The 544,266-nt window shown below is 40.3% G+C and overlaps 3 protein-coding genes, 1 long non-coding RNA gene, 3 other non-coding genes and 2 pseudogenes across 18 annotated transcripts; 5 read left to right on the forward strand and 4 right to left on the reverse strand.

Moving 5' to 3' along the window:
* The first annotated feature begins 2,931 nt into the window (after positions 1–2,931).
* C14H15orf61 (chromosome 14 C15orf61 homolog) lies at positions 2,932–7,882 on the forward strand. Its single transcript, XM_077128312.1, has 2 exons — positions 2,932–3,301; positions 7,656–7,882. The coding sequence occupies exons 1-2, from the start codon at positions 2,956–2,958 to the stop codon at positions 7,781–7,783; spliced, it is 474 nt and encodes a 157-aa protein (XP_076984427.1). The 5' UTR covers positions 2,932–2,955; the 3' UTR covers positions 7,784–7,882.
* A 7,222-nt stretch (positions 7,883–15,104) lies between these two features.
* LOC143655211 (uncharacterized) lies at positions 15,105–19,089 on the reverse strand. 2 transcript variants are annotated; one of them, XR_013162110.1, is made up of 3 exons: positions 18,878–19,050; positions 15,543–15,730; positions 15,105–15,350 (listed from the first exon to the last, which is right to left on the reverse strand). It is a non-coding gene; the product is annotated as an uncharacterized LOC143655211 (long non-coding RNA). The 2 variants fall into 2 exon arrangements; XR_013162111.1 differs by lacking the exon at positions 15,105–15,350 and having other exon boundaries at positions 15,514–15,730; positions 18,878–19,089.
* A 680-nt stretch (positions 19,090–19,769) lies between these two features.
* MAP2K5 (mitogen-activated protein kinase kinase 5) lies at positions 19,770–337,913 on the forward strand. Of its 11 annotated transcripts, none has more exons than XM_077128315.1 (23): positions 19,771–20,628; positions 25,034–25,082; positions 40,249–40,316; positions 54,906–54,975; positions 59,047–59,087; positions 60,094–60,161; positions 67,041–67,089; positions 74,091–74,155; positions 106,943–106,982; positions 128,365–128,433; positions 129,223–129,304; positions 140,064–140,125; positions 145,193–145,241; positions 214,260–214,333; positions 215,295–215,345; positions 225,746–225,817; positions 247,990–248,019; positions 270,671–270,697; positions 271,010–271,042; positions 294,179–294,240; positions 297,845–297,890; positions 313,829–313,937; positions 335,557–335,650. In XM_077128315.1, the coding sequence occupies exons 1-22, from the start codon at positions 20,494–20,496 to the stop codon at positions 313,931–313,933; spliced, it is 1,347 nt and encodes a 448-aa protein (XP_076984430.1). In that variant the 5' UTR covers positions 19,771–20,493; the 3' UTR covers positions 313,934–313,937; positions 335,557–335,650. The 11 variants fall into 11 exon arrangements, with proteins under 11 accessions (XP_076984434.1, XP_076984430.1, XP_076984429.1 ...); XM_077128314.1 differs by lacking the exon at positions 313,829–313,937 and having other exon boundaries at positions 19,772–20,296; positions 20,471–20,628; positions 335,557–337,913; XM_077128318.1 differs by lacking the exons at positions 313,829–313,937; positions 335,557–335,650 and adding an exon at positions 298,158–313,820 and having other exon boundaries at positions 19,772–20,628.
* On the reverse strand, positions 68,733–68,835 carry LOC143656601 (U6 spliceosomal RNA). Its single transcript, XR_013162518.1, has one exon. It is a non-coding gene; the product is annotated as a U6 spliceosomal RNA (small nuclear RNA).
* On the forward strand, positions 185,787–185,893 carry LOC143656711 (U6 spliceosomal RNA). Its single transcript, XR_013162613.1, has one exon. It is a non-coding gene; the product is annotated as a U6 spliceosomal RNA (small nuclear RNA).
* LOC143656304 (protein LYRIC pseudogene) lies at positions 220,136–224,446 on the forward strand (annotated as a pseudogene).
* Positions 337,914–354,088: 16,175 nt separating the features above from the next.
* On the forward strand, positions 354,089–362,766 carry SKOR1 (SKI family transcriptional corepressor 1). Its single transcript, XM_077128325.1, is given in 9 exon segments — positions 354,089–354,195; positions 354,420–356,628; positions 357,804–357,894; positions 358,912–359,019; positions 359,551–359,622; positions 361,059–361,133; positions 361,385–361,459; positions 361,991–362,056; positions 362,557–362,766. Coding segments are annotated over 9 exon segments (2,898 nt in total). The 3' UTR covers positions 362,652–362,766.
* A 6,575-nt stretch (positions 362,767–369,341) lies between these two features.
* LOC143656691 (U6 spliceosomal RNA) lies at positions 369,342–369,448 on the reverse strand. Its single transcript, XR_013162594.1, has one exon. It is a non-coding gene; the product is annotated as a U6 spliceosomal RNA (small nuclear RNA).
* Positions 369,449–409,277: 39,829 nt separating this feature from the next.
* On the reverse strand, positions 409,278–409,780 carry LOC143655492 (protein SPO16 homolog pseudogene; annotated as a pseudogene).
* Between the last annotated feature and the right edge of the window lie 134,486 nt (positions 409,781–544,266).

The raw sequence follows: 544,266 nt of genomic DNA on the forward strand, positions 1-544,266 counted from the left end.
AAACCCTATAGCTCAGATGCAGCTTCATTCAGTGTTTTAACCTGATTACTTTACAATTAGGTATTATTGTGCTGTCCATTTTTGAGTTTTTGTATCTAGTCCTGTTACACCGTCTGTATCCCTTCAACTCCAATTGCCACCTTTTCACTCTTTTAATAGTGTCCTCTAATGACCAAAAGTTCTTAATTTTAATATAGCTCAATTTATCAATTTCATAGAACTCATATTTAACACATTCTGAAGATGACAATGTCCTAGGTGCCTCTGAAACAAAAACAAGAAGGCTAAGTCCCTTCCTCCTAGGAACACCATGAAATAGTCACACTAAATGCTGCACACAGTGTCATTCTATAGCTTTTCTAAGGTGTTCTTCCTAAAGGATATGCCATTTCTCTATGCTTCATGGAGAACTGAGTATTCATATATTTAATGCATTTAATTCTTAATTACTAGACAAGGGTTTTGGATTTCTTTTAATGTTGACAAAGTTTTTGAATGCCTACTTTAAAAACATCACTAAGCCCTTTGTTTTATGGTCATCAAATACTGGAACTGAAAAGAAAATCAAGCATCCGATCTAAAGTGGGGTTTTATGAGAAACTGTATAATTTCGAGTATGAAAGTGGTACAAAATAACCTCAAAGTCAGAAGGTATACCCAACTGTCATGTTCTCCATCTCTGTATCTTTAGGAGGGATAATATTTCACTCAAACACTTTTGAATATCTGAGAGTTATTCACCATTTTACAGCTTTCCTTAGAGGAGCTTCCTACTTTGGTATGAAAAAGAGAGGGAGGAAAGCTGGAGAGATTTGGGTTTGGGGAAATCCTTGGCACCAATAAAGTTTTAGCCTGCTTGACTTCCAAGAGAGCAGCTTCCAAAAGAAGTCCTTCAGTTCAGTAGAACTTTTCCTGAGCCTTCATGATGGAGTGAATGCAATGAACCCAATCTAAATATGTGCTTCTCTACATCACCGGTTTTAAAAATCCTATATGCCACAGAACCTAGGGTTCCTCAGGCATTCTTCAGGGGTTCAACAGATATTTGACTCAAAGTCACTAAAAATATATACTTTTAATAATACCATCTCCATGTGATAGATTCCATAATTTAACCTTTTTTAAACTGGTCGCACATTAACTTGAGGTTAAGTCATTTTAATGTAGGTTTCAGAGGGAACCACCTGTGACCATCTTTTGAATTGAAGTGTTTGCCCAGATTTCAAGATGAGTCATTCAAAAACCATCCCTCTTGGTATCTCTTTCTCTGGAGGGGTCGGGATTTCCTTGGCAGTGTTCAACCAAAACAAAAAGTACAGAAAAAAACTGGATGCTGAGGCCGCTATAACTGCCACTGTTCTCCATAACCCCCACTTAAAGATTTTGCAAGCATAAAACCACAGGTTCAGGAGGGCAGTAGCTGGCTGTGGCATCCTAAGTAAATAGCCCCCGCTGGTCTTGTCTGCGCCTTTGATGTCTGGTTCCCTCAGTTCCTGTCCATTTTCTGAGCCTGGTTCTCCAGACTTCCTCTTCATTATTTTAGCTACCCAGTTTCCTTCCAGTAAATTCCTTGTCTGCCAAAAACAAAACAAAACAGAAAACAGTAAACTGATCTCATAGTTTTGTTTTTATTATCTATAATGTTAATGCTAAAAATGTGAACTTGTAATAAACTTTAGTGATGAAACACGAGTTTTCATTTATTTTATTTGTTGGGGTCTGCGACAGATTTTGTTTCAAAAACGGCTCATGCTTTTTTTTTTTTTTAATTTTGAAAAGTGCAGTACTAAATCACTTCTGTGCCTCCTGTCTTGGTCTTGGCCTCCGTGTAGCTTCCCTTTTGCAAATTACATCACCTCTCCTCCTAAAATCTTTCTAAAATGTCTATCTAATACAGAATCCTCTAAAGTAAGGTTCAAATTCTTTGCATGGCTACAGGTCCCCCACGATTTGGCACATGACAGTGGGTGCTCAATAGATGTCTGTTAAATGAATCCATATAAATCAGGGAATATAACACACCATCCTACATCCCATTGGGGTTTCAACCACAATAACAGTAATTTTAGAAGGTGCTTACACATAATTATCTCATTTACATAAAGTGCTTTACACATACATCATTTCAGTTATGTATGGTTCCCCAACAAAAGATGAGCTGAGGACAAATAAAAGGAAATGCTTTCTTAGAAAGCAGGTGTGTATAAGCTATCTCAAAAGGTTGCCAAGTTTGGGAAAACATTTTCCTCAAAGTAATAGATTGATAATGGATCTTCTGATCTGGTATTTACCAGGCTCTTAGGAGGGAGATGGTGGTGTGGTGGTGCCTCTGGACGTCTGAGCACTGCACGGTATATATAGATATAATTTTTAATTTTTCAATATCTGGGACATATTTTAAACAGCCGACATAACGAGAATCTAAACACAAAAGTGCTCCGCGACTTCACGAGTCATCGCAGACCTTGGCTTTTAACTCGCTCTGACCCGCGCACTTTTCTGAGGACACCCGGAACTAGGCTTCACCTGAGTCCGGGGCTTGAAGAGACTTGAGTTAGGGGTCTGCCACTCACTAGGGTTAAGTTATGTAATTGCTTTAAACCTTTTCCTCAGACCCAAACTGATACGACCTCCCCCCGAATCCCTCCCCAGCCCCAGGGTTATTAATGAGCGCAGGAGATCATACGTGACAATTTAACTATCTGGTGTCCCTCAACCCGCGCGGGTCACTCTGCCCCCGCCCCGCGGGGCCTGTGTGCGCACGCGCCGCCGCGCCCCGGGGGGCTCTCGCGCACCCGCGCGGGGCCGGCTGGGTGTTCCCGGGGCTCGCTCCGGGGGCCGGGCATGCGCGCGCCCGCAGCCCCGCCCCCAGCGGCGCGCGCCCCTACGCCGGCCGCGGGCACGGGCCTGACTGCCTGGCGCCGCCGAGGGGCTGGGAACGCGGGCGAGGCGGAAATGGAGGCCTGGCGGAGGGCCCACGAGGCCGCGCTGCGGCTGCTGCTGGGCGGCCCCTGGGCCTCGGGCTCCGCCGCGGGCCCGAAGCCCCTCGCCTCGGAGGTGCTGACGCGGCATCTGCAGCAGCGGCGCCTGCCTCACTGGACCTCCTTCTGCGTGCCCTACAGCGCCGTCCGCAACGACCAGTTCGGCCTTTCGCATTTCAACTGGCCGGTGCAGGGCGCCAACTACCACGTCCTGCGAACCGGCTGCTTCCCCTTCATCAAGTACCACTGCTCCAAGGCGCCGTGGCAGGACCTGGCCCGGCAGAACCGCTTCTTCACGGCGCTCAAGGTCGTCAACCTCGGTGAGTGGCCAGGGCCGCGCCGACCCACCGACGCACGGCCCGCCGCGGGGCCCACGACGCGTGGAGAAACGCCCCACGGTCTGCCGCGTTCGCCGACAAACGGTATCTCCCAGGGCCCGAAACCCCGGCTCGGTCAGGCCGCGTCCCGGCCCCCCGCGCGCTGCCGCCCGCCGCACTTGGCGCCGGGCTGTTGGGTTTCCCAGACGCTGCCGGCCCGGGCCCCAGCCGCCCTGCAGGCTTCTCGGGCCCGGGCTGTGGCTTTGGCCCTTTGTATTCTCCACCCACGAGACGCTTGCCAGGATCGGAGTGTTGGCTACTCAGCTGGTTTCCCCCCCAAACCGGCCTGCGCCCACCTTGCATCACCTCTGGGGAAGGGGCGTTGCAGTCTCGCTGCCTGCCGCTGATGCTGGGGAGAGGCCGGTAGCGAGGAGGAGGTTGTACGGAAATGTCCCCACCGAAAAGTGGCTCTGAAGTTAAGAAATGGCTTGTAGCCTGGCAGAATTCGTCCCCATGGGCATCACTTTGTGGGTGGGCTTATAGTTACAAAATGGAAACTACTTTTGAGATGTCTTTGTTTTCTTTCTATGAAATCCCAGCAAGTTCACTCTTATTAAAAGCACTAAAGCTTTTCACCAGACATCCTAGGTTCTTCAGATGCTAGGCCCAGAAGATTCTGGCTCTGCCTCTTTAATATTCGTGTGGTTTCTGACGACATTGGTATCTATTTTGATAATGAGAATATTTACTCCTGGTGGATGTTTTACTTTGGCTTAGTGACGCAAGAGGCGTGAGCATTGGCATGGGTGTATCTTTTATAGGTTAGTGAAAAACAGAATCCTCAAGATGCTTTGAGCCTTTTAATCTAGAGTTCAGTAATCTCAAGTCTAAACATGGGAGCTGGAGGGTGTCACCCAACCCGTTTTTTAAGGCCGGAATTAAAGCAGCTAGGAGTAGTATTGCTATGTAATCTGATAGCTCATTAAATTTAAATATGGCATGTGAGTTTTTGTTTATAGCAGCACATATGTCAGTCATAAGATGTTTGAGTCATTGCTCCTTTAGGACTGTCCTGGAATCAACCAGTCCCATCTGGAGAAGATTATTTAGCAATGTGTAATCCTTAAAAATATATCTGTTAGTATTTGGCTGATGAGCATGCCTACTAATTTTGAGGTTGATAAGAAATTGAAGGGTATGGTGACTAAGAAAATACAATTGATAAGTATTTGACCAGGCTGGAGTGACTAGATTCAGGAACAAGTTTATTTTAGCGTTTTCAGAAGCAGAAGAAATCATTCTTCCCAAATGTAAGAATAGTTAAGGAGAAGTATAACAGATTTTTAGGTAAACCCTGAGCTGAACATGTTTTTTTTAAAAAGTTGTCATCATTTAAAACCTAACACTTTGTTTAAGAATGAAAATGATTGGGGAGTTATTTCTCTTTCAAATACAGATATTAAGAAATCTTAAAAAAAAAAAAGGGGGGCTACTCTGAACTAGCAGTTATATATATATATATATATATATATATATATATATATATATATATATATATATATATATATATATATAAAGAGTAGAAGAAAAGGTTGAAAAGTGATGTAATAGCCTTTATGGTAACTAACCCTATGTCTTCAGAAATTCTAAAAATCCTACTTAAATGGGAATAAGAGTTTTAAGTTAAAAAGGAGAACTATAATTCAAATTGGCTTATATTGATAAAGGGAGATTATTTTTTTCTGGACTTTTAAAAGAATGGTGTATTCACCAATTTGGTACTGTTTATTTTTGTTTGAAGGTAGGGAATGTAAATGAGATGATAGATTCATTTCCTTTTCTGTGGTACACATTTGCTGCTCTGGATCAAGTACATATTCTATTAATAAGAATACTTAAGATTTTATTCTCTTCTTCCCTTCCAAATTAGTAATTATCAGAGTAATTCATTTTTCCATTTTGTAAATAATAAAGATTCCTGTTTTGCCCATTTGTTCCCTTTTCTCCCACCCTCCTTTCAATAGAAGCTGACATTTTACTGATGGTTTATCAGACTGGGTATCCTGCTGGGAAGTAGATTGAGATTTAAGAAAAACAACTTACCATTGGAATGAATGGGTAATCGGAGACTTGCTAAGAAGTTCTAATTTTTTTTAAGTGCTTAATTTGACAGTGGTTTACCTACTGTTCAGCTGACTCAAAATGAATAATTATGCAGAGAACTGACTTTCAAATTCATTTTGATATTATAATATGTTTCATTTAGTTTGGGAAAAAATTAATTTTTCATGGGATTTTATAGACTTTAATGCATATGAACTACAGATAAAGATCTTTTTTTAAATGTATAAATGATACAGGTGGCAAGTCTTCCCATTTAGTATATTAGCCTGACTGCATTAATTAAATAGTTGGCAGTGGGGAAAAAGGAATAAAGAATTTCTGACTCCTATATCAAACTCCATCCCGTCTCTAACAGAATTTCTCATAATGATTCCTAATAAGAGACATAATGTTTCTTAATAAGAGACAATGTAGTTATTAAGCTAGTGGTCTTTGGTTAGTCTTCTATTTTAGCTGAAAAAGTATTATTTGTGTGATTTTTCAAAAGTATGACACTTTAAAGTATCAGTATTTTAACTGAATAATGGGATAAATACTGCAAAACAAGCAAAATTCTCAGTGTCACTGGCCATTCCTTTAATTTTTGTGCTTAGATTGGTTTTAAAAGGTTTATTTTAATATTTTATTCTCAGTATGTTTAGAAAATGTAATAATTGTTTTTCCTTACTCCATTGATTTTCAATTTTTGGTGTTGTGATACTGTGTTTTAAATATGTATTTTTATTACAACTAACTGTTCCCTCTATTCCTCCCTCATCTCTTCTGCCTGTCTTGTTCTTCTTTTGACTGATTCCCTCCAACCTCCCCCACTTACCTTTCTTCCTTTCCTTTAAATTATTCATAAATAGCTTGACGATGCTAGTTTTTGTTGGGGGTTTGTGACATTCCATTGAGGCATTTAGAGATTCTTTTGGGTATTACCAGGCCAAAGAAGGCTATATACTGTAAATGGTTTCCTAGGTAGTTCAGATTCCAGGGAATCTGTGATAGTGACAAACTGTGACCCAGTATATTCCTAAAAATAGAGAGGTGGGAGCCTGGATGAGCACCTTTCCCTCTTCTTGTTGCCAGCTAGTGATGCTTCTCCTGATGAATCTCTAGCATCACAGTGACTGAAATGGAGCTTTAGGGGAAAAGTACAAAGTAGACCAATACCCTCAAAAGGAGCATTAACACAGCAAATATACTCTTACAGAAAAATTAGAAAAAAATTAACAATATGATTAGTCCTGAACGTGTATTGGTTTCCCTATTATTAGAAAGAAATTTTCCAAATAGCCTGCTATCCTTTTAAATGATCAGTTTCTCCTTAGCACTCACGTGGAGACAGTACAATTAATCTTGTGCAGAGCATACAGTATTTGTTATGGATTCGTGTGCTGTGCATATGTTTTTTAATATATTAATAGTCAATGACTTTGAATAAGTGTATTAGGAATGAGAAGAATTGTGTCAATTTGTTTTGAGGCCAGTGTAGTATCAATGCATATGAATGTGTTTAATCCCTCTCTCTGGGTAGTATGTGTTTAGTTTCAGGTATCACAATTGGCAACTAATTCCAAGTATAACAGCAGAATCTTATGAAATGGAAATATTCCAAGGAGGAAAAATATGTTGGAGTCTATATACCTACTCCAAAAAGTTTGAAACTAGATTGTTGTTGAATCAGTTATAATAATACTGAGTATTTCTATCTCATGGCTATTATTACATTAAAATCTTCCTTTGAGTTAAATTTTACCTTAGGTTTTAAAAGGCAGCTATTTGACCCAGTTTAAGTTATATAAAAATTACTTTAGATATCAGTATTACTGTCTAACTTAAAGATAACATTGACCAAGTATTTAAGCTTAAGGCTATTAATCAGAAGCATGTACAACTAAATTAATAAATATTCTTTTGTTTGCATATTTGTACAAAGAATATAAAATTACTTTATGGTGATTTGAAGGTAATAAATTAATGATTGTAAAGTACTTTGAATTAAAATATATACCAGCCTCATCTGTAGTTTTGAAAGTCCGTGCCAGCAGTCACCATGTTCCACAAACATAGACGAAATTGAGCTCTCTTAAATAATCATAGAATAACTGTTGAGTAGTATTTTATAATTTTTATAACTTTATAATTTGTTGATATTGCAGAAATGAATTGTATGATTTGTACCATGACAAATATATGGATACAGATTTTTAAGTATTGATGTTTATAAATAAATTCATTTGCTTTCTAGGTATTCCAACATTATTATATGGACTTGGCTCCTGGTTATTTGCCAGAGTCACAGAGACTGTGCATACCAGTTATGGACCAATAACAGTTTATTTTCTAAATAAAGAAGATGAAGGTGCCATGTATTGAAATTGTGCATCGGAGAACATAAATACCAGTGGATTTTCTCTTGTGTATATGTACAATATTTATTTTTGATCCTTTAAAATAAAACTTTTGTAAACACTTTTTTCTTTCTACAGTGTCTGGTTCTTTAAGATGAAATCATTGCCCTCCACAGGTAAAGCTTTTCATACATTGTTATATATTGCATACTCTGTTCAGCCAATGGGAACTACAAGCACGTGACGCCAAATACAGTTTTTTCCTAGAGGTTAAATTACAGATAAAAAATAATTATAATATAAATTTCATAGTTAGGTATTAATAGTTTAAATCAGTTATTTAAAGAGAAAATACAGAGGCCCAAACAAAGGAGTAAAGAGAAAAGTCTTCCACATAACATTGGTAAAAGAAGTAGCAGCTACTGGGGATTATGGTAGAGATAATATTACATCATTGGGGAATTCAAAACTGATAAAAATTCAGATTGCAGTCTGAAACATAGACTGTGTAGCTGCTAAGATTTTAAATGAAAATGTTTTAAAGCCCTTTACCTGGATGATGGGTCAGGATGTAATGTTGAAACCTTGCTGCTTAAAGACTATAAAATCATATTACTTAAAAAAAATGCAATAATATCTCAGTGGTTAATGTAAATGCAGCACAGTGAATGGAATTAAGATTTACTGAGTTAAAATAGAATGCTGATAAAGCTGTAAGAACAATTAAGATCTTCTAGAAAGACTCAAAAAGATAAATTTGGTAACCATTTGTATGAGCATTTAGCTGAAATGGTACATATCATAGATTTAGAAAGTATGGGGAGTGGGCTGAAATTTTAAAGACCTTATGGCAATTTTGTATTAGGATTTTATTAAGTTAATTGCATTTTTGAAAGCAAAGTCATTAAAAAAAAATTTATCCTTGGGGGTAGTTACAAAATACCCAGACGAATGGTAAATCTCAGAAATTTGAAGTAATTTAGGGAGAATTAAGTAGAACTATTCAATTTCTAAACCAATGGGTGTTTAAGATTTATGATCTCTCCCATAAATACAAACATACATTATATATCAGTTTAATGTGTTGCTAGTATTCCACAACAGTTACACATTTATGCTGCAAAATTTCTTATAAAATTCAATCTAAACAACACTTGGGTGCTTACTTCTGGCAAGTCAGCAGAGAAAGTGAGTGGGAGTGATTGAGGTGAAAGCACCAGAACAATGAAGTAATACAAACTGGCTTCCTTGAAGGTAGTCATTTTAAATGAGCTACATAGAGTGAACTGTTCTTCAAATATATGTAGTGTTCACTTGTCTAAAAGCAATTCTAAATAACACTTTAATCAAAGAAGTACTTATGCCAATATATTTAGTCCAGAAGAATATACGTGACACTAGTTAAGTGAATCAGTTACACAAAGGAGATAGTGTTACATTAAGCTTCATTAATAATACAACTGACTATTAGCATTTTGCAAGGAAGGCTAGAACTGATTTCCTCCGTAATGGGCAAAGTTAAATAACTATAGCTCATAAGTTTTAAGTCAAATACTGCTCAGTCATTGCTATTGGTCTTGTCAATACTTGCTATAAAGGTTTGGTCCCAGCACAAGGCTGATAAAATAGTTTTTAATTACTAGACTATAAATAATAGCTTTTCAGTAGAATTGCACCTCTTTTCACACTGGCCTGTTTGATTTCTGATAATTTGTCCTGCCTGCTGACTCTGCTTACCTGTTTTTCAATAGCTACCAGTTAGTGTGACTTCTTGTCCATACGGTGATAGGTAAGTCTCCTTAGAGAACATCTTTGACAAACTACTCTATTGATCTCTGTAATTCTCTGCTGCTTGCAGCATTAAATAGAGCCTTGATTTCTTGTGATGTGCTCACTGTGTAACAATTAAGCAAATGTAATATTTTCTTGTATTACATGGAAATCAATAGACCTCTTGCTCTATGGAGTTGATCATGGTGAAGGATGAACTTAACGATGGCTAAGGGCATGGTTCAAATATTAAAATATCACTCATTGCACTTATTAAGTCATGCAGTGAAACTTTAGTCTGAAAAATAATCCCCACTGAACAGTAATGGTTTAAGATTTTTCTTTAAAGTAGGATATTACATTAAAGCATTGTGACCTAAAAGGGATAATGTATAAATGTTGGAAATTAGGAGCTTGATTTTATTTTTAGCATCAGTGCTATCTTACTTTTTGACCTCAGGCTAATAACTTTACTTCTTTGTGTCTTAGTTTTTTCTACTTCTAAGAAAAACAAAACAAGAATGTAACATGAATATGCCTGGGAGTAAACATTAGTTTTATATCAACGCAAAAGCTCTTTATGTATTTTTCAGTCTTCTCTATTCCATATATATAAAGGACTTCATTAATGTTTTCGAAAATAAGGTGAGGGAGGTCACATTGAAGACATTTTGTATGTGTCTGTGCATATGCCTGTTATTCCTAAATTGGCAAGGAGGTTTCCAAACAGATCCTGCCTTCTGGTTATCAGCTTTCTTGGTTGTGAAACAACCAAAGACATCTTTAATACCTACACTTATTTGATGGGATTTTGTCTTTAAAATAATCAAGGCAAAACTATTTTTAATGAAGATTTGTTTTTAATATAAAACCTTGCATCTCTTTCATAGTTCTTCTGTACAAATCAATTGTCAAGTACTAGAAGAAGTTTCTAGTCAAAACTCTTGGTTCCTTGTGTAAGTTGTGAACCATCATAAAAATGCAGTGACAGATTTGGGGACATGAAAGAGGTTGCTAATATAAAAATCCCTTGTTTCTCACTGCTGCTGTCTTAATGTACCAAATTGTGCCAATAGTTATTATATCTTTCATCACACATATTTGGTCACTAATTTGATATTTAGCTAGTAGTTGCCCTCAGTAAAAACTGAAACATTTTTAATTATTAAAAGCCATATGCATTTCTTCAAAAAATGTACATTTTACTTCATGACTTTTAAATTGACTGTCACTTGACAATATAAGCACAGAATATCTATAATTCTTTGTGAAATATCTCTTAATTCTATTAAAGAATGAATGATGTTTAAATACATGTGATGACATAAAAGCCAAGAATCTTGGTTTCACTTCACTTAAAAGCTAATGCAGATAACAGAAACCTTATCCTGAAGCTAGTGGATCAGATATCTACTTTTTTTCAACACTTGCCATTCAGTCAGCAGTGACATTTAGGGGCATCTTAACCTAAACAAGTACTTAGCATTACAACTCACCTGGGTCAACAGTCTAGGGTATCTGAGTTAAAATGTGTTACTGTAAATTAATGGAAAATGTAACTGCACTTTGCTGAAAGATCAATGTCCAATAAAGGCTGCATAATCAAATCTTGTTGCAATGATTGAGGTCTTTAATTGCCTTTTCAAAGATAAGGTGGTAATCAACATAGTTTTAACTGATCTTTTTTACTAGTTCAATTACATGCTAATGACTAGTGCCAAGTCAGAATCTTTAACTACTTATACTTATTAAATCTTATGTTAGTAATGAAAAATTACTTAAACTACATAATCAATAGAACACAAATAATTACTATATTTCACTTTTATACCATTTTATGTGCTCAACAAAAATTTCACAAGAGCTTTCCTAACAATAAGGTGTTATTAGCAGTGACCACATACCACAGAGCATTTTGTAATATAAATTGGAGATCAGATATTGAAAGCATTTTTTTCTTTTAATGAAAATGTGGCTTAAAATAGTTCATACTAACACAGGTTTGGCAGCAATCTACTTCTCAGAAATCTGTTCTGCTAATTGAGTGTACTAAAACAACTTGCATGAAATAAGTATAAATTGTTTTTACTAAGTATATTTCTAAAACTTCAGTTAGCGTTCTAGTAAAGAAACTTTGATTTCACATACAGTTTATAAAATTCTGCATTTTGGGAAAAGATAAAAGTAAAAGCAAGCAACAGCAAAAAAATGCAGATAAACTGGACTTCATTAAAATTGGACTTCAACACACCTTGTGTGTCAAAGGACACTATCAAGAAAGTAAAAAGAAAACCCACAGAATGGGAGAAAATATTTGTAAATATATTTGTTAAGGGTTAGTATCCAGAACATATAAGGACATTATTAAAACTCATGATAAGACTAACCCAATTGAAAAATGGATTTGAACAGACATTTCTCTAAAGAAGATATACAAATGACTATTAAGCACATGAAAAGATGTTCACATCATCAATAATTAGGGAGATGGAAACCACAATGAGATACCACTTCACATCCACTAGGATGGCTATAATAAAAAAGATAATAGCAAGTGTTGGAGGGGATGTGGAGAAAGTGGAGCTCTCATACACTGCTATGGGGAATGTAAAATGGTACACTGCACCATATAACCGTAATTCTATAAGACCTAGCAATTCTGCTTCTAGGTGTAGACCCAAGAGAATTCAAGACATCTCCGCACAAGCACTTATACATGAATATGCATACCAGCATTATTCAGACTTAACAAAAGTGGAAACAACTCAATGCCATTAATTGATGAATGAATAAATGTGACACAGTAACACAATGGAATATTATTTAGAAAAAAAAAAGAAATGACGTACTGATATGTGCTACAGCATGGATGAAACATGAAAACATGCTAAATCAAAGAAGACAGTCACAAAAGACCACATATTATATGATTCGATTAATATGAAATGTCCTGAATAGGTAAATCCATAGAGACAGAAAGTAGATTAGTGATTGTCTAGTGCTCAGGAGGTTAGGGGGAAATGGGGAGTAGCCCTTAATAGTTTCAGTCTATAGTAGGTAGGGGGTTTATTTTTAGGATTATGAAATTGGTCTGAAATTGATAGTGGTGGTGCTTGCACTACTCTGAATATATTTTAAAAAAAACATTGAATTGTACACTTCAATGGGCGAATTGTATGGTAAGTGAATTTCATCTCAATAAGCTTGTTAAAAATTAATAAAGGAGTCAATATTACTGTGATAAAATACAATTGCATGATGACTATAGAAAATAACTGAGTTTAGAAAAATGTTAGCAATTAAACAAACGTCAATTTAATACCATTTTACATATTGTAGTGTTGGAATTTTTAAAATTTTAGTTAAGAAACCTAGTTATAATTAAGCAGATGAAATCTCATTTGGGATCATTTTTAATAGCATTAAGAAAAGGATATACTTAGTGTGAGATAATTTAAGATAAGACCAAAGTTAAAGCATGTAAAAGGTTAGCAAATGAAAACACCCTCTTTTAGATCCTAGTTACTGGATAAATAATATAAGCTACTACTCGTATGAGGTTTTATATAGTATTGCTTATAGCTATTTTAGTTGCATTTATATCATTTTAAATACAGTTTATGAACATTGTACTACTCCATTATATTATTATTTATTTTCAGTGATATTTATAGTATCAATTTAAAAGCTGTAAAACTTCATGAAAAGTAGTTTAAACACAAGGATTTTGATAAACAAAAGCATTCAGTCTTGAAAATCAAATCTTGGAAGCTGTACTTCTTAAAGAAGATTTGAAGTTTTTTGTTGTTAGTATTTTTAGTTAACCTAAATACATAAATCTATTTGAATTCATCTTATGAAAAGAGATATGCCATTAGATATATGATCATTATATGCTTTAGTGATTCATGGACCTTGTTAACATACATGCTTTGTAATGTATGAATTATTTAGTAAGAAAAATCACAATAATTTTGTTGTTACTCAAAAATTTATGGGTTAGCAGAAACAATTATGCAGCCCCTGAAGCTGGTATGTTAAGGTAGCATCATTAACACTACGAGTATGATTTTTTTAGTAGTTACTTGACATAACCTTTACTGCTTCTGCTAGAATTTATCAATAATTTTATAATAATCTGTCTGTAAACAGAATACTGAATTTATTATCCACAAAGTGATTCATTTGTCTCTATTTTCATATAAGTGCATAATTTAAAGTCAGACCTGAAAAGTTGTCTTACCCTAAAGGAAGAAAATAAAAATATATAAAATCACAATTAATATTCTAATAAATATATATAAATTTAAAACTCTAATGGAGGCAGATTTTTTTAGTTCAAGAAATATAAATGTTTAAATATTGGATGAAAACAATTCATGGGGGTAGGAGATTATCTAACAGCCTTTCTTTATACATGATATGAAGGACCTTAGTGTGAGATTTGTCAAAATTTTAGTTTCTTATGCTTTCAAAGATCCAAATTTATAAAATGAAGGAACCAAGAATTTGAAAGTTTGAATAAAAATTTAAATAGTGTCACTTTATTTTAGATCACATTTAAAAATCAATTTAATTCAAGAAACACGTTTTGCATAGATCATGTTGAAGGCATTTAGTAATTTTACTTTCCAACAAAACCTGGAAATTCTGAATCTACATAAAGGGTCCATTTAAGCCATACTGAAAAAGACTGCTACTGTACACAACTGGATAAGAAGCATGTATTACTAATCTTTGTATTTCCAGCACTTACCATCTATTGAAGGCTTTATGTCGAATGAATATGTGGGGCTTCCAAATTAAAAAGAAAACTTGCCTTTTTAAACATAAAATGAAAGGTTACTTGCATTGTAGAGCATATGGATTCTTTACAAGAACAGCAACAAGTTTTGACATGTTGTCTCATGTAATGAATTAACTTATTGAGTGAGTACACTGTTTAATGTATTCTGAAAAATAAGAGATTGGAATCTTTGGAATTATGCTTTTGAGGCATTTCAAAGGGTAACATGTAATATTACCACACAGGAATATTGCTCTTTTAAAGTAAACCTTAGACATATAGAAGTAAATGAAATGAAACATTAAACAAAAAGTACTGGGATTAAACAAAGTGCTGGGATCAGTTAGACTTATTATTTTTAAATAGAACTAGAAACAATGTCTAAGTATCTAGGAGGAAGAAAGAAGAACATTTAATTGAGTTGTCAAAAAGTGAAATGTGTAAGTTACCACATGAAACAGCAAGTTCTCTGTTATTGGAGAGGCTGAGAGTTTTACATGACAATCTTTAGATATATGTGGATAGAATTCTTGAGTTGGGCAGGGAATTATTTGGTGATTTAGTTAAATTCCCTTTAATTCTGAAATTTTATTATCATTCTTTCATGCCTATGTTTGATTCCTAATTATGCTATTTAGTTTATTTACTGCTTTTTTACCATGTGTGGAATACAAAGGACCCTGTTTTGAAGACAAAAGATGTGGTTTAAATTCTTGCTCGTCCATTACTGGTTGAATAACTTCGAGAAAAATTAGAGCTTTTTAAGTCTTAGTGTCTTCATCTATACAGTAAGGAGATTGTCTAACACATACAAAGATGGCTTTTACTTGTGCCAGGTTCTAGTCTGAGCACATTACATATATTAACTCACTTAATCCTCTTATAACCACCCTATGAGGTCAGCAGTGTTCATATGCCCATTTTTCTTAGCTGTGGGATCCAAGAGTTCTCGTGCAAAGTCACACACGGCGAGTGCTACTCTAATCCTGCAGGCTGACCACAGAGCCCATGCTTTCGCCACCATTGTACACGTGTCCTGCAGAAGCACAGCATAATGATGTCAGATAAAGGAAGGAGAAAAATTTTGCAAGCTGTATAGTGCCAAGAAAATGTGTTACATTTTATTACTGTTACTACTACTACATATAGAGAATTTAATGCAGATATATTTAAACAATAAGACAGAAAAACAGTTTAGATGATTTGTAGGAACACAGGTCTATTTTACCTAATGGAAACTGTGTTTTGTAGAATTGTCTAATGGCACTTAGTGAATCACTTAGTGAATTAGTTCATTTTACTGCACTTGAAATCCACACTAACTGGCACATAGTAGGTCCTCCATGAATAGCTGTTGACCTGCTATTTCTGCTTCTGTATGAGTGCTGGGATTGTTCTCAGTGTTCCTTTCCATTCCTGTCAAAACAGAAGAGAGAAAATATTCCTGTAATACTTACAGGAGTCTATGTTCATTTTTATTCATGTTTCTTCATATTTATTAAACTAATGGATATTTAGCAACATGAGAAAATATTTATGTTCATTGTTCTGCTATTATTGTTATTATAAATATCTTTTTTAGACATTACTGCTGGTGTGTAAAAATGCAATTTACTTTTTAAAACAGCTTTTAATTTTGGAATAATTTTATATTTGCAGAAAACTTGCAAAGACATTACAGGGAGGGCCCATAAACCCTTCACCCAGATTCCCCTAATATTAATGCCTTGCCTAACCACTGCACATTTGTCAAAAATAAGAGGTTAACATTGATATAATACTACTAACTAAACTGTAGACTTTATTTGGATTACACCTGTTATTCCACTAATATCCTTTTCCATCCCAGGATCCAAACCAGGCTACCATACTGTATTTAGTCGTCATATTTCCTTAGTTTCCTCAAATCTGTGATTGTTTCCCAGACTTTCCTTGTTATTGTTGTTTTTGTTTTTTTCCATGGCCTTGTTAGTTTTGAGGAGGGCTGATCAGGTATTTTATAAAATATTTCTCAATTTGTGTTTGTCTAATGGCATCTCATGATGAGATTGGGGTTAAGGGTTTTGGGGAGGAATACAAGAGGTTGTCATGCAGGTCAGCCACCCTACTCATTGCATCAGATCAGAGAGTTCATGATATCAGCATTCTGGTGATGCTAAACTTGATGATTTGGTTAAGATGATGTCTGCCAGGTTTCTCTGTTGTAAAGTTACCATTTTTCCCTTTCCATATTCTATTCTCTTTTATGCTTTTTTTTCTTTTTTCTTTTTTTGCACGGGCAGGCACCGGGAATCAAATCTGGGTCTCTGGCATGACAGGCAAGAATTCTGCCACTACTACCGTCACACTTCCCTCTCTTCCTATCCTTTTAAATTAAAAATTAGTCAACAAGCATTTGTTATATGCAAAGGCCCACACTAAAGGTGACAGGTGGAATTCTCAAACAGAAGTTGATCAATATTTGTTATAAAATTTGCTCAAGGAAAGGCAAATGAACAAGTGAGGCTCGGGGCAGGCACTAGATACACACAGAAGTTACATTCCTATCACTAGATCCACTTTGCCTTCAAAATGTATTCGTTCATTCAACAATTATTTATTCATTCGTTCAACAGTAGTACCAATGTGCCATGTGAATGCTTAGGTATCAGGGATATAGCAGTGAATTAAACATATATAATGCCTTTCCATCAACAGCTTATAGTCTGCTAAGTGAGGAGACAAAATAGTGAGTAAAACATGTGGTATGTTAGATAGTGGTAAATGCTAAGAGAAAAAATAAATTAGGAAAGGGGATTAGAAATTGCACACACGTGTATGCTTGTATCAAGGGGTGAAGCTGGTTTGCAACTTTAGATAGTATACTAAGGGAAGGCCTCAGCAAGGAGGTGACATTTGAGTCAAGACCTGCAGAAAGTGAGAGAAAACCATGTGGATATCTAAAGTAAGAGCAGTCTAGATAGAGGAATTGATAAATGCAAAAACCCTGAGGTGGGATGGCTGACATGTTCAAGAACAGGGAGACGGAGACTGGTGGCCATGACGGAGAGTAATAGAAGTTGGAGAGTTCTGTGGAAGTAGGGGGCATAAGAAGTAGAATTTTGTAGTCCAAGAAAAGGAAGTTGGCTTTTCCCTTGCACAAGATAGAAAATCATATTGAGCCAAAGGAGTGATTTGAGCTGATTCTGGTAATTAGGTTGAGAACAGACTGTTGGTAGCATGGGTAAGGGATTTGTAGGGGAAGATTAGAAGAAAAATATGATAGTTTGGATTGGGGTAGTACTAAAGGTAGTGAGAATGGGTCAGACTCTGGTTAAGGATTTTAGATTGAGAGCAAAGTATTGAGGAGATGAAAAAATTCTCTGAATTTAAATAGTAAAATGTAATTTTCCTTTTTTAAAAATACACTTTACACTTAACTTTTCAGAAACGTGTCCCTCTTCAGGTAAGTTTAGCAGTTAATAGAGTCAATATCAGTCAGTTTTCATATTCCTTAGTGTTATTACACTGCTGATTGGCATTATTTTCATCTCCCTTCTGATTCACTTTGCTTAGCATTCACCACTATCTAACATAAGTTTTACTCATTTGTTTTTCTGTCTCCACCAGCAGGATATAACTCCATGAAGGGAGAGACTTTTATTGAGACATTTCTCAGGTAGGAAAAGTATAAGAAAGCACAGGTCTTTTACTACAGTAAATCTGCTTTATGGTTACCATAGTAAATTTGCTTTATGGTTCCTGTACTACCTCAGCCAGTCCCTGAGTAACTTTTCTGACTTATACCTATTATTCCATATCTATATATATCTATATAGATATATATACACACTTAAATGCATTATATGTTAGTATTTATGAACTAGATCAAAAGTCTTAAGATTACACATAACTTTAATATTGAAAATTAAATATAGATTAAAATAAAGATATCAGAAAGTGATATTTTATCATTTATGATCCCGAATGGAATCTTATCTGTGTCCATAATGTTTCTGGCAATGAGAGCTCTAGTTTTCTGAAATATCCTTCCAAAACCATCAAGGTTAAGATTTCTCACTATATAAAAGCCACGAAGAACTGAAGTGTGATTACATAGGGCTCTGTAAATATTAGGAAAGAGCTGAGTTTGCCATTAGTGTAAGAAAAACTTCAGACTACGTATGCAAATTTGGCAAATCAAGTTAGTTTTCTCCATGGTACTATCAATAAAAAAGACATTTTAATAAATCATAGTTTCATGAGAAATTTCCATTTTGTGGTCTATTTTCTCAAATAATAGAAAATGAATCTTCAATAAAACATACCTGGGGACACTGGACAAAGGTTTATTTTTCACAGGACTGAAACGTGGTTGGAAAGGGGCAATTCCTAAGAATATCTGGAGGATCTGACTAAATGAATATTGTAAAAATCTATTAATTTACAATAACTGAAAGATCATTTATCTCCTACACTGGCCTTTCAAATTAAATATAAAAGAAGCTCAGGCAGAAAAAATATGCAGAATTTTTTTTGGAACTACACTGAAACTGACCAACATTTTAATTAGTTTTCTCTCACCTTAATCAGCTGATTGTTAGAGTGGAATTCGGCACTCCTCCCCCCCCCCCACGAGTTTATTCAAAATTCATCCCCCAAAAGTAAAGCGAAAGAGGACGAATCTACGCGTTGCAGTTTGCAAGCAAACTTCTGTGCAGGCACCTTAGATCATCAAGACTATGCACTTAAAATTATTAGGTAACAAAGTATTTAACCAAGGGCTATTGCCACTGCCGTGATATCACCGATTGCGTAAGCATTGCAGTCTAGTAGAAAATTTATGGACTAGACAGGGTATTTTTGCAACGGTTTAATAACAGAGGATGATCCCACTACTGCAGCTGACCCCAGGCAGTTAAACTCTTCACTGAATTTCTTTATGGCTGCTTCTAAATAAGGGGCTAGTTGTTATTTCAGGGCAATCGTGGGGGAAAGAACCTCCCTGAAAAAAATCCACATAGGCTCTGCTGATGTGGGAAAATGATCATTTTCCTCTGGACCTGTGACTTGGAGAAGAAAAAGAAAAGACAATTATTTATTGAGTGCTTGCTTTGCTCTTGCTGATCTGATGCAGACCCCACTACGAATATTTAGGTGCAACAGGGACCAACGGGAGCTGCAGCCCTGTCTTTCGGTGGCTTCTGCAAAAGCACACAGGACACAACTTTAAGCCATAAATTTTGGTTGACTCCAGCCCTGGTTCCGTTTCCTCCTTCGTTTGTTAGATTTTTCACCTCGCAGACTTCAACAAGGGTCGGGAAAGGAAACGGCCGTCACCGGCTCCCGCCTGGGCGCTCCTTGGCGACCAAGGTCCAGCCTGCGCGTAGGAGCCGACCCCTCCCCAAGCCCCGCGCCGCGCGCCCGCCCCTCGAGTCCCGCCCGCCGAGGGTGCTGAGGCGGGACCGGCCGGGAGCTGCCCTCTTCCAACATGGCGCCGCAGGAGGCGGGCCCCGCTCGTGGGTTCCCGGGGTTCCGGCGCCGTGAGTTTTGGTTCCGGAGTAACAGTGCCCTCGCCGCCGCCTTCCTCCTGCTCCCGCCGCCGCCGCCCCTGTGACGCGCGGCTTCGGGCGGCCGGGGCTGAAGCCCCTCGGGTCGGCCCTTCCGGCTCGCGGGGAGGCGGAGGACTTGCTGCCTGAGCGCCCCGCCGAGGCCCTCTCGGCCTTTTCGCGGTCCGAGGCTCCGGGGCTCCTTCCGGGCAGCCTCGTCCTCGGTTTTCCCCAGTCCGGGACCGTCCCCTCGTCTACTGAGGAGGACTGGACACCTGATGCTGTCTCTTCCCCTGCCGGGGTCCTCGCTCTGCTGTCTCCTCACCCCCACACTGCAGAGGGCTTCTCGATCCCGTTTTGCTCCCTTCTCCAACTCCAGAACCTTCTGAACTCCTAGTTCCTTCTGTTCCCTGCCTCCTTCAGTGCCCAGCCTCTCGGGGAGGGGAGATCCCAGGTAGCCAGTTCCTGCCTCGGTCTGCAGGTCCCTCCCTGACTGTCCTCCTCGCTTCACTCCCCTCCCCCCTCCAGACCCCCCTTCGCATTCTCTGTCCTCTTCCCCTCACTCCCCTCATCCCTTTTCTTGGAGCTTCTGCCCAAACCGCGGGTCAGTGCGCACCCCCTCCTCCAGGATGTGAACCCCTTTCATCTGTAATGCTGTGGCTGGCCCTTGGCCCCTTCCCTGCCATGGAGAACCAGGTGCTTGTGATTCGCATCAAGATTCCAAATAGTGGCGCGGTGGACTGGACAGTGCACTCTGGGCCGCAGTTACTCTTCAGGGATGTGCTGGTGAGTGGTCATCCCATGTCCAAATCCCAGCGAGGGCACTCAGGGACGTGGGGGGGTAGTCAGCACCTCGATTGCTGAATCTTTCCCTGGTGGCCTAAACTAATGGCCAGGGTTGCTGCTGGCCTCCTTTGGGGGCAGCTTTATTGCTTCAAGCACAAGCCAAAGACAGTGTCAAAGAGTGAAACCTGCAAGGCCCTGGGGAAATAGAGATGAGACAGGCAGAACCCCGGCCCCCAAGGTGTTCACAGCCTAATCTGGGGCATACACATAGAAGCAACCAACTGAGATACAAAAAGCTGAGTCTACAAGAGAGGGTTTCCCAGGCGTGCCTCTGGCCAGATTCTAGGCATGTCTTTCTGCTGAGTTCAGTGAACGTGATGACCCATGGAAAAGGAAAACAAGGGTAACTTGACCATGTTTCAGCAAATCGAAGACATCATTCATTGTAAGACATACCTTTATCTTATGTACCATTAGAAAAGAGAAAATACTGCCCATTAAACTAGTTCACACCATTCATTGTTAAAAAAAGGTCCAATTTCAGAGATGTTGAATTAGGAGGGAAACGTGCATCTTAGAATCGATGATACCTTTCAGGATACTCAGAATGTATTTCAAATTAATTCCTGGAATGTTAGAGCAAAGTGTAACCTTGGAGGTAACCTGTTCAGCTCACTTAACTTTTGGCAGATGATTACTATGGATATGTGAGGTGAAATGGCTCTTCCGAAGCTGGGGAGTGGGAGTCAGTACCAGAACTCAGATTTCTTTACTTTTGCTTTGTATTTTCTTCCATTTGCTATAGTGCCACTTCTCATCTTTCTGGCATTCACTTGAAATAGGGTGCATTTTGCCCATCTTATATATTGAATAACTGAGGCACAGAAGGCAGAACTGACTTACCAGGAAGCACATTGTGAGTAGCAGATCTATAGTGGAATTTTACTGTTAGATAAAATGGGGCTGGATTACGGGTTCTTGGAAGAAGGAAGATTTGTGATGTGATTTTTTTTCTTTATCAGAAGAGTTGTGAATTTACAGTACAATCATGCATGAACTACAGGATTCCTGAACATCACCCTACCAACTACAGTTTGCATTGGCAAGGAACATTTGTTACAATTCGTAGCACATTTTTTTTCTTTTTTTACATATAGCGGTTACAAATGACTCAGTTAACACAAGATAACTACAGTAACAATAAACCTGCTGTAGTCAGGTGTTACCATCCCCGCTTGTTTTTGTTCACTCATCAGTCTTGATTGGGACAATGACCACTCTGGCTGCTTTAAGCTACAGAGGTACTTATGTATTACGGGCAGAGGAATGGAATTATTTTGCCTGCCAATACAGTTATGACCCCATTTTACACAAGAGTAAACTAAAGACAATTACTCAACTAGTGAGTGGTATAGCCAGGACGCAACCTTAGCAGTTTGGCTCCAGAGTCCTGCTCTCTCATCCTTTATACTGTACTACATACTGCCGGTGTGTAGATTTTAGTCCAGACTCACACTACAATTCCCATTTACCTGTCAATAAAAACTTTTTACCTGGAATGTATAGGAAGGATTTTTTAAAAAATTTATTTATTAATTAAAAAAATTTAACAAACGAGCCAAAACATTGACATATATAATCAGTAATTCACAATATCATCACTTAGTTGCATATTCATCATTTCCTAGAACATTTGCATCAATTCAGAAAAAGAAATAAAAAGACAACAGAAAAAGAAAGAAAACGAAAACAGAAAAAAAAAAGATTATACATACCGTACCCCTTGCTCCTCGCTTTCATTAGCATTTCAAACTAAATTTATTTTAACATTTGTTCCCCCTATTATTTATTTTTATTCCATATGTTCTACTCATCTGTTGACAAGGTAGATAAAAGGAGCATCAGACACAAGGTTTTCACAATCACACAGTCACACTGTGACAGCTGTATCATTATTCAATCATCCTCAGAAACATGGCTACTGGAACACAGCTCTACATTTTCAGGCAGTTCCCTCCAGCCTCTCCGTTACATCTTGAATAACAAGGTGATATCTACTTAATGTGTAAGAATAACCTCTGGAATAACCTCTTGACTCTGTTTGGAATCTCTCAGCCATTGACACTTTGTCTCATTTCACTTTTCCCCCTTTTCCTCGAGAAGGTTTTCTCAATCCCTTGATGCTGAGTCTCAGCTCATTCTAGGATTACTGTCCCACGTTGCCAGGGAGGTCCACACCCCTGGGGGTCATGTCCCACGTAGCCAGGGGGAGGGTGGTGAGATTGCTTATTGTGTTGGCTGGAGAGAGAGGCCACATCTGAGCGAAAAAAAGAGGCTCTCTTGGGGATGACTCTTAGGCCTAAATATTAAGTAGACTTGACCTAACCTTTCTGGGGTTAAGTTTCATATGAACAAACCCCAAGACTGGGGGCTCAGCCTCTCGCTTTGATTGTCCACACTGCTTGTGAGAATATCAAGAATTCAACTTGGGGAAGTTGAATTTCTTCCTGTTCTCACCATTCCCCGAAGGGGGCTTTGCAAATACTTTTCCACTCACTGATCGAATCACTCTGAGAGTCACCAGGGCATCACTCTGGACAAACCAACAAAATCTGATGTCCTACCTGAGATTCCAAGTACTTACGGTGTTCAACCAAGCTATCTACATAAGTTATATTAGGAAATGCACTAGTCAAAATAGGAATTTTGTACCAAATAAACATTTTTTTTTTAGTCTCACACATAAGGTGAGATTTTAAAATATTAATTGCCATCTATTTTCAGCACCCTGCAATAATGACATTCTTTTGTTCTTCCTCATGCGAAAACATTTTTAAAATTTGTACATTTAGTCACTATTATTATACACTCTAGGCATTCCTAATTATACCAGCTCAATCTTTAACATCTATCTTTCTTTCTGATTTCATTTATGCTCCCAGCCCTCCTCCCTCTATCCTTCTCACGTGCAGCTTCATTCAGTGTTTTAACATAATTGTATTACAGTTAGGTAGTATTGTGCTGTCCATTTCTGAGTTTTTATATTCAGTCCTGTTGTACAATCTGTATCCCTTCAACTCCAATTACCCAATATAGGAAGGATTTTTTAATGATAAAATATTTTATAAATACTCCCTCAAAAAGTTGATGTTTTATTTGCTCAGACTAAAGTCAGAAGAAAAAAAATAATCTCTTTGGCTCTAATAGGCGAGGCTGCCTAAAATAGTTCTCTTTGATCAATTTTATATGCACAGATTTTTGAGAAAAAAAAATACTGTAGAGGCAAGGCTATTATGCAAATTGCCACTGCAGCAAAAGCTTCTAAAGAATAGTCTTTAGAAGGAAGTTGCAGCCCAGCCGCCACTCTACTAAGTGCCCTGCTTGGAAGGGCTGTGGGCTCCCTGCTGAGAAATGCTGCAAGACGCTTTGTCAGCCAACTGACTGGTGCCAGTTCTGGCTCAGCCAAGGAGGGACATTGTGGCAGAGCTCCCCAAGAGAAAAGAGGTTTGCAGGCCATTTGGGTTGGGCTGTATGTACATAATACGGAGATTGGGATTGTCACTCTTCCCAGAACTAACCATTTCTCTTAGATGTTCTGTGCCTCTTTAACTAAGTTGTCTCTGTAGACTAATTTTGAAGTGTTTTCAACTTTTTAGTACAGTTAAACATTGATATCAGATTATATACTTTTTTTTAGACTTGTAAGCTCAATTTTAATTTGGTCTCATTAAGTATGTTTTTCAGTTGCTTAGAGAGTAAAGATTAATATGAATTGTTTACATTAAGTATAGCATTACAGATTTATATCATCAAGGAAACTTGTGTTTTGAACATTCTGTGAGCACAAGGCAAGGACTTGCTAATTATATATTGGGAACTACATTTGTTGAATGCCTGTAATGTGCTAGGCTCCAATTTTATGTTTATTACATTATTTAATCTTTATGTTACCGCTGTAATATTACTCAACCCATTTTGGAGGATGATTAAATTGAGGCTCAGAGAAGTTAAGTAATTTATTCCAACTCACATGCTAGTGCAGACCTGGGATTCAAACTCAGGTCTGTCTCCTCCCGAACGCCTTATAGCTTACAGCCTCCCACAGAAGAAACCAATTTTTTGCAACTACCTAACAATGTATTTATATACGCAGTTGAATTGAGAGTGAAAGATTATGGTATTAATACAGAGTAGAAAAGGTTTAGTAAAGATTTTTCCCCCTGGAGTAGAGATTTAAACACTGGCTTACATTGCTGGGCTAAGTGTGATTATGAGCTAATGTTTTTATAGTTTATGCCAACATTTCAAAAATCTTTTCCAGGTTCTCATATTTCCTCTAGGATTTGCCACATGTTAGCAATAAAGAAGATGGCTAATTGTGTTTCTTTATTCTTTCTTTGTTTAGGATGTGATAGGCCAGGTTCTGCCTGAAGCAACAACTACTGCATTTGAATGTAAGTCTGGCTTGTATACTTTCTTTCTTGATTATATCATTCTGCAGTAATTTTTCAAAGGGCTTATGGGTTGCATTACTTTAGAAACTGACAAAAATATTATTTATAATCATCATATGGTACATTTAAATATTTATAAATTAATGCAAGTTTAATGATGATACTGAACCGAGTAATATTTTCTTATTTAATCATATCTTGGGTGGGCATATTTCTACAATATGGCTTTAATTACCAACATGACCTTTATCTGCTCTTGCTCCTCACTGTAATAATATTGCTGGGACAAAATGAAACATGTAAACTACCTGTAGGCCAATGATTATTAAGAGATTTTAATTCATTCCTGCTTTAAACATTGCAACAAAGTAGAGCTTTTAAGCAAAGATTGCATGGAATAATTCTGCTTTAGTGGGGCTCAGCAGGACTGCTGGATGATAACAGCAACACTTTGGGTCTTGAGTCCCATCCCCTTTGGCTTGGGGGCAGGGGCAGGTTGTACTAGTAAACTGGTTTTGACATGACCCAAGTCATTGCAGGGGAGGTCCATGTCTGGGTAATGTTAAAATGAGAGTTTAGTCGGTAGCACAAGGTCTTAGTTACTTAGAAGGATAATATAAGGGTTTCCATCTTTTTTTGAAAATAAGGACCTTGTGCAGAAAGATTTCTCCACAATTGCATATTTTTGTTCCTGTTTATTAAAAAAATTCATAATGACATAAGAATACAGTGGGTAGGTACATCCTTTCCAGAGGACAATTTGGCAATACTCATCAAAATGTAAAATGTGCAAAATCTTTAACTCAGCAGATTCACTTTTAGGAAGCTATTCAACAGAAATACCCTTACGTGTTCGATGCCATTCAAACAAGGCATTCATTGCAGAATTTTTTTTCCATAGTGCTAACATGTATATAACATAATATTTGCTATTTTAACCCTGTTTAAGTGTATGATTCAGTAGCATTAATTGCTTTTACAACGTTGTGCTACCATTTCCACCTTCTATTACTAAATTTTTTCATTACCACGAACAGCAACTGTACCCATTAAGCAATATCTCCCTATTCCCCATCCCCCAGGCCTGTCTAATCTACTTTCTGTTTGTGAATTTACTTATTCTAGATAATTTTTTTGTGTGTGGAATCCTATAATACATGTGCTTTGGTGTCTGTCTTATTTCACTTAGCACAGTGTTCTCAGGGTTCATCCATGTTGAAGCATGTATTAGCATTTCATTTCTTTTTATGGCTCAATAATATTCCATTGTATGGAGGGGTGGTTTGAAACTGTACGTACATCAGAAAAACATGCTCTTAAATCTGTTCCATTCCTGTGGGTGTGAACCCATTGTAAGTGGGACCTTTTGATGGAGTTGCTTCAGTTCAGGTGTGACCCAGTTCAATCAGGACGGGTCTTAATCCTGTTACTGGAATCCTTTATGAGCAGAGTGAAATTCAGACAGACAGAGAGAGCCACAGAGGGCATGGTCAGAAGCTGAAATCAGTGGAACCTGGAAGAGGAGGGAGCGACCAGGAGATGCGGCCATGTGCCTTCCCAAGTGACAAGCCAGGGACTGGGGATTGCTGGTCCAGAACACCAGGCTTTGGAAAGAAAGCATCGCCTTTATGACACCTTGATTTGAATTTTTTTCCCAGCCTCAAACTGTGAGCAAATAAATTCCTATTGTTTAACCTGGCCCATATCATGAGGAAACAAAAACGTATGGATATATCACATTTTGTTTAACCTTTCATCTGTCAATGGACAGTGTGTTTCCACCTTTTGCCTATTGTGAGTAATGCTGCTATGACATTAATGTACAAGTATCTGAGTCCCTGCTTTCAATTCTTTTGAGTACATACATAGCAATGGAATTGTTGGGTGTTCATGGTAATTCTAGGTTTAACTTTTTGAGAAACCAGTGAACAGTTTTCCAAAGTGGCTGCACCATTTTACATTCCCACCAGCAGTATACGAGAGTTTCGGTTTTTCCACATCCTTGCCAAAACTTGCTATTTTCTGTTTTGTTTTTTATTTTAACAATAGAAATTCTGACCGATGTGAAGTGGTATCTCATTGTGATTTTGATTTGAATTTCCCTAATGGCTTAGGATGTTGCACATCTTTTCATGTGCTTATTGGCCATTTGTGTATTTTCTTTGGAGAAATGTATATTCAAGCCCTTTGTGCATTTTTAAGTTGGGTTGTCTTTATTTTTTTGAGTTGTAATAGTCCTTTATATATTTTGGATACTAGACCTTTATCAGATATTTGATCTGCAACTATTTTCTCTGATTCTATAGGTTGTTCCTTCCTTTATTGTCAATATCTTGTGCTGCACAAAAGTTTTTAATTTTGATGAAGTCTAATTTACCTGTTTTTTTCTTTTATTTCTCATGCTTTTGATGTCATATCTAAGAATCCATTGCTAAATTCAAGGTTCTGAATTTTCCCCTATGGTTTCTTCTGAGAGTTTTAGGTTTTAACTCTTATATTTAGATTATTGATCCATTTTAAGTTAATTTTTGTATATTGCATGAGGTATGGTCCAGTTTCCTTCTTTTGCATGTGAATATCCGGTTTTCCCGGCACCATCTGTTGAAGAGATTGTTCTCTCTCCACTGAGTATACTTGGCACATTTGTTAAAAATTATTTGGTTGTAGATGAGAAGGTTACCTTCTCATATCTTATTTGAGTACACTTCACTTTATTGCGCTTTGCAGTACTGCATTTCTTTACAAATTAAAGATTTGTAGCAGCCTGTGTCATGCAAATTTGTTTGTGCAAGTTTTCCAACGGTGTGCCCTCATTTCATGTCATATTTTGGTATTCTCACAGTACTTCAAATTTTGCATCTTTGTTATGTCTGTTATTAATGATCTGGAATCAGTGATTTTAAAAAAATTAATTTTTTATTGATATATATTATCTATCCACAGGCCGTGTATTCTACTTTGTTAGCTGCCGGAATGCGATATACCAGAAACAGAAAAACTTTTAAAAAGGGGAATTTATTAAATTGCAGGTTTACAGTTCTAAACCTGTGAAAATGTCTAACGGCTACAGAAATGTCCAAATTGAGGCACCAACAAGAGGTTATCGTCACTCAAGAAAGGCTGATGAAGTTCAGGGTTTCTCTCTCAACTGGAAAGGCACATGGCAAACATGGTGACATCTGCTAGCTTTCTCTCCAGGCTTCTAGTTTCATGAAGTTCCCCCAGAGGCATTTTCCTTCTTCATCTCCAGAGGTCTCTGGCTGCGTGGACTTTTGTGGTTCTCGTGGCTCTGAAGCTTTTTCAAAGTGTTTCCTCTTTTAAAGGGTTCCAGTAAACTAACCAAGACCCATCTGGAATGGGTAGAGTCACATCTCCCTCTAATCAAAGGTTAATACCCACAATTGGGTGATCACATCTCTGTGGAGATAATCTAATCAAGTTTCCAATCTACAGTACTGAATAGGGATTAAAAGAAACAGCTACCTCCACAAGATGGATCAGGATTAAAACATGACTTTTCTAGGGTACATAATCCTTTCAAACCGGCACACCATGTAATCATCCAAAGTGTATGTTCAGTGGCTCACAGTATCATCATATAGCTGTTCATTTATCATCGCAATCAACTTTTTGTTTTCTTTTTCTATGAAAAATAACATATATACTGAAAAGCAATGAATTTCAAAGCACATTGCAATAATTAGTGATAGAACAGATTTCAGAGTTTGGTATGGGTTACAAATTCCACAATTTTAGGACTTTGCTTCTAGCTGCTCTAAGATACTGGAGACTAAAAGAAATATCAGTATAATGATTCAGCAGTCATAATCATTTGTTAGATCCAATCTTCTCTGTATAAGTCTGCCAATAACACTTTGGTGTTACTGTTGTAGTTGTTTTGGGGTGCCACACCCATATAAGATGGCAGACTTAGTCAATAAATGTTATGTGTGTTCTGACTGCTTTACTGGCTGGCCATTTATCTATCTCTTGCTCTCCTTGGGTCTCCCTATTCCCTGAGATACAATGATACTGAAATTTGGCCTATTAATAACCTTCGAGTGGCCTCTAAGTATTCATATGAAAGAAAGAGTTACATACCTCCTACTTTAAATCAAAAGCTAGAAATGATTGAGCTTAGTGTGGAAGGCAGGTTGAATGTCAAGACAGGCCAAAAGCTAGGCCTCTTGCACCAAACAGTTAGCCAAGTTGTGATTGCAAGGGAAGATTCTTGAAGGAAATTAAAAATGCTACTCCAGAGAGCACACAAATGATAAGAAACTGAAGCAGCCTCATTGCCGATATGGAGAAAGTTTTAGTTGTCTGGGTAGAAGATCAAACCAGCCACAACATTCCCTTAAGCAAAAGCCCAATCTACAGTAAGACACCCTGTGTGCCAATTTGAAAGGATTTATTATATGCCCTAGAAAAATAATGTTTTAATCCCAATCCAATCTTGTGGAGGCAGCCATTTCTTTTAAACTCTGTCAGTACTGTATATCAGAAACTTGATTAGATTATCTCCATGGAGATGTGGCTTGCCCAATTGTTGGTATTAATTTTTTTTTTTTAAACATAACATACAAAAATGAACATTCTTACCGTATGATCATTCCATTCTTGGTATATAATCAATAACTCATAATATCATCACATAGTTGTATATTCATCATCATAATAATTTCTTAGAACATTTGCATCAATTCAGAAAAAGAAAAAGAAAAAAGAAAAAAACTCATACGTACCATACCCCTTACTCCTCCCTCTCATTAATTGCTAGTATTTCCATCTACCCAGTATATTTTAGCCTTTGTTTCCCCTAATTTTTTTCTATACTCCTTATCACTCCCTTCCATTGATCGCTAACATTTCAGGATATTAACTTTTGAATAGAGGTGGATGTGACTCCACCCATTCCAGGTGGGTCTTGATTAATTTACTGGAACCCTTTAAAAGAGGAAACATTTTGGAGAAAGCTTCAGGATGATGGAAGAGCAACAAGTAGAGTCATGAGAACCATGAGGGCCCACACAGCCAGAGACCTCTGGAGATGAAGAAGGAAAATGTCCCTAGGGGAGTTTCATGAAAGAAGATTCCTGGAGAGAAAGCTGGCAGAGGCTGCCATGCTCGCCACGTTCCTTTCCAGTTGAGAGAGAAACCCTGAACTTCATCGGCCTTTCTTGAGTGATGATAACCTCCTGATGGTGCCTTAATTTGGACATTTCTATAGTCTTCTACAAAAAGAGATGGTGTTTTATGTACTGAATGAATTAAGCTACAAGAGAAAGGGCAGCCATTAAATTTACCTGTTTTATATAAATGTAGAGAAAAAGAGATCGAGTGTTTTAGTTTCTGTTCTGGTTTGAAACTATTATGTACCCCAGAAAAGCTGTACTCTTTTAAACCAGTCTTGTGGGTGCAGACATATTGTGGGTGGGAACTTTTGATTAGATTATTTCCATGGAGGTGCGACCTGCCCATTCAAGGTGGGTGTTAATTAGTTTTGAAGTCCTTAAAAGAACTCCCAGAGAGAGAGTTTAGAGCTGACACAGAGAGCAGGGAGATGAAACAAGTGACAGACATTTAGAGATGCTTGGAGACAGACAGACGCTCAGAGAGGAGGCCACTGGAACCAGGAGCTGAAAGCAGCAAAACCCAGGAGTGAAGATCTAGCAGATGTCACCACGTGCCCTCCCATGTGACAGAGAAACCCTGGATATGATTGGCATTTCATGAGTGAAGGTATTCTGTTGTTGATGCCTTAAATTAGACATGTTCATTGCCTTAGAACTGTAAATTTGTAACCTAATAAATCTCCTTTGTAAAAGCTGGTACTTTTCTGGTATATTGCATTCTGGCAGCATTAGCAAACCGAAACAGTTTCCTCATTGGTAAAGCAAATACCATGCAGTGGGTTAGCTTAAACAATGGGAATTTGTTGGCCCATTGTTTGGGCATTAGATGTTTATATCAAGGTGACATCAAGATGATGCTTTCTTCCTGAAGATTGGCTTTCTGGGGCTCGCTACCTGCCAATCTTGTTCCTGGCTTCCTTGGAACGTGGCAATGCATATGACAGCCTCTCCTGGCCTCTTCCTTTTCTTGTGGGGTTCTGTTGACTTTCAGCTTCTGACTGCCCCCTCTGTGGCTCCTTCTTTATCCATCTGAATTTCATTCTGCTTACTTCAGTTATAGGATTAAGACCCATCCTGACTGTGCTTAGGTCATACTTAAACTGGAATAACCTTATCAATAGGTCTTACTTACAATGTGTCCATACCCACAGAAAAGGATTAGATTTAACAGCATGTTCTTCTGGGGTACATAGTTCCAAATCACCACAGGTGGGTAAGTGGAAAAGACAGGAAAGGTCAAGTAATCTTACAGATTCTCTTGTTCTGAGAAATGCCTTCTCTTCTTTGAAACCTCCGTGGGTGTGGTAGTTAGGTTCAGATGTCAACTTGGCCAGGTGAACATGCCTAGTACTGTTGCTGTGGCCATAAGCCAGTGGTACATGAACCTTATCTGTTGCTCTTTACATCTGCAGTTGGCTAAGAGGCATGCCTGCCATAATGAATGATGTTTGATTTAATTGGCTGGTGCTTAAATGAGAGAGCTCAACGTAGCACAGCCAGAGCAGCCCAGCATACCTCATCTCAGCACTCGCAGCTCAGCCCAGGTCTTTGGAGGTGCAGAAAGAAATCACCTGGGGAAAGTTGTTGGAACCCAGAGACCTGGAGAGAAGGCCAGCAAAGATCACCCTGTGCCTTCCACGTAAGAAAGAACCTCAGTTGAAAATTAGCTGCCTTTCCTCTGAAGAACTAACGAAATAAATGCCCTTTTGTTAACAGCCAACCTGTCTCTGGTATATTGTGTTCCAGTAGCTAGCAAACTAAAATGATGGGGTTAATCTTTCTGTGTGCCTTGGTTAGGCCTTTACTAGAGCAGAGAACCCATTTGATCTTTCTTTCTGGTTGATTATGAGTGTGTTTTCTCCTCTCACTAGATTTTTCTCACTTGGTGACACGGACATATTCTATTTCACCCTTATTCTCTTTTTAGCACCTAGCTTAGTGCCTTGTGGAAACATGTTTGTTGAATAAAATAAAAGTGTTGGATAGGTCCATATTCAAATGAGAACTATAAAATATATATAATCTAAAGCCAAGTGGGTGATTTTTTTTTTTTTTATTATTTATATTTTTCCCAGGCACTGGATATAATTGATTTGGGTTGACAACCAAAGTACCAAATTCCCGCAGTTGACTGGGCCCCATGTCCAGAGTGGTCAGAGGGTCTGCAGTGGTTACATTCTTTCTCACTTCTTTCCCTGGGGATGGTGTTTGAGGCACCATTTGTGCTGAAGTTGCCTCTTGGATGGATGTCCCTAAACCTCTTGTTTTCCTTACCCTTTTTAGTTCCTTTCTCCCCTATATCTAGAGCACAAATGAAAGTACAGTGTTGCTTTTTGTTTGTTTGATTTTTTTATTATAAAAATACACTTGGATTTTTTTAAAAAGTCAAGCAACTAAGAAATAAAGCAAGAAATAAATCTCCCATTTCCCTAATTCCTCCTGTCTCACCATTAACAATTCTTCTTTGTCCTTCCAGAAATTTTCTCTATGCATACGGTATACTGTACTGCAACAGATTTCACCATCCTTGATTTAATAGTACATGCTAGACCTCTTTCCATCATCAGTGCGCGTAATCAACTTCATTCCTTTGGATGACTGTATGGTACTTGATTTTTTGGCTTGATATAATTTATTTAACCTATTGCTGTACATTTGAGTTGTTACCAGCTTTTTTCAAGCAGATAGTTGGCTCCATACCAGTTACTGATGACTTTCTCTTTTTCCACATGTGAGAACACTTCTTAGATGAAGCTAAATCCCATAACCACAAAAATCCTATATGTTTACATGTGTTGGCTCAGAGACATTCATGTAGGCCCAGAGACCCCTGCTGATTTTCAGTTTCTTTGGTAGATTAATGTGTACACCAACAGATGAGGTGATAAAAATTAGCTATGCCCACTAATGAGTTTGTTGTGTATATCTATTGTGTGTATCCCTTTACCTAGATTTTCCCTAGATAAATAATTGCTATAGAATGAATTTTGGGTTGGTATTGCTGGACAGTAAAATCTTACTGGTGACTTAAAAAATGCATTTTAAGTTTCTTTAGAAAAATGCTGACTTATACAAATACAACATGGCTTAACTTTTCCATGATACTCTGACATCATATATTTTGGTTTATAACCCTCATAAGTATTTTTACATTTGTCACACCATGTGTTTTGGTTTGCTAAAGCTTCCAGAATGCAATATACCAGAAATGGGTTGGCTTTTACAAAGAGGACTTATTAGGTTACAAATGTACAGTTCTAAGGCCATAAAAATGTCCAAATTAAGGCATCATGAGGAAAGTACCTTCTCTAGGAAAGCCTGCTGGCGTCAAAGTTCCTCTGTCACATGTGAAGGCATGTGGTGACCTCTGCTGTACTCCAAAATGTCTCTGGGCATTTCTCGCTTAGCTTCTCTGAGTGCTCTCCAAGATGTCTCTGCCTGTTATCCACTCATAAAGCTCTGCAAGGAGACTCAGGCCTGTCGTCAGTGGGCTGGGTCATATCTCTATGGAAACAACTAAGCAAAAGGCCCACCCACAGTAGGTCTGCACCCACAGGGATGGATTGCAAGAATAGGCTTTTCTGAAGCACAAAACATATTCAAACCAGCACACCATGTGTCTGACTTTTGGTTAAGAAAATACAGTTATAAGATAAGAATTTGTCTCTAAGTTTTTCTTCAGCTATGGCCTTTTTTTTATGATCTCCAAAATTATTTTGTATTTTGTGTGGAAGGCCTTAAACTAGCATATCTCATTTTAAATTTGGCATATGTGGTTTGAGGCTATTATGTAACCCCATAAAGCCATGTTCTTGTAATACTTTCCTGTGGATGCAGACCTGTTATAGGTGGGATCTTTTGGTTAGGTTATTTCAGTTGGAAGGTGGCCCACCCTGTTCATGTTGGGTCTTAATCCCTTTCCGTAGTCCTTTATAAGAAGATAAAGCACACAGAAAAAGCCCATGAGCTCAGATATGAAATTAAGAGAAGCTCATAGAGAAAATCCCCTGAGAAGACTCACAGATGCTCAGAGAGGAAGCCACTGATACCTGAAGATGAAAGCAGTGAAATCTGGGAGTAAAGGACCGGCAGACACCAACCATGTGCCTTCCTATGTGACAGAGATATCCCAGATGCCAGTGGCCTTTCTTCAGAGAAAGTATTAATCCTGTTGATGCCTTAATTTAGACATTTTCATGATTTTAGAACTGTAAATTCATAAGCTAATAAATCTCCATTGTAAAAGTCAACCCATTTCTGGTATATTGCATTCTGATAGCTTTAGCAAACCAGAGCATCACAGTATGATCATTTAAAGCAAAAGTGCAATTACAGAAGTTAGAAGTTCTTAAAGTATAGAATATAGTTGTAGCTGATCATTGACAGGACACCTGTAGGAGGTAGCCCTTATGCCCAAATAACAGAGACAGTCTCATCAAGAATAATTGGATGGGAACCCCTTTTGCCTTTGGAGAAATGTCTAAATTATAAGATGGTTGGGGAAAATGAAGTTTCATTTTCTTAAACTGCAGTAGATATAAATGTAAGCAGTTAATTATTAGAAAAGCTAGGTAAGTTAATGAAAAATTATAATTCACAATAGACCTATATTGAGTCTAAAAATTATTTACTGTGTAAGAATTAATTATTCATCCTAGAATTTGAGACACTTTGAGGAGACCTTTTATTTGTTGAAGTTCAGTTCAAAATACCATTGATGCAAAAAGCCCAAATCTTTTATTATTATGAGAGTAGTTGTTTTTTCTTAGTAGTGTTGTTAATTTGTATGGGAATTAAGAAGCCTAAGTCCTCGACTAAATACTAGACTATTATCTCCTCATCAAACTAGTAGCTCCTTGAGGGCAGTGGACAGTTCTCATTTTCTCCTCATTTTCCCTAGAAAGCCTAGCATAGTGCCTGGTCCCAAGTGGACACTTAATGTCTGTTTCTGCAATGCATGGATGGTTGAAGAAATGAAAAATTTCCACATCCCACCCATCAGCAAATCCTATTTGCTTTGTTTGCAAAAATATATCCAGTGTATGATAACTTCTCAAAACCACAGCTTGGTTCATGTCACTGTCATTTCTCAGCTGGTATAGGATGGTGGCCTTCTAACTGGCATCCCTATTTCTACAAATGCCTCCACACAGCCTTTTCTCTACACTGTGGCCAGTTAGGGCACATCATGACACTCAAAATTCCCCAGTGGTTTCCATCTTGCTCAGGTGTAAAAGCCAAGTCCTTAAAATGCCCTACAAGACCCTATGTTTTTCATTTGTTCCCCACCCTGCCCTCTGCCCTACCATTACTTCTCTGAGCTCCACCCCACCCCCACCCCCCAATTCTCTTCCAGCCACTCTGGCTTCTTTTCTGTCTCTCTGACATACCAGGTATTCTTCTGACACAGGGCCTATGCATTTGTTGTTCTTTGTGTTGCCAACACTTTCCTTGCATATCTGCCTGGTCCAGTCCCTTACCTCCTTTAGTCTTTAGTCTCTCTCCACAAGAACATAAGCTTCATGGAGGCAGAGACTTTTTATTTTTTAACAATTGTTGTCCCCAGTCCCAAAATAGTGTGTGGCACATGGTGGTGGGAGGGAGGAAGAAAACAAAGTCAAGAAAGAATCAGAAAGTAGGAGGTGAAAATTAAATTAAAATTCATGAGTATAAAGATTTGACCATAGGAGTTGTGGCCTTTAGTCCTGTGCACATTGCCAGACTCCACACCTAGAAGGGTTCTAAACTTGACAACTTTTCTGGTAATTTCCTGTTGATGTCTTTCTAACACCTACAATTAATTATGTTTTCATTTCTTTCCTGTTGCCTTCGAAAAATGCCTTTGCTGTAGTTCTAATTGACTCCCACCCGGCACTGAAGGAGTGTGGCAAATGACATATAATAGATTGCCTTAACTTTTTGTTGTTCTTTGTAGAAGGTAAATTGTTGCTCTCAAAAGCCCATTTGATCCCCTGTCACTGTGGTGAGCACTGTTTGTCTGACAGCTTCCAGCGTCGGCCTTTTGTCTGTTTACTCCATAGGCTTTAGTCCACTCTGCTTGCCATTCTGACTGCCCCTTACCTGGGGCTGCCTCTTCTCCTCTCTTGAGCCTTTATATTCGTCCTCTTGGTTTCTGTTTTGGATTGCCTGTGTCTTCACATAAAATCACTAACAACATATGGCCTGTTACGATTCTCTTTTTCTAAACTTGCCATTTTGTGTACTTGTGACACACTGCAGATTTTGTGAAGATTGCTTCATAATATTTGTTTACCATCTGCTGCAGTCTAGTTGGTATCTTGCTAGGAATTTTCCCTCCATTTTAAGTGACATTAACAAAATCCAGCCAGTACATAGACTTTCTGGTTCTACTTCTGCTTCCCTAATGTGCTGGAAAATCATATTACTATGCTTCAGGCAACTAGAGAAGCCTGGAATTCTCATTCTGAATCAGTGTATCAGATCTATTCTCTCCCTTCTTCTTGGTTATATCCAGTAACGCTTTTTTGATCAGATGGCAAAGAACATCCCTGTATAAGACAAAAAGAGATCAAAGTATTTTTTTTCCTACGTCTTTCGGTTTAGTACCACTACTTTCTGTTCTTCACCAATGTATGTATACCTTTGGAACTCTTTGTGCCATTTTAGTAAATTTTTATGTTTTTAGTTCCAGGGAGTGTAATTTTTATAGCTAATCCAGTTTGATAGGCACCTCGCCAGATTCCTTGCTACATGTTCTTTGCCCAACTTTTTATTCAGAAAAGTGTGTTACATTTTTATCATACTAAATTGCTTTCTACTTTCTTATCCTCCACTAAATTCTCATACCGGCCATTCATTGTCTTTAGAGAAAACTATATTTGAATGTTAAGACTAATTGTTCACTGTTGGGTTGCCATCAGGGGGTCAGAGAGAGCTTGCTTTTTGGCCAGTACCCTCAATTTTGTACTCATAAGTGTACTTCTCCAACTCAGTCTTCTCTTTGACAAGAGTAAAAAGTCTTCAGTAAGATGGCTAAGTACAAATATTAAAGAGTGAACCAGATAGTCCCTCAAAGAGCGATTTGTAAAGAAAGCATGGACCTACATAAAATTAGATATATTAATCCATAAGCTCTGTTAATGACTGTGTCTTGCAAAACTGATTTTATCCCCTGACTTTATTATAATTCCTCTTTCAGCTTATCTAGAATCTTTCTCCTGGAGTCAGCTCTTACAGGACGTCTCCAACACTTTACCACTTTGTTGACATCAAAAAGCCTCAATTTTCTGTCCGTTTAAAACACATGGCTTGTAGTATTTCATAGCTGCTTTTTATGGAACTGCTATATAAGAAATTTTCTGTTAACTTGGGTCCCTCACAGTTTTTTCCTAAAATAATCCTTTAGAGATTTCATAAAATTCTAAACTTCCAGAATCTTTGGTTTCAATTAGACTACAATTCTGGCTTTGAGAACTTTTTTTTTTTGGTTTCTGATTTAGAGAGACTATGATTTAAATGATCTTTCTGAAATCTATCCTATATGAATAATACCTTATTGAAGTTTTATGTGTATTGAAATTTGACTATAAGCAGTTCCTAGCTCTGGTGCAGAAATGAGATTTACAAAAAACTTGCATTTTGCTGAAAGTTGCTTTTTATAGAGTTCAGAACTTCATCAACAAATTATTTTTGCCCAAATACAGAGAATTTGACTTGTTTTTAAAACAGAAATATAAATGCTTTCATGTGTGGTATTATGTAGCAATATATCTCCTTAAAGTTTATGTTTTTTCCCTTCTGTCTCCTGCATGTTTTTTTTGGGGGGGGGGTGGGGCGTGGTCCAGGAATCAAACCCTGGTCTCCCACATGTAAGGTGAGCATTCTACCACTGAACCACCCATGCACCCTGTCTCCTGCATTTTGATTTAGACTTGAAAACATAAGTTTCTAGAACCTATGAAAAATGCCTTTCTTCTGATTCTAAAACTAGAATGACTTTGCCTTCTCCCCCTATGTGGCCCTAGAGAGTCTATATCTAAAAAGAAAAGAAAAAAGAAAGCTCGCTAGACACATATAGTCCTTTAAGTAGATAATATTCTTCAGGAAATTGCCTTCTTTATTTCTGAAAGTGACCAATGTGTGCCTTTTGTACTGAAAATCGGTAACTCTTGGTAGTTTAGTTCCAGTAGTGACTTGATTGCCCTAGCTATTTTTTTTTTCACAATCACACAGTCACATTGTGAAAGCTTTATCATTATACAGTCATCTTCAAGAAACAAGGCTACTGGAACAATACCTAGCTGTTTTTGCAGTGTGACTTGATACGGAGTTGGGGAGCTTTGCTGGAGTAAACAAGGATCCAGGAGCAAATTTTTTGGAAACAGAACCTTGGTGAGAGCAGCTGGATTGGCCACTGAGCGAGTCTAGCCTGAGTGCATATTTCCATTTTGCTGTCAGATCCCTTTGGCTGTTGAGGAGAAAAAGGAAGTAGCGTTTTACTCTGAAATAGAGTGCCCCAACCCTCTCTTAGAGTTCTCCGGGCGTGGTCACAGAGCAGGACGATCCCTTCAGAGCTATGGCTGGGAGGGAGGGTGGCCCTGCCGAGTGTGGTGGGGAAGATCCGTGTGCTGAGCAGGACTCCGCCTGTGTTCTCAGTAAGAGGGCCCGGAGTGTGTCATGCAGGCTTATTTTCTTCATGAGAATTTTGTCTGGTTATCCAGGCCTGGGATCAGTGGGATCCTGTCTCAACAAGTCAGTAATCCCATGCTCAAGAGTGACCCCCAAAAAGATTGTTTAATAAATGCACTAGAGCCAAGGCAGCCAAATGAGAGCATACCCCTTTCAGGTTGTCACTTTGGGAGGCTGTGTACTTCTTTCACTTATGCTGCCATCACTCAAAGGTTTTGATATTTTTCTTTCACCTGTGCGTTTAGAGTCTACCACATGAACTGTTTGCACTATTGACAAATCTTTATCTTTAAAAGGGTGAAAGTAGCTAACTAAATATTTAAAAATAGCCAAAAGTGATTTTGAGTCCTGCTTGGCAAATGGTGTGGGCATGTGATCAGTCTGCCAATTCCATTTTGGGTTAAAAATGAGATCTGATTGTCTCATGTGGTCTGTCCTCAGGTTCTGAACACAGTTTTTGAAGAAATATTAAAAAAAATACTTTAAGAGAAGCATCATTGAAATAAGTACTTATTTCTTGAGGTGACTACTTTGGTAATAAAGTTATTCAATACATACATGTTCTGGATGTGTGTTTTATCGAGTCTTGTTATCTTCTAGGTTTAAGACTATTAATTATTTTAAATAGCAAAAATTGCCATTTAACGCTTACTGTAGTACCCCATACGAATGAAACTTTTCAGAAAGAGAAAGATAGAGCTACTTGATAGAATGGGATATGGGGAGATCTGTGTTGGAATTACTTTGCAAGTTAACCTTAACCTAGGCCCCAAGTTCTTCATCTGTAAAAAAATAATAATAATGTCTACATTATAGAATTATTGTGAAGTTTCAAATGAGGTACTGCATATGAAACACAAATCATGGTGCCTTGTGAAAAGTAGAGTTAAAAAAATTAAGTCATTTTAATCATGCTGTCTTGACATTTGGGATTGCCTGGGAGAGAGAAAGAATGGAGAAATGGAAGGATAGGCGCTGTTTGGGAGATGAAAAGTGCCGATAGTAGAACAAAACTGGTCTCTCTTCACTTTTTAAAATTCTCCAAACCAAACTTGTTTAGTCATGCTCCAGTTATATGTATGCTACCTAGGTACATTTCATGAATGATACGAGCAATATTTTAATTTTCAGCTGTCCGTAACATAAAGTTTTAGTTCTTTATTGAGATTCTGATCATATTCAGAACGAAAACAAAATGAGACAGACAAACCAATAACCTCAACATCCCCCAAAAATATGGTGTTGAAGGCTTGGGTACAAAGTTATAAAAAACCAATTATATTATGCTCCCACCTGGTATAGTTTTTTTATATTAAAAAAATGCAAATCATACCAGTTGTGTTATGTTGCTTTTTAAACAGATGAAGACGAAGATGGTGATAGAATTACAGTGAGAAGTGACGAAGAAATGAAGGCAATGCTGTCATATGTAAGTATATTACAAATGAGGACTATTTTTTTAAATGTTATTGTCATTGAGGATTTTGTCCCATGGGGATATGAATGCTAAATCACAGTTACCACAATGTTTTTCTATAAAATATAAAGAATTTTCAAAGATTTCCTTACGTAAAAATTGAGGGCATTTTTTTTTCAAAGGACTTGTATGCTTACTGATCATATCATGCACATTAAGAATAATGTATCTTAATGACTTGTATTAGGTCCAGACTAAATGGACTATCAATTTCCTGTATTTTTTATGCAGTACTTAAAGTAACGGCTCATTAAAAATGAACCCCTGGGCTCTAAAAATTTTTCAAAATCTGCTTTCAACCAGAGATCTCTTTCACCTTTCCAAACATGCTATAGTTATAATGTAGCTGCAGGCTTAATATGGATACACGATTTAAAGATGTACTCTGGGTTATTTTATTTCCCCTGCACAATCCCCCACCCCCCACTCATGAACTAAAGGTTAACTCACTGAATCAAAGTGATCTGAATATATCCTGAAATTACTTTTCTTTTGTGTTTCAAATTTCACTGAAATTTTTCATTAACTGGCTAGAAATAATATACAAGAGCTTTTCTAAATTTAAGCTTGTTTTCTAAATTTAAAGCTTTTCTAAAACTTTAATAATAAGCTTGAAAAATTCAACTATGTAGAGACATAACTCCTTGAGCTCTGATTTGAGCTTTCCTCTCTTTTTGTTTTATTTTTTATATTTATTTTTTTATTTTTTCCTTTGCTTTATTATATCTGAGTTTGTAATCTGCTTGTAATCTGCTTGCAAAACCCTCTCTAGTGGACTGATGGAAAGATCACTGGACTGGAAGTCAGGAGACCATGGCTCTTCTCTGGCTTCTTGGCCTTAGGCAAATCACTTAACCTTTCTGTGTGGCAGTTGCCTCATCTGTCAGTTGTGGGTAATAATACTTGTCCTTTCTACTGCACAGGGTCATTGAAATGATCAAATGGGATAATAGATGTGAAAGCCCTTTGAAAAGTTAGAAGTTCTATACAAATGCAAAGTGGTATTAGCATGGAAATGATGGAATCAGGACCGGTGCTTTTCATTGAGGCTCTAATCTTAGCCAACAGTTAAATTGTAGGTCTTTGATTGACTTCAGCTTAAGCCAGGATATTGTTTCATTGTAATGAAAACTGTAAAATATCTGTATGGGTTTCTACCAATAGTTTTAATTTAGGGTAGGAGGAAAAGAGAACAAGAAGGATGGCATGATTAACAGAGCGCTGCATTCCCAACTAGCACAGAGTAAGAAAAGTCAATTTCCCATTGACTTCCCATTAACTTATGTGGGAGTCTTTGTGTACTGAGAATTTAAAGCTGGGCTTATCAGTGCCTTGAAAGGCAGAGTAGGAATGTCTGCCTAAAACTCCAGTATTAATTAGTATTGATAGATTGGCTAACTCTCCTGAGAATATGATGTGCTTATTTTGACAAACACATACACAAATTTGTTTTTTTAGAGTGTCCATTTCAGCGAAGTGATGTCAGTGTCTTTTCATTATGTATCTGACATGACCGCACACAAAGGTGTGCCTTTGATAATATGCTTTTGGAGAAATCTGACAAATTGTGCTTTATGAGAAACATTGCTATGTATGATCATTGTGATTATAATCATTTCCATTTTTAAGCACCTACTATGTACTAGATGCTTGACATTTCATTTTGTTTACTTTTAGTAACCAATCTGTGAGGTAGATATTATCATCTCCAATTTTTAGGTGAGGGAGCTATGGTTAAGAGACTTGCCCACAGTTTTAGAGTTAATACGAATGTAAATATGGAATTTAAGTTCAGCTCCTCCTTATGCCAAAGCTTGTGCTTACTTACTGTTTTACACTGTTTCCCCTGTCCCTCCTTGCAGATTATTATCAGGGTCTTCTCTATTACCAATATTATTATATTCTGAATGGTTTGTGTTTATTTAATACCTTAGTTTAGATATCTGTAGTGTATATTCCTTTTGATTTATTTTCTCAAATTCAGTTCTTAATTATTTTTTGTTATAGGAAAATATTAGAGTCATATAATTGTCCTTACACTTAAGTTTACAAGGTGTCTTAGTTTGAAGAGAGATCATTTAGCTCATTGATCCTAGATATTTGGATTTCCTGTACCAATCGGTTTTTCATTTTTAAGATTGAGGGACAGACATAGGTATGGCAACTTTTCATTTTGCCAAATTAAAAACATTATTAAAGGTATTAAGCTAATAAACATGACTTACTGTCACTAGCATTTCATTTAAAAAATAGTGGGACTCATTTAAAAATTAAAACAGTGGGCAGGGTATAATCTCAAAAGAGAAAAGGCTATTTCTTTAAGGTGAGTATAAATTTAGTTTTGTGTAAAACTTACTACATTATTTTTTCCCTTAATTTTCTGTGGATGGTAAAAACTTTTTAATATTGGCACCAGTGCATGGATTGTGGTTTGGCTACTACTGATTAATCAGATCCAGGCCTTTTCATTTAATTCATTCATCATATATAGATGAAAATCTGAGACCCTAAAGGATTTTAACCTCCTTAAGGCAGATCTTCACTCTTCTGATTCTGAATGTTTGGGTAAATTATTTTAGAATGAGAATACCCCTGAGGGAAGTGACAAGTAAAGTCATTTAAAACTTTGATGTGATTTGTTTTTCCTCCTGTCTCTTGCAGTAGCCCTTACCATCACATACCTTATGTTTATATAGAGTCAGGCTCTGAATAAACATTTGAAAAATAAAGGATAGAGGAGTCTTTCCTCGGAAGCACAACCAGTTGATCGTTATTTTGATCTTTCTGTTTCTTCTTGTTGGAATTTGATTGGGTTACAGTTTTGCAAAATGAGCACCGTTTGGACTAATCTCACAATAGATTTTGATTGATAGTCCTGATGGTTACCAGCCTGTTATTAAAAACTTACACTGGTCTTTGTTTTTTCAGTTCATTTTGGCTCTGGAAAACTTTGGTCATAGAATATTGTGTGGTGGCCTAGGGAATATACTGAGAGATGACCAAATATTTACTGTTTTTAAAAAGCAGCTGAGTTTTTCATGTGGAATGCAGTAATAATTTTGTGGTCACCTTTGTATTTCTTTAAAAGCAATATGAGGGAATTTACAACTAGAGGCAATCTTACTGTAAATCTTTTGATCATTGTTTTGCATTGATTACAAAGGTAAAGTGAATAAACAGCCCAGATCTCTGCATAAGAATAACATTTTTGTTGCAGAATTACCTTTTTTTCCTCCTGAATGCTAGCATTTTCTGGCTTTGGGCCAACACAAGTCTAAGTTTTTATCAGTAATTTAAATAGATTTTTGTATTTGACCTGTATTTGTGTTGCCTTTTTAATTGAAAACTTATCAATTATTTAAATAGCTACCAGCCTTAGGCTATTAATTTTGTGTGTGCCATAATAATAGCATATAGTGGTTTTAGATACATGCGACACATGGAATATTGTATTACGGTAAGGATTTGTCTTGACAATAGGTTGTTATATGCTGTTAAATAATAACCAACATATTAAACTAAAGTCTGTTGACACACATTAGTACCACTTTATTTAAGTTATTTAGAAGTTGTATTCTTTTCTTCATTAGATATATTTTTAAGAGATAATGAGAAGAAAACAAAGCTATAATAAATTGTCTTTTAAGAAAATGTAAAGTAATTTGGTCTCCAAGGAGATATTTAATGTATTGAAAGAATTCCGCAGCTAAGTGTTATTACAGCACCAATGTGATGGCTTTCTGCGTTTTGTTATGAGTTTGTGTTAATCAACAATCTGTTTTTATAGCATAGTTTCTTGTAAGTTATGTTAGAATATTTCACTTCTGGGATCATGGCTTTTCCTCTGACACTATTGTATCTTTTTAATTCCTCCATAAAGTATTTTTTAATTAGAATTTGAAATGTTTTATTGGAAAAAATATATATACACGATCTACATATTCTGAAAGCTAAATACCTGATCACTGCTAATTATTTAAAGGATCCTGCTAAATATTCCTTTAATGTAGTTTAAAAAAATTGTTTCATTTTCTAGAAAGTTTAAAAATAGTGTGCTGCTTTTCTTCTCCCATCTTTTTGCATTTATTGTCTAGTAGTGCTGCTTCATTTCTTTCCAGCATTAACCAACAAAACTGGCCCTTGTTTATTAGTTCATCATAAACCTCATCTATCATTGAAGTTTAATTCTAGGAAGTGACTATTTTAATGTTAATCTCTGTTTTCTAATGACCTTTCTTTAAGAAACTTAGCAGTACATCTTGCTTTTGTTAATGGATTCATGTTTGTTTCTGCGAAATCCTTGTATCTTGTAAAGGATTTATTACACCTGGTTCTCTCAGTACTGAAGGGCTTGTATGAGTGAAGCACAGCATTACCAAGAATAATTTTTTTCATCTTGCCCATTTTCCCTTTATACCATTATTCTCCATTGCCAGAAGAGTATGGGGTGAGTTTTACTGGAATGCCTTCCATTATGGCAGAGACTTTGTGTTTTAGAGGAGTGTAAGTATTCCCTTTGGTATATTTGACATAGTCTATGTATTTTGTTAAATGTAGAAAATGTGGGAAAATAGTTTTTAACTTCTGGAGCACCTTGTATATTGGGTTATGATTAACTTTATCCCAGTATTTATTACTTGAAGATTGCCTTTGAAATCATAATTACTCAAGTAGAGTTGGAGGTAACTCTTCGAGTTCATCTGGTCTAACTCTTTTGTTTTAAAGATAAGGAAATTGACACCCAATGAGACCAGATTCAGTAAGAGGTCACATGAGACAGACTTAGATCTCTTGATTCCCGGTGGCTTCATTCCTGGTAGGTTTTTGTTTTGTTTTTTGTTTTTGGCATCTACTGAAGTTCTGTTGAGGAAGCTTTGCAAATACAATTTTTTTCCTGATAATAAAAATTGATGCTGTTTACTAAGTGTCAGTGTATCTGAGTTTGAACAGGAGTATAAAATATACTCGGGACTTTTGAAGTTTTGAAATTTGTGTCTTTACCTACAGGGCTGAGTTTAACCACTAAATTTGTTGCCCATTTAGGAGCTGAACATTCAACTGCCCCAGGGCCTTTGCTATTAGGAAGTTTTCTTTAAAGCACAAAGAGTTTGGAAGCTCATTTTTCACTTGGTGCTTTAAAATATGTTCCAAATTAAGTACATCCTACTTTGCTTACTTTGCAAGTGGCAAAATCAGCTCAGCCCTCAATGTTTGGTCAGTTCCCTAGATTAATGGAATTCATCTAGGTAACTTATAATACAGTGTATTCTTCTGAGAGGGGAAATGGCAAAAAGAGTGGGAAAGGGAAACTGAAAGAAATGAATGAATTGTGTAAGAAATTAATTATTTGATCTATTTACTCAAATAATGATGTGTTCCATGCTGGAAAGGTTTTGTTTTGTTTTGTTTTCTCACCTTAGTCAGAGAATAAAACCTTTCCAGAGGCAGATTATTTCAATCCCTTCTCTGGAATATTTGGATGCCCCTTATTTAGCCCCTGTTGTGAAATATCTTGGAGCATGTTTGATAGGAGCAGAAGCATGTTCATATTAGCTTTGGAACAAGGGGTTCATTGTGTGGCTCATGGAAGCAAACACAAAGAGGAATACAAGCAGGCTGTGGCCAGGGAGCAACAGGCACACTGGGGACCTCCAAACCAGGGGCTTCGAACCATGACTATTTTGTCATTAATGTGGCTCTGCTCCCAGTTCAGCTTCCATCTCAGTGGAAGGCTCAGCACAACCTATGGGGACAGACCCATGTGGTACATTGGTCAGCCCATTTGGGTCTGTGGCTAGGAATTTCTTTTCAAATTGTCATGGACTGGGAAGAAACCATGGACATCTAGCACTGGGATTGTTCTGGGGCCCGACAGAGGTGTTAGGCCCTTGTTGTCAGCCCCTGATGAACATCTCTGCTTTCAGGGCCGCGTTTACTGGAAACAAGAGGGGTATTTTCTAAGTCTGATATAAATTTGTTGTAATGTATTAAAATGAGAGGAATTCAGTAAGTTATCAATATAAGAAATACAATGTGTTAAAAAAGGTATAAACTGAGGTAGTTGAAAACAAGTAATTTCTCTCTATGTTATGTTCTTTATTTTTCACAGTGTATTTATTTATTTTTAAATAGCATTTGAACAGAAGGCCAAATCTTTATCAAAGTACTATCAGAAATAGCTAAATAAAATGGTCTATTTATAATGGAATAATGCCCCATTTGGCCTGCTGTTTGCATGGCCTTATGGTTCTGTTTTGTTTAAGTGACAGAGTCCTGAAGCCACTATTTAAATTTCTCCTGCTTTAGAAGTAGAGCAGAATTGCTGCAGCCTGGGTGAAAGGTCTGGGTAAGCACTACCCCAAGCTACCCATGGTGATGACTCTGAAGGCTTTACCTGAGAGGATCCTATAAGTTTTGACCCATCACTGAATACAAGTTTAAACTCCCTCTGCAAGGCACATTACTGTAAACTTAACAAGTTGAATTTCTTCTGCTGTTGACTGCCCAAACCTCTGTTAAGACCATCTGGTGCTTCCTTAAGACCCTTATGGCTTTACTAACCAAAACAAAGTGTTATCATTAAACCTAGCCAACTTGCTGTCTTATACATCTATCCAATATCCTTAGCTTGTAAACAGGCTCCAGAATTGTTTCCTATTGGCCTTTTCACTGGAAGACTTCATTCTGATTTTCTTTTCTCTTCATCTGTTCAATCCATGGCTGTTTGTAGACATTTGGTCTACAATAATTGAAGGAAGAGCGTGTGCTTGTTGTAGACACCTCATAGCTTGGACAGTGAGTTATCAGGGATGGGGAGACCTGAAGCCAGGTAAGTAAATGTAACTATTAATTTGGCATTCAAAATAGATTGGCTTCATCTGTTGGTTTTGATACTAAGACAGTTCTGTGCATCATGAAAGGTCAGCATCCCAGAGGAAAAGCCTATAATGCAAAGTATAAGAAATTGTTGAAAGAAGGTATAACTGATGACATATCCATGTAGTATTGTAATTGAAGTTGTAGTCATCCAACAGAGTTAAGGTGGCTGGATTCTTCACTGAGAAAACTAATAAATTCACTGTGGACTGCAAACAGTTGTTAGTTTATTGATTATTGCTGTAGTTATTGACTCAGCCACATATAACGGGGTATGCTTACAGTATTGACAAAAGAAGAATTTGAAAATTTTATCATTAGTAGGAAAAAAACAGCATGCATGTTTCTTATACATTGAAATATTGCCCCAATTATGTTGTCTGTTAGAAGAATTGCTGAGGAAGAGATTTAGGAAACCATCCTCTTATAAATGTAAGGAAGAATAATGAATAAACTAGGCTTGTCCTTTATATAAGACTTGCCACTCAGCAAGTTAGAATGAGAGTCGTTACCGTCTCTGATTTAGTCCCTCCTTGGCTCCTTCTTTTAAACATTTTTGGAGCACCTATTATGTGTAAGGCACAGCACTAGACATAAGACGGGTTTCTTATGTTTTGGGGGATACAAGCCTTTTGAAAATCAGGGAAAAGCTGTGTATCTTTTTTTTCCCAGAAAGTTCACATGCGAATAGCATTTCACATTAACATTTCAAAGGCTTCGAGGATCTCCTAAGGCCCATATAGCCCCTAGGTTAATGCGTCCATCATAGATGATAATAAGATGTACAGGATGTGTCGTCTTTGCCTTTGAAGAGCCTTTGAAGAGCCTCGAGAATGGGAACAATGTTCCTCACAATCTCCTTTTACTATTTTGTTTGCAGTGATTGAAGGAAGGGGAGGGGATGCTGGGTCAGCCTCAGTAAATCAGTTAGTTGAACTCTCCCTCTGTCTTGGTCCAAAATTTTTAGGGATCTTATTTAGTGATTTCATATCATCCCATTTTTATTTGATTTTTTTGTTTGTGTTTCTCTTTTTTTCTTTTCATATCCCATTTTTGTGAACATTTTTCTTCTCTTTACTGTTGTCTGGATGGGAGACTCATAGCATTGTGTTATATTTCAAGATTTTTTCAAGTATTTTACAAGAAGCTTTCCATATACCATCTCCTTGATTTTGGTCATCCTAACACCTTTATAAGGTGTGCAAGGCATGTATTTTTCCTGTTTTTGTAGCTGAGGATACAATTGCATGATTTAGCTAGTAAACGCAGAGCTGGGACCTGAGCTTTACTCATTGATTTGCTCAGTATACTTACAGCCAGTCTTTCGTACAGCAAATATGTATTGAATAGCAACTATCTGGCCATGCACTATGCTAGGTGGTGAGGGTGCAGTGAAGATACGGTTCATGACCTCAAGGAGCTTATGGTCCAGTCAGGAAAAAACAGAGTTCAGTGTGAGAGGACAAGAAAACTCTTAATGACTAGGCAGTGTGATAAGTGTTGTAACATACTTAGACACCAGATGCTCTGTGAGCACAAAGAAGGAGCACCTAATTTAGCCTATTGGCAACTGGGAAGTCTTCCTGAAGGAGTGGTATCTAGGTGGATTAACTAGGATAAGAAAATGGGAAGGGGTTATTGGGCAGAGAGGACAGTGGGCTTAAAGGCTCAGAGGTGGCGAATGCCTGGTGCTGCCAGGAGGAGCTGCAGGTGATTCAGTCTGGGAGGAATATAGACACAAGGAGTATGGGATGAGGTTGGGAAGGAGGTGAGTTAGATATTGGAAGTCCTTTTCTTGAGGGAGCAGGGGAGTGACATGGTCAGATTTCATCTTTGGCTATAATCTAGAGAGTGGCTTTGGGGAAAAAAAGGCTTGAAGTGGGGAAACTACAGCTATTCCTGTTGAAAATGATGATGATCCGAACCATGGTGGGGCATATGGAGTTGGTGAGAAGTAGAGATTTGAGAAGTGTAGAGAATGCAGAATTAATAAGACCTGATGATTGGTTGAATGTGGGGAAAGAAAGAGAGGTCATCTGGGTTACTTTCATACTTCTGGTTTGAGAACCTGGTTCATGGTGATGCCACTCTCTGAGATAGTGAACCCTGGTGTTGGGAAATAGGTATGAGAGAGGGATGAGAGAGGCAGGGAATTCAATTATGGACCTGCTGAATGTCAGGGGCCCCTAGATAGCCAAATGAATATGTTCTGATTCTTAGGAGAGAAATCTGGGCTGGAAATAAAGATTTCTGATTCATCAGCTCCTAATTAGTCTCTATGACTCCTCTGGTAATTGAAACCTTTGAAGTGACTGAAGTAACTTAAGGAAAGCATAAAATGAGAAGAGAAGGTTGATGAAAAACCATGCGGAACACCAGTATTTAAAGGAGGGATGGGGAAAGAGCCATGTACAGGAAACTTGAGTGCAGTGGGTAGAGAGGTAGGACAGTAACCAGGGGCGTCGCTGAAGAATGTGAAAAGGGGTCCAGATCAGGTGTTTTTGTACTTCCCATGTATCCCCAAGGACTGAAATATCTGAAGGCCTAAACCTCACTGGGTGTGAGTTGAAACATTCATCCAATGGCCTGGTTTATTCAGGTTGAGTGTTTTGAGGTATGCGAAATGTGAGACCACCTTCCTTTTGACTCTTAAATACTTAACATTCATTGTATGCTCTGAGTGCATGGACTACAATGAAAGGAATATTTTTCTTTGTTCACTGATAAACCATTTGCTTTGTCTGTGAAATAGGGGTGATGATGCTCCTAGAGTAAGGTTGTGAGAAACTAAATGAATAAATGTAAAAACATGCTACTGAGCCTGACATACAGTAGGTATTCAGTAAATGATGGTTGTTTCTCTGCCTCTGCCTCTCTCTCCTCTCTCTCTTTTAATAGAGAACTGTTGCCTTTTAAAATTAAACTATGTTCGTTGAAACTCAAATTTTTATATGGCAGATTTCCATGAAGAAAAACAGGTTGTAATTATTGATTGAATTGTGCTGTTAGAATTAGAATTAGGTTCATAACAAATAGGAAGACTGATAAACTTGCAAACAAAACAGAGCCAAAAATTGTACTTGCTATCCCCTTGTTGAATCTGACCCTCTGTTTCAAATTAATTAGATTTTTGGAAAACCATGCTAAACTTTGTCAGATCAGTATGAAAATTGTTTAAGGATTTTTAAGAGCATCTCAGAGGGACTTTGAAACTAATCTCAGACTGATACAGGAGATTCTATTAGCATTCATAAAACTGATTAATCTTTTACTCAGTTAGCTTATTGATTATTGCTGCAATTACTACATGTAACAGATTATGCAAGGAATGCCAGCATAAAACACGTTTTATAACTGTTGCTGATGCATTCAGTTTGAGTGCAACACTTTGTCCTTTTTATACATATTCTAGTTTGCTAGCTGCCGGAAGGCAATATACCAGGAACAGAATGGCTTTTAAAAAGGAGAATTTAAAAAGTTGCTAGTTTACAGTTCTAAGGCCGAGAAAATGTCCCAATTAAAACAAGTCTATAGAAATGTCCAATCTAAGGCATCCGGGAAAAGATACCTTGGTTCAAGAAGGCTGATGAAATTCACAGTTTCTTTCTCAGGTGGAAGGGCATCATCTGCTAGCTTTCTGTCCTGGCGTCCAGTATACATAATTAATTTTGTATTTTTACACACTGAAACATTTCTTCTTAGAAGATAGAAAGTGCTGTGCTGAATACTGTGTCAATATTAGCAAGTTCACTTTTTTATTTCTCAATTACTAATAATAAGTTATAGTTTATAAAGTGCCTTCACTCATTCTATTACTGCAGTTTGATTTTGAACTCACAATAACCCTATGAAATAGGATAGGTGTCTTTAATCTCATTGGAAGAAACTGAAGTTCCTAACATTCAGTGACTTCTTGAAGGCTGTACTGGTTTGAAAGGATGTATATCCCCTAGAAAAGCCATGTTTTAATCTAAATGCCATTTTGTAAAGGCAGAATAATCCCTATTCAATACTGTATGTTTGAAACTGTAATTAGATAATTTCCCTGGAGATGTGGTTTAACCAAGAATGGTTGTTAAACTGGATTAGGTGATGGCATGTCTCCACCCATGTGGGTGGGTCTTGATAATTTTCTGGAGTCCTATAAAAGAGGAAACATTTAGGAGAATGAAGGAGATTCAGAGAGAGCAGAGAATGCTGCAGCACCATGAAGCAAAGAGTCCATGAGCCAGCAACCTTTGGAGATGAAGAAGGAAAACGCCTCTCCGGAAGCTTCATGAAACAGGAAGCCAGGAGAAGAAGCTAGCAGATGATGCTGTGTTCACCATGTGCCCTTCCAGATGAGAGAGGAACCCTGACTGTGTTCACCATGTGTCTTCTCACTTGAGAGAGAAACCCTGAACTTCATAAGCCTTCTTGAACCAAGTTATCTTTCTCTGGATGACTTAGATTGGACATTTCTATAGACTTATTTTAATTGGGACATTTTCTCTGCCTTAGAACTGTAAACTAGCATCTGATTAAATTCCCCTTTTTAAAAGCTAAAGGCTAACAAGTTAATGAATGGCAGAATCAAGATTTAACCTTATTTTAATCAATTAATATTTATCGAACACCTGCTATGTGCAGGGCTTTGTATTAGGGGTAATAGAAACCAGGAGAGGATTATAGAGCGTAAGATAAGAAAATTATTAAAATTACTTGAATCTCTGGATCCATTAATATTATAAAAGTTACTTTGTTACTTTCCCATACAAGCAATGTTATGTAATCCGGCATACAGAGTTTAGGTTTTTTTGTTTGTTGTTTCTTTTTTTTTTTTCTTTTTGATTATCTAGTAGAAGTAGCGTCTTTTGTCTTCTCTGTTTATTTTATCACTGTTCACAGCAAAATTGGTGAGAATCCCTTTAATGGGAAAATATATACATAATACACTAAGAAAAAGAATCAAGATCTGAAAATAACTTGTTTTGCAGTTTAAGCGCTGTCTTATCAATTTTCTCATGTGAGTCTCGTAGTAATTTTGTGAGTAGATACCATCTTCACTTTACAACTGAGTAAACTGAGACTCCGTGAACATTGCCTCACTGAGATTATGTGCTCATAGACGGACCTCCTGTGCGTGAGACCTCACACTCCTCCAGGAACCTTACTCATCTCATCAGATGGCACAGGCCTTGTGGTCCATCAGGACTGCAGTGTTCCAGGGGCTACCATATATGGCCCTGCATTTTATCCTTCTCCTTTGAGAAGATACTACATCATCAGTGGCCTGAACTTCTAGGCCTGGTGCTGTGTTGGGAACCACTCAGCCCTTGCCAGGCTAGTTCCTCAGAGGTTAGTTAGACAGAGTGGACCCAGATCGAGGATTTAATCACTACCCTCTGTAGCATGCCCTTGATAGTGAATTACTTTGCTGTGTATAACCCCAGATTCTCAAAGTTAGTACAATGACAGATCAAACCCAGTATTTCAGAAGAGAAAATATACCTTGGATTTGGAAGAATCATAGGAAACAAAACACAAAACATCACTACTTGCTTTGGAGAAACTGGTCAGGAGCGTACTTAACATCATTGCTGTGATTGGGTACATCATAGTATAAAGAGATATTTTCTAGATTTCTAAAAAATTACTGCAATGATTATACAGCTGTACTTTGTCAGTTGATTTGGCACAGACCTGAAATGAGAGAGAAGCCATTTTTGTTTATTTGTGAGGTAAATAAATAAAGTTGGAAAACAGGTCAATTTCATGCATGCAAGGTTTTATAGTAGGAAAAAAAAAAAGGCATTGCGCCTGTTCTGACCCTTTACATTTGAGGTTATTTGTTTTCAAACTTGACCCCAAGCACCACTTTCTGACAATTCTATAATTAATTTTTTAGATAAAGCATAAGAATGTTTTATTTGCTTTGCTTTCCAAGATCATGGTGAAGTAGTAACTGAAATTACTAACCTATTGTACGTAGCAGTTAATTAAAGAAAAGCATTAGCTGTAGGAGAGCACCACCACTGCTGTTGTCTTGTATCAGTATAAAGAGGCAGTAATTTTTTTGACAGCCACTGATTGGAAAGTTGCTTGCAGCCTTCTAGAAGCAAGGGGGTACATGCTGTGGATCAATAACCAGCAAATTTTCCATTAAAAAGAATACCTGAGCAATGTTCCAAATAGCTACTGGCATCCTAATTTTCCATGGAAACCTCAGATAGTTATGTGCTGAGGACAAGTCATTTTCGGACAATTTTTCCAGACTACTTGTTAACAGTCATTGCTGTCCCAAAAGGTTGACAGCCTACATGATTGATATTTCATTTACTTGTCATCACTGTTTGAATAATGACAAGTACTGTATTTCTGTGGTATTAAGGAACAGTCTCTTGAATGACATTTGCCTTGGTATGTTTTCCAGAGAATATGTTGTACATATTTATGCTGTATGTATATGAGTTTTTAGGTCCAGAGAAAGAGAGGACTGGTTTTCTTTACAACTTGAAAGCCCTTGGTGTGCTTATTTCATAGCTATAAAAAATCCGCCTTTACTTTATTGGAGTTGGTGAGAAGTAGAGAGTTGAAAAGTGTAGAGAATGTAGAATAAGACCTGATGATTGGTTGAATATGGGGAAAGAAAGGGAGATGGTTTGGATTACTTTCAATGGAAAAAAAATTTGATCATTTAGTAATTTTAATAAACTTTCTTGAGCAAATAATGCTAATCAAGGAGGTACTTCCTGAAATATGGTGCTTAAATAATTCACATGTTTATAATGTGGAAACAGCAAGGATTAAAGGGGCATTCTGCTCTGTGACATCTCCTCAAAACATAAAATTAGTGGTTCTCATTGTTGATTTTTTTCTGCAAAGAACACTTTGTCAAGTATGAAAAGAAGTGAAGGCACAGATACCATCTCCAGGTTAGGTGGACAGATGCTCACCAGTTAGCTAATATATTAAGAAAGATGAGATTCAGACAGTCCTACAACCTACTGAATAATTTGTGTTTACGAAGGTATATGAAAGTTTTTTCACTTAGAAATTTATTCTTTGTGCTCACAGTTTTACATTGAAATATGGTCTGTACTCAAGTGCTTATAAGGCTAAAACATAAGTATATTTTGTTTAATATCACTTGAAACAAGGTTACCTTTTTATAGCAATCCTATACTCTGGATGGGTCATATCTTGTTTGCTAGTTCTTTAGTTTCTGTCATTTAGATTTCCATTATCTTATTTATATACAAATGTTAATAATGTTTAATAGCTGGCATTTCGGTCCAAGTCAAGGGTGAAGTTTCTTCACTTTGCTTTGCAAAAATCCAGGAAAAAGAACAAGATAATTTGAGAAATTTCCACCAAAATGCATTTTGTCATTTTTAATACATATCATTTTCAAAATACTTCTAGAGATCAAATACTAATCTAAAGCTTTAATCAACATTTTTACTGTTAAAGATAAATAGCAGTCTAGAGGATAACTTTATATTGGATTTTTAATCGTGGAGTTTTCAGTAGAGGCATTTTGATATGCAAATAGGGAAAAATTATTTTCAAGGCTGATATGTGTATACCAGCAATTTTAAAAAGTACTATGAATTAAAAACCCGTAAGTGTCTGTTCCAGTATTCATACATTACTGAGTAATCTCTTTCTATAATCTCTTTGCAGTATTACTCCACAGTAATGGAACAGCAAGTAAATGGACAGTTAATAGAGCCTCTGCAGATATTTCCAAGAGGTAATGTTGAACAAATTCTAATCAACAATGATTATTTTAGCAAACTGTTTCATCAACAGTTATGTTTTCCAAAGGTTTAAATGCACATAACATGATGTTTAGCTCTTAATTTGAAAAAACGAAAGAAGTATTCATTATTGTGAGAATTGCAGGCTGTATTATAGTTATAACAGATAAAATATCTAATTTACTGGAGTAAATTAAACTAACTAGATTGTTTTTTGTTTTTGAAGTACATAACTTTGCTTAAAGAACTCTTTGGGGGTCCACATGGTTTCTAAACCAAGGCAAATGAATGACTTTAATTCTGGATATTTAAAAATTGTGCCTCATGATGGTCATTCATGATGGTGTTCAAAGCTGCTACTGAAGAGAAAGCTTTCAACTAGTGCAGAAGCTATGATTTACTGAGGGGTTTTAGGAGACAAATTTTGGTGGAATGTTTGGCACTTGTTTTTTTTCTGGAGGCATTTGTAAATAATGAGAAATCTTTGTAAGTGGAAAATTGATTAGAGTCTCAAAAAATGTGAGATGAGGGTAAGTCTTGGTGAGTTGCATGGTTGAATAATTATCTATTTCCCTTTTAGATTTGACAGTTTTATCCTTTTATCAGATATGATTAACTATATGTAGATGTAATTGAAATAATTAAAAGTCATGCTTATGTTTGCTAACTGATATTGTACAATAATCATAGTGTGAGTCTTCCAATTAAACATCCTAGACTTTCGTTACCTGTAACTCTCTGAAGTCCGAATGGCTCACTTATCCAATAGTTTTTGATAGAGTCTCCAAAGGCACCTCGCTTGGCCAGTCCATAGCAAGCTCTAGTTCAAGAAAAATGTTCTACTTCTAGCTTTTGCTGAGGCAACAGGATTGTGAATGCTTATTACATTATTAATAATAACTAATTAAAGAGCTAAGTAAATAATGTTTTAAAAAGGACGATTCGGGGCCCATGATCAGAGTATGTCTGAAACCAGGTTTATAATTAATCCAGTTCTGAAGCACCTGAAGACTAAAGACCAAGAAAGAAAAAAAATGAGAAGAAAAAAATATTGCCATTCCTATATATTAGACCAAGTTCTGTGTCAGTTGGAGAATTTGGGCAGGTTTCAAAATTGTTTCCCCATTAGGGATATTTTGTGGATATTTTGCAACCAGCTGGAAATTTCCATTAATTGCTTCCTTACTTGCTGAAATACTCTATTATAGCAAATCCTAGCACAGTGTCTTGTAGAATTATAGTCCCCACTGTAGCTCTTTGTTTTCGTTTTCAATAAAGTATTTATTCTCTTCATCCAATATCTTTTCAAGTTTTCTACTTTCATTTTGTGAATAGTACCTTTTAGTTTCCCTGTTCATACCATTGGACCCCTTCCTATGATAAAACAACTATTTTTAAACAACTGCCCTGTTCAGGCATTGATACTGCCTTATGTATCATCATTTCTAATTCTCCCAACAATTCTGCTTACTAAGTATTATTACTTCCATTTTATAGATGAGACTATCAAGCTTCAGAGAGGTTAAGTAACTTCAGAGTCACACAGCTTATAAGTGGTGGCTATGACCTTTGAGTAAGAATTTTGTTTAAATTATTATTGCTTAAAGTAGAAGGGCATATGTGTTAAAATATTAGTGGAGTATGCATGGGACTTTGTAGGATTGGGGAGAAGATACTTAAAAGAAGAAAATATATGGGATATGAGTGTCACATGTAGTCCCAACACAGAACCTTCTAGGCCCTGTTAAATACTTGTCATTTACAAATTTTCATTTTATCTTCAAAATCCAACTTCTGGAAGGTAAATCAAATCACCGCATAACTTAAGAACAAAGTAGAGACATCTGTAGTTATCAGTAAATCGCCACCTTTAACCCATCCTGAAGTGCCGTGTGAAAGGGCCACATAAAGATGGTTATGACCATATGAAAATATGATTCTTGATACAGAATCAAAGGTTATTTTCAATGGGTATTGCCCAGGGATCCCTGTAGATTGGGAGAGAGATCAGGATAGAAAGAGGAGATACAACAAAGAGAATAGGATTTAACAAACAAGTATGATTGCTAAATCACTATATTAATATTCCATCTAGCCTCCAGTGTTTAGAAACAGCTAGAAGGAAAAATCTGAGTTGGTGGAATAGTAGCCCATGAAAAGTTCTGGGATCTGTTCTGTAATTACTTATTGAAGTGTGCTTTGAAAATTACTGCTCTTCTCTTACTTTGCTTGGTATATATATTTTAAAATAAAAAATGTAAAAAAAAAAAAAAAAATACTTGTCATTTAAATATAGTTCTTCCCAGCCAATGAGCATTCTTGCAAAATATGGAAGACTCAGTCTGTGGGTTTTTTTTGCATCTTATAACTGTAGTTCTTTGTAGTCTTTTATTTGCTGTTACTTGTATAAAGCTTATATAGATAAGTGGAATTAGGGAAATTTATACAATTAAATTATAAACAGACTTGGTATATTACCTGGGGTCTGCCTGTTTGGTTAGAGGATCTTAGACCTTGGATTCCATGGTCAAGCCCCAGGTTAAATTGAATCTTTAGACTGAATAAATAGGAAGGATTGGAGAAAACAATTCTGTTCCAACATGAGATGTTTTTATTCCAAGTGGCACATTTCCTTATAGTAAGTCACCTCTGCAGTTAAAAAGATAAATATTAGTAAGAATGAACAATCATTAGCTTTATAAGTAACTTCTGGCTTTGACTTAGGAAAATATGAGGTTGTTGGGTGTTTTTTAACACTGTTTAGATTTCTAATATTGAAGGTCTGAGAAGTCATTGAGGAGTGAGGCAGATGTTAAGGTTAGAGGTAAGAGTTGATGCCTATCTCTAATTTCTTGGTTAGTCACTTGCTTATTAAATGAAGTTTATGAGTGCATTGGTTGCTTCAGTGGAAATACAGTTAAGTATTGCATTTGCAAGTATTGATGGGTCCTCAAGGACTAGTCATCATCAAGTGTATGTGACTATTTTGTTCAAAAAGTTGATTTCCATTTTAAGGAATGAAGATTTGGCATCTTGGCTCTACTGTATTTAAGAGAGATAAATAAAAACCCTTTATTAAGATTTAGGTATATTTTCTTGGAAATAAAAACATAATAAATTTGAATATACTTGAAATATATAAAATTGCAGCAACTGATATCCTTTGTAATTATTATTCATGTCTTCTTATTACTAAATAGCTGTTTTTTCTCAGAAACAGAGGAAAAAATACATGAACATGTGATAAAGAAGCCAAAAAAATTTTTCAAATTCATCTTTCCCAAAACAATCAATCAAAATTGACAGCCCCTTAACATACAGTTTGTAGGGCACTGTAGTTTTCAAATAGCGGCATCTCTTGTACTTTGGGGCAGGAAGCTTTTACATTTTTAACATTTGTTGAAGAATCATTTGCTAATTGAAAAAGTCTTAACCTGTAATTCAACCTGGTGTTAGGAAATTAGTAGTATTCCAACCCCCACCTCGCCCCGCGTGGCTTTATCTTTAGACCTATAATATTAGCAGATGTCAAGATTTATAAGAAATGTAGTGAAATTAATAATATCTCTGTATTTAAATATAATTTGACTGCTTATGGCTGTGTAAACTTGTCTTTCCATTTGAATATTCCAGTCTAGAATCTCTACTAATCTTTTTGGCATTTAAAGAACCTTCTTCTATCCCCCCCAAAACACTAGCTATTTTCAAAGTAGTTTAAGTGATAGCAAATACACAATGTAATAGAATGAGGAAAGATTGCAGAAATTTGAATTATGAAAGGAATCTAATCATTTTAGCTCGGTTAACTTGATTTTTATATATTTTAAACAGAAATTGGAATTTATATGAGGTAGTGTCAGAAAGCTTTTTGCATTTATAAATGCTCACTCCTCCAAGTTAAAAACCCTGGTTCATAATTCCCACTTTGGGTCTTGAGAGCCACTTTTCAATCATTTCTCTCTGCTAATTTTGGTGTCACCCTCATTTCTTTTTAAACGATTCATTTTGAGCAAATTTGTAAATGGCCCTGATGTGTTCTACAATTTAGTCAATTACTGTTTCAGCTTGCAAGCCTCCTGGGGAACGGAACATACATGGCCTGAAGGTATGAATTTCAATAATTGTTTCAGTAAAGTTAGATGGATTTGTAATGCTGTGTTCCACTTATTGAAATGTCAAATAAAACTGCACTTTCTCAAGCTCTGACAAGCGATCCTTTTTTTTTTTTTAAATGGAAAGTGGAGGGGGATTCATCTGTAGTATTTGCTCAGTATGTGTATTTGTTTGGATCCAGGAGTTTTGGTGCTGTGTTTTTATTATTTAGGATTGTTTTGTTTGTCAGTTACTTCAGAATGATCCTGGGTACTGGTCTCCACAAAGATTTATTTGAGTGAAAATATAGACTTCATTTCACTGATCAGTTAAACATATAAGTATATGGTACACAGATTATCCCACTCTTCTTTGGACATATTTATGCTAGAAACATGTATCTATTTAATGTCTTTTCATTGTTACTGTATTTTTTGAGTTGTAGATTTCTGCTAATGCTTCACATTTGAAAGAAAAGCTGGCTATTGTATTAGGCTCAACCATTTTATATTTAATTACTTGGACCTCATTTTTTAGAGAATGCGAAACATTCTACAATGCTTTTCTTGGTTTTAGAGCTAGAAAGATATGATATGTATGATATGATACTAACCTCTGGATATATTGTCTTTTTAAAAAATTTTATTGTAAAACATAAAACTTTCTGTTTTAGCTATTTTTAAGTGTATAAATCAGTGGCATTACTAAATATATTCTTAATTTACTTTTTCGAACATAGTGTTTTTATATGAGTTCTAGAACAGTTCATTTTTTTCCTATTTATCGCTCTTTTTAAGCACTGTTTAAGTATTTAAATAGTGATAGAAATAGAAAATTATGCAATTTACAGGTTGTACAGTTCTTTAACCTATATTCTGAATATTCTCCAACCATGGTCCTATCTAGCAACAAACTAATTAACCTTGATAGTAAAATGAGAAATACGTGGTAAGTTATAGGTTAATGAGAACTGTGTCCTTAGAACCCAAGATTGATCAAGATTCTTTCTTTACTTGTAGGTGAATACCCGGGCTGGACCCTCTCAACACAGCAGCCAAGCAGTCTCAGATTCACTTCCAAGCAATAGGTGAGAGCAAGCAAGTGCAGTGTGCCCATGAGCATGATTATGTACAAAAGTAGGAGTGGGGTGGGAAAGAGGCTTGTGGGGTGACACCTCCTTTTTATAAGACCAAAAAAAAAAGCGTTTGTGGTTAAGAGGAAATTTGGCCAGTTGTATAACCCCAGCTACTTAGTGCCTGAAGGGAAAGGACCTCACATAGAAAATGAAGTTAGACACGTTAAATTATTAATTTTGGTCCATGGAGTGGTTTTCTTTCACAGTCCCTAAATTATACAGAAAATCCAATGTCTATGATGATTTCATGCCTTGATGATCTGGTTTATAAATTGTGTAATGTTTATTATTTCTTTCCTACTTGTCCATCTTTAGTGATGTCATTATTCATAGATAACTTTACGAGAAAGAGGTGAGACAGAGTAAAGTTGTGAAATTTAAATTGATCAACCATGTTGCTCATTAGTATCTTGGAGATAAAAGATACTATAAAAGGAAAATAATTTTCATTAATTCATGTTAACATTGTCCCACCCTGGGACTTGTTACTAAAGATTTGGGTCTTTTTAAAAATGTTGTTCTTACAAGGCTGGAGAAACCAAGTCATGAGGCTGTGTAATTTACTTCAAGGCTATCACAGTCCTAAAGTAGCATCAGTGACTTAAACTGTTAGAATTCCAAATCATTTTGGTTATATGTTCATTTATTCAGTCCGTAAACATCATATATTGTACTTGAAAACGATACTTTGAAGGTGATTGTTCCATGTATGCTATATGTTTTTGTATTGGTGACTGAAAACCTAATGTTGAGCTGGAAAACCCTCCCATTCTCCAGTGCATTTTTTTTCTGGGTTTAGGGCATGGCCAGTGTTTGCAAGGCACTTTGTTGGCTGAGATGTGACTTAGGCTTCTATTTTCTCTTCAGTACTTCCCCCTACTTCTACCCTTCTTTCACCGTCTTGATACTTTTGCCACCAGGCTCTCCTGTCCTCTGCCCAAAAGTCACTTTCTTGATTGCTTCATTATTCCAGCAGGTATTTGTCCATCTGCTTTCCCACTATAAACATACAGCTCTTAAGGTATGTTTCCTCTGTATACAATTTATTCTGTCTTTAAGTACAGTCAGCTTAGTAAATGGAGTAACTGCCGTGCAGTCATGAGGGGTAGGCCTTTTAGTTCTCATTAAAGGGCTTGGCCGTACCAGAGCATGCTTGCTAGCTTCTCTCTTCATTCTTGTTGGGCATCTGAGCCATGGCCCAGCAGAGTGGAGGCGTGGGCTGCAGGTCACTTGTTACACTCAGCTCAAAGAAGGCAGGACATTTAATTATTACTACTACTTCCAGAAAAGATGTTATCCAGACATACTGGCCATGAGCCTTGAGAAAAAAACAAGGACTTTACCTGGAGTTTTAGGTCAAATTTCAACATGATATAAAAAGCAGCATGGAGTTGAAAAAAATGGCACAAAGGAGAAGCAGGGTCATCTTTCAGTTCTCCCAGATTTGGTTTTAACAACATGAATGAATTAATGTGGTTTTTAAAAAATTATGTACATTCACAAAATGTTATGAAATCTTTGGGTTGGACAGAAATTGAGAGATCAGCAGAACAATGAGTCTCACCCTTTTGTCTGTCAGGGATATGGCAGCCTTCCAAATAGAAGTGGTAGTTTGCTCTAGTAGTGATTCCTGTTATGGGAGGAAAGCAATTTGAAGAAAAGTCCTGCAAGTGATTTTAATATGCCAGCCTAGGGTGGTCATGTATAACTGTGCCCCCTGTTGATAATTAATCAACAAATATTTATCAAGTGCCTCCTATTCATTAGGTGCTATCTTATGCACTAGGAACACAGTGGTAAATAAGGCAGATGTGGGCCTTATTCTCTGGAGTTCACTTTCTAGTGGGTGTTCAGACATAAAAATGAGTATACAAATAATTACACATTATAATTAGTGTTATGAAGGAAACAAGCAGGATGCAGAGAGAGAGAACCCTAGGCAGGGATGTGTTTTGACTGGGCACTTTAGGGACATTTTTCTGGGAAGTGTAGGACGTAGTCATGTTATGAGCTAGAGAAGGGCACTTCAGACCCTAGAGAGAAGAATATAAGTGAAGGGCCCGAAGTGGAAAAAGAGTTCAGCGTGTTTGTAAAGAGGCTGATTTGGCTAGAGTGCAGGGGTGTGTGTGGTTCGGGGAGAGTGTAGGGAATGAGGGGGAGAGTATTAGGAGTGATAAGAAATGAGAAGATACATAGGGGCCAGGTCATGTGGGGCCTTGTAGGCCCAGCAGTGTTTGAATATTCCTCTCAGTGTACTGGTGAGCCATTAGGGGACTTTCAGCAGGAGAGTGATGTGGCCAGGTGTCTGAGTTTTCAAAGATCTTTTGTCTGTGGTGTGGAGAGTAGAAGCACTTGTCCTCAATTGATGCTTCACTCCCCACTCCTCGCCAAATTATCTAAGTCTCTTTGTGAGCATCCCTGTGGCAAGAACGCACTGCTTCCCACAGCTGCCCCTTCTCTTTTCACAAAACTACATCTTAGAAGGTTTTTCTTTATGTGCTGGGATTTGTCTCCCATTCATAAAGATGTAGTTTGGCCCTCCAAACAGGTATATTCCCTTTTCCAGATGATAGCTCTGCCAATCGTCTTCCCTCCAAACATGCTGTCCTCGAACGTCCTGTCTCAGTAGATTCTCACAGCATCCACCCAGTTGCTAACGCTAAATAAATCTGCCAGTCATCCTTAACTGCTTCTTAGTTCTTCCCCAGTTTCCATATCCAGTCCATCTCTACTTTTGTAGATTTTACCATTTGACAACATCCCTATTGCTTTAAAATTGTCTGGCTCTGTAGGTCCCTGCTACAGTCTCCAGTAGTCTCCTCCCTCCAGCCTTGCCCTATTTCAATCTTTCCTCCCCACTGCAGCTGCAGTGATCTTGCTAATGCACAGCTCTGAGCCCGTTGTTCCCCCTTAAAACCCTTCACTGTTCCTTATAGCCTGTAGGATGAAGTGTAATCTAAACAGCCGGTAAACAGTGGCCTTTTACGTGCCGCGCCTCTGTCCGCTCCAGCCTCCAGCCCTACCATTCTGCCCCTTCCCACCTGACACACAGCTTTGCTAAGGACACCTGGTGCCCTTCATGGATCGCTTTTTCTCTCACTGCTGGGCCTTCAGTTCTGCTGCTGCCTTCCCTGTTTTCTTCCTTCTCTTTTAACAACTTCGTTCAGTCTAGCTAAGGATCATTTTTGAGGACTCAGCTCAGGTGTTACTGCTTCTGTAAGCCATCCCTGATTATCACCCACCCCCCAGTTTATACCCTTTCTGTGAATTCTCATAACTCCCTGTGTTTGCTTTTATCACAGTACATTGTATAATCACCTCTCTCCCCCAGTAGATTAACTTTGAGGGCAGTGACTAGCATGTTCATTGTTGAAATCCCATTTCCCAGCATGATGCTTGGCACATAGGAGATAGTCGATAAATGTTTGAATGAATGAATGAGTGAATGAATATACTCATATTCCCCTTAAGTATGTCTTTGGATTAAATTCTCCCAACTCATTCAGCTTTTTTGATACAACTTGATTTCTAGTCCCCTCACCCATTTACTCTTCTTTGGATGTGTTTCACATTCTCAGTGATCTTAAATACCCGGGTTACAATTGTAGCACGTTTAAATTTTTTTTTTATTTATTTAAGAGAACAAACAATACACTTAGAACCATCAAAAATGGAAATCTTAGCTTAACTATAGGCATATTTAAATAACGTATCCATATATTCATTGTAAAACCTGTGTTTGCTCAGTAAATTTTATAAACCAATTTAAAATTAAGACAACAAGGAAAATATCTACAAATTTAGATAGCAGAGTTCTTAAATTCTAAGTATTAAACACTAACTTAGATACCAACTGATCAGTTGTCATATCACACTTAAATTTAAAAATGTTTTGAAATTGATTTTTGGAGAGCTCAAGTCGCTGTGATCATATAGATAAATGAAATATTGAGTGAACTGAGGAACAAAGAAATTTCCAGAATACAAAGTATTTTGTCAGATACTCACATAATGAATTAATTTTTCTCTGTTACTTTCAAAGCATGAGCTGTGTGTTAGTTAGATTCAGTTGTCAACTTGGCCAGGTGAGCATACCTACTCTTGCGGTATGAGCATACCAAGTGAGCATGCCATTGCTGCAGACATAAGCCAACGGTTCTTCCCACCACAGGCTACCCCAAGAGTAGGAGCTCCCTGAGAACACAGACCACATCTCGTTCACTTCTATACACTCGAGAACCTCATCTGTTGCTGATTTACATCTGCAGTCGGCTAGGAGGCATGTCTGCTGCAATGAGTGACATTTGACTTAATTGGCTGGTGCTTAAATGAGAGAGTGCAATGTAGCACAGCCTAAGCAGCTCGGCATTCCTCATCTCAGCACTAGCAGCTCAGCCCAGGCCTTTGGAGATGCAGAAAGAAGCCACCCCGGGGAAAGTTGTTGGAACCCAGGGGCCTGGAGAGAAGACCATCAGAGACCATCATGTGCCTTCCACGTAAGAAAGAACCTCAGTGGAAAGTTAGCTGCCTTTCCTCTGAAGGACTAACAAAATAAATCCCCTTTTATTAAAAGCCAATCCGTCTCTGGTGTGCTGCATTCTGGCAGCTAGCAAACTAGAACAAGCTGTTCTTTGCCATGGGTGAATGTCTGTTTATTAACCTGAATTTACCAATCCACATGTTGATACTAGACCATAATTACTGAATTCAAGTCCCATTGCCAAGGCAAGGCCTTTCTTAAACCTCCTGAGTTTCTCCTTCTGCAAAATTGGAATGATTAAACTTTCTATCAGTCTACCTTTGATGTTAGGAAGATTGATGAAACTGTATTAAGGAATCATGTTTTGTTTCTTGAATGAAAGGTGTTCTGTAAATGCAATGAGTCAAAATGTTAATATTTCATATTATAGGACATAGTGGAGTATATGTGGAGAATCATTATCTGGGTTAAAATAATTACAAGCACCACATTAGAAGTCATCTGTAGAAATACTAAGATCTTAATTTTTCCAGAAAAAAATAAAGTGTATGTATGGGAGAGGCTTGAGCAAGGTCTGAACCTTAATTTCCTCCATAAGTTGGGAATAGTAACTATACCCACAAGATGACTGTGAGGATCAAATTAGAATAATAAACCAGGCAATTAGCATGGTACCTGGCATACAGTCTTCACTCAACAAATGTAGCTGCTGCTTTTTTTGTTACCTGGACTAATTGCAGGCAATTGTTTATTTTTTTATATGTTTCACTTTGGTCCCATTCTTTAAAACTTTTAAGTGTGACTTCAGTGCATGAATTTTTAGACTTGGAAGGATATTATTAAAATCTGAAACCCTTGGTTGAGGGCACATTTTATAAAATCTAGGGAAGTAGAAACTGAGGCTCCATAGTCTGCATTTGACCAGAGAAGTTTAAGAAATATTAAGAAAAAATAATTTTATCTTGAAAGAGTGATGTGGTCAGACTTGAAGTTTGGAATTTTTCTCAGGTACTTTTTAAAGGTACCAAATGGAATGTGTGTGTGGTTCCTATTACATCCTGAGTTCTTTTGCTTTCTCATGTTTTTACTGGCTAACTGGGTTGCTCCTACTGCTACCACTGTGTACCAGAACAACCAGAACAACCACTGCCATTTATTGAACACTTCCCACATGGCACGTTACTGGGCTAGATGCAGAGATGGACGAGGCTCGAGTGTATAGAAGTGAACGAGATGTGGTCTGTGTTCTCAGGGAGCTCCTACTCTTGGGGTAGCCTGTGGCGGGAAGAAAGGTGTCTACTTAATAACCCTCTTAAAACATAAGAGAGGAGAGTTGATTTGGTAGATTGGGGAAGGGGTTAGAGTGGGTAGAGTAAGTTATGGAATTAACAAGCTTTAAACTTCAAATTAAAGTATTGCTGGGTGGGGGTGCTGTTTATACACTACTCCACTAGGCTGGTGGGCGTGGACAGGTGTAACTCATTAGGAAACTAGAAGGGCTTCAGAGCTTCCCTTGGTTGTCTCCTCTTCTTCAGGAAGGACGTCCCCTAAACTCTTGCACATAAATGTTTGCATAGCTATGTATGTCCAGAGAAGAACATTTTAATATTTCATGGATAACCCTGAAAGCTGGGTCTCATTTCTGCAGTGTGGAACCAAAAGAGAAGGTAGTTAAAATTTATTTAGCTCCTGCTTTGTGCAAGATACAGTGCTAGGCTTTTGTAAGTATTTAATTTTTCTGGTTACCAAAAAAAAAATTGCTATTTCCTCCATTTTATAGAAAATGGGGAAAATGAGATGCAAGGAGGTAATTTACCCCAGATCACATAGCTAGTGGTACCGGAATTTATTTCTATTACACATTTGCTTCCCAGGAAGCTGAACTTGTAACTCTTTACTGTGATAAAAGACCACGACTCAGACCATCTATTTGATCTTCTGAAGTTCTATAATCTTTGTTTGCTGTGAACATCTAAGAATGCATTAAGTATTTTGTGTTTAGAAGATGACAGAGTCTATATAAAATAGCCACCAAAAGGCAACAGAACCAGAGGTCTTAAGCTAAAAGATAATCAGATGGAAAAAAAAAATTACTAAAACTTCTCCTAAAATAATGTAGCTACATTTTGACCATAGGATTCTTTATTGCTTTGGATCACTCATGGGGTAACAGTCTCTTTATTGTCTTTGACATTTGGCAAAAGTAACTTTTGAAAACAATTTTTTCAGGTAGAAGGATTTAAAGCCATGCCTACACCTTAATGCAAAGATGTGTTATAGCCTGAAACTTTCAGTGGTGTTCAGAGGTGTCGGATGATCTTGCCACTAAAAAGTATGTCTTCCATTTTCAGCTTAAAGAAGTCTTCCGCTGAACTGAAAAAAATATTAGCCAGTGGCCAGGTAGGTATCATTATATATTAAGATTTTCACATAGCAGTAACTCATTACTGTCCAGTTTTTTATTCATAAACTTATTAAACACATAAAGAGCCTGTGAATGTCTTCTTGTCATAAATGAATTACATGGCTTAATTTGATTGGCAGAACAATTTGCAGCACATTTTTCAAACCATGCTAATGGCTTTTACTCCCAGCAGATTGAAATACCATGCACACACCCTGCTGCTATCTCAGTTTTAAAAAAATTAATCAGTTCTGAACAAATGTGACAAGTCATGGGTTGTTGAAAAGGCTCTTCATTCTGAAGTGACTGTTTCTTTTGTTATTTTTGGGAAGAAAAGGAAAAACTATTCCTTTCTTACCCTTGCTCCTTCTTTTATCCTGAAACTAGCATTGGTTTTTTAGAGGAACAGAGTAACAGCTGAATAACCTAATCCAGCCAGTGGGGGACAAACTAACCTGCAGGCCAGTTATTTCTTACTAATTTTGAGTCAAGTAAATGGACACATCTGAAATAGTATAGTGATTTTAAAACACACTGGTAAATTAAGCTACCTACAGGACCCTCAATTCCTCAATAGCTACATAAATGCATTTTAATGTTTGTTATGGTGGAAGCCCTTTGATAGCCTTGGAGGCAGGCACCTGTCCATTGCGATCAAGCCTGCCTATTAGGCTGTATTGACTGAGACATCTGTGTCACTGCAAATAAAAGACTCTTATTGATTTTCTTAACTGCTGTTCACTTCCCGTCCATGTTTCTAAGGCTAAAATCTTAATTATCTCAGATGCTTATTCAGTGCCTTCACACACTGACCTCTCCAAGCCTCATTGGCATTTCATGAATCAAGTGCTTGTAGTGGAGCATGTCAAGAAGACAAAGCTGGGTCCTCATGCTTGTCCTTTAATATCACCTGTAACATTGTGGTCTAGTAGAAGTGCGTGCCTGAAAATGGCAACTGTACGGTAGTGCTTCTAGAAGCCTTGCTTATTTATTACATAGTCTTTTGAATACAGTTAGGAAAAAATTGAGTTGATCTGGCCTTGGTGTCTGATAGTTATCCAGAGTGTGTGAATTCTAGTCCTTAAATATTCTGTATGCAGCTGAGGAGAATCTGGTGTTGTATACATAATCTTGATGGTCTCCAAATTTTAGGTAGTACTTACCTAATACTTTTAACTTTAATCAGCCAAAGGTTTGTTTAGATTGAAGTGTCCCCCAGTGCCCTGATGTGTTCAGAACCAGTATGAAGCAAGACCCACCTGAAAACAGAAATATTGAGACTGGGATATGTATGAATCTTCAACATACTTGCATTCTAGTTACGTATTGTAATTTATATTTATATAAGAGTCACCTATGTTCTTTTTGCTAGGAAATATATTTCCAAATTGACATAAATTAAGAAGCCTTAACTACATTTGTTCAATGGAGGCAATGGGAAATAACTTGTCATAGATAGCTCTTTCAAAAATGTAAAATGTTGTTTTGTTACCACTGCAAAAAATAAGCATTCTAAGCTGTTTTTTTTTTTTTTAAAGCATTCTGAAATGTTTCTACCATTTGACAACAAACCTAGTATTGTAAATATCTTAGCAGTCCCAGTTACGGTAGGAGATTGTCATGGTAATGATTTTTTTTTTTTTATATGGAATGCTTCACAAATTTTCGTGTCATCCTTGTGCAGGGGCCATGCTAGTCTTCTCTGTATCATTCTAATTTTAGTATGTGCCACCGAAGCAAGCACATGGCAGTGATTTTTTAACACTTAAAATTGTTTATTTAAAAAAAATTTGTTTATTGCTTTCCCTTGGGAATATAACTCTCCGTTAAATGGTATGACATTTTCTTTCTTTTAAGGATTTAGCCTTTATTTCTTTTCACTGCCCTCCCCCCCAAAGGATAAAGAAAACCCACCTTTGGAAACTCAAAATACCTCCTTACTTTACTTATTCCTCATTTCCTCAGTGCTAAAGGGTAGCTGTACAGTGAGTGAGGTTACGTCACAGTGAGGTAATGTGCACAGCTGTGGGTATCACTAAGTTTCTGGGCTGAACACTGACACCACTTGATATGGAAGATGTAAGTCACATTTAATGATACTTTAACACTTGAGCATAGTTTTTTATTTTAGTGGTTTATGCTCTCAAGCATTAATAATGATTTGCCTTTCCAGTAGCCTCCACTTAGATTTAATAAGAAATTCATATTAATCATTAAAAGAAAGAGACATGATTCTTCAAGATAATCAAATATTGACAGGTTAGAAATAGCTTTCTGCCTGGGTTCATTGATATAGGTTATGTGATATAAATATTTATTTCTTTTCTGTCACTCAGAGTAAATGCCACCAATTGATTCAGCATTGATATAGTGTCAACAGTTCATAAGGAACATTTGACTGGCTTGTGTTTTCCGATTAGTCTCTGCTCTATAAAGTGGGATTTACTAAATCTCTCCAATTGTCTGCTCATGGAGTGTGACTGCTTTCTGAAACCATTATTGCTTCGATTTGTGAAGCAAAGGTCTAGTGATAGGACTAGTTTCTGTCAGACCTTTACATATAAAATAAGGATTAATTGAGCATTTTTATTTTAATGATTTACAAGCAATAGGCACTGATTCTTCCTAAGACAGGCAGACAATAAACAGAGAATGTTTTCTTTGCTGATCCATAATTGAATTCCATGTCATTTCCCCATTAATTCTGTTAATATTATGCTAAATCAAACACTTTTTGGAAAGTTTAACATTTAGTTTTTGGAATGGAGACATTGTTTTCCTGTTATCTCTTTGTGATGGAAGATTCCATTTTTCTAGTAAAAAAAATCAATCATAAGGTGTTTTTGGCATGTTTTATTGAGAGCTATAAATCTGTATCACTGATGTGTTTTCTGGATGTTTTTCCCGCTTCATTTCTGGTGCAGTATCATCTGTTTAACACTGGCCCTTTTTATGAAACTGATTAGAAGTAATCCAATGGGTCAATTTAAAGAAAAAAAAAAAAGGGCACACAGTTATTTCAAGGATGTATGACTTTGACCTTTTTTTTTTCTGAAGTTATTTTTCCTTTTATTTGTGTTTGTAGATTAGGTAGGATAGGGTAATAATATTTCCCCCCTCCTGATAAGTCAAATATAAATGTTCTGAAAAGTCAAAGATGCAGAATTAATTCTGATTCTGCTACAGCTTTCTTTGGCTGTTATTTTGAGTACTTCAGTACCTTTAGAAAAAGTTTTTGTGTTTAGGAAAAACAATAGCTATTTTACACTAGAACTAGCTGTAAAAACGGTGCCATCCCCAGTATGTGTAACTCTTTAGTCGTCTTGGATCCCATGGGAAGATTGAAACATAAATGAGACTATGTAGATAAGTCCAAACCATGTGACCCTCCCCTCTACACAAAAACAATCTTTCTGTCCCTGTGTCTTTGCATCTTTCCATGGCTTCTGCTTCTCTTTCAGCAGGTGCAGAACCCAATGCAGACGTTCCTCCAAGGCCATTTGTTGTCTTGGCAAGTTGACACATAATTGTGACTCTCATGACTTTCTTTTATCCTCCCCCACATCTATTATTCTGCCTCCCCCTTTTTTTGTCAAAACAAGGAAATGGCTTCAAGGGTAGTTTAGCGGTAGAATTATTGCCTGCCATGCTGGAGACCCAGGTTCGATTCCTCCCCCCCAAAAAAAAAAAATTCAACAAATGGTGCTGCAATAACTGGATGGTCACATGGAGAAAGAATGAAATATTACCCCTACAATACAGCATGTAACAAAACAAACAAGGAAACAACTATATTTAAAAATTATTTGGTATCTTTATGGAGTAAAATTTTATTTCACCTCCTTTCAATCTTAAGAGCTATATGGTTTTTTTAAAAAAAACATTTTTTTTAAAAACAAATAATGAAATTGCTTTTAACTTGCAAGTTGCCTTCAGTTGGTTCTTTCTCTTCCTGTGGTCGTTGGTAAATAGTATGTGTTTGATTTTTTTTCACTTAAGATAAACTACTACTATGGTGCATTGAATTGGAGTACCAAAATCTGGATTCTAGCCTCGACTAGTTATATAACCTAAGCAAGTTGAGCTAAATGGTCTTAAAATGCTATAAAATTCTGTGATTTTTATGATTTTGTACTCAGTAGACTATAAATTCATCATTTTTATCATGAGTTTTGTTTCAGTTTGAAAAGTTGAATAAACATGTTCATCTAAACTGCAAAGGCAAAAATATTATTAGCTGTTTGTTGACCCCTTTAATTTTTTTTATAGTTAAAATCATTTAAAATGACACATTTTGATCAGAGATAGGAGATTCTCAAAACGTTTTTTGAAATCAGTTCTTGAGCTTGGTGCTAACAGGTCCCCTTTTTGTAACTTTTTTTTACATAATATTTGTATGCTATATAAAAATTTTAAAATTCAGATAGCAAAAAGAGGAATAATCTGATTTTGTTTGATATAAAAAAACTATCATTTGGTTAATAGACCTGGCAAAGGTTGATCAAACTTGAAAACATTGTTGAAACTCATTTTTAAAATGGATGCTTTCTTTTTAAATGACAGAACCATTTTTATCTTGTGAGACTCTTACAATCTTATTCATTATCTGAGAGATTTCAAAGTTATGTCTTGATTTTTCTATCCTTGAATTTACATACGCTTCCCCCTGTACACTCCTGCCTCTCCTGAGGCTATGTTGGATGTCTACCACTCTGGAGTGCTAAGATTGCTGGGTGGGTAGCTGCGCCACTTCCTTTTCAGCTGGGAGGGTAATAGGGTGAAAAAACTAGATGTCAGAATTACAGTGGTCGAAGTTGCTCAGAGATGTGCCATATCTACTCCTTTGTCTTCTCTTCCTCCAATAGAATACCACAAAGTTAAGCACCTTCCAAACTCCTAAGTCTATGCTGTGTATTAATTAATATGTATATATCTCTGTCCCTTGATGTGGAGATATCCTGGGAAAGAAACTACTGGTCCTTTTACCTAGGGCCTTACCTCGTCTTATCTGAATGGGAATCAGGTAGGGGGTGAAGGCCTGATGAAGTGAATGGTGGAGGGAATATGACCACAGACAGCAGCTCCTTTGGAGTCTAGATTCTGGAGTGTGGAACGTAGTTACATCCTGCTTACCTTTAAACCTCCGTGGCACAAATTCAGAAATTGTGAACTTGAATGAGATTTTTGGTCCAAGAAATTAACTTGAGCCCTGATGGGGGTACAGATTGTTAGGCAAATCAGTGGTACAAATTAGGTTGTAGAAGACATGTTTAGACTAACTAAAGACGTGTTTTAAAGGAATTGGCCTATTTATACTTGCCAGCAGATACTGCTATTTATGTATCCTTAATACCCATTGATCAAAGTAAACCAAATAACTCTGTTAGTTTGTGCCATTTAAAAATTCACACTTGCTTTTACCTTCATTTGGTCCATATTAATGAGGTTTTCTTTTCTTCATTCCATATCTTTTATACAGGTTAAAATATGTTTTTCCCTGTGTATTAATAATATAAATGTAGTGAAGTATAGAATTTCCCTCAAATAGAAATATAGTTGTCAGTTCCTCTGACTTTTTGTCATTTCTCCGCTGATACTAAATATAATGATTAGCTGATTGTAAATTGCATCAGTCAGATTGTACTACAGTTAAACTGGGTGCTGAATTGGCCTTTATATGTTAATTTGTCAATAACCTTTTCAGGGATTGGTGCAGTGGCTTGGAAGGGAAGCTTTTTCTGTTGCCTGCACTGTATTCCTAATTCAGCTCTCTGAAGCCTCACCCTCAGGAATGTATAGAAGAAAAATAATTTCCTTGATAAATGAAGCCTTGCTTTAGTCAATTGGTGAAACTTTAGAGTAGAGCAAAAATATTTAAAGCTTTACTATAATGGTCTGGAAGCAAACTGTTTTTTTTCCAGATGATATTAAATTAAAAACTCCATCCATTTTCTACCCATACAAGGTGGTGTAATTCCCTGGAAATTGATTTTTTTCAGGTCTTACTATGGTTTTTCCCAAGCTTTAGCTATATGGAAAATAGCACCTTTATTGAATTCTCTTAGTGAATAAAATTGGCAGTTAATTTTTAAGCGACTGAACCAGTTTGTAGAATATTACTGGATGCATCAAATAAAATCTGACTAGTCTTAAAGTCATTTGATAAATAATTTTTTAGAGAATTTTAGAACAGTTTGTGTGTGCTAAAGTAATGTTTTATTTGTGCTACTATTCATGATATAAAGAAAGTAGTACTGTGTTATAATAGGTTTTATAAAATCAGAAAAATATGAATACTTTTTCTATGTTAAATTATAAAATGACTTTATAAAAATTATATGTCTGTATGTTTTCCATTTATGCTTTATAATGTTTGACTATATGTGCATTTTAAAATGCATAGATTTGGCATTCTTCTGTCAGTGTAACGTGATTTCTATCCAGTTATTACTGTGTAACAGTTTATCATTTGCAAAGAAAAGCTGTATCTGTACTTGGAAAATCATAAACATTATTCAGTTGTTTGTTAAATGTTAATTATAGATCATGTGAGGAGTTTTCAAGGGCCAATTTATTTACAGGCCGTGCATTAGATTACTGGGGGGAGGGGGGCGCGCATGTGTTGTCTTTCCAGTTTTGACTTTGGTTACGTTTGGTGCTATTTGACATTGTTATATGCTATAGTGGAGACTGTTTTCTTATCAGTATCTCTGACCTGACCCTTTTGAGCTATGTTATATCACTCCATTTTGACACCTTTTATCAAACTTTAATGAAATGGCCCAAGCAAACAAATTGTCATTAAACTTTCCATCACTTTGTCCCTTGGTATCGTCTTTTATAAATTGGACAGCAAATGTTGTATTGATCTTCTCGTTCTTGCAGCTGAACTTGAAATGACCCAGACTGCATGTTGTTTATGGCCCAGAGTTGCTTTTCCTTGACATTTCCATCCACAGCATGACACCCTTTTTGTTTTTCTTTCTTTCTTGTGGAGATGAATGAACAAGACATACGATACCGAGACACCCTTGGTCATGGCAATGGAGGTACAGTCTACAAGTAAGTGGTCACTTTTGTTTAAACTTCCTGTGTGCTTTGCCAAATGCTGGGTTTTAAGTTTAAAAAGTATCCAGGTTTTCTGTGGCAAAGAATTTTAAATGACCACTAGTGCTTAGATTTTATTTTGACTCCAGATTTCTCAGGAACTGCTTGGAAAAGTGCATTTGTATTGCTTTTTTAATATTTCTGAGTCTGTATCTTTCCTGGGTGAGCAGTTAACAGTCCACCATTAGCAAGTGTACTTTTAACTGGCCTGAAGTTTAATGCATTTTTTTCGCTTGCTCTTTAACACCATTATTTTTTTTAATTTGGCACCCTGTGCTAGTCCCCTGCCTATTTACAGCTATGCCCAGTGGAAGCCAAACCTTATAAACACCATTGCTTTGCCCTGTGTCGACACTATAAGTTATTAAAAAACCTTCTTCTTGTTGTATTTTCTTCTCTCCTCACCCTGCTCCCCTGAGAGAGTATCTACACATTGATGAATATGTTAAGTTATAAAGTTCTCCCAAATTCCGGTTGTAGTGATCTTACCCTAAAGGAGAGTTCATTTTTATATTAAAAAATGCTGAGAGCAAATTACAGTTTTCTCGACAGGGAAGTCTTTCTCATGCAGTAGTGCAAAGTTTAAACTACATAATGTAATATCTGGTACTTAATAGTCTGCAATGATGTATGAAAAATATTCCATTAGGAATTAAAAAATCCATATGTAAGAAAGCCCTGAGGGAGTAATAAAGCTTTCCTCCAGAGAGCTGTTTTCCATATATGTACTAATCTTGCATCATTATGATTGTTTTACCTTAGATATTTTAGCATTGATATTAATATATATATATATTTTTAATTTTTTTTATTAATCAAAAAAAGAAAAGAAATTAACACAACATTTAGAAATCATTCCATTCTACACATGCACTCAGTAATTCTTAGTATCATCACATAGATGTATGATCATCATTTCTTAGTACATTTGCATCGATTTAGGAAAAGAACTAGCAGAACATCAGAAAAAGATATAGAATGTTAATATAGAGAAGAGAATTAAAATAATAATACTAATAAAAATATATATATATAAAAAAGGAAAAAGAAAAAAACAAAAACAAAAGATACAAACAAACAAACAAACAAAAAACTATATTTCAGGTGCAGCTTCATTCAGTGTTCCAACATAGTTACATTACACTTAGGTATTATTGTGCTGTCCATTTTTGAGTTTTTGTATCTAGTCCTGTTGCACAGTCTGTATCCCTTCAGCTCCAATTACCCATTATTTTACCCTGTTTCTAACTCCTGCTGGTCTCTGTTACCAATGATATATTCCAAGCTGATTCTCGAATGTCGGTTCACATCAGTGGGACCATACAGTATTTGTCCTTTAGTTTTTGGCTAGACTCACTCAGCATAATGTTCTCTAGGTTCATCCATGTTATTACATGCTTCATAAGTTTATTCTGTCTTAAAGCTGCATAATATTCCATCGTAGTTATACGCCACAGTTTGTTTAGCCACTCGTCTATTGATGGACATTTTGGCTGTTTCCATCTCTTTGCAATTGTAGATAATGCTGCTATAAACACTGGTGTGCAAATGTCCGTCTGTGTCTTTGCCCTTAAGTCCTTTGAGTAGACACCTAGCAGTGGTATTGCTGGGTCGTAATCCATTCTGCCAGTCTATGTCTTTTGATTGGGAAATTCAGTCCATTAACTTTTAGTGTTATTACTGTTTGGATAATATTTTCCTCTACCCTTTTGGCTTTTGTATTATATATATCATATCTGATTTTCCTTCTTTCTACATTTTACTCCATACCTCTCTCTTCTGTCTTTTCATATCTGACTCTAGTGCTCCCTTTAGTATTTCTTGCAGAGCTGGTCTCTTGGTCACAAATTCTCTCAGTGACTTTTTGTCTGAGAATGTTTTAATTTCTCCTTCATTTTTGAAGGACAATTTTGCTGGATATAGAAGTCTTGGTTGGCAGTTTTTCTCTTTTAGTAATTTAAATATATCATCCCACTGTCTTCTAGCTTCCATCGTTTCTGCTGAGAAATCTACACATAGTCTTATTGGGTTTCCCTTGTATGTGACAGATTGTTTTTCTCTTGCTGCTTTCAAGATCCTCTCTTTCTCTTTGACCTCTGACATTCTAACTAGTAAGTGTCTTGGAGAATGCCTATTTGGGTCTATTCTCTTTGGGGTGTGCTGCACTTCTTGGATCTTTAAATTTAGGTCTTTCATAAGAGTTGGGAAATTTTCAGTGATAATTTCTTCCATTAGTTTTTCTCCTCCTTTTCCCTTCTCTTCTCCTTCTGGGACACCCACAGCACGTATATTTGTGCGGTTCATATTGTCATTCAGTTCCCTGATCCCCTGCTCAAGTTTTTCCATTCTTTTCCCTATAGTTTCTGTTTCTTTTTGGAATTCAGATGTTCCATCCTCCAGTTCACTAATTGTAGCTTCTGTCTCTTTAGATCTACCATTGTAGGTATCCATTGTTTTTTCCATTTTTTCTTCTTTGTCCTTCACTCCCATAAGTTCTGTGATTTGTTTTTTCAGATTTTCTATTTCTTCTTTTTGTTCAGCCCATGTCTTCTTCATGTCCTCCCTCAATTTATCGATTTCATTTTTGAAGAGTTTTTCCATTTCTGTTCGTATATTCAGCATTAGTTGTCTCAGCTCCTGTATCTCATTTGAACTATTGGTTTGTTCCTTTGACTGGGCCATATCTTCAATTTTCCGAGCGTCATCCATTATTTTCTGCTGGTGTCTGGGCATTTGATCAGATTTCCCTGGGTGTGGGACCCGGCTGGTTGAAAGGTTTTTCTGTGAAATCTCTGGGCTCTGTTTTTCTTTTCCTGCCCAGTAGGTGGCGCTCGTCTGTCTGCGGGTCCCACCAGTAAAAGATGCTGTGGCTCCTTTAACTTGCCAATCCCAATCTCGCAGTCGGCCCGGGAAACCACGCGTGGAGGGGTATTGCCCAGCTGGCCCGAGGCGCCAAGCGTGGCGGGAGGGCCCCGCTATCCAACGTTCCCAGTCAGACCGGGGAGCCACGTGCGTGGAGGGGACCCCAGTCGCCAGCTGCCCCGGCCGGGAAAATGCGCGCCCCTCGGGTATCTCACCGCAGCGGATTCTCCCTGCCCGTTCAGCCGTTCCAGAATGGGGTATGCTGTCTTTTTGGTCTCTGCCATGGCTCCGGGAGCTGTTTCATATTGTTTCTGTTTCTTTAGTTGCTGTTCTGGAGGAGGAACTAAGACCCGCGCGTCTTACTAAGCCGCCATCTTCTCCGGAAGTCTGATATTAATATATATTTTCAAAGTTATAAAATAATTCATTTGTTTTCTAATTGATTATTCCTGTTCTTAGATCCTTAAACTCTGACTTGATCATGTGAATCCTGAGAAAAATTGCCCTGTGGCCATGAAGGAAGGGTCATCACATCCTAAAACTTGAGCATATCCCTAACACGCAGTTGGAGTTTTGGCGTAGAATTAGGTTTCCCAGAATTAAAAGCTCTTCTGAAGTCATCTGGTCCAGTCACCCATTCAGGGTTTCAAGTCTCTGTGTAGATAAGACCAGGATGCAAGTCCTTTTTTCCCAATTCTAGTCCTGTAAGAACTTATGTTCACATATTTGGATTATTTCTTCTCACAGATGACTGAGTATTGTTGTCAGAAAATTAGTTGCTTTCATTCTGATAATTCAGACAGTTAGGTAATCACATATTCCAATATGTCCTTTAAGCCTTGTCCTTAACATGTTTGATGCCTAATTTGTCTAATGTGCTTTCAGGCTATCATTCTCCTTCCCTTGATCACACTAGCGTTCTTTCCCATGCAGCCCCCAGTATTTAATAAGTAACCATTCTTCATCTTAGTCTTCTCCTTCTTACCTTTATCTGACTTGAAGTTTTATATTGTTCTGCAGGCTCTTAGGTTCAGATATCTTTAGAAGAAAAAGGAACATATACACCCTGATTTGCTTTTCTTAAATTCTCTGGAGGGGACAGTTTTCAAAGCCTTAACCTCTCTACTTCTTAATGCTCTCATGTGGATAGCCAGATAAAATAACAGGAAATTTTCTAGCAACTCTTTGGATTCCTTCTAATGCCTTCAATTAGAATCCAAAAATATTTCTTTAAACTCCTAACCTACCTTCTTATCTGTTATTTCATTCAATGTTTAACTCTCAAATATGTTTCTGTCTTTTAATTGAAGGCCTTATTGTAGATTTACTATCCTAGTTTATTCTAGAATGGAGAAGACATAAGACCACCAAACCCCAGAAAATCATTTTTATTAGAGATAATATCTTAGATGTTAATATTTTTAAAAAAAATTTTATTGACAAATCTTCACACACATACAATACAGTCCATATATGGTATACAATCAGTGGCTAACGGTATCATCACATAGTTTTGTATTCATCACCATGGTTATTTTTAGATCATTTGCATCACTCCAGAAAAAGAAATGAAAAGAAAAAACTCACCTATCCCTATACCCCTTAGAACTCCCTCTCATTGACCACTTGTATTTCAATCTACCCAATTTATTTTTCTCCTTATTCCCCTATAATTTATTTATTTATTATCCATATTTTTTTATTCATCTGTCCATACCCTACATAAAAGGAGCATCAGACACAAGGTTTTCACAATCATACAGTCACATTGTAAAAGTTATATTGTTATACAGTCATCTTTAAGAATCAAGACTACTGGAACACAGGTCTACAGTTTCAGGTACTTCCCTCTAGCCACTCCATACCATATACTAAAAAGAGACATCTATATAATACATAAGAATAACCTCCAGGATAACCTCTCAACTCTGTTTGAAATCTCTCGGACAAAACTTCATTTTGTCTCATTTCTCTCCTCACCTTTATGGTCAAGAATGTTTTCTCCGTTACATGATGCCGTGTCTTGGCTCATCCTGGGAGTTCTGTCCCATGTTGCCAAGGAGATTTACACCCCCGGGAGTCACATCCTATGTAGGAGGGAGGGCAGTGAGTTCACTTGCTCAGCTGGCTTAAGAGAGAGAGAGACCTTTAGATGTTAAAATTTTTATCTTTTGTCTGAGAACGTAGGTTTACAAAAAAAAAGGTCTGTACAGGAAAGTAGAAATAACATGCCCGTCTTCCAAGGAAAAATTACCACAAAAAATTATGTTAATATTGTTTTTAGCTAGGAAGTATGGCTGGAATTTCTCCTTTCCTTAGGGTCACAGTGTCCAAGGGTACATTCTTCCACATTTCCTTAGCAGAAGTTCTTTACTTTGCTAGAGCACTAGAGTGACTTATCTTGAGTTCATTTCTCTGCCATTTCTAATGCTTGTTAGTAATGTGTAAGGTTTATTATGTTCTTGACAGCACTTGCTTATGAAGAATGAACGGCAGTATCATGGTCATTTTAGTACTTTATTTATATAATAGATTTCTTATGAAAATGAGAGATCTCATTTATTATATTACCTATATGAATTTTTAGGGGAAAAGAAACATGAAGACACCAAATTGTATAACCACGTCTCACTGATTACTGACCTTCATCTGTGCCTGGGCTTCAGCTTGCTTTGTGGTGGTTCTTCTATCCCTGCTTTTAGTTTAGCAAAGAAATGCAGAATCATCAAGAAAGGAGAACCTACTAAAGGTTCTATAAAACATTGTTTAATGTGTTATGATTGAGTTTCTCCTACACTAAGTTTGCCTTAATGGTATAGACTATAAAATTTGTGACTTTTCAAAACAAAATTATCACAGTACAGGCTATGCTATATAAACTAGATAAAGAAAATATTTGGAAATCCATTTACTGGTAACAAAACTGCCTAATGGGCCTATTTAACTTCTTTCTTATAAAGTGTAATAAAGCTAATAAATGCAAAGTAGAAGTTTAATATTTCAGTGTTATTTGCTCCATTTAATGGAGTGCTATAAATTTCAAGGGCCATGATATTGTGAGTAACTGCAATATGTATTACTTAATAGTTGATCACATTTGTATCCGTTAAGTCTAGATATTCTCCCCAGTTATACAACATAAGATTCTGGCCCCAGACATTTAAATCAAATGAAAATGTGAAATCTTCTTGTCCACTACTGAGCTGTTGTTCTGTACAGGAAAGTGGGATTGACCTAGGAAGGTAATTTTAAGTTACTATTTCCGGGATTACTAGTTTGGGTTAAATGGATCTTAAAGGAAATAGTTTATACTAAATATACCCCAAGCCTAGGAAAAAGACAACTTTAGGAAAAAGGAATGGAATGGATGAACTTTCATTAATGCTCCATTTTCCAAGGCGTCCTCTATAAATTGCTCCAAAAAAGTTAATCTGTGTTTTTTTTCCTTTCTGAGATATTCACAATGAATTTCAAAAACTTTTAGAAAGTAGAAGATAGCATGTGTTGTGGTTAAGTTTGGGGCTCTGAGTTTGAATCCTTCATCTCCCACCAACTAGCTATGTGACCTTGGGCAAGTTATGTAATGTCTCCTGCCTCAATTTCAAATGGTGAAGACAATAATACTGTCTACTTTATAAGATTTCTGTGAAGTTAAATGAGATAATCCATATAAAAAGTCCAGTACTATACCTGACAGTTATTAAATGTTTGTGACTGGTAATAATAGAAAAATCTGTTTAGTTTTATGATTTAGCTAACATTTAACTGTTTTGTAAACCCTTATTTGATCACAGAAACATGTATAAATATCTTACAGAACTAGAGTTGTGGAGAATTTACTTTGATAATTCTGCATTTATATTATGACACATTTTATTTCTTTTTTCTTTTTTTTGCATGGGCAGACACCGGGAAATGAACCCGGGTCTCTGGCATGGCAGGCGAGAACTCTACCTGCTGAGCCTTCGTGGTCCACTCAACACGTTTCTGCGTTTCATGTTTAATAAGGCGTATCTTATTATATATTATATACAGAGTGACTAAAGGTTTCAAAATATTTTCATTTTATCACATTTTATTTTAAAATTGCTTTTGGACAGTTGGTATTCATGGTAAACCCATTTTACCATGGTAAAATGAACCCATCCATGGTAAACTGAAACCCATCCATGGTAAACTGAAAAACCAAGGGCTCACATTTGTGCTGCCATAAAATGACAAAGCCAGAACTCTCTGCACAGCATCTCTTTTCTCTTCACTCTAGTGTTTCCAGTGTACCCATAGTCCTAGGGATAGAATAGACATTTAGTACATGTGGGTTGAAATGAAAATTAGTTGAGTGGAGGTTTTTTTCAGTCAGGTTTTAGTAGGGCTTTTTAATTGGATCCTCCCCATCTCTAGGTAGTTTTAGATGATTACAGCAGGCTGCATAATTCTGTAGGCTAGTTAGTCCTGTAAGAATAGGAATTTTCAAACTATAGGCATACATTTGAATGATTTCCATTAACATGTTCAAACTTGAAGTACTTAGCATCCATTGACTCAACTTACTATCCTCTTCTTATGAATGGTTGTCACTTTGAAATGAAAGTGATTTACAGGTTCAGTTACTTTGGAATTATTATATGATTCTGAAGTTTACTTATTCAGGCTTTTTGTTTCCTTGGCACATTGCTTGATAGAGGCACTCAAACATAGGGACCATAAGTGAAATAATAATTAACTCATGCTAAGTAAGTCAACCAACAAGCACTTAAGGGCCATCTTTTATATATTTTTTCCCCTTAATGTAAGTTATTCAAGCTAAGACTCAAATCATTAGCTTCTTGCCCTTGTGTTTTTATTTTTGTCTCCAAGTATTTAAAACAGTAGTGAATTTTCAATCTTTAGCTACTTCCTACATTCCAGTTGAGAGGACTGGATTTAGGGCAGAATTTTCTCAGTGATGTAACGGTTATGGTATGTTCTGGTTATCTGATGTTTTGAGGATTGGATGTATACCATTATATAAGAATTTGTTTGACCATATTTAGAGACAGCAAGAAGATGGAAGGAATAGTAATTCTCAAAGGTGTGGGTCTCATCTATTTTAAGAGCTATTTTTGGGTATTGAGGTGGAGACAGTCTTTGGAGGTGGTAATTAAAGTCACATGAGCTGTTAATACAAATCTGCCCTTGTGACATGGCTGTACAGGCCGACTCAAGCATTACGTTTGTTTATCTGGGACCAGACTTGCATTTCCTCATCAGAGTAATGTGATTTATTGCATGAGAATTAGAAATTCTGAGGGCCAGTATATAAAATCAGAAAATGCATGCATTGTCTCCAAATTAAATGCAGTTTGGTAGAGAAAATATTTAAAAACTTGAGATTTTTGAGTGGAATACATAATAAAAAGGGTCCTTGATGGTGAAAATATTGAGAACCACCTAGTACCAAGAAACTTCAACTTCCCCTTTCTCCAGCCCACCTGAAGATATCAAACCAGAACCGGAAGTAGCAGGTATAACCCCACCCCTTTAACTTTCCCTGAAGTATATCTTCTTTCTAAATTAAGATTAGGTTTTAAGTGGTTTTATTATTGACCCAAAAGCTAGGGTGATTGCTGGATTTAGTTTAACTTTAAATTTCCAATCAAATGAAGAACATTTTCCTTGTACCCAGAATCATATTTTAAACAACAAATAAGACGTCATCTTAATGCAAAATTAAATACTCATGTATGGCTAGGTTGCATTACAGTATCATGTGACAAGCAAGGATATTTATATTTTCAGAAAATCAATGTTTATCAAATAAAATTAATTATGTATGTTTCCTTCTCTCCCTCTCTCAGCATCTCAAACCATTATAGGTTTGTTTCATCCAGTAATGTGTATAGTATTGATTAGAATTGAAAGAATGGACCTGAGCTTGTTATTTTCTACACACCTTTCCCACCTTTGCTTTCCTCTCTACCTCCCACCGCTAACCGTGTTCCTATAACTTCACATATGTTCATATCCATTATGGCAGTGATGGATTATTGGCATCCAGCTAACATGACAGGGTGTCACAGGTCGCTGAGCAGAGATTTTCAGACTCTGTTTCCACCTGCATTAACTATTATTGAAATAGTTTATTGAGATTGAAATATTGATCATTTACTGCTAACCTTGGCTTAAGGGAAGGAAGAGAAAGCTCAGTGGTATTTTTGAAAGACACTAAATTTCATTTAAAAAAATCTCATTTATTTAGCCTTTTCTACTTCCTAGTTTATAGCCCCTATTATTTTATTGCTTAGAAAAGGGAATCTTGGCTCTTCTTTTATGACAATATAATTATACTTCAGAAATGCACTTGATTACTATGGGTTACAAAATTGTTCTAGTATATTGGTTTGACCAATATTGCTATACAAACAACTTTTCAGTCAATTGAGTCTGGTAAAAATCAATACATTATGGTAATATTTCAAGTAAGAATTTGCTGAATCTAAGTATTTTAACACGCTCTCCTTTCAGCGAAAAAATAATTTTGAAGTGCCAAGACATCTTTCTAATATTTTATTTTAATAAAAATTCTTTCTGTATAAACCACGTTTAAAATCCTCAGCAGAATTGGTTATGAACAGGTAAACATTAGCACGCTTCTTTTTTTATGGGGTGTAGGAGATCTAGTTTCCACATGAAGTCTATTTCTCTGGCTGTATTAGGAGGGTATAGCATCAGGATTTGATTTCATTCAGTGTGCTATATTTGGATTTTTGTGTCTAGTTCTGGGTACTGAGTTTACTGAGAGACAGGGACAGTATAGAGAGCAGCCAGAGGAGCATGGAGAGAGTAATAGGGGCCTGGGAATTGTGCCTGGCCTGTATCCCTCCATTCATTTGTTGAGCGTCCATGTCCTGAGCGCGTGCTGTGTGGAGGGCACTATGCCCAGTTTTGTGGACAGTTCAGCCCTCATCAGACCTGTGTTCAGATGGATGAGAACTCTGTTTACAGTAAAAATTAAGTATGGGAGCTACAGTCTGGGCTATGTGTTTGTGTAAAACTTTTTCCCAAATCTAAAATTCCAGAACTAAATTCAGCATTTAGCTACCATAAAAAATCTCGTATCAAGTATTGCTTGGTTTTTTTTTTTTTTATTTGTCTTGTTGTATATTCATTTATTCACTGACCAAATACTCATTAACTGTTACTATGTGCCAAGGACTGTTCTAAGCACATGTGGTCCTGTAGTGAACAAGACAGATGAAGTCCCTGCAGTCCTGGAGCTTACACTGGTGGAACAAACAGCTCATAGTTAAGGAAATAAATACTGAAGTAAAGATATGTGCTGTAAAGAATGCAAACTAGGTGCTGTAGGAAGACTTATCTGGATGGGTGATATTTAAGCCAAGAGCTAATATCAGAAAGGACCCAGTCATGGGAAAATTTTGGAGAACAACCTTCTAGACAGCAGAAACTGCTGAAGTAAAAGCCCTGAAATGGGAGTGAACATGTGTCTAGGCCAATGTGGTTGGAGTATCGAGCTCAGGGGAGAGGGGAGAGATGAGCATGGGCTGGATCATCTGATTCTTTTAAGACCTTCTACCAGTCGAAGGTAAAATAAAATTGTGGCCTGCTTTAGTTTGAAGCAGGCCTGGAGCTCAAGGCTTCTGACACCGAATCTGTAGAATTCTGAGAGTTAGTATTAGAGCCATTTCTAGTTAGTCAACCATTTCTAGTTAGTATTAGAGCCTTTTTAAGAGATGTTAAAACAAAACAACCTTTTCTTGGTTGACAGAATAATTGCAGCATAATTTGTTATTTGATCTCTCCTTTGAGTCTATTAATCAAAAACTTAGAATTTAATAATCGAATCTCTAGATTAATTGTATAGTTGTGTGGGTGGATTTCCTGATTTATAAGGCAGGCTTTTTTTTTTTCAGCTTTTTTATGGTATTTGATATGTTAGGAAATTGTAGTTTCTTGGTTGGCATATAACAAGCAAATATTTGTATACCATAGCATCTAGGGTATTTACTTAAATTGCTTTTTTGGGAAATAATTCACTGGAAAGTCCAAAAGGCATTTACTTTATATCACTTTCTGCTATAGTTTTTTTTTTTCTTCGCTCTATTGTTGGTTACTTTGATGTAAGAGACCATGTTTCTGTTAAATTGCTGCCTTACTGGAGTGAAATATGTTTAGGTTCTGATTTATATACTACCATTAAATCTGAGGAGCAGGTTACTAGAGGGAGAAATTGAAATATAGGTATAAACTTTAAAGTATTTTTAAACATTAATTTGCTTTTTAAGTGTGATTTTATATTATGTTGTCCTCTTGACATACTTTTCATTAACAGTAAAATTTCCATACTTTTCCTTAACAGTATTACAAAAATAAAGATAGATAAAGAATGTACAATTTTATTGCTAAAAGCATAGTTTGTGGCTTTTGTTTTCTGAATTCAAATAATGAAATGAAAAATGTTCAGGCAAAATTAGAACTTGCTTTAGGGTACAATCAATATAGCCTTTTAACAAGTTTAGGGTATTTGGAAAATATGTATTGTTTAAAATTCTCAAACATACTGATTCAATTATGACTAGCTGTAGCAAAATAATGTAACTATATACTTAGTCAATGAACATAAAGCTCTGATTAAACCATAATTAAAATTTCAGAAAAGTTATCTAAAAACTGTGAATAAAATATATTTTTACCTTGTCTCAGCAACAAAATGTATAACCAATCTTTATATTGGTAGCGAAAACTATACATGGGATAAAATTAGAGGATGAATTTTTACTACAAGCACACGTACTGAGTGAAGCTTCTGCACACCCTTTGTTTCTTCTCCCTTTTAACTTTTGTTTTTGAAGGTAATTCAGAATGTTGCAGAGCACAATAGCTGGGACAAATTGACTGAAAAAGGCAAATGGGAAGTTTCCCTGCTCCTCTGGAAGCCCAAGTAAAATGTTTCAATGCTTTGTCTGCCTGATGCACCAAGATGCAAGACGGGCTCAGAGTCAAAGCACTTGCATTTACATTTCCCAAGAGAGCCATCCCCATTTTCCCCCATGTTATCCCTCGGCTATGTTTGGACTGTAACTGAGTAAAGTAGCTACACTATCCTTATTTGGCTTATGAAGAAACTGAAACAGAGAAATTAATGGATTAGTGAGGATTCAGAGCAAGTTAGGAAGAGGACCGCCACTTAAACCCAGGCTTTTCTAGACCCTTCCCAGTATCTTTCCAGGTAAATTATTAAATTTTGGTTCTGTGACAGGCTAGAGTAAGCAGACTGTGTGCAAACATAAGAATCTATGCTGGCTTTTTCTAGCGTATGTACTAGAGTTTACGTTTTTAACGTTTTTTATTGTATAGTTTAACATATATACAAAGTAAAGAAATAAAAAAGCAGTCGTTTTCAAAGCACTCTTCAAAAAGTGGTTACAGGATAGATCCCAGAGTTTGTCATGGGCTACCATATCGATCCACTCATATTTTTCCTTCTAGCTGCTCCAGAATATAGGAGGCTGGAGGGCTTAAATACTTTTTTATTGTCACAATCGACTTTTTTTCCCTTCTTTTTTTTGTGAACAACAACATATATACAAAAAAGCTATAAATTTCCAAGCACAGCACCACAATTAATTGTAGAACATATTTCAGACTTTGACACGGGTTACAGTTTCACAATTTTAGGTTTTTACTTCTAGCTGCTCTAAAATACTGAAGACTAAAAGAGATATCAATTTAATGATTCATAATTCATATTCGTTTGTTAAGTCCTATCTTCTATGTATAATTCCACCACCAACTTTGATGTTTCCATACTTCTCAGTGGGGTCCTTTGGGCTATGGCAGTCTAAATTTTTGATATTGGAAGGGTCTGTCACTAATGTGGGGTCGGGAGATGGAACTATCTGATGTTCTGGAGAGGCTGGGCTAGGTTTCAGGACTTATCTGGACAGGGATCCATCTGGAGGTTGTAGGTTTCTGGCAAGTTGCTCTAGTGCCTGGAACCCTTGTGGAATCTTATAAATTGCCCTAGGTATTCTTTGGGATTGGCAGGTTATGATAGGTAGCAAGGTCTACCTGAAGCCTGTGTAAGAGCAACTCCAGAGTAGTCTCTCGACCATATTTGAACTCTCCCTTCCACTGGTACTTTATTAATTACACTTCTTTCCTCCCATTTGGTCAGGATGTAATTGTTGATCCCCCACAGTGCCGGGTCTGGATTCATCCCTGGGAGTCCTCTCCCACATCGCCAGAGAGTAGAGTTTACTTTTTTTAAAATCTTTTTATTTTTTGTGTCAGGTACACTCACTTTTTAGATGACCCTTGTGACTAAACAAATGCCTCATTTCTTCCCTTCTTCCCTGAAACTTGTACTCTTTGAAGTTATTTATGAATACATTGTCAGAATATTAATGCTGATTTCCAAACTTCAGTCACTTCATCATATGATCCCCTGGAAACTATATCTTTGGTTTTTTTCTTTGCCGTGATTTCATGGGTGTATTTGTGTGTGTATTTTAATCATCTTTGGAATATTGTTAGTATTTCTTGGCTTGCTGGTCTTTATAAGAATGTTAATTTTCCTTCTCCCACGTGGAATCCCTCTTACTGCCTTTTCCTCCCATTTATCTTTCTTTAAAAAAGATGTATGATATATTTAAGCCTTATCCTCCAAAATAGATTGGAAAGTAGCACCTTCTCTTGACAAATCTCAAAGGACTCTATAAAACAAAATGTTGCTTAAGTTTTGAAGGAGAATTTCCTAATACAGTTTGGTGATTTTTGGAAGTCACCAGAGACATCTTAAAAGAACATAGTAAAATTGGTTTTAAAATCCAAAGGTTTTCCTTCTGTTGTCCAAAACATAAACTCCTTAGTATAGAGGAACAGTACCATGTGTAGGGAAGTTACTCAGATTCTTTCATGTTAGTAGGTTTAAAGATGTCTGTGCAGATGGTATAAGGTATGATGGTAGTTTGAGTGTATTCAGTTTTTATGTTAAAGGAAAAGATCTTTCCTGCTTTATTTTGATCCTAGTTATGATGTGCCTGTTTGGTGACGTCTGTTGTACACAAAAGTGCACAAAATGAAGATAAAGTGCCTCTCTCTGGCCTGACAAAAGCCATTCCTTTGCAGCATGGTAACTGCAATGAAAGTAAATAAATGAATGGACAGCAATCACAGCCTAGTTGATGAAACTGTTCAATTAAAGCACAGGCATTTACATGGTGTAATTTCCCTAAATTGCCAATGAGCCCCTTTAGACACAACCAGTGTTCAAATTGATTTCAGCATTGATTTTGGCTGAAGCTGATAAATTTCTGCTTGTTAGTTAAAGTAATTTTGCAGAAGACTTTGTACTGCAGTATTGAAGTGTTCATTTAGCTGATGGTTAAAAGAGGAGTTATTTACAGAGGCCTCTACTGTTGTTCTGAGATGGGACAATTCCCCAATCATCTTTTACTTTTAATTTTTTAGGCTTCAGTATACCAATCAATAGGTGATTGAAACTGATTAAAACTTATCCAACCAGCTGCCTATGGCAGTTTAATTAGAAGCTGGATGATTCTTAAATTAAAGTTGTCTTATTTTCATTGTATAGCTATCTTCCAGAAGAGTAAGGGACTAACAGTGCTGAAAACTTAGTTTGGCTTTGCTAAGATATCTCACAAATGCTAAATCACTCAGTAGCTATTCCTAAGGCAACTCAAAATGTATTCAGAGGCTTTTGCCTTTATAGAGATTATAAGTAATAATATGCTTACTTGCCAGCCAAGGGATTTTTTTTTCAGACAAGGGGATACCTTTAGTATAAGATACATATGAGAGAATGGCTGTTTCTGATGTATATCTAATTTCACAAACAAGATAAATGCTTAAAGTTGTTTTTTAAACATTTCAGTGTGGGATGAAACTAGCCTTCATGGTATCTTGTGCATTTCCCATCTAAAATCATAAGCTTTGAATTTGTATCTTCTGTTCTGTTTTGAAGTCTTGATTAAAGTAAGTCTCCACTGAATGAAAACCAAATGTTCTCATAAATGCATGTTGACTTTTCAACAGTATTTTTTGCAGGATTATAGGAGAGAGATTTTCGCTTTCTTTTTTTTTTTCCAGGGAAGCTTCCCCATTCTCATTTTATCTAGTGTAGGACAATTTGTTGGGTTTTTAATGGAAATGGGTTAATATTTCCGTCATAGGGGACATATTACATTTGGTACTTCAGGGAGGAAGGGCATAAATGGCTCACTTTTCAGAGGTGCATTTACTCTTTTAATCCACTAGGGTACTATTTAGTGTGCTAGAAGAGGTAATTTAGTAAATCGTACCCTAGTGGCCTGAAAAAGTTAATGCAGCTCTGAAAAGTGAGTCATTCAATCGATTTTCCCTATTGCTTTTAAAAACTCAACACTGACCATATCCAGAGAACCTTGAAGACAACTGGAATTAGACAATCTGGAAGCAACTATTTTATGTTCAAACAAGTCTTATTGGGAAGTTCAGATTGCCTTCAAAGGACCTGAATTCAGTTTCTACTCCAAGCACTTACCAATTAAGAATCTTTAAGCAGCCATTAATCTTACTGAGCCTTGGTTTCCTGATCTATAAAGTGGGTATAACAATATCTATCTCCTTTTCTTGTTTTGGGCCAAGTATCTTCTATTTATTAATAAACAACTATAAACTAAAGACACAATAAAATAGTAGTTATTAGTAGAAGGAAGTAATTTTTTTTTTGTATTCTATATGGTGTGTGTGTGGGGGGTCACATTTCATTCTTTTTCCATTTGAGTATCTCGTTATTGCAGCAGCATTTGTTGAACTTTTTTTTTGTTTGTGCGTTTGCTTGTTTGTTTTTTGGGGAAGTGCATAGGCTGGGAGTTGAACCTAGGTCTCCTGAATGGCAGGCAGGAATTCTACCACTGAACTTCCCTTGTACCCTGAAGGAGGTCTTTTGAAATAGCCATTGTTGTATCTGATTTTGGAGTGTGATTTATTATTAGTTTTCCACCGAGGAACTCTGGACAGGGATTACCTTGTAATCAAGCTATTTCAAGAGGAAAGTTGTCTAGCTAATTAATCCTCAAGATATTATTTTTCCCTACATGTGTTACCTAACTACTCCATTTCTTTCTTCATTCTTGTCATTAGGCTTTATATCTCTTGCTTTTCTGTTTTGTCTGTTATGTTCGTTCAAAACCTTTGATTAAGTGATGACTGCGACTATAGCTTTTTTGATCTCAAAGGTATTTAGACCATATATTAAAAGACATTACTCTAGTTGATGTGGGAAATGTTAAAGGCTTGAACGATGCCACATCAACTTATGGAAGAAATACGGAGGTGGTGATGACCACATTAACTTTGAGACAGGTGTGGGAGTGAAAAAGGGGAATATAAGCAGAGTAAATAGAAAGAAGAAATGATAAAATATAGGGTTACAGGAGCTTTTCTCTGATTGGAAGTCCTCCTATTCCAGCCAACTTCCTAATATCATATGTTACACTAATTTTTGAGCTGGGTGTATGATCAGTATCTTAGAAAGAGTTATTGATATCTGTAATCTAATAAAATGTTTGATTTGATGTTTAAATAGTTTTGGGGGCCTGTTGTTTTACATAGAGTATTTTGCAATCAGTAGTCTAACATTTGTAATAGATTTTTAGGCAGAAAAAAGGTTGGCACACACTGCTGTTCGAGCAAGTACAGTTTACATAAAAGCTTATTTTTACAACTGCTGTTTACTTTGGATTTTAACAGCTAGAGCCTGGCTAATGTGTTTGTCTATTATGGAAAGCAACAGCTGTCAGTGTTGAGTTCCATGAAACAATTTGAATTTTTTTCTGTAGGTAGTTATTTTAGTTTGTGACAGCACTCCTTAAAATTCCAACCGTTAGTCCTAAATATTGGTCAAATCTGTCCCCAGAGAAACATGCCAAGCAAACAAATCTCTGAAAAGACCAAGCAGTAAAACTTATTGCATAAACTGAACCACAGTTGGTTTAGATTTGGTTACTGAAAACATATCATTGAATTAATTTCACAAGGTAACTAAAGGTTTTCGTTTTGTCCTGTTTGTGTATGTGTGTGCATATACTCACGTGCATTTATGCACTTGACTTTTATGAAGCAAAAAAATGTTTTACTTCAGAATTGTTTAGCTTTAGAATCTTTTGGTATAATGTAATATAACCAACTGTCAGTTTCCTCATTTTTAAGTAGTAGCCTTAAAGTGCATGATCTCATGTGGGTATCTCTTTCTAGTGATATAACTTCTTAATTTCCACCATCTCCTTTCTTTTTTTGCTTTAATAGTTTTCTTTTGAGTCAAGACTATAAAGTCTGAAATGAAAAACTTCTAAGTAGAGAAAGATGTCCTTGTTATTCTAAATTTACATAAAATCAACGTTAGTTCTGTTTTGTTTTGATTTTGGTCAATAAATAAAATAAATAAATAAAGCATCATATAAAGAATAGGGAAACAGCATTTGTAAGTATAGGAATCGATGATCTAAATCATCAGATTGGCTTTAACGGATGCCCATGTATGTAATTTTGATAAAGAAGTAGCTTTAATAATTGAATATGACTATCATCAACTCAACTTTCCATGTTAATGAGAATTAGATAATTATAATGAATAGCTAATCAAAACTCATTTTAGACAGTAGTTTGTCTTCTCCTAGTCAAACTTTTTGACATAATGAATCACATCTCAGAGAGGTTTCTCTTTCACTTTGACTCCTTTCTTTTGCCCTGCCTCCTGGAAGTACATCCTAGAAATCTCTGTGGAAGTTCAAAATATCCACAAGCTGTGAAGTTTTGTCTGAAGAATAGAACCAGGTTTATCATTTAGGAGAGGCGCTAATTTCTCTGCAGCGAGCTAATTGGGACAAATGCCTTTGTCTATAACTTTATTTTTAAATAGCCTTTGCTCACATTCTTTCTTTCCTCCTGCCTGTCTTTTAAGAGACCCAGTGAGCAAAATAAATAAACATCCATTCATTGCTGTTTACCTAGAATAAGACTATCCCTTTCTAATTATTGGTTATTTCTTAAGCCAAATCTAACTGTTGCTTTTACTGTTTAATGACTGGATTATTTTCTTAGGTTTCCTGTCTGTATGGAGAACTTTCCAACAATTGATAGCACTCTATAAATAATTCAAGAGTAGTTGTGTCCCTCTTTTCACTAACCTTTTCTGAAGTTTGCTATGCGAGAAGTAGAATTTATGTCAGTGGCATTTATTTTACATAGTTTTTAAAAGAAATTGCCCTGCCCCCTTCACAGGACAGTGACAACACTGTTATTTCAATGTTCCTGTTTTGCTGCTGTGATTAAAAGTCATTATATATATGATTACTTTGGAGAGTCTTGCTCTAATAGATGAAAAATGATAATGGGATTTCCCTACTCATTTTGATGACCATTTTGCTAATAAATTGATATTCATAACATTATATCCTATTGTCAGACTTGCTGAAATCTGAAGTATTTATAATCAGGTCAGTGTTCAGCGCCCCCTCCCCCATTTTTTTTTGTACATTGTATGGCAGGGTAGCATTTCATTCTTTTTTCCACGTGAGTATCCCATTATTGCAGTACCATTTTGTTGAAGTTTTGCTTGCTTGTTTGTTTTTTTTTATTTGCTTGTTTATTCATTTTTTGGGGAAGTACATGGGCCTGAAATCGAACCCAGATCTCCCACATGGCAGGCAAGAACTCTACCACTGAACTACCCTCGTACCCCCTCCCCCATTCTTAAATTGCATTCTATCTCACAATCACTAGAGAAGAACAGATGATCCTTATTATAAATTCTTTCTGCTCATAATGCAAAATAACTTGATTGGAATATGTTTAGGCACTATGTAGGCTAGTGCCATAGAAATTAAATGCTTACTTTAATTGTATGAGAGTTGTGCAAGCTTTATGAGAAAATATATGATCAGCTTTAGGTTATTTGTTTTGTGAACAGGAGTCAGCTGGGACGATTCATATTTTTTTGGTTCTCCTAGAATTTGAAATGCTAAGCATAAATAGTTTCAGTAAACATGGTAAAATACAGATGCAGTTGATCTAATGCGTGACATAAATTTGTGTGAGTATCCAGATGTTAGAATGTGAGCATGGATAGTTTCTCCCTTATGTCCTATTGGATGTACAACTTTCTAACATTTTGTTTTCAGATTTGTCTTTTTCTTACTTGCCTTTGAAGATTCTTACAGAAATTTGATTTATTCTTTGAATTGTTGTATCTTTATAAATTCTCATTTGGATTTAGATGAATATGAACATATCTCACCTTTATGTAATGTATTGGCCTATCTTTAAAATTTTTAAGAACAGAAAATAGAATCAGTTGCGTTCATCTCCAAGTATTGTTTTTGAAATCACTCGCATGTTTTTATGAACACCTACTGTGTATAAGGTACTATGCTTGATAGTGTGGGAGATATAAAACCCACACTATATACATGGCCTCAAGGATATCATTCTCGCGGTTCTATTGCTAGCTTACTGTCTGTACCTTCTCATCTCCTTTGGTTTCTTCTCAGTCTGTCTTCTGAATTTGGAGTGCCTTAGGTTCAGTCCTCAGATCTCTTCTGTTCTCTATTTAATTCACTTTCTAAGTAAACTTGTATATTTCCATGGTTTTGTATATCATCCATACACTGGTAAAGCTGAAAGGTATGTCTCCAGCCTTGCCTCTGTTCAGAATTCCAGACTCATATCTCATTAGGATATCTTTTAGGCATCTCACTATATCCAAAACGAAACTCTCCTTCTGTCGTATTTCTCATCTCAATAAATGGGAGCTCTGTTCTGGAAATTGCTTGTGACAGAAGCTTTGCAGTCCTTCTTGATTCCCCTTTTTCTCTCAGACCATACATTAAATTTACCCACAGGTTTTGTTGGCCCCACTAACTCTCACCACCTCTATTCCTGACATTCTGTTCCAAGCCATTATTACCTTTTGCCAAGATTATTGCAGTAGCCTCCCAACTAGTCTCCTAGTTTCTACCCTTGCTTTCCTACAATGTGTTCTTTTTACCCAGAAGCCAAAGTTATCTTTTTAAAACATAAGACCTCTCCTCCTCCCCCAGTGACTTTTCACATTACTCAGAATAAAAGCCAAGTCCTGACCTAAATGGTACATTACGCCTCTGAAATAGTTGCCCACTTTCTTTTGCTTATGCCACTCCTGCACACATGTCAGGCACATACTTCTACCTTGGGGCCTTTGAATTTACCATTTGCTCTGCCTGGAAATCTTTTCCCCCAGATATCTATCTGGTGTGTTCCTTCACCACTCAAATGTAACCTAATGAGAATGGTATTCCCTGATCACCTACCCCCTCCCCAATATAAAATTACATGCCTCTAGAACCCTACTTTACACCCTATACAAAAATTAATTCAAAATGGATTAAAGACCTAAATGTAAGAGCCAGTACCGTAAAACTTGTAGAAGAAAATGCAGGGAAACATCTTTAGGATCTCGTAATAGGAGGTAGCTTCTTAAACTTTGCAGCTAAAGCACAAGCAGCAAAAGAAAAAAATAGACGAATGGGAACTTCTTAAAATTAAAAGCATCTGTTCCTTAAAGAACTTTGTTAAAAAGGTGAAGAAGCAGCCAACTCAATGGGAGAAAATATTTGGAAACCATTTATTGGATAAAGGCTTGATACCCTGTGTATATAAAGAAACTATACAGCTCAACAACAAAAGAGCCAACAACCAAATTATAAAATGGGCAGAGGATATAAATAGGTACTTTTGTGGAAAGCAAATACAGATGGCTAAAAAAGCACATGAAAAGATGCTCATTTTCATTAGCAATAAGGGAAATGCAAATTAAGATGACAATGAGATATTACCTCATACCTATAAGAATGGCTGCTATTAAACAAACAGAAAACTGCAGATGTTGGAGAAGATGTAGAGAAATAGAAACACTTGTTCACTGTTGGTGGGAATGTATAATTGTGTAACTTCTGTGGAAGACAGTTTGGCAATTCCTCAGCAAAATAAATACTGAGATACCCTGTGACCTGGCGATACCAATACTCAGTATATATCCAGAAGAGTTGATGGCAGGGATACGAACAGACGTTTGCACACCAATGTTCATAGCGGCACTATTCACAATTGCCAAAAGATGGGAACAACCCAAGTGCCCATCAACAGACAAATGGATAAACAAAATGCAGTATATACATATGAAGGAATATTATGCAGCAATAAGACAAAAATGTCCCGAAGCAGATGACAATGTGGATGAACCTTGAGGATATAATGCTGGGTGAAATAAGTCGGACACAAAAGGACAGATATTGTATGATTTAGCTATTATGACTCTGATAAAGGTATTCTTAGAAGTTATGCTGTAGAGTATAGTAGACCTAGAGTTACACAGAAGCTAGAGATTGAGGAAAGGCTACCCAAACAGGATGAATTAAATGCAAGGGGACGGATAGAAGTGATGGTAGCTGATTAGCGGATTTACAAGTAACAGTGTGATATTGAAGGTGAATATGATTGAAAGGTGATGTATATTGCTATGTATCCCTCTGTTTAAATTTATAATTGTGAGTTCTCATATGAACAGTGTCAGTGGTTCAACAGTAGAGAAAGAGTCAATAGTAGAGGTATATAGAGAGGAAATTTAAAATACTTGTTATGGCCAGTAGTTAACAGGAAGTCATCAACAGTTCCATAGCACTACCAGGGGCAACTAACTGGGGGGTGGGGGAGAGGACAAGTGATAAGAGATAGTTTTGATTTGATAGTTGGTGGTGTTGTATTTGCCAGTTCTTTGTCATTATGGACCAAAGAAAATTGTTTTGTTTTTTTTTTTAATTATATTTATTTATGAAGCATAACCACATACAAACACATTTTTACCATATGGTCATTCTGTTCTTGTTATATAATCAATAACTTGCAATATTGTCACATAGTTATATATTCATCATCATGATCATTTCTTAGAACATTTGCATCAATTCAAAAAAGAAAAAGAAAACAGAAAAAAATTCATACATACCATACCCCTTACCCCTCCCTTTCATTGATCACTAGCATTTCAGTCTACTAAATTTATTTTAACATTTAAAATTGTCTTTAAAAAATTGCATGCCTCTAATCCCAGTCACTGTCTGTATCCTCACCTTTATTCTTTTTCATTGCACTAACCATCACTTGACATTTAGTTGATTATCGTCAGTTTTCCTGTCTTACAAAGTATGCTCCATGAGAGCAGGGACGTTGTCTGGTTTGTTCTCTGCTGTATCTACAGTGTCCAGAATAGTGCATGGATCAGAGGCATGCGTTAATGGCTTATGAAGTAAGTATCTAATTTAAGGGGAGAACATATCATACACTGTGATAGAAGTTGGAGATACAGCAATGAGAAAAAGTGGTCCTTGACCCTATCCTTTAAACTTCCTGTAAGATAAAACATAAACCCTCTATTAAGAATTTAAGTGTACAGTATAAAGTATGTACAAGTGAATTAAAATGACAATATTAAAGAGAAATGATAATTTATAACATATGAAGTATCATAAGGCAATAGAATAGTCGATGCCAAATGGATAAATTAAACCACAGGATAAGATATCTCGTAAATGAGATTTGAATATGTTTTTTCCTGATTCCCACCTTCTCCATTCATGATGTCCTGAAGTTAAATTCATCTCACACCAGTTTTTTTCATGGTAGTGGAAAGAGTACAGGGGTTGAATTGAGATAGACCCAGATTTAATTCTTGTATCTGCCATTCACAAACTCTGTTGCTTGAGTGAGTTACCTTACACCTCTGAGTCTATTTCCTCATCTGTAAAATGTGGCTGAGACATAGAACATAGGGAAGTTAGAATCTTTTTATTAATTTAAAAATTTTTTTTAAAATATGACAAAGAAACACAAACATTCTTAACATATGATCATTCCGTTCTACATATATAATTGGTAATTCACAATATCATCACATAGTTGCATATTCATCATCATGATCATTTCTTAGAACATTTGCATCAATTCAGAAAAGTAAAAAGACAACAGAAAAAAATCATACATACCATACCCCTTACCCCTCCCTTTTCTTTTTTTTAATTAAGTTATTTTTTATTTATGATATATAACCACATACAAACACATTCTTATCATATTGTCATTCTGTTCTTGCTATGTAATCAATAACTCACACTATCATCACATAGTTGTATATTCATCATCATGATCATTTCTTAGAACATCTACATCAATTCAGAAAAAACAATAAAAAGAAGACAGAAAAAAATTCATACATACCATACCCCTTACCCCTCCCCTTCACCGATCACCAGCATTTCAATCTACTAAATTTATTTTGACATTTGTCCCCCCTATTATTTATTTATTTTTAATCCATGTGTTTTATTTGTCCATCGATAAGGTAGACAAAAGGAGCATCAGACATAAGGCTCTCACAACCACACAGTCACACTGCGACAGCCATATCATCATAGTTACCTTCAAGAAACATGGCCTCCAGAGCACAGCTACACATTTTCAGGCAGTTCCCTCAAGCCTCTCCATTACATCTTGACTAACAAGGTGATATCTACTTAATGCGTAAGAATAACCTCCAGGATAACCTCTCGAGTGTTTGGAAGATCCCTTACTCCTCCCTTTCATTGATCACTAGCATTTCAATCTACTACATTTATTTTAACATTTAAAATTGTCTTTAAAAAAATTACATGCCTCTAATCCTCATCACTGTCTGTATCCTCACATTTATTCTTTTTCATTGCATTAACCATCACTTGACATTTAGTTGATTGTCAGTCTTCCCCTCTTACAAAGTATGCTCCATTTTGCTCTTCCCTCTTTTGGTCGAGAAGATTTTCTTAATCCCTTGATGCTGAATTCCAGCTCATTCTGGGATTTCTGTCCCACGTTGCCAGGAAGGTCCACACCCTAGGGAATCAGGTCCCACGTAGAGAGGGGAAGGGCAGTGAGTTTGCATGCTGTGTTGGCCGAGAGAGAGAGGCCACATCTGAGCAACTGACGAGGTTCTCTTGGAGGTGACTCTTAGGCCTAATTTTAAGTAGGCTTGGCCTATCCTTTGTGAGATTAAGTTTCATATGAACAAACCCCAAGATTGGAGGCTTGGCCTATTGCTTTGGCTGTCCCAACTGCCTGTGAGAATATCAAGAATTCTCCACTTGGGAAAGTTGAATTTTCCCCCTTTCCCTTTCTCACCATTTTCCCTAGGGGCCTCTGCAAGTACTTCCTTATTCAGTATTCAAATCGCTCTGGGATTTATCTGGGCATCACTCTGGACAAACGTACAAAATCTCGTGCCCTACACAAGGTTCCGTGTACTTTGGTGTTCGATTAAGCTGTCTGCATAAGTTATATTAGGAAATACACTAGTCAAAATATAAATTTTGTACCAAATAAACATTTTTTGCTTGTCTCACACATAGGTTAAAGTTTTAAAATATTAATTACCATCTATTTTCAACACCCTGCATTATTGACATTCCTTTGTTCTTGCTCATGCAGAAATATTTTTAAATTTGCGTGTTTAATCACTATCATTATACACTCAAGGCATTTCTAGATTTTATACCATCGTGGTCTTTATTGTCTATCTTTCCTTCTGATTTCATTTGTGCCCCCAGGCCTCCTCCCTCTATCATTCTCACATTCAGCTTCATTCAATGTTCTAACATTATTGTATTACAGATAGGTAGTATTGTGCTGCCCATCTGAATTTTTACAATCAGTCCTGTTGCACAGACTGTATCCCTTCAGCTCCCATTACCCAATATCTACCATATCTGTAAAATGTGGCTGAGATATAGAACATAGGGAAGTTAGAATTTTGTTTTAAAATTTATTAATTTTTAAAATTAAAAAAATATATGACAACAGAGAAACACATTCTTAACATATCATTCCATTCTACATATATAATCAGTAATTCACAATATCATCACATAGTTGCATATTCATCATCATGATAATTTCTTAGAACATTTGCATCAATTCAGAAAAAGAAATAAAAAGACAGCAGAAAAAAATTCATACATACCATACCCCTTATGCCTCCCTTTCTTTTTTTTTTAATTAATTTATTTTTTATTTATGATAAGCCTTCTCCATTCCACCTCCGTTCATGATGTTAAATTCATCTCACACCAGTTTTCTTCATGGTAGTGGAAAGATTACAGCGGTTGAATTGAGAAAGACCCAGATTTAAATCCTGTGTCTGATATTCATAGACTGTTGTCGTGAGTGAGTTACCTTACACCTCTGAGTCTCTTTCCTCTGTAAAATGTGGCTGAGACATAGAACATAGGAAAGTCAGAATTAAAAAAAAAAGTTTAAATAATTTTGTAGGCCCTTAGGGATTGTTAGTTTTTACCTTTTCTCTTTTCCTTTCTCCCATCTTCTATCAATTTTATTAATTAACTCATAAATATTTGAGTTTCTACTATGTGCAGAGTGTTGTGCTAGGTACTGTGTATACATTGCTGAATGAGGTAGATGTGGGCCCTGTCCTCAGAGAGGATAAGTCTGAAAGGTTGACTGGGTAAGGTTCCCTGTTTCTTTTAATCACCATTACCTCAATTCTCCCATTATCTTAGTTTAAAATTTTAGGCTTATCTTTTCCATCCCCATGTTTCATAAATTCTCTCTGGTCAAAATCCCTTGTATCTGATATCCCTTTTTCCACACCCAGTGTACTACTTAGATTCATATCATCACCATCTCTTTCCTAAAATGTTTTAACAGCCTTGTAAATGTTCTTTGTTCTGTTTTCTCTTCCTTTCCAATAGCATTGTGGCATTTGCTGCCAGGGTAATAATTTTAAAGAGCATTATTACTACCCTGTCCAAAAATCTTCACTGGTTTTGTATTGGCCCTCAAATTGGGTGCAGCAGTCTTTGAACAACAATAATAAAAGCTGAAAAACCACAAAATAGTATGCTCAAAAGGCTGAGAGAAAGTAACTGTCTCAGTCAAATTAGTATTCAAGAGTAAGGGAAAAATAAATGACTATAAAAGAATGTGTATATATGTGTGCATATATTTTTACATATACATGTATGTGTTTGTATGTATATAGAGAGATGGAGAAAAAGATGAAGATAATAAACAAAATATGTTTATTACCGAGGAATGTATGTTAGGAAGAAAGACATTGAACCCAGAAAGGAATAAAAGAAGGAATGGTGACAATTTAGATCGTCTGAGTATATAAAACAACAGAAATAGTGATTACTTTAGGGGCATCAAAATGAAGTGAAACAAAAAGACAGAAAAATATGTTAAGACAAGTAGGATTGGTTAGAAGAAATTAAAGCATTCTAAAATTGGAAGAAGGATAGAAATAGCGATTAACTTATTTTTTTGTATGCTGTATGACAGGGGTCACATTTCATTCTTTTTCCATGTGAGTATCCCCTTATTGTAGCATCATTTGCTGAATTTTTGTTTATTTGGTTTTTCATTTGTTTGTTTGCTTGTTTGTTTGAGAAGTGCTTGGGCCGGGAATCAGTCAAACCCAGGTCTCCCACGTGCAGGTGAGAATTCTACCACTGAACTATCTTGCAACCCCCAATAAGAAGTAGCAATTAACTTTTTATTTTGTTGAGATAGGTGTGGTTGTTAAAATTATATAGGTAACAACTAAATGACAACGAATAGAATATATAACTTAAAAACAAATAGAAGAAATAAAGGGGGGAATAATCCAATATAACAGAAAGGAAAAGCAAATAAATAAGATGGTAGAAATAAATGCAAATATATTGGCAATTGCAATAAATGTAAGTGAACTACTATTGCCATTAATAGATTGATTAGGTTGAGTTTTAAAAAATATATACAGCTGTGTGCTATTTTAGACTATTTTAGGAGATATTTGTAAAACAGACACAGCAAAGTTGAAAGCAAAAAGATGGGGAAAAGATACTAGGCAAAATTAATCAAAAGAAAGCTGTTGTCTTTTATTATCAGACAGCATGGACTTTAAGGCAAAAATGTATTATTAAGGATAAAAAGTATTACTGCATGATGATAGAAGAAAAAGAGACTTTGAATACATAGCACTTCTAAATTTGTATGTAATTAATAACATAACCATAAAATACATGAAGTAAAAATTGATAAAATTACAAGGAAAATTTGATAAATCCACGGAGTATGAGAATGTCTCTCAATAATCAATAGATCTAGCAGACCAAAAATAGTAAGAATATAAAAAATTTTAACATCATAATTAACAGACTGGTCACATAATTATCTGTAGAATTAAACACTAATCAGATTGAGAATATACTTTTTTCAGATACTCACAAAATTTATTTTTTAAAAGTTGACTAAGTACTAGGCACAAAGCATGGCTTAATTAATATCTAAAACTCTGTAGCACAGAAATTACTTTTTCTTACTATAATGCTATTACTTTAGAAATCAGTAACAGTAAGTCAACCCATTTGATTGGGAAATCAAAATACACACATCTGAATAACTTATGAGTTATATAATACATCATAATTGAAAGAATATTTGCAACTGAACAATAAAGAAATATGTTATGCTAAAACGTGTGAGATACTGCCTAAGTCACCCTTAAAGGATGGTTTTACATACATTGGGAAAAAACTTGAAATGCTTGTGCTTAGCATCTAACTCAAGAGGTTAAATAAAAAGGAGGTAAACTTAAAGAAAGTGAAAGGAAGGAAATACTAAAGAGCAAATATTAATGACATAGAAATTCAAGAAACAGTTCAACAAAACTGAAAGCTGGTAACTTGGAAAAATGATCAATATAAAAGAGAGAAAGCGCAAAAAATGAAATTAGGAATAAAAAGGAAACATAATCCTAAATAGAGAGATATCAAAAATAATAGAATACAATGTGTAATTTTATGACAATGAATTTGAAAACAGACAAAATGAGTAAATAGAAATCCTTTTGTTCTTTCAGTCTGTCTTAGTGGGTTTTACCCTTAAACTACTTTCAAATCCTGAAAACTTCCTAGCTTCTTAACATTTAATGCATGCTTACTATTCTCAGTGCTTTAACTGCATTGTAATTTTAGCTGTATTATGTTTACCTCATTGTATTAGCTATATTGTATTTAGTCTTTTGAGTCCTCACGACTCTCAGAGGTAGGGACTGCTTTTTCCATTCTAGCGTTGAGGCAGCTGAGACTTCAAGAGGTTTGCTAACAGACCAGGTTCTTCCAGATTAAGAAGTAGCAGAGCGAAGGTCAGAACCCAGGCAGTCAATTCAGAGGCCCCACTCTTTTCTCTTTTGCCTCCCATAATAAATTGAAAGTGATTGCAGATACTTCCTTGCTGGAGAGATTTGGAAGTGATGATCATTAGCCTGATAGAAATAGGTCAGTAGCACCTTTGTAAATTCTGAATTACGGTTTCACTGCCCTAGAAGCAGTTAAGGAGATACAACATCACCACTTATTTCCTTTAGGTCCTAAAATAATGTACATTCTGTGAGAGTTCTAGTCTTGGCTTTGCCACTAACTAATTGTATGAATTAAAACAAGTTTTTTGACCAGGTTTGGGCATTTCAACTGTCAAAGAAATTAGATTAGACATTGTTCTGTATTCCTACTAGCTCAGTAAATTCTCTTATTCTGTATTCTACCAAGATTGGAAGTAATATCAACTTTGCTGTCTAGTCATCTAGAACTTACTATTCCAAATGGAAATAAAAAGAGTAATAAAGTATGTATATTGTGTCCTGTTTTGCTGGATTCTTTAATTGTTCAAAAAATTTATACCAGACTACTAGCTTTTGCCACCCTCAAGTGTATATGTTGTATGCTTAATTTTAAGGGCTGGGGTTTTTCCCGTAGGACATGTGCTGGTCACAAACAAAATGGACCACTCAAGGACTAAGCAGTTCTCTCACAAAAATGCTTTCTCCATTGACTCATTAGAGTGGGTAATTACTGTGATGACAACAAACTAATTTGAAGTGTTAGCTGTTAATTAAAACACTGCAGAAGTTTTATAAGTTATCTTTTGGTATAACCAGAGCCTCCATTCAAACGTCGTTAATCACTTTATAGTTAATGCATTGAGGAAGTTCAAGACAGTTGAGAGTCAGTAGTCTTTCAAAGGAACAAATTCCTTTTCTCCAGGTAGAATGTCATTTGCAAAGTTAAGGGACATACTAGACTCATATGGCTGGCATTGCCTTTGTCTTCTTCTCCTTGTTGATTAAATGTTAAATTGGTACCGTCATTGCACTGTAAACCAAACCACTTTATTGCTTGAAATTGAACCCAAACTTCAACGGGTGAATTGGTGTGTGTCATAATTAAATCATCAAGCCTCTCCTTTTAATTCACTTGGAAATAGGAGACCTTTCTTTTGGAAAAGCGATTGGCTTTCTTGACAAGCTTATTAAGTTGCCAAACTGTCCCATGTGGTATGTATATTAGACTTTCTGCTGATCATTCGTTTATTGCTGCTGCTGGTCTTAGAAGTCCAAGTGTTGCTTGTGGTCCAAAGTAACAACCCAGTTTTTGAATCCTATTCTGGATTTCAACTACTTAACTTCATATTAAGTCCTTGGTTAATGATTTTAATATACAGTATTTAAAAAATCTAAAATTGGAAGAATCTATGGTATGCAAGGGGAAAATAAAGTATCATTCTTAAATCTTACATAGTATATTACCTGCATTTATATGGAATGAAGTAACTAAATTCCTTCAAATTAGCTTAATTCAACAACTTCTCTCTTGGGTATTGAGAAAAAATACAGTGTAACTTTTAATATATCAGTTTATTACATGAATTTGTATATATCTTAAATCAAGTCGTGACCTAAAATGTAGCTTCACATTGTAAAAGTCTGATATTAAAACAAAAAGTGTTAATTTGTTCTAAAGCAAGTATCATATAGAGATTCCATTTATAAAATGTTAAAAAATAATTCAATTGGTTTTTTATGAAGTGTTTATAACTTGGAAGGTTGATATTTAGAAGAAGTATTTAGATACTTTTACACATTAAAGGATCCATCGATAAAGTGAACAGTTGCCACCTAATTTTTATAATCTTACCTTTAAATGAGATATATCTGAATTTCTCTATAATTAATTGATATAATAAAGACTAAGATTTCCTTCCACAATTGGCTCTATCATTGTACACTCAAGTAGGAAAAGCAGAATGTATAAGTTCTTGTAATAGTCATATTTATACATATAAATGCATAGATATGTGCATATATGTATATATTTTTTCCTGGTCTTATCTCAATCTGTAGCGTTTTATATATGAAAAATATATTACAAATACCTGTAGGTTTTCAATAACTAAAGTGTTTCTATAAACCAGTCAAAGGTCCCCAGCCATAAAATGCCTTTAAAAACATTTTTCATTGATTGCACAACTCTGTAAATTTACTAAAAATCTGACATACTTTTTTTTTGAAGATGGCAGTATGAGGTAGTTTTTACTTTTAATTTAAATGAAGAGAGCCAGCTGCTACCTTAACATTCTTTTTTTTTAATTATTCACTTTTTATTGATATACGTTATATATTCATATACCATTTAATCATCCAAAGTGTACAATCAGTGGTTCACAATATCTTGTATAGCTGTGCATTTATCACAATTGACTTTTTTTTTCTTTTTTTCTGAAAAATAACATATATACAAAAAAGCAATAAATTTCAAAGCACAGAACAACAGATAGTTGTAGAACAGATTTCAGAGTTTGGTATGGGTTACAATTCCACAATTTTAGGATTTTACTTCTAGTTGCTCCAAGATACTGAAGACTAAAAGAAATATCAATTTAACGATTCAGCAATCATATTCATTTGTTAAACCCTACCTTCTTTGTATGACTCCACCATCAACTTTGTTCTTTCTCCCACTCTTTAGGAATACTTGGGCTATGCCCATTCTAACTTTTTCATATTGGAAGGGGCTATCGATAATATGGGATGGGGGATGAAACTAGTTGATATTCTGGAGAGGCTCGTCCCTCTGCCTTTCAGGACTTATCTGGTGCAGGGACCCATGAGGAGATTGCAGGTTTCTGGAAAGTTACCCTAGTGCATGGAACCTTTGCAGAATCTTATATATATTGCCCCAGGTGTTTTTTAAGATTGCTAGAAATGATTCTAGTTGGGATTTGGCAAGTTATGATAGGTAACAATGTCTAATTAAACCTTGCAAAAGAGTGACCTCCAGGGTAGCCTCTCAACCCTGTTTGAACTCTCTCAGTGGCTGTTTGAATTCTCTCAGCCACTGATATCTTATTTGTTACACTTCTTTTCCTGTTTTGGTCAGGATGGCATTGTTGATGCCAAGGCTAGACTTATCCCTGGGGTGCATCTCCCACGCTGCCAGGGAGACTTTCAACCCTGGATGTCATGTTGCACATTGGGGGAGAGCAATGGTTTCACTTGCAGAGTTGGGCTTAGAGAGAGAGGTGGAGGACACATCTGAGCAATGAAAAAGGCCCTCCAGAAGTAACTCTTAGGCATACCTATAGGTAGGCTAAACTTCTCCTCTATACACATAAGCTTGACAAGAGCCAGCCTCAAGATCAAGGGCTTGGCCAACTGTTGTTTTGGGTGTCCCTAATGTTTGACACAGAATCAGGAGTTTACCTGGTGGTGAATTTAATAGTTGCATATTTTTTCTACTGTCCCTTAAGGGACTTTTGCCTTGCAATCTTAAGAAAATTTTATCATACGTAAATTATACGTCAGTAAAAGGTGTTAAAAAAAAAGTGTCAGAGCAACTGAACATATATTCTGCTAGAATAGCAGAAAATGATGTTTCCATTCTGGTGACAGTAGAAAATGTAAGTTTTTATTTTTATGTTAAGAAATAAGCAATTTAAATAAATCGATACCAAGAAAAAATTTTGACTGCTTGCTGGGCAGTCCATAACTGTCCATAACAGGGGAATTCCTGAGGAGCTTACTTCCATTCCCCACGTCTTCCCCTCCTATCTTAACACTATCCAGGTGAGAGGCAGAACAATGTGATTCTGGTTCGGGTGTAAAATCCTCTGTGGATTTTTGTTCTTCCAAATTTATTTGCTTCTTTATAATTTTATGGACTTATATCCTAATAGTGCTTGTTTTATGTTGTGTAGTTTGTTTTGAAATTTTTATCTATGCCAAATTATTTCTGGACAGTGATCAGAATATGCAGTCATTGCAGTATGTGTGTAAAAGGCCACATTTCTTTTAAACATAAAAGATTTTGATAAGAAGTAATGGTATTTTATTTCTGCATAACTAGTCTCTTAACTCTTTTTCATAAATAAATCTTTATATTCCTTGATTAAATTTCTAATTATTTCACTGTATCTGATCATTTGACCTTGTCTCTCTTCTGCAGCTTTTTTGATACTGAGTGGTACAAGCTTTAAGAAAAGATAAACTACATGCTTGAGCTTTATTACTGTGTAGTTTCTTATATTAAATTATATTTTAAGCCATAGCTAATTATGTGTATGTTGAGATTATTTTGGTAAAATGTAGGGACATAGTTTATCTGCATATGCAACTGAAAGAAACAAAAACAAAATACATATTTTTATGGCTCCGTGCAGTGCTTAGTATAGGTCTATGGAGGACCCTCACACAAACACAAAAAGGCTGCATTACCTCAGAGGGCTGTTGTAAAGTAATGTATAATGAAGCATTTGTAAACCATTAAGCACAATAGAATGTTATTTGTGTTCTTTGAATGTACCATGTATTCCATCACTGTGGATGCTTGTATTTGCATATATGGCATTAATAATTTTGTAAGTTGTTTAGCAGTTTTGTGATTTTGATATATATATATTTTTTGCTTCTCCCAGAGCCTATCATGTTCCTAGTGGGAAAATACTAGCTGTAAAGGTAAGTTTTGGTTATATTTTATGAAATTCTTGAATCTACCTGCTTTTCTTTCTCCTGTTAGCTTGAGCAACAGATATATCAGAAAGGAGGTGGAATAGTTTAAGGCTTGGTGGTAGGTGGTAGAAGCTATACCCCCTGTTGTGACATTCAGGCACCTGAAGGTGTTTTACGTATGCCTAAAAGTAGTCAGTTATATGCTCCTTACATTGTAATTCTACTCATTATTATGTACACTTCTATGTTCCCTGCTGAGTGGCATCATTATCTCCCTGGACATGCAGCTCAAATCCTTGGTAGTCATTCATTCCTTTTTCTTCTTTACCTGCAACATCCTGTAAGTCACCATATCCTGTCAGAAAATTTCCCTGAAATATATTATTTGTCATTTTCTTTCTGTTCTGATTCCCATAGCTGCTGCCTTGGATCAGGTTCAGTTTGCTTCCTATTTGGATTATTGAAATAGCTCCCTCACTGTTATCTTCAGTCTTTTCCTTCCACCTTTTATGCTACAACCAGAGTTGAGAAGTTAATCACAGATCCGACCATGTCATTGTCTTGGCCCTCATCTCCTCCTTAAATCCCTAATCATGAACAATAAAGAACCTAAGATGTCTGCCTTGCTTCTGACCCTTTATGGTCTTCTGGAATACCCAAGCACTATATTCATCAGCAGTGTCAAACTGCATATGTCTGAGTTATTACCTAAGATACTCCTCACTTGTTTCCATCCTGTTCATAATCCATATCCCATCTCTGCCAAACTCCATGACTCTAATCAATCCACGCCATTTTGGATTTAAACTTTTACACTATTGGTGCTTGATTTTCCCGTCATTTAAAATCTCGGATTTCCCTAACATACTCTGTCTTGAATTGCATATCTAATTGAACCACTGCCTCAAGTGGGAACTCCTTCCCTAGTCTTAACCCTGTAGAACCCCACTTCTAACACTAGGCTCTTAGCTAACAACCGTCAGGCCTGCCTTACTTCCCATCTCACCAACAAATTGGTCAGGGCCTCTATAGACATAGAGACACATCTCCTGCCTACCAATTTGGTTGCTTTCTAATTATGCCCTTCATTTCCAGTTTCTGGGCTTTTAATTATTAAAGCTTTTATTTTTTGAGTGATTAGTATGTGCCAAGTCTTATGCTGATGTTTTATAACTATTGTCTTTTATCCTTAAAACTACAAAATAAACCTAGCTGTTTTAGATCGCAGGAAACTCAGACTTAAAAAGTTGACTTTGCCCAAGGTCACACAGTTGGGAAAGGCAGAGCCAGGATTTAAAACAAAATCCACCTGACTCCAAACTTCATGTCTTCTACCATACTGTGCAACCTTTATACAAGTTACATCCATTGTTTATCCCTCCAGTTTTCATCTATCCTTCCAGATTTCATTTTCTTAAAGATGCCTTCTCAGTTACCCCAGTAAGAATTCAGTCTCTTTTCCTAATACTTGCATAGTACATATTTCTGCATCTCTTACCTTTTTTAGGAAATTAAGAAGCAGAGCAATCAAGTTGCAATTGGTTATACTTTTTAGTAAGATTAAACCAACACTAAGACTCGGAGTTTTTGACTGCTAGCACAGTCCATAGTTCTTCCTCCATATCACACGTAGTACAATACCTAGAATGTATTATGTGGCATTATCAAGTCTAGTTTTAATAACTTAAATAGCTTGGATGGTGGATTTGCTTCAGAGCTGCCTCTTAGAATGTTTTCTCTGTATTGCTACCAAGTTAGATTCACAAAATTGCAGTAGAAGAAGAGGCTTTAGAGACTATCATATTTTACCAGAACTGCTATGACAAATACTACACAGTAGGTTGGTTTAAACATCAAGAAGTTATTGCCTGACAGTTTTTTTTTTACTTTATTTTTTTTATTAATTAAAAAAAAAAACTAACACAACATTTAGAAATCATTCCATTCTATATATGCAATCAGTAATTCTTAATATCATCACATAGATGTATGATCATCATTTCTTAGTATATTTGCATTGATTTAGAAAAAGAAATAGCAAGACAACAGAAAAAAAAGATAATATAGAGAAAAAAATAAAAATACAAAATACAAAAAATATATATAAAAACAAACAAACAAACAAACAAAACTATAGCTCAGATGCAGCTTCATTCAGTGTTTTAACATAATGACATTACAATTAGGTAGTATTGTGCTGTCCATTTTTGAGTTTTTGTATCTAGTCCTGTTGCACATTCTGTATCCCTTCAGCTCCAATTACCCATTATCTTACCCTGTTTCTAACTCCTGCTGATCTCTGTTACCAATGACATATTCCAAGTTTATTCTCGAATGTCGGTTCACCTCAGTGGGACCATACAGTATTTGTCCTTTAGTTTTTGGCTAGTCTCACTCAGCATAATGTTCTCTAGGTCCATCCATGTTATTACATTCTTCATAAGTTTATTCTGTCTTAAAGCTGCATAATATTCCATCGTATGTATATAGCACAGTTTGTTTAGCCACTCGTCTGTTGATGGACATTTTGGCTGTTTCCATCTCTTTGCAATTGTAAATAACGCTGCTATAGACATTGGTGTGCAAATGTCCGTTTGTGTCTTTGCCCTTAAGTCCTTTGAGTAGATACCCAGCAATGGTATTGCTGGGTCGTATGGCAGTTCTATATTCAGCTTTTTGAGGAACCGCCAAACTGCCTTCCACAGTGGTTGCACCATTTGACATTCCCACCAACAGTGGATAAGTGTGCCTCTTTTTCTGCATCCTCTCCAGCACTTGTCATTTTTTGTTTTGTTGATAATGGCCATTCTGGTGGGTGTGAGATGATATCTCATTGTGGTTTTGATTTGCATTTCTCTAAAGGCCAGGGACATTGAGCATCTCTTCATGTGCCTTTTGGCCATTTGTATTTCCTCTTCTGAGAAGTGTCTGTTCAAGTCTTTTTCCCATTTTGTAATTGGGTTGGCTGTCTTTTTGTTGTTGAGATGAACAATCTCTTTATAAATTCTGGATACTAGACCTTTATCTGATATATCATTTCCAAATATTGTCTCCCATTGTGTAGGCTGTCTTTCTACTTTCTTGATGAAGTTCTTTGATGCACAGAAGTGTTTAATTTTGAGGAGCTCCCATTTATTTATTTATTTCTTCAGTGCTCTTGCTTTAGGTTTAAGGTCCAGAAAACCACCTCCAATTGTAAGTTTCATAAGATATCTTCCTACATTTTCCTCTAACTGTTTTATGGTCTTAGACCTAATGTTTAGATCTTTGATCCATTTTGAGTTAACTTTTGTATAGGTTGTGAGATATGGGTCCTCTTTCATTCTTTTGCATATGGATATCCAGTTTTCTAGGCACCATTTATTGAAGAGACTGTTCTGTCCCGGGTGAATTGTCTTGACTGCCTTATCAAAGATCAAATGTCCATAGATGAGAGGGTCTATATCTGAGCACTCTATTCGATTCCATTGGTCGATACATCTATCTTTATGCCAATACCATGCTGTTTTGACTACTGTGGCTTCATAATATGCCTTAAAGTCTGGCAGCGTGAGACCTCCAGCTTCGTTTTTTTTCCTCAAGATACTTTTAGCAATTCGGGGCACCCTGCCCTTCCAGATAAATTTGCTTATTGGTTTTTCTATTTCTGAAAAATAAGTTGTTGGAATTTTGATTGGTATTACATTGAATCTGTAAATCAATTTAGATAGGATTGACATCTTAACTATATTTAGTCTTCCAATCCATGAACACGGTATGCCCTTCCATCTATTTAGGTCTTCTGTGATTTCTTTTAACAGTTTTTTGTAGTTTTCTTTGTATAGGTCTTTTGTCTCTTTAGTTAAATTTATTCCTAAGTACTTTATTCTTTTAGTTGCAATTGTAAATGGAATTCATTTCTTGATTTCCCCCTCAGCTTGTTCATTGCTAGTGTATAGAAACGCTACAGATTTTTGAATGTTGATCTTGTAACCTGCTGCTTTGCTGTACACATTTATTAGCTCTAGTAGTTTTGTTGTAGATTTTTCCGGGTTTTCGACGTATAGTATCATATCGTCTGCAAACAGTGATAGTTTTACTTCTTCCTTTCCAGTTTTGATGCCTTGTATTTCTCTTTCTTGTCTAATTGCTCTGGCTAGAACCTCCAACACAATGTTGAATAATAGAGGTGATAATGGACATCCTTGTCTTGTTCCTGATCTTAGGGGGAAAGTTTTCAATTTTTCCCCACTGAGGATGATATTAGCTGTGGGTTTTTCATATATTCCCTCTATCATTTTAAGGAAGTTCCCTTGTATTCCTATCCTTTGAAGTGTTTTCAACAGGAAAGGATGTTGAATCTTGTCAAATGCCTTCTCTGCATCAATTGAGATGATCATGTGATTTTTCTGCTTTGATTTGTTGATATGGTGTATTACATTAATTGATTTTCTTATGTTGAACCATCCTTGCATACCTGGGATGAATCCTACTTGGTCATGATGTATAATTCTTTTAATGTGTTGCTGGATTCGATTTGCTAGAATTTTGTTGAGGATTTTTGCATCTATATTCATTAGAGAGATTGGTCCGTAGTTTTCTTTTTTTGTAATATCTTTGCCTGGTTTTGGTATGAGGGTGATGTTGGCTTCATAGAATGAGTTAGGTAGCTTTCCCTCCACTTCGATTTTTTTGAAGAGTTTGAGGAGAGTTGGTACTAATTTTTTCTGGAATGTTTGGTAGAATTCACATGTGAAGCCGTCTGGTCCTGGACTTTTCTTTTTGGGAAGCTTTTGAATGACTGATTCAATTTCTTTACTTGTGATTGGTTTGTTGAGGTCGTCTATTTCTTCTTGAGTCAAAGTTGGTTGTTCATGCCTTTCTAGGAACTTGTCCATTTCGTCTACATTGTTGTATTTATTAGCGTAAAGTTGTTCATAGTATCCTGTTATTACCTCCTTTATTTCTGTGAGGTCAGTGGTTATGTCTCCTCTTCCATTTCTGATCTTATTTATTTGCGTCCTCTCTCTTCTTCTTGCCTGACAGTTTTAAGAAGACATTTTAGACATTTAGAAGTCTAAAATGTCTGCAAGACCGTGATCTCTCTCAGGGTCCGTAGCATCTTGGTGATGGCAGTCTTCCATCACATGGGGATCTGTCTGTCCTCCCTGGCTTTTCTGACTCTGGCCTCTACTGATTGACTGCATCCACATTTCCTCTCTTTGTAAGGCCTCCTGTCATATGGATTAATGCCCGCCTTGATTCAGTTTGGCCTCTTCCGAAACAGGATCTTCAAAGATCCTGTTAGAAAATGAATGCATAAGGTAGATCGAGATACAAGGTGAAGGATGATATTGTCCGTATTTTAAAACTTCAACTTCTGTGTGAGACTAAATGAAGAGATATTTCTTATAAATTTTTAAAAATTTTTATTAATAAAACCAATCACCATATAAAATGAACATCCTTTTTTTTTCATCGCGTACTTGTATATTCATCATCAAGAGATATTTCTTGGGTGCAACATTTATTTTGGATAGTACATTTCCTAATTTAACTTGATGGTCAGTTTAGTTGAACACTGTAAGTACATGCAATCTTGAATAGGGCCTGAGATTTCATTGGTTTGTCCAGGTGAGTGTGATGCCCTGATATATCACAGAGTAATTTGGACAGTGAGTAAAGAAGTATTTGCAAGGTCTCCTTAAGGAAGTGGGGAGGAAGGAGGAAATATGCGACTTCCCAATTTGGAGAATTTCTGATATTCTCACAAGCAGTGGCGACAACCAGATCAATAGGCTGAGCCCTCAGTCTTGGGGTTCACCCCTATGGAACTTATTCTTGCAAAGGATAGGCTAAGCCAACTTGAAATTAGGCCTAAGAGTCACCCCCAGAGAACCTCTTTTGTTGCTCAGATGTGGCCTCCCTCTCTAAGCCAACCTGGCAGGTGAACTCACTGCCCTCCCTCTCCTACGTGGGATATGACTGCCAGCAGTGTAAATCTCCCTGGCATTGTTGGACAGAAAGCCCGGGATGAGCCAGGACCCATCATCAAGGGATTAAGAAAACCTTCTTGACCAAAAGGGGGAAGAGAAAATTAGATTTCAAACAGAGTCAAGAGGTTATGCTGGAGGTTACTCTTATGCATTATATAGATATCCCTTTTTAGTTTATGGTGTATTGGAGTGGCTAGAGGGAAGTACCTGAAACTGTTGGGCCATGTTCGAGTAGCCTTGATTCTTGAAGATGATTATATAAAGATATGTTTACAATGTGACTGTGTGATTGTGAAAACCTTGTGTCTGATGCTGCATTTATCCAGGGTATGGATAGATGAGTAAAAAAATATGGATAAAAAATAAATAAATAATAGGGGGCATAAATCGGATAGATGGAAATAATAATGGTCAAGAGAGGGACAGGTAAGGTGTATGGTATGTATGAGTTTTTTCTTTGTATTTCTTTTTCTGGAGTGATGCAAGTGTTCTAAAAAGATCATGGTGATGAATACAGAACTATGTGATGATATTATGAGCCAGTGATTGTACATCATGTATGGAATGTATGTGTGTGAAGATTTCTCAGTAAAAATATTAAAAAAATAAATAAAAAGAGATGAGTTCACACCTTAACTAACAATAACATCTTCAGAGGTCCTGTTTGCAAATGGGTTCATACCCATAGGAATGCGGATTAAGACTTGAGCATATCTTTTATGGGGACCTGATTCAGTCCCTGTCATGGTTAGGTTCTGGTGTCATCTTGGCCAAGTGGTTATGCTCAATTGTCTAGTCAGGCAAGCACTGGCCTGACCATTGCTGCAAGGATATTTTGTTACTGGTTGATAAACTGGAAGGCTGGTGTAGTAAATCTTCAGTAAGTTGATTGAATCTGTGGCTGATTACATCTGCGATCAACTAAGGCGTGTCTTCCTCAATGAGATAATCCAGTCAGTGAAAGCCTTTCAAGGAAGAAGAGATAATCTTTACTACTTCTTCAGCCAGTGAGCCTCTTCTGTGGAGTTCATTGAGACCCTTTGTCAAAGTGGCCCACTTCACAACCTGTGCTATGAATTTTGGACTCTTCCATTCCCATAGTTATGTGAGATACCTTTATAAATCTCATATTTACACATCTCTCCTGTTGGTTCTGTTTCTCTAGCAAACCCTAACTAACATAGCTTGGTACTGGGAGCAGTTCTTGAGAAACAATATCTTAAAAATGTGTTTTTACAGCTGGTTTTTCTATTCTTAGTAGACTCAGAGGCAGTAATGACTCTGTTTCTAATAATCAAGATGGCCCTGACAGTCCATCGAGTGAGTTCCAAAAGTGATACTCAAATATCATTATTAGATTCCACTAATTGTATTTTATATGAGACAAAGCTCTGGGTGGTAATGTTTTTGACACTTTGTGGAGTTTTGTGGGATCAAGAAGTATGATGTTGGCTGGTTGTTGTTAGATACTGTGGATACAGTGATGAGGGAAAGGGATGAACTGAAGGCTTCAGATTTGCACCTTAAGCACTGTATGAATGATGTGAAAGTTTCCATGTGTACCCTGAAAGAAAATCTTATTTCCTGTGGTCACAGAGTTGAGATCTCTGAAAACCAGACCCAAAGCCTCATTGTGCGAGTAGCAGATTTACAGCATAAACTAAAATCTCAACCTTGCAGGGTGTCTGCAGTTGAAGTAAGGACTTTGAAAAAAATGGGATCCTGAAATGTGGGATGTTGATATATGCCTTGACAGTTATGGTGGTGGGATCCCCGGAATCTGCTGAGCCTTTGCGAGGTAACCCTGAGGAAACAGCTTCCCAGCCTCCAGTCTCCCCAGAGGAGTCTACCATCAACCTCCACCTAATGAGATTAACCCTTCAGTGCCTGCTAACCCTGTAGCCACCTCCCTCGGGAAACAGCCCTCACTTCTTTGTCTGGAGCAGCTAATCCTGTTTCACCAGATGAAATGGCAACCGAATGCAATGGCTTGAAAGACACTTATATTTCTTTTCATTTCCCACCCCCACCACCCTTCTTTTCTTCAAGACCTATAACTGGACTAAAGTCCCAACAAGCCCCAAAAAGTGAGGTACAAAGTGTGACCCATGAGGGAGGTACACTATATTCCAAAAGAACTCCATGAGTTTTTCAATCTATGTAGACAGAAATCAGAGGAGAATGTGTGTGAATGGATTTTAAGGATGTGGGATAGTGGTGGAAAGAATATAATGTTGAATCAAGCTGAAGTTATTGGTATGGGTCCACTAAGCAGAGATTCTTCATTCCACTAAGGAGAGATTCTGCATTCAGTTGTAGCTCGAGTTTGTTTGGATGGCTGGCTGAAATGTGAATCCAAAGGTGGCCGACATTACCCGAGGTCGAAATGCCAGAACTGCCCTGATATAATGTAGATGAGGGGATCCAGAACTTAGAGAGATTGGAATGTTAGAGTGGATTTATCATGAAAGACCTGCTCCCACACCCCAGGGATGTCCAGAGAGCACATCTTTCACCAGAATCTTGAAAAATAAATTCGTGAGACGAGCTCCTTCATCCCTGAAGACCTCTGTAGTTGCCTTTCTCTGTAGATCACATATTACTCTGGGAATGGCTGTCACTGAGCTGGAATCCTTAAATACAATGGGGATGATCGAATCCTGAGTTAGCAGAAGCCAAGCGGCAACAGTTAATCACCATAGACAAGTGGGCATGGCCACCATTATGGACAGCAGACCCAAAGCAGCAGTCAGAATAACCTGACTCGCAGAGACTTGTGGCATTGGCTAGTAGATGATGGGGTACGTAGTAGTAAAATAGATGGGCAGTCTACTAAATTCTTGTTTGAGTTGTATAAGCAGAATTCTAGGTCAAGTAAACAGACGTCTAACATTTTGAATTACAAAAACAGAGAGTTAGGCCCCTTAATCAATTCCCAGACTTGAGACAGTTTACAGACCCAGAGCCCCTCAAATGAGGAGAGGGCCAGGGACCTTTGGGGAAACACCCTTTTACACTACCCAAAATTTACACCGTTAACCTTCCTCCCAGTCTTCCCCAAGGAGACCAGTGGCATTTTACCAGGGTGACTGTGTACTGGGGAAAAGAAAATGATTAGATATTTCAGAAATTATTAGACGCTGGCTCATAAGTGACGCTAACTCCAGAAGACCCAAAACATCAGTCTGGTCCACCAGTCAGAGTAAGGGGTTTTGGAGGTCAGATGACTGATAGAGTTTTAGCTGTTTTATCCCACAGTGGGTCCAGTGGGTCCGTGGGCCCATTCTGTGGTCATTTACCCAGTTCCAGAATGCATAATTGGAATCAGCGTACTCAGCAACTGGCATAATTCCCATATTGGTTCTCTTACTTGTGGAGTGAAGGCTTTTATGGTAAGAAAGGCCAAGGGGAAGCCACTAGAACTGCCCCTGCCTAACAAAATTGAAAACCAGAAGCAACACCATATTCCTGGAGGAATTGCAGAGATTAGTGCCAGTCTTAAGGACTTGAAGGATATAGACGTGGTGATTCCCACCACGTCCTCATTCAACTCTCCTATTTGGCCTTGCAGAAAACAGATGTGTCTTGGAAGATGACAGCGGCTTATCATAAACTTAACCAGGTGGTGACTCCAATTGCAGCTGCTGTTCCAGATGTGGTATCATTGCTTGAGCAAATCAACATATCGCCTTGTACCTGGTATGCAGCTATTGATCTGGCAAATGCATTTTTCTCAATAGCTATCAGTAAGGCTCACCAGAAACAGTTTGCATTCAGGTCACAAGGCCAGCAGTATCCCTACACTCTTCTACCTGAGGGGTATATCAACTCTCCAGCTCTGTGTCACAATCTTGTGTGTACAGACCTTGATCATTTCTCCCTCCCACAAGACATCACACTGGTTCATTAAATTTATTGGACCTAGTGAGCAAGAAGTAGCATCTGCTCTGGAGTTATTGGTTAGACATTTCCATGTCGGGGGTGGGAGTTAAACCCCAGAAAAACACAGGGGCCTTCTACTTCAGTGAAATTTCTATGTGTCCAGTGATGTGAGGCACATCAAGTTATCCCTTCTAAGGTAAAGGATAAGCTGTTGCAGCTGGTCCCTCCTACAACCAAAAAAGAAGCACACCTAGTTGGCCTCTTTGAATTTTGGAGACAACATATTCCTCATTTGGGTGTATTACTCTGGCCCATTTATTGAGTGACCAGAAAAGCTGCTAATTTTGAGTGAGGACCTGAACAAGAGGAGGCCCTATGGCATGTCCAGGCTGCTGTGCAAGCTGCTCTGCCACCTGGGCCATATGATCCAAAGAGGTCTGGGAAAGAGGTATATGGATAGGCCTTTCTGAATTGGCAAAGAACACGAAGATGTTTGTGTCCCATGTGAACGCTTACTAGAGGGCAACTTCAGCAGGGGAAAGTTTGAATAATCAAGTGGAAAAGATGACCTGTCCTGTGGATTCAAGTCATCCTCTTTCCTCATCCCCTCCTGCCATTGCTCAAAGGTCTCTTGAAGAAAGTGGGCATGATGGTATGGATGGTTATGTATGAGCTCGGCAATGTGGACTTCCACTCACCAAGGCTGGCCTGGCTATGGCCACTGCTGAGTACCCAGTCTTCCAGCAGCAAAGACCCATACTCAGTCTGCAGTATGACACCATTCTCCAGGGTGATCAGCCTGCTACCTGGTGGCAGGGTGATTACACTGGAGCATTCCATCATTGAAGGAACACCGATTTATTCTAACTGGAATAGACACATACTGTGGATATGGGTTTGTATTCCCTGCACATAGTGCTTCCGCAAAACCTACCATATGTGGACTTGCAGAATGGCTTATCCACCATCATTGCATTCCCCACAGCATTGCTTCTGATCAAGGAACCCGTTTCATAGCAAATGAATGTGTGAATGGGTACATGCTCATGGAATTCTCTGGTCTTGCCATGTTCACCGTCATCCAGAGGTAGGTGGGTTGACAGAATGGTAGAATGGCCTTTTGAAAACCCAATTATGGTGCCATCTAGGTGGCAGTTTCTTGTAGGTCTGGGGCATTGTCCTACAGGTGGCTGTGTATGCTCTGAATCAGCATCTACTCTATGGTGCTCTTTCTTCCATATAACTAGGATTCACAGGTCTAGGAATCAAGGGCTGGAAATGGGAGTGGCACCACTCATTATCAGCTCTAGTGATCCTCTAGGATAATTTTTGCTTCCTGTCCCTGAAACCTTAAGCTCTGCTGGTCTATAGGTCTTAATTCCAAAAAGAGAAGTGCTCCTACCAGGAGACAACAATGATTCCACTGAACTGGAAGTTAAAATTGCCACCTGGCCACTGTGGGCTGATTCATGCCACTGAATCAACAGGCATGAAATGGAATTACTGTTCTGTGTGAGGTGATTGATCATGACTATCAGGGGGCAATAGGACTGTAGTTATACAATGGAGGTAAACAAGAGTTTCCCTGGAATAGAGGATATCCCCTAGGGCTTCTCTTAGGATTACCAGTGTCCCAGAAACTTCAGGAATAAAGGTCTGGGTCACCCCACCTGGCAAAGAACCATGGCCAGCTGAAGTGCTTGCTGATGGTAAAGGGAACATGGAATGAGTAGTAGAAGAAGGTAGTGATATATATGAACTACAACGACATGACCAGTTACGGAAATGAGGACTGTGCTTGTATGAATATTTCCTCCCTGTTATGAGTATGTTTGCATTTGTACATAAGCAAATATCTTGTTTTCCTCTTATCAGATGACATAAGTTGTAGTGTTCATTCTATAGTATTTAAGTCAGAGGATCTGAAGTTTAAGAGTGAATGCTACCTAATGACTTGCATCCTATTCTGGAGAGCTGTAATATGTTTCTGGATATATGCAGGACAGTTGAATATTGTTAGGCGAAACATATATTTGTTATTGTGTTCTATTTGAAAATTAAGTGTGTTTCAAGGTGACATGTATAGCTGCCAAGTTGACATGGGGTGGACTGTTGTGGTTAGGTTCTGGTGTCAACTTGGCAAAGTGATTATGCTCAGTTGTCTGGTCAGGCAAGCACTGGCCTGATGTTGCTACAATATTTCCTGGCTGGTTGATAAACTAGAAGGCTGGTGTATTGAATCATCAGGCAGTAGATTGCATCTGTGGCTCATTAAATCTACGATCAACTAAGGCGTGTCTCCCACAAGATAATCCAGTCAGTGAAAGGCTTTTAAGGAAGAAGAGAGACTCTTTCACTGCTTCTTCAGCCAGCGAGCCTTTCCTGTGAAGTTTATCCAAACCCTCTATCAAAGCGGCCAATTTCACAGCCTGCCCTACGGATTTTGGAGTCTTCCTTTCCCATAAGTGAGACACCTTTGTAAATCTCATAGTTACAGATCTCTTCTGTTGAATCTGCTTCTCTAGAGAACATTAACTGTACAGTCCCCAACAGAAGTCATCTGTTGTACCCCTCCTATTTTATAAAGGAGGAATCTGATGTCCACAGAGTTCACAGGGTGGTTACTGTAGAGACCAGGTACCATCCTATTTTCCTTTGAGTTCACCAAGTGCAGCTTTTGTTGTACTGCTTTGGCATTTGATTCTTTTCTGTATCCCCTGAGCTCCCTTTTCATTCAGGATATCTCCCAATAACTTGAACTTTATTATCCTATCTCTCTGAGTTACATTTTGTCCCTTTGATGCCAAAAATCTTAGGTCATTGCCAATGGTGTATTTATTAAAGATACTCAACTCTGATTATTCAGTCCAAGAGAGGGGAGTACAAATAATCCAAATACTTACTACTTAGCCTTGCTAAGTATATTATATATTTTTCATAATTTCATACATTGAGTTGTTTTACCTAGGGTAATATTAAAATTTTTTATGCAAGATTATTTAGTTGGACATGGCAGGAGCCCAACAATTGTTTCTAGAAAGGATTAGAGGCAATTTTTTAAAAAGGACAGATTTATAACAGTGCTACTGAAGTAGAGATTGAAAATAAATGAGAATAATTGGTGTTTTTAAATCTATTATTCACTAGACCTGGCCAATAAACTGAGCTTTAGAGCAAGGACTATATTGCATTCATATTTGTGTCTCTAAGTTCTATAAAGTCATAGGCTAGATGATCAAACTGAGTGAGTGAGTGATTGAATGATTTAAGAGCAGATATTATTGTTGTTAAACTTTGTTTAGCCTTGAGCTTCCTAGCAGTCAAAGCAAAAACCATGTAGCTTATGTAATGGTCAATCTAAGAAAAGGAAATGTACTAACTATTCCAAACAGGCAGTTTTTCATGTATTTTTTAAAGAGTCTTAGTTTCCAGATATTTGTTGTTTGTTTGTTTGTTTTCAGATATTTGTTATTGACTTCTTAATTCCATTGTTGTCACATGGAATTCTGTTAAATTTACTGGGTCTTGTTTTATAGCCTAGAACATAACCTATCTTGGTAAATTTTCCCTTTGCTCATAAAAAGAATATGTATTCTACTGTTGGGTGGAGTGTCTGAAGAATTTCCTTCCTTTTTTTTTTCTGATAGTGCACATTTGCTGATGATGATTTCTTTTACTTTTGCATGTGTGAAAAAGTATTATTTCACCTCCATTTCTATAAGATATTTTCTCTGGATATAGAATTTTAGGTTGACAGTCCTTTCCATTTGTTATTTCAAAGATTTGTTTTTCTGTCTTCTGGGTTGCATTCTTTCCTATGAGAAACATATTTTTCCTACAATTATGCTTAATCTTTGTTCCTGTGTACAGAAGAATTGGTTTCTTCTATTGCTGTTTTCAAGATTTCTCTTTGTCTTTAAGCAATTTGATTATGATGAGCTTTGATGTAGGTTTTTTCCTCCCCCGTGTTTCTTGACCATGGGATTTGTTGAGTTTCTTGAGTCTGTAGGTTTACACATTTTATCTAATTTAGAAAAATGTTAGCCATTATTTCTACAAATATTTTTTCTGCCTCCCGCTGCTTTTGGAACTTCAATTTTATGTATATTAGGTCAGTTCACAGCTTAATGATGCTCTGTCCATTCTTTTTTTTTTATTAATTAACGGAAAAAAAGAAATTAGCCCAACATTTAGAAATCATACTATTCTACATATGCAATCAGTAATTCTTAACATCATCACATAGATGCATGATCATCGTTTCTTAGTACATTTGCATCGGTTTAGAAGAACTAGCAACACAGCCGAAAAAGATATAGAATGTTAATATACAGAAAAAAATAAAAGTAATAATAGTAAAAACAAAACAAAACAAAACAAAAACCTATAGCTCGGATGCAGCTTCATTCAGTGTTTTAACATGATTACTTTACAATTAGGTATTATTGTGCTGTCCATTTCTGAGTTTTTGTATCTAGTCCTGTTGCACAGTCTGTATCCCATCAGCTCCAATTACCCATTATCTTACCCTGTTTCTAACTCCTGCTGGACTCTGTTACCAATGACATATTCCATGTTTATTCTCGAATGTCGATTCACATCATTGGGACCATACAGTATTTGTCTTTTAGTTTTTGGCTAGACTCACTCAGCATAATGTTCTCTAGGTCCATCCATGTTATTACATGCTTCATAAGTTTATCCTGTCTTAAAGCTGCATAATATTCCATCGTATGTATATAGCACACTCGTCTGTTGATGGACATTTTGGCTGTTTCCATCTCTTTGCAATTGTAAATAACGCTGCTATAAACATTGGTGTGCAAATGACCGTTTGAGTTTTTGCCCTTAATTCCTTTGAGTAGATTCCCAGCAATGGTATTGCTGGGTCGTATGGCAATTCTATATTCAGCTTTTTGAGGAACCGCCAAACTGCCTTCCACAGTGGTTGCACCATTTGACATTCCCGCCAACAGTGGATAAGTGTGCCTCTTTTTCTGCATCCTCTCCAGCACTTGTCATTTTCTGTTTTGTTGATAATGGCCATTCTGGTGGGGCTCTGTCCATTCTTGTTTGTTTGTTTTCCTCTGTGTTTCCTTTTGAATAGTTTCTATCGCTGTGTATTTAAATTCACTAATCCCTTTTTCTGCATTGTCTAATCTGCTGTTAATCCCATCCAGGGTTTTTTTTTCATTTCAGGTATTGTACTTTTCATCTCTAAAAGTTTGATTTGGGTTTTTTTTATATCTTACATGTCTCTACTTAGTACGTTCAATCTAAGTGTAGTAAATACTTGCTCATTAATTCTGTTATATACATTTCTGATCATTTCTGGGTCAGTTTTGATTGATTGCTTTTACTCCTCACTTCGGTTGTGTTTTTCTGCTTTTTTCATAACTTTAAGGTTTTGATTGGTTGCCAGTCATTATAAATTTTACCTTTGTAGGTATTCAATAGTTTTTGCATCCCTACAAATATCTGGGATGCTATTGGGTGACTTGGAAACACATTGATCCTTTCAAGATTTGCTTCCAAGCCTTATTAGATGGGATGAGCCCAGAGATTAGTCCAGAACTAATTTTCCCCACTACTGAGGCAATACTTTTCAGAGTACTCTACCCAGTTCTCTGGTAATTACAAGAGTTTCCACCCTGGCTAATAGGAACATGAATTCTTCCCACTCAATATGAGTGCCTCTGGTCTTTTCTTGTGGTTCTTTCCCTGTGCTGGTGAAGACTCTGGGACCCCCCTCTGCAGTTCTCTGAAATACTCTCCTTTTGGTCCTCTGCTTGTGAATTCTAGCGCCTTGGTTTCCTCAGACCCCCACTTCCATCTCCTCCTCAGACTCCCCTCCCTGGGCTGGAAGAGAAACTCACTCCAGCCAATAAGTTGGGACAACCATAGAGCTCATGTCTGGTTTTCTATCTTTCAAGGATCGCTATCCTGTGCTGACTAATGTCTGATACCCAGGACCCTGTTGATATTCCTGGTAGTGGTGGGTTTTTTCCCCCAGTATCTCTTCCTTTCTTGTCACCACTCTAATCCAAATGTTTATTTGTGATTCTTGTTGGATGTATTGATTAGTTTTTTAATTGTTCTCTAAGTAAATTGAAGCTACCACTTAGTGGTCATTTACACTGTGCTAAGCACGTCACATACATTTTCCTCATCTGATCCTCACAACAACCTTTTGCAATAGTTACCATTTTGATCCCAATTTTACAATAGCGGAAGCTGAAGCACAGAGGAGTTAAATAGCTTGCCTAAGGTCCTACAACTAATAAGTAGTGGAGTCAGGATTTGAACCCGGGCAGCCTTGCTTCCAAGTCCGTGTTCTTAGCCCCTTTACTGTATTGCTGCCCACTATCCTCAGATTTGGCTTCCTAAAGCATAGTCTGGTCACGTCTCTTTCCTGCTCAAAGGTTTTTGATGGCTCCGCAGTACTTCCTAAATAAACTAAAAACTCCATAGAATAGAATTCAAGATCCTCCACAATATGTCATCAGTCAGCTTTTACATCATTATATTATGTGTCTTAATCCTCTGTTTCTTTTAAGTTGAACTTATTGCCTTACCTGAACCCAGGTGCTTTCTTACTTCAACACTTGGATTCATATATTTCCCTCTAATTAGAATTCCTTCAGCCATACCTCTCCGTATCAAAATCCTTAACATTCTTCAAGGGTTGGCTCAAAAGCCTCCATTTCCATTGGATTTATGTGGATAAATCCTGTCACATATTGTTGCTCTCTCTGTGTGTCTCTCTGCACACACACACACACGCAGACACTCACACTCTTATACTCTGTCATTTGAATATCTCTAGAATTCTCTGTATGCGTCTCTTATCACATGCTTCCCTTTATTTTGTTATTAGTATACATGTTCATTTCCTCTTTTGAAACCTTATTTAAAGCAGGGGAACATATATATCCTCTTGTTTTACTCCCTGATTTGTAATATAACCTTACTAGTGTATAATGACAAGATGCTCCTCATATAATACATTTTTGTCTTTCATTTATTCTTCAGTTCATTCATTCATCTTTTCGAGTAACATCTTGGAAGCAAGTTTGACTCATATACAAAATATCCCATAGTGTTCTTTGTATGGACCACTGCTCTCACCCAGAATATTTCTTCGCCTTTTTTATATTAAAGGTTGAAATGAAAGGTTAAGCGTTAGAAGCCCATTAGGTATTTTCCTGACCCTCTCCTGACATTTGTGTGACTTCAAGCATGTCACTTGAACCTCTCCATGACCTCGGCTATGAAATGGGGCTGCCTGGTGTCACAGAGGGATTGTGAAGGACAGCAAATCACAGTCCTTGTCCAAACAGAATCACCTGCAGGGCTCTGATGTCTGTATAGAATGATGAGTGAAATTTAATTTCCCAAGTCAAGGGGTCAGTTGGAACCATACTTTGAATGTCTGTTGGAACAATTAGGGGAGAGTTCTTGAAAAGCTGGTACTTTTTTTCTCTTGCTACTCAAAATATTTTTAATTTTTATACTTCTACATGTCTATTTTTTTTTAATAGAGCATGTTGTAATGTTTTCCTTTTCAGATTTCAAAGGTGAAAAAAAATGTTCATTTAAGATATTTTTTAAAAAGCAAGTTGAATTTTGGGAAGAATAAAAGTACCTTGGGGCAGTGTGACGGTGGCTCAGTGGCAGAATTCTTGCTTGCCATGCTGGAGACCTTGGTTTGATTCCTGGTGCCTGCCCATGCAAAAAAAAAAAAGTACCTTGAATTTTAATTTTATACCTGAATTTAGAAAAAGTTCTGCCTCGATGACAGTATTTTGAAATGATACTAATCACATTTTAAAGATACTTATTTGATAATGGCTGTATATAACTCATGAAAGGTATTTCTAACCTTTTAGTTGAGGGTGGGGATGGTGTAGATAGGTAAGAAAGACAATTGCAAATAAGTAGAGCAGAAACAAATAAAGACTCCATCTTGTATACGGAACCATTTTATACTATTAATGTATTCTATAAAATCTTTCAAATAGTAATGCTTGGAGGATTTAATGGATTTCTCAATGTTGTTATTTTCTAATTGGGAAAAAGTCCATCTAACAGAAAATTCTTAGCTGAATATAGCATGTACAGATTATCATTCTTTGACTGCTTTGGAGTTCTGCTGCCTTTAAACTAGTATTTAAATGGACCATTTGATTAATCATTTGTATACTGGCTGTAATCCTCCCAAATTTCCTTTCTGAATTGTACATACTGTAAAAGACAATTATGTCACCACAGATTAAATAAGTGAATTAAAACAGAATAGCAGCTTAATTTGACCTGTGATTTCTCTCTCCATCCCTTTAGTGGAGCGTGTGCCACTCCAGCAAATAAATGAAGTCATCCACGACAGCTTGTGATGAATTGCCGTATTTATACTGTATATTTCAATAGCCTCACACTAATTTAAATTGAGCACAGAGTAAATTATAATTCAGTCACTTGACTGCTTATATTTAACTTGACAACTCATCCTTATTTGTCCTGGAGGTGTAGTGGAGAGCAGTGGAAATGCACTCAGGTATTTCAGTTTCTCACTTAACCCTTTCTCCATGAAATGCTTCATACTCAAATTCTCTTCAATTTGAACAATTTAGTTCTTCTTGAGAAAAAGAAAAATAACAAAGACTCACAGGTCTGTACATCACTTTGTACTTCAAAAAGAAAATTATTTTTTGCCATGCCTTTCTCTGTTGCCTTCAGATAAGGGATTGTACTTGTTTATTTTTAGCAGTTTTTAAGCTCACTGGCAGGAATGCCCAGGGGAAGGAGAATTGACCTTCCACCTACAGTGCCAAGTCCCCCAGAAAATGGAAAAGCATTTCAGTACAATTATTTTAAGGTGGATTACCCTTTCCCTCTGAAGTCCCCAGAAATTCCTTTATTCACTTTTCTTCTCACTCTGGTCAAGAGCACATACCAAGAATTGATCAAGACCTGTTAGAATACAGTGGTTTGTTTCTCACAAATATAGCTTTACCTGCTATATTTTTTAGGTCATCATAGCACTATTTATATATTTTGGTGTTTTATGTGTTTGGTTTTAAATTCAGTTGTAAAAATCAAGTAATCCATTTCCTTCCAGTCTAGAAACAGCTTCTTCTTTGGAGGATTGTGGCTGAAAGGAACACTTTAATAAAATCCCGTATCATTTATCAGGTAGTAGTGTAAGTAAGTGCTTGGTGCTGTTGGGGTGGGTGAGGATAGAAAAATGCACAAGACTCAGTCCTGGCTCTTGAGCTCACAGCCTGTCTGTTCTCTCAGGGCTTCTTTTTTTTTCAGGAGATATGGCATGAATACTAAAGGCAGAATGTGATAAGGAGAGGTACAAAGGGCCAGAACTAGAGCTGAGTTCTGGTGAAGGGCTTAGGCGTGGGCTTTGTGGAATTGCTGATTTTTGCAGCAGGTGACTGGAGAGGAAAGAGAAAGTCTACCCCAAGTGGAACAACAGAAGCACGTGATGTGTGTGAACCAGGAGAACTCATCTGATTTAACATGAGAATTGGGTCTGTGGTAGGAAGTAGGGGGAAGAAAGTTAGAATAAAAAGTTGGAGCTAGATTGTGGAAGAATTCCTTGAATGTCATGCTAGAATTTACACTTTATTCTAGACTATGGAATGCATTGAAGGCCTTGATCAAGGGAATGATATGTTCATAGCTAGGAGTTTGGGGTTAATTCCAAGGCATTAGCTAGCCATGGATATTGATGTCGTTTCTAAGTTGCTGACTTGGAGAGGCAAAGTATGTTAGTCGTCATACTAAGTATTGAATGAATGGCATTTGAAACTTTGATTAAATAGTGGTTCTCATTCTCACTGTAGATGAAACCATCTTGGGAACTTTTTAAAAACTACCCAGATGTAGGGCCAACACCTGAGATTCTGATTCTGCTGTCTGGGGTGAGGCCTGTACATTGGGATTTTGTAAAAGTGTCCAGGTAGTTCTAATGTGAAGTCAGACTTAAGAACCACTGCTTTAGGGAAAATAAAAACTGCACTCCTTTAAGCAGAGATATCTAGGATGAAAAATCCCGTGTTTGACATAGTTGTGTGAGTAGCTCTAGTATTTTATGATAGAGAATTGAAACAATGTTCGAGGAATTTATTTTATTGCTGTTTTATACAGGAACAAAAATGTTAGTGAATATTATTGGTAAATGATGATTCGTTGGAAGCAATGTTTAAATTTTCTTTGTGGTTTTGTATTACACTTATAATCTAGTTTAGTGGAAGCTTTTGTAAATAATCTTGAAACAAAGTATTCTTAGAAACTGGCTATGCCTTTTCTTCCCCCCACCCCCAGCTTCCCCTCCCCCCAATCAATACTATGAAATGTGTGCTTCAGAATTATCCTTTTTTTTCTTTGTTTTATCAGCTGTTTGAAATCCATAATTTATGGTTATTTTTCTCCAGTATGATTGTATTTATTCTTCAGGTGTAACCCAAAATGTAATTCAGTGTTGGGTGGTATATAATTACATTATCATGGTAATCCTGAATGTTAAATTTTTAATGTAGAAATGCCTAGAGTCAGAAACTTCTGCCACAAATCTTAAAAATTATCTTCCAACTTTTTTATTCTCGTCACTGTCTTTTTAAAATAAAACCGTTGTCCTTGGATTGACCTCACTGAAGTGCTATCTGAAATTTTTGTTGACAGTTGGCAGTTGTCTTTCTTTAAAAACAACTGTTTAAAATAAACTAGAATTTACTCTGGGTTTATAAATAAAGCATTTTACATTCCTTTATTATGATACAGTGGTTGATATTGTATGGAAACAGTGATACAGTGGTTGATATTCTAAGCAAAAGCTTAAGGTGTCAGGATGTACTGAAAACCTACAGGTCTGGTTGTCAGGGGAGGTGGTCTACCAGTGCAGGGCTGGGTGGTTCCTCCAAACCTTGGTTTCTTCCTCTCTAAAAGTAGGCAGTTAGGTTAAATGATTTTGAGATTCTTTCAAACTCTAACATTCTATAGCAACACTAGTTGATATAAATTACATAATTGAAAGAATATAAAAAGATCATATATTTTAAAAACTGTCTCCTGTTTCTCTCATAACCAAAAACCCCACTTTTAAAGTATCATTTTTTACTCATCATCCTCCCTGTTTATCATAATAAGTCTAGTACCTGAATCTTTTAATTGTTTGTGTCATTCCTGTCTTCCTCTTCTGAAAATAGCCATTATGACCAAAATAGGATGTATAAATTAAGGGCACTATAACTGAACTGACTTTTAAAGTCATTAATGCTGACCTTTAGGACCAAGGTTTTTCCTTGGTCACATCAATCACCTCCATACACCTCCTCCAATACAAAGGGCTAGACAGGTGTGCATATAGTCTGTATTACTGAGATTATGGTAAAGGGAAGAAGAAAAGGAGATGAATAGAGGATATACTTTTCTTTTTTAGTTTTTATATTTCATAGTAAGTATAGCTATATTTAATTTGAAGGAGAATAAATATATTAATGTTGATGCTTTTCTATATTTAGGTCATACTACTAGATATTACACTGGAACTTCAGAAGCAAATTATGTCTGAATTGGAAATTCTTTATAAGGTAAATTTTCCTTGGTTATTTCTACTTGCAAACCATGGGTTCTTGTTTGTTATCTGCCGGAATGTGATATACCAGAAATGGAATGGCTTTTAAAAAGGGGAATTTATTAAGTTGCACATCTACAGTTCTGAGGCCATGAAGATGTCCGAATTAAAGCAAGTCTATAGAAATGTCCAATCTAAGGCATGTTGGGAAAGATAGCTTGGTTCAAGAAGGCTGATGATGTTCAGGGTTTCTCTCCAGGCTTCTTGTTTCACGAAGCCCCTGCCAGGGCCGTTTTCCTTCTTTGTCTCCAGAGATCTCTGGCCGCATAGACTTTCAGTGGTTCTCGTGGCTATCTTGCAGCTCTGTTGTGGCTCTGCTGCTCTTTCCAAAATGCTTCCTCTTTTAAAGGATTCCAGTAAACTAATCAAGACCCACCTGGACTCTGGGATCTGCCCTGTAACTGCTTACTGAAGGGTGCTTTGAAAACTATTGCTTTTTTCTTTCTGTGCTTTGTGTATATGTTATATTGTACAATAAAAAAGTTAAAAACAAGCAAACAAAAAGACCCACCTGCGATGGGTGGAGTCATAACTCCATGGAAACCATCTAATCAAAAGTTACTGCCCACAATTGGATGGGTCACATCTCCATGGGGAACAATCAAAAAGCTCCCAGCCAGCAATATTGAATGCGCATTAAAGGACATGGCTTTTCTGGGGTCCACCACAAATTCAAACCAGCACAGTATGTTTATGTTAACTGACTTACAGGTTTTTAAATCCTTTTGTCTTATTTTTGTTACAGTGTGATTCATCATATATCATAGGATTTTATGGTGCATTTTTTGTAGAAAACCGGATTTCAATATGTACAGAATTCATGGATGGTGAGTTTTCCATTTTCTGATATTTAAAAAATGATTTTTGGAGTAGAGTGCCGTAAAATCTGGTTTTACACTAGGTTTTTCAGGTAGAATTAAAATACACTAATAATTACCTCTTACTCTAAAATCATCTTTAGTATTCAGAGTTACTAGGTGTTAAATATTTTGTAGCTGAGCTATAATTTCAGGAATGTGTTTTTATTTGCTTTTATTGAAAATTTAAATAGAACAGATTAAATGCTTGTCTAACAAGTGGTTTGATATTTGATTCTTCTATACAATCTGTCTGTACTTGCAAAACAGATGTTCTGTTCTTTTAATGTTTCAATAGCCAAAACAGATTTTCTTTTAAAGAAATCTATTAATCCAGTGTCCTGTGTCTTTCAGAGAGAAATCAGTTCTTAATTGCAAGAGAAGAAATTGTTTTTCAACACAGCTGTTTAACAAAGATGTGTTTAGTTTTCTTTGGACTTTACCCCTTTCCTTCCATCTGTATTTCTCATTGATGTCTGTTTATAGTTCTTTCTTGATCTGAATGTTACAACAAAATTCAGATTTCATTTTTGAAAGGCAATCTTTCTGCATAAAGAAATTCTTGGTTGGCAGTTTTGTGCTTTCAGCACTTTAGATATCCCTTTGCCTTCTTGCCTTCATGGTTTCCAACAAGAAACTGGCATTTAATCTTATTGAGGCTACTTTGTACGTGACATGTTGCTTCTCTTTTGCAGCTTTCAGAATCCGTTTCTTATCTTTGTCATTCAATAGCTTGATTGTAATATGCTGTGGTGTGGGTCTAATTGAGTTTAACCTGTTTGGAGCTCATTGAACATCTTGGATGCGTATATTCAGATCTCCATTAAATTTTAAAAGAGTTCAGCTATTCTTTCTTTGAATAGTTGCTCTGCCTTTTTCTCTCTTCTCCTTCTTGGGCTCGCACAGTATATCTATATATTGATATGCTTGATGATGTCCAACAGATTCCTCAGTGTCTGTTCACTTTTCTTCATTCTTTTTTCTTTCTATTCCTCAGACTGAATGATATCACTTATCTTAACTTCAGCATTCTAATTCTTTCTCTGCCAGCTCCAATCTGCTGTTGAACCCATCCAGGGAATTTTAATTTCTGTTACTGGGGTCTTCAGCTCTGTTTGGTTCCTTTTCATAATTTCCAATCTCTCTATTGATACTCTCAGTGTTTGTTTATCACTTTCCTAATTTCTTTTAGTTGTTTGTCTGTTGTTTCCTTTAGCTCATTTTTTAAAAAAATTTATTTATTAATTTAAAAAATTAAGAACAAACAAAAACATTAACATATAATTCTGTTCTACATATATATTCAGTAATTCTCAATATCATCACATAGTTACATATTCATTTCTTAGAACATTTGCATCAATTCAGAAAAAGAAATAAAAAGACAACAGAAAAATAAATAAAAACAGAAAAAATTATACATACCATACCCCTTACCCCTCACTTTCATTTATCACTAGCATTTCAAACTAAATTTATTTTAACATTTGTTCCCCCTATTATTTATTTTTATTCCGTGTGTTCTACTCGTTTCTTGACAAGGTAGATTAAAGGAGCATCAGACACAAGGTTTTCACAATCACACAGTCACATTGTGACAGCTTTATCATTATTCAATAATCCTCGAGAAACATGGCTACTGGAACACAGCTCTACATTTTCAGGCAGTTCCCTCCAGCCTCTCCATTACAGCTTGAATAACAAGATGATATCTCCTTAATGCATAAGAATAACCTCCAGGACAACCTCTCGACTCTGTTTGGAATCTCTCAGCCATTGACACTTTGTCTCATTTCACTCTTCCCCCTTTTGGTGAAGAAGGTTTTCTCAATCCCTTGATGCTGAGTCTCAGCTCATTCTAGGATTACTGTCCCATGTTGCCAGGGAGGTCCACACCCCTGGGGGTTATGTCCCACGTAGCCAGGGGGAGGGTGGTGAAATTGCTTGTTGTGTTGGCTGGAGAGAGAGGCCACATCTGAGCAACAAAAGAGGCTCTCTTGGGGGTGGCTCTTAGGCCTAAATTTTAAGTAGACTTGACCTATCCTTTGTGGGGTTAAGTTTCATATGAACAAACCCCAAGATGGGGGATTTAGCTCATTTTTAAAAAGTCTTTTGTCTGGTATGTCCCAGGTCTTGTCCTTTTCATTGATGTTTTTAATTCTTTAATCTTCTCCTTTGCGTGGGCCATTGTTTCCTGTTTGAATGTTTTGTAACCTTTTGTTGAACCTGAACATTTTGATATTTTAATGTGTTATCATTGGCATGTGTTCTTTAAGCGTGTATCCAACTAGTGTTATGATAGAACTTTCATTGAATGCCAGGAGTAACGAAAAAAAGAAGGAAAGGAAAAATAAGAAGGAGAAAAGGAAACACCTTTTCTAGTCTTTGCAGATTGACCCGAGCAGGTACTCTCCTTTAGAATTTATCCATACAATGAATTTAGAGACTAGCTTCAGGGCAAAGCACAGGGGCTTCCCTGATCCTTTCTATGTGTGCCTCCTGTTGGGTATGCACATGTGGCTCTAGGAGTTCACCTTTTACAGAAGTTCCTAATGTCACCTCATTTCTAGGAAATAGTTTCCTCAAAGTTCTGTGCCCTTCAGCTTTATAGCCAGCAATCCCTTGCCCCAGGAAGCATGGCTTGACTGGGCTCCCACAACATTCTGTGGGAGAGTTCTGTGAGCTGCCTTATGTATACAGAACAAGTTCGGGGACAGTAAGTCCTTCAGACCACCACTAGACAGATTGGGCCCAACATATATGCTTCTACTATGTGCATGAGGAGAGCAAGGACCTGGAATCCACACTGGGAACACAGGCTGACTCTGTGCCAAGCTGATGAGAGGTGGGTGAGGGGTGGGTAAGGGGCCAGCCAGGGTGCCAAGAGATCCTACTGCTTTTTATGTAGTCTTTTTCTTATAGTAACTTGCTGTTACTACAGTCCTTTAACTATGTTCAGGAGCTTTGAGAAATATGTTTCTGCCAGTTCTTGCTGGTTGTTCAAAGCTTCTGTGAGGGGACTGAGCCCTGAAGTACCTCACTCCACCATCTTGATCAGACCCTGTGTCTGTATCAGTTATGATGTGGTATCTTGTTGTGGTTTTGATTTTCATTTCCCTAAATGCTAATGATGTTGAGTATCTTTTCATGTACTTATCGGTTGTTTGTGTATCTTCTTTGGAAAAATGTCTATTCAAATCCGTCATTCGTTTTGAAAATTGATTGTCTTTTTATTGTTCAATTGTGAGAGTTCTTTATGTATTATGGATACTAGTCCTTATCAGATGTATGATTCGTGAATATTTTTTTACCAGTTAGTGGGTTGGCTTTTTTGCTTTCTTGATAATATACTTTGAAGTACAAACGTTTCAAATTTTGATGAAGTCCAGTTTATCTATTTTTTTCCTTGGTTGCTGTGCTCTTGATGTCATATCTGTTTCTTCTCCCCTCTCTGTGCTGTTATACAAAGTACATTCTTAAAAGTTTTGCCCATCAACAAGGATTTATAATTCTTGCTTTATGTACTTGTATTTTTAAAAAAAGGAGTTACAAACAGTAATTACATTTATCCTGTCTTACATATTTACCTGTAAAATTACCTTTACCAGAGCTCTTTACTTCTTCCTGTGGATTTGAGTTACTCTCTATTAACTTCAGTTGGAAATTCTTCCAGTCTGAATGACTCCCTTTAGTTTCATGTAGGATGGGTTAATTTGTCTCAGTCTTTCTTTATCTGGAAATGTCTTAGTTTATCCTACAAAAATGTCCTTTATTTTTGTAGGATGCTTTTGTTGTATATTGAATTTTGTTTGATGGTGCTTTTCTTTCAGCTCTTTAAATATGTCATATCTCTGCCTCTGACTTCCTTCACTGCTGTAGGATAGTTTTGCCTAATATAGAATTTTCAGTTGACAGACTTTTTCTTTCGCTCTTTCACCTTATAATCCCACTGCTTCTGACCTCCATAGTTTCTGATGTATAGTCAGCTGTTAATCTTATTGAGGATTTCTTGTTCCTGATGTGTCACTTCTCTCTTGCTGCTTTCAAAATTCCCTCTTTGTATTTGGCTTTGGACAGTGTGATAATGATGTATAAGCTGTGGATCTCTTTGAGTTAATCCTATTTGGAGTTTGTTAAGCTTCTTAGATGTGTAGATTAATGTTTTTCATCAATTCTGGGAAGTGTTCACCCATTATTTGTTCAAAAATTCTTTCTTCATGTTTCTCTCCTTGCCTCTGGAGACTCCTGTGTTGTATATGTTGGTATGCCTGATGGGATCCCAAAGATCGCTGAGGTTATATTCATTTTTCTTCATTCTTTTCTCTTTCTGTTCTCAGACTGGATCATCTCAGTTGAACTGTCTTTGCATTTGCTTATTCTTTCTTCTGCCTTCTCAAATATTCTGTTGAGTTTCTGTCATGAATTTTCATTTCCATTATTGTACTTTTCAATACCAGAAATTGTTCGGTTTTTATCTTTATCTAAATTTCTTTGTCTGTTTATCTAACCGTCTATCTATCTTCCCACTTTCTGTTTCTTTATTAACATTCCGTCTTTGTTGAGACATCATTCTCATAGTTGACTTTACTTTTAGATGTGGTTTCCTTAGTTCTCTGAAGATATTTAAAATACTAATTAAAGAAAGACTTTATTCAGAAAGTTTGATGTCTGGGCTTCCTCAGAGGCAGTCTGCTGGTTACTTTTATGTTTGTATGGGCCATACATTTTGTTTCTTTGCTTATCACATGATTTTTTAATTGAAAACTTTTTTCTGAATTGTATTTTTATTGTATTTAAATAATACAGTGTGGCAACTCTGGAAATCAGATTCTTCCCCTTTCCCACAGTTTGCTATTAGTGCTGTTTGTTTTGTTTGTTCGTTTCATAAGTTTTCTGAACTAATTCTGTGAAGTCTTGGTTCTTTGTTGTGTGTCACCAATGAAGTTTCTTCTTGGTTAGCTTAGTGATCAGCTAAATACTGAACATAGATGTCCTAAAATGCCTGGAACCCAGTCTTTACTAGGACTCTGTGTGTTTTAAGACACGCCTTAACACTCAGCCAGGCAATTGATAATTCTACTTTAACCCTCACTTCCTGCTTGTGCAGAGCCTCAAGGTCAGCCCAAGGTGAGATCTTAGGGCCTTCTCAGATCTTTCCTGAGCATGTACTCAGCCTTGGGCATGCACATGTACTTCTAGATTCCCAGACATATATGGAAGCTTTTCAAAGCCCCTTTTGACATCTTGATCCCCAGCTTTTCCTTTTAAGCTTTGTGATTAACCTGTTGTTTTTCTCAACTGCTATGTACCCCTTCTGGCAACTGTGAAGTTAATCAAATGCCTCTAATTGGTTTTGAGAAATGCCCCCAGGGAAAATGCTTTTTTTTTCAACTAAGCAACCTCTGTCCGTTCTAAAAAAGATAGCCTTGCAAGTGGGGTCTTCCAGGGAACGTATACAGGTCAAATATTGACACTTCTTTGGGAGTGAGGTTTTGAAAGGATACTAACTCGGTTCTGCCCCCTCTAGTGGCTGAAGGCCTGCTGGTATTCACTGTAGTTGCAGGCTGATGGCTTTCAAGGCTACCATAGAGCTGGTCAGGGTTAAGGAAAATAAGACAAGTTAAAATACCCATAAAGCTTGCTGTTTTTACTAAGAGTTAGCCATTTTTCTTTAATAAGTGCTTTCTGTCTTGCTACAAACTTTTGGTTAAGTTCCAAAGTTTTGAGAAGTTTGATTCTAAAAATTTTTGCCCATTTTCTGGTTGCTGTTTTTTGGGGAATGTATTTTTGGAAGTCCTTACTCTACAGTTTTTGCTGATTAACATCTTTCAGTTACATTTAAAAATTTTTCTATTGTGCAGATATATATAGATACATAGATATAGCATAAAATTTTCTATTTGAACCATTTGTACAAATTGGTTACATTTTTTGCATTGATTACATTCACAATATTGTGCTACCATCACCACTATCTGTTACCAAAATTCTTTCATTATATCAACCAGAACCATTAAACAATTACTCTCCATTAACCTCCTTCATCTGGCCCCTGGTAACCTGTAATCTACTTTCGGTGTTAATAAATTTTCTTAGTCTAAATATTTCATATAAATGGAATTATAATATTTATTCTTCTTTGTCTGGCTTATTTCACTCAACATAGTGCTTTCAAGGTTCATCCATGTTGTAGCATATATTAGAATTTCATTCGTTTTTACAACAGAATAATACTTAATTGTGTATACACACACACATACATATACATATATATATATACCAAGTTGTTGTTTGTCCATTAATTTGTTGATGGACTTAGTTACATGTTTAATACTTTAAATTCATATCTGAAAATACTCACTTTGTAACTGACAATCTTTTTAGACTCTCACTGTCTTGAATTGAGCTTCCCTGCCAACCTTTTCTCCTACTGCTGCTCAGCAGTTTCCCTTTACTCCATGCTAACCCGTTCCTGAAAACTCAAATTTCCTATTTCTTAAGTTTTGTTCTCCCGTTCCTATCTCCTCTGTTATTTCCCAAAGCAAATATTTAAATTTCATTATACTCACAGATCTTACCCATCTTTTTCTTCCCTTAGAGTCTCATTTTCCACTTTATTTTTATCTCAGGTTAGTCATTTAATGAGCACCTTCATTCAGACACTGTTCTAAACCTGTAAACTAAAGACTAAGTCCCTGTCCTCATGGGACCCACATTTTAGAAAGGGACATAGACGAGAAACCTGTATTACCCTCCAAGAGAGTTAAGTGCTTACAAGAGAGGGTAAGTGCTAGCTAGAGCATATAAAGCAGGGTAGAGAATGACTAACAGGAGAGAAGTTACTAGATAGCATGATCAGGGGTGGCTTTTTTGAGGAAGCAACATTTTAATTTTAGCAGGGATCTTACCGTCAAGGAACCAGCTCAAGGTTGGTCATGGGGAAGATCTTTGAGGTGAAGGGAGTGTAAAGTATGAGGACTTTGAGATAAGAACAAGCTTGATATAATCAAGCCCCCATAAGAAGTCCAGTGTGACTAGCGAGTAGCAGTGAGAGGACCTGGGGCAGAAGCGGAGGTTAGAGAAGTAGGCAGAAGTTAGATTCTGTAGGCCTTGTAGGTCATTGTGAAGAATTTGGGTTTCATGTTGAATTTATTAGGAAGCTATTGGAAGGTTTAAAGTAGGGGAGAGTGATATGATATGTCTCCTCATTAAGTCAAAACTAAATCTGTTCAGCAACACCCAAGAATAACATTTCACAATATATGTCTAAATTTGGATTATAATCATGGGAATAAATTGTTTCCCCAAAATCCCATGTTGCAAAGAAGAAGGGCTCTTTATTTTTAAAACTGGCAGAGGCTAAGAGAGCCTTTTGTGAAATGTTTGCTTATGGCTCCAGATTTTAATTTTGTTAGTAATAACCATGATGATGGTCTTCTTAAGAAAAATGTTGTGTCTAACATGTCAGTAATGTTGCTTCTCATCCATTTACATATTTATATTTTTCCTGTATACATGGCCCTATTTTACATTTTAGAGCTGTATTAGGATAAGAATGGACCTTTCCCCTGGGTCCTTTTGACTTAGGTATATGAAGATAACAGCCCTTAATTTATTAATTGAAATGTAGGATTCAGCAGTGGAAATGGATTTTTGCTATTGTATTACCACTCTTTCTCTTGGTTCCCATGGTGGACATTTCACAGCAGCATGCAGTGAAATAACTAACCAGGGGACAGAGAGAAGTAACAGGTCATAGAGAACAAACCAGTAACCTTGGAATCATGAGCAGAAGTTCAAACCAGCTGAGCTACAGATGAATGAGTTGTTAAATGCTTTGAATGTCAATGTCTCATCTAAGATTAAACTATCTCTTTTGGAATGTGTCTTTAGTAATAATATATTACAGTGAGACTTTTGAAACTAAAAAATTCTCATGTACTTCTCAAGCAATGTGATGTTGTGAGAAAACCTTTTAGATCTTTGTAACTCTGGGAATTCAGAGGCTTGGTTGGATCTTACATGAGTTCTGCCATCAAGTGACTGATGACTGTGACTGGGTCATTTACCTCTGGGACTCAGTTTCTCCCATTTGTAAAATCAGGTTTATTGGACTGATCTTTAAATCACTTCCAGCACTATTTGGTGAGTCTGATTGCTTTTTTTGATAGATCTGTAGAATAGGAAGATACTAAAACTGAATGAGTAAATATTAAACCAAAAACTTCCCTCTAGCACTTTTTATGGTAATCAGAATTAATGAATCACACAAAGAGGCATCCTCAGGCTCAGTAGACACACTTGCTTCTGAGTGGATCTGCTGCATCATTTATCTATCTGTCTACCTACCTACCTACCTACCTACCTACCTACCTACCTACCTACCTATCTATCTATCTACCTATCTATTTAATGCCTCTGACAGTTATCTCTGATGAGCCTGTCAAGGCCAGCATAGAATCTGTGAATGTAAAGATCCAAATATATAAAGATTTACCCATATGGATGGCTACTGGGGAGAATAGGACATAACTGAGATTAAAGGGATATTTATACAAACCAGGGAATGACCTGAAAATGGGATTCTTCTTTGGCTTGTTCCACTGATAATCTTGGTAATAGAACCTTTGGGTTATTGGTCTAACTTGTTGAAACCTCTGTCCATTTAGCTAATTAAGCCCTGATTTATATCCCATGTAAACATAAATCTTGGGACTTTTTATTGGTATATTTGGATGGGTTTGTACCTCCCAGTCTTGAGCTACTCAAGCAATTTACTTCATAAGGAATTGGCCTGGTAAGCTGCATTTGTTAGTTTTCCAAATACCAAAGCATAAAGCTTGATCTTCTCGAGACTGTTCATCCTTGCAACTGCCAATTCATCTGAAAGATCAATGAGAACATAAAATGTTTTTCTGCTGTATTTTCATTTTTATTGCATCTATAATAAAAAATGCTATTTTAGTAAATAAGGGTGGTTCAGTTCATTGCAGAATTGTTTCTCTTTTTTTTTTCCATTATTATCTTCCCAGTAGCACCCAGAGCCAAATATAAGGTTTTAGTGAATTGTGTTTTTTTCAGTTTCTTGTCAGTATCTGGAAATTATAAGCAAAATTTACCTGAAAGAGTCATCATTTACCTCTATATGCTTTAAACAGGATAAATATATAGCCAGTAGCTACACACGCACACGCACACACACACACACACACACACATACACACAGACAGCATTTTTTACAGGGAAACAATTTTTTTTCCTCTGGTGCTCAGCTTTAGGAAAACTCCACATTGAAAAATATTCATATTGTAAAATAGGCAACTGAATTTCAAAAGAATTGCATGCTCCATGTCACTACGACCTTATGAACCATACTTAATTACATGCATAATTAATTTTGAGGCTCTGATAGAAGAACAGTATTTCTCAAATGTCCTGGATGATTCCTCTATAGAACTTAAAAAGTGTACACCTCAATTTGACTATTAAAGATTATTACATATTATTAAAGTTTTCATGATCATATTAATACGAAGTTGTGATTCTTTGCATATCTTCCTGAAATTCTTATACTACTTACATAAAATTAAAAATTTTTGAAGTATACCCAAATTTATGCTTCCAATTGAATATTGGTCCCTTCAGAATTAGTCACCGGGAAAGGTGTTGCTGCAAATGGTTTTGGGTCCCTTCTTTTGCAACTGCTTTCAGAACAACTATACACATATGGTGAAATTCACAGTGAGTTTCGTTTATTCAACCAGCAGACTTTTATTGTATATCTTTTCCAATTGTGCTAGTTGCTAGATTTATTTAAAAAAAATAAATATAAGAAGCAAACAAATAAAAAACATGACTCCTTCCTTCATAGTGTTCAACAGTCTAGTGGTTTTGGTTTTTGGAAATTGTCAAAAGTCATTTAAAGCTGAATTCAGTAAAGGTGAAGGATGTTAGCAAATACGGTTTTAGTGAAAAATGAGGTATGCCCTAAAATAAAGAAATTGGTTTTTCTTTTTTAATCTCAAAAAGTGTCTTTCAAAGTGGTCTGAAGGAAAATTTCCATAGTTCTTTGTAATAGCTTGATTGCTTGCTTTGGTACCTAATTTGAAAGCTGACATTCATTTAAGTAAATATTAACATTACTATTTTTACTTTATTAGTTTTCATATGCATTTTTTACCTTAGATCTACCAGCTTCTATTTGGTTAAAACAAAAATTCTAAGATAAGGTCCTGTTTACATTTGAGAAAACTATGATACCTGACAGAGACTTTAATGTGATTATGTTGATCTTTTTATATATTCATCTTTGTAGTTTTGTGTATGTATTTAAGGTTAAAGTACAAAATTTTAGTCTACCCTTGTATAGAACTCTTATGTTTCCTTCAAGTTTTACATATATGGGATTATGTGCTTGGGAATAAAGTAGAAATATCTATACTTATCTGAAATTATGAGAAATAAATATCATAGATAAAATTGGGCTGGGCCACGGTGGCTCAGCAGGCAAGGATGCTTGCCTGCCATGCCAGAGGACCCGGGTTCGATTCCCAGTGCCTGCCCATGTAAAAAAAAAAAAAAAAAAATTGGACTGAAAACCAATTTTACCCTAGACTTCCATGTGTGATGTAAGAAGAGAAAAAATATACTCATAATGAATGCCTCCTAATGAAAGCCCACTATACTTTTCTATAGTTTCATTTGTAGTAATACATGTTTGTCTCTACAGGAGGATCTTTAGATGTATATAGAGAAATTCCAGAGCATGTCCTTGGAAGAATTGCAGTAGCAGTGAGTATATAGCTTCAATCTTAAGTAATTTGAGTGATTTCATCTTCCGAGTCAAGACTTATTCTCTTTATACCCTCATGATTTTTTCTCTTTTTCTGCAGTTCTTTTTCTGCCAGGGCCTTCTTAATTCTCTTCTGCTTCTATCATTTGTCCTTTCTTCTTTTCTTAGACCAGCCTACATTAATGACATAGTCACATGGCATCTTTCCATGTGATGTCATGATGTCATGGGTTGGTTGTCTAACCTGTTCCAGTTTTATGTGTTTTCAGGGAACTTTAACACTCTTGTTATCCAGTAAAATTTCCATGTTCTTAAAAAAAAATGGTTTGGACATTTTGTAGTTATATGCATATGATTAACAAATCTTTAAAATCAAAGTTACAAGATAAACAATCTATAAGAAAATACTACTTTATTATATTTTTGCAGTCTTTTCTATTACTGTTTTTTTTTTTGCATGGGCAGTGCTGGGAATCATACCTGGGTCTCTGGCATGGCAGGTGAGAATTCTGCCTGCTGAGCCACAGTCGCACCACTTCTGAGCTACCGTCACACCACCCTGTTGCCGGTTTTTAATTTTTCACCTGCTATATCTAGGAATTTGTTCCCTTTGTGACTGAAAGCTCTTTTCTTATTTTCTGAATTCACTAATAAACTAATGAAAAATATCAACTAAACCACGATATTACTATAAGCATTCCCATTTAAAATTTGGAGTTATGTAGGCTAAATAGTGTCTAAGAGAAGTTACAGGGTGCTGTAATAAGTAAGCAGTTGTTAAACTAAAGGCACTCCAATAACTTAAGCAGTTTAATGCAGAACAAAGTGATTATACTAGTACCATTTAATTAAATGGCTGATTTTCACATTCATTATACATCAAACTGACAACTCAAGTACTTTAATCCAACATGGACCTTATTTAGTCTTAGTTCACTGTAATTCACAGCTTTCCTTTTTTTCTTTCTAATTATTCGTGTGATGAACCGTCCAGGGTGATGAGAACTTCCTTTTCTGATGCTATTGCTGCTAAGTAGCTTCTAATCTACATTTTAAGTTAGATTAGTTTAGTATGAAATTTGAATACTTATTAAATCACTACTTTAGATAAAAATGTTTCATTTCCTCTTCTAATCTCTTGGGGCAACAAATGCTTTTTTGTGGCTTTTGGCAGTTCTTGGCTCTAAAGCTTAATGTATAATAAAGGATGAAAAAAAGACAAGGACCCCACTTGAAAAATAAAGAGATACATGCGTTCTGTATACCTAATTTAATCTGTTGAATTTGGCAAAAACAGAACTCTGCCTTCTTCAATAGAGAAGCTTGTTCTTCCCAGACATCATAAATCTTATTGTCCTCTTGTATAGGCCATACACACTCGAGGTCACTGGTCTTTTCAATTCAGCTGGACTATGAAGTCTGCAAAGTAAATGGAGTCAGCAGAAAAAATAATCTAGCTTCAAATATAGGGCTGCCTATTGGGTGATTGAAAATATGACAAAAAAATTTCTGGTGGCAGGCTAAATGTATTTAAAATAAATGCTAGTTCAATGCATTGTTTACATTTGCCTTTGTATTTTTTTAATTAGGTTTTTGTTTGCTTATTCTAAAATGTGTTCAGTTTCCCCAGCTTTTGTGGCACATCCATTCATAGTAATGAAAATTTCCTATGGCCAGAGTAAGAGTGCTTTTGCTAATTTTGCTCTTCTTCTGCCACTTTTTATAAACTCTCCTGGGGCCTATACTTGTGTAATGCCTCCAGAGTTCATTGTTCTTGTTTAATCCGAGTAGTTTGCTAATTTGTATAATCCTGTTACTGTTGACAAACACCAGATTGGCTCATTGTTGACACAGGGAGAAACATATACAATTGCTTTAGATCTTTTCATGTCTTAGAACTACATCTAAGCATCTCTCCCTCCCCAAATTAACTTTGTTTCCCAGATTTTAATAATCTGGCATGCTGGCAGGTCCTAAGATCCAAGATTTGTATAGATGGACCCTAGTCAGCCTCTATGGTATGTTATTCAAATTTTCTCTTATAGGATGGATGGAAGAGGATATTTTTCTGAGAAGAAATCCATATAAACTGGCTGATTTCAGCCTTCCGATTTAATGATTTTTTCCCCACATTCCTTCTGAATCTAGTCTCCTATAAAGAATGCCATTCTTCCTTTCCCTGTCATCTGACACATTTAATTTTTTCCTTTTGTTTCTGAAGTAGTGACGCTGTATACTGTATTTTGAGTGCTAATGCTGATTGAAGTTGTCCCTGAAAAGATGTGCACTTGACATGTCAAGGAGTGATTGACAGCAGACAAAAGTACTTTTAGTGTTAAGGCTTTGTCAGGTCATTTTTGTGAAATCTAGCCTACTGTATACCAGCTGTACCCTCTAGATTTCAGTGGACAGATTCCTAGCTCCTTTGTTCACTGAAACTTATAAGCTCTAAAAGGAAACTGTAATCTATTTTGACAAAAATAGAAGAATAATATTTTCTTTTTGAGCCTCTAACAAAATTTATAATTTTTAACGATACTCATAATGTCAGTATTTGTTTTACTTTTTTCCTCCCTGACAGTCTGAATATAATGGATTGCCTTTTCATGTGTATTTTCTGATTATTCATTTTCTGTGGAACCAATTTTTTTAGTGGTGAGCTATCTTTAATGATTTAATGGGTGGGTTTTTAATATGCATGTAAGCTATAAATTGAGAAGTTTAGCCCTACTTCCAGATCTTAGAAGATAATTTACTTCCATGCTAAATAATATGATTTTTTCTTACTACTCAGAAAATGTGTCCATCGTTGATGTTCTTTTTTCCACAAGCATTTAAAGAAATAATTTTGTCCTTTTTCTTTCTGTGATAAAATTATTATTTATATTTTGATTTTTTTTTTTACTTTCTTATTTCTGGAACACGTTTGTTTAATTGGAATGCCAAATTTTCCAAGCTCTAGAAGAAATCAGTTGTTGTGAAAATTTATTTTGTTCTCTTAGAATAGACAATCATATAATATAATTATCTTCCCATGTTAGCATATCTTTCAGAAGTACATTTTATTCTATGTGAACAATTAGAATATTTTAGCATTAATTGTAGCATTAATTGATATCGATTTTGTCTTCAAGATCTTTAGTGAGTGGTAAGAATGTTTGTGTTTGTATGTGTTATGTTTCATAAATTTAAAAAAAAGGAGAAAAAGATCTTTATTGAGATATTTGAAAATTGATTTTCTTTCTTAGCATTTCCCTTTTTCACTATTGCTCTTAGTCTTTCTCAGTGAACTAAGAGCCTTGCTTGTTTAACCCTCAACCTTCTTTTCATCATTTCCAAGATATGTAAACAACTCTGTTAGTTCTCATCATGGTAAATTTACTTGGCTTAATAGCCCTGACTTAACCTGAAATTTTCTATAATGATGGGGACTTAAATTCTTGTAGTAAATATTGAAAAATAATAATTCGTTCATTGTGTCTGGTGCCTAATTATGAATAGTCAACCTGAAATTTTTGTGTTCAAGTTCATGTGAATACAGAGTCAATGGTGGTGAATAAAACATGTGCATCTGCTTTTACAACAATTTCTGTATAAAGATTTTTAAAGTTTTTAATGGCAACCACTGTTGCCATTACATTTTCCATGTACAAGGGAGCACTTGGAAAACAGATGAAAGCATCTTTCTTCAGTGTCTGATAATTATTCTTAACTCAGGCTTTTAAAGTGAAAAATCCAAATCTAAGTCATATGTTTATATTTTCTCATTTTATTTCCTTGACCTGCCTTTCCAGTATTGTCTACATGACTCCTCCATATACATGCTTTGCTTCAGCCAGCCAGCAGGTCATGCTTTGTTCTTTCCTCTTTAAAATGATTTTTGGTAACTTCTTATTTGAGATTATTTTAAATTTACAGAAAAGTTGTAAGACTTCCCAAAAATGCTTTGCTTATATCCCCCAGTTGTGAAGTTCACTGCATTTGCTTTAAAAATCTATAAATTCATTATTCTGAAAAAATAATAAATTGTAGACATCATGGGCCTTTATCCCTAAATACTTCATGTGAATATTACCCACAAACAAGGACATTCTCTTATATAATCACTATATAATGGTCAAAATCAGGAAATTAACATTGATATAATACTATTATCTAATCAACTTAGTATTATTTAATCAGTTTGAAAGAGTTTGTTCAATTTTGCCAGTTGTCCAGCAATACCCTGTATAGACCAGAACAAAAGAAATTTGAGGTCTAGCATCCAGTCTAGTGTTATATATTGCATTTAGTTGTCATGTCTCTCCATTTCCCTTTCATCTATCATAGTGTCTCAGTATTTCTTTTTCTCTCATGAACTTAATATTTTTTTATGAGTCCTTGCCCCAGCACATTGATTATTTATTTTACCTTGGCCTGAACCCCTTCTTCCCTTTTCCTCATTGAACCAATTACTCGAGGCCCAGCAGCTTGGTAAAGCCTTTCCTGACCAGTGGTGGGATGCAGCAGTATCTGTTATATCCACTCCCTTCTTGGAATTTACTCCTTATTTCATTCGTTAACTTTTAAGACATATCTCTCTTTATTGTACAATGCCCTGATTTTTAAAGAATTAAATATAGGCACATAGAAAATAAAAAGTAAAAGACTTTGTCCCCTTTTTCTTGTCCTTTCCTCCCATGCTTACATTACCATTATGAATTTAGTGTATATATATGTCCAGTCATTTTATATGCACATACACACATCTTTTTTTATTTGGGTATACCTTATTTTTAGAACATTGTACGTTCATTAAAGGAAATTGTGGCTTATACATTTGGCATCCCCACAGAGCCTGGCACAGAAATGGGAGATGCTCAATAAATACTTGTTAGTTGACTGAATTTTTTTGTAGGTGTTTTAATTTTGGTGTGGTAACATGTATATAACATAAACTTTGCTGTTTTAACCATTTTTGAGTGAGTTTTAAAGGAAGAATTAGAATTGATAAAGTTATTTGTTTTAAATGTGGGAAATTTCCTACAAAAAACAAAATTGCATTATTTTCTCTTTTCTAAATTTAGGTTGTTAAAGGCCTTACCTATTTGTGGAGCTTAAAGATTTTGCATAGAGGTATGTGCTGGGCTTATAAACTGTAACTTAATTTTTGGAGGGGGGGCATTTCTCCAGATACCTTAATTTTTAAAGAGCATAAATGATAATATTTAGGCAAGCAGATATATTTGGTAGTCAAATAAGGATTGAACCTTATAAATGTTATTTTTCTTGTTCTCTCTCAACTGCTTTCATTGAGATTATGTACTTGGTATAGTATTTTTCTGAGTCACATATAGCACACCTGCATAAATATATTTCATAGTATTTAAAAATGACAGGATCTCATTTTTCTTATGTAACTCTAGTTAATATAAGCCCTTCACCTTCTATACATTTGCATCTGTTCCTTGTAGTAACATTTCAGGTTCTATTCCTTAAGAGATTGCTTTATATACCTTTGACATGAAACTTTGAATAAGGAATTGATGAAAGCATCGGAGGTTTTCTGTTTATTAACTGAACTGATGAGAGAATAATCAGATTACTGTTGCGCATCGTAAAAGGAATCTCCCTTTGCTTTTTTAAAACTCCCAAATGTCTTAATTTCTTTGGAGCAACTTATTAAATAAGAAACAGACTATGCCAAAGCAACTTCAGGGCTTAATGTTACTAATAGTACTGTGTCATTTTATACATCTGCTCATCCTAGTTTTATGTACAGCTGGGGAACACAGCAGCATACACATTAGATGTGATTAAAGGGGAGTTCTGTGTTTTTTTTTTTAAGGTATAAACCATAAGAAAGAAAAAAGCAACTGATGTCTTCAATTGTAGTATCACACCTGTCACTAAGATTGTTTTTTGTTATGGTAGTTTTGATATCCTAGTGATTCCACCTACCTTCTTCAACCCTCATCCTTGTTTGAAGAGGTTTTCATGAGTAAAATATCAGTTCAGTTCCTGAAGGTATTTAGGCTGATTAAATGGAATTGTAAACCAAATTTCTCCCTAAAACAGAATTCTATTTCTAGAATATAGTTGATGCAAATGTAATGTAAGAAGAGCAAGCTGTTATGTCAATATTACTTTCCCTGGAAAAGAATGTGAATTTATTTGGTGAGTGAGAGAAAAAAGGAGCATTTTCACCACCAAGATTAAGAGAGAATGTTATTTAACATAATATGACTTATATTGCTTCATTCCCTGTATTTCCACCTCCCCCGCACCCAACAACCCATAAAGTGGTTATACCCATTTTAATAGGAATTAACCCAGTGGTCATTTCTTGTCATTTTAATGATTTTTATGGACATCTGCTATTCATTTGACAAAAGAACCAAAAGAAGACATCAATAATCCTCAGTGTAAAAGCTCTCATTAAAAGTACCATGCCATGGAAATGCTAGTATTGTTTATTAAATTGAGCCTTAGCATCAACCTATACTCTAGGCATATAGCTTAATTTGGTCTTGTAATGAATTCTGTCCAACTATAACTTTCTATAGGAATTTTAGTAATTCTGAGGACTACAGTGGTTGGGGAAACACATTTTACTTATTTGGCAATCATCCTTATTTTTCTTCTTTAAAATCAGAAATCATGCTAGGTAGATATTCCTTTAATATTTACAGTATCTGAATTATTTGGTGTAGTTTTAGTCTGTGTTAAGGAGAAATAACAGAATTTTTCAGTTGAAATGGGATTTGATAGATATATTTCAAGTGGGTTTATGTCTAGATCTAAAAAATAAAGCCCAAGGTATTTGTCAGATTCCCACTACAACCACCATGTGATCACTGTGGGCAAGTGTGGTTGGCCAGAGCCTTGCAGAGGTAAGTAGGAACTTCTTCCCATCTTTGGGTGCAATTTAGGCAAAGAAAGCGTTCTTTGATCAGTGATATATGAAGGCCTTAGTGGTCTGACTGGTTAAAAGGATGGAGATTTCAAAAGGGAATCCAAAGCTCATGCGTCTCTTTTCAGTTTCTGCTGGTCAACATATTTTCACAGAGAATAACCTGCTATAGCATACCACTGGTTATAGGAAGAAAGTGTCTGTGAAGGGCTGAGTGGGGCAGTGGTAATGGGCCAAGAAACTCTGTTTAGGGATTTCAGTTGTAAATAAATACCAGTGAATAATTATGAATGTGCATCTACATCTGTCAAGATAGAAAGACTAATGAATTACAGCGCACATGAACAGTTGTTCCCCAGTAGCCATGGGTTCCCAACTATAGAAATAAATATGCTGTGGTTATACTCCTCATTACATATATTTACCTGTTTAGTTTTTTAGTTTCTTAGCTATCCGTGGAAATATTTGTGTTCTGGATTTAAAAGCATGTTTTTATTGAAAAGTGGAAGAAGCCAGGTGTCTCTGAAGACTTCTGTAAAGCACTGTAATAAAAAATTTATTCTAAATTGAGTCGTTAACTTAATATTTTAGAGGTTTTGTCCATATTTAATAAGTTAGATTCCATAAAAGTAAGATTAAAGATGCCTTTTTATTTACCAAAAAGCTATGTAATTTTCTCCTTGATTAAAAAATTGTAGCTTTTTAGATTAGTTCAATCAAGCAATTAAAGATCAGAGCTTTTAAGTTCAGTTAAGGCAATTAAATAGGTAATATACTTGTTTATACACTTTTGCTGTGTAAGTTCATTGCCGTACCTTTTTAAAAGCACGTATACTCATTTTTTCTTTCTGTAAATGAATGATGATAGGAATTCTAGCTGAATATGTGTCACATTGTCATATCAAAGACAGGGCTCCTTGTGCAGCGTGGAGCATGGTATAGGCACTCTGACAAGACCGGCAGTGAAACGAAGGTAGTGAAAGAGAACATTACTGAGTGATCTAAATTTTTTCCTCATTGTCTTAGTCTAAGTATCTGTCATTAACCCAGAGATAATTTCTTCCCTAACAAATGCTGCCCTAAAAACCAGGGTAGACAAAAAAGAAATTGCTTTGTACTTATGAGTATAAATTTTAGAAGATTGTGAAATGGAGATGTGTTCAGTTACCTAATGAAAAAAAGAGAGCAAACTGTTTCTCCCCTTTAAATGGCTTCTTTGGAATACAATGGTCCAAAATATTTAGCTATAAAAATTATGAGTAATATATTTCAGAATTAATTAAACATAAAGATTTCCAAGCCAACTGTTAAAAATCCAGAATTTTTCTATAATGTATACCCACTGAGCATAGTAGAGTAGCGTGAAATCTGAGCAATAAGCAGCAACAAGCCACCCATCCCATGAAGCTTGTTAGTACAATAAAAGTTGATTATTTGATACTGTATTATGTGTGGAAAATGTTTTGGATCTTAAAGTACAACTGCTGCTGTTTATAGTGAATCATCCAATATTTTATGCAGGTTTCATTGTTAAATTTACTTTGCTCTTTTTAAGATTTAGTTGAGATGATATATGTGAAAGTACTTTAAACTATCAAATGTTAATGCAGGTATGTTTTCATTATATAATAGCTATATGTTAATCACTTTAACCAGTTAATAAGAATACCATACTTCCAAATTAAGCCAGGAAGAGTGTTTCTTACACTTTGCATTACTAGGGAGGGTCAAAAATAATAAAAATCTTTTCTCTTTCAACCAAGCCTAAGGACTGTGCTAGTTTGAAACTGTTATGAACCCCAGAAAAGTCATATTCTTTATCTTAATCCAATCTTGCAGAGGCAGACTTACTGTTTAGGGTGGAAATGTTGGTTGGATTGTTTCCATGGAGATGTTACCAACACCCAGTTGTGGGTGTGAACTTTTGATTAGATGGAGATAAGATTTTGCCCATTTAAGGTGGGTCTTGATTAGTTTACTGGACTTCTTTAAAAGGGGAAACATTTTGGAGGAAGCTCAGATGCATGGAGAACAGTTGTTTCAGAGCCAGAATAGACGCAGACATTTGGAGAGAGAGATGCCTGAAGTGCCAGCAGGAGAAAGTTTAAGTGCAGACTTTTGGAAATGCAGAATCCTCAGGAAATGCTAGGAGCTGAGAGAGCTGACAGAAGCTGGACAGGGACCAGAGCCCAGCAGACATTGCCATGTGCCTTTCCATGAGATGCTAAGCTAAGAGATGAAACCCAAAGTATTACCCCAGAGCAGCTAAGTCAGGGCCCAGAGACATCTAAAGAGTAAGCCACTGGAATCAGAAGCTAAAGGCCACAGAACTAGGAATGAGGATTAGCAGACACTAGCCATATCCCTTCCCATGTGACAGACATCAGTCTTTCTTTGAAGTGAAATTATCTTTCTCTAGATGCCTTCATTTGGACATTTTTAAGGTCTTAGAACTATAAACTTGTAACTAAATAAATCCCCTTTGTAAGAACAGATCTGTTCCTGGTATTTTGCATTCTGGCAACTTTAACAAGCTAAAACAAGGGCATAATTCCTAAAATATTTGAAACTTCCACCAAGATTAACTGCTGTGGAAAAATAGTTTTTATTGAAAGGCATATGTGTGAGCCCTATAAGTATAGCCTCTGCTGGCTGTAGGTAAAAACAAAGAAAATGAACAGTGAGAAAGTCTATTAGGCCAGATACAACATTACAGCAAGCATTGCATCTTAACTTCAAAACATACATCACCACTAATGAGGTGACAGCCCTGCATATTAATAAACCTACAGCTTTAGTCATAGCCATCATTACCCACATCAAACATAAATGCAAGATTAACACCTAGGCCATTTCTTTGAAAACTGTGAGAGTGCCCTGGCAGTAACTTCTCTAGTCTTTCCCTGAGGATAAAAAATAGAAATGGAAGGATAATGAGTACAGAACATAGATTTAAAAAATAAAATTGTCAATGAAGCTGAGGCAGTCTTACACATACACAGAGGTTTATAGAAAAAAGAAACCTATCGTTGGTATCCCAGGAACATTTTCTTTTGTACGTATGAACCTGATGAGTTTCATTTATTTTTCTCTAAAAGGAAAGAAAGCTTTTTTAAAAAATATTTCTTCAGAAATTCTGGCACTGAATGCTGCATAGATAGATTTGTGTTTAGAAAAACTCAGTCTTGTAATTTCAGCTGACATGTTAGAAATTTTATTTTCTACCCTTGGCTTTATTTTTTTTTAATTTTTATTTTTTACCACAATTGACTCTTTTTTTCTTTTGAATAGCAATACACTTCAAAGCAACAATTGGTTGTAGAACAGATTTTAGAGTTTTGTATGGGCTACGATTCTACCATTTTAGATCTTTACTTCTAGCTGCACTAAGACTAAAAGAAATATCAATATAACGATTCAGCAGTCATATTCATTTGTTAAACCCTACCTTCTTTGTATGACTCCACCATCAACTTTGATCTTTCTCCCACTCTTTAGGAGTATTTGGGCTATGCCCATTCTAACTTTTTCATGTTGGAAGGGGCTGTCGATAATATGGGATAGTTGATATTCTGGAGAGGCTGGTCCCTTTGCCTTTTAGGACTTATCTGGTCCAGGGACCCATCTGGAGGTTGTAGGTTTCTTATATAATGCCCTAGGTGTTCTTTAGAATTGACGGGATTGGTTTTGGTTGGGGATTGGGAAGTTATGGTACGTAGCAATGTCTAACTGAAGCTTGGCTTAAGAGTGCCTCCAGAGTAGCCTCTTGACTCTATTTGAACTCTCTCACCCACTGATACCTTATTTGTTATACTTTTTCACCCATTTTGGTCAGGATGGCATTATTGGTCCCACTGTGTCAGGGCCAGGCTCATCCTTGGGAGTCATCTCCCATCCCACCAGGGAGACTTTCACCCCTGGATGTCATGTCCCACGTAGTGGGGAGGGCAGTGATTTCTCTTGTAGAGTTGGGCTTAAAGAGATGGCCACATCTGAGCAACAAAAGAGGTCTTCCAGAAGTAATTTTTAGGCATACCTATAGGTAGGCTAAGCTTCTCTGCTACAGAGATAAGCTTCACAAGAGCAAGCCTCAAGATCAAGGGCTTGACCTAATGATTTGTGTGTCTCTTAAGTTTGACACAGCATCAGAGGTTTCTGTGGTGGTGAAGTTTAATAGTTCCATAGTTTTTCTCCCATCCTTCAGGAGACTTTGCCAGTACTTTTTAATTATCTGCTTAATATACTCTGGGATGTATCCAGGCATTACATTAAGCTATACAGGATTAAAGGCCCTCATCCTTATTCTGGGCTCCCTGTCTGGATTGTTTAAATGATTTATCCAGACAGGTTGAGTTAGATTGTGTGCTACAGAAAATTTAGGTTCTGGACAAAATAAACCTTTCTTCTTTTGGTCTCAGAGAGTTGATGAGGTTCTAAAATATAGACAATGTCTTCCTTAACCTTGACTTCTGAATTACCTTAATCCCGAACTGATTGGCTTCATTCTTATCTCTAAATACCAGGTTATACATATATAAAACAGTCTCTCAAAATACAGAAGTAACAATCACTGCTTCAGGCTAAATGTGACTGCTGTGAGAGTTAACAATCTAGGTCCCTGTTTTTTTATACATATTTTCTAAATGAGACCGTATAATATTTGCTCTTTTGTTTTTGGCTTATTTTGCCTCTCCAAATGTCCCACAGGTTTATCCACAATGTTGCGTGCCTCCCAACTTTGTTCCTTTTTTGTAGCAGCACAATATTCAATCATGTGTGTACACCATTGTTCATACCCCAGCTTTATTTTTATAAATCTGGCCTCATACGAATCTTCCAGTTTTTGTTGTCCTAAATACCACTGCTGGTGTGATGAGTTCATTTATTCAGGAGTTATTTATTTTAAACCTACTATGTACCAATAGTGCAAGGAATAATCAGTGTACAGAGCAAGAAATTCCTACAGTTGTGGAGCTTACACTCTAGCAGGGTATCTACCTACCTAGAAGGGTAGCCATAAACATTAAATACAACAAATAGAAACAACAGATTGTCTTTTTAGGTGATTAGTAATATTGAGAAAAGAAAAAATAGATCAAGCTTGTAGAGGCAAAGGATAGATTGCAGTGTTAATCAGGTAGGCTTTGCAGAGATTGAGTTTGGAGCAAAGGTGTGGAGGAGAAGGACTAGTCAGGTAGATGTGAGGAAATGGTTAGAGCAGCAGCCACAATGGAAATGTATCTGGAGTGTTCACAGAATTACATGGAAACACATGGCTGCGGTTAATGGGTTGAGGGGAAGTGTGATAGAGTAGAGGGCAGTATAAAGACTTTGGCTTTTACCTTATTGAAGCCCAAGGAGCCACAGCAGGGTTTTAGCAGAGAAAGAACAAAATCTAATTTTTGTTTTAAAGGGATAAAACTCTGGCTGTTGAGTTGAGAAAAGACTGTAGGGACAAGAGTAGATCAGGAGCACATGTTAGGAAGTTGTTGCAGTAATCCAGGTGAGTTACAGAGGCTCAGATCAGAGAGAAAGCCATGAAGTTGGGGAGAAGTGGTCAGATTCTGGGTATGATTTGAATGTAAAGTCAGTATAATCTCCTGATGGATTACTTGTGGGATTTGAGAGAAAGAAAAGAATCAAGGTTGCTTAAACTTTGAACAGTAACTCAGTATGTTAAAAAAATGCTTCCTGCTATTCTTTTTCTGTTAAAAGAGAGGAATACACAGCTGTTAGAAGCAAGTGGAACTCATACATTACTGGTGAGAATGTAAAATAATGCAGCCAATTAGGCACATATTTAGGATTGGGATTGCTGGGTCATTTCGTAGGAAACTGCCAAACTCTTTTTCCAAAGACAGAAATGAAAGCATACATCCACATAAGAACACATAGGTGAATGTCTGTAGTGGCTTTATTCAAAATTTAAAACTGGAAACAACCCAGATCTTCAACTACTGAATAGATAAACAAATGGATAAGCTCATGTAATGGAATACTACACAACAGTAAAGAGGAGCAAACTATTGATATATTCTATAACATTGATGAATCTCAAATATTTTATGCTAAACAAAGAGAGCCAGAACCAAAAGGCTATATACTGTGTGGTTCCATTTATATGATATTCTGGAAAAAGCAAAACTATTGATGGAAAAGAAACAGTGGTTGCCAGTGGATGAAGGGTTGAATAAAAAGGCATTTCCCTAATGTCTAATCATGTTGTACAACTTTTCATTTGCTTATTGGTGATTTGTGTCTCTTCTGTGAAGAAATGTCTTTTCAAAGCCTTTGCCCATTGTGCTGGTTTGAAAAGATGCATGTCCCCTAGAAAAGCCATGTTGTAATCAAAATCCCATGTCATAAAGGCAGAATAATCCCTATTCAGTACTGTATGTTTGAAACTGTAATCAGATCATCTTCCTGGATGATGTGATTTAATCAAGAGTGATTATTAAGCTGGATTAGATGACAACATGTCTCCACCCATTTGGGTGGGTCTTGATAAGTTTCTGGAGTCCTATAAAAGAGGAAACATTTTGCAGAATGAAAGAGATTCAGAGAGAGCAGAGCAGAATGACATAACCACCAGAAGCAGAGTCCACCAGCCAGTGACCTTTGGAGATGAAGATGGAAAATGCCTCCTGGGGAGCTTCATGAAATAGGAAGCCAGGAGAATAAGCTAGCAGATGACACTGTGTTCACCATGTGCCCTTCCAGATGAGAGAGGAACCCTGACTGTGTTCACCATGTGCCTTTCCAGATGAGAGAGAAACTGTGACTGTGTGCGCCATGTGCCTTCTCACTAGAGAGAAACCCTGAACTTCATCAGCCTTCTTGAACCAAGGTATCTTTCCCTAGATGCCTTTGATTGGACATTTCTAAAGACTTGTTGTAATTGAGACATTTTCTTGGCCTTAGAGTTTGTAAACTGGCAACTGATTAAATTTCCCTTTTTAAAAGTCATTCCGTTTCTGGTATATTGCATTCCAGCAGCTAGCAAACTAGAAAACCCATTTCTAAATTGGGTTGTCTTTCTATTGTTGAATTATGAGTTCTTTTTAGTTTTTGGATACTGGATCCTTATCAGATATATGATTTACAGGTATTTTCTCCCATTCTATGGCTTGTCTTTTCACTTTCTTGATAGTGTCCAAAATTTGAAGCACGAAAGTTTTAAATTTTGATGAATCCCAAATTTCTATTTTTTTATTTGGTTGCTTATGCTTTAGGTGACATATCTAAGAATCCATTGCTTGTAACATTCTTGGGCATGTCTGTTGGTATGCCAGAAAGAGTTTCTCAAATGCATAATTAGGGGTGGGATTGCTGGATCATATGGCATGTGACTATTCAACCCTCATAAGTTAAAGTTGTAACGTGAAATGATCCCACTTGCAGTGTGTTTCCCTTGCTCCTCCGCATTGTAGCCTCCCTCTAGAACTCCTTATTGGCAGAGCCAAAGAAGTAGCTAGCTGGCCAAGCAACTCTGGAATCACAAAGCATGATTTAGAGAGGTAGGGTTAGAATGACAGGCATAGCAATGAATTAAAAAATACATGATTACTGTATTGATGAAATTAACAACTAGGTCAGTGTGCCTGAAGATCACTAGTTTAAAACTTCTGCAGAGTAGCCTTTTTTCCTACCAATGTCCATTTTGTGCTTTCCCAGTGATGTGCTCTTCCATCTCTAAATCTTCATTATCCTCTCTTCTCTGTCCACCCCCATGAGACTCTGCTCTTTTCTCATTGTTGAGGTCCTATTTTAGTACGTAAAAGCTGCCAGAATGCGATACACCAGAAATGAAATGGCTTTTAGAAAGGGGAATTTAAGTTGCAAGCTTGCAGTTCTGAGGCCATGAAAATGTCCAAATTAGGATAAGTCTATAAAAATGTCCAAATTAAGGTGTCCAGGAAAAGATACCTTGGTTCATAAAGACCAATGATGTTTGGAGTTTCTCTCCCAGCTAGAAGGACACATGGTGACGTCTGCTAGCTTTCTCTCCAGGCTTCTTCAGTGGCTTCCCTGGGGGCATTTTCTTTCTTCATTTCCATCAGTCTCTAGCTGTGTGGGCTCTTTTGGCTCTGGTGGCTCTAAAGCTTTTTCCAAAATGATTTCCTGTTAAAGGACTCCAGTAAGCAACTGTACCTTGAATGGGTAGTGGCACATCTCCATAGAAACCATCAAAAAAGATCCCATCCAACAATATTGACTTTTCCAAGATACGTAATAGCTTCAAACTGGCATAAGGCCCATTTCAACTGCTGCTGCTTACATGAAGTGTTCAGTGATCATTACAGCTGGAGCCAATAAAAATATCCTTCCCTTGGGTTCCATGGCCCCATATCTCCCCTTTCTCTGGGCAGCAGGCACTCTTTACTCTGTACCACAGTGGTTTTGTTCTATGACTCATCTCACTTGAATTTTTTTTTTAATTTTAAGAAAGATAATGCTACAATATGGGAATAGAGAAAATAATCACATATACTCCGGCTTCTAGCACAACTTTTTTCATTTCTAGTTTTTGTCTGCATATTTCAATATATGTAGTACACATAGAATGTTGTATATGATTATTTATGCCTTTGTAAGGTCAAAAGACTTTCCACCATACTTTGTAATCTTCATCACAATTTTTTATAGTTATACACTGTTCTGTGGTGTATTATTTAGTGATGTTTGGTTAAGTGACAGAAACTCAACCTGAATGAGCTTAGGCCAAAAAAGGAAACTTTGTACAGAAGATATTGGGGAAGCTCACAGAAACCAAGCACAGACATGTGGCTGGGTCTTGGAGACCCCTGGAATAGGAATACAAATGCCATGAGGTTTTTCTTGTGTCTTCTATCTGCTTCATTCTTTCCTCTGTCCCTCAGAGACCAGCTTCCTTCACTTTTCCTGTTCACGTAGCAGAAAACACCTGATGATCATGCTTGAGCTGTATGTGTGTCAGTCTAGACACCCAAACAGAGACTGGTTCCTCTGTCAGGAGCAGGCCCATCTTATGTGGTTAGAAGACAGAGGAGCATGAGGAAACTTTTTGGAGTGTTAGAAATTTTGGTGGTGATTACATGAGTGTATTTGTTTGTTAAAATGCATAAAAGCATATATGTAAAAAGGATGAATTTTATTGCATGTAAATTATGCTTCAGTAAACCATACATAATAAAAAAAGGAGTAAGGGAAGTCATTCTGCATTAGTGTGGTACCTTTGTTAAAATTGATGAAAATTATTATAACTGTATTATTAACTATAGTCTGTAGTTTACATTACTGTTCACTGTTTGTGTGGAATAGTCCTATGGGTTTTTTTTTCCTGAAATTTTTTATTCTGATAACATATATACAATCTGAAATTTCCAGTTTTTAACCACATTCAAATATACAATTCAGTGGGTAAATCATATTCACAGTGTTTTGGTACTATTACCGTAACTAGACTAAATAGACTAAAGCATTTCCATCATCCCAAATAGAAATTCTACCATTTAAGCATTAATTCCTCATTCTCTATCTCCATCCTGACCCCTGACAACCTGTATTCTAGTGTCTCACTGTATTAATTTTGTTATTCTAATTATTTAATGTCAGTGAGATCATATAATACATATCTTTTTGTGTCTTATTTAACTCAACATGATATCATGAAATTTCATCCATGTTGTCACATGTATCAAAATTTCAGTCCTTTTTATAGCCAAATAATATCCTCTTGTCTGTATTAGCACGCATGTATGTTGCACACATGGTAGGGTAATTTTCAGTTTGTTTCTTTCTGAATGCATGGAGTGATTTTTCCAATTATTGAATGTATGTGTAATAGGACTCCACTCTTTCACCATCCCAATTTTTCAGATAAAGAAAAGAAACTGATTACATATTCAGAATATGCATGACAAAGGTTGAAACTAAGATGATACTTTCCAGTCCTTTGGGGTATCCATTCTCTTACAGTCACCCAGTATAATCATCACACCAGAAGGACAGCTCATAGAATTCCAGTGATGCACAAGAAGAAAAGGAGATCCCACATGATCTATGCCATGGCTGCTTTGCCACACTGATGACCAAGCTGTTTCTTGGCTATCAGAAGTCTTCAATACAAGAAGCTGTAGCTGTGTAGATGTGTCTAGCAGTTGAGTATGACTTTACAACTCAATTCTTTATGTCTGCCTTCACTGAAACAGAGTGACTTTTCTCTGTAGTTGTTCTCTGATACTTGCATGTGACTAGGAGACATGCAGACCCCAAAGTGCATGGGATACTGTATTTTTTAAGCAAGATGGTTTAACTGTCTTTGATTGCTGGCTTACTTTTACAAAATATGTTTGAAAGTTTATGGTCCTTTTTTGACCCCTTCTAGAGATTTTTTTAAACTTTTTTTGTGAGAAATAACGTATATACAAAAAAGCAATAAATTTTCAAGTACATTTTAACAGATAATTATATAACAGAGTTTAAAATTTGTTATGGGTTACAGTGTCAGAATTTTTCATTTTTTCTTATAGCTGCTCTAAGACACTAGAGACCAAAAGAAATATCAGTATATTGATTCAGCAGTCATATTCCTTTGTTAAATCCTATCTTTTCTGTTACACTCTTCCTTCTTTTTTTTTATGAAAAATAACATATATACAAAAAGCAATGAATTTCAAAGTACATTGCAACAGTTGTGGAACAGATTTCAGAGTTTGGCATAAGTTACAATTCCACAATTTAGGTTTTTATTTCTAGCTGCTTTGAAGATGTTAAGGACTAAAAGAAATATCAATATACGGATTCACAGTGGTTTTGATGTGCATTTCCCTAATGGCTAATGATACTGATCATCTTTTCATATGCTTTTTGACCATTTGTTTATTTTTAGAGACATGTCTATTTAAGTTTTTTACTATTTTAAAATTTGGGTTGTCTTTTTTTTTTTTTTTTTTTTGCGGGTACATGGTCCAGGTCTCCTGCATGAAAGGTGAGCATTCTGCCACTGAACTACTTGGGTTGTCTTTTTGTTGGTGAATTGTAGGATTTCTTTATATATTCTGGATATTAAATCCTTATATAGGATGTGCTGGTTTAAAGGAAGTATGCCCCCTAGAAGATCCATGTTTTAATCAAAATCCCATTTCATAAAGGTAGAATAATCCCCATTCAATACTGTATGTTTGAAACTGTAAGCAGATCATCTCCCTGGATGATGTGATTTAGTCAAGAGTGGTTGTTAAACTGGATTAGGTGACGACATGTCTCCGCCCATTTGGGTGGCTCATGATCGGTTTACTTGAGTCCTATAGAAGAGGAAACATTTTGGAGAATAAGAGATTCAGAGAGAGCAGAGAATGCTGCAGCACCACGAAGCAGAGAGTCCACCAGCCAGCAACCTTTGGAGAAGAAGAAGGAAAAGGCCTCCAGGGGAGATTCATGAAACCGGAAGCCAGGAGAGAAAGCTAGCAGATGATGCCATGTGCACCATGTGCCCTTCCAGCTAAGAGATAAGCCCGATCTGTGTTCTCCATGAGCCTTCTCACTTGAGAGAGAAATGACCTTCTTGAACCAAGGTACCTTTCCATGGATAGATACCTTTGATTGGACATTTCTATAGACTTTGTTTTAATTGGGACATTTTTTGGCCTTAGAACTGTAAACTAGTAACTTATTAAATTCCCCTTTTTAAAAGCTATTCTGTTTTTGGTGTATTGCATTCTCGCAGCTAGCAAACTAGAACATAGGATATGTGGATACCAATAGTTTCTCCCATTCTATACATGATCTTTTTACTTTCATGATGAAGTCTTTTTTTTTTTTTTTTTTTTTTTGCATGGGCAGGCACTGGGAACTGAACTTGGGTCTCTGGCATGGCAGGCAAGAACTCTGCCACTGAGCCATCATTGCCCACCCAATGATGAAGTCTTTTGATGTAGAAAAGTATTTAATTTTGATGAAATCTCATTTATCTATTTTCTCTTTTTTTTTGCTTGTGCTTTGGGTGAAAAGTCTGAAAAACCATTGCCTAACACAAAGTCCTGAAGATGTTTTCCTTTGTTTTCTTCTAGGGGGTGTTATAGTTTTGTTTCTTATGTTTAAGCATTTGATACGTTTTGAGTTAGTTTTTTTATATATATAGTGTGAGGTAGGGATACATATTCATTCTTTTGCATGTGGATAACCAGTTTTCCCAGCATCATTTGTTGAAGAGGCCACTCTTACCCCATTGAATGGATTTGGCATCTTTGTCAAAAATCAGTTGACTGGAAGCAAGGAAATCTGGAAGGAAGAAAAGGGAAAGACCAGTGGACTCTGGCAGCCTGTCTTCAGGAAGATAGTATCATCTTGATTATGCCTTGATTTGTACATTTTCACAGCCTCAGAACTTACAGAGTTTACCAAAGTTACTTCCAAAGTTTACCAGGTGTTACTCCCCTGACCTGAGGGAAAAGACTGGAGAGGGAGCAGTTCTGATTTGCAACAAATTATCAAGGGAAAATCTATGCTGGATCAATGCAAAGTGAGAAAAAATGTAAAATGAGTGTGTACACAAATTAACAGAAGGGAGCCAAATTCCTCTCAGAGACTTCTAAATCAAGGTGCAGTTTCAGAGATAATCTGCTTGTTAAGTGCCTGAAAGGATTTCATCCTAACCCACCTCAGTTGTCTTAATGAAGTAAACTATTGGGGGTGGGGGGGTGGGGATTTGCAGTGGTAAGGAGGACTCTGTAGGATAAACATATATTCCCGATAGGCTACTCCTAGGAATGTGATTTCAGATTCACTTTGTTTTTAAAACTTAAATTGTTATCTCTAAGGTTTGTGTATCTTTTAAAGTGAAATGTGAACAGTTCGAGTAAATTATTTATTCAGTGGGACTAGAATCAGGTAATTTCAATCTAGTATATTCTCTGCTAGTGTTTTGTTGCCAGGAAACCAGAGTAACTGTAAACAAATTCAAGCAAAAACATAATCCAAATCAAAGAATGAAATACATGCGTTAGTTTTTCAATTTTGATTTATTGGTCAGTCAGAAACATTTTTTGAAAATGGGACAGGACTGTCAGGTCCTTCAATAATTGTACATAGTATTAAACAGAAATATGCAAGTTGCTTAAAAAGCACCCTCCCCCCCCACATACATATACACACGGGATGCTCTTTTAAAAAGCTATGTATGTTGAATATTACTATGAATTTAGTAAGTACTCATTGCTTTTAAAATTAATTTTGAATCTTTAATATCTTGTTCATATCTCAGTAATCAAAAAAACATTTAAATAAGTCATATATATCAAGTTTTTATGGGAATAGTATGCTTACCTATGCACTATTTTGGCAGCTTCTTTGGCAGTTGAGTTAAAAGTTAAGATAGCAAAAAATTCAGATGTTTTGAGTCAGTAGTGAAATTGAGCTATGAACTTCATTACACACGCATATATACACCCCAAAACAATACTTTACTTACTTACATAATTAATTTCTGATAGTGCTGTGCTCTAGTTGATGAACAGGGTTTTTCGACAACCAGCATTTCCTCTTGAATTGTATTTAAGTGATTGTTAGTTATTGGTACCCTGATAATTATTCCTGACTTGTAACTTTGCTTGTTCTGTTTAAGTGTCATTTTGGTGAGCCTTGTTGTCTTTTGTATAGCTTCCTTTTTAACAGAATTTTAGTGATTTTTTAAATAATGAGAAGTGAACATATAAATATATGTTTTAAATTGTTAGATTGTTTAAGCCATTTTAATGTATTTGGGGTTTAGATTGGAATTGCACGATTATATAACTTGTTGGTATGTCAAGTAATGTAAGCTTACCAAATCCGTGCATTTGGTAAGTTGGCCAACTTTGAGTCGAGAATAACCTCCAGGATAACCTCTCGACTCTGTTTGGAACCTCTCAGCCATTGACACTTTGTCTCATTTCACTCTTCCCCCTTTTGGTCTAGAAGGTTTTCTCAATTTTTGATGCTGAGTCTCAGCTCATTCTAGGGGTTTTCTCAATCCCTTGAGGCTGAGTTTCAGCTCATTGTAGGATTTCTGTCCCACGTTGCCAGGAAAGTCCACACCACTGGGAGTCATGTCCCCTGTAGATGGGGGAGGGTGCTGAGTTTGCTTGTTGTGTTGGCTGGAGACAGAGGTCACATCTGAGCAACAAAAGAGGTTCTTTTGGGGGTGACTGTTGGGCTTAATTTTAAGTAGGCTTGACCTATCCTTTCTGGGGTTAAGCTTCGTATGAACAAACCCCAAGACTGGGGGCTTAGCCTATAGCTTTGGTTGTCCCCACTGTTTGTGAGAATATCAAGAATTCAACTTGGGAAAGTGAAATTTTCCCCGTTCTCACCATTCCCCAAAGGGGACTTTGCAAATACTATTTTATTCGCTGTTCAAATCACTCTGGGATTTATCGGGGCATCACTCTGAACAAACCAACAAAATGTCATGTCCTACTCAAGGTTCCATGTACTTATGGTGTTCAATTAAGCTGTCTACATAAGTTATATTAGAAAATGCACTAGTCAGAATATAAATTTTGTACCAAATAAACATTTTTTGCTTTAGTCTCACATATAAGTTGAAATTTTTAAATATTAATTACCGTCTATTTTCAGCACCATGCAATAATGACATTACTTTGTTCTTCCTCATACAAAAATATCTTTTAAATTTCTACATTTAGTCACTATCATTATACATTCTAGGCATTCCTAGATTATACCATCTCAGTCCTTATCGTCTTTCTTTCTGATTTCATTTGTGCCCCCAGGCCTCCTCCCTCTATATTCTCACATTCAGCTTCATTCAGTGTTCTAACATAATTGTATTACAGTTAGGTAGTATTGTGCTGTCCATTTCTGAGTTTTTACATTCAATCCTGTTACATAATCTGTATTCCTTCAGCTCCAATTACCTGATATCTTACCCTGTTTCAATCTCCTGATGGTCTCTGTTCCCAACGAAATTCTCCAAGTTTATTCACTAATGTCAGTTCATATCATTGAGACCATACAGTATTTGTCCTTTTGTTTCTGGCTAATCTCACTCAGCATAATGTCCTTAAGGTCCATCCATGTTGCTACGTACTTCATATTTTTATTCTGTCTTACAGCTGCATAGTATTCCACCATACGTATATACCACAGTTTGTTTAGCCACTCATCTGTTGAAGGACATTTTGGCTGTTTCCATCTCTTGGCAATTGTAAATAATGCTGCTATAAACATTGGTGTGCAAATATCCGTTTGTGTACTATGCCCTCATGTCCTCTGAGTAGATGCCTAGCAATGGGATTGCTAGATCTTATGGCAATTCTATATTCAGCTTTTTGAGGAACCGCCAAACTGCCTTCCACAGCGGTTGCACCATTTTACATTCCCACCAACAGTGATAAGTGTGCCTCTTTCTCCACATCCTGTGCAGCACTTACCACTTTCGGTTTTATTGCTAATGGCCATACTGATGGGTGTGAGATGATATCTCATTGTGGTTTTGATTTGCATTTCTCTAATAGCCAGGGAAGTTGAACATCTCTTCATGTGCCTTTTGACCATTTGTATTTCCTCTTCTGAGAAGTGTCTGTTCAAGTCTTTTGCCCATTTTGTAATTGGGTTGCTGTCTTTTTGTTGTTGAGTTGAACAAACTCTTTATAAATTCTGGATACTAGACCTTTATATGATATATATTGTTTCCAAATATTGTCTCCCATTGTGTAGGCTTTTTACTTTCTTGATAAAGTTCTTTGATGCGCAAAAGCATTTAATTTTGAGGAGTTTCCATTTCTTTCTTTCTTCAATGCTCTTGCTTTGGGTGTAAGGTCTAGGAAACTACCTCCTAGTATAAGATTTATAAGATATTTCCGTATGTTTTCTTCTAACAGTTTTATGGTCTTAGATCTAATGTTTAGGTCTTTGATCCATTTGAGTTAACTTTTGTATAGGGTGTGAGATATGGGCCCTCTTTCATTCTTATTCATATGGATATCCAGTTCTCTAGGCACCATTTATTGAAGAGACTGCTCTGTCCCAGGAGAGTTGGCTTGACTGCCTTATCAAAAAGCAATTGTCCATAGATGAGAGGGTCTATATCTGAACACACTATTCTATTCCATTGGTCAATATATCTATCTTTATGCAAGTGTCATGCTGTTTTGGTCACTGTAGATTCATAATATGGCTTGAAGTCAGGTAGTGTGAGACCTCCGACTTCATTTTTTTTTCTCAGAATACTTTTAGCTATTTGGGGCACCGTGCCCTTCCAGATAAATTTGGTTGTTGATTTTTCTGTTTCTGAAAAGTAAGTTGTTGGGATTTTAATTGGTATTGCATTGAATCTGTAAATCAATTTAGGTAGAATTGACATCTTACGTATATTTAGTCTTCCAGTCCATGAACACGGTATGCCCTTCCATCAATTTAGATATTCTGTGATTTCTTTTAACAATTTCTTGTAGTTTTCTTTGCACAGGGCTTTTGTCTCTTTAGGTAAATTTATTCCTAAATATTTTATTCTTTTGGTTGCAATTGTAAATGGAATTCTTTTCTTGATTTCCCCCTCAGATTTTTCATTAGTAGTGTATAGAAACACTACAGATTTTTGAGTGTTGATCTTGTAACCTGCCACTTTGCTGTACTCATTTATTAGCTCTAGCAGTTTTGCTGTGGATTTTTCGACATGTAGTATCATATTATCTGCAAACAGTGAGAGTTTTACTTCTTCATTTGCAAATTTGATGCTTTGTTTTTCTTTTTCTTGTCTAATTGTTCTGGCTATTGAATGTTGAATAACAGTTTTGATAGTGGACATCCTTGTCTTGTTCCTGATCTTAGGGGGAAAGTTTTCAGTGTTTCCCCATTGAGAATGATGTTAGTTGTGGGTTTTTCATATATTCCCTTTATCTTTTTGAGGAAGTTCCCTTCTATTCCTATCCTTTGAAGTGTTTTCAGCAGGAAAGGATGTTGAATTTTGTCAGATGCCTTTTCTGCATCATTGAGATGATCATGTGGTTTTTCTGCTTTGAATTGTAGATATCGTGTATTACATTAATTGATTTTCTTATGTCGAACCATCCTTGTATACCTGGGATGAATCCTACTTGGTCATGATGTATAATTCTTTTAATGTTTTGCTGGATTCAGTTTACTAGAATTTTGTTGAGGATTTTTGCATCTATATTCATTAGAAAGATTGGTCTGTAGTTTTCTTTTTTTTTTTTTGGTAATATCTTTGTCTGGCTTTGGTATGAGGGTGATGTTGGCTTTATAGAATGAGTTAGGTAGCTTTCCCTCCTCTTCAATTTTTTGAAGAGTTTAAGCAGGATTGTTACTAATTCTTTCCGGGATGTTTGGTAAAATATACCTGTGAAGGTATCTGGTCCTGGATTTTTCTTTTGAGGGAGCTTCTAAATGACTGATTCAGTTCCCTGTGATTGGTTTGTTGAGGTCATCTATTTCTTCTCGAGTCAAAGTTGGTTGTTCATGCCTTTCTAGGAAGTTGTCCATTTCATCTACATTGTTGTATTTATTAGCATAAAGTTGTTCATAGTATCTGTCATTACTTCCTTTATTTCTGTGGGGTCAGTGGTTATGTCTCCTCTGCCATTTCTGATCTTGTTTATTTGCATCCTCTCTCTTCTTCTTTCTGTCAGTCTTGCTAAGGGTCCATCAATCTTATTGATTTTCTCATAAAACCAGCTCCTGGTTTTGTTGATTTTCTCAATTGTTTTCATGTTCTCAATTCATTTATTTCTGCTCTAATCTTTGTTATTTCTTTCCTTTTGCTTGCTTTGGAGTTAGTTTGCTGTTCTTTCTCTACTTCTTCCAAGTGGACAGTTTATTCCTCTACTTTTGTCCTTTCTTCTTTTTTTGATATAGGCATTTAGGGCAATAAATTTCCCTCTTAGCACTGCCTTTGCTGTGTCCCATAAGATTTGATATGTTGTGTTTTCATTTTCATTTGTCTTGAGATATTTACTGATTTCTCTTGTAATTTCTTCCTTGACCCATTGGTTGTTTAAGAGTGTGTTGTTGAACCTCCAGATGTATGTGAATTTTCTGGCACTCTGCCTATTATTGATTTCCAACTTCATTCCTTTATGATCTGAGAAAGTGTTTTGTATGATTTCAATCTTTTTAAATTTATTTATTGAGACTTGCTTTGTGACCTAGCATATGGTCTATCCTTGAGAATGATGCATGAGCACTTGAGAAGAAGGTGTATCCTGGTGTTGTGGGGTGTAATGTTCTATAATGTCTGTTCGGTCTAGTTCATTTATTGTATTAATCAAATTCTCTGTTTCTTTATTGATCCTCCATCTAGATGTTCTGAGAGTGTGGAATTGAAATCTCCACCTATTATGGTAGATGTGTCTATTTCTCTTTTCAGTGTTTTCCCATGTCTTTTGGAGCATTCTGAGCTCTGTACATAAATATTTATGATATGTCTTTTTTGCTGAATTGTTCCTTTTATCAATACATAGTGTCCTTCTTTGTCTCTTTTAACTGTTTTACATTTGAAGTCTAATTTGTTGAATATTAGTATGGAATACTCCTTCTCTTTTCTGATTGTTATTTGCATAAAATATCTTTTCCCAACCTTTCACTTTCAATCTATGCTTATCCTTGGGTCTAAGATATGTTTCCTGTTTTTTAATCCATTCTGCCAGTCTATGTCTTTTGATTGGGGAGTTTAATCCATTAACATTTAGTGTTATTACTGTATGAGTAGTACTTTCTTCTACCATTTTGCCTTTTGGATTTTTTATGTCATATCTAATTTTCCTTTTTTTTTTTTTTTTTTTTTACCTTTACTGATAGTTTTTCTTTCTACCCTCTTCTCCACACCTCTCTCTCCCATCTTTTCGTATCTGTCTCTAGTGCTCCCTTTAGTATTCCTTGCAGAACTGTTTTTTTGGTCACAGATTCTCTCAGTGATGATTTGTCTTAAAATGGTTTAATTTTTCCCTCATTTTTGAAGGACAGTTTTGCTGGATATAGAATTCTTGGTTGGTATTTTTTCTCTTTTTATATATATCATCCCGCTGTCTTCTCACTTCCATGGTTTCTGCTGAAAAATCTACACATAGTCTTATTGGGCTTCCCTTGTATGTGATGGATTGCTTTTCTCTTGCTGCTTTCAAGATTTTCTCTTTCTCTTTGACCTCTAACATTTGATTAGTAAATGCCTTGGAGTACGTCTGTTTGGATCTGTTCTCTTTGGAGAATGCTGCACTTCTTGGATCTGTAATTTTAAGTGTTTCATAAGAGCTTGGAAATTTTCAGTGTTAATTTCCTTCATTACTTTTTCTCCTTCTTTTCCTTTCTCTTCTCCTTCTGGGACACTCAGAACACATATATTTGTGCACTTCATATTGTCATTCAATTCCCTGGTCCCTGCTCATATTTTTCCATTATTTTCCCTATATTTTCTTTTTCTTGTCGAATTTCATATGTTCCATCCACCAGTTCACTGATCCTATCTCCTACCTCTCAAAATCTAACATTTTAGGTTTCCATTGTTTTCTTCATCTCTTCTACTATGCCTTTCATTCCCATAAGTTCTGTGATTTGTTTTTTCAAACTTTCAATTTGTTCTTTTTGTTCATTCCTTGCCTTCTTTATATCCTCCCTCAATTCTTTGATTTGATTTTTGATGAGGTTTTCCATGTCTGTTTGTATATTCTGAATTAATTGTTTCAGCTCCTGTATCTCATTTAAATTGTTGGTTTGTTCCTTTGACTGGGCCATATCTTCAAGTTTCCTAGTGTCATTTGTTATTTTTTGCTGGCACCTCAGCATTTAATTACCTTAATTAGTTTATTCTGGAGATTGTTTTCACTTCTTTTACCTAGGGTTTTCTTGCTGGATGAATTTGTTGTCTGTCTATTCTTTGACATTCAATTCAGCTTTTTCTGGACCTCTAGCTTAGGTTTTGTTTAACAGAGGAATAGTTTTCAGTTCTTGTTTCTTGTTTCTTGCCCTGCCTGTATAGTGCCTTTTCCCCCCACCCTTAGGAGGGTCTACTTAGGTGTTATAGACCCCAGCTGGACTTTCCCAGACAAAACTGGCCTCCTGTCAGGAGGAAAGAGTCACCTGTGTCGGTTTTTCTCTGAGGGTGAGACCCAGCAGGTTGAAAGACTTTCCTGTGACGTCTTTGAACTCTGTTTTTCTTATCCTGCCCAGTATGTGGCACTTGTCTGCCTGCAGGTCCCACCAAAATAAGATGATGTGGTACCTTTAACTTTGGCAGACTCTCCCTGCTGGGGTGGGGTGGAGACAGAGGAGAGGTTGTGGGCTGGCTTTAATTGCTTCAAATTTCCAAACCCTGGGGTCTGAATTCCTTGAGGGAGGGATTCCACCTGAGTTGGGCCTCACCCCTCCCCTGGGGAAGGCACAGGCTCCAGACAAGCTCTTAAACAAGCTTGTTTCTGCCTATGCCTGGGGCAGTTGCAGCCTGAGAAGTCCTGCCGCTGTATCCAAAGACAGTCAAGATTTTATAGAAATACAGCCACAAAAACCTCTGTTTCTTTCTTTTTTTTTTTTTTGTTTTTTTTTTTTTCTTTTTTCCGTCAAACCCTGCCCCCTTGGTCCCAGGGCAAAAATGAGTGACCTCTGCTTTGACCAGGTTCACCTGAGCTAGGGGCCTATTTTTAGTTGTCAGAATTTGTGAACTAATTCCAGGATTGGCGTTTGGTTGGACTCAGCCCCTGCTGCTGATAAAGTCACTTTCCTTTCCCCTCTGGGATGCAGCCTGTTGGGGAGGGGTGCCAGCCGCCACGGCTTGGGGACCTCACGGTTCTGGGGGGGCTCGCAGCCAGTCTAACTGGTCCAGAATGGGGTATGCTGTGTGTCTGGTCGCTGACATGGCCCCAGGAGCTGTTCTGTACTGTTCTTGGTTTGGTAGGTGTTCTGGAGGACGAACTAAATCGCGCACCTTACTAAGCTGCCATCTTGGCTCCTCCCCTTGGTGTTAGTTCTTTTTGGAATGTTTGATAAAATTCTCCAATGAAGCCGTCTGACCCTGGGCTTTTCTTTGTAGGAAGAATTTTGATGACCGATTGAATCTCTTTACTTGTGCTTGCTGCGTTGAGATTTTATGTTTCTTCTCAGTGTAGATTGTTTGTTTACTTCTAGGAATTTTTTCATTTCCTGAAAGCTATCTGGTTTGTTGGTGTACAGTTGTTCATGGTATCCTCATGATTTTTTTTTTTTTTATTTCTTCAGGGTCTGTGGTAACAACCCCCCCGACACAGACACAGTTCTGATTTTATTTGCATCTTCTCTCTTGTTTTCCTTTGTCAACATAGCGTTGGGTCCATCCATTTTATTGATTTTTCTCAGAGAACCAACATTTGGTTTTATTGATTCTATTATTTTTGTTTTGTTCTCCAGTTCATTTCTTTCTGCTTTAGTCTTTGTTGTTTCTTTTCTTCTGTTTACTTTGAGGTTAGTTTGCTGTTCTTCCTCTAGTTCCTCCAGGTGATCAGTTAAATCCTCAGTTTTTACTCTTCTTTTTTAAACATTTTTTTTTTGTATGCTGTATGGTGGTAGTCACATTTCATTCTTTTTCCATGTGACTGTCCTTATTGCAGCACCATTTGTTGAATTTTTATTTGTTTGTTTGTTTGCTTGTCTATTTATTTTTGGGAATTTCATGGGCTGGGAATCAAACCTGTGTCTCCCACATGGTAGGTGAGAATTCTAACACTGAACTACCCTTGCACCCCCTCTTCTTTTTTAATGTAGGCATTTACGGCAATGAATTTCCTTCTCAGAACTGCCTTTATTAGTTATGCTGCATCCCAAAAGTTCTGATGTGTTGTATTCTCATTTTCATTTGTCTCCAGAAATTTACCAATCTCTCTTGCAATTTCTTCTTTGACACGCTGATTGTTTAAGAGTGCACTATTTAATCTCCATATATTTGTGAAATTTTTTATTCTTTCCTAGTTCTTGATTTTCAGCTTCCTTTTGTTGTGACTACAGAAAGTGCTTTGAACAATTTCAGTGTTTTAAAATTTATGAAGATCTGTTCTGTCCCCCAGCATCTGATCTATCCTAGAGAATGTTCCATTAGCACTAGAAAATAATGTATATGCTGGTGTTATGGGGTGTAACGATCTACATATATCTGTTGTTAGGTCTAATTAATTTATGAAATTGTTTAAGTTCTCTGTTTCCTTGTTGATCTTCTGTCTGGTTGATCTGTCTATAAAGGAGAATGGTGTATTGAGGTCTCCCACTATTATTGTTGAAAAGTCTTTAGCTCCCTTCAGTTTTGCCAGTGTTTGCCTCATGTACTTTGGCGCTCCTTGATTGAGGGCATAAACATTTAAGATTGTTAATTTCTTCTTGCTGTATTGTCCCGTTTAATAATACATAGGTCTTTCCTTGTCTCTTAATGACACCTTTACATTTATAATCTGTTTTGCCTGATATTAGTATAGTGGTTTCTGCTTTCTTTTGGTTGCAGCTTGCATGGAACATCTTTTTCCATCCTTTCCTTTCTATCTCTTTGTGTCCTTGGGTCTAAGATGAGTCTCTTATAAGCAACATATGAATGGGTCTCATTTCTTAATCCGTTGTGCTAATCTTTATCTTTTAATTGTTGAATTTAATCTGATAACGTTTAAAGTTATTACTGTAAAAGCATTTCGTGAATTTGTCACCTTATCCGTTGGTTTTTTTTTTAACCTTTTTTTCTTGTGTCGTATAACATATATACAAAGGAAAGAAATGAAATAGCAGTAGTTTTCAAAGCACTCTTCAAAAAGTGGTTACAGGATATATCCCAGAGTATATCATGGGCTGCCATACGATCCCCTCATATTTTTCCTTCTAGCTGCTCCAGAATATAGGAGGCTAGAGGGCTTAAACACTTTTTTATCATCACAATCGACTTTTTTTCCTTCTTTTTTTGTGAACAATAACATATATACAAAAAAGCTATAAATTTCCAAGCACAGCACCACAATTAGTTGTAGAACATACTTCAGACTTTGAAATGGGTTACAAATTTCACAATTTTAGGTTTTTACTTCTAGCTGCTCTAAAATGCTGGAGACTAAAAGAGACACCAATTTAATGATTCAGCATTCATATTCATTTGTTAAGTCCTGTCTTCTATATATAATTACACCTTCACCTTTGATCTTTCCGTTCCTCTCTTTGGGGTTGTTTGGGCTCTGACAATTCTAAATTTTTTATATTGGAAGGGTCTGTCACTGATATGGGGTAGGGAGATGGAACTATCTGATGTTCTGGAGAGGCTGGGCTAGGTGTCAGGACTTATCTGAACCAGGGACCCATCTGGAGGTTGTAGGTTTCTGGCAAGCTACTCTAGTGCCTGGAAGCCTTGTGGAATTTTATAAATTGCCCTCGGCGTTCTTTAGGATTGGCTGGAATGGTCCTGCTTAGGGATCGGCAGGTTATGATACACAGCAAGGTCTACCTGAAGTTTTTGTAAGAGCAACCTGTAGAGTAGCCTCTCGACTGTATTTGAACTCTCTCTGCCACTGATTCTTTATTAATTATGCTTCTTTTCCTCCATTTGGTCAGGATATAATTATTGATCCCACAGTGCCAGGTCTGTCCTTGGGAGTCTTCTACCACATCACTGGGGAGACTTTTATCCCTGGATGTTATGTCCCACCTAGAGGGGAGGGCAGTGATTGCATTTGCAGAGTTGGGCTTAGAGATACTGAGGCATTTGAGCAACAACAGAGGTCCTCCAGAAGTAATTCTTAGGCATGCCTATAGGTAGTCTAAGCCTCTCTGCTACCTACATAAACTTCACAAGTGTAAGCTTCATGATCAAGAGCATGGCCTATTGATTTGGGTGTCCTTAAAATCTGACACAGTATCAGGGGATTCCCTGATGATAAGGTTTAATAATTTTGTATTCTTTCTCCCCTCCCTCAGGGTACTTTGCTAATATTTTTGGAAACATTAGAATGTTTCCAGGCATTACAATAATCTATATAGGATGAAAGGATGTCTTTCTCATTCTGTGCTCTCTGTTTTTCAGTTGTTCAAATCAGCTATACAAAAAAATTTCAGTTACAGATCAAATAAACCTTTCTTCCATTGGTCTCAAAGAGTATGTGTGGTTCTAAAATATAGATACTTTCTTCCTTTTCCCTATGTTCTGAATTACTTTAACCCCAACCTGTTTGGCTTCATTCTTATCTCTAAATTAGGTTATATATGTAAAACAGCCTCTCAGACTCCAGAAATAATAATCACCACTCCAGACCTAATGTGTCTGCTCTAAAATCTTACAATCTAGGCTCCTGTTTTCTTATAAGCATTTTCTAAAGGTAACCATACCATTGTTGTTTTTTTGTTTCTAGCTTATTTTATCTCACCAAATGTCCCACATGTTCATTCACATCGTTGCATCCCTCAAAGTATTGTTCCTTTTTGTAGATGCACAGCCTTCATTCATAAGCATACACCATCGTTCGCCATTTTATTTCTCCATCAGTGCATCCTTCAGCCACCTGCATTCATTGGGCATCGTGTAGAGGGCCCAAAGTCCACAGTCCATCAACATTCTCAATTTCAGATTATTTCATTGTTCCCAGGAGACAGAAAACCAATAAACACACCCTTACCAAATAGGAAATCTAACCTTCCTCTTAACTCTTGTCCCTCACCCCATTATTTACCTCTGCTGTTGCTGTGGTAGTACTGATGGTTTCCTTTTGACCATAGCTCATAACATCCAATAGCAGTTTTCCCCTTGTACCCTGGACTTAAACACTCTTTATACAAGAATCGTATCTTTCAAGTAATTCTTATAAGAACTCATTCATATTTCTAGTGTGAGTCAGTGGGACATGTAGGTCTATACAACCCCTTTCAATCTTGTTCATCTTTAATATGGTAATATTACTTCTAGACCCACTAGAGAATCACCTTCACTCCTGTCTGTTCTCTTACATTGGAGTTCAACCTCATTAACTAATGGTTCAGTCATCTCTAGCTTCTATGTACCTCTAAGTTACCTGTATTCTGTATTATATGTCTCTGATTATACCATTATGCTGGTCATAAGAGTCGAATCATACAGTATCTGTGTTTGGGGTGCAATGACCTATGTATGTCTGTTAGGTCTAATTCATATATCAAGTTATTTAACTTCTCTGTTTCCTTGTTAATCTTCTGTCTGGTTGTCCTATCTATAGAGGAAAGTGTTGTATTGAAGTCTTGTACTATTATTGTTGAAACATCTGTCGCTCCCTTCAGTTTTATTCGTTGGTTTTTATTTGTCAAAACTATCTATTCTTTTCCCTCTTTCTCATTTTATCCTTTAAGTTACCTTTATTGCTGCTCTTCAGTTCTCTGCCCTCCAAACCTCCTTCTCCTGTCTTCTTTTTTCGACCAACAGAATTCCCTTTAGTATTTCTTTTAGGGCCAGTCTGTTGTTGACAAATTTTCTCAGCCTTTGTCTATTGGTGAAAACTTTAATCTCTCCCTCCCTTCAGAAGGACAACTTTCCTGGAGTAAGAATTCTTGGCTGGAAGTCTTTCTCTTTTAAGATCTTAAATATATCATACCACTGCCTTCTCATCTCCATGTTGCCTGTTGAGTATTTTGAATTCACAGGCAAGTCGCTTTTGTATGTGGTGAGTAGCTTTTCTCTTGCTGCTTTCAGGATTTTCTGCTTCTCTTCAATATTTGACAGACTGATTAGTATGTGTCTTGGAGTAGGCTTCAACTAATCTTCCTAGCCCTTTTATCTTCTCATTCTGGGTTACCAATGTTTGTCATATTTATGTACTTCATGTTGTCCATCACTTCCTTGAGATCCAGTTCCATTTTTTTTCCATCTTTTTTGCCATGTGTTCTGTTGTGTGCTTGAGTTCAATTATGCTATCTTCTAGTTTGCTTATTCTTTCTTCCACCTCTTCAAATCTGCTGTTGTGTGTCTCAAGTATATTTTTAATTCACTTTACAATATCTTTCATCTCCATGAGATCAGCTATTTTTCTGTTTAATCTTTTGAATTATTCTTCATGCTCTTCTCATGTCTTCTTGATTTCCTTTATTTCTTTATAAATAACCTTGAGTATTTGTTCCATATTCTGTGTTCCCTCCAGTATTTAACTTGGTCATTTAGCTGGGTCATTTCTGCCTCGGTCTTCATGTGCTTTGTGATTTTCCGTTGTGGCCAGGGCATTTGATTATCTAGGTAAGGTGTTTTGCAGGTTGGTTTCTGTCACTCGTCTAAAGTTTTATATTTAATTGGTTTGCATTGGAGGTCCCCTTTTTGCACTTGGTTTGTCTGTAATTTCCTGCCAAACCAAGGCTCAAATCTCATATACAGGGTAGAGTTCCACTTGGGGGTCTATTAAAAGCTAAGCAGAAACAATGCATCGGAGGGTCAGTGACAGAATGCCTGCCTGTCATGCAGGAGACCCAGGATCAAGTCTCATCCCATGCACCCAAAAAAAAAAAAAAAAAAAAAAAAAGGAGAGAAGGAAAAAACCTATATATATGCATACAATTGAGGGTCAGTTAAAAAATATGCAGAAAATGGCATGCAGGTAGTTCAGCAATAGAAAGCTTGCCTGTCAGATGGGAGACCTGAGTTAACCTCCTGGCCCATTTTCCAGAAATAGAAAGAAAAATTGCAGCATGATCCTTGGCCAGCCTCCTCTGCCCCATCTCATCATCTGTGTATGCCTGAGATTCCAGGCCTCCATGTGTAAAGGGGAGTGTGCAAGCCTCCTCTGTCAGCCAGCCATTGAATCGGTTCCACTCCTTGTCCTCCCCTCCTTCTTGGCTGGAGGGGTGACTCCTGGTCTCCACGAAAACCAGGCACCGCAGTGGCCTGCCTCAGGCATGGGGAACAAGCACTGTGTACTGACCCAGCAGTCCCTGTGCACAGGGGAAGCAAGTCCACCATCCTCTGGGTTCTCCATGGGCACTTCCAGCTGCTAGGGAAGACCACCCAAGCCTGCTGTGCAGCTCCCTCAGGACCCATGCTTTCCCTGCCTGCTGCTACATGCCACTCATCCCTGGTTTGCTCACACTTGAGATCCGTGAAGGACACTCAGCCCTCTCTTTGTCCCAGTCTCTCTGCTTTATCTGCAGTCCCAGTTGTTTGTTTATTTACTTAATTTATTTTTTTTACCCTATTCTTCTTGTTCCATGGAGCTTGGGTGAAGTCAGCCCACCCTAATCTGCCATTCTCCCAAGATTTCCAGGATTATTTTTTAAAGTCCTTGCCCAGTATGGTCAGAGTCTGGTCTCTTCCTTGTTTTCTGGATTTATATCTTGTTGCTTTAGATTGGCCGTCATTTCCTATTTCTTTGTTTTGTAATCTTTTGTTGCACAATATACCTTTTAATATATTAACTCTGTGGTTCAGTCCCTGAGTTCTCTGTTCCCTTATGTTTTTATCCAACTAGAGATAGGACAGAGATTTCACTGAGTGCCAGTAGCTAAAAAAAAAGAACACACCAACAATAAAAGCACCTTTCGCTGTCTTTGAAAATTGGCTTTGCAATGATTGGTACTCTCCTTCAAAGTTTAGCCCTCTTATTGAGATCAGCCAGAGGCAGTTAAAAAGTACAGAGTTGTCTGAAGATAAGAGATTGACATGTAAGGAAATAACTGCGAATAAAGCAGTATCGCTTAGGTAAGGAAAAGATTGCTCTCTAAATCAGACTGATGTAATCTAATCAAAAGGCATCTTTATTGGGAAAGGGTTTTAAAAGTACAAAGTACATTGAATATAAAGTATCATTAATAAAAAACTTATCAGAATCACATTGTAGAGTTACAAATTGGAGGACAAGCAAGGGCATTTCTTTTTAACTTTTTACTTCGAAGTAATTGTTGATCCCCAGGAAATTGCCCCCAAAAATGTAAAGGAGGTCCTATACCAAGGTATCCTTTGTAAACAAGGATGGAATTTAGGAGAAAACTGGAGGCTGAAAATCTGAAATTGTAATCTTTAAAAGTGCTATAGGGACTTGTAATATATTCCAGAATAATTTGATTATGTTTAAAGAAAAGGGAATGAGATAATAAAAATAAATCCTTTGGATTCCTTGTAAAGAAATGTTTATGTCAGTGTGGTTGAAAGAATACCTTAGTGTATATAAAAATTGATATTTGCAGCAAAAACAAGTTAAGAAATTATTATTTGCTGGATGAAGTGATTCTTTTAAGGAAAGGAATTGATGGGAAGCTCTTCTATCAATGGAAAACTTACTTGATTAATTTTAAGTAACTTATGAGTAGAATTTGCACATATCTTTCAAAACAACTCTTTTGCTGAGATTTACACATTTTGTCCCCATACTTGGGTTATAATGAATTTTTAAATGATCTAAGCCATATTTTTGCTTTATGCAGGATGTTAACTTTTTATAAAGGACTGGTTAGTGTTTGAGTAATCCAAGTCAATGTAAAGCGAAACATCCTCAGTTAGATTTATGCCGTAATAATATAAATATGAGGAAATTGAGATATGGGAGCTTCTTTGCCTGAGCTTTGTGACTGCTTAGTCAAATTTGTCTGGAAGGGGAGCATTTATGTTAGACATGTGCCAGGAAACCTTGACTTCTATCTAATATCATTTAAAATAATTATCTTTTAAATGTCAATATTAATCACATAACAATGCTGTTGGAGATCATAACTTAACATTTTTGCACACATACAGAGAAAAAAAAAAGATTGAGACCATTAACTGAGATAAACAGACTAGTTTAATGACTGTTTGTTGTTGGTTTATCTCCCACCCTGACTATCCACACAAATGAATGTCTCTAGAAATGGCCTAAGTTGGTCATTCATTCTCTTTGCCTCAGGAGATCGCTAAGGATTTTTGCATTTGTTGTAATGATTTTGACATGATTTTCAAAAGTCAGGAAACCAATATATTGTTACTTAAAATTGTTCTTTTAAAAGAATATGTGTTTAGAATATATAAAGAACAAACAACCCAACTAGAAAATGGACAAAACATAGTAAGAGATAGTCTAGCAAAGAGGATCTGTAGATGGCAAATAAGCACATGTAAAGATGTCCAACATAGTTATATGAGAAATGCAAATTTAAAACCACAATGAGATATCATTATGCACCCATAGTAACTAAAATTAAAATTGTTGACAATACCAAATGATGATAAGAATACAGAAAAGATGTATCATACATTACTGGTGGAAATTTAAATGATACGGCCCCTCTGGAAAATTTGGCAGTTTATTAAAAAAGAAAACTAGCCACTGCCATATGACCCAGCCATTGGATTCTGGGCATTTATCTCAAAGAAATAAAGACTCATGTTCACATAAAAACTTGTACGGTAATACCCCTAAGTGGAAACAACCCTCTGCCCTTGAATGAGTGAATTGTTAAAAAAAGCCTATGGTACATCCATACCTATAGAATATTCTTCAGCAATAAAAAGGAGCAACGTATTGAATATACACAACCTAGATATATCTAAAGAAAATTATAAGTGAAAAAAAGTAATCCCAATAGGTTCTATACTGTATGATTCCATTTATTTTAACATTCTTGACATGAAAAAATTTGCAGGCATTAAATATTAACATAAATTTTAGAGAACAGATTAGTGTTTGCCAGAGGTTATCGAGGGATAGGGGTATGAGGGAAGAGGATATGGCTATAAAAGAGCAAAATGAGTTCATGGAAATGTACTCTAAATTGATTATATCAGTGGCAATATCTTGTTTGTGATTTTGGACTATAGTTTTATTAGATACTACTCTTGAGGGAACCTGGGTAAAGGATACACAAGCTTTCTCTATTATTTCTTATAAACTGCATATGAATCTACAGTGATCTCAAAATAAATAGCTTAATTAAAATAATAATAATATGTAACCTTTCTACAGTTGTTTATATTCAACAGTTATACTTAATTAGAGAGGGTTGTACTCGACATAATTTTTGTTTCTTTCATGACATTTGCGATGGGATTTGATCATAGGCAAATCATAGGATTTGGGGCTCAAGGACAAGAGAGTGAGGAACTATGGGGAAATTACCATGCAGGCCTAAGCCTCCTCCTATTTTGAAAATGAGTTATCTGTGAAGCCTTGGTGGAGACAGAAGAAAAGAGGTCATGTAATCTACAGAGAAGAAATGCAAATCGAAGAGGTAATTAGATCCCATTCTCCTCCGTTAAGATCTTCCTGCCTTGCTGAGGTTTGGGATTTAAACTAGATTGGGATTTATGTGATTGTGCTGTGTTTTGACTCACAGGCCTTTATGGCACTCACATGGTGACTCCCTGTCCAACCACCCAGCAAGAGGCACTCACAGTACACAGATGAATGTTTGATTCACAAAACCCCACAGCTAACTCTAATCATACCTTTGCCACTTAGGCAGCCATGAAGTTTAGGAAATCACCAGTGGATTTTAAGGTAATTTCTGTTAGTAGAAGATGGAAGCCACAGTTTATGACACTGATTGTATGCCAGTGCATATTTGTTGCATGAACAGTTTGAATAAAAATTTTCTGGGAAATAATGTTTTTTCCTAGAACTGTTTATAATGCAGTTTAATTGGAAGTCATCCTTTGTTCCCCCTTTTAATATTAAAGTAAGAGATATATCCTCAGAACAGTCTGCCAAGCAGAATGAACAGATACCTTTAGCAGTTAGAAGACTTCTCCACATCTGTCTTTTCTCCATGGAAATCAGAGCCATTCTTTTGCTGTTGGAGGCTTATGGTCTTTCTGGATTGGTATAATAACAATTATTGTTGTTATTGGTATTATCATTTATTGAGTTCTTTCCTTTTTTTTTTGCATGGGCAGGCACCGAGAATCGAACCCGGGTCTCCAGCATGGCAGATGAGATCTCTGTGTGCTGAGCCACTGTGGCCCGCCCTGTGTATATATATTTTTATTTAATCCTGGTGATAGCCTTATAAAGGAGGTATTATTGTATTCCCATTTTTAGATGAGGAAGCTAAGGCTCAGAGAGGTTTAAATAATTTTGCTCAGTAATAAGAAAGGCAAGAGTGTTTGGTGGCCTAATGGAAGAGCTGTAGTTTTAGGGGCTCATCTAGGCTTAACTTTTGCTTCTTAATTCAACTCAGCTATGATCCTGGGTCTGTTTCTTAACCTCTTTCAGGTTATAACAGGATGTCTGGCATAAAAAGCTATTGCTATAGTTAAAACAATTGCTTCTCAGGAGACAAAGGAAAAGGAAATAGAACCTTCCTCAAACTTCCCTCTTTCTTTATCAACTTCTCTTATAGAGAAAACTAGCCTGTGAGAAATAAAAAGAGCCTTAAATAAACACCTAGATGAGTTTCCTGCGAATTTCACAAGATCAGCCAACAATTTAGGGTCAAAGCTGGGATAATAATCCAGCCATTGGTTCAAATTAAATTTGTCTTATAAATATAATACAGCTATTTAAGGCTTAAGAGTTAGAGTTGGAGCCTTTGATTGTATGGCCTTGGGCAAGTAACTTCATTAATTTGAAGCCTCAATTTCTTCATCTGTAAAATGGTGTTAATAATAGTGCCTACCTCAAGAATTATAATGATAATTAAATGAGATAATGTATATAAAACATTTAGCCTAGGTGCCTAGCATAGAGTAGTTATCCAGTAAATGTTTTCTGCCATAATTTTTATTATTTCTTTAGAACTGTTTATTGGCCTTCCAGATAGACAATCAAAATGTATCTTACAATTTATTTTCACATTGAATATAGTGCTCTTTTTTCCTTTTTCACTAAAAAACTTTTATAAACAGTAAGAGTCTTATAATCAGTGGTATCTTAGACTTGGAAGAATAGATTGTTTCTCTAGAGCTGGGGCAGAATATGGGCCCCTTCTGACTTCTCAGAACTCATTCCACCATACCTGGTGCTTCCCACACACCAGCCTGAAAATGTTCATATTGTAGGTAGAATCTAAGATTCACCATTTTAAAGGGAAACCTCTAAACCTCTTTTACTTATTATGAAAGAATTGAGGGAAGGGGATTGAGAACCCCAGGCCCTTTGCCCTTGTTATTAGCCTTGTGAATGTTACATATCTCCTGTCTTTACTTATGTGAAAGGGGAGAGCCATATGTGTCTGTTTCTTCCATTTTGCCCACATTCATGAGACTCTAGACAATAACTATCATTTAGGATGGCTGATTACGCTACTTAATTTTATTTAAAGCTTTTGCAAGAATATTTGGATGACCTACCCTTTATTACGTGATAGAATGATTAGAAAAACTTTCATATCGCGTTTTGGTTTTCTCTTAGTGTGTTCCTGTTGTGCACAGATGAATTTGTAATATAGATTGGTGACATAGTCTATAGTTAATTGTACCTGCTGTTCTCATTCATTAGAATGTAGTCCCCAAGAAATAAATAGATAAATATATTCATTGTTATTTCATGAGACAAATATAATGAAAGAGGATTGCCAAGGCACCATGGCACAGTGCTAGCAGAGGTTACTAGGAGTGGAGACCTGCTGATTCTTCCTCTGGTTCCCAGAAATGTAGCAAAATAAGGATTCAGTGGTTAGGAGAGTTAAAGTAGAGTTGAGAGGCTATTCTGGAGGCTACTCATACACAACCTTCAGCTAGATATTGCTAATTGCCACAGTTTGCCAAAGCCAGTCAACACCATTCCTGTTAACCCTAAGAATTCCTAGGGCTCTATCTGAGATTCTACAAAAGTTTCACGTCCTAAGATTACTTTCCAGAAACCTAAAACCTCCATGTGGTTCCTAAGCCATATAAGTCCTGAAGCCCAGATGGCTGAGCCTCTCCAAGAACATCAGCTCATTCCATCCCCCTGTCCATATTGTTGACACCCATTTCTAACATGAAAAAGAATGGGCATAGCCCAAATACCCCTAAAAATTGGAAGAAGGATCAAAGGAAAAGGAGTTATAAACAGAAGATAGGATTTAACAAATTAATATGACTGCTGAATCATCATATTGGTATTTCTTTTGAGTCTCATGTCTTGGAGCAGCTAGAAGGAAAAACCTGAAATTGTGGAACTACAACCCATTCCAAACTTTGACATCTATTCTATAACTACTTGTTACAGTGTACTTTGAAATTTATTGCTTTTTTGTATCTATGTTCTGTTTCATACACAAAAAAATGTTTAAAGGAAAAAAAAAAAAAAAGGAGGCCAAAATGGATCAGAAGTAGGAGGTATTGCCAGCACCAGATATGAGCAGATCACAGCAAAAAGGGGAATATTCAAATTGCATAGTTTTCCTTTTCTGACAAGAGAAAGTAACATGCACAATGTTAACGATTTTTTTTGGACCCAACTTTACAAGGAAATTATCAAGTAGGTCCCTATTCAAGGTACATTGGGTAACTCCAACTGTAGTTCAGTGAAAGACTTTTATTTCTGTTTTGAATAACCCCCTTGGCGCCCAGCCAAATCCTAACTGAGGGTAGCCTCCTGTCTGACCCATGATTGTCTTGGAGACATGGGTTGGGTAGTGGGCGGAGAAGCCTTTTGTGAAGAGCTATAGAAAGCACAAGCTCTTGAAGGCTCTGGCCTTTGTTAGCAAGCTTCAGCTTGGTGCTATTTATATGGATTGTTTAATGGTCAATTGATGCAGCACATGTAAAAATACAGTTTCCTGCATGAGGTGGTTATGGGTGGTACATGTGTTATCTCAACATGATACCAATTTCCACAGTCAATTTGGTCAATTCAATGGAAAAAAAAAATCAATCATTCTGGCAGTTACTGGGATATTTACTGAGGCAAACATGGTTTGTTGACTGAATTTCTTATGTTTGGCCCAGTTATTTTTGCATTGTATAGATACAGCCTTAGTCATTTTGGGAAATAACCTTAAATATAATAAAGTAACATTTAAAATTATTATCTTTCTTTAAATATTTGTAATCACAATTAATCAGGCCTTCTAGCACATATCAAGTTTTGGGGGTGCGTCAGTTTGAAACTATTATGTACCCCAGAAAAGGCATGTTTTAATCCGTATCCACTCTTGGGTGGGGGGGGGGCAGCCATTTCTTTAATCCTGATTCAGTATTGTAGGGTGGCAGTCCTTTTGATTAGATTATCTCCATGGAGATGCAGTGCTCCCAATTTTGGGTGTGACCTTTTAATTAGATGGAGATGTGACTCCACCTATTCAAGGTATGTCTTGATTAGTTTACTGGAGTCTTTCTTTAAAAGAGGAAACATTTTGGAGAGAGTTCAGAGCCAACAGAGACACTTGGAAAGCATCTGCTTGACTAACAACAGAGATACTTGGAGAACATTTATTTCAGAGCTGATAGAGAGCCGGATGTTTGGAGATACTTGGAGTGCTGACAGAGAGCAGATGCCTAGACACAGGCAGAACCCAGCAGGCATTGCCAGGTGCCTTCCCATAAGATGCTAAGTAAACCAGAACCCATAGTTGTGTCCTGTGGGAACAAAATGAAGGCCCACAGATGCTTGGAGAGGAAACCACTGGCATCACAAGCTGGAAGCAACAGAACCAGGAACAAGGATGAACAGACACCAGCCTCTTGCCTTCCCAGTTGACAGAAGTGTTCCAGATGGTATCAGCCTTTCTTGAGTGAAGATAACCTCTTGTTGGTGCCTTAATTTGAACATTTTAATGGCCTTAGAAATGTATACTTGCAACTTAATAAATTCCCTTTTTAAAAGCCATTCTTTTTTTGGTATATTGCATTCTGGCAGCTTTAACAAACTAATACAGAAGGGAAATAATTAATTATCATTAATTTTGTTCATGTAGGAAAGTGACCATGGTGACCACAAAGCACCCACTAAATTATGAAAATGTTAATGATAAGTCAAGTTGTTTGGAGGTTGAGTTCTGAAGTGATACTAACATATAACTTACATACCATAAAGTCAAATATTTTAATGATTTTTAGTAGATTCATAAAATTGTGCAAACATTGTCATAATCCAGTTTTAGAACATTTCTCTGAAAGAATCCACATACCCATTTACAGTAAATCCCTGCTTCCAACCCTAACCCCAGGCATCCACTAATTTGTTTTCTGACTCTGCAGATTTGCCTTTTTCTGGACAATTTATATAAACATAATCATACAATATGACTATCTGATATTTTTTAGTTAGTATAATGGTTTTGAGATTCATCTGTGTTGTAGCATGTATCATCAGTTGATTCCTTTTCTATTGCTGAATAGTATTCCCTTTTATGAATTTAAGCACATTTTGTCTCTCCATGCACTATTAGATGGCCATTTATATTTTATCCAGTTTGGGCTTCTTGTAAATAATGCTGCTATTTGTGTACAAATGTTTTTGTAGTCTTATATTTTCATTTCTTTTGGGTAGATACCCAGCAGTAGAATTGCTGGGTTGTATGATAAGTTTATTTTTAATTTTTTAAGAAACTTTAAGGCTGATTGTTTATTCAGTTACAGGCTCTGTAGAGAACCACCTACTGTTACATGAGACCCTATTTGTAGACTTTTCCATTCTTTCCATTCCCTGAATATTTTTCTAATAATCCTCTAGGCATTTCAAATTTTTGGATGGAACTGCATTATAATCATCTATTATCTTGTACTGTTACTCCTGCAACACAAATATTCATTGCACCATCTCTGAAAAGCCCGGCTGACTGTGAAATCTCCCTGAAGGAGTGGGAAAATATTTTGACAAGAGGCACATGTTAAATCTTCTGTGATCCCACCTGAACAATGTTCGCCATTCTAGAAGAAGCCTGCTTTCAGGGGGAGCTGGTGTAGTGAACGTTAATCTCGCTTAGCATTTGGGTCTGGTCTGGAATATTAAGTGGTCCACATCTGACTTTCTAGGGTGGGAGTCGTCATTATTACCAATTCTCTGTAGCAGCAGCTTATAGTATATCCAGTGCATTCAGGTTAACGAGATGTTTTTCTCATTTATTTTATTCATGAAACTCCAGCTCTGTATAAGGCACTACTAAGCACATAATCTCACTTAATTCTCATAACCCTGTCAATGTAGAAAGATCAGGTATCAGCCCTGATCTTATATATGGGAACAGAGGCTCAGTGAGGTCTCACAATCAGTATGCTGGGGTTCTTACTAGGATCTTGGATTAAATCCAGAGGGTGTTTTCCATTTTCCATGACATCACTCTGCTTCTCCTAAGAGGTTCTGACCAACAGGAATCTATTCTGACTCCTTTAAAAGCCTATCTGTATAAAGTGACAATTTTTTGTCCAAAGTGAAAGATGGTAAGGAATATCTGGTATTAAGACTGGGAGAGAGAGAAAAAAGAAAAGACTGAATTGCTTTGCATTGTATCTTTAATCTCACTTTCTCCAACATGATACATTTGTCCAAGATAGATTGAAACAAAAATTCAAATTAGGGAACACTAAACATAATATTTTATACTTAGTGCAAAGGAAGTTAAAGTTAATTTGGTTTTTCACTAAAGGCTTATGGGTTGGATTACAAGAAGTTTATTTCTCTTTAGTTGTATGAAAAGGGCCTATAATTCTGGGCTTCTACACACCTCATTTGTATTGTCTTTGAGAAATCAATGCCCTACTATTCATTTAAGCTTCCCTGCCTTCAATAAAATTAATTGATAAACCCTAATAATTAATGGCCTGATTAAACCAAAATGACTTGCATCTGCCCTGGTGATTGCCATTTATAATCAGTCACTTTAATGACTCATCTTTTCTGCGCTTTGCTTACAGAAGAAAGGCTATGGATGTTTTTAAGTGAGCTGAATGAAAAGCTGTGTGCATGCAATTGCTATTTTTTTAACATAACTTGCAATGAATAAAGACCTAATATTGTTTACATCCCATCTACCACAAAAAAGGATTTGAGGTAGTTTACAATATAAAGTCAAAACAATTACAAAAGCAAAAAAAAAAAATTAAAAAATACAGTTTTTTCCACAAGAAGTCACTGCGATGGGACTTGTCCTTTACCAAAAAGGCTAGAAAACTGGACAAAATATATGAAATAATTGTCTTCATGAGACAACAAGCAATGTCGGATTGTGATCCCTGAGAGCAGGGAAACAAATGAGGTGAGCCCTGTAGTCACCTAAGCTTTCAGCCTGGAGACAGTATCTGGACTGCAGCAGAGGGAGGGGAACCCAAACAGCTCATAGGTCTCACTGAGCTGAATAGACAGAGTTTGTAGTTTAAGGAAGCCAAAAGTGGTAGAATGTATGGATCGGAGTCCTAGAGAGGAAGGAGCTATGGCTCTAGTATAGCGGTCTCCTTGAGTCTTTGACCAAATATAAATTTTTACATTGCTAGGATGAAGCCTCATAAAGCTAGATAACAAACTACCTTATAAAAAGAACATTTCTGGGAAATTGTAAGCCAAACAGTTCCCAAAGCTCCCACAGATTTGGAATCTTTAATTCCCACCAGCTAGGGTGGGGAGACCTCAGTAAATACATTAGAGTATTCAGGAGAGACTTCAGAAGGGTCATGCTTTTAGCGCTGGGGTTAAGCTAGTCCTGCAGTAAAGGCTAGACTATCCATCAAAAACAAAGCAAAACATAAAACAACTTTAAAATAAGCATCTAAGGAATCAAGTTATCTGCAAATAACTACCTGCTGCCAATATCAAATCTAATACTCTTTTAAGGATTACAACAAAATTCAACTCCCAACAATGTGAGATTCATTTTATGTGTCTACTTGGCTAGGTTATAGTGTCCAGGTTTTTTGGCCAAACACTGGCCTAAATGTTGCTGTGGGTGTATTTGAAACATGTGATTAACATCTCTAATTAGTTGATTTTAAGTAAAGGAATATTTTATTTCACCCTTGGTAATTTAGGTGGCCTTCTCCAATCAGTTGGAGGCTTTAAGAGCAAAGAATTGAGAGTTCCAGGAAACAGAAAAAATTCTGCCTCAAGACTACAACATCAACCCCCCTGAGGATTTCCTGTCTACCAGCATTACCTATAGACTTTAGACTCAGTGCTGCTGTATCACTCATACTGGAATTTCCAGCCTGCCAAACCTGACCTACAGATCTCAGATTTACCAGCCCCTGCTATCACATGAGCCAGTTTCTTAAAATAAATTTCTTGTGTGTCTATGTGTGTGTGTGTTTTACACCTGCACGTATATCTTGTTGATTCTAAATCTTCAAAGAACTCTGCCTGATACACTGGCATCCAAATAAAAATTGGTAGATGAACAAAAAATTGTTCTTCTAATTATGGATGAAAGACCATAACCAGGGGGGAAATTATTCAGTACAAGGGTCCCCTCTCCCCCAAGGATGATGGATTTGGCTTTAAAATAGCTATTTTAAGTGTAATAAATATGCTTAAGGACTTAAAAGAAACCATTTAAATATATTAAAGTGAGAGAAGAAAGATATAAAGAGTGAAATGGAACACCTAGAAATGGAGAATAAAATATCTGAAATAAAAATTTCACTGGAGGTATTAGTAGTGGATTGTGTACTATGGGATAAATTATTGGTGATCTTGAAGTTAGAAATACGAAAATTAATCCGAAGTAAACTACACAGAGAAAAGAGACTTTTAAAAATGGCTACAGCCTCCAAGAACTTTGCGTTAATAACAAGAAGTCTGCATGTATGTGAACTGGATTCCTGAAAGGAAAGGAGAAAGAAGAAGGAACAAAAATGATTTGAAAAAGTAGTGGCCTAAAACTGTCTAATTTAAGGAAACCAATAAACCCATAGATCTAAGAACCTTAACAAACCCTTAGGGAATAAACACAAACCACATCAAAGCATATAACAATCAAATTTCTTAAAACCAATGATAAAAAAGAAATATTTAGTGCTTGCTTAGGCGTCACATATACTAAAATTGAAACAGTACAGAGAAGATTAGCATGGCCCTTGCGCAAGGATGACACACAAATTTGTGAAGCATTCCATATTCTTTTAAAAAAAGAAATATTTATAATATTCAAGAAAAAAAGTCAAAAGGATCAAAGATAAGAAGACAGCACTACACATTCTAGAAGCTATGTAAACCAAAAGATAATGGAAAGACATCTTTAAAATGCTTAAAGGAAAACCTGTCAACCCAGAATTCTATTCCCAGTAAATATCTCTTTCAAAAATAACAACAAAATAAAGACTTCTTCAAACAAAGCTGAGGAGACTCCTTGCCAGCAGACCATCATTATAAAAAAAAAGTGATTTAAGCAGAAGGAAAATGGGAGGTTCGCGTTCCCTGAGAGAATGAAGACTGCCAGAAATAGTGAACATGTGGATAAATATAAAAGACTTTGTCCACATGGTTAAATTTCTTTAGAAGGTAATTATTTAAGGCAAAAAGGAAGTCTCTTGAAACTTATTTCTGTAATAGTGCAGCTAAGCCTACTTATAAATATGCCAAAGAATCTCTCCCAGAGAACCTCTTTTGTTGCTCAGATGTGCCCTCTCTGTCTAAGCCAAACTGCAAATAAACTCATTACCCTCCCCCCTATGTGGGACATGACATTCAGGGGTGAAAATCTCCCTGACATTATCGGACATGACTCCCAGAGATGAGCCAGGCTCTGGTACTGTTGGATTGAAAATTCCTTCTTGACCATAAGGGGAGAAAGAAATGTAACAAAATAAAGTCTCAACGGCTAAGAGATTTCAAATAGAGTTGAGAGGTCATTCTGGAGGTTATTCTTACACAGTATATAGATATCCCTTTTCAGTTTTTGATGTATTGGAGTAGCTAGAAGGAAATGCCTGAAACTGTTTTAAATAACTATAGAGCTTTTAAGTTGTGACTGTGTGATTGTGAAAACTTAGTGACTGATACTCCCTTTACCCAGTGCATGAACATTCTTATTCTTGTTTTTATATTTTTTGGAGTAATGAAAATGTTCAAAATTCTATGGTGTTAACAAATGTACAGCTATGTGATAACAGTGCATGAACCACACTGATTGTACAAAAATTTGGATGATTATATGATATTTGAATATATAATTGCTTTAGTTTGCTTAATTTGCCAGAATTCAACACACCAGAGATGGATTGGCTTTTTTTTTTTTTTGAGACTTTAAACATTTTATCTTTAATTCCTACTACTATAAGAAATAAATTATCTCTAATTTGATTAGAACAACTCATAAGAATATGAACTTGAGCACTATACAATGTATAATTATAACATATTTCAAATGTATAAAAAATAGAGAACAGATACACAATTTATCCCTCCCTCCCTTTTTTTTTCCCACCACAAGTACTGTCCTCTGGCTTGTGTGACTCATTCCTGACATGTCTCTCTCTTTTTTTTGAACATAGGTAGGTATATAACCATAAACAAAGAAGCATTTGGATGATCTCTGTGATGGCTAAGTTCATGTGTCAATTTGGCTAGGTTTTGGTGTTTAATTGCGTGGTCAAGTAAGCACTTGCCTAATTGTTACTGTGAGGATATTTCCTTGATTTAAATCATCAGTAAGTTGATTACAACCATGGCTGATTACATCTACAATTAACTAAGGAGTTTATCTTCAATGATGAGAGACGTTTCATCCAATTAGTTAAAGGCCTTAAAAGTGGAACTGTTGATTTCAGTAGTCTGAAGAATTTCCATCTCTACATCAGCCAGCCAGCCAGCTTCTCCTTGGAAAACTTTCATTGGAATTCTCAGATTGGGGCCTGCTTTTGGACTTACCCATTTCCACAGACACATGGGACAATTCTTATAATAAATTTCATAATATTATATATGTATAAATTGAATATATTATATATAATTATCCTATTAGGTCTGTTTCCCTGGAGAACCCCATCTAATACAGTTTTGGTACTGGCAGTGTAGACACTGGTTCAGAAGTGACATTAATTTCAGGAGACTAAAAAAAATATTGTGGTCTACCAGTCAGAATAGAGGCTTAAGGCAGTCAGGTTTTGGGTGATCAATGGAGGTTTAAGCTCAGGACCACCGCAAAGACTTACTCTGTGGTTATTTCCTTAGTTCTGGAATGCATTATTAGAATAGTCATACTCAGCAACTGGCAAATCCCCATCTTGCTTGACTTGTGGAGTGAGGGCTATTATGGTAGGAAAGGTCAAATAATAATGCCAATAGAACTATCTCTACCCAGCAGAATGGAAGTCAAAAGCAGTACCACATTCCTGGAGGGAATGCAGAGATCAGTGCCACCATGAAGGACTTGAAGGTGTGACTCCCACATCTATATTCAAGTCTCTTATTTGGCCTGTGCAAAAAACAGATGGATCTTGCATAATGACAGTGGATTTTTGTAAACTTAACCAGGTGGTGACTCCAAACGCAACTGCTCTTCTAGGTGTGGTATCATTGTCTGAGCAAATCAATACATCCTCTCAAACCTGCTGTTTAGCTATTGATCTGGCAGATGCGTTTTGCTTGATTCCTATTAGTAAAGACCACCAGAAACAATTTGCTTTCAGCTGACAAGGCCAGCAATACACCTCTTTTCTATCTCAGAAGCATATCAATTCTTCAGCCCTATGCCATTATGTAGTCCACAGGGACCTCGATCATCTCTCACTTCCACAAGGTATCACACCAGTCCATTATATTGATTGTTGATTGAACCAATGAGCAAAAGTAGCAACAACTTCAACTTTTTGGTAAGACATTTTCCAGTCAGGTGGTGGGAGAAAAGTCCATAAAAAATTCAAAGTCCAGCCACCATCAGTGAAATTTCTAGGTATTCAGAGGTATAGGGCATGTTGAGATATCTCTTTTTTTTTTTTTTTCCTTTTCCACAGGTCTTTATTTCTTTTTTTTTTTATTAATTAAACAAAAAAAAAAAGAAATTAACACAACATTTAGAAATCATTCCATTCTACATATGCAGTAAGTAATTCTTAACATCATCACATAGATGCATGATCATCATTTCTTAGTACATTTGCATCGATTTAGGAAAAGAACTAGCAAAACAACAGAAAAAGATATAGAATGTTAATATAGAGAAAAAAATAAAAATAATAATAATAGTAAAAAAAAGACACAAAAAAACAAACAGACAAACAAAAAAAACCTATAGCTCAGATGCAGCTTCATTCAGTGTTTTAACATGATTACTTTACAATTAGGTATTATTGTGCTGTTCATTTTTGACTTTTTGTATCTAGTCCTGTTTCACAGTCTGTATCCCTTCAGCTCCAATTACCCATTATCTTACCCTGTTTCTAACTCCTGCTGATCTCTGTTACCAATGACATATTCCAAGTTTATTCTCGAATGTCGGTTCACATCAGTGGGACCATACAGTATTTGTCCTTTAGTTTTTGACTAGACTCATTCAGCATAATGTTCTCTAGGTCCATCCATGTTATTACATGCTTCATAAGTTTATTCTGTCTTAAAGCTGCATAATATTCCACCGTATGTATATACCACAGTTTGTTTAGCCACTCATCTGTTGATGGACATTTTGGCTGTTTCCATCTCTTTGCAATTGTAAATAACGCTGCTATAAACATTGGTGTGCAAATGTCTGTTTGTGTCTTTGCCCTTAAGTCCTTTGAGTAGATACCCAGCAATGGTATTGCTGGGTCGTATGGCAGTTCTATGTTCAGCTTTTTAAGGAACCGCCAAACTGCCTTCCACAGTGGTTGCACCATTTGACATTCCCACCAACAGTGGATAAGTGTGCCTCTTTCTCCGCATCCTCTCCAGCACTTGTCATTTTCTGTTTTGTTGATAATGGCCATTCTGGTGGGTGTGAGATGATATCTCATTGTGGTTTTGATTTGCATTTCTCTAATGGCCAGGGACATTGAGCATCTCTTCATGTGCCTTTTGGCCATTTGTATTTCCTCTTCTGAGAGGTGTCTGTTCAAGTCTTTTTCCCATTTTGTAGTTGGGTTGGCTGTCTTTTTGTTGAGTTGGACAATCTCTTTATAAATTCTGGATACTAGACCTTTATCTGATATGTCGTTTCCAAATATTGTCTCCCATTGTATAGGCTGTCGTTCTACTTTCTTGATGAAGTTCTTTGATGCACAAAAGTGTTTAATTTTGAGGAGCTCCCATTTATTTATTTATTTCTTCAGTGCTCTTGCTTTAGGTTTAAAGTCCATAAAACCACCTCCAATTGTAAGTTTCATAAGATATCTCCCTACATTTTCCTCTAACTGTTTTATGGTCTTAGACCTAATGTTTAGATCTTTGATCCATTTTGAGTTAACTTTTGTATAGGGTGTGAGATACGGGTCTTCTTTCATTCTTTTGCATATGGATATCCAGTTCTCTAGGCACCATTTATTGAAGAGCCTGTTCTGTCCCAGGTGAGTTGGCTTGACTGCCTTATCAAAGATCAAATGTCCATAGATGAGAGGGTCTATATCTGAGCACTCTGTTTGATTCCATTGGTTGATATATCTATCTTTATGCCAATACCATGCTGTTTTGACCACTGTGGCTTCATAATATGCCTTAAAGTCCGGCAGCGTGAGACCTCCAGCTTCGTTTTTTTTCCTCAAGATACTTTTAGCAATTCGGGGTACCCTGCCCTTCCAGATAAATTTGCTTATTGGTTTTTCTATTTCTGAAAAATAAGTTGTTGGGATTTTGATTGGTATTGCATTGAATCTGTAAATCAATTTAGGTAGGATTGACATCTTAACTATATTTAGTCTTCCAATCCGTGAACACGGTATGCCCTTCCATCTATTTAGGTCTTCTGTGATTTCTTTTAACAGTTTTTTGTAGTTTTCTTTGTATAGGTTTTTTGTCTCTTTAGTTAAATTTATTCCTAGGTATTTAATTCTTTTAGTTGCAAGTGTAAATGGGATTCGTTTCTTGATTTCCCCCTCAGCTTGTTCATTACTAGTGTATAGAAACGCTACAGATTTTTGAATGTTGATCTTGTAACCTGCTACTTTGCTGTACTCATTTATTAGCTCTAGTAGTTTTGTTGTGGATTTTTCCGGGTTTTCGATGTATAGTATCATATCGTCTGCAAACAGTGATAGTTTTACTTCTTCCTTTCCAATTTTGATGCCTTGTATTTCTTTTTCTTTTCTAATTGCTCTGGCTAGAACTCCAACACGATGTTGAATAATAGTGGTGATAATGGACATCCTTGTCTTGTTCCTGATCTTAGGGGGAAAGTTTTCAATTTTTCCCCATTGAGGATGATATTAGCTGTGGGTTTTTCATATATTCCCTCTATCATTTTAAGGAAGTTCCCTTGTATTCCTATCTTTTGAAGTGTTTTCAACAGGAAAGGATGTTGAATCTTGTCAAATGCCTTCTCTGCATCAATTGAGATGATCATGTGATTCTTCTGCTTTGATTTGTTGATATGGTGTATTACATTAATTGATTTTCTTATGTTGAACCATCCTTGTATACCTGGGATGAATCCTACTTAGTCATGATGTATAATTCTTTTAATGTGTTGTTGGATTCGATTTGCTAGAATTTTGTTGAGGATTTTTGCATCTATATTCATTAGAGAGATTGGTCCGTAGTTTTCTTTTTTTGTAATATCTTTGCCTGGTTTGGGTATGAAGGTGATGTTGGCTTCATAGAATGAATTAGGTAGCTTTCCCTCCACTTCAATTTTTTTGAAGAGTTTGAGGAGAGTTGGTACTAATTTTTTCTGGAATGTTTGATAAAATTCACATGTGAAGCCGTCTGGTCCTGGACTTTTCTTTTTAGGAAGCTTTTGAATGACTGATTCAATTTCTTTACTTGTGATTGGTTTGTTGAGGTCATCTATTTCTTCTTGAGTCAAGGTTGGTTGTTCATGTCTTTCCAGGAACCCGTCCATTTCATCTAAATTGTTGTATTTATTAGCGTAAAGTTGTTCATAGTATCCTGTTATTACCTCCTTTATTTCTGTGAGGTCAGTGGTTATGTCTCCCCTTCCATTTCTGATCTTATTTATTTGCGTCCTCTCTCTTCTTCTTTTTGTCAGTCTTGCTAAGGGCCCATCAATCTTATTGATTTTCTCATAGAACCAGCTTCTGGTTTTATTGATTTTCTCAGTTGTTTTCATGTTTCAATTTCATTTATTTCTGCTCTAATCTTTGTTATTTCTTTCCTTTTGCTTGCTTTGGGGTTACTTTGCTGTTCTTTCTCCAGTTCTTCCAAGTGGACAGTTAATTCCTGAATTTTTGCCTTTTCTTCTTTTCTGATATAGGCATGTAGGGCAATAAATTTCCCTCTTAGCACTGCCTTTGCTGCGTCCCATAGGTTTTGATATGTTGTGTTTTTGTTTTCATTCGCCTTGAGGTATTTACTAATTTCTCTTGCAATTTCTTCTTTGACCCACTCGTTGTTTAAGAGTGTGTTGTTGAGCCTCCACGTATTTGTGAATTTTCTGGCACTCCACCTATTATTGATTTCCGCCTTCATTCCTTTATGATCCAAGAAAGTGTTGTGTATGATTTCAATCTTTTTAAATTTGTTAAGACTTGCTTTGTGACCCAGCATATGGTCTATCTTTGAGAATGATCCATGAGCACTTGAGAAAAAGGTGTATCCTGCTGTTGTGGGATGTAATGTCCTATAAATGTCTGTTAAGTCTAGCTCATTTATAGTAATATTCAGATTCTCTATTTCTTTATTGATCCTCTGTCTAGATGTTCTGTCCATTGATGAGAGTGGTGAATTGAAGTCTCCAACTATTATGGTATATGTGTCTATTTCCCTTTTCAGTGTTTGCAGTGTATTCCTCACATATTTTGGGGCATTCTGGTTCGGTGCATAAATATTTATGATTGTTATGTCTTCTTGTTTAATTGTTCCTTTTATTAGTAGATAGTGTCCTTCTTTGTCTCTTTTAACTGTTTTACATTTGAAGTCTAATTTGTTGAATATTAGTATAGCTACTCCTGCTCTTTTCTGGTTGTTATTTGCATGAAATATCTTTTCCCAACCTTTTCCTTTCAGCCTATGTTTATCTTTGGGTCTAAGATGTTTTTCCTGTAGACAGCATATAGAAGAATCCTGTTTTTTAATCCATTCTGCCAGTCTATGTCTTTTGATTGGGGAATTCAGTCCATTAACATTTAGTGTTATTACTGTTTGGATAATATTTTCCTCTACCATTTTGCCTTTTGTATTATATATATCATATCTGATTTTCCTTCTTTCTACACTCTTCTCCATACCTGTCTCTTCTGTCTTTTCGTATCTGACTCTAGTGCTCCCTTTAGTATTTCTTGCAGAGCTGGTCTCTTGGTCACAAATTCTCTCAGTGACTTTTTGTCTGAGAATGTTTTAATTTCTCCCTCATTTTTCAAGGACAGTTTTGCTGGATATAGACGTCTTGGTTGGCAGTTTTTCTCTTTTAGTAATTTAAATATATCATCCCACTGTCTTCTAGCTTCCATGGTTTCTGCTGAGAAATCTACACATGGTCTTATTGGGTTTCCCTTGTATGTGACAGATTGTTTTTCTCTTGCTGCTTTCAAGATCCTCTCTTTCTCTTTGACCTCTGACATTCTAACTAGTAAGTGTCTTGGAGAACACCTATTTGGGTCTATTCTCTTTGGGGTGCGCTGCACTTCTTGGATCTGTAATTTTAGGTCTTTCATAAGAGTTGGGAAATTTTCAGTGATACTTTCTTCCATTAGTTTTTCTCCTCCTTTTCCCTTCTCTTCTTCTGGGACACCCACAACACGTATATTTGTGCACTTCATATTGTCATTCAGTTCCCTGATCCCCTGTTCAAATTTTTCCATTCTTTTCCCTATAGTTTCTGTTTCTTTTTGGAATTCAGATGTTCCATCCTCCAATTCACTAATTCTATCTTCTGTCCCTTTAAATCTACCATTGTAGGTATCCATTGTTTTTTCCAGCTTTTCTACTTTGTCCTTCACTCCCATAAGTTCTGTGATTTGTTTTTTCAGTTTTTCTATTTCTTCTTTTTGTTCAGCCCATGTCTTCTTCATGTCCTCCCTCAATTTATCGATTTGGTTTTTGAAGAGGTTTTCCATTTCTGTTCGTATATTGAGTATTAGTTGTCTCAGCTCCTGTATCTCATTTGAACTATTGGTTTGTTCCTTTGACTGGGCCATATTTTCAATTTTCTGAGCGTGATCCGTTATCTTCTGCTGGCGTCTGGGCATTTAATCAGATTTCCCTGGGTGTGAGACCCAGCAGGTTGAAAGATTTGTCTGTGAAATCTCTGGGCTCTGTTTTTCTTATCCTGCCCAGTAGGTGGCGCTCGTAGCGCTCATCTGTCTGCCAGTCCCACCAGTAAAAGATGCTGTGGGTCCTTTAACTTTGGAAAACTCTCGCTGTAGGGGGGAGTCGCCAGCTGAAGTGGCTTGGGAGAGTGCCAATCCGAATCTCCCAGCTGGCCCGGGAATCCGCGCGCGGGGAGGGTCGCTGGTCTCCGTGGCTTGGAGGAGCGCCTGTCCAAATTTCCCAGCCAGCCCGGGGTGCCAAGCGTGGCGGAGGGGCACCAGCCACCGCGGCTTGGGGTTGTGCCTATCCACCGTTCCCAACCGGATCGGGAAGCCACGTGTTTGGAAGGGACCCCGGTCGCCGTTCTCCACGGCTTGGGGATCTCCGATCCAATTATCCCAGCTGGTCCGGGGGGGGGGGGGGGCGCGCATGGTGGGGCCGGGCACCAGCCGCTGCGGCTTGAGGGGACTGCCTGTCCAATTCTCCCATCAGCCCAGGAAGGAGGGAGGGAGGGACTCCGGCCGCCTGCTGCCCCGGCCCTGGGAAGCCCGCACCCCTCGGTGATCTCACCGGAGCGGGTTCTCCCAGCCAGTCAGCCGTTCCAGAATGGGGTATGCTGTCTTCTTGGTCTTTGTCGTGGCTCCGGGAGCTGTTCTGTATCGTTTCTACTTCCCTAGTAGCTGTTCTGGAGGAGGAACTAAGACCCATGCATCTTACTAAGCCGCCATCTTCTCTGGAAGTCTGGATCGGCTTTTAATAAGGGGATTTATTTAGTTAAAAATGTATAGTTCTTCAGAGGAAAGGCAGATAGCTTTCATCTGAGGTTCTCTGTTACATGGGAAGGCACACGGTGACATATGTTGGCCTCTCCTGGCTTCCGTTCCAACAGCTTTCCCCAGGGTGATCCCTTTCTGCATCTCCAAATGTCTGAGCTGAGCTACAAGTGCTGATATGAAGTATGCTGAGTTTCTTGGGCTGTGCTGAGATCAACTCTCTTCTGACCTCTCTCTTTTAAGCCTCCAGATAATTAAATTAAACATCACTCATTGTGAAGGCACTCCCCTTAGCTACTGCAAATATAATCAACCATAGATGAAGTTCACATCCTAATGATTCAAGTCCACGACAACAGAACTAGCCAACGTCACCTGGCCAGGTTGACACCTGAACCTCACTATCACGTATCCACCTTGTTAGCTTGGCAACTATCATCAGACCCACATACAATGCAATAAATTTTTCTATGTACAAAATACATTCATGTTTTTTTTTTTTAGAATTTTTTTAAAAATGTATTAAACATACCAACATACAGACACAAACATTCTTACCATATGATCGTTCCATTCTTCATATATAATCAGTAACTCACAGTATCATCATATAGTTGTATATACATTATCATGATCACAAAATACATTCGTTTTATCATAATATCACAAAAGCCCTGAATCATTTCAGCAACAATACAAATACAATATCAACTCAAAATACTGTACAAAGTCTCAGTCATTTGCAGGCATGGTTTGTTCCAAAGCAAAATTCTCTTCTGATTCTGGACCTGCAAAACTCAGAACAAGACATCTGTTGCCAACACACAAAGGAGGGACAGTCATAGGATACATGTTGTCATTTACATAGGGAAAAATTGGAAGGAACACAGGGGTCACTAGACCCAAACAGTTTTGAAAACCTATAGAGCAAACTCCATTAGATTTCAAAGTCTGTGAGTCATTTTATCCTTGGGGTTTTAGAAGGCTGCAGTCTCACCTTTTCCAAGGACCTATGCAGTGGCCTTGCCCGCTCTCCAAATGCTGGAGTATGTTGCAACACTGGGGCTCATTTGGGGGGGACCACCTTTTTCTCACCTCCACCATATCCATACATTGGGGCAGCATCTCGGATCTCTGCCATTTCTGGGGCACATGCTCAACCCCTCTAGAACAACAGGAATGCAGCCAAGCTCCTCCCAATCCCCAGCTAATGTCTCCACTCTCTCCAGTGCCTTCCTGAGCAATCAAACAGAAGAAGGCCCACCGTCTGCCTACCAGGCAAACCCATCCTCCACATATATGGGTGGGTCCATTCTCCTGGCCTGAGATTTCATGACTTCAGATCTTAGCTTCCATGGCTTTGACTCTAAAGTAATTTTTCCTTCAGTTTGTTCCTTTGTCCTTTTTAGTCCCCACTGGCACTAAATGAACTGCTCCGTTGATACCAACAGTCTCTTCAAAGCACTTTAGGCCCTTTCTATCAGGCCGCCCACAACTCTTCTAAAATCTTACCCCCGTCCATCCAAAACACCATTCCAACATGTTTGGTGTTTGGAAACTATAGCAGTACCCCACTTCTGGTACCAAAGTCTGTGTTGGTTTGTAAAAGCTGCTGGAATGTGATATCCGAGAACTGAAACAGCTTTATAAAAAGGGAATTTAATGAGTTACAAGTTTATAGTTCTAAGCTTATAAAAGTGTCCAAATTAAGGCATCCAGAGATAGATACCTTACTTCAAGGTAGGTTAATGGGTCAGGTACACATCTGTCAGCTGGTAGTCACGTGGCTGGCATCTGCTGGTCCCTTCCTCCTGGGCTCCTTTGCTTTCAGTCTCTCTTCCTGTGGGGGTTCCTCACTTTGCTTCTCCAGGGCTGGCTTTCATCTCTTGTCTTCCCTTGGCTCTTCCACGTTCTTGGTTGCTTAACATCTCATGATGATGTCTGCTGGGCTCCAAGCATCTCTAACAATCTGTGTCTGTGTTTTCTAAGTGTCTGCATCTGTGTTAGTCCTGCTCTGAAACTTGTGTCAGCTCTGTCATTTCTGTCTCTACAAAATGTTTCCTCTTTTAAAGGATTTCAATAAAGTAATCAAGACCCACCTGAAATAGGTGGAGCCACATCTGCATCTAATCAAAGGTCACACCCACAATCTAATCAAAAGATTCCAACCTACAGTATTGAATCAAGATTAAAAGAAATGGCTGCTCCCTCAAGATTGGATCAGGAATAAAACAAGTCTTTTCTGTGGTACATAATAGTTTCAAACTGGCACAATAATATATCTGAATAAAATTGCATTAAAAAAATATATAGGGGGTGCGAGGGTAGTTCAGTGGTAGAATTCTCGCCTGCCATGTGGGAGACTGGGTTCGATTCCTGGCCCATACTCCTTCCGAAAACAAACAAGCAGGCAAAGAAACAAATGAAAAACCAAACAAAAATTAACAAATGGGGCTGCAATAAGGGGATACTCACATGTGAAAAGAATGAAATATGACCCCTGCCATACAGTTTACAGAGAAAATATATATATATATACACATATATATATGTGTATGTATATATATATATATACACACGTATATATGTAAAATGACAGTGTATTGCGTGGTTTATAACATGTAGAGGTAAAATGGGTGACAAGTGCGAAGGGTAGGAGGAAGGAAATTGAAATATACAGTCATAAGTTTTTACATTATCAATGAAATGCCCTAATATTATTTGAAAGTAAACTGTGATAAGGTAAAGAATCATTTTGAAAATCCTAAAGCAGGGCGGTGCGATGGTGGCTCAGTGGCAGAATTCTCACCTGCCATGCTGGAGACCTGGGTTCAATTTCCAGTGCCTGCCCATGCAAAAAAAGAAAGAAAAAAAATATCCTAGAGCAGCCATTAAAAAAATAAAGAAATAAAACAAAGAGGTATAACTTCAAATAGGAGTGAACAAATTTCAACCCATGGTCCAAATTTGGCCTAGTAACTTCTTTTTTTTATTATTAATTTAAAAAAATTAACAGCAAACAAAAAAATTAACATATCATTCCATTCTACATATATAATTAGTAATTCTTAATATCATCACATAGTTGCATATTCATCATTTCTTAGAATACTTGCATCGATTTAGAAAAAGAAATAAAAAGACGACAGAAAAAGAAATAAAACGATAACAGAAAAAAAAGCATTATACATGCCATACCCTTTACCCTTGCTTTCATTTATCACTACCATTTCAAATTAAATTTATTTTAACATTTGTTCTCCCTATTATTTATTTTTATTCCATATGTTCTACTTGTCTGTTGATATGGTAGATAAAAGGAGCATCAGACACAAGGTTTTCACAATCACAGAGTCACACTGTGAAAGCTATATCATTATACAATCATCATCAAGAAACTTGGCTACTGGAACACAGCTCTACATTTTCAGGGAGTTCCCTCCAGTCTCTCCACTACATCTTGAACAACAAGGTGATATCTACTTAATGCGTAAGAATAACCTCCAGGATAACCTCTCGACTCTGCTTGGAATCTCTCAGCCATTGACACTTAGTCTCATTTCACTCTTCCCCCTTTTGGTGGAGAAGGTTCTCTCAATCCCTTGATGTTAATTCTCAGCTCATTCTAGGGTTTTTCTCAATCCCTTGATGCTGAGTCTCAGGTCATTCCAGGATCTCTGTCCCACGTTGCCAGGAAGGTCCACACCCCTGGGAGTCATGTCCCACACAGAGAGGGGGAGGTTGGTGAGACTCTCGTTCTGTTGGCTGGAGAGAGAGAGGCCACATCTGAGCAACAAAAGAGGCTCTCTTGGGGGTGACTCTTAGGCCTAAATTTTAAGTAGACTTGACCTATCCTTTGTGGGGTTAAGTTTCATATGAACAAACCCCAAGACTGGGGGCTCAGCCTCTAGCTTTGGTTGTCCACACTGCTTGGGAGAATATCAAGAATTGAACTTGGAGAAGTTGAATTTCTCCCCATTCCCACCATTCCCTGAAGGGGGCTTTGCAGATACTTTTCCACTCACTGATCGAATCACTCTGGGATTCGTCGGGGCATCACTCTGGACAAACCAACGAAATCTCATGTCCTACCTGAGATTCTAAGTACTTATGGCGTTCAATCAAACTATCTACATAAGTTATATTAGGAAATGCACTAGTCGAAATATAAATTTTGTAACAAATAAACATTTTTTGCTTTAGTCTCACACATAAGGTGACATTTTAAAATATTAATTACCATCTATTTTCAGCACGCTGCAATATTACTTTGTTCTTCCTCATGCAAAAGCATTTTTTAAATTTGTACATTGTACATTTCACTATTATTATACACTCTAGGCATTCCTAGATTATACCATCTCAATCTTTAATATCTAGCTTTCTTTCTGATTTCATTTATGTCCCCAGCCCTCCTCCCTCTATCATTCTCACTTGCAGCTTCATTCAGTGTTTTAAAATAATTGTATTACAGTTAGGTAGTATTGTGCTGTCCATTTCTGAGTTTTTTTATTCAGTCCTGTTGCACAGTCTGTATCCGTCAGCTTCAGTTACCCAATATCTTACCCTATTTCTATCTCCTGATGGTCTCTGTTACCAACAACATATTCCTAGTTTATTCACTAATGTCACTTCATATCAGTGAGACTATACAGTATTTGTCCTTTAGTTTTTGGCTAGTCTCACTCAACATAATGTTCTCAAGGTCCATCCATGTTGTTACATACTTCAGAAGTTTATTCTGTCTTAAAGCTGCATAATATTCCATCGTATGTATATACCACAGTTTGTTTAGCCACTCGTCTGTTGATGGACATTTTGGTTGTTTCCATCTCTTGGCAATTGTAAATAATGGTGCTATAAACATTGGTGTGCAAATGTCCATTTCTGTCCATGCCCTCATGTCCTCTGAGTAGATACGTAGCAATAGCATTGCCGGGTCATATGACAATTCTATATTCAGCTTTTTGAGGAACCGCCAAACTGCCTTCCACAGCGGTTGCACCATTTGACACTCCCACCAACAGTGAATAAGTGTGCCTCTTTCTCCAAATCCTCTCCAGCACTTGTCATTTTCTGTTTTGTTGATAATGGCCATTCTGGTGGGTGTGAGATGATATCTCATGGTGGTTTTGATTTGTATTTCTCTAACGGCCAGGGACGTTGAGCATCTCTTCATGTGGCTTTTGGCCATTTGTATTTCCTCTTCTGAGAAGTGTCTGTTCAAGTCTTTTTCCCATTTTGTAATTTGATTGGCTGTCTTTTTGTTGTTGAGTTGAACAATCTCTTTATAAATTCTGGACACTAGACCTTTATCTGATATGTCATTTCCAAATATTGTCTCCCATTGTATAGGCTGTCTTTTTACTTTCTTGATGAAGTTCTTTGATGCACAAAAGTGTTTAATTTTGAGGAGTTCCCATTTCTTTCTTTCTTTCTTCAGTGCTCTTGCTTTGGGTGTAAGGTCTATAAAACTGCCTCCAATTATAAGATTTATAAGATATTTCCCTACAGTTTCCTCTGTTTTATGATCTTAGACCTAATGTTTAGATCTTTGATCCATTTTGAGTTAACTTTTGTATAGGGTGTGAGATACGGGTCCTCTTTCATTCTTTTGCATATGGATATCCAGTTCTCTAGGCACCATTTATAGGCACCTGTCCCAGGTGAGTTGGCTTGACTGCCTTAGCAAAGATCAAATGTCCAAAGATGTGAGGGTCTATATCTGAACACTCTGTTCGATTCGATTGGCCAATATATCTGTCTTTATGTCAGTACCATGCTGTTTTGACCACTGTGGCTTCATAATATGCCTTAAAGTCAGGCAGCGCGAGACCTCCAGCTTCGGTTTTTTTTTCCTCAAGATACTTTTAGCAGTTCAGGGCACCCTACCCTTTCAGATAAATTTGCTTATTGGTTTTTCTATTTCTGAAAAGTAAGTTATTGGGATTTTGATTGGTATTGCGTTGAATCTGTAAATCAATTTAGGCAGAATTGACATCTTAACTATATTTAGTCTTCCAATCTATGAACACGGTATGCCCTTCCATCTATTTAGGTCTTCTGTGATTTCTTTTAACAGTTTCTTGTAGTTTTCTTTGTATAGGTCTTTTGTCTCTTTAGTTAAATTTATTCCTAAGTATTTTATTCTTTTAGTTGTAATTATAAATGGATTCTTTTCTTGATTTCCCCCTCAGATTTTTCATTAGTAGTGTATAGAAACACTGCAGATTTTTGAGTGTTGATCTTGTAACCTGCCACTTTGATGTACTCATTTATTAGCTCTAGTAGTTTTGCTGTGGATTTTTCAGGGGTTTCGACATATAGTATCATATCATCTGCAAACAGTTAGTGTTTTACTTCTTCCTTTCCAATTTTGATGCCTTGTATTTCTTTTTCTTTTCTAATTGCTCTGGCTAGAATCTCCAACACAATGTTGAATAACAGTGGTGATAGTGGACATCCTTGTCTTGTTCCTGATCTTACGGGGAAAGTTTCATTGTTTCCCCATTGAGGATGATGTTACCTGTGGGTTTTTCATATATTCCCTTTATCATTTTAAGGAAGTACCCTTGTATTCCTATCCTTTGATCTGTTTTCAGCAGGCCAGGATGTTGAATTTTGTCAATTGCCTTCTCTGTATCAACTGAGATGATCATGTGGTTTTTCTGCTTTGATTTGTTGATATGGTGTATTACATTAGTTGATTTTCTTATGTTGAACCATCCTTGCATACCTGGGATGAATCCTACTTGGCCATGATGTATAATTCATTTAATGTTTTACTGGATTCGATTTGCCAGAATTTTATTGAGGATTTTTGAATCTATTTTCATTAGAGAGATTGGTTTGTAGTTTTCTTTTTTTGTACTATCTCTGTCTGGTTTTGGTATGAGGGTGATTTTGGCTTCATAGAATGAGTTACGTAGCTTTCTCTCCTCTTCAATTTTTTTGAAGAGTTTGAGCAGGATTGGTACTAATTCTTTCCAGAATGTTTGGTAGAATTTACGAGAAGCCGTCTGGTCCTGGACTTTTCTTTTTGGGAAGCTTTTTAATGACTGATTCAATTTATTTACTTGTGATTGGTTTGTTGAGGTCATCTATTTCTTCTTGCGTCAAAGTTGGTTGTTCATGCCTTTCTAGGAAGTTGTCCATTTCATCTACATTGTTGTATTTATTAGCGTAAAGTTGTTCATAGTATCCTGTTATTACCTCCTTTATTTCTGTGGGGTCAGTGGTTATGTCTCCTCTTCCATTTCTGATCTTATTTATTTGCATCCTCTCTCTTCTTCTTTTTGTCAGTCTTGCTAAGGGCCCATCAATCTTATTGATTTTCTCATAGAACCAGCTTCTGGTTTTATTGATTTTCTCAGTTGTTTTCATGTTCTCAGTTTCATTTATTTCTGCTCTAATCTTTGTTATTTCTTTCCTTTTACTTGCTTTGGGGTCATTTTGCTGTTCTTTCTCCAGTTCTTCCAAGTGAACAGTTAATTCCTGAATTTTTGCCCGTTCTTCTTTTTTTAATATAGACATTTAGGGCAATAAATTTCCCTCTTAGCACTGCCTTTGCTGTGTCCCATAAGATTTGATATGTTGTGTTTTCATTTTCATTTTCATTTGTCTCGAGATATTTACTGATTTCTCTTGTAATTTCTTCCTTGACCCACTGGTTGTTTAAGAGTGTGTTGTTGAGTCTCCACGTATTTGTGAATTTTCTGTCGCTCTGCCTATCATTGATTTCCAACTTCATTCCTTTATGATCTGAGAAAGTGTTTTGTATGATTTCAATCTTTTTAAATTTATTGAGACTTGCTTTGTGACCCAGCATATGGTCTGTCTTTGAGAATGATCCATGAGCACTTGAGAAAAAGATGTATCCTGCTGTTGTGGGGTGTAATGTCCTATAAATGTCTGTTAAGTCTAGCTCATTTATTGTATTATTCAAATTCTCTGTTTCTTTATTGATCCTCTGTCTAGATGTTCTGTCCATTGATGAGAGTGGGGAATTGAAGTCTCCAGCTATTAGGGTAGATGTGTCTATTTTCCTTTTCAGTGTTTGCCTCATGTATTTTGGGGCATTCTGGTTCGGTGCATAAATATTTATGATTGTTATGTCTTCAGGTTGAATTGTTCCTTTTATTAGTACATAGTATCCTTCTTTGTCTCTTTTAAGTGTCTTACATTTGAAGTCCAATTTGTTGGATATTAGTATAGCTACTCCTGCTCTTTTCTGGTTGTTATTTGCATGTAATATCTTTTCCTAACCCTTCACTTTCAACCTATGTTTATCTTTGGGTCTAAGATGTGTTTCTTGTAGACAGCATATAGAAGGATCCTGTTTTTTAATCCATTCTTCCAGTCTATGTCTTTTGATTGGGGAGTTCAATCCATTAACATTTAGTGTTATTACTGTACGGGTAGTACTTTCTTCTACCATGTTGCCTTTTGGATTTTATATGTCATATCTAATTTTCCTTCTTTCTACACTCTTCTCCACACCTCTTTCTTTTGTGCTTTCATATCAGTCTCTAGTGCTCCCTTTAGTATTTCTTGCAGAGCTGCTATCTTGGTCACAAATTCTCTCAGTGATTTATGTCTGAAAATGTTTTAATTTCTCCCTCATTTTTGAAGGACAATTTTGCTGGATTTAGAATTCTTGGTTGGCAGTTTTTCTCTTTTAGTAATTTAAATATATCATCCCACTGTCTTCTCGCCTCCATGATTTCTGCTGAGAAATCTACACATAGCCTTATTGGGTTTCCCTTGTATGTGATGGATTGCTTTTCTCTTGCTGCTTTCAAGATCCTCTCTTTCTCTTTGACCTCTGACATTCTGACTAGTAAGTGTCTTAAAGAACGTCTATTTGGATCTATTCTCTTTGGGGTATGCTGCACTGCTTGGATCTGCAAATTTAGGTCTTTCATAAGAGTTGGGAAATTTTCAGTGATAATTTCTTCCATTAGTTTTTCTCCTCCTTTTCCCTTCTTTTCTCCTTCTGGGACACCCACAACATGTATATTTGTGTGCTTCATATTATCATTCAGTTCCCTGAGTCCCTACTGATATTTTTCCATTTTTTTCCCTATAGTTTCTGTTTCTTGTCAGATTTCAGATGTTCCATCCTCCAGTTCACTAATCCTAACCTCTGTCTCTTGAAATCTACCATTGTATGTTTCCATTGTTTTTTTATCTCTTCTACTGTACCTTTCATTCCAATAAGTTCTGTGATTCTTTTTTTCAGACTTTCCATTTCTTCTTTTTGTTCATTCCTTGCCTTCTTCATATCCTCCCTCAATTCATTGATTTGGTTTTTGCTGAGGTTTTCCATGTCTTTTTGTATATTCTGAATTAATTGTTTCAGCTCTTGTATCTCGTTTGAACTTTTGTTTTGTTCCTTTGACTGGGCCACATCTTCAATTTTCCTGGTGTGATTTGTTAGTTTTTGCTGCCATCTAGACATTTGATTACCTTAATTAGTTTATTCTGGAGATTGCTTTCACTTCTCTTACCTAGGGGTTTCTTGCTGGATGAGTTTGTTGTCTATCTGTTCTTTGACATTCAGTTCAGCTTTTGCTGGACCTCTAGCTTAGGTTTTGTTTAACAGAGGATAATTTTTCAGTTCTTGTTTTCTTGTTTCTTGCCCTGCTTGTACGATGCCTTTTCCCTCCCCACCCTTAGGAGGGTCTACGTAGGTATTATAGGCTCCATTCGGGTTTTCCCGGACTAAACTGGCCTCCTTTCAGGGGGAAGGAGTCACCTACGTGTTTTCCCTGAGGGTGAGGCCCAGCAGGTTTAAAGACTTTCCTTTGAAGTCTCTGGGCTGTTTTTCTTACCCTGCGCAGTATGTGGTGCTTGTCTGCCTGCGGGTCCCACCAGCAAAAGATGTGGCACCTTTAACTTTGGCAGACTCTCCCTGCTGGGGGTGTGGTGGAGACAGTGGAGAGGTTGTAGGCTGGTTTTAATGGCTTCAAATTGCCAAGCCCTGGGGTCTGAATTCCTTGAGGAAGGGATTCCACCTGAGTTGGGCTTCACCTCTCCCCTCCGGAAGACACAGGTGGGAGACAGCCCTGAGAGCAGTCCGTTTCTGACTATGCCTGGGGCAGCTGCAACCCGAGAAGTCCCACCACTGAATCCAGAGGCAGCCAAGCCTCCGTAGAAACACAGCCACAAAAACCTCCGTTTCCTCCCCTTTCCTCTTTTTCCATTACCCCAAGGAGCGACCTCTGTCTTGACCAGGTTCACCTGAGCTGGGGGCTATTTTTAGTAGTCAGTATTTGTTAATTCATTCCACAATTGGCATTTAATTGTGCTCAGTCCCTGCTGCTGGTAAATTTCCTTTCCTTTCCTCTCTGGGAAGCAGCCTGTGGGGGAGGGGTGCTGGCCACGGCGACTTGGGGCACTCACAATTCGAGGGGGGGGGGCGGGGTCGCAGCTGGTCCAGACTGGGGTACGCTGTGTGTCCGGTCACTGACGTGGCTCCGGGAGCTGTTCTGTACTGTTTCTGGTTATTTAGTAGTTGTTCTGGAGGATGAACTAAAACATGCACATTGCTAAGCCGCCATCTTGGCCACACCTCTCCAATCTCTCTTGGCCTAGTAACTTTTTATAATCAAAATTTTATTGGCACACAGCCATTGGCTATACGGTCTGTGGTCATTTTTGCACCACATAGACAGAGTTGAATAATTGCAACAAAGACTAACATATTTACTCTGTGGCCATTTATAGAAAAAGTTTGCCAAGCCCTGTGTTAGAAGTCAATAGTAGAGAGAACATGGGATCCTAAGAATAGCTTAACTTATCCAGAAAAAGGTAGGAAAAGAAGAAAAAAGAACAAAGACCAGATGGGTCAAACAGAAGAATAGTAAACTTGAACCCAGAATATCAATAATTATGGTAATTGTAAATAGTCTAAACACGTCAATTAAAAGGCAGATGTTGTCAGACTGGTTAGTAAAGCAAGACCCAACTGTATACTGTCTACAAGATACCCACTTTAATATAATGACAGAGATAATACCATCCAAACACTAATCGTCAGACTGGTTAAAGCAAAAATTACAACAACATATTGTGGAATTTATAATGTATGTAGAAAAGGTAAATCTAATATATAATAACGGTAACCAATTATTGGTTACCAGAGGCTGGGGGTTGGGGGGTCAGGCTGTGGTTGTCTGTAAAGGAGCCCAAGTAAACTTTAGAATGATTGAAATGTTCCACATCGTGATTGTGGCAGTGATTACTTGGTTATATACATTTGTCAAAGTAACCAAACTGTACATCAAAAATAGCTGCAATACCATTGGTATAAAAACGTAAAATTAATTTTAAAAAGTAAAGGGAGGGGATTACAAGGGTAGTTCATTGGTAGAATTCTCACCTGCCATGCACTTCCCAAACAAACGATCAAGCAAACAAACAAAGAAAAAATCAGCAAATGGTGCTACAATGGGGATACTCACATAGAAAAAGAAGGAAATGTGACCCCCCGCATATAGCATACAAAAAAAGTAAAGGGAAGCAAAATAAATTTCTCTTGAGTTAACCTGAACTTTCTAGTAGTCAAATAAGTGGGTTTTGTCACTTTTATTTTTAATCTTGCAGACCAGCTGTATTAGATTAATTTGTCAAGCTTTTAAAAACTGGCCCAAAGGTTCTGATTGAGTAGATCTGGATTGAAACTCAAAAAACTTTATTTTTTAAAATGCACAGCTAGCTTGGTAATTGTTTAGCTGCCAATTCTTACTGTCTTTATAATAGGAGGCATGCCAGTTGTTCAGAAGGAAAAATCCCATTTACAGTATACATAAGAAATGTTGTTATCCTGAAATCTCATATGCAGTCTTTGGGGTAAGAACATTAAATCTCCCGGTCTGTATGTTCCTCAGAGATGAAATCTACTTATGTTTCTTACTGTACCGCCTGGTACCATATCTGGCACGTGATAAAGAGTGAAAAAATATTTGTTGAATGAGTATTTTTGAATCACTATAGATTATTTTCAAAATGAAAATGTCATTCTGAAATGTATTCAATAGTGAAATGTATTCATTCTGAAAAGTGTTCCATTAAGTGAAAAAAAGACACTGTTCCTTCTCAGGTAGAATTCATGCTTTTTGTAGGTGAGTATGTTTTGCCCATCTCTTAGTTGACACAACCGTCAGTGACCATGTGTTCAACATATACTTATTGAGTGTCTCTTGTTTGTACTAGGCACCATTCTGGGTGCTTGGGATATAGTAGTTAATAAATCAGATCAAGTCTGTTCATTCATGAACTTCCCCATCAAGAGGGGAGGGCCAAGAGTTGACAGATTTACACATTTGGCCATAGTATATTCATAGTTAAGGAGAACATTGAAAAGGGTAGGAGGGAAAAGGAGTGTCTGGGGTGGGAAGGTATTGCTGTTTCATACTGGTTGGTTGAGTAGGGCTTCTCTTATAAACATAACATGAGCAGAAACCTTAAAGAAGGGAAAGAATAAGCCATATATATAAGCAGAGTGTTTCAGGGATATGAAACCACTAAGTGGGAGCCTGGCAAGAAGGCTCACAGGATTGAGAGTGGGCAGGGAGAGGTGTAGTGAAAATGAGAGCCCATAGGTAATGGAGGCCAGTTTATAAAAGACCTTAGAGACCATTATGAGGACTTCTGGTTTTCATTGAGTTGGGAAGCCATTAGAGGTTTCTAGCAGAGAAGTGGTATGGTCTGATTTAGGTTTTGGAAGAATTGCTTTAGCTGCTGTATTGAACATGCTGTATAGTAGGGCAAAGATGAAAACAATATACATATGGGCCTCACAAAAATGCTTCCTCATTAATGTTAAATTGGTTTTACAGTTCTACTTACTGAAATTTGAAAATTTATTTTTCTTCAGCTAGCATTTTTTTTGAATACAGCTTAAATTGCTATGGTAGCAATACAAATAATTTCCTAAATATAGTGAAGTGTATTGCCTTTTGTAATTTGGTTGATTATCAGTTGATAATAATAACACTTTTATAGAGTATTTGCAGTTTCAAAAACTTTATGTTTGAGAAGGGGCCAAGATGGTCTAGTGTCCAGAATTTATAAAGAGATTGTTCAACTCAACAACAAAAAGATAGCCAATCCAATTACAAAATGGGAAAAAGACTTGAACAGACACTTCTCAGAAGAGGAAATACAAACGGCCAAAAGCCACATGAAGAGATGCTCACCGTCCCTGGCCGTTAGAGAAATGCAAATCAAAACCACCATGAGATATCATCTCACACCCACCAGAATGGCCATTATCAACAAAACAGAAAATGACAAGTGCTGGAGAGGATGTGGAGAAAGAGCCACACTTACTCACTGTTAATGGGAATGACAAATGGTGCAACCGCTGTGGAAGGCAGTTTGGCGGTTCCTCAAAAAGCTGAATATAGAATTGTCATATGACCCGGCAATGCTATTGCTACGTATCTACTCAGAGGACATGAGGGCATGGACAGAAATGGACATTTGCACACCAATGTTTATAGCAGCATTATTCACAATTGCCATGAGGTGGAAACAGCCAGAATGTCCATCAGCAGATGAGTGGCTAAACAAACTGTGGTATATACATATGATGGAATATTATGCAGCTGTAAGACAGAATAAAGTTATAAAGTACATAACAACATGGATGGACCTTAAGGACATTATGCTGAGTGAGGTTAGCCAGAAACAAAAGGACAAATACTGTATGGTCTCAATGATATGAAGTGACTTTAGTGAATAAACTTGGAGAATTTCATTGGTAACAGAGACCATCAGGAGATAGAAACAGGGTGAGATATTAGGTCATTGGAGCTAAAGGGATGCAGATTGTCCAACATGACTGAATGTAAAAACTCGGAAATGAACAGCACAGTACTGCCTAACTGTAATGCAATTATGTTAAAACACTGAATGAAACTGAATGTGAGAATGATAGAGACGGGAGGGCTGGGGACACAAATGAATCAGAAAGAAAGATTGACGATTAAGACTGAGATGATATTATTCCTATAATCTAGGAATGTCTAGAGTGTATAATGATAGTGACTGAATGTACAAATTTAAAAAATGCTTTTGCATGAGGAAGAACAAAGTGATGTCATTATTTCAGGGTGCTGAAAATCAATGGTAATATTTTAAAATTTTAACTTATGTGTGAGACTAAAGCAAAAAATTTTTATTTGGTACAAAATTTATATTTTGACTAGTGTATTTCCTAATATAACTTATGTAGACAACTTAATTGAACACCATAAGTACACTGAACATTTAGTAGGACATGAGATTTTGTTGGTTTGTCCAGAGTAATGCCCCGATAAATCCCAGAGTGATTTGAATAGTGAATAAAAAAGTATTTGCAAAGTCCCCTTCAGGGAATGGTGAGAAGGGTGGAAAATTTAACTTCCCCAAGTTGAATTCCTGATATTCTCACAAGCAGTGCGGACAACCAAAGCTATAGGCTGAGCCCCCAATCTTGGGATTTGTTCATATGAAACTTAACCCGACAAAGGATAGGTGAAGCCTACTTAAAATTAGGCCTAACAGTCACCTCCAAGATAACCTCTTTTGTTGCTCAGATGTGGCCTCTGTCTCCAGGCAACACAACAAACAAACTTACCACCCTCCCCCTGTCTGTGTGGAACATGACTCCCAGGGGTGTGAACCTTTCTGGCAACATGGGACAGAAATCCTAGAATGAGCTGAGACTCAGCTTCAAGGGATTGAGAAAACCCCTAGAATGAGCTGAGACTCAGCATCAAGGAATTGAGAAAACCTTCTCGACCAAAAGGGGAAAGAGTGAAATGAGACAAAATAAAGTGTCAATGGCTGAGAGAATCCAAGCAGAGTCGAGAGGTTATCCTGGAGGTTATTCTTATGCATCAAATAGATTATCACCTTATTAGTCAAGATGTAATGGAGAGGCTGGAGGGAACTGCCTGAAAATGTAGAGCTGTGTTCCAGTAGCCATGTTTCTTGAAGATGATTGTATGATGATACAGCTTTCACAGTGTGACTGTGTGATTGTGAAAACCTTGTGTCTGATGCTCCTTTTATCTGCCTTATCAACAGACAATTATAACATATGGAATAAAAATAAGTAATGGGGGGGCGGGCCGCGGTGGCTCAGCGGGCAAGAGTGCTTGCCTGCTATGCCGGAGGACCTCGGTTCGATTCCCGGCCCCAGCCCATGTAAAAAACAAACAAACAAACAAAATATAATAAAACAAGAAAATGTTTAAAGATGTTTCCCTTTCTTCCTCCCTTCCTTCCTTCTATCCTTCCTTCCTTCTCTGTCTTTCCTTCCCTTCCTCCCTTTAAAAAAAAAAAAAAAAAAAAAAATAAGTAATGGGAACAAATGTTAAAATAAATTTAGATTGAAATCCTAGTGGTGAATGAATTGGAGGAGTAAGGGATATGGTATGTATGAATTTTGTTATGTTTTCTTTTTATTTCTTCTTTTGAATGATGCAAGTGTTCTAAGAAATGATCATGATGAATATGAACTATGTGATGATATTGTGAATTACTGATTATATATGTAGAACAGAATGATCAAAAATTAAGAATATCGTGATGATGTTAAGAATTAATGATTGCATGTGTAGAATGGTATGATCTCTAAATGTTGGGTTAATTTCTTTTTTTCCGTTAATTAAAAAAAAAAAAAAAAAAGAGAAGGGATAATTGGAGATGAAGGGATACAGACTGTACAACGGGACTGGATATAAAAACTCAGAAATGGACAGCACAATACTACCCAATTGTAATGCAGTTATGTTAAAACACTGAATGAAGCTGCATGTGAGGTATAGGTTTTTTGTTTTTGTTTTTTTTGTTTTTTTTTTGTTTTTTTTTCTTTCTATTATTGTTTTAATTCTTATTCTGTTGTCTTTTTATTTCTTTTTCTAAATCGATGCAAATGTACTAAGAAATGATGAATATGCAACTATGTGATGTTATTAAGAATTACTGATTGTACATGTAGATTGGAATGATTTCTAATTGTTTTGTTAATTCTTTTTTTAATTAATAAAAAAAAATAATAAAATAAAATAAAATAAAAAAATTAAGAATATCTGCATTTGGTGTTTTAAAAAATTTTAAATTAATAAAAACAAGTACAAATTAAAAAATGTTTTTGCGTGAGGAAGAACAAAGAAATATCTGTATTGCAGGGTATTTGAAATGGATGGTATATGGGAAAAAGTACTGTCACTGTAAGCTAGAGTCTGTAGTCAACAATAACATCATAATATGTTTTCACTGAATGTAATGAAGGCATTATGCCAAAACTAAATGTCAGTAGGCAGGGGATTGGTAAACGGCTATAGATTCTTTGTGGAAGAAGAAGAAATTTTTTCATATAGGTTATGGTGGTGAAGGCATGTCAACTTAGGTTGGATTGTATGATGTGTGAATAAAACTGTTTGAGAATGAAAAATAACCAAAAAACTTTACATTCATTATTTCATCTGACCCTCACAATTCTTGAAGGTTAACACAGTGGCCAAAGTTATCTCCCTGCAGATGTGGAAACTAAAATGTAGAAGTTGTATATGACTTTCCCAGGGATATATGTGATGTTTGTGGCAGGGTCAAAAAGACTAAAACTCAAGTCTTTTGAGTCCGTTGATAGTATTTCCCACCTGACCTGTATGTTTGTAGAATGAAGTAGGTGCAGAAATCACTCTTCACTTTGTTTAAAGGGTTCTTTTACATCTAAATTATGTCTCAAGGTAATATTTGGAGGCATTTGTATTTGAAAAAATAGTATATTGCTTAAAATCCGTCAGTCAGTGAGCAAGATACTTTGTTTGGATGTATACATTCAAACATAATGTGAGGCATATACCTACACTGATTAGCTTAATTACTTAGAGTGATGATACCTATAGCAATAAACATAATAAACAAACTGCTGGTATAAAGTACCATATGCTTAGTTCCAGACAAATGATATAGACAGCAAATGATGTAACAGTTCAGAGGAAGCAGTGACTTTCATGGCTGCATAGTTAGTGCAACAGGGAATTGGAGTACTTGAGTTGATGGACGTAGGATTCAGGTAGACAGAAGAAGTCAAATAGTGGGACAGAAGGGAAGGGAAAACATAGAAGATGAACGATGGCCTAGCAATGGGAAAAAAAATTTTTTGAGAATGATTTAAACAGTCTAGTTGAAATACCAAAGTTGGTTTGTGGATGACAGGAAGTCTCTTGCTTTCATACACAAAGTACTGAAAATTAAGCTGAGAGGTGAATGTGCAAAAGTTGAGAAGTAGGCTTGCATTTAAGTTAAAAGAAGATGCTGTTGTTGGAGAACTGGAAAATGCAGTAAAGTTCTTATCTACACCTTGCCTTTTAGAATATAGTCTGACAGTTTTGTTGTTTTATTCTTCCCCTGCTGAGCCACTTAAGTCAAATGTGTGTCTGATTGAAGCTAAAGATTTGCTTCTTTCAGCTCTCCTTGTGATTTCTAAACAGCATCCCTGTCTTCCAGGAGCTCAAAATATTTGTTCGTTAGCTGTCTCCATCTATTGTAGTTGCTTAAGGGTGATTTAAGGGCACTGATATAAAAAAAAAAGTAGATTTCCCCAAAGAAAAATATTCAAAAGTTGAGAATTAAATTCAGAAAAATACAGTAAGGCCAAACTATGTGTCTAACATTTCTTTCAGTTTGGCAAACATTTATTGACATAGTCAGCTGTGGACCGTCTATAATGTATTGTTCTGGATGCAGGGAATATTGGAGTCAGGGAATCTTTTAACTTCCTCCTTAAGGAGAAAAATGATATAGTGAAAGTGTTATATTTAAGGTTTTAAAATGCTGTGGTATAAGAATCATACTGAAATTGGGGAAAACTGAAGGTGGAGAGACCAGTTGGTGAGCGAATGTAAACCTCCCTACATATACCAACTTGTATACAAAGAGAGAGCCCCTCAAAGATGGGGTACAGTGCATGTTAACTGAAGGGCACACTACAGAGACAGGTTCTCCTAGCCTGCTAACCCCACATCAATGAAAGAAAATCATAAACATAAAATAATGCTATATGCTTATGGTTTTCATTCATTTATTCATCCTTCTATTCAACAGATATCTATTTAACACTTAGTTTATACCAGACACGCTTGTAGAGGCAAGGACTATCATAGTCAATGAAAGAGACAAAGTCCTTGCGTTCAAAGAGTTGACATTCTAGTGTCAGTCAAGCAGCATGAATGTATGTACCCAGCACATTGCTAAGCACATTGGCTGGCATTTGGTAAGTAGGGTTCAATAATTGTTGGTTACTGACTGTGAGCTTGAAATTTGAATTAAGTACCTAATCTGGCAAGATACTTTGTTAGGTACCCTATTACAGATTGGAGGGTCAGGGGGAAATTAACTCATAAAAAATTTTTTTAATGTTATATGAAAGATTATGAATTGCATGTTCAGTTTTGGGATGGTTACAGTTATGTGGCATATTAAATATAAACAGTTGTCTGTCCTAGACAACTTTTACCACTGAAGACAGAGTGTGGAAGCAGGTGCTGCTCTGTACCATTGAAAGTATATGCTCCTGCCCTGTTTGGATGGTTGGTATGGGCTCCCTGAATTCCTGAAAAGGCTCATTGTTGACACTGATGATGCTTACAGAAACCCTTTGTGTCATTATTTAGTGAATGTCTGCTTTGGGGAAGACTATGTCAATTCTTTTGTTAATGGTAACTGCAGTCAAAAATGGTGTAAGAAAAGAGAGGGATAAATGAAACAGATTGATGAACGCATCCATGCACACATGTATACCTCATATCTTTTAGCTAAATTTCTGAGTCATTATCTAAAGTGCCATGTAAAACATAGAAAATAGCAATACTATATTCATTTTCTCATTGTTCCTTTTAAATATAACCTCTTTCTAGCAATACATAATTTTTGTTTTTGTCTTGTTTGCTTCCCCTTGGCCTTAACTGCTTCTAAGAGGTGGGGGGCTTGACATTTACACATTGAAAGTAAAGCTAATTCTTTTTGTGCAAGTTATTTGCAAAAAAAGATTACATTTTCTTATCTTCCACTTTTCCCCAAAGGCTGGGAATAGGATGATGGGTGTATTTACTGTTGTGGAAAGCCAAGATTGGATTTGCCTTTGACTTGGGACAAATCCTTGCTTTTGTAGAAATCAAATATGGTTGGAAGTGGAGGAGCTAGGACCTTACATTTTGCCTCTGGAGAAAGTGCTTTGAATTAAATTTATGATTAGAATTTCAGGCTAAGCAGATGATGTCATTGCTCATGGTATAGTGTGTGTGTGCTTTTTTTTTTTTTTCAAGCAGCACTGTAGACATGGCATTAGTTGCATGGCCTTTCTTCTGGTTATTTTTAGATGTGAAGCCCTCCAATATGCTAGTCAACACAAGAGGGCAGGTCAAGCTCTGTGACTTTGGAGTTAGCACTCAGGTAGGTCTCTTTTTTTCCCCAATCTGTTCTCTCTGCAACATCCACTTTTTATCTTCCATCTACTGACAGGATTGAAAAATCACCTAGCTGCCAGACAAACAGAACCTCTGCATCTTCTCCTCGACCGGGAGTGTGTTATTCATTTTTAATCTCTGAGCGAGTTTCCTTCATCAGAATATGATTGTTCATTGTTTAATGACAGTAAAAACTGCTGATATTGTAATTACTACTTACGAATGGCAAACTTCATTGATATGCAGCTTTGATATGAAAGCGTTTTGGCCAGACAAAAGGGAGGGCAGAGTGGGAGCTGTGCCTGGGGAGCCCAACTGGCCCACAATAAAAATTAATATTGGGAGCAACAATGGTGGAGGGCCATTACAATGTGCAGCACAAATTTTAATTAATTTCCATTTTGGGCCTCCCTTGAGAATCCCAGTGATAGTGACCCATGAGCATGCTGTGATGTTGATTTGAATTGCAGCCACCTTTACTCTCAGCCAAACACGAAGACCAAAGCAAAGGTCATGGTTGTATTATGAGTTGTCAAAGTCTGTTATTCCTCCAGCGTGTTTAGTGTTCATTTCATCCTAGCAGCGCATGGGGCTTCATTCACATCTTGAGCCTTCTGACTAAAGAATGAATGTGTTCAAATTCTACTTCAAATTGACTTTTTATATCAGGCGGGTTTGGGGTACTAAAGCGATAAGCATCCTGCTTAAGTGAATTGTTTAAGGTTATCTGCTATAAACTGTAATGCTGTGCTTGTTTAAATTGGAAATCACATCCAAAAGAAAAGAGATTTAATCATTTTTAATGCCTTTGTAGATAAATTTGTTCCCTTTTACATAATTTTTAGTTGATTTATAGGAATGATGATTGTAGGTTAAATGAGGAATAATTGCCCATTTTATTTCCACATTATCTTTATATTGTTCTAACAGACTGTTTTGTCTCATAGCTGGTGAATTCTATAGCCAAGACGTATGTTGGAACAAATGCTTATATGGCGGTAAGTAAACTTATGCAAAAAGAACATTTAAACCAACATCTTTATCTTTATGTACTTTGTAATTCTTGAATTAATTCCACCACTTTAGCCTAACAGGTCATAAATTACAAACTCAATCCAGTCACAATCCAATTTTCAAATCTTACTAAAAGACATTAGAGTTTATACAGGAGGTACCAACTTATCTGACTTAGTTGACTCTAACTGGGTTGTTTCAAGTGTGAAATTGCTGAGTTTTGAAGTTTAATCCTACATAAAAATTGCATTTTATAGCATATTGGCTACATTGGCACATTGCTTATTTAATTAATCCCCAAGTATACCAAAATATCAGTCGATAAGGTTGGTTGATTTCTCCAGGAATACAAAGATGCTTTGTTATCAGATCAAAATTAAGTTATTGATGCAACCAATTCTTACTTATGGATCTCTGAATGTAAGGGCTTAGCACACAATTCTTTTTAGAACTTGTACCTTTATATTTTGTTTAGTTATCGGACTTATGCATATTATAGTTCATTGCTCTGTAAAATTTATTGTAGTTTTTTAAAATAAATTTATAAAAACTTCCACTTTTTATTTCTAGAAAAACAAAAAGTGCAAGTATGGAACTGTTTCAATAACTAATGTAGACTTGGCTTTCACCTCTATTTCTTTTTTTTCTGCATTTTAAATAAGAGATTATTTGTGTCCATAAAAATGCTTTTGTTTGTTTCTAAAATCACTTCAAGAATGGGAGGAGGGGCTATAGTAGGCAAGCAGGAAGCTTATCTAATATCATTTTGGAACAAAGTTTTGTTTTGCTTTAACGTGTTAAGGTTAATTTTTTTTTTTTTAATGAGAGCTCTAGCTTTATTTAGGTAGTCCTTTTCTACCTAAATAGTCTTTGTTTATCATAAAGTTAAAGATGTTAGTATGGTTGAAACCATAAATTTTATTCACAGTGTTCTTTGTTCCTATATTATCTTGATAAAAAGTGTTAGCGTGGTTGAAACTCTGGATCTTATTCTTAGAACAGGACGAAGCAGTTTGTTTTCATTCAGATATCAGAATAGTCTTGCGTTGTTTTTAAAGAAAATTCATTCTTTCCCCTTTTTCTAAGTAATGTGTGAAAAAAATAATTTAAACTCTGAAATTATCATAATTATCTTTATAAAAAGTAGTCTTTATAAAAGAGTCAGTAAGTGACTCTAACCAAGTTAGATGAGATTGATGACATACTCATATAGTTAACAAAGCTCTGCTGAATGTTCTAGTTTCAGTCTTTGAAAGAATATACAGCACTGTGAATTTAAAAAAAAAATGAAACAACTTCTCAGCTACCCATCATGTTCTTAGTAGCTTTAAATTGCTGTAATAATTAAATTGCATTATGCTTGAATGTACAAATTCAGATTACAGTTGTCTTCCCCAGGTGTACATTAAAGAAATTACTTTTTTACCTTTTTTTATGGATGATTGTGATGCATCCATACATTAATTGAAAATGTGAGGACTACATTTATGAAACATTAGCTCAGATTGGCAAAGCTGTCTTAGGTGAGTGAATTCTAGTCATTAACTTTATATTTTAAGGTGTCGAAGGTATAAGCTTAATAGTGAGAGTGAGAGCTTCTGTTTCAATTTGGCAGGCACTTGGCCAACTGCTTGCCTATATGGTGTGAGATTAAAGATTGGGGGGAAAGGGAATGTGTAGATAACATTTATTATTATGTAATAGGTATTAGTCCCTGTCCTCCCAGCAGCTTACAGTCTTGTAATGCAGAAGGACTGGGCTTACTTTTTTTTTCTTTCACCTTTGACTTGCACCACATTTTAGCTGGTCTATTTTGTAATTTCTGGTTCTACATGAGGATTTATGCCAGAGGTCAACAAACTACAACTCTTGGGCCAGATTTGGTTTACTGCCTATTTTTGTAAACAAAGTTTTATTGGAACATGGCCACACCCATTTGTTTACATTACCTATGACTGCTTTAGCACTACAGTAGTAGAGTTCAGTAGCTGTGACAGTTGGGGCAGAGAACATATGGCCTGCAGAGTGAAAAATACTTACTCTTTGGCCCTTTACAGAAAAAGTTTGCCAACTCCGTCTGTTCCACTGAAAACTGAGTACCTTCAATGAATCAACCAGTATTTACTTAGTAACTTCCGTTCTGTTATTCAAACACAGCCAAAACTTAGGCAGAAATAGAAAATACAGGGTTTTATATAATAGTATTATACATGGCATAATAAAAGCTTTAAGTGCACCAAACATGCATTTAGAGAATCAGAAGGCACATAATGTCCAAATGGAAGATTCACATATATGAAAAGAACGTGGAGGAATGAGCAAAGACTCAGAAATAGAAAAGCAATGTGACATGAAGTGATTAAGTTCAGGTGTCAACTTGGCCAAGTTAGTTTATGGTGCCAAGTTCTCTTGCTGTGGACTTAAGTCATCAGCATATGAAATTCATCTATGGCTGATTACATCTGCAGTTGGCTAAGGGAAGTGCCTTCTGCCGTGAGTAAGGTTTTGATTTGATCAAATGGAGGTTTTAAAGGAGAATGAGAAGAAAGAGAAAACAGCTCAGCATCCCAGCACACCTCAGCTCAATGCTCAGGGCCCATTCAGACCCAGACATTTGTAGATGCAGAAAGGAAACACCCTCAGGAAAGCTATTTGAACCCAGAAACAGGAAGAGAGTCACTGTATGCTTTCCCAAATTAGTAAATTTGAAACTAAATAAATCCCATTTATGAAAGCCAGTCTGTTTCTGGTGTATTACGTTCTGGCAGCATTAGCAAACTAAAACAGCAGGGGTGGGGAGGTAGGGTAGAGGACAAATAGTGAATTGTGGAAATATATAGTTAGAGGTCATCTGATGTAATGCCCTCATTTAGCATCCATTTCCCTCACTTTATATTTATACACACCTTCTGTACAGTGATAACATCAAAAATAATAACAGCTGGCATTTAATTAGTACTATGTGCTAGTCATTCTTCAAAGCTCTTTACAGATAGTAACTTACTAAATCCTTACCACAACCCTATGAGGTAGATAATATTACTCTCATTTTACAGATGAGGAAACTGATGCACAGAGAAATTAAGAGACTTACCCAAGTTCTTGTGACTAATAAGTGCCAGAGTCTGGATTCAAACCTAAGTCAATCAACCTCCAGAACCTAAACTCTTAACTTCTGTGCTTCTTACTATATCCCATTATTTATGTCTCTCTCCCAGACTAGATTATGAACTTCTTAAGGGCAGGATTTATTCTGCTCATTCTCTATATCCAGCCCTTCATACAGTGGTAAATGAATTAATTGGTTCATAAAAGCTGCATTCCAAAAGTGACTTGTTCACTAGTTATAAGCAGAGCATTTAATTTTTGTATTAAGCATCTTACCTGTGTTATAAGGCGTAGGAAGACCCAAAATTACTCAAATACAGCAAGCCAGGCATTTCAAATATTGACAAGGAAATAAATCAGAAAGAAATAGGCTATGTATGTGAACGCTATCACTTCATTCTCTATATCCTGAATTGTAAGTTAGAAGAAAAGTGATAGTTAGAAAATATTGACAAATATTGTCAAATATTGACAAGGAAATAAATCAGAAAGAAATAGGCTGTGTAAATGAACACTCTCACTTCATTCTCTATATCCTGAATTGTAAGTTAAAAGAAAAGTGGTAATTAGAAAAAAGACAGAGGCTTCTGAAGATTCTAAAATATATATATATAAAACATATGTACATTTAATAGGGACATATTTAGCAGTAGCACTCATAGGAGAGTTGAAAAGTCATCTGGTCCAGCCTCCTTGTTGACAAATGTGAAGTCACACCCAGATGGTAAAGCAGTTTGTTCAAGGACATGCTAATTTTCAAGGGCAGATAACTAGGTTCGAAAGATACTTTAGGGTGATGTGATGGTGGTACAGTGGCAGAATTCTTGCCTGCCATGCCAGAGACCAAGGTTCGATTTCTGGTGCCTGCCCATGCAAAAGAAAGGAAAAAAAAAGACACTTTAATCCAAAGCAAAAAAGATTTTTCAACACATTAACTTCAACTACTGTGTGAGATCAAAGGGAGAGATGTTTATTTGGTGCAAAATTTATATTTTGGATAGTGCATTTACTAATTTAAATTATATGGTCAGTTTAGTTGAACACAGTAAGTACATGGAGTCTTGAATAGGGAGTGGGACTCTTTTGGTTTGTCCAGGTTAGTATGATACCCTGATATATCCCAGAGTAATTAGAGCATTGGATAAAGAAGTATTTGCAAGGTCTCCTTGGGGCACAAAGAAAGGAGGACATATTCAACTTACCCATTTAGTGGATTTCTGATATTCTCTCAGGCAGTGGAGATAACCAAATCAATAGGCTGAGCCCTTGATCTTGGGATTTGCCCCTATGAAACTTACTCCTGCAAAGGATAGGCTAAGCTTACTTAAAATTAGGCCTAAGAGTCACCCTCAGAGAACCTCTTTTGTTGCTCAGATGTGGCCTCTCTCTCTCAGCTAACACAGCAAGTGAACTCACTGTCCTCCCCCGCTACATGGGACATGACTCCCAGGGCTGTACATCTCCCTAGCAAAGTGGAATAGAAATCCCGGGATGAGCTGGGGTCTGGCATCAAGGGAGAGATTGAGAAAGCCTTCTTGACCAAAAAGGGGAAGAGAAAAATGAGACAAAATGAAGTTTCAGTGGCTGAGAGATTTCAAACAGAGTTAAGAGGTTATTCTGGAGGTTATTCTTATGTATTATATAGATATCACTTTTTACTTTGTGGTATATTGGAGTGGCTAGGGGGAAGTACCTGAAACTGTTGAGCTGTGTTCTGGTAGCCTTGATTCTTGAGGTGATTGTATAATAATATAGCTTTTACAGTATGACTGTGTGATTGTGAAAACCTTATGTCTGATGCTATTTTTATTCAGGGTATGAGTAAAAAAAATAAAATAAATAATAGGGGAGACAAAGATTAAAATAAATTGGCTAGATGGAAATACTAGTGGTCAATGAGAGGGAAGGATAAGGGGTTTGGTATGTCTGAATCTTTTCTTTTTTCTTTTTCTGGGTGATGCAAATGTTCTAAAAACTGACCATGATAATGAATACATGACTATGTGATGATATTGTGAGCCACTGATTATATACCATGTATGGAATGTTTGTATGTTGAGATTTATCAATAAAAATATTAAAAAGAAAAGTCAATAGGAACTCCCAGGACAATTTTTTTATTATAATCTCACAACAGAGGAAAGCAAAATATACGAGTACCAGAGTTACTTATTCTGAGGTCATTTGCCTATATTCATCTCAGGATAGAGGAGTAAAGGTCAAGCTCCAGAGCCCAACTAAGGCAAAGGTGCTCAAAGGAAACCTTCTCTTTATCATGGTGGGCCCTAATGTATTTCACTCGATATAAGGGCAAACATCTAAAGCTGATGCTTCTCCCCCAATCTTAGGACACTGAAGAAAAGGCTTCTCAGAGCTAAGTAAAGAAGCAAAAGAAAAAGGAAGAAGTTGAGGCCATAGACTAGCTTTGGAAGATTTGCACTCTGATTGTCGACGTGGCCTTAGTTGACAAGGGGCTTCATGCAGAGAAGTTGGTTTGAAGTGGTCGTGGCTATTAACCACGTGGCTAGTACCAGTTGCCTGGCAGAAACACACATAAAATCTCTCACGAGGTTAGACCTCAGAGAACTCTCCAAAAATTTATTTAAGAGCAAAAACTGTCAGAGAAAACCAGAGCACAAAGAAACAAAGCAACATGGGGGAGAACTAGCAGGAACAACACACAGCAGAAACAGATGCACATACAGTTAAGACCCCAGATTTTTAAACAGCTGTGCTTGTCATGTTTAAAGAAATATATGACAACTCAAAAATATTTTAAGGGGTAAGAAATTATAAAAGTGAGTAAACCCCTCCCAGTCTCCAGCCTCCAGGCCACCTGGTCCTCAAGACTCCACGCTGTGCCAAATGGACGAACTGTAGAAGCGACTGAGGATGAGGTTGTCCTTACTTCTCGAAGTATGACAGCAAAGCAGCCATTAGAGACAGATAAAAAAAATGAAAAGTCAAAGAAAAATAAGAAGAAATCAAAGTCAGGTGCTAAAGCAGTGCAAAACAGTTCACGCCATGATGGAAAGGAAGTTGATGAAGGAGCCTGGGAAACTAAAATTAGTCACAGAGAGAAACGACAGCAGCGTAAACGTGATGAGGTGCTGACTGATTCTGGTTCATTGGATTCAACTATCCCTGGGATAGAAAATACCATCACAGTTACCACCGAGCAACTTACAACGGCATCATTTCCTGTTGGTTCCAAGAAGAATAAAGGTGATTCTCATCTAAATGTTCAAGTTAGCAACTTTAAGTCTGGAAAAAGAGATTCTACACTTCAGGTTTCTTCAGGACTGAATGAAAACCTCACTGTAAATGGAGGAGGATGGAATGAAAAGTCTATAAAACTCACCTCACAAATCAATGCAGGTGAGGAGAAGTGGAACTCTGTTTCACCTGCTTCTGCAGGCAAGAGGAAAAATGAGCCATCTGCTTGGGGTCAAGACACTGGAGATGCTAATGCAAATGGAAAAGACTGGGGAAGGAGTTGGAGTGACCGTTCAATATTTTCTGGCATTGCTGCTTGGTCTAGTGTGGATAGGGGAATGAATACCTCTGAACAGAATTCTGCTTCTTTTGCATCTCTCACACTTAACTCTGCTGTTTCTGGGACTGCTGCTGAGCCAGTTTCTCAGTCTGCCACTTCTGATTATCAGTGGGATGTTAGCCGTAATCAGCCCTATATCGATGATGAATGGTCTGGGTTAAATGGTCTGTCTTCTGCTGATCCCAGCTCTGACTGGAATGCGCCAGCAGAAGAGTGGGGAATTGGGTCGATGAAGAAAGGGCTTCACTTCTAAAGTCCCAGGAGCCAATTCCTGGTGATCAGAAGGTTTCGGATGAAGACAAGGAGAAAGGAGAGGGAACTCTTTCAAGTGGGAAATCTAAAAAGAAAAAAAAGAAAAAGAAGAAGCAAGGTGAAGATAACTCTCCTACACAGGACACGGAAGAATTGGAAAAAGAGATTAGAGTAGAGCTTCCAGTGAATACCTCTAATAAAGTCCGTCCAAAACAGGAAAAAACTTTTTCTTTGAAGACCATAAGTATTAGTGATCCAGCTGAAATACTCATCAAAAATAGCCAGCCTATCAAGACTCTTCCATCTGCTGTGTCTAATGAGCCATCTGTAATTTCATCAAAAAGTGATTCTGATAAGAGCCCTTCCCAAGTGCCACCAATGGTACAAGAGACAGATAAATCCAAGTCTAATATTAAGCAAAATAGTGTGCCTCCTTCACAGACCAAGTCTGAAATAGCTGGGAATCTCCCAAACAAATAAAAAAGAAGAAAAAAGCCAGACGGGAAACGTGAATATATTTTTCCTGAGTTGGACATGTGTTTGCAAACACTGTCTTGAAGATTATGCTGTTTATGCAATAATTTGTGAACATGTACAGAATTTTATATAAATTGCAACCAATTTTTAAAACAAAACTGTGAACACAACCACCATAAAAATTGAATCAAAGGAAAGTTAATTTATGAAATTAAAAAGTCAGCAGAATATACTCTAGTGCTGGAAGACACTTGGGAAAGTCAATTTAACAAGAACGATCTTAATTTAAGAATATTACCCTGGTTTTACAACAGTGCCCTGTTTACAACAGATTGTGCCCTATCTCATCTGCAACTTGAGGAATAAAGGATTCTGATTAGAAGAAGGTTTGCCTACAAATTAGTAGGTACTTCTTGGATCTTATGCACAGAACTTGTACCGTTTAAATCTGTTTTATGCTTAAATCAAAGTGCTTTGATCAAATGCATAATCTGCCATATATTTACATATTTGTTGGTAGCAGTTTGTATTAAAAGAATCACAAGTGCAAATAAAAAGTCATTTATCATTTGTTTAACTAAATTGTCATGGTTTAGTTTACAGTCTATAAAAGTTCTTAATTAAAACATTGAAGATGCAAAAAAAAAAAAAAAGAGATTATAAAAGTCACATAGTAAATTCGAAAAAGTCCCGAACAAAACTTCTAGAAATAAAAAATGTATCAACTAAAATGTAAAACTCACTGTTTTCAGCAGCAAATTGGACGAAGCAGAAGAGAGAATTAGTGAACTGGAAGATAGATCTGAGCAAGGGCAATTTGACCCAGAGCCCTTGTTTAAACAGTAAGTTCTGCTACCCACACAGGGATCTTGCTGACTTTAAAACAAAAAAAAATCCCCCTGGTTTGTGATACATACTTGGATTGCTTGGCAGCCTAAAAAGTATGTGTGCACACTTCATAAATTTTCTAAGTAGTCTCTCACCAGAAACTCATATTTTTCAGAAGATACAAAGAGTATACCTTTGTATATTCCTGCTTTTGATATGTAAACCCTGGGGTGTTGTGTTGTAAATACAGACAATTCCTGAGTCACAGTAGTGGGTCCTCATCTCTGTCCTCAAATAGCTAGGCAGAGTGACTGCCACCTGAGAGCCACTGACCTTTAAAAGCTTCTATAAACTCTGATTTTTAGATCATCACTACTCCTTACTATACATATTAAGACCAGACCAGTTCCCTCTCAACACATGCACGCACGCTCTTAGACCTCAGTATAGAGGTGCTTCGGATTAGAGTCATGTTTTTCCCATTATTTAGCCTTCCACACTAGTGACAGCTGTCATGTCAGAAAGCAACCCCAGCTTTAGTGTTTTAGCTGCAGATGTCCTTCATAGAATGTCTGTTATTGGTGTGGTACCTCATGATTGGTTTTGTTTTGTTTCGTTTCGTTTTAGAGGGTAAAGGACCTGGCAGGCCACTTGGCCTTCAAGTGTAAGCACAGCTTTGTCTTGTGCAACCTCAGGCCATCAAGGCCAGACTCCATAAATTTAAAATGTATTAGAGCTTATCTTATGCTCTATGTCAGTTTTAGGGGTACATCTCTCAGTCTCTGTCTTCCTTATGAGTTCTTCAGGATAGACCTGTGGAACTTATTACCTACTTTTGCTGAGTAAGCTTGTTCAAGCACTGTGTCATAACGGTAGTTTTTTTATTATTATTATTATTATTATTTTATTATTATTATTTTAGTAGTTTTTGTTAGCTCACTGTAAGAATAATTTCTGAAATAAGAAATTGTCACAGTCTTATCCTCAATGAGTTCTCTTTTGTGGACATTATCACTTTTCCTATGTTTTCTCTTTAGTTTTTCTGTGCTTTATTTCAGCTTGTAGTTTGTATTTGTTTTGAATGTTCAGTGAGCAAATGTAATGAATATATTTAATGTCATTCTGGGTCCTCAGAAAATGTTTTATATGTGGATTATTCATGTTTGTTTTTGCTGTATTCTGTATGAAGTGCTGTATATTGATAGCTATCAGCTAGTGGAATGAAGAAAGGAAGAGAGGAAGGAAAGAAGGAACAGAGTTGAAGGCAACATTTGGTTATGGTTTTAGTTTTCAGTAATTTTAGACGATTTAGGATTTTCATGTTTTTTGCAAGTTCTTGATTGAACATAAATGGCAACAATGTATGGGGAATTATATTTGTAGTAAAAGAATACTCCAAGGAACTTAATTGTTAGTTCCTGCTTAAAACCAAATGTACAATAAACACTTACTACATGCCTTCAGTCAGCACACGTTGATGGGGCACCAGCTCTATAGGCCAGGCTTGTTACTAGGTATGAGGTGAATAAAACACTCTCATTACCTATTTGGGGAAACAGTCTAGAAAACAGTAATTATAACACAGTGTGACAAATAAAAATTAAAGACACTAACAACATTTCAATGAAGTACAGAGGCAGGAATTCTTAATTCTGCCTCAGGCAGGAAACGTTTCACCAAAAAAGATGGCCCTTGAAAAGGGCCTATATATAAGGGAAGGCAGGGATAAATAAAAAGTCATTGCTCATCCGGGAAACAAGGAAAAATTTAGTGATTAGAGCTAAGCATACCAAAGAATCACCCAGAGTAATCTTTTTTTTTAAATGAAGATCCCCAGACCCACCACTAGAGATTCTGACTTAGGAGGTTCATTTGTAATAAGTACGTCACGCAGCTCTTCTGAGTCTCCTTTTATTCAACTGTGAAATGAGAAATAAAGCCTTCCTCACAGGAACTTTGTGAGGATTCAGTAGGTTCAAGTATAATACACACACACGCACGCATGCATGCATGCGTACATACATACATACATGTGAAATTGGTTTTATTCTCCATAAGCGTCTGTGTTAATGTTGGCGGCTCCCTGCCTTCACTGAGCTCAGCTCACATTCCATTTTCTGGAGTGGCTTGCGTCAATTCACCAACCCCAATCTTTTTTTGCAGCCTGAAAGAATTTCAGGGGAGCAGTATGGAATCCATTCTGATGTTTGGAGCTTAGGAATCTCTTTCATGGAGGTATGTTGTTGTTTTTAATATGTATATCTGTACTAATATGCTCTATGGTGAAGAATAAAGATTTTTAAAAAATTAAACCTTTGCTTATTATGTTTAATATACACAGAGTTTGACTCTAGAGTCCTTATTTTGATATCCTTGCATGGCTTGTGAACTGGCTCTGAAGGTTATTCTAAAGTGTCATTTCTCACAGATCATCTACAGAAAACTAACCAGGCTGCTTATTAAAAAATACAGATTCCCAGATACCATTCAAGACCAATTAATTCAAATGTTTAAGAATCTGCATTGTTAATATGTTCCTGGATGATCTTTATGCACATAAATCTGGAGAACCTATGTCTAAAAAGGGACTCTGGAAAAATTTTGCATGATTATATATGCTTTGTTGAATGCATATATAATTTCCAAAGCTGATTACTTTAAAAGATACGGCCTTTCTCATTCAGATGTAGAAGTGCTATATGTTTGTTTAAAATTTTTAAAAACCATCTCATTCCAATAGTCATGTCACTTGTGTGTTTGCATGTATGAGTCTGTGTGTATGGTAATGGTTGGATCTAGGGGTATGGAGAAGTTATGTGTTTAGCACAGTTTTAATGTCTTTACTTTTTTTTACAGCTGTATTTAGAATGGACTTTATCTTACTATACAGATGTGGCCCTACTGGAACTCTGTGCTAAGGTTTCTATAAAATGACCATTGATCTGTAAGGAAATGCACAAGATTTATGTTTAGAAGAACAGCTGACTCAATTTGAGTCACAGTGGTGTAGAGTTTTGATACTCAACAGTGTTTCAAGAATTGTTTCTCATATACATTGATTCAGATAAAGGATTGCTTTTTAAAAAGTAAAAAGTACTCTTTTAAAATAAGATCATCATTAGAGAGAATTAAAATCACAATTTTATCACCTTTTTTTCTCAGATCTTTTTCTGTTGTTTTTGTTGCATAAATGCAATAGTATTTATAAGGAAATATCTTCAGATTCAATTCACCTGTACTTTAGAAAGAAGGCAAAAATAAGTGTTCAATGTTTAATTAAACCATATTTTTCTGCTTCTTCATAAAAGAGAATCTAAAAGGAAATAGAATACGTATGCATCAGCAGAAAGGTTAGCAATGCCACAGGACAGATACTTAGAACCAAGTCTCCCAACAGAATACTGAAGGGCTTGTTCAGTTAGCATGTTTTAAGAGAAACTAGTGCTTTTTTTTATTTACATGGGCAGGTACTGGTAATCGAACCCAGGTCTTCATGATGGCAGGTGAGAATTCTGCCACTTGACCCACCATTGCACTGCCCGAAACTAGTGCTTTTGATTTGTGGAAATCAAACCTTGCTGTTATATAATTCCCCTTCACATATTTTAAATCATTGTCATTGAATGTATTTAATAAATGACCAGACCTAGTATAGAATAATTGAGATATAATATGGTGTAGAGGTAAGAATCCTAGGTTGGAAACCTAGATTGCAGTTCCAGCTTTGCTACTAGTTTTCTGGGTGGCTTCATGCAAGCCACTTTCCCTGCTGGGCCTCAGTTTTTTCATCTGTAAAATAAGTTGGTCAGACCAGATGATCTCTAAACCGTTTTCCAGATCTACCACTTTATGACTCTAAACAGTCTGCTGTTTTCTTTCCTTAGCTTTCACACAAAAACCTTACGGTTTTTTAACTTAGACAGTGGCATGTCCTAGCGTGGCATAAAATACAGAGGAATAGCAACGTTGTTAAGAGAGCATAGCTAATATATTTAAGATTTAGAATGCATATAAATGTTAAGCAGTCATTACCTCAACATTTATATATTCATTCATGTATTGAGCTCCTGCTATGCCTGCTATGTAGTCAACAAGGATGTAATCATAGGACACTCAACTCTTGGTTCTCATGTAGCTACATTGGTGAGGTGAAGGGCATGAAGAGGAAGACAGAAAACAAAAGGATAACTAAGTATAATTCGTCATGTGGTGGTAGGTTCTATGGAAAAAAATAAAGCAGTGTGAAGAGCTGGAGAGATGATAGTGTAGGGAAGTCCTCTCTGATAAGGTAACATTTGAGCAAAGATTTGACTGATAGGAGTGAGTCTTTTGGCAATAGGAAGTACAAAGGCACTAAGATGGACTGTGTTTGGCATGTCTATGGAAACAGAAAATCTAATGTGACTAGAGTGGAGTAAGCAAGAGAAAAATGGGAATAAAATAAAGCCATAGAGGTAGCCAGGGGCCAGATCATATATGGCCTTGGAGGTCATGATAAGGTCTTTAGATTTACTCTGAGAGAGATGGGAAGCCATCAGAGGGCTTTGGGCAAAGGAATGACATGATCTGACTTATATATTCAGAGGATCACCAAGTGCTCTATGGAGCATAAATTATAATACAAGGGCAAGTGTGGAAGCAGGGAAGGTAAGTAGGTAGGTAAAGTAGATTGATAGATAGATGCCCAATAAATGTATTTATATTGCATATTGAAACATATGTCTGCCAGCATCGTGCCAGGATGCAGAGATTAATAAAAAGAGACTCTTTGAAGAATAAGAAGGGAGATTTTCATTGAGGTATTTGGGGGCTTTGTTGATTAGGTTCATTAGCCTAGAGGTAAACTATTAAATGGTTTCTGGAAGACTGACGAAAAAATACTAAATTTGTTGTATTGAGGAGGACTAAGGAATAGGGACTTGTCTGAAGAGGTGTCAACATTGAGTGTGGGACACCTGAATGCCAGGATTGTGTTGGTTTGTGTGGGTGAAATGGAGAGCAGAAGACTACAAGAATGGTCAGGAGTGAGAACCAGGAGGTGGTAGGCCTAATCTGCGAGGATCCAGATTAAAGCAGAAGGAAAAGGGGTATTAGGATGTAAAATCAGATTATGGTTATGATCATCAAAAAGGGTTTGTTGAGCACCTCTCTGTGCATGATAAAATGCTTTCAAAAGGGACTGTGTGATTGCAGCCCCTGTCCTATAGGAGCTTAAAAACTACCAGACAAGCAAGTGAGAACATATGCTCAAACAGAAGTAGTAGAAAAGTGAGTTACTAGAGATAGAGTAAGGCCCCTGATGTGTTATTTTACCAAATTCATTTGAAATCTAAACACAGGCTAAAGTAAGGGAATCAAGGTTTTGTGATGAGAAATTGTGGGTGATGCCATAATGAAGATCAAAGAGAACCCCAAGCTTCTCTTTTTGCTTAGGGGCAGATGTGATAAGAACACTACCTAAAAGGATTGACAAGTTAGTCCAAAAAAATGCACTTGAAGGCCAAGATTCTTCTTTGTTTTCATCAAAGAATTCTTGGAATAGATGTAGTAACATCCTGTTTACAATCACTAGAGACAGAGAAAAATTTTAAGACTCTGAGGAACCAATTACATTCTGAAATTCAGTATTGTCAAAGAAGTAGTCAACATCTTCAAAGAAGAATTCCTTCTCATTTCTTCTCTGCTGTTTATCCTAACTTTTAAAATCGAGATTCCCTTTCCACAGGTGGATTCTGAAGAACAGAAACATTCATTCATTCAGTAATTATTACTTAAGTAGTTACCATGCACTGGGACCCTGGAGGGCGGGACCCACAAAGTTGAGAAGGATCCCCATCTGATAGAAAAGAAAGACAGCTAAAGCTCAGATCAATGCTATTAAGTCATTACTTGAGATGTTTAGGAAGTACTCTGGGCCACAAAAAGTGAGGAGGGGTAAATTATCACATAGTTACCATTTGAGTTGGGTTGGTCTTGAGGGGGTCTGCCATTGAGAGAAAGAGGGAAAGGATGGAGGAGCCCTCTGCATCCCCCCTCCCCCCATCACACTCTGCTCCCTGTAAATACTTCAGGGAAGATCTTATGTTTAAGTATGCGAGTACTCACTTGGTGCAATTCCACTACCCATTTGTGTGGATACGTTTCTCAAAGTGTTATGAAACAGGGTACCTATGGTAAAGAAACAAGTTAAAAATATAGGAAACTGCAGAGGAATTTCCCTGAATTTATAAAGAATCAAAAACAAAATGGGAGCTAGAGTTTTCTATTACTTCTTCTATCCCCTCCATTCCCAAGTCCATAAACTCTCAACCCATCCCTGAGGCTTGATAATACAAGAACCAGAAGATTGTTTTCATTGTTTTAAACTCTTGAAATAACAAGGCTCATCCGTGCTTGCTTTCTTCATGCTGCTCCTTCCCTTGCTGCTTTACTGTCACAGACCCATGGGCAGTCATAAAAAGTCCTCTTGCTACCCTTCATAAAAGATGATGCCACATGCCACGAAAATATGCCATTAAAAAAATCACAAACAGGTACATTTGTGCCTTAAGCGAAGAATCTTTAATACCAGACTATCTTTCATTTAGAGACAGATACCACCCTGACCTCCTCTCAGTCAGTCACCCCTGTTTGTGAGATCAGGCAAGCCCTTTCCAGGTCCTTTGTCAGCTATATGTAATGTTTTGGTGTTGGCAGGAGTAGTAACATAAAGATTGAAATTAGCCTTAAGATGAGGGCAAAAAGGAGATTATTCAACTTGAGCAGACAATGGCGGTTTTACGAGAGGGGAAGAATTTGGCTTCTTTCTATGCTGTTCATTTCTGGTTTTCAACTCACGTCTTTAAATATGACATATTTACCATCATGTGGATTATTTGTGGAACCAAATAAGGGCACAGCCATTTCTGGGGATTGTGTGGGATCCATCTGTAATGGGGAAAAGAATCAGGTGAAATTACAGTTCTTTGAACCTTCAGAGTGAAGGCTGAACCTCCCAGGAGTCAGCATGGAAACACACATACACATGTACATACACATACACCCACACACAGAGAAAGAGAAAGAAACGAAAAAAGTGAGACCCACTAGCAAGGGTATAAAACAGGACAACTAGGACAAACTGAGAGGATTAATCCTGCCCCAGGATATTTTTTTTGCCTCTCAGAGAAAGCTAACACTAATTCAGTTGACTTGGTGATTTTTAGGACCATTCACCCTGATAGTTGCTATTTAAGACCTCACAGCTAAACTTTAAAAATGAAAATGGGTTTGGTACACAATAAGGGCTTTTACTTTACCAAGTTTGATAGTTTTGTTTAATCCTCAGGGGGCAGGGGATGTACCTAAAACATTTTGGGCACAAATTCTTAATTTTACAGGTAATCCAGTGCTTATTTCTTCTTCCACAGAATGGCTCCAGGAGAGAGTCCCTCTCTTGTTTTTCTCTAATCAGTTAATCAGTTCATATTCCTGCATCATTTGAGTCGCAGCCTAATTCTGTAGGTGAGAAATAAACATTCTTGTCTGCAGAAGATGACTTTTAATTTGGGTCTTCTTGGTCTAAAAATAAGTCAGCATGCGCCCTCCTCTAGTCTTGCATTTGCACTACCCAGGATGATGCATCTACATTTACAAAGGCACCACGCCAGTCCTGTCATGTTCTTATTCTGAGTATGCTCTACTAGTATGTGTTCTGGTTTGTGATTCTATCTGGTGGATTATTATAAACATTATTAAGGTTGTTGGTGAATAATCTTCTGACAGGCTTTTCTGCAGGAGTCAGACTGAAAGCCCCATCTTTTAGCACATGCATTTTGCTCTTTTCATTTGGATATTTGCTCTCTCTGCCTTTGTTTGCTTCCTCTCTACTCCAGTCTCTTGAGTATGAGGCATAGAATAATGTGGCTCGATGTGCTTGGTTAATTGGTGTGTCATCCAAGTCCTCTGAGACCCCTCTTCAGCATGATCACTTTTTTATTGAAGTGGTTTGAATGATGTGTTAAGTGATGAAAGCAAGGGCCATGGCTTAGAAAAATGTCTCAAGATAGGTGAAGAAGATACTCAGAGAGCCACACAAGGTCGTTATCATCAAAGTAACACCATCTTCTGAAGATTTTTATGGGTTCTATTGTTTTGACAAAGAGAGGATTTTTGATGTGAATTTTAGAATTACCTTTACCAAGTTAAAAATAAATCTGTTGAATACTGTGCATCTCTTCCTCTCCCCAAGATACAATTTAAATACCCTTCCTTCATGTTGCTAAATCTTATCTCTCCAGCTGAAGTTATAGCTCTCTCCTGATCTTCACCTGCATCTTCCTTATGAACAAGGAACAAGTACAGAGTGCACTTTCCACTCTGTATTATAATAATAGTAAATGTGTCATGATGCCTTGATGACAAGACTCAAATCTAATTCTCTTATAATCTCCTACACTACTTAGCACAATTCCACTGCCCTGATAGGTACTCAGGAAATCTTTTGGACTTAATTCCCCCATACTTTTTTTTTGAGGGGGGGGGGGTGCATGGTCCAGGAATCAAACCCAGGTCTCCTGCATGGAAGGCAAGCATTCTGCTACTGAACCACCCGTGCACCCAATTTCCCCATACTTCTGTAGTGGTTTTAAAGCAGTTTTTGAAAATAAAGATCAAAGTTTACATTTTGATAGAGGCTCGTGTGTATTAGGTGCTCATAAATTTTTGTTGAGGTAAACCAAGTAGATCATAAATGCCTTGCATGATAAGCATAGCTTTCTCTTCTGCCAAGTTATCATGCCCAGATTTAAATTCCACCTGTGCCTTTATAAGACTTGGAACCTTTGTTAAGTCATTTATCCTTTCTGGGCCCCAGTTTCTTCCTCTTTACATGGGAGGTCTGTTTCAGAGCTGCTGGACAAAAGTCAAAATGAGAAAATCAAACAATTATCTGCTTTCCTTAAAATGAATTACCTTTTGGAATATTTAAATTTGGTTCAAAAAATCTACCAATTTTGTTAAATATGACAAGTGAAAGTGCTTTAGCATCCACTCTGATCTCACACTCCACTAAAATAATAATAAAAGGGATTTTTTTAGAAGCTTAAAACCATAAAGACAAAGTGAAAGGGAAAAGAGACAACAGCAACTAAATGTTGATAGTGGGAAAGCAGATGAACAATGCAAACAACTAAACCTAAAGTGAAGAATGCTGAGTCCTAAGCCAGGAGTGAAGAAAGCAAGCAGCCACCTGATTTTCTGTAGAACATCCCAAAGGCTCAAGAATTGGTGGTACCAAATGTCTGGAACTAGGAGTGAAGGTGGGGCAAAGAGAGGACAACTGTGTAAGTCTGTTTTAGAAGCGGTTAAGCCCTTTTCCCCACAGATCTTCTCACTAGGTCATCATGGACAGTTGCCCCTCTATCCTAACAAAGGACTGGGTGGAGGGTTTTGGTGGGTTTTTTTTAAGAGAGTAAAATAAGTGTTGCTTGTTATGGTTGAAGGCTGCATTTGGTACTCAATATGGAGACATGAAGTGAGAGTTTAGATTCTGCATGTTGAGAACTCCCAGCCTTCTTACAATGGCAAGGACAATGATAGTCAGGTTCAGGCAGGAAATTTTAAGAGACTTTCTCTAAGGAAATCTGACCAGAGAAAAGATCCATATATTGGGGAAACAGATCATTTTATAGGAAAGCTCTGAGTCTATGAATTCCACCCATGAGCACAGGCTTTCCAGTCAGTTTTTTAGTGCCTTTACAAGTGTCTTAAGACATTTGAGGAAAGCCTTTAAAGGTGAGAACAGAGGCTAAGCTAACTTGAAAAAAGCAGTGCGAAAGTCTGGAGACTATGGGGTGGGGGGGGGATCGCGTGAACTGTGACTACTGTCCTCAGAGGAATAAAAGAAAACACTGCATCCGGGAAGCAAGACCAGGAACAAGTAACAAGGGAAGTTTTCAGAAACAACAACAATGTATCTCTTGGAAATTGAAATGAAAAGCTCATTGGGAGGTTGGAAGATAAAAAGTTTAGGAACTCTTTCAGGCAATAGAACAAAAAACAAACAGTGGCAAATAAAAGAGAAATGAAAATTAAGAGAACCACCCCAGGAAGACTAACATGAAAAATAGGAGTTCCAGAAAGAAAGAACAAAAGAACAGAGTGGAGGGAATTATCAAAGAAAGTATTTTAATTTTATAATTTTATGGGAGAAATATCTATATGTGGCTTAAGATTGTCGTCCTCATAATATTTCTTCAGTAAATAAAAAAACAGAAAAGTAAAGAAACAAACTCTAATTTCTTTTTCTGAATGATATATAGCAATGGTTTTGCCCAGAAAAACTGAGCTTTTGTTGAAGAACAGTAAATTATTGAATTCTCTATAGACATGTGTAATAAAATTTTTCCCAAGGAAAACTTAGCATAAAAAGCACAAATAGTTGGCTGTAACTACCTTGTCTTGTAGAGATGTTAGAAGTTATTAACACATCTCATTTTTTGTTTGTTTTTATACATATAATCTAATGGATGCCAGATCAGCCTCATTAGATATTAAGAAAATGAAGTGTGATCTTCGACATTTACAAGCAAACCATAAAGCATGTTGAGATAGATGAAATCAAAATAAAAGTGTTGAAAAAGTGGGGTAGTACCACAAAGCCCATATACCCTTAACAGAAGTTTCTAGAGAAGTTTGATGGAGAGTATTTTAGTTTCCTTGGCTGCTCAAGCAAATACTATGCAATGGGTTGGCTGAAATAATAGGAATTTAATAAAACTCATGGTTTTGAGGCTAAGAGAAAGTCCAAAATAGCGGCCTCACAGTTCTCATCCAAGTTCTGTTAAATTTCAGTTTCTTGCTACCTATGGCTTTCTCTCTATTTGTCTGAATTTTATTCCATTTTTAAAGGACTCACATAATAGGATTAAGATCCATCCTGATTGAGGTGGGCCACGCCTTAACTCAAGTAATCTCATCAAATGGTCCCATGCACAATGGGTTCATACCCAGAGGAATGGATTAAGTTTAAGGACGTGTTTTACTGGGGGTATGTACAGCTCCAGACCATCATGGAGAGCGTGTCGTTTTCTTTCTGTGATAATCATTCTTATATTCAAGAGTTATCCTAATTTTGAACAGTTGAAGAGTGCAGACTTTGAATTACCCAGAGTTGGATTTACATGTTAGCACCACTACATACAAGTAGTGTGACTTTGGGCAAGTCACTTCGCCAGCCCAAGTACTAGTATCTTATCTGCGAAACGGTAATAACATTAGTCTTCATTCATTCCTCAAATATTTATTGAACGCCTATTATGTGCCATGCTCTTTGCTAAGTGCTGAGGATATATTGGTAAATCCAATAGGTATGTTCCCTTTCCCTATTTAAAAGCCTGAAGTGTAAGGAGGGAAATAGAATATAAACAATAATAACAAACATATTTTTGGAAGCATGTACTTTCAATATTCGAGACTACTTTTCTAAACACTTTCATTGACTATAACAACCCCATAAGGTAAAAACTATTATTCCCCATTTCACAGGCGAGGAAAGTGAAGCACAGAGAGATTTTTTTTTTTCAGTAACACAGCTAGGAGATGTCAGAGCTGAGACACATAAGTCCATGCAATGTGTTACCTGTGTATCTTTAACAATTACGCTATATTGTAAAAAAATGCAAGTAATTTTTAAATGGCCGTAAGTGCTGTAAAGCGAACAGGGAGCAGTGGTAGAGAAGCAGTTTCTCCCTCTATAAATCAGAGATGATGATAATGCCTACCTTGTGGGCATAAAGATTTAGTCAATCACATGTGTGAAGTTCCCAGGACTGTGAGTGCCTAGCACATAGGAGAGACTCAGGAAGTGGTGGTCTTGTTTGTTATCATAGTTGTCATTTTACTGGCAGAAACAGCCAGTGCTGCTTTTCCTGTGGGTGCATGTTTTCCTCTTTGAGAAATCAGCTTCTCTTTGAAATAACATCCTCATATATATATATATATATATATATATTGAGGGCTTACCAGGTAACAAGAATTGTGGAGCATTATCTAGACTTGGTTCCTGCCTCAAAATATATGGAAGAACCCATCCTCCCCCCATCCACAAAACTATACCCAGAGGCACAGCTGTCCCCCGTGTGTCTGCCTCCACAGCTTTGTTTGCCTTTTTAGCCTGTGGTGATTGTGAACCTGGTCTGAGGGGTGACTGATGGCCTGGAAGCCTTATGCGCAGCTGCTCTCAGCGTCTCAAGATCATAAAAATTTGGCATTTGGTATACTTCGCCCAAATACTGAAATTTTTTCCAATTATTTTAAATTATTATTTTCAAGAACGTGAGTGGAAGTTATATCTTCTTTTAATATGTTCAGTGCGCTGTTCCAAGTGGTAAAGAATCTAACCTGTCAGAAGTTTCTGTTGAAAATCATCAGAAGGCAAAAGAAACAAAGCTGAAGAGTCTGAAGACAAAGGAAATTTCAGTGGAAAATCCAGTAGTAAAGCAGGGAGTAGTTTCCTGGTCATGAACCCTACTTCTCTCCTTTGAAGAATGTTGAGGAAAAGAGCATGCCACCATTCCGTCACCCATTCCCCTGCTCCTCTCCTTTCCGTAATGCAGGCATAACTCAGTTTGTTCCACTGTCACTTTTTGGTCTAAAATTTTGTGTAACTTACTGCAAAAAGAAGCTGTTAAAAGTATCTTTGGCAGATGATGGATTGACTAGTCCAGTCCTTTGCAGGGTTTCTGAAGGGATCCAGCTGTCTCAGATTACCATGCCTAAATGTGAATTTTCCAAGGTTGTCATTGATTGTAGTGAATGTGAAATTGGCAGACAAATTGAAGTGTTTCCCACTGAATGAGGCATTGTTGAGCTTGCTTTGTTCTCAGAGCTATCATGAACAAACATGAGATTGACAAAACAAGATGGAACAGGTGCTAGCAATCCCAGCTAAGCATTTTATTATTTTGATGGATTTCGGACTAATTTTAAAGTTTTTCCAACAGCACATGTCCATGCTGCACAAACAAACACAACTTGGGATTTTAAGAAAACATGAAGTTAACAAAGTCTTGATATGAAGAACAGAAAACATGAGGAAGCAGAACAGGCTTTGACAGCCTATCTTCAAAATTATTTGAGTCTGTGAAAATTGGGAGAACCATTGCTTCTAACTTTGAGATATCCTATAGTAAAAAATTACTGGAAGTCTGTTAATACTTATATCCAGTGGCTTGGCATTGACTTTAGAAATACTCTTAAAGATCCTACAGACAATACTGCATACTTTGTTTCTGAATTGGATAATCCTTAACATTTCTATGGCACTTATTTAGAAAATTATTTTATTACATATATTATCTTATATTTAGAGACTAGAAAATTTTTAATTAGAAAAGACTTTAGAACTTCTAAAGTTTAGAACCAGACCCTTCCTCTTACCATTGAGGAAGCTAAGTCCAGAGAAAGGGAGAAATATGCCCACAGTTACAGCATGCATCTACAGCATGTGCAGAAGAGGACTAGAACTGAGGACTTCTCCTGCAAAGCTTAGTGCTTCTTCCTCTATTCTTCTTGCTAATGTCATTCTGACAAAGGTGACAACATAATGTTTAACACACTTAACAGAATCACTTGAAATTCATTATCTCATTTAAATTTCCCACTGTGGTGGGAAATGACTGGAGACTTAGGAATTTGAGACATCAAAGATTGTACCATTTTATGAACATGAGTTTGTATTTTGCAAATGAAGAAACTAAGATCCAGAGAAATTAAAGAACTTTACCCAAAAGGTTAAGTGACTAAACCAGGCAGTGGCAATCAAGTGTTCTGACTCATGAATTAAAGTCTGCTTTTTCCATTATGCTAAAGAAAAGAAGTGGATCAAGTAGTTTGAAGAGAGAAAAGATGAATGGTAAATGTAAAAGAGCAGGAAATTAAAGAACAAGACTGGTTTATCATGACCATCCTCATCAGTCAAGACTACTTTTCATACATAGAACTGCAACTGGGCTATCCCTGCAGCTGGTTCATTTTTACCATATTTTACAAAATATAATTGGTCATTTTTTCAGAAACCAAGGCCTAATTTATTTTAAAAAGAAACACAAAAATTAATCTTATCTCCAGTATGTCTACTATAATAGGAAATGTGTAGGTGAAAATTCCATCTGACCATTAAACATTTGTCCATTGGTAGCCTATGTTGGCAGACCTTACCCTCAGAAGCTCCTTGACTAGTGGGAAGGAAGGTAAATAAACATGCAATGGAAGCACATAGAACTGGGCAAATGAGAATCAGGACTGTTACCAGTGTCAAGGAAAGCATTTCCGTTAACTCTTATTGGGTAATAAACTACCCAAAATTAGGAGCTTAAAACAACCATTTATTTGCTCACAATTCTGTGGCCAAGAATCCAAGCAGGGCTTGGTAGTTCCTTGTAGCACTAACCAGGAATCTCTCATGAGGTTGCAGTGAGGTGACAATTAAGAAGGGAAGATCCAAGATGACTTCACCCATATGTTGGTGTCTTGATGGGGGCGGCTAACACACTTGGACTCCTCTCTCTCTTTCCATGTAACTAGTTTGGGTTTCTTTTATGGTGGCTGGTGTTCTAAGCTATGGCAGCAGAAGCTGCAAATCACTTAAGACCCAATGTCAGAAGTTCCACAGGAATGCTCCTGCTGCATTCTATTGATCACAACAATGGACTCTCATTGAGGGAGCAGCAAGGTCGCATTGCAAAAGGAGTATGTGGGATGGGAGATTGTGTTGGGACTGTCGTAATACACCCTAGAAAACTTCTGCAAGTGATAGTGTCTGAGCTAAGTTTTTTTTTTTAATTTTTAAAATTTTTATTTATAAGACCAATCAGCATACAAAGTGAACATTCCTTTTTTCATCAAATAGTTGTATATTCATCATCGTGATCATTTCTTAGAACATTTGCATCAATTCAGAAAAAGAAATAAAAAGAAAACAAAAAATTTCATACATACCATACCCCTTACTCCTCCCTTTATTGATCACTAGCATTTCAATCTAAATTTATTTTAACATTTGCTCCCCCTATTATTTATTTATTTTTAATCCATATTTTTACTCATCTGTCCATAAGGTAGTTAAAGAAGCATCAGACACAAAGTTTTCACAATCACACAGTCACATTGCAAATGCTGTATCATTATACAGTCATCTTCAAGAATCATGACTACTGAAACACAGCTCTACATTTTCAGGCAGTTCACTCCAGCCTCTCTGTTACGCCTTAACTAAAAAGATGATATCTATATAATGCATAAGAATAACCTCCAAGAGAACCTCTTGACTCTGGAATCTCTCAGTCATTGACATTTTATTTTGTCTCATTTCTCTCTTCCCCCTTTCAGTCGAGAAGGTTTTCTCAATCCCTTGATGCCAAGTCCCAGCTCATTCTAGGGTTTCTGTCCCATGTTGCCAGGAAGGTCCATACCCCTAGGAGTCATGTCCCATGTAAAGAGGGGAAGGATAGTGAGTTTGCTTGTCATGTTGGCTGAGAGAGAGGCCACATCTGAGCAACAAAAGAGAGTCTCTTGGGGATAACTCTTAGGCCTAATTTTAAGTAGGCTTGGTCTGTCCTTTGTGGGGTTAAGTTTCATATGAACAAACCCCAAGATTGGGGGCTCAACCTATTATTGCTTTGGTTGTCCCCACTGCTTGTGAGAATATCAAGAATTCTCCACTTGGGAATGTTGAATTTTCCCCCTTTCTCACCATTCCCCCAAGGGGGCTTTGCAAATACTTTTTTATTCACTGTTCAAATTCTTCTGGGATTTATCAAGGCATCACTCTGGACAAACCTACAAAATCTCATGCCCTACTCAAGGTTCCATGTACTCATGGTATTCAATTAAGCTGTCCACATAAGTTATATTAGGAAACGCACTAGTCAAAACATACAGATTGCACCAAATAAGCATTTTTTGCTTTAGTCAGTGTCTGGGCTAAGTTTTGGTGGATGGGTTAGATTTGGAGAACAGTGTTCCAGCAGAAGCAATAAAAGTGTGAGAATAGACAGCATTGAGTAGTTTCAGCAATAGGCAGGAAAATAAATTGCTCTCACCTAATTATGACTCCTGTGACTTTGAAATGTCTAGAAATAGAACTGTACATTAGATTGAGCTCAATAGTCTATATCCCAACATTGTTTTCTTAGATATCCACAACTGCAAGAACTAGAGAGGGGTATAGAAATGGAGGCCTCCAGAGATAGGTCCTTACAATCTGTTGTCATGATTAAAGGTGTCTGTTGTCAGAGGACATAAGGTCAGCATTATACAAACATATTAAATGGGTATTATTTCTTAATTCTTATTATGAGCATTCAAATATTTATTGAATTAAGCACATGAGATAGGTTTTGGCATTTTGAGACAGTTAACTGTTTTCCCTTTTTACAATCCTCTAGCATTTAATAAAAAATAAACCATCTAAATTAATCATAATACTTAAATAGCTGAAGGTGGTAGCGACTGGTCATTCTATGCCATGATGTATAATTAAAAGGGCTTTGGGTACTATAGTATAGAAATAGCCAAGCCATGCACTGCCAGGTTGGACAGATTGTAGGAGATATCACCATCAGGGGATTTATTATTATCAAATACTTATTGTCAACCCCAGTACAGAATACTATTTGTGGTGTTATGGAGAGCATATGAAAGTTTTTGATCTCGAGTTTGCCCTTAAACAAATTAAATTTTGCATGGCACTAGAGACACAAAAATATACAAAACAGCAGGAACAGTCACCAGCAAGATATGCTATAGTACCATATATACCATATATATATATATATACACCATAGACTGGTGTGTATGGTGTATATGTTGGGTATATGGTGTATAGAGAGTGGTGTGAATTTTTCCACAGAACTGTGGGTGGAATCTGCTGGGACTAATTTTTGAAAGAGGAGGAGGAACAGGAGTAACAATTTGAGCCAAGTCCTGAAAGAATAAGTAAGTTGGGGTTCCTTATGCTCATTTGTTGTAACATCTCCAGATAGAAAAGCTTCACTCTGTAGCTTTTTGAGCTTTATAAAAATATCTGAAGGGCATTCATCTTTTTATCAGGAAAGTAGAATGTTTTCTTTCATTCATTGTGACTAAACTTTGTCTCCTTTTAATTCAGTCTCACTGATGTTCCTTTTAACGCACAGAATATCATCAAAAGAGATCTTTGCAGTCATTTTCAAGTGCCTTTTAGAGAGATTGTTACATACTCACTCTGAGTAGAACACCTGATGAAAATCAACATGGAGCAGTAAGAATGTATCTGCAAGGCTACAAGATTGGATCTCTTTGAATGGAGGTTTTGTTTTGTTTTGTTTTGTTTAGCAATTAGCTACCTCAAATTTACTATGATCTAGTTAAATTGTATATTGCATTTAAATTACAGTATTCAACCAAAAAAGTCTTCAGAGTTTTTGGTGTGATGAGGTATAGTCAGATTGATACACACAAATGCACACACATATGCACAAACACACACATATATAAAAACACACACACTTTTTTAAGGAAAAGAAGAAAATTATGCAAGTGATATAGATGCTGGGAGAGTAAGGAGAATTATGTGTTTTGGACAGTAGTATTAGAAAGGCCAAGCGAGGTTTAAAGATTCAAAACAACAGCATTTAGCATCCAATACTTTTTATCATCCTTACTCAGCCATTAGAATGAAGAAAGACAGTGTCCAGCTGTAGCAGTAGTTTGGTAGCAGGAGAATTAGAAGTAAAGGTACTAGTGCCTGAGGGGTGGGTCATGAATTAATAATTGCTGTGTGGCGGATGAGCCCCGTCAGAAGAGCTGAAAATGAGGAAGTTGCCTTGCAGAGCGCTATCAATCACTCAGTGACCATAACTTCCAGTAATTAGTGTATTTTATGGGCCCTTGCTTCAGTGGCTCGAAAGCACATATGCTCCAGTCACAGCTAAACTTTGCCAGAGTAATATTCCAGGATGATTTATCCTCCTGCTGCACTGGGATATAACCCTATATTAGGTGAAGATTGTGAACTAAGCTGCAATAAAGTATAAGTTTAGGTACAGTTTGCCGAGGTTGAGACCTCAATGTATCATGCTTTTGAGCATTCATGATTAGGCTACAGCAAGCAATCATTTTTAACAGTAAAACATATAAAGCAATTAAAGGAAGAGCATTAGTATATTGTACTTGTGAATTACTGTTGCCTTCTCCCCATTTAAGTGCCCACTGTAATAAGCCCATTTCTAATTAAAAAAACACACACACACTCTATTAGAAACATTTATTTGTAATGCTGTCTTTTCTCCATTATTATTAATCATCTGTGGGATAGAATGCAGGACCTTTTGAATGATAGAAAAATGTTACAGCTTAATTTATTTCTTTGTGTTACTCTATTTGGGCTCCCGAAGTTAAAATAAATTTATATCAGTGGACTCTGGTAAGAATATGTAGTTATTTTCTAAATATTGGCACATATTAAACAGCACTTCTGGATGGGAACGTCACACTTGGGCTCTTTCTGCTCAGAGAAAACGTGTTATTTGGGAGTTCTCAGGAGCACTTGGCCTTTTTTGTATAGGCATAATGAGTTATTTGCCATGGTTCACCCACTGTATTAGAAGTCTCTGGAGCTTTGCAGACAAGGTCTTTGCCATTGCCAAAACATCTGTAGAGCCCAGAGTTCCTGGCAATTTAACAAGCTTTGCCACCAACTTAGAGTTGACCTTGGGCAAATTAATTAAGCTTCTGGAGCCTCCATTGAGCCATAATTCTATTTGTGTTAAAGAAATCCTTAGAGTTTGTGGGAAAGTGCTATGTGAAAATAAGTATAAATTGAATGGGGAAAAATTATGCATGGTTCCACTGCATTCTTTTTAGAGTGATGTGTTTCTTCACCACTCTTAACTCTTTAATTTTCTTAGACAGCAATGATAGACTAATTTTACCAAGCATAGATGGAAACGTATACAATTTGATGCTTTTATTTCATTTATTATCCCATCTTTAATTTGCAATGTATTATAATAGCATACAAGTTAAACAATAATAGTAAAACAAACTAATTGTCTTTAATTAAAGTGAATTAGGTTTTGATTTTAATATATGTGATGTGAGAACTGATAATGTGGAGGGTCCCAAAGGTTATTAGGGCATATTTCTGTTGGGCCCAGTGGTGTTAGTAATAACCCTCTTCCTCATAGTTCTAGACGTGAGCAAATATGTCACTTCATCAGTCTCTGTTACTCGCACTTATGCCCCTCTGCAGGGGTTGCAGATTCCACAAGTTACCAGCTAATGGCGTTATACATTAAAAATTGAAGCTTTCCTGACTCCCAGGCCTTTCAAGGCTTTGTTCTTAAGCCCCCGACACTTTGGAGGACAGCTGCAAACTACAGGCAGAAGATTAAATTAATTTGTAACTCTTCTTTTTTTGGTCCTGTATTACTAAATCCTCCACATTTAATTGAAACTCTACTTCAAGACTCTTTGTGTTTCTCTGTTCTTTGTTGTCAGTTTAACCTCAGAAGCACTTTAACACTGGTAAATTGCTGTTATATCCTTTGGATTTTTTTTTTTAAATCCATTCAGTAAGAAGGCAGTGAAATTGATACATGGGAAGAAAAATAAAATCTTAAGGTAGATTTTGAGGTATTTAATATTTATTGTCGTTTGTCACCAGCATATTTTCAGATGATTTAAAACTCTGTCTAGGTCTGTGTAAATTGGTCTTGAGGTGAAATCTCACCTAGGGAATTTTACGTAATCCAGTAGTTAAGTCTGATTTTTTAAAGTTTCCTTGTGTCTGAATGTTCCAAAGTAGCTGCTGCATTTCTATAAAATGTAGGTTTAACTGCAGTGTACAATCCAAACACAAAATTCTTAGATGGAAATTTAATTGTGTAAAATGTGCACAAGGTAATTAAGAACAAATTTTAGAACATTTCAGACTATAAGGTCCTCCTTCAGCTAGATCACTGGCTTTATGAAAATGTTTATTTTCAATTTGCAGTTGTGCTGAGAAACATAGAATGTTTCTAAATTAAGAATTAAAAAAAAAATCCAAGCTCTTCAGTATAACTGTAAATTTAAAACTATTCCTACAGCATAGCTGATACTTAGAAAGCAGGAGACTTGATCACCAAAAATGTGACCTGAATTTTTGTCCGGAACTTGTTTTCTGGCTCCAATGTATGTTTTCTTATCATTTATCAGTCTGTGACAATAACCTTTATTGTCAATGGAAGCCATTTTTTGTGGTTTTGTAAATAAATATCTTTTGTCCTAACTTCTGTTACAATTCAGAGATTTCCATCGTGTAATTTTTATGACTTGGCAGTTATTATTTTATATATATATATATTTACCTAAATTATGACATCCTACATATAAATCCTGCTAACACAAGAGCGTTTTATAGATTATGGTTAGACAAATCAAAGCCCAATAAAATGACACTAAGGAACAGTTCTAGTTACAGTGAAATGTTAGTAGTTTACTCTTATTTATATATATTCGCAATTGGTTGATGTTTTCAGAGCATTTTTTTCTGCCTTTTACATAATAAATCACCCAGCAGTTTGCTGAATCTTAAATATTTGAAATTAAAATGCACATTTTCATTTAATATTAAGTAGAATCTTCTCAATCCACCCATTTCTATCCTGAGCCCCCCAAAATGAATAAATTTTCAAAATCTTTTACAATGTGAGCTGTTTCCCTCCTGGGAGTGAAAAGGATGTGAGAGGTTTTTGATGAATTGCTGGAGCTTACGTGTGTCCACATATTTCATTATACTTTTTTTTAACTGGACTTAGGCTGCCTATATTTAAATGCTTCTTTTGTAAAGATGATAAAGAGAGCAAAGATTTCTATTGGCTTAGCCCTAATCTGTTTGCTTTCTTGCAATTCTTTTTTTTTTCTTTACTTTAACTGTTAACCTATTTATAAATCTAAATCTACATACAAAGGTCATTGGTTGGCTGAACTTAAACCATTTTACTCAGTAAATTTAATTAAGAAAATACAGTGCAACTCATAAGCAAATGAGTTTTTTCCTAGTTTTAAACCAAACCACCCTCTTGAGTGCTGATTGCCTTGCCCGACCCCTGGTGATACAGAAACAGGCAAAATTAAAAAGGACATTAAAGCTTCATTAAATCTGAAACACATTTAGTACAGTGACATATCTGCAGGCCATTTCAGAGAAGATTATATACTCTCTTTTGTAAGTTTCTTTTGTAATTTATAATACCTTGACAATTAAAACTAGGGAAATGCAAATAGATTAATAGACTAGTAGGGATAAAAGATACAGAATGGCCCCAGGTTTGTCTGTCTCCAAAATGTTCACTCATAGCATGTGTACTCCTTCTCTATAAGGCTTCAGTGTTGTATTTTGACTTTTGACAACCTCCTGAGGAACTCGTTCTTCATTCATCCTCTCTGCTAAGATCCCTTTTCCTTTTTCACCTTGTCTTAACAGAACTTGATGAAAGGGTTCTAGGACCTAGCTGTGTGTTTCCTTCTGTTCTGCCACAAGACAAATAGTGTGGAACATAAGTACTAGAACTGCACAAGACTCAAGGAAAGGGACGTACATCAAAAGCAGCTCCCTCTCCAAAGGCCTTTAAGTGATGCATTCAGTGCCAGCTTAAGCGTGCCACTGCATGTTTTCACTGATGCAGAATTCGAGTCCCTGCTGAAGCAGCCCACTGGCAGAATTCTAAGGGAGGTGATTGTTGTGCCACTGTGGCAATAGTGCCTACTGGTCAGAGACAAGAAACTGTTCTCTCCAACTCCAGAAAGGTCCGACCTGCAAGATGCCTTGGAGGGCAGTTGACAGGTAGAAATGAAGTTCTACAGGATGTCAGGAGAGTATGCAGAAAGCAAAGCCAGTTCCAGAATGACAAGTTCCCAAGTTCAAACACTGCCACCTGTCCCCAAGCAGACTGGTGTTTACAGAGGCTCTCAGCAGTCTAAGCCTATACTGAATTTTCTTTTCTCTTCTCCTGTGGCAGTGTCTTACGGAGTAAGTGAATGACATCAGCCATCCTTATTTACCTTGTACCAGTTGTGGCAGAGTGGGCCAGTAAATAAGTATACATTCCCAAGTCTGCTGTAGCCAGGCCTCTCCATAGGAGAACGATGATGACTTGAGAATTTGGGGGCTTTTTGTTGAAGTAGGAAGAAATTCACATTTTTCACTTTAACCATCTACTTTTTTAAGCCTTCCATTTATCATTGCTTTAAGCCTCAAGAACCAATGGGCACTGTTGACACCTGCCAGCAGGTTTAGATCTTAACTACATATAGGGCGGACAGAATTCTCCCATAATGGCATTTCAGACATTCACCCTCGTAAATGGCACAACCCCTGGAGAAGGACTTGAGGCAGGATATTCTGATGTTTTCTGGTACTTAAACTGCTAGCCCTTTTAGGTTAGAAACCCTCCTCTTGAGGGTTTTTTTCATTATTCAGAGTGATGACAGGCAGCTGCTTTAGGTGAGCTGTCACTGCCTTGCCCGGTCAGTACCGAAAGGTGCAGACCTTTTGTGCACCCACTATTTTCATGATAGACCTCCTAAATCAAGATGCATACTTTCACTGGCCAAAAACTTACTGTGTTTGTAAAATTGTAGGGCAAACTTACAGCCTGTATTGGGTAGAAGCAGGGTGGAGGCAGTGGATTGGATTCCTAATTTAATAGGAATTAGGAATTTAATAACAGTATGTAGACAGCAAACATAATGACACAAACTGTGAAAGAGAATTTGGTTAACATCCTTGCTCTCTTCCCTTCACCCTGTCTTGTGATGTTTTTGCTAATGATACTTGGAGAGGTTAACAAAATAAATGAAATATTGATAGCATAATTTTATGTCTTGAAAATCTCTGAAGACTGAGTATCCATGGTACAAGTACAAGGTAGTAAAACTTACCAGGTATAACAGAATGTACACACACACACACACACACACACACACATGAATGTTGGTCCTTTCAAGATCGCCACCTTACTAGGTCATATGGTTTTCTTTTACATTGCACAAATGGGCTTAGAACTTTCAAAATTAACCTCAGAACCTTTATGTCTATCCTTATAAGTGGAAAAATCTTTGTCCCTTGATGTAGTTTTGGGTTTTAGTGACACCCATAGGCCACTCAAACCTGAGTCCACAAATGGTTTACATAATTAGCAAGCTGTGGGGTATAATTTTAAGTCCAGAATAAGATGTATTTTTAATAAAATGGAGTAGATATTCTTCTGTTATTTAAAGTGATTCTAAACACAATTCCAAAAGAGGAGTTCAGAAATATTGGGGGCAATGTCATTGTCTTTGGAATAAATGCAAAATTTTCTTAAGATCTGGAAATTAGTGTGATGTGCTGGAAAGAACACTAGATTAAATCATAAGTCTTGGTTGCAGTCCTATATTACCATTGATTAACTATGTGGGAACTCCTTTAGTGGGATTCTGGGGTTCTAATCTGTGAAGTGGATTGATGGTCCCTTAGATCTGTTCCAGCTTTAAAGTTCTCTGACATTGCAGATTTATTCTGAAAGTAGTTGCAAGCACATTATTAAGAATTTCAGGACTAAGGATAGGCTGCATTATGAAATTGAAAATTTTGCCGTTTTCTTTAAGTTTTGTCTGTGTTTGGCATATCATTAAATCTAGCCTTATTACTTTATACCAAGCCTATTACTAGTTGAATCATTTTGTTTTTACAGGTGAGGATCCAAAAACAAAAATTAAGTAACTGGTCCAGAAATACATTGAACTTTACAAATCAAGCTAAACCAGAAGTTGTAAGGATTCATTTTCCCAATTTTAGACTTAGACACATAGATCAACTTCACATTCTTGAAATAGCCATCTTCCCACTAGTCACTGATCTTTTCATCTAACTAACAAATGAATGCAAATAGTTTAAAAATTTCTACTTTATAATGTGGCCTCACCTTAGATCCTGAGATGTGCTTATAACAGAAAGTTTTAGTGCTGTGGGCTAGGAAAATTAGGTGTTCCTATTTTATAAGTGGAAAAGCCCACAGTCTCCTATAGTTTTACATCTCTGTCTAAAAGAAACTGTCACATACTTGTAAATGTGTTTAATGCCCATAGAGCTGAGACTATGCCTAAGAAAAGCCAGGTAAGGGTAATTGTTAATTATTAAGAGGAGATATTTTCATCAAGGATGCAATGCTGTCCATTGAAAATGTCCATTCTAAATACAGCTGTTAATGTAATTACAGCAATAATTTATTCATGCTTTTGAGGTTATGAGCCTTTTCATATTTTCTGGATAAAATTCTGAAATTTAGTACTTGTCTGTCTTAAGGAGATCTGCCCTGCATGCAAATCTATAACTAGACAAATATTATTTCCTTTCCCAGCTTGCTCTTGGGAGGTTTCCATATCCTCAGGTAAGATTGTTCATTACTGCCGTTTGCCACTGTGACATTCATTCCTATGTATGAAGGTGCAGGGAGCAATTGTGAACATTTGAGCCACATACAAATAAATCTGTCCTGTTAAATTGAAAAGTGATATCTTAAAGGAATCATTTAGAAGTCTCTATTGATTTTTTATTTTTTTTTAACTCCAGATTTTTTTCCTCTTTGTTAAAGATTGAAAGCGATTATCATGTTCTTCCTTTGTGCGACATTAGGGATGTCTTTCCTTATCCCAGCCCAGCACCATGTGCTCATATTGAGGTTGGAAGAGAAATGCATCCATTTCTTGATACAGTCTTTGAGCTTTTGGATTTAATAAAATTATTTGAATTAAAAGATTAAAATGGAAGGTGAAAAAAATCTAATCTAGGTCATTATTTTTGCTAAGCAAATAAAGTGGGCCTGTAATTTTATGAGGGTGTGACTTTCCAAATATTCTTTTCAAAAATTTTCTTCCCTCATCCACATTTCTAAGAAAACAAACCGTCTATTTTATCAGCATTGCTTACTATGATCTATATAATTTTCTTTTGAGATTTTTATTGTAGAAGGGTTTTAGCCCTTAAAATATATTTTGTGGTTTGAAAATGATTCCCTAGGGGGAGTTGGAGGGATATGTGAAATGTCTAGGGAGATGAAAAATGAATGGTTTGACTGTTTTTCTCTGGTTGTTGCCTACTGTTTTTTGGCCTCTTGGTCTGTATAGGCCACAGTGCCTGGAGGCATGTCTGATTTAAAGGTGGTGTTGGTCTCTGCTCTTTAAGCATCTATTAACTTGCTATTATTATGCAAATAACTGTTGTATTACACATACTAATTTATGCATGGTTAGATTATGCAGATGCATCACAAACATGGTTATTGAATAATAGGTTGGGGCTTATTCTGCCATCTTTAGAAGCTGTTTTAAGCAAATTCTCCTGGCACTCATGTGGACATTTAAAGACCCTTCACTCACTGAAAGGTCTCTTTTGTATCCTTTTTCTTCTACAGCTAAAGCTATTATATGAGTGGAAGAGAAATTGTCCAAGTTGTTAGGTTCAAGAGTGTTAGTCTTGCTTTTCAAATTTATAGATTTCTTTGTGTGAACATAATCTTTCTCTTAAAGAGAAAAATCTAAAATATAATTGCTTGGAATGCATGCTAGCATTTGGTGAAATTTTATTGTGTATAGCCTTGCTGTTTAGCTCTAGGTAGCCCATCAAATTAAAATCACATTTTCAGGATTTACAGCTCATTAGAATATTTATCTTGGTAAGCCTCTTATTCTGTCAGTAATTTTTAAGCAACTCATTGTTTGACCAATTTATGCAAACCCCTCAGATTTTGAGACCCATATAACATATCTCTCAAAGTCTTAGAAAACTTATGAGCCATCTAATAAAAATGCTAGAGATTGAGAATGTAGTCATATCCTTGAGATTCATAATCTCTGGATAGTCAGTGGTATTTGAGAATGATAAATCTGAGAAACAGATTTTCATTGCATTTGACAAATGAAGCAGTTGAAAGGTACAGTCCTATTTGGGAAGAAGCTGTACACCTTTTGCAATGTTGTTTTCCTGAATGTCTAAGTTTACGTTTACTTGGTCACTCAAGTGGAAGTTGGAAATTTGTCCACTTGGTCACTCAAGTGGAAGCGAAAATCTTCATGCCAGAGTAGGAAAAAAACTGTTTTCCTTGAATCCTAATAGGCATTGTCACCAAGTTGGGATTTTTATTTCAGACAGAAGCAGCTTTGATGCCATTAGACCTATTTCCAAAATCTTTTAGCAAGAGTTTGTGTGCTTCATTGCTAGCGTCAAAATTTTAGGTGGACTTGGTATTTATTTTACAAACTTTGTACTATAGACTGAGGGTTAGGGGAAGATAAGCCCTTCTTGCCCTCCCTCCCAAAGAAAAAACACGTAAAATAGATGTTTTTTTTTTATTATATCACAAAGACTGGATTATGAAATAACGCCTTTTCTTTAACCATATTATCTCATCTGAACTCCCAACCACTCTGTAAGGCAGGCCTTCTCTCGGTAAACAAACAGAATGGCTAATTTGCTCACTGTTGAACTGCAGCTGGTTTGGTTCCATTGAAATTCCAAGTGGCTTAGACAAAAGTGATTCATAGACTCTCAGGGTTGGAAGGGATCTCAGATATCATTGAATTAAACCTCTCTGCAATATTCCTGAAAAGAAAACCTCCACACTCTGCTTGGACACCTCCAGTGGTAAGAAACTTACTACTTTTCAAAGCAGTGTTCTATTCACTGAGCTGAGGACTGCTCCATCCTAATTCTCACACACTGGTCGATTCTTGATCACATAAAGACTTTTTGTGTATCCTTCATATCATACAGTTTTGGATCCTTTCTGCATCCAAGGTAGAGGACAGTACCAGGGCATTGTTGCTTAAAATTCAAATCAGGACACCAGATCTGAGCTCTCTTCACTAGTGGCAAGTTGCAAAGAGTGGCCTATTGAAAAGAGCTCTGAAACAGGAACTAGAAAATTGGAATTAGAACCCATTTTACCACAAACTCTTTGGTCACCTTAGACCTTAATTCTTGCTTTGTGACTCCTCAAGGCATAAGTGTCCTCATCTCTAAGATGAGGATCCTGGTACTTACCTTTCCTGTCTGATTAGAGGAGATGTGCATATCAAATGAAATTATGGATATGAAACCACTTGGAAAAGTACAAAGAGCCACTCCATTGGCCCTAATGTTGGGCTGCAACACAAATCAGAATTTCTAACTCTCAACTGAAGGAGAACCTTTGCAAAAGGATGATCTCAGCAGTTTTCCAGCTGCAACTAGAGAAGGGCACAAATGAGCAGCCAGGTTCAAGACTCATCCTTCGCCCAGCCCAACATCAGTGCTGCTGACAGCGTCATTAGCAGCTCCTCTTTCTGCAGGTGACACAGTATGTAACTGGTGGGGGTTGCAGATGAGAGAGGAGTGTTTGGAAGATACTAAGAGAAGTCAGTGGCCTGGGACCAACCTAAAGGTTAAAGGTCTGGGGGGTTGTTGAGATAATCATTCTGTATGGATTTCATTTGTTTGTGGTGGTTGGGTTTTTATTTGTTATTCGAAAGCATCATCTGTTTTTAGTTTCCTTTTAGGCCTTAGGGCATAGTTTCCTTGGCATGCAGTTTAGGACAATTTAGGAAAAGAAAAGGTTAGGTGCCACTAGGAATGCACAGTCTAATTACTAGGGTTTATAATAGAAAGAACAGCGTTGCTTGGATTCATCTAGCCCTTTTCCCACATAGCATCCTAAAGCACTTTCATTTCTGTTATCTGACTCAGCTTTACATCCTGTCTGCATATACTATTTCTAGCCTCCAGGTGAGCAGACTGAGGCTCAGAGAGGTGGAGCATCTTGCCTCTGAGAAATGCACCCAATTAGGTGTTGGGCTTGCAGGCAGCTAGACCAAATAACTGCCTCTGTGTATTCTTAATTTGGTTGTATTTGTACCACTGCTCACTTTCCCTCTCAGCCACACCAATCCCTTCTCCTAGTTTGCCTTCTCTGCCCTGGGGAGGCCTCTTGTGTAGATGAGAAATGCTGAGCATCGGAGGGTTGTGCAATTGTAGATGATGACAAGACCATTCCCCAGAGCCCTTCTGCTTTTCTTACCATGTGTTTAGCAGAATGACAGAAGAATCTCGAGGGCCCCAGAGCTCTCACTGACCCTAGTGCCATTAAATTCTGGGTTCGTTCTGAAGCATAATCTACAAAGGGATAATAAAACAAGTTTAAACATCTTGAAAACAGATTGTGTCTCAATTTCTTGAGTACTTCAGCTTTAACAGTAAACTGGAAAAAGGTGCAGGTCTGGGCAAGGACTGACACTGTATACAGTTAATCATGTAGATCCTAATATAGTTGACTTAAAAAACACGGTGGTGGACAATGGCTTGTTTAATGACACCATAATTTAGGAAAAATGAAAAGGATTGCCTGTTAAAAATGGTCGTTCTTCCTTCAAACTTGACAACATTGCGCTGCATTGGGATGACACTAAATCCATTGAGAAGACTTCTCAGGGAATGTGCCAGTTCTAGCATTTGGAAATTTGGTGATGTGCCACAAGAAAGTGTAGATAATACAGATACAAATGTATTTAAAATACTTTTGCATCTATGAAAGTGTTTTTCTTCTTTTGGCTACAATTCCCGATCTTGGTTAATAAATTACATCAAAATGACCTGAAGTTAAAAATAGGAAAAAAATCTGAGCAAATAGTGCCCCTGGTATTGTAAAGCTTTGAATGTTTTCACACCCCATTAATTTATTACTTCTCTTTCTTCATCTTTAAATTTCATTTTTTTTTTTAAATTCTGACTCCCCGCTGCTGCAGTGATTTTCATCTTGTTGTTAATTTTCCCTGCTCCATATGGAGCTCCAGACATTTCACCTGGAGGCTGTACTAGATTTTGCTGTAGTGATCGTACTTCCGGAGGCCAAAACTGTCATTTAGGGTTCCTGGTGCATCTGTCTGCGCCAGGCTTTTCACTGGCTTGGGAGAGTGTGAATAACAAATTGGATGCACCTGAGATTCGGATGATTAGTGTGTTTTGTGAATCTCCACGACTTGTAAGCAGATAGCTCTGGGGGGGAGGGCTAAACAGCGATTGTGGGTGAGTCTGTGCTCACACCTTACATTTGGGGCTTTGCAAGGGAAGTGCAAACATCCTAGGCAGACTGAGTGCAGAGAGAGTAACAAATATTTCATCCTGCCTTGTCATTGATTAGAAAAGAGCCTTTAATTTCATTTCACCCCATGTTGTGATTAATTTGCATTCTTTGTCAGAAGTTAATGGAGTTTTTTATGGTTCACTCTGAAATCCTTGAAGACATCAGACTTGATCTGATGTTTATACAACCGCCAGCGGAATTTTTTCGTTTGATTGATGGCAAGCTTGATGTTATTCCAAACGGCTTTTTAAGCTGTTTTTAAGAATTATTTGAATAAAATGCAAGCAAGATATTGTTGTAACGATCAAGATTATCTGTTAAAAATCTGTTTCAAATAAAGAAGATGATAAGTAGTAAAAAGGATCAGAAAGATAAGAGAAATAGTGAACAGTGACGTTATTAGTTAAAAAAAACGTAAGAATGGCTTTTAAGTAAATTACTGGGACATGTAGATGAGGTCACTTTTATTTAAAAAAAAAAATCTATCATCTGGCCAAATGAAATAATTAAGGATAAAAAGTAAAAAAAAATCTGATCTTTTAGGATTAAAATCCCTTGCTGCCAATTGGTAATTCTCATTTATTCTGCTAGCTTTTGCCACCAATACACGAAATAGAGGTCTACTATTCTTAACTCAAAGAGACAGGGCTGTCAGGCCTGTTAGCTGAACAAAATGATGACATATTACTTGTCTGAATAAAGAGGCATTCTTAAATCCCAATACAAATCAAACATAAGTGGATAATAGAGGATTTTAAGTGAAAGACGTGCATTCTTAATAGTATTACGATTAGTCTTTTTCACAAGGTAGGACAGAAATGAAACGTCCTGTTGTTAAAAGCAAAATATCCCAGTTTGTGGGTAAGAGAAATGTGTGTTCACCCCCATGCTCCTGTGTATCTAAGTACGAGAGGAGCTGTAGGTGGTGATTCCTTCAGAACCTCTTGCTACTAACCAAGGAAATAGGTTTTGCAAATGCTTTTTCATGGCTGATACCATTTGATTTGAGGGTTTTGCCTTGCTTCAGCAGATTCCTGCTTCACTGTGATTGTTGCTAGTGAAGCTTATTCATAGGTCAAAAGTCTACTATCTGAGCACTTTCATATAAAATAAATTAATTTGTTATATCTGAAAATTTACCAAACAATTGGATGCTTTTCATTGAAGTTAACTGCTTTCTGATCCTTGTATTAACCTGATCGAAGTTCCTTTTTATTCTCTCTAATCCATATTATTGGCCAGTTTTCATTTAAATGTAAGCGGCTTGTCAAGGAGGAGATATTTTGTTTAACTTGACATGGAAGCCTGCTATTTTAACGTGTGTATGTGTGTTTTCGGTTGGCAGACTGTCTTAAACATTTACTTATTTCTAGTAATGAATTGTGTTTTGAATAAAGCATTTGTTTAATAATAAAGTAGAAAGCAAATATTTTTAAAATTACTTAAAAACATTTAACACTTTTCAAATACTACTGTCAAAATACTAGAGTTTTCACACTTAATTTTGATCATGTCTTTAAACCCTTTCACTGATATGTTGTTACTAACCCTAATTGTGATTGAATATTGTTTTATATTCTGTGTTAAATTTAGAGCATAGATATCATTCTCCTATTTATGTATTAATATACTGAAAATGCCTCAACCAACTGAGAGTTGTAAACTAATATTTACAAAGTTTATTTGCTGTGGAAAGGTATTTGGAATCTATACTTTGTGGCATGAACTTTTTAAAGTTCAAAATATCAAGGTATCAGTAAATTTTTTGTGTTAGGTCTAGTCAAAGAAAAAAATAGCAGTGGCTAATTATCCTAAACTATAAGAACTCACCTTGAACTGGTAAGAGTCCAAAAGAATGAAATGTGTGCAATTTTTTTCCTAAATAGATTTCTAACCTACGTGTTCTAATCCATTGTTTAGTTTCGTCCTCACTATTTGGAATATAGACTTTAAATATACCTCTATTTCAAGCCATAAAATCACATTTTAATGTTCTATAAATTACAGACGTAAAATTTAAGTGATATAAAGATGCTGCCTTATACATACTTGCTTCTTCTCAAGAATGTTTTCATTGCCTGTGTCAAATTCTTCTTCCAATATCCATCTCGTACTTACTAAGAAATATCGTGATTTTATTTGCTTAGACTAAACCAAAGACAAAAGGTGAGTTTTTAGTATGCCCTTAAAATAGAACAGAAATTTATGTAAAGTGGAAGAGAAATCAACCCTTAAGTGTGAATAACTTAGAAATGTGAAATTTTCCATTTAAGGTAAATTACTTAATACCTCAGTTAAGGTATATATAATTAGCCAGCTAGATTAGTGATTCCTATCTTTTTTTAAGCACTAACCCCATGTGGGTTTGATTTTATGTACCTTTTAAATTACTATATGACATATATCTCAGTTCAGTTCATGGTATATTTGTCATTCATTGTTTGCTTTGTGCTTGCCACTGTGCTACGTATTGGGTGTACAGATTTGAAAGAGATGTGGTGCCTGCTGTAAAAGAGCCCAGTCCAGTGGGGGGAAAACATAAACAAGGCAGTTGATGTAAAAAGAAACCTACAGAAGAAGGTGGAATGATCTGGACTCAAGAGAAAGATGAGAGTGGTAGTCACAGCTCACTGTAGGAAGCCTCAAAGGTTTCAGAGTAGATGATGCTTAAGCTGAGGCTGAGGTTCCAAGGATGGCTAAGAACTTTCCAGGCATTACCATACGATTTTACCAACATATGGTAAAAGGCAAAGATCTAAAATAATGTATTGTATTTGGTGACCTTCCAGTTGTTCAACTCAATAGGCTACTGTTATTGTTACTTTCATTTCCCTAACAGTTTTGAAATTTCCCTAGGTAACTTTTAAAGTAACACTGTTAGATGGGAAAGTAAGTAGAGGGAAGGTAGGAGTGGTGGAGGAGAAAGGTGGTAAATCAGGATGGAGATGGTGACTTCAGCAGAGACCAGAATACAGATTTGGGTTTGAGGATTTCATGAATCCCTTAGACTTAGAGCCCATTTGAAGTTGGAAAGTATTGCATTTAAGATCGCACTGCCCCCTGACATATATCTCTTAGGAATTCCCTGCTAACCTCTATGCATATGATTTGGCACATCATAGGACTTTTTCAATACTGCTGTGGGGGAATTATCATAATCACATGAGCTAATGCCTAAGAGAACACTTTGAAAAATATAACGTAGTAAATAAGAGCAAGATAATAGTATTATTTAAATTTCCCGAAAGCAGTTTAGGGATTTACCTATGTACCTCTGAAAATATATGACCATGCCTCACACTACGTAGAACTGAAATCAATTACTTTTCTGATCCCACAAGAGCCTTCCTTCGTAGTCTTTCTTTCTTGGGTTACAATTTATCATTCACAATCACAATCATAAAATAGAGAATTATATACAGAATCTGCTCATTTTAGTTCCATAACTGAAAACATTGATTCTTGTACAATTTTTAAGTAATTAATGTAACCTAGATATGGAATTAAAGTTTTAAGTAATAAACTCTGGCCTTCAGGTGGCAACTTTGCCATCTTCTCTCCCTCTTAGGCTCTGTGGTCCAGGAGGCCTTCCACTTTTCCCCTCTGGACTTACCGATGTTGTTTGGTTACTTCATGTAATCAGAGAATTTCCAGATGTGAAGAAATCTTACAGTAATGTAGTCCAACTCCTTTATTGTACAGACGAAGAAATGTGGGTCCTTAGCCGTGAAATGACTCATTCATGATTACCAAGTATTAGGCAGCAGGTTCAGTCTGTCTCCCATTCCCAGTTCAGTGTCTTTTCACTCTAGTGGGATGATGGGGGCAGAGAGTATGTTGTGTGAGAAGCACCCAGAAATTTTGAACCCAAATGGTCATCCTTATCTTACATTCCTGTTTTAGTTTTCCTTGGATACTCAAGCAAATAGCTTGCAATGGCTTAAACAATGAGAATTTTTTTTAGCTCACAATTTTGAGGCTAAAAGACAAAGTCTCAGTCAAGGTGATACTTTCTTCCTGAAAACTGGCATTCTGAGGCTGACTGCAGGCAGTCATTGGTCTTTGGCTCCTTCTCCTCTGTCACTTGGCAATGCAAATGGCTGTCTCTCCTGGTGTCTCTATTCCCTTCCAGGTCCCACTGAATTTCAGTTTCTTGCTTCCTGTGGCTTTCTCACTATCTGTCTGAGTTTCATGCACCTTATAAAGGTCTCCAGTAGTACAGTTAATACCCATCCTGGGCCACACCTTAACTGAGGTAATCTCATCGAAAGGTCCTCCTTACAATGGATTCTCACTGCCAGGAATGGATTAAGCTTAAAACATGTTTTTCTGGGGTATATAGATTTCCAAAGCACCGTAATTCCCATCCACTCAAGTACTGCCTCCAATTGGTATATCTGCAGATACGGAAATTACTGTCCAGAAATACTCAATGCCTGCCAGATAATTGTTGAATGGATGATGGATCCCTGAGGTGAAACTAGTCTTAAACAGCAGTAGTAGCTGCAGCAACAGATAAAGACATCAATTTTTATTGTTCTCCTGTGTTTTACTTAGCACCAGTCAGTATAGAAAACTTGGGTAGATTTTGGACTAGGGCCTTATTGTCAGCCAAGCTAAAAAGGGGGCAAATCTGACCATGCTTTATCTGAACACAGATTACTTTTTCAATGTCCAACATTTCTCATTAATGCCTCAGGGGGGCTTGTGAATTCTTCTTCAACTAAAATGTTGATGCTAAGAACCCAACCCACTAGTGCCAATTTTCAACTTTCATTGAAAAATCAATGAGTTGCCTAAAAGAAGCAAAGAGCTGATTCAATTTAATTTTGGAGAGTGCACAGGGCACACCAGGTGGAAAGAGGAATCCAGGGCCTGCTAGGAGCTAAAAATGGAGATAGTTATCTGTTTATGTGTGGGACCAAGGTGTTGTTTCCAGGGAATCATGGAAAACTGAGGCAGCCAATTAAAACCAAATGTGGACCTCTTATGCTGTATACTGTAAAGGTCTACAGTTGGTGATCCACCATGGGGAGAAAGGAAGAAAAGCTGGCAAATGAAATATTCTTGTGTGAGAAGGAGCCACTGGCATATAGAGTAAGAGGAGGGAAGACCAAAATGGAACTTGTCTTATTTTGTTTTCTGTTCAGAAACAGGTTGCAGAGAGCACCATTTGGGACATGAGGAGAATTTGACTATAGGCCTGGTTTTAGTTTGTTAAAATATATTAAATGAAAAAAAATTTATGATGGTGTGACGGTAGCTCAGTGGCAGAATTCTCACCTGCCATGCTGGAGACCCAGGTTCGATTCCTGGTGCCTGCCCATGCAAATAAAAGAAAAAGAGAGAAACACAGAAAAGAAATTTTACAACCAAAGGCTTCCCTAGGGTGTAGGAACTAGAAGCAGCAACAGTACCTCCAGCCCTTGCTCTTTGGACAGCTCCATGCTTCTTTTGTAGCCAGGCAGCTAGAAATGCCCAATGAATTAGGGTAGACAATCCTGGGAGACAACAAATGACACACCCAATAAATGACACATTAAATTGCACCACATTGCTGACCTGTCCTAAGTTTTGGTTCTGGTTTCTCTTATTAGTTATTTGACTTCATTTTATCCAAACTTCAATCTCCTAATCTGAAAAATGAGGGAGCTATATGAGATCAGTGATTTTTATCTGTTATTTTTTTTAATGTATCAAAGTAATATTTTGTATCAACTAGGGGTTATTTGGTAAACAGCCTGAAAAATACTGGACTGAATACAATCTGGTGTCATCTTGTATGAGCAGCTACCTCCTTCTTTCCACACCTTCTGCCACATTTCTCATCACCATCTCTTCCCGAGTACTCCCTTGGAGTTTATTGAAACCTGATTTAACTTATATCGAGATATGAGAGGTGTGAAGTAAGACACTGAAACAAAAGTCAAATTTTGTTCAGTTCTTTCTAAATCCACTACTTGTAAGGCACATGTTAATTAATATGGTTGAGTGTGACTAAATTTCAAGATTCTTTCCTTCCTAATTCTGCATTAGCTATGTGTTCGTTACGATTGCAGTTTATCTCAAAATCTCAGCAGGCCAGACAATGTAAAATATATCCGGTTAAGATATATATATACAATGATATGTGAATGTTAAGCCCACAAAACTAACGTACCTTGCAAGGCTTCCAAGGAGATGTGATAGTTGTTTTCAGGCATTTAAGGGTTCTTGTGTGAGAGAGAACATGGATTTGTACTGTCAGGAGGGTAGAACTGGGTCAAGAGGGGGAAGGGACAATCAGTAGACATCTTCAGACAGAAGCCAGGTCAGCAGGGATGTAATGAAAAGGATTCAAGGATGAGATGGGGTGGGGAGCTAGACTGGATTAAATAACCTTTAAGATCTTTTCCGACCCTAAGAACAAGGATTCTTCTTTAGGATTGAGTAGTCACCGTACAAATAAAAGGCTGTTGCAGTTTCTATCTGATGAAATCTGTTGCATTTCATCAGAATTGTTCAGATTCTGTAATTGGTTTAATCATATACACATATTAGCTCTCAAATACTGTGTCAATATTAAACATGTAAGAAATAGAAAAGTACAGGAAAGAAGTATTCTTATTCAGCCCAGAATTTATATATATATTTGTATCCTGTTTTCTCACAGTTCAGCCAGCTATGTGATATGGCTATCAAAAAATGGGTTCATTTTTAGCTTCCATGAGTAGAAGGGTAATGTCCAGAACAACGTAAGGTAAATCAGTCAGTCCAAAGTATATTTTCAGGTGTAGATGTCATATTTTTTTTAGGAGGTACAGATATGAAACACTTTTAGAGAAAGTGACTGCAGTGGTGAAGAATGTAAAATCATGCCTAGATTATTCTATACAGCTTTCAGGTTCAGGTAACAGAAAATCTAATTCAAACTAGTCTTAACCATAGGGGAAATTTATCAGGTCACGTTTGAAAGGCCTTGTATTGCTGGTTTTAGGAAGCACTGGATCCAGCAAGTCACTTTGGCTCTATTCTTACTAGGCTTCTGTGCTGGTTTGAAAGGAAGTATGCCCCCTAAGAAAAGCCATGTTTTAATATAAATCTCATTTCTTAAAGGTAAAATAATCCCTATTCAATACTGTATATTTGAAACTGTAATGAGATCATCTCCCTGGTTGATGTGATTTAGTTAAGAATGGTTGTTAAACTGGATTAGGGGATGACATGTCTCCACCCATTTGAGTGGGTCTTGATTAGTTTCTGAAGTCCTATAAAAGAGGAAACATTTTGGAGATTCAGAGAGACTCAGAGAGAGAGCAGAGAATGCTGCAGCACCATGAAGCAGAGAGTACAGCCAGCGACCTTTGGAGATGAAGAAGGAAAACACCTCCCGGGGAGCTTCATGAAACAAGAAGCCAGGAGACCAAGCTAGCAGATGACACCGTGTTCGCCATGTGCCTGTCCAGCCGAGAGAGAAGCCCTGACTGTGTTCACCATGTGCCTTCTCACTTGAGAGAGAAACCCTGAACTTCATCGGCCTTCTTGAACCAAGGTATCTTTCCCTGGATGCCTTTGATTAGACATTTCTATAGACTTGTTTTAATTGGGACATTTTCTCAGCCTTAGAACTGTAAACGAGCAACTTATTAAATTCCCCTTTTGAAAAGCCATTCCATTTCTGGTATATTGCATTCTGGCAGCTAGCAAACTAGAACAGCTTCTCTCTTCACCAACTAAGAATGACTATTGGGGTTCCTGGAGCAGCCTGCTTCCCAGTTTAGAGGAGAAGCAGTGAATCTCTGTTTCCTGTAGGTAACCAAAGGCCCTGGGTGTCAGTTTGATTGCAGCATTTTAAATACCTGTGCCCACGGAATTTAGATGATTCTGATTAGTTTAGGACTGAACTCCCTAGAATGGGAGGGGATATCATCTTCCCATGAAGCACATGTAGGGGTAGAGAAAGGCTATTGGAGTAATGTTACTGAAAGAGGTGGATGGATAGAGGGCAACAAAATAGCAACTCATCATAAGGAAACAGGAGTGTTTCTTCAGGAAAGAAACATTGTGAAGGCATGACAGCTATCTTCAAACACATGAGAAATTGTTGAATTTATTCTCTGTGGCTCTGGACCAGGAGCACATCTTAAAGAAAGGGATGTTTGGACTCCAAATAAGAACGTTTTAACAATTTAAACTAATAAAAATAGAATCATTAGTATCCCATCATTGCAAGTGTTCTAGCATGGACAGGATGCCTGTCAGGAGGAATATTATAAAGGGAGTTTTGACATTAGGCAAATAATTAGAATTATATTTCTAAGATTGTTCTAGAGTCTATAGCATATAGGGGATTTAAACTAATAGATGCAAATAAATGATAGCTCTAAAAATCCTTTCCCAACATTTTGATACATTAAAAACTTTTGACCCTGCTCACATCAAGATGGAGAAGTGAAATGCTCCAGGTCTCTGCCCCGCCTCCTCCCCCAGCCCCCCCCCCCCCCCCAGAAGCTTTGAAAAGCCAGCAAGAACAGACAGGAACATCTTTCTCAAAGCTCCAGAGCACAGTTAAAGGGCTGCAGTTACTGGATGAGCACTGAATCAACTTAACAGTTATAGGATCTTATGACACCCTGACCATCCCTCCCATCCCTCACTAAGCTCAGCCCATGTCCCAGTGCAGGTCCCTGGTCCCAGTTCCAGAGGAAGCTGAGTAACCCACGTGCATATACTGGAAGCATATTCATCTGGCCCAGTCTGCTGGTGGCCTGAGGAACTTGCCATCTCAGAACTTGCCTGCAAGTAGAAGGCAGCTCACAGAGCTTTCCTACAGAACACTGTGGGAGAGCAGTAAAGTCATGCTACTTAGAGCAAGGGATTGCTGGCTGTAGAATGTATAGTGTAGGACTTGAAACTGTGAAGAAACGGTTTCCTAGGGAAGAGGGGACAGTCCTACAGTGGAAACAGTGAAATAAATAGCTGTCAAACTACTTGTGCAGCAGAGACCAGTGAGGCCTCTATGCTTTGGTCTGAGCTATTCTCTAAACCCGTTATATGGATAGGCCCTAAAGAGGAGAGCATTTGCACAAGTCATTCTGCAAAGACTGGGAAAGATGTTTTCTTTTTATACTAATTTAATTTTTTTTGTTAGCTCCTGGCATTCAAGGCAAGCTCTGTCATAACACTAGCTGGATACAAGTTTAAGGAACAGACAGACAACTCAGAGTCTAAATTCCAGTGATAACACATTTAACCAGCGATAACACATTTAAATATCAAAATGTCCAGATCTGAACAAAAAATGACAGAATATACAAAAAAGGAAGTGATGGTCCAGGCAAAGGAGAAGATTAAAATATAAGAAACCATCAGTGTAGAGAACCAGATCTGAAACAGCCCAAAGACTTAAAAAATGGTCATAAAATATTCTCAAAGAGCTAGAGGAAAAATGAACAAAGAATTGATGGAAATCAGGAAAATGATAGATAAACACAAATAGAATATCAGTAAGGAGATGGAAATTATTAAGGAGACAAACAGAGCTGAATTCAGTAGCAGAAACTAAGAATTCCTTACAGGGATTCAACAGCATGTTGAAGCTGGCAGAAGAAAGAATCCATGAATTCGAAGATAAGGCTATTGAAAACATCCAGTCTGAGGAACAGAAAGAGAAAAGAATGAAGAAAAGTGACCAGAACATGAGGAACCTGTAGGACACCATCAGTCATGCCAATTACTATTGTAGGAGTCCCAGAAGGAGAAGAAAGAAAATGCAGAGAGAACATTCAAATAAAATGACTGAAAACTTCCCAAACTTAATGAAGACATGAATATAATAGGGTGCTCAACAAACTCCAAACAGGATAAACCCAAATCTACATCTTGCCATCTTCCAGTCAAACTGTCATATGCCAAAGATAAAGACAGAATTCCGAAAACCACAAAAAGTAACATGTCATATACAAGGGAGCCTCAGTAAGATCAAGTGCTGATTTCTTTCTTATCAGAAACCATGAAAGCAGAAAGACAGTGGAGTGACATATTTAAAGTACTGAAAGCAAAAAACTACCAACCACGAATTTTATGTCTGGCAAAACTGTCCTTCCAAATTGAGGAAGGGATTAAGATATTCCAAGATAAACAAAAGCTGAGCAATTTCATCACCACTGGATCAGCTGTACAAGGACACTAAAGGGAATTCTTCAGGTTGAAAGGAAAGGACATTAAACAATTGATTGAAGCCACATGAAGAAATAAAGATCTCTGGAAAGGATGATGACAGGATAAATATAAATGCTAGTAGTGGTGTATTTTGGGGTTATAACTCCACTTTTTACTTCCTTCAAGATCAAAGTGCAAATGCATAAGACGTAATGATAAATAAAGGGTTTCAGACTCATAGTATATAAATATGTAGTTTGTGATAAAAGCTACATAAAGGTTGGGGGACAGAAGGTTGTAGGAACATAGTTTATGTATGCTATCGAAGTTCAAAGCAAACAAGATTCTTAGGATGTTAATTTTAAGTTCCACAGCAAACTCAAAGAAAATACCAGAAAACATACAAACTTATAGAGACAGAAAGCAAATTACAGATTACCCAGGGTGGGGAGGTGGGGCAATGGGGAATTAATGTAAAATAAGTGTAGGGTTTCTGTTTGGGGTGAAGGTAAAGTCCTGATAATGGAAGGAAATGAGGATACTGCAACGTTGTGACTGTGATTAATCCCATTGAATGATATGCTCGGGAAGGGTTGGAATGGAAACATTTATGTTATATGTATGTTTTTACAGTAAAAAAAAAAAAGGAAGATAAACTAAGATAATGAAAATTAAGTGCAATACGTGATATTGGATCAGAATGAAGGAAGAGGCTCAAAAGGACGTTATTGGGGCATATGAAAAACTGGAACACAGACTGTAAGCTTTATATCAATGTTAAATTTCTTGAATTTGATAACTGCATTAGGATGATTGCATAAGTGTATATCTTATTCATAGGAGATGTAAATAGAAGTAGTATGTGTTCAAGGAGTATGATGTGTGCAACCTGCTCAGATGTTCCAAAGATAGATGTGGCAAAGACAGCAAAATGTTAAAATTGGTGTATCTGGGTTTCTGAAGGTGTAGGGGCATGTTGGAGTTCTCTGTAGGGTGTTTGTTATTATTTTTACAACTGTCCTGTGAGCTTGACATTATTTCAAATGAAAAGTTAAAATTAAAAAACTTGCTGCAGTAGATTTATTTGACCATATATTGTAGAGTGGTCCACAGGCCTTTCTCAAAAAGAAAGCAGTACTTTTACACAAATACATGCACAACTGATACTCTGTAACATGATGTCTAAAATAAGGCTACCTTTTTTAGAGCAAAGAAAGGAGACAAGTTTGATTTAGTAAATGTCAAAACTCTCCTTTGAAAAGGAAGATGCTTTATAGACTCTTTTGCCAGACCTTGTACCATTGGGGAAAAGGTTAATTTTGTGACTCAATTCATTTTGAATTGTGGCTCTAAGCCGCTGCTTTTCTTAAAAATTTGGGTCTAAAATTTAAAGCATACATCCACCCAGAGAATGACTTATTATTGCTCCTGTGCGCCTATCTAGGGAAGACTTGGACTGTGCCAATTTTAAATACACAAAGGATAAAAGAAGGACTGGCAATCAAGTCCCTTTCTTCCTGCTCACCCACTGGTAGACCAGTCAAATGAATAGTGTTGCATAGTACCTTGATGCTCCAGCTGTTGTATTTGTGTGAAAATGCATTGTCCTTGATACTCAGGAAACAGTAAGAGCCAAGTGATCTAATTTATGGCTGCAATGATTTTCTGTCTGGTCCCATCTGAGCTGAGACCTCCTCTAGGCATCACAGAGGATTTCTATCCCATCCAGCTGTTTGTTAAATTTGGGGATCTCTAGTTGTAGCTTTTCAAATCTGGCCACTCCTAAATGCAGCACCCCAGTGGAATAGGAGATGTGGGCAGAGGGAAGGTGCCAGTGAGTGGATCTTAGAATGCGGGGATCATAGTCAACTTTTTGATACTGTAATTAAGTAGCTTTCTGCTAAATCCTCATGACTTATTTTTGGTTTTGGCCCTATACAAAAAATACTAATAGATTCACATGATAAGAATTTGAACAAGGACAGAGGCTGATCAGCAAGGGAGATAGGATGACACAGGTGAATTAATGTGTTCATTTTCTGTTAATAGAAATAAAATCTACATTAATTTTGTCTTATAATGCCTTCAGTATCTAACATAATCAGTTAACCAAAATCTCCATTTTTAGTTAACTAGAGTACATTTTTTCTATCCCTTTTTTAATGTTTGGAAACTCTTGCTTTCAGTTAGTGGTACTGGTCAATGTATATTCAGCTTGTGGTCATGTGGAAGGGATTTTTTCCCCTGAGTTGAAGTCTTAAGATTTGGCCACTTAGGATTGGAGGTGATGTGTCCCTAAGTTTTAGTACCCAGCATAGTGCCAGATACATTTAGACTGAATGCTGGTACCAGTTCTCCCTGGGGTAGAAAAAAAATTCACAGCACCTATACAGAAAACTGTGCCTTCAAAGAATCTTTGGGGTCCTCTGTCCTTCGTTTTACAGACCAGAGCCCTGAACCCCAGTGGAGGAAAGGTGCTTCCTGAAGACATGGAAATCTCTCTCCAAAGCTCATGCGTTTTCCTGATACCAGGTAGCCTCCCTAGCCAGCACTCAGTTCTAGCCCAGGCTCTGTCTACAACCGTGGGTACTTTTCTCCTCTGAGCATCAGTTTCCCTAACAGCAAAATGATTGGATCAAACTAGATCATCTCTGAGGTCCCTTGCATTTCAAAATTCAAAAAGTCTTTGCGTCACCATTCTTCATGAAGAATACTGACAGTCGCAGTTTACCATAATCCCTATTTAGCCAAGATTATAGCTTAATGCATCTGATTTGAAAAGTGAGTCTTAGCAAAATGGCTATAGTTCCTAGAATTTGGAGTTTAAAAATGAATAAAGAGTTTAACATTGAAGGCTATAATATGATGCCAGTAGCAAGATACATAAATGGTATTCTTTTACAATTTCAACTATATTATTTAATCTTCTATTTCTTGTTTCTATTTAAGAGAAAATAGCACTAGCTTGAAAAGCTGTAAATATGTAAAGGGAATATTTGTCAGCTGATATTGGAAGATCTGACCTAGGTCACACATAAATCTCTCAGACAAGAGCTGCAGGGCAAGCCATAATTTCAGAGAGTAAAAGAGAAAATGAAAATGATAGCTGATATCCTCTCCAAGTTACATAGGTGGATTCATTTTTAGTTTTCTTATTGTGCCTCTGAATATAACGTAAAAAGACTGGTAGCAAAGTTTATTTTACCTCTATACCTCTATAGAGACAGAAACATAATATGAAATTCTAATGTTTTTTTTATCACCAGAGTGATTGATTAAATAGTTGAAGCCCCACAAGCAAACTTTGTATTGACAATTACCTTTCCAGCATCATTTTCCAAAGTCAAGCTATAAGTGAAAGAGGAACTTAATACTAATTGCCAACTGCCATGGTCCTTGCAAGGAAATATATGAAAAATGTTCTGTAATAAACCCTAAGACCTAACTGATACTTAAGCCTGTTATGTGTTCTTCCCTATTTAAATGTATAATGGTCTATCCTACATCCAAATGAGGCATAATTCTGTTAGTCTGACTTTAAATCTTGGGTTTAAGCACTGGCAGAAGAAAAAAAAAGCAATGTGCAAAAGAGGGAAAAGGTTCAGCTAATTAGTGTTTCAAAATGCTACTAGTTCTAGAGACTGATTAGGAAGTGTATGACTGGCCCAATTACTGTTCTGTTCATTGTCCCAAAGTACTAGTTAGACATGGAAAACTCTCAGCACAAGCAAAATGTATAAGTAGGAAAATGTTTTTGGACAAGTTAGTTATAAACAGCATTTCATATGTTGTGAGATGCAGGCAATACATCAACCCTAACAATATTATTGTGTTTCTCTGAACTCTGCTCTCACAGCCAAGCATTTGGAAGGCAGACCAGAATAAAGATAGGCATTCTCAAAGCTAACATTTTATATTGAGTACCCTTACTACCACTTCTAATGTGCTGTAAAACTAGGGGTTTCACTTTTTCATGAACTGTGTGCAAAAGCTGAGGCAGTGACTGGAGGTTGACTTTGTTTGGATATGCTTTATGGTTGCCATGCCTATACAGTTACATGATCTTGAAAAAGGTAAGCAACAAAGAGTTTAGCAGTGAAAAATACATCTAATATAAATACGTTCGAGTACATGGTTGTTCAGAATTTGAAAAATATGGCTATGGCATTAAATTTTCTGGTGGAATTAACAAAGGAACAGAATACAGCCTTTAAGACAATATATCTGAAACAGAAAGGAGATAATACATCTAACTATGGTCTACATGGCATTCATATAAAGAAAAGCACAGTAACTTTAATTGAGAAAATGAATCAATTACAATGATGTTGCATCATCAAATTCTTGTGAAATAGAAGACATAAGTCATCACATTGTGTAACACTGTTAAAAAGCAATTGAGTATCTTAAGCATTTTGAATCAATTTCAGGTACTGGCACTGCTACCTTAATACAAAATTTATAAAAATGAGTTCATATAATATGTTGCTATCAAAACTATGTAATAAAACCTGGTAACAATGTTGCTCTTTAAAAACCAGGGAAAACTGTATAGTTATAAGATCATTAAAAAAAGGCTTTGATATTGCTATTTCTCCCTACCTTATAGTAAAGAGCAAGCATAAAATAGTACGGTTTTTAGTTGTCTTAAATCACACTCTTAAGCCACAGGTTAGGTCAAGGGGGAGAACTTCTCTGAGACCTAAGTTCATGAGGAAATTTTCTCCCCTCAATTCATTTGGTTCACACAGCTCATATATTACTGGGGAAAATCCATCCCTGAATTCACTTCGAAACATTCTTTTAGAGTGATTGCAGCATATTTTCCTTGGAAATTGTGATAACCCCCCTAACTGTTGGAAATTTGTGCAAACCATTCTCTTTTATGTCAAAATGGATTTCTTATTATCTAATTTTTCTTGTATGGTCAGTTTGCTTGAACACCAATAATTACATAGAATCTTGAATAGTGTGTGAGATTGTGTTGATTTGTAAAGGTTGATATGGTGCCCCGAGATATCCCAGAGTAATTTGGGCAGAGAATAAGTGTTTGCAAAGTCCTCTTGGGGGACAGAAGAGAAAGGAGGAAATATTAAGCTTCCCCATCTGGGGGATGTTCTCACAAGCAGTGGAAACAACTAATTCAATAAGCTGAGCCCTCAGTCTTGGGGCTTCACCCCTATGGGGCTTATTCTTGCAAAGGAGAGGCTGAGCCTACTGTTAATTATGCTTAAGAGTCACCCCGGAGAACCTCTTTTGTTGCTCAGATGTGGCCTCTCTCTCTAAGCCAACTTGGCAGGTTGGCTCCCTCCCACCCCGCTACATGTGGCAGGATTCCCGGGGGTGTAAATCTCCCCGGCAACGTGGGAACTGACTCTCCGCAATGAGCCAGGACCCGGCATCATGGGGTTGAGAAAGCCTTCTTGACAAAAAGGGGAAAGAAAGAAATGAAACAAGATAAAGTGTCAGTGTCTGAGATATTTCGAAGTCAAGAGATTATCCTGGAGGTTATTCTTACACATTATATAGATATCTTTTTTTAGTTTATGGTGTATAGGAGTGACTGGAGGGAAGTACCTAAAACTGTTGAGCTGTGTTCCAGTAGCTTTGATTCTTGAAGACAATTGTGTAACTATATAGCTTTTTACCAAGTCACCATGTGATTATGAAAAACTTGTGTCTGATACTCCTTTTATCCAGGATATGGTCAGTTAGGTAAAAAAATAAGGATAAAAAATAAATAATTAATGGGAGAAGGAAAGGGTGAAAAATTGGGTAGGTTGAAATACTGATGGTCAGTGAGAGGGAGGGGTAAAGAGCATGGGATGTATGAGTTTTTCTTTTTATTTCTTTTTTTGGAGTGATGCAAATGTCCTAAAAATGATCGTGGTGATGAATACACAACTATGTGATGATACTGTGAGCCACTGATTGTATAATATGGTTGGACTGTATAGGTGTGAATATTTCTCAAAAATATTTTTAATGGATTTCTTATTATTTATTCATTTCAGGTAGCTCTCCTTTTGAAGTAGATCTATCTTACTAAAAATGAGGAGAGTGAAGGAAATTATCCATGTGTGCTTGGAGAAAAACAAAGCAAACACCATAGGTATCTCATATCATAGGAGAAATTACCTGGGCTTTTCAAGATTTTTTTTAAAGTCATTGATATGACTTCATATTGAATTCCTTAACCACTCTATAAAGGTGGTTAACAGGTTGGTCTTCCTCCCTATTTTAAAGTAAAACCTTACCCAGAAGTACTCATTGAACAGAGGAACAAATTCTAGAATTAATTCAGAATGGCAGTAAGTAGAAAGTATCAAAATAGACTAAAAGCCAGTCACCCTACGACAGAGAGTAATTGGGGAGGGGGTGATGAAGAGCCAAGTGCAACGATGAGTGTGTGTCATGTTCAGTTGAGATAATACATGGGAAAGTATATTTTAAAGCACTCAAGTACTAGGTGGAAGGGTCTGCTAATCAGCCACATGATGCATAAAGAAATACAAAAACATAATTTCTGCCCTTGAGAAGCTTGCAATTTAGTTGAGAAGAACACATGTGCCAAAGTTGATACCATGCCAAGTATAAATCTAATGCAAATTCGCTTGTTTTTAAATAACATATGGTCAAAAGTAGGTGTAATGCAGGTGCAGGAAAGAAAGAACTGCAAAGGCCCCAGCACCACCACAGGCCTTAGAAGTGCTTTGTCCTATGGGAGGCCCAGCTTTCTCATCACAGAATAGAAATGAGCATCCTGCCAACCTCAAAGTGGTTGTGAAGACCAAATGAGAGCATGCATGTAAAAGAACATTTTATAAAGCACCATTGAAAACATAAAAGGGACCATTACTATTGGCCCTGTAGCTCAGCTATCCCTGAATACAATTGACCAGTCAGTAATAGTATCCAGTTCCTGAGAATATCCTCCATAGGAAATTTAGTACCTGAAAATCCATTTTCATTGAGTTTCTAATAACTGCAGGCATTTTTTTTTTGCATTGAAGTGTTTCATACTTTAATTACTAAGTGGATGTTTTATTAATTTGGTGTCACATTGTAGTAATTTTCTGAGATGTGGTTTATCAGTGTTAAATGTGTGAGCAGCCTGCCTTCAGAATGTTGATTAGGGACAGGCACTCTTACTAGACTTTTATTCCCTGAAAAGCGGTGAAAAACCTGCATGAATTTGATTTTCCCAGAAAGCATTGCTGCCCTGGAAACAAGCTGAAGGAACTTTGGGAAAGGTGGAGGCTTCACCTCACTCCTGAGTTAGAAGCAAATACTTCATATATATAATTAAAGTTTTCTTCACAAAATAGGGGATTGTGAACAGACACTGGCAGGAATCCAAAATTCTAATTTCTGACTATGATTTAATTTCAATTTTAAATAAATCGGTTTTTAATTTAAAAAGAGTGAGCTTCATAACATTAGCAATGATTGCAACATTAAACCCAGTGTTCACAATCTAGCAATATAAAACATTATTTATATCTGAATCGTAAACAGCCTTTTGAAATGGATTATGGTTTTTCTCCCTATTCTAATACAACCTGGAGGGTACTAAAAAGTGTTGTGTGAAATTAACATTCTGCTGACTTTCGCCTATAAATGAGAAGCGAGCTATTAACATTTGTGTATTTTCATTATGTAAATTGTGTTAACACATGCCCACAAATTGCCACCAGCAATGCAATAATTTTCTCTCAGTGATCATAATGTGTCCAAGTGAGTCATTTTGATTATGACATGCTAATTACATATTGCCTTTTTTCAGATTCAGAAAAACCAGGGATCTTTAATGGTAAGCTTTATGAGTTCAGAAAAAAATTCACTTTTCTTTTTCCTGATGGCTGCTTCCTTTGCATGCTTGAATGCCTTGTTTTAAACTTAGCAAATTGCATTTTGAAGAAAATGCAAACCTTTAACTGCCTGTATTAGATTAGGTACCATTAGAAATAATAGAACATCCTGAGCATCAATGTTGTTATAAGAGTTTGCTGTTGTTGATTAATCTTGCTATATTTTATTGCATTAATGATTTTTTCTTTCCACTCCACTGTAAAGATATTGCATAGAGGCTAATACTTTTTTCCTCTCTTCTTTTCCATTGCAGCCTCTCCAGCTTCTGCAGTGCATTGTTGATGAGGTGAGGCATCGTCTTATGTGCTTTCACTCCTAAAGTCATTCCTAATGGTGTGGAAAGCTTATATTTTGTTTCCTAATGAAGCACAGTGCCCAACATCCTTGGAGCAAGTTGTGTTGTATGGCTCTGAGCTGTGTTACATGAACTGGCCTTGTCCCGAACTCCACTCTCCTGATTCTGGCTGAGAATTCCTGCAAAAAAAGGTTGTCCCACAAGCTGGTGCTGAGGGGCATCAGAGGCCCTAAAGACAGAACACAGCAATATTAATTGATCCTCTGCCTGGCCAGATGAGGATGGAGCTGGAAATTAAAATGTGGTCATTTTTTTTGTAATAGATATTTAAAGTCATTCAGTGGGCAAGGTCAGAGTTGAACAGCAAACATAAACTGGATGAAATTTGTCTTCCTTGCTTTATTTACCCAAAGCGTATACAGGTGATCAAAGTGTTTGAAAACTCTAGGTTCAGCTTTAATTTCCCAATTAGGCATTTTCTCCAGAATATGCCCCTGACTTCTCATACTTTTAACTAGTATTTTCACATTTTAAGTCATCCTACCTCTGATCATTCTTACCTGTCAAGTACCCCATGTCCTTCTGCCTTCATGAAACTAATCTACTTGCATTTCTTTTTCAACCAACCTTTTCTACTTCTTACTGATTTTAAATTCCTTTTTTCTATACATGAGCACTCTTGTAGTAAACCAGGCTCTCAATTAAGACACATTAACATTTTTTTAAAGTGAGTTTTCCTTGGTTTGGGCTCGCCTACCAGCAGTGTTCATTTTTTAAACTTTAATTTTACAATTTTAAAACACTTCTAATTAGAGAGGGAAAGCGATAAATGATTGAGATAGGAAAGTTTGAAAGAAAAAACAAATCGTAATTCATAATTATTCCTCTCAATTAAACATCTGTATAACCAGTTATGAGATTTGGGAGAAAAAATAAAGATCCTCTTAGGAAAAAGACAAACACGCACACATACCACAATAATAGTAAGAATGGAGTTCTAACATCCTTAATGGTTGCAGCAGTCAGTCCGTATATCCCCTGCAAGCCATAAACCATGTTGGTACAAAAATGAAGGCATTGTCCTGAAACAAATGGAGGCTTCATTATCTCAAATATCAGACTGGCCTCCTGGATCTACTAAACTAATCAGTGTCTTCTATCATCTTATATTCCAAAAACATCCTATCCCCATCAGAATTCTCTCAGACTGATTTTGTTCTAGTACTCATCCACTTTTGCCTAAGGAAGTAGGCAGGGAAGCATGGCCTACTCAGTAGAATGCATAGTCTGCCATGTTTCCTGGGTGTTTAGTCTGCCAGGCTCCTGGGCATCAGAACATTCAGGTACAGTTATTCCTCACTGATGATTTATATATTACCTGACGTCTAATTTAAGGTTTTCTGGACTCAATAGATATTTTCATTTTATTTTAAAGCAATCAGTGATTGCTAATTAAATTTAAAATATTCTACTTGTTCTACTTGGAAAAAAATCACCAGACTTTTGAAATTATCATAGGAGAATATTCTAAGGAGGAAAGTCTGTGTGATGAAGACAGTCGCATATAACTTAGTGGTGTTTTTTTCTTCATAGCATTTCTTCCTCAGGTAAGATCAAAATAGAATTAAAAAATTGCTTACTCGAAAAACGTATTAACGGGGTACATGGGTGGTTCAGTGGTAGAATGCTCACCTTTTATGAGGGAGACCTGTGTTCAATTCCCAGACCATGCATCCCCCCCCCAAAAAAAAAAACGTATTAACATAACTTCTTTATGTCAACTTCACCTTGTCTTTATTAAAGCAAATATAAATTGACCTTGGAATTGAGTCAATGTTCAGTAATAAGCATATTAGGAAAGGATTGGCCAAATAACCTGCCTTAGGCAGGGTGCATCATGGCTTCTAAGAAAAGATTGGTAGAGTCCTTTAATTGCTGTGTTTTTCCCATGTTTTCATCAGATTTCTTATTGCTCTGATGCACTGTTTGTTTCTCAAGTGTGGTCCAAGGACCAACTACATTAGTGTCACCCATGACTTTTGTTAAAAATACACATTTTGGGGCCCCAGATCACTGAATTAAACTTTCTAGGGCCGGAGTCAGAATCTGCATTTTATTAGTTTTCCAGCTAACTCTTTGCACATTAAAGTTTGAGAACCTCTTCTGTAATAGCCTTTTAGGACTAAATCTGCCCTTCTAATTCCCACAGAGCAATTACTATGTTCATTTGTATCTGACTTTTAGGACTTCTATTCCTGAGCAAATCCAACCAGCCAAGATTTGAGCCATTTTACTCCTTGGACATGGGATTTACCCCATTGTAAAATAGATATCCAATGTTAATATGTACTTTTTCTGTTATAGAAACATCAGTTCCAAATGTACTACCTGTAAGGGAACCTCGTTCAAGCAAAATGGGTGTATCTGGAGTCATATTTGGAGATATACAAAATAGCTATAGCAAAGCCCAGTGCAAAATACTTAATTATTATGTGCATTCAACTTGACCTCCTGTCATGACTTAGCAAAGAGTGAAGAAGTAGTAAAAACAAGACTAAGATGGTGTCACATCCAGTCTGGGAGTCAGGAGGTGGAACCATCAGACAGAGTCAGAGTTGGTCATCAGATGGCCAAACAGTTAACATGAAAGCTAAACAGAGTAAAAATCATGAACATGAAACTGGAACACAGATCAGGAACTGGAAGGGTAGCCAATATAACAACAGAATTGAGCTCCAATCACAAATCTGGGCAGTTCAGTTCAGTTCTGGTGGGTGTTCTTATCTGGCTTGGAATTGGCTGACTCAGGATGTGAGTGATGTCTTAAAGACACCATCCAGTGCCTTAGACTTGTTTTTCTCAGCAGAACTCTTATCTTAAAACCTTTACGTAATAGGAATTCTCTCTAAGACCCTGAACACCTCCATTATAAAATATTCTGGCTTGTATTAACTTATGTGTATCTGTGTATACCTTGATGCTCTTGCCATCTGATATCTTTGGGGAATGAGGTGGCCGCCATTTTCTGGATAACTGAGATTTACTACTTTAAGCTCTGATAGCCATTGGAAAATTTGTGTTTTTTTAAATTTGTATTTTTAGAAAGAAATGTTTCTAAAATTTATTTGCCCTTGGCAGCCTATTGACAGAGTGTAGAAAATACCATTTAACCTTTACTTTGATGACTCAGGTCCTTGTTTTGAGCAGATATTGAACTAAACTGTAATATATTGATGACCTCTAGGGCTATAAAATTGCATGGGGTTTACCTTGTTCTTTCACTACATTTTACCAACCTTTTTACCTGGAAATTTGGCTTGGGCATTCAGTGATACTTGGGGGACCTCTTGAGATACATAGAATCATTTGCTTCTTGGTTAACTCACCCTGCCCTGGTGCACTTCTCTACTTGGTGCATTGCCTGTGTTCTCCGTGGTCACTCCTCACTCCTGTCAATGACTGCCTGCTACTCCAACAATAACTATCTTTGGTCTTTGCACTCCTGATAGTGACCCTAATGAAATTAAAAAGTGCCAAATGAAATCAGGTACCCAATTAGAATATGTTAAGTCAAATGCCTACATCTGAGGAGACACAATGTCTCTTCCTCTCTTTAATGAAGTAAAATGGGTGAGCTTGTGTTCATTGATTTAGCAAATAATGATCAAACTCCCATTGCATGCTAGTCCAAACTGAGCAAGGCATGGTCAGAGTAGCCTAATGGGAACTGGACTTCTAGGCAGGGTACCCAAGTCAACTGCAGACTTGGTCTTTTAGTCAGGGTAGAAAGGCAGATGTCCAATCCCACATCCTAGGCCAAGAGTTCTGGGACTCAAGAGTCTCCATAGTTACCTGAAGCTCTTCCCATTGACTGGATTCCCATCTTGGTTGGCAACAGAAGACTGGCCACTAGAGTGTTTGGGTGTGGCAGGTGGGAATACAGCAGTGATGTCTGGGTCACCAGGTCTCTAACTGGCTGGAGCCAACTCATGGAGGATTTCATTGGATTGAGATGCTGGGATCTGGGAAGACTGAAGTGGGAATGTCAACCTTGAGCCCGCCCCAAGTAGCCCACAGCCTCGGAAGAGAAGTGAACACAGAAATGAATGATTATGGTTCAGTGTAGAATGCCTGCTATAGAACCACAGAGACAGAGGGGTTTGATCTGCTAGGAGCAGGTGTGAGTTAGGAGAGACCCCTCAGGAGAGGCAATATTTAAGCTAGGTCTTAAAAGGATGAGTAGTAGTTTCCCATGTCAAAAAGGAAGAAAGTAGATATCAGGCAGAAGAGCTTGAAATTATTTTATGAGTCTGTAGAATTTTTTTTATTAGAATAGTTATAAGTGTATAGAGAAGTCTTATAGAAAGCATAGAGTTCCCATATACACATAGTTTTTCCCATTATTAACATTTTGCGTTACTGTGGTACCTTTGTTATAATCAAGGAACTAGTAATATTATAATTATATTAACTATAGTCCATAGTTTATATTAGGTTCCATTCTTTGTGTTGTACAGTTCTGTTTTATTTTTTTGTCTGTTTTGTTTTTATTGAGGTGACAGATATATAATGTAAAATTTCCCATTTTTACCACTTTGAAATGCACAATTCAGTGGTGTTAATTTCATTCATCATGTTATGCTACCATTACCACCATCCATTACCAAAACTTATCCAAAGCCCCAAACAGAAACCCTGTACCAATTATGCATTAACTCCCCATTATCCACCCCCATGCCTGCTCCTATGTCATAATCTTATGAAACATTTTTAAATTCGCAGATGTGTTTTAGAATGTTGTAGTGGTCTAAAATATGACAACCAGAAGAATGGGTTATTTATCTGAAATATATGTGTATGTGTGTGTGTGTATATATATATATATATATATATATATATATATTTCGACTATTTTAGAGCTGAAAAGTAATTCCCATCTAACATCTCTGGGTGCTCAACGGGACAGTCAACCAACCCCCTGATTTATCCTTCTATTTATTCATTTTACCAGTAAAAAAGTGAATTTATTTGTCATTTTTATGTGTCATCACCAGTATCTTCTAGATGAAAATAACAACTGTAGGATTTGTAAAATATCAAAATGCTTCTGAAACATAAGAATAAACCTTTAATGGTCCGTGTGGTCTACAATTGGGCCACATCTGCAGAGAAACCTGGGCTTACTTGTTTGTGATGCTAGCTGAATAATTCTGAGATTTGCTGATTGTTCTTCCTCGCTATGGATAGGAAGGAAGAAAGATTTGGACTTAGGAATTGCACACACATCATTCTTGTAGAACATCAGAGTGGATCCAATGAAAAGTTTACCTCTTCTGTTTGCTCTAAAAGCCTTCCTGAGGAAGATGAGCATAGAGAAGGGCTTTGGTAGAGGACTCAGCACATACTACATACAGGTAGTATGTGCTGAGTATAGACGCTGAACAGACAGGTGGCTAAGACGCAAAGGAGTCCAAGAGGAAAAAAACAGAAGTAATCAATATCAGAAAGAAATCTAGAAAATTCACAGATGTGTGAATATTAAATAGCACACTCCAACTAACCAGTGGGTCAAAGTAGAAATCACAAGGGAAATTAGAAAATGCGTTGAAATAAACAAAAATTAAAATACAACATATCAAAACAGAATGCAACAAAAGCAGTGCTCAGACAGAAATTTATGGTAATAAATACCTACATTAAAAATGAAGAAAGATCTCAAGTCAATATTTTAAATTTCCACCTTAAAAAAATAGAAAAAAGAAAGCAAAAGAGAGACCCAAAGCAAGCATAAAGAAGAAAATAATAAAGATTAGAGTGGAGATAAATGAAATAGACAATAGAAAAGCAATAGAGAAAATCAGTGAAACTAAAAATTGATTCTTTGAAAAGATTAATAAAATTAACAAACCTTTTAGACTGACCTAGAGAAAAAGAGAGAAGACTCAAATTACTAAAATTTGTAATGAAAGAAGTGACATTACTACTAGCCTTACAGAAATAAAAAGGATTGTAAAGGAATACTATAAACAACTCTATGCCAGTAAATTAGACAATGTAGAAAGTGTCTACATTCTAAAAGAAATCCTAGAAACACACAAACTACCAATAACTGATTCAAGAAGAATAAAGACTAGACCAGTAAAAGTAAAGAGATTTAGAACTGCCCATAAAGGAAAAAGCCCAGAACAGGATGGCCTCACTGGTGAATTCTATAACATTTAAAGAATTATGATCTATCCTTTTCAAAGTCCTCCAGAAAGTAAAAGAGGAAGGAATGCTCCCAAACTCCTTCTATGAGGCCTTATTCCCTGATAGCCAAAGCCAGATGAAGACATTACAGGAAACGACCAATATCTCTTATGAATATAGGTGCAAAAATTCTCAAGAAGTACCAGTAAACCAAATCCAACAGAATATTAAAAAGATTATATAACTTGCGCAATTATTGTAAACCTTGAAAAACAAGCATACAAACATATATAACATGAGCAAATGGGATTTATCCCAGGAGCACAGGTTCCTTGTGTTCATCGTCCCAGTAGCACAGAAGAAAGTGTTTAACAAATTCCAACATTATTCACGATAAAAACATGCAGCAAATTAGAAATAGAAGGGAAATTCCTCAACTTGATAAAGGGCATCTGTGAAAAATCCACCACTGATAGCATATGATGAAAGACTGAAAGCTTTCCCCCTAAGATTAGGAACAAGACAAGGATGTCCATTTTCGCCACGTCTGTTTAACATTATACTGGACATTCAAGACTGGACAATTAGGAGAGAAGAAATAGAAGGGATCCAGGTTGGAGAGAAAGTAGCAAAACTGTATTTGCAGATGACATGATCTTATATTTAGAAAACCCTAAAGAATACACACTAACTGTTATTACAGCTAGTAAACAAGTATATCAGAGTTGCAGGATACAAGACCAATATTTTAAAAATCAGTTACATATTTTGGAAAATCTGAAAATGAAATTAGGAAAACAACTTATAATAATATCAAAAATAATAAAATGCTTGGAAATATATTAGTAAAAGAAGTACAAAATTGTCCTTTGAAAACTAAATAAAACATTGAAAGAAATTGAAGAAGATTTAAATAAATGGAAAAACATCTTATATTCATGGATTGGAAAATTAAATAATTAAGATGGCATTATCATCCAACTTGAACTACAGATTCAATGCAATTCTTGTCAAAATCCCAGTTGGCTTTTGGCCTAAATGGACATGCTGATCCTAAAATTCATATGGATATGCAAGGGACTGGAATAGTCAGAATAAAGTTGGAGGACTCACGTGTCCCAATTTCAAAACTTACTAGACAGTGGTAGAATGCTCGCCTTCCATACGGGAGTTCAATTCCCAGACCATGTACTACCAGCCGCCCCACCACCAAAAAAAAAACTTGCTAGAAAGCTACCATAATCAAAACTTTGGTACTAGCATAAAAACAGACATGTAGATCAAGGGAACAGAATTGAGAGTCCAAAAGTAAACCCATATCTTTGGTCAGTTGATTTTCAACAAGGATGTCAAGGTTATTCAATGAGGGGAGAATAGTCTTTTCAACAAATGATGCCGGAACAGCTGGATATCCATATGCAAGAGAATAAATTTGGACCCATACCTAACACCATACACAAGAATTAACTCCATATGTATCAAAGACCTAAATATAAGAGTTGAAACTAAAATTCTGGGTTCGCCACAGTGGCTTAGCAGGCAGAGTTCTCCCCTGCCATGCCAGAGACCTAGGTTTGTTTCCCAGTGCCTGTGCATGCAAAAAAAAACTATTAAAAAACTATAAAATTCTTAGGAGCCGTAGCTATAAATCTTCATGACTTTGGGTTATTCATTGATTTCTTAGATGCAATACAAAGAGCACAATTAGCCAAAGAAAAATAAGAAGGAAATGGAACTTACTAAAATTAAAAACATTTGTGCATCAAAGGACACCATCAAGAAAGCAAAAAGACTACCCAGAGAATGGGAGAAAATATTTGCAAATCATTTATCTGATAAGGATCTAAAATTCCAAATAAAGAACTTTTCAATTCAATGATAAAAAGACAAATAATCCAACTAAAAATGGGCAAAGGATTTGCATAGACCAACACTGATACACAAATGACTGATAAATACATGAAAAGATGCTCAACATCATTAGTCATTAGGGAAATGCAAATCAAAGCCACATGAGATAACACTTCATACCTGAGAGGATGGGTGTAATAAAAAAGACATTGGTGAAGATGTGGAAAATTGGAACCTTCATACATAACTAATGGGAATCTAAAATGCTTAGACGTTGTGGGAAACGGCAGTTCCTAGAAAAGTTAAACTTTGAATTACCATATAACCCAGAAATTCCTCTTCTAGGTATATACAAAAAGAATTGAAAACATTTATCCACTCAAAAACTCATACCTGAATTTTCATAGAAGCATTATTAATTATAGCCAAAAAGTGGAAACAGATCACATCTATCACCTGATCAACTAATCGACAGAATGTGATATATTTGTAAATTGGCATGTTATTCAGCCTTAAAAAGGAGTGAAGTTGCGATACATACTATAACATGAATGAACCTTGAAAACACTTTGCTAAGTGAAGTAAGCCAAACTTGAAAGGACAAATATTGTGTGATTCACTTATATGAAATATCTAAAATAAGCAAATTCACAGAGACAGAAAGTAGGTTAGAGGTCGCCAGAGACTGGGAAGAGGGAGAATGGGGAGTTACTACTTAAAGAGTTTCTGTTTGGGGCCATAGAAAGTTCTGGAGTTAGATCGTAGTGATGTTTGCACAGCCTTGTGAATACACTAAAAACTACTAAAGTATATTCTTTTAAAGGGTGAAATATATTGCATGAATTATATTTCCATAAAAATATTGAAAAGAAAACAAGTGATTTTCTTTTTAATGACCTCTGTGCTTAACTACCATTTTATAGGATGGAAATTCTTTCCAACTGGATAGGGTAGGCCTCAGTAGAAGAAAAGATAAGACAAAATCAGACCACACTCCATTTTGTTTAGAACTAGTATTGCTAGAAAAATGTATTTTACTTTACTTCAAGAAGCATTTACTAAGCTCCTAGTTGGGCCAGGACCTCTGTCAGGTGCTGGGATAAATCCGTGTTCCTAATGACTTAAAATCTAGAGGAAAACAAACCCACAAACTGAATCAGATTCAGTGTGATGTGAATGTAAACTATTGTATAACTATGTAAACAAGGCTCTGCTGAATTCCCCCTAGAGTCAGGCTGGGACGTGGTAGGTTTGAGGAGGTGGGAAGGTAACAGAGGCAACTTCAAAAAAAAGATGACATTTGAGCTAGGCGTTGGAGGACGCTTAGGCACACACAAAGTGAAAAGGGCTAGGAAGGTCATTCCAACCCGAGGGAGTAACACAAGCGTAGGTGTGAAAGTGCTAATGATTGGCCCAAAGTGAGACTAGAAAAAAATGTAGGTGAGAGTCTCAGATGCCAGGCTAAGAAGCTTAGATACCACCCTGCAGGCAGGAGAGATGTGTGGAAGACATGACACATTGAGATATGTATTTTTAAAAGATATTTCTGTGGAGGGTAAATTGGGATAATAGAAAGAAGGAAGAAAGAAAGCTTAGATTTTCAATGAGAGGACTATAAAGCATTCTCCTTCACTTTTCTCCTCCTTTTTCCAGTCCTCAACTTTCTCATCCCCTCTGTGTCACCCTTTTCTAGAACAGAGGTGTTAGCTGCCTCTTGGTTCACCTGACTCACATAGAAGTATCTAGCTTTGTGGTTAACCATCTGTCCTCTTACTTGCTGAGCTGCCAAGGGAAGTGGAGAGGCCGTTCAGCCCAATTCTCCCTTAAAGTGCTGCTCCCTTTCAGCACTGGACTGGTTTGCTGGATTTATAGAAAATATCAGGGGAGCCACGCTTAGGTGAAAAGTCCCGGTGAAGCCTTCTGTGAGCTGAGGTGGTTTGTGGGGTGGACGATTGTCCCCATTCATAATGACTCTTTTTAGTGCTTCTTTAATGATGTGAATATGCCATCCAGGCAGATAAGTAAATAGTAGAGGCTCTCTTATGTCCTCATTAAATTTTATGGTTAAATAGAATCATAAGAACTCACAGAAGACACAGACTTTTATAAATGAAATTTTGTAATGATGGGTTCCTAAATTTGTTTTATTTATTTATTTATTTTGCCAAAGAGTTTGTTCTCATCTTCAGCAATCTCACTGAAGAAAAACTTGTCGTTTTCACTGAAGGCCCAAGCTCAGGCCCTACAGCAAAGATTCCCCTTCCTTCTCATGCCCATCACTTAGCTGGCTTCCTCCTTTCCATTGTCCCTCCCTACTCCCACTGTGGTGTCCCTATCAATCCCCCTTTTTTGGCTACAGACCATATGGGGAAAGTCAGGGTCTCTGTCGTCCACTGCCCCTCACCCGAGGGCACAGAGGTCGCCTCTCTGCAGGCCCAGCTCTACCTGTATTGGCCTGGAACCCTGTCTGTGTGTTGCTCTGGTGATTCCTCACGGGCACTGTTGTGTTTTGAATTTCATACAAATCCCAAATGAACTCTAGGATAAGCCACCTGTTCCTGAATGGAGGACTGTCCCTATGTGGTACAGTCTCTTGGTTTTTGCTTATGACGTTTTGAGTTTTTTCATGGAGACAAACAGGAGGAAAGAGACTAAGAGACAAATTAAAGGTACCCACATGTTTAATTTATATACAGGTGTGTCTTGTGTACATAAAAGTATTTCTGAAAGACATTTTCAAATCAGATTGTATCTTCCTATTCATACATTTATTGATTTTCACATTTTTAAAAAAGACCCAGACTCCTTTTTGTTACTCAGAAACCCACCTTACTGAAACAAATAAACGTGAAGTTATTCCAGTGTGATCAGAGGTGGGAGGCTTAGGTCTCCACCCCCTTACCCCCAGGTACCTGCATCAAAGTTCTTAGAGTTCCATAGATTATAGTTTGAAAACCACCGATTACAACCCAAACAATTACTCAGTAAACTTGTTTTAATCCTGGAGCTAAGCACAGGGGATAGATAAAGAATCAAATACAATTGCTATACCATTACAGATCGTCTACTCTAGTCAGGGAGGCAGACAAGTAAACAGTCATATAAAGGGATCACTTTAAACTGAACTGAAAGTAATATGAGTGGTATGAAACTTGATGGCCTGAGCTCTCAGAGGACCACAGTAACTATCATTTTAACCGCTCACATAAATGTCTATTTACGATATGGTATTTAATGATGTTTATAACTTTATAAATTCTGTGATTAAAGTGTGGACAAGGTGCTGGAGAAGCGTAGAGAAGAGAGGTCTGTGGAGGAGGTGAGGGCTACAAGGGGAGGCTCTCCAGAGGAAACCTGAAGGACTAGTGGGAGTTGGCTTCCAAGATACTTGCAGTTCCTGTAGAGGTTCTATATGGCTGTGGTTCTTGGGAAAGTATTGAGATGAAGCAAGAGACGCTTCTGAATGGATCTTTACACACCATCCAAAACAACTTCTATTTTTTTTTTTTTTTTTTAAGAGAGAGGGAGGAAGGGAAGGAAAGAAAGACAGAGAAGGAAGGAAGGATGGAAGGAAGGAAGGGAGGAAGAAAGGGAAACATCTTTAAACATTTTCTTATTTTATTTGTTTGTTTGTTTTTTACATGGGCTGGGGCCGGGAATCGAACCGGGGTCCTCCGGCATGGCAGGCAAGCACTCTTGCCCGCTGAGCCACCGCGGCCCGCCCCAACAACTTCTATTTTGCCCTGAAGGTGTTTGGAGGTACACTAAAAGAGTTTTAAGCACGGGATCAACAAAACCGCAAAAACCACTCTGGCCGGAGTGTAGACAATCTTTTGAGAAGGACAGCTAGGAAGCTATAGTCCTGACCAGAAATTATGAGAGCCTAATTAGGATAGCCTTAGCATGTTTGAAGGTTTTTTACGAGATAGAATAAAGTGGATTTGGTAAGCAGTGGGATGTAGGGTAAGGACAAGAGGTGGGGTTGGGAGGAAGCACAGGGCTTGGGCAGTTGGGCAGTGTTATGACATGGGGCATCCAGAAAGAGAGGCCTGTTCAGGGGGTAGATGATTAGCTTAGCCCTCTGTTCATAGGAGATTCACCTAGTGCCTCATTTGAAACCATATTAAGGCCTATTCCAGACCCAGTTATAAGAAACTTAAGCTAGATTCTAAGTTCCTTGAGGGCTTTTCTGTTTTGTCTTCATAGTACTGCATCTAATGTACAGTACATACTGGTAAATATTTGTTGTACTGGTAAATATTTGTTGAATGAAATTTATCCAAACTATAAGAACTTACTACCTTTTTCAGGTCTTCAGTGGGGAAAAAAAACCAAAAATTAATCGTTAGTATATAGTGAGAAAGTCTCATATTATTTAACTAACATATTTGGTCTTTGATAAAAATTCAGAAATCTGGCTTTAATCATGCTTTATAAAATGTTTCCTCATGTTGCATTGCTTTGCCTTAATGCTCCATTTTACAGATGAGAAAATAGTAACAGTCAAAGGCTAGTGCTCCTTCCACTTCACTGTTCTTGACCTTGTGGAAGCAAAGAGTGATAGCCAAACATTTTGTCATCAAAGGTAGAGATATTTTAAAAAGTTATCTGATGAGCATAGCCCAGATACCCCTAAAGAGTGGGAGAAAGATCAAAGGCAATGGTGGAGTTATACAGAGAAGGTGGAGTTAACAAATGAGTATGATTGCTGAATCACTATATTGATATTTCTTTTAATCTCCAACATCTTAGGGCACCTAGAAGTAAAAACCTAAAATTGTGGAATTGAAACCCATACCAAACTCTGAAATCTATTCTACAACTAATTGTTGCTATGTGCTTTGAAATTTATTGACTTTTTGTATATATGTTATTTTTCACAAAAAGAAAATATATATATACTTCTTCTAGCCTCCAGTGTTCTGGAGCAGCTAGAGGGAAATCTGAAATAGTAGAATGGTAACCCATAACAAACTCTGAAATCTGTTCTGTAACTATCTGTTGAAGTGTACTTTGAAAATCATTACTTTTTCTTACTTTTCTTTGTATATATGTTATATTTAACAATAAAAAAAAATTTTTTTTAAAGCTATGCAAAAGAAGACATGAGTTAGAAAGCATAGGGACATGCCCCAAGGGCATAGATACAGTTCAGTTTTGCTGTCTTTAAAAATGACTCCACAGAGGGGCCACGGTGGCTCAGTGGCAGAGTTCTCATCTGCCATGCCAGGAGACCCAGGTTCGATTCCCAGTGCCTGCCTGTGAGAGGAAAAAAATAAAAACTCCAGGTCTTTAGAAAAGAATTGAATTCTATTCTGTTTAAGTTGGCAGGAAGAAGCTTGACTCCATTTTAAAATATTTCCATTGGAACAGTTAAAATACAAAATTTTTGACTGTTAAATTCTGTCATGTTAACTCATTCATGCAGAGTCACTTACTCCTGGACAGGTTAACTGAAAGCTTGTTAACTGAAAAGCTGCTAAGCCATGAAAATAGCATGTACGCTTCTGGTGGGGCCTGAAAATGGCTGCCTAGTAATAGCTCCCTGGAACTCCAAAAGTGGTATTAACCAACTCCAGAGGGAATAATATTCATTCATCTTTTGCTTGAGGGGTTTGCCATAATTTGGTCTTCTGAACTTAACAAAAAGTAAAAGGAACATCCCCCACCTCTCCAGCTCTCAGCACCCTAAGGATGACCTTATTCCTTTCACAAGACACAACTGCAGGTAGTTAAGACAAGACTTGATAGCCCAAGCTCTCCAAGGACCTGTGCAGGTCCAGAGCCTCTGACCACAATGACGAGTCCCTAACCACTCACGTAGACAGGTATTTATGATGTGGTGTTTCATGTTTGTGCCTTGTTGTATGAGTTCGTGACTGAGGCTTAGAGACTTAGGTAAGTTAATTCAAATGAAGAAACAGAATAGTCCTGTCCTCCTGTGTCTCATAGTGTTAGGATATAAGAACCTGAAAACACGTATTCTTCCTTTCTGTAAGGCAGTCTTTACAAGTCTGATACCCACTTTGAAAAGGCTAGTATGTTTAAATCAGTGCAGTTTGGCTAAAGACTGAAAATAGGTTAGCATTAAGGCCATGATTCCTTTAGTAATTACTTTTTCTATTGATAATAACTGTTTCTTTAGAAATGACATTAACATTCTACCAAAACACAGCAGCAATCCAAAAGTTAATGTTCTTTTCATTTATAATTATATTTAATTCATATTTATGAGTTGTCGGGAGGAAGGAATAAGAAAGAATTGAGTAAAAGTAATGTTATGAAAGAAACAAGTTAAGAGAGTTGGCTTTTTCCCCCCAGTAGTCTGAAGGTTGTAGAAAGTCAGTTGAGGTGGAAAATTTAATTTTTCAAATATACAATTATATAAAATCAAATTGTATTAGCTACTGCTAAGAAATATTTATTATTTCTTAGGGTCACTACGTGAATTCAGAGATAGAATTCTTCCATTTCTTTTTTACTACCCAAAATATTAGCATAGACATCACTATGGTTTTGCTTTCAGTAAGTCAGTTAGATTTGTGGAGCTTTTTTAGCTAGGAAAGATTCTGTATCTTTAGGCAATCATCAAACACGTAGCTTTTTTTTACTGTTTTCTTTGAATTGTCCATGAAGCCTGATGTATTATTAATGAATTAATTTCTTAGTGGTGGAGGTCTATGAATAACATTCTGTGAATGGGCAGTTGCCTAGTGGGGCCAGTTTTGGCTGCTGTCATTTAACATGTGTTGCTCTATTGTGAAGTCTTATCCAGCCGTAGGACAATGCTCGTTTAATCCACCATGATGGGACCTTCACACTCCGAGTCCAAGTTGGATGCCAGGGTCAGTTACCCGGCAACTCAGGCTTGGGTACTGCTCTGCTTCACTGCCGAGTTGCTGAAATCATTTTGCCTGCCGTTTATTTTCCCTAAACCAGGAAAAACGCTTATATGAGCTGTGCAAATGTTCTCAAACGAGATTCCAAACTGGGCGGCTGGGGTGTTGCCTCCATTCCAGAATGGAGGCAGCATTCCAGGGAGTGTAAGTTCCTTCCTTCCTCCTGAAAATGGAAACGTCTGGACCCACGAGATTCCTGATGTTCTGAGGTCCAGAGTAGCAGATGGCATTATGATTTTCCAAATCCTGATAAACATTCTAACTGAACTTGTTCATTTCACAGTATGCAGTTCTGTTTTTTTCACTACCTCTCCCTTCCTCCCTCCCTTTCTTTGTTCCTCTCATATTAACTAATTTTAAACTGATGTGATGCTTCCTTTAGCCAGCTTTAAAATCCCTTCTCTCTAACATTTAATTGTATGGACCCAGTTACAGCACAGTCTCACATATAATTCTCAGCCTTTGAATTGCAGCAGGCACAATTGTCAGCTTTGTGACAATTGTTTTAAAACGTGTAAGCAAATACCACTAACACTCATATACCATGCAGCCACTGGAAATTCTGTTTTCCCCCTTATCTGAAGCTTGCAGTGCAGGTGGCAAATGGCAGTAATTATTTTGACTAACAGTCGAGTAAACATTCAGGGGGACATCCACTGTGGCAGTGTGGACTGTGGGTTACCGAGTTCTCTGGGTCTGACTCGATAGTGTTATGGCTTGTTGGTTTTTCAGGACATAGACTGCCACATTCTTGCACTTGAACAGTGTGCATTTGTACTCCAGATGCTTCAGTGTTAACTCCTCACCTGTGAAAAGAGGAACCATTCCTTTCTTTTGGAAACCTCTTACGGCTTATTTTTCTCTCCTAGATTTTCCTCTTTTGTTTGTGTTTAATGTAGTTTATGATCTACTTTTAATCTGATTGCTGTTAATCAGCACTTCTACACACAGAATCTGGTGAATTGTCGTTGTATATATTAGCATTATAATTTTGGTCCTGGATCAGACATGTGTAGCTGGACTTTTCCTGAGGAAAGAACTTGACCTTACCAGTATATGAAATTCAAACACTGTGTAGGGACAAGGTAAAACCACAGGTAGGAATTGCTGAATAATTACCTTTAGACCAGCCTGAGCAGGAGGCTTCCCACGAGGGTGAGCTCATTTAATGGTTCCTAAAACTCAATCTCATGGATGTCAATGGTCATGCTTGATTATTTGCAGCAGTGTTTTATGAAAAAGCAATAGAAGTGCATTGGGAGGCTATAGAGAAAGAGGACAATAACGGGTTTTACTTCTACTTTTGTAAATGAAATCTCTTTGGTATGAGATAAATATGTTTTTGCTCCTCTGCCTAAGCCATTGAAAAGGGAAGGTATAATGTGGATGTTAGCATGCAAGTGTGTTTGTTTGTGTGTGTGTGTGCGTGTGCATGTCTGTGTATTGTTTATGTAGAAATCTCTGAATAATGCCATTTGCTGTAGCTTATGACCAACAAGAGACCTAAGATAAAAAGGAAAAAAAGATGTTCATTGGGTTTGGAAAAGAAGCAGTTGCAAATACATTTTAGAAGAGTAATCCATTTTCCAATCTCCACCAGCTATTTTTAAGGACTTTTTCAAAACTCCAACATCTTTGCCATATGATTAGAAAATCTCTAAGTAAATGTAAATCTTTTAGAAGACAACAAAATAGGCAACAAAATAGGCAGATTAGTTTTGACATTAAAAAGTTTTTCCCCTTTTCTCTCCTAGCCCAAAACTGAAGAATTTCCAAAACACATTTTTTGTGTGTATGCTGTATGGCAGGGGTCACATTTCATTCTTTTTCCAAATGTGTATCCCATTATTGCAGCACCATTTGTTCAATTTTTGTTGTTGTTTATTTGTTTTTTCTTTTGTTTGTTTTACTTGTTTCTTTCTTTTTGGGAAGTACATGGGCTGGGAATGGAACCTGTGTCTCCTGCAAAGCAGGCAAGAATTCTACCAGTGAACTACCCTTGCACCCCCATTTCCAAAACACATTTAAGAGAGAAAAAAGAAAAAAGAAAAAATCCCTATGATACCAAATTTCAATTTCCTAGAGACAGGTTTCCTTAGACCTGTTTTATTTTGTGTTGTGTGTAACCCATCTGGTACTGGTATTCACTTGGCTAACAGCTGATTCTCTCTTGATTTAATAGTTTATGGGTAAGGTGGGTGTTTGAGTGGCTAAAATGTAGGCCTTTAGCCCCTCGTTCCACCCCCACCTGAGGCAAATTAAATGAGCTGCTACTCTCAGCCCAAACCCCAGGGACAAAACTTAACACCAAAATGCCCACACGTGTCATTTGTCGCACATCTGGCAACACAGAGCATGGGATGACCTAGTGTAGCAATTGAATCGTCTTTTACTTCCTCTGCTCAGGGCTTGATGTTGAGTGGAATGAGTAAAAGGAGAGTTCTCTGTCTCCAGCTGAGGAGGAGTCAGAGGCTTTCTTTGTGATGATGCCTGTCTCAGGCCTTCCTAAATTCAAAGCTCTACTCCCACCCCAGGCCTTCCTTCATAAAATCCTAAGATTAGGTCAGTTCTGTGTGCATCCATGACACCAGAACTTCACTTAATATTGAAATACCTATTATTTGTTCCCTCCCACAGTGCCCACATTTTTAAGTAAAGTCAGTACTTTTAATAAGTATTGATTGAATTTGTAAAAATCTGATGTGTAATTATGTCCAATTTGTATCTTATAGGGGGTTGACTCCTTCACTGACTTGCAGGGCACCTGTCTCGATCTATTTCCTACTTTTCTCTCTCTAGTAAGATGTAACTGCTTTTTACACTTTACAGATGTTAAAATATAGAATGTGACTCTCAATACTGTTCAGATTCCAGGTGACCTAATGGTGTTACCTACCTGTTTTCTTGATGGCCTGACACCATGAAGTCTAGAAATAGACTGTGAAGCAAAGTTAGAAGGCTTGTCATATTTTATTTAACCTACCAGGCTGATTTAATCTAACCACAGCCTAACTGACCTTAGAATTCAACAGTGCAGCCAAGACCTTGAGATTTTTGAAAAGTTGTCCTTCATCTTCCTTGTTTTATTATCAGTATGTATAACAGCTTGGTTTGAAGGAATGTTTATTTTGCACAAAGAGGATACAGGATACAGGTTAAGATGTTCAAGCCCCCTTTGCCCTACTGCTCACAGAGAGTAAGGAAGGAAGGAAGGAGAGCAAAGAAGGTATCTCACAGCTTTCTAGACTTTTACCCTTTTATTCCCTACTACTCTCCTTTGTGAATTTATAGGTACCAGCCAAACTGAATAAAACCCTCCTTGCTCCTGAGTACAGCCTAAGTGCCCAGCGTTGGCATTCTTGCTTGGCCATTTTCTTCACCTTACAGGGCTCTTTATTAGGGGTGCACACCTCATCTCTCTAAATAATATGCAAAATCTTTGAGGATATGAATTAAGTATCAGTCATCTATAATATCAGGCTTAGTGCCTTGCATATGATAGTTACTCAGGAAAATTGTTGAAGAAATGGATGAATGAATAAATAATTTATTGTGTCATTTATGCAATATTTTATGTCTGTGCAGCACCACGTCATTGTCAAGGTTCCACCGTCATCTGTAATAATGAATTAAAGGCAAAAATTAAATCCTAAGGAATTTTTTTTTTAATTAAGCTTTCCTAACTTTTTTTCAGTTGAGTAGTTATGCCGTCTTCTCTCTTACACAAAGAAGAGCTCTGCCAAACATCTGGGCCTCATCTGAGTTCTTGAAAATAGCCCCTTGCCTTTTTCTTATTAAACTTTTTACTTATATATAATTGTAGATTCACATGCAGTTGTAAGAAATAAGACAGAGCCTGCGTGCCCTTCACCCAGTTACCCCAATGGTAGCATCCCATAACTGTAGTACAGTATCACAACCAGGAAGTTACTGTTGACTTCACCAGTTCTGTATGCACTTGTGTGTGTGTAAATGTGTGTATGTGTGAAAAAGATTAATGGAATGACTCTTTCAAAGCCAAGAAGCATTTTGATTTCAAAAAGGCTATGCCTCCAAAATAATGATTTCCCTTTTAAGGAAGCTTAAGTCATTTCAACAGCATTTTTCTGATTTCTATTTTCTGTATTTGGAGTATCCAGCTTAACCAGCCTGCTCTCCAGGTCATAAAATGTACTTATCAGCAAACTTATTCTGTAAGTGAATTAGCAGCCCTGTACTTGCAGGTGGACCACCTTCCTCTCCCCGCACCCCCCGTCTCTGTTGAGTGTGCAGGTGCACACGCACACACTCACACTCAGGTTTGCTGCTGCTTGCCTTTTTTATGCCTGAGCACCTTGCTGACAAGTGCTAATAGCAAAACACCCAGAGAGAGTCCAGTTGAAGTTAGCATACATTAAACATTCTGAACTTGTCCTTTTGCTCATAGATTGTGCATAATTAATAATTAAACAGTTTCAGTTGTAATGGGTTGACCTTCCTGAACTGTTCATTATTCACAAGGCAAAGGCATCACTCAAACTTTTTTCCCATTGTCCTTCACCGTTCTCTAGCATGCCGTGTGCTTTCATTTGTTTAGCAAAAGAGGCTGACTGGGTAGTTACGAAAACTCTGAGACTTGGAGTCTGTCCTCCTTGATGGCCAAAAGTCCTTACTTCAAGGGTTTATGGCAGCTGTTTTTATATAACAGTTGCCTGCTCAATAACAAGTTCCAGTTTTATGTCCCTTTAGCAGGACTCTAAAGTTGTTTGGAACTGGAATCTCAGGTTCAGGCTTTTGCTTACGGTTGTATCCACTGTGCTTCACTATACTTCTGCGTTTGGAAGCATGTCTTTCTCTCCACCCCCACCTCCACCCCCACATACATACCACATTACAATACAAAAAATCCCTTAAGTGAAGTATGGTATCCAGGATCTTAAAGAGAGTAACTTTTATTAACAGTTTAGAGTCAGTTTCAGCCAGTGCTCAGAATTAATAGTGCAGTTGCCTCTCCAGTCCACATTTATATTTTTGAAATGTATTTCTTCATCTTCCCTAAACCCATATATGGCCTGTCACAGAGGACAGTTTTAATAAGGAGTGGCAGCTGCTCTACCAGCTCCTGAGAACCCCTGGCATAGTGCTCAGTCTCCCTCAGACCTCCCTCTACTGGGGTATTTTCCCTCCTGGAGTGCAGATTTACTATATCCCTTCCATCCCTCCTCATAGATTTGTAATTAGATAGCAAAATATGTGGATTCTTAGAATTTTTTTTTTTTTACATCCTGATCTGAAATAACTTCTAATTTAACTTGCTTAAAAAAAAAGAGAAAGTGTTCTTTTGGACAGGATGAAGGCAGAGCCCTCATTTGTTTATTTGCTTTCCCTTGGGGTGTAACAGCCTACCTACTCTTTTGGAGTTGAGGCTCACAGAGGGCTCCTTTGCCTCTGAGTTTCTGGATGGCATCCTGATTCCCCCACTAGTCAGTCTTCTGTATCTCAGAAAATTCTCCTTTGAAGTTTACAAGAGATATGGATTTCAAAAACAGAAAGAAATATCTGGCATCACGCATGGGAGATTAGAATTTCCTCCTGCATCTGTGATGAGTGATTCTTTCCAGTCACCACTGAGATGAGAATCGACCCACTGTGGTTCTGCAAAGTCGACGTAGGCTGGCATTTTCAGAAGTGAAATAAATTATTCATGGGTACCACCCAGTGTTCCTTAGTTTTATATTATGAGGAATTTAACACGCTACAATATCAGGTCTTAAGTAAAATTAACTACCCATGCAAAGATGTCACATTTTCTTGTTTCGTTTCTCATCTGTGTTGAAAGGATATCTTCATCAAGTTTCCTAGTCTATAATTCATTAATTTACTCATGGTATCATGCTTTGAAATGAAGCCCACATTAGCATCACATTTTATACTAGGATCAGTGTAGAAAGCCAGTCTAGAATTTGAACCGTCTTGGTAAATATTCAACCACATTAATACAGGAGGCTTTTATTTTCTTAAACATTGCATTTGAGAATGGTTACTACTCAGGTAGTACCTCCAGTATTACATCCTCCTACTTTAAAAAAAAAAGAAAATCCAGAAAGGAATGACTTAAGAACCTTCCTGACCAAAGTTCATAATTTTTGTCCCTCAGATTTTGACCTTTCCTTTTATTAATGGTTTTGAAACAGTAAGATCCCATTCCTGAACAGGGCTTTATAGTGTCTTGCAAACTTGGTAATAATATGACTCCTAAAACAGGCAGGGGCTGAAACTGGTATCATTTTATTTTTGTTCTTCAAACCGATGGGACTTCTGTGACCATTTGTCGAGGCCTTGGCATGTTATTGCAGGCCTTGTTTCTTTTGAGTGCACTGTTTCTTCAGTCTCCCTCCCTACTCACCCTACTCCACACCCACCCCCGTTTTTTTCCTGGCCTATCTGGGTAACACCTACATGTAATCCTTTGAACTTGGCAAGATTTTATTTCCTTCCCATTTTCCTTTGTTTTCTTTTCCTCTGAGAAACCTTTCTCTGCTGATAAGGTTTTTAAGTTTACAATTACTAGCCTTCCCTTCCTTTAGATGAATTGAGCAAGAGACCAGATATGCAAAAACCAAGAAACATTTTTGTTTATATTCTTTTTTTTTTTAACCTCTTTGGGATTTTTTTGTTTTGTTTTTGCTTGCTTTGACCCCCTCATTTCCTTCTGATTTAATTGTATTTTTCAGCAGTTTCCAATTGTTTGAATTGGAAACAAAGCCTTAATAAGAGTTCTAGTTAATTTTCTGTCTTGTAATTACTGATCTCATTTTTCTGATAATTGGCCACAGCAATTATATGTATATTTACTAATCACATAGGAGGCTGTGCAATTGTATCTATTTGCCACCATTGATAATGACACGCATATTGCAGAGGTGCTTTTATCATCTTCTTTTTTCCACTACATCAAAGCTATTTCCTCCCGTTCTCAATAATGAATACATGCATGCATTTGACACAGTTGTGTGCTAGAGAAATTGTTTGGCTCCCACCAAATGCTGCATGCTCTGAGTTTCTTGCCTGCAGCGCTGGAAGGTTGTATGTAATGATATATTGCTCATCCAAATGGCCAAAGCACTCCAAAGCACAGTGAGATTAAAATAAGTCATTCCTTTGTTAATTTAAATAGGTGCATGTATCATACTTTGCAGGGCACTTTGTGTAGGGATGTCAGGGAGGGAAAAAGCCGCCGAAAGGTATTTTTAATAGCAAATGAGAATAGATGAGAATGGAGTCATTTGCAGCTGCCTACTTTATGTGGCTCTCTTGTTCCAACTGTAAGTCTAATGAGATGACTGTTAAAGTACTCTGCAGTGTAATTTCATTACATCCTGAGCTGTCACACTGTAAACACAGTGGAGCTCTGTCATTCTTGGAAAAACTCCTAAATTCTTAAAGCCTTCCTTTGCAAACAGTAATGGGGTTTGCTCCCCGTGTTATGTTGAGGTTGTTGTTTTTTACTGTACAGTTTTCTGCTCTTTTGAGTGACTCCTACCTTCAGCCCAGTTTGTGTGGTGGTTGAAGTGGGAGTTTCTCATTGTATCTTTAATTCACTGCTTTCATAAATATGTTAGAGATGAATTTGCCTAGACTGACAAATAGACTGAAGTTTCTTTTCAGGAAGCAATTCCCCCATAAAAGCCTTTATATTAAATCTGACACAAGTAATTCAGTTAGGAACAAGAGTTGAGAGCAGTTGAATGTACAAATAAATGTAAATAAAAAGGAAAGTTTAAATAAATAGCAAATCCAGTAAGAGAAACAAAGGTCAACACAAGAATAATTTCACAGCTCTTTGTTAATTACAAGATCATTTGTGTGTTACTTAAATAATCATTAATTTCTCATTTACACTTTCCCTACCTTCTTTCCTACCCTGTGGCTATCATTGTCCTTTTTTCACCTCCCCTCCCTCTTTGCTCTCATGTTTCTCACCATGTAAAATGTGTGGCTTTAAATTTGGCATTTTTTCACAAACATGTGAAAGAGGGTGTAGACACCCTTTTTAATTGCTTGAGGCCTTATTTTCCTTTCCTCCTGGTGGTGAGTCCTTGTTATATATTCATCTTCGCACTGTTCCTTTGAGGGGGGGGGGGTTGAAATGTAAGGAAAGAAAAGGAATTGTTGTGACTTTTGGGGACTTGTTTTTCCTCCATCCCAGGAATCGCCCGTCCTTCCGGTTGGAGAGTTCTCCGAGCCATTTGTACATTTCATCACTCAGTGGTAAGCCTGTTTGCAAACATGCCGTGCCCTCGATGTAAATGATACATGCCATTAACTCGGCAGTTCCATGAGACCTTATGGCTCTCCCTGCTTCCTTTTGGAAACGGGAGGGACTTCAGGGCCTTGGGCAGATGGGGCAGCAAAGCTGAAGAAATTGTTTAAATTATGTAAACGTTATTTACACAAAGGGTCGTAAACGTCCTTCAGAGGCTTTTCCCTGTTTTAATAAACTGTTGAGGGTTAGGCTACTTCAACAGCACAGATGCTGTTGCTATCCCTTTTTTTTTTTAAGGAATACACAATTTTATAGCCTCTCTGGAACAGACATACCTATTTTTATTAATGTATCCTCAAGTTCCCCGTAAAACTTGTCTGTCACTTAGTTGAAGCATAATTTATTAATTCATCGGATTTTCAGTAAGTAGGTTTTGTCTTTGGTTATATTTTAAACCAATAATGAGGGGGCCATTTCAGTGAATTTTGGGTGTTTGAAAGATGATGAAATCATGGTTGCATTAGGCCCATGGTAAGCCTTAGAGAACTGAGAAGGAGCCGTAGGGTTTCCAGAGGGCCCTTCAAAGTCTCTAGGCAATCCCTTGTCATTTTATACCTGAGGAAACAGGCATTTTTCTGCAAGGGTTTTTCCAAGCCTTCTGCCTTTTTCTTCCCAGCAGAAAGGGTCTTTCTTTTATAACCCCTTTCACCTTCATCCACCTCTTCCCCTGACCTCCAGGACTCATGTGGCCTCAAAAGGCTTGGTTGCTCCACCGTCCTCCTTTCTGCCCTCTCTCTCACACCCCGGCACAGAGAGATCATCCAGGAAGGAGAGAGGAGAAAAGTGGGAGCATAAGAATGATAAATCCAAAGCAGAAGACAGAGCCAACTGGAAATTGATCCAGACATTCTCAAACCCTTTCATAACTGCCTTACTTCTCTCTTCCTCTTCCAGATTCCTAATGTCATCCCTCCCTCAGAGTTGTTTTCAGTGGTGGGAAAGGAACAGGCAGACCCTTCCAAAAGAAACCCCTTGTTCTGTGGTGCAGAGTTGGTGCCATAAGGAATCCCTGATAACCCGAAATGACTGTGCCCTGCCCCTCCCCCTCATGATCCATCTAATGATTACACTAAAATGAAACTAAGACATATTCCTTAATATAAATGTCAAGCTTTATCACCTTTTTGACGAAGTGTAATATGTTACCTCTTAATAAAAATGTCTCATACAGTTTATATTCCATAGAAAAATATGTGGGGAAGAGATTTTCCCCTGACTTTTAAAATTTTATTAATACTGTTTCTATTTCCTAAAAAACTTATTGAATATTCTGTACCTTTTACAAACTATTTTTACTCTGAAAGCATTTAATTTCTAAACCATGCCATATTGGGAAAAAAAGCATATATTTTGGTTAATTCTGGAATCCTGAGCTGTTTCAAAGCTCATTAATAATGTTAAAGCTGTTATCCGGAAATACATGTTAATGAATCACTTTCCTTTAGTGGGATTCCAAAAAAAACACTCAAAAGCACATCATGGAAGTGCAGAGGGACCAGCCTTTCCAGAACATCAATTGGTTCCATTCCCCTATCCCATATTAACAGCAGCCCCTTCCAACATGAAATAGTTGGTATGGACATAGCCCAAATACCCCTTAAGAGTGGGAGAAAAATCAGAGGTGAGTTATACATAGAAGGTAGAGTTTAACAAATGAGTATGAATGCTGAATCATTATATTGATATTTCTTTTAGTCTCCGGTACGTTAGAGCAGCTTGAAGTAAAAACCTAAAATTATGGGATTGTAACCCATACCCAAACTCTGAAATCTGTTCTGCAACTAATTATTGCGATGTACTTTGAAATGTATTGCTTTTTTGTATTTATGTTATTTTTCACAAAAAAGAAAAAAGATAAGGAGGAATATAACAGAGAAGTTTGGGTTTAACAAATGAGTGTGACTGCTGACTCATTATATTGATATTTCTTTTGGTCTCCAGTGCCTTGGAGCAGCTAGAAGAAGAAATGAAAAATCATGGAACTCTAACCCATACCAAACTTTAAATCTGTTGTATAGTTACTTGTTAAAATGTACTTGGAAATTTATTGCTTTTTTGTGTATATATTATATTTCACAATAAAAAAAAGTTTTTTTAAAAAAAAGCACATCATGGGAATGCCCCGTTTCAAAATGCAGAAATTGAAAAACAAACCCTAAGATTCCTCTGCTGCCCAGAGTGCCTGGTTTGGGCATCACCTGCTCAGGAAATATTGAATTTGTGGTGGGACTGCTGTGCTTATCTCGCTGTGTGGTCTGAAACCAACCTGGGGCTGGTTCTAGAAAAAAACAGGAGAGAAGTGGATAAGGCTTTGCCTTCATCCTGTCCAAAAAATTAATCAGCTGTTGTATAATTTTTATAGATACAGAGGGAGGGATAACCTGTGTTGAAATTCCTCAACGTGTCAAACCGAAACAGAAATGATAGTGGATAATAGCCTTGTTTTCCCAAGAGATACAGCTACTTTGGAATGTCAGATTAGGACTGTTACCAACTCCACTGGCGAGACAGCTTGAATTACTTGCTAATAGATGCGATATTTGAGAGGTGCATATGGTTATTTATAGGGAAGGCAAATGTCCTCTATGTCATTAATGGTTCATAACTATGGTTCTTGTTTACCAAATGATCATTAAATCTATTTGAAAAAATACTATTACAAATGCAGAGATTATATGAAGGGTTTTCTTCTTGCTTGTTAGAGGTTGCCTTATCTAAAGAAAAAGCATCTGTGTGATTTAGCCTTTCCAAGTGATAGAAGCAGGAATCTCTTTTCATGATTTCATCCCACAGACATTCTGAGGTTAGATCAGACACAGCCACCAAGCAGGCAGCCACGGACGGTCACCTCTGCTCCCTGTGTGGGTGCCTCATTGCATAGCTAAGCACATTCTACAGCTACTAATCATACCTATTGCATGGAAGGCCCAAGAAATATTTTGCATGGGGAATATTATTCTTTAAGCAGCTTAAACAAATTTAGCTTTCCCACAGCTGTTTAATGAATTATCAACTTGCATCATAGCCACAAAAAAAAGTCAAGATAATATGTAATAACGAATTTGTAATTTTGTAGCATCAACTAGATGCCTGACCTCTTTAATGTATTACTTGTCATTCGAGCTATGATGAAGGAATGAGATGTTTTCTCATTTGACTTGACACTCATGTTTCTTTTTTTATTGTCTTATCCCAAGTACCAAAAGAAAAAAAAAAGTGTATTTGTTCCCCAAACGTAAGTTTGAAATAGATTGATAACGGGGTCAGAAGGACTTTCAGAAGTAAAATTATAATGAATTTAAATTCATTCTTCATCAGTATTGCAAGAGTATAAACTCTGAAAAAATAAACTTCATGTTTCTGATTCATGAGGTCCCCAGAAATCTGATTAATTAAAGGCCAAAATAAAAGAAAAGGGATATATGATAATACTTTGGTAAAGAATTGAACATGAAAACATATTTTATATCCCAGGGGAAGTAGTCACTGACGGGAATTACAGTGCCTTCACAAGTGATATAGATAACATGGGTTTTTTTCCTCCTCCAGCATGCGAAAACAGCCAAAAGAAAGGCCAGCACCTGAGGAATTGATGGTGAGTAAATTCTTTATAGTTACATTAGAATTCTCCACTTAAATCTATGTTTACCATTCTGTTAAAACAGCCAGAATGCAATTTAAAACATCCACAGACCCCAGGAGGCAACATTATTTATTTCATTTAATAAGTATTTTTGAAGTTCATACCCTCAGATTTTACTCTTTAAAAACCCACCACCATTTTGAAACTTAATGCCAAACCCTTTTCCCCAAAGTTCACGACTTAACGTAGGCTATTCTTTGTCCTCGTTTACTTTTATAGCCTTTCAGATTTCATGGGATTGGCTAGCAGAGAAGATGGCGGCATTTTGAGTTTTTACTGCAGCCCTGCAGGGAATTCTGAGCATGCCGTGGAGTCGCCCTTGGACTCATGTAGAATGAAATTAGTTTGGCTGCAAAAGATCAATTTAATGTGAATCTTTGGTCTTTCCTCAGTAAAACACAACTACAAGGCTGCTCTCAGCTCCAAGACAGCTTTCTTTGATTTCAAATGACAGTTTTTAGCCAAGCAGGGAAAGGAACAGAGATACTCCCTAACAATTCCCAAATGGTCATTTATTTAGTGCAGATTATTGATTTGACGATGCACAAGCTGTTAGAATAATGTTAGGATTGAGCATTAGTAAATAATAATAATTATAGTCTACTCTTTCTAATGTTTTGCATACCATTCCCTGTCTTTAGATTATTGCACTTACAGCAAATCCCAGTCAATTTTCTTTTAGTTCTTGAAACAGTGTGCATTTTATCCATGTCAGCTGAGAGGATTTCATCCTTTGCATTCCATCCTAATAAACACCCAAACTTCTATATAAATACAGGTTCATCCTCAAATATAAAATAACTGTACATTTCCCTTTTGTATCATAACTACTTTCCAAGAAGTTACTTTTCTCCGTCATGTTATCCCTGAAGCAAAATCCCAGTTTTCAGGGTAATTTCAAATTAAAGCTCACCCTGAAAACCTCTGCAATTTGTGATGGTGCAAGCTTCATGTCTAGCATAAACAAGTTCTTTTTTTTTTTGATGGTTGGCAAGTTTTTGCAGTTAGTCACATTTGAGAAAACTTGGAACAGGTTCTAGAGATGGAGACCCGTTTACAGGAATGTGCATTATGATGCTATGGCTGAATAGCTCAGCTATTGAAACAAAGGAATAGGATTTCATGAAACAGGTATCTGCTTGTAAATGCAGGTTTCAGTGCTGCATTGAGTTGACCACTTATAAATAAAACATCTGCAGATCACACATATACCCATAAATATATATGTATGTATATCGTGATAAGGAACACCATTCCAAGGTGACTAGTCATAGAACAAGGCTAGAGTGTGAGTGCTTTTAATGCCTGTTCTAGTTTGCTAGCTGCCAGAATGCAACACACTAGAGATGGATTGGCTTTTAATAAAAGGGGATTTATTTAATTAAAAATGTATAGTTCTTCAGAGGAAAGGCAGCTCACTTTCAACTGAGGTTCTTTCTTACGTGGGAAGGTACAGGGTGATCTCTGCTGGCCTTCTCTCCAGGTCTCTGGGTTCCAGCAACTTTCCCTGGGGTGATTCCTTTCTGCATCTCCAAAGGCCTGGGCTGAGCTGCAAGTGCTGAGATGAGGTTCACATGCCATTGGCTCATATCCACAGCAAAGAACTAGGCAGCTTTACCTGGTCAAGTTGACATCTGAACCTAACTACCACAATGCTTTAGAATCGTGTGTGTGTGTGTGTGTGGTGAAAGAGTAGGGATACATATCTAGATCTATTTCTTTACAACTACATACCGTGGCATGTGCTGTTCTTCATTTTTAATTATTATCAATAAAGCAGTAAAATAGTCAAAAATTTTGTCACAGGAAGCACTATCCTGTACTTATTTAGCATTGTTTCTAGTGCCACTCACGGTTTGATGTAAAAGGAATTTATTCCCAGAGGTATAGCAAGAACGAGGCACCCCCTATTTGGTAAGGGCTTGGTGAGGAGACAGAAAAAACTGAGTATGAGGCTCCCATAGCCAAGGGGATTGAGCCCTGCCTACCTTTGACCAAAAGACTGGGTTAAACAGGGCATGGGAAAGCAAGTGGGATATCCCTACTTGAGGAACCTTGAGTCACATCTTAGGGACCCAGTCTTATGGAACCAGTCTCTTTATTTCTTCCAGCATATTAATGACTTTAATTTTTCCTTCTCCTTTCCGCCTGTAACCTCCGTCTGGAAGCTGAGGGCCTCCTCTGGAATGCTTCTGTTGCAAAGCCCATTTGTCACTGTGGGTGGGGGCCTGTGCCTTTCATGAAAAGAGCAGTTTATCTCCCAAGCCTGCTATCCAGCAGGCAGGGTACCAGCGTGGTCTGCACAGCTTGGACTGCATCAGCTGTGAGGCCTGCAGGATTGAGGCCACGGTTTCCCTTATGGGCCTGCATTTTCCAAATCAGAGGGAAAAAGATCAGAGATGGGGTCAGGTAGAAGTACCTAGAGATACAGACTGAGCAACAGGGGACTCAAAAATGAACCCCAGGGGTGGCCCTGACCACCAGTGAGCACAGCAAGTCCCTGCCTAAGTGCATCAGAATGCAGGGAGGAGACCAGCTCACCCTCGGCCCTGGGCCCTGGGTCATGGCACTCAAGAGGGCTGTCTTTATCTGGTTGGATTACCTTAAATACCTGAATACCCAATATCAAGTCTTAAAATCATCTTTGCAATTTTTGACCATGTCAGTCTTAAAGATGAAATGTAAAACTCTAGTTTAGACCCTTGAGGTCATTAAAATCCCACTATTAGTCCTCATTTACTTGTTTAACTATTTAATTCCTTCTACTTTGTGTAGTTGCTATTAGGATGGTTGTCATTTTTTGTGTCGTAAGTGAAAGTATTTTAAAGCTGGACCAAGAAATTCCCTTAAGGCTCACGTTTGAGGAGGCCAAGGCTTGTGAGCCAGGCAGTTTTCTGGCATATGGCCATTATACTACATTAAGAGTCATTCCGAAGGCTCGTCATCAGCATTGACCTCATCTTGGGAGATTTCAGAACCAGGTAAACAAAGTCAGCTATTATTTATAGATTGCTGTGTGCGAAGTCCTGTCCTAGATTCAGCAGAAGATATAAAGATTAAGCCACATATATGTGGTCTTGTCGGGGATACAGCAAGTATACAAATAACTACAATGAAGTAACTACTATGGAAAGAATTTCAGAGCTCTGTAGGGATCCGTTTGGGGAAATAGAGGAAAGCTGAGTGCCAGAGGTTATATTTGAAAAGGGTATCTGGAGGATGGATTGAACTTTAATAGTTTTCAGGGGACCATTTCAGGCAAAATCAGGACGGGCAAAGCATGCATTTGTACAGGCCACAGGCCTGTTCAGAGCGATGTGAAGCCTCCAGTACCTGCTGGAACAGAAAGCCCTTTGACATTGGCCTGGTAGAGTTTCAAACCCACAAAAGTGGTGTTCAGTAGGCAACATGATCACCACCAGCTGGGCAATCTGTAAGAAATTCCACTTTAATAAAAGGAACCCTACTATCCAGGTCTCAAAATCTTGACTCTACATAGAAGCAGCATACCCCCACTCATATGTTCCTTTTTTCTTGAATTCTCTCGGGTGAATCCCCATTTCAAATATAGGGAAGTCCCTCATTCTCAAGGAAGATCAGACCGTTCTTTAAGAATCTATTGCATGAATCAGGAGTCAGCTTCAAACCCAATAAAGGAAAACCAGCCTTGCAGGCAGCCAAAAACATTCAGCATGCTGTCACAGACAGAAAGGAATCCCCCCCCACCACCAATCTTTCTGCTTTTGCAATAATAACTCCATTATTAAAGGACCCAGTTTTAAATCCCCTGACCTAAATCACAGAAAAGACTTATGTCATTGTTGCCCCAGCCCTGTGACCTAGGACCAACAAACTTCAAAAAAAGTTTTCAAGCAATGGAGACTCCGAGAATTCAGACGGAGCATTCAGCAGCCTTTAGCAACCCAGTAAGGATATCATGGTTTATGTGGGGGAAAGCCAGCCTCTGCTCATCGGAAGAGGACTGGTGGGACAGCAGCAAGAGGGAAGAGGAAGGTAATGCCTAAGGTAAAAGATAGAAAAGAAATTTCCCCAAAATTTCTATAATAACATTGAGTGAAGCAAAACAATTAAAATCAGGCCTTAAACTCAAAGACATAGAGGCTACCTGAGATAGGAGCACTGCAGTGGGTTCAAGTCTGGTTTTGCTCTTCAAATTATGTTTAAATATTTCCAAATTAAAGGAAATGGTGAGAAACATTAAAGTTTCTTCTGAGGAATTAATCTTCCTTTAGGATTCTTTTGTAAGTAAGGTCAAGCTGTGTGATTTAGCAGAGTAAATCTCCACCACTTCCCAGATGTGTAACCTCAAAGCAAATTCCCCTCCCCTCTTGGCTTCAGTGTCTTCATCTGCAAAATGAAGGCGAGGGACTAGGTCACCAGGAAGTCTGTTAGAACCCTTGAAATTACGTCCAAAATTATGTATGCAATTGGGAATTTGCCTTTTTCTGAGGAGAGGAATTTGTGGCTGTCACCGGTTTAGGGACTCTTAGGGACCATGCCCGTAAATGATTAAACTCCCTTGCTACCTTCTATTATGAGCTATGCTACCAGGACCAGACAGGCAGTGGGGAGTGCTTAGGCATTTGCTCTGAGGGTGCTCGCTTTGGGGTGGGGGAAGGAAGGGAAGGACCATCTCTGGGGGGCTCAGCAGGGCTTCCCACCAGCCGTCAGGCACCCTTTAACCTCCCCAGCCTAATCCTGCATGTGACCCTTGACTCACCGGAGCCTCCTCACCCTAAGCATGGAGGGTGTGGGGCGTAAGCTCCTATGCAGTTAGAATTTTGGCTCCGAATGCTGTAGATCTTTCTATGCATTTAGAGTATTTTCAGAAGCTTTCCATGTCTAAGCTCTATTTAATGGAATCTATGCATAGTAAGTAATCAGGTCAGAAGAAGCAGCATCCCCGTTTGAGATCAATCGCTGGCTAATACTTTATCTAGGCCACTATATTATCTCATGCTGATCCGATTCCCATTCTCCTCCTCCTTTGTAGCATGCACTTCGGCTGTGGTAAAAGTACGTATCGCATACATATTAAAAACATATACCCATTCTATCTGTATGTAAATGTGTGAGGCACAGCTGGATATTGCAGAGGAGTTTGATTTACTAATAGTTATTATCTGTTCTAGCTGTTCAGTGGCAGAGAGATTTCAGAGAAACAAGCTGGCGCAGAAATTGTCTTTATGCTGTTATTATACCACTTTAGTAATTGTTTAAAAACATGGGTTTTCTCCTTAAGTTCTAATAATGCCTGTTATTTTGTGCATTTCCTTGTACATTCCAGAGCAGGGCATCCTCATTTGGTATTTCCTCCAGTTTGGTTTTTGATTCAGGCTTCTAAGAAACATAGGGTGCCGTTTGCAATTGAAATTGGACATTTTGCTTAGAAAGCAAGCAAACAGCCAGATAGTCAAGAAGCCAGGTGTGGGTCTCAGGGGGAGGGTGTCAGTTATAATCAAAATAGCGCTTTTAGCCTCCCTCCCCCACTTCATCTAATGCCAGCAACTGTAAACATGAAGGCATCTCGTTTCTCAGAGAAGTCTTTATGTATAAGAGGTGGCAATGTTTGGGGGCTAATAAACACCAAACTGCTCCAGAAAAATCTGTTTAAACATTTAATTACTTGCAAAGAAATGTTAACTGTTCTAACTCCTCTAAATTAAATTGTCACTGATAGCTTTTCTAAACTTCGTTATAATTACATTTCAGAAATTTGGTTGGTTGGTCTCTCAGTTAATAAAAGTATATGTTAAATTGGGCATCTTCATGAATGCTTTTAAAAAGCAAGGGGTGGGCCATGGTGGCTCAAACAGGCAGAGTTCTCGCCTGCCATGCTGGAGGCCCAGGTTCGATTCCCGGTGCCTGCCCATGCAAAAAAATTGCAGAGAACACACCACATTAGATTTTTGCCTCTACAGCCCTCGAATTCCAGTGTGACTTTGGGGTTCACAACGGATGGCTTTGTTTGCCATTATTAAACCCAAACCCTCTGACCACTGACAAAGACCAAATGCACCAGACAATTAAGGAGATGGTCTTATTCAGGCTCTTGCAGCATGGAGTCCATTTATTAATGAGGAATATCTCAAAGAAAAGGAAGGGGGTTCAGGGTGTTTGGAGGGCAGGTAAACACAAGAGTCCACAGCAAGTCTTATGGGAGTGTTGAGGAAGGATGGAGGTGGATTCTTTTATCAGTCATCGACTAGGGATGGAGGTGGTTTTTATCTCTGATAGAACAGGGTAGTCCTTTTCATTTAGCAAAAGGGTAGGGGGATCTCTCACCTGTTGCTGTTCCCTGTAGTATCACCACATTGTACTGGATGGGCCAGAGACAAGGTATGGTTTATTTTGATCCAGGTCTTAGCTGTACCCTAAGCACAAATATGAGGCTAGGCACATTTCCATAGCCCCCTTGGATAGTACTCATGGACCACTGTACTTGCAAGTCTGTGCCTTTTAAAATACTGATGTTGATTAGTAAGTGATTCTGACCTTGGTTGCAATTTTCCTCCTTCAGCTATTGCCTGTGTTGTATAGAGAATGTTTGAAAATAGGTATTTGGGACCAGACTCATGTGTCTGGCCACCCATTCTTGCAGATGTCATTTTTGCTTTTGGTTATTCATTGAAGGTACAGGTCTGCTCGTTAGCTACAGCATGCAAAATTTGCAGGGAGAAGCCTGGCAAAGGCTGTAACATTTTCAGCTAAATATTTCCCGAGTACAAAAGCCGTCACAAGAGTAATGGGGCCTCCACAGAGTCCAGTTGACAACCATGTAACAGTTTTTTTTTCAAGTTCCCAAGGCTATTAAAATAAGATGTTTGTGTCTGCTTGTAAATAGGAAACTACTAGCAAAGAAGGTGATTTTAGCTTTTTAATTGCACATTATTAGGGGAGAATCACTGTCTGGATACTTGATCACACTGAATCAGACAGCTTTAATTTGAATTTTTGATGACACATTAGCACTTCAGCAAGAACAGAGAGATTATTACCCCAGAAAAAAGCTTTGTTTCTCTGTAGATGTGACTGCTTAATCTTTTCACAAGACTTTAGCAGATAAATATATGTGTGCATGTGTGTATATATATTCATTTATATCCATGCACATAGCAAGAGAGAAAGAAATAGATAAAATCTGTCATTCCTTGATCATGGTGATCTGAAGTCTTAATTTCCCAACCAGTTAAGGATAACTTTTTCCTCTATCAAGTCAGATCTCTTAATATGGTGATGATTTGGCTGTTAAGATTGCAGTTGTTGGAACTCATGCCTTCAATGCTTCTTTCTTGTTTCACTGGGTTGGCTGTCATCTTCCCAGCATTGCATTTCAAGGCACAGTGAGGCTGTATAGCCACTGACCTCAGGAAGAGTTTGATTATCTTGTATGCAGTCTCTTCTGATTCAGAGTGAATCTGGCTGATCTTCATTGTTACGCCAAATTCACAGGAAGCAAAGGTGGGTCTTTGGAGTGTGTTATATATTATTCTTCGGTTGACGGTTGACGTTACTCAGCTCATTGGAAGTTTCTGCTATTAGGGGTGCTATCCCCAGCCTAGAATACCCACCTCTCCCATGCCTTTGAAGAAGGAGTTCTTAAAGTTTCCCTCTTCCGCCCACCTTGCAGCTTTTCTCCACTCTTCAGCTTCACAGTGCTTGCCCCCTCATCTGAAGCCTCAGACATTTATTGTCTCCAACTTGGAGAAGCACTTAATTACATGTTCACCTTATATGCACAAGTTGATCTGTGTAATACAGTGGTTCTTAAACCTGGCAGCTCTTCAGAATCATGTGGGCAGCATGGGGAAGGGTAAAAGAAAAAACCTGGATCCCCCAACTCAGATTAAAGAGTCTCTGGTATTTAGACCAGGGGATCAGGTACTTTTTTTTTTTTTTTTTTTAATGCTTTACAGGAGATTATAAGGGGAAGCCAAAGGTGAGGCTCATAATTTACTGCTTTTTTTTCTCCAACTAGATAGTATATTCCTTGAAGGAGACCATGGTCTTATAACTCAGTACCTAGCTCGCTCCTATTCTGCTGTCAAACAGGCAAGTTTTCTGATCTAATTAAAAGAAGAGCAGTCATTCAATTACCACTTGCGTGTGCCACTCTCTCTCATCCAATTCAGTAGAACCACTACACTAGATACCTAACAAATAAAGACAAGCAAGACAAGCCCCTTGTTCTTCAGGAACACATAAATTAAGTTGAAGGAAATTGACTAAAGAACAAGCAATCCCTGGACATTGTGATGCACAGTATAAATTAGGATGACCATAGTAGAGTACATGACAAGAAGTTTCTGTTTGGCTTTCTGCTATGAAAAGTGATCTAATGCCAAAATGCTGAAATTTCTAGGATGTTGCATGGTTTCCAGAGATAATATTCAAAGCATTTAGTAACCAGTGCAGCATGGGTATAACCAGTGAAAATAGGCACCAGGGTTCAGTCATCCCACCCTGAATATAGGGGAAGATCCAAGAAGTGTTGTTAAACAGTAACCAGGCAGCACACCCATGATCTTTGGTGTGTGTTCTGACCACTTGAGAATTCACCTCTATTAGTTCATTCCAAATCAAAAGGTCGTTAGATTCGTTTTCCTGAGTCTGCCCATGCCAAAAAAAAAAGAAAGAAAAAGGTCATTAGAGGACCTAGATGAAAACACATGGCCAGCACATCTTTGCTTGGTTAGATTGATGGCTGGGAACCCCAAGGTCTGTATTTATCAGTATATCAGATACACGCCACCACCCACTCCACCCACCCCCAGCTCTTGGGAATAATAGATTGGGTTGAAAAAGACCAGAAACATTCAGCTGTTTGTGGGGGAAGTATAAAAGGATCTTGAAGGCTAGTCTCTGGGATTTGGAAATTGCTGTTGAAGGTAGCAAAGCTGTTTTCCTGTGAGTACTTACCAATAAATAGATGCAATTCTTATCCATTATTAATGAGTCTAAACAGGAATTTCAAGGGCTGGAAAAAATATTAGAAACCTCCTATTTACAGTTGTAACCAGCTGGATTTGTTTAATGGGTTGTTTGCTTTTTAATTTGTAGCAGTTTTAGAGAGACCTTTGGGGATTGTGTCTTGTGATTTTGGTGAGGCCTTTTATATACACAGTGTTTTTTTGGGGGGGGGCAAATTTGCCTGCAGATAATTTGAGGTACACGTGGCCATTTAGAGACTGCAGAAAGACAGAAGAGACATTTGGTCCTTCCGTCCTCTATTTAATTTTCAAGATTAGAATTAAACACTAGGTCTAGGTCTACCGAGAGACATTTGCCAGAGCATGGACTAGTTTCTTTCCAGTATCCTGGTTTACCGTTTCTCTGTTCTCTTAATATAAATGGTCACTGATTCTGAAGTAGGAAAATAGGTGCCATTCGTTTTTTTCGTGCAAAGGTTCCCTTGATACGAATAAAAATGGAATTTTCAAATGTAACCCTATTAACTCTTAATTGTATACCAATAGCCTGTGTGGTCTGAACTCCCTCAGAAAGCTTCTGAATGGCCTGCATCTCTTTTTAAAGTTGGGGGTGGGGGGGCGGATTCAATTAATAGCAGGACTTTCTAATTGTGGAATTGGTGTGGAGTTGACAAAAATTTTTATAAATAGGGTACATTTTTCCACTTAAGAGGGCTGTGCTGAAACATTTTTAATTGGATTTTCATGGTGATTGACAGCATCTGATTATGACAGTAACTTTATTTGGCTGGACTGCTTTAGCCTCTTGTTCAGATTTTTCCATCAAAGCTCTTTTTTATCCTCTGAATCCCCAGTGGAGCAGCAGTCATTGTGGAAAAGCCTTTTGGCACCTTTGTCGTAGCCGTCCCTGGTGATGATTGGGCCCAGCTGGTAGCAGATAAGAAAATGTTCCTTCCACAAAGAGGCTGTGTCTCCCGCCTCTGCGGTTGCAATAATTTTAAGAGCCCCCCAAACCTGTTGAGGATTAGAAGTAGCTTTAGATGTGAAATGAGTGTTAAGTATTAGTAATCGAGAGATTAGGGCCCCAGGGACAATGAGAGATAAACAACTGCAATTAAGGCAAATCTGCCGATGTAAACAAAATTTAGCAGAAACAGATGCCCTAACCATTTTGGGGGATTGATTTGAGGGCACCAAGGAATCGATTTTTGTCTTGTTTACACTTTCAAACCAAACCCCTGTGATATACTGGAAGGCTAAATATTTCATAGAGCCTGATTTTAGTTAATTTTTTTTTCAGCGCCTCACAGTAGGCGCCTCTCTTCTTGCAGTGACCAGGCCTGAGTTTATTCAGCATTCACAGGGAGCAGCTAATTGTCTATGAAGGGCCCCCGTGTTTAAATGGGCTTGACAGGAATTTAAATTTTGTTTCAATCAACCCCTGTGCTCACAGCCTGCTCCAGTTTCTAATTTTTAAATTAAACATGATTTTTTTTTAAGCCACAGCCTTGCCTCTGGAATACTTTTGCTCTAACCCTCGGGAAGGCATATCTGCAACCCTGGAATGCTGGTTTATGCAGCGCCTGAGGCACCAGCTCCTCTCGTAGAAAGTTTTCTCCAGCACAGGCTTTTCCTCCCCCTTATCAGGAAGATCAGCTGAGCTTTGACTGGGCGCATTCTGCTTTCCTTCCTGCCTTTGGAAATGGCCCCCTTCCCAGCTCTCCTGTGCAGGCAGCAGTGCCACATCATCTAGAAAGTGGGTTAAGTACCAAAGGAAGGTAGAAGGATGGCTTTTAGGGGACTGGCTGAATTATAACCCCCTGCATGTCTGGAACAGATTTGTATTTCTGAAGCCTTTTCTACCATGGTGAAGTAAGGAGAGAAACACTCTGATCATCACAAATGCGCATTTCAGTATGCACTCAGTTTTTATTTGAGTGCCTACTCTATGCAGAATATCCTGCCTGATGCTGGGGAAGCAGCAGGTAAGCCTTGAGTCCTGGCCCCAACCAGCGTACAGTCTGGCAGAAGATAAGGATATAAACAGCTAAGTACAAGACCAAAGACCCTCCCTCACCTGCCCCTTCACCTCATGCCCCTCCTTCCCTTGCGCACCACGCTCCACAATGCTGGGAGTCCCCAGACAGGCAAGGCATTGTCTTGTCTCTGCTCGAGCTGTTTCCCTTTTGTCACATCCACTTGGTGAACTCCTGCTCAGCCTCAAAGACTCAACTGGCAAAGCCCTGTGCAGCTTTCCTAGACCTGCTTCGGTCGAGTTCCTCTTCTACGTCTTCTTTCTTCCTGGAAAATACTATTGTTACTGTTCTTCTCACACTCTGTGGTAGTAACTTCTTTACATGAATGACAACAGCTCATATATGAGATCACAAGTTCCTGGAGGATAAGATCGTGTCTTACCTTTTTATCCTTAGCATCTAGCCCAGTCTCTAGCCTCAAAAAGAATGCTCAATAAATGGTTAATGAATTGATATATGAATTTAACAAGTAAAATGAACTTGGGGAAAGAAAGATTTGTTCCAGTTGGAGGTACCTAGGGATGGTTTGTGACTGCCAAGGCAGGTGAGCCAGCCTTGCGGGACATTTGAGTGTTTTGTGAGCATATTACTTTCTGAACATGGCTGTATTGTAAGAAAAAGTACCAGAACTTCAAATTTCCACACTTACCAAAATCCAAACTGCCATTTATTTTCTCTGAATCTGTTTGAAAGAGATAGGCATAACAATTGCACCCAACTTGGGGCTGTAGAGGAATTCAGAAAAGGTTCTGTTCATTAGCCTTAAAAAAAATGTAATATTACATATAAAGAAATTAATAGATAATGTTTTTAAAATAAACACATTTACAGAGTTCTTTTGCTTGTTATCTCATCCGACTCATATAAATACTGTAATGATTATTGTTATTCCCCTTTTATTGATGTGTACGCTGGGGCTTACAGAGTGTAAATGACTTACTTGGAGAAACGCAACACTTTTCTAGGGCACTATGTCAAAGATATAAATGTTGGTGCATAGTAGATAGGTGGTTGTTACTGTGATTTTGAGAATTCAGCTAAATGAAACTATTTCTTGGGTTCAGAAAAATTATGCTAAATACAAATACCCTGCAAAGAAACTTGTAGGAGCTTAACTGCTTGTGCTTGTGAAGCCAGAAGCCCCTCTGGGATGCTTTGCTCAACTCTCTCCTTCTGGTCCCCTCCAGATTAGCAGCTCATCTTGCACCTGCAGGACCATACTCAAGGCACAGAGCAAATGGCTGCACACACTTTCTGGACATCACCCAGCACTAGCGGCCTGGTTGAAGCCTGAACCTCAGAACAAACGAAACAAAATGATAGGTTCTCCAAAGATGGTGTACAAATGGCCAATAAGTGCATGAAATATGCTCAACATTAGTTAGCCATTAGGGAAATGCAAATCAAAACAACAGTGAGATACCACTGCTTACTTATTTGGATGGCCATAAATAAAAAATAAAAAGTTATAAGTGCTGGTGAGGATGCAGAGAAATAGAGACTCTCAAACATTGTTGGGGGAATGTAAAATGATCCAGCCACTGTAGAAAACAGTTTGGCTGTTCCTTAAAAAGGGACTTAGAATTGTCATTTGACCTGGCAATCCCACTTCTAGGTAAATATCCCAAAGAATTGAAAACAGAAACTCAAACAGGTATCAGTATGCCAGTATTCACAATAGCATTTTTCGCAGTAGTCAAAAGGTGACAGCAACCCAGATGTCCATCAGCGAATGAAATGATAAGCAAAATGTGATATATCCGTACAATGGCATATTATTAGCCACTGAAAAGAATGAATTCTAATAAATATGCTATTATAGGAATGAACCTTGAAGACATCAGGATGAGAAAAGTCAGCCACAAGGGACAGAAATTGTATGATTCTACATATTTGAAATAGCTAGACTATGCAAATTCTTAGAGACAGAAAGTATAATACAGGTTACCGGGGGCAGGTGGGGGTGGGAAATGGGGATTAATGCATAATGGATGTAGAGCTTCTGTTTGGGATGATGGAAAAACACAACATTGTGAATGTGATTAAAACTACTGAATTATATGCTTGGGAGTGGTTGAGTTGGGAAATTTTATGTTGGATAAATGTTACCACAATTTAAAAGAATGAGAGACTAAAGACACAATGACATTAAATGGGACAGTTGAAAACATTGGAATACAGACTGTATGCTTTATAAAAATGTTAAATTTCTTGAACTTTATAACTCTATTTAATGTGGTTACATAAGTGAATATCCTTGTACTTAGGAGATATATATGGAAGTAACAAGTGTTAAAGGAGCGTGATGGGTGCAATCTAATCTCAAAATTTAGACAATAGGTAGGTAGGTAGATACAGAAAATATGGCAAAGTGTTAAAGGTTGGTAAATCTGAGTAAGGCGTAATATTGAAATTCAGTGTATTGGTTTTATATTATTTTTGCAACTTTCCTGTAAAGCTTGGAATTATTTCAAAATAAGTTTTGTTTTTTTAAAATGGGACGAGAAAAAGTAATTACCAGCATTTTGTACCTGGTCTGTTAGTTTGTTATCTCAGAAGAAGCTCTGAGAACATGTGAGGTGTTAGTACACTTTTTTTGTTTTTTTAGTGGGCATCCTGTGGCAAAAACTGTAGGCAAGGAATGTTCTGTTATTTATTCAGCCACAACTCTTTTCACCTTTCCAGTTTTACCATGATACTTACAGAAATAAGCAACTTCCAAGAGATATTGTTCCTTGATCTAGGAGAAATGCCTTTTAATTCAGCAAACTTTACTGAGCAAAGTTTTGTGTACCGAGTATGTTTTTTGCTAAGTGCTATAGTTCAGTGCTAACTCAAAGTGTAGGCTGCGCACAGGTGCTAGTATCTGAACTTTTCTTGAACAGAAGATAGAGAGTTTGTGCCAGAATGTAAATCAAGCGTGTCTCAAAGCATTGCCTGTTTTTCACGGCAAAAGATTATCAATGAAGGAAGCTGTGTGTCACACCTCTGATTGCAAACCAGTATCAAGTGGTTCACAAACCAGCTACTTGAATTTGCTCAGCTGTAGGAAATACAGAGGAGGATGAGACATTTATCTGCCCTCCGTCACCTGACAGTCTGATGAGAAAGTAAATAACCATCATTCCTCCTGCAGCTAGCACCATATAAGGCACAGGGTATGTATTTAATAATAAAATGTATTTCATGTTGAATGAAAGGTCAAAAAGAACTACATGAAATAGAAGCCAAACTGTGGTGAATGCCATCAGAGACTTTGAACAAAGTAGCCTAATGACACAGAATAGGGAGCCAAGCAGACTTGGGGGTCTGTCAGAAAGGGAGAGGAAGAACTGAAGGCTGGGAAGACAGCCAGCAGAGGTTCATCCCGACACAGGTGCTCAAGGAGGGGGACGAGCAGGAGCGTAGGCGACCATGCCACGTGTATGAAGTCGGGGGCAGCCAAGGATGGATTCCAGCTCTTGAAGGGCCTTGAGTGCCGCACACAGGGACCAGTTCTCTGTTCTGTAGCCTATACGGGTCATAAAAGGGTTTTGGATAGGGGGAGTACTGTGCAAAAGATTGTGTTCAGGTGTGTAATGAGCAGGGCACGTGGTTTATCTCTGTTAGTTGTGGAGAGATTTGGGTTTTTTCCTTTCCTCTATTGTCCTACGGTCACAGAAAGAAAAGGAACAAATATCTGTGTGTCATGTGAGCATGAAGCAAGAAACAACTTGATAAACTGGAAAGAGCATTTATCTGGGTATCAGAAGATGTGGTTTCCAATGCACTCTGCCTCTAATTTGGTATTCAACAGCTATTTACTTTGCTTATCTGAAGCTCTGCCTGCTCATCTGTAAAATGGGGATAGCGATACCAACCCACAGAGATTTGTGGATTTTTTTTTTTTAACTCAAATAAGGTGGAGATTTTGAAAGTGTGTTTCTAAACTATTAAGGGCTAGATATATGCAAGACATTGCATCATTCAACCTCTTTGCAATTTTCCCATCTGTCTAATGTTCCTGGGCATTTCCAGCTAGCAGCTTCTTAGGAGACAAATGTACTTAGTGAGCTTAATGTGAATTAGAACAAAGTATATTTACGTTGGATGTTTGCACCTAGAGTCCACTGCATGGGCAGTTTCTTTGGGGTGAGTGTGGGGTCTCTGTGAATTAGAAACCCTAACTTTCTGTGTCTGCCGTCTATTATCAATAAAATATAATGAGCATCTCATTGGAGGGAATTATTGCAAAGTAGGCGATCATAACAAGTCTTGGTTATCCAGGCCTGGGCGGGGGTGGAGGGCCTGTAATGGGTTCAAAAGATAAAAGAAACATTTCTGACCTCAAGGAGCTCACAATCCAGTGGGCAGATTAGACATATCCATAGGAACCAATTAGAGAAGCTGGGATGAGCTGTGTGCTGCTGACTTGGAGGATATGAGAGCTCACAGGGTGGCCGAGGGGCTGCAGTAGCTAGGGAGGAAGCTAGCTCCAGCTGACCCTATGAGGTGGGTGGAATAAGGGGTATAAACAAGCAGTGGCAGAGCAGAACACCGTCACTTCTCACCCTCCCACCCCACCTTTACTTGCCACTCGAGTTCAGATAAGTTTTTTAACCTCTCCCAGACTCAGTTTCCTTATCTGTAAAAATGGGTCTCACAAAGAGTTGTGAAAATTAAGTGATATAAATGTTAAACGCTTAGTACAATGTCCAGCATAAAATGAGCACTAAAAGGTAAGCATTATTATTATCCTCATCACTGCTAATTTAAATCGAGAAGAAAGGAGAAAATAGCTCAGGCTGAGACCAGAGGGAACAGAGCAGAGTGAGGAGCCCGTCCTGGCCAGATCAGATCCAGAAGCACTTTGGACACCTGGGGCAAGTGTGGCAGCCGGCAACCATTGTTGTTTCTTAAACAGGGAAGAGGCTTGCTGAAGCTACATCACAACAGGCAGACGGTCACACAGGACTGGTCTCTGCTGAGCTGCAGGTGGACCCAGGCTCTGGCTAAAACTAATTTGTAAACAGGTGTGTCCTAACCCTCCGCCTCTTCTGAAATTCCATGAAGGTCCCTAGCCAGAAGAATGGGAGACCAGGTTCAAACCCTTTAGGTTCTTGGCAGCACATCATTTGTCTCTCTTTCGGCCTCTTCTTTTCAGTGTCCTTTCTCTTACTATCAGGGAAAATCATTAGTATGCTAATCTACCTAGCCGTCATTTTAACACTGACCTATGCTAACCTGCCTTTGCAATTTCAGGAACTATGTTTGACTTCTTTAAAAGTAACCTTAAATTGTAGTCTTGTAAGAATTCCAAAGCTGTATCCTTCACTCCTCCTTCTAATGAGGTTATGACCAAATGCTCATTATAATTGCTTTAGACTCCTTTTAATTTTCAAGCTTATTAATCATAAGAAGAGTTATTTAAAATTGCATAAATTAATCTTAGATTAAAAGCCCATCAAAGCCTCGAAACAATTAAGAATAAGTAGGATTTCCCTGGGGCAGCAAGTTTTATTTTAATATTGTAGTCAGGTGGATATCAGAATCTTGAAGTGTGGTAGTGATTAATGTATGCAAAATTTAAATGAGATTTTTTAAATGGCAAATCTAAATCACATATTGACCTAACTGTAGGCTTTAACTGCATTGTCTGTCATATATTTAAACTGTTTACTAATCAACATTTTAATTACAGCATGTGTTGGCAGACCCTAGGACAAATAAAATTTAAAGATGCTTCTGCAAGGTCTTTTATCCAAAAATAGCAAGACTCTTTTATTAGGAAGAATGGAGTAATAAAAAAGCAGAGACCAAACTTTCTGCAGCTTTGGGAGACGGTTGGCTCCGTGCACAGCACAGTCCTAAGATGGGGCCGCTGTGAGTCAGTCCCAGGCACCCACCCTCGCCTTTGGATTCTGCTGGTCCCAGGCACCCTACCTCTCCAAAGAACTGCAGTTTGGTTTCCTTTGACACTGATTTGTGTTTAATTAAGGAAGTACTTTCTTTCATGTGTTTGAGCCCTGGTTGCTAGGCATTATTTACTTAAATAATATATAGTCCTCGAGCTCCCAGACCCCCTCCACTTTCATGATATGGAGATAAGATGTTTCCAGAAATTTGATGACCTCAGAGTCCGTGGCCTTTTGTCTTGCCTTCCTCTCCCATCCCTTCATCCACTGCCCAGTTAGGTGGGCTGTCTGTCCCCAGAAAGGTAGCTGTGAGCTACATCAGAGTTTGGAAGAGATTTCTTGATTTTCACCCCTTGAAACTTTAGTCCCCACTTCCATGGAACAGGACTGTTTCAGTTTTTGTGAAAATCCAAGATGAAACACATGAAGTATTTCACATAGTAGTTGGAAAATAATCGGTTACCAAAAAATGTTTGCTTCTGCCCTCCTCATCATTTGCTTTCTAAAAATAGTTTTTAAATTATGGTGAAATATTCAAATAGTACAGAAGGATGTTTAATAAGTCGGTCCTCTTGCAACCACCCCCACAGGGCCCCAAGGCCCACTCCCCAGAGGTTAGCACTGTTAATTGTAGTTTGTGTATCCTTCTAGAATTTTTAAGTCTTTGTTGTTCTGCATCTTGTCTTTTTCACATTATATATCTTTGAGATCTTTTGATATTGACATCTAAAGGTCTACCTCATTCTTCTTAATGGCTGCGTGGTTATTACATTGTATGGATGAATTCTTCCTTTAGGGCCCTGTCATAGAACATTTTACATTCCAGTTTTTTGCCGTTAAAATGGCACCCACCTTTGGGGGTGCAAGGGTAGTTCAGTGGTATAATTCTCACCTGCCATGCGGGAGACCCAGTTTCAATTCCCAGCTCACGCACTTCCCAAAACAAACAAGCAACCAAACAAACCAAAATTCAGCAAGTGGTTCTGCAGTAAAGGGATGCTCACATGGAGAAAGAATGAAATGTGACCCCCACCATACAGCATGCAAAAGAAAAAAGAATGCTACCCATCTTTATTTTAGTCATCTTTGTATACTTGTATGAGAATGCTGTTCCCCTTTACCTCTTCTGATACTGAATTATCAGACTTCAATCTTTGCCAATCAAATCAGTGGTGAAATAGTATCTAGTTGTTTTAATTTGCATTTCCTTTATGAAGCATGCGATTGAAATTTTTTTCACATTTATTGGCCATTTGAAGTTTTTTTTCCATGTCCTTTCCCTGTCTTTCTTTTGAATGGTTTGTCTCCTCCCTCATCTTTTCAAGCCTTGATTTCCCTACCTAGAAAGTGAGTGAGCTGGACGCACAATCCTAAAAGCCCCTTTCACGTCTCCATTCAATGCTGCAGGCCTGACTGTCCTTTGGGCAACTTTTGTACTGCCAAAGGTGCCTTCTGCTCGCGTCCTTGCTGAGCCAGCATTGAGGTGCATTGCCAGTGTCTGAGAGCAAACTACAAGAGGGTTGCTTTCTTCTCCCTTTGTTTGGTTGTATGTCTTGCTTCCTCTCTTAAAAAGGCAGGCTTGAAAATTGCATGGCAGAGCTGGGATGGAACTTCCTTTAGAGCTGCCTGTAGACATCAGGAATATTTATTTTTTCTATTTGTTTTAAGCCTGGAAAGACTGTGTGGTTTTCTCAACACTGTCCTGATGGAGCCCTGACCAGCAAGCGTGCAATGCCCCTAGCCCTAATGTGCCATTAATGATAGGTTAATGTACAGTATAATGTTTTTGGGACTATGGGTTCATTACACTTCTGAGTGTGAGGTCTTTCCACAGAGCGCCCAAGGTCCCATTGCATTATATCATGCAATAAAAATACCCTTTTCATATCACACACTAATAAACTGTATTTGAAATGCTGTCTGAGGGCACTGCTGTCTTGTCTATAGGCTGTGCGTCAGCGCAACAGTTGGGATTCCTTTTTTCTATTTGTGCTTTACTTACATGGAATTCTGAGCACAGGAGAGAAGTCCTTCCTGTTTTAGATGAGGAGCAAGGTGGGTCTTTAGGCCTGAGACTCAGGAGATGGGCTGTTCAGTGAGTGGGGATGAGCCTTAATACACGGAGCACAGGGCCCCAAATTCTCTACTGGCTAAAATCAGGCCAAAATGGATTCCCAGCCACCCACTTGTGTGCAGCTGTGAGGAGGGCCAGTCACATCAAAATAGTAATAGTAATGTCTTAGAGCCTGCCACAGTTAGCACTGAACATGTGTTAAGTAGTATAAAATTTTCCTTAGTAGAATAAAGATTACAAAATTCAGGCCATTGATAGGACTGTATAACTGTTTCCATGACCGCCTCTGAGCTATGACTTTTACACACAGTCCTCCTGTGAGGGTGGGGCTGTTATTATTTAGCAGAAGATGAGGTTCACAGAGCTAGGGGGACAGAACTGTGTTGTAGGAAATGAAATTTATGGAGCTCTTAGAAACCACAGGTATGTGACCTGCCTGGGAGCCCCTCGCAGGGGACAGTCCACAAGCCTAGAGATCAGAGACGCTGCCTGCCTAGGACAGGCATCCTCTTTTCACATAGCCCCAGGGCTCTTATTAGTTGTTTAATACCTTCGTGTGAATTGGTTTAATCCTAGGTTTTCTTTGCAACAATTAGTTCTCAGGAGTGGTGATTTGGAAGTTTAGGACACTTTGGAAGAGAAGACTCTTCTGTATCAAAAAGGAAAAGTGAGGGGCATCAAAATTTAGGGATGAAGCAAAGTTTGCTGGATCAGACGACTTTCAATCTCCTATACCATTCTTTTATCTAGGGCAGACTGTGGCATTAATGTCTTTGTTAAGCAGTGAGCTTGTTTCTGGATGATTGCTTCCCAGTTGTAGAATAGAGGTAATGTGATATCAGAGGCCCAAGAACTTGGGTTCAGGCCCCACCCCAGCTGAGTTCTGGAGCACAGTCCTTATTACAGCCTCCAGGCTGCAGTGTCCTTGTGAATAAGATGGATTAACATTTACTTTCTGATAGGGCTTTTGGAGATCACATGAAATGATGTAAATGAAAATACAAAGCTCGTACCTGGCACAGGACAGGTGCTTGTAACTGTGAACCGTCACATCACCACTGTTGTTACCATATTATAATGCAGGGCACAGGCTTTGGAGTTAAACATCCCATTCAAGTCCCGGTTCTTCCTTGGCCAAATCACTTAACCCCTCTGAACCTAGTAATGGTAATGCCATCCACCCACTTCACAGGGTCATATACTGGAATGAAATGATAAGCTTGAAAGCACTTTGTGAGATGAAAACCCTACTCAAATGCTAGTATCTGTAAATATGCATATTTCTCTTTCCAAGTTATCTTTGAATAAATATCCTTATAGCAAAGCCAATAAAAATAGCTACTAGAAAAATAGCTACTGATCTGTCTTCCACTTGCTACCTGAGAGAATTTATAGCTGAAACGTAGACTTAAGTAACACAAAGCATATTTGGGCTGAGTGAAAAGCTAAGGCAGTTCTTCTTTCTCACCTCATCCTAACGGCAGAGCAGCCGGGCAGCGGGCACGGGGTCTGCGGTCACCTGACTTGGTAAAAAGAGAGCAAACATCTGCTCTGTGTTGACAGCATTGCTTAGAACAATGGTTGAAAGACGTGTTTGTAAAAGGAGGTTAAAGATCAGTGGGGAACCATATTGAAGAGTTGAGTTGATCTGGAAAGAGAAAAACAAAAAGTTGCTGAGAGTATACTGGAAAAGCATAGGTCTTTGGCTCTAAGGGAAGTCCCGTTAATTGTTGGGCAAAAAGTATTTAAATTTCAAGGGTAATTAGCTTTCCTTTTAAAGGTTATAGGTTTGGACTAAACCTTTTGTTTTCAGATGAGGAGACTGTAAAACGTTTATCTAAACTCTCAAGGGTTAAATCTGTCTTTGGGGCTACCAGGACTTGAAAAATGTTACCCTCTATCAACAAAACCAGAAGTGACAAGTTCATTTAAAAAGCCTGGTTTGTCATTGTTTATCTAATTTTCAGAGTTGACACAGAAAATTAAACCAGCTGACACTCACTCTCTGACCGCCTCTCCGGCTCATTTCCCTGGTACTTTCCTACCTGACCTTTGCAAGTACAAAATACTCCAAACCCCAAAATGTGAAACTTCCCACGGAGTTTCTGAGTTGCCCTGCAGTCATTCCAAGATTATGTCATAGGATGTCATCCCTAACGTTATTAAAAATAATAATAATAAGATTAGGTTATAAATCTGCTCTGTGAAGTATTTTTTTTTTCTCCTCTGCTTTGACCATAAATCTTAGAAGTAATCAAACGCTCTGCAGAGGAAGCCAAGATAAGCCTGGGCCCTAAGTGGCCCCATATGTCTTTACTGAACTCAGAGGCTCTGAAGGCTTGTCTGCCGCTACAGCAGCACGTGGTGGGGGGCCACAAGCTTCACGGAGCGTGGCTGGGTGAAGAGGACTGATGATAGTGAGAGCTCTCCCCATGCTTAATACTGGCATTCCAACACTCGTTATGGCAGCCTGACTTTCATTTGGCGTCACCAGTGAATGAGCTGTTCCATATAAGGAAATTGATTTGGATAACTGAAACTTATTACTCAAAACCTAAAAAAAATTACAGGTAAGAGGTCTTCTTCAAAGTATTATCCGCTTCCCTGTTCTCTTAAACAGGGTATGTGCACCAGGATTTAGTAGCTCTTTTAAAAAATTACTTTAAGCCATCGTTGTGAATATTGCCCTTCGCTGTGTTCTCCTGTACTGATGTCTCCTGGTATTGCAGCTGTAGGACCATTTGTCCCTACACTGGTTGACCTCGAGCATGTTTTTTGTGTTTGTTTTTATTGTTTTGGTGTTGCCAGTAGATGTCACTTCTTGCTACTGCTCTTGTTCGTCCCTCTGACGGCCCTTCACTCTTCCTCTGCTGTTTGGCTTTCTTTTTTATGCTTTAGATTAAGAAACGCATCACTCAGTTTGTTAGGATTAAATTAAAATGCAAGAAAATTGTATTTAGAAAGGCTTGAGCGGCTAGCCAAAAATAAGTGTTCATGTTTTAGTGCATGGGCATTAAAATATTTACTTGACCCTAGAAGGCTTTTTTAAAAAGTTCAACTCCTAGATTTTTGGTCTTAGATGAGGGTGTCAACTTAGGAACTTGTTGATATGTAAAGTACTTCTAGATTTGGAAACAGTTTTAATAAGTAGGACGTATACTACTTGAAAATGTTTCCTAAAAATGTCCAAGTTTGCAACATCTGATCATTTTGCCCTTGAGTCAGTAGTGAGGGTAGACTTCAAACTGTTGAAGTTTTGTTATTTTCTGAGGGGACCAAACAGCCATGAATGTGCCAAGGAAAGTCTTTAGGCTCCAAAACCCAGATTTAGAACTGGGTGTATCTTAATATCTCTATAATGAACTTTATTGAATTAGAGTCGCCTGGTAAACTGGAGCATAATCATTGGTAAAAACAACCTTATGACTAAATAACTTTATCCTTCTTACCAGTTTGAAAATACACTATGGTTTCATAGGGCTCTGCAAGGAAGGCAGCCAGCTTATTTCTAACCAGATAAAGTGTACTCCTTCAGTAATTCATCTTGAGCATGACCAACTACACCACCTCGGAAAACACAGGTCACACCATTCGCTGCCACAGAAATGCATTTCAAGCTTCCGTACATTTAATTTTCTTCAACATTACCTTGCAAACCACAGTAAATCAATAACAGAATAGTTAAGTACCACAGGTTCTTTGTGTTTTGTTTTAGAAAATATTGCTCAAGGCTAAACGTGGGTTCTATGGATGATTTTTATTTGCTATTGGGATGGAAAATGATCAGAATTTACAAATGGTTTGCTTCCTTTTTGTGGATTTCCTTTTTTAAAAGGAGGGGGCAGTTTCAAATGGAGGATGCTGGTTGATGACAGCAGAGACTCTATGCAGGTAGTTTTCAATCCTGTGTCTTACAGACTAGGTTTGGCAGCTTTCACCTTTGTTGTGCTCTTACTTCAAATTTTCCAAAGGGGCTGCCCCAGCCAGCCCTCTGTGCTCCCCAACCCTCACCTCAACAGCAATTCATTCAGTTGAAGGAAGATGGCGTTCATATAAAAGTATTTATCTCAAATTTTGGTGTCTAGCATTTTTAGCAGTCTTCTTATTTTTTTTTTTTTTTTTGTACCTGGCTGACTTGACAGCATGAAAAAATTCCCACTTTAGCTTCAGTATTTGTGTGAATGATTTGTTTCTTTCTCTTAAGAAACTAGAATACTTGGTACCTAAATTTAGTATCTTAGTTGGTACTAAGGTGGATTTTAAGAAGAAGCAGTCTTTACTTAATTGGCTGCTTTCTTGAAATAAGAGGATTCAGTGGCTACAAAGGGCTTTTAAAAAGTGAAAGTGTGATGGAAGGGCCCTGGACGCATGGCCCCTTGGCAGGGGTAAAGCTCTGTCAGGCTCACCGGCTCCTCACACTGCCTTGTCACCCATCACTCCCTCTCCCTCTCCCCACTCTGCTGTTGTGTCACCAGTCTGTATTTTCAAATATGTTAACTTGATATTGTTCAGATGCTGTGTCCTTATTTGTAAGTTTTTGCTGTATGCATGGTTATGTATCCTTTTTTTCTTTCCTGATGATGTTTACCTGTGTTTTCTCTTTCCTTTGCCAATTTTGTCAGAGGTTTGTATACGTTACTAGTCTTTTTTTTTTATCGATGTTTTTTTTTAATTGATTATCTTGGCGATAGCTTTCTATTTAATTTCGTTCTGTTCTTACCTTTATTACTTGCTGGCTTATGTTTTCTTTGCATTTACTCGTTGTCCTTTCTATAATTTATTGAATTAGGCACAACTCATAAAATACCCTATTTTTTTCCCAACACATGTGTATAAGGCCATATATTGCCTTCTAAGTATTGCTGTAGCTGCATCCCACAAATATTTATATGTAATATTTTATTGTTATTCAGATCTAAGACATTTCAGTTTCAATTAGTATTTCTTTTTTGACTGATGAATTACTTAGAAGTATGTTTTTATTTCCAAATATCCAGAAGTGGGGTGGGCCATGGTGGCTCAGCAGACAGAGTTCTCCCCTGCCATGCTGGAGACCCAGGTTCGATTCGTGATGCCTGACCGTGTTTGAAAAAAAAGGAAACAAATATCCAGAAGTATTTTATCATCCTTTTGTGATTTTTGTCTAACTTAAATGCACTATGGTCAGAGAGCATGATCTGAATGATAACAGATCTTTGTTATTTGTTAAAATCCACTTAGCACATATTTGGGTTTTTTCCAGTGCTCTCTTTTTGCCTAAAAAGGATGTGTATTTTTTAACTGTTAAAAGCTGTGTCCTATACATCCGTTAGATCAAGCTTGTTTATTGTGTTATTCATATCTTTTATAACCTTACTAATTTTCTGCTGCTTTATCTATCAATTACTAAGAGAGGTATGATAAAATCTCCCACTATTAATGTGGCTTTGGCTATTTCTCCTTGCGGTTCTTCAGTTTCTACTTTAAATGTTTTAAGGGCATGTTGTTAAGCACTTGTGTTAGTCAGGGTTCTAGAGAAACAAAACCAACAGAAAATATCTGTAAATGCAAAATTCATAGAGGTGTCTCATACAACCATGGGAATGGAAGAGTCCAAAATCCATAGGACAGGCTGTCAAGCTGGCAGCTCCAATGAAGGGTCTGGACAAACCGCACAGGAGAGGCTGGCTGACTGAAGAAGCAGTGAAAGAGTCTCTCTTCTTCCTTAAAGGCCTTCAACTGATTGGGTTATTTCATTGTGGGAGACACGCCTTAGTTGATAGCAGATGTAATCAGCCACAGATGCAGCCATCTCACTGATGATTTAATCATCACCTGCCTTCCAGTTTATCACCCAGCCACGAAATGGCTGTCAGCAGTCAGGCCAGTGCTTACTAACCAGACAACTGGGCATCGTCACTTGGCCAAGTTGACACCAGAACCTAACTGTCACAGCACTTGTTTAAATATTTCTTCATTTTGAAGTGTTTTACCTTTAAGTAATGATTCTCTTTTTCTCTATATATTGCCATAAATTTTAGTTGTCTGCTGTTAATATAGCTATATGACCTTTCTTTTAATTAGCATTTTTTGTTGTTTTTTTTATTATCCCTTTACTTTCATCCATTCTGTGTTCTTTTGTTTTTAAGTGAATCCCTGCATTTTGTTGTTGATGTTTTAAATTTCCTCTACACCTCCATTTTTAACTTTTATTTGAAATACGTTCACACTTACAGGGCAGTTGGAAAATTAATACAAACACCCTGCAGAGAACTCCCAGCATACCACCAACCAGATACCCAGATCCACCAACTTTGTTTTTTTAATTAATTAAAAAAATCAACAAAAAACAAAACCATTAACATATCATTCCATTCTACATATATAATCAGTAATTCTTAATATCATCACATAGTTGCATATTCATCATTTCTTAGAACATTTGCATCAATTTAGAAAAAGAAATAAAAAGACGATGGAAAAAGAAATAAAACGATATAGAGAAAAAAAGTTATACATACCATACCCCTTACCCCTCGTGTTCATTTACCACTAGCATTTCAAACTAAATTTATTTTAACATTTGTTCCCCCTATTTATTTTTATTCCATATGTTCTACTCTTTTGTTTATATGGTAGATAAAAGGAGCATCAGACACAAGGTTTTCACATTCACAGAGTCACATTGTGAAAGCTATATCATTGTTCAATCATCATCAGGAAACATGGCTACTGGAACACAGTTCTACATTTTCAAGCAGTTCCCTCCAGCCTCTCCACTACATCTTGAACAGCAAGGTGATATCTACTTAATGCGTAAGAATAACCTCCAGGATAACCTCTCCACTCTGTTTGGAATCTCTCAGCCATTGACACTTAGTCTCATTTCACTCTTCCCCCTTTTGGTTGAGGAGGTTCTCTCAATCCCTTGATGTTAATTCTCAGCTCATTCTAGGGTTTTTCTCAGTCCCTTGATGCTGAGTCTCAGCTCATTCCAGGATCTCTGTCCCACGTTGCCAGGAAGGTCCACACCCCTGGGAGTCATGTCCCACACAGAGATGGGGAGGGTGGCAGATCCACCAACTTTTAATATTTTATCACACTTGCTAAATCATTCTGTCGATCAATCTATCAATCAATCCATCTATTTTTCCATCTGTCATCTATTTCTCTATTTCCTAAACATTTTAAGAAGGTTATATACATTCTTGAATACTTAATATTTCCATGTACCTTTCCTAAGAACAAGAATATTCACTTATATAACCACCTTAAGTAACTTATCAAATTGAAGGCATTTATCATTGATATTTTCAATTTTTCATATGTCCCAATAATCCTTTTAGGCATTTTCTCCTCCATTATCAGATCCAGTCCAGGATCAATATTGCATTTGTGACATGTATGCAACATAAAATTTCCCATCTCAACTACTCCTAAGTGTTCAATCCAGTGGTATTAACCACATCACATTTTTGTGCCGCCCTCACCACCGTCCATTACCAGAACTTTCCCATCACTTCAAGCAGAAACATGGTACCTATTACACATTAACTCCCCATTCTCCTCCCCTCTCCTACCCCGTGAACCTGCACTCCACTTTCTTTCTCTGTGAGTTTACGTGTTCTAGTTATTTCATGTATGTGGAATCATACAGTGTCTCTTTGTGTCTGACTTATTTCACTCAACATAGTTTCTTCACGGTTTAGTCATGAACTCACACATATCTGAACTTCATTCCTTTTCGTGGCTGAATAATATTCCATTGTATAGATATACTACATCTTGTTTATCCATTCATCTGCTAATGGGCACAACTTTTAGCTATTGGGAATAATGCCATTATGAACATCTGTGTGCAAATATCTGTTCTAGTCCCTGATGTCAGTTTTTTGGAGGAGTGGGGTTTATACCTAGAAGGAGGACTACTGGGTTTCTGTGTTTAATTTTCTGAGGAACCACCCAACTGTTTCCACAGCTGTTGCAGCATTTTGCACTCCCACCAACAGTGTTCAAAGATTTCTTTTCTCTCCTTCCTCACCAGCACTTGTTACTTTTCTGGTTTTTTTAATAGCTATTTTAATGAGCATGAGGTGGTTATCTCATTTTGATTTGCATTTCCCTAATGGTTAACAGTGTTGAGCCTCTTTTCATGTGCTTGTTAGCTATTAGTGTACCTTCTTTGGAGAAATTTTCTGTTGGAGTCCTTTGCCTGTTTTTCAATTCAGTTGTTTGTATTTTTTTTCTCAAGACTTTTTAATTGACTAGTTTAATCCATTTGCATTTATTATTTATTGATATACTTGTTTTTTCTCTATCCTGTTTTTACTTTCTCCCTACACTACTTTTTTTTGTCTTTTTTTTCCTCCATTCTCCACTCTGTTTGGTTGTTTTCTTTATTCCCTTTTATTCTCTCCATTGGTTTAGAAACTGTACTCTATTTCTAGACTCTTATTGGTTATCCCTAAATTTTTAATTTAATTTAGCATAGCCTAAGGCTAATCACTAAATTATACGTCTCCTCTCAAATATTACTCAGCCTTAGAATCTCTTTATCTAATATCGTTGGGTAGAATTAAACTTTGACTGCATATTTTAAAAAGAACAGCAGTAGCTTAAAAAGACAAGTGGGTATTTCCCACTCAAGAGAAAGAGGTCAGGAAGTAGCGTGCCCAGAGTGTTTTGGTAACTGCACCATGTCAGGAAGCCAAACTCCTTTTATCTTTTGAGTCAAGGTGTCACTTAAGCTCCAGCCACCAGGTAAAGGATGGGGACAGGGAAGCACTTAACCCCTCTTTTACAGATACTTCATAGAACTGGCACACAGCCTGTCTGCCCATGTGATATTGAACATGTACTCTGGGGAATGTAGTTGCTTTGTTGTGTGATAGTGTTCCCTGCCAAAAATCAGAATTCTGATTACGAAGGGAGAAGGGAATGGATATTGAGAGGCAACTAGCAGTCTCTGCCACAGCCCCTTTCCTCCCATATGTAAGGGACTTAAGAGTTTCTGATCCCTTCCTTTTCCATCTTACATGTCATCAATGGTCCAGGATTTCGTTTTTCACTTTGTTTTTAAACCTTCAAAATTAGTCATTACTATTATTGTCAGTAGCTCCCTTGGGACCACAAGACTTCCACTCATAATCCTGGTTTTCAGAGGCTTCATTTTTAGCACTTTCAGATTTCCCTTCCTTCCTGAGGAACTTAGCTGTACTTAAAAAAAATTGTTCTGTTTTTTCTGGCATGTTTAGAGGTTTGTCAAGAGAAGGGCTTTTAGGCTCTCTTAGTTTTTCATCTTATCAGAACTCTTCATTTATTCACTGTTAAAATCAGTCAGTTCTGTTTTACTCAACAAACGTTTATTGAGTTCGCTTTTTTGTGCTAGAATTTGTGCTGGTTCTCATTGTCTGCCACCCTTTCCCCCTTCTGCATATACTCATACCCACATATACATATACATGCATACACACGGAGTCAAGATCTCATAGCTCAAACATCACAACTCAAGAAATAAAGAAAAACAAGAGGGCAGAAAAAACCATCCTTCTGAATGCTGTGTCTTTAAACCTTCACCAGCACACAACCAACACCCCCAACAACAAGCCTTGAACATTCAGATTCCTGGAACTGGCGCATGGTCACTGCTTGAACTTGCTGCAGACTCACCTACTCCAGCGTGAGTCTCGGCATTATCCTCCTCTCCCTCTGGCACCCCCTGATCCCGACTTCTCTGGGCATCTGACCATCCCAGGATTTCTGAGGTGGGGGAGGGAGTCAGGAGGGTCGCATCATCCCAGTCCTATCTTGCCCAGGGCAGCCACCTCGTCCCCTGATTAGGGCTGGCAGCATCCTTCTGCCATTCACACGGGTCAGCTCCCTCAAACAAAAACTTCAGAGCACCAGCATCCCATGTCTGTCTCCATCATCATGGCCAACAGGAGTCATCCATTGCTACCTCCCCACACCACACTGCAGTGGTCCAGTGGCTTCCCTGTAAGCACAGGGGTTAGAATGACTCACGGAGATTTTTGGAAACATTTTGTTCTCTCAGTGGGCCATTTTCTGACCAGTTACTGTGTGTAGGAACACACCTCTGCTCAGATGAAAGGTAGAGAGTTTCTTGACCCTCTTAGATGTCAGTGTACAGTCTAGGATGGTTAGAGGTAAGCAGTTTACTGCTACTAATTGAATATTTGGAGGGGAACATCTCTTTCTGTAGCAGTTGTGAAGTATAAACTTGAGAAGTTTGATTAAAATGGCATGTCACAGCTGCAAACTAATTCTGAGGTATTAAAAGAAAATGAAGGACTGGACAGGAACTTTCACTCCCCCATGGAAAAGTTTTAGAAACCCAAGGCTGAGAAAGCACATTCTCAAGACAAATGCCTTGCATCTGTACCTGTGATATTTGCTTGGCTGCGTTGGGCTTGGTAGTCAGACAGACTCGGTGCTAGCTTTACAGAGAGGCAAGGCTCATTCTCTCATCTTTCTGCTTTGCCCCCTGGGGCTTATGTTCTGTTTGGAAGGATGATAAGCACTCTTCCCACTTCCCCAGCGTCTGTCCTGAAGCACCCACTGTTGTACAGATGATCTCATTTGGTCATCGCAACCCACCGCCAAGAGGAAGGAAGATGGGTGGTATTTGGTGTGTATGAGGAAGCCAGCAAACAGCTTCCCTGTCCTCAAAAGCAACTGAAAAAGAAGATCCAGGAAATAATGGAGCAAAATCATCAGCTTTGCTTCTATAAAAAAAAATCTGGATTGAAAAATGTGCTTACATGAGTGGCCCCAGGGCCCTTCCTAAGAATTTACCCACTGAGCCACAGTCATAACTAAACTCTGCAACCTCCCCCTGAGGTGCACCGCCTGCCTGGGCAGCTGAGATGGCACAGCAGGGTGCACCCTCTCGGGGGCCAGGAGACCCACAGCACAGCAGACTGAGCCCAGCAAACTCGGTCTCCAGCGTTGCCACTCATCCTTCCTGGGGAGAGAGGTCGGGAGCATTAGAACAGAAGCTCCGCCGCATAGAAAACTAAACGAAGGGATGGGACCCCTCCCTCGTCAGTGCTGCTCATTTACAGGTGAGGCCGGCGTGGCCCTTCCTGAGTCTTCGCAACTAGTCAGACGGCCAAGGGAAGGCTTGCTGCCTCTCAGACTCCGGCTTCTTGCACTACCCCATGCAGCGGAAGCAGAGAATTTTTAAGGAGACACCTCAGCTTTCTGTTTGCTAAGTCGCTCCTCAGACTCCTCTCCAACCTCAATCCCAGCCCACACTGCACTCACAGGCTGGGCACACCCTGCCGGGAGGCCAGCCTTGCTCCCCAGTGGTGACTGTGAAATATCACCTCGTGGTTAGTAGTGTAAAGGTGTCTCTGCCACTTGACAGCAAGTTAACAAACATTAGACATTGGGCATTTATATGTGTCCTTCCATAACCCATTTAGCTTCTCTAATCCAAAGTTTTCTCCCGGTAAGAAGAGATTAGATTGGTAGCTTTAGAAATGTTAATGATGGAGTACTTTTTATTTCATGAAATTGTATGCAGAACATCAATAGTGATAGAGAAAAGTTTTGAGTTTTTCAGCATTGATGTGTTAGCATTTGTTGTAGACACTTGCTTTTTTAGGAAGTTTTTTGCAGGACACAAAAATCTGAAAGCTAGTGTCATAGATGATAGTTGCAATTTTATATTTGTATCAGCATTCAGCTTATTTCCGTATTTTATTTCAGTAGCACAGTATCAGAAAAAGACAGACTCAGTCTAGGTGTACCGCCCCTCGCCTTGCAGTCTCAGCCAAGGCATCCTTTAAACCACTGTAGAAGCTTAAAAAAGAACCAGCAGAAAGGTTTTATTCCAGTGTTTAATCACTGAAAGTAATTACCGACTGTTCATATGCATTTCTTAGGGTAAATACATAGGTCAGACAGGAGGTACTCAAAGCTTACAAGAAGCACTGACACCAATCAGAAACTCAGGGTGGCTTGGTCCCTCCCTTCCCCACTCGGCATTGCACAGCTGCCCCCCCCCCGAGCCAGGTGGGAGGTGCACTGCCAGTGCTCTGAGCCTCATCTGCATTTGCTGGGCTTGGTGCATCTGGGCTCTGGTGTTGGACTCAGCTTTGCAGTTTCCCAGGAGCAGACATCGCTGCACTGGAAACATGATCACGCACCACACCAGTCCTCCTAGTTGTCGGCAGTATGTAAGAAGTAGAATAATATGCACATACCTAACAGAAGGACTGACTTCGCTCCAAGACTGCCATGAATAAGTTAATAATATAATGCCCAGTAACAGTAGCCAATGCTAACATCTTCAGCTGAGCATGGTTGAGTGTGTATATGTTATTTTTTCATTAGGTTTTAAAATGTAGTTTAAAAAAACTTTTAACCAAATTTGAATCAAACATTTGTAAAACCGCCAACGCATTGGAGATCCTGTAGCCCCGGAGGTATCTCATGTCCTACCCAGTATTAATGCTGAGAAGGGACCAAAGTGTTAACCCTGCCAAGGAGTTTGGAATCCTAAAAGATTCATAGAGCCTTCAGGTAAAATGCAAAGGTCCAACAAGGAAAGGTGAAGTGATAGGCAGTGTATTTGATATTTAGGCATCCTGCCAGCCTCTCCAATCACTTTTCACAGACACCCACCAAGTTATAGGACTGTCCCTGCTGGCTCACTTGAGCTGCTTGTTGAACCCTTTACTAGTTTTGAACATGTCTGGGACATAACTGGATACTTACTTAAAGAGGTTCTTGGATCCTTGGCGTTCTCTCCCATGCAGCATCTTTGGCAGAAGAGGTGCCTGGTAACCTGTGACTCGCCCTGAGGGAGGAGAGTCCTCTAGTCCAGAGAGGCCCCCCAGGTGTCTAGAACAGCCTCAGCAGGGAGCCTTCTCCCTACGCCTGCCCACCCCAACCTGCAGTGGTTCTCATCCTGAGCATCAGTCTCCTAGGGAAGCTGTAACCTTCCAGTTAATACAGCTCACGTTTCTTTGGGGTTGCCATATCCTTAGCACTGCCCTGCACTCAAGTGGCTTCCAGAATGGTGTTAGGATAAGATGGGCTCAAATGATAATAACACAACAGAGCAAGCGTGTGTTATAAGAGCAGTCAAAAAGAAGGTATTAGAATGGTTCAGTGGAGGGAGAGATGGCATCTGTTGGAAAGCGGTGACATGAAGACAGGTTTCACAGAGGTAGATCTTAGGTTTGGGCTGTAGTCCACTGCTGTAAATACAGTTTCTTTCTTTCTTTCTTTCTTTCTTTCTTTCTTTTAATTTCTGTCCTTACTACCAGGGTCTGGTTTTTCTATCCCCGGGAAATTTCTTCTAGACCCTAGGCCTTAGTTTCTCGGGCTGCTCTGGAGTCCAGACCCAAAGATAGAGAATGGAGAACTGGGAGGCTGAGGTTATCACATAGACAACCTCACACCACCCTGAGGGCAGCTGCTGTGAGTGCAGGCCTTCCTGCAGGGCGTGCCACTCATCCTCTGGCTGGCACTGAGGAGAAGGGGCATCCCTGGCTGAGGGCTTGGGCTCTGCAAACAGAAGTAACCTGGGATAAGTTCCTTCGTCTTTGGTGTTCTAGCTTCCCCGTCTGTAAAACAGGGATGATGCTAGTACTTTAGAGGTCCTCTGAGTGTGAAATAAATGATTAGTAGTGTCCCGTGTATAAGAATTTGGATGGAGAGGAAAAGGATATGCAGCCACCCTGATTTAATTAAAACTATTTGTTGAACATCCATAATAAGAAGGTATTCTTTTTCTGAAAGAAGTAGAACTATGAAGCTTGCGGTGCCTGATCTAGGAAGTACCGGTTAGGCAGGCAGACTGGTGGGGCAGATGAGCACATGACTGGAAGGGACTCCCAGGCTTAAACCTTAACTCTGCCACTTTCTAGCTCTGTGACCTTGCCCGATCTTATAGCTTCTTGGAGCCTCGGTTTCCTTTTTCTATAAAACGGGGTTCCTGGAGGGTTACAGGCAGCAGTGCGTAGAGGCCACAGACAGACAGCAAGTCGTCAATGAATAGATGCAGACATCCAGTTTACGCGGACCGCTTTTCCATGCAACAGGCATTGCACTAGGCCTGGCAGCCACACCAGCAGGTTAGAAATGATTCCTATGCATGATGTGCTTTTGGAAGTTAAATGAAGAGAAGAAAATGTGGGAGCCCCGAATAAGTCAGCTCTTCTCTAAGGATAGGCAGTGAAGTGTCCCTGACTGAGCACTGAACTAGGAGCCAGACGCCTGAGCCTCTGGCAGCGCTTACCCACCACGGCAGGCTCGGAGCCTCATTTCCTCCCCACAGTGGGCCCGCTAATCCCTCCTCTCCCTGCCTCCTTCTGCAGATGTGTAGAGTGCTGTCCAAATGGGAAGGACTGGAGAGTGTCCTGCTTTCAGTCCCTCAGGAAGTTACATCATTGCAATGAAATGGGTAGGCGAGAATTGGGGATGTTAATTACAGAGGGAGAGTCAAAAATCTGATAGAATGCTGAGCAGTAATGCTGAGGTGAAGCTGAGAGTATCGAACAGCTACAGTTATTAAATTTTTACCAGTGCCTTCATCTCACTAACTCCACATGCTTCTCAGCCCTGTGGGTGGGGTGTGTCTGCACAGGTGACACTGGTAGCCTGGCTATTGTCGACTCACCTCTCTCACTCTCCTCAGTGACCCACTTTTTGATCCATCCTACCTCTGTAGAACCATCCTTTTCCCGTCATTATGTCTTCATCTTCTGTAGTGAAGTTTGTGGACCATAATACTTCATCCCTCGACGGTTTAATTGTTGCAGCTGGCCCTGAGAGACTCCAGGAAGTAAGAGTGGCTCCACTGCCCCAGTGATGAAGCCAGCAAGATTGCTCCACAGCTCCAGCCTGGCACGCGCCCTCCAGCTCTCCACTCACATGCACTCTGCATGGCGGGCAGAGGCTGGGGTTTGGGGCAGTCACCTTGAGTGTGGAGATGCTGGGGAGACACACTACGCCGTGTTCCCGCTGTTCCTTGTATCCCCGTGGTGCTGTGAGGGCTTGTCCAGGATTCCTGGATTTCTCTGCCAGGGAGAGATGTGCTTGTCCTCCACGCCAAGAAAAGGGACCAGCTGCAGGAGGCTGTTCCCTCCCGTGGCCCCCACTGACACCCTCTGAGGGACCCACGAGGTCAGAGCAGGGTCACGAGCACAGGGTTTGGAGGCAGAAGGCCCATGTTTCTGTTCCAGCCCGACCACCTGCTTGGATGAGAATACCCCGAGCGTCAGTGTCCTCATCTGAGAAGTGGGAATGAATAGCAGCGCACACCTCCAAGAGGGAGCGGAGGATTCAGCGGGTTCATCGGGACAGGGCCCTTGGCAATACCTAGCACATAGCACTCAGTCCAGGGTCTCTGGGCTCAGAATTACTATCATCCATGTACAGTGTCCATCTATCTCTAGGCATCTGGCTATGCCAGTGTCTGCTCGGGCCTGTCCAGAGCCACCTGAGAACTCGGGCACCTGCAGGCGTCTCAGGAAGGCAGAGTGATTTTTGTACTTTCCCAAAGCAGGTTTTATTTGTTCATTCTTTAAACCCTGAGGAGAACCTGTATTGTGCATGTCGCAGTTATAATCTAGGGAGGCAGGAGCAAACTGTACCCTGCCAGGTCTTGGGAGACAAGCCTATCCTGAGAATAGGTGAGAGCAGAAACCAGGTGATCCGAGTTCAGTCCCAGCACCTAACCAGGCACTTCCCTTCTCTGGGCCTCAGTTTCCTTTTTTTTTCTGGAAAGAGGAGGTGATGTGTACTTGCCCTACTTCCCACCCAACCTAGAGGGTGAAGGAGGAGCCCAGGGAGAGTGGCCACCCTGGTGGCAGAGCACTGCCTCCCAATGTGTCCAGGGGGCAGCAGCCACAGAGACCAGGACCTGGGGAATTCAGGCTCACAGCCTTGGGCCCACCTTCTGCCAGGCAGGCCCGAATCACCGTGAGGGAATTGCACTCTCAGTGTTGATTGTCCTGCCTCTCCCTACCACAGATCTGCCCAAGGAGAGCACGAGTTGGGGATTACAGAGCTTTGTTCCAATCCCAGCTCTGGAGGCCCGTGCAGGTTAAGTGACCCTTGCAGCCTCTGTTTCCTTATCTATATAGTGGACATCGTCGTGCCCACCTACAGAAGATAGTGCTGCTTTGGTAGCACATGGCACAGACCAACCCCAAACTGGGGGGTGCCTTGGGGACCTGTAGACAGAGATGATACCAGGCCCAGGCATAACGGCTCCCAGGGTCTCCAGTGCTACGGACAGCCCACCGTCCCTCCTACTTCTCCTCCATCCCCGGCTTGTGCAGCTCTTCATGCTCTATCTCTCTCATTGTAGACCAGCTTTCTCATCATGTCCCAAGTTCCCTTCTCGGCCCCGGATGCCAAGAGAGGCTGGGACCTTCCTCCCTCCATACCTGCTTCTCTGTTAGTCCGTCTCCCCGTCTCAGTGCCTACCCCAAAGCCCTCAGCCATGGCTGGGGAACAAAACTGTCTGTCTGGGTCACTCCCTTGCAGGGTGGTGTAAAGCACCAACGTGCCTCGTCAGGGATACTAGGGGCCGAGAATCAGCCAAATCCCAGCTCCGCCGCACGCGGAGGAGGACGAGGACGCGGGGCAGGGCAGCTGCCCATCTCTGCCTCCCTCCCACGGGCGGGCGGGAGCCTGGGCAAGGTGCTTCCCTGCAGTGAAGCCATCAGCCCTTCCTGTGAAGTGGAGGAATGTCTCTCTCTCCCCTCCTGCAGTTCCGCTCTGCTTGCTCCCAAACAGATGATAACAGAGATGGAGCATATGGGCCCCAAAGTCACGGGCATTCTGGGAAAGTGACACTGTGTTACCCGGGGCCTGGGGGGAGGGGCCCGTCGACTCCTGAGCACAGCGTTTCCCTTTGTTCCTCAGAAGGGCAAGAGGTCACCTTGCCTGAGCCTCCTGAAAGAAAATGTGCACACTCTTATTTCAGAACAGGGTCCTCTGTCCGGGCAGCAATTTGGGAAAGCAGCATTTGGTAGGCATATATGAGGGAGAGAAAATTAAGAAGCCAAAATAGGGTCTCTCCTGCCTAATTCTTACACCCGGACATCTGCCATCTGCAGGGTACCCACCTAGCCTGGCTTCAAAACCCCCTCTCCCAGCTGCGCCCTTGGGGGTCCTGCAGGTGTGTAGGCGCCCCCATAGAGTGCCATGGGCAGATCATGAGAGGTGCCCAGCAGCGCTCCAGACATGGCTCCACCATGGTCTTCCCCCCGTGAGTGAGCTTCATCCCTGTTCCCTGACAGTGTTCCACATGCCTCTGAGGTAGACCCGTGCAGGGTTCCTGGCCTGAATTGGGAAGGTCAGGTCGGGGACCAGCGTGAGCCCAGGGATGAAGAAGCCTGGGTGCTCCTTCCTCCTGTCCCGAGAGACACCTCAGGTCCGAGTGGCCTGTGGTCCGAGTGGGCCTTTTTAACCCCCTTTGCCTCTCATGCCTGAGCTGGATTGGTCCCACAGACACTGCGGTCGGACAGCCAGGGCACCTGAGCCCCAGCCCACATCCCTCCTGGCCATGATGGAAAATGAATGTGATGAGCTCGTCTCGAGGCAGCAGAGCTCCAAGCAGGCTGCCAGGGGCTGCCGTCCCCTGGGGCTTCAGGTCAAGCCTGGGATGTATTGGATAAAGCAGCCCTGGCATCTCCAGGCCAGTGGAGATGGGGGAGGGGAGGGAGTGAAGGCAGCAGGCCCTCCTCCCCATTCTTTCCGCTCTCCTCTCGCACCCCACAAAGACGCATACTCTCCCCCACCTGCACATGCTGTGGCTTCCTGGGCTCACCATTTTTCTTGCTGGCCGCATCGTTTTGGTAGGGGAGGTAGCCACCTGGTCCATGATCTTTAGCAGATAAGCCGCTTGGAGAGAAGGGAAAGGAAATGCTTCGGTGTTTTCCTTTCACCTTCGACTTGTGGCCAAGGCGACCAGTGGCTGCCCTGCTTTCCTGATGTTCCCTGGGAACTCCCAGGAGGCCCTAAGAACGTGAATGTAAATCTTGATGCTGCAGAACAGCAAGGGAGGGGACAGCTAAATAGAAACTGGCTTCCTGTGGGCTAAGTGGGTTAGACCCAGGGGCAGGCTGCCTGAGCACCGCGCCTGCCCCCCACAATCCAGCCCTCAACCCTGAACTTCTCACCAGGACCCGTAACCATCAGCGCATTCCTTGTTCCCCTGACACTCCTTCCATTATAGGTTGTGATTTATTTATAGGAGAGCTTTAGACAAAGAAAAAAATTACAGGGATTGACACAACCTCTGACAAGATGTTTTTTTGGTCTCTGGGCAGCAATGGGACCGGTTCACTGGCAACACAGGTGGCAGGCCTTGGCCACTGGCTCTCTGAGGGAGGCCAGAAAGGGTGTGAAGTGCAGACAGATGTCACCTTTAAGGGGCTGTCAGGCTAGGTGGAGTCTCAGAGAAACGTAGCAGAGCACCAGGCAGTCTGCAGTGTGCCAGTGAGTGCTCCAGTTTCCACCCCTTGACTGCATTTGTCCCTGCTCCTCTTTGGGCCTCGGTTATCTGGGCTGTGGGATGGGACTGACAGCTGCCCTCCTTACCCCACACGTGTATAGGGGAAAACCAGTGAGGTCTGGGCTGAGGATGACGTGCATGATCTGGGGACCACCAGTGACAGCCTCCTCCTCTCCCCACAGGGCCACCCATTCATCGTGCAGTTCAACGACGGGAACGCTGCTGTGGTGTCCATGTGGGTGTGCCGGGCTCTGGAGGAGAGGCGGAGCCAGAAGGGGCCCCCCTGAGGCTTCCTCAGGGTGCTGCGAGCCCAGAACTGGGCACCGAGGGGCAAACCCTGCCTATCACACCCTCTCCGATTGCTGTCTGCACCAGAAGTGCTTTGCTGGGCCCGGGCTCCCACTCCCTCACCTTCAACTCTGCCGGAGACGGCTCATCTCCTCTCTGCACCCAAGCCCTTGCCTAGGAAGCCCTCAGCGTGGCCAGTGCCTGCCAAGGCCGGCCATCACCCTCTCCCCTCTGAAGGACTAGCCCTGGCAGGGTGGGTAAGGGGTGGAGGCAGTGAGAATGAAGGCTTCTGCCACCCACCTCATCTGTTTTCCTAGCATTTTTCTCTGTAAGGGGTCATGACGACCCTGTCAGCATTGGCTGACGGGAATAAATGTATGACCATTCTGTGACCACCTCCCCCAGGAGGATTGTATTGTGGGTGAGTGTGTACCCCCCCGGGGGGGGGGTGAGGGACCCCCGCTGCTGCAGGAAGTTGTGTGTGGCAGAACCTGCCCGTGCCAGGCACTCCCCTCCCAAGACTCAGTGCCCTGCCCCCGTGCCCAGTGCTTCCGCCCAGCCCACTGAACAGGGGAGACGCTTGGGCCTGGAGAGCTGCACCGAAGACGTAACTGGGCCAGGACTAGAGCCGGGATCTCAGCTCCTGCCTTGTACCCCTTCCGGACGGTAGCATGGTCTCATCTGTTCACCTGCTCGAACGCACACTACCCCATGGTGGGCGGGAAGGAAACAGGAAACCAGGGTTTGAAAAAGGCCCAGGACAGTTAAGAGGCTCCCCCCATGCCCCCGCCACGTGCCCTGCCACCTGCTCCTGCCCACAGCAGGCTGCCCCCCGCCACGTTCACTGAGCCTCCCCCCACCTCAGGCCATTTGCAACCATTCTCTCCGTCAGCCACCCACCAGGTAAGTGTGGTTTCCCCATTTTACCAGCGAGGGACTGCAGTTCAGACGGCTTTGGTTTCCACTTGGTCGTCTCGAGTGGAATCCCAGCAATACATCCAAAAGCAACCCCCCCCCTTGCCCACACACACAGCCAAAATCTCTTCCCATTTTTCCATCTCAGCAAATGGCACCTGCTTTTTTCCAGTGCTCAAGCCAAAATACTGGGACTCAACTTATAGGAAATCCTGTTGTCTAATTTCAAAATATATTGATTCCATCCCTTGTTCTACTCTAAACCTCACGGCCACTGCAACAGCCTCCAGCAGAGTCCCTGCCGCCACCACTGTGCTCTGAGACCATTTCCCACAAAGCCGCTAAAGGGAACCTGTTAGAACAGAAGGCAGCTCTTCCCCGCTCACAATCCGCCGGGGCTCCCAGCTTCCACAGAACCTGCACAGCCTTGCACAGTCCGCCCCTGCGGTGGCTGACCTCTCGTCTCTGCCTCTCTCCCGTCACCCCGTTCTTGCTGTGCTCCAGCCAGCAGCCCTCCCTGCTGCTCCTTGAACACCCGGCACACTCCCACCTCAGGGCCGAGGCACGGACATCGAACAGCTGCCAGAGGCTCACACTTCCTCCTCCAGAGTGGCAAGGAAGCCACTCATTGCACAGCCAGGAACTACATTTCCCAGCCCCTTCCATTTAGCAGGGGCCATGTGACTGGTTTCGTCAATGGAATGAGACCAAATGTTATGTGGCTTTCTGGCCAAGGAGCTTAGGGTGCAGATGTGCCTTCTCCGCTACCTTTCTCCATCTTTCTGCTAAGTGACAATGACTCAGGGTGGGAGACGGGGGAGGGTGGCTGAGCCACAAGCCGAAGGAACCTGAATCCCTGAATTACCATATGGAGGAAAGGGCCCAAAGGAGCACTTGCATTGGGCTGGTAAATGACCTTTAACTACACTTTGTTTTGGGTTTTGTATGTTGCTAGAAGCTAGTGCTGCACCAACTGCTATGGGCCTCCGCACTTGGTGCCAGGAGCAGTCCTTCCCCTGTGCCCACACGGCTCCGTCCTGTGCCCTTCCTGTCTTTGCTGTAGTGGCCTCAGGTCTGACCTGACCTGACCACCCGATGTAAAAACAACCTTCCTGCCTGTGGGACTCGTGTTCACCCTGCCTCCACCATTTCCCTCTGTTGCATTTGTTACTATGTGACGCGCCGCCTGTTTTACTTTTATCTTCTCTGTCCACCTCTCTATTAGAATGTAAGCTCCGCAGGGCAGGGGCTCTGGTCTGTTTTGTTCACACTGTATCCCCAGTGCCACGATCAGATCCTGGCATAGTAAGTGCACAATAAATATTTGGTGACTGAATGGCCGGAGTGGTCAGGCTGTGATTCCCGATCCAGGCTCAATACACTACCCCCAGTTACTCTCGGTCGGGTAAGGCATCATTTTATCATTTTTCCCCTTGGATAGGGTCTGAGTCATCCTATGCTTAGTAACCTTGTCCACGTGCTGCAGGCCTCCAGCTGCCCCTGGGCCTCTAGCAGGACACTCCTGTCCGTGCTGAGCCCCTGCAGCCTCCCTGGGGCTGGGAAGATCACGGGCCGAGCCATAAAGGTGATGCGCCCTCGGCCAGTGTTCAGGACAGAGCTGCAGGGGCGCCTGGAGAAAGAGGTGCTTGGTGAATGGGGCCTCCCCAGATGGGCCTGACCACCCAGACTTAACTCCGGCCTTGTTCTGAGAAGCACTCAGCAAACCCTTCACCCCCAACCCCCATGTCAGGGGAAGTAGGAAAACTTGGAACACACACAGTGTTGCATGTTATTCTGGGAAAAGGGTCTGCCACTTTTGTGGGATGCCTACAGACCCCTGTGTCCCAAATGGTGCACCCAACCAGACACTGAGCTAAGGACTTTATTCACTGTTTCATCCCCACTGCAATCCCATGAGGTGGGGAGTGGCAGTAGTATTCTGCCCATTTCACAGATGGAGAAACTGAAGCACACTTGGAGGCCAAGTGACTTGCCCAAGGCCCAGCCAACAAGTAAGTAGCAAAGTCCTGTTTGGAACTCAGAACCCCACCAAGTAACCACAGCTCCGGAAGTTGGTTCCGTGAGGCCCTCACGTGCCCAGGCACACGTGTGCATACGCAGCCCCCATCCTCTAGCACGGAGGCTCCGCACTCCGGTGTGCAAAGATACCGTGTCAGTCCTTTGGGAGTGGGGCCCGGGATCTGCACTTTGACCAGCTTCCAGGATATGGGTGCAGAATGCCCCCCCATCCCTATGCCTCTCCCCACCCCACCCCCACCACTTACCCTAAGAAACACTGCTCTAGAGAAAGCAGCCAAGCCTAGACCTGGACGCCAGCTTCCGGGATGACTTGGACAAATTGTCTTTTCTCTGGGCCCCAGTGTCCTCATCTGAAAACGTGTCTTGGTCTCAGAGTCCAGGCGCTCCCCCAGCACTGCCCCAGAGCAGGGGTTCTACCTATTTGGAGCCACAGACTCTCATGAGCATCCCAGAATACTGTACACCCACATACATACACACGGTTTCGTTTACAACGCGAGGATTCACTGAAGCTCTAGAGCCCAGCCACTCATGGATCCCAGGTGGAGAGCTCTGCGTTACGGCTGTCCCCAAGGTCTAAATTTCCCTCTGGTTCACTGTCCTGGGGAGATGGGTTGCTGAGCAGCCCCCGAGGGGTCCTCTCGCAAAGGCTCCTCTGGCTGCAGGGCAGGGCCCTCTGGCCTGTGTAGGCTTGGTCATCGCACCAGTGACCATGGCCCTCAGATGTCATGGGAGGGCTGAGTCCTCTGGCACACAGGGTGCCAGTGAGCTATTCCCTTTGCAAAACTCTACCTCCAACCACCCGCACCCTCTCCATGGGGCCAACTGCTATTGCTCCTATCAGGCCCACTTAAACAGCACCTTCTCTGGGCAGAGACCTCTGGAAGAGGCCGGCCAATGACCCTGGCCAAATGTGAGGCCCACAAGGGCAGGGGTGAGTCTGACTCATCTTTGTCTCCAGGACCTGACCCAGCGTAGGCATGTGGAAGGTGCTCTGAGATGGTAGAGGGAAGGAGGGGAGTATGGAGGGGGGATGGCGGGATGGAGGATGGTATCCTCAGCCCTGAAGCCCTGGGGACAGTGTCCTCCCCAGGGCTTGTCACTGTCTTGCTCTGGTCACTTGCTCCAGCCCTCAGTGGCACCCATTTGCCATCTAACCAAACCCCCTGCAGAATGTTTGCGGGGGAGAGTTTCTGGGACCGGAGGATCCTCACAGAGCCCCGTTGTCACTGGGGGGCAGGTTCTTCCTCCACAGACACAGGTGCGGGGACCCTACACCTAGGGCCCTGGACAGGAGGCAAGGGAGCCCCCTCGGCACTTAGCCCTCCATCCCTTTCTGGTTCTGCCCCTTGGTTTATCTGGAATTGTAAGTAAGCAGGGCCCCAGGGCTTTGGAGATCCTCTGAAAAGGCAGTGGGGCAGAGAGAGGAAAGATGGGACTCTCGTTACCCAGAATTGATCAGACACAGCCTTGTGGTTTGAAGCAGTATGACTCAGAGCTCCGAACCTAGGACTCAGCCTGGCTTGGGGTGGCCGGGCCAGTGCAAGGTCGGATGGGTCGTATAGCCCGGCGAGAAGCGGATGCCCTGCCCAGAGGCTGAGGACCTGGGACCTGGTACTTGAGCTGAACAGACCTGCCTCTTTGGGGAGAGGAGCATGCTTCCGGACCTCTGCACGCTCGGGACTGAAGGCCAGGTGATAACTAAGGTGAGGCCCGGGATAGTGCCACGCCTACAGGCTTGCAGCAACCCCAGGCCCCGCCGTCCCACGGGACTGGTCAGAACAGGGAGGAACTGGGGCCTGTGCAGTGGGGCGGGGGAGCTGGAGAGGGCCATGCTGCTTCCTCAGAGATGTCTTCCCTCCCTATCACTGCGGCCACAAGTTCCCGTCGGGGCACCAGCCCGTAGCTACGTCTGGTCCCTGTGTTCTGTGGCAGAGATGTCAGTGAGAAAGAAGGGCCCAGCGTAGTTATGTAGACATGGGGGCTGAGTTCTGGGAGGGAAGCTGTGCCGGGTGCGCCAGCAGAAGGACACAGCAGTGAGAGCAGGAGGGTGAGGAGGGGCTGGAACCGACCACTGACATGCAGCCAGCAGCATCTTCACTCCATTATTGGGGCCAAGTGGATCCTCAAGGCTGTACCTCATACAGCTGGGACATAGCTGTCCTCACCTCTGCCTTGCACTCCGGGCCCCATCCATCCCATGGGTGATGCTCTGCTCCCTGAGCCCTCTCTGCCTACAGGCCACTGCACAGGCTGTTCCCTTAGCTTAAAACACTGTTCCCCCCACTCCTTTGTCTTCTGCCCAACTCCTACTCTTCCTTCTAGGGACAGCTGCAAAGAGCTGAATCCGAGTCCGGGTGGAAAGCCTGAGGAGGGGCGAGGCCAGCGTCACCCAGATCAGGAGCGAGGCTGAGCCCAGGCAGGTGGAAGAGCCATAAATGGTTCAGGACGCAGCCGCCAAGCCTGGTCCTTTGCGGTGCTGGCTGCTGGCCCCAGGTGGCAGAGTTAGGGTCCTGTGGCACCTCCTGGCCTTGTCCAGAGTCCTTTCCATCTCGGCAGAAATTGTGTCCCACAATTTCGGATCCACCACAGAAGCTCATAACTAGGGGCCGGGTGGGCAGTGGGAGCAGCAGAGGGCTTCCCGATGAGACCCAGTGGAGGCCCCAGAGCCTTGGTTAACACAGGCCTCGGAATGAGAAATTTTCTGCTGAACAAATAGAAATATTTGCTGTAACTTTGGATAGAGTCTGAGAAAGACTTTGTTTCCTCCCTTGGCGGTATCATTTGTCTTGTTTTGAAGCCGCAAGATTGCAGGCATGAACTTATAGACTAAAGTTTGTCTTAATTGCTGTGGTGTCACCACCTCTCTGGCAGATAACAGCACAATGAACGAGTCGATGGGGCTGAGCCCTCCAGGTCCTTCCTCTAAAGTGAGACAGATTTCCCTCCTTTGAGCCCAACAGTCCATTGGCAGCGCTGTCATTTCTTTATCTCCCTAACAGTTTGCATTAACTTGCAAGGGATAAAAAGTCTCTCTTGCTCACAGTCTTAGTTAAAAACATCCAGTCGGGGAAAGTCAGGCTGTGCAGGTGGTTTTGCCTGAGAATTTTCTTTGTTTCCTCTTTCCTTTTTCAGGAGGAGAGAATGCGGGGAGAACAATGGGGGCACACCCTGGGAGAGGTAGGGGTAGGCACATGCTGGAGAAAAAGCAGGTATACCATTGTCCAGATTACTTTAGTTCTGAGAAAGAAAAGATACACTAATAGTCTGCAGTGGAAGCTGGGCCTGGGTCCACTTTCCTCATTCAATCTTCTCAGTGCCCTTGCCAGGGGGACTCAGTCTCCCACTCCATGCCCTATGCTTTGCTACCTGAGTGTGCTGAGCCCTCTCTGCCTCCAAGCCATTGCACAGGCTGTTCCTTTTGCCTGAAACACCTTTCCCCTTATCCCTTTGTCTTCTGCCCTTCCTACTCATCCCTCAAGCCTTTGTTGAAATGAAGCCCTTTTCTGATACCCCACCTAGCCCACCCTGTTTCATGGGTGACCCGGTTTGAAAGGATGTATGTCCCCTAGAAAAGCCCTGTTTTAATCTGAGTCCCATTTTTCAGCCGTTTCTTCTAATCCCTATTTGGTACTATATGTTTGAAACTTTAATTAGATCATCTCCCTGGAAATGTGACTCAATCAAGAGTGGTTGTTAAACTGGATTAGGTGGAGACGTGTCTCTACCCGTTCTACGTGGGTCTTGATTACTTTACTGGGATCTTATAAAAGAGGAAACACTGGAGAAAGAAGGAGATTCAGAGAGAGCAGAGAACGCTGCAGCACCATGAAGCAGAGAGAGTCCACCAGCCAACGAGCGACCTTTGGGGTTGAAGAAGGAAAATGCCTCCCAGGGAGCTGGAGAGAAAGCCAGCAGATGGCGCCGTGTTCACCACACGCCCTTCCAGCCGAGAGAGAAACCCTGAACTTCATCGGCCTTCTTGAACCAAAGTATCTTTCCCTGGTTGCCTTAGATTGGACATTTCTATAGACTTGCTTTAATTGGGATATTCCCACAGCCTAAGAACTGTTAACTAGCAACTTATTAAATTCCCCCTTGTTAAAGCCGTTGAGTTTCTGGTGTGCTGCATTCCAGCAGCTAGCAAACTAGAACAACCCAAGGCTCCCCGGGGCTCCTCCCTGCCTGACTTCCTTGTATTGTTCCTGAGTCTTTCCTTACACTTGTCTCAGTTCAGTGAGAGCCCCAGAAACACAGGAGCTGGGCCAGCACCAGGCATCCAGGAGATGCCTGAGAAACAGCAGTTCAGTAAGAGAAGGAGGGAAGGGGTGGCACAGCCCGGGCTTTCAAGAATGTGAATTGCCCTCCATGCCTCTCACCGTCTGGGAACACGATCCTTACAAAGGACACATAAACCTGGGGGGACGGCGTACAGCTGCTCTTCGTTTCTTCTCTGGTGCTCTGAGTTTTTCAAATAAGCATGTATTGTTTTTGTAATAAAAACACTTAGTTTTTAAAATATTTCAAATCCTTTGAACAGAGTCATTCGACAAGGCAGTGGAGAGGCAGATTTGGTGGTGAGTCTTCTGAAGCCCAAAGTGAGCCCTTCCTTTCTCTCTACCTCACAGCCTCCTCTGCCCCGCTGCAGCACCCGCAGTCCTGGGGGGCAGGTGGTGGAGGAAGTAAGGAAGGGTGTGGGCTTGGAGTCACACAGACCTGGGTTCCAGTCCCCACCCCTCCATTGCCTTTCTGGGTGACCCTGAATAGGATGCTAAACATCCCTGGGCCTCAGTTTCCCCTCTGGTAAGATGGAGTAATGACAGCGCTTCCTGGGTTGTTGTGGGGGTTGTTGATTCATTGATCGCCTGCACTGCTCACTGAGACATGCACAAAGCTCCTCTGAAGGCTGGTTTCCTCCCCTGCCTCCTGCTAGTGTACAGTTCTGAGGCCAAGAAAATGTCCCAGTTACAGCAGGTCTATAGAAATGTCCAATCACAGGCATCCAGGGAAAGACACCTGGGTTCAAGAAGGCTGATGAAGTTCAGGGTTTCTCTCTCAAGTGGAAGGGCACATGGCGAACACGGTCAGGGTTCCTCTCCCAGCTGGAAGGGCACATGGCGAACACAGCATCATCTGCTAGCTTCTTCTCCTGGCTTCCTGTTTCATGAAGCTTCCCGGGAGGCATTTTCCTTGTTCATCTCCCAAGGTTGCTGGCTGGTAGACTGTTTCGTGGTGCTGCAGCATTCTCTCCTCTCTCCGAATCTCTTTCATTCTCCAAAATGTTTCCTCTTTTATAGGACTCCAGTAACTTATCAAGCCCCACCCAAATGGGTGGAGACATGTCGTCACCTAATCCAGTTTAACAACCACTCTTGATTAAATCACATTTCCAGGGAGATGATCTAATTACAGTTTCAAACATACAATACCGAATAGGGATTAGAAGAAACGGCTGTCTTTACAAAATGGGATTAGGATTAAAACATGGCTTTTCTAGGGGACATGCATTATTTTAAACCAGCTCAGTGTCATCAATTGCCTGCACTGCTGACTGAGACATGCCCAAAGCTCCTCTAAAGGCTGGTTTCCTCCCCTCCCTCCCGCCAGGCGCCCCTGCCCACACACCTACAGACCCACGCCTCACCAGGCTTCATTCCCTGGGACTCCCCATCGTTTCACCTGCCTCACACCCCCCAGGTGTGGATGGAGATGGAGGTTGCATCACCCAGTGACAGCCACTCCACATTTGGCGTGAGGGCCTGGCAGGGGCATTCTGTGCTCTAATGAAAGTGCCTCTGGGTGGCCACACTGCCCCCCTCCCACAGCAGGGATCCCCCCACACCCAGGCCTGCCTCCACTTCCCTTGCAGGCCTGGGTGGCTCAGTGCAACGGCTACAGGCCCAACCTAGGGTACACCCAGTCGGGGCCAAGCTCTGGATTCTAGGCAGCGGCTCAGAGGGTGGGGACAGAAGCACGCCCGCCATCACCCGGGTGTGCACACCCACTCTCACCTGTTGCCGTCAATCATCCCTCACACCACTCCAGCTTCCCAGGCCTCTTATTTGAGATTCGTCTGTGGTACACAGAATACTGCCTCCCCCAAAGAGTGTTCGCATTATGCATGCACAGCCCCTGGGCATATACTGTATCACATGGCCAGGGGGAATTGCAGCTGCAGGTGGAAGGAAGGCTGCTAGTCAACTGAACTTAAAATGAGATTCTTCCTGGTTTATATGGCTGAGTCCAGTGTGAGGGTCCTTAAAAGTGGAAGGGGTAAGAGGAGAGATCAGAGTCATAGAGAGATTTGAAGATATTATGCTGGGTCCTTTAAAGATGGAGGAAGGGGCCACAAGCCAGGAAATGTGTGCAGCTTCTGCCAACTGGAAAACAAAGAAAACAGATTCTCCCGAGATCCTCCAGAAGGAACACAGTCGTACTGACCGCTTGACACTTATTTCCAACTCCTGACTTCCAGAACTGTAAGACAATAAATTTGTATTGTTTTCAACCACTATGTTTGTGCTAATTTGTTATCGCAGCAATAGGTAACTAACATCCCCCCTCATTTTCTAGCCCAAGCTGTTCAGAAAGGCTTTGGTCACCAAACCTTCCATGTGTATTTCCCTTTGCAGTTTACAAAGTCCATATTACAGCCTCCATCTTCAGTGAGCATCCTCACCGACCGGTAGGCATGCGCTCCCTCTCCAGCGCCATGCCCCCCACGCCCCCTCCTCCCATTCTCCAGGACTCAGACTTCCCCCTGCCTCCAGCTCCCTTCCCCAGCCCTCCCCCCTGGAGCTCTGTCTCCACGAACCTGGCATCTGGGGCCCCACAGGCTTCTCTTGTCCCCGGGCACCTGCCTTGCTAGGTGTTCCAGTGAGTAAGTGGTGGTCCCAGCTTACAGGGACCTCCCAGACCCTCTCTGGAGCCTCATCGGTGCCCAGAACAGCTGCCTTGGTCACCATGTACTCATCCAATACTTACTGAGCACCTACTATGTGCCCAGAGCTGGAAACACAGCAAGGACCAAGCAAGCCAATCCCTGCCATCACGGAGCTCACATTCTTGAGGGAAGGCAGACAAGAAATGAATACTGTGATTTCAGATAGTGAAGAAGAAATAAAGCAGAGAAAGGGGATAGAAAGGGGCAGGATTAGGCTTGGGGTTGGCAGCAATAATAAAAGGGAAGAGGGCTGCTTTTCTGTTTCTATTGACACCAGCTAAATGAACTCGCTTTGACCAGTTCCCCACTCTATGGTAGGTGCTGTGCTGAGCCCTTGGCATCTCTCATCCCGTTTAATTCTCCCAACAATCCTATGATGCCAACATGCCAATTTATAGTTGAGGAAGCTGAAGTTCAGAGAGGTAAAGTGACTTACCCAAAGCCACACAGCCAGGAACTAATAGCCCCAAGATTCAAACCCAGACCAGTCTGAGGTGAAGGCTCTTCCCTCAGCAACAGCTGCCACCCTTTAAAACACAGACTGTGTTTTCTGAGGACGCACACTCAAGTAAGGGAGACAGACACATCACAGAATACCTCCACACCAGGCTGATGCAGTATTAGAGGTGGATGCCATACACAGCAGAAGGGAGAAGGGACGTGTGAATTATCAATGAGCAGGGGTGGTGGGGAGGAGGGCAGGCGGAAAGCCTCAACAGTATTTGCTGCAGAATACTCAACAGTTACAGCGAGCTGTCATCTGCATCTGCAGAGGTGGAACGCTGGGTAGGCTCCTTCTTTGGGGAGGCTCTATCTTGAGGGGAGAGGAAATAGTCATCTCTCCAGACCAGAAAAAGCCAGCAAGGTGCCAGGACAATTTCATGGGGGAGAGAATAATCTTTTCAACAAATGGTGCTAGGACAACTGGATATCTACATGCAAAAGAATGAATGTGGATCCCTACCTCACGTCACACACAAAAGTTAACTCAAAATGGTTCACAGACCTAAACGTAAGAGCTAATACTATAACATTCATAGACAGAAATATAGGAGTAAATCTTCCTGACCTAAGGCTAGGGAAAGCATCATTAGATATGAGACCAAAAGCACCAGTGACAAAAAATAAAAAGAATAAGCTGGATTCCATCAAAATTTAAAAACTTGGAGCTTCAAAGGAACCACCAAGAGAATGAAAAGACAACTCACAGAATGGGAGAAGATATTGGCAAATCACATATCTCTTCAGGAACTTGTACCTACAATATATAAAGAACCCTTACAACTCAATAATAAAAAGACAAACAACTCAATTTTTAAACTGAAGAAAGTATCTGAATAGCCATTTCTCAAAAGAAGATACACAAATGGCCCATAAAAATATGAAAAGATGCTCAATATCATTAGTCATTAGGGAAATGCAAGTCAAACCCACAGTGTAATACCACTTAGCACCCAGTAGGATGGTTATAGTCTAAAAGACAGACAATAACAAGTGTTGGCAAGGATGTGGGAAATTAGAGCCCTCACACGCTGCCAGTAAATGTAAAATTGTGCAGCTTCTTCAGAAAATAGTCTGACAGTTCCTCACAAGGTTAAACATAAAGTTACCAATTACCCAGCAACCCCACACCTAGATATAGACCTTAAAGAAATGAAATCGAAGCCTGAGTCGCCTTGCCTGAGTCTGTGTGGAAGGTGGGAGTCCCAAGATCTCCTAAGCATCAGTAGAGAGCAGAGATCCTCCCACTCTTGGGTGATCAGCATGGCCCCTGGACCCCAGGGACGCAGTCACTGTGGCCAGAAGTCAGTTTGGACCTGAGCTTACAGCCTTGGCTCTCAGATCCTACTCCGCAAACATACTGAGCACCTACTATGTGCCAAGCCCTGTTCTAGGTCCTGGGAATAGAATACCCCAGTGAATAAAACATTCCAGTGGCCAGCCACAGACACCCACAAACAGATAATTCACCAGGAAATACTAGCAGTGAACAATCCACTGATGAAAATAGCAGCGGTGAAACAGAGAGGGATGAGGGACCCCGCAGGTAGAGGACTTAGGGGAGCTACATGTGGTGTCAAGAAGCGGCCTCTGGGGAGGAGCTGGGAGGGGAGAAATCCAGACAGCCTGTTCTGTGGGGCAGAAGCCTCTGTGCGCAAGTGCATTTTCTTGGTGTGTTACCTGGTGTTGACAGGAAATTTCTAAGTGCTCATGGGGTCTCCCCGTGCTGAAGGGACCTAGGACAGCTGGGATGTGAGGGGAAATCTCAAGCCAGCAGGAGCTGCTCACCCACCCTCTTTCCCGAATATCTCTGCTCAGATATCGTGAGCTTCTATGTAAGGTCGGGGTGAGACGGTCTGAGGGGCCCGGTCCCTCCTCAAGCCCTCCCTACCTAACCTGCACCCCCAGGTGCACAGAGGGCCCCAGGATGGCCAGACCGTCGGCACTTCCAAGGCCTTCAGCGACCTCCAGCTTAAGCGGCCCGCACCCAAGCAGGACTCCCCACCCGCACCCCGGTTCCCCGGCCCAGCCCTCGCAAAGAAAGACACTCGTGAGCTGGGGCTGCGCTCGCTGGGCCCTTTGGGCCTCCGGGTCCATCCTTCACACCCGCAAAGTCCATGACAGCGTGCCCATCCCACAGATGAAGAAGCTGAGGCCAAGTCAAGTCCGCTGTCACTCAAGTGGTCAGCAGAAGGGCAGATCCGTGCAGGACAAAGCCGCCACGCTGCCCCTGCCCCCTCCTTTTGGTGGCTCTCGGGCAGCGGGGCGTCCCCTGCAGGTCCCGCCTCTGGACGCCGGCAGCTGAGCTGGGCGACCTCCAGCAAGTCCCGGCCCTCCCCGGGTCCAGGGCTCGGGGCTGCAGCGGGAGGGAGGGGCCGGCCGCTCTGAGCAGCGCGCGGGCGGGTGACCGCCGCCTCCCCGGCGACACCTGTGCTCTCGGGGCCCCGCCCAGCCGCCCCGCTCGCTCGCTTCAGCCCGGCCGCCGCTCCCCGCTCGGCTCTATCTGGCCGTGGGATTAATATCCAGATATTAAGTAAACAATAAATTAGCAAAAACTACAAGAAAATTTTACAGCCCTTTGCATTTGGCAATCATTGAGTGTTAATTAGAAATTCATTACAATTAAAACCCTGCCTAAACAGGGCCTGCGCGCCTTAATTACATCTGATTTTTAATTCAGAATACGTGTTTACACAGTAAGCGCTACGTACCCCATGATTATCCCCAATCCTCTTTATACTGTACTAATTATGTAAATTAAACCTAATTAACTGACGAAAACTGCCGTTAATTCAACTGGTAAAAGATATGTGCAGGCGGAGGAGGCGCGGCCGCCCAGCCCCAGCCGGAATGGGCGCCCGGGGCCGGCAGCGTGGACGCGACGCCGGGGGCCGAGAGGCAGCGCAGCCCAGCCGGGGGTGGCGGGAGCACTCGAGGCGGATCCCGGATCCAGAGACCAGAGTCGAGCCCCGAGATCCCTGGTGCCAGCGGACAGAGGATGGAAGAAAGAGCAGCGCGCTCCCGGGCCCGGGAAGGCCGAGGGCGTCGACCTTTGTGGTCTCCCCTGGCTCTGAACAAGGCCGCAGGACGCAGCGTCCCCACCTGGGAAGAGGGGCCTCACCCTCCTCACCCCGAGCCCGGGTTCAAGTCTCAGCTCCGCCCTTCACTGGCGGCCTGAGCCTGGAGCAAGTGACCTGGCTTTGCCGGGCGTCAGTTTCCCGAGCACCGAGCGCCGCGACCGCGATAATGAAAGCGCCTGCTCAATGCGCTGCGCAGCACACGCCCATAGGAACCCGGGGACCTGGGCGGGTGGGCCTCCACTGCCTGACCCTCAGTTTGCTGCCTGTAAAATGGGGATTAATGATTCCCTACCGGATCCCAGGGCCGCTGTGAGAATCGGCACTGCCAACTGTGAAGGGTCTGAGGTGACTTTGGCCCGGAGCAGAGAGAGAGCCCCCATCCCAAACCCCAGGATCTGTTCCCCAAAACCACCACCCCGCGAGCGAGCCTGGCGCCTCTCCAGCCTGTCTTCACGCTCCTTCCATCTTCCTCCAGCTCAGATCCCGGCCGGAGACTTGGGTAGGCCCCCCGGCTTCGGGCCCGGGCGCGGGGAGCTGTCCGCCCCTCAGTGCTGAATGGGGTCACAGAGGCGAACCTGCGCGGCCCCTGGTGCGGTAACCCTGGGAGGGAGCCTTTGTCCGAGCGGTCTCCGGGCCCCGCGGCCGGGCTGCCGGGAACTCCGTAGAGGCCAGCCCCGGAGGCGTTGGAGGTCCCAGTAGTTCAATAGAAGCAGGACAGGCAGCCTGGCCCAGGGGACACTGCTTATCCTCCTTCCATTCCCACCTCCTCACCCCGGGGGCGTCCTGGCTCCGAGATTGTTGTCATCACCACACCGAAGTCTGTGATGCCTTTAAAAAATCATTAGGAGGCGAAGAATAATTACCGATCGGTATTGTAATTATGGGGGTGGGGGGCCTGGACCTAGAAAGGAGGAACCGGCTGGCGGGGATAGGGGGAGGCTCTAGGACTGGGACGTTAAACAGATTCCCGTTGAACCTAGAGATGCTGGGGGGCAAAGAGATAGAGTTAGAACAGGACAGAGTAAAGCCTGGGGACAACTCACATGGGAGGGCCAAAGGCTGAGAAAGAGGGGCTGAGCCGGCTGTAGGACTCATCTGAAAGGAAAAAGGGAAAGGCAGGAAGAGACGAGAGAGAAAAAGGAACTGGGGGAAGTGAGAGAGCAAGAGTACTGGCAGAGGAGACCTTGTCTCCAAATCGAGGGGCGTTTCCAAGCCTTGGAAAACAAGTCAGTCTGGGTGAGGGAAAAGAGGGCAAACGAGTCCCCAGGCCGGGCCTGGCCGTCCCTTCCTTCCCAAGGCTGGGCCTGAGAGAGCGAGTTGACCCTCCAGAGGCCTTTCCCGGGTTCCTGGGAACTAGAGGAGAGGGGAAAAGACAGAGGGAGACGTGGAGGAGAAGGGGAGACGGAGAAGAGACAAGCCCCGGAGGAGCCGTAACGCAGGAGGGGAGAGGGCCGGGAACCCTGAACTAAAGGGAAAACGAGGGGGCGGGGGCGAGGGCGACCCGGAGCCGCTGGCCGCGGAAGATTTATGGCGCCGCTCGCGTTCCAAGGACGGGCTGGAACCGCTGCTGCCGCCGCCAGTAGCCACGTAGCCGCTGAGCCCCTTACCCGGGCCGCCCGCCGTGCCCCAGGCCATCCCTGCCATTATTAACTTCTGTTTGATTAGGGTAATTGTTCAAACTTGTGCCGGACAGTATGATTAATTACAGTTTAATTAACGTGTCCATTAAGGACACTTAATGCCACGGGGGAGGGGGGAGGAGCAGCGGCCAAGGGGGCCAGGGGGGCGGGCAAGGAGGGAGGGGTTGCATCTAGCAACTCAAATGAAAAAGTAGAGGCCGAGATTGAGAGAGGGAGGGAGAAATCAAGGACCCAAAATGTAGCAGGGGACGAGAATGGATAAGACTGAGAATCCCGTAGAGGATGAGGATGGGAGACGGCTGGAGAGAAGTGGAGCTCTTGGAAAGCGAATGTGTCGATGGGGGTCTGCAGCTCCACCGAGGGAAACTGAGTTAGAAAGGTTGACAGAGCAGGGGTTGACCCCCAGTCTCTCCCAGCTAAGACTTGAGTCGTGCCCTGGGAGGGCGGTAATGGGGGAAGCACCCAGGGTGGGAGAGGGGTGCAAACCCAGTTCCTGAGCACCCTGTCTAGTGGAGGAGGCGGCCGGGCGCCCCTCCCTAGGCCGGAGCTCTTCTGACCCAAGTCAGGAGCAGTGCAGGAGGCGACATTGCCGCTTCGCAGCTGCCATCCTCGGTGCCCCCACCCTGTCCCTGCCCCGGCCGCTGGTAAAACGATCGGCTCCCCAGGGCCACTCTTAACTCAGCCGCCTTGCCCCCGCCTGTGGGCCGAAGGTGCGGTATCCACCCCACCCCCCCGCGACCCTTCTCTCTGCGCATCCTCGACCCTTCACCCGGCCCAGGGCCGGCCGGTTCCTGGTTCCTCGGCGGGGAGCGCAGGGCCCTCCCCACTTCGTTCTTAAGGCCAAACTTTGCGGCCCGGTCCCTCCCCCCTCTCCTGGACCCTCAGGCGAGCGCGGGGCGCAGGTGCAGGACGCGGGACGCAGGTGTGCGGCCGCTTACCTGGGGCGCGCAGGCCTGGGGGCGGCGGGGAGGCGGCGGGCGCAGCGCGTGGCCCGCGGGCGGGCGGACCCTGGGAGGGCGCGAGTGGCTGCGCGAGCGGTGGGTGTGGCGCCCCGATTCGCAGCTGTCAGGCGCGCCCGCCCCGCACCGGCCTTGCCACTCGAGCTGTGACCGCGCCGTGCCCGCCTCCGCGCAATGCGCTCCAGGCTTCGATCCCCGCTCGGGGCCCGTCCCGGGCCTCGGGGGCAGCGGCGCAGGACACACGTCCCGGCGCCCCGGGCCCCCGCTCCCGGCGCCTGCTGAGAGCGGACGCCGCGCGGGAGGGGCGCGGGAGGCCGCGGGTGTGAGCGAGGGGAGCCCGGGAGCGCGGCTGTGCGCGCGCGCGGGGAGGGGCCGCGCCGTCACCCGGAGAGCCCGGCGGATCCCGGACTCCCTCCCGCTGCTCCGCCCGCCGCGCACCTCCGCTCGCCCGGCTCCAGCCGCCGCCGCCGCAAGGTGAGTACGCGCGTCCGGCTGCCCCGCGCCCCAGCGCCCGGCGCCTAATGGCTTTTTTCGTTTAGTTCCGAATTGGGTTCTTGTGGCTGTTTTTATTATTGTACCTAACGGGTCCACCGCCTCACTCCCGCCACCGGCCGCCTCCCGCCTCAGCGCCCTCCCCAAGCCCACCCCTCAAACCCCGGAAGCCAACGAGGGTTTCCCCAGGTTTTCCTTGTCGCTGCGCGCGGCCCTTTCCCCGGGCTTTCCATTCTGGCCCCCGAAATTATGTTCCTATCCCAGCGCTCCCCATCTCCTGGCACTGGGGCCCGGGGTCCCTCCTGCCACTCAGGTAAACCGCGCGTGGACTGGGGGTCTTCGGCTCGGGGAGGACGCGCCCGGCTCGGGCTCTCTCTTCATTGCATGCGGGCCGGGCACACTCGCAGATTTGGGGAACCCAAGAAATCGTCATTTCCCAGAGCCACGCGCCCCCAGCACCTCCCCAGCTCTTCTGAGGGCCCCATAGAAGGGCGCAGAGCTTCTCTTGTTGTTGACCCCTCAGCTGGGGAGTTAGGACAGTTCCTTTGCCTCCTAAAATATTACGAGGGACTTCAGCACGAAGGGAGGGGTCAACTTGTTTCAATTTGATCCGCGGAGATAAAGATGAAACAGATAACAGATAAATAGCTTGATATTTGAAGAAGGTATGAAGACAGATGGTAGAAAGAGGAGCGCGCTGGAGGAGACAGACAGCTCGAGGACAGATAAGAACGACAGATGAGGGCCATCAGACAAACAGAGAAGGGGGAGGGAAAGAAAGAAGACAGACGGAGGTCTCCCCGCGAAAGGCTTTTGAACTCGGATTCCTTACCCCCCCTTGCGAAGCCTCCTAAAAAATAGATTTGCCTTTCCTTCGGAGTTTAGGGGTCGGGGTCCCCAGGGTTGGTTTGCCTGGGCTGCTGGAGCGCCTGAAGCCCTGGGCCAAGTTGGAGCTTTCAGGGTTGGAGGACACGTGGCTGGGCCGAGCGACCTAGAAGGGCCCAAGCATCAGTCCCCGCGTTCCCCCCGCTGCTGAGGTTCCCAGACTCAGGCAGAGAGCAAAGCTGGGTACCGGCAGCAACTTTTGTGCCTGAAGTCTTGAAGTGGCTTCGGAGACTGGCCAGGGTTCCTCCCAGCCCACGTGAGCCGGGACAGTGGGACATAGAGGGTGCTCAGAGAGGAAACGTCCCCAAATGAAGAAGTCCAGAGTCCCAGGTCTGTGCTTGGCCTGACCGGGAAGGTATATCTGAGGAAGAAGAAGAGGAAAACTCAGGAACTGGCCAATGGAAGCCAAGGAGACGCGACCCCCAAGAAACTTCCTTAAGAACCTCTCTGTCCCACACGCTGGCCTTGATGGCCTGGAACGCAGCTAAAATTGCAGGAAGTGTGGATAGGAACTGCGTGACCCTGGTTTCACTGATGGCTGGAAATAAAAGGCTTTATATATCCAGCCGAAATCTTGCTGCGCAACGAACGCGGGGCGTGGGGTGTAGGAAGAGAAGCTTGGGTTTGTGGAAACCCGCGACGTTGTCCCCGGGATCCAGCTGGGCAAGGAGCTGAGCGCATTTCAGCACCGCGAACAGCGATTGCCTCCCCATTCAACCCCCGCCCCCGCGTCTACTCTCCCCGCGGCCTCCGTCCCCTCCCCCTCACGCTGTCTAAGAATAGGTAGTGACCGCCCCGCCCCCGCCTCTCAACCCCTCCTCACGCTGCCCCCGCCCGCTCGCGTGCATGCGCGACTGAGCAGAGGGGCGGCCGGTCCCCGAAGTCCGGGCTTCTGGACCCCGGCCGGCTGGGCGGGCTGCGAGGTGGCCAAAGGCGCACAGATCCCGGCGCCGTGAAGCCTGGATTCGGCAATGGCTTTGCTGTGTGGCCTTGGGCAAGTCACTCTCAGTCTCTGAGCCCCTCTGCCTCCCCAATCCGATTATGAGATTGGGTTCCTAACAGCCTGGGCATTCCTGGAGTCTCTATTACCTCTGTCCTCCCCCAAACCCCGGGGGCTTTTGTTCGGGCGCCAGCATGTGTCTGAATAACAAAAGGCACAGGTCCAGGAGGGCGAATGAGCTTGGACTCCCAACTGCCAAGTTTCCCCCGGCGCCCGGCTCGGCGCGCCCTGCTGGGCGGGCCCCAGCCGCGGCGGTTGCGCTGAAAATGGCTCAACTGCTCTCTGCTTTCTCTGTTTTGCAGGAGCGGCGGCATGGAGGCTCTCACCACTCAGCTGGGGCCGGGGCGCGAGGGCAACTCTTCGCCCAACTCGAAGCAGGAGCTGCAGCCTTACTCCGGCTCCAGCGCTCTCAAACCCAACCAGGTGGGAGAGACGTCGCTGTACGGGGTGCCTATCGTGTCGCTGGTCATAGACGGCCAGGAGCGCCTGTGCCTGGCGCAGATCTCCAACACACTCCTCAAGAACTACAGCTACAATGAGATCCATAACCGCCGTGTGGCCTTGGGCATCACGTGCGTGCAGTGCACGCCGGTGCAGCTGGAGATTCTGCGTCGGGCCGGGGCCATGCCCATCTCGTCGCGCCGTTGCGGCATGATCACCAAACGCGAGGCCGAGCGCCTGTGCAAATCGTTCCTGGGAGAGCACAAGCCACCCAAGCTGCCCGAGAACTTCGCCTTCGATGTGGTGCACGAGTGCGCGTGGGGCTCGCGTGGCAGTTTCATCCCTGCGCGTTACAACAGCTCGCGCGCCAAGTGCATCAAGTGCGGCTACTGCAGCATGTACTTCTCGCCAAACAAGTTCATCTTCCACTCGCACCGCACACCCGACGCCAAGTACACGCAGCCCGACGCCGCTAATTTCAACTCCTGGCGCCGGCATCTCAAACTCAGTGACAAATCGGCCACGGACGAGCTGAGCCACGCGTGGGAGGACGTCAAGGCCATGTTCAATGGCGGCACGCGCAAGCGGACTTTCTCGCTGCAGGGAAACGGCGGCGGCGGCGCTAACGGTGGGTCGGGTGGTCAGGGAAAGGGCGGCGCCGGTGGCGTCGGCCCGGGCGGCCCAGGCTGCGGCGCCGACATGGCCCCAGGCCCACCGCCCCACAAGAGCCTGCGCTGCGGAGAAGATGAGGCTGCGGGACCTCCCGGGCCGCCCCCTTCGCACCCACAGCGCGGTCTGGGCCTGGCGGCGGGAGCTGGCGGCTCCGCGGGACCCGGAGGGCCTGGTGCCGGCGCCGGCGTACGCAGCTACCCGGTGATCCCGGTGCCCAGCAAGGGCTTTGGCCTCCTGCAGAAGCTACCCCCGCCGCTCTTCCCGCATCCCTACAGCTTTCCCACGGCCTTCGGGCTCTGCCCCAAGAAGGACGACCCAGTGCTGAGCGCGGGCGAGCCCAAGGGCGGCCCAGGCGCTGGGAACGGCGGGGGCACGGGCGCTGGCGGGGGCGCGGGCGGCCCTGGAGCAGGCCACTTGCCCCCAGGGGCCGGGGCGGGCCCGGGAGGCGGCGCCATGTTCTGGGGACACCAGCCGTCCGGGGCAGCCAAGGACGCCGCGGCGGTGGCCGCCGCCGCCGCCGCCGCCACTGTGTACCCGACGTTCCCCATGTTCTGGCCGGCGGCAGGAAGCCTCCCGGTGCCGCCGTACCCCGCTGCACAGAGCCAGGCCAAGGCTGTGGCGGCCGCTGTAGCGGCGGCGGCGGCGGCAGCGGCGGTGGCAGCGGGCGGCGGCGGCCCGGAGCCCCTAGACGGTGTCGATCCGGCCAAGGAGGGAGGAGGCCTGGGCGCCGAGGAGCGCTGTCCCAGCGCGCTGTCCCGTGGACCACTGGACGAGGATGGCGCGGACGAAGGACTCCCGCCTCCCCTGGCGCCGCTCCCACCCCCGCCGCCGCCGCCGCCGGCGCGCAAAGGCTCCTACGTGTCGGCCTTTCGGCCCGTGGTCAAAGACGCCGAGAGCATCGCGAAGCTCTACGGCAGCGCCCGCGACGCGTACGGGGCGGGGCCGGCCCGAGGGCCCGGACCCGGCACCGGGGCTGGCGGCGGGTACGTGAGCCCGGACTTTCTGAGCGAGGGCAGTTCCAGCTACCACTCCGCCTCGCCTGATGTGGACACGGCAGACGAGCCCGAGGTGGACGTGGAATCCAACCGCTTCCCCGACGACGAGGGCGCTCAGGACGAGGCTGAGCCCGGAGCGCCTAGTGCGGGAGGCGGCACCGACAGCGACCCGCCCGCAGGGGCCCGGTCCACCACTTCCCCGGGCATCGACGGCCCCGTAGACTCTCCCGACGGCTGCAGTCCCGGTCCCCGGCGCCGCCTCGGGCCTCCTCCCGTTGGCCGACCGGCTTTTGGCGACCCGGCGACCGACGACGTGGTGCGAAGACCGGAGAGGAGCCCGCCAAGCGGCGGCTACGAGCTACGAGAGCCATGCGGGTCTCTGGGAGGCCCAGCGCCGGCCAAGGTGAGCCACCCCCGCCCCGCCCGTGGTGCCTCCCCGCATCTTCTCCCCGCAACCCCGGGGCAGGCACTGGCCGGTCGGGGAGCGGGGATTTTGTTCTGCGCGGGTGCTGGTGACCCGGGCTTCGCTGCTCGGAGCAGGCCCGGGCTCGGGCGCGCGGTGGAACTAGCCTCGCTGCCACTCTAGACTGCGGGTCCCGGAAGAACCCCGGGGCGAGCCCGAAGAACGTGTGTGTTGCGTTTTTGTTAGTGGGGGGAGGGAGGGGACAAGAAGAGACAGCCAGACACCCACAGACAGGAAGAGAGAAAATAAAAGGGTCTGGAGGAGGAGAGAGATGATCCAGAGAAAACCGTTCCGAGGCCGGGCCAGGGGCGCGCGCCCTGGATGCGGGGTCCGAGCCGGAAGGGGGGAGGGCACGCGCGGGGAAGGAGAGGAGAGGGCGGCCTGTACTTAGGCCGGGCCCCTGCCGGACAGGGTCCCCGGAACCTCCCTCTACCCTAACCTAAACGCGCAGTCCTCCCAGTCTGTACGGACTCCCGCCTTGGGAACCTCCGGGCTCGGTGGTGGAAGCTGACGAGATGGCATGCGGGGCGGGAGGCCGCAGCTGACACAGTGGTGGGGACCGCAGCAGAGCTCTTGGGTCGGCTGGGCCGTGACTTTGTGTGTGTGTGTGTGTGTGTGTGTGTGTGTGCGCGCGCGGGGGGGAGGGGATGGGGGTGCAGCTAGGCCGGAGTCGCTGGCCATTTTAAAGTGGGTGCGCACACCTGTACAATTCCATTCGATCCATTAAAACGAATCACTAACCGAGTGCGAAAGGCGTCATTTATGCCGGGGACCGGGCGCCGGCACCCGGGGGAGGGAAGATGCCGAAAAGGAGGCGGGCGCAGTGGCTGGGGGTGGGCTGGGGGGCGGCTTTGAAAGGGTCTTTGGCTAGGGACCCGCTTTGTGTTTCGGGAAATTTTCTCGCAAGCCTAATAATTTCCCTGAATCCACATTGGTGACGCGGACCCCTTAGGGCGCGCAAGGCTGTGCCGCGTGCGTCACGGCGGCCGCGGGCGCGCGGTGTCCCCCGGCGCGCCGAACACCGCCACCCCCTCGGCGTTCCCTGCCCCGCGCCGCGCGGATCCGGCCGCGGCCGAGCGCCTCCCTAACCGCCTGTCGTTTTTCGGCCGCCGCAGGTGTACGCGCCCGAGAGGGACGAGCATGTGAAGAGCGCGGCGGCGGCGCTGGTGCCCGCGGCCTCCTACCTCTGCGCCCCCGAGGCCCACGGTAACGCCGCCCCCACCCCACCCCGACGAGGTCGCCGGCCTGTGTGTTAGGGAACCTCAGGCAGAGGGTGGGGGACCCGAGCAAGCCGAAGGGAGACAAAAAAAGCGAGAAAAATGAGAGGGGGTTGGGGAAGAAAACTAACAGGAAACAGAAGCTAAGAGAAAACTCCAAACAACTTCCATCGCTTTAATTACTTAAAAAAAGAAGTCCTCTCCACCCGCAACTACACACACGTGCACATGTGTACACTGGGCTGTAATTTTTTTTTGCATGGGCAGGCACTGGGAGTCGAACCCGGGTCTCTGGCATGGCAGGCGAGAACTCTGCCACTGAGCCACCGTGGTCAGCCCCGGCTATAATCTTAAAAAAAAAAAAAAAAACTCACATCCCCTTCAAGTTCTCTCACTTGGTCAGCGTGTGATTTTGGCCTGGGGGTCCCCGGGACCAGGTTGGGTCGGGCCGGAGGACCCGCTCACTCTGCTGGGGCCACCCGAACCTCCAGGGTAGTAGCTGCGGCCGAGCGCAGGAGAGAGCCACGCACCAGCGCGCGGGACCCAGCTGCCTGCAGAACAGGCGCTGAGATCTGGTCAGTCCAGGCAGGCTAGGCCGCCTAGCCCGCCAGGAAGTCCCCCTACCCCACCCCACCCACGTCGTCCCCCGTTCTCGGCGGGAGCCGCGCGGGCCAACCTGGCCACTCCGCGCGCGCTCACGGTGCCCTAGTATCTACGCGCGATGTAGGTCGCTTGTCTCTGGTGGGCTCAGCTTCTTGTCTTGCTTTTTTCCGAGGGGCGGGGGGCGGGGGCGCGCAGCTCAGAGAGAAGCAGACTCGGGGAGGGGGGCGCGTGGGGAGTCCCCCAGCCCTAAGCCTGAAGACGCACGTCGGGGCGTACAGCCCGGGATCCGCCGCGGCCTGGATGTTTTGAATTAGGGCTTCGGCGCCCGGACAGCAGCAGCTTTGGCCATATCGAGGTCACGGTTTCTTTGCCTCTCCTTGAAATTCGGTTTATTGCCTTTAAGAGCCAGATAAGGAAGACAATCACTCGACCGCCGATGATTTGGAGACGAGGAAATCCTATCCAGACCAAAGGAGTATCTCCCAACCAAGTCCGGCAAATACGGACCGAGGTGAGACCTGGGCGCCCTCGCGCCCCGCCTCGGTCGGGAGCTGGCGCCGGGGACACCCAGGTTCTCGCGAAGCTGTGAGGAAGACATCCTCAGTCAAGCGTCAGGGGATCCTTCCAGGGTGGGCAGATGAATATTTAAATAACGTAGGCGAGATGCAGACCAGGTTTCTTGAGGTGCTACCTCCTTGGAGGGTTAGGGGCATCTCCAGGTAATGGGACGGGGGCAGGGCCTTAAAAGGAAATAAAAGGCACTCTCACTCACATAACACAGGTCAAAGGGCACTCCCTGCCCTAAAGTGGCCCAGAGTCCATCTTCCCTGGACCCACAACATGCGGTGAAAGGTCACTCTCTCACTCTTCCAAAATGATGGCTTGGAAGGTGGATAGTATTAGATGCTTGTAACTGTTTCTCCTAAAGGTAGAGGGTTTGGAGTGGGTCCCTGACTTGGTAAAATGCCCGGGAAGCTCAGCCCTCTCCTCCCAAGGCCTTTCCTAGGAGGGAACCTCCCTCTTACTAGCCCTTGTATCCCAGGCGAAGAAGGGCTCACCCTGGATGTCACAGGAACTCACCTAGTGGAGAAGGATATCGAGAACCTGGCCAGAGGTGAGGTTACATCTGTGACACGGGGTTACACTGGGCTCGAAGCCCAGAGATGGGCCCTGACTGCAGAGGGGGAGTTATTCCTTCTAGCGGGTGAGTGCGGGAAAGAGAACACTCTTGGGGGAATTGGCTTCCATTGAATGGAAAAGAGAAGCCCCTGGACACATCCTGGCTTGGGATGTGTGAGTGAGGGCAGGGGATGGAGGGAGAGAACCAACCCCCCAGAGGTTTATTGGAAGTTTGAGCTCCCCAAGGATTCCCTCCTTTCTGAGTAGCCCAGTGAGAAAAAAATGAGCAGTGATTCACAGGACTTGGTGCAGGTGAAAAACCTGACAGGACAATCAGGACAATCGGTGCCTGGGTCTCCCAAATTCACTGGAAAACTCAACAGCAAATTTGCAGGGAGGCATTTATTTAAGGAATGCATGAGAGAGTAATTTTTTCCCTGGAATTCGTGCATCATAGCCCTGCTACCACAAACCCCCAAGCCTAAATGGGGAGAGGATGGAGGCTTTTTTTTTTTTTTTTTTTTTTTTAATGCCGAGGTTTCTGCTCACCCTGCAAGGGTCTGGAGAGTGTGGTTTGGGGCACAGAAAGGACCTTGTCACTCCTTGGTGCCCCTCTGTCTCCCACTCTTGTATTTCCCCTGTGCCTGCTAGGAAAGGCTGTCGTAGAGGAGTCTCCCCAGGGGGAGAGCCCAGATACCAGTGTCCCCACCGTCTGGGCAGCTGCCTCCCCCACCTCAGGAGCAGGTTTCTGAGGGCATCAACTGGCCCTTCCACTCCCAGCTGCTCCCCCCACCCCAGCACAGGGATAGGCTCGGGAATGGGGGGAGGGGGGAGAAGGGCATTCATTGGTAATTCTCCCCTGTTACAGATTTGACAGGATATGCCATTAACTTCGAATTCACTGGTGCATTATTTGGGTGTTCTTAGCATGGATTTGGGGTGCAGGGACCTCCTTAGATCGTAGACAAGCTGTTGTATGTGCATTTTTTTTCTGGGGACAGGGTCCAAGGTCTCACAAGACACTGGGGACTACTTGCCTTGTATTTTTGAAAGGAGGGTCTGTCATTTGAAGGCAGAAATTGAGTATTCCAGGGCCAGCCTCTAAGATTAGGGAGTTAGGAACAATGCAGATAGACCCCACGCTGGGGAACGAATGGGTGCCTGGAGCCGGGGCCTAGATGTCCAATGCTCTGTGTCCAGGTTCTGTGATCCTGAATTTAATTCTTCCTGGGCAACCATCCCCCCAGCCCTGCTTGCTCCCGGAATCCTTTGGATGCAAACAGAAAAGCCAGATTGCGGAGAGCCTGTTCCTAGAATCCACAGGCCCCAGCCTCCCAAACCTCCCCCTCTGGGAGCTGTCTGCTGGGGAAGGTCCTTTGCACCTCCAGCTGCCCGCCCCTGGCTCACCTCCCACTTGTGCCCCCTTCACAGACGAATTGCAAAAACTGCTCCTGGAGCAAATGGAGCTCCGCAAGAAGCTAGAGCGCGAATTTCAGAGTCTCAAAGGTACCGTCTCCTCCCTCACCTGGCCTCACCGCGGAAGCTTCCTCCCACGTACCCCGAGCCTGCCCCGGGACCCCAGAGCCGGCAGCTGCCACAGCCGTAGCAGCCGAACTCTTCTCTGCCAGGGTTTCCAGCGAGGCCAAAGACGGCGGGGTGGGGGCTGGGGGTGAGGGAAGAGTTTGGGGGAAGAGTGGGGAAGCGGGGCCGGGGGCGGGGTCCGTGCGTACCAGCTCTCACTTAATCAATTTGCACAGATAATTTTCAGGATCAAATGAAGAGGGAATTGGCTTATCGAGAAGAAATGGTGCAACAGCTGCAAATTGTCAGAGGTAAGACGCGAGTTCAGGTGAGCGCACGCACTGGCGGTAACTGCCTCTCGTCTGGCAGGAGTCGCAATGTTGGCTCAGTCATTTGGATTTAAATGGAAGGTAATTTAACAATTATTTTTTTTATTTAATATCCTTTGTATACTCTGATTAGCCTCAGAATGGCAAGCGAGCCCAGCAAACGGCTTGCAGGCATCATTACAAGGAGTGATTGAACTTCTTATCGCGGCAATTTCCATGGTTTCTAAATTAAAAATCGAGGCGTAAAATTACCTGGGAAGTAATGCCTAAGTTTGCTTTAATTTTGGTTAGATCCGTCTGCCTTTAAGCGCCATCCCAGGCCATTTCCTCCCTCCGCCAGGCTGCAGTTTGGTGCGTCGGTGTCCCCCCTCCCCTCCCATCCCCCGGGAGTCGTTTATGCGCGGGTTGCGCCCAGGGCGTGGGGGTGAGGGGAGGGAGAGATGAGTCCTGGGTCGTGACCCCGGCGGGAGGGCGGCCGGCGTTTCCTCACCTACCCCTCCCCATGCCTTCTAGATACCCTGTGTAACGAACTCGATCAGGAGCGGAAGGCACGTTACGCTATCCAGCAGAAATTAAAAGGTGCGGAGAACCTGAACAAAGATAAGAGGGGTGATTGGTGCTGGCTGCGCCTGTGAATGAATGAATGAGTGAGTGAATGAATGATAGCGGGGCTAGTGAGCGGGTGAGCCCAGGGGCTGCATCAATCAGAAGCCTAGAGGAGGGAAGTGGGATTTGATTTCAACGGCGTAAGGATTCTAAAATGGTGGCATAGGGGAACAGAGGCTCTGGGCATGGGAAATCTACCTTCTAGTCCCAGCTCTGGTCTTGGGTACATCAGTCCCCTTTCCTGTGCCTCAGTTTCCTCCTCCGTAAAATGGGGTTATTGAACAAAAGCAGTGGTTCTGAACACGGGCCGAATCAGAATCTCTTTCCTACTCTCCTGCCTCCTCCTAATCCACCCCTGAGCCCGAGGAGGGTGGGCTAGGCTGTGTCAGCGGCGTGGGGTGGGAGAAGAGGGTTGGACAGTGCAGGCAAGGGCCGCGAAGCGCCCAACGTGGCTGGCGCGGCTGTCTCCCCAGAAGCCCACGATGCCCTGCACCACTTCTCCTGCAAGATGCTGACGCCCCGCCACTGCACCGGCAACTGCTCCTTCAAGCCCCCGCTCTTGCCCTAGGGCCGGCCCCGCCGCGCCCATGCGCCCTCAAGCCATGCTGCTCCCTTCTTGTAAATACCCGTGGCCCCGGCGGCCCAGAACGAGGAACAAGCCATTCGGACTGGACCGATGTAAATACGGCCGCCCGCCTTCCCGCCCTCCTCCGGGCGCCCTGGCCTCGCCCGACCCCCCTCCCGGGTGCCCCACCCCAGGGCCCCGGCTCCATTTCCAAGTGTAAATACCGCTTCGCCACACGGTGGAACTCCAGGGCATCAGACCTCAAGGGGTTAACTGGACCGAAGTGGGGAGGAACGCCCAAGAGGGCGCCTCTCCGCCCTCCCCAGTTGTACAGTTTCCGACCTGGGATTGTGAATATGATGTAGCAACTTCGCAGGCGCCGGCCCCGCGGCGCCCCCCGTCCCGCCCACTTCTGAAACTCCTGTTCCTAATGACAAAGTGGCTATGTGCAATGGATATAAACGTACTGTGAGTTTCTTGGTTCAATACTGGGTTCAACTTTAATTTATTTATAGTATAAGTTATTTTGCGTACCCTCCTGGACCTACTCCCAGCCCCGTTTTGCGTTCCCCTTTGGGGTTTGCTTTGTCTATTTTTGTTGTAATTTCTTAATGTAACAGCACTTTAAAAGGGCGACAACCGACTGACGAGATGGCGACCACCTGGAGCCTGTTCGGGGACACCATCCTGTATCCGTGACTTTTTTTTTCGTTTTTAATAATAAAAAGAAAACCTGTCACTTTCTGGGGTTGTTGGGGCGCACACTCGCGGGGAGGGGAAGGGAGGCGGACTGAGGGCTGAGCAACAGGTGGGCGGGCGCAGGAACCGCAGCGGGGGTTCTGGGGCGCCCTGGGTGAGAAAAGGCGCTAGATCTTTCCAGCCCAGACTGCGAGAACCCGGGACCAGACCTGGAATCCGGACGGGTTCTCACCCCTAACTCCAGACCAGGTCCCCGCTCGCTTCTCTCCTGGGCAGACTCGCGCTGGCTCTGGTGGGCGGCGGACCAGCTCTGACCTTTGCACCAACCCCTGCAGACACACCCAATATGTCCCATAGGTCACCTCTCTCCGCGTTCAAAGGACCCTGCCGTGGACGCCGGGCGGAAAAAGGGAACCGCGATCCTAAGCTTCTTCCTCTAGCGCTCTCCGGGCCGGAAGTTTATTCGTGCCCATTTCCACGCCTGCCCACCAGAGAAGTCACCCCTGGGGCGCTCAGAGACCGGGCGCTGTTTCCTGATAGTTTGCACGGTGCCTTCACCCAAATCCCGGGTTCAACCCAGAATTCCTTTCCAGGAGGCGCTGGCACCGCCCCACGGGCAGCGGAGCGCCTGGGCCGGGCGGGGGGCGAAGCTCGCAGGACCGACCCGCGGCGCGGCAGGCCCGGAGCCCGAGGGCGCGAGCCGCGTTAGTGAGCAGATGCCCTCCAGCCAGCCCCGCGGCCGTCCCAAGAGAGCAAGTCCTGGTGGCTTTTAATGTTACACGTATTGTAGCCCAGCGCGGAAAGCGAGGCCTGAGATGGGTGCTCGGGCAGCCACGCCGAGCCCGGTGTAGGACAGAGGTCTCCTTCCGGGGTCAGCCCCTTTTGGACCTTAGATTCCATGGCGAACCTGCTGGTTGCGCTGCAGATGAAGGCGCTGCAAAGCACTTTTAGGGGTGGGAGGTGGGGGGAAGAAGGTGTGGGTGGCGTGGGGAAGCGCACGGTGTTGGGATTCCTTCATCCCTGGCTTCCGATTTCGCCTCCTTGGCTGACTAGTGGGAGGGCTGTGTAGCTCCCTTTAATCTTTCTGGGCCTCCGTTTCCGCCTCTGCAAAGTGATATTCAGGTCTCTGGACCCCGGAGACGCGTGGAACGGTTCTGGGTGGGGTTGGGGACTGAGTGCGCAGCGCTCCGGGCAGCAGCCGTAGGCAGGGACCAGTTCGCTGTCCTCCAGGTCTTCCGGACACCCCACGGCCCCCTTGGGGCAGCGGAGGGGCGCCACCCCGCCGAGACCCTGGAGGCAGGCGTCGGGTGTGGCGCAGCTGGCGGAACAGCGCCCGACAAGGAGGTTTCTGGAAAGTTGTCTGGAGGGCGGGCGGCGGAGCCCGCGAGCAGGAGGTGCCTGCTCCCGGAACCCGACGGCGCGAAATGGAGGCAAGAAGCCACCGCCCTGCGTTGGGGCTCCGAGCCCTCAAGTCCCGGGATAGTCCCTGGGCTAGACCCACAGAGGACGAGAAAAGAGATAAATGGCAGTGAGGACGCCACGCAGACTGTGAAGTCGTCCTGGGTTGCGCAGTCTCCCAGGACCGAGCGGGAACATTTCATCCGAGTGGGACCAATCAGACCAACTCCCCTCTGTACCCAGCGGGGAAATTAAGGCCCGGAGATGAAGTGTCTTGCGTTCCCAGGAGTAGGTGAAGCTGGGATCAGGCCAGGCAGATTGGAAATGGCACTCACCTTTCCCCCACGGGACGACCCCACTTTTGGGCGCCGCACTTACCATCTCTGTAAAATGGTAATAACAGTTAACACCCAAACAGGAAGTTCCGTGGTGGCGACTCTCACAGGGGACCCTAGCAAATGTTTGTTTCTACCCTTTCCGAATTCCCCACAGAGGAGAAAGGCGCCGGAGCAGGTCTGGGCGCGCCGGGAGAGGCGCCCTCCCGGGCCGCGGTCCCTGCAGCTAGACGGCTGGGTAGGCGGATCCAACCCAGAAACCCCTGTCGCAAAAACCTTCCTGTGCTCCGCGTCCCCTCAGAAGTGGTTTGTTTCCCCCTAAATGTTAATAACCAAACGATTGGTATGGATGTAATTATCAATAATTATACGAATTATTGCTGATTGCGAGGCTCGTAGCTACTTTAATTAGTTTACCAGATTCTAATTAAGTTAAATGAAACATTAATAGGGAAAATATGCTTTGGGAAAAAAAACACAAAACAGTATTTTTAAAAAGTTTATTTCTCGCCACAACGTTGCCACCTCGCGACGGTTTTTAGACATTGCAGCCAACTGCGGAAAGCCCCCGACTCGGATGCCTTTGCTCTCCGGGAGAAAAACTGGAGCGTGGGGAATCGGTACGGGCTGTGTGGCACAGAATGTTCCTTGGTGTAGTTCTGTCGCGTACCCCTAAGTCCCCGGCGGAGGAGGACCGGGCCTGTTCCAGAGCTGAGTCCGAGGTCGGGAGCGTTAAGGAAGCAGGTATGGGCCCTCTTCGACATCCGACTGCTCTTTCAACAGGGTAAACCCCCCGGCCCCTTGCAGCGACACCCACTGGGTCAAATTGTATGATCTCTATCCCCTCCTGTCCCAGAAAATCCAGGGTGAGAGACTGAGAGAAGCTGGAGGTGCTGGTGGAGACAGAATCAGGTTGCTTTTTTTTTCTCCCCTGGGAGAAACCAGAAAGTCGTTGCCCGCCTCCATTTTCTCTGCAAATCAGGGCAATCTGTAAGCAAAAGGCACGTGGAAGCCTCCTTAGACTCCTGGACTGAGACAGCCTCTTCTGCATCCTCATAGTCCCTGGTTCATGAGGCTAACAGGGCACTCACCCTCCTGTGCTATCCTTGATTGCGTGGGTCTGTCTCCCATAGGACTGTAAGCACCTGGAGGGCAGGGGCTGGGACTTGCTCTTAGTGTGGCCACCCACACAGGGCCCAGCACATCACAGGCACTCAGCAAACATCTGGGTGCATGGCTTCCAACGTTGTCATTCATCTGGATACTAGAAATGCCAAGGGAAGGAATTGTAAGATGCTTTGGGACAACAGCTAATGAGAAACAAAAGCTCATTTGCATAAGGTTAATTAAGCACAAGCTTACTGTTCAAAAGATCCTTCCCAGAAGGATTAATTTGGGGTGACAGGTGGAGGTGTAAGAGACTATCTAGAATAGAAAAACTTCCTTCTTCTTCCAACTGCTTCCCAAAGAGGGTGCTGTCTCATTCCCTCATGTTTTGCAAGGCCACCCTGCACATACCTGTCCACCTATCCCCAGCTACCCCGCTCTAAACCATAGCCCGGATCCTTTGTAAATATGTGACACCCGCCTTTGAATTCAGAATACCAACCAATCAGGACTGGACCTGCGTGGGTTTCCACTGATTCTAAATAGATTTATCTTCGCCCTTCGTACCCCCAGACGCTGCAGAGTGTTTGATTAAGAACACAAACGCCTTAGCTAGATTTCCTGGGTCTTCACACCTGCTCTGCTGTGACATTGGACAAGTGATTGAATCTCTCCTAACCTCAGCTTCCTCATAACATGAGGGAAATAATATTATTTACTTCAGAGGATTGTTTTGTGCTTGAAATGTGTTAATATAAAGATATAATGTAAAGTAATGAGAATGGCTCCTGGCATAAAAGAAATGTTAATATATATTGGTGTTTGCTAAGATTATAACTCACTCTGAGTTCATTTACCAGCCCTGAGACCCAAGACAGGAATTCTCTAAGAGTTCCTAAATGGGTCCCAGTCTGTGGCCTGCTTCTCCAGGGGTCCAGGAAAGGGGGAAAACCAGTGCTTTTTCAGGCCTGACCCTTGAACTACCAGAAGACAATAAGGATCCTTGAACATCAGATTGGAAAGGCACTCTGCAGTGTCAGCATACTCATTGGTCATATGTGCCCCAAGAAGGAAAGGTATTTGCCTAAGTTCTCTTCAGTAAGTTTGTGCAGAACCCAAAAGTCAGCCAGTTCTCTAGATCCTCCAGAACTAAGAATTGGCTGTTTCTTTCTTAATTTCTGCTTGGAGACAATGGTAATGCCAAGAAGAAATGTTTCTTTTCTTTTTCTTTCTTTCTTTTTTTTTTTAAACTTTTAAAAATTGTATAATATAATGCATATACAAAGCAAAGAAAGAAAAAAAACAATAGTTTTGAAGGCACTCTTCAACAAGTAGTTACAGGACAGATCCCAGAGTTTGTCATGGGCTGCCATACCATCCTCTCAGATTTTTCCTTCTAGCTGCTCCAGAATATAGGAGGCTCGAAGAAATAAGTAATTTTTCATCATCCAATCTACTTTTTTTGTGTGTGTGTGAAAAATAACATATAGACAAAAAAAAAGCAATGAATTGCAAAACACAGCACAACAATTAGTTGTAGAACATATTTCAGAGTTTGGTATGGGTTACAATTCCACAATTTTAGGTTTTTACTTCTAGGTGCTCTAAGATACTGGAGACTAAAAGAAATATCAATGTGATGATTCAGCAGTCATACTCATTTGTTAAACCCTGACTTCTCTGTATAACGCCACCATCACCTGTGACCTTTCTACCCCCCTCTTTAGGGGTATTTGGGCTATGGCCATTCTGACTTCATGTTGGAAGGGGCTGTCGATAATATGGAGTAGGGAGGTGGAGCTAGCTGGAAGAAGCGTTTCTTTAAGAACAATCTCAACAGCCCTTCCTCTGCTGCTGGTCCCGACCAAGTCCTTTACTCTGCCGTTCCCTTCCCCAATACTCCTTCCCTTTCCCCTCCACACACACACACACACACACACACACACACGCGCGCGCGCCAATAATATTCTTGCCTCATGAGTTGTCCTTGCAGGCGAATATGGGTTGTTTCCTTGCTTCGCACCCCAGAAGGAGACATTTAAAACCACTCACCCAATTGCTCAAGTGGCCTCTAAAGACATAGGCCTCTCTGGGAGAAGGAGGGAGCCCAACCGCCAAATACTGTCCTCTAAGCCAGTGCTTGGGCAGCCGGGCAGAAGGCTTTTCCCCATGTACCGGGAGGTCCCGCAGACCCCTATTCTTTCGGCTGGTACCTGGAAAGGATCATGTCTCCTCCACTGAAGAGAACAGAACTGGGTCTCCGATGGACGCTGCTCAGCAGCCCTGAGCGCCCGCGGGGAGTATATACCGCTTGGGTCCTAGAGCTGCTCCGGGGCTTGGCTTGCGACCGTCTGCGCCGACTGCAGCGAGCGCCGAGCCCGGGAGCCGCGGAGCCGCCCACGGGTTCAAGCAGCCGCGGAGCCCACGAGGCGGACTACGTGCGTGTCGGGCACCAGCAAAACAGATGCATCAACGTTTGTCTTTTGGAATGAACGCAATATTTCAAAAACCCTTCAACAAAGTCATTACGAGAAATCTGAGTTTGGGCGAACTTTTTTTTTTTTTTTTTTTTGCCTAATTAGGACACCTGGGGGCGGGGTCCCGATCTTTTCAGGGTCTGTGCTTCTGGAGATCTTATCAGGCCCTGTTCGGCCGCTGACTTCCAGGATCTTGCCCAAGTGCTTGACGTCTCTGGGTCTCCAGTAAAACGGTGACGGTAATACCTACAGGGCAGGGCTGTCAGGAATATTAAAATGAGATGGCACAGGGTAGATGCTCCGGAAGTGGTGGGCTTTAATTTCAGATTCAGAGGCAGCATGAGGAGCTAAGTCTCGTTGCAAGTTCCTGTTAATGTTCATCGAAGCATTAAGCTCCCGTTATGTTTTGGACCTGAAATGGTTCGACTTTGGCAAGATGATTGCTGAAGTATAGGGTACCCCAGTACTCAGGATAGTGCAAGGGGGAGGAGAGGCAGTGATGGAAAGGATCGCAAAAAGGGGTCAGAGGGCCAGAGGTAAACGGCGGGAGGAGGAGCCACTCCGACTGTATCCACACCTCTCTATTCCATCTTTTGAAACTACATAATTTCCTCTGTGTCCTCCAAAGAGTAGAACCTGTAGGTAAAAGTGTCAGTGCAAATCACGTACCAGGTGTGAAAAATATGGAACGCTTCACGAATTTGCGTGTCATCCTTGCGCAGGGGCCATGCTAATCTTCTCTGTATCGTTCCAATTTTAGTATATGTGCCGCCGAAGCAAGCACAAACTGTGTGCCCTCTCAAAAAGTATATAAAGCCAAGAATTACTAGCTTTTTACAGTTATGGTGACTACAGTGTACGCGTTAAAAACTCTAAAACACTGAAAAAATTATGATTTTCAGGATCCTATATACTGCCTCTTCCTCTGTACCTTGATTATTAAAGTCAAATTGCTGTAATTGTCTTTGTAAACCTCTTATCTTTTATATGCAAATGTAAGGGACCATGGGAAATTGGCGCCTTCCCCGCCTATCCTCAGTGCGCGCCACGCGGAAGGCGCCGGCCGTCACGCTCCGTCACGTGGTGCGCGCGGCTCGCGGCCTGCCCGGGCGCGGCGAGTTTGTACCTGGCTTTCCGGCCGAGGCCTGTGGGGAACGCTGCCGCGGCGCCGAGCCTCCCGCGACTATGCCGAGCACCGTGTGCGTGGCACGGGAGCATATATGTGGCAAGGGACCACGGAGTCCATAAAGTCCCCACGGGGCGGCCTGGAACCCAAAAATGGTTGCGAGCAGCTGGCCAGGCCCCTCTGGCCCTGGGACCCTTTGGAGTCTGGGTCTCCCGTAAAACGGTGGACCAGAAGGAGCAGGGCAGGGGCCCAGGGCACGGGGCCCCAGCGGGGTTCAGGGGAGGGTGGGCGCCCTCAGCTTCCCCTGGTGTTTGAGAACCAAGGCCCTGAACTTGAGGAGCCAAGAAAAAAAAGGGGTGGCGGCTTTATTTATTAAAAAAAAAATTTAACAACAAACGAACTAAGACATTAACATGTGATCATTCCGTTCTACATATATAATCAGTAATTCACAATGTCATCACTTGCATATTCATCATTTCTTAGAACATTTGCATCAATTCAGAAAAAGAAAAAGACAACAGAAAAAGAAATAAAACAAAAACAGAAAAAAAAAGATTATATATACCATACCCCTTACCCGTTGCTTTCACTGATCACTAGCATTTCAAACTAAATTTATTTTAACATTTGTTCGCCCAATTATCTATTTTTATGCTGTATGTTTTACTCGTCTGTTGATAAGGTAGATAAAAGCATCAGACACAAGGTTTTCACGTTCACAGAGTCTCATTGTGAAAGCATATCATTGTTCAATCATCATCAAGAAACATGGCTACTGGAACACAGCTCTGCATTTTCAGGCAGTTCCCTCCAGCCTCTCCATTATATCTCAACTAACAAGGTGATATCTACTTGATGCATAAGAATAACCCCCAGGATAATCTCTCGACTCTGTTTGGAATCTCTCAGCCATTGACACTTTATCTCATTTCACTCTTCCCCTTTTTGGTGGAGAAGGTTTTGGGGTGGCGGCTTTTTGATCCAGCATTCTGTAAGGACCAGGCATTGAACCTAATCAGTGTCACTTTCCCAATTTGCAGGTTAGAAAACAGGCTTTAGGAGGTTAAGCCATCTGCCCAAAGAAACTGGGACTTGGGTGCAAACCTGAGTTCAATAGCTGATCCCGTCACTGTGGAACTCAGAGAGAAAAGATTTGGCACCATAAGTCCAGCCTCCCCTTTCTCTCTTAGATAATATTCCTCAAAATTTCCCTCTTGCCTTCCTTCCTCTTTAAATATTATTGAGCACTCTGATCTCTGGGGCTGCAGCCGGTGAACAAGTAAGTTCGTGCAGCTTCAATCTCCAGCAGGGAGTCAGCACTTATGGAAGGGCATTCTCTTTCTCTCTCGTTTTTTTTTTCTTACATGAGCAGGCAACAGGAGTTGAACCCAGGTCTCTGGCATGGCAGGCAAGAACTCTGCCACTGAGCCATGGAAGAGCATTGTCAATGCTAAGATTTGCTATAAAGAAAGACTATAGGGGAGAGAGAATGACTGGAGCAAGAAGACTTCATTGGGTGGACAGGGACAGCCTCTCTAGAAGGAGGGGACATTTATGCTATTACTTAATAGGGAGGCAGCCCTGAGACCATGGGGACAGAGAATTCCAGGTAGAGGGAAGACCTTAGAGTCTTAGAAGAACCAACCCGCACTTGGTTTCATCAAGATCAGTCTTTCAGGGGAGGCCTCTGAGGAGGTAGTTGACACTCCAGGTGGTGCCCTGGCTCAGCACTGTGAGAGGGAAGGACCCACCCAGTCACAGCATAAGAGTACCTGGCCTTTGGGGACTTTGGAGTTTGTCCCCTCCCCAAACCCCACTTGTCTTCAGGAAAATGGAAATCAGACACAATCTGCCCAACTTCTCCTCTGACCCTCTCTCTAAATAAGCAATAAGCAAATACAAACCTCAGAATGCTAATATGACCTATATTGAGTGAAAAGAGCTCATTTGGGCAATGATGTTTCCCTCAGATTTACAAAAGTGAATTGCAAATAATCAAACATATTAACACTGATGAGAGACGATCCCAATCTTGAGTTAGCATCTGCATTTTTATGTCTTTATTTAGGAGAGCCTTTTTGACGCAATCACTGTGCACACACATGGTGACGGGCCTGTCTTACAGGTTCATGACTGCCTTATTGTGGAAACCAGCAGGAGACATACCTGGTTATTGTTCACCATTTCTGGCTACACAGGTATGTGTTATTTTGAGCCAGAGGTGGATTTTCTGTTGATCTGTTTCTTCGTCCACCTCCTCCTCTCCCTCTCCTCCTCCTCCTCCTCTCCCTCTCCTCCTCCTCCTCCTCTCCCTCTCCTCCTCCTCCTCCTATCCCTCTCCTCCTCCTCCTCCTCTCCCTCTCCTCCTCCTCCTCCTCTCCCCCGCCGCCTCCTCCTCGCCCTCGCCTCCGCCGCCACCTCCTCCTCCTCCTCCATCTTGCACTTGTGGTACAGAGGGAAGAGATCTGAGCTCTAGTGGTGACCTTGGCCACATCCCCAGACCTTGATCGCTTCCTTTTATATCCTCTGCAAAGTGAGGAACCTGCCCTAGAGATGAACTGTAATGTCCCTTTCAGCTTTGGCATGCTGTGATTCCTGTGACTTGGTAACCAAGGGAAGTTTTTTTTTTTTAGAATATAACTAGAGGAAGATATGGAAATTCAACAATGCATCTTTTTTTTCTTCTTCATAAGAGTGACGTATGCTGGCCATGCCTAGGGTGTGGAAGACTTCCAAGACAGTCCGGAGGGGCTGGAGTGCACCCAGGGCTCCGGGCCTGCAGACCCACAGCACAGGCCCTGAGCCCTCAGGCCCAACACAGGTGGACACAGGTTGATGTGGCAGGAAGCTGGTGGAGAGGAGACAGCATGGAGGGGCTCAGTGAAAGGACGGATCAAGGGGATCATGACTTCCTGGGGATTCCTAAGCCCCACAGACCCCAAAGGGACAGGTGATAAAAGCATGGGTGCCTCAGAGCTTATTGGCCTTTTCTCCACAATGCAGCCCTGGCATGGCCTAAGCAAGGACCGTTTTCTCTAAATATCTGGGCTGTAGAACCCCAAGAGATGAGGAGTGGCCCCCAATCCTGTCTGAGGTGGCACATCCCACCACCATGAGTGGGAGAGGCCAGAGCTAGCTTTAATTTTATTTAGAACAATAACAATGAAGAAATGGGCTATTGCATATTGAAAAAATGTCAAAAAGGACATCTGATTTATTGTTCTCTAAAATCATAGTACTTTCCCTAGAGCCGGAGGGCATTTTGCATTTTTATACATCACTTCATTTAAAGGAAAGGATCAGGAACTCCCAAGAGCACCACCAGAGAGGGAAGGAAGCAGCCATGGCCTTCTCTGTAGTGGAACCCAGGAGGATGGATGGCATTAGTGACTTCAGGAGATGTTGCCCAGAATGGGGAGGTCCTGACTGGGCGAGTCTAACCTGGAAGCTCCAGCTTCCCCACACATAAAGTACAGGCTCTGAGTAGGTGGGCACTGTGGCCAGAGGTGGCATGGGTGTTGTGAGAGGATCTTACTACTCCAAGATGTCAGAAATTCCTTTGAGCAGCTCATGCTCTGAGTTAAGACTTGTTCTTGCAATAGCTCTTTTGAAGTGCACTTTCCCACCTAATTCACCTCCATGTGAATAAGTCTTACCAGTTTGCCTCTTTGCCCTCCAGGAAAGAAGGTTGGGAGGGGGCTGGGGCAGGCAGAAGAAGGAGACAGTTCTGGAGATAGGTGACAGCTCAGAGGGTGGTCTGAAGGAAGAGGCATGGTAGGCTGGGGGCACTGAAATCTGATGGTTCAATATTGGGGTCCACTGACCCCTCAGAGGGGTTTTCTCCTTCCGAGCCTCTCTTGCACCTCTGGCCTGGCCTTTGCTGTGTGGTTAGATCAGCCCTTTTTAATCCATCCCAGATGCTGGACCTCCGTGGAGCCCTCTGATCCTGCCCTTCCCAGCTCGGGCTGATGTTCCTTGTGATCTCATGGTGGAGGGGAGCAGCAGCCCCATGCCACATGTTTCACACTTTCCCTGGGTCCCGTGTTTGTGCCTGGACTTAGCTATTTCCTCTCCTATAGAATGCTGACCCTGCTGCCGGCTTGGCATGGTTGTTAGAAGATTAAATGCAGGCTTGGATATGAAATGTTCCTGCATATTAAATGAGATAATTAATTTAAAGATATTAAAACGGTCACTGGACATCTGGGAAGGACATGAGAGGTATAAAAATACTCAATACATAATCACTTCCTTGCTCTTTCTTCTTCCTTCCATAATTTTGTAATGAACTGGATGAAACTAACTTTTTAAAAAAGTGAAAACAGAGTGGGGAAATACCCAATTCTTACCCCTTTTCTTAGCTACTTCGGGACCTGTTTTCACCCAGATGTCTTTAATTCTTCGGGGTTGAGTTATCAAAGGCCCTGGTTAAAATGCAGTTATGTTACTGAGAAAGGATACCACATATAGTCACCGATATCAGTTAACTCTGCCTAGTATGTCTCCTTGCCCTTTAAGAGCAACACAGCGCCTTCCGATGTTCTGTTTTATTTAACCTCAATGACCCTAAGAGATGATAAGAGGGATTAAGTGGCCTGCCTAAGGACACACCTAGTCAGTGATGATGCCAGAATTTGTTCTCAGGGTCTCTCTGACTCCAAGGACTAACCTAGATGGAATTCAATTTGCAAAGCTCTCTCCAAAGTATCTCTTACTGTTGCCTTAGACCCCACCATTATTTCTGAGTTGTTGCTACAGGAATGGTTTGTTGTGATTTAGTTTATCAAGACCCTGTTCTCTGGCCATCCTAGGGCAGCCTAAGAGCACGCGGTGTTGGGAGTAGGGAGAATGCTCTCTGAAACAAGGGGAAAAAAGAAGAATTGCTAAGTCTGAGAACAGACTGCAACTTCTCTGGGGCTCTGTCAGTTTCTCTCCATGGAGTTACAGGGGCAGGAGGGAAGGTGTGACGCCTCCTTCAAATTCTTATTGGCCTGGAGTTCAGACATCACTCACCACCAGCGTTACACCGACAGCAGCTGTGGTACAAGGAAAAACCGCAATGGCTCTGAACCAAGAAAGCCTTCACTCATGTCCTGGCAGCTCCACTCTGAGTCTTTTCCAGTCACCAAGCCTCAGTTTCCTTATCTCTAAAATGGAAGCGATGGTTTCCCCACGTGCATTTCAGAGTTTGGAGACCCAACCAAAAAATCCCACCGTAAACAGCCAACAAAAAAGTAGGATCATTGATTGTCAGACATCCATTCGCGCCTCTAGCAGTTCAATGCTCCCCTTACCTGGTGAGACATTTGTGCATCCTGGACAGACCTGAAAGATATGAGCCCCAAGACAAACCCCTATACTGTATTAATATTTTTACACCACTTAACTCTCATTAAAATGTACTTTGCTGAATTTAATATGTGATTTCAAATGACACAACATATTAAGTGCTTAATATACTAGAAATTATGAAACTATTACAGTCAATGCCATATGAAATAATTAGACTGAATTAAACTTCAGCAGCCAAGTGAAGGAAAGGCTTCAACTTATAACATCTGAAAGTAGCTTAAGCCCCCACTCTAATCCCCAAAATAGGCATCCAGAAATTAGGATCTTTAAATAAAAATTGGAACTTATATCTGTATTTACATCCACAAGCTCTTCTGGCTTTAGTGGTAGGGAGCTTTGTTGCTTTGGGAGGTGAGGGGCCCGGTTACCCATCCCAGAACAGGGAGTCAGGGTTAGAGTTTCTGCTGGCTTTTTTCCCAGGGGACCAAGCTGGGGGATGGTTCAGATGGCTTGGGGCAAGGCCTCCTGCTGTGATGACAGATTAGCCGATTGACAAGTTAAAAAGAAAAACAAGCCCCCTCCCCTTGCCCCCATAGTTAACATTTACCGAACTCTTCCTTTATGCCGGGTATATTATATGCATTTTCTCATTTAATCCTCATGCTGCCAGCATGGGATGGATGTTAGTAACCATCCTTTTCAGATGGGGAAACTGAGGCTCGAAAAGGTGAAATGAATCAACTGAGGCTTTATATATAGCCAACTGGGGGTGGAGTCGGGAGGGGACTCAGTGTGACTCCGGAATCCGCAGTGTTGACCCTCCCCTCGTGGCTGCCCTCTAAATAATTCAGCATCCTTGTTTGTGGGGATGTGGGGAGGGGGGTGCGGCTTCCTATTTTGGTAATTATTCGATGACCAGGCATGTTAATTTGCTAATTGACAGTGACTGCTGACCTGTATCTTTAGCACATTTTAGTCACCGAGGCTAGGGACCCTGCCTTGAAAGTCTCACTTTCAACAGGACACCGCCCGGCTAACTTTCACAAGAAGTGCTCCATAAATGTTTGCTGCTAATTAGGGTTTTTTAAAAAAGAATTTGTTACTCCTCAGTGTCCAAATAGATATACAAGGTGTAGCTGTCATAAACAGAGCATCTTCCTATCAAGAGTAAGTAGGAAAATACTGATCCAAGGGGCTGTTTGAAATATATAAATCCTAATGTGCAAATTTAAACATACTACCATTTTCTGACCAGCGAAAATAACTTTAGTGGAGGCAGGGAAACTTAGCCCAAGAAAACATATGTTTACAATTAACTGAAAAACATGAATTTTCCATAAGTATCAGGATTACATTTTGCCTCCTATAACAGAAAACCAACTAACAGTGGCTTTAAGATGGCAGCGGTTTATTGCATGAAACAAGTCTTCTTTCCAAGACCGGTCTGATGGGCTCTGCGGTGCTCCTTTATCTGGGGCTTTTTCATCTTAACAGGCAACAACTCATGGCTGCTGGACCTTTTCCAAGTTCCAGGCATCGGGAAGGAAGGAGACGGGAAAGGTCGAGGGCACATTACTGCCCAGAATAAAATCTGTAACTAAGGAAGAAGAGAATGGCTATTGAGTGGGCATCTAGCAGTCCTTATCTCACAACCTAGCACTCAGGGAGCATTCAATAAATGTAACTATTGGCTTTTAGTCTCCTTCCTTTCTTCAGAGCATCGAAAACGGGGAAGGGAAGGGATATTTATTAATACTGTTCAGGGTTCCAGGGGCCGTGATGGGCATTTCACATATTCTCTCATTTGCTTATCATAATCCTATAAGGACAGCTGTAGCAGTGGATCAGGTGATGGGAATGCTCTAATTTTGGGGTGACACCCTATTCACATATGGAGCTAGAGGTTGGCGGGGGAAGTTTGAATGTTTGCCTAAGAAGCCCATAGTCTTCTGGGAAGAAAAGGATAAAACCTCCAACCCCTGCTCTCTGAGATTTGTCATGAAAAATTTTCAAGGTGGATTGGAAGGTCCAGTGGCAGGAAATCATTAACTATGCCCTTACAATAAAATTGCCATAAGCATAAAATGAAATGACACTTGAAAAGATAAAAGCCAACGTGATAGAAAAATTGGCAAACAACTTGAACAGGCATTTCACAAAACAGGAGTTGGGAATGGCCAATATGACAAGATACTCAACCTCATCAGTAATCAGGAAATGCAAAAGAATTGAGAAGTCTGGTAATGCCACATGCTGGTGAGGAAGTGACGCAATGAGAATATGAGAATATACGGCTGGAGAGAGGGGAAATTGGTGCAGCCACTTTGGAAAACGGTTTGCAGATCTTCTAAAACTGAAGATAAGCTTGGCCTATGACTCAGTCATTCCATTTCTAGTTAAACCCTAGAAAAACGCATGCACATGGGCACTGAGTCACAGGCAGAAGAATGTTCTTGCCACCTTGCTGTAATGGCAAAAAGCAGGAAACAGCTCAGGCATCCATCACCTGGTGAATGGATAAGTTGCAGTATATTTATGCAATAAGAGACTATGCAGTAATAAAAATGAATGAACTATAGCTGTACACAACAACACAGACCAATCTTGTAAACATGAGACTAAGTGAAAGAAGTAAGGCGCAAAGAATACGTACAGAGCTGTATCAACTATATAAAGTTGAAGGTCAGGGAAAACTAAACTATATTGTTTAGGGACACGTATGTAGACGGTAAAATGATAAAAGCAGAGAAGGGTTGCTATAAATGACAAGGCAATGAGAAGGGACACGTGTAGTCTTCTGGAGTGACAGCAGTTCTATTTCTTAACCTGGTGGCTGGTTACTTAGGTGTTCTCTCTACTATCACTCATGAAAGTGAACCTTTATATGTTATGCATGTTTCAATGGTTAATTATAATAAAATGAGGCAAAAAAAAAGAAGAAGGAGAGAGAGAGGAGTAGGGAGGAAGGAAAGGGGGAGGAAAATAGAGAAAGAGGAGAGAAGAAGAAAGGGAGGCGAGGAAGGAGGAAGGTGGAAGAGGCGTGTTTCGGTTTGCTGACGCTGCTGGGATGCAATGTACCAGAAATGGATGGGTTTTTCAAAGGGAATTCATTAGATTACAGATGTACAGTTCTAAGACCCTGAAAATGTCCAAATGAAGGCATCAACAAGAGGATACCTTCACTCGAGGAAGGCAGATGGTGTCCAGGGTTCCTCTGTCACGTGGAAGGCACATGGTGACGCTGCTGGCCCTTCTCTCCTGGGTTGGTTTCCAGAATGGCTCTCTCAGCTCCTGTGGGTCCCTCTGGCTTCACAAGTTCCCACCGATAATATGTCTGCACCAGAAGATTGGATTAAAACAACATGGCTTTTCTAGGGTACATAAAAATTTCAATCCAGCATAAGGAGGTAGGAGAAGAAGTGAAGTTGAGGAGCTAATGGGCTGGCCTGCCACTGAATAGCGTGGTCTAGGGGCTGTGAGAGCATAACTGTCTGTAAAGGGGGGTCCCTAAAAAGGGATATCTATATAATGTATAAGAATAACTTCCAGCATAGCCTCTGAGCCCAGCCCCAAGCCCAGACGCGCAGCAGGAGCTGACTGCCCTGGAGGAGACCTAGGACTTTGTAATCTTGTGTCTTTAGACTGAAGAAGAGAGACCCCTACTAAATGTGGTAAGGCTTCTTCCCTTGCTAATTCAGGAATCTGCCCACATGTCACCTCCCCAGGGAAGCCTTCGTTTCGCACCTCCCTTCGTGTTTTTTTCCCTTCGTTTTTCCTCATCGTCTTTTTTCCAATATTTTTATTGATAAATCTTCACACACATACATTCCATACACGGTGTACAATCAGTGGCTCACAATATCATCACATAGTTGTGTATTCATCACCATGATCATTTTTTTGAACATTTGCATCACTCCAGAAAAACAAATAAAAAGGAAAAAAAAGAACCCTCGTACATCCCATACTCCTTACTCCTCCCTCTCATAGACCACTAGTATTTCTATCTACCCAATTTATTTTGTCCCTCCTATTATTTGTTTATTTTTTATTCATATATTTTACTCATCTGTCCATACCCTAGATAAAGGGGGCATCAGACACAAGGTTTTCACAATCACGCAGACACAATGTAAAAGTTATATCTTTATACAATTGTCTTCAAGGATCAAGGCTCCATTGATTGTACACCATGTATGGAATGTTTGCATGTTAAGAATGTATGTCTTTTATCAATAAAAATTTTTTTAAAAAAGAGTGTCTCTATAGCAGGTATTTTGAAATATACAGCACTTGAAATGTATGCGATGGAGAGACGGAATAATAAAGGTTTTGGGATCACTCAGAAAAAAAAGAATCAAGGCTCCTGGAAAACAGCTTCAGTAGTGTCAGCTACTTCCCTCCAGCCACTCCACTACACCCAAAACTAAAAAGGGATCTCCATATAATGTATAAGAATAACTTCCAGCATAGCCTCTCGACTCTGTTTGAAATCTCTCAAATCTCTCAAAACTTCATTTTGTCTCATTTCTCTCTCCCCTCTTTTGGTCCTCATAGTTTTTAATACTAGCGGCAAGTATTCATCACTGGAATTATGTGAAATATTTGCTTATTTGGGCATGAGGGGCAGGATCTTTGCTTGGTTTACCACTCTACCCTTAGTGCCTAGAACGGTGTCTGACACATACAGACGCTCATTAATTATTTGCAGAATTATAAAGATTAGGTGAGATAATGCATATGTAGTACCTGGCATTACAAGGCACTCAATGAATGCTTGTTCTCCCCTCCCTTTTTAGCTGAGACACCCCACCCCCACCCCCACTTCAGTCTACATTTCCTGGGGCTGGACTCAGCCAGCCCTTATTTCTTCCCTGTTCCCATCTCCTACTTGGGACTGAGAAAATACTCCCAACTCAGCCCTCTGGTCATTTAGTGACATTTCACCTTAGATAATGTCAGAAGCTGGGAGAACGGCAGGGCCGGGGTCTCCTGCATAAAGATGCCCCATTTTAGAACGCTGCTCTCCCTTGGGACCCCTCACCTTCTGCCCTCTCCTGGGGCCCCCCCGGTGAAGGTCACAGCCTCCTGCCCCAGGGAAGGAGGTCTTCTCAGCCACCTCCCATGCCCCGGGCTCTGAGTGCTGACAGCTTTTTGGGCCATCTGTGTAGTTTCCTTCTTTTATAGTTGGCAGTTATGGGCTCAGAGGGAGGCCTGTAAACTCGCTGCAAAGCCACCTCTCCTTTCTCCATTAGCAAGACCCGTCCTCTCTGCCCCCACTTCCTGCCGCTCAGCACCTATATTTTGTGCTTATTTCCTCCTGACTTGTATTATTTACCTATTTGCCTCCCCCACCCCCCAGAGCTGGAGTGGCTCCCCAGGAGAGGGGTTAGACTTGATTCATTGTTGTGCCCCCAGCACCTAGCACAGCATCTGATGTTTAATAAATACATTTAAAAAAAAATCTTTTCCTATTAAAAATGATGGATAATACGATTTTGGGGTTAAGAAGGCATCAGACCAGCCTTCCTTGATATCTCCCAACTCCCTAATTTAAAAGCTAATTAAGACACAGAAAAAGACAAAAACGCAGAACTACTCAGAAAACTTAATGGCAAATGGTTGGCAGGAGTCTGAGAGGGATTTTCCTTAACGACGGGGCTGGTGAGGCCGCCGACGTCACGTGGTGGGCGTGCTGTGCCCTCTTCGCCCTCTAAAAGGCCCAGAGTCTCCAGCCAGGAAGCCGGAGGAAGCAGGTTTGACCCCGGTGCACCGCTGAGGAGGGGCGGCCAGAGGCTCCCCCCACCTGCCCTCACCCTGCATTGGAGTAGTGGTGCCCAGCACCTTTCTACACAGCGGGGAGCGGGGCTGGTGAGGGCTGGTGCGCTCCCCTCAATTGACTTAGCTATCCCTGGTATACTGCATATACCTGGTATACGAAAAACTCCCGAGTCCAGAGAGAAGGTGGAAGGTTTGCAAATGAAAAGAAGCCCAATGTGGCTGGAGTGTGGACACAGAGGAGCCCAGGAGCGGTGACGGATGGGCAGGTGGCTTAGCGTCCAGGGGCTGCCATAACTAACTGGGTGGCTTACAGCAACAGAAACTGGACTGGAGGCTGGAAGCCAGACATCCAGGGGTCAGCAGGGCTTAGGGGAGAATCCTTCCTTCCCCCTTCCAGCTCCTGGTGTGTCAAGCACCCCTTGGCATGTGGCTACCTCACTCCAATCTCTACCTCCCTCTTCGTATGGCCTTCTCCGCTGTGACTCTTCCCTCTGCTTTTCTCTTTTAAGGACACCTGTATTGGATTTAGGGCACACCCTGGATCCAGGATGAGCTCATCTCAAGATCCTTAACCTTGTTATGTCTGCAAAGACCCTTTTCCCAAGCGAGGTTGCAGACACGGGTTCTGGGGGTTGGGACGTGGACGTATCTCTTGGGGGACTGCCATCCAGCCCCTTACAGAGGCGCGCACTGTGTTATGCAAGCCTACGTGACCGTGGTGAGAATTTTGGATTTAGTCGCAAGGCAATGGAAAGTTATTGAAGGAAGGGTTTAAGCGGGTTTTTTTTTTTGGCACGGGCTGGCTCTGGGAATCCAACCCTTGTCTCCGGCGTGGCCGGCGAGAATTCTGCCGCTGAGCCACCGTTGCACTGCTCTAAGTGGGATTTTTGAAAGTTATTTTTGCTTAGAAATATTGAGCTGCTTTCAGTCTGTAGATTTGGGTCATTTTTTAGCTCAGAAACATTTGCTTCTATTATAAGTCTGATTATTGTATTGTGATCTTATGTCCCATTATGGGGACAGTGCCCTGTACTTGTTTTTGGATTTCGACTCCTTGTCTTCCATATTTTTTCGACATTGACATTTTTGTCCTTTTTCTCTATATTCTTGGAATTCTCGTGTCATTTCATATGTTACTGATTCGATTTTCTTTAATATCAGTACTGCTTCTCCTGGTGTCTGACCTGGATTTAACTCTGGTATTATGGTCTTCGTTTTCCTGTAGCTGTTTTTCTCCCTTTTAATTTCAAGTCATTTATTTTCCATCTCAGCATTAATTCCAGCCCCTATAGTACTCCCTGTTTCGTTTCAAAGATAAATTGGTGGATTTGTGTGTGTGTGTGTGTGTGTGTGTGTGTATTATTTAGGGAAAAAGGGGGGGAGGGGTAGAGACATTTTCTAAACTATTTTTCCCGAAGTGCATTATTTGCAGATATATGCTTTTCCTATTCCTTTCCCATGTCTTGTTTCTCTTATGCTGCAGAGTTTGTTTGTTTTAATACAGCCCCATAGTTTTTTGTTTTTTTTGTTTTTTCTCCATTGCCTTCTAACTTCCTTTATTATTATTTATATATATATTGTTGGTTTTTAAGTCAACACAAATGACTTTCTTTTTCTTTTTTGGTGAAAACTATCATATATACAAAGAAAGCAATCAATTTCAAAGCATATTTGAAATAAATTTCAAAGCACATAGTTGTAGCACAGATTTCAGAGTTTGGTATGGGTCACAATTCCACAACTTCAGGTTTTTACTACTAGCTGCCTGGATCTGCGATTAAAAGAAATTTCAATATAATGATGCAAATTCATATTCATCTGTTAAATCCTTCCTTCTCTTTATAACTCCACCATCACTTCTGATCTTTCTCCCACTCTTCACGTTGGAAGCGGCTGCTGATAATATGGGATAGGGGGATGGAACTAGCTGATGTTTTAGAAAGGCTGGCCCCTTTGTATTTCAAGATTTATCTGGTTCAGGGACCCATCTGGAGGTTGTAGGTGGCCCCATAGTTTTTGTTTTTGCTCCTTAGTTTACTAATCTTGAATGAAGAAGCACTTTCTTAGACTTGGTCTTTCCCATCAGGAAGGATACCTGGAGTCTCCTTACCTCTCCCCAGTCTACTGGGGCTTGGGTCCATCCTTCCCCTCAAAGCCACCAGAAGGCGGGGGGACAGGGTCCATTCGCAGTTCAATTTCCGCTACCTCAAGGGGTTTATTCTGGTGTGGGCTGGGAGGAGGGCCACGGGGATGGGCAGGGTCCGTTTTGCTCTCCACCCCAGAGTCATACATGCACATAGATTAAAAAGTCAAATCGTTTTACAAAGATTTACGAAAAGCAGCAGAGCTCACCTCCCTCCTCCATTCCCCCTCCCCAGAGGCAAACACGTTCATGTCTTCTGGTCTCTAAAGAACACGCTGTAATTGCTACTTTTTGCTTTGCCTTTTCTGTTTCAGGCTTTATTTATTCCCTTTTCTCTGGAAGATGAGAGATGAGGCGCCCATTCCCACAAGCCACGTCCCCACCACAAGAGACCACCTCCTAGATGCAGCCAGTGGAGACCCAGTAGCTGCAAGTTGGAGTTGGGGGGACAGGTGAGAGTGGAGGCGTAAAAGGAGTAATGAATTGAAGATTTCCCTACTTTCTTTTTGATTTCTGTTTTGCTTTGATTTAGAGGATGGAGTCCTTTAATGCTAATCTTAGAGATATCTCCAGACTGTGGCATATGATCTTCTCTTACCCTTTCCAAGGATCTTGCCAGTTTTTATCTTCCTACATATTCATGAGCTCTGTAGGGATAAATTTGTGCTTTAATGGAAACTATGCATTATCCATAGCATACTCTTGGGATTATCTCAGTCTGGCCTTTCATTACTTTTGAGCTTTTTTACAACTCTTGTAATTGTAGAGATAACTGATAGGCAGGACAATGCTTGTCTGTAGCGGTGCGAAGATTCAGTCCGGTGTCGATTCAACTGACTTCCCACACCCAGTGGGGACTGAGCCAGTTTTGCCTCTTTGCACACTCATTTTGATATTCCTGATCTATAAATGTGTCCGCTGTTTAGATTCTCCTTTGGACTGGTTATAACATCTTACTGGTTCCCTCATTAAGAGGGAGTGAAATAAAATCATTAACACATATTTGTGTTTTTTTCTTTCTTTAAAAATTATCTTTTCATAGTGTTTTCCTGAAAAGTCGAGAAGGTATATTTACGTTAACCTAACAGGCATGATTTTAAAATATTTTTTATTTATTAAACATAACAACATACAAACAAAGATTCTTACCATATGATCATTCCATTCTTGATATATAATCAATAATTCACAATATCATCACATAGTTGCATATTCATCATTATGACCATTTCTTAGAACATTTGCATCAATTCAGAAAAAGAAATAAAAAGAAAACAGAAAAAAATTCATACATACTATACCCCTTACCCCTCGCTTTCATTGATTACTAGCATTTCAACCTACTAAATTTATTTTAACATTTGTTCCCCCTATTATTTATTTATTTATTTATTTATTTATTTTTTACATGGGCAGGCACCGGGAATCGAACCCGGGTCCTCGGGCATGACAGGCAAGCATTCTTACCTGCTGAGCCACCGTGGCCCACCCTATTATTTATTTATTTTTAATCCATATGTTTTACTCGTCTGTCGATAAAGTAGATAAAAGGAGCATCAGACACAAGGTTTTCACAATCACACAGTCACATTGTGAAAGCTGTATCTTTATGCAATCATCTTCAAAAAACATGGCTACTGGAACACAGCGCCACATTTTCAGGCAGTTCCCTCCAGCCTCTCCACTACATCTTAACTAACAAGGTGATATCTATATAATGCGAAAGAATAACCTCCAGGATAACCTCTCAACTCTGTTTGGAATCTCTCAGCCATTGACACTTTCTTTTGTCTCATTTCGCTCTTCCCCCTTTTGGTCTAAAAGGTTTTCTCAATCCCTTGATGCTGAGTCTCAGCTCATTCTAGGATTTCTGTCCCACGTTGCCAGGAAGGTCCACACCCCTTGGAGTCATGTCCCAGGTAGAGAGGGGGAGGGCTGTGAATTTGCTTGTTGTATTGGCTGAGAGAGAGTGGTCACATCTGAGCAACAAAAGAGGTTCTCTTGGGGGTGACTCTTACGCCTAATTTTAAGTAGGCTTGACCTATCCTTTGTGGGATTAAGTTTCATATGAACAAACCCCATGATTGAGGGCTCAGCCTATTGCTTTGGTTGTCCCACTGTTTATGAGAATATCAAAAATTCTCCACTTGGGGAAGTTAAATATTCCCCCTGTCTTGCCATTCCCCCAAGGTGACTTTGCAAATACTTTTTTTTATTCACTATTCAAATCACTCTGGGATTTATCAGGGCATCACTCTGGACTAACCAACAAAATCTCATGCCCTACTCAAGATTCCATGTACTTATGATATTATACTAAGCTGTTCACATAAGTTATATTAGGAAATGCACTAGTCAAAATATAAATTTTGTACCAAATTAACATTTTTTGCTTTAGTCTCACACATAAGTTAAAGTTTTAAAATATTAATTACCATCTATTTTCAACACCCTGCAGTATTGACATTCCTTTGTTCTTCCTCATGCAAAAACATTTTAAAATTTGTACATTTAGTCACTATCATTGTACACTCTAGGCATTCCTAGATTATACCATCTCAGGCTTTATCATCTATCTTTCCTTCTGATTTCATTTGTGCCCCCAGCCCTCCTTCCTCTATCATTCTCACATTCAGCTTCATTCAGTTTTCTAACATTATTGTATTGCAGTTAGGTAGTATTGCGCGATCCATTTCTGAATTTTTACAATCAGTCCTGTTGCACATTGCCCGTAAGTGCATGATTTAAGGCTAACATTGCCTTGTAAGTGCATTATTTAAGGCTACTTACGGGCAATAGAAGGCAAATATGTATTTACAGTGTGACTAGAACTAACAGTTAATATTCATAAGGAAAAAAGACTGTAAAGATAACACTGAAGTGTGTTAGACTGTTGGATTTTTTTTGTTATATTTTCCAAACTTATAAAAATATGGGATGATGTTACAGAAGTCCAGTGAGACCGAAGCCCAATCCTTTGTTTCATTTATGGAGGAATGACTTCTCTGGAGCTTAACGGTGCCAGGAGGGGTCTCCTGTCTTCTGCACAGGCCTCCAGGGAACAGGTCATTTGCCCAATTAGTATGTGGTGGAGCAGGGATTTAGACTTGGGCTTCACGTGAGAAACACTGAAGGGGATGTCTGGGATCCCCTTTGTCATGGGTTGACTTTTGGGCCAACAAGCCACATCTGGGGGTGCAAGGGTAGTTCAGTGGTAGAATTATTTTATTTTATTTTTTTTTACATGGGCAGGCACCGGGAATCGAACCCAGGTCCTCGGGCATGGCAGGCAAGCATTCTTACCTGATGAGCCACCATGGCCCGCCCAGTGGTAGAATTCTTGCCTGCCATGGGGGAGACCTGGGTTCAAGTCCAGGCCTGTGCACTCCCCCACCTTCCCAAAAAAGAAAATCAACAACAAATGATGCTGCAATAATGGGATAGTCATATGGAAAAAGAATGAAATGTGACTCTCACTATACAGCATACCAAAAAAAGAGCCATGTCCGAGTTCTAACCTCTTGTCTTGCGAAGGTGACCTTATTTGGAAATTAGGCGTTGAAGACGCGGTTGGTTAAGATGAGGCCAAACTGGGTTAAGGTGGACCCTGACGCAATATGAATGGTGTCCTTATAGGAAGAGGAGACAGACCCCAGGGAGAAGGCCATGTGAAGGTGGAGGGTGCAGAATGGTGCATCTGCAAGCCAAGTATCAACAAGAACTGGCCAGCACCAGAAACTAGAAGAGGCAAGGACAGATCTGCCCCTACAGGTTGGAAAGGGAGCACCTGATTTTGGACTAGGAGTCTTCAGAACTGTGACACAACACATTTCTATTGCTTTAAGCCACCCAGATTCTGATACTTTTGTTATGGCAGCCCTTGGAAGGTAAGGCACCTTTCTTCTGAAAAATGACCCCTGCAAGTACTGAATCCAACTCTGCAGCATCAAGTCATCCATCAAACATTTACTGAACCTCTTCTATGCCCTAGGCCCTGAGCACACCAGATGGCCTGAGTCTGCAAGTGGCTCATGAGTTGAGACGAGCCAATAGGGTGGAAGCAAGCATGGGAACATTCCTCTGGGAGCATAAAGGAGGGACCCTGGGGTGGGGGTATCTGCAAATGGAGGTAACAGCCCACTTGAGTCTCAAAGGACAGGAAGACTGGGCCTCAAGAAGGGGTGAAGGGGTCGGTGGGGACATCCCGGGCAGAAGAATGGCTGGAGCAGAGGAGCACAGTAAGGACAGTCATTCTAGCACAGCTGGCCCCCAAGCTCAGTGCCCCACCCTTTCCCCTGCTCCTGTTACCAGAAGCCATGACTTGTTCATTGGGAAGGTGAGCCAAGCTGACAGCTGACAGTGGTTGCCTGAACCAAGTTATGACAATCACAGTGCACCTTTCTTTCTCCAGGGTGTTTGGACTTGGGTCAGACCATCTCTAAGGTCTAACGGTACAAGAAGTGGCTGGAGAAGCTCAAGGCAGTGGGTGGACAGAGGGCACCAAAAGAGTAACAGAGAGGAGCAGACCAGGTGTGGGAAGTCTGAGCGATGAGCTCAAGTCCCCAGATCTGAGGTCCAGCCACATGCCCCTCATGGGTTCCATGACACATGCCAGGACTTTCATTAAAAATGTCTCAGTTCCTTTAGATGGTCCAAATTGGGTTTCTATCGCCAGTAACCAAAGATCCCTGCTCACACTTGGTCAGACTCAGGACAGGGCCATTGCAACTAAAGAAACTCAAAGAGGAAGCCAATTGATTGCTTTACCAAGAGAAATCCAATTATTCCTGGTGTCTTCTTTCCTTGGAGAACAGCCATTTGGACTGACAAATGGACTCTTGGAACTTGCTTGGTGAGCAGGCCCCTGGGCCAGCTGTGATCTTTACAACTAGTGGCACCAGTCTAGGATTGTCTGGGGGTCGGCAATTGTAGTGTGAAAACAGCCAAAGACAGTCCATATATAAATTAACAAAGTCATGTTCCAATAAAACTTTATTTATGGTCACTGAAATTTGAACTTCATACAATTGTCATGTGTTTTCCGTATATTATTTCTTTGATTGTTTTTCAGCCATTTGAAAATTTAAAAATCATCCCTAGCTCTCAGGCTGAGCCTAAATAGGTAGCAGGAGGTCACGTTTGGCCTGTGGGTCACATTTCATGGAAAATGGCTGTCATGGAGGATGGACACTTGGGTCAGCTGGCTAGGACCCAGGTGGGGACACTGCTGGGGCCGCTGGCCAGGCTTGTCACACTGGATTCCTCTTCTCTCTGGACATTCAGACCATCCTCTTCAGTCAATATCCTTCCATAGACATAGACAAAATCCTCTGGACTCTCAAGTGGAGTGGGCTAAAATGCTTGGAGATAATGACACTTCAAGTCCGGTTTCCCAGAACTTTACTTTGGACCCTTGCTGCAGCTGCTCCTGACCCCTAAGGGCAGCTGTCCTGCCCCAAGCCCCCATGAGAAAAAGATGATCCCCCCACCCCCACCCCATACTACCTTGCACTACTGAGGGGCCAGGGTGGGTCACCTGCTCAGAGCCTGTTAGAGCATGGGCCGGCTGCAGGGGTGACAAGTGGCCTGGCTTGAAAACACAAGCTGACCAATCCTTGCTGTCTTTTGAGGTGTTTTAAGGGACCCAGAGGGAAGGTGCAGTGAGCGGTGGGCTCTATGCTTGAAAGGTGAGTAAATGCAGGGGCTGGGGAGGCTGCAGGAGGTCAGATGCCAGTTTATGTTATGAAGGAGAAGAGACTATGGGTAAGAAAGGGAGCTGGGTGGGAAGAGAGAACGGAGCAGGTGCCCTTGAGACAGACAGGACAGATAAACATGCTGAAAGAGAGACACAGTAGCTAGATCCCAGAACTGCCCAGGGTCTGGCCCTGTCTGAGGCTCGACTAGGGGTCTGCCCTGCATCTTCTTGGTTCCTCTCCCCACTTTTTCCTGGGGTGATCTGAATAGTCCAAACACTTCTCTGATACAGACCATCAAACTTAAACCCTGACCACAGTGGGTCAGTTCTGCTGCTGGCTGCACTCATCCGTTGTACTGTGACTCTCTCTGATTTCACTCTCAGAGGGAAATGTGAACCTCTGAGATTCCTTACCGTCTTGGAATCCAGGTTGGAATCTTGCCTCAATTCCTTCATCTCTTTAATGGCCACCATGCAGCAAGTTTCATTTGCTATGACAAAGTTGAATTTTATCTGAGCCTTGTACTTCTGGATGGCAGGCATGGTTAAGAAATTCCCTTACTCCTTTATGTTGCAGGAAACTGCAAAGGACCACCTTGCTCTGGCATATGCCGAGAAAAGCCCTGTCTCCATTCTTCTTATGACTCCCAAAAGGCTCATGGATGACTCCCTTGTTTACCTGCCTTTATAAAACTCTGGGTTCCCTTCCTTTTCTTTGAGATGTTCCTCGTTAAGGAATGCTCTCACGATTGCAATAGCCTGAATAGAATCATTTCCTTAATGGTCCGCTACATTTTGCTTTTATAATTTCCACGGGTTATTGTTAAGAGTCGATGGGTTTTTCAGCCCATGCCTGCCTTCCCTCTCCGGCAGGTTTCAGATGTGTGTTGGGAGTACTTATGGCACCCCTGGCGTGGAGGGTGTTGGAAGCTCCTGCCTGTAGGCGGCGGCAACCTGATCCCCTCGCCCCTGAGCGAAGAGGCGGGGCCGAGCCAGCGCTGTAACTTTGCACGCTGCCACCAGAGGGCGGCGGCTCCGCGGAGGCGGGCTTACGCCCCCGCACTGGCAGACCGCTTGCTCCCGCAGAGCTTTTAAAGTGCATCTTGGAAGTAGGTGCCAAGCCGCGTTCTTTTCAGCCCTCAGCTCCCTTTTTTCCCTCAGCTTCCTCCAGTTCTTTCCTCTTCTCCCTCCGCTGCATTCAAGACATCCCCCACGTGCTCCCGCACCCAAGTCCGCCTCCTCCGTCCGTGCTCAGCACAAGGCATTTGAAAGGGCGAGAAGGTTCAAAAGTCAGTCTCGAGCCTCTGGGCCTCTAGCGCGTCTCCGATGATAGGGTAGGGTCCCTTCCTCGCTCTAGCCTCTATTCTTCTCTTGAGGCGGGTTGAAGGAGTCCTGGGGCAGCTGGGAAAGGGGGAGTTGGGACAAGGGCGAGAAGGCGGAGGCGGATGGATGCGGTGCGGTACTTGACCCGTCACGTCCATCATCAGCACCTCGGGACACAGCACTGTCTCCTTAAAGTCAGCAAGGCAGGAACTGTCACCCAGTCTGAGAGAGCGAGAAACACGTTTTAAGAGTGAAAAAATGATTAGCCCGTGGTCCACAGCTACTGGGGGGGGGGGGGGGGGCAGATTAGGACAGGGACTCAGTTCTCCCGGCCTCAAACCCGAAGCCCTCGAATGATGGATCACCGCATGGCAAAACTGTACCCGGAAAGGGGGGAAAAGGAGGGGGTGTGGGGGAATTTTAGGTTGCATATAAGGTGCCATTCACACATACACCCAAAGAACTGTACAACACAATGTAAACAGTGCACTAAAGTTACTAGCATAATTATAACAGTATTGTTTCATGAATTGTAACAAAGGTAGCACAATGCAGGATACTAACGGGGAAAACCGTGTGAGTGAGAGCGTGGCGTGTGTGGGTGGGGGAACAGTGTAGGATCTCTATACTTCCTCCCACAACTAATACAAACTAAAAATACAAATGAAGGAATTGGGGGCCGCCGTGGTAGAAGGGGGCGCTGGGCTGGGCGTCCTGTCCTCTCACGGACGTGACCCCGTTGCCACTAAAATGCAGCCACAAAGGGACTCAAATTGTAGCGTTTTATGGATCGATGTGGAAAGATAATGCCGCTTTCTTTGTGAAGTGTTTACATACCCGTGTTTGAAGCAAATATAAAAGCCAAACTGTTGACAGCAGCTGTCTCTGGCGGTTGGAATTGCAGTGGTGGGAAGAGGATTTTCATTTTCTCTTGTATCGTTGAAATTATTCATTCCATGTAAACCAGAAAGAGGAATAATGATTCAGTATTTCTACTTGACAAAAAGTAATACATCTTTGTTGAAGAATTGGAAAATACGAAAGAGAAGGAAGAAAACAAAAAGCACCAATAATACTCTCTGTCCCCAGATATTGATGTTTTTTCATTCTAGTTGGTTTCTTTCTTTACAAAATGTGCGTATTAATTGTAAGGATTGTTGTGAGGAACGAGTGAGAGAAAGTATGTAATAGCTAACATTCCAGAAGTGTTATCTAGTTTTATATATAGCAAAATTAGCATCTTACTGTATATATAGTTTATCTGCTGCTGCTTTCCTTACAACTGCTTTATGAACAGTTTTCTGTGTCAATACTCTTAACAAACTATGCTATTAGTGGCTGCAGTCTTTCATTATTTTTGCTTACAATTTATTTAATTTATCCCCTATCATTGAACCTATAGATTATTTCCAATTTTTGCTGTTAAAATGTTAGAGATTGGGCAGGCAACGGTGGCTCAGTGGCAAAGTTTTCGCCTGCCATGCTGGAGACCCGGGTTTGAGTCCTGGTGCCTGCCCATGCCGCGCGCCCCCCCCCCCCAAAAAAAAGTTAGAGATTTACATTTTTGAACATCTATCCTTGCTTGTCAGCATTTCTGATTATGTCCTAGGTGGGTTTTTAGGGATAGGATTACTGGGACAAAGGGTGCAAATATTTTTCAGGCTTTTGATTCAACTTACCAAATGGCTTCCCAGAAAGATCTTGCCAATTTACACTCCCACCCGCAGTGTGTGTGGATGCCCGTCCCACAGCACACAAAGGAGGGATTTTTTAGGATGGGTGATATTTGAGTATATTGCTGGACTGAGGAGAAGGAGCCCACAGAGAAGGAGAGTTTACATTTCAGGAGAGAGGGGAGATGACAGATGGAGCGAGGTCCCTGGGAGAAGGGCTGGGGGAGAGATTCAAAGCACATTTACATGGATTTCAGAAAGGACACCTCATCTTCTGAGACTGAGGGAAGGAGGCGGATTAGATGTGAGTATACAGTAATGATAACGAAGAAGTGAGAATTCAGGAGAGCCAATCCGTAGGGACACCATTTCTCCATAGAGTAGGAAACTGGGTTACCTTTCCAAAGGAAAAAGTTGGGTGCTAAAGGAGGGGACTTGAGGACAAAGGAACAACCCTTTTACTTGATGTTATGGGTTGAATAGTGTCCCCCAAAAGATACATGTTCAAGCCCTAAATCCAGGTCCTTTGAATGTGATCTTAATTGGAAATAGGGTCTCTGAAGATGTGACTTGTTAAGGAGAATGCAATAAGACTGGTATCCTTATAAGAAGAAATTGGGGCAGGGGTGGTAGGGGAGGAGAGAGAGAGAAGAAGGAGGGGAGGGGAGGGGAGGGGAGAGAAGGGGAGGGGAGCAAAATGCAACAACTGAGGCAGAGAACACTATTGAATCCTGGCAAGCCAACACCAGAAGCCAGGAGGCACGGAACTGATTATTCCCCACAGCTTTTAGAGGAAGTCTGGCCCTACCCACTTTTTTTGGACTTCTAGCCTTCAGAACTGAGAGACAGTAAATTTTTTGTTATTTTAAGCCACTCAGTTTGTAGTGTTTTGCGAGGGAGCCCGAGGACCCCAAGGCACTTGAGCAGAGGAAAGGGCTGCCAGCCCGTTGGGGTGGAAGAGCTCGAGTTGGTGGTAGCCCTATCCTGCAGGGCTCGGGGACTTTCTCCACCCAGGTGACTTTCACCTGGGGATGAAAAAGTTGTACATTTATTAAGTGAAACCAAATATTTCAAACTGTGGTAAACAGTAGAAGACAATGAAGTTGGGGTTGGTAGTGAAAAGGTATGAACTTCTGGAGTTCTACCACTTTTAAAGAATAATTAACTCCTATCTAAGCTGTTCCAGAAAGTTACAAGAGAATAAAAGCTGCCCGTATCACTTTATGAAACCAGTGTAATCTTTTCTTACAAAATATTTTTGTTGACAAATCTTCACACACATACAGTTCATACATGGCATACGATCAATGGCTCATAATATCATCACATTGTTGTGTATTCAACATCATGATCATTTTTTTGGACATTTGCATCATTCCAGAAAAAGAAATAAAAAGAAAAGAGAAAAAACTCATGCATCCCATATCCCTTACCCGTCCCTCTCATTGACCACTAGTATTTCCATTTGCCCAATTTATTTTATCCTTTATCCCCCCTATTATTTATTTATGCTTATCCATATTTTTTACTCATCTGTCCATACCTTGGACAAAAGGAGCATCAGATACAAGGTTTTCACAATCACACAGTCACAATTGTAAAAGTTATATCTTTATACAATCATCTTCAAGAATCAAGGCTACTGGAACCCCGCTCAACAGTTTCAGCTACTTCCCTCTAGCCACTACAATGCACCATAAACTAAAAAGGGATATCTGTAGAATGTGTAAAAATAACCTCCAAGATAACCTCTCAACTCTGTCTGAAATCTCTCAGCCACTGAAACTATATTTTGTCTCATTTCTCTCTTCCCCCTTTTGGTCAAGAAGGCTTTCTCAATCCCATGATGTGGAGTCCCAGCTCATCCCAGGGTTTCTTTCTCACACTGCCAGGGAGATTTACACCCCTGGGAATCATGTCCCACATAGAGGGTGGGAGGGCAGTGGGTTCACTTGCCGAGTTGGCTTAGAGAGAGAGGCCATTTCTGAGCAACAAAAGAGGTTCTCTGGGGGTGACTCTTAGGCCTAATTTTAAGTAAGATTAGCCCATCCTTTGTCGGGATAAGTTTCATAGAGGTGAACCCCAAGATCGAAGGCTCAGCCTATTGATTTGGTTGTCCCCACTGCTTGCAAGAATATAAGAAATTCTCCAAATGGGGAAGTTGAATATTTCCGTCTTTCTCCAAATCAGTAAGGACAATACAAGAAATAAGATGAGTATGTTAATTTCGTCTAAGAATGTAGACATAAACGTCCTAAATAAAATATCAGCCAACTTAATCCAGTTATTATTATTTTTTTAAATAATAGGTTATTATCAAGTAGGGATTATCTCAGGAATTCCAGGTTGGTTCAACAACAGAAACCACCCCATGAATAAAGATAAATGCCACGATTACCCCAATTGATAAAGAAAAAAAGCATTTGGTAAAGTTGATCACTTATTTAGGATTAAAAAGTAACTTAGTGGTCGGGCCACCGTAGCTCAGTAGGCAGAGTTCTCGCCTGCCATGCCAGAGATCTGGGTTCGATTCCCAGTGCCTGCCCATGCAAAAAAAAGAGAGTAATTTAGCAAACTGGAAATAGGAGACATTTGACTTTAACTTGGTAGGGTTATATAGCAAAAGCTTACAGCAAACATTATACATAATGAAGAAACTTTTAAGCCCATTTTCTTTAAGATCTGGAACAGGATAAATAATCCAGCTATTACTGCTACCATTTAATATATGATAATGGAAGTTCTAGACAAAGCCATAAAGGGGGAGAAGATAAGAGATAGAAGGATTAGAAGAGAAGAGATAAAACTATCATGTGAAGATCATATTTTCATTTGCCTTCAAGAACAAACAGACTGTTAAAACCAGTAAGAAAATTTAGTAAATTTTTTAGAAACAAGCTTAATCTTTAAAAACCCCATAGGTTTCTTCTGTGGAAGGCCCTCGGGGGAAGCAGGGAGTGGCCAGAGGCGCTCCCCAGAGCCCGGGAGTCTGAGCCTGGCCAGCCTGGGAAAGGGAGGGCCCTTTTATTTTATCCTAGCCTTTTAAACTTCCGGGGACTTTAGATGCCAAAAACATTCCCAGTTCGACATTATATGGTTCATTAGGATCTGCTGTGGTTGGCTTTGGACATTTTTTATTAACCAGTAGAATTGGAAGATCCTGTGATGTTGGAGTAGGAGGGTTTATTTTGGTGACTTTAGGAGGCTGGTTCCATTTTAGGTATAATTATGCTAAGTCAAGAATCAGAGAAGGAATTAAAAAGAAGATTTTATATGAAAGCACCCACCTTGATCCTGAAAAAAAAAAAACAGAAAAAATCAAAATGCGATTTACTGAAATTAGTGAGCACAAAATGGACACCAGCTACATAAAATATTTTATGTACAAAAGAAAGGTTTCAAGCAAGTAAAGAATGCTCTTTACACTTGAAAAAGTACTTGCAAATGAACTCTGACTCTGTATCTGCTTCCAGTAGAGCATTCTTAAGGTGTTACTTACAGTGGAATTTGCATACTTAAAATATGAACAGAATTTACAAGCAATGTGATGAAGGATAAAATTATAAAATCCAGAAGAGTTTCCTTGTTATAAGTAGCTTAATTTAATAAAGTCTCTCCCAGTTGGATTTAAAAAAAATTTCTTAACATTTCTCTCCACTAGCAATAAACTGCCAATGTCGTCACAGTATATTGCTAAATATCTAGAAATGAACGTAACCAAGAATACTTTAAACTCTGAGAACGTATGTTGAAATTAATCAGAATAAATGGAGAGAAATTTTATGCTCTTGGATGGGATGACAATATTACACAGGAGTCATTTCTTTATGAATTAATCTATAAATGTACTGAAATCCCAAACAAGAATTCCTGTTATATTTTTCAGGAACTTGATAAACTCATTCCAAAATTTATGTGAACAACCAGGACTAATTAATTCTTAAAAAAGAAGAGTAAAAAGCAGGAATTTGTCCTACCAAATATTAAGCATACTGCAAGGCCATGTGAAAAAACAAAAACAGAAACAATCCATCACCACCTCCATCAACAAAAACAACCAAAAACCAAAAATCAAGAAAACAACATCATTTTGGCATAAAAACAAACCAATAGACCGTGGCACAGAGTAGAAAACTCAAAGTCATAACATGAATATATGAGGAAAGGACAGATTAAACTAGCTCAGTATATGGAGAATAATAAAATAGGATCCCTGTCTTACAGTGCCTTAAAAAAGGTACGCTCTAAATGATTCAAGACCTCACTGTGAAAAATAAAACTCTCAAGTTAATAGAAGACGATCTAGGAAAATATCTTTGGTTCTGACGTCAATCTACTTCACAGCTAACCTTGGGAAAATGTAGAGAGACAGGGACAATTTGGTGCTTGCTGTATACTTAAGGCATGTCCTCACTTGCGTATCCCCCCTTATTTTTGACTGTTGGGGTGACTATCAAAGGAGGCCAAAAGGCTCTGTTCAACTCTAGGGAATGTAATTTCATTCTCCGTTTTTCTGACTTAGGCCACTTAATTGACTTTTTAAAAAATTCACCCTGACAACAAATTAAAAAAAAAACCAAGAGTGCAAATTATGGGAAGAATATAGTCAAAGCATGGGATTTTCTTATTTCGCTTAATGAGAAAATATAGCTATTGTGTTAAGGAATGAAATAGTTCACATATTGACCCTCATTAATATATATTAAATGTCAGTGATGAAAACCAAAGTGAATTTATTTGGTTTAAAAATGAAATATCAGGGCGGTGCAATGGTAGATCAGTGGCAGAGTTCTCGCCTGCCATGCCAGACAGCAGGGTTTGATTCCTGGTGCCAGCCTATGTCAAAAAATATATTAATTAATTAATTAATTAATTAAATATCAAACAAGTCAAACATAAAGGAGAGAGAGTGGGAGGGAGGGATGAATTTTTTCTGAAACCCTGCCAACCTGTAGCAATTCCGTTCTGTTGTTGGTACTGAGGAGATAAAAAGACTCAGACCCTTTCTTTCTGTTCCATCTGCTTGGGAAGATGAGACTCCCGACTGCAAAGTCAAATAGCAGAAAGGAATAATATACTACAAGAGATGTGACAGGGCGGACCACCGTGGCTCAGCAGGCAAGAATGCTTGCCTGCCATGCCCGAGGACCTGGGTTCAATTCCCGGTGCCTGCCCATGTGAAAAAAAAAAAAAAGATGTGACAAAGGGATATGATATGACAAGTGTCGAGTCAATAATATGAATAAGAAATGTATGTTTCTCTCACAGTGGGTTTGGATGGCCAGGAAGCTCTTTCCTTTCCTTCCTCTCAGTTCCCATCCTGGTGGGATGCGACAGTGAAGAAAACATGACAAAATCCCTACCCTTATGGAGCTTACATTCTAGTGGGGTGTGCTGGCTGGAATCTGTGGTGGACCCCAGAAAAGCCATGTCTTTTAATCCCCATTCAATATTGCTGGGTGGGAGCATTTTGATTGTTCCCATGGAGATGAGACCCACCCAACTGTGGGTGGTAACTTTTGATTAGATGGTTTCCATGGAGGTGTGTCTCCACCCATTCAAGATTCCAGTGGAGTTGCTTACTGGAATCCTTTAAAAGAGGAAACATTTTGCAGACAGTCCTTTTTATAGAGTCATGAGAAAGCCAGCAGATGCTGCCATGTTTGCCACGTGCCCCTCCAGCTGACAGAGAAATATTGGATGTCATCGGTTTTTGCGAACCAAGGTATCTTTCCCTGGATGCCTTAAATTGGACATTTCTACAGACTTGTTTTAACTGGGACATTTTCTCAGCCTTAGAACTGTATACTTGTAACTTAATAAATCCCCCTTTTTAAAAGCCATTCCGTTTCTGGTATATTGCATTCTGGCAGCTAGCAAACTAAAACATGTGGTAAAGCAGACAACAATATGCAAATGAAAATAATGTAATGTATAAGCCAGTGATGCGTGCTATGGAGAGAATAAAACAGGGAAAAGGAATTGGGACTATTAGGAGGGCAGTCAGGGAAGTCCTCACAAAGAAGGTGACTTAAGTAAAGACAGGAGGGGGTGAGGGAGCAAGAGCATTGCATGTGGAGGGAACGCATGTGCAAAGCATTTATTTGGTGCCTACTGCATGCCACCTGACAGCAGAGTGGCAATTTCTGACAGCAAATGTGGCATCTTGACAGCAAATTAAAAAGCATTTAAATATCTGTCAAATATTTAATGCTTGCTCAGAGAGTGACAGTGTCTTACTTTCCCAGAAAGTGGGTTGGGGGGTAGCTGGAGGTGTGGGGGGAAGGATTGCACAAAAGCAATAGCAACATTTGCATTTTTAACCCAAAGGGGAGAAAGGAAAGGGAGTGCAATGACAACTTCTCAGTCAGTGTCATGGAGAGAAGGCGAAAGGAACACAGTGATAATGAGACACGGAAACTTGTTGCAGAGCACTCCCTGGTCCACAGCTTAAGGCAGTTGACCTGCCATTCGCTCTCTGCAGAGGTTCTGGGTGGTGAAGATGCTTCCACGGGCTCCAAGCAGTTGGGATCCTGGAAGCAGCAGACCTGGGAGAAGGGAGCAGCTCCCCAGCCGGCATCAGATATCATCTGAGAATCATTACACCCTTGCAGCTTGAAAGTGCCTCTGATTACCAGGCAAAGTTGGCTGTGATGATGTTTGGAGAAGGAAGGACAGCGTTTGGAGAAGGAAGGAACGGTGTATGGGCTGGCCCCTATTGCTGAATTCGGGAAGTCGTCTAGTTCACCTACCAGTGAAATACTTCAGGAGGCATAAAACCTAAGCCACTATTAGCTAGTTCACTCCTAGAAAGGAACCACCTCCCAGTCCCTCGATTCTTTCATCCCTAAAATGGGCGTTGTGTCCACCAACTAGCTAATGTTGATGATAGCATTCATTACTTAGTATTAATCATTATCACTTGCAATATTTATCTCAGGATTATTGTATGGATTGCAATATGTCCAAAGAACATTTCAAGGGCCTCCAGAGACTGGCACCAGGAAGGCAGTATCCATAAAGACTGATGGAGGCTTTGGGACCAGACTGCCTGGGTTTGAACCCTGGATGGCCACTCAAGAGCTGTGCCACCTTGGGTAAGTTACTTAGCCTCTCTGAGCCTATTTTTCCTCATATGTAAAATGGAAATACTAATAGTGAAACATTTTATTACCTGGACTGGGGGTGGGTGCTGCAGTAGGAGCATCTGTGCTGCCCAAAGGACCAGGCAGTGAGGGGTATGAGTCTACTAGCAGCATAATTAAGCTATTATATTAACAGCACCTACCTGGAAATGTTGTCATGAGGAATGCACACTTGTAGAGCTCCTGTCTGGTAATAACTACGTGCAATTATTACTCTTACTCCCATTTTGCAGATGAAGAAATTGAGGCCCAGAAAGGTCATGAGACCGGCCTAGAGGGGCGTGGAGCTTGTCGATAGGAGGGCTGGCCCTGAGATGCAGAGGTTCCGCCCAGCATTCCACAGCACACAGGCTCGGGAACTAGACTGCCCCCGCCCTCCGCCCGAAGGCGCCCTGGGAACGGAAAGCTGGCTGCCTTCCAAGTCCCTGGGCGCCGTGGAGCCCTGCCCCCGCTCCACCCTCCTTCTTCCCCGGAACAAAGTACACTTCTACCGCGGGAACATTCCAGCAAACTGAAGGCGTAGCGGGCGCGGCGGCCGCGCCCCGGGAGCTGCGCGAGGCGTCTGCAGTTCGGCGCTCGGGACCCGGCCACGCGCTGTCCCCACCCGGTCCCGCCCGCCCCGCGGCAGCCGATGTGCAGCTACAATTGCACCGGAGGAATGTCCTTTTCTGTTTCCCAACCTCCTGGGCCCAAAATTGCAAACGCTGGGGGATGGGAGCAGATGCGGATGGCGCTTTGGCGGCGGCGGCGGCGGCGGGCACTGAGCGAACGCCGAGTTCTGGGGCGCACCAGCGTCTGGGCCCCCGCCCCCACTGCCCCGAGTGGTTACTTTCGATGATATTAATGCAGGCTGTTGTTAAGAAAATAAGGACAAATAGAAAGCAAGGACAAGTAGAACCGGGAGAAAGATCTCCATTAATCCTACCATTAGAGACACTGCTGTTAATTTCGGTTATGTCCTTCCAGATACTTTTCTTTACCCCCAAACACACGAAGATATTTATTAACATGAACGAGATCTTGCTAATTTACTGTTTTCTAGCCTGGCTTTTCCAATTCAGCCGTGGAGTCCTTCCATATTATAAATATGGAACTTTAGAGTCTGGGGCGGAAGAGTAGCCAGGCTGGGATTTGAATGCAGTGAATTGGTTCCAGCCACCCGACTGCCTCTCTGTACAAGTAATGCCAACACAAAGTTCAAAGCAAAATGGGTCCTATGAAGGGGAGATGAGAAGCTGAGAATTCAGGGCACCCCAGTGATGGCTTCAGCTGGGCATACCTGGAAAAGCTTCTATGAATGCTTATTAAGCTGTTTATATACCAGGCACAGCCCTAACACCGGGCAAATATGACCAATGTGCAACATATAATCTGGTGGAAAGAGCCAGCAAAGTCAACAAGCAAATGTCAAATGATAGGCCGTGACACAGCTACCAAGGAAATACAAGGGGGTGTCGGGGGGGGGGGTAACTTTGAGGAGATCAAATGGAAACAGAATTGCAGGACCAAGAGATGAGTTGCGTGGAATGTTCCAGCAACAAGAATGAGCAAAAGCCAGAGGTCTTTAGTGTGTTCTACATACTATCAGGAGGCTCCCACCCCACCCCACCCCTGGGAGCAAGGGCAAAGAGGCTGGAGATGAAGTTACAGAGGTTGGCCTGATTTCTAAGAAATCTCCAGTCTAACAGAACTTTCTTGAAAGAGGCTGTGCAGCCTGGGGAGGCAAGGACCAGAATACCCACTTCCCGCACACCTACTGCGCACCAGGCTCCCCGCTGGGCTGTTGGCACACTGTTGTATCTGACTCAGCCGACAACTTAGTTTACAGATGGGGAGACTTGAGTGTTTTGGTTTTCTAGGCTGCTGAAAGCAGAGACCATGGAACGAGTTGGCTTTTCATAATGGGAATTTATTAGCTTGCAGTTTGAGCCTGTGAAATCAAGGCTATACTCTCTTCCCAAAGACGGGGCTGCCAGCAATCCTTGGGTCCTCGGCCACGTGGCAAGGCATATGGTAGTGTCTGCTGCTCCCTTCCTTCTCTTCCGGGTTTTATAACTTTCAGTTGCTTGTTCCCATGGCTTTTTCTCTGTCTGAATTACATTCTCTTGTGAAGGACTCCAGCCAGAGGATTAAGACCCACCCTGGGCCCCACCTTAACTGGTGACCTCATCGTAAGGTCCTACTTGGAATGTTTTCACCCACAGGAACAGATCAGCTTTAAGAACATGGTTTTCTGGGGGTACATACAGTTCCAAACCGCCACACCAAGGCTCGGGTTTATTCTGTAGGTCAAGGGAAGCTATGGAAGGATTTAAGCCAGAGGTTGCATGCGTGGATTGACCTGGTAAAAACAGATTCTGCAGCTTGATTCTGTGGAGAAGGAAGTTAAGATTTATTTGCAAGGGAATAACAGGGGGAGCCATTAGGAGACTCCTGCAGTAGTTCAGGCAAGAGAGAGAGAGAGAGAATGGCGATTTTGGCCACAATGATGACAGCAGCCATAGAGAGAGTTGAATGGATTTGAATTATATTTCAGAGGTGGAGCTGACAGGAAATGTTGATGGATTGGATAGGGGTGGGGTAAGGAGAGGAAGGAAACTGATACAGGCTCATTTTAAATGATTCAAACACTTCAGAAAAGTATTAAGAAGAAACAATTTTAAAATCCCCTGAAATCCTATTGACCGGAGAAAATTATTGACTTTGGGGAAATATACTTCCAGACGTCTTTCTATGTCCAAATAGCATGCATAAGCACTTTGCAGCAGTTGAAAAAAAAATCCCAAAATGATCTGCTCAAGGTGGTTTACATGATAGGGACTTTGTTATCAGGACTCATGGGCATCTCCTGGAATTGCTGACCAGTCAGGATTCACAAAGAGCTAGAAGCAGCACAGAGAGCCAGAAACCCCGAAAACTCTTTCTTCTCTCTAGGACTCACTGTCTCTGCTTTCCCCTGCCTGTTTGCTCTACTTTTTCTCACTTGGCTGACTGACTTTTCTTTGGTGTGTATATACGTAACATGGCTGCCCTCCCTGGCTTTGTATCTCTCCCTAATTCCATCATCAAACGAAGATGAGCTCATGTCATTAAGCTACTTATCCAATTTTCTGGGAAAGAGTATGGGATCCAGTGCACAAGTGATGAGAAGCTCCGTCCTTTACAACATGAGGAAAAGCTGTGTTTGTCGGTGCATATGCAGGTAAGCTGTTTCATTTGGTTGTGGACAAATGAGGTAGCTCTCTCCCATTGCTTCTTTTATCTCAAGAAAATGAATGAGATTGTCAGCTGAGGAGCTGAGTGGAGCTGGGAAGAGTATGGGAGTTTTCCTAAAGGATGAGAACATGTGAAATAGGTATCTCACATAACTGACGGCCCAGTCCATTTGAAGTTTTTGGTCATGAATTTAAGGGAGATGAGGGGCTTTCCCCATCAGCCACATCTAGCTGCTCAGGTCCAAGGGTGAGGAGCAGGGAATTGGCTTTTACCATTTTTGAGGACAATATGAAGAGGGAGAGAGGGACAACAGGTGATTATAGTAATTGGCTGTGGAATCAAAAGGGGTAATGAAGAAAATGAGATGAGTGAAGTGATGTCCGATGACTTGGGTTCCTGATCTCTTCATCTTCAGCTTTCTTGTCCTCCGTGCAACTTCATCCTCTTACTGTCATGACCATGGTCTAGAGTTCATCATCAATGATGATACCTTTACTACATTAAAACTCACAGTTTAAGTATCTCACTCTTTGGTCATCACTTCTTATCTTGCCAGCTCCCTTGCTCTAGTACCCTGAACCCAATAATTATTGAACGCCAATGATACTCCCCAACATTCTGCTGCTTCCAGCTTTTGATGCCAGTGGTTTCCTCTCTGAGCATCTGTGGGCCGTCACTTAGCTCCTCCGAGGTGTGACTCTGGGTTCTGGCTTGCTTAACATCTCATGGGAAGACACATGGCGATGTAAACTGGACCCCAAACATCCTTGTCTAGGCATTTGCTCTCTCTGTCGCCACTCTAAGCATCTCTCTTGGCTCTGAGCTTTCTCTAAATGCTTCCTCTTTTAAAGGACTCCAGTTAACTAATCAAGACCCACCTTGAATGGGCAGAGTCTCATCTCCATCTAATCAAAAGCCCATACCCACAAATGGGTCTGTCACATCTCCATGGAAACAATCCAGACAAAGTTTCCACCCCACAATATGGAATCAGGATTAAAAGAAACATGGCTGTCCCACCCCCAATATTGGATCAGGAAAAAAGACATGGCTTTGTGGGGTACATAAAAGCTTCAAAGCACCAAACCCGTCTTGCAGTCCTTCCCGCCTTCAGTGGACTGCATCAGCTCCAGCAGACATGAGAAATTCTGAGCTAGAGCCACTGGGCTAAGCTGCTCCTGACTTCCTGACCCACAGAAACTGTGTGCGATCATAAATGCTTATGGCTTTAGGTTTTGGGATAATTTGTTATATGATAGATAATTAAAACAGAACTTGAGTGTTTAGGGGGTTGTATGGATCTTTGACATGGATGTTGAATTTAAAAAAAGAAAGGCGATGCATTAATGGTGGAGAGAAAGGCTGAGAGCCAGGTTCTACAATCTTTGATGAGTGAGAGAAAGCAGACAGGAGGCTAGCGTTCTTCAGAAAGAGAACAGCAGGTTGGTTAGCCTGAGGACATGAATTTCTAGAGAACTGGGGTTTGGGAGAGGAAAAGAAGGCTAATTAGCAAAGAGAAGTTGTACCCCACAGTTTTAATTACTATGGTTTTGTAATTAGGAGGTGTGAGTCCTCCTACTTTGTTCTTTTTTTGGTTTCTTTCAAGAACATTTTGTCTATTCGGGGCCCCTTACCATTCCATATGTATTTAAGGATTGACTTTTCCATTTCTGAGAAGAAAGCTGCTGGAGTTTTGATCAGGATTACATTGAATCTGTAAATTGCTTTGGGTGGTATTGGCATCTTATCAATATTAAGGCCTCCAATCTAGGAATATGGTATATCTTTCCATTTATTTAGGTTCTTTTTAATTTCTTCCAACGGTGCCTTGTAGTCATTCTGTTATTTATTTGTAGGGGTTCTTAATATGTTTTGGTTTCATAAATGCAAAGATGTAGATCTCTACATCTTTGGTTAAGTTTATCTCTAGATGTATTTTTCTTTCAGATGCTATTATAAATGGAATTGTTTTCTTGATTTCCTTTTTTGGATTTTTCATTGCTGGTGTTTAAGATAACTGATTTTTGTATTTTGATCTTGTACCCTGAAATTTTGCTGAATTCATATATTAGCTCTAGTAGTTTTCTGGATTCTTTGGGATTTTCTATGTATGGGGCCATGCCATCTGCAAATAGAGATAGTTTTACTTCTTCCTTTCCAATTTGGATGCCTTTTATTATTTTTTTTCTTGCCTAATTGCTGCCTGGAACTTCCAGTACACTGTTGAACAGCAATAGTGAAAGAGGTATCCTTATCTTGTTACTTATTTTAAGGATAAAGCTTTCCCTAAATAAGTAGCCGTATGTTTTTTTATAAATGTCCTTTAGCATGTTGAAGAAGTTTCTTTCTACTCTTAGTTTAATTTTCTGAGTGTTTTTTTTATCATGAAGGATGTTGAACTTTCTCAAATGCCTTTTCTGCATCAGTTGAGATGATCATGTGTTTTTTTCCCCCGCATCATTCTATTAATGTGGTGTATTACATTGATTTTCTTTTGTTGAACCACCGTTACATTTCTGGGATAAATCCCACTTGATCATGGTGTCTAATCCTTTTAATATACTGTATTCAGTTTGCTAGTATTTTGTTCAGGATTTTTTCAACTGTGTTTAAAGGCATATTAGTCTGTAATTTTCTTTTCTTGTGATGTCTTTATCTGTGGTATCAGAGTAATGCTGGTCTCATAGATTGAATTAGGAAATGTCCCCCCTCTTCAGTTTTCTGGCTTATGTTCGGTTTTGCTGGGTGCTGACAAACAGTTTTCCAGGGAATCAATTTGCCGTTCCACCAACAGTTGTTCAGAGTTCTGCTTGCTCTCCATCTTTTTTAACCCTTGATATTGTCCAACATTTGTTCATTGTAGTCAAGTCTAAAGGTTGTGTTAAATATCTCAGTGTGATAATAATTTGTATTTCCTTCATGGCTACTGAAGCTGAGGACTTTTTTGTGTTTATTGGCCATTTGGGTATACTTTATTGTGAAGCGCACGTTCAGTCTTTTGCCCATTTTTCCATTGTGTTGTCGGTCATTCTGTTATTTATTTGTAGGGGTCCTTAATATGTTTGGGCTTCATAAATGCATGCTGTGTCATTACAACTCCTTTCCACTGTGTGGCTGCGTATCATTTTGCTTATAGAGTTAGGCCATTTTTTGTCTTGTTTAAGAAATCTTTGCCTACTCCAAATTTGTGAAGATGTTCTCTTGCGTTTCCTTCTAAAAACGTAATTGTTTTCCTTTTGTATTTAGATCTGTGGCTTCATTTTTTCCTAAGATCTGTTAGAATTTATTTTTCATGTATGATGTGAGAATGGGCAAGATCCTTTTTTCCATATGGGCAACCAATTAACAGCACTGTATTGAAAGATGTTCCTTTCCCCCAGAGAACTGTGGTGGTTACTTTGTTTTCGATTAGGTGATGAAATACATGTGGGTTTGCTTCCATTCTGTTAGTTTATATGCCTCTGTTGGGATTGATTTTTTTAATCATTCTATTTCTGCCCTCTATTAGCTAAAAAATTATGAGCGCTTTTCTTAGTCTATTAGGGATTACACTGTTGATTATAAATACATCTGTGCCTTATCAAAGTCTGATATTACTTGGTAGTTTTACCTTCTTCTCAGAACAATACAAGAAGTTTAGAGCACTTTAACTCTCTTTTTCACTCTTCCCAATTTATATGTGGTATTTTAAAATGTATTTTAATTCTCTCTATATTTTAAACCCCTCAAGATAGCATTATTACAGTCGTGTCTGGCAGTCAATAATCAATTAGATTTACCCATACTTGGCTTATTCTGATGCTCTTTGTCCCTTCCTGCCCCTCTGTCCTTCCATCTGGTATCTTTTTCCATTCACCTGAAGAGCACCTTTAATTTTTCCTTTGAATTGAATATGCTGGTGATGAATTCCCTTAACATTTTATTTGTCTGAGAGTGTTTTTATTTCATCTTCAGCCTCAAGTGGTGTTTTTGCTGTGTAGGGTTTCGGTGCTCTGACGATACTGCTTCATTGTGGTTTGGATTGTTTTGTTGAGTTTTCATCTGTCATTCTATTTATGGCTCCTTTGAATCTCTTTATTTGGTTTGCTTTTTTCTATTCTAAGATTTTCTTAAGTTTAAGTTTGTGATTTCTTTTAGATAATTTCTTTTAAAAATCCTTCTTAGAGAATTATTAGAATTCTTGCATCTTTGGCTTGATGTCTTTAACCAATTTTTGAAAATTCTCCAATGCTGTTCTCTTCAAATACTGTTCCTGTGCCATGTCTCTCTCCTTGTTATGTGGCGCTTCAATTACACAGTATATGCTAGGCCTTAATTGTTCCTTTTCTTTACCTCTTATTTTATCTCCTTTTGATTCTCCATGCTTCATTCTGTTTATTTTCTTCAAATCTTTTTTTTTTTTTTTAACATTAGTGAGTGTTTTGCTAAGATGCTGTTTTTCACTCAAATACCAGCAGAGCACTCACTTTTTTTTTTTGCATGGGCAGGCACCAGGAATTGAACCCAGGTCTCCGGCATGGCAGGTGAGAACTCTGCCACTGAGCTACCATCACACTGCCGAAAGATATTGCATTTTTAAAATTTCAGATCTAACCTGAGGTCCATGATGAGCTTGTATTCTTCCAGAGAAGATTTAGGTTTACTTCTGGTAGGCAACTAGGAGCACTAGGCATCTGAGATGAGCTTACTTGAAGTGATCGGAATATGGGCTTCAGTCTTTCTGCAAGCTTCTGGTCTGACCTTATTCATAGGGTGTACTTTTAGGGTCGCAACCCAAAGCATGGGGAAAGTTAATCAGACCATTAGCTTTGGACTCTAGTTTTTTTTTAATAATTTTTTTTATTGAGGAAAATCTTCACACATACTTTCTGTACACAATCATTGGCTCACAATATCATCACATAGTTGTGTATTCATTACCATGCTCATTTTTTTAAGAACATTTGCATCACTCCAGAAAAATAAATAAAAAAGAAAATACTCATACATAATATACACTTTACCCCTTCCTCTCATTAACCACTAGTATTTCCACCTAACCAATTTATTTTACTCTTTCCCCCACTATTATTTATTTATTTATTATTAATCCATATGTTTTACTCATCTGTCCATACCTGGATATAAGGAGCATCAAACAGAAGGGCCTCATAATCACACAGTCACATTGTAAATGTTATGCCTTTTTGCAATTTTCTTCAAGAATCAAAGCTACTGGGAACACAGCTCGGCAGATTTAGGTACTTCCCCTTAGCCACTGTAATATACCATAAACTGAAAAGGGATATCTATATAATGAGTAAGAATAACCTCCAGGATAACCTCTCGACTCTGAAATCTCTCAGCCACTGACACTTTATTTTGTCTCATTTCTCTCATCACCCTTTTGGTCAAGAAGGCTTTCTCAGTCTCTTGAGGCTGGGTCCTGGCTTATCCCAGGCTTTCTTGGACTCTAGTTTTTGACCCTTAGCCCCAAAAGGCCGTTAAATACTCTGCTCAGCTTTTCAAACTTTCAGCCACCTGTTCTGGACTCATCTGACTCCCACTGGGCAACGGCAACACTAAATAATGAGCTTACCTCTCTGGGTTTCCTTCTTATCCTGGATTTTAGTCCTGTAATTTTTCATTGCCTTGTAAGCTCTTCAGTTCTACAATCATGTGCTTTCATACTTTGTCCAGATTTTCTAATTGTCCTCAGTGGGGGAGTTTGATCTGAGTTACTTACTCTACCACAATGGAAGCACAGATACCTTTTCTTGCAGTTTTTTAATAGGTAGTGTTTTCTTTCTTTTCAAAGTATTCTGCAAGTACTGTGCTTATTCTCTCTCTCTTTTTTTTTTTTGACTCAAAAATCATTTAAGAGATTGTTTTCTATTTTTTTTAATTTTTATTATTCATTGTCAGTTTTGGTGCAGTATAGTCAGGGATTGTGGTTGATTCTATTTTCCACTTTTGTAATTTATTTGCTTCTATTATGGCCTGTTGATCTATCAAATTTTGTAAGTGTCTCATAAGAGCTTGAAAATAAAATATAATTTTTATATTCAGGATACAGATATATGTTCTGTGTGTATACTGGTCTAGCTAGCTAGTTAGCTAGCTATCATCTCTCATCAATCTTATTAAATATATTATTCAAAACTTGAGACTCATTACTTATTTTTTGTTTATCTGATTTGTGAAGGTCTGAGAGAGGTGAGGTAAAGCACTCTATTGCAATTTTATTTCTGTATTTATTACAGTATTTTATCTTGTAAATTAGTCCTTATAATTTTTACTTTCTGTATTTCAATGCTGTTGTTTACTAGGATGCTTATTAGCTTGAATTCACCCTATTACTATTAAAACAACTCTTGCCTTATTTTTTGTTTGTGTTTGTCTACAAAATGTTTACCCCTCCATTAATTAAAAACTTCCTGGCTTCTTTTGTTTTAGGTATATCTCTTGTTGATAACATATCATTTTCTTTGAAAAATGAGTATATATCAATTTCACTCATGACTATAACAGATAGGTTTTGTCTACATCATCATATTTTGTGTTCTCTGCTTTTATATTCCTGTGTGGTTTTGTTTTGTTTGTTAGTTCTGGCAATTTTAGAAGCTATTCAGACTGCTTTAAGTTCAACTGGTAGCTTACCTTTATAGTTAAATAATATGTCTAACCAATTTTCTCAATTTATCATCTTCAGAAGAAAAGCAATCACATTTAATCCTTCCTAAGAAAAATAAGGAAATTGGTGAACTTAAACAATCTCCTTTTATTTCCAGTCTCTCTCCTTGCCTTTTAAAACAATAATTTGAGGGATTTTTTTTTTGTCCTAGTCTATTATCGATAACAGTTTTTAAAAACATTTTGCTGTTGCTTTTTCCACAATAACCATAACAATTATATTTTTTTCTTGATAAACACAATTACTAGAGTTTAAAAGGCTTAAGTATGTTTAGACAGTTTTAATGCTCATCACCAGTCATTTGATAACTTAATTTCCTCCTATGTAAGTACTTAATGTAGATTCACCTTTTGGTTGTTTTTATCATGTCTTCAACCAGAAATATAATTCCTGGTACTATAAAATGAATGATAGTGATGTCACTTCTTTTGTGAATTAAAGTTCTTCATTATGTCTTTTTTTTTTTTAAATCAAATCCCTTTTAATTATATATTTTATTTCAAATAAATATATAAATGTTTAAACACATTTGAGCATTATAATTTAACAGGTTTCAGTTATTTTAATATTCTTCCAAAAGAGCATTTGTAACTGATGCTCTGAGTTAAATGAATCACTACTCAGTTTTGTCTTCTGAAGTGTCTTCCGAACATTGCTTTGCTCAATAATGGAAGCTTCAGTTGTTATCACTCTGCAGCAGCTGCTACCTATGCATGGTTTAGAGGCGGTCTTAGCTATAGTGCCTATCAGATTAATAGCATTTACTACGTTGTGTGCTGGAAGTATCAGTAAATTACTACCCGGGAATCTTTGCTGAATCCTGAACAGCAGCTTCCATTCCTCTGGTCAACCGAGGATAGTAGATAGAACCAAGAAACTATTTTGGTGAATGTTTATAAACTTCTCAGTTTTGGGTAGAATTCTTTCTTCAGCTGACATAAGGCATTCTTTAGCATCCAGCAGCAAGAATGAAACACCTTCAGTGATAAGTTAGTAAGAATTGTGGTTGTCCATTTTCTTTTTTCTTTTCCACCACTTTTGGCCATCTGTCAGTCTTTGGATCAAACCAGCTTCTAATGTGCCACCAGCTGATCACCGGGTCCTCATAGCCAGGTCGGTGACCCAAACTTCTTCATTATGTCTTTAGAGGATGACCCTTCGCCTGTATGGATGGGGTGAGACTTAATTTCATGAGTCAACTTGGCTAAATTATGGCATCCACTGTTTGGTCACGCAAGCACTGGCCTGATGGTTACTGTGAAGTTATTTTGTAAATTGATTTAAATCAATTTGTCAGTTGATTGCGTCTATGGCTGGTTATAGCTCTAATCAACAAAGGCATTAGCCTTCCGCGATGAGGACTCTTCTCAACCCATCAGTTGGAGGACTTAAAGTGGGAATGGATGATTTCAGCAGTCAGAAAGAATTATTTCTATCTCTCTTTCAGCTAGCCGGCTTCTCCTGGGGAATTCAGCGTCACCTTCGTTGACTTTCCAACTTGTGGCCTGCCTTATGCTATTTGGACTTGCCAAACCGAATGGTCACATAAGCCAATTCCTACAATAAACCTCTTAATATTAATTATATATATATTATATAAATATAGATTATATATTCATCCGGATGGTTCTGTTTCTCTGGAGAACCCTAACCCAATAAAGTTAGTAACAGCTCCCGTGCAGTGCCAGCTTTGGGGTGTAGCGCTGTCCCTTTTTTGGTTTCCCTAAACCCTTGCCTACATCTCATAAATAGTCCCTTCATCAAATTCCCCTCTATTATTCTCTTTGAAGATGCCTTCTGTTTCCAGCTGAGACAAAAATGATGCAACCTCTATCCTCTCCTCTCCTCGCGTGCCCCTGGCCTGTTTCTCTTGTCTGGCTTTCTCTTTTCCCACCTCTCACCTCCTCCCCTCTCCCTTCTCTTTCTTCCTTCGTGCTTCTTCTCTCTTTTGGAGCTAGGAGGCAGGCAAGTATGTAGGTTAGCATATCACACGCCTCATCTGTCCTTGTCTCTGGGTGGCCAGGAACAGAGTATTCCTTCTTTCTGAACTGCTCAGCCTTCTGGCTGGTTTGCGGAATGCGCGGCCCATCCCCCAGCATCTCAGAAGCCCTGCCCTCGCCAGCTGCCTCACAGAGCTCCTGATTCGGTCCTGTGTTTTCTTTACAGAAACCAGTTTGATTTCCGAATCTGACATCTTGGGAGGGTGGGTGACATCGGAATCTAGATGAGCATCGGCTAGTGCAGGCCGAGATATTATGGCTTGCATTTTTATCAATTTCCCAGTCCTTTTGTGCAGATTTTATTGTGCTAGGAGTTGAAAATGTAATAAACACGGAGAGAAAAAAAAAAAGTAAGTCAAGTCACTCTGGCGAAAGACTCCAGCCTAACAAAATCCGTAACAGACCCTTGAACGGCCTGTTGCTGGGGAATATTTGTCCAACAGACCTGGAACAGTTTTAAAAAAAGAGGAGTAGGGGTTTGGATAACATTAAGGAAACACAAAGATATTTCATCTGGCTCTAGGGGAGACCAGAGCTACAGAGGGAACAAGAGAAGAAAAAGGGGTTTGAGCGTTTTTGCAAACAAATGATAAAACTGCCTTTTAAAGAAGGGGGCGGGTGGGGGGGGGACCCCTTGTCCAAACAAGACTTTTGCCAGGGTAGGAAATCATTTCTGTAATTGTTTACAATGCTCAGGCAGCCAGTCCAAAGTCAACATGGCCTGGGAGCATTGCCCGGGCGCCTTCTGTTCTTTGCCAGCCGCCTGCCATCTCGGACTCAGCTATTTCTGGGACTTGGTTCCCTCCCTTGAAAAACAAACTGTGGCCCTCACTCTCATCCCCAATACTACCCACCCCTCACCCAAGTTTTGTAGCCTTAATCATGTTTTCCAGAACAGTTGCCCAACTAGGGACCTAGATGCAAAGTGTTGGGTTCGGGAGAGCCAGCTTGGGGAGAAGGGGGGCCTTCACTTGAAAGGTGCCAAGGTGGAAATTTCCATTGCACACCAAGATGGCTTCACCTGTGGCCAAAGAAACCTTTTCTTTCGCAGACAGGAGACTCTGGCTAATGAACACCCTGATGTGTAAGCCCCTCCCAGCAGTTTGTTCCATAAACCCAGAGCAAAGTTTGCTTTTACTAAAAAGCATCAGGATCACTAGTAATAACACTTTACATCTGGATGTGATATTGGTGTAAAAAAAGACTATCACTTCTGTTGTCTCATTTGTCCTTTTAGCAACCCACCATGAGGAAGGCATTGTTAACTCCATTTATTTAATGAATCCATCTATTTATTTTCTTATTTTATGTTTAGTGATACAGTCACGTGGTTTGAAAGTTTAAAAGCACAGTGAAAATAAAGTCTTCCTTTCACTCTGTATCCCATTCTCTCAGGCTCTACCTGTCCATAGTAACCACTGTTCATTTTTGTTTATCTTTCCAGAGATGCTTTACACATATATAATAAGCAAGTTGGGTAGGCACAAGGAGAAAGTATTGCACTGAGACAGAAGAGTCACAAGTGCCACTCCAAGCTCTGTCTCCAGTCTGCTGTGTGACCTTATACCTGCCACTTTCCCTCTCTGAACCTCTGTGTGTCATTTGTGACTATGTAATAGTAATGATAGTATAGTGGTATATAATGGTAATATGTAATGGTAATAGTAATATAATAGTAATAGTTAACTTTCATTGGACTTTTACATGTGCCTGCCATGGTCCTAAATGCTTTCACGTTTAATAGCTGAATTAAGTTCACTACATTCTCATATAAGGAGGCATTAATCCCATTTATCGAAACTGAGGCACAGAGAAATTAAAATAACTTGCCCCAGTCATAGCTAATTAGAGGGAGAATCTGGATTACAAAGCTAAGCAGTTTAACAGGAAAGCTCATAGCTGCTTAACCCACTGCCACTCACTGGTGAGACTGACAATACTGAATGATGACTTGAGGCTGGAGGCTGGTCCAGAGGTGGCTGTTCCCAATTCTGTCATCTATGGTCCTGTGTCCAGTTCCGGCAGGACGCTGGCCAGGCAGATCTGACTCACTCAACCCCATTTAGATGGGGAGACAGACAGCTGGCAGAGAGCAGGAGACAGCAGGGTAAGGCTCAGCAATGAACTCTGATGTCAGCCCAGCCCCTCCCTTTGTCTCTCCAGGGGCATCACGATACCTCTTTAAAAAATCCATCATTTATTTTTATCACATAGGAATGTGCATAATTTAAAAATTCAAGTAGTATCCACAAGAAAGCTACTAGAGCTAATAAGCTAAATCATTAATAAGCTAAATGATCAATGTGGCGGGCTACACAATCAACACACAAAAATCAGTAGTGTTTCTATACACCAGTAACGAACAATCTGAAGAGGAAATCAATTTATACATTCCGTTTACAATAGCAAATAAAAAGAATCAAATATCTAGGAATAAACTTAACCAAGGATGTAAAGGACTTGTACATGGAAAACTACCAAACTTGCTAAAAAAGAAATCAAAGACCTAAATAAATGAAAGGACATTCTGTGTTCATAGACTGGAAGACTAAACATTGTTGAAATGTCATTTCTAACAAATGTCATTTAGAGATTCAGTGCAATCCCGGTCAAAATTCCAGCAGCCTTCTTTGCAAGAATGGAAAAGCCAACCATCAAATTTATATGGAAGGGTAAGAGGCCCTGAATAGCTGAAACCATCTTGAAAAGAAGAATAAAGTTGGAGGTCTCATACTTTTCAGTTTCAGAACTTATTACAAAGCTACAGTAATCAAAACAGCATGGCACTAGCGCAAAGATAGTCATATAGATGAATAGAATAGAATTGAGAGTTCAGAAATAAACCCTCACATCTATAGCCAATTTAACAAATATTCTGGGAAAACTGGATACCCAAATGCAAAAGAATGAAGGTGGACCCCTATGTCGTACCGTATGCAAAAATGAACTCAAAGTGGATCAAATTCCTAAATATGAGAAGCAAAACTATAAAACTTCTAGAGGAAAACAAAAAGAAATATCTTCAGGATTTTGTATTAGACAATGGTTTCTTAGACTTTACACTGAAAGGGTAAGCAACAACAACCAAAATAGATTAATAGGCTTCATCAAAATTAATATCCTTTGTGCATCAAGGGACTTTTATCATGAAAATAGAAAAGCAACCTACAGAACAGGAAAAAATATTAAGAAACCATATTTCTGACAAGAGTTTAATATTCAGAATATATGAAGAAATTTTATAACTCAATGTCAAAAAGACAAACAACACAATTTAAAAAGAGGGCAAAAGACTCTAATAGACGTTTGTCCAAAGAAGGTATACAAATGGTCAATAAGCTCATGCAAAGATGCTCAACATCATTAGTCATTAAGAAAATGCAAATCAAAACCAAAATGAGATATCATTTTGCACCTACTAGAATGGCTACTATTAAAAAATGGAAAATAACAAGTGTTGGAGAAGATGTGGAGACAAAGGAACAACTTGGGCATTCTTGGAGGGAATGTAAAATGGTGCAGCCACTGTGAAAACAGGTTGTCAGTTTCTCAGAAAGCTAAGTATAGAATTACCATGTGACCTGGCAATCCCACTTCTAGGTATATACCCAAAAGAATCGAAAGCAGGGACTCAACCGATATTTGCACACCAATGACTTTAGCAGCATTATTCATAATTGCCAAAAGATGAAAGCAACCCAGTGTCCATGAACAGATGAACTGTATAAGCAAAATAGGATATATATTTATACAATGGAATATTAGCCAGCCATGAAAAGGAACGAAGTTCTGATATTTGCAACACCATAGATTAACCTTGAAGACATCATATTGAGTGAAATAAGCCAGACACAAAAGGACAAATAGGTATGATCTCACTTACATGAAATCATTAGAATCAGCAAATTCATAGGGTTAGTAACTAGAATATAGGTTACTGGGTCCTGTGGTAGGGGTAAGGGGTAGGGAGTTAATGCTTAGCTGGCACAGAGTTTCTCTTTGGGGTGATGGAAAAGTTTTGGTGATTGATGGCGGTGATCATAGTACAACATTGTGAATGTAATTGACACTACTGAATTGTATATTTGAAAATGTTTAAAATAGGAAATTTTAGGTTGTATATATGTAACCCAAATAAAAAATTTTAAAAACCTTAGAACCATACAACACAAACTGTGGACCCTAATGTAAAGTATGGACTACAGTTAATAATAAAATAATAATAAATAAAATTATAATAATATTGTTTCATCAGTTGTCATACAGTTGCCATGGTAATGCGAAGTGTTAATAATTGGGAAAATTGTGTGTGTGTTTGGGGGTGGTATATGGGAACTCTGTACTTTCTCCAAGATTTCCCTGTAATCCCAAAACTTCTCCAATAAAATCTGTTCTTATTCAAGAAGTATTTGGAGGCTTATAACAAGACAGCAGCCCAGAAGCAACCACTCTCAGCCCTTTTTGTTGTTCTTTAAGTGTTTACCTCCATTACTCTAAATCAGGGGTCTGCAAGCTTTTTCTGCAGAGGACCAGATAATAATAATTTCAGGTTTGTTGGCCTTATTCCCTTTCTTGCAAGGACTCAACTCCGTGGTATAGCTATATAGAAAGTAACCAGAGGTAATAAGTAAACAAATGGGTGTGGCTGTGCTCCAATAAAACCTTATCTGAAAACAAACAAACAAAAAAAACAGGCCTATGGGATGTAATTTGTCAATACCTGTTCTAAGTAATTGCTTAAACTTCTATTTCTTAATTTGTAAACTTTAGATATTGTCCATTAATTTTCTATTATGGTAGATAAGAATGTATCTTTTTCAAACAGCTCCCCTCTCTGTAGTTACTTACCCTCCCCAAGTCATCCTAATAGAGTTATATTGTAATTATCAGTTAAATAAATAGATAATGCTTACATTATTATGACTGGGCAAATACTGTTCCCTGCTGAGTCAAGCAGTATACTATGTGGCATGTCCTTTCTCATGAAGCTTTTGTTTTACCTGGAGTTGATAACGATCTCACTCTTTTTTCCATTTGCATGATTTCTTTGACCTTCAGACAATTGTATACACGGTGAAACAGTTAGTCAACCAGTGCCATTTTTTCTTGGAGTTCTTCCCAGCACCCTCTTAGCCTTTCCCTCAAATGTGGACTGCATATCTTCTGGCATAGGTTTCAGCTCTTATCCTATGACTTCCTTGCTCCATTGTCTTAGAAAGCTACTTGATCTCTTCTGTGTTGGTTCCTTTTTTTCCTGGATCCCATGTTTTCCTTTCTGATTTATTCATTTTGTTGGAGCACATCCTCCAGTAGCTTCCTGTTCTAGTTTGCTAGCTGCTGGAATGCAATATACCAGAAACGAAATGGCTTTTAAAAAGGGGAATTTAATGAGTTGCTAGTTTACAGTTCTAAGGCCAAGAAAATGTCCCAATTACAACAAGTCTATAGAAATGTCCAGTCACAGGCATCCAGGGAAAAGATACCTTGGTTCAAGATGGCCGATGAAGTTCAGGGTTTCTCTCTCAAGTGAGAAGGCACATGGCGAACACAGTCAGGGCTTCTCTCTCAGCTGGAAGGGCAAATGGCGACCATGGCATCATCTGCTAGCTTTCTCTCCTGGCTTCCTATTTCATGAAGCTCCCCGGGAGGCATCTTCCTTCTTCATCTCCAAAGATCGCTGGCTGATGGACTCTCTGCTTCGTAGTGTTGCTCTCTCTGAATCTCTCTGAATCTATTTCTCCAAAATGTTTCCTCTTTTATAGGACTCCAGTAAACCAATCAATACCCACCCAAATGGGTGGAGACATGTTGTCCCTTAATCCAGTTTAACAACCACTCTTGACTAAACCACATCAACCAGGGAGATGATCTCATTACAGTTTCAAATATACAGTATTGAATAGGGATGATTCTGCCTTTATGAAATGGGACTTATATTAAAACATGGCTTTTCTTAGGGGGCATACTTCTTTTCAAACCAGCACACTTCCTGAGAAAGGGTACATGAGAGGTAAAATTTTGCGATTTGGTATATCTGAAAATGTCTTTAATCAGCCATCACTCTTCAAGGATAGTTTTGCTGGGTGTAGAATTCTAGGTTGGAAATATTTTTTTCCTCAGCCTTTCGAAGCATACAGGTTGTTAGACGTCTGATACCTTTTTGGTTTTAAATTCTTTGTATACAATCTGGTTTTTCTCCTTTAGAAGTTTTTATGATTTTTTATTTTATTCCCAATGTTCTGAAATGTCAACGTGATGTATTTGGCAAGGCCTGATGTCTAGTTGTTGTACCAGAAACTCAGTGGACCCTTTCATTTGGTATATTCATTTTCCTAAGTTCTTTGAAATTTTTTGGGCAATATTTCTTTCATAATTTCCTCCCTTCTATTTTCTCTGTTCTTTGTTTCTGAAACTTCCATTCGTTGGATTTTAGACCTCTTGGATTGATACCTTAACTAAATGTATATAATATTTTCTGCCTATATCTTTTAAATTTACTTTTGGAAGAATTTTCTAGACCATATCTTCCAGACTTTCTATTTAAGTTATTTTCATTCTAGCTACCATATTTTGATTGTCCAAGTCTCTGTCTTGTTCTCGCTTCCTTTTTATAGCATTGTATTCTTTTTATATATTCCCTTACTTTTCTGAAGATACGCATAGGAATGGGATTTTTATTTTTAAGTTTTATTCTGCTCCCTGCATTGTTCTTGTTTCCTCCCAGTTCCTATTTTTTGCTTGTTTGGGTCTCTATTGTTGGAGACTTTCTTTTATTTCTTGGAAATATTTTATTGTCTATTCTTATTAAAATAATTACTATTAAATTAAAAATTATTAAAATCACAATACCCTCAATAACTGTATGGAGGCTCTGTGTTCATGAGAGGTTTGTTACCTAGTGGGCCTCACTAAAGGAGATTGGCCAGGAAGCTTGCTGTGTGCAGAGAACCCCTAAATGTCAGAATCAACCAAGCCATCTGTGTGTAGCCTCATATTCATCTTTTCTGCTTTACCTGATGCCTCCAGTTACTGAGCCTTTTGGGTTTCTGTGGGGTGAACTGACTTGCTTCTTCTCATGGTATCCCCCATGCACAGTCTCTTTAACAGTTAGCTTCTCCTTCTCTGCTAAGGTAGAACTGCATCCTTCTGTCAGCTTTTCAGCTCTCAAAACATGTCGACAACTCTTTCCTGCTATGGTTTCCCTTCTTCTCCTCTTTGTCCTGGTGGGTTTGAGTTCTTATTGCAGTGTCCCTCACTGGTCTCTTTTCTTCCATCCTTGTCCTGTTTGAGTCTGTTCCCTACATGCAGCAAGAAGGATTCTTTAAAAATGTAAGCCACATTCCACAGGACAATTGCCACCTAACCCCTTTAATAGTCAATAGCAGGAAGGGAGGAAAAAAAAAAGGATGAAATGGGGTGGCTGACTGTTTTAAATTAAAAGATATCTACGAGACAACTAAATGCAATGTATGATCTTGATTTGAACACTCCAACTGTAAAAAGACATTTTACCTGGGAAAATGTGAATATAGATTTTAAAGAATCATTAATTTTGTTAGGTGTGATCATGGTACTGTGCCTATGTAGAAAATGCCCTTATTATCTAACGATGCATATGGAAAATTCATGATGCTTGAAATTTGCTTTCAAAACTCTGCCAAAGAAAAAAAAAGATGACGCAAACATGGCAAAACATTAATAATTGTTAAATCCAAGTGGTCGATACAAGTAATCATTATCCTACTTTCCTTACTTTTACGCATTTTTGAAATTTCTCAAAAAAAGAAAAAAGATAATGCAATTCAAAACCTTTCTGCAGCTTCCAATCACCTTAAAGGAGACTCTAAAGCCCCTCCCGTGGCCCGTGAGACCTTGAGAGAGCTGACCCCAGCTGCCTCTGGGACCTCAACTTTGGCTCCTCACCACTGGTTCTCAGTGTCCCAGCCCACTAGCCTCTTCTTGGTTCTTGCCAGTCCCATCGCTGCCTCAGAGCCATTGCACTCGCTGCTGCCTCTGCCGAACCTCTCGCCCACAGAAACCCCACAGGCCACTCCTCTGCCTAACTCAGGACTCTGCTTCCATGTCAAGCTCATCAGAAAGTTCTTTCTGGGTTTTTGTCTAAAATTCCATTTCTCCTCCTCTCCAGGACATTTCCTATTCCTCTTTCTCTGCTTTTGCTGTCTTCATTGCATTTATTACCACCTGCCATTTTATATATTTATTCGTTCATAGGCTTGTTAGCTGTTAACATCCTTCTCCCCAATGTAAGGTCTGTGGGGGCAAGAGCTTTGTCTCCATTGCTCATTCATGCACATAGTAAGCATTCAATGAATATTTATATATTTTTAATTTTTAAATTTTTTTTAAAAATGCCAAAAAGCACCAAACACAAACATTCTTAACTTTTGATCATTCAGTTCTACATATATAATCAGGAATTCACAATATCATCACATAGTTGCATATTCATCATCAATTCAATGAATATTTGCTGAGCAAATTTCTTTTCTTTACATAGAGCTGGACTTTTCTGAGCGTGACATAGTTCCAAAAAAACAATGTTTTTAAATGTAATTTTATTGAGATATAGTCACATACCATACAATCCATCTGAAGTATGCGACAGTGGCTTACAGCATCATCTCATAGTTGTACATTCATCACCATGATCAATTTTAGAACATTTTCATTATGCCAGAAAAAGGAATAAAAGAAAAAAGAATACCCAAAACATCCCATACCCCTTATCCCCCCATTCTTTTTTTGTAAGCAGTTTTATGCACCCACCACACAGTCCATCCTGAGTGCACAGTCAATGGCTTTCGGCATCACCACTGTCAATGTGAGAACATTCTCCTCTCTTCTGAAAAAGAAAATCCCATAGGTCATATATCCCCCTTTTATTGACAATTAGCTTTGCTACAGTGCCTTTGTTACAATTAATGAAAGAATATTGCAATGTTACTGTTAAGGATAGATTCTTAGTTTGCATTTGTGATGGTTAGGTCAGGTGCCAGCTTGGCCAGGTTGTGCTATTTCTGTGGACTTAAATCACCAGCATGTGAAATTTATCCAGGACTGATTATGTCTGCGGTCAGCTAAGGCGAGTGCCTCCCACAATGAGTGAGGCTTAAAAGGAGAGGTCAGAAGAGAGAGAAGGAGATCAGCGCATCCCAGCACACCTCAGCTCAGAGCTCAGAGCAGCTCAGACCCAGAGGTTTGGAGATGCAGAAAGGAATTGCCCTGGGGGAAGCCGTTTGAACCCAGAAGCCAGGAAAGAAGGCCAGCAGACGTCACCCTGTGCCCCACCACGTGACAGAGAAACTCAGATGAAAGCTAGATGCCTTCCCTCCAAGGAACTATAAATTTGTAATTAAGTAAATCCCCTTTATAAAAGTCAGTCTATTTCAGATGTATTGCCTTCTGGCAGCCATAGCAAACTAAAACAGCATTAATTGTATTTTTTCCCAAATGCCAAACATTAATGCCTTGCATTAGTGATACATGTTTTTTGTTCTAGTTCATATAAGAGCTTATATTTGTACAACTAACCACCATCATTGTCCACTTCACATCTATGTCATACGGCCCCGGTTTTTATCCTCTAGCTTTCCTTTTGGCGACATACATGTTTGTAGCCTTCCTCTTTCAACCACACTTACACTCGGCTTTGTTCATTATGCTTACAATATTGTGCTACCATCACACAGTATTGTGCTAGCCATTTCCAAACATTTACCGTCAACCTTATGAAACATCCAGTTCTCCTGAAGCTTGATTGCTCATTCTGTGCTCCCTTTCTTATCTCCTGATAACCTATGCTCTCGAATTTAACTCTCAGAGTTTGCTTACTGTAATTAGTTCCTATTAGTAAGACCATACAACGTTGGTCCTTTTGTTTCTAGTTTAGTTCACTCAACATAATGTTCTCAAGGTTCATTCATGTCGTTGCATACATCACAACTCCACTCTTACAACTGCACAATATTCCATCATATGTTTATATACCATAGTTCACCCTTCTGCTCATCAGTCGACGGAACCTTGGGCTGCCACCATCCACTGGCAATGCCACCATAAACATTGGTGTCAGCAAGCAATTTTTAACTCCCAATGTGCTAGGCACACTGGGGGATAGGAAGAAGTGGCAGTAAAACCAATACAACTGAGAAAGTATGGGTGGTGGACATCTGTTTTCAGTGCTTTTTCCTGCCTAGCATTCACCCCCCTTTTTCTGATAATAGCGATGCAAATTTCCTTTGGAGAATATCTCTTTCCTGCTCTCAGTGTGTGTCTCTGGGGGATTCATCTCATCTTGTGGGTTCAAAAGAAGACAAGCAACCCAGGCCTGCCAATAAGACTAAAGCCTGGGACTTTGGGCACAACCCTAAGGAAAGAGATGCAGCCATTCCACTGAGACTACAGAAGTGGGAGAATGTTAGAGTGATGGCACACTGCCTTGAAAGCTTATGCTTGAGAATGAAGTGAACACAGGAGAAAGCAGAGTTAAGAGGTAGACATAAAGAAACTGAGTCCTGATTACATTGTTTGAGCTCCTGGATCCAGCCATGCCTGAAGGTAGAATCCATCTCCTGGACTTTTCAGTTTTGTGAGTTAATACATTCTCAACCCCTCCCTCTTTTTTGTTATTTAGCATTGTATTAATTTGAATTGGATTTCTCTCACGTGCTACCAAAAGATTCCTGACTAAGATAAGGGAGAGGGCCAAAATGAAGAAAGGGTAGAGAGGAACAGCTTGTGAGACGAGGAAATTTTCCAGGAAAAGGTTGAAGGCCCTGGCATATTTGTCTTAAAGAACAGAACTCTCTGGGAGATAGGGCCATAGCTTTAGATATGTAAGGCACACTTCCAGAGGAGAGGAATTAGACTTTACTTTAGATGATACAAGAGGGAGCATGGGGATCAGTGGGTGAATTTTTTCAAGAATATGATTTCAGTTCAGTAGAAGGGAAAACGTTGATGCCCAGAAGCAGCCCAAGGGTACCTTGGTGACTTGGGAGTGAATGAACCGAAGGGTGGAAGAAATGAATGGGGTATATGGCACGAGAACAAAGGGCAGCCTGACCTGAGGTGTCCCTCAGGTCCTTGAGGTGTCCTTCAAGTTCCCTCTAGTCTGGAATTGGGATTTTTCTGCCTATGTGACTGACACAGTCAAAAAATGAATTTGTCATATGAAGATATTAGACACACGGCCCCTCCTCCTTGCCACCGGGCCCAGGACCGACATCCCAGAAGCAAATTATAAGATTGCCCAAAAACGCAACTGACATGGGCTGAAAATCACGTTGGCCATGAGTGATACGAAAAGTGGACTTTTCCAAGGATTTGGGAAAAAAGCTTTTCTCATTGGATTAGTCTTTCCCATAAAACAATGTCTGGCAGCAAAACAAGTGCTGGTTTTGCTAAGTATTTTTCTTTTTTTTCAATTTGACAAGTCTGGGTCATAGCCCTGAAGAGTTTCTGGAAGGTTGTTGCATCATAGTCCTGACATAAAAGAGGCTCCCAAATGCTACCCCCCTGGAGATGCATGCCGTCCTTTCCCATGGCAATGGAGATAGTCTGTTAAGAGGACCTGGAACCCTCCCTGGGAAGTCCCTTCCCCTCACTCCCTGGATATCATTTCCTTCCTTGCTTGTCTCCTGTGGTCCCACAGACCTTGCTCGTGAACCAGCACCCAATCTTCAGAAGGTGTTTCTGAATAAGAAAAAAAGCTATAGTGTCAGCCCCCCTCTTTTAGTTTGCTGCTGCTGCAATGCAATATACCAGAAATGGAATGGCTTTTGAAAAGGGGAATTTAATAAGTTGCAAGTTTATAGTTTTTAGGCTGTGGACATTTCCCAATTAAGTCAAGTCTATAGAAATGTCGAATCTAAGGCATCCAGGGAAAGATACCTTGGTTTAAGAAGGCCGATGGCATTCAGCATTTCTCTCTCATCTGGAAAGGCACATGATGGGCATCATGGCATGTGCTAGCTTTCTCTCCAGGCCTCTTGCTTCATGAAGCTCTCTGGGAGGCATTTTCCTTTTTCATCTTCAAAAGTCACTGACTGGTGGACTCAGCTTTGTGGTTCTGCAGCGTTCTGAAGCTTTCTCCAAAATCCTTCTTCTTTTATAGGAGTCCAGTAAACTAATCAAGACTCACATAGAATGGGTGGAGACACATCTCCATCTAATTAAGTTTAATACCTACAATTGATTGAGTCATATCTCCACGGGGATAACCTAATCAAGTTTCCAACCTATAGTACTGAATAGGGATTAGAAGAAATGGTTGCTCACACAAGAGTGATCAGGATTAAAACATGGCTTTTCTAGGGTACATAAATCCTTTCAAACTGGCATACCCCCCCAAAACAAAACAATGGATACAGTGGGAAGATTCGAACTTTGGAATCAGACAGAACCAGGTTCAAATTCTGAGTCTGCCTTGGATCAGATATTTCATTTCCCAGAGGCTGTTTCTTCATTTATAGAAGGTGGATAATGACATTCTCCTAATGGGATTGTTTTGAGGATTAAAGAGGATGCTATGAGGTGCTCAGCACAAGCATGGCAGGTGCCCAAAGGAAGGGAATGAAAGAATGAAAAAAGATTTAAGTAATGATTGCTAAAAGATTAAAGGGCCTTCAGAACCCAAAGAGTGACCCTTTAATGGTTAATTTTCAAGCCTAAAGAGCAGCTAGTAAAAGGGTTGTTTTCTTGGGGGAGGGAGGCAAAGAGAGCATGAAGAACAGTTGGAGATTTTCAAGACTTGGTATGGGAGGTTTTGCTAGTTACCCACCAAAATTTATCTCCCTTCCTTCCTGGATACATAGCTAAATGGCATTTCCCAGATCCCATGGTTTTATTGAGTCTTTTTGTTACAGCTGCTGAGACTTGCTCCAACTGGCACATCTTGTATGAATCATCATGTGTAGGGCATTCACTACTCAAAGTTGGTTTCTTTGACTTATTTATTTATTTATTTTTAGGAGGCTGTTGTGCTCCGGTGGAAGAAGTCCTAAGCTCCAGGTTAAGAAATCTGGCTCCTTAGTGAAAATAATGAACAATTTATGAAATGGCAACCAGAGAGGCGTGAGAAATACAAATGAAAGAGTTTCATATATTGTCAAATGTCATACAGATATGAGGGTCTCTCAGCATCTTGGGCAGTGGGAGGCACTAGATGCGCTCTGTCCCAGCTGAGGGGAAAGGTGGGGTCCCTTGAAGTGGAGCCAGGGAAAAGAGTGGTCAGAGCCCACAGCCTTCTCTCAACAGATTGAAACAAGAGGCCTATGGTGGAATGTGCCCCTTGCCAGCAAACTGTAAAACTATGCAGAATTACAGATGCTGTGAGAGCCTGTATAATGCACCACATAACAAACTACAATCCCTGCAGAGGCGAGCTGCATTAAAATAACAGCCACAGCAGTCATGGGGCCGTCTTCTGAGATAAATGCTGGAGTTTGGCTCTAAGTGCCAACATCCTTAGCCAATCTAAGTAATGCATGAGCAGGAAGAATTCAGTGGCTGGGAGCCCAAGCGGAGTCGGGCAAAAAACTTTTAGGAGCAGCTAGCAGCCTCCACGCAGTGGGATCAAGTGCAAGATGGGTGATGACATTTAATCAGATCTGGGGGAGAGGGGCTGCCCGGAGGGCTGCTGGGGTGGGGGATTGGATCTTAGAAAGAAAGAAACTGTTAAGGGGTCTCTGGCATGGCCTCCACCTGATCGCAGATAGTTTTTGTCTCTGTGGTTCACTTGCTTTGAGTGAGATCAGTTCCTTCTGAATCAGGAGTTCTGGTTTAGAGGGGCTGAGATCCTCTTATTAAAGAGGCCAGGAGGGGCTTAGCCAAAGTGTTAGGGAAAAGGACCCTGTACCCACAGGAGGAAGTAGGGAAGCAGCCTCTTTTATCTATGGCCTGATGGCCCCCAGGATTTCATTTTTCATTATCAGAGAAGTTGTGGGTTTACAGAACAATCATGCACAAAAATACTGGATATTGACACATTACCCCATCACTAATACCGGAACACCTGTTACTGTTGATAAAAACACTTTTTTATAATTTTTTTTTATTAATTAAAGAAAAAAAGAAATTAACACAACATTTAGAAATCATTCCATTCTACATATGCAATCAGTAATTCTTTTTTTATTAATTAAAGAAAAAAAAAGAAATTAACACAACATTTAGAAATCATTCCATTCTACATATGCAATCAGTAATTCTTAACATCATCGCATAGATGCATGATCATCATTTCTTAGTACATTTGCATCGATTTAGGAAAAGAACTAGCAAAACAACATTTTTGATATAGAATGTTAATATAGAGAAAAAATAAAAATAATAATAGTAAAAAAAAGAAAAGGAAAGAGAAAAAAAGACACAAACAAACAAACAAACAGACAAACAAAAAAAAACCTATAGCTCAGATGCAGCTTCATTCAGTGTTTTAACATGATTACTTTACAATTAGGTATTATTGTGCTGTCCATTTTTGAGTTTTTGTATCTAGTCCTGTTGCACAGTCTGTATCCCTTCAGCTCCAATTGCCCATTATCTTACCCTGTTTCTAATTCCTGATGGTCTCTGTAACCAATGACATATTCCAAGTTTATTCTCGAATGTCGGTTCACATCAGTGGGACCATACAGTATTTGTCCTTTAGTTTTTGGCTAGACTCACTCAGCATAATGTTCTCTAGGTCCACCCATGTTATTACATGCTTCATAAGTTTATTCTGTCTTAAAGCTGCATAATATTCCATCGTATGTATATACCACAGTTTGTTTAGCCACTCGTCTGTTGATGGACATTTTGGCTGTTTCCATCTCTTTGCAATTGTAAATAACGCTGCTATAAACATTGGTGTGCAAATGTCCATTTGTGTCTTTGCCCTTAAGTCCTTTGAGTAGATACCTAGCAATGGTATTGCCGGGTTGTATGGCAATTCTATATTCAGTTTTTTGAGGAACCGCCAAACCGCCTTCCACAGTGGTTGCACCATTTGACATTCCCACCAACAGTGGATAAGTGTGCCTCTTTCACCGCATCCTCTCCAGCACTTGTCATTTTCTGTTTTGTTGGTAATGGCCATTCTGGTGGGTGTGAGATGATATCTCATTGTGGTTTTGATTTGCATTTCTCTAATGGCCAGGGACATTGAGCATCTCTTCATGTGCCTTTTGGCCATTTGTATTTCCTCTTCTGAGAGGTGTCTGTTCAAGTACTTTTTTATAATTTTGCTGTTCTAGTTTGCTAGCTACTGGAATGCAACACACCAGAGATGGATTGACTTTTAATAAACGGGGATTTATTTCATTAGTTCTTCAGAGGAAAGGCAGCTAACTTTCAACTGAGGTTCTTTCTTATGTGGGAAGGCACAGGGTGATCTCTGCTGGCCTTCTCTCCAGGCCTCTGGGTTCCAACAACTTTCCACGGGGTGATTTCTTTCTGCATCTCCAAAGGCCTGGGCTGAGCTGAGAGTGCTGAGATGAGGTATGCTGAGCTGCTTGGTCTGTGCTACATTGAGTCTCTCATTTTAGCACCAGCCAATTAAATCAAACATCATTCATTGCAGCAGGCACACCTCCTAGCCGACTGCGGATGTAATCAGCAACAGATGAGGTTCACATGCATTGGCTCATGTCCACAGCAACAGAACGAGGCATCTTCACCTGGCCAAGTTGACAACTGAATGTAATTACCACATTTACTATTATCTATAGTGCATGGTTTAACTTAGGGTTCACTGTGTAGTGTAGTTCCATGGATTAAAAAAACAATTATTCTGCTACCATACCCAATGTAACATTTCCCTTTGTAACCACATTCAGATACATACCTCAGTACTGTTAATTATGTTCACAAAGTTTGCTACCATCACCATCATCCATTATGAAAACATTTCCATCATTCCAAATAGGAACCCTGTACATTTTAAGCCTTAATTTCCCATTCCCTGTCCCCACCCAGAACCCTGATAACTGGTATTCTGGATTCTGGCCCTATGAATTTGTTTATTCTAATTGCTTCAAAACAGTGAGATCATATCATATTTGTCCTTTGGTGTCTGGCTTGTTTCACTCAGTATGACGTCTTTAAGGTTGTCACATGTATCAGAACTGCCATCTTTTTTATCCATTCATCAGTTGATGGACACTTGGGTTCCTTCCGTCTTTTGGCAATTGTAAATAATACCTCTATGAACATCTGTGTGCAAATGTCTGGTTGAGTCTCTGCTTTTCATTCTTTTGGGTACATACCCAGTAGTGGCTTTGCCAGGTCATATAGTAGTTCTATGTTTACCTTCCTGAGGAACCGCCAAACTGTCTTCCACAGCAGCCATGCTATTTCACCTTGCCACCAGCAGTAAGTGTTCCAGTTTAGCCACATCCTTTCCAACACTTGTTATTTTCCATTTTTTAACAGCAGCCATTCTAATAGTGTGAAATGGTATCTCACTGTGGTTTTATTTTAGCAGTGTTATTGAGATTTATTCACACACCATACAATTCATCCAAAGCATACAATCAATAGTTCATAGTATCATCATGGAGTTGTGCATTCTTCAACAAAATCAATCTTAGAACATTTTCATTATACAAAAATCAAACAAAAAAACTCCTACTCCTTTTTCCTCTTTTATTGACCTTCAGCATTGGTGTGCTACATTTGTTACTATTGATGAAAGAATATTACAATTTTCTATTAACTATAGTCCATAGTTTGCAGTAGGTGAATTTTCCCTGTACAGCTTCAATTAACTCCTTGTAATAGTGATGTATATTTGATCTAGCTTGTGGAGACATTTTTATTTTTGTACTGTTAACCACATTCATCACCCACCACAGAGTTCATTGTTGTACAGTCCCATATTTTATCCTCTAGCTTTCCTTTGAGTGACATACACAACTCTAAACTTCCTCTTTCAACCACAACCACATGCATAATTCAGTGCTGTTAATTACACTCGCCATGATGTGCTACCATCACCTCTGTACATTTCCAAACATTTAAATTCAGCCTGGCTAAACATTCTGCACACATTAAGCATCTGCTCGCCATTCTCTACCCACACTCATCTCCTGGTAACCTATATTCTAGATTTTAACTCTATGGGTTTACTTATTATAACCAGTTCATATCAGTGAAATCACATGATATTTGTCCTTTTACATCTGACTTACTTCATTCAACATAACGTCCTCAAGTGTCATCCATGTTGTCATGTGCTTCAGGACTTTATTCTTTCCTTAATCCTCATTCAATACTGCTGGGTGGGAGCATTTTTATTGTTTCCATGGAGATGTGACCCACCCAATTGTGGGTGGTAACTTTTGATTAGTTGGTTTCCATGGAGATGTGTCTCCACCTATTCAAGGTGGGGTTGCTTAATGGAGTCCTTTTAGAAAGAACCATCTTGGGAAATTCTTTAGAGCCCACACAGCCAGAGACCTTTGGAGATGAAGAAGGAAAATGCCCCTGGGGGAGCTTCGTGAAACAAGAAGCCTGGAGAGAAAGCTAGCCGATGTGGTCATGTTCACCATGTGTCCTTACAGTTGAGAAAGAAACCCTGAACATCATCACCCTTCTTGATCCAAGGTATCTTTCCCTGGATGCCTTAGATTGGACAATTCTATAGCCTCGCTTTAATTTGGACATTTTCATGGCCTTAGAACATGTAAACTTGCAACTTAATAAATTCCTCTTTTTAAAAGTCATTCTGTTTCTTGTATAGTGCATTCTAGCAGCTTTCAAACTAGAACAGGTAGTATTGACATCTTAATGATATTATTTTCCTAATCCACGAACACGGAATACCCTTTCTTTTATTTAGATCTTCTTTAATTTCTTCTAACAGTGTTTTGTAACCTTCTGTGTTCAAGTCCTTTATATCCTTAGATTTATTCCTAGATATTTGTTTCTTTTAGTTTCTCTCGTGAATGGATTTTTAAAAAATTTCTTCCAATTGCTTATTGCTTATGTATAGAAATGCTATTGATCTTGTTTGTATCTCACCACTTTGCTGAATTCTTTGAGACCTTCATTGTGGATTTTTCTGGATTTTCTGTATATAGAATTGTATCATCTGCAAATAGGGAAAGTTTTATTTCTTCCTTTCCAATTTGGATGCCGTTTATTCCTTTTTTTTTTTTTTTTTTTTTGATTAACTGCTCTGGCAAGAACATCCAGTACAATGTCAAATAATAGTGGTGACAGTGGGTCCTTATCTTGTCCATGATCTTAAAGGGAGACTTTGTCTTTCACCATTAAGTAGGATGTTATCTGTGGATTTTTTATATATTCCTTTATATCATGTTGAGGAAGTTTCCTTCTATTCCAAGTGTTCTAATTTTTTCTTTAAGCAAGAAAGGGTTCTGTATTTTACTAAATGCCTTTTCTGCATCAATTGAAATGATCATGTATTTTTTCCTCTATTGTGTTAATGTGGTGTATTACATTAATTGTGTTTCTTATGTTGCGCCACCCTTGCATACCAGGGATAAATCCCATTTGATCATGATGTATAATTTTTAAATTTGCTGTTGGAATTCAGTTTGCCAGTATTTTGTTGAAGATTTTTGCATCTATATCATAAGAGATATTGGTGTATAGTTTTCTTTTCTTGTGGTATCTTTATCTGGTTTTGGTAGAACACTGATGTTGGCTTCATAGAATGAGTCATGGAGTGTTCCTCCTCTTCAAGTTTTTGGAAGAATTTGAGCAAAATTGTAGGTAAGTCTTCTTGGAATGTTTTGTAGAATTCTCCTGTGAAGCCACCTGGTCCAGGGCTTTTCTTTGTTGGGAGGTTTTTGAGTACAGATTCAATCTCTTTACTAGTGATTGGTCTGCTGTTCTGTTTCTTCTTGAGTCAGAATAGGTGGTTTGTGTGTTTCTAATAATTTGTCCATTTCATCTAGGCCATTTAATTTATTGGCCTACAGTTGTTCATAATATCCTCTTATAGTCCTTTTCATTTCAGCAAGTTGGTAGATAAGTGTCCTTTTCATTTCTAATTTTCATTATTTAAATTCTCTCTATTTTTTTGCTTTGTCAGTCTAGTTAAAGGCTTGTTGATTCTATTGATCTATTCAAAGAACCAACTTTTGGCGGGCCGCGGTGGCTCAGCGGGCAAAGTGCTTGCCTGCTATGCCGGAGGACCTCGGTTCGATTCCCGGCCCCAGCCCATGTAACAAAAACGGAGAAACAGAATACAATAAAACAAGAAAATGTTTAAAAATGTTTCCCTTTCTTCCTTCCTTCCTTCCTTCTATCCTTCCTTCCTTCTCTCTGTCTTTCCTTAAAAAAAAAAAAAAAAAAAAAAGAACCAACTTTTTTTGTTGTTGATTCTTGCTATTTGTTTTTCTATTTCATTTATCTCTGCTCTAATCTTTGTTATTTCCTTCCTTCTGCTTGCTTTGGGTTTACTTTGGTCTTTATTTTCTAGTTCTTCTAGTTTTGAGGTTAGATATCTGATTTGGAATCTTTCTTCATTTTTAATCTAAGCATTTAGAGCTATATACTTCCCTGTCAGCACTTCAGGCATTGCATCCCATAAGTTTTGGTATGTTGTATTTTCATTTTCATTTGCTGGAAGATATTTCTGAATTTCATTTCTGATTTCCTCTTTAGCCTATTAGTTGTTTAAGAGCATAATAAGTAATTTCCACGTATTTGGGAATATTCCATTTCTCCCTCAATTATTGATTTCTAGCTTCATTCCATTGTAGTTGGAGAATATACATTGTATAATTTTAATATTTTTAAATGTATTGACCCTTGTTTTGTGACCCAACCTATGGCCTACCGTGGAGAATGATTCATGTGTACTTGAGAAGAATATGTACTCTGTTCTCATTGGGTACAGTGTTCTATATATGTCTGTCAAGTCTAGTTGGCTTAGTGACTCATTCAAGTTCTGTACTTCCTTACTGATCTTCTGATGAGATTTTTAAAATATAACATATACACAAAGAAGCAATACATTTAAAACTACATTTTAACAAGTGGTTATACAACACATTTCAGAGTTTGGTATGGGTTACAGTTCCACAATTTGGGGCTTTTCCTTCTAGCTGTTCAAAGACACTGGAGACTAAAAGAAATGTCAGTATAATGATTCAGCAGTTATATTCACGTGTTAAATCCTATCTTCTCTGTTATAACTCCTCCTTCTCCCTTGATCCTTTTTCCAATATTTACCTCATAACTGTTTTCAACAAAACTCTGTTTTATCTGATGTTAGTATAGCCACTCCAGCTCTCTTTCGGTTACTACCTGCGTGATATATTCCCTTGCAGGCAACATATAATTGGGTCATGCTTTTTTATCCATTTTGCCAATCTCTGCCTTTTGATTGGAGAGTTTAATCCATTTACACTTGAAGTCACTACTGGTAATACAAGATGGCTCTTATGACATTTTGCTAGTTAGCCTTTGAAAGTCTTGTGCCTTTTTAATCCCATGCTTCCATTAAAGCTTACTCTTATATTTATCTGCTTTTTTGGAGGTTGTACCATATTAAGTGCTTTTTCACTTCTATCTGGGTATATTTTTCATTTATTTTCCTTGTGGTTACCATGGGGTTAAAATTTAACATTCTAAATATGTAACAATCATATTTGGTTTGATACCAACTTTAGTTCTATAGTATGCACATATATTTTTCCTATATCACTCTGTCCTCCCAGAGTGTACTCTGTCTTTTCTTGTACTTGTTACAAATTATACCTTTGTACATTGTTTGTCCTTTAACATAGATTTCTCATTACTTTTTATGTATTTTCATTTTAGCACCTGTAGGAAGTCATAAGTGGAGTTACATACCAAACAGTACAATGATACTAAGATTTATCATTGCCCAAATGGTAACCTTTATCACAGTTCTTTATTTCTTTATGCTGCCTTGAACCACTGTCTAGTGTCCTTTTCTTTTCAGTCTGAAGTACTCTCTTTAGCATTGTTTATACGGTAGGTCCAGTGGTGTTGAACTCCCTTAGCTTTTGTTTATCTGAGAATGTCTTAATCTTTCTTTCATTTTTGGAAAAGAGTCTCACTGGATATAAAATTCTTGACTGGCAGTTGTTTTTCCTCAGCACTTTAAGTATTTCAATATACTTCTTTTTTGCCTCACGGTTTCTGTTGAAAAATTGGCACTTAATCTAATTGGGATTCCCTTGTACATAATACATTGTTTTTTCTTACAGCTGTCAGAACTCTCCTCTTGTCCTTTGCATTTGATAGTGTTCTCATCAATATATGATGAGGTGCATTATTCTTCGTATATATCCTGTTTGGTGTTTTCTGAGCTTCTTGGATGTACATATTTGTGTCCTTTGCTAAGCTTGGGAAGTTCTTGGTTATTATTTCTTTGACTATTTGTTCTCACACATAGTTGAGTGCTTGATGGTGTCCCAAAGCTGTCTTAGACTATTTTTGCTTTTATTATTTCTTTTTTCTTTCTGCTCTTTAGCCTGACTCATTTCAAGCATCTTGTCTTCAAGTTCACTGATTCTTTCTTCTGCCAGCTCCAATCTGCTTTTGCAACCTACCCAGGCATGTTTTGTTTCAGTTATTGTGGTCTTCCAGTCCAGTAGTTCTGTTTGTTTCCTTTTCAAAATTTCTATTTACTTAGATTCTCTTAATCCTCCTTCATTATTTCCCTGATATCCTTTAGTTCTTTCTCTATACTTTCCTTCATTTTTAAGATTTTTTTTTAAAAGGCTTTGTTTGGCATAGCCACATTCTTGTCTTCATTGGTGTTTTCTGTATTTTTATCCTTTCTCTTTGGATGGGCCATCACTTCCTATTTGTTTGTTCATCTTGTACTCTTTTGTTACACACTGTACATTTTAACATTATAAATGGTTAACTCTGGTATTTACTCCCTGGATGTCTATTGCTTGGTTTTGTAACCAGCTGGTGATAAGACAGTGATTTTCTTGAGCTTCAGCCTTCCTCAGGAAGTCTGCCCAAGGCAAATGTAATGTGCAGGGATTTCCATCTTTCTGGATCACTGTCTTCTTCTGGGCTTTTGCTTGCTAGTTGTTTTGGAGTTCCATTGCTTACAGGAGCTTGAATGCCCCCTCTGTTTCCCAGGAGACAGGTTTCCTTCTCTAGAATATCTGACACTGGCAAGCATTTGTCCTAGACTGTCCAACTCTGTAGCTTTTTACACTCCTTTGTTTTCTCATCTGCTCTGGCCTGGAGGGCAAATTCTGGGAGGAGGTTCACCCCAGAGGAGACATTCCCAAGTCAGTCTTTCCCAGCCAAAGCAGGGCCAGGACCACGAGGGGCACTCGGATGGGCTCCAAAATGCACTGGGGAGTGGATTAGGAAGGACTGCAAAAGTTACTCTGATGGCTCCCCAAGCTGAGCTTTCCCCATCTGCCCAGCGGGGAGATGCAGCCCTTCAGCTAGTTGTCCACTGCAGTCCTGAGGAGGCACTACATCCTTAAATCTCCACCACCCCCACCCCTGTCCGGGGAGGGTTAGAATGATGACTGCTGCTCCTTTATCAGGGAAGGGTAGAAACAATGGTTGTCACCTTTGTCCAATGTCAGTTGAAGCTATAGCTACTCTCAGAACTGAGACCCAGCAATCCGAATTCACTCATCAAAAGTCATGAGCAGTGATTTTCAGTGCCCACACCTGGTTTTGGGGAAGAGATTTTTGATGTCCCTTTCTGTTACCTGCGGCCAGACTCCATGGTGGCCTGCTGCAAAAGTAGGAGATTGGTGCCAGTAGTGGCCATGGGTGGAGAGAACAATTTAAAGTTCTCTGCTGTACTCTGTCTGCCGCTTCCTCCTACTGCTCCTTCGATGCTGTATGGTGTTCTTTGGCCTTTGGAGTTTCAAAATAGTTGTTTCATACACTTCTCCCTTGTTTAATAGTTGGTTTAGTGGGAGGACTCGTTCCTGGAGCTCCCTCATCTACCATCTTCTCAGAAGCTTCCTCATGATTTTTAGTCTTATCCGTATCCCACCACTCACCCCCATCTCTAGTTGAGGGAGCTCAGAACCAGAGTGGGGAAGCAAAGTTCCCGAGGTCACCCAGGGAGTTAGTTTCCTTGGAGATGATCATCTTTTCTGATTGAGCCATCTTGCTGACCCCACCTTATTGTTTTTCATACTGGGATACTGAGGTGCAAAGGGAGAAAGTGACAAGCTCAAGGCTTCACGTTGATTTCTGGATTGAATGGGGAGTGGAAGCCAGGTTACCTCGACCAAAACCAGGAAATTTTCACCACCACATTTCCGCATCTTTTCAGCTGGAGTGATGATTTTTAAAGACCCCTTTCCCAATCTGGCTCACTAGGTGGACCTCTCTGCAGCCATCACCAGATGTTTAATTAAGCAACCAGTGGGAGAAGCTGTTGCTGCTGCACAAGAAGTGGACTGTGGCCAGCAAATATGGCAGATCAGACATCTTCCAGCCAGGGAAAAAGATTTGTTAAGTCTGTTTTTTTGGTTACCTGGGGGTGGCAGTCAATACCATGTTCAAGCACTATCCTCTCCTTTCACCCTCTTATTCCCCTTTTCTCCTCCCTAATCCTGAGATTTAAGTACACCACACCATTAAAGGCTCCCCAAGCACTTATTCAACTCCAGCCTCATGCTTTTGCTTTATGCTTTATAGTCTACCTGGATACTCTCCTCTTAAAGATTTAATTGTATCCCCAAAAGACATGCTCAAGTCCTAACCCCCAGGCCTGTGAATGTGACCTTACTGGAAATGGGATCTTTGAAGATGACCTTACTGGAAACAGGATCTTTGAAGATGTAGCTAATTAAGATGAGGCCAAACTGAATTAGCATGGGCCCTAATCCAATATGACTGGTGTCCTTATGAGAAGAGGGAATGGGAAAGAAACATAGAAAAACAAAGGGGATACGTCCATGTGAGGATGGAGGAGGCAGAGATTGGAGTGATGCATCTGCAAGCCCAGGAATGCCAATGATTGCTGGCAACCAGCAGAAGCTAAAATAAGCAAGGAAGGATTCTCCTTTACAGTCTGCCAGAGGGAGAATGGCCCTGCAGACACTGATTTTAGACTTTCACTCTCCAGAACTGTGAGAGGATACATTTTTGTTGTTTTAAGCCATTCATCCGGTTTGTGGTACTTTGTTATGGCAGCCCCAGCAAACTAACACATCTTCCTCCTTTCATCCTCCCTCAAAATCCTACTCATTGTTCAAGGACTATTTCCTGTATGGAATCCTCCCTAAGGCTTTTGTATCTCTCCAACTCGGGTTTTTCCCACTCTCCTGACTTTGAACCCCAGGAGCTCCTGCCAGAATATGACTCTGCTTCTGTATTATAACTTTCTTAGTCCAAAGGCCTCATGGATCATCCAGCTTCTTTGTTTCCCTTGCCCCTCTGAGTCTGGTGGTCCACTTATCTATCGACCACCCAACCCCTTTCTTTTCATCTGTCTTGCCGTATTCTTGAATGGGTATACAAATACCCCAGAGGGTTGTTACATAATGACTTTATTGTCTTGAATTAAATTAGAACTTGCTCTACCCCACTGCCATATTTGCAGGAGGTTCAATAGTGCTCCTGGGGGGCTCTCCTTCTGGGTTATCCAACAATACTGGTTCATCAATTGTAACAAATGTATCACACTAATGCAAAATATGAATAACGGGAAACTGTGTGTGTGTAGGGAGGAGTATATGGGAACTCTGAACTTTCTACATGATTTTTCTAAAAACCTACAACGGCTCTACAAAATAAAGAAAATGTTTTTATGTAAAGTCGATTTGCCTTTCCTCTGAGTAAGGAAGGTTCAGAGTTGAGTCATAAAAAGTTTTGTTATCCTTTGGGAGAAGAGAGGGCATGTTTGTTTCTTCCAGAGGCATCCTCGGCCCTCCCACCCGAGGATGAACAGGGGAGCTTCTGGCCACATAATTGAAAAGCAAAACTCAAGTTACTTCCTCAACAGGTCACCCTGCTACCCCCTGCATTGTCTGCAGCCTGTCACTCTCCACCTTAGGGTGTAGACTCTGGCTTTGGGCTTGCTAGGATTTCCTGAAGTCTACCCTGCTCTGAGGCTGGCTTTCTCAACATGCTAGCCCCACCTCCCTGGGAGGGGCTCTTATTTTGGCTGCTACCCTTTGATCTAGATTCAATTCACATTAAGCCACATTTGTTTCTACCTGTTCTATGTTTTCATTCCACACTGTATGGGAAATTTGCCCAGGGTGGTGGTGTCACACTGCGTTCATAGCTACCTAAAAGCTGTTCTCAACTCCATATCCAATACCCTTCTCTCTATAAAAGTTGAAAAGCCAAATAGTCTGTTTCTAGGCCTCCCTTGCAGCTATTTTCAGGACCCAGGCTTCTTCTCGCTGTTTTACCATCCTATTGAAGGTAACTTTTGTTCTCAACGCTGTAAAGTGGCTTTCCCACCTCCAGTCGTGGAGTCTCTGCTCCAGACAGGAAGAAAGCGATGGGGTGTGTGCCAACTGAGTCTGGCCCTTTTTATCAGGAAAAACATTAGCTTTCCCAGAATCTCACCCCGTGACTTTTGCTTACATTTCATAGGGGAAGTCAGGGTTATGTGATCACACCACTGCAAGGCAGACTGGAGAGGTATTTTATAATGGATATACCGAACAAAGCTGGGGTACGGTTACAAAAGAAAACCAGAAAAATGGACACTTGGCAGGAGCATCTGCCATGGTGACATAAGCTAACCAGGCTCAGACACAGGGAAAGGTACAAATGGTATGTGTTGTAGGAACTCAGTAGTGAGAACATCAGGGCAAGTGAAGGCTTCTGGGCAGGAAGTAACGGTTAAGCTGGCCCCTGACTAGAGCAGAGGATTTGGAGAAATGGCAGAAATTGGAAAGGGGGTGCCATGCAAGAGAAGGAGAATGAGTAAAGGAGTGGAGAGGGGAACGAGAGATAAGGGCTGGAGAGAGGTTAAGGAGAACAGCTGGATGGAAAAAGTTCACATGGAGGGTGAGGGAGATAGCAGAATTGTAATATGGTATACACAGTCTCTGAAAGATTTAGGAGGCAAAAGGGTGAGGAAGAAGGAAGGTAGACCGGGAAATTTAAAGCGGGCAGGTTTACTTCTGCGCTCCCAGACAGGGTTCACCCAACGCAAGATGGAGACAGGTGACTCCGCGCCTGGGTGATGGCCTGGGCAGTTTTTAAGCAAGCGGTCAGGTGAGGTCTGGAATGGGAGGTTCTCTGGAAGTCAGGTGTCCGGAAGGGGTGGTTCATTAGCTCCGGAAGTCAGGTGTCCGGAAGGGGCGGTTCCGGAAGCATGTCATCTGGAAGGGGCGGCTCCGGAAGACATGTTGGGAGGGGCGGCACAGCCTCCGCAGCTCCAGTTGCAGTGTCTTTCCTCGTTCCCCCGACCTGACGGTCTTGTTGAAGTCATTGGTATTCCACACTCATTGGTTGCACGTTGCTTGTGATAGCTTTTACACTACAGCAATAGAGTTGAGTAGTTGTGTCAGAGGCTGCATGGCCCACAAGCCTAAAATATTTACTCTCTGACTCTTTACTAAAAAGCTTGCTGGTCTCTGCTCTAGAGTTCTTCTTTCTCTCTGGCACAGTGATAGTGGCTGATTTTTCAGTCTGGATTCAGAGTGACTGCAACAGGTTCGGTTTCCCTAATGGCACACAGTGGGCATGGGGCATGAGCGAGAAATAAATCTTTGTTATTTTGGTCCACGGAGATTTGGGGCTTCTTTGTTAATGCAGCACAACCCAGCCTATTCTGCCTGATACAGTGGCAGAAGGGTTTGGAGTCTGAAATCCCTGGTTAGCTGTGCGACCTTCTGCAGGTCATTTCACCTCATGTTAGTTAGGACTTTTTCTGGGCGCAAGTGACAGAAACCTAACTCAAATGAGCTTAGGAAAAACTGAGTATTTATGACCTTATATACTCAGGGATTGATTTATACCACAAAACTGCGGAGCAAATAGTTTCAAGGAAATGATCCCCACTGGGATTTTTTTCTCTTCTATTTCCTTCCCTCTCTCCACGTCAGCTTTATTTTCTTTTACCACAAATAGATTTTTCCAGAAGATAAGACTTGTTCTGAGTTTTACCACAGCGAGAAAATGACTGAACTCTTTCAGGCTCCAAACCCTTAAAGTCCTGGGGAAGGGATGTTGGCCCAAATTGTGTTAGGTGCCTGCCCTTGAACCAACCGTCAGGATCATTGCAGGATCATTGCAGCTGGTGGCAGCTCCTATAATGCCAATATCTGAGAGACAATTTCCAGAAGGGGATGCTGAGCAGACAATTGCCATTGACATGTACTGTGGCCTCCTTGGCCTCGAGTCTCCTCATCTGTAAAATGGGAACAGAGATTGTCTCCACAGTATATGGCTGTTATGAAGAGTAAACAGTGTAATATATGTACGGTCTGCTTACATATGCACCTGATAAATATTAGTGGCCATCTCCATTTGCTTTTCAGGAGTATTTCTAAAATGGTAAGTTACCTCCTATACCAAGTATGGTAAAAGAGAAGGTGAAATTTTGGTCTGAACACTTCAGTTTGAGGAAGAGGAGTGACATGTTCCAATTTTTAATTTTAAAAGATCCCCCTGTTATTGCATGGGGCACAAACAGGAAGCAGGGAGAATGGTTAGGAAGCTAGTGCAATAGTCCAGGCAAAAGATACTTGTGGATTGGTCAAGGGTAGTAGTTATAAAGGTGGAGAGAAGTGGGACAGACCTGAGATATTCTGAGAGTAGACAGCACTTAGATATGAGAAATAAGAGGAAGGAAGAAAATAATGGCTCCTCAGTTTGAAGCTTAATTAATTAATTTTTAAAATTATCTTCATTTTCTTTTTAAGGGGTGGTTTATAGGCTATTTTTTATTCTTTTTTCAGCCTTGTGTTTTCTTTTTTGAATAGCCAATACTTTTGTCTGGTACAAAATGAAGGGATCCAAGGGGGAATATATGTATTATACATCACATGTATGATGACAGCACCATACACATTATTTTGCAGTTTTCCATTTTAAGAATTGAAGAATTTTTCCATTTAAGAATACGTCTTGCGGATTACTTCTGTCTTAACTGCTATTGTTGTATAAGAACTTATCTCAAGACTTATGAGCATGAAACATTTATCAATTCCTGTAGATCAGGAATCAGAATGCTTCTTAGCTGGGTGGCCCCTAGGGTGCAATCACGGGGGAGGGGTCCCCTTCCAAACTCTTTTACGTGGGTGTTAACAGACTTCAGTTCCTTGCTGGGTGTTGACTGGAGGCTGCCCTCAGGTCCATGCCCCAGGGCCTTCTCCTGCATGGCAGCTAGCTTCATCCGAGGGAGCCCGCGGAGAAGCAAGAGAGAATGCAATGATCATGTGGTTTTTCTGCTTTGATTTGTTGACACGGTGTGTTGCCTGGATTGATTTTCTAGTGTTGAGCCACCCTTGCCTACTGGAGTGGATCCCGCTTGGTCACGGTGTATAAAAAAATAAAAGCAAAAACAAAGAGAGAGTACAAGCAAGATGGATGTCACTGTCTTCTATAGCCTAGTCTTGGGAGGGGCATCCCATCACTTCTACTGTATTCTAGTTGTTAGGAGCTGGTCATTAGGTCCAGGTGCTCACCCTCCCCTCAATCACCACACATGTGCATGCACACACATGCGTGCACACACCCCCAAGGAGGGACACAGGTGTAAGTGTCAGAAAGGGAGGGGGGATCATTGGGAGCGATTGCAGATGTCACCCACCACAGGTCTCAAGCACTGCAGAAAACATGTCCTCTTTCTGTTTCAGCCTGCCCACACGCTTGGGTGGGTTCTCTTCCTCTTAACCATCGCGCTACCGCTGGCTGGATGATGTTACGTCGTTCACCCCCACTGGCTGGTAAGCTCACGGGAGTGGGGGTGTTTTGTGTAAAGGGTGCACATAGCAGGTACTCAGCTAATACGGTGCTCTTTCAGTGCGGGGAGGGTGGAGAAAGGTTTTTTGGTTCTGTCTTGAATCAGGAGTGTACTGGGTGATAAACTGTTGCTCCATCTATGGGTGATTTGAATAGATGTTTTCAGAAATTTTTGGAACTTCGATTCAGAGCACTACAAGAAACACATTGAGACGTGATTTTCACCTGGAAAAGAAGCTGTAAAAAGGGCCTGGACCAGTCTTGGCACAGCCACCCGGGGCTGGACACATAAACTTGCATAATAGGCAATAACCTAGACTGCACCGATCTTGGGCTATTTTATATTCATTTAATCGTCATGTTTTGGGCAAAGAGCAAGACCATAGCCTTGGGGGGGGGGGGATTCCACTGAAGGAGAGTTTATACTGCCAATCATCCATGGAAGAAGTCTGTTCCAGGGCAGAAATTGAGAACTCAAGATACAGCCTTTGGGATAAGAGGAAAATTCATCCATTCTCTCTCTGTCTCTTCCTCTTTCACAGTTTTACCAAAGTTGAACGTGCCTTATGAGGGAAGAAATGCTCCAAACACCCCCTTGGAGGTGGGGCTGAGCTGGGTCCTACAAAACAGGCCATGGTTGGCAGGGCAGGTAGGTGGCCTCATACGATACCCTAGTGCCAGCCTGAAACCTGAGGGCCTGGGGAAAATCCACACTGGTCAAGGTCATGAGTAACTTCTGTGCTTTCCCATGGTCCCCAAACTTTAGTCAGTCCCTGCCAGAAGCTGTGCCTGTTCTCTGCTGAGTATGGTGCCTTGAGGAAAGGGCTCCGGCCCTGCTTGGGGTGGATGCAGTGGTGGCAGTCATCCACAGGAATGCTTGTGCCCAGCAGGGGAGGCTGGACGCAGTGGTGGCAGTCATCCACAGGAATGCCCGTGCCCAGCAGGGGAGGCTGGAAGGGGGGCGTGGGGACCCAGGAGGACGCAGGCAGTAAAGAACGTAAGGAGCCAGCTCTGAGGCAAACATAACCTGAGGGTCACTTGGCGGTGAGTTCCCATGTGGGCCAGTGGGATTTAAAGTAAATTGCAATTTTAGTATTTAATTTTATTTAGTATTTATCGTCGTTGGCTGGTAAGGCCTGAGCATAGCCTTTCTGTTAGATGTTGCAGTAGTAAAAATACACACTAATCTAGTATGTCAGTATTTTAATAAAACTTTTCACTTTACAAAGCATTTTATCCATCCATCCTTAGTTGATTTTCAGATAATCCCATATAAGGTAGGTGGAATAGATATGAGATTGTTACATGTTCCTATTAATTATCAGGTTGAATTATCTGGAACTACCATAGATCAAACGTGGTTAAATCTCAGTAATAGTCATGTTCTGTGGTTCAGCCTGATATTGTTACATGTCATGACTATTATTATTATAATAAACAACATGTTTGGAATACTATGTGCCTTGCATATTGCTGAGTCCTTAAAATGTTTCATCTCGTTCAGTTCTTACAAGAACTTGGCAGGTGTATACTTTGGTGATACAATAGTGTCCCCTTGGATCCCTCTTTGGGGCCTAAGCACCTGTCCAGCAGCTGGGGATTTTGGCTACTGAGTTCTCACAGCCCTTTCCCTTTCTGGGAATTGTCCTCGGCCTCAAGTTGCTGCCTCCACTGAGGTGACGCTCAGTTAGTTGCCAAGGGCAACTCTGTAAGTTCTGCGGAGGGAGGCCTCAGTTGCAATCACATCAGGAGTCATTTTCTCCTTCCCAGTCCTGCCCACCTTACTTCCTTACAGGTGTGTCTCCCAAGAGCACTCCCTGATAAACCTTCTGCAGGTAATTTCCCATCTCAGAGTCTGCTTTGGGGATCCAAACTAAAATGGTTGGTGCCAGATGGGGTTTTACGAAGGTAGCTCTAAAGTGGGCTTTTAGGGAGGGATCACTTGGCAACCAGCTAGCAGCAAAAAGTCCCTTTCCTGGTGTAGGTGAAGGAAGGCTAGCCCGTGGCAGGCTGTAACTGTATGGCTGCTAAATTTTTCATTACTGCTGAACTGGAGTAGGATAAGGGTGGAAGTGGGTCACATTGGCTGGTGCAAATTCTCTGGCAAATAAGAAGATGAGAGAAGTAGTGATTGGAAGGGCCATGGCAATGGACGACTACAGCTAAGCACACTGATTTGCTAAAGAGGAATAATGACAGTCTGAGAGTGAATAATCAACAAGGCAAAATGGGATTGTCAGAGAGTCTCCTCAGTAGCACTTAAGGAAACCTCTCCTGCAGAGGGAGAATCTGCTCAGGATTTAATTGTAAGACTTGGAGAGCTTCAGAGAAAGTTGGATTCTTAGCCCTGACAGGTGTTCTATGCTAAGGTTAGAGCCCTCATAGGGAAGCAGTGGAAACATGAGATTTGGGTTGGGGATATCAGGGTAGACGCAATTGAAGATTTTGAACTACCAGATTCCCCTGAACCCATTGGGCCTGTAGAATTGATCTATTTTCCTTTGTAGGCAGATAGTGGCCCCCTTGTTGGAAGATCATGAGAGGTTTCAAATGAGGTAGAGATCCTAGGAGATAGTACTTGTCCTGCTCAGGACCTACCTCTGTCTCCCCTCTTGGACTCTCTAATGGATAGCCAAAGTCAAGCCTGAAAGACCCCATCTATGCTGGGTCTGCTAAGGGAGGAGAGGGACTACATGTTGAAGGAATGACAGGATCTGGCTAATACTTTTAGGGTCGGGCTGGGACAGCGTGCACAGAAGTGGATCCTAATGGGGCTGGATCAAGAGAGGGGGCATATAACATTGGATTGGGCATATAACATTGGCAAATATTGATTGGAGTCTCTCCAATGATACAGGATATAACGCCCTGACAAGAAGCAGCAGAGATGGTGCCAACACATTGTAGGGTAGATTTTAGAAGCTTAGGATAAGCAATGGTCCACACTAAGGAAGTAAAAATGCCAGAATTGTCATGGCAGATGGTGGAGGAAGAGATTAAGAGATTAAGAAGTGGGTATGCTAGAGTGGTCTGTGGGAGTCCCTAGAGGACACTCCGTTTAGAAAGCAGTAAGGAATGAGCTGATGAGGGGACGCCAGCATCACTCAACAGTAAGAGCTGCTAATACAGAACTGGGCTCCCTCCATCTGATGGGGGAAGAAAGAATCCCAAAACAGTAGAGACCAGGTGGTGGTGCTTAGCCCTTAGAACTGAACAGTGAAACTGGACCCATTGTGGCTATTTCTCTGGCCCCTGAAAGTATAATTGGAATGAACATACTTGGTAGCTGGTAAAACCCCAACACTGGTTCCTTGGCCTGTGGAATAGAATCAGAAGACCGATTAGAAGTCTCTGAAACTACCCCCTCCTTCTGAACAAGACAGTAAGTAAAATACAAGACTGCATCCTACAGGGAATGGCAGAAATCAGTGCCACCCTCAAAGATAAAAGGCCCTCGGGATGGTGGTCTCTGTCATAGCCTCATTCATTCACCAGTCTGGCCTCTACAAAAGTTGGATAATCACGGCTGGTGAGAGTGGACTACCACAAACTTAACGAAGTAGTAGCTTCAGGTGTAGCTTTGTGCGAAACGTGGTCTCTTTGCTAGGGCAGATGAACAGGCTGTAATAAATGGTGCATGGCAATTGGTTTGTTTACTGCGTTCCTTTCTAGTCCTTATCAAAAGGAGAATTGAAAGTATTTCACATTCACATACAGCATTAAAGAAATAGCAAGCATGTTAAAGGCCGTGGTATGAGGCGTTCACTGCAAAGGGTGGGCAATAAATCCTATCCAGATTTAGGCTCTGATACATCGGTGAAGCGTACAGGGGTACAATGGTCTGGGGAGATTCCCTCCAAAGAATGTAAGGAACAAATGGCGGGACATTGCTAGCACAGGAGAGTCCGAGTTTGCATGGGATTGTCCTTCACAGCTGCAGCTGAAATCACAGGTGAGCTGAGGAACATGACACAGGACCCTAGGGATGTCTCCTATACCCCATTTTAGAGATGAGGAAACTGAGTCTCAGAGAGGTTAAATAAATTACCCCCAAACACTTACCTGGCAAGTTGTGAATTTAAGATTAAGATCAAGATTTATGGGCGCTATAGAAAAAAATAAGGGAAACAAAGGCTTAAGTATATTGGGTAGATGGTGATACTAGCAGTCAATGAGGGGGAAGGGTAAGGGGTATGGTTTGCATGAATTTTTTTCTTTTTATTTCTTTTTCTGAATTGATGCAAATGTTCTAAGAAATGATCATGGTGATGAATAGACAACTATGTGATGATATTGTGAGTTATTGATTCTATACCAAGAATGGAATGATCATATGATAAAAAAAATAATTTTATGGGCAGGCCACAGTGGCATAGCAGGCAGAGTTCTCGCCTGCCATGCCAGAGACCTGGGTTCAATTCCCTGTGCCTGTCCATGCAAAAAGAAAGAAAGAAAAAAAAAAAGATCAAGATCTACATGACTCCAAAGCCCATATTCTTTAATATCTAGGCTGTATAGATAAGCAGCACGGGAACAGAGACTAAGTGGCCTCTCACTGTATATCAGGTTCCCTGGGAAGCAGATACTGAGACGGACTTGCACGAGGGAAGTTATTGGGAAGTGCTCTCAGGATCCACATCCCAGGGGTAGTGAAGCAGGCAGGGTTGGGCAAAGAGAAATTAGGCTGTGATGTCAGTATTATTTGATTAGGCTTCAAATAATCCCACAGGGAGTTTGGGAGCTGGGATGGACCTGCTGGCACAAGGGGCAGGAGTCTTCATATTCCTGCATAAAGCAGGCTTTGGGTTGCTCCCAGGAAGAGGATGTGGCCTTGGGAGATAAATCCTCTTTAGCCAAGGCAATTCCCCCAGGAGACTTAGCTGAGTGCTGCTGGCCTCTGACACGTTCAGCTGCTTGAGTCCTGCAGTGCAGATCTGGTGAGTGTCACAGCATCCACTCTCCAGGGAGTCTTAGCTAGTGACCAAGTGACAACGTAAGCCCGGGTCCTCTGACTCCCCATTCACAGTTAACCCTTTCGTTTCCACCTCCAGAAAGTGCTCCCCTGTCTCGTGAATGACCAGGACCCTGAGCTCTGGCTCGGAATGGTTGATTGGAAAGAACAGTTACCCACTCAAACATGATCAAATTAGGAGGGGAGGTTGTTACATAGGAATCTCATCGGCATCCAGGCATAGAGAAGAAATTTCAATCATTCAAAAATATTTATTGAGTACTTAACCATATACCCAGCTCTGTTCCAAGTGCTGGAGAAATAACTATACACGTAAACAAAGCTCATTTCTCCTAGAGTCTCCTTTCTGGTGGGGGAGGGAGATGGAAACACACCAATCATCCAGAACGAGCATAACTTGCCTTCTTAAGAGAAGGAAAGGCAAAATTACATTTCTCTTCCTTTCATGAAGCACCTACAGAGAAATAAGACTCAGTAAATTTCTCATTTGGTTGTCTGCCACAGGTAAATAAACAAGTAGGTAAGGAAAGGTTGGTAAGGGTTTTTACTCCTGGGGCAGGGAGTGAGATGGGTGAGATGAGGGGGACTTTTGCTTTCCTTTACTTCTCTCCCCTCCCCTCCTCCTCCTCTTTTCTTCTTCTCCATCCCCTTCCTTCTCCACTCCTCCCTTCCGCCCTCTCTTCCTTCCGTTTCCTCAGCTCCTTATTTGCTTGGCATGCCCACACGTAGGTCCTGTATATAAAGTGTCTAAACTAGGCATGTTCCCAAGACAGCCCCTGCTTTCTCCTTGGCTCTGATTTCAGGTCAGGAGCAGCACTGGAATTTCCCTGCCCTTTCTCCTCTTTTCTTCCTCCCCGGGGCCTCCTCTTGCTGTTAGCTGAGAAGGAGACAGCATGCACCTGGGGGTTCCACAAAATGGAGGTGCATGTTTAAGGGGTTTGGAGGACATGAAAGGGAATCACATTGAAGACTTTGATTTTTCACTTGCTGTATTACTGCATTACTCGGACGCTTCATAACAGTGCAGTTTTTGTGTTGTGTGTCTAGCTGTTGCTGTTGTGAGAGGTTTTGCTTGTTTGTTTGTTCTCTTTGACACTGCAGAGGGATGACTCTGGCTGATGAGCCAGGCCTGACTGCAGACTTCCCAGGGTAAAGCCTCTGGTCAGGCTCCCTGCAGGAACCCAAGCCTCTTGGGCTCTCCCCTTTGTGGACACAACCCCTTCTTTCTCCTACAGAAATCTGTTTTCTCAAATGATTCTGAATCTAACTGTGGGTCATTCCACTAGAGCAAGGGTGTGCGGAGATGGGCTTCCTTCCGGTGGAGATTTAACCTTCTTACTCGGGTGAGAGACTCTGTGTCCTGAGGAAGGAGAGCTCAGCAGCAGCAACTGGTTAAGGCTAGTGGTCTGGTGACGGCAAATTCTCCCTCGAGGTCACCTGGGAGTTCCTTGGGGAGAGCAAGTCTGGCTTTGGAGACAAATTGCAGTGGAATTGTAGCTACGAATTGTTCCTGCCCAGCTCACTCTTCTGATGCGAGCACCAGGATTTTCCTTAGTAATTAACCTCTCTTTTATTTGACACTGTCTGACAAGGGACCCTACCCTCGCCGCCCCAGGGATGTGATGCGTTGGGCCACGTTAGGCCAACAGATACTCTCAGGGAGTTGAATCTCGAGCAGATGCACAGAAACAGGAAATGTCTGGGGCCAGTTCACCCTAGCTCTGGCACCACGAAGTGACTGCCCGCTGGCTCCTGCTTCCCAGATTCCGGAACTGCCCTCCTGCCTGTCCTTGTGAAGCCTGGAGCTTTAGCTTTTCCTTTAGTTCTCTTTTGCCTCACATCCTTCCAATAAATCCCTTCACGAGTAAGTTACCCAGAGCCAGTTTCTGTGGCTTAACACTTGTGGTGTTCGGAGCTACGTACTGCAGAAAAACACGTTCTCATCTTAATCCATTCCTGTAGGTGAGAACCCACTGTAAATAGAACTTTTCAATGAGGTTACTTCAGTTAGGGTGTAATCCAGTTGAATCCGGATGGGTCTTAATCCTACTATGGCAGGCCTTATAGTGAAGGTCAGAGAGAGAGCCTGAGGGAGCAGCCGGAAGCTGCAAGCCAGTGGAGCCCAGAAGAGAAGGGAGAGGCCAAGAGAGGCTGCCGTGTGCATTGCCATGTGGCAGAAAAGCCCGGTGTCCAGGATTGCCAGCCGCCAGCCCCAGAGAGCCACCATCTTTTGGGAGAAAGCATCTTGATTTTGAACTTCTCTTAGCCTCAAAATCATGAGCCAATAAATTCCCATTGTTTAAGCCAACCCATTGCATGCCATTTGCTTTGGAAGTCAGAAAACTAAAACACCACTCAAGTCCCTTAATATGGCATCCATGCCATCTGGGTCTTCCAGTCCCCATTTCCGTCCTGGACGATGATTCACACTTTTCATTTGTTGGAGGAGGGGACATTGGAGGCCTCTCCACCTCCACAGGTGCTCACTGTGGTGGTATTTTATTTATGCCGGGGATGCGGAGGGGGCAGTGGTTGAGCAGGTTAGGCTGGGTGTTGGGTTCTAAGAGAGAGGGCAGGGTCAGCCAGGGTCAGAGCCCACGTTCCTGAGCCCTGCTGTCAAACAGGGTGTGCACAGCCCTGGGAGGGGCCTGTGGCGGAGCAGCAGGCAGGGCGAGATGCCGCAGCCTGAACACCCTGTGTCTTCTGGAAGTGCCAATTTGAAGATTTTATGGCGGATAGGGAGACTGCTTTATTTATTTTAAATTAAACACACATATATTTTTGCATAGAATACAAGAATCTGCAGGAATTTTTATGAGAACACAAACATGCTCTAAGAAATTTCCAATTGGCAGACAGCCAATTCTGTGTGCATATCTAGATATCTTAGCAGTATGCATTCGTCTCCTCAACAGTAAAGAGTTCTTTGATGGACATTTAGAGACACACAGACCAAAGATGTTGGACGCTTTGATTAACCCACCCAGACTGTGTCTCAATATAGAGTCCCTCTTCAGTCTACTCTCAGATTCCTTTTAGGGTTGGGTTAGACGTGGAGCCTCTCAGCGCCCTGACACCTTTTCCAGCCCCTAATTAGTGTTACTATCATTAAATATCACACTCCAAGGAAAGCTAGCTGCAGAAAGACAGCCCCTTCCTCCCTGGGCAAATGCAGGGACTTTAAAGCCAGTGTGGTGGGTCTTATGGTGGAGAATAAGAAATGCAAAAAAATCCAAATCGCTCTTTCAGCATGCCTGAGATCCAAAATATATTGATTCTAACCATGTGCTGGGCATTTTTCACATTTAACTATTATAATCACAAGGCAAAGATTGTATCGTAATCCCCACGGTATACATGAAGATACTGGGGCTCCGTGAGGTTGAGGAACTAATCCAAGGTCACACAGCCCATTAGGCCATCTATCCCAAATATCATTCTCAGCCCCTCTCCCCTTTTGAGATTGTACTCATGACCTGGATGGGGAACACGTTAAACCCATTCAACTTCCGTTAGAATGAATTTATTGTCTGCTTTGCTCCTGATGGGAAGGCCTCTGCTTAGCAAGAGATGGGGAGAATGGAGAAGGGCACAGAGAGAAGGATGGAGCCTGATGGCCATTTGATGATGGCCTGCCCTGGAGTGGTTGAGACAGTGGGCTTTGAGGACACACAGAGCTGGACTTGGGACCCAACTCTCTTCCTACCTATTGTGTAGACCAGAGAGACAGAGGGACAGAGGCACAGAAAGAAAGAAATAAGCCCATTACACTGGCAAGCCATAGGCTCCTCAGAGGTGACACTGGACCCCAAAGCAGCTCTGTTCCTAGTGTCTTCACAGACAGGAATGGCAGCTGGTGTGCCTCCCACAGCATCTGATCGAGTGTCCTGCAGAATATTTGCACAATACAGAGAAGCTGATGGCAAAGTGGCTGTGGATGGGCTTGGCAGCCCAGCCCCAGCAAAACCCACTGCCCCACCTCTTGCCGTGGTGACTCATCCGAACCCAAGGCCCAGCATCCTGCCTGCAGTCACCCCCACACTGCCGGGCTTTGGAGCCCAGCATGGGGTCAGGACCACAGGATGCCCTTCCCTGACTCCTGGGTTGGACTCGGTGGTAGGGACGGCTCCTTGCCCAGGTCTCTGCAGTGGCAAGAGTGTTCTCTCGCACCCTCAACCTTCCCAGGACATGCTGTGCAGCAGGAGCTGATAACGGCGTGCAGACAGGCGGGGCGGGCGCTCCCTTTTTGCAGGTACTGAACGCTCTGGTCCAGAGCCGGGGACCCTGGCAGGGACGGGGGGCGGGGGGAGGAGGCCGCAGCGGGGGAGCAGAGTCCAGGTCCGGTGACCCTGCCACACGGAGGAGCTGGAGTCGGCTGCTTCATTGCCAAGGCTTTCCTTTTCAACTTCCTTTCCATTATATGATTCTTATAAGTGAAGGAATTCCATTGCACACTGTAGGTCTGAACGCTGCTGTACCATTTGGAGGTTTCCCACTGGGAATATTCTTGGGGAAGCACTAAAGTTTCTGTTGCTGGAGGGCAGGTGCCCAGGTCTGGACGGGCTCTCGGAGATGAGCTGGTTCAACCCAGAAAGGCGAAGGAGCTTGACCAAGAACCCAGGGTCCGGCAGAGCCCGGGATGGCAAAATGCTCCATGGGGGCAGCGCTGCGTCTGCATTCGCACAGCTGTCTCCTCGCGCCCAACCCAAGGCCTTACGCATAGTTGGCTCTCAAAAAAAAAAACATGTGATGAGTGACTGGATGAAGGAACGAACAGACCAGCCAGGCACTGGAGTCGGTTCTCTTGCTCGTTATGTAGGACCCTGCCTGGTCCCTCGATGAGTCAATTTGGGAACTGAGGCCAAACCAGCCACCCGGGTACAGCTCAGCTCCTCAGGTGTCACCATGAACTCACCACCTCGGGCGACCTCTTGCATCCCCTCTGCCTGACATGGGACCCTTCACAGAGAAGATGCCCAGCAGAAGTTTGTCAGGTGAACGGATTTGTGGAATGGGTCCGGATGGGACACGCTGCTTCCCTGGCTATTCCTCCACTTGGGAAGCATGGAAGAGGCTGTCTTAAATTGGGTTTCAAGCAGACACGGGGATTCCAACGTAACTAGTTTACTTGGGAGAGGATCCCAAGAAGTCCTGGTGGGGAAGTGGGGAAGTGAGACAGAGAAGGAGGAAAGTCGATAAAGAGTACGTTGATGAAAATGAAATAAGAAAAACAAAACAAGAGTGTGTGGTGAGAAACTGGGATGCAGGCCCTTGGGGGACCCTCTATATAGGACACCCAAAGGGTGATTCCACCGGGGGCAGGAAGTTGGGATATTTATCCACCTAGCAATTGCCCGTCCTCAATGGAGGGTTGCTCCAGGATGGGGCCATGGGTGGGGCACCCGCAGCCTCTGTCATCCCCGGGCCCTCAGCCAGGCCTCCTGGTCCACGTCCCGCCCAGGCCGCCAGCAGGTGCAGTGTGACCAGAAGGCAGCAAAACTATCTCACGGTCCCAGCCCGAGTCCTCCCAGCCTCATGCCAGCCAGACGACTCTCTCCCCATGAACGGAAACAGAAGGATCCGTAACACTGATGATCCTGCCTGTTTGAAGGCGCTGGTGGATGCGGAAGATAAATCACTCTCTGCTTATAAGTTGCTGCAAGTCTTGGGGGTGGGAGGGAAAGGTGGGGGAGCCAGGCACTGAGTGGGGAGCATAACCAAGAGGTGCAGTGCCAATTGGCCTGGGTGTCAAGACTGTCACTGACTCACTGAGCACATGGCTTGGCCTCTCTGGACCTTAGAAGGCACATCTGTAAGAAAAGTGACAATGTTAAGTCCTGATGGCTGCGATGCAGTTTATAGTTCACAAAATCTTGTTCATCCATCTTGCATCTTATAACTTCCCTATAGACTTCTGAAGGCAAGTATTTTCAACTGTATTTTTTAATAGAAAGGTCCAGAGAGGATAAGTGACTTTCTCAAGATCACACAGCGAAAGGTACCAGTACAGGGTCTCTTTATCCTGCTGTCCTGTACCTCACACTATCACTCCTCCAGGGCCAGTCTTTCATGAATTATGGAGAAGAAAATGGAGGAGAGATGACTTGTTGAGAGACACAGAGACCCGAGTGACAAATAATTCATTAAAAACATGTTTTGAATCTTAGTAGAATTCATTTATTTACTCATCCATCTGTGCACCAAACTATTGTGGAGCGTCAAGTATGTCCTAGGTGGGGGGTAAAAAGAGGAATCAGCTGGAACTCCTGCCCTAGAGAAACTCAAAGTACATAAGAAAATGGATATAAAAACATAACCACGGCAGAAAATCACTTATTTACTCCTTAAATTTGTAAGCATTTTGCAGTCTTCCCGCAGGAGTTTTCCAAATGCTCCATAACATCTCAGAGAGGGTGGGGAGCATATAGGTAGGGGCAGGGGTTAAGGTCAAACGTTAGCAACTCACACTTGTGTTGCGGGTCATGCATGCGTGTAGGTGTGTGTGTGTGGGGGGGGCGGTGTGTGCCTGACCGCATGCTCTCAGAGAACAGAACCCCTCCCGCCGCGTTCCCCATTGCGTCTCCCTGGTCACGGGGACTCAGTAATCACATCCAGCCTGGGACTAAAACCAAACACACAGCATTCCACCCCCCTCTGAAACCGCTTTGTTTGATCTTCCCCCTGGAGACACAGGTCATGAGGAAGAGAAGGGGGAGGGGGAGGACTGCAGGGAGCGTGTGCAGAGCGTCCTGTGCTGTGCCTCAATTCAGGAACTGAAAACAAGATACCGCCTTCAAGGCCTCCTCAGCTACCGCTGCCCTGCATCCAAGGAGCTCACGGTCACGAAACCCGGGAGCAGGGGGCGCCCGGGGTGGGGGGCGTCGCTCGTCCCATCCACTCAGTTTCCAGAGCCCAGAAAGGGGCAGTGATTTCTTCGATGTCACACAGCAGAAAGGAGCAGCTTTGCTTAGGAGCACCATTCCAGTAGCCCGGGGGAGGGGGGGAGCCCGCTTGTTGCTGGGACGTCTCAGATGCCTGGTGCAGGACCCTGCGGCCTCTTCCACCGCCAGCAATCAGGCCTGATTAGCAAATGCCTGGCACAGGGAGTCCCGTAATGGGGACTCACCCTGGAGCCTAGAAGACTGATATCAGGGTCTTTGATAGGGAGCAGGAGGGAGGCGATCAGAAGAGGCTCAGCCGGGAGGGGGGTGGGCACCGAGCTGCGAGGCTGGAGGCACCCGAGGCAAACGTAAGACCTGCTTCTTAGGTCCTGGACCTCGTGCCTCCTTTTCTCTTTCCTCTGGGAAGGAAGCTGGGTGTGTTTTCGAAGGTGTCAAGTCACCTTCGGGTCTAATCCCGTCGCCTTCCAGAGACAATGCGTTTTAGATTTCTTTTCAGACTACATCTAAAGGTCTCAGCCGGGTCACTGATTTTAGTGGCCGGGCTCTGCCGGGTCCCTCGCTGCAGTCACAGCTCTGTGGGAAATGAGGAATTTCTCAGGGTGAGGTTTAGGCTTTGTCTTGTTTTACTTTATTTATTTATTTATTTGTATGCTGTATGGCAGGAGTCACATTTCATTCTTTTTTTCGTGTGAGTATCCCCTTATTGCAGCACCATTTGTTGAATTTTTTTGTTTGTTTGGTTGGTTTGGGAGGACTTGAACCCGGGTCTCCCACATGGCAGACGAGAATTCTACCACTGAACTATCCTGGCATCCCCAGTCTTGTGTTAGTTCTTAAAAATTTAAGCTCACTGCTTTAGGTACCTGATCCCTTCCTATTTTCAATATGAGAATATTTCTCAGGGGCATTTTATATTCTCTGGGTGTTCTAACTGTTGTTTACTATTTAAATTTAATTTAAATCGCTTTTTTCTCTCTTTATTGTTTTTTTTTTTTTTGCTTTTTGTTTTTGGCATGGGCAGGCTCCTGAAATCGAACCCATCTTTACTGTTTTTAATTACTTAAAAGTGTGTGCTGATTGTAAATTATTCAAACCGTAGAAAAGTATGTGAAGTGAAAAGTAAAATATCACTTTATCACTTTCTGGTGCTGGAAGTAGCCGCTGGTAACACTTTGGTGTGCATCTTTTTATTTTTATTTTTTAAATGAGAAAGGGATTGCACTCTCTTTTTATTTTTATTTGTTTGCCTTATTATGTTTTTACTTTTATTCTTTAAACAAAAAAAGGGATTATGTTTAAACAAAAAGCGAAGCTGGGTAAATCTGCGCCTGTATTAGCATGTACACACACAGTAACAGAATGCCGGCTTCTTTAAGCTGAAGCAGTAATGATTATTACTTTTATTAAATTTCAACCCTTGAGTCCTTATCTTTTTTAATAGTCTGTATCATGAAACAGAAAGCATGCGTAAAGCACTTCTGCTGCACTCCAAACTACCATATAGGTCTCTTGGAAAATCCCTTGTGCAATCACTTGAGTTGCAAGCTGAATTTGCAGGGTTTTTTTTTTTTTTCCTCCATGAAACAGCATTTTTCTTTGAATAACGACTAACGGGCAAGCTATGGATGTTCAGACATGGGTATTTTACAGATGTTTTCTCAAAAATGAATGAAATGAGGCTGTTCACGTCAAGGAAAACTGACAGTATTTGTTGCTGATGAGGAAATTCAAGCTTTCAAGCAAAATTAGAATTTTGGAAGATTTGTATTCGCCACTCTGAACCTGACAAATGTTAAGGCTTCAGTGAGGAGATTGGTGAAGATATTGGCAAATGTGATTTTTTTTTATATTGTTAGTAAAATGTGCCAATATTAGAAAGATCAACATAACTTATTGAGCTGATATTTTTCACATGATCTGTGCATGATGCTACAAAATCATGCTTGGATAAAAGATTCCTTCAAAGTGGAAGATAAACCAGTGGATTTTAATGTAGCAGAGTAGGAAAAGTTCGTTGATATGGTTTCAGAATCCACCTTACAAATAACCTGGATGAAACTACTGCTTGTTGAGTTTTGGTGAACTATCAAAGGATACCCACCCTGATCTGAAAAGGCTGTTAAAATACTCCTTTTTCCAACTACACGTCCGTCTGAGGCCAGATTTTCTTCATTCACTTCAACCAAATGTTTTACTGCAATGGATTGAATGTAAAAGCAGATAGGAGAATCCAGCTGCCTTCTACTAAGCAAGAAATTAAAAACATGGGCAAAAATGGAAAACAATACCAGTCTTCTCATGAAATGATCTTTTTCATATAGTTAAATTTTCATAGAAAGAATGCAGTTTATGTTCACATGCAATGAGTTTATTATTTTGTTAAATGAATTGAATACAATTTTTGAAAATATCTTAGTTTTAATATCTACTACAGCAAATAATGATAGACATAACTTACATAACAAAAGCTCTTTGTATCCTCAATAATTTTTAAGTGTAAAGGGGTCCTAAGACCTAAAAGTTTGTGAACTGCTGCACTACATATTGTTCCATACTCAAACAATATCACATGTCAGTAAATACAGTTCTATCTCACTCTTCTTAACTATTACATTGTTTAGCATATTATACTTATTTGCATATTATGCTTATTTAGCATATTATACTTAACCACTCCACTACTGATGAACATTTGGTTTGGTTATAATGTTTCAATATTATTTGTACTGGGCAGTGAACATCCTTTGTAGTTATGTCTTTCCCACTTCTGCAAGTGTTTCTGCAGGACAAATTCCTAGGCATAGAGCTGCTGAATCAATGACTAGATAAATGTAAAAACTAAATAGATACTTCCAAATTACCTTCTAAAAATATTGTACCATTTTTAAACTTCTATCAAAAAATGTGTAAAAGTGCCTCTTGTGCTGGTTTGAAATTTTTATGTACCCCAGAAAAGCCATGTTTTCTTTCCTAATCCAGTCTTGTAGGGGCAGACATATGGTTTAGGGTGGAAACTTTGACTGGATTGTTTCCCTAGAGATGCGGCATACGTGGTTGTGGGTGTGACTTTTTGATTGGGTTGTTTCTTTGGAAATGTGACACACCCAATTGTGGGTGTGACCTTTTGATTAGATGAAGATGCAACCCCACCCATTCAGGGTAGATCTTGTCTGTTTTATTTTTGGCATCCTTTGAAAGGGGAACATTTTGGAGGAAGCTCAGATGCGTGGAGAACTGTCGCTGGAGAGCTGACACAGATATGAATGTTGGAGATGAATAATGAAAATGCCCCTGGAGAAGCTGTTTGAAACCAGAAGCCAAAGGACCAGCAGACACCAGCCACGTGCCTTCCCAGCTGACAGAGGTGTTTGGACCCAACAGCCTTTCTTGAGTTGAGGTATCTTTCCCTGGATGCCTTAGTTTGGACATTTTTATGGACTTAGAACTGTAAACTTGTAACTTAATAAATTATAAAAGCCAACCCATTCAGCATTAACAAACTAAAACACTTCTTAAATCAAACATTTTGTTTTTATTCTTTCCCCTCTTTCCTGACTATGTTTGCCTTAAAAAGGGTCAGAATGAAAGTTGGCTTACAATAAAAATCAGAAAACGCAATAAATAAATGAACAAGTTCCAGGTAAGGGGTATGGGAGGGAGATTGCACTAGAAATCTAAATAAATGGAAGATAATGTAGTTAAGCACAAAATTTAGCTCTGTGGGTCCAGGCAACTAAGGCAGAAAAGAAACATGATGATTTACATATCTGGCCTTATCTAATACTTGGAAGTCAATGAACATCCAAAAAGAGAAAGTGAGATTTTTAGCATTCATATGCTAGGTATTTCCTAATGTGGACTTTTTTTCTTTAAATTTTTATTTCATTTGTTTTATTCTATTTTTTTGAGTAGATAATGCATAGGTATGGTTAAAAAAATCTAAATGATATAAAACAGTGAGACACTAAGAAGTCTCACTCCCATGCCGTTCTCATTGACGATTTCCCCTTATTCCAGAGGTAACCATTTTCATTGTTTTTCTTTATTCTTTCAGTGTTTTTATGCAAATCCAAGAAAATTTACATATATATGTTTACTTTTCTTCCTTTCTTTCACAAAAAGTAACATATTCTAGTCTAGTCACTGGTCTGCATTTCCTGCATCTTGCTTTTTTTCACTTACCAATCTACCCTAGAGATCATCTTATATCGAACAGCACTGCCCAAAGTGATAGCCACTAGTCACATATGGTTAATTAAATTTAAATTAATTCAAATTAAATACAATAAAAAATAGTTTCTCAGCTGCACTAGCCACATTTCAAGTGCTCAAAAGCCACATATAGCTAATGGCTACCATACTGGACAGAGTAGACTATTTCCATCAGTATAGAAAGTCCTTTTGAACAGTGAATGTTTCAGAGATCTACCTCATTCTTTTATACAGCTATATACTATTCCACAGTGTGGTTGTGACATAATTTATGCTACCAGTTCATAATTGCTGGACATGTAGAATGTTCACACTATTTTGCTATCATAAACAGTGCCCTATTGTCACATGAATTTGTACAGAAGGGATTCCATAGTAACAAAGGCATGAAGTGACAGGGAAATCACCCAAGGCAGTGATTGTTCTGCAAGGACGCAATACTTAGGTGAGATCTCTATCGTCTGGGGTCCACCCAGTCCTTGCTTTTGCAAGTCTGAAAATGTTCAAGACTAAGTTACATAAACCACATTCCAAAATTACCAATTCAGTGATATTAAATTGAGTTGATTCTTTATATTTACCAAAATTCTCATATCTGCCGGCTAGGACACTGCTTAACAATCTTTCCAGAAGGCATCCCCTACCCAGGGGGAATGTATGGTCCTAACAGGTAGTTCACCCAGACTTGATAAGTTCCTGTCTTAAAACCAAGCACGACTGTCCTGTTATTGGAAAACTCATGTCCACTGGGTTCACCATTCCCTGCACAGTATCATCTCTCTGGACCTTCCTTCCATGTAAGCCTTGGAATCTAGCCCCCTTCATTTCACTTTGCTTGTTGATGGCTACATTTCAGCATAGTCTTAAGTATTCCACAAACTGTTTGATTATATAAACACAATGTCTTTGATATTGATATTGCCATATATGATAGATTGAAAATAGGTCCAAAAATTCTTAGCTACTCCTCCCCTCCTCTTTGAGTGTGGACTAGACTTTGTGACTTCCTTCCAGTGATTGAAAAATGTGTATATATGTATATATGTATGGCCAAAATGTGTATATAACTTCCGACAGTAGGTCATAACAGGTATTGTGGCTTCTTCCCTGCTTCATTCTCTTGGAACACTTGCTCTGGAGGAAGCCACCTGCCATGTTGTGAGGCTACTCAAGTAGCCTTGTGGAGATGCCCAGATTGCAAGGAGCTGTGGCCTCCTGCCAACAACCAGTGCTAACCTGCAAAGTGGGTGAGCGAGCTGCTCTGGAAGTGGAACATCCTGCCCCAGTCAAGTTTTCAGATGACTGCAGCCCTGGCCAACTCTTGACAGCTTCAAGAGAGACCCTGAGCTAGAACCATCCATCTAAGCTGCTCCCAGCTTCCTGACCCATGGAGACCATGTGGAGTAATACATCTTCATTTACATTGTTAAGTTTTGGGGTAATTTGTTAACATCAATGGAAAACTAATATACCATAGCGGGCTGAGATTATCCTTTTAAAAATTTCTTGTTAATTTCCTTTTCAGAGGTTAATCTTAGCTTCTATTCTATAAAGACACTGTAGAGCAAAGTAACCTGTGAACCATCCTTTCCTCATCTACAAAAGGCTAAACTGGCATGAAGGACACAAAGCAGGGGCTCTAATGGAAAGTATTATTAATATTGTTGTCATTGCTCATTAATAATGGAAGAAACTGGACATCTCCAGCACTTTACCCCTCCAGGGGTGCCCCTCAGTGCTTGAGGTCTGTCCAGAGATTATACAAATTGATCTGTAGATAGTTTTTGTCAATGGAATGAAGGTGTGATGATGGATCAATAAGCAGAATTTTAATTGTTCTTAACCACCAAATAGCATTCTCAGAATTCTAATGTTTCTGTGGCTCAGAATCATTCTGAATCTCAAGTATTATTAACTGCTGTAATATGGGATGACCAGGGTTGCCGAGGAACATGGAGCTGCCCTGACACTAAACGGCCCCACTGGTAGCTTCTTGAGTACTTATATCTCAATTATAATTTTTTTGTATTATTTTTGGTCTGTTTCCTCACTGTAGGCTTTTAGCAACCACATCTTATTGCTTAGAATGTGATTAATAAATGTTGGTTGATTTAAAATGCTTAGCTAATAATTGTAAATGCTTTCCCATTTTCTGTTTCCCCTCTTTATCACTAACTGCTTCTGATCTGCTATAAGCTGAGGAGTCAGTTGACAAAGCTTGTTGGAGTTGTGTAAACTGCTGGAAGGAGTAAGTATTGGCGAGAAGCTTCTTTTACTCTCCAAGCCTTGTGTGTACAGCTGCTGTTAAGGAGTGCTGACCACCTGGCCCTGTTAGTGTGGGGCAGAAGCGGACAACAAACCCAAGAACATCTGGCCAGAGATTGACCAGCAGCCAATGAGACAGTCTCTAAAGGACGTCAGGGACTCACCGAACTAAGCAGATCGTCTTCCTTGGAGAGTGGGGACATGTCCTAAGAGGACATTCCATGCTGAGGAGGCTGCAGTAGAGGCAGCAGCATAAAGATCTGCAGAGAAAGGCAGTGAGCAGAGGTCCTGCGGCAGAAGGAGGAGTGAGAAGTCAGTGGGGATGGGGGTGGGCATCTTGCTATGGCAAGAGGCAGAGAATAGCTTTGTCCCCCAAAAGCAGTGCCCCAAAGTCAGGGGCAGTAGATGCCTGCAGCTGGGGCCATCAGGCAATGGTCCAGGCACTAGAGCTGCAGTGATCCCGAATGACCACCCACGTCATGTCCTGTTTACCTCCAGGGCTGTCTTAGGGTAGGTGCTCTGTGTTTGGGGCTGCATGGGTTGTTTTTGTTTATTTAGGAAGAGCTGTGGAGAATTAAGGAATTCAGAACCACTCTAAGCAGAGTACTCTTACTTCCCTGACTCTTCTTTTTAATTTAAGCATTTGATCTACGGAGCCTGGTATACATATTAAGATTTACTCAAGAGGAGACATACTTTTGAGCTGAGGTCTTATTTTCCAATTTCTTTTCCTTTCGTTTGGAAGGTCTTTATATTGCTTCCCAGGTGTGGAGGCCAGCCATTGCAGTGCTTGTAAAGAATGAAATGGTTTTGAGAAAAGTTAAACCGAATTCCTTCCCAAGATGCTGCTGGAATTAAAAGATCCTACTCAGAGTATCGGCTATATGACTTTAAGATGACTTGAAGATTCAAGGTCATGGAATTTCTCTCCCTCCTGGTCTCTACTTCCTCAACACTGCAGCTCTACGGATTCCGTCCTGCTTCTCCCACTGCTTTCTCAGACTCTCCTGCCTCCTGCTCTCTTTCCTGTCTCTGTGTTCTTCTCACACAATGTCATACTTCCCAGCACCAACCATTAATACACTGTGTTGATAGATAAATGTATCTATCAGGTGTTGGCAGGAGAAGGGGAGCAGGGCTCACTGAGGGCATTCATTGCCAGCTGCCACTGGGGAATGAATGGAGAAAATAGCAAAAGGCCCAGGAAAGCCAAAAACGAAAAGCTTTTTAAACAAGCCAAGAAGCAGTTTAGAAGCCATAAAGGAAAAATGAACACATCTGACTATGTAAAATATTTAAAACCTTTGATTGCCAAAAGATATCATAAACAAAGTCAGAAGGCAGATGCCAGAGTGGAGAAAAATATTTGCGTCACATGTGTGCTGGTTTGAGGCTGTTCACGTATCCCAGAAAAGTCATGTTTTTTTTTTCCTTAAGCCAATCTTGTGAGAGTGGCCTTATGTTTGGGTGGGATCTTTTGATTAAGTTGTTTCCATGGAGATGTGACCCACCCAATTGTGGGTGGGACCTTTTGATTAGGTGGTTTCCATGGACATGTGTCTCCACCCATTCAAGGTGTTTCCCTCTTAAAGGGAAAATGCTTCAGAGCCTACATAGCCAGAGACCTTCGAGATGCAGAAAGAAAATGCCCCCAGGGGAGCATTGGAAACCAGAAGCCAAAGGACCAGCAAATGCCAGCCATGTGTCTTCCCAGCTTGGCCTTTCTTGAGGCAAGGTATCTTTCTCTGGATGCCTTAATTTGGACATTTTTTATGGCCTTAGAACTGTAAACTTGCAACTTAATGAATTCCCTTTATAAAAGCCAACCCATTTCTGGTATGTTGCATTTCTGGCAGCATTAGCAAAAGAAAACAACATAGATCAGATAAAGGGTACATGTCTTTATTGTACAAAGAGTGCTCTACAATTTAATAAGAAAAATATGAAAGCTGTTTTAGTTCCCTAGGCTGCTTAGAACACATACCGTGAAATGTGTTGGCTTAAACAATAGGAATTTATTAGCTTACAGTTTGAGGCTGTGAAAATGTCTAAACCAAGGCATCATCAAGGTGATTCTTTCTCCCTGAAGACTGGCTACCCGTGATCCTGGCTTCTGCCGCACGGCAAGGCACGTGGTAGCGTCTGCTGGTCTCTCTCTTCTTTTCTGGGTCTTACTGCTCTCAGCTTCTTGCTACTGTGGCTTTCTCTCTCTTTCTGTCTTGCTTCATTTATAAAGGACTCTAATAAGAGGATTAAGACCTGTCCTGAATGAGGTGGGTCACACTTTCACTGAAGTAGCTCATAAAAAGATCCTACTTACAGAGGGTTTATAGCCACAGAAATGGGTTAGATTGAAGAACATGTTTTTCTGAGATACATACAGCTTCAAACCACCACAAAAGCCCAACAGAAAAACGGGTTAAGATTTGAACTGCAATCCACAGAGGAGAAAACTCAAACCTCTAAGAAAGTGTAAAATGGTTCTTGACTTTATTTCATTCAGAAATATGCAACGTAAAACAATGAGGTACTATTTTTTGCCCAACAGGTTGGGAAAAACTACAAAGAGAGATACATCCTGTAAGGAAATGGACATGTTCATGCATTGTTGGTGGGAGAGTCCATTGTCAGAACCTTCTGGAATGTAGTTTGACAATTTCTATCAAAGTTAACGTGTGCCATAACCTCTGACCCAGCAGCTTTGCTTTTAGGAATCTGGCCTATGGAAAAATGCACGTACATGCAAAAACATTTATAGATAGATGTTCATTGTAGCTCTTTGCTATGTAATAGTAAAAGTGGAAAACAATCTAAATCTAAGGGAATGTTTAAATACACTGAGGCGCATCCATTTAAGATGTTCATCATCTATGAAAAGTTGCAAAATTATATATTTGGCAATTCAATTTCTGTATTTTAAAAAACTGGGTGTAAATGATGAATTAAAGAGAGAGTGATAGAAGGGTACGTTCATGTAATCTTGGAGAAAAAAATAAAAAGGGATACATATCAACTTGTTAACAGCAGTTTACTGGAAAGTGGAAAGTGGAGTCTTGTGAATCTTTGAGTAGTTCTTTCTTTTTAAGCATAGTTGGGTTGTAGATGGTATTTGCTTTCTGTGTTTTTCATTAACTTTCAAATAAAGTACAAAATGTGATATCATTGTAAGGACATTTGTAATAATTGACCTGTTGCATGAATAGACCTTGCAATCTGGGTCTCCATGTCTTCTTAGGCTGAGGTCGCATTGCCCTCCTTTTGGCTTACTGGTGTCCTGACTTCAGAGATGCCATACCCCAGCCAGGGGACCCAAGTGAAGGTGGGGTGAGAGTAGGGATTTGAAGTTCCAAGCACTGGAAGGCAATTTTACCTCCCACTCACTTAATCATAGATTAAGCAAAACCAAATGGTGGGCGAGCCACGATGGGTCAGCAGGCAGTGTTCCAGCTGCCATGCCGGAGACCCGGGTTTGATTCTTGGTGCCTGCCTGTGCAAAAAAAAGGAAAACCAAATGGTGCTCCACATATATCAGTTGCCCACATTTTCACCAACGCTTCCAACTCTTTTTCCACCTCTTTCTTCAGACAACTCCTTAGCTGAGAGATCCACAGAAACTCCTCCCACAAAGCCGGCAGCCCTTGCACAGGCCTGTGGCAAGGACTTCAGACCTCTGTAGAGTCTATATCTCTTCTCCTGGGTTTATGTATTGGGGATAGGGCTTCTGTTTCTTCCTGGGTGGGTCAAAGCTTCCAAGGGGTAGCTGGTAACCAGGAAAGCAGGTAGCATCTAAGGGAGGTGTAAAGGAAGCAGGAAAGCCAGTAGTTCTGAAATGACTCTATGTGGGTCATTAAAATCGAAACAACAAAACAAACAAATAACAAAAGGGGCTTCTAAAGCCACAGGATAACCACAGGCGGTACCCGAAAATACTGCGAAGGAGCAAGGGACAGCTGGATGCCTGAGACAGGTCATTGGTTTGTTCTTAAATCATCCACGTATGTGTGTGTGTAGAGTGGAGACATAGGTTGCTTCAACTTTTCTCGCCTACCGAGTCCTTTTGATTCTATTCAAGTATCAGAGCACCTGCCCCACCCTTCAAACCTCCCCACCATCCACTGGGAGAATCTTCCTGAGTCCCTGACCCAAGCCCCTAGTGCAGGCCTCCGTCCCTGCTTTGCTGGGGGCTGGAAAAATTGTCTGAGATCATTCAGTCCCGCCCACCAAATCAGGTGTGTTTTCTTAGAACTGGCTGCTTTCCTCAGCTCAGCTGGGTTTTTCTTGGGGTGCTACCAAATCATGGCCTTCAAACTTTGTTTTTCTGCAACCCTTAGTAAGAAATACATGTTACCTCACAAGCCAAAGTTTCAACAAACAGTGCTTCACACCCATTCTAATCACATGTGATGCCTGTTGTTATTTTTCCTTCTATTCTTTTCATTAAAAAAAAATATTTGTCACTGCTCTCAACGCTCAGTTAGTTTTTAAGATCAATGTGTTTAAGACCAGAGGTTTGAAAAACATATTTCAGACCACTGAATTAAGTAGACATTTTGGCCAGAATACCTCCTTTAGCCCCAAGCCATGTGTGCCTTGTGAGAAACCAGAGTGAAGGACAAGTGGTGTGGTTCAAGGCTGACTCTCAGATCCTCTGTGATGCTTTGGTGAGAGATTCTCATCAACCACAGAGACCCTGCATTGAGTCATATAACAAAAGGGACCACATAGTTGCAGAATAAAAATAAGGTTAATTACTGAAGGGTTTCTATGTGCCAGGAGTTGTCCTAAAGTGGTGACTTTACACCACTTAAGGCATTTAATCCTCACAGCACCACCATGCCGTATAGTATGTTATTAATTCCTGATGTTCAGGAATTCCTAGAGGAATAACTTAACCTCTAGGACACAGCTAAGTGCTGACCCAGGAATCAAACCCAGGCAAGCTGGTTTCTGAGCCCCAGTTCTCATGCACCACACTTACTGCCCCTCTACTCCAGTCATTCCCAGGCCTTCCATCATCAGCTCATTTTGCCATCCTTTCAGAGACTCATGTCCAGTGCTGAGTTCAGTAGGCACTCTGGAATGCCACAGAGGTTAGACTCTCATGCCAGTCCAGAACCTTTAATTCTGGTAGCCTCCAGCAGAGCTTGTCAGCAAGAGGACCCAAAACGCATTCCTTAAACATGCATTTACTGAACACCATGACCCCAGAAGGTCAGTGCTGGGAAGGTAAGTAAAGTGGTCACCTGCAGCAGACGTTGCTGAGAGGGACCCTTTCTAAGAAGAGATTTTTCCAGAGGACAATGACTTGCAGGGGCTTTCTGAGAAAATGGGATGCACCCTACAAAATAGCAGATAAGCAACACCTGCTGATAAACCAGTTTCAGCCCACGGGAAATAGTTTATCAGAATGGACAAGTATACCATCTGTGCTGGTTTGAAAGGATGTATGCCCCCTAGAAAATCCATGTTTTAATCAAAATCCCATTTCATAAAGGTAGAATAATCCCCATTCAATACTGTATGTTTGAAACTGTAATCAGATCATCTCCCTGGATGATGTGATTTAGTCAAGAATGGTTGTTAAACTGGATTAGATGACGACATGTCTCCACCCATTTGGGTGGGTCTTGATTGGTTTACTGGAGTCCTATAAAAGAGGAAGCATTTTGGAGAAAGAGCGATTCAGAGAGAGCAGAGCAGAATAACAGTCACAAAGCAGAGACTCCACGAGCCAGCAACCTTTGGTGATGAAGAAGGAAAATGCCTCCTGGGGAGCTTCATGAAACTGGAAGCCAGGAGAGAAAGCCAGCAGATGATGCTGTGCTCGCCATATGTCCTTCCAACTTAGAGAGAAGTCCTGACTGTGTTCGCCATGTGTCTTCTCAGCTGAGAGAGAAACCCTGAACTTCATCGGCCTTCTTGAACCAAGGTATCTGTCCCTGGATGCCTTTGATTGGACATTTCTGTAGACTTGTCTAATTGGGACATCTCCTCAGCCTTAGAACTATAAACTAGCAAATCATTAAATTCCCCCTTTTAAAAGCCATTCTGTTTCTGGTATATTGCATTCTGGCAGCTAGCAAACTAGAAAACCACCCTAATCAGTATATACCTGCTCCCCACTTTGTAAGACCCCCCCCCATGTAAAATGGAAACTTGACATCAGCCAATCAGAACATTTCCTCACTTGCTTCTGAATGTGCCCTGTGTAAGCTCCCTCTTCCTCCCCCCTCCATTGGGAGCTCCCTTCTACTTTCTGAATGTAATGCTGCCTGATTCTTGAATGGCTCAAAAGAGCTGTGAGATCCTAAAGTTAATGTTGTTGAAACATCTTTCTTTTAACAAAGGCACCTGAGAAACTATCCAGTGCCTTGGGCACTCCCTGCCCCCAGGGCCTCCACTTTTGTTTGTTTCAGATATGTAGTTTCTGTGTAAGCATATCCGTGAAAGAAACATTTTTTGTGAAAACAAGTTTATTATTGTTATTATTTTCAACCCCTGCTCTAGCCCACGAATCTTTCTCCCTGCCCCAGCCCCCATTTGATTGTTAAAGAAACCAAATAGCTAGGACAGTGGCTACAATCCTGCTAAATGGCTAAGCTGGGTCAAGTCTTTGGGACCTGTGCCAGTTTAAATCTGTGGTGGACCCCAGAAAAGTCATGTCCTTTAATCCTCATTCAATATTGCTGGGTGGCAGCTTTTTGATCGTTTCCATGGAGATGTGTCTCCACCCATTCAAGGTGGGGTTGCTTACTGGAGCCCTTTAAGAGGGAACAATTTTGAAAAAAGCTAGAGTGCCCATGCAGCCAGAGACCTTTGGAAATGAAGAAGCAAAACACCCAGGGGGAGCTTCATGAAACAAGAAGCCTGGTGGGAAAGCTAACAGACATCACCATGTTCGCCATGTGCCTTTCCAGTTGAGAGAGAAACCCTGAAGGTCATTGGCCTTCTTGAACCAAGATTTCTTTCCCCGGATGCCTTAGATTGGACATTTCTATAGCCTTGCTTTTTTTCTTAAAATTTTTATTAATAAAACCAATCAACATACAATATGAACATTCTTTTTTTATCACATAGCTGTATATTCACCATCATGATCATTTCTTAGAACATTTGCATCAATTCAGAAAAAGAAAAAGAAAACAGAAAAAAAATCATATATACATTACACCTTACCCCTCCCTTTCATTGATCACTAGCATTTCAATATACTAAATTTATTTTAACATTTGTTTCCCCTATTATTCATTTATTTTTAATCCATATATTTTACTCATCTGTTCATAAGGTAGATAAAAGAAGCATCAGACACAAGGTTTTCACAATCACACAGTCACATTGTGAAAGCTATATCATTATACAATCATCTTCAAGAAACATGGCTACTGGAACACAGCTCTACATTTTCAGGCAGTTCCCTCCAGCCTCTCTGTTACGCCTTAACTAAAAAGGTGATATCTATTTAATGCATAAGAATAACCTCCAGGATAACCTCTCAACTCTGTCTGGAATCTCTCAGCCATTGACACTTTCTTTTGTCTCATTTCTCTCTTACCTCTTTTGGTTGAGAAGGTTTTCTCAATCCCTTGAGGCTGAGTCCCAGCTCATTCTAGGATTTCTGTCCCACATTGCCAGGAAGGTCCATACCCCTGGGAGTCATGTCCCACATAGAGAGGGGGAGGGCAGTGAGTTTCCTTGTCATGTTGGCTGAGAGAGAGAGGCCACATCTGAGCAACAAAAGATGTTCTCTTGGGGGTGACTCTTAAGCCTAATTTTAAGTAGGCTTAGCCTATCCTTTGTGGGGTTAAGTTTCATCCGAACAAACCCCAAGATTGGGGGCTCAGCCTGTTGCCTATAGCCTTGCTTTCATTTAGACATTTTCACAGTCATAGAACTGTAAACTAGCAACTTAATAAATTCCCTCTGTTCTAGTTTGCTAGCTGCCGGAATGCAATATACCAGAAACGGAATGGCTTTTAAAAAGGGGGAATTTAATGAGTTGCTGGTTTACAGTTCTAAGGCCGAGAAAATGTCCCAATTAAAAACAAGTCTAAAGAAATATCCAATCAAAGGCATCCAGGGAAAGATACCTTGGTTCAAGAAGGCCAATGAAGTTAGCGTCTCTCTCTCAAGTGAGAAGGCACATGGCGAACACAGTCAGGGCTTCTCTCTCAGCTGGAAGGGCATGTGTTAGTTAGATTCAGTTGTCAACTTGGCCAGGTGAGCATACCTAGTTCTGTTGCTGCGGACACAAGCCAATGGTATGTGAACCTCATCTGTTGCTAATTACAACTGCAGTCGGCTAGGAGGCGTGTCTGCTGCAATGAGTGACGTTTGACTTAATTGGCTGGTGCTTAAATGAGAGAACGCAATGTAGCACAGCCTAGCAGCTCAGCATTCCCCATCTCAGCACTAGCAGCTCAGCCCAGGCCTTTGGAGATGCAGAAAGAAGTCACCCCGGGGAAGGTTGTTGGAACCCAGGGGCCTGGAGAGAAGACCAGCAGAGACCATCTTGTGCCTTCCGCATAAGAAAGAACCTCAGTGGAAAGTTAGCTGCCTTTCCTCTGAAGAACCAACAAAATAAATCCCCTTTTATTAAAAGCCAATCCGTCTCTGGTGTGTTGCATTCCGGCAGCTAGCAAACTAGAACAGGGCACATGGCGAACATGGCGTCATCTGCTAGCTTTCTCTCCTGGCTTCCTGTTTCATGAAGCTCCCCAGGAGGCATTTTCTTTCTTCATCTCTCAAGGTTGCTGGCTCATGGACTCTCTGCATCTCATGGCTACATCGTTCTGCTTTCTCTGAATCTCTCTGAATCTCTTTCTCTAAAATGTTTCCTCTTTTATAGGACTTCAGAAACTAATCAAGACCCACCCAAATGTGTGGAGACATGTCGTCCCTTAATCCAGTTTAACAACCATTCTTGACTAAATCACATCAACCAGGGAGATGATCTCATTACAGTTTCAAACATACAGTATTGAATAGAGATTATTCTACCTTTATGAAATGGGATTTATATTAAAACATGGCTTTTCTTAGGGGGCATATATCCCTTCAAACCAGCATACCCTCCTTTTAAAAGCCCTTCCATTTCTGATGTATTGCATTCAGGCAGCTTTCAAACTAGAACAGGATAGCCTCAGCACTGTGCCCTGTGAATTCAGACCTCCTGATAACCCCTTATTGAATTCCCAATTTCCCAGTGTAACTTGCAGCCATAAATTCCAGTGAGTTCCCTCTACAAGCCACCTTCCCATCCTTTCCAAGTCCCCTTCTGCAACCTTCATTGGCTCTTACTGGAACCATATCAGGAGCCCAGCCTGGATGCCTGTGCTGACCCTGGCCTCAGCTAGGGTGGCCTGTGGTCCACAAAGATAATTTGGCAGGGACAGATCAAATCCCAGGACCCTCTCCAGTGTTTTCATGCCTGGAGCTGAGAACCACAGGACTGAAGCTTTCAGCCTCCTGCCGCATCCCTCTCCCACCCCTGCAAACTGCTGCTCCATTGCCCCTTAGCGGGGCTGTTAGAAGAGATGTTCCGGGTCACCCTGGGGTCCCAAGTCCCCTGCCTGTCTCCGGCCTTCCAGGACTTGAAACAGACTGCCCTGGAAAATGTAAATCCTTTGCCTATAACACTTCTGCCAGGAAGACAGGCAAATTCAGCATGCAAACCAGGGTTATATTTGGTACTTGGAGGCCTCCGCTCAGATTTGGTTTCCATGCTCACGATGGGCAGACCTAAAAGTGGAACTCATGTCCCCAGATTCAGAGAAGCTGTAGACAGAGGGGGGGAATATGGCCTGGACGTTGAGTGGGTGGAAAGCTCAGGGGGTGGGAACCACACGCCCAGTGTCCCTCCTGAGTTGCCTAGGTGACGGGGTGGAATAGGCGGAAAGTGGGGGCGGAATTGATGGAAGTGTCCCAGATCTTAATACTACCCAGTAGCACCCATGTCCGTTTCTTCTGCTCCCAGTAGCTCAGCCCCCAAGGGCAAGGGGGAAAGGATCCGAGCTCGAGGCGCTCTTCCCCATTCCTTTTTTTTTTTTTAATTGCATGGGCAGGCACCAGGAATCGAACCCGGGTCTCCAGCATGGCAGGCGAGAACTCTACCTGCCGAGCCACTGTGGCCCACCCTCTTCCCCATTCTTTTACCTTAATATCCAGTTTCTATGGCTCATGGAGCAGATTTGAAACAACAGACCCTGGTTTCAGAGGAAATCTTACCCAGAACCTCAGTATGCAAAATAGACCCCTAGATACCTGTGTGACACCTAAGGCTCAGATTTGGAGTTCTGCAGCTCTGAGAGTTAGGATTGCTCCATATAACTATCAAAGAAACCAAAAAAGAGATCAGGCTTCAGTTGGAGATAAGAACGAAGCTAATCTGGTTGGAACTATGGTAATTCAGAATACACGAAAAGGATGACAGCGGCTGTATTTTAGAATTTCACCTACTGTATGAGACCAAAGGAAGACAGGTTTGTTTTGTCCAAAACCTAAATTTTCTGTAGCACATCATCTTACTCAACCTGTTTGGATAATTCATTTAAACAAGCCCAACCCATGGAGGCCAAAATGGGAATGAGGGCTTGTAATTCTGTGTAGTTTAATGTGAGACCCAAATATATCCCAGAGTATGTCTGAGCAGATAATTTTAAAGTATTGGCAAAGTCATGAGGAAGAACAAAGGAATGTCATTACTGCAGGGTGCTGAAAATAGATGGTAATTAATATTTTAAAATTTCAACTTATGTGTGAGACTAAAGGAAAAAATGTGTATTTGGTACAAAATTTATATTTTGATTAGTACATTTCTTAATATAACTTACGTAGACAGCTTAATTGAACACCATAAGTACGTGGAACCTTGAGTAGGACATGAGATTTTGTGGGTGTGTCCAGAGTGATGCCCCGATAAATCCCAGGGTGATTTGAACAGTGAATAAAAAAAGTATTTGCAAAGTCCCCTTGGAGGAATGGTGTGAAAGGAGGAAAATCAACTTCTCTAAGTTGAATTCTTGATATTCTCACAAGCAGTGTGGACAATCAAAGCTATAGGCTGAGCCCCCAGTCTTGGGGTTTGTTCATATGAAACTTAACCCCACAAAGGATAGGTCAAGTCTGCTTAAAATTAGGCCTAAGAGTCACCCCCAAGAGAACCTCTTTTGTTGCTCAGATGTGGCCTCTGTCTCCAGCCAACACAACAAGCAAACTTACTGTCCTCCCCCTGTCTAAGTGGGACATGACTCCCAGGGGTGTGGACCTTCCTGGCAATGTGGGACAGAAATCCTGGAATGAGCTAAGACTCAGCATCAAGGGATTGAGAAAAACCCTAGAATGAGCTGAGACTCAGCATTAAGGGATTGAGAAAACCTTCTTGGCCAAAAGGGGGAAAGAGAGAAATGAGACAAAGTGTCAATGGCTGAGAGATTCCAAATAGAGTCCAAAGGCTATCCTGGAGGTTATTCTTATGCATTAAATAGATATCACCTTGTCAGTCAAGATGTAGTGGATAGGCTGGAGGGAACTGCCTGAAAATGTAGAGCTGTGTTCCAGTAGCCTTGTTTCTTGAGGATGATTGTATAATGATATAGCTTTCACAGTGTGACCGTGTGATTGTGAAAACCTTGTGTCTGATGCTCCTTTTATCTACCTTATCAATAGACGAGTAAAACATATGGAACAAAGATGAATAATAGGGGAAACAAATGTTAAAATAAATTTAGAGTGAAATGCTGGTGATTGGGGAGGGGGAGGGGTGGGGGTTATGGTATGTATGAATTTTTTTCTGTTTTCTTTTTATTTCTTTTTCTGAATATATGCAAATGTTCCAAGAAATGATCATGATGATGAATATGCAACTATGTGATGATACTGTGAATTTCTGATTATATATGTAGAACAGAATGATCAAAAATTACGAATGTTTGCTGTTTTTTGGTATTCAAAAAAAAATTAATTTAAAAAAATGTATTGACAAAGTCCCTTGAGGGACTGGAGAAAAAAATTTGAAACTATTAAACTTTCCCACTTGGGAACCCCCTGATACTCTCTCAAACACTGTGTATTCCTAAATCAATAGGCCAAGCCCTTGATCTTGAGGTTTGCACCTGTGAAGCTTATTTCAGTAGTGGAGAAGCTGAGCCTATCTAAAGCTATGCCCAAGAGTTACTTCCAGAAAACCTCTTTTGTTGCTCAGATGTGGCCTCTCTTCCTCTATAACCAAGGCTGCAAAATCATTGCCCTCCCGCCTACGTGGAACATGACATTCAGGGGTGAAAGTCTCCCTGGTGGCAAAAGGGGGAAAATGTATAACAACATAAGCAATCAGTGGCTGAGAGAGTTCAAATAGAATCAAGAGACTAAGGTCACTCTTATGCATGCTTCAGTTAGACATTACTCCCTATCATAACTTGCCAAACCCCAACTAAAACCATTCCAGCCAATCTTAAAGAACCCCTAGGGCAATATATAAGATTCTACAAAAGTTCCATGCACTAGGGTAACTTTCCAGAAACCTACAACCTCCAGATGGGTCCCTGGGCCAGATAAGTCCTGAAATACAGAGGGCCCAGCCTCTCCCGAACATCAACTAGTTCCATCCCCCATCCCATATTATCGGCAGAAATATGAAACATGGAAAAGTTAGAATGGGCATAGCCCAAATATCCCTAAAAAGTGGAAGAAAGATCAAAGGTCACGGTGGAGTTAAACACAGAAGGTCGGGTTTAACGAATGAGTATGAGTGCTGAATCATTATACCAATATTTCTTTTAGCCCCCAGTGCCTTAGATCAGCTAGAAATAAAAACCTAAAATTGTGAAATTGTAACCCATAACAAACTCTGAAATCTGTTCTACAACTAATTGTTACAATGCGCTTTGAAATTTATTGCTTATATGTATATATGTTATTTAAAGAGAAGGAGGAGTACAACAGAGAAGACAGGATTTAACAGATGAGTGTGACTGCTGAATCACTATATTCATATTTCTGTTGGTCGCCAGTGTTTTGGAGCAGCTAGAAGAAAGAATGAAGAACTGTGGAACTGTAATCCAAACCAGACTTTAAAATCTGTTCTATAACTACTTGTTAAAATGTACTTGGAAACGTATTGCTTTTTTGTATATAAATGTAAAAAAAAACGTTAAAAGCAAACAAATAGGTATGACTACTGAATCATTATATTAGTATTTCTTTTAGTTTCCAGTGTCTTGAGCAGCTAGCAGGAAAAACCTGAAATTGTGGAACTGCAACCCATAGCAAACTTTGAAATCTGTTCCATAACTACTTGTTAAAATGTACTTTGAAATGTATTGCTTCTTTTGCACAAATGTTATATCTCACAATAAAAATGTTAAAACAACCACAACAAACAGACCGCTAGGGAGTTGCTCCGCAGTACTGCAGGGTTGTGAAGTCCAGACTGTGGAACCCATTGGCTGGCCCCAAACTTTCATTGCACATTCGGGATAACAGACAACACAGACCGGCTCAAGCACACCCGGAAAGTGAGCTCATAGCACAACTCAGACTGGAAACGGTCGCTCCGTGACTAATCAATCAGGAGAGAGGAGAACCCCAGAGGTGGCAGAGAAGACAGCAGGGGCCACAGGCTTCTTCAGGACCCTGGACTAACTAGATGTGCTGGGACCAATAACACTCTCCTTTGGACAGAGGACGAAACTGAGGCCCAGAGAAGGGTAGTGGCTCTTCAGTGGAGTGCCCGTAAGAGGCAGTGATTTTCCCGTAAAAAGAAGATGAATTTGAGTATTTGGCTTTTGGGCTGGCTCATGCAATAAGTCTTTGATGAAATTCAGAGGTGCCAGATGGCGCGGGGGCAGGGGCATAGGTCTGGGAGTCTCAGCCCGCCTTCCAGGCAAGCCTGGTGACCTCGGGAGATTTATTTTAAAGAGCCAAAGGGATCATCCCCTGGTTTGCAAGAGGTCCAGAGAGTAATAGGATTAAATGGTGCTGTGGAGTGTTTTATATTGTTTCTAAATGTCAGGGCCTCCTTTCAGGGGGCAGGGGGATGAGCAGACTGCTCTTTCAGGACCGAAATTGATAACGGGTTTTAAAAATGCGTTTCCTTTTTCTTCTTCATTTTTTTAATGGCTTATTTTAAAGGAACACATGGCAGTTTCAGCAAATGTGTAATATACAGAAAAATGGAACAAACAGAGCAGAGTGTAAAGTGGCCCATCAACGCATCACCCAGAGGCAACCATTGTTAAACAGTTTTGTACATTTTCTTTCACTCTATTTTCTATTTTCCCTTGTACAGAGCATATTGTAAGTGTAATTAAAAAACTTAATTTTCACTAATGATTGATATTTGAGACTTAGAATATTATTATAAAGCCACAGATGCATTTGACTGCCCTTTCCTCAACTCTGGACTAGTCTCATCCCCTAGATAACCTCTGTAGAGTTTGGTGTATACCCTTCCAGGCTATTATAAAAAATTCCATATATTTTTATGTGAACCCATAGAAAATGAATAGTATGTTTTTAGCATATTCGTGTGTATGTTTTATGTAATGGTTTAATGTGTTTTTTCTGCAATTTGTTTTTTTCATTCATTTATTTAGACTGCTATAATAGTCTATCTTACGAATAAAACACTTTATATCTATCCATTTCATTCTTTTTTTTTTTACATGGGCAGGCACCGGGAAACGAACCCGGGCCCTCTGGAATGGCAGGCAAGCATTCTTGCCTGCTGAGCCACCGTGACCCACCCTATCCATTTCATTCTTGATGAACATTTAGGTTGGTTCTAGGATTTTGCTAATATTAGTATTTTATTATAGTAGAACTCATTCTGCAATGAATAATCTTGTGCAAGTCTCTTTGCACAGGAGATTATGTTTCTCTGGTGGTAGATGCATGGAAGAGAATAGCCAGATATGCATGTATTCTCTTCTTTAAACTTCTTTTTTTTAACCTGATAACTTATGTATAACGTAAAATTTGCCATTTTAACCATCTTTAAGTGTACAACTCAATGGAACTACAATGTTGTGCTACCATTACCACTTTCCATTACTCAAAGTTTTCCATCCCCCAAACAGGAGATTTTTATCAATTAACCCATAACTACCCATTTGCCCTCCTCATAGCCCCTGGTAACCTTTAATCTACTTTTTGTCTCTATGGTTTTGTTTATTCTAGATATTTTATATGAGTGGAATCATACAGTATTTGTACTTTTGTGCCTGGTTTATTTCACTCAACATAATGCTTTTAAGCACGTGTCAGACCTTCATTCCTTTTTATGGCTAAATAGTTTTCCATTGTATGGATACACCACATTTTGTTTATCCATTCATCTGTTGTTGGACGCTTAGGTCGAGTCCACCTTTTGGCTGCTGTGAGTAATGCTGCAATGACTATTGGTTGTACCAATATCTGCTCAAGTCCCTGCTTTCAGTTCTTTGGGGCCTACCCCTAGACTTGGGATTGGCATGTCATACAGGAATTTGATGTTTAACTTTTGAGGAACTGCCACGCTGTTATATCTACAGCATCTGCATCTTTTAGGTTCCTACCAGCAATGCCCAAGAGTTCCAACTTTTTTTTACTTCCACGCCAAAACTGATGTTCCATAATCTTTCAAATAACAGCTATACTAGTGGGTGTGAAGTAGTATCACATTGTGGTTTTGATTTGCATTTCTCTAGTAATTAATGATGTTGAGTAATGTTTCATGTATTATTGGCCATTTGCATCTCTTCTTTAGAGAAATGTCTATCAAGTCCTTTGCCCATTTTTTTAAAAATATGGGCTGTTTGTCTTTTGTTGATGAGTTATAGCAGTTCTGTAATCTGGATGTATTATTTCAGCTTTCTTGCATATATTCTCTTTTAATCCACATGGCTAAATTGCCCTAAGTGACTGCCTTGCCACTAGCATATGTAATTACCTCTGTTAGTGTACAACTCCACTTGATTACAAAACTTTGATGTTTTTTAAAAATGCTCTCCCTTTCTCCCTGGGTACCTTCTAGTTTGCTTTCTACCTCTGCAAATTTGCTATTTCTAGTCATCTAAGTGATATCACACAATTTTTCTCCTTCTGTATCTTGCTTATTTCACCGAGTATAATGTTTTCAAGTTTCTTCCATGTTGCAGCATGTCTCATAACTCCATTTATTCTTTGGCCAAATACTATTTCTTCGTGTTTAGGTAGCACATCTTGTTTCTTGTTTATTTGTTGGTGGGCCCTTGGGTTGTTTCCAACCTTTGTCTGTTGTGAATAATGCTGCTATGGACTTTGGTGTGCAAGTATCTGTTTGCAAGTCTGTTTTCATTCTCTTTGGGTATAGACCTAGAAGTACAATTGCTGGTTCAAATGGTAATTCTATATTAACTTTTTGAGGAACCGCCATATTGCTTTCCACCATGCTATACTATTTTACATTCTAATCAACAATACACTAAAGTTCTTGTTTCTCTACATCCTCTCCAACACTTATTTTCCATTTTTTAATAATAGCCATCCTTGTAGGTATGAAGGCTATCTCATTGTGATTTTTTTTTTTTTTTTTGGCATGGGCAGGCACCAGGCACCAAACCCAGGTCTTGGGCTTGACAGGAGAGAACTCTGCCTGCTGAGCCACCATGGCCCTCTCATTGTGATTTTAATTTTCATTTTGCAAATGGGCAATGATGTTGAGCATTTTTTCATGTGTTTACTGGTCATTTGTATATCTTCTTTGGAGAAATATCTATTCAAATCCTTTGCTCATGTTTTAATTGGGTTGTTTTTTGTTGTTGCAATGTAAAAGTTCTTTATATATTCTGGGTGTTAGCCCCTTATTCAGTACATGGTATGAAACTATTTTCACTCATTCTGTAGGATATCAATTCACTTTCTTAAAATTACCTCTGATGCACAAAAGTTTTAAATTTTGATGAAATCAAATTTATCTATTGTTTCTTCTATAGCTATGCTTTTGATGTCATATCTAAAAATCCACTGCCAAATCCCAAGACATGAAACTTTGCCTCTATGTTATCTTCTAAGAATTTTAAAGTTTAAGCTCTTATATTTAGGCCCTTGATCCATTTTGAGTTGATTTTTGTGTAAGGAATGGGGTAGGGTGTAACTTCATTCTTCTACATCTGGATTTCCCAAAACCATCTGTTGAAGAGACTCTTCTTTTCCTATTGCATGCTCTCAATACCCTTGTCAAAAATCAATTGGCCATGGATGTGTGGGTCCATTTCTGGACTTTCAATTCTGTTCCACTGATCTATCGTCTATCTTTGTGCTAGAACTACACTATTTTGATTACTGTCACTTTGTAATACAATTTGAAATTGGAAAATGTGAGTCCCCCAACCCTGTTCTTTTTCAAGATTGTGTTGACTATTTGGATCTTGCAATTCCTTATAAATTTGAGGATCAGTTTTTTTTCATTTCTAATAGGGATTGCATTGAATTTGTATATTGCTTTGGGTAATATGAACATACTAAAAATGTTAAAGTCTTCTACTTCACAAATTACCACTGAACTCCTTTACACCCTTGTACTTGTTTTTTAAGCATTTGAATTTTAAGCCTTATAGGAAGTAAAAGCTTACAAATGAAAAATGAAATAATACTGTTTTCCGTATTTGCCTTTGTTGTTACTTATACCAGAGAACTTTATTTCTTCCTCTAGCATTGAAATACTGTCTAGTGCGCTTTCCTTTTAACATGGAGGGCTTCCTGTACAGCACGTCTGCTGGTAATGAACTCCCTGAGTTTTGTTTGTCTGGAATGTCTTCGTTTCCCCCTCATTTTTGAAGGGCAATTTTACGGAGTATATTATCCTCCAGTAACAGTTTTGTTTTGTTTTTCTCCCTCAGCCCTTTAAACATGTCCTTCTACTGCCTTTGTGCTTCTATAGTTTCTATTGAGAGAACAGATGTTAATCTTATTAAGAATCCCTTATATGTGGCATGTTGTGCTTCTGTTGTTTTTTAAGATTCTGTCTTTGTCTTTGGCATCGGACAGTTGGGTCATCATGTGTCTTGGTACTGATCTGTTTTGGTTCATCCTGCTTAGTGTTCATTGAGCACCTTGGGTTTGTATGTTCATATCTTTCATCAGACATGGGACATCTTCTGCCATTGTTTTTACAAGTATTTTTCTGGCCTTTTGTCTTTGTCTTCTCCTTCTAGGACCCCTATGATGCATACATTGGCACACTTGATGGTATCCCACACGTTTCTTAGACTCTGTTCTGTTTTTTTTTCCATTCTTTTATCTTTCTGCTCCTCAACCTGTATAATATCAATTGTTTTATCTTTAAATTTACTGATCCTTTCTTTTGCCTCCTCCAGTCTACTTTCAAATCCTTCTATTAAATTTTTCACTTCAGTTATTGTACTTTTGTGTTCCAGAATTTTCATTTGGTTCTTTCCTTTATAATTTCTGTCTCATCACTGAAATTCTCATTTTGTTTGTAAATTGTTTTTCTGATTTCCTTTAGTTGTTTGTTCATGTTTTCCTTTAGTTCATTGACCCTATTTATGAGAATTGCTCTAAGATCTTTGATTAGTAATTCCAGACATAGCACTTCCTCTGGAATATTTTTCATTGTCTTCATTTTTCCTGTGACTGGGCCATACTTTCTGGTCTCCTTGTAAATTTTGTAATTTTTTTGTTGAGAACTGGACATTCTGAGTTATATGTTGTGGCCACTCTGGAAATCTAGTTCTCCCTACTTTCAGCTCTCTAAACGAAGAATAAGGAGGAAAAAAGAAAGTAAGAGAAAGGAAGGAAATAGCAAGAGAAAGAGGAAAAGGAAAAAGGGAAAAACAACAAACAGACAAACACACCCACCCACCCTCCACATGCACACACACACACGCACACACACACACACACACACACACACAAAGAAACAAAGGAAAAAATAATGATGGGAACTGCCTTCCCAAATCTCTTGTTTTGTGTCAGTGGGGAATCAGAAGCTTTTGCTTTCACGGCCAAAACCTGGGCCAGTATCCCTGCTCATCCTTCAGGGATCCACCAGACTCAAACATATAAAATAGAGAAAGAAAACAAAAGTAAAAAACAACCAACCAGAAAATGAAGAAAAAGCAAAAGAGGTGTACTTGTTCTTTATTTCCCTGTAGATGCTAGTATAAGGCCAGAAGACAATGCTTCTGAGAGAAACCTAAGCTAGCATCTATGCTGGGCCCTCAGGGATCTGCCAGAACAGGAAAAACTGACACACATGGGGAACAAAAAAGAAAAACAGCCAGAGATGGTGCACTCGCTCTTTCTGTCCAGATGGATGCTGGGGGAGGCTGGAAGCACTGCTCTCCGAGAACCAGCACTGAGGCCGGATTTCACACCAGTCCCTCAAGGACCCCTGAGACTGATCTCACTCCTCACCCCTTACCTTTTGAGCAGGGGGTTTCCTCTGCCAACCTTGACCCCAGCCTTCCGGTCCCAGAATCTGGGTTGCCTTGCTGCCTGCCATCAGCCTGAGCAGGGTGGTCCTGTCGCCAATTCGAGCTTCTGCTTACCAAAGCTGAACTCTGGGCAGCCTCTCTCTTCTGAAGTTGTCTTAAATGTCCATTCTGCTTGCAGGGCTATCACCTAGTTAATTCTAATCTCTTTTTCCAGCTCTCCCTTTTTCTAGGGGAGAGAAGAATTTGTAAAACTTTTTACTCTGTCATATGGCACCTGCTCTTGAAATTTCTCAATTTTACATTTTTAAAGCTATAGTGGGTGAAAATGATTTTTCATTATTGTTCTAACACAATTTCACTGATTATTAGTGCAGCTAAACATATTTTCATGTTTACTAGCTATTTTAAAAATTAATATTTAGGAGCAGTGTATATTTAGGCCCCTAAACTTTTTCTATATATGTTGTAAATATTTTTCCTGGTCTGCTGGTGATCTTTTAACTTTTCAATGTCTTTTGACATGAACAATTTCAAATATTTGATACAGCAATATTTAAAATGTTCTGATTTTTTTCTTTTTGTTAAAAATATTTAATCCATGTTTTTCTCTAAAAATTGTAAATACATTTTTTGACATTTAAATCCCTACTCCTTCTAGAATTCATTTTTGTGTACATATGTGGTAAGGATCTAATTTTGTTATTCTCATGTGGATAATCGGTTGTGCCAATACCAATTATTGAATAGTCTATCTTTTTTTCCACTGATTTAGAATTCCAGTCATATCAAACACCAAAGCCCCGTACACGCACACATCTTTTTCCTGACTCTTAATCTTTTTCCATTCCAAGGCAAATACTACACAATTTTAATTACTATGATTTTATGGTATCTCTTGACAACTGGTGGCAACGTACCTTTTTTTTTTCTATTTCGTTGTCTTGACCCTTCCTGTATGTTTACTCTTCCATATGAATTCTGATGTTATTCTTTCATAAATAGGTAAGTTTGATTTTTTTCCTCTGAGCATTTAGAATTTTTTCTTTATCCTTGATGTTCTAGAATTTCACCATGATGAGCACAGATGTAGGTGAAAGTGTTATCTTTTCAATCTGAGTTCTTTTTTTTTTTTAATCTGCAAAATCTTTAATTATCATGTCTACAAATGTTGTCTGCCCATTAATTCTGAAATGTTTATAAGATGGAGGTTTAGATTTTGGCACTTCTGAATCTATCCCTCAGATCTTTACATTTTCTCTTAACATCCACCCATCTCTATCATTTTGTACTGCATTCTAAAAGAATTTCTAAACCTCATCTCCCAGTGCCCTAATTCACACTTTTACTGCTCGTTCTACTATTAGCCCATCTTTTTATTTCAACAATGATATCTTTCATTATGAGATCTCTAATGGATTCTTTTTCACAACCAGCTGTTCCTGTTTCGTGAATGAAATTCTCTTCCTTATCTCTCTGAGTGTTTATAGTTACAGTTTTTTTTAAGTCTTATTCTGGTTACCCTATTAATTCTCTTTCCTCCAGTATGATTTTGTCTGCTTGTTGGGTCTGTGGATTTCCTTTTTATAGCATTGGTGCTCCTTAGATACTTGGTGATTCTCAACTGTGTGCATTTTTGCAGTTGCAATCTCTTATTAGGCCGACAGCTGCCTGTGGTTGAGCAGCTTGCCTATGGGGAGGGGCAAAGCAACTGCTGGAGCTTGTAGTCCATCCTGTTTTGATGAGCAGGACCTGCTGTTGGCTGGGGCAGCTCAACAGCTGGTCTTCTAGTCTTGGATGTTTTTCATTCCTCCCCGACTCTGACAGTCACACAGAGAGGGCCCTTTCTTATGAACCTAAGTCCTTACCTTAAAGCTTTTACAGACGGGATACACGGAGGAATGCAAGGTTAGCAGGCCTGGCTGTTCCTGCTACAGCTCTTCAATTAATTCCCCTATCAGTTGCCCCTGGGCACTATTTTGTTGCCAACTTTCATTGCTCACCTCTGGACGTAGAGTATTTTGGCATTGCTCCTTCTTTATGGTAGTTTACTTCCACTGTTGCTGCTTTCTTCTCTAGTCCAACCCTGTCTGCCTTCAGGCTCACAGTGATTCTTCACAGTCTGGGACCACAGAGAAAGCCTCTTCTTGTTTTATAGTATATATCTTTTCCTCCTGTCTTTTCCAACGTTAGAAGTGGGCTCAGTCTGTCATATTAAATATAACTATATAAGAAATTCTGCACTGTTTTTCCTACTTACAATTGTATTAAAAACATTTTCAGATATGTGGGTATCAGTGTGTGTGTGTGTGTGTGTGTCTTAGCTCTGTTGGCTGACAGGACCTAGAGGCAATGACAGTCCAGTAGCAAAGAGCACATCTACACTCAGATCTTGGTCTGTCAAAAACTGTTATCTACTACATGGGCCACGGTGGCTCAGCAGGCAAGAATGCTTGTCTGCCATGCCAGAGGAGTGGGGTTCAATTCCCAGTGCCTGCCCATGTTAAAAACAAACAAACAAACAAAAAAACTAGTATCTACTACAAGTAAACAAGGCTTTCTTTGGAGAAATTATTGATTCTAGGGTTGAGACATGGAAAGTACAAGATAAGCCTGGAAGATCTTCTTGTGCTAGATAGTAAGGAAATGCTAAAAAAAGAAGATGGGATTATGTAAAAAAAAATGTAGGAACCAGCTGGAAAAGGCACCTACTGACCAAATCTACGGTAGTTTGAGCATCAAAATCAACAATAATATAATAAGTTAGAACTCATAGAATAAAATAAGAATGCATGTATCCATGCTTAAAGAAAAAATGGATAAATATGTTAAACGGAGGGAGAAGGGAAAGTTCTTCCTTAGAGTAGAATTACAGCTAATAAATTAAGAGGGATTGATGGAATTAGAAAATCACTGTTTGGCAACCACCACAGGAATAAATCTTTGAAGCAAGACTCATCAATGGATGCTAAAACTGGTGGTTAAAGATCTGATGAGAAATAGGATATGTACAAAGTCTTAAAGTATCTTCCTACAATGCATTGTTTAATTACAAAGAGGAAATAACCAGTTCGCATGGGGAGGCCGGGAATCCCCACGTTCACCAGGTGATCAAAGTCAGCGTCACCCACAACACGACAGGGAGACACGTGCACCTCCTGACCTGATAAGGACCCACCAACCCCTCTGCCATTTTCCCGATGAAGAAACATCAGACGGACCCAAACTGAGGGGCATTCTGCCAAATAGCCTGTTCAAAAGCATCAAAGTCATAAAAGACAAGAAAAGACTGAGAAACTGTGAAAGAGAACGAAGAAATAGGACGATTCAATGCAGTGTGTGATGCTAGATTGGATCCTGGACTAGAAAAAAACATTTTTCCCCTTTTATTATAAAGGATATTATTGAGACAGTCGGTAAAATATGTATGTCTGTGGATTAAATAATGGCACCCTTTCACTGACAAACTATCACTGGTACCCTTTCACTGGTACCCTACTGCTGGTTTTGATTATTGTCTTTGCTTTTAGTAAAAACAGTGGAGTATTTAGAGGTAAATAAACTAAAATGTGTGCACACACATATTTTCATGCCATTGCAAACTCTTCCATAAACACCCTTTATAGGGGTTATATAAAACTCCATGGGCTGGGTCCATCATAATTTACCTAATCATGACCTTCATATTGGACATTTCTATCATTTCTAATATTTCCCTGTAATGAATCATACTGAAAGGAATATCCTTGTATTTAATACTTTGTCTGCATTTCAGATGCCTTTGGATAAATCCATAGAAATGTTAATTACTGTCCAGGAACAAGATTCTTGATATATACTTGATTCCCTTGAGTTGGGGTAACACTATCCTGTCCATGCATATTCTCATTCATTGAAAAGTTTTGCTAATTTGAGGAGGAAACAGGGAATTATGTTTCATGTTGCTTCAGGTGGCATCTCCTTAATCATCAGAGAGGATGATTTTTCCTTTCCCCTAAGGATTGAGGATTTTGTAAATGCTGGTTCCTAATTCCCACTGTCTCCTCAGGGGATTTCTGACAGTCACACTGGGGTCCCTTTTGGGGGTGACAATAGTAAAGCAGTTTGTAACCTCTAAGCGATAAATAATGATTACGTACTCAAGCATGCAGACAAGTTCCTTCTGCATTGCAGCACAAAATTGAATTGACAATTTATTTAGACTCTTAGAACTGGAAAGTATGCTATCTCCAGGGAAGGGTAAAGAGGGGATGACAGGAGGCAATTTCATTGCCTGCTTATTTACCTACTCCCATCCCTTCCTTTCCCTTGCTCCTTCTGTCCCTCCCACCTCTCCTCTAAATATTGATAATGTGCATGTATGACTTTGCCAGGCATCAAGAGGATTCAGAGAAATGGGACAAGGTGTCCTTCCTCTGGGGCATCGCTCTATGAAGGCAATGAGATCCCTGCCTCATTGTTCCAGGGCGAGGGGCTAAGTCTGCACCCAAGGCCTTCCCGCCAATTACAAGCATCCCTCCTTGCCCACCAGCCTGAACTCTGCCTTTTCTCTGAAACGCCCCTCACTTTTCTTCCTCGAGTCCTTGCCGTGGCTGGAGTTGCCCTCCATCACTGCCCTCCACTAATCTCATCATCCTTCAAGGCCCAACTCGGATGCCGCCTCCTCCAAGAAGCCTTCCCTGACCCCCTTGGGTGTGACAGTGTCCTCGTCTGAGCGCCCTATGCACGTCCCACCTCTCTCCTGGCACTGCAGCTATCTTTGTAGTTCTCACATGTCCTCAATTAGTCAGTGAGCTCCTAGGGGGGCGAGACTGGGTCTGACTCATTGCTGCATCCTAATGAGCACCTAGCACAGCTCCTGGCATTAGAAAGCACCCCGTGAACATCGGATGAGTGGGCGAGTGAACAGATCTGCACCGTGTTCTTCGATTTCACAGTTGTTCTCACATCTGCAGTGTGCGTAAAAGATTGGCCCCATGTCAGTGTTCTGAGAAAACCCCGTACACAGCTCAGTCTGTGGACACGTCTCCAAGGGGAGAGCAGGAAACAGGGCATGTGAATGTGGGAAGGGGCCGGGACTGGGAACCAGTTCCTACCCTAGCCTGTTGCCATCCACCTGGATGGCCTTGGACATTCCTTTCCTCCTCCTCGGGCCTTGAGTGACCCGTCCGTAGAAAGGGAGTTGGATCCAGGGAATCTCCCTTCTCACACAGTCACACAAGGGTGACAACTGTCCTGGCAAGCCCCCCAAGGCTTCTGGTACTCAGACACTAAACCGGAAAGGAGAAAGCAGCTGGGAGCTCTCTATTCTCTTGAAGGCTGTGGAGTTTCCATAAAGATATTTCCCATGTGTAACCGCCTCCTTCTTAGGTTTCATAAAGTACTTCACTTCTAGACCTGTGGCCTGAGAAGAAAACAAACCCCCATCTTAAAAAGTACTGATGGATCTAAGGGCAACCCAGGCCCTGCCCAGAAGAGCAGCTGTCCAAGTACAAAGATGAGTCTACCTCCTGTGGGCACAGGGGCATACACAAACATGTACGTAAATGCATGGAAAAGGGCAGAGGAGCTACACACCAAACTGATAAGGACAATTTCCTCAGGGGCAGAGAAGGACCAGGCGCAGGGCCTCCAAAAGTTCTTTATCTCTATCAGCATTGCTCCATTTTTCCAAGAAGAATCTATCCATTATTTATGTAAGAAAAAAATTAAATAATCAATAACAAATTTCAAAGGTTCCGGTGGTGTTTAATGCGGCACTGCCGTAATTCTGGATCTTGGTAGCTACATGGATATAGCTCTCTATTCTTATATCTGTCTCTGTCATCTCTCTTTCTCTCTCTCTCTCGCCCATCTACATCATCTATCTTTCATCTTCTGTCCAAATATGAGGAGAGAATCAAACTTTCAGCAGCAGGGGATTGGCTAAATAAATGACGGTGCTAATTCACAAGAGTATTCTGCAAGCATTAAAATTTCTATCTCCAAGATTATATATTTTCATGGACAAGAAGCAGGTTAAGGAAAAAGTAAGTTCAAGAATCAAAGCTTCAAAACAAAGGAGAATAGAGAATCATGTCTGGGAGGAGGAGGAGGGTGCAGACATACTCAGAAATGTCCTAGCTGGGATAGGGTATTGTTCTGGTTTGCTAGCTGCCGGAATGCAACACACCAGAGACACCTGGCTTTTAATAAAAGGGGATTTATTTTGTTGGTTCTTCAGAGGAAAGGCAGCTAACTTTCCACTGAGGTTCTTTCTTACATGGAAGGCACAGGATGGTCTCTGCTGGTCTTCTCTCCAGGCCCCTGGGTTCCGACAACTTTCCCCAGGGTGACTTCTTTCTGCATCTCCAAAGGCCTGGGCTGAGCTGCTAGTGCTGAGATGAGGAATGCCGAGCTGCTTAGCTGTGCTACATTGTGATCTCTCATTTAAGCACCAGCCAATTAAGACAAACGTCACTCATTGCAGCAGACACGCCTCCTAGCTGACTGCAGATGTAATTAGCAACAGATGAGGTTCACGTATCATTGCCTTATGTCTGCAGCAACAAGACTAGGTATGCTCACCTGGCCAAGGTGACAACTGAATCTAAGTAACACAGGTATTGAACTTGATTCTGAGCTTCCAGACAGCCAGTGATGGGGGAAGAAAAAGGCAATTCCTTCCATCACACTTTTTATCAGAAAGGAGGATGCATACCAGTTATGCAGAGGAATAAATTTATCCTGTCATGAAACTCTAAAAATGTTCTATAGGTATCATGATTACTCTCCATGGGGAAACTGAGGCTCAGAATGACTTAGTAATATGGCCAATATCCCATAACTAGTAGGTGGCATGTCACGAGATTAAACTGGCACTTTCCCATTCATTATCTTAGCTTTTTTTTTAATTAATCAGAAAAAAATTTTTAAACACCAAACAAACGCATTCTTAACTTTTGATCATTCCGTTCTACATATATAATCAGTAATTTACAATATCATCACATAGTTGCATATTCATCATCATGATCATTTCTTGGAACATTTGCATCTATTCAGAAAAAGAAATAAAAAGAAAACAGAAAAAAATTCATACATACCATATCCCCCACCCCTCCCCTTCACCGATTATCTTAGTTTTTAAAAATGCTTTTATTGGGCGGTGCAACAGTGGCTCAGTGGCAGAGTTCTCACCTGCCATGCCGGAGACCCAAGTTCAGTTCCCCGTGTCTGCCCATGCAAAAAAATAAATAAATAAAAAGTAAAATAAAAAAAAATGTTTTTATTGACAAATCTTCACATATATACAGTCCATGCATGGTGTGCCATCAATGGCACCTCACAATATCATCACATAGTTGTGTATTCATCACCATGAGCATTTTTAAAACATTTGATTCACTCCAGAAAAAGAAATAAAAAGAAAAAATTCATACGTCCCATATCCCTTATCCCTCCCTCCCACTGACCATTAGTATTTCATTCTACCCAATTTATTTTACTCCTTATCCCCCTATAATTTATTTATTTTCTATCTGTATATTTTAATTCATCTTTTCAGACCCTGGATAAAAGGAGCATCAGACACAAGATTTTCACAATCACACAGTCACATTGTGGAAGCTATATCATTATACAATTGTATTCAAGAATCTAGGCTGGAGGGGCTACGACGGCTCAGTGGTAGAGTTCTTGCCTGCCATGCCAGAGACCCAGGTTCCATCCCTGGTGCCTGCCCATGTGAAAAAAAAAAGAAAGAATCTAGGTTATTGGAACACAGCTCAACAGTTTCAGGCACTTCCCTCTAGCCACTCCAATACACCATAAACTAAAAGGAATATCTATATAAGGCATAAGAATAACCTCCAAGATAACCTCTCGACTCTGTTTGAAATCTCTCAGCCACTGAAATTTTATTTTGTCTCATTTCTCTCTTCCCCCTTTTGGTCAAGAAGGCTTTCTCAGTTCCATGATGCCGGGTCCCAGTTCATCCTGGGAACTCTGTTCCATGTTGCCAGGGAGACTTACACCCCTGGGAGTCATGTTCTACGTAGGGAAGGAGGGCAGTGAGTTCACCTGCCGAATTGGTAGAGAGAGAGGCCATATCTGAGCAACAAAAGAGGTTCTCTGGGGATGACTCTTAGGTATAATTACAAGTAGGCTCAGCCTGTCCTTTTCAGGAATAAGTTTATTAGGGGTGAACCCAAAAACTGAGGCCTCAGCCTGTTGATTTAGTTGTCCCCACTGCTTGCAAGAATATCAGGAATTCTCCAAATGGGGAAGTTGAATATTTCCTCCTTTCTCCCCAGTCCCCCGAGGGAACTTTGAAAATACTTTTTTATTTTCTGCCCAAATTACTGTGGGATATATTAGGGCATCACACTAACCTGGACAAACCAACAAGATCTCACGCCTTATTCAAGATTCCATGTACTTAAGGTGTTCAACTTGTATGGTAAAACTGACCATACAAATTAAATTAAATTAGGTAATGTGCTACCCAAAATATAAATTTTGCACCAAATAAACATCTCTCCCTTTGTCATTATCTTATTTAATCCTTACAACAGCAATAAGAAGTAGGCTTTATAGTCAATTTTTTGAGACGGGGAATCAGTGGCTCACAAAAGTTGATGTACCCAATGACACAGAAGGAGAAGACAAAACCAAGATTCAAACCCATGTCTTGGGACTGCAGCTTCAGTGGGCTGCAAGAGACTCTGCAACACCTCATCTCCCACCATTGTGCCCTGCTCACCCTCGAAGCCCCTGTGGCCACACACCAGACTGCTCAGAGTTCTCTAGATACATGGTCCTTTTCATCTACAATTCACCATTCCCAGAGTGCCTGTGGCTGTGCCTGTTTGAAAGTATTATGTACCCCAAGAAAAGTCATGTTTCAATCCTGAGTCAATCTTGTGTGGGCAGCTGTTTCTTTTAATCCTCATTCAATATCATATTGTGGAACTTTTGATTTAATTATCCCATGGAGATGTGGCATGCCCGATTGTGAGTATGACCTTTTCATTAGGTGGAGATAGGACTCCACCCGTTCCAGATGGGTCTTGATTAGTTTACTGGAATCCTTTAAAAGAAGAAACATTTTGGAGAGAGTCAGAAATGAGAGAAGCCTCAGAGCCAACACAACCCAGAGCTGACACAGATGCCTATACTTGGAGAACAGACACGGATGTTTAGAGATGCTTGGAGCCCAGCAGACATCACCATTAGATGTCAGCAAGCCAGAACCTAGAGAGAGCCAAGGGAACCAAGAGATGGAAGCCAGCCCTGGAGAAGCCAAGTGAGGAACCCCCATGGGAATAGAGGCTAAAAGCAAAAGAGCTCAAGAGCAAGGGACCAGCAGATGCCAGTCAATGATTACCCAGCTGACAGAGGTGTTTCTGATCCACTGACCTTCCTTGAGTTAAGGTATCATTCCTCGGATATTTAGACAATTTTATAGGCTTAAAGCTGTAAACTTGTAACTCATTAAATTCCCCTTTTTAAAAGCCATTCCAGTTCTGGTATATCGCATTCCAGCAGCTTGCAAACACAGTGCCCTTCTCCCACTGCTCTTCTTAGAAAAGTCTTCTCATTCTTCAATATCTAGAACAAATACCACCTCTTCGTTGCTTTCCCTGGCACTCAGGATCATAACTTCATTTGAGTACTTATCAGAACTACTATAATTTTATATTTACAAATCAATTGCTTGCTCTAGATTTTGAGTTCCTTAAAGGTCTGAATTTTATCATAATCATCTTTACATTGTGCTTAACACATTGTAGGTGCTCAATAAATATTCAGTGAATGGATGTGTAATATCTGTGAACCTGTCCCTGTGCTGGTTGTGGAAGATACACAATGACATGTAATGACACGCCTGTCCCAGAAGAACTTACAATTTCATTGAGAATGCAAGAAAAAAATACCTAAAAAGCAACCCCAAAACAAAATGTGTGCAGTCGATGCCAAACAGCATGGTTTAAATTGTGTGTTGATGAGGACAAAACAAAAACCACACAGAAAGGTGTGATTTTTGTGGTCGAGGGGTGCCAGAGGAGTTTGTAGGAAGCTTGAAGTAGATCTTGGCATGGGATGAGGTGCCCAGCCTTACTGGGTTCCACATCGCTGTTATGCAATAGCAGTATTGTGGTCAAATAAATTAAGGAAATACTGGGTCTTGGATTCGTTGACAGGAAAGGAGAATCTCCATGGGACCATGGGAATTTAGACTCTTTACAATTAGTAAGAAGGCAATAAAAATCACTCCGCCAAGCAAAAGAAGAAAGGGAGGCCTGGAGAAATTAACTTCCATTCATGTCAACTAAGTTCTTTCTGTAAAATTTAATTTGTTAGAGGCCCAATGTATTTTCTAAAGCAATTAATTTTTTTGTTCAATGCAATTTTATTGAGATATAGTCACATACCCTATAATCATCCGAAGTGTACAATCATTCACAGTATCATCATATAGTTGTGTATTTATCACCGCAATTTTTGAACATTTTTCATTACTCCAAAAAAATACATGTAAAAATAAATAAATAATATGAAAATTATTTTTTTCCAAATATATCCCATATGCCTTCTCCCCCCTCATTCTTTCTTTCTTTCTTTTGTTCTTTCTTTCTTTCTTTCTTTTTTTTGTCATTTTTTTAAATCATCTGTCCATACACTGGATAAAGGGAGCATCAGCCGCAAGGTTTTCACAATCACATGGCACATTGTAAAAACTATATAGTTATACAATCATCTCCAAGAATCAAAGCAACTGGAATACAGTTCAACAGTTTCAGGTATTTTCTTCAAGCTATTCTAACGCACTAAAAACTAACAAGGGATAACTACATAATGCGTAAGAATAACCTCCAGAATGATCTCTTGACTCTATTTGAAATCTCTCAGTCATGAAACTTTATTTTGTTTCATTTCTCTTTCCCCTTTTGATCAAGAAGGCTTTTTCACTTCCACATTGCCAGGGCCAGGCTCATCCTCGGGGGTCATTTCCCACGTAGCGGGGAGGGCAGTGGATTCACCTGCGATATGGGCTTAGACGGAGAGCTCCCATCTGAGCAACAAAAGAGGCTCTCGGTATAAAGTAATTATACTTTAAGGTATAATTATTAGTAAGCTTAGCTTCTCCTTTGTGGGAATAAGTTTCATAAGGGCAAGCCCCAAGATAAAGGACCTGGCCCATCAAATTGGCTGTCCCCAATGCTTGCGAGAACATCAGGTCTTCCCCAGGTGGAAAGTTTACTAGTCCATCTTTTTCCCCAGTCCCTCAAGGGGACTTTTTTTTTTTAAGAGTTACGGCTGGTTTCCAGGACCTTCTGTTTATTAAATGTCCTTCGAAGTTAGCGCAAAATTGATTTCATAACCTCCGTTGTTGTTTCTGGTGAGTTACGAACTCATTAGGCAGGAAGAGAAATCATTCTGCTCTCCTCAACAGGACTTTGCAAATCCTTTTTAATCTTCTGCCCAGGTTACTGTGGGATGTATTGGGGACTCACACCAACCTGTACAAACCAACAAGATCTCACTTCCTATTCAAATTGCCGTGTAATTATGGTGTTCAAATAAGCTGACCATACAAGTTAAATTAGATAGTATGCTACCACCAATGTAGTTTTTTACCAATGTATTTTTAAATGTTTTCTTTGTAGTGCCTAAATGCATGATTAGATTTTTAATAAATAATAGCATTAATATCTATGATTGAGGGTTAAAACTTGATAAGCTATTTAATTTCTAAATCTCTATTCTTTTGTAAAGTGAAATACGATGGGATTACTTGCAGGGCAAGCACACCCTCCCAAGTTTGTTATTGAGGGGTCACTGTTGGTCATAATTAAGGTTCCTCTTTTATGTGCTATTGCCTGGCTGAGACATTTCTTAAAACACTGTGCTTCGCCCAGTGATTCTAAAGCTGTCAATGTCAATTGCTTTTGCTCTTACCCTAACGTATGTTGTCGTCACCTGAAAAACATAAACTCTTACGTGGGAAGGCACAGTATGGTCTCTGTTGGCCTTCTCTCCAGGCCTCTAGGTTCCAACAACTTTCCCCAGGGTGATTTCTTTCTGCATCTCCAAAGGCCTGGGCTGAGCTGCGAGTGCTGAGATGAGGAATGCTGAGCTGCTTGGGCTGTGCTACGTTGAGCTCTCTCATTTAAGCACCAGCCAATTAAGTCAAACATCATTCATTGCAGCAGGCACGCCTCCTAGCTGACTGCAGATGTAATCAGCAACAGATGAAGTTCATGTATCATTGGCTCATTTCCACAGCAATAGAACTAAGCACTATCACCTGGCCAATTAACAACTGACTCTAACTACCACAAAGTCTAATGCGGGCAAAGTAGAATGTGGATTGTGAGTAGTCTGCCATAGTTGGGGAAATAAGGTAAAGATGTGTTCTGGTGAGGCTGGCTATTTGTCAGAGAGGCAAGGCCCTGGTGTAAGTCCCTTACTCCAGAATTTTGTCTTTGGTTTCCGAGCTCCAGACACTTGGTTATTGAACCTGGATATAATTGGGCCCTGGAAACAGAGGTGAGAGTGGGTGGGGCGCTGCAGAGGGGGCTCTCCTTCAGAATCATCAATACCAGAAGCCAATTTATTAATTTATAATGAGTTATAACTGTTGAAAGAATCAGGCCCTTTTATAGGCTGATCAAGCACATTCTCTCCCTACAGGCAAGCTCTACTGGCAGTCAAGTGCTATCCATAAGGCTGTTTGGGGAGCTTGAAATAAGAGCTGTGGGAGGGATGGATGGTCTTCGTGAAAGGGATCACTGAACTATGACAGTCTGATGTATCAATCCCCTTTTGGGGCAGACTCAGGGGGGTTCACAGTGATCTGCCTTCTCCCCCCTGTTAAACTCTCTCCTTTCCCTCACTCCTGCCTCCTAGGATCATCTCCCACCAAAAAAAGCACCTGCACCCAAGTTCTTGTCTTAGTCTTTGCATTCAGGAGAATGCAATTTAAGACACTGGTCAAACTGGGCTACTTCTCTACCTTTGGAAGGAAGAACTACTGTTTATTTATGCATGCATGCATTCTTCCTTCTCAGATGAGAGGTCCAAGGCTCAAAGCAGACAAGGAACTTTCTCAAATTCACAAGAAGAGAAGCTGTCACATAGTGGGTTCAGGCAGAGCTGGGGTGAAAACCAGATTTTCAGACTCCAAGTCCAGAGTCCTTTTCAGATCACCCAAGAACCTTGCTCACCTGTCAATTTGAATTGAGCCTAGCCTCAGCCAGCCTTGGGGCTCTCTGGACCTCAATTTTTGTTATTAAAAAAATCAGTTTTCTAGCAGTTAGGAGGAAAAATCTGAGAGGATGTATGGTAGCTCATGACAAACTCTGGGATCTGTCCTGTAACTACTTGTTGAAGAGTGCTTTGAAAACTATTTTTTTTTTCTTTGCTTTGTATAGATGTTATAGTATACAATAAAAAAAAGTTTAAAAAATAATAATCAGTTTTCTGTGGAAGGTACTGTATTAAGCTGTATTACGGTTGTTCTCCAACCAGATTTCCACTGGGGCATATAAAAGTAGAGAGCTAATTATGTGATAGTAATTACCTGGAAATTATATGTTTATTGTTTTTCCACTTGCAGATACTACTATTTTAGAACTCTTCATTGTTCTGTTCAGCGACAGGAGCCACACAGGCTGTTCCAAAGATTCCTTCCAATCTCGTGATTAGCAGACTTTTAAAAAAAGGGCCTCCGGGCGGTGCAACAGTGGGGGCGGCGCCACGGTGGAGGCGGTGCCATGGTGACTCCCTTGGCAGAATCCTCGCTCGCCATGCTCGGGACTCGGTTTCGATTCCCAGAGCCTGCCCACGCCAAAAACAAAGGGGTCGACCGCTGCCAGCATGGGAAGCCTCCAGGGCAGGGAGAGGCGTGGGCTGCCTCAGCCCGGGAAGGAGCCCCCGTGGAAGGCTCCATCGCCCACATTCATATGCACCCCACTTCTTGACAAGAGCCTTTAATAGCAAAGTGCTCAGCATCCTCTGGTCTAAATGGAGCACATTCCTATCTTTGTCCCTGGATCCTGGGAATGGTATCCAATAGGAAGAGGCCTCATCTACCACCCAATATATTTATATACCCTTCAATTATGTGCCTCGGTTAATTGGCCCTTTCCTCCCATCTCTGCTTACAACAGAGACATCCTGAACCTTGCCTGTAATTATAGTGAGGAAATATTTCTATGACTTTTAAAGGGGCAGTCTAAACTGGGTCAAAACTTCGAAGATGGAGGGTCAGGGAGCGAGGTCAAAGTTGACTTAACTGTAATGAGTTGGTCCCCAGGGGCTTTAAGTGCATTCTGTCCCTTGAGGTGCTTTTGCCTGAAATTCTGCCATCAGCGTCTCATCCTGTTGCTGTTACTGCCGCTGATGCTGATACACAGTATCTGTGGAGGGTTTTGCAGTTTACAAAGTGCCTTTTACATGAAGTGTCTCTCTTCTCTTCTCCACAAATGCTGAGAGCAGTTAGTAAGTTGGCCATACTCAGCTATTTAAATGCGTCTCCTTACGCCTCTACAAGGGCCAGAGATCAAGCTGCTGCCGGTCATACATATGCTTCCATGTAATCAAGAGCCAGCCTAAGGCCCTAGTGGCTCTGTAGCTACCTTATCTTGTTTGCAGAAGGGTTTTTAGTACCTAGCCCAGTGCCCAGGTCTTGGTAAAATGAAGGAAATATTTATTGACAGAGTGAATGTACTGATCCATCCCAGGAATTTATGAGATTATTGGTAATTTCTGGACCATCTCTCAGTTCAGTACATTCTTACTTCCATAGCTGTGCTGATTACACCTGATCGTAAGGTCGTGCTGCTTATTTAAATGTGTGCACCAGCTTTGGCACAAGTTCTGCTAACTTAGGGATCTGCCCAGAACCACAGGGATTCCTCCTTCCTTTTCTGAATTCCTCCAGCCTCCCTCACCGAAATCATCAGCTCCACTTGCTTCGCCTTGATATGAGGTTGGAAACCAATTAATAACCTGCCCAGCCACCTCACGTAACAGATGAAGAAACAAGGCCTAAAGAGGTAGGCAGCCTTGCCCAAGTCCCAGGTGGGCCACTGAGTCAAAGCCCAGGTTGAAACCAAAATCTAGATCTTTTGATGAGTCATCCCGTGAGCGTGTCCTTTGGTCTGTGAGCAGCCAGAACGCGATATACCAGAAATGGAACGGCTTTGAATGGGGGAATTTATTAAGTTGCAAATGTACAGTTCTAAGGCCATGAAAATGTCCAGATTGAGGGAAGGCTATAAAAATGTTCAAATTAAGACATTCAGGGAAAGATATCTTGGTTTAAGAAGGCTGATGACGTTGGGGGTTTCTCTGTCAGCTGGAAAGGCACATGACAGTGTCTGCTAGCTTTCTCTCCGGGTCTTTTCGACAGCTTCCCCTGGGCTCTGTCCAATCTGTTGGCTCTGTTGGCTCTCAAGCTTCTTCCAAAATGGTTCCCTCTTACAAGGCTCCGGTAAGCAAGCCCACCTTGAATGGGTGGAGACACATCTTCATGGAAACCATCTAATCAAAAGTTCCTCAGAATTGGGTAGGTCACATCTCCATGGAAACAATCAGAAAGATCTTACCCAGCAATATTGAATGAGGATTCAAGGACATGGCTTTTCTGGGGTACATAATAGCGTCAAACCAGCCCAGCTTCCCTTCCCCCAAGGAAAGAAAATAGTTCACACCACGATTGTCAGTTTTGATGGAGCTGCGGTGGCTCCTCAAGCTAATGGACTGAGAACGCCTGCGTGGCAGTAGCCCAGGTAGGTGGCAAGGAGTGCTGGGATCTCTTCACCACATGGGTGGAAAGAGGAGCATGCATGATGGAGAGGGGCTCCCGTGGCAAACTTTACGACCTCCTGTTTTGACCTGATCTGAGTCCTCCATTGCAACTAATGCTGGTGGCTGCCGCTTTACTCCCCCAACTCTTAATGAATCGCTTAAGGGGTGACTCCCTTTTATACACTGAAAAGAGAAGTGGAATCCCAAGCCCAGTCCCAGGGCCAGGTCAGGACATCCCTCTTGGCAGCTCAGTGACAAGGGTGTGCTGTTATCCACCTCCCCCGCCAGCTCACCCCAGCCCTAGGGAGACCTTCAAAGCTTCGCCTGTATATTTATATAGTTAGAAGAACAACCTTTAACAGAAAAGCAGACCCTCCCCACTACGCAGGACATGACTCCCAGGGGTGTACATCTCCCTGGCAACGTGGGATCAAAAATCCCGGAATGAGCTGGGACCTGGCATCATAAGATTAAGAAAACCTTCTTGACCAAAAGGGGGAAGAGAGAAATGAGACAAAATAAAGTGTCAGTGGTTGAGAGATTTCAAAGAGAGTTGAGAGGTTGTCTTGGAGGTTATTCTTATGCACATGATATAGATATCCTTTTTTAGTTTGTGGTATATTGGAGTGGCTGGAGGGACGTACCTGAAACTTTAGAGCTGTGTTCTAGTAGCCTTGATTCTTGAAGATGATTGTATAATGGTAAGGCTTTTACAATGTGACTGTGTGATTGTGAAAACATGGTGTCTGATGTTTTATCCAGTAAAAAAAGTAGGGAAAATAAATAAATAAATAATAAGAGGGGGGTAAAGGGTAAAAAGTAATTGAATAGACTGAAATACTGGTGATCAATGAGAAGAAGAGGTTAAGGGAATATGAGATGTATGAGTCTTTCTTTTTTTATTTCTTTTTCTGGAGTGATATAAATGTTCTAAAAATGATCATGGTAATGAATACACAACTATGTGATGATATTGTGAGCCACTGATTGTATAGTTTGGATGGACTGTATGTGTGTGAAGATTTCTAAATTTTAAAAAAAAGAGAGAGAGAGAGACAAGCAGGTCAGGAATGGGATTTCTACATTCAAACAGGGCCAGGAAAGTCTATTGGAAGGAGGTTAAAGCTCACGCACCAGATGGCTAACAATGTCATAGTGCTAACTCCACTGATAGAAGTAGATTTGCACATTAGGGCACAGTGAGGAAAATGTTTCTTCCTCTCCTTTGTGGGTTTGGAAGAATGACTGCAAACACCAATACCTATAGAGTCCACACAGATCATATAAATGAATGACTCAGCCTGAGTGTAGGGTAGCAGGGAGCAGTGGAGACTGTGGCTAATTGAGAGGGCATGCCCTACCTAAAAAAAGTTCTATACCTCAAACATTTGTTTTAATGCAGCACTGGGCAAATAGAGGATGTTTACAGACTTCATTTAGTCTTGAGGTTTTAGACTGATAACTCTGTTTAGAAATATGTGCCTGATCTAATAACCCACTGATTAATCAGAAGAATAAAGAAGCATACCTGATACTCATGGGATGGTGGTGGTGGTGGTGATTTGTATATGGGGGTAGTTCTGAAGGAGACAAGTGAGACACTCCAAAACCTCTCTGAATGTTTTGCAGAACAGGCTGCCATTAACCTCTGTGACCTGTCCTGCTAACTCTCTGGATATCATCCCAGGCTAAATATCTCAGACTTACAGAATGGAACTGTTGAGGGTCGGAGATGGTTTGAAGGTGGGGTTTTCCTGAAAAATGTATGCAGGTTTGCAAGGCAGAAGTAGAAAGATTTGCAAATGAGATCTGCCAGGCAGTAGTGAAAAGAAGGCAGCATGAAGCTGGGGGACAGTGAAGGGCTAGCAAGCCCCCAGGTGGGGTTGGTGTTATGCAGTTTGGCAACCCCTGGTGAAGGGTTTAACTTCCTGGTGCTCTAACTCAAGTGGTGGCGGGGGTGGGAATTGGGGGGGCGGGGGTGGGGACATATTTAGCATGCATGCTTGAAGTTTTTCCCACAGGCACATTGCAATTACCCTTAATTACCCGAGCCCTTCAATTTAGCCTCTTGGTCCATGGTGTAGCAGAGAATAAAAGAAAGGCACATGGGTCAGAGTGGGCTGCTCCCCCAGTTTGGAGAAAGCAGCTTAAGGGGAGCTTGATCAAGTTTCCAGGCAAGCCTGGTGAACTGAGTGTCAAGGAGGAACACGTGGTGCTGGGGTGGGGGGATGCCGCCATGCAACCCCCCTTTTTTAATGCCCACTGGCTGACTGGAACCCCCAGCATGAGCAGCAGCTGAGCTTTAGACCAGTTTGGTTCTTGCAACCTGCCTGATTTCAGCCTTAATCCTTGGAAGGAGCCGGTGGTAATAAATATTCCAGCTCCCCCACAGGAGGGCTGGATGACTCAAGTCAGTGGAAACTGTAAAATGCTTGGAAAAATAAAGAGCCCTATAAAAATGCAAAATATTATTATGAACCCTCCTTGCCCACGCACTTTTCACCTTCATGAGGTGCTGCCTTTAAGGCCAGGTTGGAAAGATTTAAGTTAGAAGATTATTAAATTCGCCCGACCTGACCAGTGAGCATTCGGCCGGAACCCCCAGGCCCTGTGACATAGCAACCCTTGCTCTGCCTTGTCTTCCCTGGGAGGAGAAAGTGGGCCAGCCGGACGTGCGTGGGCCAGGGTCTCTGTAGGTCCGGGTATGAAGCTCCCCTTCACAAGTGGTGAGACTCTCGCCGTCTCTGAAAGTCAGTTTCCTCACCTGTGGGATGGGATGATGGAATCTTCCTCACCAGGCTCTGAGAGGCCGAGAAGGTCATCTGGAGCCCAGGAAGCTCTGTGCAATGTAACGTGATGTTACAGGTGAGTTTATACGTGGATGGAAAGGAAGGAAGGTCTGTTGGATTCTCAGAGGATGTTTCCCCGAGGGACAGACCAGGGACAAAGGAACGGGGTCCCTGGTAGAATTGCGTTCTCTTTATAGGAGGATGCATTGTTCACCACAAGGGACCTGTCTAAACTACCACTTGGGCAGTTGCAGATTTTCTGGCCCTTGAGAACTTAAGAGGTCAAAGGCCAAGGCCCAGAGACATGGCTATCTCTGGGACTCCCAACCTCCAGAGGCCACTTTGGGGTTGTCCCTGGTACTGATGACTTCTGCCCTTCTGGGCACTCTGTCCAGCAAAGCCTCTCTGGGCCTGGAACATCTGCAGCTCTACTCAGCTCAGAGGTGGTGAAGCTGCAGCCAACAGCTTGCACCTGATGCCTCCTGGGGTGTTCTCCAGGATACAGTAAAAAACACGGTGGCTGCCAGTAAGGAAGGCAGTGAGGGCTCCCAAGGATTCAGAACCAGCTCTTCCTAATTGAAGAGAAGGCGACCCTCTCTGGGTCTGTAGGATAAGGTCCAAGACCCAAAGAGCCTGCACACAAGCTCCCCTAGATTGCTCAAACCTATCAGCCCAGGCTCGTCTGTAGCCTCAGCCCCTCCAGCCCATTGTCCAGCCCCTCACGCGCTTCCTGCCCCGCACACGTGGCTCCCAGCTTCCTATTTCCAACCTTCAACACCTGCCGATTTATCAGTCACTGAGAAAACCTTCCCCATCCCACCAAAGAGAAATGTGTGCTCATCCGAGCGTCTTTAACCCTCTAATCTTGGCTGGCCCACTCACGTGTTATTGCGCACGCGCGCACACACACACACACACACACACACACACACACACACACACACACACACACACACCACAAGCACGTAAAAGCCATCAGAACAGAAAAAGCAAGCTGAAGGCTGGAGCACGGTCCCGGGGGCCCCTGATGGGCCATCCATAACCCGTCAGTTTCTGGATCACGGGGAGGTCCCAGGGGAGAGGCAGGAGCTGCGGGGTCAGCGGGTCCCTCAGGGACTTGGAGAACCATCATTTGCCAATCAATACAGAATTATTTCCTCACCTTAATAACCATACCCACCAGTATACTGGAGCACTCTAGCTGAGTGCCAGCCCTGCGTGAAAGTGTGCCAGTTGTAGGCAACCGATGCTAATTCTTCCCTTTTGAGATCAGTCTGACTTCCCTTGTTCCCCAGATTTGGAGCTCTGTGCTCCCATAGTGAGAGCTGCCTCTGAGCCTTTTGTCTTGTCCACCCTATGTTTCTCCTTCTGGCTTTGTGCATGGATCCTGGTTTGTTACAAACTTCTGGTTTCGCTGGCCCAGCCATCTATGGCATGGAATTCTCTACCTCAGCCCTTGGTTCTCAGGTCCTCACCCAGATTTCCAACCCCGAGGAAGGAGTCAGACTGCTCCTGCCTCTAAGCTCTCCGCCTCTGTGTGCTATAACTAATTGTTTTGTTTTCTAACTATTTGTTTTCACAAATGAGCCTTTCCCTGGACTGTGAGGAATTTGAGGGCAGGAGTATGACAGTGCGGCTGTTGACACGTATTTCATAAATGAATGCATGAATAATTTATAATCAGTCTCCTATGATATTACAGATGATTATTTGAGCCCAATGAAATACATAGAGAATCAATTTTATCATCCATGGCTTCCACTTCAAGTCTCCGAAGAAGGAGGAACAAAAGAATCTCCGCCTGTCAGGCCCCACCTGGAGTCAAAGGAATAGTTTAATTCTTTCCCTCGTCCTTTTCTAATGCCATTGCTTGCTTCAGGCCTTGTCCACCTCAGTCCCTACAGTGGGAATTTGGATTAAGTCGGTTGCTTGGTTACACATTTTGAACTTCATCTTAAATTGGTCACGGCCCATTGCTATTGCTTCACATTCCATCCGTTGTGTTTCCCCTTTTATTACTTCTACAGGTTGTGAGTTAGGATAATACGGTCAACGTAGAATCACCCCAAGCCATTTGCAGCTCTGGGAAGGTGGCACAGGGCTGTCAGAAGCTGGCTGGACGCCGCCAAGAGGAAGATCTGTTCCTCCTCCACGTTGCCAGCCTCATCAGGACTCCTAAGAGTTTCCTGACAAATTTTTAGGAAAATGATGATATACTCCCTTGGAAGTGTTCAGTATGTTGCTATAAATGGGGTGTCTTTCAACAAGGATTTTGACTATAAAAACCTCTTATGTTTTTTTCATTGGATTAAGTGTGTAACTTGAGCTCCAGGTTGTGAAATGCTGACATGGAGATACTAATCACTGTATGTGGTTGAGCTGTCATTGTCGTTGTCATCGTCGCCAGCCTCTCGCGTGAACTGAAGATGAAGATTTATGTGCGGCATCCCATTCAGGATATGCTTGTGAAAGAATAAGTGGAGACCTTTTGTTTACTGTAAAAAAATGGGGATAAGACGCAGGGAGAATGGCAACAGCTTATGAAAAGCTGATAGGTAATCATAACTCTATTCTTACAAATATATTCTACGTCTTTTGTGCCAATACAATAACCCATTCAGTCAGTCCAGTCGATCTATATGTAGGTATGCAGGTGTTTTTTTTTTATTTTTTTGGTAGAAGTTCTGTTTGTTTGGCATGGACAAAGCAGCTGAATTTCAAATTCTTAAGTGTTGAGAAGATATGGCCAAAAGCATGCATTTAGTCGGTCAGTCAATTATCATCCACCAACCGTACTTACTGAGCACTGATCACGTGCTCAGGCCTGTGTTTGGAAGGAAATGGACAGGGAAATGGCACTGTTTCCCCCTTCGCTTTGTGAATTTATAGTTTAGTCCACTAATCCTGGGCCCCAATCCTAGTCCTCAGTAGCAATGTCGAATTTTGACAAGTGATGTAATATTTTTGAGTTTCTGTTTCCTCTCTATCAAAACTGGGTTGACGATTGCACCTGTTTCACAGGGCTGCTAGAGGGATTGAGGGAGAAAGTTGGCTTTCTTTGTCTTCCCTTTGCCTTTAGTCTGGACAAGGCTCATTGAGGAGGGTGGCCCCAGCAGCGCTGTGAGAAAACAGGAAGGGACTGTGTCCTGGGTCCCTCTGTACTGTTACATAGCCAAGCTGGGCGCACAATAGTGGATTTGTGGATTTTTTTTTTCTTTTAACATGGGCAGGCACCGGGAATCGAACCCGGGTCCTCTGGCATGGCAGGCGTCCTTGCCTGCTGAGCCACTGTGGCCCGCCCAATTTGTGGATTTTTTTGACAGAAGATAAGATGGTGTACCCTGAAGGCTCCTGCTTTCCAGTGGATTCTAAAGGCAAGGGAGACGCTGCCTGCCAAGTAGGGGTGCTATGAGCAGAGGTGCTGAGGGAATGCCGAGGGAGCTCGGGGCTCTGGAAGGAGGCAGCATGTGAGCCAGGCCTTGAAGTATGAGGAGCCTCCTGATGGGCTGAGGAAGCAGGAAAGGGTGTTGTAGTTAGAGGTGTAGACCATGCAGAGACCCACAGATGAATCTGGGGTGACTGGAGACAAGGTGCGGGGACAGGTAGAGGAGGAAATGGAGGAGTCCCAAATGGTAATGCCATCAAGTCTTGGGCAGCTCAGACGCACGCTAAAGAGTTCAGACTCAGGAAATACAAATGGCCAAAAGGCACATGAAGAGATGCTCAACGTCCCTGGCCATTAGAGAAATGCAAATCAAAACCACAATGAGATATCATCTCACACCCACCAGAATGGCCATTATCAACAAAACAGAAAATGACAAGTGCTGGAGAGGATGTGGAGAAAGAGACACACTTATTCGCTGTTGGTGGAAATGTCAAATGGTGCAACCACTGTGGAAGGCAGTTTGGTGGTTCCTCAAAAAGTTGAATATAAAATTGCCATATGACCCAGCAGTACCATTGCTGGGAATCTACTCAAAGGACTTAAGGACAAAGACACAAATGGACACTTGCACACCGATGTTTATAGCAGCATTATTTACAATTGCAAAAAGATGGAAACAGCCAAAATGTCCATCAGCAGACGGGTGGCTAAACAAACTGTGGTATATACATACGATGGAATATTATGCAGCTTTAAGATAGAATAAACTTATGAAGTATGTAACAACATGGATGGACCTTGAGAACATTATGCTGAGTGAGACTAGCCAGAAACTAAAGGACAAATACTGTATGGTCTCACTGATATGAACTGACATTAGTGAATAAACTTGGAATATGTCGTTGGTAACAGAGACCATCAGGAGATAGAAATAGGGTAAGATATTGGGTAATGGGAGCTGAAGGGATACAGATTGTGCAACAGGACTGTATAAAAAAGCTCAGAAATGGACAGCACAGTACTACCTAACTGTAATGCAATTATGTTAAAACACTGAATGAAGCTGCATGTGAGAATGATAGAGGGAGGAGGGCTGGGGACATAAATGAAATCAGAAAGAAAGCTAGATGTTAAAGATTGAGACAGTATAATCTAGGAATGCCTAATATGTATGATAATAGTGAAATGTACAATGTACAAATTTTAAAAATGTTTTTGTATGAGGAAGAACAAAGGAATGTCATTATTGCAGGGTGCTGAAAATAGATGGTAATTAATATTTTAAAATGTCACCTTCTGTGTGAGACTAAAGCAAAAAATGTTTATTTGTTACAAAATTTATATTTTGACTAGAGCATTTCCTAATATAACTTATGTAGATAGTTTGATTGAACGCCATAAGTACTTGGAATCTCAGGTAGGACATGAGATTTTGTTGGTTTCTCCAGAGTGATGTCCTAATGAATCCCAGAGTGATTCGATCAGTGAGTGGAAACAAACAAGCAAAAAAAAGAGTTCAGACTTCCACCGCTTCCTGTGTGCATTCCTAGGACCGCTCCTCTGGATGCTTCTGCACCAGCTTTGGCCTCTGTAGCCCAATATGAGGGAATCCAGGCAACTGCATGAATGACTAGAGGCTTTCAGAGCAGATGATACCCAGTATGGGTTTGTTTTAAAGAATCAAATGCAGTCATCATTTTATACAGCTGAATGTCATATACTAAACGACCCAGAAATTTTAGTCTAGAGAAACTTGCACAGGAGTGGTCATGGAAGTATGGCTTTTCATAGCCAAAAACTGTAGGCAACTCAGATGTCCAACAATAAGTAAATTGTGTTCTAGTTATAGAAAGAAATACTCAAGAGCAGAGAAAATTAATGGATGCCAGTTTTAGCAGTGGTTCTGAATCAGGGGGTGACTTTGATCCACCAGGGACACTTGACAATGTCTGGACACATCTTTGATTGTCACAACTAGAGGATGGAGGCCAGGAATGCTGCTAAACATCTCACAATGCACAGGACAACAGCCCCACGACAAAGAATTATCCAGACCAAAATGTCAATAGCGTGAGGAACCCTGAGTTACAGGCATTAATATGGCTTAAAAATATGATGTTGAGTGTGGAAAGCAATTTGTAGAATTGCAGCAATTATAGCAATATGCAGAATGAAACTTGGAAGTTCAAAAGCAAAAAAATATGTGGGGTGCACAGGTGGTTTCGTGGTAGAATGCTTGCCTTCCATGCAGGAAACCCAGGTTCGATTTCTGGAGTGTGCATCACCCCCCCAAAAAATGTTGTTTAGCAATTTACACATATATGGTAAGATTATAAAAAAAGTAAGAGAAATAATAACACAAAAAAATGCAATGCTATTGGTAATGTTATACTTTTAAATTGGGGAGTGGGTTTGTGGATATTAGTTTTATGTCTCATAACTTATGTGTGTGTGTGTGTATATATATATATATATATAAGAATAGATATTCTTTTGTGTGTATCAAACACTTCAAAATTAAGATATTAATATGTATTTGTTTGTCTGTTTTGTTTTTTTTAGGTGCATGGTCCAGGAATCAAACTTGGGTCTTCCACATGGAAGGCAAGCATTCTACCTTAATATGTTTTTAAAATTTAGAATTTGGAAGGATGGTGGTGAGACTGGGTTCATGGGAAACTTTTTTTCACTTTTGTTTCTGATTTTCTTTGATCAGTCATGATGCACATATAATGTGTTTGTATTGGGAAGAAAAAACAATAAGGGAAAAAATAAGAAACAAACACAATAGAATTCTTTCATTCGCAAGGGCTATGTTTCAAGACCTTGGTACACCTAAATCCAGGTACAGTCACCATAATTCATTGAGTCTAAGATGCATATGGTAATGGTGGGCCTTACAATCGGTAGTATCACTGAGAATGAAAATAACATTACCAAATAAACTATCGTATGAGACTTTATCACTTAGAATTCTTATCTTATAGTTTTTCACAGAGCCCTTTCAGACTCATTTAGACATTTATTTTTATCACATATCACTTTTGGGCACACATAGGAGGGGAAATATAGCCTAGATAAATTGGTTAACGTATTCTTAAAATTTCTACAGATTACAAGTTTCAATCTCCCAAATCATTTTTTCAACCCAGAGTACTTGGTATGCATATTTTCTAAGTAATAGTGTCCTCTCTCTTACAAAGAGATGCGGTGTCATGGTCAGATTCATGTGTCAACTTGACCAGGTGGTGGTGCCCGTTTGTCTGGTTGGGCAACTGCTGGCCCGTATGTTGCTTTGAGAACATTTCATAGTATTAAATCATGATCACATCAGCTGCTCCACAGCTGATTGCATTTGTGATCAAACAAGGGGAGTGTCTTCTGTAATGAGTGATGCTTAATCTAATCACTGGAAGGCTTTTAAGGAGGATTCAGAGAGACGGTCTCTCTTCCTGCTTGGGCCAATGAGCCTCTCCTGTGGAGTTAGTCCAGACCCTCCATCACAGTCTGCCCTGCAGATTTTGGACTCTATATTCCCACGGTTATGTGAGACACTTTTATAAATTTTATATCTATGGATATTTCCTGCTGATTCTGTTTGTCTAGAGAACCCTAGCTAATACACTCGGTGATGCAGCTTTTTTTAAAAGAGCACTCCTGATTGTCTCTGAGGTTTTCTTTCAAGTTCTGCCTCCCTTAAGTTGATCTTACCGGAAGATGTCAACTAATGTTTTCAGACAAGAAGCAGGACTCATGTTCCTACCCAGCTGGTTCATAAATGGTTTGATGACTGAAACATTGATGGTTCACAGTCATCTAGTCATGCCACAGGGAATATAAACCAAGTGCACACATGCATCGGCAGTAACAACTGCATCACAACTGCCATCTGACCAACAGCAATTATATTTGATATATTGTGATACATGTCCCAATTTCAGAGAGGTTAAAATGTGAATTCAATGTACTTATTAGGACTGATGAATTACAGAAAAGCAAATATGCTGCTCCCCTCCCCCTATGAAATGCATCTGTGACCAAAGCTAGAAGATAAATTCAAGAAGAGGTAAAGGACAAATGACTGCAGGTCCCAGGCTTTCACAATCTCTTAAAAACAGTGGTGTACCAAGAGTGAGAGGCGGGAGCATGCTTCCCTGGGTGCAGGCAAGAAGGGGTAGATTGTCTCTAGAGAATTTAAAAACAATAATAAAGCCTTCTTAGAGTCCTTTTGTTTTATATTATCACAATGTGCTGGCAATTCTAAACAATGTTAGTGGTAAAATTCTCCTCTCTGGAAAAAAATCTTTTGTTAGTCTAAGTTCTAAACCATTGCTGCAGTACTATCGAGTTTTAAATTACAAATAAACAAGCACATGAATAAATACTTCACATTGGCATTATTATTATATGTTCCTTAATAAACATTGTATTCTACATGGAAGTTAATTTGGAGAATTTCTTGTCCTAACGTTACCCCCATCACATACATACAGACACAGTTGTGTTCAGATCAGAATCACTGATGAGCATACTTTGGGTTCAATTCATGTCTCCAGCCCCTGTGGTACTGCATCTTCCTGCACTGAAGCAGTACATTTGCAATGAATAATCGTACAATGATTATAGGAGCCCAAGTTATTTCAATTCTGTCATTCGTTGTGACCACCTGGAGTTTTTGTGTTTAAATTTAAGACACTGAAACAGAGTAAGAACTATAAGGTGGAATATTTTTATTTAGCAAGTAGGAATTTTAGTTTATGCATGAAATAGTCTAATGCCTTTGAATGACATCTTATATTTGAAATTTATTCTTTTAAAATTGATGTGTTCAATCAAATTAAAGACCAAATCAAGAAAACAAAGGGTAACTCATTAGTGCAACAGATTAACAAGTAGGAATAAGCTTTTCCTTCATTTAAAAAAAGATAGATTAATATAATTTAAAAAGTATACTACACGAACAATAAATCCTAAGTCAAACCATGGACCATGGTTAATAGCACAATTATAAAAATGTGCTTTCATCAGTTGTAACAAATGTTTCATACCAATGCAAGGTGTTAATAATAGGGTTGCATACTGGAGTCCTGTATTTTATGCATGATCATTCTGTAAACCCACAACTTCTCTAATAAAGAACAAAATAAATATATGTTCTAGTTTGCTAGCTGGTGGGATGTGATACACCAGAAACAGAACAGCTTTTAAAAAGGGAATTTATTAAGTTGCAAGTCCACAGTTCTAAGGCCTGAAAATGTCCCAACTAAATCAAGGCTATAAAAATGTCCAGGGTGGGCCGCGGTGGCTCAGCCGGCAAAGTGCTTGCCTGCTATGCCGGAGGACCTCGGTTCGATTCCCGGCCCCAGCCCATGTAACAAAAACGGAGAAACAGAATACAATAAAACAAGAAAATGTTTAAAAATGTTTCCCTTTCTTCCTTCCTTCCTTCCTTCTATCCTTCCTTCCTTCTCTCTGTCTTTCCTTTAAAAAAAAAAAAAAAAAAGAAAAAAAAAAAAATGTCCAATCCAAGGCATCCAGGGAAAGATACCTTGGTTCAAGAAGGCCGATGACCTTCAGGATTTCTCTCTCAACTGGAAAGGCACATGGTGAACATGGCGACTTCTGTTAGCTTTCTCTCCCAGCTTCTTGTTTCATGAAGCTCCCCCTGGGTATTTTCCTTCTTCATCTCCAAAAGTCTGGCTGCATAGGCGCTCTAGCTTTTTCCAAAATGGTTCCCTCTTAAAGGGTTCCAGTAAGGAACCCCACCTTGAATGGGTAGATACCCATCTCCATGGAAACCACCTAATCACAAGTTTCCACCCACAATTGGGTAGGTCACATCTCCATGGAAACCACTTATTCAAAAAGCTCCCCTCCCCAGCAATTTTGAATGAGGATTAAAAAACATGGCTTTTCTGGGGTACACAACAGTTTCATACCAGCACATTTGGATAAAGAATGGACCTTAACTGGTAAGAATATCAATATTTGTTCAATATTTGTGACAAATTTATCATTGTAGTGTCAGATGTTAATAATACAGAAAACTGGGTACCGGGTATATGGCAATTCTCTGTACTACCTTCTCAATTATTCTGTAAATCTAAAATTAAAAGTTTATTTTTAAAAAGCGATCAGCTCCAGTGTCAAATGCACTGGAAATATCATTGCTTAAAGAAAACCCAAATGTCAGGTTTGAAATCTTACAAACCTAGGGGTGTCCAGGACTGTTTTGGTTTGCCAGGGCTGCTGTAACAAAGTACAATGGACTAGTCGGCTTTATCAACAGAAACTTGTTGTCTCACATGTCTGGAGGCCGGAAGTCTAAATCAGGGTATCGGCAGGGCTATGCTTCCTCGGAAGTCTGTGGGTTTGGGTGGTAGCTGGCTGGCAACCTGGGATGTACTTTGTCTTGTGGTATAGCTCAGTCTCTGCTTCCCTCACGTGATGCTGTCTCTCTCTGCTCTCTCCTTTCCTCACCATCTTCCTCTTTCTCACTGTATCTTAATTTCCTCTGTTTATGAGGACACCAGTCATGGGATTAAGGGCTAATCCTAATCCAGTTCAACCTCATTTTAAGTAATGATACCTTCAAAGATTCTACTGACAAATGACTTCAGGGGTTAGGCCTTGACTGTGTCTTTGGGGGGACACAACTCAATCCCTAACAAGGAGTGCGCTCTCTCTCTCTCTCTCTTTTCACACCTTCTTAATCCTATCCCAAGTTCCTCTGCAGACCATAATCCTTTAGTTATGATTCTTCTTATTGTTTTTCAGTTTCTTTCCTCGAGTCCAGCTGTTGCAAAGGTATGGATCACAGACCCCTGGGGATCCCCAAAACCATTCCAGGGAGGCTGCAAGGTCAAACTATTTGTATAATAATACCAAAACATTATTCATTTTTCATCCCTAGAACAACATTTGCACTGATAGTGCAAAAAATTGGCAGGTGAAACTGTTGACATGGCAGCACAAACCAGGACAGCGGCACCAAACCATATTAGAAGTTGTTTATTCTTTTATTCACCATTATGAACTCTTAGTTTAAGAATCAAAAAGTCAGGGGATGCAAGGGTGGTTCAGTGGTAGAATTCTTGCCTGCCATGTGGGAGACCCTGGTTTGAGACCCTGGTTCGATTCCCGGCTCATGCACTTCCCCGAAACAAACAAACAATCATGCAAAAGAAAGAAAAAACAAATAAACAAAAATTCAACAAATGGTGCTGAAATAACAGGATACTCACATGGAAAGAAAATGAAATGTGACCCTCTCCAGGCAACATACAAAAAAAAGTCAGATTTACTTATGAATATTCTTGAGGAAATGTAAAGAGTATTAATTTTATTAAATCTTTACCCTTGTGTCCATGTATTTACAATACTTTTCTGTATGATGAAATGGCAAGTAATGTGAAAGCCCTTCTAAATACTGAAGAAAAATGGTTAATCATTCAAGGAGAAGCATGTGGGCAACTGTTTGAGTTATGAGCTGAGCTCCTTGCCTTTTTCCTGGAATACCATTTTTACTTCAAAGACTCAAGACTGACAAGGTGTGTTATTCAGAATTGAATATTTGGCAGATATTCTCTTGAAAATAAACAAAGTGAGCCAGTCAGTTCAAGAAAAGCAGCTGATAGCATATGTTGCCAATAATAAAATTTGAGCTTTCAAGTGAGAATTTGAATTTTGGATGATACCATCAACATGAACTTGACAGTATGACCTTGACAGTTTTCTAATACTTAAAGACTTTTTTGGTGAGATTAGTGCTAATATTAACAAATGTAATTTTTTAATATTGTTTAATGAAATGTGTCAATATTTGAACTCTACAACTCAGTGTACTGGCTTGGAGCTGTTATGTGCCCCAGAAAAGGCTATGTTCTTTTAATCCATTCTTGTGGGTGCAGACCTGTTTTAGATGGAACCTTTTGGTTAGGTTATTTCAACTGAAATGTGACCCACCCCATTCAAGGTGGGTCTTCTTCCTTTTTATTGGAGTCCTTTATGAGAGTATAATGAAGAGAAATAGCCCAGAGAGCTCAGAGAGAAAGACCCAGAGAAGTTTGGAGACAGCTTAGGGAGAAGAAGCCACAGAGAAGCGAAGAAAGGACCCACAGAAGCTCAGAGAGGAGGCCACTGGAACCAGACCTGAAAGCAATGAAACCTGGGAATGAAAGACCAGCTATATGATTTTCCATGTGACAGAGGAACCCAGCTGCTGCCGGCAGCCTCTCCTCAGAGAAGGTATCACTCTGTTGATGCCTTAATTGGGACATTTTCATGGCCTCAGTGTTAGGAAAAAGGTACACACAGGGACGCAGAGACTGACGAGTGCAGGCTGGAGATTTACTAGCGAGCACACACTGACAGGGTCTTGAGATATGGACTCTAGCCCATCTGGGGAGGACAGGGGAAGACTCTTTATAGTGGAGTAATTGAGAGTTTGGGTGGGCATGGGATATTGGTGGGTTTTCGCTGGTCAGGTTAGAAGTGGGGGGAAAAATGGGAAGTTGTGAGCCCTTCACTGGTGGGTTTAAAATTTAAACGCTGGTATAGTTTTGGAGGGGTTGTAACTGCCGGACTTTGGGTGGGCACTGAGCGAGGGAATTTATCACAAGGATGCCTGAGGATAGATGCTGGGCCAAGGAGATATCATGGAAATGTGGTCTGCAATTACTGTGCGGAGCCAAGGGTTGAGGGCTAGCTGCAGCGTGAGGTGGGGGGAGGGGTTGAGAGTCCCAGAGAATTCTAACATTTAAAACTGTAGATTTGCAAACTAATAAATTCCCATTGTAAAAGTCAACCCATCTCTGGTATCTCGCGTTCCAGCAGCTTTCGCAAACCGAAATATTCGGTGAGCCAAAATTTTCCAAATGCTAGAAAATCGTGCATGGGTCAACTAGCCCATTCAAAGTGCAGAATAGGCCAATGGATTTCCACATGACAAAGGACAAAAGTTCAAAATCCATATTATGAGTAACCTTTAAGGAATTCTGACTTGATAAGCTTTGGAGTCCTGTCAGAGAGGAATAGCCGTAATTGTCTGAAAAGGCTATTAAAATACTCCTCCCTCTAAGTTAAACCCTGGACTTTATTTAACAGTACAGTTGTGAAAATGCGCCATCATCACTTGTAACCAATGATACACACCAAGGCAGGGTGTGGGTGGTGGGAGAGTGAGGGGAATCCTGTATTTTATGCATGATTGTTCTGTAAACCGGTGACTTCTCTAATTTAAAAAAAGGACACGATCCTTTCAGGGGATCCTGAAAGCTTCCAAAGCACCACCCTCCTCAAAAAGCAGAACTGTGCATTTGACTTCTCATACCCAGGACACATTATACATATATTCAATAAATGCTTGCTGAACTGAAAAAAAAATACTCCTCCTTGAAAAGACATCTACAGGGAAATTGTATTTTCCTTGTGTGCGTCAACAAAAACTACCTAATGAAGCAGAATGAACACAGAAGCAGATATAAGAATCCAGCTGCCTTCTATTAGCCAGACATTGATGATATTAGCAAAAATGTAAAACACCACCACTCTTCTCACTGATTTGTTTTATAAAATATAGTTATTTTCATATAAATGCTAACATATAGTGAATTCATTATTATTTTTAAAAGATTCAAAAATTATTTTTAAAGTTCTCAGTTTAAATTTCTAATACTGTAAATATTAACAGATAGAACCTACACAAAAGATTTTGGGATCCTCAATCATTTTTAAGAGTATAAAGGGATCCTGAAACCAAAATGTGTGAAAATAGCTCTCACGGTCAAAGACTGATCAGTTTCCTTTATCTTCTCTCCCCATTTCCATCTTTGGAAGAGTTCTTCTTGAGTACCTATTATGGTCAAATGCTCTCTTTGGACCTCAGTTCCTTCTCATTTATAACTCAGATGAAACAGTTATGAGATTTACCTGGCTTGGCATCACTTTTTTTGTGGGGGGTGGGGGTGGGCTATGGTCCAGGAATCGAACCCGGGTCTCCTGCATGAAAGGTGAGCATTGTACCACTGAACCACCCCACACCTGTGGCAACACTTTTGAACCCTGGTTTCTACCTTCCACAAATGTCCAAGTAGATTTCCTTTTCCTCCTTTTTTTGTATCTGCTCATTCTTTAATAAACATTATAGATCGCCTTTTAATAGTGATAAAATCAGTTAATTTTTATCAAACCCTTACCTGAATCAGATGCTCTATTTTATATAGGTTATATCATTTAATTCCTCAATAACCAATGAGGCAGGTATGAGTCCCACTTTAAAGTGAAAAGCAGAAAGTTCAATGAGTGACGTGATTTGCTGAGGGCATGCAGGAAGTAAGTGATGGAGTCAAGCTGTGACCCCAGCCTAATGGGCCGCAGACCTGGGGGTTTAGCCTCTATCCTGTACCTACCTACAGTTTTGTTGGGGAGGGTTTTAATAAGTGGATAGGGTATATGATCTGTTTCCAAGAAGCTCATAGGTTAGTAGAGATGAAACAATTTGGCAAACATTTGGAATTTAAAAATTCATTTCTATCCTGCCTTGTTTCTACCACCACTCCCCTACACCCCCCCCCCAAATTTTTTTAAAAGGCTTCAGTGATTTGTATTTATTTATTGCCTGGCTTTATCAAGAATTTGGGGATATTAATAAACATTCACTGAGGGCTGACCATGCATTAAGCAGCACACTGCAGAGGAAAAACAAAACATAGGCCTTGCCCTCCAGGAGCTTTTCCTTTATTGTGTGTGCGCGCATGTGTGGGGCTGATAAGCTCACAAACAGCTAAATACTGGGGAGAATGAGCAAGTTCAATAAAAAGTTGTACCATCTAAGGTGATGATGAGATTGTCAGATAGAGAGAGCACATATGATTGGGGAAAAGAGCAAAGGCTAATTAGAGGATGTGGTGTTGGAAGGTTGGGGGGATGATTTGGGACAGGAAGAGATATTGTGGCAGTTTGGCTTCCCTGGAAGCTGAAGCCGAGTTTATTAGGGATCAACACCTTAGAAAGGAAGGAAGAGGATACAAGGCTTGACAGAAAAACCAGGTGGGGAACTCCATGGGGAGTCCAAGTTCCTGGTCAGATTGAAGTGGCTGGGCCTTTTAGAGTCCTCTGCTCAGTCCCAGGGTGTCTGCTGCTCTGGACAGGACCTCAGAGCCAGGCAGCTCTCTACTGCTGGAGCAGAGTTGTTGAGTGAAAAGTTAAGTGATCAGAGCTCTATTTTGGGAAGAGTAAGCCTGCAGCAGCTTGTAGGACAGATTCAGGGACCAAGGAGGTCCATCATCAGGGCTGTTTCCACACGGCAATGCAGTGCCCTGCCATGGACAGTCTTAGGTATGATAGGACCCAATCCCCAGACCACAGATGAGAGGCTCAGGGGTGGGGTCCTACCTGGCTGGGCCAATTAGAGTCTCTCATTTGGGAATGTGGAATTGAATCTAAGAGATTCTAGTCCCTGTCAGATCTGGTCTCTTGAATAGAGATGAAAGAACTTCAGCTATGAGTCAATGGCCATGCTTTTCACCATAGGGTCTGAATAAATAAGAGAAAGATGGGCAACTACAACCACCCAGGCTGCACAGAAAGAGGCACCAGAAGAGCACAGTTCCCTGACTCCAGCTTTTTTGTTTGTTTGTTTTTGGAGACTTCACAAGTCACTTCTCTCACCTTTTTTTTTTTTTTTTTTTGCATGGGCAGGCACTGGGAATCAAACTCAGGTCTCTGGCATGGCAGGCGAGAACTCTGCCTGCTGAGCCACCATGGCCCTCCCACTTTTCTCATCTTTTGGTGAATCTTTGCTTCCAACTTGTTTTCTTCTCTATTTAAATCAATCACTATTCATTACTTGCTTCTGTTTCCCCTAAAGTCATAATTAATAAAGGAGAGACCAATGAGGAACTCTTAAGAGTCAAAGAAGACAAGAGTCTGAACAAGGGGGCCCACCGTGGGAATGGAGAGAGGATTGAATTGAGAAACACTTATGAGATAAAATTTGGCAGCAAATTGAGTGTGGAGAGGGCAAAAAGTGAAAGGAAGAGCTTTGGTGCCTCTGTGGCTGGGAGGTTGGTAGCCCCAGAAGCCAAAGTAGGGAAGTCTAGAAGAGGAGCTGGTTTGGAAATGGGGCAGGGCATGGTAATTTCAATATGGCCTGTGTTGGCAGGTGCTCTCCTAGTGCCTCACTGCCCTCTCGCCTTCCTCCTGGCCTAATGTGATACTTTTAAAGAGCCCTCCTAACTCCAGTACAAGCTTATGCTCTCCCACCCTTCTCCCCAACTCTTCACAATTCCATTCTTGTGTGTAAAATCATCCAGTCCAAGGACAGATCCTAAAGCCTTCGCAGCCTAAGCCTTTGTAAGCAAGAGTTGAGTTAACAAAGGATTAGAGTTACTAAATCATTATACAGATGCTTTCTCACTTTCTAGGATATTGTAGAACCGCCAAAATTAAGTACCTGAAATACTGAAATTCACTGATCTATAACCCATACTTAATTGTGTAACTATAAAATCTTTACCTGGCAACTGAAAAGCCTCATGATATCCTGTGACTGGCCCCCCTCATCCTGTTTTACAACTTTGAAGTTTTGTGGCCACTAGACAATCCGTTAATGTTTATTAATGAAGGAACTTGAAGCAATTCAGAACGAACCCACCCAAATTCCTAAGCTATTTTGCTAGACAAAGTCAGTTCTAACCAGAATTGGCTCACCTGACATGTGTCGTAGCTTAAGCCTTAACCTGTGGGTGACCTATACCTCATTACAATACTAAAAATCACATCTCTCATCATGTTACAGCTGCCATCTTCTTACATACATTCTGTGACTAACCTCGTAATCAGTTTGCACCTGCTCAATGATTAGACTATCTCTAACTTGTCGTCTTGAGTTTCCATTATCCTCAGTACCCTAAACCTGCCTGTCTTTAAATACTATAAAACTCTCAGAGTCAGTTTTGGGGAGACAGATGTAGTCTTATAATATTCAATAAGAATTTGTAGAATAACCACTATGTGCTGGATAATGGAGTTACAAAGATGATGAAGTAGAATCCTTGGGTCACAGTCTAACAGGACAAATGAACCAACTATGGTAGAGTAATGTACAAAGGTGGGCTGTGGCCAGAGGTGAAGAGTCTTTTCTGCGGGGCTGAGAAGTCTGGACTTGAGCCTGCAAATGTGGGAAAATGCAAAGGATTTTTGAGCACAGCCATAATAACCCAGAACCCAAATCAAGAAAGAGAACGAGACCAGCGCCCCAGAAACCCCTTTTCGTCACCACCCCTTCCCGTGGACGTAGACGAATTTGCAAATGCCTTTTCTAGCAGCAGTGTGGAATGGCAGAAACTAAAGAAAGAAAAATGTGTTAAGAGGCAAACGCAACAGTCTCTGCAAGAGTTGTGGATGGGATAGAATTGACTAAACCTCCTTCCCAGGAATTCACGATATGCATTCACACATTAAGGTGTCTTGAGAATGTCCAATGGCTTCCCTCACAACTTAAAAGTACCCGAGATCTGATATGTATAAGTAAATGCCTCCATCCTTGAAGGAATTGCATATGAATGTACTGTGTCATTTAAAGGAAGGGAGTACTTTGGTTGGCTTCCTGGCATTGTTTAAAAAAAAAAACAAACACAAAAAGCCAAAAAAACTGGACCTTATAGGAGACAGCAAATGATCCTTCCCGAGAATCTTCAGCCTCCAAGTCTTTTTGCTGGTTGGGACTGCTTACTGAGACACACAGGCAGAGCTAGATGGCACTGACTCAAGCCATTTAATTTCACAAACTCCCACACAATATTAGACAGGAAAAAAATTTAAAAAGTAGTAATAAAAAAAAGATAATTGCTATACATGTTTCTGCAATCCTGACACAGTAACAACTTGCCTGTAAACACCTTCCTTGAGGAACTGGTTAATAAGATGTACGATACATAGCAAAGGAAATTGTTTCTCCTACAAAGGCTTTAAAAACGGGCTGTTGATTTTTCTTGTGAGCCTGCCATGATTCTAAAAGATGGGAGAGAATAAAGTGATAACTTTCTAAAGGTGAGGGTGGAGTGAATTAGAAGTGGCTCTTGGCTTTGATTGTCTCATCAAGGCCATTAGGACATCAGGCTAGACCTATGGGTTTTCTATTTTGACCCTATGGTCTCTCGGCCCAGTCTCCCTTGCTTCAAAAGGAACATCTCTACTTTCATCTGCTTAACTATTAGGTTTCCATGTAAGATTTTGTTTGGAAAAATGGTTTGCAGAACAAAAACAGATTGGAAAACCACTGGATTGGATGAGCATCAAGGCCCACTAGAGTGCTAAAATTCTAGCAATCCAATATACGTCCGACTTTGTAAAGGATGCTGTAGATAAGAAGATTGTTTTAAAACCCAACAGTTCCTATCCATCAGAAATTCACCAATCTAAGGTGTGTATATGAAGGGGTGGGAGTGAGGAGAGAGGCTTTAAAACAACCACGTATGAAATTTAGGCCATGATAAGGCCTAAAATGGTGGTAGGAATCAAGTGATTAGGGAGATGATTTTGGAAGGTTTTGAGAGAAGGTGACATTTAAGTGGGTGTTCAGTGAAGAATAGGAGCTCACCAGGTGAAGAAAAAGAGAGGCAGGTATCGTAGGCAGAGGGCTCAGCATGAGCAAAATTATGGAGGCCAACAGAAGGTGTACAATTAGAGAACTGCAGGCAGCTTTTTATGTTCACTACACACTTAGGGAGAGTGTCTATAAGTGGCCAAGAGGGGAGCTGAGGGCCAAATCGAATACAGGATCCCCTTCCAAACCCAGGACTAGATATGCTTATTGGGTTGATGCTGGATTCTGCTGTGGGTGTCCAACTAACAATAAAGCTTTTTAATCATTGATTGCATCACTCCTTCCTTTCATGATTATGTAACTCCACAGGGTTAAGTATAAAAGAGGAATGTATTGATAAGTAATGGGTTGGTCCACAATAAAAGTTCAGAAAAGGGCGTCATGGCTACCTTTACTGGCAGTACTCACCTCAACTCTGTCCAGGGAACAGGGGTCCCCAGCCCAGGGATGTGACCAGGTCAGAACTCTCCTCTATGCCCAGAACGTTGCTTTGGGCTGCCAGGTCAAGTGCCTTCAATAAACAGAACTTTATGTTTAAATTTGAAGCTGGTTCCTCTGGGAGAAGGAGGCCTCCAGGGTTGAAGAGGCAGAGCTAATTTCCCCAAGACAGGAAAGGGAGTGGGTGTTTGGAGGGTCCATGAGTAGTGGACTCCTGAGCACCTATGGACCCAATTGAGGGTAGTGTGGAAGTCGGGGAGAAAGATCCCCCTTTCTTGTTCAAATTGGAGGGGATGGAGCTGCCTCACAAATTGGACAAGGAACATCTTATGGTGACCAAGAGAGAACAAAACCCAGTCTTTCTCCAAGTTTTCTGACCTTTTCAGCCTCCTGAGACTCTTGTACAATTCTAGTAAGAAAACCTTGGAGAACAAGTGCTTAAAGTCAACTTAATTTAATACAGAAAGGTATTTAGATGTGATGTTTCTTGCACCTGAACATTGTGTCATGAATGCTTAACCACTATAATGGCTTTTCAGTGGGTGTAAGACACGATCAGACCTGTATTTTGGAAAGATCACTCTGTTGCAAGGAGGACTTACTAAAGAGGGGGGACCTGACTGTAGAGAGACTAGTCAGAAAGCCAATGTGAGGGGGTGATGGGAATCTCAAATGGGGCAAGAACAATAGAAATGGAGGTTTGGGGTGGGTTTGGGAGATGTTTTAGAGTCAGAATGGACTATCTTAGCAGCCAATAAAATAAAATGAATGTGAAGAGGGAGCAGGTAAGGATGACACTAAGGCAGTGGTTTGCAGCCCTGGCTTGTACACTGGCATCACCTGGAATCTAAACCCTGTGCCCAGGCCACGCCTCACCCCAATTAAGTCTGGATCACTGCCCATGCTGTCCAGGTGTGGGCACTTTTTTTTTTTTTTAATGCAGCCAAGGTTGAGACTCACTGCACTAAAATTTTTAGCTTGGTAAACAGAGTGAATTGGGATGGTATTAAATGAGATAGGGAACAAATAGTTCTTTGTAGTTAGGGTATAAAGTAGTTGGAGAAGGGGGAGGAAGTGCAAGTTCAGGCAGAAAATAATGAGTTCAGTTTGGGATGTGCTGAATGCAATTAGCGGCCTAATGTCCTGGAGGAGATGGCTGACTGCACAGCATGGGGGGTGGCAGCTGAGCTTCAGAAAGGGTTGGGCATCCCTCCCTCTTAAAGAAGGGTGGCTGAAGATTCAGAACAGTTGCGGGGCGGGGGGGAATGAGAAGGTTCTGAATTAGGAACAACAACAGCAAAAAAGAATTTACACATCAAGGGCTAGGTGAGATTGCTCTGTACAAACTAGAATATTCATTTTGTGTTTGAATTTGACCAACAAACATTCATCTCAATCAATGTTGTCTTGGAGGCAGCTTGTACCAGTTTGCAAAAGCACTTGGTCAAATTTACAGGAAATTTGCAAGCCAGTTACTAAAACAGTCATTATTAAAACTGAAATTATATAAACTTAATTATGCTAAATACACTGCAAAAAAACAAAGACAATAAGCACTCAATGCTCATCATTGTAATAAATATGCTATACTCATCATATATTTTTTTGGTTTGACTCTATTTTACTATTATCCATGCTCATGAGGTAGTTTACATCTATTGTATATGTGTAGTGGAAATGTAGATGATGGTGTGCTAGTGTGTACCTCTTCCTAGCTCTGCCTTTGATAACCCGTTGTGTACTGAAATGATATTAATGATCTTGAATCCCCAAAACGTGTAAACATGTTGACTACAATTAGAATATAAACAAATCGGATAAACTCCCAAAACTTGTAAGCATGCTGACCACAAAATAGAATGTAAACAAACTGAGAAAAAAACCCAAAATACTGTAAACATGTTGACCACAAATAGAATATAAACAGATTGAGAAAAACATGTTCTGGAATAAGTGATAAGTAGACATTTGTGTGAAGGAATGATACGGACTGGCTTAATGCCAGCCAGATGGGCACTTATGAATATCCAGTACAGACATTGCTCCTGTGCGTCTCATATTGAGGCAGATTGACATCTGGCAGATTGATTGACACCCTGGCTTTAAGGCCCTGCACTGCGAGATTTGCCACGGGTCTCACTGATACACTGCGGTCAGACCAGCACCTCCCGAGGTTGGCTTAGGATGCGTGGTTAATGCTACATCAGACCTGGCTCCAGAGTCTGATCTCAAAAGGGATCCGTTTGCAGCCCAGTGGCTCTTGGACCAATGGACTTTACGGATCTGATATCTTCCGCCTTTCAATATATCGTATGTCCTGACCTGGTGTTCTAGTTTGCTAGCTGCAGGAATGCAATATACGGGAAATGGAACAGCTTTTAAAAAGGGGAATTTAATAAGTTGATAGTTTACAGTTCTAAGGCTGAGAAAATGTTCCAATTAAAACAAGGCTATAGAAATGTCCAATCTAAGGTATCCAGGGAAAGATACCTTGGTTCAAGAAGGCCAATGACATTCAGGGTTTCTCTCTCAGCTGGAAGGGCACATGGAGAACGTGGCAGCATCTGCTAGCTTTCTCTTCCCACCTCTTGTTTCATGAAGCTCCCCGAGAGTGTGTTTTCCTTCTTCATCTCCAAAAGTTGCTGGCTGGTGGACTCACTGCTTCGTGGTTCTGCAGTGTTCTCTGCTCTCTCAGAATCTGTGGCTTTCTCCAAAATGTTTCCTCTTTTATAGGATTCCAGTAAGCTGATCAAGACCCACCTGAATGGGTGGAGACACATCTCCTGTAATTAAGTTTAATACCCACAATTGATTGAGTCACATCTCCATGGAGATAACTTAATTAAGTTTCCAACCTATAGTGAATAGGGATTAGAAGAAACCTTTGCTCCCACATGATTGATTAGGATTAAAACATGGTTTTTCTAGGTTACATAAATCCTTTCAAACCATCACACCTGGTCACTGTGCATTGGTCATATCAGCTGCTTGCAGTTAAGCCTGCAAGTAAATGGCATCGAGCATTCAAACTGTAGTCCTGTCAGACCTGCTTTCAAGTGCTAAGTATACTTGTAATTTCAATCTGCCTTCACTTTAGCACAAGAACTACATTTACACGACATAACCTCACCTTGATAGCTTAAAATTGGCCTATTGGGAGCATCTACACCATGGAATTCAGCAAATACTACAAATCAAAATTTTCCAAAGCTGATCATTAAACATTTACCAGCCTAAAACTGATCTCAGTGCATTCTACAGGTGTTTTTTTGACAATATCTTAGGACCATAGTATCTTCTGTGGGCAAAATCAAAGAACTGTGAGAGTTTACTGTAGTAAGTTGGAAAATCACTGAATTGCAAACCTGGAGGCCACAGCTCCAACTCAGCTCTGGCACTAGTCAGTATTGTTGGTAATTTCTCTGTCCTCAAATTCCTGTCTCAATTTATGTTTACTACAAAGAAAGCCTGTGTATTAGTTATGACCCTTTTGACTACAGTATTAAAACCTAATTTGTGCTGACTTAAGCAAAAAGGGGGATTAATTATGAGGATATAGAGGTGTTTGATGGAACCCAAAAGAAAAGCCAAGTCTCAAAAAAGAACTGGAGTGTTGTCAGAACGTTACCCCTCATTTTTCATCCTCATAGTGCATCTACTTCTTTCCTTTCTTCTAACTGGAGCCTGGCTTTTTTTTGCTCCCCAGACTATATGGCAGAAATAACCACTCCCAGGTCCTGAGTTTGTAAATCTTATCCATAAACCAGCTACACTGAAACTGGAATTTCTTACTCTTTATACCAGATTCCTCGGGAAGGAGCCTGTATTAATTAGGGTTCTCTAGAGAAACAGAACCAACAGGAGATATCTGTAAATACGAGATTTATAAAAGTGTCTCATGTAACCATGGGGATGTAAGAGTATAAAATCTGTTCAGTAGGCCACCAGCTGGGAGCTTCAATGAAGGTCCTCCATTAACTTCCCAGGAGAGGCTGGTGGCTGAAGCAGAAAAGAGAGAGTCTCTCTTCTGAATTCTCCTTAAAAGCCTTTGGGTGATTAGATTAAGTATCATTCATTGCAGAAGACACTCCCCTTAGCTGACTGCAGATGTAATCAGCCTTGTCTGCAATCAACGTGCTCATGATTTAAGTCCATGAAATGTCCTCACAGCAACAGATGGCCCAGTGCTTGCTTGACCAGACAATTGGGCACCACCACGTGACCAAGTTGACACATGAACCCAACCATCACAGAGCCTTTTGGCTCATCTTACCCCAGATGCCCAGCTCTGAACCCATCATTCAGAGTTTCTTCTATAAAGTAAGAATGATGAAAATATCATTCAGAAAAAAGAAGTCAGAAAAAAAGTCAACAATCCTATATACTTTTTTCCTTAGAAGCAAATGCATCATTTATCCCCAGAGTCCACTGGATGTGTAAAAGATGACAGCTTGTGTCCTGAGACCAGCCATCCAAAGCTTTATAGGAGCTCTCATTGTTCTTCTCCAGCCGAAGACAAAACTAAGATATCACCTATCTGTGTCATCTCTGGCAGATAGATGAACAGCTCCAGAGTGTATTGGGCAAACAAAATACATCAGCCTAAGTGGTGATTTGTAATTTTAATGACACAGCTGCTTGTCTTGGTAGGATGAAATCCAGTACTGTTTCCTACAAATATGACTGAATTCCCCCCATCATTTTTTTGTGATGTCTGTGGCCTGTGACTCTAGTCAATGTTCAGGGTAATTGTCGGTTTAGAGCTTGGTTGACTTCTTAGGTCATTAACTTCTCATTGACTAAATTGAGGTACAGAGGGCAGAGCATAAATGTGTGGATCTGTTCAGAAGCCAGGGTTTATTATTTTCCATTATTAGATCATAGGTGATTGAAGGCAGGGCTGCCTAGAATCTAGACTAAATGATCTCGATCATGCCACAGCTTCTTGAGTCAGGTCTCATGTATACTGGTCCTAGATATTGCTTTAAGAGGAAAAGATAGTGCTATAATTTATGAAATGCAAAACAGCCCTCAGCTCTAAGTCATAGTAAACAATGAGAATTTACACAATTAATTCTTCTATGGTGCTCATCCTCCTCTCCCCTACCCCATCAAGGACCGGTGTATTCTTAGGCAAGTTGAAGCAAGCCAAAGAATTAAAAGTCCTTCAAGGAGAAGTTATGAACTACTTGCAAGTGGTTGGTGACTGGCTATGGTATATTTATGCTGTATTTAGATGATCAATTTTCAGGAAATTAAATTACAATAAAACATGCTTGGCATTTGGGCTGTAATGAATCTGTCTGATGATTCAGAGAACATATTTATACCTTCCTTCATCTAGCAAATGCTCAAATATTGAGTCTGTTTTGTGTGAGGCCCCATTCTAGGCTGCACAAATACAATGATAAACAAGACACAGTCCCCACGCTCAAGGAGCTTACTAGTTTAGTTGGGAAGACCAGAAGTAGAGGAGGATTTAGACTGATGAGCTGGCAAATGGAAGGCTTCAGTGTTGAAGGAGCACTGCATTCCAGGGCTGCCAAGAGAGAGGGTGTGTCACCTTGAGGTCTGATAAGAGGTGGTCCAGGAAGGTCCTCCAGATAAATGAAATCTTACATTGAGATCAAAAGATCAATAGGAATTTCCAAAACTATAGCAGGGAATGGAGGAAAGGGCAAAACGTTCTAGGAAAAGGGTACAGTCTGTGCACAGGCTAGGAAACCTGAGAAATCTGGTTCCAGGAACCAATTGCCCTTGAAGATCTAGCAGAGCCTCCTGGCCTGCCGTTATCACATGTGAAAGTGCTAGTGGTTACTGTTCTTAACCCTGTGCATTTGCACAGTGCAGTTTATTTCATCTCTGTGAGCTGATTTAATGTTCAGCTGAACCCTGTGAGGTATGTATTGTATCTCCATTTCAGAGATGAGGAGCATGAGGCCGACACTGTTGAGGCAGACAGAAACAGGGTCCAGAGAGGTGAGAGAAGCCCTTGAGCAAGAATGGTTAATCAAGGTCAGGAAGGTCTGTGTCCCCACAGACACCCATAATCCACTTACAGGAAACATGTGGCAGCTGACCCATCTGGAGCCAACGGATCCACCTGAGTGAGTCATCTATGGAGAAAGGTAGAGCCAACCAACCCACCCAAATGCACTATATACCACCAGGCACCACCCTGGAAAGAAGGGAGGGGAAGAGAAGGCCCTGAACAGGGAAGAGGACAAGGGGAGTAAGTAAAGTTAATCTATAAAGGCAAATGGACCCACATCACCTCTCCCTTCTTGCCTCTCTCACCTCTGTCTTTGCAAGAGTGCCTGCATGCCCTAAGCATGTGTACCTAAAAATTTTTCAATCTGCTTACACTTTGGGTTGTGCCCTTGAGTTCTTTCTCACAGCATGGCCAAGTACCTGAAAACCACAATCTGGCAACACTGTCATGTGGCTCTGGGAGTCTCAGGGAGTCAGGGACTGTGTCCACTTCTACTCCTTCCTTTCCTACCCACATGGCCTCAGGAGAGGGGTCACCAGAAAGGGTGCCTCATATAACCTCATAACTCTGGGCCAAATGGGTGTCACAGACCTAACAGAGGGGCTAAACCACCAAACTTCTGCAGTACTACCCTGTAGTTAGGCACCTGAGATACTGAAGTCACCAGATCTGGCCTTGAATACCACTTGTTAGCTCTGTCACCTGTTAGCAGCCGTAGGTTGCTTAACTCAAGCTCAGGCTCAGGGATGCCTCCTTCCAACTGAGAACTTGACCTAAGTTCTTTATCTCTAGACCAGCAGTTGTGGTGCCACATAGCTCCAGGGTCTTACTGCATCCCTGGAGGGGTGAAAGGCAAGGGGGGGGGGGGTGGGCAGAGGTTGGGAGGGTAGTGTGGTCCTCACCAGATCACTAACACAACCACTGGCCCTGCCCACATGGCCCTGCAATTTTGTTACCACCATGCCATGTTTGTGCCTTGGGTATCTTTTGTGAGTCTGCTTATGGTTACCCAGCTTGGTATGGGGACATTCCTCTCTATGGACTTGCTACCTCCTGGGAAACAGAACCAAATTCTTTGTTGATGAGGGACTCTCAGGACTCTCTCTTCTTCTCCCCCAAGGAAGAATTTCCATTTTTGCCCTCAGACCCTATCTGTACCTGCAAACAGCCTTTTCTCCTTCCTTCCTCTGCACACTCTCTAATTTTCTCTCAGATACTTTGGCTTTTGGAAAGCAAAGTCAGAATGTGGCAGGCAGATCTTTCTCTGTGTATCACAGTTCAGAGCTGACTACCTGCTTGATGGGAGGAATAAAGAGGAGCAAATAGAGGCGGGGAGGACGGGGAGAGGCTGTTAAAACCTCAAAATATAAACTCTAGTCCGACAGGCAAGAGATGATGGAGATCCTAGACCATACAAGTGGGATGGAGACAGAGCGGGGCAGATTCAAGAGATGTATAGAAGAGAGAACCATTAATACCTGCCAACCAGTTCAATGTGGGAGTCACAGAATAATGTCCGAACCAGCACTATAACCCAGATCAATCAAACATAATCAGTTGTCATTTAAAGTTGACCTTCAGTTATCTACAAGTAAATGGGTTGATTCATCATCTAATGACTACACTTGGTTAAGTGAACACAGTAGGAATAATATGCACATTTTAGGTCAATTAGGCCTGCTGATGGGTATATATGATTTCCCCTTTTGCGTGTGTGTGAAATTTTCCATGATTTCCATGATTTACTTTAAAAAATAAATATTTTCCATTTTAAAAGAAAATTTTTACTGTCCATCAAGTTTTATACTATACAAGAAATGTTTGAACTAATACTTCTGACTCAATGTGAGCACTTCATTCCCCTATTTAGATGTTCTCCACAACACTTAGAAGTTTCAATCTATTGAATGTTTGCAATTTAAGATTTCTTACTAAAGAACGATGAAAACATGCAGATCAACGAGCAAGAAATGAGGAGGAAGGTCTAAAATTTTAAGGAGCCGTGTCTGTATTCTCTTAGGGGTAAACCTAAAGCCGAAAAGGAAAAAGAGGCTCTTATAAGTGTGCTCGACTGTACCCTCAACATCGTGGGGTAAAGGGGAAAGAGGAGCCTGGAGCCTGAGGGTATGGAGTTAGAGAAAATGACCCGCCATCAGATTAGCCTCTAGGGAAATTGGCAGCAATTCCAAAGGGGCATGCAGTACTCAAAGTCAGACAGGCAGAAGCACCTTTGTTCTGGGTCATCAGGTTTTGTGTTTGTTTGTTTGTTTTTCAGAACAAGACTGCAGCCGGAAGTCAAAGGCTTAGAAGTCATTGGCCAGTTCCTCAAAAAGAGAGGCTAAAAATTCGGGGTACAGTTTCTAGTCACGTGACCCGAGGGTCCAAGGAGGACATTGAAAGACAATAAGGACACTAAATAGATGCCCAGCCCAGATGCTGAGTGTGGTCCTGAGGCTCCATTTGGTTGGAAGGAAGGGAGATAGGTTGCCTCAACTGATGTGAAGGATGTATTGAGGAAGTGACTCAGCTTCTCTATACTTCTTCTCTGTTTGTTTGGAGCTATAGTTCTGGCCCTCTGAATAGTTTTGGAGTTGCCAGGGTGTTTTAGTTTGCTAAACTGCCAGCATGCAATATACCAGAAATAGAATGGCTTTAAAAAGGAGCAGTTTTTCAAATTGCAAGTTCACAGTTTTAAGGCCATTAAAATGTCCAAACTAAGGCGTCCAGAGAAAGATACCTTGATTCAAAGAAAGCCGATGGGTCTGGAATACCTGTCAGCTGGGAAGGCACATGGTGACATCTGCTAGCTTTCTCTCCTGGCTTCTCATTTCATAAGGCTTCCCCAGGGATGTTTTCCTTCTGCATCTCCAAAGGTCTCTGGCTGTGTGGTCTTTGTCAGCACTGGAGCTTTTTCCAAATGGTTCCCTCAACCCCAACTTGAATGGGTGGAAACGCATCTTCATGGAAACCACCTAATCAAAAAGTCTTACCCACAATTGGGTGGGCCACATCTCCATGGAAACAATCAAAAAGATCCCACCCAGCAATATTGAATGAGGATGAAAGAATATGGCACCAGCACACAGGGTTTCTGCTGTAGCTGAAACCTACAAGCTCACTTGTAGCTGAAACCTACAAGTGAGCTTTTGCTCACTCTCTTCTGATGTTCTCTAGGCTTCTCCTACCTCATCTGTTTGGGTTCTCTAGGAAGGAGATTCTTCTAGGGGGAGATTTGCACACAGGAAGTTTGTTGGAGATGCTCTCAGGAGCAGCACCTGTGAGGAATGAGAACGGAGGGAGTAGTTGGGCTGCCTGCCATGCAGGCCATACAAAGACCTCAGCTGGGATGGCCTCTCAGTGTTGCCCAGATTGAGGCAATGTGGCCCGCCTTACCAGGTTGCCCAGATTGAGGCAATGTGGCCCGCCTTACCAGGTATTGGATGTTGGCTGTTACTGGGAATGGGAACAACTTTAGCTGAGGGCAATTGTAGGAGAGGGACTCAGCTGTGGGCTGCCGATATCCAAAAGTGTAGGCAGCAGATATGCCACACTGTGGGCAGCTGGGGAAGTGAAAAAGAATGTGGTGATATTGTGACAGCATCCACCACATGTTCTGTTGGACTCTCCTCTAAAGAGGTTCGCTGGTGGGGTTCACTGGTCACTACAGTAGAAAAGTCGTCTGTCAGTGTTCTTGTGCTTGGCACCCAATAGACTTCCCTCACTTCCAACCTTTAAAGATGGCCACCATGGTCCTGGGCCTGTTCTTCAATCTCATCCACTGGGGATAAGTTGCAGAACTACTTGACAGAGCAAGACAGCTTACTCAGAACGGTGCCATGTGCTACCAGTAAGAAAGATATCTGGGAAATGTGTAACTGCTGCCCAGAAGCCTCAACAAGAGTGCAGAAGCCTACTTATGGCCAAAACCACCTGCTAGAAAGATCTGGCGCTGTTAATTTCACTCTCTATCTGGGTCAGTATTGACCTGGAACTTCTGTGGAGTTGAGGCTGCACATGGCAGTTTGGATGGCCTCCAGCTGAGAAGGTTTAAGGAAAAGAAAGGTGCTGCTAGAGAAATGTGCTTTGTGGCACACAAACTCTTCATTCCAGGGAGACTTGGAGCCATCTAGGAAGTGAGGGAGAACCTAAGGGATCTGTGAATCAGGGTCAGGTGATTTGTTTGTGGTTGAACTCTGCAAGTCATTGGCCCATAGTTAAGCAGTCAGCAAATACTTAATGGGCACCTGCTATGTGCCAGGTATGTGCCAAGCACTGGTGAGTCCATCTCTGGGTCTCACACTCTTCTTTATAAATAAGGGAATTGGATATGGTGTTTGATCTCAATGGATCAAAATGGTGACCTTATTTTCAGAAACAAAAATCCTATATTTTTTCATGCCAGAATATTTGATACCAAGGATGCTCCCAGGAAATCCAGGATATAGGGATTTACACTTTTAGATACACCCTCACCCAACTCCCCCACCCTTCCTTTCCCCCAGACACACCAATAAAATGACATGGTCCTCAGAATCATGGTGAAGAGGGGAAGGGTGGGGGCTGCATAAATTATACAGCCTCCTATCTTCCTAATCTTTAAAGTCATTTAAGTGTTTACCCTTATTTTTTGAATTCTTAAGAATTTAAATGGCCTGAGTTTAAACAGTCTGAACACATTCCTCAAACACTCTTATTTAAACAAAGCCGGCTGTGGTGATTACACAGCGAAGTTTTTTTTAACCCCAGGAGATTTTAATCACAATTTTATTTTAGGGCCAAGCAGCATCCATACCTCCAAAGTGTTTTGCATTTGAATAGCGTTTCAGAGGTTGGTGTCAGAGCCTGAATTCTGGGCACAGCAGTCAGAGCAGTTCAGACAGATTTGGTAAGATCAGGCCACAGCTGGAGGGAAGTACCTGAAACTGCTGAGCTGTGTCCCAGTAGCCTTGATTCTTGAAGTCGCGTGTATAACGATATAACTTTTACAATGTGACCATGTGATTGTGAAAACCTTGTGTCTGTTGCTCCTTTTATCCAGGATATGGACAGATGAGCAAAAAATATGGATAAAGAACGAAATAAATAATAGGGGTGTGTGCCTGTTTGAAAGTATTTTTGTACCCTAGAAAAGGCATGTTTTTCTTTTTAATTAATTAATTAATTAAAAAAAATTTAACAAACGAACTAAAACATTAACATGTGATCATTCCGTTCTACATATATAATCAGTAATTCACAATATCCTCACTTAGCTGCATATTCATCATTTCTGGAAACATTTACGTCAATTCAGAAAAAGAAATAAAACGAAAACAGAAAAAAAAAATTATACATACCATACCCCTTATCCCTCGCTTTCATTGACCACTAGCATTTAAAACTAAATTTATTTTAACATTTGTTCCCCCTATTATTTATTTTTATTCCATATGTTCTACTCGTCTGTTGACAAGGTAGATAAAAGGAGCATCAGACACAAGGTTTTCACAATCACACAGTCACATTATGAAAGCTATGTCATTATTCAATCATCATCAAGAAACATGGCTACTGGAACACAGCTCTACATTTTCAGGCAGTTCCCTCCTGCCTCTCCGTTACATCTTGAGTAACAAGGTGATATCTACTTAATGCGTAAGAATAACCTCCAGGATAACCTCTCGACTCTGTACGGACTGTATGTGTGTGAAAATTTATCAATAAAATATTTTGAAATAAATAGCTATTGTATTAAGCCCCTATGTATTTTGGTGATTTTTCCCACAGGTCACAGAGCCTCAAGGATCAGGTGTTGAATGCCTTGTCCAGCTATTGTAGACAGTTCTCCCAACGATCCAAAGGCCTGAGCGTGAGTGCAATGGCATCAGATTAGTGAGCTCTTATACACCCAAGGTACTCTCCTAAGTGCTGTAAGAGATATAAAGAGAAGGGAAGGAAGATTAAATGTATTGTTTGTGTTATGCTAGACACTTGGATATACTAATATTCACTTAGCAATAACAATAGCAATAATAAGTGCTCATGAAATACTTAACTCGGGCTAGGTACTGTGCTTAGTGCGTTAATTTTATTTTATCATTCGTTACACATTGGTTCTAGCCTCTGCTAGGCAGTAAGTGTAGGAGACATCGGGGAACAGGAACCCCTGTTCATTTGGAGCTTTCATGGTGGTAGGTGGTACATTTCCTATAGGAATGTAAGAAAGATGGTGGAGTGTTAAAAGGTAATTAAAATGGAAAAAAATGGAGCTGAGTTAGGTGGATCTGGAGCATCTTCAGGAGGGGAAAGCAGAGGCCGATTGCAATTTTAAATAGATGGGCCAAGGAGTCTTCTCCAGGAACGTGACCATTGAGCTAAGATTCTATTGTAGGAGTAAAGGCGCTGAGTCATGCAGATACATAGGGAAGAGCATTCCAAGTGAAAAAGGAGCCAAAGCAAAGGCCCTGAGACTGCAGTGGGACTGCTGTGCATGGAGCCCAGCGAGAGGAAGAGAAAGGGCATGAGGTCAGAGGGGGCCCCTGGCTTGCCTATGAAGGGCATTTGCCTTTTCCTACCAGCACCAAGAAAAGCCATGAGAGTGTTTGTTTATTGTTGTTGTTGTTGTTGTTGTTGATTGTGTTTAGCGGGTTGGCAAACTTTCGGTAAAAAGTCAGAGAGTGTAGATAGTCTATTTTAGGTTTTGCAGGCCCTATGGCCTCTGTTGCCACTACTCAACCCTGCCACAGCAACAGGGAAGTTGGCACAGACGGTGTGTAAAGAAACTAGCATGGCTGTGTGCCCGTGAAACTTGATTTCTGAACCCTGTTTGAATTTTACATAATTTTCATGTGTCATGAAATATGCTTTCCTTTGATTTGTTTTCCAACCATTTGAAATGTGAAAACCATTCTGAGCCCACAGGTCATAGGGAACAGGAGGCAGGCTATATCTGGCCTGTGGGCCATAGTTTGCTGGCCCCCATTTTAAAGGAAGGACCTGACCCACCAGATCACCCTGGCTGCTGTGCTGCGAGGTAACTGTAGGATCGCAGGGAGAGAAGCAGAGAGACCAGAGAGGAGGCCACTGCAGTGTTCATCCCCAAGGTCATAGAGATTGCATTCTCCATCTGTCCTCTATCAAACCTTAGAAATAGAGACCGGGATGAGCCTTAATACGCAGAGAAGGAAACGCAGACTTGGACAGGTAAAGTGACTTGCCTAGGGACACACAGCATGCATATGACCAAAAAGCTTGGATATAAAGCCCAGTCCCACTCCAAAGTCTTTGTTCTTAGCCATGCTACCTCTACAGTCATGACTTGTGGGTCTTATCCCAAATTGCAGATGAGAACTCTGAGGTTCCAAGAGAACAAGAACTTTGCCCGAGATCAGATAGGTCTTGACTTCAGTGCCATTACTCTTATTATTAATCTAGGCTAATTCTCAACAGGATTCCTAGCCACAAGGAGCTTCTATTCTAAGTGGGAAGAGTCATTATATAAATCTCTGATGCTAGGCATTCAGAAGAGGTAGAGGGACATTCACCTGGCGGAAGGGGTGATGCTTGCCATTGGCCCAGATGCATAGCTTGTTTGCTCTTAGAAGATTCTTACTGAGATCAGGACTGCTTGGCCCTTCTCAGAGATATTTTGTCTTTGTTGTTTGGAGTGTGTGTGTGGGAAGGCAGTAACTTCGGGTTTGTATTATTCCCTTGTAGCTAAAGAGTTACATGGGGAACAAGTGGTGAGACCCCCAAAGCCTATCTTAAAGGAATACACTTTAGACTTTTCTCCAAAAATGCACAAGGAAATAAAATTTTTAAATAAAAATGTTCTCAAAGTCCCATTATCCTGAGATGACCACTGTTTAATATCTTCAGATATACCTGTCCAAATTTGTTTCTATAAACAACTCCTTTTAAAAATTGGATCGTAAGATATATATTATTTCATAATGGAAACTTTTGAACATTTTCCCACATCATTAAATGTTGACATTTATTTCTATAAAATCATTTTTAATGGCAGCAGAGTACTCCATTATTCATATACTCAGTAAATAATAATTGAGCACCTACTATGTGAGAAATACTCTTCAGGGCTCTTGGGATATAAGTTAACAATAATGACAAAAATCCCCATCCTTACATAACTTACATTGCAGCAGAATGAAATTAATAATGAAAAACCCAAAACATTATAAATAAATTAATGTAGGACTTTGTAGCCAATGTAAAGATGCAAATTTTCACTCTAAGTGAAATGGGGAACCATTACAGGGTCCATTGTGTGAATATGCAATTTATCCAACCAGTTCTTGACATTTAGGTCATTTCCAATAGTTTGTTATTATATAGAGCATATTTTTATAAAAAATAAGATGGTATAGACATACTTTTTGTTTATTGGCTGTTTAACATTTTTAATCATTAAAATAATGTATACTCATAACAAGCCAGTGTAGAGTTTCACAAAGAAAATTTAATAATCTCCTCCAATATCACCCTTCTGAGGTAAATAAAGTGAATCAGTCAGGAAAACAGAAATTATATTTGTATTTAAAAATGTATTTATTTTGAAATATTTTAAAACTTATAGGAAAGTTGCAAAAATAATATAAAAAATACAAAGAATTCCAATATACCCCCTACCCAATATGCGGATTTACCAACTATTAACATTTTGCCACGTGTTATACCATTCTTTCTATTTGTGTCTATTTAATCTATTTTCTAAACATGTGAGTCTGGGTTGCTTATGTCAGGCATCTTGAGCACAATACTTCCATGTATGTTTCATGAGAACTAGGATATTCACTTCTGTAACCACATTAAGTACAGTTATCAAGTATAAGAATCTTAACATTGATATAAAGCATACAGCCCAAATTCCAATTTTTAAATATATCCCAATAACATCCTTTTGGGCCTTTTCTCCTCCATTATTAGATCCAGTTCACGATCATGCAGTAGCTTTAATGCCATTGTCTCTTTAGTCTCTCTTTCTCTTTTTAAAATTGGATAACATATACAACCTAAAATTTCCCACCTCAAGCTGTGCTGGTTTGAAAAGTTACATATCCCAGAAAAGCCATGTTCTTTTTCCTAAGCCAACCTTTGGGGGCAGACTTATGGTTTAGGGGAGAACCTTTGATTACTTTATTTCCGTGGAGATATGACGCACCCAACTGTGGGTGTGACCTCTTGATTAGATGGAGATGTAACACCACCCACTGAAGGTGGGTCGTAATTAGCTCACAGGAGTCCTTAAAAGGTTCACGGAGAGACAGTTCAGAGCCAACATGAACATTTGGAGAGATGCTTGGATGGCTGATACAGAGAACAGACACAGACACAGGCATTGGGAGATGCAGGGGAAATCACCAGAGGGACCCACAGGATCTGTAACAGCCATTTGAAACCAGAAGTCAGGAGAGGGGCCCAGCAGACGTCCCATGTGCCTTCCCATGAGATGCGAAGCAAGCCAGAACCCAGAGTTTTGACCTGGAGAAGCTAAGTGAGGGCCCACAGACGCTTGGAGTGGAAGCCGCTTTGCTCAGAGGTACAAAGCAAAGAACCTGAAGCAAGGACCTCAGATGCCAGCCATATGCCTTCTCAGCTGACAGAGAAACCCTGGGCACATCTGGCCTTTCTTTGGAGTCAAGGTGTCTTTCTCTGCATGCCTTATTTTGGATGTTTTTAAGGCCTTAGAACTATAAATTTGTAACTTAATAAATCCCCTTTATAAAAGCCTTTCCGTTTCTGGTGTATTGCAATCTGGAAGCATTAGTAAACTAAAACAGATATTGGGAAAAAGAACATTTTCTAGGGTACAAAACAGTTTCAAACCACTACACAAGCATATGATTCAGTGGCATTAGTCACATTCACAACTTTATGCTAGCATTATCACCATCTTACCAAAACCTTACTATCAACTCAAACAGAAACCCCGCATCTATTAAGCTTTAACTCTCCATGCCATCCCCTGCCCCTGGTAACCCGTAGTCTACGTTCTGTCTCTGTGTATTTGCATATGCTAGTTATTTCACAAGTGGAATCGTACAATACCTATCCTTTTCTGTCTGACTTATTACTCAATGTAATGTCTTAAAGGACATTCCATGTTGCAGCATGTATCAAAACCTCATTCCTTTTTACTACTGAATAACATTTCATTTTGTTTATCTGTTCGTCTGGCAGTAGACACTTGGGTTGCTCTCACTTTTTGGCTCTTGTGGATAATGCTGCCATGAGCGTTGGTACACAAGTATCTGTTCAAAGTCTTGCTTTCAATTCTTTTATATATATACCTAGAAGTAGGTCATAAGGTAGTTCTATGATTCACTTTTTGAGAGATCACCAAACTGTTTTCCACAGTTGCTGTACCACTTTATATCCTCACTAATAATGTATGAGGGTTCCTATTTCTCCATATCATCATCAGCACTTATTTTCCATTTCTAAAATCGTAACCATTTTGGTGGGTGTGAGGTGTTATCTCATTATGGCTTTTGTTTCATTTGCCTAATTGCTAATGATGTGAGGCATCTTTTCCCATGTTTATTGACCGCATGTGTATCTCCTTTGGAGAAAAGTTTATTCAAGTCATTTGTCTATTTTTTTATAGGATTGTTTGTCTTTATATTCTTGAGCTGTAGGAGTTATTTATATAGTCTAGATATTAAATCCTTATTGTATATATGGTTTCTAAATATTTTCTCTTATTTTATAGGTAGTCTTCTCACTGCATTGGTATTTTAATGGAGATAATTTTATCGATGACTGGGGTTGGCATGCTAAATTCCACTGGACAAATCTGGCCCACTGCCTATTTTCATAAATCAAGTTTTATTGGTACAAGTTTTATTGGAAGATTAGTTTCTGTGCTTTATGGCTACTTTTGTGCTACAATGGCAGAGTTGAAGAGTTGTGACAGCAACTGTATGATTTTAGGCAAAGCCTAAACTATTTACTATCCGGCCCTTTACATAAGGGGTTGGTATAACTGTGATGCAGGCTAGCACAGGGACCTGAGATGGGAGAGAAAATATTGTGAGGAGCCCTTGACCAAGGATGGTTAATCGTGGTCAGGAGGGCCCACCCTTCATAGACACCTGCCTGGTGTAGGCTACCCACCTACACAAAACACCTGGGGCAGCCGACCCACCCACGTACACTATCTACCTTCAGGACAGTGCCCTGGAGAGAAGAGAACGTAGGAGGAAAAACCCCAAACAAGGAAGGAGAGGGGAGTAAGTAAAGCTAATCTCTAAAAGCAGACTCCTGGGGGAAAAGAACTGTAACAAAATAAGGTATCAGTGGCCAAGAGTCTAAATAGAGTCCAGAGGCTATTCTGGAGGTTACTCTTATGCACACTTTAGCAAATATATTGCTAATTACCATGGTTAGCCAAACCCCAACCAAAACCATTCCCCCTGCTAATGTTATGAAGAACAGCCAGGACTCTATCTGAGATTCTATAAAAGTTTCACGTAGGGCAACAGTGGCTCAGTGGCAGAGTTTTCACCTGCATTGCTGGAGACCCTGGTTTGATTCCTGGTGCCTACTCATGAAAAAAAAAAAAATCACATACTAAGATTACTTTCCAGAAACATACAACCTCCAAATCGGTTCCGAGGCCAGATAAGTCCTGAAACCCTCAGGGGCCAGCCTCTCCAGAGCATCAACTACTTCCATCCACCTATTCCATATTACAGACATCCCTTTCCAACATGAAAAAGTATTTGGGTCCAAATACCACTAAAGACTGGGAGAAGGATCCAAAGGAAAGGAGGAGTATAACAGAGAAGGTAGGATTTAACAAATGAGTATTTCTGCTCAATCATTATATCGATATTTCTTTTAGTCTCCAGTGTCTTGAAACAGCTAGAAGAAAAAACCTAAAATAGTGAACAGTAATCCATATCAAACTCTGATATCTGTTCCATAGCTGCTTGTTACAATGTACATTGAAATTTATTGTTTTTTTATATACGTTATATTTCATAATAAAAACTGTTTAAAAATAAAATAAAATAAAAACAGATTGCTCCACATTGCTGGGGCCTCTCACCTCTCACCTGTCTTTTCTTGCAGGAGTGTCTGTGTGTCCTCTCACACACGTTCCTAATAAACTTTCTATCTGCTTGCGCTTTACTGTGCTGTGCCTTTGAATTCTTTCTTGTGGCATGGCCAGGAACCTGGAAGCCAAATCCGGCAACAGTATGCTGAATAAGAGGTCCACATTCTAATCCCTAGAACCTGTGGATATTACCTTACATGGCAAAAGGGACTTGGCAGGTGTGATTAAGTTAAAGATCTTGTGGTGGGGAGATTATCCTGGATTTTCCTAAATGGGTACAATGTAATCACAAGGGTCCTTAGAAGGGAAAGAAGGAGGCAGAAGTGTCAGATTTGAAGATGCCTCGCTGCTAGCTTTGAAGGTGCAGGAAGGAACCACAAGCCTGCAGGCAGCTTTTAGAAGCAGAAATGGAAACAGATTTTCCCCTTGAGCCTCCTGAGGAACGAAGCCCTGGCAACACCTTGATTTTAACCAAGGGAAATTTATTTTTTCAGACCTCAGATTCCAGAACTGCAAGATAAAGATACTGCGTTGTTTCAAGCCTCTAAGTTTGTGGTGATTTGTTACAGCTGTCGTAGCGAGCTAAGAAAAAGGGGACACTGAGGTGCAGGAGGTGACGCTCATCTCTAGGGCTGGGGAACTAAGGCAACTGGTCAGGGTTATTGGAACCCAGAAACTTGGAGAAAGGCCCTCCAGACATGGACCCCTGAAGAGGGGCCACAGCCCAGCTGATGTTCTGAGGCTCGCTATCACGCTGACAATGGGGGTGTGAAAAATACTGGAAACTGGAACTGGCTGCTGCTGGCCGGACGAAGATTTCCTGGTGCCACTCTGGTAGGAACTGGAAGCCCTGAGGATGCACACAGGAAGTCCTCCCTCCACTTCCCTGTCTCCTTCCAACAGTCCCGGTTGACAATGTTCAACAAAGAGCGGCTGGTGAAGCAGCAATGTGGTTTGTGGAGTCTCAACCCCAGTATCCAAAGCAGAGTATAGAAGGGCGTGTTTGGAGCTAAGACAATAGCCTAATTACGAGTGCACAAGGTTAACCATTTGTTCTGTCCCATCGTTCGCCTTTCTCTTTGCTATACAAACATGTGCTCACATTTATTATAGGCTTTATCCCTTTTTCTCTTTTTAGTAAAAATGTGGTCATACTATAGACATTTGAGACTTGCTTGTCTCATTAAACAATATATCATATACATCTTTCCATGTAAGCATCCTAGAGCAATCTCATTTTTAAAAACTGCTCAATAATATTCCATGAAGGTAAATGTTATTGAGCAGTTTTTAAAATAATTGATCCAATTATAATTAATCCAATTATTCTTATTCTCAAAGATTGGTTTGGGGCACGGTCTTTGAAGTCAATTTGAGCCCCGTTTAATGTTAAGGGTGTGGTCAAACCTACCTAAATCATATGCCTGAGAATATGAGAAGGGCAATCCCCTAAAGGAAAACGTAGGTACTTTTGGCAGGGAAAGAAAAACAGTGCTGGAAAAGCAGACAACAAATATTCATCACAACTTCCTCATATCCTTTGCCCATTGTTTTCATTGAGTTGTCACCTTTTTGTTATCAATTTATTAATGGTCTCGGTATATAGCTAATGTTAACCCTTTTCTGTGCAGGTGTTGCGAATGTTTTCCCCAGCATATAATGTTTTTTCCTGGCATGTAATTTCTTTAAAGTGTCTTTTATCATATATAACTTTAAATTTGTATATAGTCTGATGTAACTTTCTTTTACTTTATGGTTGTCAGTTTTCTTTCTTGCTTAATAACGTTTTCCACTACAAAGATAAGGACATTGGTAACTAAATTGGTCAGGATATTGTTTAAAAAACAACAACAAAACCCCACTAAAATCTCAGTGGCTTACCTCAAAAAATTTGTTTCTTGCTCACACTGTGGTGGGTTGGCAGAAGGCTCAGATGATTTAGTCATCCACGTTTCCAGGCTAATGGAGGCTCTGACTTGTTTGTTTGTTTTTTACATGGAGGTTCCCTTTATTTAATTAAAAAATTTTTTTCATTTAAGAAAGCAAGCAATATGCTTAAAATGACCAAAAATGGATATCTTAACCACAGGAATATTTAAATAAAGTACCCATACAATCATTGTAAAGCCTGTGTTTACACAGTAAGTTTCATAAACAAATTTAAATGAAGACAACAAGGAAAAAATCTACATCTTAACATGGAGGGTCCATCTTAATACATGCTTCTGCATCCCCAACACGGGAGGAGGAGGAAGACCAGGCAATGATTGAGTGCTACCTCTTAAAGCTTCTGTGCAAAAGTGACACAGGCAATTTCCTTACACATTTTATTGACCAAGTTCAGTAACATGGAATGGGGAAGCATATGCCCACCTTGTGCTTAGGGAATGAGTCCCAGAATATTTGTGAACAGCTATAAGAATTACTAGAATCCACAACTCTTTTCACCAAATGCCTATTTCACAATCAAAATAACCTCACCCACTTCTTCCCTAGGGAGATAACCCCAAAGTCCCATCCATTCATTCATGTCATCAAAGTCAAGATTTTCTGGGTGATGATGCATTATAGACTCATCACCAAAGGGTGATGTATGGTAATCTCTATGTGAGGTCTAGACTAGGTTCCCTCGATCCAGAAATTCATGGGCTAAAAAGATAATTATCTGCCCTACACATCAATGGTGGAGTAAGGCTAGAAGATCTACAATAAACACTCATTCATAAAGGGGAAGAATGGAAGATACATGCTAGAAATAGTCCATAACAATTCTGAAATCCCACCAGGCAGACATTTTGATAGCCCCCTTCCCTGAGTTTGGAGAATTTCCCTTAATTAGGCACTGATTGCTCAATTTGGGAATAGTTTCTTTTTTTTTTTTATGACCCATGTCTTCACACCCTGAGAGATTCTTTTTCTATTCTTTCTTGGCCACTGATAACAGGCATTTGAGGAATGCCTTCCTTGAGGCTGAGTAACTTTTTTAGCCTTTCTCTTGTCTATAGAAGGCAGGAGTCCCAAGATTTTAAATCCTGGATGCTCATGGATGTTTTTTTTTTTTTTGTCCTGGCTGGTAGGTTTTTGTCTATGTAAACTGTATTACTACTGAGTTTGTTAGTGGGGCTACACCCTTCATCATTTTTCCTGGAGGCATTTTGTCTAATTGAAAAGATTTACTGAATGTCTCACTCTGGTTCAAGCTTTATTCTGAGAAAATTTGCTCCATTCAGAAGTTTTAACCCTGGGTGTGAGGGCAATATATTTGGGTAGATCCTTACTGTAAGTCTAAATATTCCTTTGTTTTATCTTTTAACTAATTTGTATTGAGAAGGAGTTCTGTCTTCCAACCCTGCAAATCTCTGAATATCTGGACACTTTTTTTTTTTTTTGCCTTTCATTCCTGCTTGCAAACCAGCCAGCTATTTTCTGAGCTTTGTCTCTCTTTCTTGTTTTGTAATACATTGTTAAAAACAACCAACACATGCTGTTAACATTCTGTTTTCCAACTGCTTCTTCTAGAATTATAAGTACATAATCTACCCTCCAAGTAATTTCAGACAATAGCTTTGTCCAATGTTTCAACACTGTGTAACACCGCTTACCATGCTTGTCACCACCACTTGACCACTTCTTTATTTTTTTTTTTCCAGCAACATCCCATATTAGGGATTGTTCAGTGTAAAGTAGGCTTTGTTGCAATAACAAACCCCACACTCTCAATGACAAAACAACAAAAGTTATTTCTTGCCCATCGTGCTGGTTTGAAATGGTTATGTACCCCAAAAAGTCATGTTCTTTTAATCCAATCTTGTGGGGGCAAACCTATTGTTGGGTGGGACCTTTTGATTAGGTTGTCTTGGAGATGTGACCCCACCTATTTAAGGTGAGCCTTCATCCTTTGCTGGAGTTCCTTAGGAGAGCTCACAGAGAGATGGGAGGAAAATTATAGAACTATTAAAATTTACCACCTGGGAAGCCCCAGATACTGTGGCCAAAATTAGGGACACCCAAATCAGTAGGCCAAGCCCTTGATCTTGAGGGTTGCTCTTGTGAAGCTTTTGTAGGTAGTGGAGAACTTAACCTACATATAGGTATGCCTAAGAATCACCTTCAGAAGACCTCTTTGGTTGCTCAGATGTGGCCTCACTGTAAGCTCAACTTTGTTAGTGAAACCAGTGCCCTCCCTGTTTCGTGGGCCATGACATACAGGAATGAAAGTGTTCCTGGCAGTGTGGGAGATAACTCCCAGGGATGAGCCTGGCCCTAGAACCGTAGGATCAACAATACCATCCTGACCAAAAGGGGCAAAAGAAGTGTAATAAATAAGGTATCCGTGGCCGAGAGAGCTGAAATAGAGCCAAGAGACTACACTGGAGGCCATTCTTATGCATGCTTTGGTTAGACATTGCTACCTATCATAACTTACCAAAACCCAACCAAAATCATTTTGGCCAATCCTAAGAAATACCAAGGGTGTTATGTAAGATTCTGCAAGGGTTCCATGCACTAGGGTAACTCTTCAAAATCTACAATTCCCAGATGGGTCCCTGGACCAGATAAGTCCTGAAATGCTGAGGGACCAGCCTTTCCAGAACATAAACTAGTTTCATCCCCCATCTCATGTGATTGACAGCCCCTCCAACATGAAAAAGTTACAATGGGCATAGCCCAAATACTCCTAAATAACGGAAGAAAGATCAAAGGTGATAGTGGAGTTATACAGAGAAAGTCAGGTTCAACAAATGAGTGCTGAATCATTATGCTGATATTTATTTTCACCTCCAGTACCTTAGATCAGCTAGAAATAAAAACTTAAAATTGTGGAATAGTAACCCATACCAAACTCTGAAATCTGTTCTACAACTAACTGTTGCAATGTACTTTGAAATTTATTGCTTTTATGTATATATGTTATTTAAAGAGGAGGAGTATAACAGAGAAGATAGGATTTGACAAATGAGTATGACTGCTGAATCATTATATTGATATTTCTGTTAGTCTCCAGTGTCTTGGAGCAAGTAGAAGAGAAAACAAAAAATCATGGAACTGTAACCCATACCAAACTTTAAAATCTGTTCTATAACTGCTTGTTAAAATGTACTGGGAAATTTGTTGCTGCTTTTTTGTATATATGTTATATTTCACAATTTAAAAAAAAGAGAGAGAGAGAGCTCAGAAAGAAAAGGCCCCAGGGAAAAGCAAGAAGGACCCACAGAACCTAAGAGAGCTGTTTGAAACCAGAAGATGGGAGAGAAGGAAAGCAGAGATGCTATGTGCCTTTCCATGTGACAGCTGCCTTTCCTCTGAGATGGCTTTAGCAAACTGAAACACCAAAGCTATATGTCCAGTTGGGTCAGCAGGGGCATGTATCTGCTCATTGCAGTTATTCAGGAATCTTGCCTGATGGAAGTTCAACCTCAATACATACTTCCACAATCCTCACAGCAGGGAAGTGGAGGCATGGTATGAGTCCAGCACTGGCTCTGCCTAAAAGTAATATGACTTCTTTCTGCTCACACTTCCTTTTTCAAAGCAAATCATATAGGTATGCCCAATTTCAGAATGGGTAGGTATTCTAGTCTGAAAGCTGCTGGAATACAATATACCAAAGACAGAATGGCCTTTAAAAAGGGGAATTTATTAAATTGCAAGTTTTCCACTCTAAAGCCATGAAATGTTCACATTAAGGCACCAACCAAGAAGTTACAGTCACTCAAGAGAGACTGAAGTTTCAGGTTTCTCTCTCTCAGATGGGAAGGCTCATGATGATGTCTGCTAGTTTTCTCTCTGGGGTTCTTATTTCATGAAGCTCCCCCTGGGGCGTTTTCCTTCTTCATTTCTAAAGGTCTCTGGCTGTGTGGACTGTTGGTTCTTGCTCTGATGATTCTGGTAGCTCTAAAGCTTTTTCCAAAATGGTTTCCTCTTAAAGGGCTCCAGTAAGCAACCCCGCCTTGAATGGGTGGAGATGCATCTCCATGGAAACCATCTAATCAAAAGTTACCACCCACAATTGAGTGGGTCACATCTCCATGGAAACAATCAAAAAGCTTCCACCCAACAACATTGAATGAGGATCAGACATGGCTTTTCTGGAGTACAAAATAATTTCAAACCGGCACAGTAGGAAAATTTCATCTTGTCAGTTCACAGAATATAGAACCTGGATGTTTGTGAACAAACTTCGTGACTATCACAGGGTTTTTGTTTTTGTTTTTGCTTTTTTGAGGATTTATTGCAGTAAACAGACTGTAGGTAACAATAGCAACCTTTCATTTTCCATATTCCTGGATTTAGTTCTTAAATCCAAGTAGTACCCCTGCAACTGTATTTTTATGATTCTCAGGATGGGCCATCATGTTCCTACCCCATCTTTAAATGAAATTCAAATTTGCTTTAAAGCTGAATAAAAATACCTAATCCATGAGATTGAGATTCTTCAACTAAGCCTCACTCACTCAAAATATATTATATTCCTTTATTCTAGCCTCCATTCCTTATCTAATATTTCATTCTGCAATTCTATTAAAGACTGAAAACCATTCTGAATAATGTGTTTTGCATGACAGTTGTCTTAGTTTCGAGGTGGCTATGACACGTATCACACAATGAGTTTGCTTACCAACAGGAAATTATTGGTTCACGATTTCAGAGGCTTAACCTCTCCCAGGGTCAGTAGCATTCTGGCTTGGGTTCCTTCACCTACCAGTCACATAAAGATGCCCTTTCCTTTTATCTTCCAGTCCACTCTCCTCCACCCTTCCACCCCCCAGCTTCTCCTTGGGGCTTTCTCTCTCTAAGGCCCCCAGTAATAGGATTAAGACTCATCCGGATTCATTTGGTCACACCTTAACTAAAAATAACATCTTCAAAAGTGCCTATTTGCAATGGGTTCATACCCAAAGGAATCAAATTAAAATTAAGAACATGTCTTTTTCTGTGGTCCAAAACTCAATCTGCCGCAGGGCCATTTCAGACAATTTAAAAATATTTTTATCATTCCCCTTTCTGTTTGTTTTCATTCAAAATAAAAATGGCTTAATTTAGTTCAACAGTAATGGATATTCTTAAAATTATGAATACTTTCTTATACGTAAAAATATTAGTGAGAAAGAAAATTGAACTGCTTTTTTAGCAACTAGAAGATACTATAAATCTGGGCATATTTGAGAAGTAGCAATATGAGGCTGCTTTTTAATCTTTCATCCTGAAATTAGATCCAGAGCCTATCTTGAAGGAAGGATTACAAAATGCTTGCTTTTGGTCATTGGTTTAAAATGCCTTGAGGAGAAAATATGTTGAATTAATAAACATTAAAGTGAGATGACTGATGAAAACTCCTTGAGTGGAGAAACAGACAACATAGCAGGATAGTAAGCAGAGGAGGCATTTACTGAGTTCCTATTAAGTGTTAGGTCCTATTCTAAATGCTGGAGATACAGTGGAAAACAAGACAGATACGACCTCAGAACACATGGAGCTTATTCTCGGGAATGTGTCAGAACCACACACACAAACAAATTAGTAACATAATTATAAACTGGGATAAGTGCAATGAAAAAAATGAACAAGGGCATGATGCATTTGTCAGGATTCTTGATTCAAGAAAAAATGGGAATTTATTGTAAGGTAATTGGGAGCTCAGGATCAAAAAGAATCCAGAGGAGTGGGCGTGGAAAGTCAACTAGAACCCTGAGAGGTCCAAAGACTGGGTAAGAGGAACCACCGAGAAGGTTATGCTTCAGGAAGCTGCCCTTTCTGGGTCTCTGTCTTTTGTTCCTAGATCAACAGAGAGCCATGAGCCAATGGTAAAATTTTGCTTGATTGAACATGGTTCACAAACTTGCCCTCCTCACTGAACCAGGAAGATGTTTTCCCTCAGCTTCTGGCCTCCGTGTTGGGTGGCTAGGGGTAGACAGTTCCCTCCTACCAAATCTCCCACAATAGAAAATTATTTAGGTGAGGTCTACTATGATGGAAATGAGTTAAATGTAGATCAGCCCAAAACAGGGCAAATGTTGACTACAAGTGAAATAAAATTTACCAGTTACATCTTCAGATAAGAAGTCATCTCAGAGAAAGTAAAATTTAAGCTGAGCCAAGCTTGGTCCTTTTTCCCAAACTTGCCACACTGTAATTTTAATTAGAATTTCCCTAATCTAATGAAATTGATTACCTTTTCATATGTCTATTGGCCATTTGGAATATGGTCTTTAGTGAAGTGCCAATTCAAGTCCTTTGCCCATTTTTCTATTGAGTTGTCTGTGTGTGTGTACGTATGTGTGTTTATTTGTTTGGGTTTTAGTTTATTGAAGGAGTTTTTCTAACTTTTAGCACAATATTCTGGATGAATTCTTTTCTTGGATATACGTATTGCAAATACCTTCACCCACTCTTGTCTTACCTTTTAACTCTCTTAATGGTATCTTTTGATGAAGACAAGTTTAAAATTTTTGATATAATACAATTTATTAATGTTTTCCTTGACAGTGGCATGTTTTGTTCCCTGTATAAGAAATCTCTGTCTACCTCAAGGTCATGAAAATATATTCTTCTACATTAATTTACAGAGTATTTATTTATTTATATTTCAGATTTAGATTTATAATCCATCTGAAATTGAATTGCATTTATGGCTGAGGTAGGAGTCAAGATTTATTTTTTTCTAAATGATATCTAATTGACCTATATCTTTATTGAAAATGTTGTCTTCTCCCCACATGTCTCTGGACTCTTTTCTTTTCATTGCTTTGTTTATCTATCCTTGTGCCAATGTTACAATGATATAATTATTCTGGGTTTACAGTAAGCTTTGATATATGATAGTGTAAGGTCTCCAGTTTGGTTATTTCCTTCAAGACTGCAATTGCTATTCTTGAATCATTGTTGTTCTAGTTTGCGAGCTGCCAGAATGCAATATACCATAAATGGAATGACTTTTTAAAAAGCAGACTTTAATAAGTTATAAGTTTACAGTTCTAAGGCCATGAAAATGTCCCAATTAAAGCAAGTCTCTAGAAATGTCCAATCTAAGGCATCCAGGGAAAGATACCTTGGTTCAAGAAGGCCTATGAAATTCAGGGTTTCTCTCTCAAGTGGAAAGGCACATGTCAAACACAGTCCGAGTTTCTCTCTCATCTAGAAAGCACATGGTGAGCACGGCATCATCTGCTAGCTTCCTCTCCAGTTCCCTGGGAGGCGTTTCCTTTCTTCATCTCCAAAAGTCGCTGGCTGGTGGACTCTCTACTTCGTGGTGCTATAATCCTTCTCTGCTCTCTCAGAATCTCGTGGCTTTCTCTCTTGTTATTCTCTAGCTTTTTCCAAAGTGCTTCTTCTTTTAAAGGTTTACAGTAAAACCAATCAAGACCCACCTAGAATGGGTTGAGACACGTCTCCACCGAATCATGTTTAATACCCACACTTGAGTCACATCTCCATGGAGATAAGCTAATTAAAGTTTCCAACATACAGTACTGAGTAGGGATTAGAAGAAACTTGCTTCCACAAGGCTGGTTAGGATTAAAGCATGGCTTTTCTAGGGTACATAAACCTTTTCAAACCAGCACAATTGTATTTCTATTAATGCCTGAATCAGTTTATCAACTATCACTACAAACCTACTGGGATTTTTATTACAATTACATCAAATCTATATATCAACTTGGGGAAACTGACACCTTTACAATATTGAGTATTCCAATCTGGCAGGGGGTACTTTCTCTATTTCTTTACATTTTCTTTAATTTCAGGAAAAGTTTAGCATTTTTTTGTAGAGAAGCCATTTAGGTTAAATTTTGTTAGATTTGTTCCAAGATATTTTTTTGTTATTTTTAATGTAATTGGCATGCTTTTCTGAATTACAGTATTTGCTTAATGCTGATATATAGAAATATAGTTGATTTTTGTTACCTGACACTGTATTAAGTGAATTTGATAAATTCACTTATTCTAATATTAATGAGAGTTCTTTTAGACTTTCTCCATTTAACAATCATGTAGCCTGTGAATGACCATTGTTCTAGTTTGTTAGCTGCCTGAATGCAACACACCAGAGATGGATTGGCTTTCAATAAAGAGAGATTTATTTAGTTAATGTATAGTTCTTCAGAGGAAAGGCAGATAACTTTGAACTGTGGTTCTTTCTTAAGTGGGAAGGCACAAGGCGATCTCTGCTGGCCTTCTCTCCAGGCCTCTGGGTTCCAACAGCTTTCCCCAGGGTGATTCCTTTCTGCATCTCCAAAGGCCTGGGCTGAGCTGCGAATGCTGAGATGAGGTATGCTGAGCTGCTTGGGCTGTGCTACGTTGAGCTCTCTCATTTAAGCACCAGCCAATTAAATCAAACATCATTCATTGCAGCAGGCGTGCCTCCTAGCCGACTGCAGGTGTAATCAGGAACAGATGAGGTTCATGTGCCATTGGCTCATGTCCACAGCAACAGAACTGGGCACCTTCACCTGGCCAAGCTGACATCTGAATCTAACTACCACAACAATTTTATTTCTTCTCTTCTAATCCTGATACTTTCTTCAACTTTTCTTATTATGTGGGCTAAGACTCCCAGTTCATGTTAAATAGAAATGGTGATTGTGGGCATCTTTGTATCACTCTCAATATCAAAGGAATGTTTTCAATATTTTACTATTAGTGATGTTTTCTGTAGGTTTTCTGCAGATATAATCTTATTAAAGAAGTTCCCTTCTTTTTCTTATTTGCCAAGAGTTAGTAACATGAATATGTGTTTAATTTTTATGAAGTGCTTTTTATGCATCTGTCAACATGAACATATGATGTTTTCTCACTTCTTTCTGTTAATGTGGTGAATTAATTTGGTGGGTTTTCGAATGTTAGGCAACCATTTTTGCTCTTGGAATAAAGCCCTTTTAGTCAGGTTGTATATGCTTTTCTATGTTGATGGATTTCACTTGTTATTTTTTTTTTTACTTTTTTATTAATTAAAAAAATTAACAAACAAAACATTAAAATATCATTCCATTCTACATACACAATCAGTAATTCTTAATATCATCACATAGTTTCATATTCATCATTTCTTAGAACATTTGCATCGATTTAGAAGAAGAAATAAAATGATAACAGAGAAAAAAGAGATTATACATACCATACCCCTTACCCCTCGCTTTCATTTACCACTAGCATTTCAAACTAAATTCATTTTAACATTTGTTCCCCCTATTATTTATTTTTATTCCATATGTTCTACTCTTCTGTTGATATAGTAGCTAAAAGGAGCATCAGACACAAGGTTTTCACATTCACAGAGTCTCATTGTGAAAGCTATATCATTGTTCAATCATCATCAAGAAACATGGCTACTGGAACACAGCTCTACATTTTCAGGCAGTTGCTTCCAGCCTCTCCGCTACGTCTTGAACAACAAGGTGATATCTACTTAATGCATAAGAATAACCTCCAGGATAACCTCTCAACTCTGTTTGGAATCTCTCAGCCATTGACACTTAGTCTCATTTCACTCTTCCCCCTTTGGTCAGAAGGTTCTCTCAATCCCTTGATGTTATTCTCAGCTCATTCTAGGGTTTTTCTCAGTCCCTTGATGCTGAGTCTCAGTTCATTCCAGGAACTCTGTCCCATGTTTCCAGGAAGGTCCACACCCCTGGGAGTCATGTCCCATGCAGAGAGGGGGAGGGTGGTGAGGCTGCTCGTCATGTTGGCTGGAGAGAGAGGCCACATCTGAGCAACAAAAGAGGCTCTCTTGGGGGTGACCCTTAGGCCTAAATTTTAAGTAGACTTGACCTATCCTTTGTGGGGTTAAGTTTCATATGAACAAACCCCAAGACT

The sequence above is a fragment of the Tamandua tetradactyla genome, chromosome 14 (genome assembly GCF_023851605.1).
Source record: "Tamandua tetradactyla isolate mTamTet1 chromosome 14, mTamTet1.pri, whole genome shotgun sequence".
In the NCBI taxonomy this organism is placed as follows: domain Eukaryota; kingdom Metazoa; phylum Chordata; class Mammalia; order Pilosa; family Myrmecophagidae; genus Tamandua; species Tamandua tetradactyla.

What these genes read in the sequence shown, in the direction of transcription:
- MAP2K5 (XM_077128315.1), top strand. Translation starts at nt 20,494, where the DNA reads ATGCTGTGGCTGGCCCTTGGCCCCTTCCCTGCCATGGAGAACCAGGTG. An exon ending in TTGGAAGAATTGCAGTAGCA is followed by an intron (nt 140,126 to 145,192) that starts GTGAGTATATAG and finishes TTCTAAATTTAG; the next exon opens with GTTGTTAAAGGCCTTACCTA. An exon ending in GTACATTTCATCACTCAGTG is followed by an intron (nt 294,241 to 297,844) that starts GTAAGCCTGTTT and finishes TTCCTCCTCCAG; the next exon opens with CATGCGAAAACAGCCAAAAG.
- C14H15orf61 (XM_077128312.1), top strand. Translation starts at nt 2,956, where the DNA reads ATGGAGGCCTGGCGGAGGGCCCACGAGGCCGCGCTGCGGCTGCTGCTG. An exon ending in GCTCAAGGTCGTCAACCTCG is followed by an intron (nt 3,302 to 7,655) that starts GTGAGTGGCCAG and finishes TTTGCTTTCTAG; the next exon opens with GTATTCCAACATTATTATAT.